A 566,515-nucleotide genomic window follows, 5' to 3' on the forward strand; every position below is an offset into this window, starting at 1 on the left:
TTATTATTATTATTATTATTATTATTATTATTAGCCAGCCAGTCACTGACATGCTCCCTAGCAAAGACTTTCCCAGATTTTGCTTAGCTTTTAAAATCTGGGTAGCCAAGTGATCTACCAGAACAGGAAACTGCATAGGAAAAGTTACTGCTAAGAGCAGGACAAAAATAATAACAACTTATCATTTAAACCCCGCCCATCTGGCTGGGTTTCCCCTGCCACTCTGGGCGGCTTCCAACAAAACACTAAAATACAACAACCTATTAAACATTAAAAGCTTCCCTAAACAGGGCTGCCTTCAGATGTCTTTTAAAAATAGATAGCTGCTTATTTCTTTCACATCTGATGGGAGGGCGTTCCACAGGGCGGATGCCACTACTGAGAAGGCCCTCTGCCTGATTCCCTGTAACCTCACTTCTCGCAATGAGGGAACCACCAGAAGCCCTCAGCGCTGGACCTCAGTGTCTGGGCTGAACGATGGGGGTGGAGACGCTCCTTCAGGTATACTGGGCCAAGGCCATTTAGGGCTTTAAAGGTCAGCACCAACACTTTGAATTGTGCTCGGAAACGTACTGGGAGCCAATGCAGGTCTTTCAAGACTGGTGTTATGTCGTCTTGGCAGCCACTCCCAGTCACCAGTCTAACTGCCACATTCTGGATTAGTTGTAGTTTCTGGGTCACCTTCAAAGATAGCCCCACATAGAGTGCATTGCAGTAGTCCAAGCGGGAGATAACTAGAGCATGCACCACTCTGGCGAGACAGTCCGCGGGCAGGTAGGGTCTCAGCCTGCATACCAGATGGAGCTGATAAACAGCTGCCCTGGACACAGAATTGACTTGCACCTCCATGGACAGCTGTGAGTCCAAAATGTCTCCCAGGCTGTGCACCTGGTCCTTCAGGGGCACAGTTACCCCATTCAGGGCCAGGGAGTCCTCCACACCTGCCCGCCTCCTGGAGAACTTCACTCTGGACCACAACTCCCATCATCTCTGACTACAGGCCGTGCTTGCTGGGGCCCATGGGAATTGGAGTCCAACAGCAGCTGGACGGCCACCAGCTCTCCAGCTCTGCCTTAAGAGATGGAGCCTTCCTACCTAGGCAGCTTATCTAGCCAGGTGAGCGTGAACACCAGTTTTTACAGGACCACCTGCATAGGATGCTACAAGGCTCAGAGATGCAAATTGCAGGAGGCTACAGGGCCAAGATGCTTCGCCAGATTGCCTTTTTGAAATGCAATCTGTGGCTTGGCCATGGGGTCTTTATGGCCAGTCTCTCCTCTGCCTCCCATTTGTCGTGCCCCTCTTACGCAGGCAGATGTAGGGCTCTGCAACAGAGCGAACGCAGTGCCCATCCTGGTGGTTTTCCGCACAAGCTTTGGCCCAGATGCGCTGGATATTTTTAGCCACATTCTCCAGGCACAGCCATTCCAGCGAGCGGACCGTTCTCCTCTTGGGCATGGAGCTGCTGGAGACAGAAGAATGAGAGAAAGGTGAGGGGGAAAGCTAGGCCTTTGCAAGGTAGGTTTTCACGTCAAAACTGTAAACACCACAACTGATCTGTTAAGATCCTGCCAAGGACTCTTTGCTTTCTTGATTACAGTGGTACCTCGGGTTATGTACGCTTCAGGTTACATACGCTTCAGGATACAGACTCCGCTAACCCAGAAATAGTACCTCGGGTTAAGAACTTTACCTCAGGAGGAGAACAGAAATCACACGGCAGCGGCGCGGTGGCAGTGGGAAGCCCCATTAGCTAAAGTTCTCAGGTTAAGAACAGTTTCAGGTTAAGAACAGACCTCCAGAATGAATTAAGTTCTTAACCTGAGGTACCACTGTATTGTGTCAGGTATGCACAAGCTATTTCCTGGCACCCCACAAATCCCAGGTAGGCTCTCCTGGTACTGATGTCCTTTCAGAGGAAGGTGAACTGGTGTATCTAATTTTAACCGAATGATTTTCAATGAAAACAAAACCAGACGTTGTTTTCGTTCAGTTTCAGAGAGTTTCCCTGTTAGGAGAAGGTACAAATTTATAAAATGATTTCTAACTCAACTTTGTATTTCATATTCTTTGGTGCTGAATCCTCATCAGCCTTGCTAAAATCTGTGTCAGCCAGCCCAAAATTAGCCAAGTATTTCAAAGGTTGGCAAAAACGTTAAGTCAGTACTTGCTGGCTGGTCAGGTCACTGTGTGTGATGAAGTAGATCAGCTAATGCAGGGGTCAGCAAACCTTTTCAGCAGGGGGTGGTCCACTGTCCCTCAGACCTTGTGGGGGGCCAGACTATATTTTGGGGAAAAAATAATGGACAAATTCCTATGCCTCACAAATAACCCAGAGATGCATTTTAAATAAAAGGACACATTCTACTCATGTAAAAACACGCTGATTCCTGGACCATCTGCGGGCTGAATTTAGAAGGCAGTTGGGCTGGATCCGGTCCCCGGGCCTTAGTTTGCCTACCCATTAGCAAATGCTTCTGACTTCCAAATGTTTAAACACTAGCAACTATATATGTCTGCTGAAACAAAACTGTGGGTGGGCAAGAAGAGATTAGGACTAATTATTTGTGTGAAAAGACACTTTCTAATTTTGTTTTCAAGTGCTTTAAGGCTGTTATGCACCAACTTGGGAGGGCAGTGCCCCCTTATTAGGTACTTCACAACGGTAAAGAGTCCTAGACTGAAGTTATCTTCACCCGTCTTTAATTTCAATCTTGCATTGTTAAGCTTTGTAACCCACTCTTTACCAAGCGGTGCCAGAAACGGGTACATCCACACAGAATCAATTTAACAAGCTATAAGCAATAGGAAAGGGATCTGGGTGGCGCTGTGGGTTAAACCACAGAGCCTAGGACTTGCTGATCAGAAGGTCAGTGCTTCGAATCCCTGCGACGGGGTGAGCTCCCATTGCTTGGTCCCTGCTCCTGCCAACCTAGCAGTTTGAAAGCACGTCAAAGTGCAAGTAGATAAATAGGTACCGCTCCGGCGGGAAGGTAAACGGCGTTTCCGTGCGCCGCTCTGGTTCGCCAGAAGCAGTTTAGTCATGCTGGCCACATGACCCGGAAGCTGTCGGCCAATAAAGCGAGATGAGCACCGCAACCCCAGAGTCGATCACGACTGGACCTAATGGTCAGGGGTCCCTTTATCTTTACCTAAGCAATAGGGCACCATTCTAAGCGTATTCCTCAGTCACTGAGCCACTATGGGGAATGCAACACCCGGGGTTGGCGCATATCGGAAATCTAACGGGGGGGGGCGGCGAAAAAAGTAATAGGATTTTGCAAGGCTCTCTTGTGCATGTTGGCTACAGACCCGTCGAGGACACACTCCGGAACAGAGACGCGGAGGGCAGGTCGGAAGAAACAGCCCGCGGCTGTTGGGACAAGCCACCTCGCGTTTGCCTTTGGGAAATCAAACAGAATTCCTGGCCCAAACTAAGACGCGCCCCGGGGTCAGAAAACCCACGAGGTGGTCGCGGGGGGCTCACGAGCTGGGGCCAAGACCGGCGGAACAGGGGAAGGCACCGAGCCCGTGCTGCCCCCCAGGAAGGCACGGCAGGCGCCTCCGCCCCAGAATAACGCCGGGGAAAGCGGAGCAAAAAAGCGCACTTGGGGGAGGCGCCCGAGAGACGCGCCCCGTCCCGGACCACCTGCGTATTCTACTGAAGCGGGGGGGGGGGAGAAACGGGCGCGGAGGGCACCCGTTCACCCCCCAAAAATGCACCCTGGCCGCCCCCCTTTGACAACCGTCTGGGGGCAGGAAAGCTTCGATGGTTCCCACATTTCCTCTCCCGTCTCCAAGCTTCGCTTGCAGGCAGCAGACGCCCTCCTGCGCAGATACCGCCCGCTTCTCCCGCGCTTACTGCAGCGCCCAGGACGCCCACCGCCCTCTCCTTCCCACTGCCTTGGGGGTGGCGGGTGGGAAGGCAAAGCAGCCCTGTCCCGCTCCTTTCTTCCCTTCCGCCGCGGAGCTCTTGCCTTGCCTCTGCGGACGCGCCGTCGAAAAAAACAGGAGCGAAGACGCACGTGGCGAGCAGGAACCAAACTAAGACTGGCGGCGGGGGGCGGGGCCTCTTCAAGGTTCGGCCCGGGTAAGCCACGCCCCTTCATCGAAGGCGACGTTTTCTTAGGCAGGGTTGGGTCCCAGCTGTGTGTTGCACCTGCGCAGTGCCGTCGGAGCCCGGCAGGTGTAAGCGCGCCCTTGATGGGCGAAGGCGGCCTTCGGAGCGTCTTGCAGCTTAGAGACCGGGCTCGTGCCTGGCAGGGCGCGCTGCGATTGGTTGGCTCCGGGAGCGAGGGTTGAGCGTGGGGAAAATCCTGCGGGCAAAGTTGCCTTGAGGGAGACCTTGAAAAGGCTGCAGCCCAAGAGTTGCTACAGGGTTGTTTTTCATGCCAGGGGCGCTTCTAGGATTTTTATTTCTAAATACATCAGTGTTTCCCAGACTTAGCTCTCCAGCTGATTTTGGTGGATGCAGGAACATCCAAAAGGAGTGCCCCAGCCAGTGCTCCGCTCCCTGCCAGGCTGAGGCATAGCTGTCAACTTTCAGATTTGAAAATAAGGGATCAGCAGCCTCACCTGTCCTGGGGACAGACTACGGGATATCTAACAATCTGGGAAGAAGGGACGTGGGTGCAGAAGGGATGCGGGTGGCGCTGTGGTGTAAACCACTGAGCCTAGCGCTTGCCGATCAGAAGGTCGGTGGTTTGAATCCCAGCAACAGGGTGAGCTCCCGTTGCTCGGTCCCTTCTCCTGCCCACCTAGCAGTTTGAAAGCACGTCAAAGTGCAAGTAGATAAATGGGTACCGCTCCAGCGGGAAGGTAAACGGTGTTTCTGTGCGCTGCTCTGGATCGCCAGAAGCAGCTTAGTCATGCTGGCCACATGACCCGGAAGCTGTACACCTCGGCCAATAAAGCGAGATGAGCGCTGCAACCCCAGAGTCGGTCACGACTGGACCTAATGGTCAGGGGTCCCTTTACCTTTACCTTAAGGGCTTCCTCAAGCCTCATTCATTTAGGTTCAAAACTCCATTCATAAAGTGCCTCTCTGCTCAGATCCCTGAGAGCCACGCAACAGCAGCCCATAGGGTGAAGAGGAAAATGACAGCAACATATCTATCTGCAAAGGCATTGCATCTGTCTAGGGAGGCCAGCTCAGTTTGCAGAAGGAGCCTGCGACTCCAGGACAACACAGGAAATCAATGAATATGGCAAACATAGTGATTCACTGAATCTACATATTGGCTCAATGTTATTCTATGAGAAAACTTTAGAAGTGCATAAGAAATCACTCGTCGTATCAATCTTCTCTGATCCAATGGCATTAAGGACCCAGGGAAATGAGGTTTCAGGAGAGGGGTTAGTAAGCCCCCTCCATAATCCCCAAGATGTACAATCAGATCCGCAGAACCTTTCCAAGGAGTCATAACCGGTGATATCCTGCCAGACGGGTAACGATCTCATTCACAATACTTACTCATCCCATAGTGGAATTAAACCCTAACAAGACAACGGGGTGTATCTGACATGACTCAGGAAGTAAGGAATTGTACTTTCTATTGTACTGTAATGGAGTAAGCAAAAAAACCAAAACACCTATACTTGATTGACAGGGGTGTGCCTGGATCTCAGATTTCTGCCAGACACCACTGTAGGAATGAAAAACACGGCAGACGAGAGGTAGGTGTCACATGAGGCGTCTGACTGGGCAAGCCCCAGGCGTCTCACTTTTATTGAGTATTAACAAGCATTGCCACAGGTGTACTTGTGGCTGATTGGTTGATACAAACACAAAGAAACTTGTTGCTGATTGGTTAACATAAGTACAAGGTGGGAATTACATGTGAACATTAATCATCGATAGATTAAAGGCTGGGAAACGAGGTTGGGACTAGACAAACATGAAACCTCCTAATTAATTATAACTAAAGATTGATATAGCATAAAACAATTACTAATGATTGATCATAACATGAAAGAATATAATAACCAAGTTCTGTAGATGTGGTCAGCTATGCATTGAGAACAGGTCATCATGAACTTAAGATGAACTGAGCAAGGAAGGAATGTCTTGGTGTTTGGAACAAGTTTGTACAGTGTGTGCAGAAACAGAGAAAAGAATATAAGCGAGACTTCCCAGAATGCCAGAGAAAAGAAGCAAGAAGCGAGACTTCCCATAATGCCACAGTTATGTGCAGAAAAAGAACTTATGTGCAGAAAGAGAACTTCCCTTCACACCACACCTTTTCTGTGACATATCTATGATGTTTTGAGGATGCATCTAGAAATGTATTACGCCAGTGTTTCTCAAACTTGGGCCTCCAGCTGTTTTTGGACTACAACTCCCATCATCCCTAGCTAGCAGGACCAGTGGTCGGGGATGGTGGGAGTTGTAGACCAAAAACAGCTGGAGGCCATGGGCATAGCCAGGATTGGGGGGGCAGGACTTGATGGGGGGGGCAAAACTGACATGATTGGTCAGTTAGTTCAGTATTTCTATTGTTTTACTTGATCTGGGGAGGGGCAGCTGCCCCCTCCTCCCCCCTTGGCATGTTGGAGGTCCAAGGCTGAGAAACACTATACAGTATTATGGGAAACTCTAAAAACGTTCAAAACACGCCAACCCCGGTTGCTCCCTGATCCCCTCAAAGTGAGTGGGTGTGGTGGGACAGCAGCAGATTGTCCTCACCCACAACCACACATGCAGCGTACGGGGTGTGCATGTTCAGCCCACTGCATTTCGCAACGCTACATAAGGGAGAAATAAAAGTGCGCTTGGGCACAGCTAAGGACGGGTCTGCTTCCCTTCTGCCCCTGGGAAGCCACTGCACCGAAAAGGGAGGGACAGGGTCCTCACTTGCTGGTGGGGAGCTTTCACAGGGAGCTGCTGAGAGAGACTCCAGCGTCCCCTTCGAAACCGTTCCCACCCGCCTATTTGGGGCTCCCCTCCCGCGCTCCTGCCATGCACAGGAGGCTAGGGGGCCAAGCTGCACGCCCAGGCGTGCAGGGAAAGGGGAGGCTGCTGGCAAAGCCGCACAGCTCCCCCACTTGCTGGGGCGCCCCTGAGATGCCGGTGCCGTGGCGCAACGCGCCACTAAGCCCTATGGAAAAGATGGCTCTGCAACTAAAAGGCTAGAAAAACATGACACCATGAACTCAGAAAGGACAGATTGGCTCACCCTTAAGAACCAAGCAACACCCACATTTAGGAGCACAATGACCCTTGATTCTCTCACCACTGCTGTTTTGTTGTTCTTGTTCTTCTGTTTAGCTAATACAGTGGTACCTCGGGTTAAGAACTTAATTCGTTCCGGAGGTCCGTTCTTAACCTGAAACTGTTCTTGACCTGAGGTACCACTTTAGCTAATGGGGCCTCCTGCTGTCGCCACTCAATTTCTGTTCTCATCCTGAGGTAAAGTTCTTAACCTGAGGTACTACTTCTGGGTTAGTGGAGTCTGTAGCCTGAAGCGTCTGTAACCTGAAGCGTCTGTAACCCGAGGCACCACTGTAAAACTAAATTTAAAGGGTTTTTTAAAAAAAAGATTTATACAGAGAAAGGGAACGCCACTTCCCTCTTTCTTGAGACAGGGGTCTGACGCTTTTGTTAAGGAAGTAAGAAAGGGATTGTGAGAGACCTTAGTTCACTCTCTCAACTCCTCAGCGGGGGCGGGGAAGGACAGAGTTGTTTATCTGTTAAAAGGAGGGAGGAGAAGGAACATAACAGAAACCAAAAGGAGCCATTGCCTCTCCCCAATTCATTATTAAAAATAGATGTGGCGAGCACAATAAAGGCAAGGCTTAATCCATTGTTATCCTCAGTGGGGCTCTTGTATGCCCCAGAGCTTGCCCTCCCTTGAAGTAGAAGCAGGAGAGTAAACACCTTGGCAGTAACAGGAATCAGAAAACGAAACCAAGGCTGTCGTTTCGCCCAGGGAGAGGCAGCCATGGCAGCAGGAACCCCTGAGAAGCAGCTTCGCGAAGAAGTGACTTGCTCCATCTGCCTGGACTACTTCGAAGATCCAGTGACTACAAACTGCGGGCACAGTTTCTGCCAAGCCTGCCTGAGAGAAGGGCGGGAGAAGAACCCCTTTTGCCCTCAGTGCAGAGCAGCCTTGAAGCCACGGCAATTCAAGCCCAACAGGAAATTGGCAAACTTGGTCGAAATAATCAGGAAAATTGAGGAGGGGAAAAACGCTGAGCAGTGTAAGGGGGACCAGGAACCCTGCAAACTCTTTTGCAAGGATGACCAGGTCCTCATATGCGTGATCTGCAACCTATCCAAGGAGCACCGAGATCATCACGTCGTCCCTGTGCAGGAGGCTGCCCAGGAGTATAAGGTAGGGAATTGCTACTGTTTGGGGGTCCTGATGGATAGAGCAGGAGGAGACGCAATAGATGCGTCTGAAATGGCACATGGTGCGGAGAGCATTGCTGTTCTTTTATTTAAGCCAGCGCTAGGCAGAAGGTGGGACACGGGTAGCGCTGTGGGTTAAACCACAGAGCCTAGGACTTGCCGATCAGAAGGTCGGCGGTTCGAATCCCCGCAACGGGGTGAGCTCCCGTTGCTTGGTCCCTGCTCCTGCCAACCTAGCAGTTTGAAAGCACATCAAAATGCAAGTAGATAAATAGGTACCACTGTGGCGGGAAGGTAAACAGCGTTTCCGTGTGCTTCTTTGGTTTTGCCTGAAGCGGCTTAGTCATGCTGGCCACATGACCCGGAAAAACTGTCTGCGGATAAATGTCGGCTCCCTCAGCCAGTAAAGCGAGATGAGTGCTGCAACCCCAGAGTCGTTTGCGACTGGACTTAACAGTCAGGGGTCCTTTACCTAGGCAGAAGGTAGTTTGGGATCTGCTGGTGGAACTGTAGGTGATTTGCAATAGGTTAGAAAGGCCTCTTGATTCCCAAATGTTTAATAATAATAGCACAATTGTAGTTAAGCGGCATATAAAGTGTTTAAGTGTTTAAAGAAATGAAAGACCTACAATCTAAGTATGCAAAATAGAGGTGGGGTCATGTAGCAAATCACAAGAGGATTGTGTTGGTGGTGATGTTGTCGTTGTCGTCACCCTGGCAGCCAGCACCAGGAAGCTTTGAAATTAAGAGCTGGGCCTCATCTACAGTCCATCGGTACAGACTTTATAAGGCCTTATAAGGAGCTCAGTTGGGGGAAACTGGACTGGCTGACTAAACAAAAGTCTTTTTTCTGTTTGTGCAGGGGAAAATCGAGGCCCAGCTCCAGACCCTGGAGAAAAAGAGAGAAAACATTTTGCACCGGGAACAGGCTGAAGATGAGAAGAAGCAGAAATATTTAGTAGGTATTTGTTCCTCCAGCTCCAGTACTGGGGATGAACGTTTTGGAAGTCGAACGGATTTCTGGAACAGATTCCGTTCAACTTCCAAGGGACGACTGTACTACAAATTTCACACAAGCTTATTCTTGTCATTGTAGACACATGGAAAGCAGGTGCTCCCCCAGACATTTCCAAATGACTGAATTATTCAAAATGCAATTTAAAACAAGCAATTTAAACTATCCTCAATGCACATTTTGAACCGACATAGCCAGCGGCGGAGAACGGGCAGTGCGATGCAGGCGGTCTGCCCCAGGTGTCATCCCTGAGGGGGGCTGACAAAATCCCCCCTGGGTGGGTCACCGCCACGCCAATAGGGATGCCCATAGGGACGGGACAGGACATGCGGTGCCAGTAGAGACAGGGTGCACCGTGGGGCCTCAGCTGACCTACAGCTGGGGGGAGCCAGTGGGCGGAGAGTGGCCGTGCCGTGCAGTCCCATCCTGTCCCCCGTGCGCACCACGTCCCTATGGGCGGTTTGCCTTGCCCCTGTGGGCAGTTTGCACCACCCCTATGGGCAATTTGCCCCGCCCCTTGGCATGGCACCCCAGGTGCCCAAGAGGCTTCCTCCGCCGCTGGACGTAGCAGGCTGCTGAGGTATAAGGTGCCCATAAAACCTTTTAAGAGAATACATGGGTCTTGTGGAGACCGTCAGTACTTGCCAGAGGAAGGGAAGCATCATGTGCCAAATTACAGTGGTACCTCGGGTTACATACGCTTCAGGTTACAGACGCTTCAGGTTACAGACTCTGCTAACCCAGAAATATTGCTTCACGTTAAGAACTTTGCTTCAGGATGAGAACAGAAATTGTGCTCCGGTGGCGCGGCAGCAGTGGGAGGCCCCATTAGCTAAAGTGTTACCTCAGGTTAAGAACAGTTTCAGGTTAGGAACGGACCTCCAGAACGAATTGAGTACTTAACCCGAGGTACCACTGTAATTCGTTGCTACAGGCACACACTGTTGCTTAATTTGGAGGGGTTTTATGTCCTCCCCCCCTCATCCCCCTAAAAATCTGCTCTGGAAGTTCCCCTATCCCCCTGGAGCAGATTTGAGGTCGCCTGGGGGTTGTAGAAAAGGAAAGGGGAATTCTGTTGTGTGAACAAAAGTGTGTTGTGTAAGTGGGACAACAGCGTTGGATACAACCCAGACTCCTATTCCCCTGTTTGCCACCTTTCCTTATGTCTCTTTCCCCCGTGCCGCTCTAGTCACAGGTGGGAGTGGAGAAACTCAATATCAGGTGTGTTTTCAAGCAAATGCAGAAGTTCCTTAAGGAAAACGAGCGCCGTTGGCTGGCCCAGCTAGGAGATCTGGAGAGAGAGGTTGAGAAGACATGGAAAGAAAATGTTGCCAGCCTCTCCGACGAGTCTTTCCGCATCAACACGCTTATCAGCGACATGGAGAGGAAGAGGCAGCAGCCAGACAGCAAATTCTTGCAGGTGAGACTTGAATGGATCCCACTCCCTTGTTATGAAAAAACTCACCTAGACATTCCGTTGTTGCGCCCATAACCTAGGTTTAAGGTGTCATTTAGCTCCTATCTTTCATATCTCAGCTTCTAACACTGTACAGTGGTACCTCAGGTTACATACCCTTCAGGTTACAGACTCCGCTAACCCAGAAATAGTACCTTGGGTTAAGAACTTTGCTCCAGGATGAGAACAGAAATTGTGCTCCGGCGGTACAGCAGGAGGCTTCATTAGCTAAAGTGGTGCTTCAGGTTAAGAACAGTTTCAGGTTCAGAACAGACCTCCGGAATGAATTAAGTACTTAACCTGAGGTACCACTGTACAGTCATACCTCGGGTTACAGCCACATCAGGTTGCATTTTTTCGGGTTACGGACCACCGAAACCCAGAAGTACCGGAACAGGTTAGTTCCGGGTTTCGGCCATCGCGCATGCGCAGAAGCGCATAATTCCAACCCGCGCATGTGCAGATGCGCAGGCGCAGGTTAGGAACGCTGTTGGTTGCGAACATGCCTTCCACACGGATCACGTTCGCAACCCGAGTGTCCACTGTATAAGAATTATTAAATAAGTCTGAAACAAGGCAACTGACACAGCCATCCTTCAGAATTTGCACTTCTCTGAATTTTGCCACACACGTTTCCAGCAAAACACTGTGTACAAAAATGCCTATAATGAGGTAAAAATGTATACGCCCATGAAAATAGCATCAAAATGCATTGTATTAAGGCAAATGGAAGTACAAAAATGTGTATATTTGAGGGGGGAATGCATAGAAAAATGCACATTATTAGGAGACTGGTGAATTTCCGTGAAGGACTTTCCATTGCAAATAGTTTTGGAAAAGTCGAGAACTGCATTTAGGGCTGCAAAAACCAGAAGCTGCAGGAAAGTGGAATTAACACATGCACCTGTCCCAACCTGAGACCCATTTCTCTCTTTCTTTCAGGACATAAAAAATACCCTGAGCAGGTATGTGACTCTTCCTCTCTCTGCTTGCTGTTCTTTCTGGTTTTGATGGTCTCTTGCAGCAAAAACAACAAAGGATATTGTGGCACCTTTAAAGACAAATGGATTTATTAGGGCATGTAAGCTTTCATGGATGACTGTTACCTTGATCAGGTACCTGATGTTGTTACCATGAGTTTCAGGAACATAGCTACATAGTTGGAGAGGGAGGGGCAGTATCGTAAACAGTGAGGTCAAAAGGAAATGAACGTTTTGAGCAGTGGACTCCTCTCTCTCTCTCTCTCTCTCTCTCTCTCTCTCTCTCTCTTTCGCTTTCACTTTGTCTCGCCCTCTAACACTCACTCACCAATTACAGTGGTACCTCGGTTTTCAAATGTAATCCATTCTGGAAGACCATTTGAGTTCTGAAACTTCCAAGAACCGAAAACAGTCGACAATTAGGCTTCAGGATCTTGCAGACAGCAGAAGCTGCATGGCATATTCAACTTCCGAGGCGTGTTCAGAAACCAAAGCATTTGCTTCCGGGTTTACGGCTTTCATAAACCGAAATGTTCGACAATGGAGACATTCGAAAACCGAGGTATTGCTGAAGGAACCTTGTCATGAGTAAATAAAATATCCAGTCTGCCACTTCATGCTGCGATGGGATAAGGGTTCTTCTGGTGCTACTGAACTACAGCTCCCATCATGCCTGACCATTGCCCATGCTGGCTGGGGCTGATGGGAGTTGTAGTCTAACAATATCTGTAGGGTCATGGATTCCTTGTAATTCAGGCCTGCAGGAGGAGACAGTGCTTTCAAACCATTCTTTTAACTGGCTCTCGACTTCTTTCCAGGTATCAGGAGGGGCAACTGAGGCAGGTGGTGGAGCTTTCTCCAGGGCCTGAGGAAGGACTCAGAAGTTACTCTCATAAAAGTCTGGTTCTCAAAAAGGTCATGGAAGAAATTGAAGGTATTCGGAGACAGTTCTAGGAGGCGGGCGGGTTTTCCAGATTGGGTGCGTGCAAAGTGAGGGGCTGGCTTTCTCTGCAATGTCCCAGGTGTCTGACAAGTGAGGCTGTGTCACACCTCTTCCCGTTTCCCAAAATGGGGCTCAGGGTGTCTTCCGTAAAAGGATCCTCCTCATCAAAGGCCACCTCTGCACCATACATTTGAAGCACTGTAATTAGATCACTTTAACAGTCATGGCTTCCGACCCCCCAGGAATCCTGGGAATGGTACCTTGTCAAAAGTGCAGAGACATCTTCTCACTTCACAAAGCTACAATTCTGGAAGTGGTTTAACAATCAAATCCTTCTGAGAGCTGTAGCTCTGCAAGAGGAATGAGGGTCTCTCAGAGTTTGGAGACCCACAGACTAGACCACATTATACTGGCTTATCAGGGATGCCAACTTGAATAAAATATTGTGGGGCCCAGGTAAGCCCCGCCCCACTGATCACATGACACAGTGCGCACGCACGCACACACACCATTTGAATGGGAATGCCCATCAACTTTGTGGGCAGTAACTTTGTTACTGTGTTCCGTGAAGTGGGACTATTGTCCTTTGTTCTTTTTCTCTTTGCTGTCTGATGCTAGAGAGAGAGGGAGCCATGTTGCAGTGGACCGTGTGTGTTTATATGTAAATAAAGTAGATTAGCCAAAATGCTGAGTTGCTGAGGTCTGTCATGCATGATGTGCAAACTCTGCGGATCCCTAAGTGTGCCGGCGTCGGTTGGCATCGGTCGCTGTGATGTTTGGGCTGAAGAAAGCTTTTGAAGCTCCCGAACAAAAAACCGGGGGGGAAAGAACATGCCAGTTGGGCATGGTCCTACTCGAGTGTAGGCTGAGCTCCTGACACCGCAACATCTGGAGAACCTCAGCTATCTCTGGACTAGAGCATTTCTCCTGGTGGACATGGAAATGGAGGGGGCAGAATCTGTTGTCTGGCAACTTAAGTATCCATTAATGCATCCACCCACTTCTTTGGAGCAATATTTGAAAAGCAAAAGCCCATTTGTACAAGAATATAACGTAAACATAAGAACATCAGGAGAACCTGCTGGATCAGGGCAAAGGCCAATCTAGTCCAGCATCCTTTTCTCCCAGGGGCCAACCAGATGTTCCCGGCAAGTCCATAAGCAGGAACAGAGTGCAACAGCACTCTCCTGTTGTGCAATTCACTGGTGACTGGTATTCACAGCCATGCTGCCTCTGACAGTAGAGGGAGAACGTAACCATGGAGCCAGTGTGGTGTAGTGGTTAAGAGCGGTGGACTCATAATCTGGTGAACCGGGTTCGCTTCCCCACTCCTCCACATGCAGCTGCTGGGTGACCTTGGGCCAGTCACACTTCTCTGAAGTCTCTCAGCCTCACTCACCTCACAGAGTGTTTGTTGTGAGGGAGGAAGGGAAAGGAGAATGTTAGCTGCTTTGAGACTCCTTCGGGTAGTGATAAAGCGGGATATCAAATCCAAACTCCTCCTCCTCCTCCTCTTCTTCTTCTTCTTCTTCTTCTTCTTCTTCTTCTTCCTTGATTCTTCCTCTCCATCAAGTTGCTTCCCTTTACTCCCAAAGCAGTTTTCAAATTTAAAAAAGAAGAGGCATAGATTTGTTCACTAGTGTCGTTTAAATGCTGGTCGTACGGAGTTATTTTGTGATTGACTCATGTTGCTGTGTGCCTCACCTGAAGTAAATTTGTCCTCCTTTCCTTCCCATAACAGAGTCTTTGGAAGAAGCACTGAGCAAAGGTAATTTTGTGGTAGTTTTATGGGAAGCAAAACTCTGGTGAGGGGAGATGATGGGAGGAGTCCCTCTTTTAAATGAGAGATGGGGAGAGGAAGGTGTTTGCATTGCTCCAGGTGAAAGGTGGGGAGGAAATGATGCAGTTTGGGTTTTTGGTGAGGCTGCCTGGAGGACTCCTAAGGAGAGGGGAGACAAGAGAGGAGAGGAGGCTGAGGGAACCCTCCACGAGGGAGGGTGTTCAAAAAAGGGTAAGAGGCTGCTAGCTCTGCAAGCAAGAGGCGAAAAACTGGGCTCTTGAGCCCCACAGGGAAGCGGCAGAAAGAATGTACAGTGGTACCTCGGGTTAAGAACTTACCGTATTTTTTGCTCTATAAGACTCACATTTCCCCTCCCAAAAAGTAAGGGGAAATGTGTGTGCGTCTTATGGAGCGAATGCAGGCTGCGCAGCTATCCCAGAAGCCAGAACAGCAAGAGGGATTGCTGCTTTCACTGCGCAGAGATCCCTCTTGCTGTTCTGGCTTCTGAGATTCAGAATATTTTTTTTCTTGTTTTCCTCCTCCAAAAACTAGGTGCGCCTTATGGTCTGGTGCGTCTTATAGAGCAAAAAATACGGTAATTCGTTCTGGAGGTCCGTTCTTAACCTGAAACTGTTCTTAACCTGAGGTACCACTTTAGCTAATGGGGCCTCCCACTGCCGCCACACGATTTCTCTTCTCATCCTGAGGTAAAGTTCTTAACCCGAGGTACTATTTCTGGGTTAGCGGAGTCTGTAACCTGAAGCGTCTGTAACCCGAGGTACCACTGTAGTTGTTCAAGGGAGCTGTGGACTCCAAAAGGTCGAAAACCTCTGGTGTAGACAATACTAAATTAGATTGCAGGGGGTTGGACTACATGCCCTTTGGGGTCACTTCCAATTCTGCGATTCTGTGATTCTAACACTCAGCCTTGTTATATGGCTTCCTAGGTTTCTAATTAAAATGCTCATCTCAGTATTCTGTGTTTCTTTCGTCGTTCTTTTTTTTTTATGAAACGACATACTTGCTATATGTATTATTATCTGACTTTATGTTTGTCCACATTTTATTCCCAAAAAACAGAGCCGGCAAAGGAAACGATGAGCAAAGGTAAATATTGGCAGGAAAATGTAGGAGATGGGGGAACTCTTGATGGGTGATGAAGGCTTAAATATCTAAAAAGAGGTTGCATCTGGCAGGTGGTTTCACACACCTTTATTTCAAAAATGTCAAAGAACCTGACTGATAGAGGCAGACCAGAGTAATTGCTCACAGAGATTGCAGATGTGGATTGTATTATTATTATTATTATTATTATTATTATTATTATTATTAAATGCCTATATTGATATTCCTTCCAATGGAACCCAGGAAGGCAAACTCCAAAGTAAAATTAAACACCAACCACCACCACCACCAAATTAAAAATAAAATAAAAACTTTTTTTAAAAAATAACTACATGGAAAAAAAACATTTTTGATGTTAAGATCAGTTAAAACATTTTTTAAAATTGCCAGCACCCAGTCATTGCTCTTCTGCTTTAAATTGCCAATATAATCGCAGTTCTTCCAGACTTAATAGATTCCAAACAACTTTCTGCAACCCTGTGAGCAGAATCTTCTCTTTCCATCTCTGGATGTTGTGAAGAGGGAAGTATTCAATGGGACCATAATGTGAGGGGCAGTATCAAATTCTCCCTCCCCCTTTACTGCACTTTCAGCTATGATTCATCCTCCTCAGTCGCAATTGATGGGGTGGGGAGAAACTGGCTCAGCTGTGATGCTATTGAAAAGGGAAGGGTTAAAGTGATAGAGTTGATTTATAGGGAGGGGAGACAGACCATAGATTCCCCATAAAAAAGTGAGTTAACTAAGGGCTTATCCACGTTTACCTTTTGCCCCATGCTTCCTAGGCACAGGTTGTGCACTTAAAAACTCTGCGTCCGAGTATTTGTTTGTTTTGCCCTAGCGCTTTCCTCGCAAAAACCTGCTCTTTAGCGCTCAATCAGAGCAAACATCAGTTCAAGTTTTCCCACAGATTGCCATTTGCTCTGATTGAGCTTTAAAGAGCAGGTATTTGTGGGGAAATCTCTGGGGACGAAGAAAGGGTGCCTGGAAAAAGTGGGTGGGGGAGGCAAGTGTGGACAAGCGCTCAGTGTGGTTGTTCTGCTTTAAATTCCCAGTGTGGAAGCTGAGCGAGGGTGTGAGCTGACCCCGTGATGTCCTCTGTTTTTGTTGGTTGTTATGGGCATGCATTTTTGTGCTTTTATATTGTGAACCACCCTGTTATCTTCAAACGAAGGGTATAAGAATCAGCGAGAATGCTGATTGCTAAAAATTGGAAGGGAGAGAAAACCCCTACTAAGGAAGAATGGCAAATTAATATTGTATGAATACTTAGAACTAGCAAAAATGACAAAGGTAATCAGGAACCAGTCAAACCAAAAATTGTTGTAGACTGTATTTAGAAAAACACTGTTCCCGAACAAAATTCTTAATATGCTTTGACTACTACGTGGGTGGCGCTGTGGTCTAAACCACAGAGCCTAGGGCTTGCCAATTGGAAGGTCGGTGGTTCAAATCCCCGCGATGGGGTGAGCTCCCATTGTTCTGTCCCTGCTCCTGCCAACCTAGCAGTTCGAAAACACATCAAAGTGCAAGTAGATAAATAGGTACGGCTCTGGGAAGGTAAGCAGCGTTTCCGTGCGCTGCTCTGGTTTGCCAGAAGCAGCTCAGTCATGCTGGCCACATGACCCTGAAGCTGTCCGCCGGCTCCCTCGGCCAATAAAGCGAGATGAGCGCCACAACCCCAGAGTCGGTCACGACTGGACCTAATGGTCAAGGGTCCCTTCACCTTTACCTTTCTCAAAGTAGATAACAATAGATAATGTATATTATGTAAGATCAATGAAATAAAAGAAGAAAAGGGACACCGTTAAAAAGTAAAGAAGTAGTAAGGAGCCGCAATGAGGTGGAGGGAAGTCACTCTTAAAGATTTTAAGACTTAATGTAGCAGTATTATTTGATGTTGAATTATTTTGGTTTTTTGTGTGTAGCTTATTACGTCTTGAATAACGGATGGAGTAACTGTACTAATAATCAAACTCAGTAAATAATATATCCAGAATATCCAGAATCTTCAGGCGAAGGGTTTTCCATGGGGAGGGAGTGGGCCAAGCGGAAAACTGCTTGGACCCACGCTTTCTAGGTACGGGAACAGCAGAAGTGTGGGCGAGTCCCAAAAGGAGGAGGGAAAGGAACAAGTTCAGCAGCAGGCAGAGGAAGAGGAGGAGATGAGAAACAGTTTCTACCCAAATGCAATTTTAGTTTTAAACGCAGTGTAAGGAGTCTCTATGGGAGTATATTGTATTTAAAAATGGGGTATCAGAGTTTTTAGGGGGCTAACCAGGTTGGGATAGCTGGGATAGCAGCCTTGGTGGGTTTTGAATGTTTTATGTACATTTTTCAATGTTGTCGTTTTGTATGGGACAATGACAATAAAGATTATTGTATCATATCGTATAATAATAATAATAATAATAATAATAATAATAATAATAATAATAATAATTTATTATTTATACCCTGCCCATCTGGCTGGGTCCCCCCTGTCATTCTGGGCGGCTTCCAACAAAACACTAAAATACAATAACCTATTAAACATTAAAAGCTTCCCTAAACAGGGCTGCCTTTAGATGTCTTCTAAAAGTTTGATAGTTATTTTTCTCTTTGACATCTGGTGGGAGGGCGTTCCACAGGGCGGGTGCCACTACCAAGAATGCCCTCTGCCTGGTTCCCTGTAACTTGGCTTCTCGCAGCAAGGGAACCACCAGAAGGCCCTCGGCACTGGACCTCAGTGTCCGGGCAGAACGATGGAGGTGGAGACGCTCCTTCAGGTATACTGGGCTGAGGCCGTTTAGGGCTTTAAAGGTCAGCACCAACACTTTGAATTTTGCTCGGAAACATACTGGGAGCCAGTGTAGGTCTTTCAAGACCGGTGTTATATGGTCTTGGCGGTCGCTCCCAGTCACTAGTCTAGCTGCCGCATTCTGGATTAATTGTAGTTTCCGAGTCACTTTCAAAGGTAGCCCCACATAGAGCGCATTGCAGTAGTCCAAGCAAGAGATAACCAGAGCATGCCCCAGTCTGGCGAGAGAGCCTGTGGGCAGACAGGGTCTCAGCCTGCGTACCAGATGGAGCTGATAAACAGCTGCCCTGGACACAGGGTATTGTATGGTATCGTAGATGGCTCTGGGGAGGCCCTGGTCACTCGGCAGCCACCAAGCTCAACCTTTCCTTTTTCTCTCTCTCTTTTTTTAACGCCGCTCACCTTCTTTCCTTTCTCTCTCTTTCCCCCTTCAGTGAACGTGATTCTGGATCCCGACACGGCACACCCTTTCCTGGTTCTCTCAGAGGACCTGACCAGCGTGAGATGGGAAGACGGATATTGGGGCCTGCCCAAGAACCCCGGGAGATTTGACAGGGAATTCTGTGTGCTGGGCTGCGAGAGATTTGTGTCAGGAAGACACTGGTGGGAAGTCGGGGTGGAAGAGGAGGAAGGGGCAATGTGGGCCTTAGGGGTGGCGCGAGTTTCCCTCAGGAGGAAGGGGTGTTTCAGCTTCAGTCCAAAGGAAGGCATCTGGGCTGTGGGGAAGAGACCACACAGCCCGCCTTGGCCTTGCCAGCTGTTTGCTTTAACTTCCCCTGAGTGGACTCCTTTGGCCTTGAGCCGTGAGCCCAGGAAGATCCGGGTGTCCCTGGACTATGAAGGGGGCCAGGTCAACTTTTTTGATGCCGATTCAGGTGGCTTGATCTTTGCTTTCACTTCAGCCTCATTCTCCGGGGAGAGGATCCTGCCCTTTTTCCAGGTGGTCTCAGGGGTCACAATGAATTGCTGAATCTTGAGGGGAATCCTCATTTACACCACACACACCACCATTTATGGAGGCCCTGTCGACTCCAAGCATTGAGGTGGGGAATCTGTCGCCCCTCCAGATGCTCCCATCATCCCTCATGCTGGCTAGGAGCTGGTGGGAACGATGACCAACATCTGTGGTCATCTGAGGTTCCCCACCTCAGATCTTTGCTGAAATATACTCGGAGTCGAGAGTGGATTTCATGCTCTTTATTCAACTCATAGTGGTGAGGAGGAATGGAAGTTCCCCCAGAATGTCTGCTTTATATACATTATTTACACAATGGGCCCCACGTGATTGGCTAATTCCGGGATTCACCTGTAGGCCAATCAGGTTGCGGATTCACTTCCACCTGCAGCTGGATTGGGTGGCTCCTGTGGACCAATCAGACTGCTGCATTCTGAATCCTATTGTTCTAGGACCAATCAGGCTGCTGCCTTTTGGATCCTATTCAACTCAGTACATAACATATGCTTTTCTCAGGGCCAAGCAAGAGGCTACAGTCTGGGCCCCTCAGGGCAACACATTTATCAAGCATTCGCCCTCATTTGCTTACATAGAGGTTTGGCTTTATCTAGTCTTTCCCGAATATTCATTCTGCTTTGCTGGTGTGGCAGTTAAATGACAGACAGACGTTTGTTCTGCGTTCATCCACACCCTGGTTGGATGGGGTACAAAACCCCTTCATTGATTATTCGGATGAACACTTTAGTCTTAACCGATTGAATATTTGCTGTATTTTTTGTCTTTAAACCTTTCACAAGTCGCTTTATGGCTCTTTCGTTTCAAAAGGCGATGGATAAATAAATAAATAAATCTCCTTACTTGCTTTCAGAGTGTATGCGTGCCTCCCTGTTATTAAGTCAGCCCACACTTTTTAATGCATTTCTTAGACACTTTCCAAACTGCAGGAAGTCAGGTTATTTTTTTCGTTAAGTGGGTTTGTTGCGTTGGGGTAGGTGACCAGCTCCACTTTAAATGCTCAAACCTTTAAATCAGGGGTAAGCAACCTAAGGTCCAGGCGCCAGATGCGGCCCAATCGCCTTCTCAATGCGGCCCAATCGCCTTCTCAATCCGGTCCAATCGCCTTCTCAATGCGGCCCAATCGCCTTCTCAATCCGGTCCACAGACAGTCCAGGAATCAGCGTGTTTTTACATGAGTAGAATGTGTGCTTTTATTTAAAATGCATCTCTGGGTTAGTGGTGGGGCATAGGATTTCGTTCATTTTCCCCAAAAAAATATAGTCTGGCCCACCACATGATCTGAGGGACGGTGGACTAGCCCACGGCTGAAAAAGGTAGCTGCCCCCTGCTTTAAATGTTCAAACCTAAATTTCTGATGCAAACTTAGCACAAAATAGTGACTGTCTGGAGGCGCTTTTAGCCACTTCTGGGTATTTATTCATTTTATTTATTTCATAAAAGTTATACACCATGTGATTCTTTAAAAAGAGATCTTAGAATGGTTTACAAAAAGAATGAAACATAAAATATTGGTAAACACAGTTAAAAGCAGCAATTTAAAGAAACAAGATAAGGAAACAAGATAAATAAAGAGTTGTGTAAACTAATCATGGTCAATGTAACAATTTCCTTCTAACTTCCTCCAGCCCATCTAGTCATAAAACAATTTGAAAACAAGTTTCCTAACATGTTCTAACTTCTATGTAACTTAGCATCCTAATATTTTGAAATAAAATGCACACTGTATAAACGTAAATAAATTAAAAATACTTTCCAGCAATCAACAGGTTAGAAGATAGGGACAAAACAAGAGGGCAAGAAAAACATACATTTAAAGAAGATTGGAAAACATTTATTGAGTATATGGGAAATAACTCTGTACAGCTGAAAACACTGGCAGCATTAAGATAAACTCAACAGAGTAAATAATTCTTGATGGATGTAAAAGTGGAAAATTGATTTGAATGGTTATAGTAAAATATGCAGGGATTTGGATATGTAAAATGAACCATGGAAAGAAAAGAAGGGAAGTCACTGGATATTTTGAAGTTTGTAAAATGTTTATTAAATTATAAAGCAGAAAATTTAATAAAAGTTATTATATAAAAGAAGAAGAAGATAGGGACAAAACTAGAATTAATGGGCTGTATGCTTTACCTTATGCTTTTCATTGCCTCTGACTCCATCATGTTACTTGGAACCTTGCGCTATTAATTTATAGTGTTTGATTTTGGTATGGAAATTTGTTCTAATGTGTTTAGCTCTGGCTATTCCATTTTACTTTTGTTTTAAGAACATAAGAAGAGACTGCTGGATCAGGCTAATGGCCCATCTAGTCCAGCATCCTGTTCTCACAGTAGTAGTAATAAATAATAATAATAATAATAATAATAATAATAATAATAATAATAATTTATTATTCATACCCCGCCCATCTCTGGGTGGCTCCCAACAGAATATTAAAAACACTATAAAACATCAAACATTAAAAACTTCCCTAAACAGGGCTGCCTTCAGATGTCTTCTAAAAGTCTGATACTTGTTTATTTCCTTGACATCTGGTGGGAGGGCGTTCCACAGGGAGGGTGCCACCACCGAGAAGGCCCTCTGCCTGGCTCCCTGTAACTTTGCTTCTCACAGTGGGGGAACCGCCAGAAGGACCTCAGAGCTGGACCTCATTGTCCGGGCAGAACGATGGGGGTGGAGACGCTCCTTCAAGTATACAGGACTGAGGCCATTTAGGGCTTTAAAGGTCAACACCAACACTTTGAATTATGCTTGGAAACTTTATACAGTGGTACCTCGGGTTACATACACTTCAGGTTACATACGCTTCAGGTTACAGACTCTTCTAACCCAAAAATAGTGCTTCAGGTTAAGAACTTTGTTTCAGGATGAGAACAGAACCCGTGCTCCGGCAGCGCAGCGGCAGCAGGAGGCCCCATGAACTAAAGTGGTGCTTCAGGTTAAGAACAGTTTCAGGTTAAGAACGGACCTCTGGAACGAATTAAGTACTTAACCCGAGGTACCACTGTAAAGTTCTCTCATGCTGCCTCTTGAGTGCCTTTCAACTAAAAAGTACCAAACATTGCAGCCTTTCTTATTTTATTTATTTATTACACCACCTTAGCCTTCCAAGGATCAAAAGGTGGTGTACATGGTTCTCTTCCTCCCCATTTCATCTTCACAACAACCCTGTGAGGTAGGCCAGGCTAAGAGACGGCGACTGACCAGTGATCCCCTTGATCATTTTGATGGTCCTTTTCTGAACTTTCCCCCCCCCTTTCCTTTGACCTCGGTTATTATACGACATTTATTATAAATATATGAAAAAACCCTACTCTATTTATATATACATATATATATATATATATACACACACACATATTATATTATATTATATTATATTATATTATATTATATTATATTATATTATTATAATTGTTAAATATTTATATATATATATATTACTTATAATATTTTACTTTAGAATATTCATGTAAACAACCTTAAAATATCAATGTAATGAATTGGGAAAAAATGTTTAAAAGCACTTTTCAAAAACAAGCAAACTTTGAGTCCTTTTTGTTGGGGATAGTTCAGATGGAAATTCCCAGGTGTCGTTAGCGCAAAAACGGAAAACGAGCGTGGCCCCAACTAAAGAAGGATGGCAACTTAAGCTGATGGAATATGTGCGTGCAGCTTGTGGACCTAACATACAGAATAAGAGAAGAAGAGCATACGTTTAAAGAAGATTGGAAAATGTTTACTGAATATATGGAGGAAAATTGTGTTTATTTGAAAACGTGGGCAGCTTTAAGATAAATTCAACAGTGTAAATAAGTTTTGATGGATGAAATAATGGAATGCTGAATGGTTCAGTTTAGTTAAGTAAAATATGCAGGGATTTAGGTTATGCAAAATGAAACATGTATAGAGGAGAAGGGAAGTCATTGATATTTTAAGGCTCTCTCTATTTATTTTTAAGCTGCTTCTGCTCTGAAAGCGGGTCCTCCAGCTTCCACCGCGCGGTTTATTCTCGCAGGATCCTCCTCTGCTTTCCCCAGGGATCAACCCGCAAGGAAACGCCCAGGCAGTCTAGGAAAGGAGAAACGAAACTTAAAAAGAGGGTGTCTCTTAGGACTCTCCAGGGAGACGCAGCGATGGCGGCCGTTCAAGGGCTCTGCGATGAAGCGACGTGCTCCGTCTGCCAGGACTACTTCAGAGACCCGGTGACTCTGGACTGCGGGCACAACTTTTGCCGCGCCTGCCTGGCGGGTCTCTGGGAAGGATCCGGCCCCGACTCTCCCTCCTGCTGCCCGGAGTGCAAAGAAGCCGTGCAGCCCAGGAACTTCAAGCCCAACCGGCAACTGGCCAACGTCGCGGAGCTGCTCAGGAAACTCCAGGAGGGAGAAGCGGGAGGAAGGCGCGCATCAGGCGCGGGGCAGGGGCGCATGTGCCAAGCGCACCAGGAGCCGCTGAAGCTCTTCTGCAAGGACGACGAAGCGCCCATCTGCGTGGTGTGCGACAGGTCCAAGGAGCACCGAGAGCACCGCGTGTGTCCCATGGAAGAGGCGTCCCAAGAGTACAAGGTAGGGAAGTCACCGCGGTTGGGTGGGTATCTGCCGGGATGGCGCCACGCGCTTTTACGCGCTGCGCAAGGAGGCTCACTACTTGCGCGCACTGTTGTCATTTAGTCGTGTCTGACTCTTCATGACCCCATGGACCAGAGCACGCCAGGCACTCCTGTCTCCCACTGCCTCCCGCAGTTTGGTCAAACTCATGCTGGTAGCTTCGAGAACACTGTCCAACCATCTCGTCCTCTGTCATCCCCTTCTCCTTGTGCCCTCCATCTTTCCCAACATCAGGGTCTTTTCCAGGGAGTCTTCTCTTCTCATGAGGTGGCCAAAGTATTGGAGCCTCAGCTTCAGGATCCAGTGAGCACTCAGGGCTGATTTCCTTCAGAATGGATAGGTTTGATCTTCTTGCCGTCCATGGGACTCTCAAGAGTCTCCTCCAGCACCATAATTCAAAAGCATCAATTCTTCGGCGATCAGCCTTCTTTATGGTCCAGCTCTCACTTCCATACATCATTACTGGGAAAACCATTGCTTTAACTATATGGGCCTTTGTCGGCAAGGTGATGTCTCTGCTTTTTAAGATGCTGTCTAGGTTTGTCATTGCTTTTCTCCCAAGAAGCAGGCGTCTTTTAATTTCGTGGCTGCTGTCACCATCTGCAGTGATCATGGGGCCCAAGAAAGTAAAATCTCTCACTGCCTCCATTTCTTCCCCTTCTATTTGCCAGGAGATGGGACCAGTGGCCATTATCTTAGTTTTTTTGCTGTTGCGCTTCAGACCATATTTTGCGCTCTCCTTTTTCACCGTCATTAAAAGGTTCTTTAATTCCTCCTCACTTTCTGCCATCAAGGTTGTGTCATCTGCATATCTGAGGTTGTTGATATTCCTTAAAAATATAAATTGCAAACTGGCCTTGTCAAACACCGATGTCATGGGACAAAGGAAACTATTGCTGTGAAAAATCAAACATGGAAAATAAAAAGAAAGCATTGCCAGAAACATACAAGATGCAACCCAAACGAATCGCTGTCAAACGGTGCGCCTCTGAGCTGTGCGCCTGATATATGGGATCAAGCGCGTGGGCTGGGGGACAGTGTGGATGAAGGGCACCTTCTCTTGTTTTCTTTTTTGTGTAGGGTTGCGCCCCAGGAAGGTCAAGTCCGTGCTGCAAATGCAGCAAAAACAAGGTGGGAGGCAGCGGATCGCTGTGAGTCACTGATCTCTGTAGCTGCAGCAGGCATTGTGACTGTGATTCTCCAGGCACGCTCCATTGTCTCTCCAGGCAGACAAAAGTATGGGTTTCCTAAGCTGTCTGTTAGCACCTGTGCCTCCTGATTTTTTTAAAATGGCAGGATGCCCTGTAGCACTGAGTTCCAGCTGCCAAGCCTTTTAATTCCCCTTCTCCGAAAAAACCTGGGCACAGGGGGCCTTCCAAGGAAGAGGGCTGGGCCGTTGGAGATTTGCTTTCTGGCTGCCTACTAAAAGACTCTTTTTCTAAGGGGGGGTGAGAAAGGGGATTCCAGTGATGCTTGGAGGGGGGGACAGGGGAAGGGCAACCAGAGAGACCAGTGGTTGTGGCGTGGTTGTGGTGTGCAGCTATGGGTGGGCCAAATGATGTGAATCATTCAAAGGTTCTGCCTTTGAAGACTGGGGTGTGACTATTTTTTGAGTTGGAAATTGGTTTCGATTTGACCTTTTTTTCCCTTTTAGCTATGCAGAATGCCACTATAGGAACCCAGCTCCAGTTTAGGATTATGTTGTTGTTGTTGTTGTTTAGTCATTTAGTCGTGTCTGACTCTTCGTGACCCCGTGGACCAGACCACGCCAGGCACTCCTGTCTTCCACTGCCTCCCGCAGTTGGGTCAAACTCATGCTGGTAGCTTCGAGAACACTGTCCAACCATCTCGTCCTCTGTCGTCCCCTTCTCCTTGTGCCCTCCATCTTTCCCAACATCAGGCTCTTTCCCAGGGAGTCTTCTCTTCTCATGAGGTGGCCAAAGTACTGGAGCCTCAGCTTCACGATCTGTCATTCCAGTGAGCACTCAGGGCTGATTTCCTTCAGAATGGAGAGGTTTGATTTTCTTGCAGTCCGTGGGACTCTCAGGGAGCAAAAAAAAAAAAATCCTCTGCACCCCATTCTATGGACCTGATTTGAGCCAAGATCCCTGGGATGCCAATTTGAGGGTCAAACTAGCACTCATGAAGATGGTGAGGGGATTCCCCAAAAACCTTAAGAGCTGCTTTGGGGAGGAATGGGGAGGGCATAAATGGGAAGGGGAGGATGGGTGAAAGTGGGGAGCTAAGGTTTGCAGAAGAAATTGTAGTTTCCAGAAAGGCAGAACCACCTGTGTGGTGTGTTGGTTTAGAGTGTTGCAGCAGGGCCAGGGTTCAAATTCCCACTCGCTTGTGAAACTCATTGGGTGACCTTGGGCCGGTCACTGCCTCTCAGCCTAGCCTGAGGTATCACAGGGCTGTTGTTGGGATTAAACGAGGAAGATGGGGAGAACCACGTATGCCAGCTAGAGCTTCTTTGGAAAAGAAGGTGGAATATAAATGCAATAAATAATAAATACATTAACCATTATTATTATTAATTAATTAAATTTATATACAGACCTTCACCCAAAGATCTCAGGGCAGTTCAAAATATAAAAAATACAGAATAAAAGCACAAAATAAATAGCTGGAAGCAAAACAAAAAAACACCTCCCCCACAAACACATTTAAATGGCTATAAATAAAAAAGCCATAAAATCATAAATCATAAAAGGCCAGGGTTAGCTAATGTGATATCCTCCAGATGTTGTCAGACTCCCAAGGCTGTGTGTACACACCATAGGCTTAAATCACGCCACTTCACCCAAAGGATCCTGGGAACCGTGCGAACTACAATTCCCAGCACCCTTCACAAACTACAGTTCCCAAAATCCTTTTGGAAGGGGAATGTGCTTTGAATCTATAGTGTGTGTGTGTGTGTGTGTGTGTGTGTGTGTGTGTGTACACAGCCCTACTCTCGCCAGCCCCAGCCAGCATGGCCAAATGAGTTTAGCCACATCCGGAGGGCAAAAAGTTAGCTACTTTGAAGATAGCTCAGTTGGCATGAGACACTTAATCTCGGAGTCATGTGTTTGAGCCCCATGTGGAGCAAAAGATTCCTGCATTGCAGGGGGTTGGACTAGATGATCCTTATGGTCCCTCCCAACTCTACAATTCTATGATGCCATGATTCTCCCCTAGCCCATCGTTCTCTGATCAGACGTGTATTTTTTTCCCTGGGCATCAGGTGGACTGAATAATTGAAATTGAAATACATTATTGTCACTTGTACAACTTGTATACAGTGAGATTACACGCGCACCCCCCACTCAGCTCTCTTAGTCTGAATTCCCCTCGTTTACTGACGCACACCCACCAAACCCGAAAGTCAGTTGCCCTGTTGTGATCTTTTCATTCAGCAGCCTAACAGCCCACGGATAGAAGCTGTTCTTTACCCTGTTGGTGCAACTAATCCTGCTTCTGTATCTTCTGCCTGAGGGCAGGAGATCAAGAAAGTGCCGGCCAGGGTGTGAATCATCCCTAAGAATTTTCCTCACTCTCCTGAGACACCGTTCTTCCGCTATTTCATCCAGTGGATTCACGGGACAGCCCGTAATATCTTGTGCTGTATTCACCACCCTCTGCAGGAGGCTGAATGTCGCAAAACTCTTTTATATATTTTTAAGGAACAAATCAAGGCCCGCCTAGAGTCTCTGAAGGATGAGAGAGAGAAACTTGTGGAGCAGAAATTAGCCGAAGAGTTGAGGAGGCAGGAGTGTGTGGTAGGTATTTGTTCTTGCAGATCCTGCGTCAGGGCTCCCCAGGCCACCCCGTCACTAAAGAGAAATAGCCTCCTGTGTGTTGGCCTTTAGAAGTGTTGCTCTGCGGAGGCTATGGACTCCTTAGACTAGGATGTACAGGGTGAAGCCATTTGATTGCTTCCCAGAATGCCCAGCTGAGCTGCTTCTTGTCGCTTTTCAAGAACATGGACAGGAAACAGATTTGTCACATACGCATCCCTGTTTACACACACATTCAAATCACCTGTGTGTTTGCTCCCCAAAGTGGCAGCTTGTTGGTCCCCCAGAACACAGTTGCCATTGGAGGACTGATGAACAGAATGAACCGGAGGATGAGTAATAAACTTCCACAGGGGATGGTACCTGTTTGTACCTGTTAGAATGTGTTTAGAAATCTGGGCGGGATGCGGGTGGTGCTGTGGTCTAAACCACTGAGCTTCTTGGGCTTGCCGATCAGAAGGTTGGCAGTTCGAATCCCTGTGGCAGGATGAGCTCCCGTTGCTCTGTCCCAGCTTCTGCCAACCTAGCAGTTCTAAAGCATACCAGTGCAAGTAGATAAATGGGTACTGCTGCGGCGGGAAGGTAAGTGGTGTTTCCATGCGCTCTGGTTTCCATCACGGTGATCTGTTGCGCCAGAAGTGATTTAGTCATGCTGGCCACATGCTGTCTCTAGACAAACACTGGCTCCCTCAGCCTGCAAGCAAGATGAGTGCCGCAACCCCATAGTCGCCTTTGACTGGACTTAACCATCCAGGGCTCCTTTACCTTTTTACCTTAGATTAGTTGGGCAAAATGCCCCATTTCCTTAATCTATAGCAGTGTTTCCCAGACTGGCATCTCCAGCTGTTTTCAGACTACAATTCCCATCACCCTGACCACTGGTCTTGCTAGTGAGGGATGATGGGAGTCGTAGTCCAAAAACAGCTGGAGACCCAAGTTTGGGAAACACTGATCTACAGCTTACGAAAGAGCTTTATTATGAACAGTCCGCATCCTTTGACTGAAGCTCCTCGTCTCCCTTTGCCCCTTTCCAAATTTCTCTGTATTTCCCCCACTCTGCCCGCTTCCCTCCGGTAGGCGGGGTTAGAAATGGAGAAGCAGAAGATCAGAATTGCCTTTGAGAAGATGCAGGAGTTCCTTGAGGAGAAACTGAACCTGTGGCTCGGCCAGCTGGAAGATGTGGAGAGAGAGATAGGGAGGTGGCAGGAAGAGAACCTCTCCAGACTCTCTGAGGAGATTTCGCAACTCAGTGAGCTGATTGTGGAGATGGAGGAGAAGAGCCTGCAGCCTACGAGTGAATTCTTGCAGGTGAGACTCAGCACAAAGGTGCCAGGTGGGCAGAAAGAAGGCACAAGCCTTTTGTTTTATGCAGTCAAGGAATGGAAAGGGTGAAGGAATTTCCTTGGCACGAAAAAGAGCCCAGTGCTTGTTTTGTCTTGTGCGACTGACACCTCTTCCTCCCTCTCTCTATTTCAGGACATCAGAAGTGCTTTGAGCAGGTATGTGGCTGTGGCGATCACACAGGGTCCCCAAACGTTTAATGGTCTGTTGATCCCTGTGCCACCACTGTGCTCGCTTCCCCGCTGCCACCAACCCGTTACTCTCGGGTAAAACACTGAGTCCAGGCAGTTGTTAAAAGTGAACCAAAAAACCAAGTTCATTTTACAAACATTAACAAGTTTATGGTTTCTCAGATAATATTCCTGTCAGTATCTTAACTTTTGTTTCTTTACCAGCCTATACCTTCCTAATACCTTCTGACTGTTCATTAAATAGATCTATATCCCGTGCTTTTTTTCTGGGGGTACCAGGGGGATGCATGCCACTAAACATTTTGTGAATCTAGGTTTGGCCACATTGACAGGCCGAATTTCAATATGAGTAGGAAAATGAGAGCACAGTGGAACCTCGGGTTGCAAACGTGATCCGTACGGGAGGCACGTTCGCAACCCGCAGCGTTCGCAATCCTCAGCGCCACGTCTGCACACATGCGGGTCACGATTCTGTGCTTCTACACATGTGCAAAGCCCAAAGCCCATTCCGGTAATTCCGGGTTCAACGCGGTGTGCAACCCGAAAATGCATAATCTGAAGCGTCTGTAAGCCAAGGTACCACTGTACCCCTAAACTTTTTTTAGGGGGGGAAAGCACTGTATATATCTATACAGTGGTACCTTGGGTTACATACGCTTCAGGTTACAGACTCCACTAACCCAGAAATATTACCTTGGGTTAAGAACTTCGCTTCAGGATGAGAACAGAAATCGTGCGGCGGCGCAGCGACAGCAGGAGGCCCCATTAGCTAAAGTGGTGCTTCGGGTTAAGAACAGTTTCAGGTTAAGAACAGACCTCCAGAACGAATTAAGTTCTTAACCTGAGGTACCACTGTATATCTCTTCCTCATTCCCTACATCTATATATCTCTTCCTTATTCCCTGACCATATTCCCTTCCAGGAATGAGAAGAATTCAGTAGGGCACATGACGGACCTTTCTCCGAAGACGGAAGAGGCGCTCAGGTTTGCGTCGCAGAAAAATTCTGCTTTAGAAAAGGCTTTGGAGAGCTCTCAAGGTAATTTGGGTACCTTAAGGAGGGAAATGGAGGTCTCAGAGTATGCACCAGTTCCAGGCTGGGTTCAAGGAAAGTAGAAGAGTTTGGATTTGATATCCCGCTTTATCACTACCCGAAGGAGCCTCAAAGTGGCTAACATTCTCCTTTCCCTTCCTCCCCCACAACAAACACTCTGTGAGGTGAGTGAGGCTGAGAGACTTCAGAGAAGTGTGACTGGCCCAAGGTCACCCAGCAGCTGCATGTGGAGGAGCGGGGAAGCGAACCCAGTTCACCAGATTACGAGTCCACCGCTCTTAACCACTACACCACACTGGCTTATCCTGTCCCTTCCCTATTGGTTGTTCTTGGTGGTTCTTTTAAGACACAGGAATGTTGCATAAAAAAGAAAAAGAAAAAAGCCTGCTGCTGTGCTTTGCTTCACCATGGCTTAAATTTTTCTATCAATATGGATTTTTTACTCCCCTTCAGTCTGAACAAGGGTAGTGTTGAAGGGCGTAGTGCTTGACTGAAGCAGCTCAGCAAGCACTGAATGAAAGTGGCCATGATTCATCCTCACAACAGCCTTGTGAGGTAGGCTAGGCTATGAGACAATGACTGGCCCAAGGTCGCCCAGTGAGCCTCATGGCTGAGTGGGGATTCAAACCCTCGTCTCCCAGATCCCAGACCTACAATCTAACCATTATACCACACTAGGTGCCTCTAGACTAGGCACCCCCAAACTTGGCCCTCCAGATGTTTTTGGCCTACAACTCCCATGCTCCCTAGCTAACAGGACCAGTGGTCAGGGATGATGGGAATTGTAGTCCCAAAACAGCTGAAGGGCTGAGTTTGGGGGTGCCTGCTCTAGACCAGGGGTCAGCAGACTTTCTCGGCAGGGGGCCGGTCCACTGTCCCTCAGACCTTGTGGGGAGCCAGACTATTTTTTTGGGGGGGGGAGAACAAATTCCTCTGCCCCACAAATAACCCAGAGATGCATTTTAAATAAAAGCACACATTCTACTCATGTAAAAACACCAGGCAGGCCCCACAAATCACCCAGAGATGCAATTTAAATAAAAGGACACATTCGACTCCTGTAAAAACACGCTGATTCCCGGACCGTCCATGGGCCAGACTGAGAAGGCGACTGGACTGGATCTGGCCCCCGGGCCTTCGTTTGCCTACCCATGCTCTAGACTGTCAATCACAAAGCAGAATTTTTGGTTTTTGCATCAAGAGTCCTCCAGATGACCTATGAGTCAAAAATTCCTCCTAATTTTCATGAACAAAGCTTCCACAGGGGTTAGATTGCATCTGATCTTTATTGAGCCTTCATTCAGATTTTTTTTTAATGAGGGTGGTTAAATGACTGCAAGCTGTCATGCTGATTTGTTGGTGTAGTACAATCCGCTGTAAATGGCCTAACCTAAAGTTCTGGTATGCAGTGGAATGGCTTTGCAATATACTGACGCCTTTGCAGAGGATTCAAGTGTTCTGTTGTTCTGGTATAAGAAACCCACCTAAAAATAACTGCCATTGCTCAGTCAGTAGAGCGTGAGACTCTTTTTTTTTTTAATATGATATTTTATTAGTTTTAACAATAAAAAAATAGAACAATAAAAACACAGAGAAACACAGAAAAAATATGAAAGACAACAATACAAACTTTCACAATACATAAAGTACAAACATTTAGAAAAGTAAAGAAAAAAAACAATCGTCACACAAAATAAAATAAGAAAAACACAAATCACTCTTTTCTAAATATTCATCTTTACTTAACTTACTTTCCTGACTTCCTCACGCCTCCCTTTTTTATATCCCTTTTTAACAATTAGTTCAGCAAATTCATATCCTACTACTTTGTCCTTATATATTTTACCTCCCAAATTTATAATTTCAAATTTTTATCTCTTATTACTAGAACCCCTTCATTTTATTTCAATGTCATCAACATTCATACATCTTACAATACTTCTGTAAATAAATTTTAAATTTCCTCCAATCTTCTTCCACCAACTCTTCTCCCTGATCTCGGATTCTGCCAGTCATCTCAGCCATTTCCATATAGTCAATTACTTGCATCTGCCATTCTTCCAAGGTGGGTATTTCTTGTGTCTTCCAATACTTTGCGATGAGTATTCTTGCTGCTGCTGTAGCATACATAAAGAAAGTTCTATCCTTCTTTGGCACCAATTGGCCGACCATGCCCAAGAGAAAGGCCTCTGGTTTCTTCAGGAAGGTATATTTAAATACCTTTTTAAATTCATTATATATCATTTCCCAGAATGCCGTAATCTTAGGGCACGTCCACCAAAGGTGAAAGAATGTACCTTCAGTTTCCTTACATTTCCAACATTTATTATCGGGCAAATGATAGATTTTTGCAAGCTTGACTGGGGTCATGTACCACCTGTATATCATTTTCATAATATTCTCTCTTAGGGCATTGCATGCCGTAAATTTAATCCCAGTGGTCCAGAGCGTGAGACTCTTAATCTCAGGGTTGTGGGTCTGAGTCCCATGTTGGGCAAAAGATTCCTGCATTGCAGGGGGTTGGACTAGATGACCCCTGAGGTCCCTTCCAACTCTACAATTCTATAACTTTGCAGTTTAGAAAGTGGTAGTTGCAGAATGAATGACTGACAAATGGGATGACACCCCAAAAGCCATGAAAGACGGATGTTCATTGCCGCTCCCAGTAAAAACTAGGGGTAGTCTAACAAGCGTTTGGATTTGATATCCCGCCTTTCACTCCCTTTAAGGAGTCTCAAAGTGGCTAACAATCTCCTTTCCCTTCCTCCCCCACAACAAACACTCTGTGAGGTGAGTGGGGCTGAGAGACTTCAGAGAAGTGTGACTAGCCCAAGGTCACCCAGCAGCTGCATGCGGAGGAGCGGAGATGCGAACCCGGTTCCCCAGATTACGAGACTACTGCTCTTAACCACTACACCACACTGGCTCTGCATAAGCTTTCTGCAAGCAAAACAGGACAATTGCTGAATAAATAGTTACTCTGAGGGGAAACCCTCCAGCAATCCCCGCAAAGTTCCACTTGGTTTGAGAGGGTTGTGGTTTTTTCCCAGTGGTGATATTTAAATTTGTTACTCTTTCTTCTTCTTAACAGATTCTCTGATGCAAGCCCTGAACAAAGGTAAATTATCTTTAACGCGTGTGCCCCACATTGATATGGGAAACTTTTGAGGGGATTGGGTTGTTACGATTATTATCAACAACAACAACAACAACATCCTTTATTGAATTTATAGACCGCCCTATACTTGGAGGTCTCAGGGCGGTACACAGAATAAAAAATCAAAATACAGTGGTACCTCGGGTTACATACGCTTCAGGTTAAATACGCTTCAGGTTACAGACTCTGCTAACCCAGAAATAGTGCTTCAGGTTAAGAACTTTACTTCAGGATGAGAACAGAAATCACATGGCGGCAGTGGGAGGCCCCATTAGCTAAAGTGGTGCTCCAGGTTAAGAACAGTTTCAGGTTAAGAACGGACCTCCAGAACGAATTAAGTACTTAACCCGAGGTACCACTGTATAAAACCACAAAATACATCATCAAAATAAGAAGGACAACCTAGGATGTGGACATAAGCCCCTTGTTCAACGATGTGATGATCAGATGACATTTTGCAACTGACTGGGCCAACCTTTTGGGAAATTCAGTCAGAAGTATCTAGGCTGGGGGCTGGTTAGGGTTGATCTGGGGGGAGTGTAGAAGGGTTGGCATGTTCATGAAGACAGGAGTGGGGTAGAGCCTAAGATTGTGAGGTGTGAACTCAACTCAGCCGCCATTTCAAATCAGCAGACGGGCTCTTAACCTTATGAAATATACCAGGAGTCGAGAGTGGATTTCATGCTCTTTATTCAGCTCATAGTGGTGAGGAGGAATGGAAGTTCCCCCAGAATGTCTGCTTTATATACATTATTTACACAGTAGGTCCCACATGATTGGCTAATTCCGGGATTCTCCTGTAGGCCAATCAGGTTGCGGATTCACTTCCACCTGGAGCTGGATTGGGTGGCTCCTGTGAACCAATCAGACTGCTGCGTTCTGGATCCTATTGTTCTAGGACCAATCAGACTGCTGCATTCTGGATCCTATTGTTCTAGGATGAATCAGACTGCTGTGTTCTGAATCCTGTTGTTCTAGGACCAATCAGACTGCTGCATTCTGGATCCTATTGTTCTAGGACCAATTAGACTGCTGCATTCTGGACCCTATTGTTCTAGGACCAATCAGACTGCTGCATTCTGAATCCTATTCAACTCAGTACATAACACCTTACCTGTATATTCACCTGTGAAACATCTTGAGGTAAAAGAAAATAACCTCAACAATCAAAACGATTCCACATGTCAAATAAATCAGATTCAATGCAGATCAGACTGGCATGGTGTCTACCATCATCCGTCCTCTCTCTCTCTCTCTCTCTCTCTCTCTCTCTCTCTCTCTTTCTGTCTTTCTGTCACGCAGTGAGCGTGACCCTGGATCCGGAAACTGCCTCCCCAAAGCTCCTTGTCTCTGAGGACCTGAAGAGTGTGAGAAGGGCAGAAAAGAAGCAGGATGTGCCCGACAACCCGGAGAGATTTGACTGGATGCCCTTTGTGCTGGGCCGCGAGGGATTCACCTCAGGAAGGCCTACCTGGGAGGTGGAGATTGAGACGATAGACCAAGCCATGTGGGCTCTGGGTGTTGCCAAAGACTCAGTCAGGAGGAAGGGTCCGTTTAAGCTTAATCCGAAGGAGGGCATATGGGCTCTGAAGAAGCAGTTTGGCGAGTCCTTGCCTTTTCAGCTCGTGGCTTTGAGCTGCCCTGAGCCGGTCTCCGTGACCGTAAGGCAACTGCCCAGGAAGATCCGGGTTTCCCTGGATTACGAAGGGGGTCTTGTGGAATTTTTTGATGCTGACTTCAATGAATGTCTCTTCACTTTCTTTGCAGGGTCATTCTTGGGGGAGAAGATCCGCCCCTTCTTCCTCTTGGGTTTGGGAGTCAATCTAAAGTGTTGAATTTTGGGGGAGGGGAGGGGTGATGAGCAGGGGAAGCCCCACCAAAACCCACCACCCTAAGTAGGCGGCATTCTGGAACCTTCTCAGTGGTTGCTGTTATAAGAATTTTAAGGCCTCAAAAATAGAATAAATACTCATAAATGCACACATATCTAAATATATGAACCATGTGTCTGAAATGGTACAGGAGAACAATCCTGAAGCCATTTTGACCTCAAATATTCCTCTGCAGTAAGGGGGGAAGATGGGGAAAGCCTTCCTGTTGTGTTTTTGCTTACAAATCCTGTCTTAGAGGGCATATTTGTGCATGAGTAGGGTTTAGCCTGTGAGCTGGACTTGGGAACTAAAGTATTAACCATCACAAAAGAATGGCCAGGCTGCCCAGGTAATGCAATCAGTGACCATTATCAGGTATCCTGGCAGGCAGGATTTCTGCTGTAGACTGCCTCCTTCTGTGATGTATGTATGGTGTTTTGGGGGTGGTCTTGGGCTACAGGGTGGGCAATTTCAAAAGGCTATATAGGGGTTTGCGCATCATTGTTCGGGGTTCTCCTCCCTCCTGCGTGTGCTGAGTGGGGACCCTTTTGCAATAGTTTAATAAAGATCAGGCTTACTAGCTGCTTTGCTTCTCAATATACTCTGGTTGGCCTCTGTTATTTTCTCCTACCGATAGGGAACATTAGAAGGACTCTATATGGGGTCCTGGATACCACATAAAGGAAAGAGGAGCAGTTTTTCTTTTAACATTGTGTAACTAAGATCATGGCCACTGGGCCCATCACCTCCTGGCAAATAGAAGGGGAAGAAATGGAAGCAGTGAGAGATTTTACTTTCTTGGGCTCCATGATCACTGCAGCAGTCATGAAATTAAAAGACGCCTGCTTCTTGGGAGAAAAGCAATGACAAACCTAGACAGCATCTTAAAAAGCAGAGACATCACCTTGCTAACAAAGGTCCGTATAGTTAAAGCTATGGTTTTCCCAGTAGCGATGTATGGAAGTGAGAGCTGGACCATAAAGAAAGCTGACTGGCGAAGAATTGATGCTTTTGAATTATGGTGCTGGAGGAGACTCTTGAGAGTCCCATGGACTGCAGGAAGATCAAACCTATGCATTCTTAAGGAAATCAGCCCTGAGTGCTCACTGGAAGGACAGATCCTGAAGCTGAGGCTCCAATACTTTGGCCACCTCATGAGAAGAGAAGACTCCCTGGAAAAGACCCTGGTGTTTTGAAAGACTGAGGTCATAAGGAGAAGGGGACGACAGAGGACGAGATGGTTGGACAGTGTTCTCGAAGCTCCCAGCATGAGTCTGACCAAACTGTGGGATGCAGTGGAAGACAGGAGTGCCTGGCGTGCTCTGGTCCATGGGGACACAAAGAGTCGGACATGACTAAACGACTAAACAACAACAACAGGGGCTAAACAGCTTTCCGGCAGGACTTCCAGTTCCGAAGGTTTTAGGACCCTTCATTGGCAAAAGCAAACAAACAAACAAATTGCAGAGTTCAAGGATTCCTTTGGTGGCCGTGCTTTGAAATAAATATAATATCTTAAATATCTTAAGGGCTGTCACAAGGAAGTTGGAGCAAGCTTGTTTTCTCCTGCTACAGAGGGTAGTACCCAAACCAGGGGATTCAAGTTACAGGAAAGGTAACTGGCAGTTCCCCAACATATTAAAAAGAAGCTGTAATACGTTGATGCAGTGCCAAAGGTGAGAGGAGAGAAAATCAAGGGTTCTAGACATTGTCACTACTTCATCTCAATCTTTTGACCCTAAACAGAGGAAAGCCACCCTTATCTTGCTTCTTTGTTTAAAAGTTTTTGAGGGAAGAAGACAGGATTATGTTGAAGCAAAAGGAAGCATCTAGCACAGTTTGAGTTTCCTTGCACTGGTTATGATATGTAGGAAGGAATCTGTTCCTCTCTTCACCCGTTAGACCCAGACCCAGCACTCAACCACTGCCTTCTCTTAATAGCTGCAAAAGTACAGCTGCAGGCTGCTCACAGGTGGAAAGGCATTCCAAGAAATAGGGACCACTGTGCAATTGGGGTTGGTCCTATTTGCACAGAGTGCCTATGGGTGAATAGATGCTCTTAAGCCGACATCCCTCTGCAGATGTCCAGGGATCTTGTGACACAATCCCAACTTGCCCTTTCTACTCATGGGAGACCTTTCATGCAGGAAGGGTGAAAATGAAGCTTAGGTCTTTTATTTGTGAGGTCTTGTATCCCTTGCAAGTGTATCTTTTGGGGCCTGTAGCTTTCTAGGTCTGGTGTTTTGTGAGTTTGATCTGGTTTGCATTCACACTTCCTAGTCAGTCTCAGATTTACGTATAAGCTAAACAAGCTATAGCTTAGGGCCCCACTCTCTTGGGGGCCCCAAAAAAATTTAAAGGAAAAAACTCCTGGATGTACATTTCCAAAATATAAGATAAAAAAACAAATAAAATGGAACCTACGGTACATACAGCAACAGTGTTTTGTGTTGTGTAGGCTCCTATGATGTACATATTTTGTTATGTGCAGATGGCTTTAGATACCTGTTAGGTCCATAAATTACCATATAGCATATATTCAACACAAAAAACAGCAACAATTTGTTGTTGACAATGGACATGTGGACATAGAAAGGGCCCCATTACCTTCAGTAGCTTAGGGCCTCATCAAACCTAAATCCGGTCCTGTTCCGAGTTCACACTTCCCAAGATTAGCACAGATACAATGATGCAATATATGTGGAGACGTTTGAAAGCTATTTCCATGTTCATCTTTAAAGAAATCTTCAATTCAGAAACACACGGAGACCTTCCCCTTTGTGAAGATGCTTGCTACTTCTGCTGATGTGTGAAATCCTGAACGTTATTTGTTTGCTTCCCATGACAGCCATGGAGAAAATAAAGTTTGTCTTCTGATTTGTTGTCTTCTACAAGACCATCACCTGCCAAGGCCACCTCTATGAATATCTTCTTTTCAGGATTGGGCTCTGATGGGGGATAAAGTTTATTTATTTACATAAGGGTGTTTTTCCCCCCTCCCCTCTCCCTGCCGCCTCATGCTTCCTCTTAAAAGAACCCAACACTGATTTCTCAAGATCACTCACAAATCAGGGAGTTGTACTAGGAAGTTCATGCAGTGGGGTGGGCGAGCAGATAGAAATTGAATTCAGTTTGCATTTAAAGGCAGGGCTACATAATTCACACTTTCTGATAAAAAACGTAAGCAACCATGCTTGGAAACAGGCATTTCTCCAGATTTTGTGACAGATTGTGTTCTCCAGCCAAGTTATGTGTACAGAACATGCCTCTACTAGGGCAAAGTGTGCAGAGGGAGATTTATTACAATAGGAATGGAAGTCAAGAACGGGGGTTTTGCAATACTGGTTTATAATAAAAGTTAGAGAACAGGCCGCTAAAGCAGCAGCTCAGGCTTTCAGAGCAAAACTACGCCTGCATGAAATATGTGCAGTAGCACCACCTAGTGGTTAAAGGTAAAGGAACATTAGGTCCAGTCGTGACCGACTCTGGGGTTGCGGCGCTCATCTCACTTTATTGGCCAAGGGAGACGGCGTACAGCTTCTGGGTCATGTGGCCAGCATGACTAAGCCGCTTCTGGCGAACCAGAGCAGCGCACAGAAACACCGTTCACCTTCCTGTCGGAGCGGTCCCTATTTATCTACTTGCACTTTTTGGCGTGCTTTCGAACTGCTAGGTTGGCAGGAGCAGGGACCGAGCAACGGGAGCTCACCCCGTCGTGCCCTTGGGGTACGCCCATGGCCTCACATGGCTTCCTCAGTCTGCGTTGTCTCTCCCTTGAGAGAACGACTTTGAGCCAAAGCAGACGGGATGCATTTTTTAAACACATGCTTGCTAATCTGCCTATAAAGGAAGTGATTTTGAGCCAGCCAGATTAACACATCCACCCATGTGTTCTGTTGTTTTAAGGCTGCTTTCCGCAGCAGGCTTCACTTCTGCCCTCAGAGCTGGGGGGAGTGGGGGGTGGGAGAGAGAGACATAAAACAGTCGTTTAGTCGAGTCCGCCTCTTCGTGACCCCATGGACCAGAGCACGCCAGGCCCTCCTGTCTTCCACTGCCTCCCGCAGTTTGGTCAAACTCATGTTCGTAACTTTAAGAACACTGTCCAACCATCTCGTCCTCTGTCGCCCCCTTCTCCTTGTGCCCTCCATCTTTCCCAGCATCAGGGTCTTTTCCAGGGAGTCTTCTCTTCTCATGAGGTGGCCAAAGTATTGGAGCCTCAGCTTCAGGATCTGTCCTTCCAGTGAGCACTCAGGGCTGATTTCCTTCAGAATGGAGAGGTTTGATCTTCTTGCAGTCCATGGGACTCTCAAGAGTCTCCTCCAGTACCATAATTCAAAAGCATCAATTCTTTGGCAATCAGCCTTCTTTATGGTCCAGCTGTCACTTCCATACATCACTACTGGGAAAACCATAGCTTTTACTATACGGACCTTTGTCGGCAAGGTGATGTCTCTGCTTTTTAAGATGCTGTCTAGGTTTGTCATTGCTTTTCTCCCAAAAAGCAGACGTCTCTTAATTTTGGGATTGCTGTCACCATCTGCAGTGATCATGGAGCCCAAGAAAGTAAAATCTCTCACTGCCTCCATTTCTTCGCCTTCTATTTGCAGTGGACATGATCTTAGTTTTTTTGATGTTGAGCTTCAGACCATGTTTTGCGCTCTCCTCTTTCACCCTCATTAAAAGGTTCTTTAATTCCTCTTCACTTTCTGCCATCAAGGTTGTGTCCCAATCTTAAAGACACCTAAAAACCCCAGGCTTTGTTGGGGGGGGGACACACCAAAGATGGCATTCAAACCACCCCCACCCCACAAGCTGCACATGAAAACCTTTTTATATAAGGCATGGGACTTCAGGTTTAACACAGGGAAATGGCTGGACCAAAATCGCCTGGATGGAGGAGAGGAAAGGAGAAGGAAGCTGCCGTGAATGATGCCGCTCTGCTGTCCGATTCATTTTTTTTTATATATAAAATTTTTATTAATTTTCCAACATATAACACATTACAAATAACAATACAAAAACAAACAAACATATAAACATGTATAATTTCATAACCTTTTTTCCTTATACCCAATTTTGACGACTTCCCCATGCCTCCCTTTTCTGCATCCCTGTTTTAAACTTTTTCAGCAACCCCTGATCTCAATTACTTATAATTCACTTTCTTTAACCTTTTTCTCTTACCCAGTCATTTATCGCTGCAAATCTGCTTTACCTCACCCATGACATTTTAACACTCAATAATTTTACAACAGTTCTTAAGATAAAGTTTAAATTTCTTCCAATCTTCTTCCACCGTCTCTTTCCCTTGGTCACGGATTCTGCCCGTCATCTCAGCCAGTCCCATATAGTCAATCACCTTCGTCTGCCACTCTTCCAGCGTGGGTAGTTCTTGTGTCTTCCAATACTTTGCTAAAAGAACTCTTGCTGCTGCTGTCCGATTCATAGGCAGACAAAGGCAGAGATGGAACTTGCCACTTGGGATCCAAGACTCATAGAACTGTAGAGCTGGAAGGGACCTGAGGGTCATCTAGCCCAACCCGCTGCAATGCACTTAGGCTACAGGAAATCTACTGGAATGTGCATGCATGGGAGAAGGTCACTTTCTAAGATGAGGCGAGTGGGGGAGGGGAAGCGGGCAACTAGACGCGCCTTTTCGTAAAATCGGATTATTAAATCGGCGGCAATGACATTATCCTTGCAGAAATGAATGATACTTGTGTATGATAAACAAATGGAATAAATATTTCAGAGAAATATATAGAAAAAGCTACATAACAAACCATGCGATAGAATTAAGACAACAGAAAAAGTACAATGAGAATGATTGGAAGTTTCTTACAGAAAATTTTATTGGATAAGATATGATGTTCTAACTGATATTCTTTACTTACTGTTAATTTTTTTTGGTTTCTTTTTGTTTTTATTTTATCTTTTTTTCTTTTTTCTTTCCATGTTTAGCTCTGTTGTAATCATTTGTAATATATTTGTAAGATGGTATTTTAAATCAATAAAGACGATTTTTTTAATAAAAAAAAACGGCGACAAGTTTCTGAGTCACTTCTTAGCTTGCAAAATACTTGGGGACTGGACTAATAACTTTCACATGCATCCCTTCCCACATGCCAGCTCTTGCAGCTGAGCTCAGCTGGACCCGCCCCTGCCCGGAGGCATTTCCAGGAAAGGAAACACCCTTTTCCCAAAGTCCTAAAATTGTTCAAAGGGTGGAAGGGAGGAGGAGGCGGCAGCAGTAGCAGCAGCAGCAGCCATGGCGTCCGGAGATCCCTTGCAAGGGCTCCGCGAGGAAGCGACTTGCTCCATCTGCCTGGATTACTTCGCGAGCCCGGCGACCATCGACTGCGGCCACAGCTTCTGCCGAGCCTGCCTCGTCCAGTACTGGGCAGAATCCGGCGCGGGCCCCTGCTGCCCTCAGTGCAGGGAAGCCACCCAGCAGAGGATCCTCCGTCCCAACTTGCAGCTGGCCAACCTGGTGCAGCTGGTCAGGCAGCTCAAGGCGGACGCGGGAGAGGACTCGGGAGAAGCCAGCCCGGCCTCCTGCAAGGACGACCCAGCCCTGCTCTTCGGGGCGGAGTGCGATCCTGCCCCCCACGACTCCTCTCCCGTAGAAGAGGCTTCCCTGCAGTATAAGGTTGGAAACTTCAAGGGAAAGAGATTTGCTTGTTTGTTTGTTGCATTCCTGCAATGCAACTCCTGCATGGCGTTCCTGCATCGCAGGGGGTGGGACTCGATGACCTTTGGGGTCCCCTCCAACGCTGCAATTCTGTGATTTCCTATTCTAGGGTCATCTAGTCCATAGGTAGGCAAACTAAGGCCCGGGGGCCGGATCCGGCCCAATCGCCTTCTCAATCCGACCCGCAGATGGTCCGGGAATCAGCGTGTTTTTACATGAGTAGAATGAGTCCTTTTATTTAAAATGCATCTCTGGGTTATTTGTGGGGCATAGGAATTCGTTCATTTCCCTCCCAAAAAATATAGTCCGGCCCACCGTAAGGTCTGAGGGACAGTGGACCGGCCCCCTGCTGAAAAAGTTTCTGACCCCTGATCTAGTCCAACCCCCTGCTCAGCTAATGCATCCAAACTCGGCTTAAAAACTTCCAAGGAAGGAGAATAAACAACCTCCTGAGGGAGACCGTACCACTGTTGAACAGCTCTTACTGTTTCATATACAGTGGTACCTTGGGTTAAGTACTTAATTCGTTCTGGAGGTCCGTACTTAACCTGAAACTGTTCTTAACCTGAAGCACCACTTTAGCTAATGGGGCCTCCTGCTGCTGCCGCGCCACTGGAGCACTGTACCTCGGGTTACATACACTTCAGGTTACAGACGCTTCAGGTTACAGACTCCGCTAAACCCAGAAATAGTACCTCGGGTTAAGAACTTTGCTTCAGGATGAGAATAGAAATTGTGCCGCGGCAGCGGGAGGCCTCATTAGCTAAAGTGGTACCTCAGGTTAAGAACAGTTTCAGGTTAAGAACAGACCTCCAGAACGAATTAAGTTATTAACCCGAGGTACCACTGTACGTACCACTTACTGATTTCTATACCAACTTTATTTTCCAGGCAGAATTATTCTTCACATCTTTTGCCACTTTATATTTCAAAGGGGGGGACGGACCTCAAAGCAGTTTACAACAGAGTTTTACAGAGCAAAACACATTCAAGCTTCAAGGGAAATATTTTTAGATCCTTCTCTAAGTGACACTTCCCTTTCTGCATATATTGTTTGCCTACTTGATCTAAACAGAAGAAGGCTGGGAAGCCAGTGTGGTGTCATGGTTAGAGTGTGTTGGACTGGAACCTAGGAGATCAGGGTTCAAGTCCCCATTCAGTCATGAAGCTCACAGGGTGAGTCACTTGCCTCTTAACCTACCTCACAGGCTTGTCGTGGGGGTAAAATGAACCATGTACTCCTTGGTCTTCTGCTGACCTGCTTAAGAAAGCTGGGGAGGCCACCCAGAGGGAGATGTCAGATGACAACCAGGCATCCCAAGATCTTCATGTGGTCAAAATTGGAGTTGCAAAACACAACTGGCACCTGGGGAATTTCTAAAGCTGCTTCAAAGGAGCTCAAGTTGGTGTTCCTGGTTCTCCTCTCTCCCCCCCCCTCCAATTTCATTCTCACAACAACCCTGTGAGGTAGGTTAGTCTAAGACAGGCATAGACAAACTCGGCCCTCCAGATGTTTTGGGATAATAATAATAATAATAATAATAATAATAATAATAATAATAATTTATTTATACCCCGCCCATCTGGCTGGGATTCCCCAGCCATTCTGGGCGGCTTCCAAAAAAATATTAAAATACTGTAATACATCAAACATTAAAAGCTTCCCTAAACAGGGCTGGCCTCAGATGTCTTCTAAAAGTCTGGTAGTTGTTGTTCTCTTTGACATCTGGCAGGAGGGCGTTCCACTACAGTGGAGGGAGGGTGCCACTACAGTGGTACCTCAGGTTAAGTACTTAATTCGTTCCGGAGGTCCGTTCTTAACCTGAAACTGTTCTTAACCTGAAGCACCACTTTAGCAAATGGGGCCCCCTGCTGCTGCGCCGCTGGAGCACCATTTCTGTTCTCATCCTGAAGCAAAGTTCTTAACCTGAAACAATATTTCTGGGTTAGCGGAGTCTGTAACCCGAAGCGTATGTAACCCAAGGTACCACTGTACCGAGAAGGCCCTCTGCCTGGTTCCCTGTAACTTAGCTTCTCCCATAATCCCTAGCTAACAGGACCAGTGGTCCAGGATGATGGGAGTTGTAGTCCCAAAACATCTGGAGGGCCTATGCCTGGTCTAAGAGATGGAGACTGGCCCAAGGTCACCAAGCAAGCTTCATGGCTCAGCATGGATTCAAACCCTGCTCTCTTAGTTTCCTGGCTTTCTCCCCACCCCTCCTTCCACAGAAGCAGTGGCTTCTGTCTGCAGTTTTATAAATACCATTTTTGGTCAAGAGCGTAACTGAGAGGTAACTTTCAATCTGCCGTTCTGTACATACTGACTTTGGAGTAAGTTCCACGGAACTCACTGGGGCCTACTTCCAAGTAGAGACACACAAGTCTTGCTTTAACACATATTTGTTGCTTCGGCATCTCTCTGTTTTTAATTATCTTCTATGTCAGTCGCCTCGGGGCAGTGGTTTAGAAGGGGATAAATACTTTGGTGATGATGATGGCATAATGGAAGGAAACTAAAAATAGATGCATTAGAAAGAAACCACCAGTGAGTCAGTGTGTGCGATCCGACATGAATTGAACTCCTGACAGAGAAAAAAATGCTTTCCTGATTCTGCAGAGGAAAATCAAGTCCCACCTGACATATCTGAAAAAGGAGAGAGAAAAGATGGTGAACCTGAAACTTGCTGAAGAGATGGGGAGGCAGGAGTGTCTGGTAAGTTTGTGTTTATTATGGGTCCTGTTATTGGGCTGTGTGTGGGACGCGGGTAGCGCTGTGGGTTATACCACAGAGCCTAGGACTTGCCGATCACAAGGTCGGCGGTTCGAATCCCCGCGACGGGGTGAGCTCTTGTTGCTCAGTCCCAGCTCCTGCCAACCTAGCAGTTCGAAAGCACGTCAGAGTGCAAGTAGATAAATAGGTACCGCTCCGGCAGGAAGGTAAACGGCGTTTCCGTGCGCTGCTCTGGTTTCCCCAGAAGCGGCTTAGTCATGCTGGCCACATGACCCGGAAGCTGTACGCCGGTTCCCTCGGCCAATAAAGCGAGATGAGTGCCGCAACCCCAGAGTCGGCCACAACTGGACCTAATGGTCAGGGGTCCCTTTACCTTTACCTATTGGGCTGTGTGTTGTCAGGTGGAATCCCCATGGCCTTCTGGAAATTTAACATTTCTGGGAATTTTGAAGCTATGGCGGGGGGGAGCGTTCCCCCCTTGCCTGGGGAATGGAGGCACAATTTAATATTGTGGTTAAAAAATAGACAATATTTATGTTTTTAAAAGGAACTTTTACAGATCACAAGCCACTTTGTTACTTTAGAAGCATAAAACATACACTAGTGGCCAAAATTGTGGAAACCTTTTGGGGAAAGTGTATTTCCGAGGTTTGATGCCTCATAATATAATTTTTGGGGGGAGTAATACCATAAAACTATGTACCAATAGAAAGATAATTTAATGAAGAATGTGATGCATCAAAGGGGCGAAAGTGGCCCCTTTTGTGTACCCGCAAGTTTTGTGAACAACTATGCCAAAGAACCTCATCATTGCACCTCTGCCCCCTCGCCCAATTTCTTTGCGTTCTCCCCCCCGCCCAGATGTTATTTGAAACGGAGAAGAAGAAAGCCCGGTCTTCCTTTGAGCGAATGCTCCAGTTCCTTGTGGAGAAACAGCACCTCTGGCTAGGCCAGCTGGAAGATCTGGAGAAAGCGATGGAGAGGAAGCAGGAGGAAAACCTTGCCAAACTCTCCGAGGAGATTTCCCGACTCAACGAGCTGATCGCGGAGATGAAATGGAAGTACCTGCAGCCCACGAGCGAATTGTTGCAGGTGAGTATACAATACCCTGTGAGGAGCTGAAGAGGCCTAAGGGGTGAAAGAAGGCACCAGCTCAAGTCTGGTCTCCTTGATTTCGGGCATGTTGCTTCCACCCACGTCCTGGATGACTTTCACCAATAAGCAAAGTCCTTTGGTAGGTGGCAGCCTTGCCTCATGGGGGGGTGCGCCATGATCCTGTGTCGCTGGCCTTGACTGTCTGAGGTCCATAACTCCAATGCTTCCCTGTGAAGGGAGGGAACTAGGTACAGTGTGGGGAGAAAGTATTTGATCCCCTGCTAAATTTGCCCGTTTGCCCTCTGACAAAGAAATGACCAGTCCATAATTTTAATGGTAGGTTTATTGTAGCTGTGAGAGACAGAAGAACAACAGGGAAACCCCCCAGAAACCAAGGACCGTGACCAGAGATTCTCCGAGGACTGGAAGAAATTTACAGAGTATATCAAAAATTTCTGTGATGAGCAAATAATGTTCGTTGGCTTTCAAGAAATTACTGTTAGAAATATTGTTTAAAAAATACGATGTGATTAAAGAGTATTTGAGTGCAATATAATATTGGGAAATGTGAGACGAGGATAAAAAATAAACGGAAAATTATCAGACAAGCTGAGGGAAGTTCTGGGAAAAAGGGTTTAAGTTAAAAATGGATGTATAATTTTGTAAAAATGTTTTTTTTTAATGGAAAATCTAATAAAAAATATTTATTAAAAAAAAAAGAAACCAAGGATGGTGGTGTTCCTTCTCTGGCCCCAGCCAGCAGGGCTGAAGAGCCCAAGGATGGCCAAATCTTCCCTTTCTTCATGGACAATCCTTACATAGAGGCCTGGCTATTCCCACCTGTTCGCTCTGTGCCCAGCGGGAGTTTCCCTTTTCTTCTTCTCTAGTTTAATGGGGTGGAAGGCTAAAAGGAAAGGCCTTATACCATGACCTATCAGCAATGGTGTATTTACACTTCGTGACATGTCTGCTGATTGGAAACAAGGCAGTGAAACCACCCCAAAAACTTTGCAGCCACAAACATTAGAGAACGCAGGGTGGTATTTGACTGTTCTGATAGCACCATGAGCCTACACAGACATGGATGTGCCATAAATCAGATGTCAGGAGGGCCCCAAAGACACCTTCAAGGGCTCTTGAAAGGAAGAAGGCCTGAACCTAGGACTAATAATAATAATAATTTTTTATTTATATCCCGCCCTCCCCAGCCGAAGCTGGGCTCAGAGCGGCTAGCAACAATAAAAGTAACAGCATTCTAAAATCAATTCATTTTAAAATAAATTCAAAATCAAATTAATGGCTACCATTGCGTTAGAGTTCAGTGAGAATTACCAAAGGAGGGGGTCAGACTGTGCCCTGGCCAAAGGCCTGGTGGAACAGCTCTGTCTTGCAGGCCCTGCGGAAAGATGTCAAGTCCCGCAGGGCCCTGGTCTCTTGTGACAAGAGCGTTCCACCAGATTGGGGCCACGACCAAAAAAGCCCTGGCTCTGGTTGAGGCCAGCTTAACCTCTCTGTGGCCCGGGATCTCCAAGATGTTTTTATTTGAAGACCGTAAGTTCCTCTGTGGGGCATACCAGGAGAGGCAGTCCCGTAGGTACAAGGGTCCTAGGCCGTATAGGGCTTTAAAGGTTAAAACCAGCACCTTAAACCTGATCCTCTACTCCACCGGGAGCCAGTGCAGCTTGGTATAGCACTGGGTGAATGTGATCCCGCAGTGAGGACCCCATAAGGAGTCTCGCCGTGGCATTCTGCACCCGCTGGAGTTTCTGGGTCAGTCTCAAGGGCAGCCCCACGTAGAGCAAGTTACAATAATCAAGTCTGGAGGCGACCATCGCGTGGATCACAGTGGCTAGGTCAGGGCGAGAGAGGTAATGGCAATTTGTTTTCCACAGACAAGGAAGGGGGCAGAGGAATCCCCATTTGAACAAGTAGTAGCCCTGTGTGTGATCTGCCTGTGCTTCTGGCACCCATTTCTGTCTCTCTTTATCTTTCAGGACACCAGAAGTTCCTTAAGCAGGTACGTGGCTCTTTCTCCCCATCCCATTTCATAGAAACATAGAATTGTAGGGTTGGAAGAGACCGCAAGGGATTTAGGGACATAAGGTGGGGTCCCCTAAGTGCTGTGGACTCCAGCTGAAAGCGGTTCTCCCAGCTGCTTATATCAAGGTCTTCCCCAGCCTCTGCTACATGAGACTATTTTGAACGTGAAGCATGTACTGTACCACTGAGTGATGAGTCCTTGCTTTGTATCTGCACCGGAGCTCCTCATCTCTCTTCCGTTTGGCCTTCCTGATCCCCCCAAAAAACAGCAGCAATGAAATTTCATTGAGACAGGTTTGTATAATTAAGTTGGATTAAAGCATTCTGGTGCATCAAACTCCCTTAAAAAAAAATCAGCCTTTTTGCAGGAAGGAAAGTGATGGAGAAATGCACTGGGAAATGTGGAATAATAACCTCCACGCAAACAAATCAGAATGAATGCTCCCTAGACAGTGGACTGTGCATCACCTCCATGCAAGGTTTGTGCAAACTGGTCAGGATGAATGCTAAGAAAATTGGTCATCTAGAAGCACTTCGATGCTTACAGAAAAAATATGTTTTCTTACTTTTTAAAAAAAGTTATTTATGATTTTCAATTTTTTACATTTCAATAATTTTACAATCATTTTAACATTTCAAAACTCAACTCCCCCCTCTTTTTGCCATTCCTTGAATTTATTTATTTTAATTTTTGCATATTCCAAATTAACTTAATCATTTATTCTCCTACTTACAAGCCTGAAGGTTATTACCATAATCCCGCTAATGTTCTTATCTTTTTACAGTTGGTTTGTAAATATTGAATAAACCATTTCCATTCTTTTATCAAAAAGTTTATCTTGATTTCTTATTTTTCCAGTAAGTTTCACCATTTCTACATATTCCCTAAGTTTTTGTATCCATTCTTCTTTCGCCTGCACTTCTTTCCATTTTGGGGCAAATAACATTCTTGCCGCTGTAGTCGCATACATGAATAAGTTTCTGTAGGGTTTGGGTAGTTCTGCCCCTATAATTCCCCAAAGGGGAGCTAGTATGTTTTACTACTGCTCCATAAACACGACTGTATTCCCTTCTAGGTATGAGAAGAATTTGGGAGGGCATGCAGTGGTCCTTTCTACCAGGCTGGAAGAGAAGCTCAGAGTTTTCTCGCAGAAAAATGCTGCCTTGGAAAAGTCTATGGCGAACTATAAAGGTACTGAAGGAGGACGGGAAAGGACAGTAGCTGGCACAGGGTTAGACAGGCAAACTACTGTTCAGCTGTCTTCCCACTGCCAAGAGCTGCAATAATAATAATAGTAATAATTTATTCATTTATTTATAATCCGCCCATCTCTCTCGGTTTCCCCAGTCGCTCTGTGGCTCCCAACAGAATCTTTTTAATAATAAAAAAATTAATAATAATAATAATAATAAAGCGATAAAACATCAAACAATAAAAACTTCCCTAAACAGGGCTGCCTTCAGATGTCTTCTAAAAGTCAGATAGTTGTTTATTTCCTTGGCATCAGATGGGAGGGCATTCCACAGGGCGGGCACCACTACCAAGAAGGCCCTCTGCCTGGTTCCCTGTAACCTCACTTCTCGCAGTGAGGGAACCACCAGAAGGCCCTCAGAGCTGGACCTCAATGTCTGGGCAGAACGATGGGGGTGGAGACGCTCCTTCAGGTATACTGGGCCGAGGCCATTTAGGGCTTTAAAGGTCAGCACCAACACTTTGGATTGTGCTTGGAAACATACTGGAAGCCAATGTAGGTCTTTCAGGACCGGTGTTATGTGGTCTCGGTGGCCACTCCCAGTCACCAGTCTAGCTGCCACATTCTGGATTAGTTGTAGTTTCTGGGTCACCTTCAAAGGTAGCCCCACGTAGAGTGCATTGCAGAAGTCCAAGTGGGAGATAACCAGCGCATACACCACTCTGGTGAGACAGTCTGTGGGCAGGTAGGGTCTCAGCCTGCATACTAGATGGAGCTGGTTCCTGAGAGGGTATGGGAGCTCAGCAAGGTGCAGTTGGGACAGCAGCAGCACCAATCTGATGCTCCTGCTGCCTCACCTTCACCGCGCTGGCCTCCACACGCCTTTCCCTTTCAGTAACCACCAGTGACGCTCGGCGCTGGGAAAGCGAGTGAGCCGTGCCGTGCAGTCTGCGGCAAACGCTTCTAGCCATGGATGCAGTTATCTGTCAGCTCCCATTCCAGGCAGGTCACAAGGAAAGGCAAATCCTTTTAGATGGGGATCTGTCTTCCCTGGAAGTGTCTGAAAGGGCATCCAAAGAATTGGATAAGAGGACAGGAAGGATTCGAAACCTGCGGGATCAGAGATTCTCAGAGGACTGGAGTAAATATTTGAAAAGCAATTGTAATAAACAGATTACGCTAGTAGGACTGCAAGACGTTTTGTAAGGAGGACTATGCAAAATATTGCAGAGAAGATTATGAAGAGAATGATTAGCTAAGGATTATTAAAAGTAATAAGGAAATTAATGAAATGTAGATTAAGTGATAAAGACTGAAAAATCTTCAGATGTGGTTGATGGAAGTCTAAAACATTGTATAAGAAAATGTGCTATATGGTCTTTGGGAATTATATGTAAAAATCAATAAAAAAATAAATAAATAAATAAATAAATAAATAAATAAATAAATAAATAAATGGCATCCAAAGAACCATTGCCACTGCTCCATCACCTAGTGGTGGCTTGTGCTGATCGAAATGCGGAGTTTCCTGCCCACAAAGGTCCTGAGACTGAATGCTTATTATGATTATTATTCACAAAACAAACCGCCGCTCAACGTATGATGGTCTGAATAACTTTGTCCACTTTTTCTTCTCCATCACAGAATCTCTGGAGCAAGTTCTGCAACCAGGTAATTTTCTAGGAATAAAAGGAAATGTTGGTGCCCAGTTGTGCACGTCATGAATGTACAACAAACAGGGCATTTCATGAGGGGGGGGTGTCTCTGTGTTGACCGAGAATCAGCTTTTAAACTTGTCACCCTTTCCTTCCCATAACAGATTATTTGAAGCAGACCTTGCAGAAAGGTAAATAACTCAATGGAATGGGAAGCGCTGGGTGGGAAGTTGGAGATTTAGCGGCTGCCCCTTGCTCAGTTGCTTAATCGGGTGGCAATAATAATACAGTGGTACCTCGGGTTAAGAACTTAATTCGTTCCGGAGGTCTGTTCTTAACCTGAAACTGTTCTTAACCTGAAGCACCACTTTAGCTAATGGGGCCTCCCGCTGCCGCCACATGATTTCCGTTCTCATCCTGAGGTAAAGTTCTTAACCCGAGGTACTATTTCTGGGTTAGCGGAGTCTGTAACCTGAAGCGTATGTAACCTGAGGTACCACTGTAATAAGAAAATAAAATTTTATTTATGTCCCGCCCTCCCCAGCCAAAACCAGGCTCAGAGTGGCTAGCAACAAGAGCAGAAGGTCCCTGCCCTCGCCCCTGCCCCTTACCCCGATCCTTTCGCGACATCATCCCTCCTCCAATTTCATTCTCCGCCCCTCTCTTTTCCCACAGCAAACGTGACTCTGGATCCGGACACGGCCCACCCCTTCCTCATTCTGTCCCAGGACCTGAAGGCTGTGCGGAGAGTGCAGAGGGAGCAGGACCTGCCTTTCAACCCCGAGAGATTTGACACCATGCCCTACGTGCTGGGCTGCGACAGATTCACTTCCGGAAAGCACTGGTGGGAGGTGGAGGTGTGGGGCAAGGCGACGTGGGCCGTGGGGGTGGCCACGGAGTCGGTCAGGAGGAAGGGGGGCGTCGACATCAGCCCCCACCAGGGGATTTGGGCCATGGGGAAGCCGCCCTGCTACTCCCCCTCCCCCTGCCAGTTCTTGGCTTTTACTTCTCCTCTGCCAACTGACCTGACCTTGAGGAGAGAGCCCAGGAAGATCCGCGTGGCCCTGGATTGTGAAGCGGGCTGCGTGGAGTTTTGTGACGCCGACACGGAGGAATTCATCTTCGCTTTCCCTCCGAGATCATTCTTCGGGGAGAAAATCCGGCCCTTTCTACAGGTGTGCTGCGACGTCAGCCTGAAATGCTGAAGGCCGCCGTGAAACGCAAACTCTGCAGGGCCACCGCCCTGAGAGGAGCAAATCCTCTCCAAAACTTCTCCGTTCTAGATGGTAAGATTCTTCCATCTGCAGACAAGAAAAGGCAGCAAATAAAAGCAGTCTGGGTTCGATGGTCCCTTTCGTTACCATTCTTTGAAATGATCGTTCTAAACAAAATAGGAAAGAGCAGTGGTACCTCTGGTTGCGAACGGGAATCCGTTCTGGAAGCCCCTTCACAACATGAAAAGAACGCAACCTGCAGCGTTGGGGTTGAGGGCATGATTATTTCAAGACATTGCAGGGAAAGGAAGCTTCTGACCTTGACTGTTTTGAGTTTTTTTCACTGATTGCTGCTTATTTCCAGCACTTTTTCCCTGTATAGGAGTGAATATCTAGGCCCCCCCTGGAATAATTCCAGCAACATCCCTCACGTGTAATGTGCCTATTCATTCCCTCTCTTCCCACCCCTCCTCTAATTTTATGACACTGCAAGATAAAAAGGATGACTACAGGAAGCTTCACAGCAACACTGCCATCTTTAAATTATTTTTATTCCATTTTCTTGTGTAAGATTTCTTACCTGTCCTTCACCACAGGGTCTCAGGTTGGGTTATGGCAATGTAATATACAGCTATAAAAGGCAAAGCCATTGCAGCTATCAAAAAATAAATAATTCAGGTAAAACCGTTCTGTGGAACGGAACAGAGTAATATAAATTCAGCCAAATATGTGGATCTTAAAAAACACAATACTTTAATTGTCAAACTGTTAAGTGGTGCATTTAGCATTTTGGGGTAACAGTCACATCTTATGCAGGGTGCTTTTGGGTTATGCAATATTCATATTCATAAATAGCTGACAAAAGGGTTCAAGACATGTAATCATAAGACACACCATATTACAGCTAAAAGCAGAAGTTTATCGAGGGACATGCAAAATGCTTGGCGAAGGTTTCACATACAGAAACTGCTTTCAGATGATATCTTAGATAATATCTGAAAGGACAGCAGAGCAAGGCCAGACAGATGTGTATTTATGGTACAGGATAACTTCACGGTTCTTTTTTGGAAAAAGAGATTGAAGGACAGGATGAAAGGCTATCTCTGAAGGACAGTTGGCAGCCTGGGGAGCGAATCAGCAGGAGGTAGACTGAGGGAGAAGTGATGAATAAGCTGGCAAGGAAGACCTGGACCTAGACTCGCAATAGTTTTTTGTGTGTGTTTGCCTTCTGTTATTTTTCCTCTTGCAGTTTATTTCCTCGTTAAATTATGTTACAATAAATCTTTTTTAAATCATCCAAACTTGTCCTATTTCTCAGTGCTTGTGTGCTTCAGAAGGCGAGATCTCAGGTTTGTGTATTCAAACCGAATGGCATGGGATCTCATTATAAATCAAAACCACCATAATGCCTATATTACGCAATCCACTTGAAAAAAACACGTAAACGTAATAGGCTGTATAACAACAATTGTAAAGTTATTTACTAGAAACTACTTCTCCAAATTAGATACAGCTTCTCATAATGTCAAGATCAACCTCGTGACATAACATATTAAAATATAGCTTATTCAGTTAACCACCAAGTCCAGTGTGTACAAAATGTGATTCCTATTTTGTCAGTCCTGTGCCAGCATCTACCAGTGCCAGTTTCTTATGTCTACCAACCTTATCATCTTCATTAAACACTTAAAGGCTATTTCATGGTACTCTTCTAAGGAATACGCCAGACAGAAAAATACAAGAGAAGATGAAGAAATTGGAAATGAATGTACTACGGGACTGACAAAATAGGAATCGCATTTTGTACATACTGGACTTGGTGGTTAACTGAATAAGCTATATTTTAATATGTTGTGTCACAATGTTGATTTTGACATTATGAGAAGCTGTATCTACTTTTGAGAAGTAAGGTAAAGGTAAAGGGACCCCTGACCATTAGGTCAAGTCGTGGCCGACTCTGGGGTTGCGGCACTCATCTCGCTTTATTGGCCGAGGGAGCCGGCACACAGCTTCCGGGTCATGTGGCCAGCATGACTAAGCCGCTTCTGGTGAACCAGAGCAGCGCACGGAAACGCCGTTTACCTTCCCGCCAGAGCGATACCTATTTATCTACTTGCACTTTGATGTGCTTTTGAACTGCTAGGTTGGCAGGAGCAGGGACCAAGCAACGGGAGCTCACCCCGTCGCAGGGATTCGAACTGCTGACCTTCTGATTGGCAAGTCCTGGGCTCTGTGGTTTAACCCACAGCGCCACCCGCGTCCCATTTTGAGAAGTAGTTTCTAGTAAATAACTTTACAATTGTTATTTTGAGAAGTAGTTTCCAGTAAATAACTTTACAATTGTTATTATACAGCCTATTACGTTTACGTGTTTTTTCAAGGGGTCTCATTATAAACACAAAACAAAAATCCTACAGAGGGAAAGACTGACAAGTATAGAGGAAGTGAACAAATTTGCTGTGCACCAACATCACAGCAAAGCAATTGTTCTTGTTCATTTATGGGGCAGCACCCAGATGTTAATACATAACAGAATGCTTCCTTTGCATGGGGTGGAGAAAGGATTTGGGGGCAGGGGCGGGATGTCACATGCATTGATAAAATGCTTCTGTAAGAGCAGCTGACGTACATTATCATTAATAATAATAAAATTTGTACACTGCCCTTCACCCAAAGATCTCAGGGCCGTAAATACAAAAAACACAAAATGGATAATAAAAACCAGAACGAGAGAAGCCAGTAACACCCCCCTCCCAACTGTTAACGGAGAAATTTGATGGCTCCCTTGGACAAAAAAAACAAGGACACCAGCCAGGAATACCAGAGCAAAACAGCAGCCAGTAGGCTTGGTCTTTATTGCAGACTGTCGCGACAGGACTCCCACCTGCCACCAGGTGGAACAAGATGGAAGCCCTGAACAAAAGGAGACCCCAAATTTTATTAGCTACTAATCTCTCATGCTACACCCCTAAAACTACATCACAACTACATCATTGACACATCACAAAAAAGGAGGGGTTGAGGGAGGAGTTGTGGTGGTAACCTGAGTGTCCTGTCACCTGGCCGGTTCCTCCTTCCCCCCTCCCTATGAGTACTTTCCAGGTGACAAAGGCGAGTTTGCAGTTTCCTGTCTCCAGAGGGAAGAGCTGATTACTGTCCTTTGTTTCAGTCCTTTGTGAGTGTAATGATCTTGTCTAGGACCATCAAGGTTGTCATGCCAGCTGGGTAGGGCTTGGCTGCCTTGTGTCAAGTCTCCCCCCTTTGACAGTCCTTCCTTCATGGTGTAAAATAAAAGCAGAACGGTGCAGATCCGATGTATGGGTCGATGTATAAATTCTATGAATTTATAACAGAAGCGTCGCGTATGTCGTGTGTGAGTGTCGTGTTTGTATCAACTGAATAATAATAATAATATTAATTTATTATTTATACCCCGCCCATCTGACTGAGTTTCCCCAGCCACTCTGGGCGGCTCCCAATCAAGTATTAAAAACAATACAGCGTTAAATATTAAAAACTTCCCTGAACAGGGCTGCCTTCAGATGTCTTTTAAAGATAGGATAGCTACTTATTTCCTTCACATCTGAAGGGAGGGCGTTCCACAGGGCGGGCGCCACTACCGAGAAGGCCCTCTATCTGGTTCCCTGTAACCTCGCTTCTCGCAATGAGGGAACCGCCAGAAGGCCCTTGGTGCTGGATGGGGGTGGAGACGCTCCTTCATGATTGGGGGAGGGTGTTTCCTGCAACACTCCCCACACAAACACATGCTCAGTTGGTTTGAGCATGGTGCTGATAACACCAAGGTTGCAGGTTCGATCCCTGTATGAGACGGCTACATATTCCTGCATTGCAGGGGGGGTTGACTAGATGATCCTTGGGATCCCTTCCGACTCTGAAAAGAACATAAAATGTTACTCAGCTAAAGGCCTGGCATGAAAGGAATGTACAGGATATAGTGTAGTCAGTAGTGTATGACACTCAATCTCAGGTTGTGGGTTCGAGTCCAACTTGAGCAAAAAAAAAAATTCCTGCAGGGGGTTGGACCAGATGACCCTAGTGCCCCTTTCCAGCTCTACAATTCAACGATGGAAGGAAGGTGGGATTTAAGGAAATAAATGATAGCCTGGGGGATTGCTGGGCGCCCCTCCCCTCCAAAAAAAACTTTTGCAAACATCACTGAATGTACCGCACGCGGCACGGGAAAAGTTAACATTTGCTCTGCCCCGCCCCCGCCGTCCCTGATTGGGCGACGGAGTTCGAACTGCCCAGGCTGAGCCCTTTCCGACCAATGGGAAGAGGCAGGTAGCGCGGCAGTTTACTCGCTATCCGAACTAACATCGAGCGCAAAGGTTTGGCTTTGGTCGTCTGTATAAAAGCGGGGCGGGAAAAGTGTAGCTTTTTAAAAGCATCATTCTTCGTGCGCTCTCTTTTGTCCTATGCAAAGAAGGCAGCGTGCGAGGTGCTGAAAAACTACTTATTATCAAAGGCACACACCCTTTATTTTTATTTTTTAAATGTTTATTAAATAAATCTTTATTTTTTATTTTCTCCCTGACTCATTATGGGATGGAGAAGCAGTAAATTAGGCAAGAAGGTTTGGGTGCAAAGCTTCTCATCATTTTAATTTCCCCACCCCCCACATGGCGTCTCGAGTTAGCAGGAAAATAGGGGGCAAAAAACACAGCCATGCGGATCCGCCTTGCAGCCAGGAGAGCGGCTCAGTTAAAAGCGTGTTTGTGCAAAAAAAAAACCCAAAACCCTGCTATTTTATTGAGCTTCCATGTGCCAGTAAGCCTCCCCGACTCTCCAAATCTGCGCTCGGTATTAGCCTTGAGCCCCAATGTGGATCCCTAGGGGAAAGCACTAGCGCCCTTGAGCATGTGCAAAGCGCCTCCGCCCTTTGGGAATCGGGTTATATGCTTAAGCGAAATACAGTGTGTGGAATCGTTGCAGCTCTTAAGGGGGGGGGCTTCCGTTTCTCGTGCGTATACAGCCCTGCCCCACACCAGGCAGCCCCCTGGGTAACCAGCGCCCGGGGCCGAAGCGGAAAGCTGGGCTGCTATTGCTGCTGCCGCCCATGTGCTTTCGCCCTGGACCACCCAGCGCGCCGCACCTCCCACTCTCTCACCTGATTGGGCGAGGGGCCGCTTGGAACGTCGGGAGAGCTCGGCTGCCCTGGCCAATCGCAGGCGGAGGGAACGTCCGAACTTTCCGAGCGGATCCCGGATCCTCTGTGCGCTCCCACGAGACTCCAGCTGCAGCGCGCAGGACAGGTGAGAACCGGCGTTGCGTGCTCGCGAAAGAGATTTTTTAAATTAATATTTATTTCATTTATGTCCTTCATTCCTGCCTGGGCGGTTTGCAACTTTAAAATACTGGAACAGAAAGGTGGTCTAAAATGCAAAGGGGGAGGTGGGTTTGTTCCTTGGCCTTGAGTTTTTTCTCCTCTCCCCCCACCCACGTCAGAAGATTTGTGGGACTGACTTTGTTTTTTTAAATATTTCTAATATTAAAAAAAACTAAAGAGCATAAAGAAATACCATTGCAGCAGGTAGAAAGCAGTTCTGGAGTTTCAGTGCGGAATAGACCACATGGGCCTTCCACCTAGAGATCTGTTCCTGATTATTCCAGCTCCTGGCAGCTCCCCCCCCCCCAGTTCATTAGTTTAATTTGGAGTGGGTCATCATTAAACAGTTTGGATCTTGAAATATTTGCCCATCTACTTCAAATCAACTAGTAGATCCTGCTCTGCCCATGTCATAATTTGAGAAACGGCTTTTTCGCTCTTTGATTCAGAGGCAGGCAAAGGCTAAGAGCATGGATAGGCAACCTAAGGCCCGGGGGCCAGATCTGGCCCAATTGCCTTCTAAATCCGGCCCGCAGACAATCCGGGAATCAGCGTGTTTTTACACGAGTAGAATGTGTCCTTTTATTTAAAATGCATCTCTGGGTTATTTGTGGGGCATAGGAATTTGTTCATTTTCCCCCCAAAAAACATAGTCCGGCCTCTCACAAGGTCTTATGGACAGTGGACCGGCCCCCTGCTGAAAAAGTTTGCTGACCCCTGGCTAAGAGGAACCTGTGGTTTAGGATCAGGGAAATCTCCAGGCGTCTCACAAAATGGGGCGGTGGGGTTGGAGGTGTCACCTGTATGTTTGGGGGCTAGATGTGTTGCCCACATTATTTTGGAGGATCCTGGTTTAACTAGCAACAGGTTTCCTTGCCACTCCCAAATAGTTTGGGACTGGAATGAGCTAACAAATTAATCCTGTGTTTTGCCAGCTGTTGTACTAAAACAGGCCCCATAGGTGAAGGGACCCCTGACCATTAGGTCCTATCGCGGATGACTCTGGGGATGCGGCGCTCATCTCGCTTTAGTGGCCGAGGGAGCCAGCCAACTTATGGGTCATAATAATAATAAATTTTATTTATACCCCGCCCTCCCCAGCTAACAACCAATAATAAAAACAAGTTGATTAAAATACAATTTAAAAAACAAGATTAAAATACAACATTAAAACATTAGGATGCAGCCTCTTCACAGGAGGAGAAAGGAAAAAGAAAGAGGGGGAGGGAATCAAACTGATTCCAAGCCAAAGGCCAGGCGGAACAACTCTGTCTTACAGGCCCTGCAGAAAGAAATCAGATCCTGCAGGGCCCTGGTCTCATGAGACAGAGCGTTCCACCAGGCCGGAGCCAGTGTTGAAAAGGCCCTGGCTCTGGTTGAAGCTAATCTAACTTCCTTAGGGCCCAGGACCACTAGGGTGTTGCTATTTATGGACCTTAAGGTTCTCCATGGGCCATACCAGGAGAGGCGGTCCCGTAGGTACGAGGGTCCTAGGCCATGAAGGGCTTTAAAGGTCAAAACCAGCACCTTGAACCTGACCCTGTACTCCACTGGGAGCCAGTGCAGCTGGAAAAGCACTGGGTGAATATGCTCCCATGGCAGAGACCCTGTGAGGAGCCTCGCTGCAGCATTCTGCACCCACTGGAGTTTCTGGGACAGCTTCAAGGGCAGCCCCACGTAGAGCGAATTACAGTAGTCAAGCAAAACTAGTGGCCAGCATGACTAAGCCGGTTCTGGCGAACCAGAGCAGCGCACGGAAACACCGTTTACCTTCCCGCCGGAGTGGTACCTATTTATCTGCTTGCACTTTGACGTGCTTTCAAACTGCTAGGTTGGCAGGAGCTGGGACCGCCGACCTTTTGATCGGCAAGCCTTAGGCTCTGTGGTTTAACCCACAGCGCCACCCGCGTCCCTAAAACAGGCCCCATAGGCAGTTACTAATCCTATTCTTAAAAACAAACAAACCACTGATTGATTAAGGGGATCCTCTAGCCTAGCTCCATCCAGCTAACACAACTCCCCTTGGTTGTTCTAGAGAAGGAAACACGCAGTCTGCATTGGAGATCTCAAATGAAACTTAATAATTTTGTCCTTATGCTTCAGGGGGAGGTAGCCATGGAAGCCGAGGGTGCTATTGAGGGGCTCTGCGAGGAGGCGACATGTTCCATCTGCCTGGAGTACTTCATAGACCCAGTTACAATCGCTTGCGGGCACAACTTCTGCCAAGCCTGCTTTGACCAACTTTGGGAGGACCCCAATGTAGACTCCTGCTGCCCTCAGTGTCGAGAGAGGATCAAGCAAAAGAACTTCAGGCCAAACCGTCAGCTGGCAAATATGGTCGAGATCGTCAGGAACTTCCAGGAAAGGAAAGGATTGAAGAGAAAGTGGGAAGAGCCCCAGAGGCAGCAGGAGCCCCCGAAATGGAGGGATGGTCAGGCACCAATGGGTGTGGTTTGGGACCGGTTGCATGCTGACCAGGGCCACGCTGCGTCTTCTATAAGCAAGATCTCCGTAAAATACAAGGTAAGAAATTGATATGGCAGGTGGTCCTAGGAAATCGCCCTGGCTCTTTTTTGGAGGGTTCTGTGCAGCCCTATGAGTTTCCCCTGGAGTAAAAGGTCATGCAAAGATTACGCAGGAGATGGATTAAGGATTAAATTTGTAGATTAAAACGCAAACCTCTTATCCCACATGTGTGGGAGAAATACAAAAAGTAAACGCGCTGTTTTGATTTTTTTTTAAGCATATTAAAACACCTTTTTGCCGGTTATTTTTATTGACTTTCCATAATTTATAACAAATTGTCTCCAAATTTAAAATAAAAATAAAAACTGACTCTCCCCGCCATGTCCCCTCTATTTTTCTCCCTTCTTTGCTGCTCCCAATACAAGAACTTTTCCAACTATAATTTCAAAATGCATTCATCCCATCGCCCTACACATCATTAATTTTGAAACACTTCCCTCTGATACCTATGGCATAACATTCCCTGCCTCTCACACCGCCAATCTCCCAGCGTCACCCACCCCTACATTTCACCAGATTTAATCCTCAGTTTTACATACAACCAGCTCATTAATAATCCGTATCTCTTCTCTGTCAGAAAATCTCAGAAGTTGCCATGCTGGTATACGCTGTGGCCCATCCTGTCCCTTTCACTGTTCTTATTTCTAACCTCAGGGAAGGAGGCTGATGTAATCTCAACAAAATCCAGACCTCCTTTTTATACCTTTTATTTGTGGTCTGCTAACCTCCCCCTCTTCACCCCCATTGCAGTGAATGAGCCACACGTTTTTAGTAAGATAAACAAAAAATGTTTACTTGCATTTCAAAGCAGGCAGCAAATACAAGTAAGAAAAATTATCAGGTACAGCATACAAAAGTTGGCTTCAAAATAAGATCTGTGTGTTTGGGTCATTTTGGAAGCATGGTAGATAGTTTCCTAAGAGGCAGGAGGAAGTATAAAATATTTTCATTTGTTACAGAATTCCCACCCAGAAGAGATCAGGGAATGAGCGCACATAATGTCCTCTCTAGGAAGTTTTAGAACCCTCTGTGTACTGGCCCTTTGCACGCCTAGCAAAACATGCATTTGTGATTTGGCTGCAAACCCCACAAAGATGGCACCGCTCTTCCAATTCCAAAGCAATGCTCTATTTCCACAGAAATATCCTGCTGTTATGTGCATCCCCCCGCAATTGAATATCTGGTTCTTTTTTAAGTTCAAGGGAGCAATACCGCTTGGCCAGAAGGGACCAGGTGATTGCTTCACAGAATAAAACCACAATAGGTCAGATTTACAGCACAGTGAGAGCTGCAAGACTTTGTAGTCACCTTAACCCAGGCATAGGCAAACTTGACCCTCCAGGTGTTTTGGGACTACAATTCCCATCATCCCTGACCACTGGTCCTGTTAGCTAGGGATGATGGGAGTTGTGGTCCCAAAACATCTGGAGGGCCGAGTTTGCCTAGGCCAGCCTTAACCAAATGATCAAGTCAATCACTACAAGATGCCTAAAACCCAACAGGGTTGGCATCAACTGGATCTCTGAGGTCATTCCAGAATTTGGGAGGTTCTGCATAGGACCCACTCACGTATTTTATCCTTTGCAAATGCTGGCACTGGTAAGACAGAGACTCCACTTGGTCTCAAACACAAGGTTGATATATACAAGGGGAGCAGACAGTCCAGCAAATAGTCAGGTCCTAAACTGTAGGATTTTATATGTCACTGCAAACATGATATGTAAGAAATTTCGGAGAACTAGAAAATGCACTAGCTTAAGTTTTAGGCAAGGAAATCTAAGAAAACATGACCTGCGCAGGTAGCATAATTTGGTGATTGAATGAAAAGTACAGTCATACCTCAGGTTACAGACGCTTCAGGTTGCGTTTTTTTCGGGTTACGGACGCGCTGAAACCCAGAAGTACCGGAATGGGTTACTTCCATGTTTTGGCGGTCGCACATGTGCAGAAGCGCTAAATCACGCTTTGCGCAGAAGCACCGAATTGCAACCCGCGCAGACGTGCTGCCGCGGGTTGCGAACGTGCCTCCCGCACGGATCACATTCGCAACCTGAGTGTCCACTGTAATGTAGAACAGGCCGTGATTGCAGGAAAAGTTAAAAATGTGAATGTGTTGCGTTGTGTTAAAACAATGTGACACAGCCGTTGCATGCAAAGATTGCAGCGTTCGGGATTAAAATTCAGCTGCAATTTAAGTTTTGCTGCCTCTTCTTTCCGAGATGCCTTCGAAAGAACTGGCAACGGATGCTCAACCCCACCTGAACTCTTTCACAAGGCCAACTAATTATATGCAGCGTGTATCAAGTTCCCCACTTGTATGGCAGTTCAGATTAAAGTTAAGGCTGGGGAAAACCAACCCCAAAATCAAATCAATCCAAGAGGTAAAGTCCAAGATGTAGGGTCCAGGTAAACAGTAAGAAAAAAGATGTTTTTAAGAAAAACTCTGAAGTCTTGAGCTCAGCAGAGGCAAAGTAATTGGAAAAATAAAATGGGAAACTCCTGACTCTCTTGCCCAAGCAAGCTAGCTCGAGAATAACTATGAGCAGCATTGATCATGAAGAAGGGGGGAAATTCAGATACGTATTTGCTAGTACACCAGTAAAATATGTATTGCTGTCAAGTCTGGGGCCAGAAACCAACCAGGACGTTTCCCCATTAAGTGTCTAACATAACCCATATCAGCCTTTTCAGAATACAGGGCCACAAATAACTTTTCCCGCCCTGACCTGGCCACAGTGATCCATGCGACAGTCACCCCCAGGCTTGACTACTGTAATTCACTCTACGCGGGGCTGCCCTTGAAGCTGTCCCAGAAACTCCAGCGGGTGCAGAATGCTGCAGCGAGGCTCCTCACGGGGTCTCTGCCATGGGAGCATATTCACCCAGTGCTTTTCCAGCTGCACTGGCTCCCGGTGGAGTACAGGGTCAGATTTAAGGTGCTGGGTTTGACCTTTAAAGCCCTTCACAGCCTAGGACCCTCGTACCTACGGGACCGCCTCTTCTGATATGCCCCACGGAGGACCTTAAGGTCCATAAATAGCAACACCCTAGAGGTCCCGGGCCCTAAGGAAGTCAGATTAGCCTCAACCAGGGCCAGGGCCTTCTCAACACTGGCTCCGGCCTGGTGGAACGCTCTTCCTCATGCGACCAGGGCCCTGCAGGATCTGATTTCTTTCTGCAGGGCCTGTAAGACAGAGCTGTTCCGCCTGGCCTTTGGCTTGGAGCCAATTTGATTCCCTCCCCCTCTTTCTTTTTTCTTTTCCTTTCTCCTCCTGTGATGAAGCTGCATTTTAATATTTTAATGTTTCAATATTTTAATGTTGTATTTTAATCTTGTTTTTATGTTGTATTCATTCACCTTGTTTTTATTATTGCTTGTTAGCCGCCCTGAGCCCGGCCTTGGCTGGGGAGGGCGGGGTATAAATAAAAATTATTATTATTATTATTATTATTATTATTAGGGGTGTGGATGACCGTCCAGTTGTTGATGAGCTTCTTAGTTAAAGTCGCTGGTCTCTAACTGACCCTCAGCTGAGTCTCATTTTCCACCTCTGCACTTTGAAATCTTTTCCCCCCAGGCGCAGTTAGAAGCAGAGAAGCAGAAAATCAGATCCGCCTTCCAGAGAATGCAGGTATTTCTCCGGACAAAACAGCGTCTCTGGTTAGGTGAGCTGGGAGATCTGGAGAAAAAAATTTGGAGGAGGGGTGAAGGAAACTTTGCCGAACTCTCTGGGGAGCTTTCCCGACTCAGAAACCTGATCGTGGCGACGGAGGCGAGAAACGTGCAGCCATCATATCACATCTCCCAGCCCCCGAAGGAATCCCTCCAGGTGAGGCTTAATGCAAAGGTGACTTCCAGGTCTCTTGAATGAAAAAGAAAATGAACCTGGGTCCATTCATTTGTTTTCCACAAGCAGGGGCGGGGGGGGGGGGGGGAATCCTCATTAGAACGAAAAACAGCCCAGTGTTTTTTCCTGCCGGTGTAATTGACACCCATTTATCTTTTTATTTTTATTTTTCAGGACATCAGAAGAGCCTTAACGAGGTATGTGGCTCTTTTTTTCCTCACACACACCCTTTCTGCTTTCATGCGGAAGAAATTTGCTCCCTTTGGTGTGTTTCTGGAAAACAAACAATACTGTTTCCCTCAGCGTTGTGTGAGGTTCATTTCTTTGCTCTTTTAATTTGGTCTTTCTCTCCCCAATCCCCTTTCTGTCTAGCCTTGCTCACACTCCTCCTTTTTCACCCCCTGTGAAACAACCTTGGTTTCGTTTGGGGGGGGGGACAGATTTCTGTAAAACAGGCCCATGTAAAGGCACTCTGAAGTACAGTCAGTCGTTAGAAACCATTTCCTTCCAACGGCAGTAGATGAAGGTTCTGGAGTTTTATTTCCTCCGCAAAGGGTGACTTCTCTACGGCCTCACAATGAGATGCCCTTCAGATACCTAGGAGGGAGTAGTGGCCTTTTAACCTTTAGACTTAAAGGTAAAGGGACCCCTGACCATTAGGTCCAGTCGTGACCAACTCTGGGGTTGCGGCGCTCATCTCGCTTTACTGGCCGAGGGAGCCGACGCACAGCTTCCGGGTCATGTGGCCAGCATGACTAAGCCGCTTCTGGCGAACCAGAGCAGTGCACAGAAACGCTGTTTACCTTCCTGCCGGAGCGGTACCTATTGATCTACTTGCACTCTGGTGTGCTTTTGAACTGCTAGGTTGGCAGGAGCAGGGACCGAGCAACAAGCGCTCACCCCATTGCGGGGATTCGAACCGCCGACCTTCTAATCGGCAAGTCCTAGGCTCTGTGGTTTAACCCACAGCACCACCCGCGTCCCTTCCCCTTTAGACTTAGTCCTCTGCTATACAGTCATACCTTGGAAATCAAACAGAATCCGTTCTGGAAGTCTGTTCGACTTCCAAAACGTTTGGAAACCAAAGCGCAGCTTCTGATTGGCTGCAGGAACAAAATCATTCAAAAACCCGGAACTCTCACTTCCAGATTTCGATTGTTCGGGGACTGATTTCTTCGGGTGCCAAGGCGTTTGAGATCCGAGGTACGACTGTACTCGAGATCCTTTTTATTGAAGCTGCCGTGGAAAGAACATGCAGACATGTGAAGTGCCTGCCCTGCCGCTGGGCAATCAGCCCCTGCTTTCTTCTGCGCTGGTGTTTCCGTTTTGGCCAGGCCAGGCCCACCCGCTCTTATACCTGTTGCCGCCTGCGGAGTAAAGACTCAGGTCGGCAAAAAAGGGGTGCCTGCAATGTCTGGCGACTCAGCACTTTGAAGCCCTGCAAATGCACCAACGATCAGCTGATTGCCTTCTGTGGCGAACATCAGATTGCCTGAGGCAAGTGTGGGAGACTGGGTCTAGGCCAGTGGGCCAGGTCTTTACCTCTCCCCGCCCTCCATGACCCCATTCTGGCAGGGGGGGTGGTCCTGGCCACCTGCCAGTCACCTGAGATTGATAGTCATGGGACTCATTTTCACCTGCACAGTGTGAAATTAAACGTGTGTGCCATCAGCTGGTTATTGGGGCTTCAAAGTGCTTTGTGTGGCCTGCTTGCACCCAAGTAGCTTAACTGCACACGACCTCTGTTGATGTTTGCTTCATCCTTTGACACACGTATTTTGTTCTCTACGCTGGGCCTTTGCTTCTCCCTTCCCTGCAAGCTTCCTAGGCAATTTTTATAACCAATCTAGATGGTTCTCCTCCAGGGTGGACAGGTGATAGAGGAGGAAATATAGGAGGCTGTCCCAGTTCAGGATGAATTTGACCGGATTAGAAGCAGTTGGCTCAAAAGATCTCAGGCCGCGAAACAGTAGTTTAGGGCACCTTCCCGCTAAGTACATCTTGAGTAAGAGCTCAGCCCTCTTGTTTAATGTTTCGAGAGCTGTAGTCTGCTGCTGTTATTTAAAATTGACCCGCGTTCCCTTCCAGGTGTGAGAAGAAAGCATCTGAGCACGAATCGGACCTTTCTCACTGGTGGGACGAGACGCTCAAAATCGCCGTGGAGAAAAGTTCTGCGCTGGAAAAGGCTACGGAGAAGTATAAAGGTACCGCCAAAAGCATAGCAGGGTTTGCTTTACTTGGTAAACACAAAACACAGTTGCTTCAAGAAGGCCTCTCTCTGAGTCATAGAATCATAGAATCATAGAGTTGGAAGAGACCACAAGGGCCATCGAGTCCAACCCCCTGAGTCCAGAGAGGGCTTTCAGCTTTCATAGTTCTTGCTTAAAATGCAAGTTCAAAGCCCTGCAAGTTTAGTCTTCTGTTTCTTCTTCACAAGTCTTTCCATTTCCGTCTTCCAAAAATCCTTCTCTACAATTCTGCACCACACAGTACCACAGAATGCTGTAATTGGAGCTTATGGTATAGGCCAGAACTATGTGCCTGGCCACACAGGAACAGAGATAAGACAGCCATGAGTATTCTGCAGATGCACCCTGGAAAGAAAAGCATTTTGTACCAACTTATGGAGAATTAACTCACTCCTTAACCTGTCCTACCCTATGAGATTCCGCAGAATGTCTGAGGAGACATCTCAAAAAAAAATCTTTTCCCCCTTTGGTTCCGCATCAGCAGAGAAGCAAGGTTCTGCTTATACTATCATGGAAGCCATTTTGAGGAGGAAAAACTGGTGTATAAGTGACTTTACTTTTAAAACTCCCCCTCACCATTCCATTCCGAAAGCTGTCCATTTCTTGCTGAAGAAGAGAAACTTTCAGAGCCAGGCCCACCTTATTCTGCAAGGAGGGACATCGGAACACAGTGTTTCTCCTAGTCAACAAGAGATCGAAGCAACATCATTTGTTTGGGAACCTTAAGTATAAGTGAAAATGCACCCGATTCGCATGGAAAGTGTCGCCTCTTGCTGCTTCAAAGTCCTCTTTGTGACTTCCCTTTCATCTCCTTGTCGTTAACCTGGCCTTCAAATTTAAGCAGCAAAACATTATTGCAAGCAGCATAATCTTAATTTTAAATCGGGTGGGGTAGCCCAGGGGCCACACTCCCTTACGGCCATCTTTCCAGAGGCAAAAGCAGGCAGAGCAATGAATGTTAATCTTGCCGTTGGTACAGAAGGCTAGTTTCCACACACCTTCGTGGATTCTTTTCCAACCATCCCCCAGACATGCTGGCAGGCATGGTCAGAGTTGAGTGGCACATTCCAGCCAGGCAAAAAACCTAGATGAATAATAATAATAATAATAAATTATTTATACCCCGCCCATCTGGCTGGGTTACCCCAGCCACTCTGGGCGGCTTCCAACAAAACACTAAAATACAATAACCTATTAAACATTAAACGCTTCCCTAAACAGGGCTGCCTTCAGATGTCTTCTAAAAGTCAAGTAGTTGTTTTTCTCTTTGACATCTGGTGGGAGGGCGTTCCACAGGGCGGGTGCCACTACCGAGAAGGCCCTCTGCCTGGTTCCCTGTAACTTGGATTCTTGCAGCAAGGGAACCACCAGAAGGCCCTCGGCACTGGACCTCAGTGTCTGAGCAGATGACTAGGAGAGGATGTGTCCTGCAGAGATAGAGGCCTGGAGGTGGCTGCTGTTTTTAACCTTTGGACACAATGAAAACTTTCCTGTTTTCCTGTGCTTCCAAGCTTAACACAGGCAATTAAGAAAAGGTGTTTCTGAAATATTTGATCTCTGGCTTTAAGTACTAACCTGGTCTTCATTGCGTGTGTGTGGTTGGAAACTGCTTCGGCCTTTACCGTATGGTACAGCAATCTACAAATATTTTTATAAGTAAACACGAAAAAGTGCTGATGTAATAGTACAGTCCTATACGTGTCTACTCAGAAGTAAACCCCACTGAATTTAATGACAATCCCGTTTAAGGGAGTGTGAACCTGAATGTGAAACTGCTGAGATTCTTTGTTTCCAAAACAACTTCCTGTATATATTATCTGATTTATTTATTTTCCTGTCTTTTCTTCTGCATCAGCATCTCTGGAGCAAGTTCAAGACACAGGTAATTCTCTCAGACATTTTTGATGGAAGATGGGTGTTTTGTGTTGTCCATAGAAAGGGGGGGTGGGGGACTTCCCCCAGCAATGAATCCCTTCAACAGAAAATCAATTAAAATGCTAAATTTAGTTGCACTATAATGTGAGATGTTTTTATTGCACCAACACACATGTTAGAATAGTCCAGCTTTATCAAAAGATGCTAGGGTGTTGTAAAAGCATTTTACGAAACCTAATACAAAGCATAATGACAGCAGAAAAGCATAATAATAATATTAACAGGTCCCTGTCCCCCCTGAGCTTTAACAGACCATAGAGTATTGAATGGTGAAAAGCCTGGGTAAAGAGGAATGTTTTTGCCTGGTGCCTGTAATGATGGCACTAGGTGAGGCTCCCTTAGTGAAGGAAATTATCTTGGAACATGGAGATCACAAGGGAAAATAAAGTAATCCATTTCATATCTCAGAAGGTGGTTGGCTTTCCTTCCTTAGAGTTATTTAAGCAGAGGTTGGATGGGCACCTGTCATGGATGCTTTAGTCGACATTCCTTGAGGGAGGGTCCCTTCCAACTCTACAATTCTTTGAGAGGGTTTGCTTTGGTTTTAGTGCTAATCTGTCTCCAAACTTGTCACTCTTTCCTCCCTGCCACAGCTCCTCTGATGCAAGACCTGAACAAAGGTAACTCGGGGAATGATTTGGGTAACGTGGGGGTGGGAGAGACTGGATGGTTCTTAGGACCAGAAGAGGGCTGAAATGGGTGGAGCCACAGCAGGCTTCACGAAGGCTTAGTCTCAGATTGCTTGGGGGGAAACGCTGGAGAGGGGAGAATGTGGAAGGCTGTGGGGAAGTGGGGCTTTTAGTATTGGCAACAGATCCATGGAGTGAGACCCTAGCAGGCATGAGCTTCTGTGTTCAGTAGGCCGGACGCCCTGCCAAGCCTGCGCAGATAGTGTGATTTACTTCCGTCTCACTCCTGACACCGCCACCCGGCATCCTCTTCCCTCTTTTCTCCTGCAGTGGATGTCACCCTCGATCCAAATACCGCACACCCTTGCCTTACCGTCTCTGAAGATTTGAAGAGTGTGTGGTGGGAGGTGGAGAAGAAGAGGAAGGGGGGGAAGAAGAAGAAGAAGAAGAAGAGCAACAACAGAGGGGCGACGGGGAACCTCCCTGACAACCCAGAGAGATTTAACGGGGAGCTCTGTGTGCTGGGCCAGGAGGGGTTCACGGCAGGGAAACATTGGTGGGTGATGGAGGTGGAAACCTGGGGGAGGGCAATGTGGGCCGTGGGGGTCGCCCGAGACACCATGAGGAGGAAAGGCGTTATCTGCACCCATACGAACGAAGGGGTGTGGGCGGTGGGGAGGTTTTCCCGCAGCCCATCTATGCCTTGCCAGTTCTTCGCTTTCACCTTCCCTGCACCGACCCCTTTGGCCTTGGTGAGAGATCCCCAGAAGATCCGCGTGTCCCTGGATTACGAAAGGGGTCAGGTGCAGTTTTCTGACGCCGACACCGACGATTTGATTTTCACCTACCACACGGGGTCGTTCTCTGAGGAGAAGCTCCGGCCCTTTTTCCAAGTGAGGAGCTGCGGGACGGCTTTGAAGTGCTGGCCTCGGAGACCCGCTGCCGTGAACGGAAATGATAACGCCAGAACAGCGACGGGGAACCGGTGGTTCTTGGATGATGTTAGACTCCAAGGCCCACCAGCCGCAGAAGCGTTCCACATTGATCAGGGATGGTGGGAGTTCTGATCCTGCAACATCAGAGAGGACCACAGGTTTCCCCGTTCCTCTTCTGTAGTTGTATAAGAAGCCGGGGGGGGGGGCACAGTCTAAATGGCAGGATTTCCAGCTCCTCATCGCAGATCTTGGAATATTCCACCTACAAATGAAGTAGGCTGGTTTTGGAGTCTTCCTTGTGTGGCTGTACCTTTGAAATGACCATTTATTGAGATAAAATAAAAAGAGGAACAGGCTCTTTGTGTTACACAGAATGATTCAGTAGATTCAGGCCCAACACAGTTGCTGTGTTGAGTCCCAACCCCACTTTTGTGTGATTTTATAGGCACAGAAACCCTGCCAGGAAAAAAATGAACCCAGCCAGGCAAAAATGCATAAAAAAAAGAATTCCTGTATGCCAAGAATCATGTTTGGGGCAAGGACTCTTGGTGAGAACCCCAGCAGAGATTTAAAGTAACAAAATATGCAGCAAGGTGAAATGTGAATATATGTTGTTACACCTTTAAAATAAACCATTCCAAAATTTCCCTCTTTCTCCAGCCTAAGAAAAGGCCAGACGTTTAGCAAGTTAAAGATTAGTTTACTTACAAACTCTTCAAAGGTCCAGTTCATGTGCTTTTCCAAACACCAGTCAGGAAAGTTGCACAGGCAGTAAAACAAGTTATAAAGTGGTGAGACTTCCTAGGTTATTGGTACAGGAGTGGCTGGTGAGAGCCATGTTGTGGAGCAGCCAGCTCAGCCCTCTTCACAGCTTCAGCGGAGGTAGGCTGGAACACAACAAAAAGCTTGATTACCTATTTCCTCCCAATATGAGGGGACATGACTGGCGATCACACAGGCTCCCCAGACGCTTGACGGTCTATTGATCCCTGTTCCCGCTGCCACCAAACTGTTACTTTTGGGTACACACTGAGTCCAGACAGTTGTTAACATTAAACCAAATAAACAAGTTTATTTTATAAGCATTAACAAGTTTGTGGTTTCAGATAATTTTTCTTGTCAGTTTCTTAACCTTAGTTTCTTTACCGGCCTATACCTTCCTAATACCTTCTGACTGATTATCTCAACTGTTTAACTGACTCCTCTTAACAGATTCTCTCACTCCCACATCAAACTTGCCCAACCCACCGACTTCCTCCCTCTCCCTTCTCTAACTTCAGACTGACTTCTTAACAACCCTAACTCCTCCCCTTGGGTTCCTATTGGTTATTCATTTTACAATTAGTTAACCCTTTCCTTATGACCCAGTATGATGTCACACACCTAGGAGTGCAAACGCCACAGGGACATAGCTAAGTTTGGCAGGTCAGCCTATGCTATGGTAGTGTTTGGTGGGTGTAAAACTGGGTGCCAGACTCCTAATTCCCAGCTTCAGGAAGTGTTCAAATCAAGCCAGGCTATCCTGGTTAGGTGTAAGGAGGGCAGAGGAAGGGGATCTGTGGCAGATGAATTGTGGGGGCTCTACTCTCTGATAGAAGAAATAAAGCCATTTTAGGGGAGATAGCTATGTGAACTAGCAGGATGGAATGGTGGAGAGAATGCCAAGCCTGAATTTGGAGTCCAAGGCTGTGGTTATGGGAGAAGACCATCCCTTTTGGTGTGTTATTACTATGAACCCCTTCATCGTAGGCTCAGGTATATACAGTGGTACCTCTGGTTAAGAACTTAATTCGTTCTGGAGGTCCGTTCTTAACCTGAAACTGCTCTTAACCTGAAGCACCACTTTAGCTAATAGGGCCGCTGTGCCGCCGCTGCACGATTTCTGTTCTCATCCTGAAGCGAAGTTGTTTTTTTCCTTCATTTTTGTTGGAAAAGTTTTTATTAGTAAAATAATTCAGCATTAATACACACATATTGCGAATATATAAGCATACAAACATACATTTCATACAATCCTTAAAAATGTTCAAACATACCTACACTCAATCCCACAGATAATTCCTTCTGGAGGTCTGTTCTTAACCTGAGGTACCACTTTAGCTAATGGGGCCTCCTGCTGTTGCCACGCCACCAGAGCACGATTTCTGTTCTCATCCTGAAGCAAATTTCTTAACCTGAGGTACTATTTCTGGGTTAGCGAAGTCTAACCTGAAGCATCTGTAACCCGAGGTACCACTGTATGTGTCAATAAACCATATATCCTGGAGGTGCCACAGTCTGCTGTGCCGCAATTCCAAAAACACAAACCCCGCAGCAATGCCTGGAACCCCTGAAATGTCACCTTTCAAAGTTTGGGGTAGCAGTGAGCAACAGTATCAAACCCTGCGTGCAAGACCTGAGGATCTTGGCCACGTGAGGCTGCCTATCCCACTAAAAAGCCCCTCTTTTATGTTGCTTCCTTTCAACTTGTGTGCACAGAGAACCTGATTATCCAAAACAGTGCAACGGACAGAAGCTGCTAATCTTGTTTTGTGGTCTTGGCAGTGATCCCTCTTTTTAACGCCAAGGACACACAGCTGTTCCACCTTTCTTCATCTTTTGACAGTTAGCAAAACCTAGTAGCAAAGGTGCATTTGCATGCTACCCTATTTGAGTCCTCGGCCAATATAGCAAGATGAGTGCCTCAACCCATATTCCCCTCTTTTTCCCTTTCTCCTCCTGTGATGAGGCTGTATTTTAATGATTTAATGTTGTATTTTAATCTTGTTTTTAAGTTGTATTCATTCAACTTGTTTTTATTATTGCTTGTTAGCTGCCCTGAGCCCAGCCTTGGCTGGGGAGGGCGGGGTATAAATAAAAATTATTATTATTGTTATTCAACTCCAGAGTCATTCACGACTGGACTTAACTGTCAGGGGTCATTTACCTTTTTATTGAGTTCTGTGAGGTTTCTTTCAAGGAAACACCAGATTGCAGCCATGTTACCTTCGCAAGGAATCTAGTTTTGGCTCAACCAGCCAGGCAGGACCTCTGGTTTCCCACTCCCCACCCCGTTTTGCATGTGGTAGGCGAGAGTTCGCACCAGAAGCTTCCATGGGCATAACCAGGATTTAGGAGGGACCAGGGTTTGTGTTGGGGGGGGGCAGAACTGAGTTATCTGTGACACAATTGGCCAGTTAAGTATTTTATTTATTTACTTACTTACTTGATGGGACGCGGGTGGCGCTGTGGGTTAAACCACAGAGCCTAGGACTTGCCGATCAGAAGGTGGCCGGTTCGAATCCCTGCGACGGGGAAAGCTCCCATTGCCCGGTCCCTGCTCCTGCCAACCTAGCAGTTCGAAAGCACGCCAAAGTGCAAGTAGATAAATAGGTACCGCTCCGGTGGGAAGGTAAACGGCATTTCCGTGCGCTGCTCTGGTTCGCCAGAAGCGGCTTAGTCATGCTGGCCACATGACCTGGAAGCTGTACGCCGGCTCCCTTGGCCAATAAAGGGAGATGAGCGCCGCAACCCCAGAGTCGGCCACGACTGGACCTAATGGTCAGGGGTCCCTTTACCTTTACTTACTTGCTGGGGAGGGCAGCTGTCCCCCCCCCCGGCTATGCCCATGGCAGTTCTCCTGCTTCACCCTCAGACCCTAGAGAGTGAAATATTTTGATTTCCTTTTGAATAACACATAAAACACTACGGTCATACCTCACGTTACGTCCGTTTCATGTTACGTTCTTTCAGGTTCCATCATGCAGGGACCCGGAAGTACTGGAAAGGGTTACTTCCGGGTTTCGCCGCATGCGCAAAATGATGTCACGCACATGCGCAGAAACAGCGAATCGCAACCCACACGTGCGCAGACGCGCCACTGCGGGTTGTGTTCTTTTCATGTTGCGAACAGGCCTCCAGAACGGATCCCTTTCGCAACCAGAGGTACCACTGTATATGCATGTATGGTGTACATTTCTAAGTGATAATCTTAATTGCGTTATCCTTTTTTGTAAACCGCTTTTGGAGGTTTTTCCCTATGAATGAGCCACATATAAAATTTTATGAAATAAAAAAATACAGGGAGATTTCCCCTCTCCCCCCCCCCAAAAAAGCTCATAAAGATCCCATACAAAAATAAAATTTAAAAATCTTATTTCATATCCTGGTGGGCTCTCCTTCCTTGGAGGTTTCTAAGCAGAGGTGGGATGGCAATCTGTGACGGATGCTTTGGCTGAGATTCTTGCATTGCAGCGGGTTGGACTAGATGACCCCTGGGGTTCCCTTCCAACTCTTAAATTCTAATAATTCCTTACACGGAGGTTTCAGAGAGGGGACTCATCCAGCCGCTTTGCACAGGGAGGGTCCCAGGTTCAAATCCCCGTGGGAGGCAGCTAACACTTCTTCCCAATTCTTCCCACCCCAGACAGCATCGCAGAAACGGCTGGAAAAAAACGAGATTTCGGGGCGGGGTGCGTTTGTGTGTTGTAATTGCGCTTGGTCCGCCCCTCTCCCCGATTGGACGGAGGAGCGCAGCCTGAACCGTCCTGACCAATCCCAGGCGAGGCGTTTTCGAATTTTCAGAGGGACTAGCGCCTTTTATCCCCCTTGCTTTGGTTTGTCTCCAATTCGCAGCCTGGGAAAGCGGCGCTCGCTCTGCAAGCGGAAAAGCTAAGGTGATGGTTTTGTGCAGCAGGGCTGTGAGAAGCGAGAGAGCCTTCTTTTTTTGGGGGGGGGGGTTGTAGGGTTTGGGTGGTCCCTTGTCCTGAGCAAACAAAACAAGCCACCGTGCAAGAAATTCAATCCTTCTCCTCTCTCGTAGAAATATTAGAAAATATGTATTGTATTTGGTTGCATTTTCTATCCCGTTTTCCATGCAAGGAGCACAAGGTGGCGCACGTGGTTCTCTTCCCGTTCAAAATTATGTGTAATTTATTAGTTTATTTCTGAATTCTTTTTTTTAACTCTGTGTTTTAAATGGCTGTGACCTGTCCTGAGGCCTGGGTAGGCAGTAAATCAAATACAGTCAGTAAAAAAAATAGTATATCTGGGTTGCTGTTCTTTTAATATTAATTTACCTTAATTTCCTTCTGGATTTCCGCTGCTTCTCATCTACCGTTTTACTAGAGCCTGCTTTGATTAAGCGGTTCATAAATGCTATTAGAATGAAAAGTGACACACGTGGGTTTAGCAAAGGGGTGCCTAAGAGAAAGAGTGAGGGATAAGCGTTTCAAAGTACCAGTTTTTTTAATGCTCCCCCCTTTGAGTTTGCAACAGGGTGTGGTTAGCCAAGAAAGCTTCAGCTTTCAGCTTGGAGGCAAAACGAGGTAAGGCAGGAAGGCAGGGCCTTGCTGTTTCAATGTGTTGGCCCCACTTTGATTCAGTATTAAATGCTGAACATTAAACATTTCAGCTATTGGCTCCCCTTTCCCATCTATGGTCCATTTGTGCCACAGCCCCACAGCCCCATGTAAAGTTTTATTCTACAGTGGTACCTCGGGTTAAGAACTTAATTCGTTCTGGAGGTCCGTTCTTAACCTGAAACCGTTCTTAACCTGAGGTACCACTTTAGCTAATGGGGCCTCTTGCTGCCGCCGCACCGCCAAAGCACAATTTCTGTTCTCATCCTGAAGCAAAGTTCTTAACATGAAGCACTATTTCTGGGTTAGCAGAGTCTGTAACCTGAAGCGTCTGTAACCCGAGGGACCACTGTACTTGAACTGTGCCCAGTCGTATGTGAAATGGTATTCAGACATCTTGTGAAGGCGTATCTTCTTCCTCAGGAGTTGCCTGCTCCTTTATTTTATTATTGTATTGTGTTTATATCACATTTTCTCAGAAGAGCTCAAGGTGTTCAGCATTTTCACCCACCCTCCTTTTTTCAAGGTTTTTTCAACAACCCTGTTAAGCTGAGAGTTGGAGACTGGCCCAAGGTCACCCAGCCAGCTTCTGGTTGTTGGGGATTTTAACACTGGTCTCCTGAATTTCTGTTTTTATAATGCTGTTTGTTTGCATTTTTTGTGTGTGAGAGAGAGAGGTAGTCTTTTAGTCTTTATTTGTTATTTTGTTATATCCCCTGGGAATTTTAAAGTAGTTTAGGCGTGGATTTTGAATGAGATAAATAAAATCTCAAAAGAATATAGCTCTTGAGCAAGTGCAGAGTAATAATGACTCTGAGGCTCCTCTTCCAAAATTGCAAGTGCTGTTCTTCCTCCTCATAGGAAGAAAAGCACATTAAAAAGAAAAGGTGGAAACAGGAGCCCTCTTTTGCCTTCAGCTTTGTCTAGCACAACAAAAGGACAAAAAGCTGAATGTGGGAGAGTAAATATTTTTTTAAGAAACAGTTTGATAGGTAGAATTAAGTAGCAATGGAAAAATTAGTTTTTTCTCAGTGTACAACAGCCAAGCTCTACAGATTCCTCTATCCAGTCCATCTACTTACTACTTACTTATTCAAACCTTTATTAGGCATTATACAAATAAAACGATAAAAGAGAAAGTAACATATAAAAGCCTTGAGATATATACAGAAAGGCAGCAGTTGGCTACATACATATATATATATATATACATATAAAATCAGTGGTTTTCCTTGCTAACCCGCTCCTTGGAGGGCTACTACCAAAAACTCGGCTACCCCCGCCGTTACCCTTTGGTCAACGTCGGATAGGCAGAATCCCACACATTCACCTTGTTGGGGCTCCAGACCACCCAAAAGAGGGGACAGCACGCGTTGACGGAGCGTACTGTACAATGGGCACTGAAAGAGAATGTGCTCTACCGTGTCCGGGACATTCATAAAACATCTGCAGAATCTCTCTATCCAGTCCATCTTAAGGAGCAAGAGTTGTATCTGTACCTACATAGGTGGTGGTTTGGGTGATGGTAAAGGAAGGGACGGATTATCCCATATAAAAGAATCAGAGCAGCAGAGGAGTCAATGTAAAAGAACTGGAAAAAGCAGTCATATGGACCCAGGGGATCTCAGTGGGTCTCCCTGCCCCCATCTCCCACAGTTCTAGGCAGGGAAAGGCAGTGCGGTGTAGTGGTTAAGGCTAGGACCTGGGAGACCAGGCTTCAAATCCCTGCTCAGCCATTTTGTTCACAGGGTGACTGTGTGCCGGTCATGCTCTCTGGTGGCCTTCCTCACAGGGTGGTTGTGAGGAAAGACCACGCACACTGCCTTCAGCTCCGTGGGGGAAAGGTGTGATAAAGACAGGGCTTTTTTTTAGCCGGAACTGATTTTCCGGCATCTCTCAGGTGGGCGCCATTGCTATCCTAAGAGAACAAGGAGGTATTCATGGTGAGTTCTGGCGCCTCTTTTTTCCCCTAGAAAAAAAGCACTGGATAAAGATGTACAGTGGTACCTAGGGTTACATACGCTTCAGGTTAAATACACTTCAGGTTACAGACTCCGCTAACCCAGAAATAGTGCTTCAGGTTAAGAACTTTGCTTCACGATGAGAGCAGAAATCGTGCACCGGCGGCGCAGCGGGAGGCCCCATTCGCTAAAGTGGTGCTTCAGGTTAAGAACGGACCTCCGGAACAAATTAAGTACTTAACCCGAGGTACCACTGTACAGTGGAACCTCGTGTTACGGACAAGATCCGTTCTGGAGGCCCGTCTGTAACACGGAACTGACGCAAGCCGAAGCACCACAGTTCCACATGCACACACGCAATTTAGCGCTTCTGCGCATGCGTGAGCAGCGAAACCCAGAAATAACCCATTCTGGTACTTCAGGTTGCTGCGGGATGCAACACAAAAACATGTAACCTGAAGCGGACGCAATATGAGTGTGACTGTACAGTGGTACCTCGGGTAAAGAACTTAATTTGTTCTATAGGTCTGTTCTTAACCTGAAACTTTTCTTAACCTGAGGTACCACTTTAGGTAATGGGGCCTCCTGCTGCCCCCCCTCCGTCTCACGATTTCTGTTCTCATCCTGAAGCAAAGTTCTTAACCCGAGGTACTATTTCTGGGTTAGCAGAGTCTGTAACCTGAAGCGTCTGTAACCTGAGGTACCACTGTAGTGATAAATAAACGAAGCACAGCCTCATCGGGTTGGACAAATTCATGGCGGACCGAACTATCAGTGATGACTATATCAGAGGAAATGCTCTGCTGAATAACAGGGGGAGAGGGATGTTGTCCTCACGTCCTGCTCACAGGCTTTTGGTTGGCCACTGTGAGAAAATATTGCAGGCCTTCGATAGGCCTTTGGCCTGATCCACAGAGCTCTCGCTAACCAAACCTTTCCTTTTGCTTCAGAGGGAGGCAGCCATGGCAACCAGGAGTCCCACCAGCACGTCATTCTACGATGAAGTAACCTGTTCCATCTGCCTGGAGTACTTCGAAGACCCAGTGACTGTAGACTGCGGGCACAACTTCTGCCAAGACTGCATCACCCAATATTTGGGGGAGTCCGACGTAGACCCTTCCTGCCCGCTGTGCAGAGAACAGGTTGAGCCAAATAACTTCAGCCCAAACTGGCAACTGGCAAGCCTTGTGCTTATCAAGAAAATTCAGGAGGAAGGACAAGTTGAGGGAAAGGATGGGGTATGCAAGACGCACGGGGAACCCCTGAAACTCTTCTGCATGGATGACAAAGTCCCCATTTGCGAGGTGTGCGACGGGTCGAACTTGCACAGAGGCCACAGTGTGTTTCCCGCTGAAGAGGCTTCTCACCAGTATAAGGTAGGAAATTGCCATAGCAGGTGGGTGAGGAGCAGCATTCAAAATTAGCCAGGCACATTTTGCACCTGGCTACCAGCCACTTGCTGGGACACGGGTGGCGCTGTGGGTTAAACCACAGAGCCTAGGGCTTGCTGATCAGAAGGTTGGCGGTTCGAATCCCCGCGACAGGGTGAGCTCCCATTGCTCGGTCCCTGCTCCTGCCAACCTAGCAGTTGGGCGGGCAGGGAAGAATCTGTTGCCTTGAATCGGGCTTTATTTTCTAAGGAAATGACTGTTTTACATCAGGTGGGTTGAGCTCCTGACAGAGCCTAAATGACTTTTCTGTTCTCTTCAGGAGAGAATTGGTATCTATGTGAAGTCTTTGAAGCAAGAGAGGAAAATGCTTGTGGACCGGAAATTAGCTAAAGATCAGAAAAAGCAGAAATGTCTGGTAGGTTTATGTCATTACGGTGGGGAATCTGTGGGGCAGTATTGACAGATGGACAGGGGCCACCCACCTATCAATCAAATGACATCATGGCCACGTGACTGATAAAGTCACCTGTGAAGGTCAGCCTGCAGGACTGAGATGGGAAGGGGGTTGCCTCTCCAGTACACTTCATGAAGACAATCTCTTGTCGGAGAGATTGTGGGTACGATATCGAGGCAAGGTACCCCCTTTTCTGTACCTGCAAGTTCTGAACAACCAGCCGTGTCAGTTTTTGTAATTCAGACCTCCCTGGCTTGGTGCCTTCAAGATTGTTAAAAAAATAACTAAATTATTAAGACTTTTCATAATGTGCTACACTAAAAAAACTTAATCTAAACAAAAATAAAAACAGAAAAAGAAGAATACAAATCCCCTCTCCATGGGCATAGCCAAGGGGGAGCGGGGGCCAGTTGCCCTCCCCATCAGTGAAAATAAATACAAATCTGAAGTTCTGTCCTCCTAGCAAAAGCCTGCCCCCTCCCAAAAAATCCTGGCTACTCCCATGCCTCTCTCAAAGGTAGATCTTAAGTTTTATCCCACTACGAAAGAGGTAAACTCTCCCAGCTGTCCCTTGGGAACTTCTCTTATCATCAGTCCCAACAAGGACAACCAATGACCAGGATGGTGGGATTTGTTGTTCAGCAATATCTGAAGGGCCCCAAGGTTCCCCAACCTGATCCACCCCCACTCTCTTGGGGGCCCCCCCCAAAAATTAAAACATTAAAAAATGGCAAAGCTCCTGGTGAGGATATGATCCCCCCTGAGGTATTTAAATCAAATACCCAATGGTGGGCCATCTTTTTGGCCAAACTTTTTACGGCAATAAACAACACATGTAAAATCCCAGCAAACTGGAAACTAAGTGTGGTAAAGGGGGGAAAACTGTACATTTCCAAAATTATATTTCAGTTCAACAATTACTTTGATAAAATGCATATTTTGTTATGTGCAAATGGCTTTAGATACCTATGAGGTCCATAAATTACCATATAGCATATATTCAACTGAAAACACAGCAACAATTTGTTGTTGACAAAGGACAGCTGGACATATAAAGGGCCCCATTACCTTCAGTAGCTTGTTGTTGTTTAGTCGTTTAATCATGTCCGACTCTTCGTGACCCCATGGACCAGAGCACGCCAGGCACTCCTGTCTTCCACTGCCTCCCGCAGTTCGGTCAAACTCATGCTGGTAGCTTCGAGAACACTGTCCAACCATCTCGTCCTCTGTCATCCCCTTCTCCTTGTGCCCTCAATCTTTCCCAACATCAGGGTCTTTTCCAGGGAGTCTTCTCTTCTCATGAGGTGGCCAAAGTATTGGAGCCTCAGCTTCAGGATCTGTCCTTCCAGTGAGCACTCAGGGCTGATTTCCTTCAGAATGGAGAGGTTTGATCTTCTTGCAGTCCATGGGACTCTCAAGATTCTTCTCCAGCACCAGAATTCAAAAGCATCCATTCTTCGGTGATCAGCCTTCTTTATGGTCCAGCTCTCACTTCCATACATCACTACTGGGAAAACCATAGCTTTAACTATATGGACCTTTGCTGGCAACGCGATGTCTCTGCTTTTTATATATATACAGTAGTGCCTCACAAGACGAACGCCTCGCAAAACGAAAAACTCGCAAGACGAAAGAGTTTTCCGTTTTTGAGTCGTTCCGCAAGACGAATTTCCCTATGGGCTTGCTTCGCAAGAAGAAAGCCCATAGGGAAATCTCCGGAGACCTCTTTTAAATGCTGGCCATCGGGAGCAAAGACTTTCGCCCACCGCCGGCCTTCACAAGAGGTCCTGGACCTCTTCTGAAGGCTGGCGGGGGGCAAAAGTCTTTGCTCCCCCCCCCGCCTGCCTTCCCGGGATAGCGGAGAAGCGCAGAGCGTTTCTCCGCTATCCCGACGGCTTTTGAAGGCAGGCGGGGGGGGGGGAGCAAAGACTATGGCCCACCACTGGCCTTCAGAAGATGTCCTGGACCTCTTCTGAAGGCCGGGGGGGGGCAAAAGTCTTTGCTTCCCCCCCCCCGCCTGCCTTCCCGGGACAGCGGAGACTTCTCTGCTGTCCCGGGGCGATCTTAAAATGCTGGCGGGCGGCAGCGAATGCTTCACTGCCGCCCGCCAGCATTTTAAAAGCCCCTGGGACAGCGGAGACTTCTCCGCTGTCCGGGGCGATCTGAAAATGCTGGCGGGCGGCAGCGAAGGCTTCGCTGCCGCCCGCCAGCATTTTAAAAGCCCCCGGGACAGCGGAGAAGTCTCCGCTGTCCTGGGGGCTTTTAAAATGCTGGCAGTCGGGAGGAAAGCCCTCCTGTCCCCGGAGCTTGTGGGGTGGGAGGTGGGGAGAAGGGCTTTTCTTCCCACCGCCAGCCTTCAGAACAGCCTTCTGAAGGCTGGCAGTGGGAAGAAAAGCCCTTGTCCCCCCCCCCAGCCTTCAGAAGAGGTCGGGGGACAGACTGTCCCCGGACCTGGTCTGAAGGCGGTTTCCATAGGAACGCATTGATTGATTTTCAATGCATTCCTATGGGAAACCGTGCTTCGCAAGACGAAAAACTCGCAAGAAGAAAAAACTTGCGGAACGAATTAATTTCGTCTTGCGAGGCACCACTGTATCATATATTCAACACAAAAAACAGTGACAATTTGTTGTTGACAAAAGACAGCTGGGCATATAAAGGGCCCCATTACCTTCAGTAGCTTAGGGCAGTGTTTCCCAACCTTTGGTCTCTAGCTGTTTTTGGACTACACTTCCCATCATCCCTGACCACTGGTCTTGCTCGCTAAGTATGATGGGAGTTGTAGTCCAAAAACAGCTGGAGACCCAAGGTTGGGAAACACTGGCCTAGGGCCTCCTCAAACCTAAATCTGGCCCTGTTCTTCTCCCTTATTTTTCCTTAATGTATTCTCTCACACTCCCAGAAACAGTTAGAAACAGAGAAGCAGAAGATCATGTCCGCCTTTGAGCAAATGCACGAGTACCTCGTTCAGAAACAGCACCTCTGGCTAGAGCAGCTGGAAGACCTGACCGAAGAGCTGGAGAGGAAGCAGGATGAGAACCTCGCCAGAGTCTCTGAGGAGATTTCCCGGCTCAATGGGCTGATTGCGGAGATGGGAGGGAAGTGCCGGCAGCCCCCGAGAGAATTCTTGCAGGTGAGACTTAGAATCACATGCACACAAACACACACAAAATGCATGTTTCAGGACCTTTGGAATGAAGGAGGCACGATCCTAGGAACGGCCATTTGCTTTCCACAGACAAAGAAATCACCACTAGGACAAGAGGAAGCCCTGTGTGTGTTTTGTCTGTGTAAAGGTAAAGGGACCCCTGACCATTAGGTCCAGTTGTGGCCAATTCTGGGTTGCGGCACTCATCTCGCTTTATTGGGAGCTGGCGTACAGCTTCCGGGTCATGTGGCCAGCATGACTAAGCCGCTTCTGGCGAACCAGAGCAGCGCACAGAAACGCCCTTTACCTTCCCGCCGGAGTGGTACCTATTTATCTACTTGTACTTCGACGTGCTTTCTGCTAGGTTGGCAGGAGCAGGGACCGAGCAACGGGAGCTCACCCCGTCGCGGGGATTCGAACCGCTGACCTTCTGATCAGCAAGTCCTAGGCTCTGTGCTTTAACCCACAGCGCCACCTGCTTCCCTTTTGTCTGTGTAGCTGAGATCTATTTCTCTTTCTTTCAGGACGTTAGCAATGTTATCAGTAGGTATGTAGCTCTCCTTTTTGTGTCCTTTGCTCTTTGTGTGGGCGAGTTTCGGTCACACTGGGGGTGTTCCTGCAAACAAATGACGCGGTTTTCCTTCACTGTGTGTGGTTCACACTGTTGTCTGTCTCATTTATTTTTGTGTTGGTGCTGCCCTGCTATTTTTCGCTGGGGGCGTGTCCCACCCCCTCACACATTTGTTTTCATTTTAAAAAACAAGCATAAATGGATCTCTGTAAAATATGGTTCTAACATCCCTTAGATACAATCAACTGCTGCAAGCAGTTTTCTTCGTAGGGATAATATGGAAGATTGTGGCTTTCTTATTTCCTCTGCAATGTGAGAGCTGTCTACCTGCTTTTGGGGTTTCATGGAGGATAGGTTTGTCAACGACAAAAGGATACTGGGCCAGATACAATCTGGGCCTGATCCAGCTTTAGGAGAGAAGCTCTTTTTTTATTACTATTTTACATTGTTTTATGTGACCCACTTGGAGGTTTTTTTTTCCTTTCATGATTAAGTGGTCTATAATTTTTATTTTTACTAAAAAATAAATGTTAAAACGTACAAGAGGTCTCAAGCTTTAAAATGCCAGGCCCAGGCACTTGTTCAAGAGTGGTTCTTGAGTTAAAAGCCCGTCTTGTCCTTTAATGATTCAAATTCACGGAGAATGGCATTATTTTACTATTTTGTATTTCCTTCCAGGTGTGAGGAGAATTTAGTAGAGCCTTTGGTGGACCTTCATTCCTGCTTGGAAGCCCATTTCAGAATCGCCGTTCAGAAAAACACTGCTTTAGAGGAGGCCATGGAGAATTACAAAGGTACAGTTTGTTGATGTGTGTGCAGCATTTACTCTTGGGTTTTCTTCTTCTAATAGACTTGCAGCGGAGTTTCCTTTTAACTGAGTATCTTTATTATTTACAAACATGTACACTGGTTGAATACAAATAAAGTAACACAATCCTTTCCTCTTCCACCCATCTGGCCAGAAACTCATGCTCATTTACACACCGACCCTTGTTGATCACGTGCCCTTAATATAGGCACCTGTTGCTGGGTAGATTTTTTTGTTGCCTAGCAACCTGTTCAGGACCAATTCTCAAGTTCTTTCTAGAATATTCCAACACAGCTGACGTTTGAAGGAAGGGAAATGGCTACAGGTGTTCTCAGAAAGCTCCAATTTCAGGCTCCTCTGCAACGAATGTCATTAAAAACGGGGTGTGTGAAATCAATTCCCCTGCAAGGTCCCTCAAAAAAGAGGCATTGCCTGCTTCTATTTCTCCTTCACACAACCTATATTCCAGCTACGGAATTTGCCACCACAACATGTAAGGCTGCTGTCTTAGATGAGTTTACAAAAGGCTCTTGGGGGCTACAAATCATGATAGCTGCAAGTCCTGTGAAGGTCCTAAAGTGTAGGTGAGTTCCCACAAGGCAAGACACAGTGATAACAGCAAGAACCTTTATTGAACCAACAAAACTCGACAACGGGGGGCAAAGCAATTGCTTATATATATTTCTGAAGGCCTGGGCCACTCCCACCCCCAACGTGATTGGCTGTCTGAACTTCCAAGCTGCGAATCATGACTCAGAGTTTAAGGGCCAATGGCAGAGACCCAAATCCTGAAATGTCCTGTGATTGGATATCATGTATCGAATCAGAACACAGGGGCTCAGAATCCTCAGGCTCAAGCTCAGACAACACAGCCCACTGAATAAATAACAGGTCCCATCTACGGTATATTGGAAGGTGGGTGCTTTTGACTGGGTGACCCATTGTGGCTTGCTCAGTAGGGCAGGTGGGCATGGTTGACCGAAAAGGCTTAATAGGTATAAATGGGCAGATACAGCGCCACCATTGCTCTGTCTCTGTCCCAATTAGCAAAAAGTCTCCAAGTGCACCGGCACAAATGGAAAAAGCCTCCTCTTCCTGCTTTGGAAATCCTCCCCTCACTTTCACCTCTGTATGTTGTTGGACTTGATTACAGTGTTATTCCAGACAGCATGATCTCAACTTAAATGCTGACTCCCTAGGGTTTTCTGAGCCTTGAGAGAGCTGGTTTTTGTTGTTGTTGTTCATGAAATCACCATCAAAATAAAATTTATATACTGCCCTATAGCTGTAGGGCGGTTCACAAGATAAAATTACAATAGAAAAACACAAAATACATAAAATATAAACAAAAGTGGCTGGATAACACACCCCAAAAACACACACACACACAGAGTGTTAAAACAATTTTTTAAAACGCAATTACAAAGCAGTTTAAAAGAATGTAAGCAGTACTCTCTGCTGGGTGGTAAGCGGTCCTTTTGTAGTCTAGATTCAGGTAGGTAACCATGTTGGTCTGATGCAGTAGAAATAATAATAATAATAATAATAATAATAATAATAATAATAATAATAATACAGTGGTACCTCAGGTTACGCTTCAGGTTACATATGCTTTAGGTTACAGACTCCGGTAACCCAAAAATAATGCTTCAGGTTAAGAACTTTGCTTCAGAATGAGAAAAGAAATCGTGCTCTGGCGGCACAGCGGGAGGCCCCATTAGCTAAAGTGGTGCTTCAGGTTAAGAACAGTTTCAGGTTAAGAACAGACCTCCAGAACGAATTAAGTACTTAACCCGAGGTACCACGAAATAATAAATTGTCCAGTAGCACCTTAGAGACCAACTAAGTTTGTTCTTGGTATGAGCTTTCGTGTGCATGCACACTTCTTCAGATACCAAAAGCAGATACGAAAGCTCATATCAAGAACAAACTTAGTTGGTCTCTAAGGTGCTACTGGAATATATATATATATATTGTAGTCTGTCAGGCCCCACTCTAGGCCTGGGGAAGGGAGGCAGGAACAGGACCCTCAAACTCTCTGCAGATGTTCCTTCCTTGCCCATGGCCATTTTCTTTATGTTTGAGGCTCTAAGCAATTTCCCTCTCCTTCACAGATTCCCTGGAGCGAGCTCTGGAAGCAAACAACTTGGAGGAAGCTGTCAAAACAGGTAACTTCCCAGCGGAGACACAGAGAGAGGACATTTTAACAGGAGGTGGTGTTTAGGCGTTGGGGTCTAAGAGAGCCCCCTCTGCATAACCCAGGGGGCTACTTTTGCAGTGAGGATGTACGGAAGATGGAATAGCATAGGATGAGGGGCACTGCCCTGAGTGTGAGATCAAATGGCACTCCGGCCACGAACTCATAAAATTGGTTGAGGAACCTGTGGCTGTTTGCTGTGCCTCCTGCCTACATTCAGCTGAAGTTTTGGGGAAGAGTCTGGGGGTGATTCTGCAGCAGCTGAAGATTATCCTTTGCATGGGAAGCTGTGTTGTACTGACTCCAACTACAGTGGTACCTTGGTTCTCGAACGGAGTCCGTTCCGTTCAACTTCCGAAAATGTTCAGAAACCAAGGTGCAGCTTCCGATTGGCTGCAGGAGCTTCTTGCACTCAGTCAGAAGCCGTGTTGGACATTCGGCTTCCAAAAAACGTTTGCAAACTGGAACAGTCACTTCCGGGTTTGCGGCGTTCGGGAGCCAAAATGTCTTGAGTCACAAGGCGTTCGAGAACCAAGGTATCATTGTATTGGCTGATCCAGTTCAGTATGGTCTATAACCAGGGTTTCCCGAACTTAGGTCTCCAGCTGTTTTTGGACTACAACTCCCATCATCCCTAGCTAGCAGGACTAGTGGTCAGGGATGATGGGAATTGTAGCTGGAGACCCATATTTGGGAAACCCCGGCCTCTCCCCGTATGCCCCACGGAGAGCCTCAAGGTGCATAAATAGCAACACCCTAGAGGTCCCGGGCCCTAAGGAAGTTAGATTAGCTTCAACCAGAGCCAGGGCCTTTTCAACACTGGCTCCTGCCTGGTGGAACACTCTGCCTCATGAGACCAGGGCCCTGCAGGATCTGATTTCTTTCTCTGTAAGACAGAGTTGTTCCGCCTGGCCTTTAGCTTTGAGCCAATTTGATTCCCTCCCTCTCTTTCTTTTTTCTTTTCCTCTCTCCTCCTGCGATGAGGCAACATTTTAATATTTTAATGTTTCAATATTTTAATGTTGTATTTTAATTTGTATTCATTCAACTTGTTTTTATTATTGCTTGCTAGCCACCCTGAGCCCAGCCTTGGCTGGGGAGGGCGGGGTATAAATAAAAATTATTATTATTATTATTATTATTATTATTATTATTATTATTACTCTGACATGCAAGGCATGCGCCTCTACTGCTAAGCCACAGGCCTTCTTCCCTGAAGCCACTCAATCTTCCCTCTTTCCTGCAGTGAATGTTGTTCTGGATCCAAACTCAGCGCACCCCTATCTCGTTCTCACTCCGGACCGGAAGAGCGTGCGATGGGAACCGTCGTGGAAGGAGAGGGAGTGGCGGAAGAAAAACATTTCCCAGCATTTGGACAGATTTGACTGGGAGGTCTGTGTGCTCGGCTGCGAGAGGTTCATTTCGGGGACGCAGTGGTGGACGGTGGAGGTCTTGGGAGAAGGCAGCTGGACCCTGGGGGTGGCGAGAGACTCGCTCGCGAGGAAAGGACCCTTCAACGTCAGCCCTGACGAGGGCATCTGGGCTCTGAGGAAGCCGTTTTGCGACACGTACCTGCCTCACGAAGTCTTGGCCTTAACTTTCCCCGAAACCACTCCGTTGATGTTGACTAAGGAGCCCAAGAAGATTCTGGTGGCCCTGGACTACCCGTTAGGCTGGGTGGGCTTCTTCAACGCCGATACCGACGAATTCATCTTTGCTTTCCACTCGGCATCATTCGCTGGGGAGAGGATCAGGCCCTTTTTCCAGCTGCGGGAGAGGGGATTCGCTCTGAAGTGCTGACTCTTGAGGGGGCCTCCTGTCACCCCCAAAAACCCCACCCAGAATGGTGGTGACACACTAGAGCTTTATCTGTGACTATATAAGGGCGGCCATTTTAACTGGTTTTCAGGCAGGATTCCGTTTCCTGACCACAGCTTTTAGATTGTTTCCCCATCTGCTTTATTTGCATGTTTCCAAGAAGGCTTAGAGGCCCTCCGTGTCATTACTGTGTTTTGAAATAATGATTCCTTCTAACTTTTTTAAATATATATAAAAAAGCTGCAGACAATCAAAAAATTTAGGGGTATTGATCCAGTACCTTTGACAGGGGAAATGAACAAATTTGAGAATTGCCCTCACTTTGCAGGTGTCGGGGGCAAACAAAAAATGTGAACTCTACCAGAAAACCTTATTATTATAAAATTATTTTGTGGTAGAAAGGAGGTTTATTTCAGGATATTGCAGTTGGAAGAAGCATATAACTGTGCTCCCTTTGGGCTTTTGCATTTACTTCCCTGTGCTTTATTTCCACCATTCTTTCCCTCCATATGAAGGAATATATATATATCTGTCCCTCAACAACTGCAAAGGGGCAAGTTGGCCCTTTGTAGCCATTCCACGCAATTGGGTCCCCTCCATGACCAGGGGTTGCGATCGCAAAGAGTGGTCTGTACTTAAACAGCTACTCATGCCTTACTCTCTCTTTCGGAAATGTCAAGAGGTGGGTTTGGGGTACAATTTTGGGATGGGGCTCACGGTGCATGCCTCTGCTTCCCTTCTACACAAAGAGGATTGTAGCTGCAATGGGGAGGTCTCACTGGTGAGGAATACGTTTATTTTGGTGGGTGAAGGGTTTATGTAGTCACGTGACATTCTAGGTCAGGTGACTGTGAATCTGAGAGACTAGGTAGGAGTTTCCTGCAGGAGGGGAACCACTATAAAGAGTGGGCAAGTGTGGTAGTGGAATGAGGTCAGAATAAGACAAACTTAATTCCCATCTTTGCAATACGTTTGAAGCTGTTTTGAATAGTCATGGCTTCCCCAAAAGAGTCCTGGGAACTGTAGTTTATTAAGGGTGCTAAGAGTTGTAAAGAGCCCTCTATTTCCCTCGCAGAGCTAGACTTTCCCTGGGAATGGGGAATGATTAGAAACCACTCTGGAAATTGAGGCGTGTAGGGGTTTCCTAACAACTCTCAGCACCCTTAACAAACTACAGTTCCCAGGATGCATTGGGAATGTTCAAAGTGGCACGCTACAGCTTTAAATATTTAGTGCAGATGGGTCCTAAGAGATTGGGACATACCCCTCAAGTGATTTGATTACTAATAGGGAGAAATTCCCACTTTTAAAATTCTTATTTTATTACTTTTGACACGATACTGATTTGGGAACATGTAGGTCACACTTTCCTCATAAAAGTGTTGTTACTTCTGTTTTTAGGGATTTTTTAGCCATCACTTGTGTGCTTTTAAAAGGATTATGTAACAGAGAATAAAGTTACTTTTTTTGAAATTTACATTGCTTCAGCTGGCTATGTGTGTTTCCTCCCACCCCCCAAAGCCTGCAGGTGTTCATAACATTTTAAAATACTTGCAATTTGAATGTTGAACTTGAATTAAATATTTCTGTCCTGTCATTATGCACTCTTACAATATTGCATGTCTGATTTTAAAAACACACACACACACACAAAAGCAAGCAGCTAAAACACACCAGTTCCACTTTAAAAACCGAAGCAAAATATTCCCGATAGGCATGTTTTAGAAAACAACCAACACAAAACAGCTGTTCTCAACTTTTGGGCCTTAAAGCACTCTCTAAAGAAGAGGTGGCGAACCCGGTGACCCTCAGGATAATAGTTTTATAAGCAGAGGTTGGGTGGCCATCTGCCACGGATGCTTTAGCTGAGATCTCTGCATTTCAGGGGGCTGGACAAGATGACCTCTGGGGTTCCCTCCCAACTGTATGATTCTATGATCCTTGCAGATCCTGCCATCTTCCATTCTGTTGACGTGGAATAGCATAGACGTCGCTGAGACAGGCATGTGAACACCTGACCATGAACCTGTTTACTAGCAAGCAGGGCATCACTTGCAAACAGAAACTCTTCTGAGAAACGAAGCTGGTGGAGGCGAGAGGACAGAGAACATCCTGGACAAAGAGAATGATTCAACCTTGGAGATATCATTAATCCTCTCCAAGGTTGCAGAAAAGGCCTTGTTTCCTTCTCAGTTCTCCTCCCAAGGTCAAATCAAGCACTCAGTTGCCTGCCAAAGCCTTGTGCTCAATTGACTTGCATGCAGAATGGTTACACTTTTAGATACCATAGTAGAGTTGGAAGGCACCCAGTGGTCATCTAGTCCAACCCCCCGCAATGCAGGAATCTCAAGCATCCATGACAGACGGCCATCCAACCTCTGCTTAATAACCTCCAAGGAAGGAGAGGCCGCAACCTCCTGAGGGAGTCCGTTCCACTGTTGAACAGCTCTTACTGCCAGAAAGTTTTTTCCCATATGTTTACAGTAGTACCTCGGGTTAAGTGCCGAATTTTTCGCTCTATAGGACGCACCTTTTCCCCTCCAAAAATTAAGGGGAAATGTGTGTGCGTCCTATGGAGCGAATGCAGGCTCCCTGGCTTCAGCGATAGCAACACGAAGCCTCCGAAGCCTGCGCTCCGGAGGCTTCGCGTTGCTTTCGCTGAAGCCAGGAGAGTCTGGTCTTTGAGGCTGGCAGTGGGGGAAAGCAGCGCTTCCCCCCACCGCCAGCCCCACAGGCTCGGGGGGCAGCGGGAAGGCGTGTGACGCCTTCATGCTGCTCCCCGACCTGGTTTTGAGGCTGGCGGTGGGGGGAAGCAGCGCTTCCCCCCCACCGCCAGCCCCACAGGCTCGGGAATTCCCCCACCTCCTAGAAAAGCCCGCAGGAGCCGCGCAGCCTTTAAAGATCGCGCTGCTCTTGGGGGCTTTTTCCCAAGGAGGAAAAAGGGACTGACTGGCCGAGTCAGTCCCTTCTCCCTCCTGTGGGGTTTTGCGGGAGATGGGGGAATTCCCCCACCTCCCATAATAGCAGGGAGAAGGTCTGGGAGAAGTGCACAGGCTGCGTGCAGCCTGTCTGCTGCTCCCAGAGCTGGGGGGAGGGGGAATCATATTTTTCCCCTTCTGAAAACTAGGTGCACCCTATGGTCAGGTGTGCCCTATAGAGCGAAAAATACGGTACTTAATTCGTTCCGGAGGTCCGTTCCTAACCTGAAACCTCTGGCTAGGTTGCCCCAGCCACTCTGGGCGGCTTCCGACACATACAAAAAAAACATAATAGAAACAGAAAGCTCCAAAGAAAAGCAGGTTGTCTCCTCAGGGAAATATTGGAAGGGGAACTCACTTGCCCCAATAGCTGTGGGTTCAGCCTGGGCAGCCAAAAGAACCCAGACCCCAATTTGTCTTAAAAGCATTGCAATGGTTGTCACTTCATCCCCACAGATACCCTGTAGGCAAAGAGGAAAGTGCCACTGCTTCAAGGTAAAAGACACAATATTGATGCCACAAGCATTCATAAACAGCAGATGTTCTGTCTCACTCCAGCAAAGTTGCATAGCAACGGCCTTTGGCCTTCACACCTTATCTTCTGTTCCCTCCAACCTCCTCCTGCTTACGTGCTACTTTGACCTTCTCCTTTGAAAACGCAAGCTTCCCAAGCTGAACCCTTCCCACACATATTTCGAATTTCATTCTATAGTTTCTATAATCACTCCAAAAGCCTGACTGGGCTTATTCAGGCACCCCAAGCAATTTTGTGGGGGTGAGAATGAGTTAATCAGCTTTTACCCACTGCTCGTATTAAAATGTCCCATCTAATGTTTCTTTGACATTGGCCGAAAACATTTCTCCCATGCGTTGACAAATGAGAATCAGAGAATTGTAGAGTTGGAAGGGACCCCAAGAGCCATCTAGCTGAACCCCCTTGGCCATGCAGGAATCTCAGCTAAATTAGCTGGCTTTATTTTCTGCATTTTTTCCATTCCTGTCGGTTTGGACCCCTTAATATTGTTTCTTTGCAATCTGTATAATGCTTTATTTCATACAATGTGTACAGCGGTACCTTGGTTCTCAAACTTAATCCGTTCCGGAAGTCCGTTCCAAAACCAAAGCATGCTTTCCCATAGAAAGTAATGCAAAATGGATTATCGTATTTTTCGCTCTCTAGGATGCACTTTTTCCCCTCCAAAAAATGAAGGGGAAATGTGTGTGCATCCTATGGAGCAAATGCAGGCTCCTTGGCTTCAGCAATAGCAACGCGAAGCCTCCGAAGCGCAGAGGGAGCGCTCCCGCCGTGCTCCAGAGGCTAGGCGTTGCTTTTGCTGAAGCCTGGAGAGCGAGAGGGGTCGGTGAGCACCGACTCCTCTCACTCTCCATGCTTCAGGGATAGCCGCCTGAAGCCTTCGGAGCTCAGCGGGAACTTGCACTGCACTCCGAAGGCTTTGGGTTCCTTTTGCTGAAGCTGGGAGAGCAAGACTCTCCTGGCTTCAGCAGAGAGGCAGAGCTGCGCAGCACCCCTTCAGCCAAGCGGGAGGAGAAATGGAAGGGGCCCCGTTTTTCCTGCCACTTCGCTGAAGGGCGCTGAGCAGAGAGGGGGAGACTTTTTTTTCTTGTTCTCCCCCTCTAAAACAAGGTGCGTCCTATGGTCGGGTGCGTCCTATAGAGCGAAAAATACGGTAATCTGTTCCAGACTTTTAAAAACAACCCCTAAACACTCAGAACAGAGCACGTTTGGCTTCTGAGAATAGTTCGCAATCCGGAACATTTACTTCCGGATTTGCAGTGTTTGGGTTCCAAGTTGTTTGAGTACAAAGCCATTTTGAGAACCAAGGTACCACTGTATACCTCTTAATGGTAAAAAAAAAAGTGGTTTTGTAAAAACGATAAAATGATGAGTAAAAACAGCTATTTAAAGCATTCAAAAAGTAATCAGAATCAACAATAAGCTAATAACAGACACAGACACATGTCAAATGTTGTACAATGGTACCTCGGGTTACATACACTTCAGGTTATAGACTCCACTAACCCAGAAATAGTACCTCGGGCTAAGAACTTTGCTTCAGGATGAGAACGGAAATCACGCAGCGGCAGCGGGAGGCCCCATTAGCTAAAGTGGTTCTTCAGGTTAAGAACAGTTTCAGGTTAAGAACGGACCTCCAGAACGAATTAGCGGTACCTCACGCTGCACTCCAAAGGCTTCGGGGTTAGCTGCGCAAAGCCTCCGCAGGGCAGCGCGGTGAAGGCACCCTGCTGCCCTGCGGAGGCTTGAAAGGCTGTCCCCAAAGCCAGAACAGAGAGACGGAGCACTGCGCAGCGTCTCGCTGTTCTAGCTTGGGGATGCCGGGGCTTCCCCCTTCAGCCACGACACTGATTTGATTCAAAATATTTTTTACTTGTTTTCCTCCTCTAAAAACTAGGTGTGTCCTTTGCTCGGGTGCGTCCCATAGAGCGAAAAATACGGTAAGTTCTTAACCCGAGGTACCACTGTATTTTGTAAGTGTTATTGTCAGGTGGATGGTTTGACTGGAGATGGGAAGCTGCTCTATGGTGGCATACGTTTTTGCAGTGCTTTTTTTCTATTAAAAAAAAAGTTTAAAGGTACTCTCATTTTCCTACTCATATTGAAATACTGCCCCTCAATGAGGCCAGATGTAGATTCACAAAATGTTTAGGGGTATGCGTACCCCTGCGTCCCCCCCAGAAAAAAGCGCTGCGTTTTTGAACGAATCTTTGGCAACAGTCCACGCCCACCTTTTAATATGAAGGGATGTGGCTTAGAAGACTTAATCTGGGATGACTCATGCTGGAGAGCCTGGCAGTTCCAGGAAACAGTCAGTGCCTTGAAACCAAAAGCAAAACATCCTCCCTTTCTCCCTTCTGCTTCAGAGCGGAGCAGACATGGCAAGCGTGCTCCTCACCCGGCAGTTCCTGGACGAAACCTCCTGCCCCATCTGCCTGGACTATTTCACAGACCCGGTGATTCTGGACTGCGGGCACAGCTTCTGCAAAGCCTGCCTCACCATGTGCTGGAAAGAAACGCAAAGACCAGCATCATGCCCCCATTGCAGGCAGGTAGCCCAGAGAACCAGCTTCAGGCCAAACCGGCAGCTGGCCAACGTGGTCGAAATAGCCAAGCAGTTCACCTCTCAGGCGGAGACAACCAATTGCAAGAGACATGGGGAGCCCTTGGAGTTTTTCTGCAATGTTTGTGTAGCCCCCACCTGCAACGTCTGCAAGAGGTCGCAAGAGCACAGCGAACACGACATGTTTAATCTGGACGGGATTTCACAGAAGATTAAGGTAGGAAATCTCCTTCAAGCATCAATTCTCAGAACTGTGTCTTAGGTTGCATGAGCACTCTACCTGGAAAGCCCATTTTCCCCTTCAAAGAATTCTGGGCTTTGTAGTTGGTTCTTGAGAGTTGTAACCCTGCGTGGGGTAAACTATAGCGGCCAGAATTCTTTGAGGAGGGAGATGTGCTTCAGAGGTCTAGCTTTAATCCTCACCGTGCTATGATGTATAGATGGTACCTAACGCCAAGCAAATTAGCCAAAATATATCGTATTTTTCGCTCTATAAGACACACCAGACCACAAGACGCACCTAGTTTTTGGAGGAGGAAAACAAGAAAAAAAATATTCTGAATCTCAGAAGCCAGAACAGCAAGATGCACACACATTTCCCCTTAATTTTTGGGAGGGAAAAAGTGAGTCTTATAGAGCAAAAAATACGGTATATAAATCAACGTCAGATCTTTGTTGGAAATGTAAAGAAGTAGAAGTATTGTATAAATAAAAGTTTGTAGGGAGGTAAAAGGAAATTATATAAGAAATATGTAACTGGGCGGTATAAAGTAATGGATAGATAAAGTACAGTGAGATTAATTGGAAGTCAGTTTTAAATTCATTCTCTGTAAGTTTTATAATTGTGTTCAATACCAGGAGTATATACGATGAGAATTATATTAAACTTCTTATATCTTATAGTGTGGTGGTTTGTTTGATCCTTCTGTTATATGTTTGATTCATTGTATGTTTGTTTACCTGTATATACAGCTGTTTTTTCATTAATGTATTTATTTTAAATTAATAAAGATACATTTTTTAAAAAAGAAGAAGTAGAAGGCTCCTTTTACCACATGTGGCGGATGTGCAAAGTAGCTAAGGACTTTTGGGAGATTGATTTATAATGAGTTGGAAAAGATATTTAAGGTAGCTTTCCCAACAAGACCGGAAATGTTGTTGTTTGTTTCCTAAGGTTAACTGGAGCAGCCTTTTCCATTTGCAGCTTCTGCTTAAAAAGGGGTAGCTGAGTCACCTCCAAAGTGCATATCTGTCCTTTAGCATGAGAAAAGTTGAGCTACAACACACTTCACCCCCGAGAATAAGGCCAGGGCAAAAGGTTATCGCAGTGATGGAGAAACTTGGCCTCCAGCTGTTTTGGGACTACAACTCCCAACATCCCTAGCTAACAGGAACAGTGGTCAGGGATGATGGGAACTGTAGTCCCCAAACAGCTGGAGGGCCGAATTTCACCATCACTGGTTAGCGGTTTCCAAAGATGGATTTGTTATCATTAGGAAGTGGTATAGTTGATTTTGTGGCTTAATTCTATGTTTTTATATTGTGGCTTAATTCTATGTTTTTATATTGTAAAGTGCCCTGTGATCTTTAAAACTTCAGGCGGAGTGTAGCTTTTAAATTTAATAGCTGTAAGAATTAATTGCCAGCGGATTATGTAGAGCGGAGCCTACTAATAGATCTTTGGTGATGGAAGGAATCGGGAGGAAGGATTCCACTTATAAATGGAATTAATAAATAAGATATTGGCAAGGATTTCTGACTCTGGGAGGAGCCAAGATGGCGCCGAGGCAAGTCACGCTCTCCAGCGCTCACTTTTATTCTTTTAAAACCTTATCTTAATTGCACTCCGGATGCCAATTTCTAACAAACGGAAAACATTTTAAAGACTCTGAGCACTTTTATAATTCCTGTTGGCTCTGCGAGCTTGTCTTCAGCTTGTCCCAGCCTGCTCCCTCCCTCCTTATCAGCTGCCCGGTCAAGGTTGCCAGAGAGGAGAGAACGCTGCTGCCTGAACTGAGAGCAGAGAGAGAAGAGGTCTAAAGACAGAACTGTGAACTGCTTACCCGACCAACGGTGCCTGGAGAAGGAGGGTAAGGAAAGACACGACTGTGAGCCCTGCTTTGAGACTGGCCCATAGACACCCAGCTCTGCTGAACACAGAGAAAGATAAAGCTTGGAGATTCGGGGGTTAACTGAACCGACTGACCCCCGCCCAGCTGGGGGGCTGTGTGAACTAGCTGGGGACAGCATTCCTGCTTCGCAGCTGAAGAGGAAGTGCAGTAGCTGGAAAGACTCTTCATTTTAACAAACTGTTCTGAGGAGACCAGCATTTACACTCTCAGAGACTCCTGGTGAAGGCATCCTGAGTTTTTTACAGGAAGTCTTTAATCTACACAATAACTCTACAACAGTGTATCGGATAGGACCCTCTGGAGGTTTGGAATACCGGCTACAGCAAGATATCGCTCTGTGCCCTGCCTTATGTGGTAGGCCTCTGAAAGACTGCGTAGAAGGAATCAGTGAACCAGCCCACAGAAAGTTTCCCTTCTGGGGCTCTTGGATATCCTTCGTTCAGTATAGGGCGGTGGGAGATGGCCTCTAAAGACTAAGCTAGGGCCCGAAATACAAGGTTATCATAGCTGTACATGCGTTATAGCCAAACCCCACTATTATCCTTTTCCAGCTGCACATAAATTGCCTAAATAAGGCAATTTTAATTTTAATGTAGTTTTTAGCCGTTTTATTACTGCTGTCCCTTTGGCAGCATTGCTTTATTATTATATTCTGACTAGGTTGCAGCATCTGTGAAACAGCGCTGGTCGCATGATTGAGGTGAAAACAATCGCCAAGATCTAAAAGCAGAGAACGCAAAATAGAGAAATATACTGAGGCTGTTGATGAGCACATCAGGAAGCTGCTGCAGAGAGCAGGTGGGAATATAGATTGATACCCCCACTTGCCCCCCAATTTAAGGCAGTCGCACCTGGGGTAAACTGCCCTCTCTCTATATCAAGACAACTTTTACCATGGTTTTTACTAGAAGAACATATAAGGAGTTGGGTATACTGCCTGACTCGGCAATCAGCCCCCCGGGCCCTGGTAAAAGACAAAGCAAAATCACAAATTACTTTCCTAAGATGGAGGAGGGTAAGAGTCCACAAAAAGAGTTAATTCTTGATGAAGTAATACCCCCTTCTCTTACTGTTCTTGATTGGACGTCTTATTTTAAAGAGACATATCAAGGTACTGGAAATATTAACTCCCCATGCAGCCTAGCGCAAGAACTAGCTTCAGCCGAGGAACTTCAGGAGGGAAATACCTCTATTACTAAGGAACAGCTGCCCACGGAAGAAATTACATCAACCCATCAAAACCAGATATCTATTCCAAAATACTCTCAAACAGAATTGAGTGACGGCCGCCCTTTGGATTATTCCCTAGCAATAAGTACTGATCTAGACAACATAAAAAATTATCTAACGATAACAAATGGGCTACTGCTGACGTTAGTAGAAAATTTCATACCTCAATTAAAAGAGATAAAATTAAATGATATGCCCCAAGAACATAAAACAGTTGAGCTAGTGGGGACAAACAAACCAGTAATAAATAAGAATTTGCAAAGACATAACTCAAGGGCAATAGTGAAGAAAAGTAAAAATATCAAAACAACAAGGAAAGCCAAGTATACCTGCAGTAATCGAAGCATACATTGGCAGAAATTGTTTAAACTTCTTCCCTCGGCCCCAAATAAACCGACCACACGGGGCAGCAAAAAGAAGGGTAAAAAGAGAGAAACAAAGATAGTTACACAGCAACCGGCTAAGGAGGACTCGCCAAGGCTGACTCCAGTAGCAAGTGAGAAGGCAGAAGTAACAATTCAGTCCCTGGATAACCAACTATTTAACAAACCTGATGCTGCGGAAGTTGAGGCCTCTACCTATGAAGGCAATAAAACACTTAGCAAATCGAACAGCGGGGAGGAGGAAGTGTTCAGTAGAGATGATACCCCCCTTCAGACCTGGCAAGCCTCCAGTCAGGAAAGAGATTGGAATTTGATCCTAAATCCCCAAAAATTGGTATTCACAAACTTCCCGAAGCCTAAGGGCTTCCTTACAGGGAAACAGTGAATAATGAACTTTGTATCTAGCCTAAATGACATACTGCCAGGAATGGTTAATTCTAATGATATCATCTCGGTGGAATATCTACATTATGATGGTCACTCAGTGAGAGCACTGACCACTTTTAGGGATCAGAACCTGGCCAAGTTTATTTTTAGGTCAAGACCTGCCTTTTTAAAAGCACGGATAACAATACTTAGGCTCTTTGAAAATAAGGCTCCTTTGAGCCCCCTTTTGAGAACTAAGCAGGTAAATCTTAGAAAGGGGAAACAACTCTCAAAATTCTGGCCTGACAAACAGAATCCGCAAAGCGTTGTGAGCAAACGTGAGGATTTCTTTACTATGGAAGAAAATATCCTAATTGACCAATTCTGGATGTTCCCACCATTAATACAAACTGACATCTTGGGAAGACTAGACAAGCTAAGAGATAAGCTGGCCGAGAGAGCTTCTGGCAACGAGGTTATTAAGGGGGACCAAAAAAAGACCACAACACGTAACCTTCAGATCAAAGCGGAGATTAACTTTCCACCAAGAGAGAATGTGCCACCCTTCAAGGAGAGCACTCCATCACCCCCTCGAAGGAGAAATATCCCTAAGGTGACCCCACCAGACGTATGGGACAAAATGAGATACCTAGATGAAACAGAATTGGGCCAAAATCAGGCCGCAACAGAATATCCACAGAAGGAATTTATGCATAATAAAGATCCGGTGTTCACAAACGTGAGCACTTTGCATCCACCTATTGAAATCATAGAGCGGCTGGATAGCCTGCCATACAAAGATGATAGGCGACCGATACATAAAGCGATAAACCCTAAAAGTACGTTAGCTAATAATTGACAAAGACTCGACCGTGATAAAGCCAATCTTAAATTTTTATCATGGAACATTGCTGGTTGGCTCAACAAGCCGACTGACCAATCATTTGTCAATTTTATTCAAGAGCATGATATAGTCTTCCTGCAAGAGACATGGCTAACAGGGGATTTAGATGTAAATGGTTTTGCCTCATTTTCGCTCGCAGGTTCACCAAGCAACAAAGGGGGACGAGTTAAGGGTGGGTTAGGCATTCTAATATCCACAAGGCTGAGAGCATCTTTCGTCGAGCTGGAGCCTCTGAGCAGTGTGGCCATGGCATTATTAATGAAATGCAGATATTGCACGCTTCTATTGATTAATATATATGCCTCTCCCCAAAGAGGCAAGCAGCTTATCAAAAATATCTGGCATAGGCTAGAATCATATGTCGATGAGCTAATGAATCAAACTCCTGCAGCGGCAGTGCTGCTGGCTGGGGATTTAAATGCCAGAATTGGCCAGTCAGATGAAGCGTTATATGCTCATTTCCATGATGTACCTCCCATTTCTGAAGAAGCCCTTTCTATTCCCCCAAGGCTCTCAAAAGACAAGGGCTGCAACTACGCAGGCCTATGCCTTCTACGTTTTTCCAACAATCTGGATCTGACTTTATTAAATGGTCGTGTCGACAGAGAACCCAGTGGGGAATTTACATTTATATCCAACATGGGAGCCTCCACTATCGATTACGTCCTGGTGTCATCTAACCTTTTGAGCAGAGCACGGGAATGTAAAGTGGTGGAGAGGGTTGACAGCGACCATCTACCGCTCTGTTTAATACTGGATGTAAGAAAAGATCTATTCTGCTCTGATAAACTTGTAGCCCCATGTTTCGAAAACATGGAGCTAAGATATTCACGTATTAAATGGTCCAGCAAATTGAGTGATGAAATATCGGAAAGACTTCACTCAGATACTTTTCTTGCTAGAAAGGAGAACCTTGTTAATTCCCCAACTCCTGAGGCTAGATTAGATATGTTCCGGGAACTGATTTCGTCTCTACAACCTTATCTGACCAACAAAAAAACGCCACGGCAATCTCTGCACTCTAATAAATCCAAACCTTGGTTTAACCAAGAATGCATGGCTATGAAACGCCTCCTGCTGGACAAGTATAGGAACTATAGATCAGCGAACTTACCTTCGCTTCCATTAGACTGGTTTGAGTTAAAACGCAGTTATAAAGCTTTGATTAACAAGAAAAAGCTCCAGGCACAAAGGGAGGAATGGCAGTGCCTAGTGGAGGCCTCCCGAAGGAAAGATTCTGCTACGTTTTGGAAAACAATCGCAAAGGGCTGGAGAGACTCCCCGATCGAAGTCGAATACTCTATACCCGCTGGAGCATGGGAGGCCTATTTCCTCTCATTATATTCATCAAATCAGCTGGTCCCAGTTCTGCTTCCTGCTTCAAGTGAATTTGGCAAGGAATGGCCCCCTGTAACCACAGAAGAAATTACTGGCCTTATTCAATCCCTTAAATCAGGGAAAGCCCCGGGTGCTGACAATATCCCACCAGAAATTCTTAAGGCAAATGTTGAATGGTGGGCCCCTGTGCTAGCCGCCTTGTTCACTAGTATAAATCAAGCAGCTATTATCCCCGAGGACTGGGGTTTAGCCATCATCATTCCAATATTCAAGAAAGGAAGCAGAACTGAGCCAGCTAACTACAGACCAATCAGTCTATTAAGTATTATTAGCAAACTGTATGCTGCTCATTTATGTGATAAACTAGTGGAGTGGATGGAAAGAGAGCATATTCTATCAGAAGCTCAAGCTGGTTTTAGAGCAAAGCGTTCAACTATAGACCAGGCCCTTATCCTTCAACACCTGGCAGACAAATACTCTAGAAAAGGGGGGTCTTTATATGCAGCTTTTGTGGATTTTAAATCGGCTTTTGATCTAATACCAAGGGACAGACTCTGGGAAAAGCTTGGCGCTACAAACATAGATAAACGCTTATTACGCCTTATCCGTGGTCTATACGAAAACACCAGGGTGAGGGTAAGATGCGATCGGTCAGGCCATCTAACTAAAGAAATTCAAACGCACTATGGGGTTAAACAAGGATGTGTCCTCGCGCCAACGCTATTTAATTTTTATATCAACTCTCTAGCAGTAAATATGGCGAAAGAAAATGCCCACCCTCCCAATCTGGCAGGTATGCCCCTCCCGGTGCTTCTGTATGCGGACGACGCAGTCCTACTCTCCTTTTCCTGCGTTGGCTTGAGGAAGCTTTTGAGATCACTTGCTGACTATTGTCAAGCGGAACAACTATCAATAAATTACAGCAAATCTAAAATTATGGTGTTTTCAAAAAAAAGAAGGAAACACAAATGGAGAATTAATGGTCAACCTATTGACCAGGTAGCAACTTTCAAATACCTGGGAATAACTTTTCAGGAAAGGGTCTCGTGGCACCAACAGATGAAAAACGCCATTGCCAACGCAGGAAGGGCCAATAAAGCCCTTATAAGATTTTTTCACAGGAAAGGGGGTAAATACATTCCAGCGGCCTCCCAGGTTTTTGCTGCAAAAATACTCCCACAACTCACTTATGGATCCCAGGTTTGCAGTTTTAAAAATTTTGCGCCTATGGAGGCATTTCAAACAAAATTCTATCGGTGTTTATTGGGGATCCCCCCCTGTGTATCTAATATAGCTGTCCGCTTAGAAGTTGGACAACCACCCATTAACGCGCGGTTGTGGATTCTAAAGATACACTACTGGTTAAAACTTATTTTTTCCCCGGCCGGTTTGGCTCCTTTAACACTCTTAGACACCTTTCATTCTACCTGGAAAGCTTCCCTGTTTGAAAAGATAAGAAGCTTGGGATTCTCCCCGCAGATCTTGATAGCGGCAGGATATGAGAGAGCCAGAAGTCAAGTGCTTCAACGCATTAGGGACATAGAGCTGCAATGTCATATGGGCAAAATGGAGAAACATGCCACAATTAGAGACTTTGGGAGAGGGTTCTCACCCGCAAATTATCTGGCTGATTTACAAATACCTAAGTACAGACACTCCTTTACCCTGGCCAGATTTAACGTTCTGCCCTCTGCCCTGCTGCTAGGCAGATATGAGGGCAAACCATATGAGTCACGTGTTTGCCCATGTGGCTCATCGGAAGTGGAAACAAGTCTGCATGTATTGCTGCACTGTAGTTACTACGAGGATCTACGCCTGACCTTTATTGCCCCAGTTCTACAAAAGCTTAAAAATGAACCAGAACTCCAACGTATGAGAGCCTTGGTAGAAGATAAGGTTCCTGAAATTACGATCAATGTTGCCAAATTCTGTGTAGCCGCTATTAGGCGCAGGAAACAAGAGCTTTCCAATGCCAATATGCAGGCAAAGGCAAATACTTAATTTTATTTATGCTGTCTAATTTTAAATTGCTGTTATGGCCTAATCTGTATTGAAATTGTCCTTTGTTTTTTCCGGTGTTATGCTTTGCTGACTAGCTGTACGAGTTAATCTGGTCTGTGACCGTTTTTAATAAATTTGATTTGATTTGATTTCTGACTCTTAATTGTTTCACAATGGCGCCACCTGCACATTTGGAGCACTATGCGTTTAATACCATTTCAACAGTCATGGCTGTTCCGGGGGCTGGAGCTTGTAAAAAGTGCTGAGCTCTGTTAGGAGACTCGCTCTTCTCCTCACAGCTACAGTTATCAAAATTCCCAGGGAAGAGGGATTGGTTGTTAAACTAGGGTTCTCATATTTCAAAAAAGTGAAAATCTGGACACAGAGGTGTTGAGGTGTGGGTTTTTTTGGCAAAATCTCCAAAAATATTTTAAAGGAATTTTCCCCTCAGGCATTTTAGACGTCTGGAATTGTACCTCTGAGAGGCGAATGACGGGGTCTCTAAACAGCTCTCAGCACCCTAAGCAAACTACAGCTCCAATAATTTGGGGGGGGGGGGCGGGAAGCCATGACTGTTTAAAGTGGTATGGCAGTACTTTAAATGGGGATAATGACAACAGCAAAAAGACCCTTTCTTTCTCTCTCTCCGCACACCCATCAAACTTCTGAAATGAGGAAGCTTGTGGGGCAAAACTGGGTTCTTGAAAAGTGTGGTAAAAAAAATAATGACTAATAGCATGTACACATACCCCACAAATGAATAAAAATGAATGCTCAATAAAGACTGGACATAAGGCACTTCCAAATGACTTGTTTATTGAGCATTAATTCTGATTTGTTTGCAGGGAGGTTAGACAGCGGAGGCTATTTGATTAGCGTTAATTCCGGTTTATTTCTGGGGAAGTTCGATGACTTTTATCCCATGCTTTCCAGTGCATTTCCTTGTCACTCTCCTTATTGCAAAAATAAAAATAAATCCAATATTTTGTGGGGGGAATTGTGTCTGGGCATCAAACTGGCTGATTTCTCACAGGTCAAAAAGCCTCATTTTGTTTTCCACAGCAAGGAATCCAGGCTCGGGTGCAGTTTCTGATGCAAGAGAGACAAGTGGTTAGGCAATGGAAACTGGCTGAAGAAGAGAGGGTCAAGGCGTTTCCGGTAGGTCTTTGCTGTTATAGTTCCCATATTGGGGATGAGTCTTGGCTGGCCAACAGTTCTGTCATCCTGGATATGTATGCCGGCAGATATATCAGGCTGTGTTCACGTTTGTTTGTTCTTAATGATTTTTATTAAGTTTCTAGGGACGCGGGTGGTGCTGTGGGTTAAACCATAGAGCCTAGGACTTGCCGATCAGATGGTCGGCGGTTCGAATCCCTGCGACGGGGTGAGCTCCCGTTGCCCGGTCCCTGCTCCTGCCAACCTAGCAGTTTGAAAGCACATCAAAGTGCAAGTAGATAAATAGGTACCACTCCAGCGGGAAGGTAAACGGCGTTTCCGTGCGCTGCTCTGGTTCGCTTAGTCATGCTGGCCACATGACCCGGAAGCTGTACGCCGGCTCCCTCGGCCAATAAAGCAAAATGAGTGCCACAACCCCAGAGTCGGTCACGACTGGACCTAATGGTCAGGGGTCCCTTTACCTTTACTATTAAGTTTCTAGCAAATATAACACCTACTACAACAGAAACTGAAGGGACAAAATTAATAATATAAACAAAAAAGATAACAAGAAAAATAAAAACACATATTAACAAACACCCAAACCACACAAATTAATTGACCGTTTAAACTTCTAGCGTCATTAACATCATTTCGACTTCCTCTGAGCCCTCCCTTCTGAATTTCCTTGTATTTAAATGTAGCAGTTTTCCAATATCATTATTAAAACATAATATTCCAATTAAATTCTAATTTTTAAACTTTTCTTAAAGTTCAGATCTCAGTTATTTTACAACTCTTGCTTTCTAATTTCTTAATTTCTAATTTTTCTTTCTTAGTTTCTAATTTTTAATATTACAATATTTGTTCAAATAGTCTCTAAATTTCTTCCACTCTTCTTGATGTTCCTCTTCTTTCTGGTCACGGATTCTTCCAGTATGGTCAGCCAGCTCCATATATTCCATCATTTTCATCTGCCATTCTTCCACAATTGGTAATTCTTGTGTTTTCCATTTCTGAGCTATAAGGATTCAAGCAGCGGTTGTGGCATACAAAAATAACTTTACATCTTTATTGGGCATTTCAGAACATATTATCCCAAGGAGAAAGGCCTCTGGTTGTGTTCACGTTTCTGCCTTAGAGCTCAGTAAAGTTGCTGTGCATCCCCCGTCAGGGAAAAAACAACACATCTGTGCTGGGTGCCCATTTGCAACTGGCTCAGTGTGCTCCTGTGTTAATACGAAGAGCCCTGAACATCTTGCGTCCAGGATACCTTAAAGCAGGGCCGGCCTAGGACATTTTGCCAGCCCTGCCACCAAGACCACCTGAGCCCTTCTAATCAAAGACGGGGATAACATGAGGGAGCAATGTTATGGCAGGCAGCCTTTGCAGGCCTGGATTAAGACCTTAGGAGTCACTTAAAATTTTTTGGTGCTCCCATATATATCTAATTCAAAATATAAACACATAAACCTTGGTGAACCGAGTGGCCATTTTTACCAGTTACCTGATTCTAATTTTGTTGCATTCCCAAGATTAACGTATATCATTAATCTCTAATATTGCTATTTATCTATTTATTTAGTGTATTGTGTGTACAGTGGTACCTCGGAAGTTGAACAGAATCCGTTCTGGAAGTCCGTTCGACTTCCAAAACGTTCAGGAACCAAGGCACGGCTTCCAATTGGCAGCGTCAGACGTTCGGGTTCCAAAGAACGTTCGCAAACCGGAACAGTCACTTCCGGTTTTGCGGCGTTCGGGAGCCAAATCATTAGACTCGCAAGGCGTTCGGGAGCCGAGGTATGACTGTATGTAATTTTTTTCATTTATTGTGAGAGCCTTTCCCCCCAGCTTGCACCATAAGCTCCATAGTAAATCTGGCAACGGAAAAATTTCTGCGGTGTCCCCTTCCAAAGTCAGTACAGTGGTACCTCGGGTTAAATACGCTTCAGGTTACATACGCTTCAGGTTACAGACTCCGCTAACCCAGAAATAGTACCTCGGGTTAAGAACTTTGCTTCAGGGTGAGAACAGAAATCGTGCTCTGGCGGCGCGGCGGCAGCGAGAAACTCCATTAGCTAAAGTGGTGCTTCAGGTTAAGAACAGTTTCAGGTTAAAAACGGACCTCCGGAACGAATTAAGTATTTAATCCAAGGTACCACTGTACAATGGTACCTCGGGTTAAATACACTTCAGGTTACATACGCTTCAGGTTACAGACTCCGCTAACCCAGAAATAATACCTCGGGTTAAGAACTTTGCTTCAGGATGAGAACAGAAATCGCGCGGCAGCAGCAGGAGGCCCCATTAGCTAAAGTGGTGCTTCAGGTTAAGAACAGTTTCAGGTTAAGAACGGACCTCCGGAACGAATTAAGTACTTAACCCAAGGTACCACTGTACCACCAACAAAAAAAAGGTTCATTCTTAAGAATCCTGTGGAAATTTACTGCACTGTGGTACGTTAAAGAAGCATTATGTGTAAAATTCTTTTGCAGTATCCGTCGCAGGCCTGTAGCTATGCTCCCTTGAACGGCACTCAGCTTCCACCTCTACTCCCTCCCCAATTTCTATTTCCCCTTCAGGCGGAGCTAGAGGAGGAGAAGAACAAGATCTCGGGCGCTTTCGAGCAAATGCACAACTTCCTGCACGAGCTGCAGCGTTTTTGGCTGACCGAGCTGGAGGATCTGGAGAAAGAGATGAAGACGAAAAAGGAAAGTAATATCGTCAAGCTCTCACAGGATATCGCCTTTCTCAGTAGCCACATCACAGACATGGAGAAGAAGCGCCAACTTCCGCCTTTTGAGTTCCTGCGGGTGAGACAGTGAAACACAAAGGCAGCTCCCTGATCCTGGGAGTACTGGTCCCTAGTGAAATATACTCAGAGTCGAGAGTGGATTTCATGCTCTTTATTCAGCTCATAGTGGTGAGGAGGAATGAAAGTTTCCCCAAAGTATCTGCTTTATATACATTATTTACACAATGGGCTGCACGTGATTGGCTAATTCCGGAATTCTCCTGTAGGCCAATCAGGTTGTGGATTCACTTCCATCTGGAGCTGGATTGGGTAGCTCCTGCAGACCAAACATACTGCTGCATTGTTCTAGGATCAATCAGACTGCTGCATTCTGAATCCTATTGTTCTAGGAGCAATCAGACTGCTGCATTCTGGATCCTATTCAACTCAGTACATAACACCTGGGGAGGACACTTGGGCTGTGTACAAACTTATTATCCATTTGTAGCACAAAGGAGTAGCTTCTTCTCAGTGTGGAACCATGCATGCTCATCCTCAACATGCTGGTTTCAGTCCAGGTTGCTTCTAGAACCTTCCATCCCCAAAAGTGGGAGTGGTTACTTGATACACATTTGAAGATGCTCTTCTGGATTAGATTTCTCCTGACTTTTCCTCCCTGCCCCATATCCCAGGCGAATGAAGAAGGAATTGGGGGTTGAAATCTTGGTGTACACCCAGCCACAGTGACATTGGGGAGGTCCCAGCCCCCATTGCTGGGGCTGCCTCCATCCATTTTCAAATGGAGGGGGGCGGGTAACGCAGAATTGATCTGCGTTAAGCTTTTATTTTGAGAACGAAACTGATTTGTGAAAAAGCGCTTTTCCCAGGGCACCAAATTTGTAATAGGTCCAGGTTGTGTATGCACTACTTGATAGAAGAAAATACAGTCTCTGTGTCCATTGAATGTATAATGTTTCCATGCGATCTGGCTTCTGTCACGGTGTCCCGTTGTGCCAGAAGCGGTTTAGTCATGCTGGCCACATGACCCAGAAAGCTGTCTGAGGAGAAACGCCGGCTCCTTCAGCCTCAAAGTGAGATGAGCACCGCAACCCCATAGTCGCCTTTGACTGGACTTAACCGTCCTGGGGTCCTTTGTGGTTGTTTAGTTGTTTAGTCGTGTATGACTCTTCGTGACCCCATGGACCAGAGCACGCCAGGCACTCCTACTCAAAGATGCCACAGACCACAGGGGAAGAACATTCCCTCCAACTGCTTCTCAGTTTCCTGTTGTTGTTGTTTAGTCATTTAGTCGTGTCCGACTCTTCGTGACCCCATGGACCAGAGCACGCCAGGCACTCCTGTCTTTCACTGCTTCCCGCAGTTTGGTCAAACTTATGTTCGTAGCTTCGAGAACACTGTCCACCCATCTCGTCCTCTGTCGTCCCCTTCTCCTTGTGCCCTCCATCTTTCCCAATATCAGGGTCTTTTCCAGGGAGTCTTCTCTTCTCATGAGGTGGCCAAAGTATTGGAGCCTCAGCTTCAGGATCTGTCCTTCCAGTGAGCACTCAGGGCTGATTTCCTTCAGAATGGATAGGTTTGATCTTCTTGCAGTCCATGGGACTCTCAAGGGTCTCCTCCATCACCATAATTCAAAAGCATCAAGGTAAAGGGTAAAGGTAAAGGGGTCCTTTACCTTTTTATAATATTGTGTGCATGGAGCCTTCCAAGAAAAGTATTATCCAATGCAGTCATACCTCGAGTTGAATGTGCTTTGGGTCGAGCGCGTTCGAGTTGCACTCCGCGGCAACCCGGAAGTAACGGAGCGCGTTATTTCCGGGTTTCACTGCTCGTGCATGCGCAGACGCTCAAAATGACATCACACGCATGTGCATGCACAGACGCGCTGTTGCATCTTACGTTCCGTTTGGGATGCGAATGGGGCTCCGGAACGGATCCCGTTCGCATCCCGAGGTACCACTGTAGAGCAAAATGCCCTGTTTGTGTTCTGCCTGTGCAGCTGAGACCCATTTCTCTCATTCTCTCTTTCAGGGCTTTGGGACTTCGGTGATCAGGTACGTGGCTCTTTCTCAGTCTCCTTCCTATCCTTTTCCAGTGGCCGGTCGCCCACATTGGGTGCTGTTGTTGCTGCTGCTGCTGTTTAAACCATCTCTTAGGCTGACCCGGAGGGACGCGGGTGGCGCTGTGGGTTAAACCACAGAGCCTAGGACTTTCAAATCAGAAGGCTGGCGGTTCGAATCCCCGCGACGGGGTGAGCTCCCGTTCCTCGGTCCCTGCTCCTGCCAACCTAGCAGTTCGAAAGCACATCAAAGTGCAAGTAGATAAATAGGTACCACTCCGGCGGGAAGGTAAACGGCGTTTCCGTGCACTGCTCTGGTTCGCCAGAAGCGGCTTAGTCATGCTGGCCACATGACCCGGAAGCTGTACGCCGGCTCCCTCGGCCAATAAAGCGAGATGAACGCCGCAACCCCAGAGTCGGCCACGACTGGACCTAATGGTCAGGGGTCCCTTTACCTTTACCTTTAGGCTGACCCACCTTCCTTACAGGTTTGTGCAGTGGAAAAAAAAGCGGGCAGTGCTGGGAATCTCTACAGGCATGGAAGAGAGACTCATAAGTTACACTCAGAAAAATTCGTTTCTGCAGGATACCCTGGAGAAATGCAAAGGTATTCTTTGGGGTCCGGGGGGTCAGTTCATGGAATGAGGAAGGATGCTGTTTGTCAGGCAGTTCCACATCTCTTTTGGTTGCTGCAAAAGTCAGAATTTTGCTAAAGAGGAGCTGACTCTTACCTGGAATGATCCAGCGGGTCTCGAATCACATTTCCCTCATTCCATCCGCTTCCTAGAATTCCTTTGATGCAACTGTCCTCCTTGGCCGTGCACACACTTAGCCATTTGTAGCACAAAAATGCAGTTGATCTCAGTCTGGAATTTTTTCCTCCTCGTCCTCAACATGCTGTTTTCAACCTAGATGGATTCTAGATCCTGCCATCTCTAATGGGGCGTGTGGTTACCCTATAGGTGTTTGAAACCCCTTCCCTTGAATAGGTTATCCATGCCTTTCCCTCCCTGAACATGCCCCAGGTGAGCGAAGAAGCAAGGAAGCGGTGTTTGTGATCTTGGTATATACATGGCAAGGTCACGCAGAATCCATTTGCGATTATACTTTTTTCTCCACATACCAGGGATACTCTGAAAAGGAGAGGGGATGAGAAGACCTGGGATTGGGGAAGGTGAAAGTGTGGGGAGGTGCTGATTTAGAGGGGACCCATCATTTGGGTAACAGAGAATTGACGGAACCTTACGGCCCACATTAAACAACAGTATGGACGAGCCCTTAGCCTAGAAAAAGAAATAGTTTTCTTTGCTAGAAATAGTTTTCTTTGCTTGTCATTGACTCTGGCGCCATCTAAAGTTTGCCTTTATGCCTGCCCCCCCCCCATTCCCAATGGCAGCCATCCACTGCTGATCTACGAGCAGAACGTGTGCCAATTTTATTCACAGTTGTTGTTTTTCTTTTTAGGCGATGCATATCCTTGTTTTTCGTCCGTGAGTAATTGGCCACCTGACCCATCTTCTGTCCCCCCAATTATATCCACGATAGGCCTCATTAACCAAGAATTTAGTATGAGGGTGGGACTTGGGGGGCAGGGACAGTTAACAAATTACCGTATTTTTCACTCTATAAGACGCATCAGACCATAAGACACACCTAGTTTTTGGAGGAGGAAGACAAGAAAAAAATATTCTGAATCTCAGAAGCCAGAACAGCAAGAGGGATCGCTGCGCAGTGAAAGCAGCAATCCCTCTTGCTGTTCTGGCTTCTGCGATAGCTGCACAGTCTGCATTCACTCCATAAGACACATACACATTTCCCCTTACTTTTAGGAGGGGAAAAGTGAGTCTTATAGAGCAAAAAATACGGTATCTACTTGATGGACTTTTGACCATGTTTTTAATTAGTACCTCTTTCTTCTGTGCAACAGGGCTGCTGATGGAGGCACCGAACAAAGGTAAACTATCTGTAAGGAATGGAAGAAGAGAAAATGTTCACCAGTGTCAATCCCTCGTTCAAGTATTTCAACTGGTTGCCTTCATTTTTCTTTTATTTAGTTTGTTAAATTTATATACCCAATCTTCATCAGAAGATCTCAGGGCCTTAGGCGGGTGGCTTGTTGCAACACTCTTCAGGAAAAGTCAATTTATTTCCTTTCATATGAACAGAAATTGGGCTCCTTAATGAGAGGACAACTAAGATGCTGGATGGCAGGGATTCCACATGTGGTAAAGTCAGTGCCTGCTTAATCCAGAATGGGGCAGCTAGACTGGTGACTGGGAGCAGCTGCCTAGACCATATAACACCAGTCATGAAAGACCTACATTGGCTCCCAGTACGTTTCTGAGCACAATTCAAAGTGTTGGCCTTTAAAGCCCTATACGGCCTCGGCCCAGTATACCTGAAGGAGCATCTCCACCCCCATCGTCCAGCCCGGACACAGAGGTCCAGCTCCGAGGGCCTTCTGGCGGTTCCTTAACTGAGAGAAGGGAGGTTACAGGGAACCAGACAGAGGGCCTTCTTGGTGGTGGCACCCACCCTGCGGAACGCCCTCCCCTCAGATGTCAAGGAAATAAACAACTACCAGACTTTTAGAAGACATCTGAAGGCAGCCCTGTTTAGGGAAGTTTTTAATGTTTGATGTTTTGTTGTGCTTTTAGCATTCTGTTGGGAGCCGCGCAGAGTGGCTGGGGAAACCCAGCTGGTTGGGCAGGGTAATAATAATAATAATAATAATAATAATAATAATAATAATAATAATAATTATTATTATTAAGGGATGTGGGACTTCCAAAATATCCATATGTGAGTGGGGGTCCACAGTGCCCCTCTGTCCTCAACCTGCCTGTAATTGAAGGAGTGGTCCTTTCCACTCTTTCCTGGGCCCCAGGAACAGGCCTGGGGGGTTTTCAAGCCTCTCTCCAGTAGGTGAGACTGAGCCTTTACCTGACCTCATCAGCCATCCAGCCTCCTTTGTCATATTCTCTTCTTCTTCTTCTTCTCCTTCTCCTTCGTCCTCTTCTTCTTCTTCTTCTTCTTCTTCTTCTTCTTCTTCTTCTTTCTTTGCAGTGAGTGTCACTCTGGATCCAGGAACCGCCCACCCCTTTCTTGTTGTAACCGAGGACCTGAAGAATTTGAGAAGAAGAAGGGAAATGCAGGACGTTCAGGACAACCCTGGGAGATTCAACAGCATGCTCTACGCGCTGGGCCATGCAAAATTCACCTCAGGAAGATATTGGTGGGAGGTGGTGGTGGAAGAGGAGAAGGAGGAAAGGGAACGGGCCAACTGGGCCGTAGGGGTTGCAAAAGAGTCTGTCAGGCGCAAAGGCTTTGTCCGCATGATTCCTTCTGAGGGGATCTGGGCCATTGGGAAGGGAAAGGATGAGTCAGCCTCATCTGATCCCTTCTGGGCTTCAACCCTCCCTGAGCGGACCCCTTTGAGCTTGAGCTATGAGCCCAGGAAGATCCGGGTGTCCCTAGACTATGATCAGGGCTGTGTGGAATTCTATAATGCCCACACCGACGACTTGATTTTCAAATTCCAACGAGCCTCATTCTCTGGGGAGAAGGTCCAGCCCTTTTTCCATGTTTGGTGGGGAGCTGGTCTGAAGTGTTGAGTCCTGAGGACGCTCCTCACTGCTCCCAGCCTTACCACCCCCACCCTGAGAGGAGGTGACAGCCTAGCATTTTCTCTTCAGTGTTATGAGTTTGTGGGTGCCAGACACCCTAAATTTCTGGATCCAGTAAATCTTAGAATTTAATCTGTGTGTGGAGTGTCAGAAGTGGATGACAAACAGTAGGTTTAGCAAGCATTAAAATATAAGCCAGGCCAGCTCCCCCATATCAGGAAGTACCTGGGAGACGAGCCATGACACCCACACCAGCTCTACCACCCCCAACCTGGGAGGAGGTGACAGCCTAGCATTTTCTCTCTTTTTTTTTAAAGATATTTATTGAGTTTTTCCACCTTTATACATTAAAAAAGAAAAAAGAAAAAACAAAACAGTTAAAAACACATAAAGTTTACAATCCTTATTTTCAATAACATATTTCCCTGACTTCCCCACACCTCCCCTTCTTATATTCCAATTCAAATTGTTAATTCAACAAGTTCTTGTCCCCAATTTTTGACCTTTTTATATTTAATTCATTTAAAAAACAACAACCAATTTTAACATAAACATCAGTATTTAAACATCAATGCTCATTCTTAAAACATTTTTCTAAAGTCGACCCAGTTTCCCTTCCACGAATTCCCCAATTTTCATACTAATAACAAAACAAAATAAAAAAACAGATTATAATTCTGCACCCTTTGGATTCCCAAACCCCACCCCACCCTTTCCTGGTTTCAATCCCCAACAAATGTCCATCAGTCTTAGTCTACTATCAGCTGGAGACCTCACATCCGAGGCTCTTAATTCTCTCTCAATTCCTCTCTGCCGGTTTCTTTGGTAGTCCTTAATATTAAACACCAGATCTCGGAGAAGCTCTGTCCCGATAGGGTCCATATTTCTTCCAGCCATACCTCCATACTTAAAAGTGGAGCCTTTTGTAATCCATAGGTCTTCAGATCTCCACATAAGGAGATCTCTCCATTCTTCAATCTTCAATTCAAAACAGATTTTCATCATCCAGTACTTATTTTCCTTTGTAGCCATCATGTCAGGCCTCTGGCTCTCCTTTGTCATCTGCAACATTACATCTCCTCCTTCCTTTTCCTCAGAAACAACATATATCTCTTTCTCCACACTCTCAAATCTTTCAAGTTTCTCTTCTTGTCCAGCTGCATGGACTTCATGAGTCAAGTCCTTATCAAATTCAATGGATTTGTTTACTGTTAAGTCCAGAGTTGCAACATTTGTAGCCAAAACATCAATTTGGCCTTGTAACTTTCCCAAGAGAAGAAACACTCTGTCCAATTTAGCTTGAATTTTTCCTCCTTCAGCCATTCTTGTAATGTCCCAAAATCCCCTCTAGAGGGATTTTGGTTACTTTATCTTCCTTCCAGTTCAAATCCAAAAATCAAGTTAGTTTGTATCAGTTCTTCCTTGTTTTCAACAAAATATAACCAAATTGTAGCAAATATATCCAGCAGAGATAGCAGAAACAAAGTTCTCTTTTTCCTTCTTGACAGCTAATTTGACAGCTGTCAAACTCTTCTATATCTCCTCAACAGGCTCTCTCGCGGATCACTCCCGGGTCCGGGGTGGTGGCACTTCAGCTCTCAAAATTAGCGCTTATCCTCCAGTGAAATTACTTATACTGCCAAATCGTGAAATTAATGTCTTTTACCCAATAAAGAAGAAGAAATTCTCTCGACCTTAGTTAGCTAGTCCTTGCTTTAGATTATTTATAAGACGGGGAGACAGACTTCCTGTTTGCGCCTTCCCCGATCGTGCCTAATTCAAAAAATTTTTTTCTTTACAAATCCAATTTCCGTATTACTCACGGGTTGTTGCTTTTAGAGTCCAATTGTTCACAAGAAGAAGTCAGCGCTCTCCGACCACGGCATGCGGCTTCACTCCGCAGGAGAAGCAGTCGACTCTCAGCACCGCGCCGCTCACCCCGTCCCCCGTTCCGAAGCCTTTAAAAAGGCTCCTTCGAGGGTCGGGGGGCGCAAATGGTGCCCGCCGTGTCACCAAGTTCACAGGCTTCAGCGCCTGTGATTTCTAAGGGTCCCCGCGTCGCCGCAGCGGCAAGACCCGGATCCTGCGGAGCCGATTCCCTCCGGAGCTCGGAGGGAATCCGCCATTAGCCGATGGCGCTAACCTGGAAGTCCAGCCTAGCATTTTCTCTGCAGTGTTAAGAGTTTGTGGGTGCCAGACACCCTAAATTTCTGGATCCAGTAAATGTTAGAATTTAATCTGTGTGTGGTGTGTTAGAACTGGATGCCAGACAGTAGGTTTAGCAAGCATTAAAATATAAACCAGGCCAGCTCCCCCATGTCAGGAAGTGCCTGGGAGACGAGCCATAGCTCCCACAACATTATTTTTCCACTTTATTTTGTACAACTTTATTTTATGCAACTGAAAAACTTTAAAATGTTAATAATAATAAAAACTACATGGTGGAAGGAAGAAAAGAAGGAAGGAATGGGCCATTAAGAAAAGTCAAGGAGAATGGGATTCTGGACCAGATAGCTGTTGGGTGGGGCTCCTCCTGCAGTTCTGAGTTGGTTCAGAAAACAAAGCAGAGTTTGAAAGGAGAGTCTTTAGAATTGGTGACCTAGGGGGAAGAGGTTGCAGTCTGGTAAAGGCGGCAAGCTGGGGAGAGTGTCAGAGCAGGATGGTTGATGTTATTTTCTATGGAAGAGTTTGTTTTTTGAAAAATAAAAAAATGAAAAAAACCTACAAACTTTTGCAATCCTATTTCATGCTCTTCACACACACATTCCGATGAGGTCAATAAAGGTAAAGGGACCCCTGACAATTAGGTCCTGTCGTGGCCAACTCTGGGGTTGCAGCGCTCATCTTACTTACAATAGGCCGAGGGAGCCAGCATACAGCTTCCAGGTCATGTGGCCAGCATGACTAAGCCGCTTCTGGCGAACCAGAGCAGCACACGGAAACGCCATTTACCTTCCCGCTGGAGCGGTACCTATTTAACTATTTGCACTTTGACATGCTTTCGAATTGCTAGGTTGGCAGGAGCAGAGACCGAGCAACGGGAGCTCACCCCGTCGCGGGGAATCGAACCGCCGACCTTCTGATCGGCAAGTCCTAGGCTCAGTGGTTTAACCCACAGCGCCACCCGCGTCCCATGAGGTCAATAGCAACCCCCTAAAGATAATGGTTTCCTTAATTTTCTTCCTCCTGAAATATTTTGTCCTGCGGCTGCTTAGTTTTTTTACTCCGGAAACTGGGGTAATTATTTAGATTAGCAGGGGTGCAGTGAGTGACACCAACACTTTGTGTTTTTTTGTCTGGGAAATGTCTGAGCAGGAAGAAGGTCAGTGAAAATGAGGGGAATCCCCCACTTCTGCGGGAAAATGCTATGCCAATGTTTACCTGTTTTGCATTTTGTAATTTATTTATTTTTACAATCAAGAGGGGTATAAATGTTATTAAATTATGATGATGATGTTGATGATATGCATCTAAATGACTGGAAGCCGGTCACCTTTCACTGATGCAGATTCTTCACTCCCCCCCCATTGCACTACAGTGGTACCTCTGGCTAAGTACCGTATTTTTTGCTATATAAGACTCACTTTTTCCCTCCTAAAAAGTAAGGGGAAATGTGTGTGCGTCTTATGGAGCGAATGCAGGCTGCGCAGCTATCCCAGAAGCCAGAACAGCAAGAGGGATTGCGGCTTTCACTGCGCAGCGATCCCTCTTGCTGTTCTGGCTTCTGAGATTCAGAATATTTTTTTTTCCTTGTTTTCCTCCTCCAAAAATTAGGTGCGTCTTGTGGTCTGGTGTGTCTTATAGAGTGAAAAATACGGTACTTAATTCGTTCTGGAGGTCCGTTCTTAACCTGAAACTGTTCTTAACCTGAAGCACCACTGCAGCTAATGGGGCCTCCCACTGCCACCTCGCAATTTCTGTTCTCATCCTGAGGTAAAGTTCTTAACCTGAGGTACTATTTCTGGGTTAGCGGAGTCTGTAACCTGAAGCGTATGTAACCTGAAGCGTATGTAACCCGAGGTACCACTGTATAGTGGAATAGTAGACTTGCAGAACTAACCTTTTGTTTATCTATTGAAACATGCTGAGAGGAGAAAGGACAATGACTGGAACAGTTGCTTCAAAATGTCGAGGGAAGGGTTTTCTTCTGATTACTTCCTCTTTCGATGCTGATTATCTAATTTCTATTCCCACCCCACCCCCACCCCCGCTGCTAATCTAAATAATTACTCCAGTTTCTGGAGTAAAAAACAGTGGGGTGGACAGGCACTTACAGTAATAGCCTAAAATGGGTTTGAGACCCTAAACGCCCCTACTCCAGAGTAACCTACCCAAACAGTGGGTGATTTATTCCTGATTGACGCCTCATGATCACGTCACCCCCCCTGTTTTTTGCAAGCAAACAAAAATTTGCACAGACTTAAAGCCAGATGGTAAGCCACAATGCAGAACAGCTTGTTCACCGTATGTGAAAGGAACTGAACATTTCCTAGAAATGATTAAGAAATCGTGAGGAGTTGAGGGAAAGGGGAGGAGATTTATGACCATTTTATGCACGGAACATAGCAGAACATGCATTAAAAATGCTACACAGTGTGCATAGAATACCAGATCTGATTCCCCAGAGAACTTAAAAATGGAAAATGGACAGTTGCAGAGTGCTAAGGACTGGAGATGCAAATACGTCCGTTTCAGTCTCACTCTGTTTCTTATTGTTCCATACTTCAATTTAGTTCTTCCACATCAGTTTGCAATAAAAAACAACAACACAACTCCACATGAAAATTCACCAGCATTTTAGTGTGAATTTCTTCTAGCACATACACCATGGGTAGGCAAACTAAGGCCCGGGGGCTGGATCCAGCCCAATCGCCTTCTAAATCCGGCCCGCAGACGGTCCGGGTATCAGCGTGTTTTTACATGAGTAGAATGTGTGCTTTTATTTAAAATGCATCTCTGGGTTATTTGTGGGGCATAGGAATTCGTTCATATTTTTTTTCCAAAATCTAGTCCAGCCCCCCACAAGGTCTGAGGGGACAATGGTCCGGCCCCCTGCAGAAAAAGTTTGCTGACCCCTGACATACCCAGACTGCTCCACCCTATGGCTCCAACCCAACACCAAAAAATCAGGCCAAGCTGCCCTGACCAACTTCCTACATCATCTTGGGTTAAGTACTAAATTAGTTCTGGGAACAGATATAAAGTTTAATTAAGGTGTGATATTGATTTGGATGAATAAATTATCTAGAAAGAACTGAAAGAGAATTAAATTGATTTGGAACAGGATCCACTGAGAAACTAATTTGGGGTGGATGAAGTAAAGGAGATCTGATTTGGGTTGCTAATTACATAAAAAGGTAAAGGACCCCTGACACTTAAGTCCAGTCGTGAACGACTCTGGGGTTGCAGCGCTCATCTCGCTTTACTGGCCGAGGGAGCCAACATCTGTCCACCGACAGTTTTTCCAGGTCATGTGGCCAGCATGACTAAGCCACTTCTGGCGAACCAGAGCAGCGCACGGAAATGCTGTTTACCTTCCCACCGGAGCGGTACCTATTTATCTACTTGCACTTTGACGTCCTTTCGAACTGCTAGGTTGGCAGGAGCAGGGACTGAGCAACGGGAGCTCACCCCTTCACAGGGATTCGAATTGCCAACCTTCAAGCCCTAGGCTCAGTGGTTTAGACCACAGTGCCAACCGCATCCCTTGCTAATTACCTAGGGTTGCCATATTCCCAAAAGTGAAAATCTGGACAAAATTGTTGAGGGTTGTTTTGTTTTTGGTCCAATATGTTTTTTGGGAAACATCTTCCCCCAAATGTGAAAGCATTTTTAAAAAGCATTTTGCTGGTTTGGCAAAAATCCTCCCAGACGCCATTTTTGCAGCCTGATTCCCATATGTGTCCGGACATATGGCAGCCCTAAATTACCTCAAGGATCGCCTCTCCACATACTGAAGAGGCTTCTCATGAGGCCGCAGGAACATCGCCCAGCCGTGAGTGTGATGGCCGCTCCCTGCAAGGCCCTTTCCACCTGGCCTAGGGAGTACGGCCCACAGTCACCAGCCCTACTATCCTAAATATGTATTCTGTAGTTGACCTCCTTTGTAATGTTTTATTTTGAAATCTTTAAGGTAACATTTTAGTTTTCTGTTATGTTGCTTTGACTGTATACTCTATATTTGACTTTCTTTATATTGTTTTACACATTTAATATGCTGTAAACCACTTTGAGATTTTTCTTAGAAATATAAAGCGGTATAGAAATTAAATAATAAAAATTAAATAATAATAATATGAACCAACCCAGACCCTACAGTTGTCATCTGAGGCCCTTCTCTGTGTGCCTCCTGCATGGGCTGTCTGGAAGCTCACAACACGAGAATGGACTTTTTCAGTGGTGGCCCCCTGCTTGTGGAATACTCTCCTCAGAGAGACTCCTTTCACATCACTCCGTATCGTTAGGCACCAGGCAAAAAACATTTCTTCCAGGTCTTTGGCTTTTTAATGATCTTTGGCCTCCTTCAATGAGTGGACGTTTTAGTCCTGCCTTTTAAGTATTAGCCGTTTTTTCTGTTTTGCTTTATGCTGGTTTTAACATGCACATTATTTATTTACTGTTACTTGGGGTAACTTTTGTTTAAAAAGAACCTCACAAGTTTAATAAATGATAATAATAACAGCTGGGAAAGCTAACACTCAGTTAGCTTTTAAGGTGCCGCAACAAAAAATTGCCATTGAAAAATTCATTTCCACACAGATAACACTCCTGGCTATCACATTTTTTGGAGTGGAGAGGCTGTTACAGTTCAGGGGTGGCCTGTCCTGTTTCACTGCCTGATGCAAAACAGGAAGGTGCAGCCTTCTGCGTGCGCCCTGGGCCCCCTCTTGTCGTCCCCACTGAAACCTCCCTTACTGGGGTTGTGTGGCTGCTACTTCCGGCGAGCTCTTGGGTGAGAAGCCAGAAGCTGCCACAGCCACTTCACCTCGCTTCTTCAGCAACAGTGGCAGGGAGCGCGCTGTTCAACTCTGCTTGGACAACATAAATTGTGTTGTTCATAACTTAGTAAAGGGACCCCTGACCATTAGGTCCAGTCATGACCGACTCTGGGGTTGCGGCGCTCATCTCGCTTTACTGGCCAAGGGAGCCGGCGTACAGCTTCCGGGTCATGTGGCCAGCATGACTAAGCCGCTTCTGGCGAACCAGAGCAGCACACGGAAACGCCGTTTACCTTCCCGCCGGAGCGGTACCTATTTATCTACTTGCACTTTGACGTGCTTTTGAACTGCTAGGTTGGCAGGAGCAGGGACTGAGCAACCGGAGCTCACCCCGTCACGGGGATTCGAACCGCTGACCTTCTGATCGGCAAGTCCTAGGCTCTGTGGTTTAACCCACAGCACCACCCACGTCCCTTGTCTATAATTTAGTTACCATTAAACTGTGCAACAACTTGGCATCATTGTGAAAACCACAGAATAATTCCATGCACTCTGCTTAGTGGAAGCTGCACACGGGATTTCAGCCTCAGCCGTTCAGTTGTGAAATAATTATTATTCAGCAGCCCTGCTTTCCTTCTCTAACCCGTTTCCCATGTTGATGGCCTGCAGCTCACCCGACCTGCATTTTCTGAGAAGGAAACCATGGCGGTTCCATGTGCCATCATGGCCTTGGGTCCACCGTCCACCGGTGTGGAGAAGGAAGTCATGTGCGCCATTTGCAGGGAGGACCTGGAAGACCCTGTGTCGGTGGACTGCAGCCACATCTTTTGCCGGGGCTGCATCACGGAGCACTGCAGAAAGTGGAAGCAAATGAACATGTCTTTGGAGTGTCCCCTCTGTAAAGCCCAGATCCGGGAAGAGAATCTGCGGCCAAACTGGCTGCTGAAGAACTTAATAGAAAAGATCAAGTTGAAGCCAACAAAGGGAAACCTGTGTTTGAAACATAAGAAGGAACTCAACCTGTTTTGCATAAAGGATGGAGAATCGTTGTGTGTTGGCTGCGAGAGATCTCCAGAGCACACATCCCATGAGGTGGTTCTCCTGGAAGATGCTGCCCAGGAATGCAAGGTAGGGAAAACACCTGGATCTTGGGCAATGGGATCCTTTCCTCCTAATACGGCCACTCCTTAATTTCCATGGGGAAATGATACTGAAGTTAACAGACATAACTGACTTAGGTTCATTCATTTCAGTGGATCTGCTTTCAGTAGAGCTTAGTTGAATACAACCCCCAAGCACCCAACTTGTTATATGCTCCCAAACATCACCAGTTGGAGTAAGCAAGAGAGAAATTTGGGATGGGGTGGGAAGGTCAAGACACAGCAGAGTCAAGGGTAGAAGCAGACCTTCGTCCTTCTGATAACCAAGGCAGAGTGGCTTCCTGGCAGATTGTCAGATTGGCTGGTGTTTACCAAGCCAAAATCTTTCTCTATATCTCTAGAAAGCTGTCAAGGAAGAGCTGCTGCCGCTTCTGGAAAAAAGGAGAAAAATGTTTGTGGCTCAGCAGTTGTTTGAGGAGCAATGGACTCAGGAAGGTCTGGTAAGTGTTCGTTGTTGTGATCCATGCACTGAGAAGAAGAGAGGACTGGACCGCCTGCCTTCCGTCAGTGAAGAAAAGTGCATGAGTAGCAGAAATATATTTTTTATTTATTTACTTATTTAATTTCTAACCTGTTTGTCCTTCCATGAGCACAAGGCAGTGTACATGGTTCTCTACACCCAATGTTATTCTCACAACAACCCTTAGCAACAACAACAAACAAGAACAACTTATTATTTATATCCTGCCCATCTGGCTGGGTTTCCCCAGTCACTCTGGGCGGCTCCCAACAGAATATTAAAAACATGATAAAACATCAGACATTAAAAACGTCCCTAAACAGGGCTGCCTTCGGATGTCTTCTGAAAATGAGACAGTTGTTTATCTCCTTGATATCTGCTGGGAGGGCATTCCAGAGGGCGGGCGCCACTACCGAGAAGGCCCTCTGCCTGCTTCCCTGTAACCTCACTTCTCACAGTGAGGGAACCACCAGAAGGCCCTCAGAGCTGGGCCTCAGTGTCCAGGCTGAACGATGGGGCTGGAGACACTCCTTCAGGTGTACAGGGCCGAGGCTGTTTAGGGCTCTAAGGTAGGTCAGGCTAAAAGATGGAGATTGTCACAATGGCGCCCACTGAGGTCTATGACTGAATAAGGATTTTAACCTGGGTCTCCTCGATCCTGAGCTGCAAGTCATCAGGCTCTCACTAATGCTTTAGACTTCTTGGAGATTGGTCAGACCAGCCGTTCCCAACTCATTTCTGTGCCAATGACAATTGAATATACAATAATTATTTGAAACCAATGATCTGGCAAACCACTGTTTTTGTGATTTCCATCTTTCTTCCAAATTCTTCCAACACAGCACCAAAACCAACACAACCGTTGCACTAGGGAAAGCTCACGGTTGTGCAACCACACGGACCCTGCAACCTTCCTCTAAGACATAGCTGTCAACCGTCCCTTATTCGGCGGGAAACTCCCATATCCCAGCGCCGTGTCCTGCTGCTGTCCCTTATTGATGATGTCCCTTAAATTTCCCGGCCAGGGAGGAGGGAGGCTCCAGCTGTGTTGCTTGGCTGCGTTGCTCACCCAATAAGGAGTCTAAGAACGACTGGGGGGTGGAGCTTGCATGCCTTGTGCCGATCAAATCGGCTGCATTGCCTGGGGACTCGCCTTTGCTCAGCGCTTCCCAGCGGAGAGGTGACAGTGGTTTTCCTTGCTGCATCCCCTTTGCCGGGTTGCTGCACTGTGGGAAACACTGCTTGAGGCTTCGTTTGGCTGCTGGCTGGGCTTTCTGCCTTTGGCTCGGAGGGGCTCAGAAGTTGAACATACCTGTGCCCAGAAAATCCCTTATTTTGGCTGCTGATCCCTTATTTTCGAGGCTGCTGGTCCCTTATTTTCAAATCTGTAAGTTGACAGCTATGCTCTAAGAGGACATTCTGCTGGTGCAAGTCATTCTGCTGGCACAACTGGTACGCCGCTAACTGACTTCCCTTAGCGCCGCAGTGAATTCCACCTTCTGTTCCCCCTTCAGACAGAGTTAGAGGAGCAGAAGCACAAGATCACAGATGCTTTTGAGCGGATGCACAACTTCCTGGAGGAGCTGCAGCGCTTTTGGCTGGCCGACCTGGCGGATCTGGAGAAAGAGATGAAGAAGAAGCAGGAACACAACATCGCCACGCTCTCACAGGATATCGCCTTTCTCAGTAGCCTCATCACAGACATGGAGGAGAAGTGCCAACTGCCCGCTATTGAGTTCCTGCAGGTGAGACAGTGAAACACAAAGGCAGATCCCTGATCTCAGGACTTGAAGAAGTCACGGTCCCCGGGGAGGACACTTGGGCTGTGTACAAACTTATTATCCATTTGTTGCACAAAGGAGTAGCTTTTTCTCAGCGTGGAACCATGCATGCTCATCCTCAACATGCTGGTTTCAGTCCAGGTTGTTTCTAGAACCTTCCATCCCCCAAAGTGGGTGTGGTTACTTGATACACATTTGAAGATGCTCTTCTTGGTTAGATTTCTCCTGACTTTTCCTCCCTGCCCCATATCCCAGGTGAACGAAGAAGGAATTGGGGGTTGAAATCTTGGTATACAGTGTCACTGGTAAGGTAAAGGTAAAGGGACCCCTGGCCATTAGGTCCAGTCGTGGCCCTCATCTCGCTTTATTGGCCGAGGGAGCCGGCGTACAGTTTCCAGGTCATGTGGCTAGCATGACTAAGCCGCTTCTGGCGAACCAGAGCAGCGCACGGAAACGCCGTTTACCTTCCGGCCGGAGCGGTACCTATTTATCTACTTGCACTTTGAGGTGCTTTCAAACTGCTAGGTTGGCAGGAGCAGGGACCGAGCAACAGGAGTTCACCCCGTAGTGGGGATTCGAACCGCCAACCTTCTGATCGGCAAGTCCTAGGCTCTGTGGTTTAACCCACAGCGCCACCCCTGTCCCACAGTGTCACTGAGTGGGGTATAATTATTATTATTATTATTATTATTATTATTATTATTATTATTATTATTATTATTATTATTTAGGCAGGTCCCAGTCCCCATTGCTGGGGCTGCCTCCATCCTTTTTCAGATGAACACATTGGGCGGCGGGGGTGGGGGAGAGGTAATACAGAATCAATCTTTTATTTAAGCTTTTATTTTGAGAATGAAACTGACTTGTGAAAAAGTGCTTTTCAAAGGCATAGAATATGCAGCAGGTCTAAGTTGTGTATGGACTATAGACGAGGGGAGAGAATAGGATCTCTCTGTGTGCATTTGTTGCAGGGCAAATCCACTGTCTCACTAAGTACCTTTAACTATTCGTGAGTCAGGTTGAAGAAAGAGTCCAAAATTCACTTCCACAAAGGCTGAACGGTGTGTGTGTGAGTTTCCCCCCAAAGACCTTTTATAGAGTTTACAGATAAAATAATTTATATAAAAACTAATCAAAATGCTGCAGACATATGCCATAGCTGGCAGAACACTCTTTAGATACAACTTTCTGGGTGTCCAGCCAGCAACTTGACATGTGTCCAGCCCTTCCAGGCTCCTAAAGTTTTGAAGCCTACATAGATACAACCCTACATATTAAAGAAAGGAGAACTGTATTCTGAGATTTCTGTTCAGCTAGATAACAAGCCTACATGAGGGGAGTTGCCCTTAGTAAGCTGCCATAGCCAGACTCCCACAATTTTACTACTTCAAAGTTCACTCCCCAATACAATTCTTATCTAGTCTCCAGCAGCCAAGCAGCAAGTTTGTCTTTTATGAACAAAAGGAAACTATTATGAACCAAGGGTTTTTAACAGAACTGCAGTATCTCATTCAGCTGGGGCTTTTTAAAGGTTTCTCACTCAAAGCATATTTTGGGGGCCCTTGAGGGCCCCTCCATTGAATGTGTCATACGTGTGGAGGAAAACCTTATACATGTAGTAGCAGCGTTTCCAAAAATAGACCAGAGGCAATATTTCATCCAGCAGAGCTCTACTTATGCTTGAAGGCAAATGAGCATAATGATCACAAATCCAAATACATTCAGGATTGGCACAGTCCATTAAAAATTCCAGTTGCTGCACTTATAACTTATAACATGACTAAAACTTAACACTAAGCCTACTATGTACAGAACACCACACTAGAAGGAAGAGAGATAGAAAGAGAAAGTAAAACCCAGGCTCCTTCTGGCCCTATATTTACAGTCAGCATGACCTTAACTGGGAGAGATAAGAGAACTAGTTCAAGCCAGCTTCCCTTAAGGGAAACCTTAATCTTTCCCTTAAGATTCCCAAACAATCACCTGCTTCTCTCACACAGAGGAGCTTCTAGTAAAGGGGTCAGCAACCTTTTTCAGCAGGGGGCCGGTCCACTGTCCCTCAGACCTTGTGGGGGGCCGGACTAGATTTTTTTGGGGGGGGAGAATGAACGAATTCCTGTGCCCCATAAATAACCCAGAGATGCATTTTAAATAAAAGCACACATTCTACTCATGTAAAAACATGCTGATTCCCGGACCATCTGCAGGCAGGATTTAGAAGGTGATTGGGCCGGATCCGGCCCCCGGGCCTTAGTTTGCCTACCCATGTTCTAGTAGCTTCTAGAATCCCCTTGTATTAATCAGAATAGGAAAGATCTCCACACATCAGATCAATACTTTCTGCACTAAGAAGTGCAAACTGACAGAATGTATATTATGTGGATGCAGTCTTGGTTTTCCAACTTGCAAAGGAATCTTCAATAGAACGAGATGCCTTGTTTGTGTTCTGCCAGTGCAACTGAGACCCATTTCTCTCATCCTCTTTTTCAGGACTTAAAAAATAAGCTGAGCAGGTATGCAACTTTTTTTTTGTCGCTCCCCTTTCTGTTTCCCCTTCTTTCCTGCGGCACAATGCCTATTATACTGTTATTGTTGCTTAATCCTATATACATAGAAATGTAATGCTATCATCACACAGCCCCTCCTGGAAGATAGCTCCACATCATAGGCCTGGATGGCCATGAGGTCATATGTAATGGGCTTCAGATACAGGAAGGCTGACTTATCAGGAGAAACCTAGGTAATTCTCCTTCCACAATGGAACTAATAAACTGGGCGTCGTGGTGGGCTCTCCGTCTTCGGAGGAATTCAGATAAAGGCTGGGCAGCCGTCTGTTGAGTACGCTCTGCTTCTGGGTTTCCAAAATGAGCAAGGAGCTGAACTTGTTGTTGTTGTTGTTGTTTAGTCGTTTAGTCGTGTCTGACTCTTCGTCACCCCATGGACCAGAGCACGCCAGGCCCTCCTGTCTTCCACTGCCTCCCGCAGTTTGGTCAAACTCATGCTGGTAGCTTTGAGAACACTGTCCAACCATCTCGTCCTCTGTCGTCCCCTTCTCCTTGTGCCCTCCATCTTTCCCGGCATCAGGGTCTTTCCCAGGGAATCTTCTCTTCTCATGAGGTGGCCAAAGAGCTGAACTACATGACCTTTAAATACAGCTCCTGATTCTGTGATCTGAGGCTACACGTTTTCGAAAGGGCAGGTCTCCATTAACCTTGCTTATGCTAAGCCATCTTCCTTCCAGATGTGAGAACAGGCAAATGGGGCAGCAGCACCTGGGAGTTTCTCCAGACTTGGAGAAGAAGCTCAGGATTTTCTGTGAGAGAGGTTCCATGCTGAAAGAATCCATGAACGAATTTGAAGGTACTGGGGGGTCATTCTGGGGAAGGGGAAAGGATGCCGTTTCTAGGAAGGTTCGGTTGATGTGAAAGTCAGAGGTTTCTTAAAGAGGAGCTGACTTTTCCTGGAATGATCCTGAAGCATAGCTGTCAACCTTCCCTTTTTTTGCGGGAAATTCCCTTATTTCAGCGCCATTTCCCGCTGCTTCCTGCTGCTGTCCCGGATTGTTAGACTGTCCCCGGGACAGGTGAGGCTGCTGATCCCTTGTTTTTGCCCGCCCTGTGGAACGCCCTCCCATCAGATGTCAAAGAGATAAACAACTACCTGACATTCAGAAGACATCTAAAGGCAGCCCTGTTCAGGGAAGCTTTTAATGTTTAATAGGTTATTGTATTTTAGTGTTTTGTTGGAAGCTGCCCAGAGTGGCTGGGGAAACCCAGCCACTCTGGGCGGGGTACAAATAACAAATTATTATTATTATTATTATTATTATTATTATTATTATTATTATTATTATAATATTCGAGGCTGCTGATCCCTTATTTTCAAATCTGAAAGTTGACAGCTATGTCCTGAAGATGTCTGTAGTGCTTGCTTTTCCTGTCACATTTCCCTCACTCCGTGTTCATGTTGGCAGCGCATGTGCCAAAATTGGAACGATGCAGAGAAGATCCGCATGGCCCCTGCACAAGGACAACAGGCAAATTCGTGAAGCGTCCCCACATTTCCCTCACCCTTTCCACTTCCTAGAAAGAGGGAACTTTTGCTTTCGATGCACAGTCGTATCTTGGTTGTCAAACGCAATCCGTTCCAGGAGTCCGTTCGACTTCCAAAACGTTTGGAAACCAAGGCGTAGCTTGTGATTGGCTGCAGGGAGCTCCTGCAGCCAATCGGAAGCCATGCCGGACGTCCAGGCTCCAAAGAATGTTCACAAACTGGAACACTCACTTCCGGGTTTGCGGCGTTTGGGAGCCGAAATGTTCAAGTCGCAAGGTGTTCCAGAACCCACAACCCTGAAATTGAGAGTCTCACGCTCTACCGACTGAGCTGTCTCTCTTTCTAAATAAATGTCCCAGCCTGGGACTTATTCACAAGTATTGCCCCTCTTGCTATGGGTATGAGCTGCTTCTAAATAATAATTTTAATAATAATAATTTATTATTTCTACCCTGCCCATCTGGCTGGGTTTCCCCGGCCACTCTGGGCGGCTTTCAGCAGAACATTAAAAACAGAAGAAAACTTCAAACGGTAAAAACTTCCCTAAACAGCAATTGACTGGGACAAGAGGAACATTCGGGAAGATTTTGGCATTCTAATCAGAAGATGCAGCATGGTGTGAGGAGTTTTTTTGGGGGGAGGGTAGGCTTTATGACTGAGCTCCCTTCTAATTCCTGAATCAATCATGGATTCAATTCTTGGAATAACCAGGCTAGCTTCCTGGTGACGCAGTGGCCTTCTGAGTATGGGCCATTAAGGTAACAAAGGAAGTGGCTCTGTGCCAGATAATAAATGGGTTGGCCCCCATCCCTCAACTTGCTGGCAGTTATAAAGACAAAGGCCAGAGCTGAGCGATGGGTGAGCTTGCAGGCTGGGCAGCTGGGAGACTGAGCTATGCCTGATTTCTCTTTGAATCCAAGGCTGTGGTTCTGGGGGAATCAAGGCCCTCTTGAAGTGTTAATGCTGTAAACCCATCCATCATAGCCTCAGGTTGTATATTTGTGTAAATAAACCGTATATCATAAAGACAGCACAGTCCAGGGAGACTATTTGTCGGCTGCAGGCTTAATTAAAATGCTTAGCTTAATCAATATTTAAATATAAGAGTAGGGTTTTTGTTTTGTTTTGTTTAATGTAATGACATATCTGCAAAATGCATGCTCTGACTTTAAATCTGTTACGCTTTCTTCCACAGAGAAGCTGACACATGAACTGTACCAAGGTAACTATCTTACAAGGAACTGAAGGAGGTCCAAAAACGTTATTGGGGGCAACCATTAGGTTGCAATAATCAGATAGCTTTATCAAAGCTCTATTGGAGCAATACGTTAATTGTGCTCATGTAAGATTCAAACGGGACGTGGGTGGCGCTGTGGGTTAAACCACAGAGCCTAGGACTTGCCGATCAGAAGGTTGGCGGCTTGAATCCCCACGACGGGGTGAGCTCCCGTTGCTCGGTCCCTGCTTCTGCCAACCTAGCAGTTCAAAAGCACGTCAAAGTGCAAGTAGATAAATAGGTACCACTCCGGCTGGAAGGTAAACGGCGTTTCCGTGCGCTGCTCTGGTTCGTCAGAAGCGGCTTAGTCATGCTGGCCACATGACCCGGAAGCTGTACGCCAGCTCCCTCGGCCAATAAAGCGAGATGAGCGCCGCAACCCTAGAGTCGGTCATGACTGGACCTAATGGCCAGGGATCCCTTTACCTTTACCTTAAGATTCAAATGGCAATTGGGCTAAGTGTTGTTGAAAACCGCAAGGGGCCACAAGACTCTTTGTTGCTTTCACTACAACAGCCTAACATTGCAAATTTTCTATGGAAACATAATTTAAAAAACAACAACAACAACCTCAAAGAAAATTTAGCCCACTGCAGGAAAACCACTTCCAGCGTATCCCTGATACGGAGCAGGGAAAGGGGAAGATGGAGCCGGGAGAGACTCCTGCCTGAAAGCCTGGAAAGCTGCTGCCAGTCAGTGCAGACAATACTGAGCTTATTTATTTATATTATATAATTTATATACTGCTTGATTGCAGGGGTGGGAAACCTCAAAGCAATTTACGAAAAAGAAAAACGCAATAAAATTATCACCACAGTGGTACCTCAGGTTACATACGCTTCAGGTTACAGACTCCGCTAACCCAGAAATAGTACCTCAGGTTAAGAACTTCGCTTCAGGATGAGCACAGAAATCGTGCTCCAGCGGTACAGCGGCAGTGGGAGGCCCCATTAGCTAAAGTGGCACTTCAGGTTAAGAACAGTTTCAGGTTAAGAACGGACCTCCAGAATGAATTAAGTACTTAACCCGAGGTACCACTGTATTTTTTTTCAAGTGTAATTTAAAACATACAGATTTTATAAATGCCTGGGTGAAGGTAAAGGGACCCCTGACCATTAGGTCCAGTCGTGGCTGACTCTGGGGTTGCGGCGCTCATCTCGCTTTACTGACCAAGGGAGTTCAGCTTCCAGGTTATGTGGCCAGCATGACTAAGCTGCTTCTGGCGAACTAGAGCAGAGCACGGAAACGCCGTTTACCTTCCCGCCGGAGGTGTACCTATTTATCTACTTGCACTTTGACGTGCTTTCGAACTGCTTTGTTGGCAGGAGCAGGGACCGAACAACGGGAGCTCACCCCATCGCGGGGATTTGAACCACTGACTTTCTGATCGGCAAGCCCAAGAGGCTCTGTGGTTTAGACCACAGCGCCACCCGCGTCCCTTTGCATGAAGTATGGACCTAATGGTCACTCAGTTTAAGGCAGCTTCCTGAGTTCCTATAACCTTGGGAGCCTGCTCCTATGATTTCGGATAAAACAACTAAGATCGTTAAAGCTAGAAATCTCAAGTGATTTGACTTTTACAGGAGCCTGTTAATAAATATTGCAGTGCATAAAATATATGTGCCACTTGATTGCAAACAAAAACCCTCAAATCCTACAAGATCTCTTCGGGGTTCTAGGAGGGATGTGGAGTTAACGTTCCGCTCACCTCTCTCTAGCTCCTGCACTTATGCCCAATGTTTGCTGGGCTGTGGGTCGAGGTCTGCAACCCGAAGGTGTCCTGGTGAAGGAGGCAGTAGATTTCAAGGTCTACACAAGAAACAGGATAAATCACGAGAAGCTCAAAGTGACCGTGAAAGGGCCAGGTAAGTCCTTCTCTCTCCTCCCTACACCATGATTAACTTTAAATTTGGGCTTGGTGCGATGTGTGCCTTTACCCACAAGTCCCAACCCTTTGATCTGGAAGCACTGCTGTCCAATTCTTGTGTGTGGGTGGGGTCAGTGCCTGATTGCACTCTGCATAGGTTCAGAGGCACTCCTGGAGCTAGTGCTTTGCACGTTCAGAGGTGGGACCGGATTTCTTACGGTGTTGTTCTTTTGGCAGCACCAAGCTAGGTTTGTGTCCAGATTTCTGAGAAAGCTGCAGTTATTTTGATAAATTGGGGGCAGGGAAGTTGTCTCCAATGGCGATTCAAATTCATTCAGTGAGCTTTATGGCTGAGTGGGTGGCTGAATCTCCTTGGCAGTAGCATAGAGCTGCCATACATTAAAAAGGTAAAGGGACCCCTGACCATTAGGTGCAGTTGTGACTGACTCTGGGGTTGCGGTGCTCATCTCACTTTATTGGCCAAGGGAGCCGGTGTACAGCTTCCGGGTCATGTGGCCAGCATGACTAAGCCGCTTCTGGCGAACCAGAGCAGCGCACGGAAACGCCGTTTACCTTCCCGCCGGAGCAGTACCTTTTTATCTACTTGCACTTTGACATTCTTTCGAAATGCTAGGTTTGCAGGAGCAGGGACCGAGCAACGGGAGCTCACCCCGTCATGAGGATTCAAACCGCTGACCTTCTGATTGGCAAGTCCTAGGCTCTGTGGTTTAACCCAAGGCAGAATGATGTCCAGGGGGAATTTCCAAAATGCACCGCTTTGAAAAAAAAGCTCAGCAACTTTGGGGTTTTCCTATAAAACAGCAGCAGCAGCCAATTTCCTGCGCAGCCTCTAGCCTCCTGCTAGCCCCAGAGCTTCAATTCTAGTTGTGGATATTTTTGGATACAGTATGTTTGTTCTGGATGGGAGAGCACAGTGCAGAGAGGGCATTTAAAGGGTGTTTAGAGAGTGCTCCCCACTTTATGTGATTTTGTTTAGCACCCGGGCCCCCAGAATGTAGGCCTCTGCATAAGTGGGGAGTTGCCTATCTATGAATTTTATAAATCAAGTACAGTCATACCTCGGAAGTCGAATGGAATCCGTTCCGGAAGTCTGTTCGACTTCCAAAATGTTCGGAAACCAAGGCACGGCTTCTGATTGGCTGCAGGCAGCCAATCGGAAGCTGTGTCGGATGTTTGGGTTCCAAAGAACATTCACAAACCAGAACACTCACTTCCGGGTTTGCGGCGTTCAGGAGCCAAAACGTTCGAGTCGCAAGGCGTTTGACCTCTGAGGTACAACTGTAATTGGTTATTATTACTACTACGATTGCATTGATGCTTCCTCTGTGTGCCTCGAGCACCACCATCTTTCCCCACAGAAGGACTGGAAGTGCCCCTCAAGCAGGTGGCCTTGGGAGATGGGATCTATGGCTTTGAGTACTGCCCTGCTGTGCCCGGGGACTACCTGGTCTCCATCACTTGGGATGGGCAACACATTCACCACAGGTAAGGCTGACATAGCAAAACGATGTGAACAGGTGGGAGAAGGAAGGGAAAGAAGTAGGGAAGGGATGCTTGTTCAGGATTTGGTTTATACCCTGCCTTTCCTGCAAAAGGAGCCCCGGCCAACCTAGGCAGAAGGCAGCATTCTTTGGAGAGGCCTGGGACCCCTTCCTGACCTCTTTTTAACTGGAACTTTCTTAGGTCCAGCTTGAGAGTCTCTGTGGCCCCACCAAGAATCCTGGGAACTATAGTTTTCCCCTGGAAAGGGGTGCAATTTGTGGGATCCTCAACAAACTACAGTTCCCAGCATTCTTTTTTGGGGGGGGAACATGTGCATTGAATATGCTTTAATTGTATAGTACGGATCCACCCTAAAAGCTTTTATTCATGCCAATCAATAAAATTGTAAATAGAACTAGTGTGGCTTTCTGACCAGAGATGTTATATTGTAGGAACTATTAATGCCTCCATGTTCTGGTTGCCACAAGATCCCTTTGCGGCCATCGCTCATCCACAAGCCTAGGGGCTGAGGTTCTTTCACACACACCACAATAAAATATTTGAGGGGGCTGCCCCCCCAGTTGATAGGCATTGCCATTCAAATGGTGTTCATGCACCCCGTCATGTGATCAATTATGTGAGGCGACACCTGGGCTCCCCATTCAACTTGGCACCCCTGTCGCCAAGGGCATAAACGTATTTCCTCACACTACTGAGGCTGGGTTAGTAATTATTATTATTATTATTATTTATACCCCGCCCATCTGGCTGGGCTTCCCCAGCCACTCTGGGCGGCTTCCAAAAAAATATTAAAATACTATAATACATCAAACATTAAAAGCTTCCCTAAACAGGGCTGCCTTCAGATGTCTTCTAAAAGTCTGGTAGTTGTTGTTCTCTTTGACATCTGGTGGGAGGGCGTTCCACAGGGTGGGTGCCACTACCGAGAAGGCCCTCTGCCTGGTTCCCTGTAACTTGGCTTCTCGCAGTGAGGGAACCGCCAGAAGGCCCTCAGCACTGGAGCTCAGTGTCCGGGCAGAACGATGGGGGTGAAGACGCTCCTTCAGATATACTGGACTGAGGCCGTTTAGGGCTTTAAAGGTCAGCACCAACACTTTGAATTGTGCTCGGAAACATACTGGGAGCCAATGTAGGTGAAAGATGTGCACCTGTTCTGTTGACCTGTATCCGAGATAGATAAGGTACCTCCAGAATGTGATTCAGTAATGTACTGTCAAATTCAGATTGCAACATTGAAGTTGATTTGGCGCTGTTGTGGATTAAACCCGCTTCCCCTCCAAAAGCACTGGGGGAAAGCTGGGGAAAGGCTGGGGAAAAGCACTGGGAGGTGTCAGATAACACTTGCTTTGACGCAACATCATTTAACTTCCCTGAAATCAAATCAGGATGTTCCATAAACAGCCGGCGTCCCTGTAAGCTTTGTCAAAACAAACCAGACATGTTCTCCGGAAGCTGATAGCTGAATAGATATCACTGGGCAGATTTCATCAAGGCTGTCCAATTCTGGAATTAATTTCTGACCAACTGGAGGCAACAGGGACAATTCCGCTCAGGGTCAGCCCAAGACATTTTGCTACCCGACAGAGAAGAGCAAATCACACACACGCACACCAGTCAAAGCGCACCCCAAGTTATTTTGGAATCCTATAAGGACCTCTTCCTTTCCCTAACTGGAAAAAACACAGCTGTAATAAATAAAACAATTTGAGGCCCTTTCATGATGCCAAAATTCATGTCACCTGAGGCAGCCCTATAGGTGGAGCTGGCTAATTGTAGGGCTCTGTCTCTGCATTTTGATGGGGGGGGGGATACAGATATTTCTCAAACAGGGGAGCTTGTACAGTGGTACCTCGGGTTACATACGCTTCAGGTTACATATGCTTCCGGTTACAGACTCTGCTAACCCAGAAATAGTACCTCAGGTTAAGAACTTTACCTCAGGATGAGAACAGAAATCATGCCCCGGAGGCACGGCGGCAGCAGGAGGCCCCATTAGCTAAAGTGGTGCTTCAGGTTAAGAACAGTTTCAGGTTAGGAACGGACCTCCGGAATGAATTAAGTACTTAACCCGAGCTACTACTGTATTGCTGGTGCTAGTCTGAGCAAGCAAGCTCTCCTAGTGATCAGTTTGTTGCATTTGATTTTTGTGACTGCCAGCTGAGTGTAAGTGTGTTTTTTTCCTACCTTTAGCCCAGTCAAGGTAAAAGTGAGAACGGAATCCCCAAACCTTTTAACAAGCTTGGTAAGTTGACTGTTTTTGTGCTGGTTTTTTCTGCTTGGCCACAGGGAGGTGTGGGGTGGGGACTCCCGGCCGTAGCAATAGTTTGGAATGGGGATTGACTGAGCTGATTTGACAGGAAATCGCCTCAAGTAGTTCAAATGGAGAGGTGAGGAGGTATGGTTTTGAGAGAGGAAACATTTAACTTTTATCTTTCCATTCTCTTTGCCAGATAGCGGGTGCGTTAATGATGTACAGTTATATCCCTAAGATGCTGAAGAAACCCTGAAGAGAATCTTTGTGGCCTTTTGGGTTGAGGCATCAGCTTTCATGGAATAGAGTCTACTTCATAAGGTGCATGAAGCGGTGTGTGTGTTGTGCTAAGTGCTTACTTTGGTGCTACTTTTGGATGTGAAATTATTGGTGAGCTTTAAATGTTGATATATGTCAAACGACTTGCTTTCTGTAGGGCTGTGGCAATATACAGTGGTACCTCTGGTTACGAACTTAATATGTTCTGGAGGTCCGTTCTTAACCAGAAATAGTTCTTAACCTGAGGTACCACTTTAGCTAATGGGACCTCCCGCTGCCGCCGTGCAATTTCTGTTCTCATCCTGAGGTAAAGTTCTTAACCCGAGGTACTACTTCTGGGTTAGCAGAGTCTGTAACCCGAAATGTTTGTAACCCATGGTGTTTGTAACCCGAGGTACCACTGTACAGTGGTACCTCGGGTTGCATATGCTTCAGGTTACATACGCTTCAGGTTACAGACTCTGCTAACCCAGAAATATTACCTTGGATTAAGAACTTTGCTTCAGGATTTGAAGAGAAATCGTGCTCTGGTGTCACGGCAGCAGCAGGAGGTCCCATTAGCTAAAGTGGTGCTTCAGGTTAAGAACAGTTAAAGGTTAAGAATGGACCTCCGGGAACAAATTAGGTACTTAACCCAAGGTACCACTGTATCTTTCATTGCTATTGTATTACTGTATTTGGGTTGCACTCGGCCAATTTTTACTCTGAGTAAGACCCATTGCAATTAATCGCCATGGCTTGGTTCCTTTCGTTTCCACGGGTGTATTCTGAGAAAAAGTTGGTGGACTACAGCCAGTTGTTTTATTGTGAACTGCTTTAGACCGCTCCTCTTCATGTGAACTGGGTATTATCTGTTGGAAATAAAATACATTAGCGACCGAACCTCGGATTGCTCTGCTCACCAACCCCTTGGCAATCCACCTGCTGCATCAAACAGCACCGCAGCCATGATGGGGCTCAACTGGACGACAGTCATGGGAAAACTCAACTGTCTGCTGCTTTGGTGCACTTTCGCTGACTCTCAGGAACAAGGTGGATGATCGTTAAAATTAAAGACAACATACCCTCAGCATAAACAGGATGTTCTTTGCCTCTTGATAAAACATGGAGAAAATAATAACATCACAAAGCATATGGAATTGTAAAACATTGTTTGAATGTTTCAGACGAATGTGCTGGAAGAGCAAGGGTCCCAGCCATACTTTCCTCCAGGTTATGGCAACCAAATGTGAAATGTAATAAAACTGATGTAAAACATGTCTCATGGTGCAGTTCTTGACCACTGTTCGGCCCGGACACGGAGGTCCAGCTCCAAAGGCCTTCTGCAAGAAGCTCTGAGGGCCTCACTGCAAGAAGTGAGCTTACAGGGAACCAGGCAGAGGGCCTTCTCAGTAGTGGAGCCCTGCCTCAAGAAGATAAAGAAATACAGTGGTACCTCGGGTTAAGTACTTAATTCATTCTGGAGGTCCGTTTTTAACCTGAAACTGTTCTTAACCTGAAGCACCAATTTAGTTAATGGGGCCTCCCACTGCCGCTGCGCTGCCGGAGCACGATTTCTGTTCTCATCCTGAGGTAAAGTTCTTAACCTGAGGTACTATTTCTGGGTTAGCGGAGTCTGTAACCTGAAGCGTCTGTAACCCGAGGTACCACTGTACACAACCTTTAGAAGACATTTGAAGGCGACCGTGTATGGGGAAGTTTTTAATGTTTGATGTTCTGTTATGTTTTTATATGTGTTTGAAGCCGCCACTGTCTCTTACCCTAACCTACATCACAGGGTGAGGATGAAATGGGGAGAAGGAAAACCCTGTACGCCAACTTGAGGTTATAGCTGTCAACATTTCCCCTTTTTAAAGGGAAATTCCCTTATTCCGAATAGGATTCCTCGCAAGAAAAGGGAAAAGTTGACAGCTATGCTTGAGCTCCTTGGAAGATGTAAAGTGGTAGAGGTAAAAGGACCCCCAACTGTTAGGTTCAGGCGGACAACTCTGGGGTTGCAGCACTCATCTGGCTTTATTGGCCGAGGGAGCCGGCGTACAGCTTCCGGGTCATGTGCCAGCATGACTAAGCCACTTCTGGCGAACCAGAGAAGCACACGGAAACACCGTTTACCTTCCCTCCGGAGCGGTCCCTATTTATCTACTTGCACTTTGACGTGCTTTCGAACTGCTAGGTTGGCAGGAGCAGGGACCGAGCAACGGGAGCTCACCCCGTCGCGGGGATTCGAACCACCGACCTTCTGATCGGCAAGTCCTAGGCTCTGTGGTTTAGACCACAGCGCCACCCGCGTCCCGTAATGTTGCATATAAATGTAATGAATAAAGAAGTAAAACAAGGCATTTAAGCCATATGCCAAAGTTAGATTGTTCCACAAAAAGGGCAACCCATGAAATTAAAAAAAGAAACTTGCGCTTCTTTTGACATGCACTGGCCAAGATCAGCTATACAGTGGTACCTTGGGTTAAGTACATAATTCGTTCCGGAGGTCCGTTCTTAACCTGAAACTGTTCTTAACCTGAAGCAACACTTTAGCTAATGGGGCCTCCTGCTGCTGCCACTGTGCAATTTCTGTTCTCATCCTGAAGCAAAGTTCTTAACCCGAGGTACTATTTCTGGGTTAGTGGAGTCTGTAACCTGAAGCGTATGTAACCTGAAGCGTATGTACCCCGAGGTACCACTGTACTACGAAGGGCTGCCTGCGGCCAATGAATGAGGCAACCACAAAATCGCGATCCCCAGTGTCATCTAGTCCAACCCCCCTGCTATGCAGGCGTCCAACCTAAAAAGGAGGCGCGTGGCTGAAGGAGCTGTGCTGCCCCCCGGCGCCCAAACCCGGATTAGCAGGCTTTCAGTAACGATACGCGCACACAGCCCAGTGCACCTCCCAGGAAGGAGCAATCCGAAAGCAAACCTCCACGGATCCACCCACTTCCGCTGACTTTCCGCAGCGGGCGGAGAAAGCCGTGGGAATCCGCGGTGTTTCCCCCCCCCCCCCGCGCCTCGCTCTGGGATTGGACGAGGGGGCTTCCTGGAACGTTCCTGAGCCGCGCCAGGTCCAATCAGAGGAGCCGCTCCGCGCCACCACCCCCTGCGACAAGAGCTGCCTTTTGTTTTGGGCTCAGCTTTGCAGGCGCGGCTGTTCCTCGTTGCTCCTTCACTGCAAGGTGAAAAATCCGTCGGTGTTTTTTTTGGGGGGGTGGCAGGGGGGGTGCAATGGTTTCCGCGTGGACTCCCACCTCGTAAGCTGTTGCTGCCAAGCGGCGAAGCAGGCGGCGGGTGCCCCCTCTGCGCTGAATCGGGTGGCATTTTAGGGTGGGGTGGGGCAGATGCAGGGCCGGATTGAGGTCAGATGAGGCCCTAACCAGCCTTTCTCAATCTGTGGGTCCCCAGATGTTGTTGGACTACAACTCCCATCACCCCTAGCTAGCAAGGCTCAAGGATGATGGGAGTTGTAGTCCAACCACATCTGGGGACCCACAGGTTGAGAACCGCTGCAAGGTAATGGGCCCTTTATATGTCCAGCTGTCCTTTGTCAGCAACAAATTGTCACTGTTTTTTGTGTGTTGTGTGTTGCTGGGGTGATGTCTAATACTTGCTTAGTTATTTTACATATTTCTCGTATGGCTGTTGTCCAGAACTAGATTAGCTTTTTTGAGGTCTCTTTAGTTTGGTTAGCTTTTAAGGCTCTGTCGGTTGTAACTTATGCATTCTCTGGCGTGCGTTTCGAAACTCTCTTTATTTTCCTCCCCGTCGTTTCGATAGATGACTGGCAACAGCAGCGGGGGCACCAGCAACGGCCGCAAGGGCCGTGGCATTTCGTGGCGGCTCCAGGAAACCTTGAATCTCCTGGACATCTGGGGAGAGCAGAAAATCCAGGACCAGCTCCGCAACAGCCACCAAAACATAGACTTTTTTGAATACATTGCCCAAAAGATGGCCACGCGGGGCCATCGCCGGAGCGCCCTGGAGTGCCGCTCAAAGACCAAAGTGATGAGGCTGGAATACAAGCGTGTGATTGATCACAACTCCAAAGCGGGGAGCAGCAAGGTGACTTGCCCTTTCTACGAACAGCTGCACCGCATCCTCCAGGGCAACGCGAGCATGAAACCCAGCCGGGTGGGGCGAACCCTGAGTTTCCACCTGGTGCCGCAGCCAGAAGCAGCGCAGGAACAGCCGCAGCCGGCAGCGGAAGAAATCATCCCACCGGACGTTCATGTGGTTAATGTTGGAGAATACCTCAAGCAAGAGGACTCTGGTAGGTTTCCACAGCCACAGCAGCCCCGAGTCCTGCTTACGCAATTCGGTCATTTTAATACAGTGGTACCTCGGGTTACATATGCTTCAGGTTACAGACTCTGCTAACCCAGAAATAGTGTTTCAGGTTAAGAACTTTGCTTCAGGATAAGAACAGAAATCGTGCTCCGGTGGCGCGGCGGCAGCAGGAGGCCCCATTAGCTAAAGTGGTGCTTCAGGTTAAGAACAGTTTCAGGTTAAGAACAGACCTCTGGAACGAATTAAGTACTTAACCCGAGGTACCACTGTATTTCTCCACACCAATATTTAGCGATACCTGCTCAACAGGATCATTTCTAGGGGGGGAGTTTGATTGGCAGTATGCATTACGGCCTCCTGTTTCCTTTCTCAAGAGAAAATTACCTCAGTTAAAGTTTTGCTCTGCAGCATACAGTGGTGCCTTGGTTCTCAGACTTAATCCGTTCCGGAAGTTGGTTCCAAAACCAAAGCGTTCCAAAACCAAGGCATGCTTTCCCATAGAAGATAATTCAAAATGGATTAAACCATTCCAGACTTTTAAAAACAAACCCTAAAACAGCAAGTTAACATGAATTTTACTATCTTAACCAGACCACTGATCTATAAAATGAAAGCAGTAAACAATGTACTGCAGTCACACAATCAATGAGTAGCTGAACTGGGTTCCACACAGTCACAAAAACACAACAAAAAGAGCTGCAAAAACAAAAGCGCAGAATTAGCAAAGACAGACAGACCTCAGCGTAACACTCAAAACGAAAGTATGGCACTCAAATCAAAATGTAACACTCAGAACGGAGCACGTTCAGCTTCCGAAAAATGTTCGCAAAGCAGAACACTTACTTCTGGGTTTGCAGTGTTTGGGTTCCAAGTTGTTTGAGTACTAAGGCATTTGAGTAACAAGATACCACTGTGCATGAATAAACACTATTGCCTGTGTTATCTTTTTCAGTCCTTGGTGGGACTGAAATGAAATTTGGGGGGTCAATGTTTTTTTACCCGTTTCACTAGGCCAGCCTTCCCCAATCTAGTTTCCCCCAGATGTTTGGGGCTACATCCAGTAGTCTAAACATGGGGGGGCACCAGTTTGGGGAAGGCTGACCTGGGCTATTGGTCATTTTTACCTGGTGATATCCTATTATTTTAGCACCTGCCATGTTTGTTGAGGGTCGAGTGTTCAGGGGTTGGCAAAGGTTGGCTTAGAATCAGTTTGATTCCCTTCCCCTTTTTCTTTTTCCTTTCTCCTCCTATGAAGAGATTGCATCCTAATGTTTTAATGTTGTAGCTTAATCTTTTAAATTGTATTTTAATCAACTTGTTTTTATTATTGGCTGTTAGCTGCCCTGAGCCCGGTCTTGGCTGGGGAGGGCGGGGTATAAATAAAAATTTATTATTATTATTATTATTATTATTATTATTATTATTATTATTATTATGAAAGAGAAAAATTTGAGCCACGTTTTTTTAAAGAGCATTTCTTTATTATTTTCTTAAGTTGCGTTACAAACAGAACCAGTCGTCTGAAATATTTGTATAAGAAGTAAAGCACCACCCGTGTCTTGGGAACGTTTCTCTGTGTCTATTTCCTTTAGCTGTTTTAACTTTGACTGTAATCAGGTGGGTATTTTTTCCCTGCTTACTTTGTTCTCCAGATGACACAGGAATGGTGACTGGGAATGGCACTGAGGAAGACACGGCAGAGGCTGGGGAGAACGACATGGCAGCGATGAAGGAGGAAGACAGCAATGAAGGCAGTGGTAAGAGTTGGCCCCTTGAACTGTGTGTTTGGTGGGTGTGTTGCTTTGCCCTGTGGGTGCTGGAGAAATTGCGGTGAAAATATTCTGCATGGTAACTGTGCTATGAATCTTTCTGCTGTTTCATTTGCAACACTCGTATCTTTTTGTGCAACAATTTTTAAAATAAAAAAACCTGTGCATTTCTGTTGTGCAAACCCAGCTCTGCTAACCTTCTTTGGTCTCAGATATTTCTGCTTTGTTTGTCTCCCTGCGTTTTGCCACAGGGAGAGATCTGGATTATCAGAGACCCCAAGTTAACCAAATAAGCCCCTCGCATCAGGATGCCCCCGTCAACACAGGTACGTGTTGTCCAAATATAACTCTTGGTTTTGTTTTGTCTGCAACATAAATTTACATTCAAGAATAGTCACGGCTGCTGTTTTTACTGTTCTTGCAATTGGTGTACAGTCATACCTTGGTTTTCGAACAGCTTAGTTCTCAAACGCCACAAACCCGGAAGTGACTGTTCCGGTTTGCGAACTATTTTTGAAAGCCAAATTTCCGACGGGGCTTCTGTGGCTTCTGATTGGCTGTAGGAGCTTCCTGCAGCCAATCAGAAGCCGTGCTTTGGTTTCCGAACATTTTGGAAGTCAAACGGACTTCCAGAACGGATTCTGTTTGACTTCCAAGGTATGACTGTAGCCTTTGCTTTCTTTTGTTACCATAGTAACAATTACTAAGTTTTTTCGAACTCTGTAGTTTTAGTCTGTTAGTCGCCTGGAGACTATTTTCACATTAGATGACTAATAAATAGATGATGATAATAATATCGGTTCAGCCATTTGAGACGGATGGAAGAATTCATTGTGATCTGTGCTCAGTTAATCAGTTGAAGAAGTTCCAGCAGATCTGGATTCTTGAGTACAGTGGTACCTCAGGTTACAGACTCTTCAGGTTACAGACTCTGCTAACCCAGAAATAGTACCTTGGGTTAAGAACTTTGCTTCAGGATGAGAACAGAAATCGCTTGGCAGCGGCACGGAAGCAGTGGGAGACCCCATTAGCTAAAGTGGTACCTCAGGTTAAGAACATTTTCAGGTTAAGAACGGACCTCCAGAATGAATTAAGTTCTTAACCAGAGGTACCACTGTAATGTGGAAAGAGCTTTGGCTCGGTTGCATCAGGTTTCCTGGGAGTGTTGAGAGTGGTGTTGACCCATGAGAAAAGCCAGCAGAGTTTGAGCCCAAAGTGTCCATAGCCTCCCCTTCTTCTTTCCATCAAGTCTTTTTCACACACACACTCACTCACTCACGGTTGCCAGGACATGGCTATAAGAGACGAGGCCTTTTCCTTGACCTCATGCTACCTCTTAGAAATGTAATGCAATGGAAGCGCCTCTGCAATCCGCCTCTGGCTCAGAGCCAAGAGGGGCATGCTGGCCTTCTCTGCCCCCTGAGAAGCAGAGGAGTTTGGATTTGATATCCCGCCTTTCACTCCCTTTAAGGAGTCTCAAAGCGGCTAACATTCTCCTTTCCCTTCCTCCCCCACAACAAACACTCTGTGAGGTGAGTGGGGCTGAGAGACTTCAGAGAAGTGTGACTGGCCCAAGGTCACCCAGCAGCTGCATGTGGAGGAGCGGGGAAGCGAACCCAGTTCACCAGATTACGAGTCCACCGCTCTTAACCACTACACCACACTGAGCTGCAGGTGGCTGGTGCAAACTGTTCCAACCGCAGGAAGGGGTGGGTTCTCTGTTGCTGATGGGTTTCTGAGCAGAGGCTGGACCTCTGCTGCAGTACTGTCATGGTGAACGTTTACTAAAGACAGGAAACCTCTCATAGACCTTTTGCACCAAAATGAAAAAGAAATAATGACATTTGGATTTGAGAATAGAAGATAATGGTTTGTAGAAAGTGGCTTTATTAGTGGCTTTATACTGGAGTGGATGAAGTGAATAATGTTTACATATAGTGGACAGGGGGAAAATCAGAAGTTATTTAGCTTTTTAACTTTTTTCTTCCTTTTTTCTCTCTTTCTCTTTCACTTTTTAATTCCTTTTTCTTTATATCTCTTTCTTTCTTTCTTTCTTTCTTTCTTTCTTTCTTTCTTTCTTCCTCTCTCTCTCTCTCTCTCTTTTGCTTTTTCCTCTTCTCTCGCCTCTAGATTAATGCTTTACTTTGGACAAAAAAAAAAAGATATTTGACAATAATCTTTTTATTTTTCTTTATAAACTAATAAAAATTATTATTATTATTATTATTATTAAGGAATGCTGTAGTACTTGATTTCCTGCCTTGGTAGGGGGTTGGGCGAGATCATCTGACTCCAAATAATACTACAGTGGTACCTCAGGTTAAGAACTTAATTCGTTCTGGAGGTCCGTTCTTAACCTGAAACTGTTCTTAACCTGAAGCACCACTTTAGCTAATGGGGCCTCCCGCTCCCGCCACACAATTTCTGTTCTCATCCTGAAGCAAAGTTCTTAACCTGAGGTACTACATCTGGGTTAGCGGAGTCTGTAACCTGAAGTGTATGTAACCTGAAGCGTCTGTAACCCGAGGTACTACTGTACCTGTGTGGGCGTGCATCTTTTGACAAACGGTTGCTTCCTTTGTTGTTGTTATTATTATAAAAAGTTAAATAAAAGTAAATAAGTAAAATAAAGTTATCATTTGTATTTCCCCCTGCCCTCAGAGCCGCCCGTGGCCCACCCGCCACCAGCCCCATCTCCCTTGGCTGATTTTGCCATACTGCGGCCCAAGAAGAGGAAAGGGGCCGAGACTCTGTTCCAGGAGTTGCTGCAGCAGTCGAGAGAGGAGCAGGAGGAGCTTCTCCTTCAGATGGGCCGCGACAGAGAGGTGGCGCTCAGTCTCCTGAAGACCCTGAGGCAGGATGTGGCCGGGTGCCGGGAGGAGCGGAGGCAGATTATGGAGACGATGCGCGCCCACAGCGAGATTCTGAAGGGACTGGCCGCCAACCTCAGCAGCCTCACCGATGCCTTTGCCAGCCACCCGCAGGCCAGGACACCTCGCCCCGGTGTGCCCAACAGCGCCACGGCCCAGAGGGGCCACGCCAGGTCGAATGACGAGAACTGCAGCCCGCGCAGCCCCCTCCGTCGGTTGCACTCCAACAACCTGTCCTCATTGCTGTTCCCCGCCAACAACACGCACCACATGGCCTAGCCCTGGAGAGACCAAAGAAATGGCTGCCGCGAACACTTGTGTTTTTTACCAAGAGACGTTTTCCAGTAAGTTTTTGAAAACAGGTTGTTGTGAAAGAATGGGTAGCTTGAAATAAACTTGTTGCTGAAAAAGGAACTCCGGATCACCTGTTTCTCTGCAGGCCCATTCGTCCAACTGCTTACAGCGCAGAGGTGCCTTTCAAAGGGTGTCAAACCGCCCTGGTCCATTGGGAAAGGCAGGAGGAAATCATCCTTTAGTTGGGAGCCCTTAGGTGCCTAGCTAGTGCTTCCCGTGGATGCTGAAACAACAACAACAACAATTTATTTATACCCCACCCATCTGGCTGGGCTTCCAACAAAATATTAAAATACAGTGATACCTCAAGTTAAGTACTTAATTCGTTCTGGAGGTCCGTTCTTAACCTGAAATTGTTCTTAACCTGAAGCACCACTTCAGCTAATGGGGCCTCCTGCTGCCGCTGCGCTGCCGGAGCACAATATCTGTTCTCATCCTGAAGCAAAGTTCTTAACCTGAAGCACTGTTTCTGGGTTAGTGGAGTCTGTAACCTGGAGCTTATGTAACCTGAAGCGTATGTAACCTGAGGTACCACTGTACCGCAATGCATCAAACATTAAAAGCTTCCCTAAACAGGGCTGCCTTCAGATGTCTTCTAAAAGTCTGGTAGTTTTTTTTCTTTGAGGGCGTTCCACAGGGCGGGTGCCACTACCGAGAAGGCCCTCTGCCTGGTTCCCTGTAACTTGACTTCTCGCAGTGAGGGAACCGCCAGAAGGCCCTCGGCTTTGGACCTCTGTGTCCGGGTAGAACGATGGGGGTGGAGACGCTCCTTCAGGTATACTGGACCGAGGCTGTTTAGGGCTTTAAAGGTCAGCACCAACACTTTGAATTGTGTTCGGAAACATACTGGGAGCCAATGTAGGTCTTTCAAGACCGGTGTTTTATGGTCTCGGCGGCTGCTCCCAGTCACCAGTCTAGCTGCCGCATTCGTCCAGCTCCTGGCTTAATTATTATTATTTTTTGAATTTATATGCCAAGGAATTCAAGGTGCTATACTGAGTTTTCCTTCTTCCCGTTTCCTCCTTCAACATTCCTGTGAGGTAGGTTAGGGTAAGAGATGGTGGCAGCTTCAAACACATATGAAAACATAATAGAACATCAGACATTAAAATCTTCCCGATACAGGGCTGCCTTCAGATGTCTTCTAAAGGTTGTGTATATCTTTATCTGAAGGGATGGCGTTCCACAGGGAGGGTGCCACTATTATTATTTTATTTATTATTATTGATGAAATTTACATACCGCCCTGTACCCGGAGGTCTCAGGGCGGTTCACAAAACAAAATCAAAATATAAAACCATCAAATACCTAATCAAAATAAAAACAACAACCCAATAACCTCACCCCACCCCCATTTTAAAAGGTCAATCAACTGAACCAAAGGCCTGGTTAAATAGGAGTGTTTTTGCCTGGCGCCTATTGGTGTATAGTGAAAGCGCCAGGCGGACTTCCCTGGGGAGAGCATTCCACAGACGGGGAACCACCGCAGAGAAGGCCCTGTTCTCGTGTTGCCACCTTCTGGACTTCTTGAGGAGGAGGCAAATGAAGAAGGGCCTCAGAAGATGATCTCAGGGTCTGGGTAGGTTCATATGAGAAGAGGCCGTTCCTGAGGTATTGTGGTCCTTAACTAGAGTGTTACGTCTTCCCTCTTGTTTTCTCAAACAGTTTCTGGGGTGGTTTAACAATCCCTCTCTCCAGGGAATGGTCGTTTGTGGAATAGGGATCTCCCGGCAACACTTTTTAACACATTTCCCAGGATTCTTGAGGGAAGCCATGCCTGTTTTAAAATGGTGGGACACTTCTCTAAATGTAGAGAGTCTTGTGTATCTGTGGTTGCTGTTTTGTATAATTTGTTCCTTTGGAAATAAACAGTTAAAGAGCAACTGCCGCAGAAGAGCTATGGAGTTTCCACCCTGCGGTGTCTGTTTCTCGTAATCACCAGCTTTCTTTTTCTCCTAAGTTTCAGCTTTCCTGGGCTGACCCTTTGAACCACTTGGTAAAAACAGTTGCAGGGGTTAATGATGGTAATTTTATTATTTGTACTCTGGGTTACCCTAGCCAAACTCTCTGGCTTCCAGCATATAAACAAACATAATTAAGCATTAAAAACCTCCCTATACAGGGCTGCCTTCAGAAAACAACCATCGTGTTATCATGGAAACCAAATAGAGCTGGTGAGACCATTTCAGTCCTGCACAAAAACATATACGCCCAATTTTCCAGGTGTCTGCTGTGAGCTCTAGCTGGCTAATCCACCGACACAGCTTTTTCTACCCTCAACTTTTATACTTGCAAGCAGCCTGGAAGCTTCAGAGATCTTTGACAGACCACTTCATAAAAAATATATTTATTTACAAATTTTCTATGTCACCTTTCTGTGATTCTATGAGAGTGGATAGGGAAGGGGTTGTACCATTGCAGTGTGGCCTGGGGCTGGTCCTGGGTTCACTAAGGTGATTTGAGGGTATGGATGAGGAGCATCTCAAGCTGAGCCTACCCGATTCACACTTTCTGAAACAGCACAAGAACTGAAAGGCAGCCATCCTTTGAAACCCGCGCTTCTCCAGATTTTGCAATGCAGCTGTCCATTTGTGCATGCACTGATGTCAAGTGTGCATACAAATGCGTATAATGGGTGGGAAAAACATACACATAATGCTTTACGTTAGGCAAAATTGCTTTGCAAAAATGTATCTATTTGGAGAAGGGAACATTAAAATGCGAATTAACTTTCACGAGTCATTTAACAATAAAAACACCAGAAACGAATGTGGAGAATGGAGCTTGAGATTGGAAAAATAAGAAACTGAAAAAGAAATTGAGACATTTGCCCATCTGTACTTGATGGACCTTTGTACCTGGGTTTTAAACATGCAGCTGGAAAGTCCCAAGTTTACAACTGAGATTGGAAATGCCAGGCTGAAGGCCATAAAACCTTTAGTTGGCCTTACGATAAATCATATAAACCTGAAAGCGGCAACAAGAGAAGTGCCCTTGAAAAATGGGCTGTTTCCCTCTAGATTGGAGCCCAATCCACATTATACATTTCAAATAGCACCATACCCCTCTAAAACCCTCTAGAATAGCACCATTTCCCCTCATAAAATCCTGGGAACCGGAGTTTGTTTAGGTTTCTGAGAATTGTTAGATGAAACGAACCCTGTTCCCCTCACAGAGCTTCACACAGCTTCCTGTGGGAATGAGAGCTCTGTGCGGAGACCTAGAGATGTCCTAGCAATTCTCAGTCACCTGTATCATAAACTACAGATCTTTTACGGGGTTCTTTTGAGGAGCTAGCCATGACTGTTCTAAAGCCTAGACTGCTTTGAGTCAATAGTGCAGATGTGGCCTTTGTTCCCGTGCAAACCAATGGGCCTGAAGTCATGGCACGTGGTGTCCCATTGATTTCAGTGGGAACAGACTACAACTGGGCAGACTGGGGAATTTTTTCTGCCTCCAAGCCCCTCTGAAAAAAGGGTGCCTCGCTGGCTGGCTGCAGAGAGCGCAGCTGAACTGATTCTTGGAGGAAGTGTCGATGTCACCTGTCGGCTTTCCTCATTGACTTTGTGGGCTCCTGTGGTTGGAATAGAGGACCCACACAGCCCCTTCCAATGCTACAGTTCCTTTTTAAAAAAGATTCTTTATTACAAAGCAATTTACATAGAACGTAAACAAAATGGAAAACAACATAAACAGACCATAAAAGGTAAAGGTAAAGGGACCCCTGACTATTAGGTCCAGTCGTGGACGACTCTGGGGTTGTGGCACTCATCTCGCTCTATAGGCCGAGGGAGCCGGCGTACAGCTTCCGGGTCATGTGGCCAGCATGACTAAGCCGCTTCTGGCGAACCAGAGCAGCGCACGAAAACACCATTTACCTTCCCGCCGGAGCGGTACCTATTTATCTACTTGCACTTCAACGTGCTTTCAAACTGGTGGGTTGGCAGAAGCAGGGACCGAGGAACGGGAGCTCACCCCGTCACGGGGATTAGAACCGCCGACCTTCTGATCGGCAAGCCCTAGGCTCTGTGGTTTAACCCACAGCGCCACCCGTGTCCCTCCTGTGCATAAAGGTACCAACCCCTTTTTTGCATCTCGAGCAAATGTCAGAGCTTTTCTTGTGCATCTTGGCCAGTTTGGCCGGGGTCAGATACTATTAGTACAGCGTTTTCATTAGGTTTTCTCTCAAATTATAACATGTGGTGAAGCTTATGTCTTCTCTCCACGCTGCATACAGTTCCATGAGGAGGCTTCTCTGCCCCCCAGGCGGCCGACCCTCTCACATCTTTCCAGGGGGCTGCCCTGAGGCAACCACCTCGCCTCGCTTTCCCCCGATAACTTAGCTCATAAATACAGGCTTGTTTGAGCACTTATGTCCGCTTACGCAAAATACGACCATTTATGAGAAATGCAAAACCGATAAGCAAAGGTTTCGTTTTGCAGCGCTTGGCCTTGCCAAAAAGTCCACTGAGTAAACAGTTAGGATTGCATCGGATGGAGTAGTATCAAGGGCAGGCTATAAAACCACCTGAGGAGGGAGGTGGCGAGAAACACTGATGTGAAGTTTCTGCCTGGAGGCTGCTGTCAACTTCAGAGACACGGAAACTTGAAGACTTGTGAGGTCCGATTAGCCAGCAGGTCTGTTTATTCCGCTGTTTCATGTCCTATTGTGGATGGAAGTGTGGTCTGAGTTTCCCCCGGCAGCCTCATTTTGCGGCTTTGCTTGATATCCTGAGTCTGCCTTGGCTTTTGTAAGTTCCCTTGCATGTGTGCACGATAACTGCAAATGTGCATTTTGCGGCGCTGCCTCCGGTTGTCTTGAGTTATCCTCTGCCTCAAAGCAAAAAGGGTTCACAGTCAGAGGACTTCTGGGTCTGGGATCAAGGTAAGGAGGAAGGAGCAAGATGCAAAGCTATTTATTTATTTGTTCGTTTGTTTATTGTGTGCTAACTTGCTTACACTCTGCACCTTCAAAAAGTTCCTGTTTTGTTTTTTTACCCCCACAAAAATGTAATTTTAAAAATAATTTATATACCTCCTTAAGTACCACAGTTTCTAAGCAACATACAAAACACAGATACAGCAATAAGAAATAGAAATATAGCAATAAGAAATAGCCATGTTCAAATATATAAAAGGATGTCATATAGAGGAGGGAGAAAGGTTGTTTTCTGCTGCTCCAGAGAAGCGGACACGGAGCAATGGATCCAAACTACAAGAAAGAAGATTCCACCTAAACATTAGGAAGAACTTCCTGACAGTAAGAGCTGTTCGACAGTGGAATTTGCTGCCAAGGAGTGTGGTGGAGTCTCCTTCTTTGGAGGTCTTTAAGCAAAGGCTTGACAACCATATGTCAGGAGTGCTCTGATGGTGTTTCCTGCTTGGCAGGGGGTTGGACTCGATGGCCCTTGTGGTCTCTTCCAACTCTATGATTCTATGAAATAGCACCATATAAACGGAAAACCTCAAGAATATTAAAACTTTGCAGAATAGAAAAGCACAGTGGAATTTAGAACATTTATAAATTCCCATTAATGGGTTATATTTGCTGAGACTGGCATTTTTTAAAAAAAATAAAAAAGCAGTTTTGGGATTTATGCTGGGAAGCAGTACTTTTTATAGTTTTTTGTCCGTCCCCCCAAAAAACCAGTGATTCTCACACTTCCTCCTCACTCCCATAGACTACTTGAAAATTGCTGGTGGTCTTAGCAGACCATTGGATTATTTTAATTATTTTGCCTGTTGTAGCTATTGTAATCATAGCTGTCAACCTTCCCTTTTATGCGGGAAATTCCCTTATTCCAGCGCCACTTCCCGCTGCTATCCCGGATTGTTAGATATCCCGTAGACTGTCCCTGGGACAGGTGAGGCTGCTGATCCCTTATTTTCAAATCTGAAAGTTGACAGCTATGATTGTAATTTGCACTGTGCTAGGTTTTTCACTGTATTTTTACAGCTTCTTTCATTTGTTACATTGCATTTTGCTTCATCACCGTTTGCATTCCGTAGAATTAAAAAAAACTGTAAAATAACAAAAATGTGAGGCAAGAAATAAAATAAGCAATTGAACGTGCAGTTAATAATCAAGATGAACACGTAATGTAGAGATGCCATGGACCACCCGAATGAAGTCCACATACCACAGTTTAGGAAGCCCTGTGCTAACCTATTAGAAATAGAGGAGCAGCTGTATATTATGGAATGTCAGTTCTTGCCGGGGGTGGGGGGAGAGGGGGGCAAAATGAAGTTCTGATTGTGTTTTTCCTCACTAATTTATATGGCCACAGAACAGTCCTCCCCACCCCTTTTAAGACCACCTAGTCCAGGGTTTCTTAAAATTACTTTGCAGCACCACAATCTTGAGGGACAATGGTTACCTAGGTAAAGGTAAAGGGACCCCTGACCATAAGGTCCAGTTGTGGACAACTCTGGGGTTGCAGCGCTCATTTCGCTTTATTGGCCAAGGGAGCCGGCGTACAGCTTCCGGGTCATGTGGCCAGCATGACTAAGCCGCTTCCGGCGAACCAGAACAGCGCACGGAAACGCCATTTATCTTCCCGCCTGTTATGTACTGAGTTGAATAGGATCCAAACTGCAGCAGTCTGATTGGTCCTAGAACAATAGGATCCAAAAGGCAGCAGTCTGATTGGTCCTAGAACAATAGGATTCAGAATGCAGCAGTCTCATTGGTCCTAGAACAATGCAGCAGTATGATTGGTTGGCAGGAACTACCCAATCATGCTCCAGATAGAAGTGAATCCACAACCTGATTGGCTTACAGTAGAATTCTGGAATTAGCCAGTCATGTGCAGCCCATTGTGTAAATAATGTATATAAAGCAGATACTTTGAGGGGACATTCATTCATTCCTCCTCACCACTATGAGCTGAATAAAGAGCATGAAATCACTTTGTGACTCTGAGTATATTTCACCGCCAGAGCAGTACCTATTTATCTACTTGCACTTTGACATGCTTTCGAACTGCTAGGTTGGCAGGAGCAGGGATCGAGTAACGGGAGCTTACCCCGTCGTGGGGATTCGAACCGCCGACCTTCTGATCGGCAAGTCCTAGGTTCTGTGGTTTAACCCATAGCACCACCTGCGTCCCTTAATGGTTACCTACTCTAGTTTAAAGCTCATCCTATTATGGAGTTTCCTTAGGGTGCCACCAGACAGCAATCTGCTGTGACATTGAGGTACCACTTTAGCTAATGGGGCCTCCCACTGCTGCCGTGCAGTTTCTGTTCTCATCCTGAAGCAAAGTTCTTAACCCAAGGTACTATTTCTGGGATAGTGGCATCTGTAACCTGAACTGTCTGTAACCTGAGGTACAGGATTGGAGAAAGTTCCCATCAGGCCCAGCCAGCATAGTCAATGTTCAGGGATGATGGGAAATGGAGCCCCAGAACATCTGAAGGGCTGAAGGTCTCCCAGCATTTCTGTATAGGGACCGTTCCTTTCCCTCGGGGTTGGGGAGGCAGAGAAAGAGGAGGTGGGGCTACCTTTGAAGGTGACTCAGAAACTACAACTAATTCAGAATGTGGCAGCTAGACTGGTGACTGGGAGCAGTCACCAAGACCACATAACACATGTCCTGAAAGACCTACACTGGCTCCCAGTATGTTTCCGAGCACAATTCAAAGTGTTGGTGCTGAACTTTAAAGCCCTAAACAGCCTCGGTCCAGTATACCTGAAGGAGTGTCTCCACCTCCATCGTTCTGCCCGGACACTAAGGTCCAGCTCCGAGGCCCTTCTGGGGGTTCCCTCACTGCAAGAAGCCAAGTTACAGGGAACCAGACAGAGGGCCTTCTCGGTAGTGGCACCCGCCCTGTGGAATGCCCTCCCACCAGATGTCAAAGAGAACAACAACTACCAGACTTTTAGAAGACATCTGAAGGCAGCCCTGTTTAGGGAAGCTTTTAATGTTTAATAGACTATTGTATTTTAATAGTCTGTTGTAAGCCCCCAGAGTGGCTGGGGAAACCCAGCCAGATGGGCGGGGTATAAATAATAAATAATTTATTATTGTTGTTGTTGTTGTTGTTGTTGTTGTTGTTGTTGTTATTATTATTATTATTATTATTATTATTATTATTATTATTATCCGTTGCCTTCAGATTAAACGTTTTGCCTTGCAGGATTCATGCCACACCACAGTCATGGGAAGGACTGACCTCTGAGCGAACATTTTATTCTGGCTAAAGTCACCCCTCTGCACCGCCGAAGCCACCAACTTTTGCACCATTGTGCTGGCAACACCAAACCGATGGCAAGGTTGTACCTGCATGAAAAGTTCACGGAGAACATGCCTCTACGAATCCTTTCACAAACACGGAAGAAAGGTAGATCTCCGTGACTGAAATATAAGGGAGCTTTTGGCTCTTTAAATGCATGAGATGGAGGTCAAGTAGGGGGCCTTTGCGTTAAATCGCACCTGCTCCCCATAAAAAACATCATTTCAGTGTAATCCTGCGTCAAAACAAGCATTTCTTAACATAAGATTGCAGCTTGCTATATGTTAGAGCACCTAGGTAAATCTAATAATCGGTTGCCAGTCCAGTTCTTGGTGAATTTAAGGTGCTCTTGCTGGTGGTGTTTAAAGCTCTAAATGGCGCCAGGCAGCCATTTAAATTTCATTGCATTGAAATCCCATACTTTTGTAAGCTCGAGGTGGCTTGCGTTGTTCACATTTAATACTGTATACTGTGTATAGTTTTACTGGGTATACTGTGTTAGTTTTATGATGTTAGCCACCCTGAGCACGGCTCCAGCCAGGGAGGGCAGGGTACAAATAAAATTATTTAATTTATTATTATTATTATTATTATTATTATTATTATTATTATTATTTCCCACAACACCTCTGTGAGGTAGGTTAGGCTGGCCTCCTGACCAGAAGCCAGTGGAAAGGGAGTTTTGTGAGTCCCTCTCGGGTTAAGTTTATGTTTCCACTGGCACCATCCAACATACCTCCACATGTGGTGGGAGTGCTCCAAAATCCAACTATTCTGGACAACAGCCACACAAGAAATATGTAAAATAAATAAGCAAGTATTAGACATCACCCCAGAATTGGCCCTTCTAAACATCTTCCAAGACAACAATGCCCATTTACACCACAAAGAACTCATAACCCACCTACTTTCAGCAGCCAGAAACACCATAACCAGACACTGGAGAGACCTGTCAGGAGTAAGCATGGACCAATGGTACCAAATAGTATGGGAAACAGCCTTACTAGAAAAATTAACCAATAAACAAACTGACACAGGGACAAACAGAAGACGACGCCTTTACTCCGGTATGGCTCCCTTTTATCACATACACAGCCCAACAAGACAACAATAAAAATCCACCAACAGCCTACAAATCAATATGGCTAACCTGATCCAAAACACCCACCCACCCCACTCACACACGAAAACAAAGATCACCACAGCCAACCACAAACAAACAACCACACCCTAGGCCAACCCCAACCTCTCTCACCACCAATGGAACACAAGTGAACAGCACAAGCAACACTGACACCAAACTCTACATACATTAAGCATAATAGAAACATCGCCACCCGACCCCATCCCCACCCATCTTCCCCCCCTCCACCCCTTTTCTTCCTAATGTCTCAACAAATGAAACTCATATGTAAAAATGTTACATGGAAAAAATACGAGAGACATTACACATACTTCTGTAAAACAAGAAAATATTTAATAATAATAAAAAATCCAGCCATCCTTCTTTCCTTATTTTTCCTCTTCTCCACAGTGAACGTGACTCTGGATCCCAGCACAGCTCATGCCAACCTCATCCTCTCCCAAGACCTGAAGAGAGTAAGATGGGGATGTAGGACCCAGGACCTGCCTGACAACCCTTCGCGATTCGACTGGGAGCCCTTTGTGCTGGGCCAAGAGAGGCTCGCTTCGGGAAGACACTGGTGGGAGGTGGAAATAGAAGAGGCGACGCCGCAGGCCCTGCGGACTTCGCGAGAACCGTCCGTCAGGAGGAAAGGAGAGTCTCGTCCAATTGAAAGGCAATGGGAGTTGAAAGAAAACATGGAGATCTGGGCAGTGGGAGCTGCCAGAGAGTCCGTCGTGAGGAAAGGAAAGGTCAGTTTCAATCCCAACGGGGGAATCTGGGCTCTGGGCAAGGCCCTGCCAGACTCACTGAGGACGCCATTGTCTCCTTATCGGCTCACGGCGTTTACATCCTCCGAGAGGACCCTCTTGAGCTTGAGATACGAGCCCAGGAAGATCCGGGTGTACCTGGACTACGAAGGAGGTCGCGTGGATTTCTTTGACGCCGATACGGATGACTTGATATTCAGTTTCCCTGCAGCCTCGTTCTCCGGGGAGAGGATCTGTCCCTTTTTCGGGGTGTATTGGGGAGTCAGGCTGAGCTGCTGAAATCTCAAATTCCCCAGCAAAACCCAATGGCCGAGTGGCAAATTCTGAACTGCGAATGCTCTGTGACCAGCCGCACGTCAGGCATAAAAGGGAAATGGATTTTTGACCGATGCAGATGTCAAGAGCAAGACAGCTTTCCTCCATCACTCCTCTTCCTTGCTTTGCTTAAAACCTAAGTTCTGGTGGACTCAAAACCTTTTATGATTTTACTGTCTGGTTTTACATTGCTGTAAAGCACAGACATATTTATGATACAGCAGTACAGTGGTACCTCCTGTTAAGTACTTAATTCGTTCTGGAGGTCCGTTCTTAACCTGAAACTGTTCTTAACCTGAAACACCACTTTAGCTAATGGGGCCTCCCGCTGCCGCCGCCGGAGCACAATTTCTGTTCTCAACCTGAAGCAAAGTTCTTAACCTGAAGCACTATTTCTGGGTTAGCGGAGTCTGTAACCTGAAGCATATGTAACCTGAAGCGTATGTAACCCGAGGTACCACTGTATATAAATATTTATATAAATAGCTAAATAAAACCTTGCTCACCAATTTCTGACATTTTGGTTGGCCATAATGTTAAACTAGTTACAGGTAGGTTGGTCTACCATAGTTGAAACAAAATTTAAAAAATTTAAACTAAGACAGCTGTAAGGAGACAGTTACCATATTATGCTGAAGGAAAGATCTGAACTCATTTCTTTCAAGTACTGCCATACCTTGGTTTTCAAACAGCTTAGTTCTCAAACGTTCTAGCTCCAAAATGCCGCAAACCCAGGAGTGAGTGTTCCAGTTTTTGAACATTCTTTTGGAAGCCGAACGTCCAGCGGGGCTTCCGATTGGCTGCAGGAGTTTCCTTCAGCCAATCAGAAGCCTTGCTTTGCTTTCTGAACGTTTTGGAAGTTGAATGGACTTCCGGAACGGATTCCATTCGACTTCCAAGGTACGACTGTACTGCATTCATTGTATTACACTGGGTGCTCGTGTAATCTCACTGTATACAAGTTGTACAAGTGACAATAAAGTATTTCAATTTCAATTCTTTTAAGGCACCAAGGGACCAGATTGCTGTCACCAAGCAGCTCAAATACATAAGGCCAGGGAGGCATTCCTACTTTTCACACACACTGTAAGATCATGGGAGCTGTGGTTTACGCCTCAGAGTGATACAAAGCTCAGCATCCTTAAAACTAGAGTTCCCAGCATTTTGGGGGAGGGTCCTTTAAGCATATGGTGTGTGTACACAGCCAGAGGGTTGTGCCACACTTTGAAAGAGCTTAGTGCTTTTGCTTCACAACTTCACTGGCAGAATTATTGCATTTCTATACATTCTATTAAATGCTTATTTACTGAAGTCACCTGAAATGATAACCTGTCAGGAGGTAAGAGAAGAGAAAACAAGAACTTTTGGCTCCTGCTCTCCTTGAACAGCTTCCATCCCAGCTGGTCATTAAAAGAAATTTTAACTAAAAACTGGTCTGAGTTTGCTTACTTCCTTCCCCCAATCCATTTTCCTTTTGTGTTGTCTTTTTAAGATTCTAAACCCAAGAACTGGGACTGTTTCATTTTTGATGATCTGGGAACAGCAGGGTAAAAACACTAAATTAAGTTCAATGAAACATGGGTTCTAGATAAATCTCATGGAACATAATGAAATCGTGCATGCATTCACACCTTAGCCAAGGAGAAAACCTAGAATTCAAATCAGAAACAATCTAACTTTAATCCAAGTTCGCATTTGTCATTGGCTGGTATCTGTTTGCCTCCCAGAATGTAGTATTTGTATGTCAATAGGAATTCAATGACAAGCAATGACAAACCTAGACAACATCTTAAAAAGCAGAGACATCACCTTGCCAAAAAGGTCCATATAGTTAAAGCTATGGTTCTCCCAGTAGTGATGCATGGAATTGAGAGCTGGACCATAAAGAAGGCCGATTGCCGAAGAATTGATGCTTTTGAATTCTGGTGCTGGAGGAGACTCTGGAGAGTCCCATGGACTGCAAGAAGATCAAACCTATCCATTCTGAAGGAAATCAGCCCTGAGTGCTCACTGGAAGGACAGATCCTGAAGCTGAGGCTCCAATACTTTGGCCACCTCATGGGAAGAGAAGACTCCCTGGAAAAGACAGGTTGGGAAAGATTCAGGGCACAAGGAGAAGGGGACGACAGAGGAGGAGATGGTTGGACAGTGTTCTCGAAGCTACAAACATGAGTCTGACCAAACTGAGGGAGGCAGTGGAAGACAGGAGTGCCTGGCATGCTCTGGTCCATGGGGTTACGAAGAGTCGGACACGACTAAACGCCTAAACAATAACAACAACTCTGGCCGCCGCTGCTGTTGCTGCGCGTTTTGGAGAGGAGCCTGTGGTGCTTTGTTACTTAAAAGATCAATCTACAATGGCAGACAACAGACCAAATGCTGATTCCTTGTCCCGCAGTGTGCTCAGCTGGGATCAGGTCAGTCGTCTTCATGAGGTCCTGTCCGAGGTGGTGCCAATTCACGGAAGAGGCAACTTTCCGACTGAAAATAACTCTGAAGGATATTGTCCAAACTGTTCGCCGCAGGCTAAGTGAAGCAAACATTAAGGTGCATGATGTCCGTCTGAATGGTTCCGTGGCAGGTCACGTCTTGGTCAAAGACAATGGACTGGGTTGCAAGGATCTAGACCTTATCTTCCAAGTATGTCTCCCAAGTGAGACCGAGTTCCAGTTGGTCAGAGATGTGGTTTTGCAGTCCCTCTTAAAATTCTTGCCTGAAGGTGTCAACACCGTAAAAATTAGCCCCATGACCCTTAAGGAAGCCTATATTGAGAAGCTGGTGAAAGTGTGCACCGATATTGACCGATGGAGTCTAATCTCTCTCTTCAACAAGCATGGCAGGAATGTAGAGCTCAAGTTTGTGGATCGTATAAGGCGGCAGTTTGAATTTAGCGTGGACTCTTTTCAAATAATACTAGACTCTCTGCTCTTCTTCTATGATTGCTCAGAGAACCCAATGTGCGAGCATTTCCACCCAACTGTGATTGGAGAAAGCATGTATGGTGACTTTGAGGCAGTCTTGGATCACCTGAAGAACAGGCTGATAGCCACCAAGAACCCTGAGGAGATCCGAGGAGGAGGGCTCTTGAAGTACAGCAATTTGCTTGTGAGGGACTTCAAGCCCATGGACAAAGAGGAGATAAAAACCCTAGAGCGTTACATGTGTTCTAGGTTCTTCATAGACTTCCCAGACATTCTAGAACAGAAGCGCAAGTTGGAGACATACCTCCTGAACCACTTTGCCGAAGAGGACAGAAGCAAATATGACTACCTGATGACCTTGCGCGAAGTAGTCAACGAGAGTACGGTGTGCCTCATGGGACATGAGCGAAGGCAGATACTGAACCTCATCTCGCTTCTGGCACTCAGAGTGCTGGTAGAGCAAAACCTCATCCCCAATGCCACCAATGTCACCTGCTATTACCAGCCAGCTCCATATACCAGTGATGCAAACTTCAGCAGCTACTACGTTGCAGATACATACGGCCAGTCTCATCCCACCTGGCTCCCTTGTAACTGATTTTGAGCTTCCTATTTTTCAAAGCCCCCCTCACCAACTAGGTCTCACACCAATCAAACGGCTCCTGGTTCTCTTTCCTCATTCCTTGAGTAGCCTTGGTCAACCCATGGAGTGGCCCTCATCTTTCCTAGTTTCCTTGCCTCTCCTCTCCTCTCCCAGGGTGAACTGTCCTAATGCTGTTCCCCAAACCTTCTTAAAACTGAAGATAGAAAGATGCTGTTGGGACAAAGCCAGAGTAGTAGTAACTGCTCGATTGCTTCCATGCCATGTTGTCTTCTGAAGTTTGAATCAAGTTATCTTTGCAAATAATGAGGATTAGGCTGATATGACTATGGAAGATCATAGCTACAGTCCTGTATGTCATTAGGCTGTTCAAAGTCAACAGGACTGAAGCAGCTTCTGAACTGTATGCAGGACTGAAGCCATTTTCTTTCCCCTCAGAAAGTCTTAAATTAGCAGTTGACTCATTGCTGCTGTAGCAGGACCAAAGGATGAATTTCAGTTTGGAGAGTATAAGGACGTCTGGCAAAACTGTCCCTTTTAGTTTAAAGAAATTAAGGCTATCCTAAATTACATGATGCAGGAATTCTAAGAACCCAAGTCAAGCTTTTTTAAAAAAAAAAGCAAAGTACTAGAAAATATATGGTAATTATGAAACTTAAGTTTAATATATTATTTTCCACTGATGCTTGGACTGACCTGCCAGGGAAATGTGGAATGCTCCTGCCCCCAGAGTTCAGCTGAAACTTCATTAATTATTATTTTTAAAAGAATCATTTATTTAAAATTGATATTTTTGGCCAAAGGTCAGTTGTGCGCCCCCCCCTGCAAGCCTCAAAGTATATAATTGGGTGCGTTCTCACATGTGGTGTTTAAAGAGCCTGCCTTTAAGAAAGGATCCTGCAAAGAAGTCCTGTTAAAAGGGAACATGGTATAGACCCAGAAAAAAATGGAAAAATTGGGGGAACACATGTCCCTCCCCCCAACCCTGGCCTTCACATTGGTAGTGCAAAAGATAAGTATTATGGTTGGCAATGTTAATTTGCACTCCAGTTAAAGGAATCCATGTTCTGATGAACTGTCACAGGTATGGGAAATGCAAATAGTGGGTCCCAGCAGAAGTCTTGAAATTTGTCTATCAAATTCGAAAGGCAGTGAAAGAAAAACAACCACCTCTTCGTCTGTCCACAGTGTTCCTATAGTCGAAAGGCCGGCCACCTACTTAATGGGCGAGCTTTCTGTACATTTTCCCCAAAAGGAAACTAAGCTAAGGTTAAGCGTGGGATCGTGATAGAAATATTTACCTGGGAAACGCACTGTGTTTGGATGGCATCGAGTTAATGTGGAATAGTACTTGGCCCCCTTCTCATTTAATTGTTCAAAACAAGAGGGCAGAGGGTTTTCTTACTCTTAGTGTTTATCTCTGTGTTGCAGAAGTAGCAGCACTATCTGTAGCAATGCAGATGTCACCGGCTGTTCGAAAGCAGCAGCACCTTGAGTGAAGTAGCAGTTGAACAAAACGGATAAGCGGGGAAGTATAGGGCTTGTGATTTGAGTGCCAAGGACTTGTCAATTTCAATTGCTTTGGGCCATTCTACACATTTTTTGCTGAGTAATTTCAGACTGCCTGAATGTTTCTTGGCTGTGCTCTTCTGCCTATACATTGATCTGCCTGTAGAGTAAGGCACATACTTACTCTTGATGTAAAGACTACAAACTGCAGGATTCCTTCCTTTCACATGACTGTGTCTTGGGGGAGGGGGAGGAAGAGAAAGAGAAAGGAGGATCATATTAAGTGGGGCTACAGCAACAAGGCAAAATTTAGATTCCCGCCCCCCCGCTGAACTCAAAGTTGAAATGGACTATAATCTTAAGAGTAGCATTTCTTTACACTGGAAGAAACCTTTTCCACGCACGTCTGGTAAATATGGATTTCTTTAAATTGTAAACCTAATGTCAATTGCCAGATGAGCAGCTTTTCGGAGCGCTACCGATGCGTATCTTATTTTGGTTTCCTTAAGGTGAAAAATAAAGTCTGTCAACAACAACAACAAGGAATCCCCAAGAAAATGGCAAGGCAGACAAGGTCAAGCAACACATTTTATTTTCTGTTTTTCCTTCTATAGACATACAAAATAAGACATGGCTGAACTTCACTCAAACTTGACACTTTTGATCGCAATGTCTCCCTCCACCGAGAATATTTTTGCAGAATTCGCCCCAAGCCGATTAGGGAACTTGACTTCCTGGTCTCCGTTGATCTTCACAGTCACTGCCTCGTAATCAAAGGACAAACAGATCTGGGAAGAAGAGGAGTCAAGATGTTAGGGTCATGGGTTGATCCTTGGAAAGAGGCAATTAGATGCTTCCAAGAGATTTATGGCCCAAACAGGAGTGGATTAATGGAGGGAGGAAAACAAACAAACAAACTAACTAACTAACTAACTAACTAACTAACTAACTAACTAACTACCACCCTTGCAATTACACCTCCTGACCAATTTTGTTTGGGGGGTTCTGTTAGGGCAGTTCAACCTAAAAACAGGACCTTCATCATTTGGCTGTATAAGTTAAGGTTGGGGAGAGAAATTCAGAGTTGTAGCCAATGCCAGTTCTACTTAGGGTAGGCTCCCTGAATCAATAGGCATGGAAAAATTGAGCTCATTCATTTCAATGGGTCTACTGTAAACAGGACACGGATGCAACCCTCTTTTTTAACATTTTAATGAAAATAAACCAGCTAATTGATGCTTTTCACACAAAACACATCTATCCTTTCTCTCCCTCTAGTGGTGCAGCAATAAAATTGCTAGAACGTTTGAAAAGCTAAGCAGGGTCTGCTATGGTTTCAAATTGGATGGGAAACCATGTGTTGAGATGCCTGCATTGCAGGGGGTGCCTGGAGGCGGTTGGAGGATGGATGGCGGCTAACAGATTGAGGTTTAATCCTAACAAGACAGAAGTACTGTTTTGGGGGGACAGGAGGCGGGCAGGTGTGGAAGATTCCCTGGTCCTGAATGGGGTAACTGTGCCCCTGAAGGACCAGGTGCGCAGCCTGGGAGTCATTTTGGACTCACAGCTGTCCATGGAGGCACAGGTCAATTCTGTGTCCAGGGCAGCTGTTTACCAGCTCCATCTGGTACGTAGGCTGAGACCCTACCTGCCCACAGACTGTCTCGCCAGAGTGGTGCATGCTCTGGTTATCTCTCGCTTGGACTACTGCAATGCTCTCTGTTGAATAGTGGGTAGACATGGCAGACGACACAGCGATTTCTCCAAAGCAGCTCTTTATTTTGTAAGCTGGAACAGAAACTGAACGGCAAACAGCTCAGCCGGCTTGCTTTTATAGGCAGCCAGCTGTCAACATTGTAGCAACAACAACCCAGGGTTTCCTGCCTAAAATAACTGACATGGACCTGAGTGAAAACTATCTACAGTATCCCCCTGCTGGCCCAGGGTGAGAACTTCAGTACATAACACTCTCTATGTGGGGCTACCTTTGAAGGTGACCCGGAAACTACAACTAATCCAGAATGCGGCAGCTAGACTGGTGACTGGGAGTGGCCGCCGAGACCACATAACACTTGAAAGACCTACACTGGCTCCCAGTATGTTTCCGAGCACAATTCAAAGTGTTGGTGCTGACCTTTAAAGCCCTAAATGGCCTCGGCCCAGTATACCTGAAGGAGCATCTCCACCCCCATCATTCTGCCCGGACACCGAGGTCCAGCTCCGAGGGTCTTCTGGCGGTTCCCAGAGTTACAGGGAACCAGGCAGAGGGTCTTCTCGGTAGTTGCACCCACCCTGTGGAACGCCCTCCCACCAGATGTCAAAGAACAACAACTATCTAACTTTTAGAAGACATGTGAAGGCAAGCCCTGTTTAGGGAAGTTTTTAATGACTGATGTTTTAATGTATTTTTAATCTTTTGTTGGAAGCCGCCCAGAGTAGCTGGGGAAGCCCAGCCAGATGGGCGGGGTATAAATAATAAATTATTGTAAGAAATTATGTGCTGAAATTGAGAGAGAGATTCACCACAAATGATCATACTTCACTTCAGAACACCCTCAGAAAGGCAGAAGTAGCAGAAGAGAATTAATTCATTACATTCCTACAGCCCCTCTGAGGATGCTATAGCCCAGGGGATAGAGCAATCATATCACATGCAGAAGACCTGGGTTCAATTTTTCAGCATCTTCAGGTAGCCTCTCCCTGAAACCCAGGTGTTATGTATTGAAGTTCTCACCCTGGCCACCAGGGGGTATTGTGTATATAGTTTTCACTCAGGTCCATGTCAGTTAATTTAGGCGGGAAACCCTGGGTTGTTGTTACAATGTTGACAGTCGGCTGCCTATAAAAGCAGGCCGGCTGAGCTGTTTGCAGTTCAGTTCAGTTCCAGTTTACTTATAAAGAACTACTTGGAGAAATCTCTGTCATCTGCTATGTCCAATCACTACTTAATACCAGGAGAGTCAATGCCAGGCAGCGAAGGCAGTGCTGAGAGAGATGGACCAAGGATCCAACTTTTTTTGAAGTCCCCAGTGCCCAAGGAGCCCCCCAATCCAGGAAAGACCACTGCCTCTCCTTGAAGTTCTGGCGGTGCTGAGGCTACTCCTGCTCACCTTGGTGTCTTCTCCCTGCTGGAAGGGGAACAGTGACTCCCGCAGCTCCGAGTCCCACTGCCCATTCGTCTTTGAGTTGCACACAATGGTGTTGACGTCTCCGTGACTATCAAAGCGAGGATTGAAGTGGAGGATCGTGTCTGAATCATCGTGGCACAAGTTGAGGGCAAAGCTGGAAAGAGGGGAGGACCACATGAGACAAACACTCACAAGGTGGATTAGCAGGAGCTGGCAGAGACAAAGTCTAACGGTTCTATTGTTATGGTGATATTGGAAGTAGGATACTGTTGCCGATTGACCCAGCCTGGGTTTGTGACTTGGCAAAAGCCTTTGTCTTTGCAAAGTCCTGTTTGGCAGTGGTGTAGCGTGGGGGCAGTTACCCGGGGCACAAATTTCAACCGCCGGTGCTGCTTCAATACAGTTGTGTGCTTCTGTCACTGGGCTCCGTTGAAAACAGCTTCTCCATGTGACCTCTCCAGACAAAGGAAGAACTCATCTCTGCAGCTGCCATCTCCCATGTGATGCGGATGCCGTTAAGCAGTTGAATGTGCATGCGTACTGCATCCATTTACCTCCCTCTCACCCCCTCCATGTGGCCCCGGGCACTGCCAACCCATGCTAAGCCAGTGCTGAAGGTATTTGACTGCATCTTTCAAGTCCTTTAACAGACTGGTGGTGGTGATCATGGAACCGTTTAACTTGCTTGTACTAAGAGGAGTCAGATAATGATTAATGAGAAGATATGTAACCTCCCCAAAAAATTTATGCTCTGCCTCCACAGTCAGAACAAACACTCAGTAAAGAGCAGGCATTGTATAAGCTCCACGTAAGCTTTGAAAAGCAGGATGAACATGTAATGGACAGTTCATCTGGAGGAGCCCATAAAAGCACACAAAAATAGCATCCAATAATTCTTAAGGAAAGTTAAGCTAAGCATCCTTTAGTAGTGATCAGCATCAGTGGCTGGTTAGATTACCAATTAAAAATATATGGTTGTACTGTATCTTTTACCTTATCATTCCAATAACGTATTGGTTGCTGCAACCGCATGGCTCTCATAAACCATGATTGAGTTCCTATACCAATAATTTAGGCACTTTCACCACTTTGTAACCAAGCTAGGTTTTACTGCCTGTGCAACTTTTCTGAAGCACAAGAATCTGGCCTTTGGAGAGTTTGTAAGTAAACCATTTATAACATACCAAACATGTGGTCTTTTCTTATGCAGGGGGAAGAGAGACACTTTGGAAATAATTTTTTTAAGGGGACATTTTGGAGGGGCATATTTCAAATGCAGCCTGCATTTCCACGCTCTGCTTTGCTGCATATTTTGTGACTTTAAATCTCTGCTAGAGTTCCTTTACCAAAGAGTACTTGCCCCAAACTTAGAGCTTGGCATTCAGGAATTCTCCTTTCTATATGTGGTGGTGGTTTGTTTGTTTTTTGCACCAACAAAAATAGACCAGCCCACCTTCAAATACACAAACCTCTTGGCCTCTGGTGGCACTTTCCCCTTCACTTTGATGCATTCACCGGGCTTGATTGACAAGTGGGAAAAAACCATTTGCTGGGGGAAAGGCAGATACAAGAGCATTAGAATGCACACAGGTAACATCTTCTCCACGGTCCTTCCTATCTGGAAAGGGGAACCATTTCCACTCCAGTTTCTCTTGGAAGAAACACCCTGAAAATATTTGCAGTTCCCAGAAATGGCCCAGCTGCACCCTAATCAATGAAGTATTGTTTCCTTTTCCCCACCCCCCACTGGCTTGGCCTCTCTATTATTGAACACACAACCCTTAAACATGCCCACAGTTCATTGGGTTCCAGAATTATCCACCTATTCCGAATGAAGGAGACATGTAACAAGCTTCTTTCTGTCAGCAAGTGGGGGCAGTGGAAATTTCCATTGATGGAGGGGTCATGTCCATATCATGTTCTGGTCCATAGCTGTCAACTTTTCCCTTTTCTTGCGAGGAATCCTTTTCGGAATAAGGGAATTTCCCTTTAAAAAAGGGAAAGGTTGACAGCTGTGTTCTGGTCCCGTCTGTTTCTGGTCTTTCAGATGTGGCGGCCATTTTGCATTACGCTATGCTGCACCACCACCGCCATCTTGTATTGTGCCACAATTCTACAGGCACTATTATGCATTATCCCAACCCCACCACAACAGCCATGTTATGGCTGGTGCCCACACTCCCTAAAAGGTTAGGAAACACACACACACACCCTTCCCAGGAAACCTGGGAACTTAATTCTACAAGCATGGAAGGGGAAGGGAGAAGGAACCAGAGATCCAACCGGAGAAGTAGGTCACATCTGTATTATACATTTAAAACACTCATACCACTTTAAAACATATGTTCCCAAAGATTCCTGGGAACTGTAGAGGGTGCCGAGAGTTGTTAAAATCTTAAACCACAGTTCCCAATATTCTTTAGGGGAAACCAAGTATATGAGTGATTTAAATCTATGGTCTGGACATGATCACAGACAAAGTGTTACACAGCTGTTATTGCTGGTTTCCTTGTGAATGCTCCCACAAACACAGGGCAAGAAATTACAAGCCTTCCCCGTTTCCCAGCAATTCTAGGAATCTAGCTGGAAGAGAGGCATTTTCAGGACAGCTCACCTGCGGCCTCCAGTTTTTGCTGGAACTCCAGCTCCCATCAGACCCCAGCAAAATGGTCAATGGCCAGAGAGGATGGGAGCGGGAGCCCCCAACAGCTGGAGGGTACTATGTTGGTTGCAGATGTAGTTCACGTCAGACAAGGGAGTCACACAAAGAGTTCATTACTTCAGAATAAAATTATGATGTGGGGCGAGCCACTGTGATAGGAATTTTGAGGTCTTAGATATATGGTAATGTTCATAAGTGTACCAACCAAGCACATACATAGCTCAGCACAGGAAGACCAACCTGGAACCATTTTGATTCCCAAACTGAGCCAATTACTTCTCTACAAGGTCAAAGTGGGAAACCTCCCCATTGTCCCTTTCCTCACGGATCCTGTCTTGGGGGCACATTTAAGATATGAATAGGGTGTGAGCCTGTGACCTGGCCCAGGAACGAAGTATTTATCATTACGAAAGAATGGCCAGGCTCCCCAGGCAATCCAATCAAGTAGCCGGCCAGACGGGAGATAAACAACGACAGGGGAAAAACAACATTCAAATTCTGTTTTAGATCGCCTTTTTTGTGATGTAGTTGTGATGTATCTGGAGGGTGGTCTTAGGTTACACCCCTTCTGTGATGTATGTATGATGTTTCTGGGGGTGGTCTTGATCTACAGGGTGGGAATTTCAAAAGTCTTTATATGGCCTTGCGCACCATTGTTCTGGGTCCCTCCTCTCCTGCTTGTGAGGGGAGCACCCTGTTGCAACAGATCAATAAAGATCAAGCTTACTAGCTGCTTTGCTTCTCAATATTCTCTGGTTGGCCTCTTTCTCCGACCAATAGGGAACCTACGTAAGAACTCTATATGGGCTCTTGGATACCCCATAAGGGGGAAAAGGGCAGATTTTTGTTTACAACATTACAGAAAACCATTAGTGCTTTAACAAATGTGTTTGTACAGGTGAGAAAATTTGGCTATTTCGATTCCGTTTCACAAGAAGCCAGCTGCAGGCTCTCTGCATCTAGTTAATGAGTAAATGAGCAAGACGAGTTGTTTGAGTTTCTCTGACCCAATCCAACAGGAATGTTCTTTTTTTGGTTAAGAAAATCAAAGACGTCTTTTTTCAGGAATGTCTGTTATCATTAGGAGCTATAGCTAAGCGTTTGCCTTTCCATTTTGCTCACAAGGCCTCTGCCCTCCTCAAGGCCAAACCAGACAATGGTTGGCCTCCTCTTACCCACAAGTCTCCCACGAAGTATCATGGCTTGCAGAGCAACAGAGAACATTTACAACCCCTAATAAGCCCAGTGGCATCATCAGGGAAAACTTTCAGGCAGAGATTCAGGGCCACACTCTGTGGAATATGCCGGAAGGTCCCAAACCCAGCAGAGTTGCTTTGCTATGTTTTGAAGTGAATTTAAGTAATAGGCATTATCTAAACAGGAAAACAATAAGAAAATGAAGCCCAGAGAGCTTTAAGCAATTTAATATCTAGCTGCACCGCCGAATAATTTCTAAAGGCATGCCTGGTCACATGCACAGCAGAATAATTAAATTAGTTTATTACCAGCCGTTATATCAGCAAATAGCTACTCTGAAGGCATGAGTAACTGCCGTAGCCTTGACTCCTTCTGTTCATAATCAACTCATGGATAAACATAATTGTAGAGTTGGAAGGGACCATGAATGTCATCTAGTCCAGCCCCTGCAATGCAAGATTTTTTCACCCACCGATGACCGAGATTAAGAGTCTCATGCTCTACCGAGCAAAAACAGGAATGACCGTGAAAGATATATTTTGTTGCCCAAAGCAAATTACGCACAGCCGGCCACCTCTAACAATTTACAGGAACCTTTCCTTATTCTAGCAGTAAGGAGATACGGGAAGTTAGATACCGCGAATTTGCTACCCTTTCACAATGCCCAGTGTCAACTGCCTGAGGCTGGAATGTCACTTGGCCTAAACGGTAGGGCCAGGGTAGTTCTTTGAGCCTTAAGTACTATGCAATACTAGCCTTCATTCAGAAGGCACTGCTGCAGCTATAAACAGTTCATCCACCTTGACCCATGCGACAACGAACTAGGAAACTACTACCACTGTCTGCAATTCTAACTCCACGTACACCCAGAAGTACACAGAAGCACAATAGGATTTGCAACCTCGCAGACCCAGACACAATTGGATTGCTAGTTCCTTTTGCATTCTGTCCAGCAGCGGAGCTTTTGGGAAAACGGTTTTAAGGAGGTTTTGCTAGAGCAACATTCAAGAATCCTTAGATATGGGCATGCCACTATGAGCTGCAGAAACCTATTATTGACTCAGAACCGGCAACCTCTGTTCCCCGACTCATTAAGGCTGCAATCTCTCAGCTCCACTTAGAAATAAGCCTCCATCAATTCTACCGGGCTGACTTCCAAATGTACTTAAGAAGATTAAACAGTAAGCTAAAATGCTTACCAACTGACCCTATCTAACCTTAAAGAACAAACTAAACTCCTCTCATACTCTCATAGCCCACTCCCTCCCGACAACTTACAGTCTCCATTGTGAAGGTTTGATGACTCAGCTTTTGACAAACACCAAAGCAAGCAAGTCTTCCTTCTTCTGCCTGAGCTTTAAATAGTGGCCAAGAGGAGGTGTGGCCTTCTTCCTGCCAATCAGGAACAAGCCTGTAAGGATCAATCAATCAGTGAGGAAGAGACTGGCCAATGGAAATTGGAGTCTCTCCAATCATTAACCAAATTGCTAATTGACGTGACTTGTGTCTCTCTCGGTCCATTCGATGCCCTTTGCATTCCTGACTCCATGTGAGGAACTCATAATTTTAGTCAGGTCCCAGCATTATGAACATAGAGCAGTGATGGCCAAACTTGGCCCTCCAGTTGTTTTGGGACTACTATGATGGGAATTGGAGTCCCAAAACAGCTGGAGGGCCAAGTTTGGCCATCACTGACATAGAGCATGGGTAGGCAAACTAGGCCTGGGGTCCGGATCCGGCCCAATCGCCTTCTAAATCTGGCCCCCGGATGGTCCAGGAATCAGCATGTTTTTACACGAGCAGAATGTGTGCTTTTATTTAAAATGCACCTCCGGGTTATTTGTGGGGCATAGGAATCCGTTCTTTTTTTCTCTCCCAAAAATATAGTCCGGCCCCCCACAACGTCTGAGGGACAGTGGACTGGCCCCCTGCTGAAAAAGTTTGCCGACCCCTGACATAGAGAAAGTGTTGAACTACAATTCCCATCATCTCTGGCTGTTGTCCACGCTGATGGAAGATCAGGGCATCACCACCCACAAAATGTCAGAGCAATGTTTTTGAGTCTGTCACTGTTTTTGAGTCTGTCACAGAACAACCCCAGACATCTACTCAGATGTTAAGTCCCATTGAATCCAGGTAAATTACACCCAGGTAAATAAGTATATAGGATTGCTCTGGGCAGCTGCTACTGGAATGATCTCTCAGAGCCTCAATTCTCTGTGTGATTTAACAGTCAGTCCCTCAGGATATCTGCGAATCGTTGCTCCAAGGGGAATGGGGTCTCCATGCATCTCTCATTATCCTTAACGAACTACAGTTCTCAGGATCCTTTGGGGGAAGCCATGGAAGTTTAAAGAGCTATGATACTGCTTTAAATGTATAGTACATTGTTGTAGTGCTTGTTGGAATTTGGCAAATACCTTGCAGATGTAACTTACACCTGTAGGGACCAAATGTAAAGCCTGAAGGAAAGTGAGCTACTTTAGCAGCAGAGCAATTATTATGTTCTTACAACTTTATGTGGAGGCTGAAATCAAACCTTCAGACAAATAAACCTTGTTTTAATCTGTAAGACTTTAAGCCATATATCTTCCCCTCTCTCTGAATTCCCCATGCATGCCTAGAAAATAAAAGTGTGATTGACCTTACAGATGCCAGTGAAAACATGGGCAAAATTACTGTGTAATATATCCAAACAAAATCTTTTTTTGGAGATTTTTCTTCTTCTTTGGGTGTAGAAATGATCCTTTTGTCCTGACAAGGAAATTGAAGAACATATTTATGTACGCGACAACGGCGGCAAGAGTCTTACTAGCACAAGGATGGAAGAAGGAAGAAATCCCAACCAACCAAATAACTGTGGCAAGAGAAACTGATGGATTATGTGGAATTGGCGAAATTGACACATAAACTGCGTGAAAAGGACAACGGTGACTTTAAAGAAGAATGGGAACCTTTTACAAAGTACTTAAATAAAAAACAAAGTGAACTGGACTCCTTGGCAGGTTTTGAATAAACACACACAAATTTATTACAGTGGTACCTCGGGTTAAGTACTTAATTCGTTCCGGAGGTCCGTACTTAACCTGAAACTGTTCTTAACCTGAAGCACCACTTTAGCTAATGGGGCCTCCTGCTGCCGCCGTGCCGCCGGAGCACAATTTCTGTTCTCATCCTGAAGCAAAGTTCTTAACCTGAAGCACTATTTCTGGGTTAGCGGAGTCTGTAACCTGAAGCGTATGTAACCTGAAGCGTATGTAACCCGAGGTACCACTGTATTGGTAACATATAGAGAGATAAATTAAGGATCTTTACAATTTTACAATATGCAGAAAATAACATATGTTGAAAAACCAGAGAGAGGACCTGAGGGAAGTCTGGGGGTGGGAGGGGGGAGGGAAAAACTAAGGGGGAAAAGGAGGATGATATGTTTTTGATAAACTGTTATGTTGAAAATTCTAATAAAAAATATTCAAAAAAGAAAGAAAGAAATGATCCCTTTGTTACAGGGACTCTCTCAACAACACCATCATCAAAGTAAAGTCCCATAATTCTTTTGGGGAAAGCCACAACAGCCAAACACCTATTACCACACAGCATTTTTTAAAGGCACTAAAAAATGATGATGATGATGATTAAGAATCTCTTGTGTAGATTCCTCCTTGGTGAATTCACACTGTCAAAGCCTGTGGGTGACTCCCAGGGATCATTAGCTCAGACACAGTTGGGAGACGTTAACAGCCAAATTACTCCCAAGTGCATCTGCGCTGATGCTAATAAGATGTTTTAAATGGAGACCTGCCAACTTAAAGGGCCCCCTCTGTGCTCCCACAGCTTCTATTTGCCTTGAACCTGATTCGAAAGAGACGGTGGGCAGGTGTTTCTCTTGTTGCTTTCCAAAACACCTTCTTCCGTCCCCCGGGGGGGATAATCTTAGCTGCTGTCATTATAAGAATTGGCCTGTTATCATCTTGCACCTTGAACTGCAGAATTGTACATGTACCAAAAGTTATTAATGAGGCCTATAGAGGCACGTTGGTGGTGCTGTGGGTTAAACAACAGAGCCTAGGACTTGCTGATCAGAAGGTCGGCAGTTCGAATCCCCACGATGGGGTGAGCTCCCGTTGCTCGGTCCCTGCTCCTGCCAACCTAGCAGTTTGAAAGCACGTCAAAGTGCAAGTAGATAAATAGGTACCACTCTGGCAGGAAGGTAAACGGCGTTTCCATGCGCTGCTCTGGTTCGCCAGAAGCGGCTTAGTCATGCTGGCCACATGACCCGGAAGCTGTACGCCGGCTCCCTCGGCCAGTAAAGCGAGATGAGCGCCGCAACCCCAGAGTCGTCCACAACTGGACCTAATGTCAGGGGTCCCTTTACCCTTTACCTTTAGAGGCACGTTGCAGGAGCCACGATGGAACGAAGTTGCCAATATGACACACTACACAGCAACAGACCACACTGGTGTCTGCCTGTTGGGTGAAAAAGAAGGGGGACATGGGCTGCCCAGAGAAGCTGCCGTCTACCAAGTCAGACCTTTGGTATTGTCAGTATTGTCTACAGTGACTGCAGCAGCTCTCCAGGGGTGTCAGGCAGGGGATATTCCCACCTTTAAGGGACGCAGGTGGCGCTGTGGTCTAAACCACTGAGTCTCTTGGGCTTGCCGATCGGAAGGTTGGCAGTTCGAATCCTCGAGACAGGGTGAGCTCCCGTTACTCTGTCCCAGCTCCTGCCAACTATCAGTTCAAAAGCACACCAGTGCGGGTAGATAAATAGGTACCACTCTGGCGGTAAGGTAAACGGCATTTTCATGCGCTCTGGTTTCCGTCACGGTGTCCTGTTGTGTCAGAGGCAGTTTAGTCCTGCTGGCCACATGAACCGGAAAGCTGTCTGTGGACAAACACTGGCTCCCTCGGCCTGAAAGCGAGATGAGCGCCGCAACCCCATAGTCACCTTTGACTGGACCTAACTGTCCAGGGGTCATTTACCTTTACCTGGAGATGCTCAATAGATGTGACCTGGCAACCCAGTGCAACTTACACCAGCAAAGAGGGCAGCGTGAGCTAAATTCTGTTTTAAAGGCTTGTTTTCCCTCTGCTGGGCTTACAGTGGCTCAGCTGGCAGGAACATTGCTCCTGAAGAGATTTGGGTCAGGCGTGCTTTACACCAGCTTCACCTGAACTGGCATAAATTGCGTTGGCTTCCCATAGTTAGGATTGCTCCCTCGTATGGCTACATCTGTTTAGGGAAGTTTTTAATGTTTGAAGTTTTATTCTGTTTTTAATGTTCTGTTGAAAGCCGCTCAGAGTGGCTGGGGAAACCCAGCCAGGTGGGCGGGGTAGAAATAATCATCATCATCATCTCTGCAAGTTGTTGACTCTTTCAGTGTGATGTAATAAGAGTGCTGAACTAGGACCTAGGAGACCGGGTTTGAATCTCCACTCAGCCGTGAAACTCAGAGCCTTGGACCAGTCACCATCTCTCAGCCTGACCTACCTCACAGGGCTGCTGTTAGGATAGAATGGGGAGGGCAGCTTGAGCTCTTATATTGTAAATACAGTTGTACCTCAGGTTACATACGCTTCAGGTTACAGGCGCCGCTAACCCAGAAATATTACCTCGGGTTAAGTACTTTGCTTCAGGATGAGAACAGAAATTGTGCTCCGGCGGCGCAGCAGCAGCAGCGGGAGGCCCCATTAGCTAAAGTGGTGCTTCAGGTTAAGAACAGTTTCAGGTTAAGAACGGACCTCCGGAACGAATTAAGTACTTAACCTGAGGTACCACTGTATAATAGACAATACACTAAAATGGACTAAAAGGCAGAGGCTGCTAAGGGTCCCTCCAGATAAACCATTTATTGAGTATATATCCTGATTTGCTTGCACGCTGATTACAGAGAGGTTAGATTATAGCTGGCCATTTGTTTTGATTCATTTACGATCATTTGTCCTGATGTTCTTGCAGGGTGTTTACACGACCTTTGTCATTCATCCACCCAAATCCCTGGAGGTATTTTGTCATCACATTCCAAAATGCAAGTTTGTGGCTTTATTTATTTCTGTTTAGGTGGATTTGTTGCACTAGGGCAGCACAGCACTTTAAACCTCTTTAAGTGTGCAAACCAAAAGAAGAAGAAGAAGAAGAAGAAGAGTTTGGATCTTATATCCCGCTTTATCACTACCCAAAAGAGTCTCAAAGCGGCTAGCATTCTCCTTTCCCTTCCTCCCCCACAACAAACACTCTGTGAGGTGAGTGGGGCTGAGAGACTTCAGAGAGAAGTGGGACTAGCCCAAGGTCACCCAGCAGATGCATGTGGAGGAGCGGGGAAGCAAACCCGGTTCCCCAGGTTACAAATCTACTGCTCTTCACCACTACACCACACTGGTATGCAGCTCAGTCCCCTCCAGCAACCACTGACAGCCCAGAGGCACCCTGAGTTAACACCTTGGTTAATTACCGTATTTTTTGCTCTATAAGACTCACTTTCCCCCCCAAAAAAGTAAGGGGAATTGTGTGTGCGTCTTATGGAGCGAATGCAGCAACTATCCCAGAAGCCAGAACAGCAAGAGGGATTGCTGCTTTCACTGGGCAGCGATCCCTCTTGCTGTTCTGGCTTCTGAGATTCAGAATTTTTTTTCTCTTGTTTTCTTCCTCCAAAAACTAGGTGCGTCTTGTGGTCTGGTGCGTCTTATAGAGCGAAAAATACGGTAATTGGTGAAGTAATTTGGAGGACATGGTTCCCGATTTCGCATTCAAACAACAGAAACTCTGGAAGACGGGACTTTATTTGCACATTCTTTCCCCCAGCTAGTTCAGAGCTGCAAAGGGAGCATAATAGTTCAGAAACTTGACGGATTTGATCTTGAAGTCTCCAGCCACCGAGAAGAACTGTGCAGAATCCATCCCGAGCCGGTTGGGGAACTTGATCTCCTTGTTTCCTGGCATCGTCACCGTCACTGCCCTGGCGTCAAAGGAGATGGAGATCTAGCAAGGAGAAACCAATGACTTAGCCAACCTGGTGTTCACCAGAAGTTGTTGGAGTGCAACAAGTGTCAGCCAGGCTGTTTGCTGGGGTTGATGGGAGTTGTAGTTCTAGATAGACCTTTGGTGCAATGCGGTCCATTTTTTCTTCTCCAGCCAGAAGGCAAGCAGGTAGGAGCTGACTGAGGGCAGAGGGAAACTGGTGGCGCAAATGGCCCCAAATTGCAGCAGAGGCACTTTGGACAGTGCTGCATGATGCCCACTCTGGGATTACCAGAAGGGCTGTGTTTAGCAGATGCGGCACCGGGGTGCAAATATCCGCCCAGTGCCCTCAAATTACCATGGATGGGGGGTGTGAAGCTGCGCACTGCCAGCGGGGGGGAGGGGGACTATATGGTACAGCTGGTGGACGTGCAGGGAAAGGGGAGGCCGCTGGCAAAGCCGCGCAGCTCCTCCACTCGCTGGGCACCCCTGAGGCCGGCGCCCTGGCGCAACGAACCACTAAGCCCTATGGGAAAGACGGCTCTGGTTACCAGGAATAGGGCATTCAGTGTGGCAGCACCACATTATCCAACTCACCTTACAAGGAACACAGGAAACGGCCTTAAAGCGAGTTAAGACCATTGATCGATCATCAAGCTCAGTACTGTGGTACCTCTGGATACGAATGAGAGCCGCTCTGGAGCCCCGTTTGCATCCTGAAGCGAACGCAACCCGCGTCTGCTTGTGCGCAGGTCGCGATTCGCCACTTCTGCGCATGCGAGTGACGTCATTTTGAGCGTCTGCGCATGCGCAAGCAGCGAAACCCGGAAGTAACACGTTCCGTTACTTCCGGGTCACCACGGAGCGCAACCCGAAAACGCTCAACCTGAAGCAACTTCAACCCGAGGTATGACTGTATTGTCTAAAGCACTGGTTCCCAATTGGGATCCACGTAACCCACCCAGAAGGTCCATGGCAAATACCTATTAACACCCCATTTTTGAGCGCTGTGCTCTCATGTTGGTCATGTGACTTGTGCAGGAGTGTGGCCCGGAAGATGCGCATCCTGGTTTTGAGCTAGGACATGTTGGTGCCTAGGGCTGGGGGATTTCTGGTTTTGCAACGTCACAATATATCACCAGCTAAACATTGCGATATATCAAGATGTCTGAAATAAGGATGGAGCTATCTGGAGGCACTGGCTGGCTTCACTGTTTACCCCACAATGTGATTTTTGCATAGCGCACATACACACATTGCACGATTCACTATGTACAGTCAGCTCAAAAACTACAAAACCATTATCACGATATGGACTTGAAACTGGTTTTCGACAGTATATCTATTGCCCAGTCCTAGCACACATCATGATTCGCGATATATTGCCAGGTAAAAAACTATGAAACCGATATCACGAGATGGACTTCAAACCGGTTTCGGACGATATTATTGATATATCACCTGGCCCTAATGGTGGCACCATTTGCATAGCAAAAAACTACCACAGAAATATCAACATTCTCAAAAGTGTGAGAGTCTTTGGCTTGGCTTTTGGAAAAACAGAGGGTTCACAGTACTTATCTATTTGGGAACCACTGGTCTGGAATGACTGGCAGTGGCTTTCCTGAGTTTCCAGCAAGAGACTTTTCCCGCCCTACCTGGAAATTCCAGGGATTGAACCTGTGACCTCTTACTTGCGAGGTCGATGCTCCACCCCTGAGCTAATGGCATATCCCTATATTCACCTTGGCTTCTTCTCCCTGCTGGAAAGGGAACAGCGACTCTCGCAGCTCCTGACCCCACACTCCACACGCCTTGGAGTTACACACAATGTCGCGTGTCTCAAAGCGAGGGTTGAAGTGGAGGAGGAGGTTGTGGCGATCCCGGCCCAGGTTGATGGCAAACCTGTCATGGAGACAAAGGAGATACTGGAGACGAAACTCACATTTGATAGGAAGCAGCAGAACCCCACACGGCTCCATCCCCTTCAACCCATTTTTATCTTTCTTCTGCTTTATCAGTACAAACCTCTTGGCATCTGGGGTCACTCTCCCCATCACCAGGATCCCATCGCCAATCTTGATTGTCTTGTCGGTGACAGCGAGCTGCTAAAATAAGACCAAAGGGCAGGGTTAGACAAGGTGTGGGGAAACATTGGCCCCCTTATTACTTTTTTGACATACGATGTCCCATTTTTAGTTGCTACTTTAATTATAAAGGGACGCGGGTGGCGCTGTGGGTTAAACCACAGAGCCTAGGACTTGCCGATCAGAAGGTGGGCGGTTCAAATCCCCGCGATGGGGTGAGCTCCCGTTGCTCGGTCCCTGCTCCTGCCCACCTAGCAGTTCGAAAGCACGTCAAAGTGCAAGTAGATAAATAGGTACCGTTCCGGCGGGAAGGTAAACGGCGTTTCCGTGCGCTGCTCTGGTTTGCCAGAAGCGGCTTAGTCATGCTGGCCACATGACCCGGAAGCTGTACGCCGGCTCCCTCAGCCAGTAAAATTGTTTTCCCTCTTGTTTTTAAGTTTCCATGCAAATTCAAAAGCTCATTGCTTTAAATCATGGGTAGCTAAACTAAGGCCCGGGGGCCAGATCCAGCCCAATCGCCTTCTCAATCCGGCCCGCGGACAGTCCGGAAATCAGTGTGTTTTTACATGAGTAGAATGTGTGCTTTTATTTAAAATGCATCTCTGGGTTATTTGGGGGGCAGTGGAATTTGTTCATTTCCCCCCAAAAAATATAGTCCAGCCCCCCACAAGGTCTGAGGGACAGTGGACCGGCCCCTTGTTGAAAATGTTTGCTGACCCCTGCTTTAAATATTTCAGCTTCTGCTCCGACATAGATAATTTTCGCAACATTTCACCTTTTAAAAAATTTGTAAGTTCCCTCTCTTTCTGAGCTATTTCCAACATTGTCTCTTGCTTTTTCAACTCCTTCTGCTTCTTAAAAAGTGAATTCCACTGGAAGGGAAATACTCTCATCACTGCTTTTCCAGCATCCCACACTATCTTAATATCTGTTTCTTGATTTAAGTTCAATTCAAAGTCATCTTTTAATTTTAGCTAGCCCTTTTCCGCTACTTATTTTTAAAGTAGGTATTCATTAAGTCTCCATCGAAATGATGTCTATCTGTCCTTTCTCCATGTAAATACTATCGTGTTGTGGTCTGAAAATATTCTGGGTTGAAAAGCTTTTCTACGGAGATCCACATTTGGAACGCTAACTTGGAACATTAAGTTGGACACTATGGGAGACTTATACAGTGGTACCTCGTGTTAAGAACTTAATTTGTTCTGGAGGTCCCTTCTTAACTTGAAACTGTTCTTAACCTGAGGTACAACTTTAGCTAATGGGGCCTCCCACTGCTGCGGAACGATTTCTGTTCTCATCCTGAGGTAAAGTTCTTAACCTGAGGTACTATTTCTGGGTTAGAGGAGTCTGTAACCTGAAGCGTCTGTAACCCGAGGTACCACTGTAATTGGAATAAAAAGGTAAAGGTAAATTAACTCATTAAAAGATTGAAAGACTGCTGCGCCATAAATCCTATCAAGACAAGGAGAGTTGGCGTGTGTTGAGAGAGTTGGAACAGAGCCCAGAGCCTGGAAGATAAAATGGTGAAATGAAAGACTGAGATGACTAAAAATCAATTAAAGCATATAAACACAAGATAAACTGCCTCCTGCATGCTAAGAGAAAGATGGATTTGTTGGACACAATAGAGTCATACACCAGGACTGTGAAGACTAAACAATGGGTTAAGAGTGGAGTTATGAAATTGGGAAAAAACAAGAGAGATAAACGCAGGAACAACTGAAAGAGACTTTCTCCAGACATCCAGAACATGGGAAGTCCCGAAATTCTTTTAATTTGGAATGTATAATTGGCTTTGTTTATATTATGATGTGGCAAGATTTGATTTGATACAAATTGGAATATTATTAAATGAAAATTGGGGGGGGGGAATTACGAAAAAAGAAAAAATGTTTTAGGACAGTTGAATGCCCATTTTTTGAATACAAGTGCCGTAACGTGGGGGGAGCTGTGTGTTAAACCACAGAGCCTAGGACTTGCCGATCAGAAGGTCGGCGGTTCTAATCCCCGCGAGGGGGTGAGCTCCCGTTGCTTGGTCCCTGCTCCTGCGCACCTAGCAGTTCGAAAGCAGGTCAAAGTGCAAGTAGATAAATAGGTACCGTTCCGGCGTGAAGGTAAACGGCGTTTCCGTGTGCTGCTCTGGTTCGCCAGAAGCGGCTTAGTCATGCTGGCCACATGACCTGGAAGCTGTACGCCGGGTCCCTCAGCCAGTAAAGCAAGATGAGCGCCGCGACCCCAGAGTCGGTCACGACTGGACCTAATGGGGGGGTCCCTTTACCTTTACCTTACCTTACCGTAATAATGCGTTTTGATGGACAACTCCCATGATCCCTGCCCACTGGCTATGCTGCCTGGGATTGATGGGAGTTGTAGTTCGGCAACATCTAGGCGGTCAAACATCATGGCATTGATAATGAGCAGGGCCAGTTCAACATATCTCCCAAACAGAGGAGAGTTCCTGCCATGGTTATCTGCCACTACTTTCCCCAGACCTATCTACTGTTTTATATACAGTGGTACCTCGGGTTAAGAACTTAATTCGTTCCAGAGATCCGTTCTTAACCTAAAACTGTTCTTAACCTGAAGCACCACTTTAGCTAATGGGGCCTCCTGCTGCTGCCGTCCGATTTCTGTTCTCATCCTGAAGCAAAGTTCTTAACCCGAGGTATTATTTCTGGGTTAGCAGAGTGAAGTGTCTGTAACCTGAAGCGTATGTAACCCAAGGTATATTACTCTCTCTCTCTCTCTCTCTCTCTCTCTCTCTCTCTCTCTCTCTCTCTCTCTCTCTGTTGTAGGGCAGGTTAAAGCAGAACTCAGCCAAAAGCAAATTTGCACTGTCAATCAGCTAATTGATGCCGCAAGTCAGCTGGCTGGTGCACTTGCAAACCCTGACAGCTTATCATTTGGTATGACACAGATGGCTTAATTTCTTCTTTTAAAAAATTGCATTTTCAAAAACAGGGACAGGTGCTACTAGCTCAGAGATGAAAAGAAGAAAGAGTCCCTACCAAAGAGGAATGGCAGACTAAGCTGATGGACTATGCCAAAATGGCAAAGCTGACTGGGAAACTCAGGAACCAAGAGGACAAAAACTTTTTTTAAAAAAAAATTGGGGGAAATTTATAATTTACTGAGGAGACCACTGTAAACAGATGAAAACATTAGCAGGACTTTAATATATTATTATTAATTGAATTTAATATCACTTGTAATGTAACAGGTATTATGGATAATATGGATAAATACAAAAAAATAGATCACGAAGTAATATATAGTTGAAAATGTTCACACTAGGACCCAAGGAAGGGTTTGGAGGGGAAGTCGTGAGATTCAGAGAAATCTCTTTAAATGGATATGGATTTGATATTGTTATAAACTTTTTTTGTTTGTAAAATCTAATATAAATGATTTTTAAAAAAAAAAAAACAGGAACAGAACATATTTAAACCCCTCCTGTCCCACTTCTCTTTAAAAAAACAGGGCCATGGTTAGTCACTTGTTACGAAAGAAGATCTCCAAGCAACTTACAACATAAGTACAGTGGTACCCCGGGTTACATACGCTTCAGGTTACATACGCTTCAGGTTACAGACTCCACTAACCCAGAAATAGTGCTTCAGGTTAAGAACTTTGCTTCAGGATGAGAACAGAAATTGTGCTCCGGCGGCGCAGCAGCAGCAGGAGGCCCCATTAGCTAAAGTGGTGCTTCAGGTTAAGAACAGTTTCAGGTTAAGAACGGACCTCCGGAACAAATTAAGTACTTAACCCGAGGTACCACTGTAAACAAAAAACCCCCACAATATAGGCATATTTACACAAACATGCATATTATTAGAAAAATATACAAGCAGGAGCCACCGCAGTGAAGTTGCACAAGGGAGACTGAGTCATCAGACTGTTCTTTCTACTACACTTTCTATAACGACTTGACAAAATTGCAATTTAATCTGCTCCCCCTAATTGGCATTACATAACCACACGCCCCCGACAAACACAACACAGTACGGTAGTCAGCTAGAACTATTCCTCTTGCTACGCAGATTGGCCACACTCGGGAGTAACTTACATACTCCATAATTTCCTCAGAGCTCCTTCAAAAAGACACAGGAGGAATCCACGAAAGGGCTTCAAAGCCTGACCCTTAAAGCTGTAATCAGGAGTCTGTCCTTCCTCCTTCCATCCAATCAGAGGTGCAGGCCTGTAAACACCATGCAGTCAAGAGTAGGCGAGGCTGGTCAATGGAGCAGATTGGAGCCATCTCACCAGGTGAGTTCCTTCCAGACCAATTGTTAAGTGTTGTTGCAGGAATTTATGTATAGGTTGGGGGGGTTGCCCCTCCAGCAGATATCCTGCACATGCAGCCCACTACCAAAATCCGCACAACAGCGGCGTAGCGTGGGTTGTCAGCACCTGGGGCAAGGCAAGTAATTTGCGCCCCCTAACCCGGGGCAAGGCAAGTAATTTGCGCCCCCTAACCCCTAACCTGCCACCGCTGCCAGCTTCTTCTTGCTGCTGCCTGGGCTGGGGTATTTACGGTAAGGTAGCCACGGCGGCGGCGGGTCTGTGTCAGGTGATCTGAGGCGAGTTGCCGCTGGCGCTGCTGCCCAAACGACGCCGCTTGCCCGGAGGAGGAGGGCAGAGAGGCGAGGAAAATGCAACATGGCCCAGCAGCTGCAGCAGTGGCGGCGGCGGCAGGGCTGTGAGGAGGGGCTGCCTGGCGCGCCCTCCGCGGCCCTGACGTGCGGGGACCGCGGCGAGCGCTGAGAGCCGCTGCCAGCTCGTCGGTTCCGCGAGACATGGGGCTCTGCTACAGCCTGTGCCCGAGGCTCTTCGGCGACTCCGGAGGCAGCGAGCACGCGCCCCCCAGATGTTGCGCCCGGTGTGGCCAGCCCCCCCTGCACCACCCACGCTACGCCACTGCCACACAATCACTTTTGAGACTTTTGTGATTTGTCCCCACAAAACACTTCATCACAGTTTCTTCCTATCTATTCAAAGGGCTTTTGCTGCACAATACCAAACGTAACAATTCACTGATAAATGTATCTATGTACTGGCTCACTGGGAAAACTTCAGAAATTCATATAGACATGTGAGCTCAGCTACTCAGCAGCCCCTCTACCTGAGTGATAATCCCTGGCATCCTGATACCTGAGTGCCAGACAGGTAGCCATTCCAGAAATAACAAACCCAGATGAAGACAAAAGGGTGTGATTAACTTGGCTGGGAAACAGGGGAATGTAAATATCTCTTTTGTTACACTTGATGGGTGTTTGGTGGAGGGCAAGGAGAACCATGGGGCAGGGTCCAGGATGTTCAGATTACTGCCCCCAGACCTCCCCTTTCATGATGTAACTATGATGTATTAGTGATGTAGTTTGGGGGGATGTAACATGGGGATTATGGGATGCGGGGAGCGCAGGTCACTTGATCAGAAGGTCGGTGGTTTGAATCCCCGCGACAGGGTGAGCTCCCATTGCTCGGTCCCTGCTCCTGCCAACCTAGCAGTTCAAAAGCACGTCAAAGTGCAAGTAGATAAATAGGTACTGCTCCGGCAGGAAGGTAAATGGCCTTTTCCCTCAGCCAATAAAACGAGATGAGCGCCACAACCCCAGAGTCGGCCACAACTGGACCTAATGGTAAGGGGTCCCTTTACCTTTACCTTTAACATGGGGATTAGCAGCTAATAAAATTTTGGGTTCTCTTTTGTTCGGGGCTTCCATCTTGTTCCACCTGGTGGCAGGTGGGAGTCCTGTCGCGACAGTCTTCAAGAAAGACCAAGCCTACTTGCTGCTGTTTTGTTCTGGTATTCCTGGCTGGTGTCCTCGATTTTTGTCCAAGGGAGCCCTCAGATTTCTCTGTTAACAGTGTGCCATATATATATATATATATATATATATATATATATATATATATATCTCATTTGCACAGCTTGCTCAAGGGAAAGAATACCTTAAAACCTGCCGTAACACCCTGATGACGAGCGAAAGCATTTTTGGGTGGGCTTTTCCCGCCCACCTCTTTCTCCAGAGGTTGCAATTCCTACCTCAATCTACTGATCTGATTCAGCATGGATACGATGAAGCTGCATCTCTCGTCTGAGGATTGGTTTGCAGGCAGGCATGGCCAAACCCGGCCCTCCAGCTGTTTTGGGACTACATTTCCAATCATCCCCGACCACTGGTCCTGTTAGCTAGGGATGATGGGAGTTGTAGTCCCAAAACAGCTGGAGGGCCAAGTTTGGCTATGCAGTACAGAGCTTTATTGGCACTCCCAGCACGAAACTGATCTGGTTTATGATGTGACTGCCAATTCCATGTACATGAAGCTTTTGGAGCAAGTAAAAAAAAACAAAAACAAAAAAAACACAGGTAAATTAAAATACAGTCTTCCAAATAATTATGTATGTGCAGGACATTCTTCTAACCCAGTTGGAGGTCTTTGCTAAAATAAACTATCAGTTTCACTGGGGAATAATCACAGATGTGATCTGTTAGCTGAAGTCTGAAATCACACGGAGAGTGCTATTGTACTCATGCCCTTCATATGTATACAGTGGTACCTCAGGTTAAGAACTTAATTCGTTCTGGAGGTCCGTTCTTAACCTGAAACTGTTCTTAACCTGAGGTACCACTTTAGCTAATGGGGCTTCCCCCTGCCACCGTGCTGCCGCCACGTGATTTCTGTTCTCATCCTGAAGCAAAGTTCTTAACCCAAGGTGCTATTTCTGGGTTAGCGGAGTCTGTAACCTGGAGTGTATGTAACCCGAGGTACCACTGTATTCTGTTTCACAATTTCAAAAATTCATTTAAACAACCTTAAAATATCAAAAGCTTCCCTTCTCTTTCCATGGTTCATTTTGCATAACATAAATCCCTGCATATTTTATACAAACTAAACCATTCAGTATTCCATTATTACATCCATCAAAACTTAGTTACACTTCGCATAGACATCTGATTGGCCTCCATGAAAACAGGGTGATGAATTAGATAGACCTTTGGCCCATGGCAGCTAAACAGTTTTTATTGTTCTTTGCCACTTCTGCCCAGTGTATTAACCAGGCTTGAGACAGGATTGATCTGAGCTGCTGGTTAAAGCCTTAATCCTGCGTCCACTTATAGACCTTCTGTAACAGGGAGAGGATAGCTGTAGCCATTCCGATGTTGCTGGACTCTTAAGTCCCATCAGCCCCAGCTGACATAGCCCGTGGCCAAGGATGATGGGAGATGGTAGCAATAAAGGGAGGAACCCACTTATATTTAATTAAGGATGAAAGAACAGAGCTTTGAAAACTCTGTGTTGCAACATGTTAGCGTGTCGGCTGTAGTGTGCAGGTGCGTCGTGCGAGTGCTCTTATAAGGGGTTAGTTTAACCTCCAGTTTGCTAATAAAACTGAATTACTGATTACTCTCCAAAAAGTGTGTCACCAACACGAAAAGTTTGGAAAGCTCTGATGGCGCTGTTTTCTAAACCACTGAGCCTCTTGGGCTTGCCGATCAGAAGGTCGGCGGTTCGAATCCCTGCGATGGAGTGAGCTCCCGTTGTTCAGTCACAGCTCCTGTCCACCTAGCAGTTTGAAAGCACCTCAAAGTGCAAGTAGATAAATAGGTACCACTCCGGCGGGAAGGCAAACGGCGTTTCCGTGCACTGCTCTGGTTTCGCCAGAAGCGGCTTAGTCATGCTGGCCACATGACCTGGAAAAACGTCGGCTCCCTCAGCCAGTAAAGCGAGATGAACGCCACAACCCCAGAGTCGTTAGCGACTGGACTTAACTGTCAGGGGTCCTTTACCTGGCTTACATGCCCAGAAAATAAAACAAGGACATTCCTTGCCCGCAGGTTTACAATCTTAAGGTCAAAACACAAAAGGAAAGGGGGCAGGGAGGGAAGAGGAAGAAAGCAAACTCATGGGCTGGTTATTTAAGTCAAATGGAAGTTTGAATGATTGCATTCTCAACAGAACAAGTCTAAACTAATGGGAAGCTTAGGTAGCAGGAAGGATTTTGAGGGGTGTATGTGTGTGTGGGGGGGTGTCACAGCACACTGAGAAGGGTTAACCCTTCCCTTCCCAGCTGTGTGGCAACAACCAGGCTTGAAAAAGGCCTTCCAATGCCAGACGGGTTTCCCAGCAGTTTGCACACCCCGCCTACAAAGGCTGCCCTCTAAAGCAGGACTCCTAGAGCAGCGTAATAAAAGCACATCTACTAATCTTAACACCTGGACCCTTGCTGCATGTGTAGGTCTAGCAGTCTCAAAAGCAAAGACCCCGCCTTATAGGGTGCTATGTAAATATAACCCAAGTGGTACAGGGAATTTGAATAATGGAAAGATTTCAAAATTTTAATATTTTCTCTCTCTCTCTGTGTATATATATATTTCTGTTTTACAATTTAGAATACTCATTTAAGCATCATTAAAATATCAGTGACTTTCCTGCTTCTCTTTCCATGGTTCATTTTGCATAACATAAAATCCCTGCATACTTTACATAAACTAAACCATTCAGCATTCCATTATTACATCCATCACAACTTATTTACACTGTTGAATTTATCTTAATGCTACCAATATTCAACATTTTAATTCTAGACAAGAATGAGAGCTGTTGGATAGAGAGATGCGACATTTTAAAAGGGATTCAAGCAGTTACAGAGAACCTGGAGCAGTGGCAAACACAATATACTGTATGACAAATGCGTTGCTTTGTTGCCCAGCTCCTGTTGCGTTAAGGGTTAAAAGCCAATCGAGTCCTTTCCTAGCTCGGCTGGATGGCGGGGAGATCGATGGCGGATGTCGCTTCCTGCTCCGCCCACCGTGGGAAATAATTCATGGAATTTCCCAGGCCTTGGGGCGGTGCTTTGTTCCTTGGGGGAGAAAGCCGGTGAGTTTAAAAATAAATAAACTGGAAAGCCGGTGGGTGAAAGGTGCAATTCCGGGTGGAAGAAAAGGAGAAAGGAAGGGGGTGCAGATTGGGTTCGTGGGGCCGGAGGGAGGCGAGGCATTGTTCGGGCTAAGAGCATCCGAAGATCAGGATCAGGCCAGGGGATCTCCCCCGTCCAGCGGCCAACCAGATGCCCCAACGGCAAGCCTCTCCAAACAGGACCTCCCCACGCACGATCCCCAAATACTCGTTTCTAAGGGAATAAATAGCCATTGGCACAGCCTTTGCTCTCTTTTAAAGCCGTTCCTGCATTTTTGGGGGTTGGGCTAGATGACCCTTTCAACCCTACAATTCTAGGATTCTACCTCTTGTACGGAGCAAATCGCACACCTTCTTTTGACTGTCCCGAATCTCCCAATTTTATGCTGTCCGTTAGTATGCTTTTCATTACGTTTTTATCACTGATGTTCCATAAAATGTGTCCCCCCCCCGCCTTTTCTTAAATCAAATTTTTATTGGTTTTTAAACAAATACAATAAGCCTTAAACACTTATCCAGCAGTACAGCTAACGGTGTTTGTTTTATCTGGATAAATGTTAAACATTCAAACATATTACTTAACATAACCTCTCTACTGACTGAAATCAATATCTTCTTATACCAACCTCTCAGAATGTGCTCTTAATATTGTACAATGTACTGGGGGTCTTTTGATAAATGATAATAATAATTTATTATTTGTACCCCGCCATTCTGGCTGGGCTTCCCCAACCACTCTGGGCGGCTTCCAACAAAGATTAAAAACACATTAAAATGTCACACATTAAAAACTTCACTGAACAGGGCTGCCTTCACATGTCTTCTAAATGTCAGATAGTTTTTTATTTCTTTGACATCTGATGGGAGGGCGTTCCACAGGGTGGGCGCCACTACCGAAAAGGCCCTCTGCCTGGTTCCCTGTAGCTTTGCTTCTCGCAGTGAGGGAACCGCCAGAAGGACTTCAGTGCTGGACCTCAGTGTCCGGGCAGAATGATGGGGGTGGAGACGCTCCTTCAGGTATACTGGACTGAGGCCGTTTAGGGCTTTAAAGGTCAGCACCAACACTTTGAATTGTGCTCACAAACGTACTGGGAGCCAGTGTAGGTCTTTCAGGACCGCTGTTATATGGTCCTGTATGTAAGCCGAATAAATAATGACAATATTATGCACACTTAATGTGGGAGTTAGTCCCGCTAAACTCAGTGGGATTTACTTCCAAGTAAGCATGGGCAGGATTGTGATTGTTCCGTTGTCCCACTCAGAGCATGGCTGGGAGACTTTTGGCTTGCTAGCTGGCGGGACTACAACTCCCATCTTACCTGACCGTTGGCCGAATGATGGCAGCTGGAGTCAGTGGGATCTGGAGCTCAGCAACATCTGGGTCCCCACCCCTGAATCAGAAGATTTCTAGCACATCTTAAGACAAGATGTGATCCCCGTCCCTGAAACCATCTCCTTTCAACTTTGTCCTCACAGGCTGTGGCACGTTTGAGCTCCGATGTCCCTTTCATCCTGAAGGAACCGAGATGTCAGTAACACACCTGGCTCAGGTATGCAGGAGGATGAAGACAGAGGGTTTGGGCCAGGGAGGTGTGAGCTCAGAGAAATGCTCTTTTTTCTCCTGTTCTTGCCGGCCTGTTACTATTGTTAATCCACTGAGCCTCTTGGGCTTGCCGATCGGAAGGTCAGCAGTTCGAATCCCCGTGTCGGGGTGAACTCCCGTTGCTCTGTCCCAGCTCCTGCCAACCTAGCAGTCGGAAAGCACGCTAGTGCAAGTAGATAGGTACTGCTGTGGCAGGAAGGTAAACACCATTTCTGTTCGCTCTGGTTTCCGTCACGGTGTCCTGTTACACCAGAAGCAGTTTAGTCACGCTGACCACATGACCCGGAAAGCTGCCTGTGGACAAACGCCGGCTCCCTCAGCCTGAAAGCGAGATGAGCACCACAACCCCATAGTCGCCTTTGACTGGATGTAACCGTCCAGGGGTCCTTTACCTTTTTTACCTGCTACCCAAAGGTCTCCAAAGAACTCAGAACACAATTGAAAACATTAATACATTATGCCCAGGGTTTGAAATTCCCCAGGCGCGTTTTGTGACTGGTGTGAGTACATCCGCTATGGGGCAGCTCTGTAAACTGGGTAGGTAAATATGGGGAAAGCAAAATGTCACTCAGAGAAGGATCTAAAATATTTTCCTTGAAGCTTGAATTTGTTTTATTCTAGATTGTTTCATTTGATGTTCTAATGTGTTGTAAACTGCTTTTAGATTTTTTTCTTTAAAATATAAAGCTGTACAGTTGTACCTTGGTTGTCGAAAGCCCTGGAACTTGGACTTTTTGGCTCCCGAATGCCACAAACCTGGAAGTGATTGTTCTGGTTTGCAAACATTCTCTTGGAGCCTGAACGTCTGACGGGGCTTCCGCGGCTTGTGATTGGCTGCAGGAGCTTCCTGCGACCAATCAGAAGCCACAATTTGGTTTCCGAACATTTTGGAACAATAAACCCCACCATGGGGGGTGGGTGGGAAATGATGCCTAGGCATTTCGTTGTGGCAACCGTAATCTAGGTTGAAGGAGCCATTTGGTGATTAGCTTATATATTTTAACACTGGTTATACTATCAGTACAACCCTGGTGACAGCCACAATAGGAACAGCACACTAGTAACAAATCACTATCACCTCAGTCTATCAAAAGGCTGGGGTGGAGGGAGGTAAGCCTTTTCCTGGTACTGAAAACATGTCAGTAAAGTCACCAGGTGGATCTTGCTGGGGAGAGCATTGCACAGAGGGGGAGCCACCGCTGAAAAGGCCCTCTGCCTTGTCTGCACCTTCCTTAGAGTGGGGATCTGGATAAGATCCGTCCAAAAAAGATATGCGTTGGTTCCTATTGGGGGAGACATTCCTGAAGATATTGGAGTCCTTGTTGTTATTTATTAGAAAAGCGATGAGCTTTGTGTGCCCTGTTCAACCTGGAAAGTAAACATGGCACACGTTGCGACCATTTCTCTTTATATTGGTGAAATCAGCCTGTCTGTTTGGCATTTCCTTCTTGTAGTCGTTTTCCCACCCCTTTAAGATGCTGGTGAGCTTTGAAGACGTTGCTGTCTATTTCACCAAGGGTCAGTGGGATCTTCTGGATTCGCATCAAAAATCTTTGTACAGCGACGTCATGGGGGAGAATTACGGCCATGTAGCTTTCCTGAGTAGGTACTATTTCTCATCATTTTGTTGGGACAGATATATGTTCTGAAGCAGCCATCTTATACCCCTTTTAAATGTGTGGGAGGGGAAGCGGGGCTATTGGTTGGTTTGTTTGCTCTTGTTTTTAAGAGGTATTTTGTGCTCTTATGTTGCGAACCGCCCTGAGCTCTGTGGATGAATGACGGCATGCACATTTAATAAATAATAATAAGGCTGTTCTGGAAAATCAGTTGAGGGCATTTGCCAGGTATAAGAACACCTGAAGAACACCAGCTAGATCAGGCCAGAGGCTCATCTAGGCCACATTCACTACATACACTGCAGGGGGTTGGACTAGATGACCCTTGGGGTCCCAACTCTGCGATTTTATGATTCTATCCATCTAAAGCCCTATGGTAACATTTAAACCCCCCTGGCTTCCCCCAAAGGGTACCGGGAGCTGCTGTTTCTCAAGGTTTGCGCCTTCATTATACACTTTTAACTGCCAGGCAAAAATATTTCTTTTTAACCAGGCCTTTGGTTGATCTGACTGACATCCTATACCCTTGTAAAATGTGGCTCTTTTTTGTGGTGTGTGTGTATTATTGGGTTATTTTATTTTATATATTGTGATCTTTTCTGTGAACTGCCCTGAGACCTACAAGTATAGGGCAGTACAGTGGACGCTCGGGTTGCGAATGTGATCCGTGCGGGAGGCACGTTCGCAATCCACAGCACCGCATCTGCGCACGTGCGGGTTGCGATTCGGCGCTTCTGTGCATGCGCGAAGTGCAATTTAGTGTTTCTGCGCATGCACAAGCGCCGAAACCCAGAAGTAATCCGTTCCGGTACTTCTGGTTTCGGTGCATCCATATCCCGAAAACACGCAACCTGAAGCATCTGTAACCCGAGGTATGACTGTATATAGATTCAAAATAATAATAATAATAATAATAATAATAATAATAATAATAATAATAATAATAAAAGGGTGTCAAGAGTTTGGAGGCCCCTATCTCCTTCCTAACGCTACACTTCCAAAAGTAGTGGAACAATCAACCTGTCTTCACCGCCTCTGATTGCTGGGCTGTTTTCATGAGATTGTTTTATTGCGTGTTTCAATTATGGATGTTCGTATGTGCAACTGGCCTTTGTACTTCGTAAAGCTCTCAGAAGCCAGTTTTTGACGTTAGGCGGTATATTGAGTCATCAATGGCAACAGGAATGGTAATAATAATGTTCACATCCTTACCCAAGTGGGGTCTCCAGTTCTCAAACCCGACCTGATCTCCCGGCTGGAACAAGAGGAAGAGCCCTGGATTCCGATCCCCTGTGAGGTGGATGGAGGGAAGACTCTGGACTCTGGACCAGGTGCGAAATTAGACGAAGCCAGCTTTCAAATAAGGTGTTTGGGATTGTGCACGATGCAAAAATCCCGATTTTTGTTGGACTACAACTCCCATCATCCCTGTTCAGGAGGGAAGATCCCACTCGGGCAGGAAGTTGCCAGCATGGTGGGGTGGTGCCACAAAGTTGCCCTTGCGTAAGCCCCCTTGAGATTATATTTCATTGCCTTGAGAACAGGTTTAGCTCACAAGGGTGATGATAATCAATGTAAACAAAACGGTGCTACCTCTGTGTGCCTGTCGCCCCCCTGCATGCATTTTCTTCTGCATGTGGTATTTGCTGAAGGAGAAGAATTCCTTTCTATAGAATTCGCTCACTTTCTGAGGCTTGGTTTGAACGGAACGTCAAAAGTTCAAGGCTGTGTAGAAATGGAATTGTTCTCTACATTTTTTGTGCCTTCAGGTGCAAGAAGTCCGTACTCTCTTTGTGCTGGTGCATCCGCTCCTCCTGGTGGAAGGGATCCAACTGAGGCAGACCCTGGGCAGGTAGGAAACTCTGACTGCAGAGCCCAGCGGCAGAAATCTGTCGTTTGCCCACATTGAGAAGCCAGCGTTGTGTGTAGTGGATTGAAAGCCTGACTGGGCCAAGGAGACCACCGTTTCAGATCTCTGTTGAGGATTGGGCCAGTTGTTGTCTCTTAGTCACCCCTGCCTCACAGTGTTGCTGTGAGGATGGCATCAGAGAGTCCCGCTGTGTGGCTGTGGGAGAGGGGAGGCATACAAACTGCCTTGTTCCGAGGCAGAGTATGTCATGTGACAAAGACACATGAGAGCAGAAGCAGCAAAGCAGGCTGGGAAGTGCTGTAAAGCTCTTATTCTTTAAAACTCTGCATTATTAATTTACGCTGCGCGTCATATTATTGGTCCATCCAACACAGTGTTGTCTACAGATCCTGTGATGATTGGCAGAAGCTCTCCAAGGTTTCGGGAAGTGGTGCTGTGGTCTAAACCACTGAGCCTCTAGGGCTTGCCAATCAGAAGGTTGGTGGTTCAAATCCCTGCTCCCGTTGCTCTGTCCCAGCTCCTGCCAACCTATCAGTTCAAAAGCATGTCAGTGCAAGTAGATAAATAGGTACCACTGTGGCGGGAAGGTAAATGGCGTTTTTGAGCTCTCTGGCACTCGTCACGGTCCTCCGTGCGCCAGTAGCAGTTTAGTCATGCTGGCCACATGACCCAGAAAGCTGTCTGTGGACAAATGCCAGCTCCCTCGGCCTGAAAAGTGTGATGAGTGCCACAACCTCAGGGGTCCTTTACCCTTTTTTTGCCTGGGGTGCCAGGGATTGAACCCAGACAGACATGGGCTGGCTGAGGACAGACTGAGTTTAGTGACTCAACTGAATCTCAGATCAGAGCAAAACCACATTTCAAAGCAGATATGTCACTATTGTGTGTGGTTTGGGGTAGAAGTCTCTTTGGGATGGTATCTGGGGAAGTGAAGATCTTTAGTTTGCCGACCTGTTGTCATTGTCATTGTTGCAGAGACCAGTGACCTTTGAGGATGTGGCTGTGTACTTTTCAGAGCAGGAGTGGGCCTTGCTGGATCCGGCTCAAAGAAGCTTGTACAGGGATGTCATGCTTGAGAACTATGAAAATACATCTTTGCTGGGTAAGTACCTTGTCAGGTTGAATCCTGACAAGACAGAAGTACTGTTTTTTGGGGACAGGAGGCGGGCAGGTGTGGAGGACTCCCTGGTCCTGAATGGGGTAACTGTGCCCCTGAAGGACCAGGTGCGCAGCCTGGGAGTCATTCTGGACTCACAGCTGTCCATGGCAGCTGTTTATCAGCTCCATCTGGTACACAGGCTGAGACTCTAAAATGCAGCCTCATTTTAAAAGTAGCCCATAGATCAAAACCATAAGGGGAGGGAAACATAAGGGTCAGACTGAGTCCAAACCAAAGGCCAGGCGGAACAGCTCTGTCTTGCAGACCCTGCGGAAAGATGTCAAGTCCCGCAGGGCCTAGTCTCTTGTGACAGAGCGTTCCACCAAGTCGGGGCCAGTACTGAAAAGGCCCTGGCCCTAGTTGAGACCAAGAAATGATTGTCTGATTCCTCCTTGATCTTCTTTGGCTTTTCTCTCCAAACAGGGTCTCATGTCCTCAAACCCTCCCTGATCTCCAGCTTAGAAGAAGAGGAAGAACCTTGGGTGCCAGATCCACAGGCCCTGGAGGAAAGGAAGGCCTTGGACTCCAGCTCTGGTGAGAGAGGAAGGATGTGAGATTTGTTTGCTTGTTTTGAGTTGAAGAGCATTTAAACATAACACTGGGAAACAAAAATTTTGTTGCATTGACACCTGCAGTTCTAACCTAATTTAGACGTGCTGATTTCATATCTGAAGTTGGTTTTGTTCTGTAAGCTCTAGTTTTTTTGCAATTCATGCATCAGGCTTGTTTACACATTTTTGTCTACTTGAAGAAGCCATGGTCCGATCTGAAAAATACAAATATTTAGGTTAGGTAATGGTACCCCTGACCATTAGGTCCAGTCGTGACTGACTCTCGCTTTACTGGCCGAGCATTTGTCTATAACATAGCAACCACATTTATTATAAACTTCCCCTTTTTCAGTTAAGGGCACAGTAGGAGGGCACTGTCCCCTTGGACTCTCTCTAAAGGTAAAGGTAAAGGGACCCCTGACCATCAGGTCCAGTCGTGGCTGACTCTGGGGTTGCGGTGCTCATCTCGCTTTATTGGCTGAGGGAGCCGGCGTACAGCTTCTGAGTCATGTGGCCACCATGACTAAACCGCTTCTGGCGAACCAGAGCAGCACACGGAAACGCCATTTACCTTCCCGGCAGAGCGGTACCTATTTATCTACTTGCACTTTGAGGTGCTTTTGAACTGCTAGGTGGGCAGGAGCAGGGACCGAGCAACGGGAGCTCACCCCGTCGTGGGGATTCAAACCGCTGATCTTCTGATCGGCGAGTCCTAGGCTCTGTGGTTTAACCCACAGCGCCACCGCGTCCCTATATTTAGGTTACAAAACTATAAAAATAAAGAAAAAATGAGTTTGCAAAACAATAATTACCATGTGGTTAGGGTAGATCAACGTGTTAGTGTCCACTTATCCCCAGTGTAAATATGACGTATCAGCAAAAGTCGGAAATTGAAAGATAACTATAGGATGTACACGAAAATTGATTTCAAATTTGAAATCAGCATTGAAAGAACATATAAGAAGAGTTGAAAAACCTCATGCAACAGAAAATGAAAAAAAATTGTTCAAATTGTTCCTCAGTGCTCCCCTCCCGTTCCTGGAGAGGACTCTGCCTCATGTTTTTTCAAACATTTTAATTTCCTCTCGGCTCCTTCTAAATGATTTTTTTAGGTTTGTGTTCTGTTATTACTCCCTCATGTTCTCAGCTCCTAAAATGTCTCTGGTTTATTCCTTTGTTTACATGAGGGCTCTCTCTGTCTCCCTCCCAGCAGGTGACAAGAAAAAAAGGCACTTTTGCCCGGATTGTGGGAACAGTTTTACGGTGCTTGCGAGCCTCGTGAGGCACCAGAGATCCCACACGGGGGAGAGACCTTACAAATGCCTCGAGTGCGGGAAAGGGTTTCGCGACAAAGGAGGCCTCGTCAAACATCGGAGGATCCACACTGGCAAAAAGCCCCACGAGTGCCACGAATGCAGAAAAAGGTTCACGGAAAGAGACGCGCTCATTCAGCATCAGAAAACCCATCTTGGTGAGGGAATTGTGGTCACCGTGCTTTGGGGTGTCGCTTATTTATTCGTGCACTGTTCTGCAACAACTAAAGCACCGTTTTTTTAAAAAAACAAGATAGAAACAAACTGCAGTGGGCAATAAAAATCTACCATAAAAGGAAAACCTAAACTAAACGGCCTGAGCAAATAAGTTTTGTTCCCCTATTCTGAAAAGAGGATAAAGGCAATACTAATTTTGGCATTTTTCTTCTTCTATTTTTCTCCTCTTCATTTTCTTTCGGCTACTCTTAACCAATTCCTGCTAGACTTTTGCTTAATGATAGTACATGCCCAAATATCAAGAAGAGTTGCTGTTCGCTTTGTCGGCCCACTTAAATTTTTAGTTATAAATCAATAATGCGTATGTCACAACCCGTCTCTCCCACTGTTTATCACTGGTTTTAGTAGTAGTAGTAGTAGTAATAATAATAATAATAATAATAATAATAATAATAATAATAATTTATTATTTATACCCCGCCCATCTGGCTGGGTTTCCCCAGCCACTCTGGGTAGCTCCCAACAGTATATTAAAAACACGATAAAACATCAAACATTAAAAACTTCCCTCAACAGGGCTGCCTTCAGATGTCTTCTAAAAGTCAGATAGTTGGTTTTTTCCTTGGCGTCTGATGGGAGGGCCTTCCACAGGGCAGGTGCCACCACCAAGAAGGCCCTCTGCCTGGTTGCCTGTAACCTCACATCTCGCAGTGAAGGAACTGCCAGAAGGCCCTCGGAGCTGGACTTCAGTGTCTGGGCTGAACGATGGGGGTGGAGACTCTCCTTCAGGTATACTGGGCCGAGGCCGTTTAGGGCTTTAAAGGTCTGCACCAACACTTTGAATTGTGCTCGGAAACGTACTGGGAGCCAATGTAGGTCTTTCACGACTGGTGTTATGTGGTCTCGGCGGCCACTCCCAGTCACCAGTCTAGCTGCCACATTCTGGATTAGTTGTAGTTTCCAGGTCACCTTCAAAGGTAGCCCCACGTAGAGCGCATTGCAGTAGTCCAAGCGGGAGATAACCAGAGCATGCACCACTCTAGACACAAACTCCTTTGCAGACACAGATATACCTGACATCTTTCGATTCTCATTGTTATAGAACTCAGTGACCTCAAATTCCCAGGCTTTAAAATAATCTCTGGACCTTTCCGTTTTAACTTTGTCCCTGCCAAGCATCAAATGGGGAGGGAGAGAAGGGCGTTAGTCCTGCCACTGTCATTTCCAGAGGGGTCACTCCTTTCCTGTTTGGTCCCTTCGCAGGTGACCTGAGGAAGCGCTACCTGTGCCTTGAGTGCGAGATGAGCTTCCTCAGCAAAGGAGGCCTTGAGAGGCACCAGAGGGTCCATGCGGGAGAGAGGCCCTTCCAGTGCCCCGAGTGCGAGAAGAGCTTCTACGACAACGGGAGCCTGGTGAGGCACCAGCGGACCCACCGGCAGGACAGGCCCTTCCCCTGCCTTGAGTGCGGGAAGCGCTTCAACATCCGCTCCAACCTCGCCAGGCACGAAATCCTCCACAAAGAAGCCATGCCCTTCCAGTGCGCCGACTGCGGGAAACAGTTCAGCAGGAAGGGGCGCTACCTGAAGCACGCAAGCGAGAAGCCCTACGATTGCCCCGTGTGTGGCAAGGCCTTCTGCGAGAGGGGAGACATGGTCCGACACCGGAATCAGCACCCAGGTGAGCGGGGCAGCGCCGGGGGGATCTTCTCCAGGTGGCAAGGCCATAAGAAGCGCCCACCAGGTCACTCCAGTACAGTGGTACCTCGGGTTAAGTACTTAATTCGTTCCGGAGGTCCCTTCTTAACCTGAAACTGTTCTTAACCTGAAGCACCACTTTAGCTAATGGGGCCTCCTGCTGCCGCTGCGCCGCCAGAGCACAATTTCTGTTCTCATCCTGAAGCAAAGTTCTTAACCTGAAGCACTATTTCTGGGTTAGCAGAGTCTATAACCTGAAGCGTATGTAACCCGAGGTACCCCTGTCTCCTGTTTTCAAAGGGCCAGCCAGATCTTAGAACTGGAAGGGACCTCAAGGGCAGCGTTTGAAACTCCCATGATTCCAGGCGCATTTTACGACAGGGAATTTCATTAGCGCGAGCGGTTTCTGAGCTCCGGGCACAGTGCTGCGCCTAAGATTTCGGATTAAAACTTCAGAGTGGAAGGAAAGGACAGCCTTTTCTTGGCTCCCCACTAACTGCTCTCTGAAGACTGGGGAGGAGACCCTCTTAAGAATATTAGGGGGGTGGGCAGGGGAAGGACTAGACCATGTAAAAATGAACATACAGTGGTACCTCGGGTTACAGACGCTTCAGGTTACAGACTCCGCTAACCCAGAAATAGTACCTTGGGTTAAGAACTTTGCTTCAGGATGAGAACGGAAATTGCGTGGCGGCGGCAGCAGGAGGCCCCATTAACTAAAGTGGTACCTCAGGTTAAGAACGGTTTCAGGTTAAGAACGGACCTCCAGAACGAATTAAGTTCTTAACCCGAGGTACCACTGTAATATTTTAGCTGCGGTTCATTCATTTTTCAGCTTTGCATTCTTGTTATTAAAAAAGTGCGCATAGACATTCTGTTGTCCAATCACAAAAATAATAGCATGTTTTAATTCTTTTTAAAAAATTTTTTATTGAATTCACACAAATTTCACATAAAAAATCCAATACGTAATAAATGTTTATTTTAGTGGCTTCCTGTCCCATTGTCCGTGGGTTTTTTTATTATTCTGTCTCATTGCTTCACCCTGTTTTTAAATATGGGTGGCCATATTTCAAAAAGTAAAAACCAGGACATCCTGAAGGTTGTTTATTTAGGAAGACCCCAAAATTTCTGAGCTTTTTCCCCCAGACGTCACTTTCATCTTGGAAATCCTGGACGTATGGCACCCCTATTTTATATCGTAACCATAATACAATAATCTCTCATTCTTATTTATTATAATAAATCCTGCTCGCAAATTCATCATATTATTATAGTCTGAAAAATGCTTCCGTTCTTCCAATAGGTTTTAATTCCTCACACCCAAAAGCCTATTTTTAAGGCTTCTCGCTGAGTTTCACATCCTAAAATGGCCTCCCTTTTCTCTTACAATTCTTGCCCGCTCTGGACTTTGAATGTGTGCCTGTTCCCTAAAGGAGAGGAGGCTGAACTACACAGGCACAAGGGAAAATGAATGGATGTGAAATATATATTAAAAATGGGATATTATAATAGAGAGATCCTGTCGGCGGTCATGCAAACTGCAGCATGATTTGCCTTACAAAAATATAGAGAGACACAAGCGTCAGTGTGTGTGTATACATATTATATATGATTGAAGATATACACATATATAGATATACCGCATTTTTTGCTCCCTAAGACGCACTTTTGTCTTCCTGAAAAGTAGGGAAATGTCTGTGCGTCTTATGGAGCAAATGCGTGGTCCCTGGAGCCGAATTGCCCAAAGGCAAAAAGCAGGTCATGCTTTTGAAAGAGGGAAGTGGGTGTTGAAACAAAGCTGTTGATTGTTTGCCGATCGGGGAGAGAGATAAGGGATGCTAGAGATAAAGGAGGCTGCCTGGGATGGGGGAGGTAAAAGCCCAAAAACGTGGTTACAAAGCACGGGTCCACATGGATCCTCAGGATTTTTGCATTGGGTCACCCCAAATTCACCATCAGATCACATGTCTGTGGCCACAGCATGAACCACAAAAATCATACATCCATTGTTTCGTTCAGAATTTTTTTTTCTTGTTTTCGTCCTCTAAAAACTGGGTGCGTCTTATGGAGCGAAAAATACGGTATGCGCATTCTGCTCTTTGTTCCAACAGATGAGCTGAGGGAAAAGTTCGCCTGCCCGGAATGCGGGAAGGTTTTTAGCAATAAATCCAGCCTGAGGAGCCACCAGAAACGCCACACGACCGAGAGGCCCTTCGAGTGCTACGACTGCGGCAAGAGGTTCAAAAAGAAAGGGGACTTAGGGGCGCACCAAAACAGCCACACTGGAGAGAGGCCCCACAAGTGCTTTGAGTGCGGGAAGATGTTTGGTAGCAAAACAGCCCTCTATCAACACCACCGGATTCACACGGGAGAGAAACCCTACTCCTGTGCGGAGTGCGGGAAGCAGTTCACTCTCAAAGGAAACCTCGATCGGCATCAGAGGACACACGCTGGATGAGGCAAGATGGCGGCAGGGAAAGGATGTCTTTGGCCAGAAGCTGTGTGGCAGAAAAGGAGAGAGCCCTTCACCCTGCCTTTTGCGTGTGTGTATCGAATGACTGTCTATTTAGAGCATGGGTAGGCAAACTAAGGCCTAATCACCTTCTCAATCCGGCCCGTGGACGGTTCAGGAATCAGCATGTTTTTCCATGAGTAGAATGTGTCCTTTTATTTAAAATGCATCTCTGGATTATTTGTGGGGCCTGCCTGGTGTTTTTACATGAGTAGAATGTGTGCTTTTATTTAAAATGCATCTCTGGGTTATTTGTGGGGCATAGGAATTCATTTTTTCTTCTTCTTCAAAATCTAGTCCAGCCCCTCACAAGGACTGAGGGACAGTGGACCGGCCCCCTGCTGAAAAAGTTTGCTGATCCCTGATTTAGAGGAAGGCTCACCAACTGTTTTGGACCACGAGGCACCCATTTTGAATTTTGAGGGTGGGCGAGGCACCCAGCTCCCCTCACACCAAAAGCCTTACGGAGCCCCATTTTAGGAAGTGAGAGCTGCTTGAACAGCGCTTTGCTGAGGCCACGCTTAACCCTGTGTAGTGGTTTAAGAGACTTGAGGTCACATCCACACCGTTCCTTCAAAGCATGTGGGGCAGGATTCAGCTAACTAGTCCCACTAGCAGAAGCCTGTGCATGGAGGCTGCCCCACACATCCTGAAATTGGCTCTGGAGGTGTCAGGGAAAGGGAGGGGTGTTCGTTTTGTCTGTCTGGCTGAAAAGATTGCACTGGTGGGACAATCTCCTCGGCGCCATACTGAATTCCTCACTCGACTTCCCCCAAAGCATCTTGGGAACTGTAGTTTCTTAAAGATGCTGCGTGTCTTAGCTATGTCAGAGGTAAACTCCAGTTTCATCCCCATGCCCAGTGCAAGGATCTTAATACAGTGGTACCTCGGGTTAAGTACTTAATTCGTTCCGGAGGTCCGTACTTAACCTGAAACTGTTCTTAACCTGAAGCACCACTTTAGCTAATGGGGCCTCCTGCTGCTGCAGTGCCGCTGGAGCACGATTTCTGTTATCATCCTGAAGCAAAGTTCTTAACCTGAAGCACTATTTCTGGGTTAACGGAGTCTGTAACCTGAAGCGTATGTAACCTGAAGCGTATGTAACCCGAGGTACCACTGTAATGAGCTAAGTTGCTTGTTGTTTGTCAGGGTTGCAGAGTTCATGTGAAACACTATCAGTGTCCCAACTCTGAAAAGAAATGTTACTCATTTTTATTATTTATTAAATTTGTATACTGCCCTGTACCCGCAGGTCTCAGGGTGGTTCACAGGATAAAATCACAACGTAAAAACACAAAACACACAATGAAAACACACACACCCCATTTTAAAAGGGCATTGGATGTGAATCAGCCCAAGGCCTGGTCAAAGAGGAACATTTTTGCCTGGCACCTAAAGGTGTATAATGAAGGTGCCAGGCGAAGTGCCCTGGGGAGAGCATCCCACAAACAGGGAGCCACTGCAGAGAAGGCCCCATTCTCTCCTCCCTCCCTAATTCCTGTTTGCAAGCATGGGTAACCTGTGGCACAACGGTTCCCATGTTTGCCGGCCCTTGACCCTAGCAGCTGAGGCAGGTGGCCGTTGGACTCCAGTAACCTCTGCGAGGCCACAGGTGAGCCACCCCTCCTGCGTGTGTCGTTGCTGTGTTCCGTATTGCATGCCATGTGTGAAATAGTGCTGAGCTGTGGCAGCCCCTTGAGCAATTTCCCCCTTTCGCAGTCGACTGCCAGGCTATGTCTCAAAACAGGAAGAGGAAAATCCAACAGGTGAGTCCAAAATGTGGCCTTTCTCCTCTTCCTCCCCCCCATTCTTGTTTAATTTTTTATTTTATTTTGACAAAGTAATAATCATAGATAAGACTAAACATGTGCACCCCACCACTGAGACCATTCCATTGTAACTATCCCACCTCCCAAAATTTCAACACCTCTTGTGATGGTTTGACCCCTTTCTGTTTTAACAGTATACAAATTCTACAAATGCCTTCCATATCTCCTCAAAATCATTTCTCCTGCATATTCCCCATCTTACCTTAATGGCACATGTTAATTTATCATTAATAGCTACATCCCAAACCTCTCTATACTATTTTTCCATTTTATATTCTGCTTGCCCCTTCCTAGCTGTAATAATTCGTGCAGCCGTCAATAAATTTGTGAGCAAGTCCTTCATAGCCTGCGAACCTTCCACTCCATCGTTAATTGATAATGATGCTGTTGTTGTTTAGTCGTTTAGTCATGTCCGACTCTTCGTGACCCCATGGACCAGAGCACGCCAGGCACCTCTGTCCTCCACTACCTCCCGCAGTTTGGTCAGACTCATGTTTGTGGCTTCGAGAACACTATCCAACCATCTCATCCTCTGTCGCCCCCTTCTCCTTGTGCCCTCCATCTTTCCCAGCATCAGTGTCTTCTCCAGGGAGTCTTCTCTTCTCATGAGGTGGCCAAAGTACTGGAGCCTCAGCTTCACGATCTGTCCTTCCAGTGAGCGATAATGATGCTACCTCTGGACTTTTGGTCAACTTTAACCCAGTGCTTTCTGTTCTCTCCTTAAACACCCTTTGCCCCCCCCCAATTGTACATATTTACCACATGTGAACATAATTCCCTGTTTCCTGACACCCCCTCCAACATAACACCAAGTATTCCTTGTTTATTTGATTTAATCTGACTGGTGTTAAATACCATCTCCAAACTACCGTATTTTTCGCTCTATAAGATGCACCAGACCACAAGACTCACCTAGTTTTTGGAGGAGGAAAACAAGAAAAATTATATTCTGAATCTCAGAAGCCAGAACAACAAAAAGCGAAAGCAGCGATCCCTCTTGCTGTTCTGGCTTCTGGGATAGCTGCACAGCCTGCATTCGCTCCATAAGACGCACACACATTTCCCCTTACTTTTTAGGAGGGGAAAAGTGAGTCTTATAGAGCAAAAAAAAAAAGGTAATTTATAATAATTTTCTTTTATTATTGTAGTCAATATTTTCAGTGTACGTTTCTCCCATATTTCCCCCCAGCTTTAACTATCTATCTGTCCTGTTATCTCCTTTTCCCACCTTCTCTTCTTCCTCACCGAGAAAGCAATGTCCATCGCAAAATCATGCGAAGCTAGCTGATGCTTCTAGAAATAAAATAGAACGGCATGCTGCACAATGCTCGCCGTTATTTTCATTGCAACAAGTGCAAGGGAAATAGAGCTGTGTGTCAGCCATCCCAGATCTTCCAGTTCAAAGGCAACGCCTAACAAATCGCTGGCAGGCTGCGCAATGTCCGTCGCTAATCCCGAGCGAGCAGCTAGAAAATGCCCAAAAGGAAAGAGCAGAGAAGTGGCAGTGGGAAGGTTCAGCATCCGTCCCGAATGGATAATGTAAGAAGAGCCTTGCTGGATCCGACCTCAGGATCTGCATCCTCTTATCACAGTGGCCAACAAGATGCCTCTGCAAAGTACGACATGAATGCAATAGCTGTGTTCCCTCCAGCTAAGCTTCCAAGCAGCAGGTATTCAGGAGCACCCTGGCCTAAAACAGTAGCTCTTCAAAGGGACTGAAGAGACAGGATTCCCAAATGAGGAATTCCTATTCATTTCCCCCAAATAATGGAGGGGCCTGTCTAGTGTGTCTCATGCAATTCCCTCCCTGCGAGAAGTGAGGTTGCAGGGAACCAGGCAGAGGGCCTTCTTGGTAGTGGCGCCCACCCTGTGGAACGCTCTCCCAGCAGATGTCAAGGAAATAAACAACTACCTGACTTTTAGAAGACATTTGGAGGCAGCCCTGTTTAGGGAACTTTTTAATGTTTGATCTTTTATAGTGTTTTTAATGTTCTGTTGGGAGCCGCCCAGAGTGGCTGGGGAAACCCAGCCAGATGGGCGGGGTATAAAAAATAAATAATAATTATTATTCATAATTTATTATCTTTGCAAGGAAATGCAAATACAGAACAAAGCTGAAGGCTCAAAGCTTTATTACCTGACAAAAGATTTACACAGCGAGGTGTCCTCTCCGTTGTGGAAGTTGACCCCAGGGAAGATATTCCCCAGTTAGCACTCACATATCCCAAAGACCTGGCCTAGAAATCCCATACAAGCAAAAATTGGAAGAAAGTGAGGCCTGTGGAAGCCTGTGTAGCTTCTCGAGGTTTCTGCTGTTTTAATACTTCTCTGGATTGTAATCTCTCCTTCAGGCTTAAATCCTTTTCCCCAATTGCTTTTTTTTTTTTTAAGATATTTATTGAGGTTTTACAAACAAAGGAAAATTACAGAATAAAAAGAAAACAAAAGAAAAAAAGAGAAAAATACAAAAAATACAAAAATACATAGAAAAAAAGATACAAAATACAGAAAAGATATATAGAAGAAATTAAAAACAAATCAATTTTTTCGTGTCTTAAATTTCATTTGCTTATTTCCCTGACCTCCTCACACCTCCCTTTTTTGTGTTCCCATTCACATGGTTAGTTCAGCAAATCCTTACCCTCTTTCATTTATCTTAACTCCATATCTCAACATATTGTAACTATATATTTTCATCCGTTATCAATCCATTTTTACATATTCTTATTAACCTTGTTACTAAGGCCGCTTAATTTCAATCCAACATCATTTTAACATTCATTAATTTTACAATGTTTCAATGCTTTCTCTCCGTTGGCCTTCTCGGAATTGTCTTCTCAGTTCCAGTTGGTTTTCTTCACAGTTAGCTTATCTGCCCAGATTGCCTTCTCCGAAGTGGAATTGAGAGGGAACTGTTTTTATTCTGTAGTCACAAGTCCTGGCAAGCAAAATTTCTTCCCCGTAGAATCCTGGAAGTAAATTGGCTTGTAAAAATGGCAGTCTTCTCTGCCAGGGCCCAGGTTCGAAATGTCTCAATATTGTTCTCTCCACATGCATGGGAACTTTTCTTAAAGTAGCAAAGAATTTAGATTTCTCATCTGCTAGGCCAAACCTCTGTCTTACCCATCTGCAAGCAAAATCCGTCCAGAATTTACAGAAATGTAAATGTTCTGGCCATTTTGTTTTGGTTTCAAGGCTGGAATTTGCAAAGGTGAAGGTCTAATTCAGGAATCCTCAACCTGTGGCCCTCCAGATGTTTTGGCCTACAACTCCCATGATCCTTAGCTAACAGGACCAGTGCTCAGGGATGATGGGAAATGTAGTCCAAAACATCTGCAGGGCCGAAGGTTGGGAATGCCTGGTCTAACTAGGTTAAAACCACAACTTTTTTTAGCTTTTAAAAGGATAGAATAAAGAGGTTTGATACATGGTTTTAACGGCAGATGTGACTGTATCATAAAGGGTAAGGTAAAGGTAAAGGGACCCCTGACCATTAGGTCCAGTCGTGACCGACTCTGGGGTTGTGGCGCTCATCTCGCTTTATTGGAGGAGGGAGCCGGCGTACAGTTTCCAGGTCATGTGGCCCAGCATGACTAAGCTGCTTCTGGCAAACTAGAGCAGTGCACAGAAACGCCGTTTACCTTCCCGCCGGAGCGGTACCTATTTATCTACTTGCACTTTGAGGTGCTTTCGAACCGCTAGGTTGGCAGGATCAGGGACCGAGCAACGGGAGCTCACCTTGTCGCGGGGATTCGAACTGCCGACCTTCTGATCGCCAAGTCCTAGGCTCTGTGGTTTAACCCACAGCTCCACCCGCGTCCTATATCATAAAGGGTAAATGTCTCTAATAAACATTAATTTAATTTGCCGAGCTGGCCCTAGTGTTTCTGTTTATTAGGGTTGGCAAGTTACTAAAAGCATGCTTGAAAAACCCAAGATGTTTTTTAATTGTCAGATTAGAACAAAAAAAAAATGTTGCCCTGTTTAAACGTCTTGTTCTCCCAAGTTACCCAAAGCACCTATTTGCTTCTGTGGCTTTTGTCAAAAAAGCAAAAGCTTGCTTGTAATTGTAGAGAATTAACTATATTGGAACCCCTCCCACAGTCTAGCCCTCTCATGTATGGATATGTGTACTTACATTATTTTTTTTACATTTGTAACCCTCCCTTCCTTGCTAAGGAGCCCCGGGTTGCAAATACCCAAGCTGTCAAAGCCATGCAACGGAAAATAATATAGATCTTGTTTAAAAACAAGTAAAAGCTGAGGGAAAACGCGGGAAAGGTGCTATCGAGAGACATCGGGCGGGTGTTCCAGCATCACAGAGCCTAGGCTGCTCCAGAGCCCTTTTGAGCGGAGTCCAGTGTCTCAGGGACGCACAATAAGTTCAGTTCCATCCCAGACACGGAACCAAGGCAGAACCTTTTCCCCACCAAAAGCGGCTGAACTGAACGTGTAGATTGTGGTCTGGGTTTCCGGATCGAAAAAATCCACCTGCCCTGCAGTGTAGTCCAAAAACACGCGGATCCACTGTGGCCTTCTGCCAAGGGAGAGCCGTGTGTGTTGTGGGGAGGTGAAAGCTATGTAGTTACCAAGTCCTTCATATTCTCCTATCCCCCAGATGCCCGCAGCCGGGCTGAAGCCTGTCGGCCCCTCTCTCTTCACAGACGCCTTGGCCACCCCCACTGCCCATTCACCCTTGCCCTTCACGCCAACCTCCCAGCAGTGTTTGCCTGAAGTGAATCCCTCCCTGCCCAGCACAAAAGCGCGCTGGTTAAATCTCTTGGCGCTGTTGGGAAAGGTCTGCTCCACCTCTCCCCATTGAACACTTTTCTCATCCTTGGATACCACTAGCCGCCGGTGGGCCGTGTCTGGATCCAGAGTCACACGGGCTGCAAGAAAAGGAAAGGAAAGGAAAAGATCAGATCGTAGGCTGGTAGAATCCTGCCCTAGGAGAAGACTCGGTGGCTCTCACTGATAGACTCTGTACCAGCTGTTAGATCCCACTTTCTGAACCTTGGGGAAATATATTTGATCAATCAAGGGAGATCATATTTGCACCTATCAAGGTGCAATAGTGAAAGGCGAAGCATCACCTCACCTCCTTCAGGGTGGGGGACTTCTTTTTTTAGCCTCAGGGGTCCCGCTCCCATGTGAGGAACCTTCCAGAAGCTTCATGCCTCAGGTTGGCAGTGTTAGGATTCCTGCTCCGTGTTTGCAGTCATGAGATTGTTGTCTATCACATGACAGTGTATGTTTTCATTCCACAGTGTGGGAAGTGATGGAGACAGGATGTTTTGTGTTATCGTGCTCCATGAAGTGGGACTATTGTCCTTTGTTCTTTCTCTTTTTGCTGTCTGATAAGAAAGAGGAAGGAGCTAAGTCAGAATGCTCCGAGTGAATTATATGTAAATAAAGTAGATTAGCCAAAATGCTGAGCTATTGAGTCTGTTAAGCAAACCGCCAATACTCTGGGGATCCCTGAGTGTGCTGATGCTTCTTGGTATCAGTCGCTGTGATGTTTGGGCTGAAGAAAGCTTTTGAAGCTCCCGAACGACCAACCAGGAGGGAGAGAACATGCCAGTCAGGCATGTGTCTCTGCCAGGGTCCTACACAAGAGTAGGACGATCCTAACAGGCAGATCAAAAGGCAGAAGCAGGCAGAGCAACTGTCTTGTAGGCTTACGTCCCAACCACACGAAATAATTCAGAGGTTTCTACGAATACCTCTCTCCCTTCTGCATCCAGGCAAGCCAGAGGCCTTACCGCAGTTGAAGAAGCCATTCCAGTAAGGTGCAAATGCAATGTAGGAATGTGACAAGATGTATTTAGTGAGGAATGTGGCCTGAGGAGACACCTAAGGGCCAGATAGGGAGGTACAGAGGGCTGCAGTTGAGTCCGAGGCATGAGGTTCCCGTCGTTTTTCATTTCCTCACATTTCATTGTGAGATAATCCTCACACATCTATTATGGAGGGAGCTTTCGTGGACTACAGGCCATTTCAAGAGAGGCAACGCTTCATGAGTGCTGTTGCTCAGTTCCTGCTTGCAACCTCCCTGTAGGCCACTGGTCTTTAACTGGTGGGTTTAAACCCACAACCGGGTCACAGTTTGACCCAAGCAGAATGACCACCGTGCTAACAATACAGAGAAATATTAAGAATTGGAAGTTCAGGACAGGCTTTGTAATCCAAGAGAGGCAAAGAGAAGGAGATGAAATTACCTGCTGGACTTCCTGGGAGCGAGTCACACGAATTGGGCAAAGTCCGTGGGCAGGAACCGTCTTCTATGTTTTTTATCTGGAAAACTTTCAACATAGCTTAGGTTAGGGTGGGGATGGAGAATCTGTGGCCCACCAGAGGACCTTAGGGAACCCCTGTTCAGCAATAGCAGGGAGGTGTGGTCTAATCTGGACAATCCATGGTTGCCCTAGTAGTCCATCCACAGAAGAAAACATGGTACCATACTGCTTTAAAAGTATAGTGCAGATCGGGCCTTTATTTTTTTTAAAAAAAAAAAAAACACCAAGAAGTGGCCAAGAAGCATTGGCAACAAGAAAGAAGAGGCTGTTTTCCAGAATTTTTAAGGGCAATGTGACCCCCCCCCCGATTGGCTCTCTTAAAAAAAATATTTTCTGAGGTATTTTTAATAGCTAGGACTACAGTGGTACCTCGGGTTACAGACGCTTCAAGTTACAGACTCCGCTAACCCAGAAATAGTACCTCAGTGTCAGGGAACTGCCATCAGAACTAGAGGAGGAGGCGAGGCTCCACAGCGATGCTGGAGAGGGGCCAAGCAGGGAGAGAGGCAGGTCTCCTGTTGGGGAAGAAAATCAGTGCAACACCAGGGATAGAGGGGGGCCAATGGGGGAAGCAGAGAGCAGGCTCCGGGACTCTTCACTGGACACCAGCGGGGAGAGCACAGGTCCTCCGCTACCCACGCCCTCCCTGCACAGAAGACTTCCGCGCAGGGAGAGTAGGAGGAGACTGGCCGTCAAACAACTTTTATGTTGGAAAAGGTTTAAGAAACGCCCACTGACGGATTCTGCCAGCGACTGAACAGCCACGGAGTGGATGGCTGTCCAGCGAGAAATGGTTTAACCAGCCAACCTAGCCCAGAGCGGCGGCAACTTACGCACAAGCAACCCCTAAAGCCATTACACTCAGGTTAAGAACTTTGCCTCAGGATGAGAAAAGAAATTGCACAGCGGCAGCGGGAGGCCCCAGTGGCGTAGTGTGGGTTGTCAGCACCCGGGGCAAGGCAAGTAATTTGCGCCCCCTAACCCGTGGATTTTAGCACTCAGAGAGCTGCGAGTGCGAGCGTGCGCCCCCCAGATGTTGCGCCCGGTGTGGCCAGCCCCCCTGCACCCCCCACGCTACGACACTGGGAGGCCCCATTAGCTAAAGTGGTGCCTCAGGTTTAGAACAGTTTCAGGTTAAGAACAGACCTCCAGAACGAATTAAGTTCTTAACCCGAGGTACCACTGTGTATTTCCAAGTGCCAGACCACTGTTAAGAAATAGGATGGGAAGCGGAAGCGGAAGCTTTTTCAGCCTGAGGGCTGCATTAGCTTTGGGGCGACCTTCCCAGATGTGGCAGAGCCAGAGGCAAAAGTCGGCAGTTAATTGACATAAATTGTTGCCTTTGAATGGAAGGCTAGTTTCTACACATACTCTCCATCCAGGTGAGTAGAGGTAGTATTTAATGAGGATATATTCCAGCCAAACAAAAACACTCACACAAGGTGCCAAGCAGGGCCAGTGAGGAGGAATCTGGCCTGGGGAGAGTCCCAGGGGCCAGGCAGAGAAACCTGAAGGGCCACATTTGGCCCCAGGCCTGAGGTTTCCCAAGCCTGGCACAGGAGCAGGGCCAAGAAAAGACATGGCAGCCCGACCTTGAGTTAAGACTACGCTAGAAGCCTACCTATCAGAAGAGTGATCAGGCCCACGTTCAGCGCGATGCTCACTGCCAGTAAGACCCTCTGCATGATGTTGCAGCATTTTGAAGGAGATTCTGTGGAGTTGATAAGTTCCATCAGGAAAACGCAACTTATTATTATTACTTTTTAGTCTTATCTGCCATTCCTTTGAAACGCTCAGGGAGGCATACATCGTTTTTAGATTCACAACACCCCTCAGTAATCCTGGCTCGGTGGCCTCAAACTCCACTTCCTTCATTGACTTCAGAGTGTGGTGACCCTGCCCTGCTGTTTTGGGGGTCCCTGCTTCTCATTCTGCTGCGTGTGGCTCTGGACTTCCGCCCCCAATTCCTGCCCCCAATTGTGGCACTGGGTAGATTAGGCTGAGACAGATGGTAAATGCCCCAAAGTGATTTTTGTTGCTGAGCAGGGATTTGATCACTTGCAGGGTGCCTCAGGGTTCTGTCCTCTCCCCCATGCTTTTTAACATCTATATGAAGCCGCTGGGAGAGATCATCAGGGGGTTTGGACTGGGTGTCCATCAATATGCAGATGACACCCAGCTCTACCTCTCTTTCAAATCAGAACCAGTGGAGGCGGTGAAGGTCCTGTGCCACCTCCCTTGAGGCGGTTGGGGGATGGATGGCGGCTAATGGATTGAGGTTGAATCCTGACAAGACAGAAGTACTGTTCTTGGGGGGCAGGGGGCGGGCTGGTGTGGAGGACTCCCTGGTCCTGAATGGGGTAACTGTGCCCCTGAAAGACCAGGTGCGCAGCCTGGGAGTCAATCTGGACCCACAGCTGTCCATGGAGGCGCAGGTCAATTCTGTGTCCAGGGCAGCTGTTTATCAGCTCCATCTGGTACGCAGGCTGAGACCCTACCTGCCCACACACTGTCTCGCCAGAGTAGTACATACTCTGGTTATCTCTCTCTTGGACTACTACAATGCGCTCTAAGTGGGGCTACCTTTGAAGGGGACCCGGAAACCACAACTAATCCAGAATGCGGCAGCTAGACTGGTGACTAGGAGTAGCTGCCGAGACCACATAACACCGGTCCTACATAAAGACCTACATTGGCTCCCAGTACATTTCTGAGCACAATTCAAAGTGTTGGTGTTGACCTTTAAAGCCCTAAACGGCCTCGGCCCAGTATACCTGAAGGAGCGTCTCCACCCCCATTGTTCTGCCCAGACACTGAGGTTCAGCTCTGAGGGCCTTCTGGTGGTTCCCTCACTGCGAGAAGCAAAGCTACAGGGAACCAGGCAGAGGGCCTTCTTGGTAGTGGCACCTGCCCTGTGCAACACCCTCCCATCAGATGTCAAAGAGATAAACAACTACCTGACATTTGGAAGACATGTGAAGGCAGCCCTGTTCAGGGAAGTTTTAAATGTGTGACATTTTAATGTATTTTTAATCTTTGTTGGAAGCCGACCAGAGTGGCTGGGGAAACCCAGCCAGATGGGCGGGGTACAAATAATATATTATTATTATTATTATTATTATTATTATTATTATTATTATTATTAAACCCCTGCCTCCTGAGCCTTAGTCTGACACTCTGACCAATACACCTCACTCACCCTCCTCCTAAACGGTAACAGCCCGCAACTTCACTAAGAAATTAAACACCCTTGACTGGAATTACTGCATGCCAGCCAGCTGAAACCTGCAATGTCCAAGTTTCAGTCCATACCTTGTGCCTTTGGGGGAACAGGTGGTGAGCAGGTGTTTCTGCTTCTTTCATCTACTGCCATGTATCCTTCTTCATCTTCCATCTTCTAATCTCTCTCTTAAGGCCCAAGGGGAGGAGGTTCAGCAAGCAAGGTAATTCCTGAAAGCTAGACTTTCTGCCTTTGGAAGGAGAATTTAGCAGTTTTTAGACCACTCAAGCTGCAAAAATGGCACGTAAAAATGGTCCTCTCTTCCTCAGTCTCATGAATATGAGACTTCCCCAATTGCCACAGGAGTTGATCACACCAAACGTGTGAAGCAATCCACCTTTCCACTCTGTCGGTTTGTGACACACTCGCTTGTGCAATGATTGCGTACGGCGGCAGCACACCGTAAACCGAAGCTGAATCCTGTGAAGAAGGAAATCCTGTGGCTTAGCGGTTTGCAGGTCTGGGGAACTGGCAGCTCACCTGTTATTGATGGGGTTGCACTTTCCCCGAAGGAACAGGTACATGGCTTGGATGCACATTGTACATAAAAAGGAAACCCCTGGGTGGTTAAGTCCAGTCAAAGGCGACTATGGGGTGCGGTGCTCGTCTCGCTTTCAGGCCGAGGGAGCTGGGCTTAGTGCACAGACAGCTTTCCGGGTCATGTGGCTTCTGGCGCAACGGGACACCGTGACGGAAGCCAGAGCGCACGGAAACGCCGTTTACCTTCCTGCCGCAGCAATACCTATATATCTACTTGCAGTGGAGTGCTTTTGAACTGCTAGGTTGGCAGGAGCAGGGACAGCAATGGGAGCTCACCCTGTCGCAGGGATTCGAACGCCAACCTTCTGATCGTGGTTTATACCACAGTGCCACCTGTGTCATCTTATATCACTTTACCAGTCATGGCTAACCCCATGGGTAGGCAAACTAAGACCCGGAGGCCGGATCAGGCCCAATCTCCTAAATCTGGCCCACGGATGGTCCAGGAATCAGCGTGTTTTTACATGAGTAGAATGTGTCCTTTTATTTAAAATGCACTTCTGGGTTATTTGTGGGGCCTGCCTGGTGTTTTTACATGAGTAGAATGAGTGCTTTTATTTAAAATGCATCTCTGGGTTATTGTGGCGCACAGGAGTTCATTCATCCCCCCCAAAAAAAATATAGTCGAGCCCCCCACAAGATCTGAGGGACAGTGGACCAGCCCCCTGCTGAAAAATTTTGCTGATCCCTGGCTAACCCCAAATAACTGTAGTTTGCAAAAAGTGCTCACCCACAGAGCCACAATTCCAGGCACCCTTAACAAGTGACAGTTCCTGGGGTTTTCCATGAGTATTCAAGTGTTATTAATAAGTGTGAATGTGGCTTTAGGTCCTTTGCTGTCCCTTGAGGCAGACCTAGCTGTCCTCAGTGACTGAGAACTTTGTCCCAGCTTCGGTTGACGCACCAGCTGTGGCCATTCCTGGACTGGGACACAGCCTGGTCTCAGAGGTGCAGACACTGGTAATTTCTAGCTTGCATGGCTTCAATGTGCTCCTCGCAGGGCTGCCCTCAAGGTTGGTGAGGAAACTGTAGCTAGCGCAGAATGTTGGGCTTCAGTTTTTAGCCAGAACAGCTCTGCACCAGCGAGGAAAGCTTTGCATTGGTTGCCAGTGTATAACTAAGCCACGTTCAAAGTACAGTGGTACCTTGGGTTACATACGCTTCAGGTTACAGACGCTTCAGGTTACAGACTCCGCTAACCCAGAAATAGTACCTCGGGTTAAGAACTTTGCTTCAGGATGAGAACAGAAATCGTGCTCCAGCGGCGCGGCAGCAGCAGGAGGCCCCATTAGCTAAAGTGGTGCTTCAGGTTAAGAACAGTTTCAGGTTAAGAACAGACCTCCAGAACAAACTACGTTCTTAACCCAAGGTATCACTGTGTTAGAATTGTAGAGTTGGAAGGGATCCCCTGCAACGTAGGAATCTCAACTAGATCCTACATGGCCTTCCAACCTGTGCTTCAAATAACCTGCTTCCAATTTCTGCTTTGGATCTTGTGGCGCCTCTTTTTCGGCCCCATACCCAAGCTAAAGTTTCTCCTTTTTCTAGCTTGTTCAGTCTCAAAGTTTGGCAGTATTTCTAGCTCCTTTGCAATCTCAGGGGCATCTATCAAAACCCCACAAGGCTTCTTGGACACTTGGGATTGGCTTGCAGCTGAATTTAAACAGCTTCCTTATTTCTTAGTAGTCTGCAAGATTGACTTCGAAAAGGATGTTGTACCATGTTAACACGAGATACCGCAAACTTGCACCAGCAGTTTAAAAGCAAGTGCATTTTAACTCTCTCTCTCTCTCTCTCTCTCTCTCTCTCTGTGTGTGTGTGTGTGTGTGTGTAATATAGAACCTCCTGCATTTATTGCAGGGCACTAGACTAGATTGCTCTTAGGGTTCCCTTCCAACTCACAGCAGGTTTAGGGAAGCCTTGGCTCTCCAGCTATTGCTGAACTACAACTCCCATACTGATATTCTATGAAGACCTCAGAGTTGCATTGGATTGTTAGGGCTACAACCCAGTTCGGGGATTAAACTGGATAGCAAACTTCAAATAACAGCCTTGCTGTATGCGTCTATGCCATGGGTAGGCAAACTAAGGCCTGGGGGCCGGATGCGTCCCAATCGCCTTCTCAATCTGGCCAGTGGATGGTCCAGGAATCAGCGTGTTTTTACATGAGTAGAATGTGTCCCTTTATTTAAAATGCATCTCTGGGTTATTTGTGGGGCATAGGAATTCATTATTATTTTTTTTCAAAATATAGACCGGGCCCCTCCACAAGGTCTGAGGGGCAGTGGACCGGCCCCCTGCTGAAAAAGTTTGCTGACCCCTGGTCTATGCTGAGACATGCAGTGTAAGGTGTTTTCTTTGCAAAAGGGAATGCAAAAGGTATCAGGATGAACAACCAGACCACAATCTGAGGCTTTCCTTCGCAAAGGAATATACAGACAAATAACCAGACCCAAAACGAAAGCTCAAGGCTTTATTACCTGACAAAATACAACAAAGTGTTTTCGCCCTTGTGGGGATTGACTCTGCGAAGTTATTCCCCTATTCATATACGCATCTACCAAAGACCTCAGCCAGAGATCCTGCACAAATGCAAATAGGGAAAAGGGGAGATATGCAGACGGGTGCAGCTCTTTGAATTCTGCTGTTTAACTCTTCTCTGAATTGTAATCCTTTCTTCAAACTGTGATCCTTTCCTTAATTGGCTTCTTCCAATTGGCCTTCTCCAAACTGATAGTCTCGTTCCATGTGGTCTTCTTGAGAAGGAACCGTTTTTATAGCGACACGTCCTGGCAAACGGAAGTCCGCCCCCCTCCATTGAATCCAGAAAGCCAATTGGCTTATGAAAATAGCATTCTTCTCTGCCAGGATCCAGGTCTGAACTATCTCAATTTTGTTCTCTCAACACGCACGGGAACTTTTTCTCAAAGTAGTCCAGACTGCCGATATTGTTCATCTGCTAGACCAAACCTGGTTTGCAGCCCTCTGGTAAGCAAAATCTTTAAACCATGCTTATATACAAGATGTATACAAGATGCTAGATTAGCACAAAGTAGGATGTTGCCCTGCTCCAGTGACTCACATGCTCCCAAGTTACTCGAAGCACCTATGGTGGACCTACATTCGAAGTTTATAACGTTAAAAATGCGTCTTTAAAATGTGACACCAGAGGGCGCCGCAGAGCAGCAAGCCACTGGCAATGGAAAACTGCATTGAACATTACAGTTGTGCCTTGGTTCTTGAACGCCTTAGTACTTGTACGCAGTGCTTCCCCCCCAAAAAAAAAATGTTTAGGGGTACTCTCATTTCCCTACTCATATTGAAATATTGCCCCTCAATGAGGCCAAACTTAGATTCACAAAATGTTTAGGGGTATGCGTACCCCTGAGTACCCCCAGAAAAAAAGCACAGCTCATGTGTTTTGGCTCCCAAACGCCGAAAACCCAGAAGTGTTCCGGTTTTCAAACATTCTTTGGAAACAGAGCTTCTGATTGAGTGCAGGAAGCTCCTGCAGCCAATCAGAAACCGCGCCTTGGTTTTTGAACGTTTTCGGAAGTCGAATGGACTTTTGGAATGGATTACATTCGAGAACCAAGGTAAAGGTAAAGGGACCCCTGACCATTAGGTCCAGTCGTGACTGACTCTGGGGTTGCGGTGCTCATCTCACTTTATTGGCCGAGGGAGCCGGCATACAGCTTCCGGGTCATGTGGCCAGCATGACTAAGCCACTTCTGGCGAACCAGAGCAGCGCACGGAAATGCCGCTTACCTTCCCGTCGGAGCGGTACCTATTTATCTATTTGCACTTTGACGTGCTTTCGAACTGCTAGGTGGGCAGGAGCAGGGACCGAGCAACAGGAGCTCACTCCGTCGTGGGGATTCGAACCGCCCACCTTCTGATCAGCAAGTCCTAGGCTCTGTGGTTTAACCCACAGCGCCACCCGCGTCCCTATTGAGAACCAAGGTACAATTGTATATAACATTATATTCAATAACGTTTAACCGATCAGTGTAGATCCGCCCTTACTCGCTGCCGTGGTTTCCTTAAAAAGAAAACCAGTTTGCTTGCAATTATAGAGATATAACTATATAGGAACCTCCCCCTCAGTCTAGGCCTCTATAATTTGAGAGGATTGACTTACTTATTGTTCATTACATTTGTAATACAGTGGTACCTCAGGTTACAGACACTTCAGGTTACAGACTCTGCTAACCCAGAAATAGTACCTCAGGTTAAGAACTTTACCTCAGGATGAGAACAGAAATTGCATGGTGGCGGCGGGAGGCCTCATTAGCTAAAGTGGTACCTCCAGTTAAGAACAGTTTCAGGTTAAGAACGGATCTCCAGAACGAATTAAGTTCTTAACCTGAGGTACCACTGTACACCTTTCCTTCCAAAGGACCCCAGGATCGCAAGCATCAAAACGTTAAAACAATGCAACTGAAATCAAACCATTTAAAGACAAAAACTATGTAAAAACACAGGAAGGTGCTATGGAGAGACATCAGTCAGGTTTTCCAGGGTCACAGAGCCTAGACTGCTCCAGAGGCGGAGTCCAGTGTCTCAGGGACGCACAATAAGTTCAGTTCCATCCCACACACGAAACCAAGGGAGAACCTTTTCCCCACCAAAAGCGGCTGAACTGAACGTGTAGATTGTGGTCTGGGTTTCTGGATCGAAAAAATCCACCTGCCCTGCAGTGTAGTCCAAAAACACGCGGATCCACTGTGGCCTCTTGGGAAAGGAGAGCCTTGTGTGAGGAGTGGTGAAAGCTATGTAGTTCCCAAGTCCCTCGTATTCTCCTATCCCCCAGATGCCTGCAGCCGGGCTGAAGTCTGTCAGCCCCTCTCTCTTCACAGACTCCTTGGCCACCCCCACTGCCCATTCTCCCTTGCCCTTCACGCCAACCTCCCAGCAGTGTTTGCCTGAAGCGAATTTCTCCCTGCCCAGCACACAAACGTGCTGGGTAAATCTCTTGGTGTTGTTGGGAAGGGTCTGTTCCACCTCTCCCCATCGCACACTTTTCTCATCCTTGGATACCACCAGCCGCCGGTGGGCCGTGTCTGGATCCAGAGTCACACGGGCTGCAAAAAAAGGAAATGAAGGATCAGACCGTATGTTAAGTTGTGGGTGAACATATTAGACGACACAGCGATTCTTCAAACAGCTCTTGCTCTTTCACAGGCCGGAACAGAACTGAACTGAAGGGTTCAGTCAGCCTGCTTATATAGAGCTCCAGTACAACGTAACTGTAACAATTTTCTAAAACTATCCAATCATTGAACGTCACTTTCAATCCCCTATTTGCATAACTATCTACAGTATCCCCCTGCTGGCCCAGGGTGAGAACTTCAGTACATAACACCATAGGGTGGTAGTTTCCTCCCTGGCTGCTAGATTCCACCTTCCAAAACTTGGAGAAATATATTTGACTGGCAGGTGCAGAGGCAAAAGCAAGCAGAGCAGCAGATGTGACTGTGTTGTCAGCTGCACACCTGTTTTTGAATCCTCCTGCTGCCCTGGCTGAAGAAAGGAGAGAAGGTTTGGTACCTCTCTCCTCTCTCCAGCCAGGCCAGCAGGAGGCCTTATCATAGCTGTCAACATTTCCCTTTTTTAAAGGGAAATACACTTATTCCAAATAGGATTCCTCTCAAGAAAAGGGAAAAGTTGACAGCTGTGGGCCTTATCTCAGTTCAAGGACCCATTTCACAGGTCAAAAAGGAATGCGCCAAGCAGGTCGGGTGAGGATTGTGGCCTGGGGATTAATCCTAAAGGTGAGACACACAGGTGCAATGTCCGCAACAGGGCTTGAGGTTCCTCAGCCCTTGCCTACTGTTTTCATTAACTTAGACACTTCAACATGAAAGAGGACCCTTCCATTCCTCCTTGTTCCCTGTTTTCAATTTCCTCCTCCAACACACAACCGGGCATACTCAGTCCTCCCTGGGCCATTTTGCAGTAGGTTATTTTTTCCTTGTCACTTCGCCCTTGTAGGATTTGTACTCATCCACTGAAAACGTCAGTGGACGCGGGTGGTGCTGTGGGTTAAACACAGAGCCTAGGACTTGCCGATCAGAAGGTCGGTGGCTCGAATCCCCGCGATGGGGTGAGCTCCCGTTGCTCGGTCCCTGCTCCTGCCAACCTAGCAGTTCGAAAGCACGTCAAAGTGCAAGTAGATAAATAGGTACCACTCCGGCGGGAAGGTAAACGGTGTTTCTGTGCGCTGCTCTGGTTCGCCAGAAGCGGCTTAGTCATGCTGGCCACATGACCCGGAAGCTGTACGCCGGCTCCCTCGGCCAATAAAGCGAGATGAGCGCCGCAAACCCAGAGTCGGTCACGACTGGACCAAATGTTCAGGGGTCGCTTCACCTTTACCTTACTGAAAGCGTCAAGCAATTTTTCAAATTTTCCTCCTCAAGACACACACTTTCTGATCCTAAACACGTCTCATGCTTCCCTGGACTTTACAGACTGTCATTATGTTCCCTGACCAATCTCCCTCTCCTTTGGCTCTTGAAAAGGATCCTTCTTTTACCCCTCGGTACAGTGTGAGTTGCTTCCCGCTTATACAGGGAACTTGCAAGCTACATGCTTTGACCACGTGCAATTCCAACTACGCATAGTTTAAGGCTGACCGGCTGACACCACACAGATTAAATGCACAGAAGGCGGATTGGCTTAGAAGCCCTTTGTGCAGGGTTTTCCCAGTGTGGAAACAGATTTTAAGCTCTCTGCCCTGCTTACCGGGCCCTGGGAAGAACTACTGTATTTTTCGCTCTATAGGACGCACCCAACCATAGGACGCACCTATGAGAACAAGAAAAAAAAATCTCCCCCTCTCTGCTCAGCGCCCCCTCAGTGAAGCGGCAGGAGAAACGGAGCCCCTTCCATTTCTTCTCCTGCTTGGCTGAAGGGGCGCTGCGCAGCTCTCCCTCTCTGCTGAAGCCAGGAGAGTCTTGCTCTCCCAGCTTCAGCAAATGGAACCCGAAGCCTTCGGAGCGCAGCGCGAGTTCCCGCTGCGCTCCAGAGGCTTCAGTGAAAGCAACGCGTAGCCTCCAGAGCGCGGAGGGAGCACTCCCTCTGCGCTTTGGAGGCTTTGTGTTGCTATTGCTGAAGCCAAGGAGCCTGCATTCGCTCCATAGGACGCACAAACATTTCCCCTTCATTTTTGGAGGGGGGAAAGTGCGTCCTATAGAGCGAAAAATACGGTACTTGCTTGAGTGGTAAGACCCGTTCAGTGTGCCAGCTCCGGAAGGTTAGATTGCTGGAGTAGGGGCAGTTCCAAGGGAGTGTTTCGAGTATACACGATTGCCACCCCTAGAACGTAACTTCCACCTAAGGTGAGAGTTACCTGTATTTGTAACTTTGCTATCTGAAGCAGCGTCCATATATTCTATCACTCGGTAGTAAACCAGTTTTTATTCCTCTTGTGTGTGAACATCTTGTGGGCAAAAGGTGAAGGCTTGTAAACACATATTCACAATGAGCGCACATTATAACTCTCGCAAAAGGTCCCAGACCTCTTGGTAGTGTGTGTAGGGACGAGAGCTGGACACTGGTCTTTAACTGGTGGGTCGAAACTCACCACCAAGTTGCAGTTTGTCTTAAGGCGTCTCACAACAGTAGTAAAAAGGTAAAGGGACCCCTGACCATTAGGTCCAGTCATGGCCGACTCTGGGGTTGTGGCGCTCATCTCGCTTTATTGGCTGAGGGAGCCGGCGTACAGCTTCCGAGTCATGTGGCCAGCATGACTAAGCCACTTCTGGCGAACCAGAGCAGCGCATGGAAATGCCATTTACCTTCCTGCCAGAGCGGTACCTATTTATCTACTTGCACTTTGAGGTGCTTTCAAACTGCTAGGTTGGCAGGAGCAGGGACTGAGCAACGGGAGCTCACCCCTTCACAGGGTGAGCTGACCTTCTGATCGACAAGTCCTAGGCTCTGTGGTTTAACCCACAGCACCACCCACGTCCCTTAACAGTAGTACTACCACCTTACAAATGTATGGTAAAATTATTAAGGAGGGTTATGGTAGGCTTTGCATTCAAAGAGAGACAAAGGTGTTTAAATTACCTGTTGGATTTCCTGGAAGCGCAGTGCATGAATTGGGGGAACTCGGCGAGCAGGAACCGCCTTCTGCGTTTCTTACCTGGAAAACTTTCAGAATAGCTCAGGTTAGGGCAGGGATAGAGAACCTTATGTAACCAGCATTGACCAACAGTAGGCCTCATGCACAGGCCGCCCCCTGACAACAAACAGTATAATAAACTAAACACACGTTTCTTTATTATGTATGTAAATTATGTACCGTATTTTTTGCTCTATAAGACGCACCAGACCACAAGACACACCTAGTTTTTGGAGGAGGAAAACAAGAAAAAAATATTCTGAATCTCAGAAGCCAGAACAGCACGAGGGATCGCTGCGCAGTGAAAGCAGCAATCCCTCTTGCTGTTCTGGCTTCTGGGATAGCTGCGTAGCCTGCATTCGCTCCATAAGACGCACACACATTTCCCCTTGCTTTTTAGGAGGGAAAAAGTAAGTTATAGAGCAAAAAATACGGTATATACTGTCGGGCCGTCCAACACCTTTCAGCGCCTGAGGCAAGGCCTGCCACCAACGTCCTCCGTCCAGAAGGTCAGGTGGGAAGAGACCAGCAGCAACATGGCTGCTCTGTGGGAGCCTCCCCTTTTCACTGCCAGTCTTGACAGAAAAGGGGCATTCCACGAGGTGTTGTTGCTGGTGTCTCCCCAACTTTGGCTTTCAAATGTGTTTTTGGCTTACTCAGTCTGGTTCGGGACCTCCTGCTCTCTGTGGAACATGCCACTTGAGGCAGATCACCTCACACTGCCTCACTGATGCACCAGTCGTGCTAGGGCAACAAGCTTGTTTCGGTGCTGAAGCCTTTCTAGCCCCTCTCTGCACCTCAGGTTTTGCCACCTCCCTCTGCCACATGGTAGAGCCGGCCCTGATATACTGTATAAATATAAAACTATGATTCACTGGATATACATCGAGCAGGATTGTAAAAACATCTTCAGAACTCCTGGGGCTGTGCTAGACAAAAAAGAGAGGAGGAGGAGGAGGAGGAGATCTAACATTTCAAGAGATTTCAAACTCCAAGGGCAAGTTCTGCCCAGGATAAAGGTCACACTTTCTTGCAGGCATACTCCACTGCATTCCACAACAATATCTGATGGTAGATAAAGAACCTGGAGAAATATGCAATTACCGCAAACAAGACTTAAAAGAAATATCCAGGCCTCCTCCAAACTCCTGTGGATCAGCCCATCTGCCTACTTCTAGAACGTTCTTACAGGACAGGCTACTGAGCATGCTCAACTACTGTGCAGAGAAGAAGAAGAGGGGTCCATTGATAGGTTTTTGGTTTTGCAAAGTATTGTCCCGATCTTAATAATGAGGATATAGCAACATGCTTTACGCTTAGACTCTCATCACTGCTGATCATCTTGAGAGTTGTTAGTAGACCCTTATTCCCTGCACAGATACACAATTATCTGAGCGGGTTAACCATCAGTCCCTCTTCCCAGGGAACGGGGATCTCCTAAGAAATCTCACTGCCCTGGTTAAGAGCAGTGGACTCATAATCTGGGGAACCGGGTTCGCGTCCCCGCTCCTCCACATGCGGCTGCTGGGTGACCTTGGGCTAATCACACTTCTCTGAAGTCTCTCAGCGCCTTTCACCTCAGTGCTTGTTGTGGGGGAGGAAGGGAAAGGAGATTGTGAGCCGCTTTGAGACTCCTTAGGGTAGTGATAAAGCGGGATATCAAATCCAAACTCTTCTTTTTCTTCTAACAAACCTTCAGTAGCCTGCTTGATCTCTGCTTCTGCCTCTGCTTCCGGACTGCTCTCTGCCACAGCCTCTTCCTGCTCACTAAACCCTGTTGCCTCTTTCTGCTCCCTACACCCCCTCCTCCAAGTCGGCTCCCTCTTCTCTCTCCAGCCACTCCTCATCATCCCACCACCAGACCCTGGCTCTGAGTCTTCTTCTCCCACCACTCCTTGGCATCCAGCCAGTCCATGATGACAGCTTGAGGTTCCCCATGTCTCTGACACAGGAGCAAGGCCAGGAAAAGATGGGGCAGCCCCACCATGAGTTAGAATACGTCAAAAGCCTACCTATAAGAACAATGATCAGGGCCACATTCAGAGCGATGCTGACTGCCAGTAAGACCCTCAGCGTGACTTTGCAGCATTTCGAAGGAGTTTCTGTGGAGTTGATAAAGTTTCATCAGGAAAACGCAACCACAGCCATTTTATGAAAAGCAGAAGCGAATGGAGTGCTCGGATTCAGGGTTCCAAGTGAACCCATCTGGGAATACTCCATTCCACCACCACCCCTCCAATTGGTCTTCATTCTGTGCCCCTGGAGTGAGCAATATTATTTTCATTGGCTTGTTTTGGGGTTTCCTTCCATTAGGGTCCCACTGCTGCCCACACCCTCCAATATTTATTGTACTTTGCAAAACCTGGAATCCACACTCTGGCTTGCTGATTCCGTAGATGGTGCCGTTTTTGCTACCTAAGGAACCCCACTTAGGGAATGAATTCGCTATTACTAGATAAGGGGTGGTAGTTAGCTAGATCAGAGCAGAATCTAGCTCTGATTCTAGCTCAGAAATGAATGAACAGGATTAACACAGGTTCGTTGATTTTGCTGTGTCTGCTATGAGTAAAACATAGCTGAATAGCACCAAAGATTGTTTTGCCCTCCTTGCAACAAATGGCCAATGTTCAGAGGGGACTGAGGCTAGTTTAAAACCACTGCAGGACTTTGAGCTGAACCGAGAGCTGAACTAATGGCTTCTTGCTCATGTGCCTGATGACTGCTATGCTACAAAGAGCCTGGCCTTGATATTCCAGAAGGGGCAGGTTTGCCATACAGTGGTACCTCGGGTTACATACGCTTCAGGTTACATACACTTCAGGTTACACACTCCACTAAGCCAGAAATAGTGCTTCAGGTTAAGAACTTTGCTTCAGGATAAGAACAGAAATCGGGCTCCGGCAGCGCGGCGGCAGCAGGAGGCCCCATTAGCTAAAGTGGTGATTCAGGTTAAGAACAGTTTCAGGTTAAGTACGGACCTCCGGAATGAATTAAGTACTTAACTCGAGGTATCACTGTACATCTAGAATTTCCTGGAGATGTCCGGGATTTAACTGGGGGAAATAGCGTCCCGGGGTTGGGGGGAGATTTCGTAAAATCGGCACAAATCGTCCGGAATTTTGAGGTCAACAACTTTTGTGTCCTGAATTTCATTTCTAGAAACATGGCAACCCTAAGAAGGGGGCTTTAATGGGGTTGCAGAAATCTCAGGCAGGTATAAAGTTCTACTCTTGGATATACTTAGGAATACAGTTGCAAAAACGACAGCTATGCAAAGCATCTGGTTGTCCCTGAGAGATGTTGGCTCCTTTTCTTTAAGTTCTTATGAGTCACAGTGAAGTGATCAGATCCTGGAAGGAACCTTGCCTAATATTAGGCATGACGTACCGCCCTAAAAGTTTCCATTCTTGCTGAATAGTTCCTCACCACAGAGGCAAAGAAAGAAGCACAATCCGCCTGAATAGGCTACTTTCCCAAGCACGGCTTTTTCACAGCTATTTGTGGAGAGCTGATAAGATTAATCATATCGAATGCCTGGTCCTGTAGGCTGCATACACACCATACAGTTAAAATACCCCCCCAATAATCCTGGGAACTGTAGTTTGTTAAGGGTGCTGGGGGTGGTTGCTCTGTGAGGAGTAAACTGCAGTTCTTAGGACTGGGAGGTGTGGGTGCTTTAGGTAAAGGTAAAGGGACCTGACCATTAGGTCCAGTCATGACCAACTCTGGGGTTGCGGCGCTCATCTCACTTTATTGGCCGAGGGAGCCGGCGTACAGCTTCTGGGTCATGTGGCCAGCATGGCTTCTGGCAAACCAGAGCAGCGCACGGAAACGTTGTTTACCTTCCCGCTGGAGCGTTACATATTTATCCACTTGCACTTTGATGTGCTTTCGAACTGCTAGGTTGGCAGGAGCAGGGACCGAGCAACGGGAGCTCACCCCGTCGCGGGGATTCGAACCGCCAACCTTCTGATTGGCAAGTCCTAGGCTCTGTGGTTTAACCCACAGCACCACCCGCGTCCCTGTGGGTGCTCTAAATGTGTTTTAATTGTACTTAGCCTGGTCTCTTGTTGAAAACAATCGAACCCTTAACATGGTCTCTAATAATAATAATAATAATAATAATAATAATTTATTATTTATACCCCACCCATCTGGCTGGGCTTCCCCAGCCACTCTGGGCAGCTTCCAAAAAAATATTAAAATACTGTAATACATCAAACATTAAAAGCTTCCCTAAACAGGGCTGCCTTCAGATGTCTTCCATCTCCTTGGCTTGTACAGGGCCTGTGCTGTTTGGGGTATATATTCTATAAGACAAGCTAAATTGTAGGAGGAAGAAGAAAGCTCTCTTGAGAAGAGACCTGAGTCAATTTATCGTTCTCCACAAAGAGCTCTGACCTGGGTTGGGTGATTTTTTGCAGTGGAGTTTTCTCCACTCTGGGACTCGAGGCGGCTTACACGAAATTGAAAACAGGCCAAAAATTAAGAATTAGACTGAGACAGAATAAATGCCCCAAGGTGATCTTTGTGGCTGAACAGCGAGGATTTGATCCCTAGGCTCCCAAACCTTACTCCAACACACTGGCCACTAAACCACACACACGCTCCTCTTAACAGTAACAAGCCAGCGACTTTGGTAAGAAATCAAACACCCTTGCCTGGAATATTTGCTTGCCAGCTACTTAAAGCTTACTGTAACCCAGTTTTGGTCCATACCTTGTGGCTTTGGGGGAACAGGTGGCGCATAGGTGTCTCTGCTTCCTCTGTCTATTGTCATGTATCCTTCTTCATCCTCCATCCTCTAGGCTCTCTCTTCAGCCCCGAGTAAAGCAGCTTCTGCAAGCGAGATGATTCCTGGAAGCTAGCCTTTCTGTCCCTGGAAGGGAGAGTTCTTCACTTTCATAGACGATTCAAGTTGTAAAAAAACCAAAGAACAACAACCACCCATATGTAAAAATTGGCGCAGGAACAACCCTCCTCCTCCGTCTTGTGCAAATGAGACTTCCTCAGTTCCCAGCGATATCATCTGAAGAGGAACACACCAAACATGTTTGACAACCTCCCTGAGGTTTGCGACTGACTTGCTTATGCAATGACGACCTACGGCAGTTGGCATCCCATGAACGGAAGCTGGATCCTGCAATGAAGGGAAATCCTGTGGGTTAATGGGTTTCCAGCTTCAGGAGATTGGCAGCTTACCTGTTCTTGATGGGGTTGCACTTTCCCTGAAGGAACGGGTACGTGGCTTGGATGTACACATTGTACATTTAAAGTACTCTTATACCACTTATTACTTAATTGGTTTTAATTGGTTACTTTCCCCCCTGTTTCCTGCCTATATTTTTAGCTGTTTCTGCTTTAGTTGTAAGCCACCTAGAGTCCTCATCAGGGAAAAAGACAGGATATAAATATTGGAGGAAGAAGAAGAAGAGGAGGAGGAGGAGGAGGAGGAGGAGGAGGAAGAGGAGGAGGAGGAGGAGGAGGAGGAGGAGGAGGAAGAGGAGCTTTTTCTGGGGGGACACACAGGTGTACACATACCCCTAAACATTTTGTGAATCTAAATTTGGCCTCATTAAAGTGCAGAATTTCAATATGAGCAGGAAAATGAGAGTGTCTTTAAACAGATTTTTTTTTTAGAAAAAAGTAATAATAATAATAATAATAATAATAATAATAATAATAATGCCTCCCCCCAAAGAATCTGGGGAACTGTAGCTTGTGAAAAGTGCCAACCTCTTACAGCCGCTATTCCAGGCACCCTTAACAAACTACAATTCCCAAGATTCCCTCTGTTGTCTTTTCTCTAGGGTGACGTTTATAAGACGTTTTCGAAATAGTGATTTGTAAATGGGGAAGTGTGAAACTATATATATCATCCAAAAATTGCCAGGAAGGGAAGCTTCTTTCTTGCAGTGAAAGCGTTCGTTTTCATAGAATCACAGAACTATAGAGTTGGAAGGGACCTTGAGGGTTCTCTAGCATAACCCCCTGCAATGCAGGAATCTGAGCTGAAGCATCCATGACAGGTGGCCGTCCAACCTCTGCTTAAAAGCCTCCCAGGAAGGGGAGTCCACAGCCTCCCAGGGGAGACCATTCCACTGTCCAACAGCTCTTGCTATCAGAAAGACTTAACAAATTTATTGTGTCACTTCATCAAGTCTACTTCGTCAGATGCATGGGGTGAGACCTTAGTTGCTAGGCATGTAGAAGAAGAAGAAGAGTTTGGATTTGATATCCCACTTTATCACTACCCGAAGGAGTCTCAAAGCGGCTGACAATCTCCTTTCCCTTCCTCCCCCACAACAAACACTCTGTGAGGTGAGTGGGGCTGAGAGACTTCAGAGAAGTGTGACTGGCCCAAGGTCACCCAGCAGCTGCATGTGGAGGAGCAGGGAAGTGAACCCGGTTCCCCAGATTACGAGTCTACTGCTCTTAACCAAACTGTCCGTGTCAGTTTCTGATGATGATGATGATTGACTTGGACCGGGTGAAATTGGCCTGGCCTGAATCTCTGCTCTGCTATATCCCATGAGCAGCTGTCCAACAAGAAGCCACTGTGGAGTCAAAAGTAACCCAAGGAACACTGTCTGGAAACAAAGAGATTGCCGGTCTACCTTTTCCTGTGCATTTATGGTCTATCTTGAACAGGCACAACATATCACTCTGACCACAGTTCCTAGGTTTAATTTGTAATAAAAAAATTAAGGTCATATATATATATATATATATATATATATATATATATATATATATATACACACACACACACACACACACACACACATATATATATGTATATATATATATAATGTTCATAAATGCACCAACCAAGCATGTACATAGATATGTGGACCACATGTCTGGAGCAGCACAGGGAGACCGTCCTGAAACCATTTTGGCTGCCAAACTGACCAAATGTTTTCTCTGCAAGGAGGGAGGGGGTGAGGGAACCTTCCCATTGTCTCAGGAATTGGGAAATCACCATCTCAAAGGAATGGCCAGACTACCAGGAAAGGCAATCAGATAAGGCATTATCAGATAACCTGGCACACAGGAAAAACAACAACGTTCAAATTTCTGTTGTGGACCGCCTTTTCTGTGAGGTAGGTATGATGTTTGTGGGGGGTGGTTTTGGGTTACACCCCTTCTGTGATGTATGGAGAGGCGGTCTTGAGCTCCAGGACAGGGATTTAAAATGTCTATATAAGGGCATGCACACCTTTGTTCTGGGTCCTCCTCCCTTCCTGCGTGTGAGGGGAGCACCCTGTTGCAACAACTTTAATAAAGATCAGGCTTACTAGCTGCTTTGCTTCTCAATATTCTCTGGTTGGCCTCTGTTATTTTCTCCTACCGATGGAGAACCTACAAAGGACTCTATAAGGGCTCTTGTTTACCCCATAAGGGAATAAGGGCAGATTTTGTTTACAACAATTCCTGGATATCAGGCAGCTTGATTGGCTAAGGTGGGCATCTGGGGCTCAGCCCGGACACTGAGGTCCAGCTCCAAGGGCCTTCTGGCAGTAACCTCCCTGCGAGAAGTGAGGTTACAGGGAACCAGACAAGAGGGCCTTCTTGGTAGTGGCGCCCTCCCTGTGGAACGCCCTTCCATCAGAAGCCAAGGAAATAAACAACTATCTGACTTTTAGAAGACATCTGAAGACAGCCCTGTTTAGGGAAGTTTTTAATGTTTGATGTTCTATCATGCTTTTAATATTGTGTTGGGAGCTGCCCAGAGCAGCTGGGGAAACCCAACCAGATGAATGGGGTATAAATGATAATTGTTATTACTCAGTGATTAGCTGCTTTGAAGGGATGCAGGGGAATCACTTGCATTGCTGCCACACTTTATGAATTGTCCCTGGGGATTGTCCCTTCCTCTGAGGCAGACCGAGGCGGGGGCCGCTTGTGGGTGATGTAATGAAAGGGCAGGAAATTGTTCCGCATTTAATCTTATGATGGTAGCGTAATAACTGCAAAGGAGGAAGCAGAGAGAGGAACTTGCGGGCTTTTCTGCCTCAGGCGCCAAAAGAGTTTGTGACCCGCTTTGGGCACCTTGGTTTGGGGTGGAGAGCAAGACTGGATGCTGCTGTTCGGGTACCAAAAAGGTTTGGACCCGACGGCAGAAGGGGTGGGAGGAAAAAGAAGAGGCAGGGAAGAGCAGGACGAAAAGAGATGTTCTGAGAAGTCTCAAACAGTGGGTGAGAAAAGAAATTGTAAACGACAGTGGGTATTTGTTCAACGATTATATTTTTTCAAAGAAAAGTTTCAGATGAAGTAAGACTCTGAGTTAGTAAGAGCATGAGCTCCACACTTTGCCTTTGGCTGGAGGGGAGCTACCTTAGATTCCTTCACTGATTTCCACGCGGGGCAGCTCCCCCTTCTGCACAGGGGAGCTACATGGGGAGGGGCGTGGGGAGGGGGGAGAGGCGGCGATCTATTTTACAGAACTCTGTCCAAAGCTCTTCCACGTCGGGGCGCTCTCCAGGCGCCCGATTGGCTGAGACGGGAGCGCAGCGCGCGGCGATTGGGCGCGCCTGGCCAAGCCCTTGCTCCGGGACCCAACGGCTGCTTGCGGGTTTCGGAGGAAGGGGTCCAAGGGGGCGGCTGGTGGGGAAGGCGCGTGCGCGCTCCGCTGCCTCTGCCTCTGCTGCAAGACAACAGGCCGGAGGGGGGCTTTGAAAGCTTCGCTTTGCAAAATGATGGTGCAAAGGGGCCAAAGTGTGGCCGTGGATGTGCGTGATAGAGTCATGTTTTAAAGCCCCAGGAAGCGCGCTGTGATGGTCTCTCTCTATCTCTCTGGTTCTCTCCTCCTCTTGATTTTACGCACGCGCGTAAAACTATTAAACGATTGGCACCAATGTCCTCCTGAATCTCTGCCTTATACAGTGGTACCTCGGGTTACATACGCTTCAGGTTACAGATGCTTCAGGTTACAGACTCCGCTAACCCAGAAATAGTACCTCGGGTTAAGAACTTTGCTTCAGGATGAAAACAGAAATCACGCGGTGGCAGTGGGAGGCCCTATTAAGCTAAAGTGGTGCTTCAGGTTAAGAACAGTTTCAGGTTAAGAACTGACCTCCGGAACGAATTAAGTACTTAACCTGAGGTACCACTGGAGAGGTTAAGAGCCCTGCACAAGGGCCTGTGAGACCTGGGTTCAAATCCCCAACCAGCCCTTACCAGTCTCTCCGAAACCTAACCTTACTTCGCAGGGCTGTTGTGAAGATCAAATGGGGAAGGGGAGAACCATACATGCACTGAGCTCCTTGGTAGAGAAGTGGCTTGAGAATGCAGTAACTAGGGATGCGGGTGGCGCTGTGGTCTAAACCACTCAGACTCTTGGGCTTGCCGATCGGAAGGTCGCCGGTTCAAATCCCCGCGACGGAGTGAGCTCTCGTTGCTCTGTCCCAGCTCCTGCCAACCTAGCAGTTTGAAAGCATGCCAGTGCAAGGAGATAAATAGGTACCTCTGTGGTGGGAAGGTAAACGGCATTTCTGTGCACTATGGTTTCTGTCACTGCTCAGTTGCGCCAGAAGCAGTTTAGTCCTGCTGGCCACATGACCCGGAAAGGTGTCTGTGGACAAACGCCAGCTCCCTCAGCCTGAAAGCAAGACACAACCCCATAGTCACCTTTGACTGGACTTAACCGTCCAGGGGTCCTTTACCTTTTTCTTTTTTTACCTAAATGCAATAATTATATATTTATACACACACACACACACATCATTATTGGAGTAACTAGACATGAGAAGGGGTTAATGTCTGAGTGCAAATCGCTCCACGCATGAGCTCATCGCAGGTGCAAGGTCAACCAGTTGCTATGGCAATGGCCCAGCGCCTTGCCTATATCGGTGATGAATATAGCTCAGCTTAGTTTGTGCGTCGTCATCCTTATGCAGAGTGCGCTAGTCTTGAATTGCTGGAGTTCATTTGGAACAACCGGGATCCGTTGCCAACCCGTCAAGCTGTAGCTATATCTACGCACTGTTTTGCTGAGCCTTCTCTTCTGCAACAGCAACCGCAACCCATTTGGACCTTTGCTGAGTGGGACGGGGAGCAACTTTCCCCTGCGTGGAAATGCATGTCTCCTATCAGATCCCCCCACCGACCACCCCCAAGGTCAGAGCAGTGCGTGCGATGATGCCATAAGACTCGCCCGCGCGCTCTCCGAGATCAGGGTCAATTTGCAAGAGCCGCGACTCTCTTTCCTCCGTCCGGCGACGCCCGGAGCACCTCGGAGAGGGGCAAGAGACGCGGGTCCCAGCCTCCGATCCGATCCCTTCGCGCTCCTCCAAGGTCCGCACTCTCCTCCAGCTTGCGCGAGTGCGCAGGGAGGGCGCGCAAGGCTACCTTTGCCTGGGATCGTCTCCGCCAGCTTGGAGGCTGCAGCAGCCAAGAAGACGCGTCTGCACTTTGGGTGAGTAAGGTTTACCTTTAGAATTATACATGTTGCATTTTAAAAAAAACACCTTTATTTTTATTTCCGCCTGATCTGAGTGTATCCGTCAAATAAGAAAAAAACCCATAAACATAAAAATCTCTCGCGCGCCCCCAAATAGCGAGCGAGCTTGCTATTCAGAGCTCTTCTTCCAGCTGTTAAACAAAGCGGGGAGTGGCGAGTTGGTCTAATGGGGAGGGGGGCAAAATGGCGTCTGCAGGATTTCCTTTAAAGATGCGATGTGGGAGGGGATTTTGGTCTTTGATAGATCAGGCTGTGCCCGGGGAAAGCGCCACCGCTCGGACAAGGAAACACGCAGCGGTTCTTCCCGCCTGCGATTGCGCGCAGGTCCGAGAAAGAGAGAGGGATGGGGTTTGCATTCTCAGAAACCTTAGTCCGAGAAATAGACACAGGGCAGAGTTTAGCAAAGATGGAAATTAATTTTAGGTTTAAAAAGAGAGAGAAAGGGGAAAAATTAAATGCACATTGGATTGTATATGTTGAAAATGTTGAAACTTAGTGAAAATATAATTGAAAGAGAGAGAGGCTCCATGTTAGGCAGTTGTTAGTATTATCTAGTAGAGAGAATGAAGTCTTTCCTAGAAAAGGGAAGAAAATAGTTCTTGAGGAGCTGAAAGCTTGCTCACTATTTTTGTGATGTTGCACCTTTTCCTAATAAAAATAAAGTAGTTCCTGGCTGAGGGTTTTCAATTCCTTTTCAATGGACCAGTTCTTTGGCTTTTGTGCATCTTGCAGAATGGCAGAATCAGCTGTCCAGAAGTGGGTTTCTATCCCCAAGGGGCTTTCTACCACCTGCGCATGGGCCTCCTCAGTAATTTGGGTGGCAAATTGCTGTTTACAGTGGCTGTAAAGTGTGACATCGCTTTTGGTGTGGGATGTAAGGAATAGATCTGGTAATCTTACATCTTTCAGCCACAGAGAGATGGCCACTCCATGAGTTATCCTGTCCCAACTGGTAAACCTGTCTTACCTGAGAGCTCAAGGGTAGAACAGATAGTTTTTTGGCAGAAGGTACCAGGTGTAATCTTAGGTTTGCTCCAACAGGAAGGCAAAGACCTCATAGCCATTGCCAGCTTGACTGAACGAACAGGAGGGGCCAAGGGTGTGATTCAGAGTAAGGAAGCTTCCTAGTGCATCAGTGTTGGAGCAACTGGACCTGAGAAGGGGTTCATTTCCTTTCTGAGCATAAATCACCCCATGGATGAGCTAATCAAATGTGCAAGGTCAGCCAGAGCTATGATAACAGCCCAGTGCACCAGGTATATCTGTGATTAATGTATTTCAGCTCAGTTAGTGTTTGTCAGCGCGAGTCGGAGTCTATTGCTTGTCCAGTGCTGTCTTGAATTGCAGGAGTTTATTTGGAGCTACAGAGGTACGTTGTACTTGTATGTATCTGTATCTATATCCGCAAAAGCTTACAAGCTGTATGTCCTGGAACTGTTACACTGAGCCTTATCTTCTGCAGCAGTAAACTATGTGGACTTTAAACTGCTTCCATGTGGTGACTGGGACTTGGAGCAACTTCCACTGTCTGAGCAATCAGTGCTGAAGCCATTGAGAATTTTGCCCCTTCCTTTCTTCCCACAATGTGAAGTTAGCAAATGGCTTGTCCGTTTTGGGGGTGCGATGTCGCATTGAACGTTTATGCTTTTGAAAATGTCCCCTCTCTCTTTGCTTCACCCTCCTTAGCCCCACAGAGTGAAAAAATGATATCCAAGTCTCAAATGAGATTGCCCCCACCTTCCAGGACAAGGCAAGATGTTGCACAACAGCCAAACCAGGTAGGAGATCCTCTGTAAGCTGATTGGTGGGTGGGAGGAGATGGGAGGGGAAAAGCAGGACCTAATGCAAGGAGAGTCAACCAGGCAGGGAACAACCCAATGCACGACTTGTTTCCTTCCTTTCCTCCATCCCTCTCTCCTTGTGAATGTAAAAAGACTTCTTCTGGATTGGATGAAAAGATCCATCTAGTATGTGGGACAATTTACGGCAGAAATAACTTTTGGAAGATCCACAGACTAGTTTACCCAGATGGAGATTACAACGGATGGAGATTTGCGTTTCTCATTCACAGAGCAAGAAGTATGGGCATGTTTACATCCCACACTTTACAATCTCCATTAATACAAATCTTTCTTATGTGTGTGGATCTCCCTTTCTGGCGTGGGGCATCTGGGGCAAGTCTACGCAGGAAGCAGATCACGTGGGGTGTGTGTGTGGAAAACTGAGCTTGCACCAGGACAGCCGCATTTTGAATGCCCTCCCCCGGTACAAAATGTCCTGCACATCATACTGCATGGACATCTCACAGACTAGAACACGTCAGATGACTATGCTAATTTTCTCTGCATAGGGAGGGTATTGTTACTGGTTTTGTTTTGTTTTGTTTTGTTTTCTGTATGGAGGAGTATTCTGATAACCCACTGCAATCTAATTGGCACATTCCAGAAACCTTTTTTTTTTAATCACGCAACCTGGGGTTTCGCATTTGGGGTTTGGGGCAGAAAAAAATATTGGCCTGTGTTGCTAGGGTTTTGGAGAGCAATGCACAAGTAGATGTGGCTTCAAGTGGTTTCTGTAAGTTGAGCTGAGTAAGATACCCTCTGGGGTGGCTACTTTCTGTTCTGTGTCTGTGGCTGAGACTTTTGAAAGGGATTCTAGAGTTGCAGAGTTCTATCCTTTTGAAACACGGGTGGCACTGTGGCCTAAACCACTAAATCCTAAAATGTTAGGATTTCCTCCTAATTTAATTATTGTACAGCACCTAGCCCTTAAGCTGCATTATATTTATATTTTGAGAGGAGTCAGTGTTTGATATAGGGATGCGGGTGGCGCTGTGGTCTAAACCACAGAGCCTAGGGCTTGCTGATCAGAAAGTCGGCGGTTCGAATCCCTGCGATGAGGTGAGCTCCCGTTGCTCGGTCCCTGCTCCTGCCAACCTAGCAGTTCAAAAGCACGTCAAAGTGCAAGTAGATAAATAGGTACCACTCCGGTGGGAAGGTAAACAGCGTTTCTGTGCGCTGCTCTGGTTTCGCCAGAAGCAGCTTAGTCATTGTCAGGGAACTGCCATCGGAGCCAGGAGTGGAGGTAAGGCTCCCCAGCGATGCTGGAGAAGGGCCCAGCAGGGAGAGAGGGAACTCATCTACTGAGGAAGGAAATCAGCATGACACCAGGAAGAAAGGGGAGCAGGGGAGGGCTTCGGAGAGATGGCTCCAGGACTCTTCCACAGAGACCAGCGGGGAGAGCACAGGTCCTCCGCTGGCCACGCCCACCCTGCGCAGAAGACTTCCGCGCAGGGAGGCTAGGCGGAGACTTGGCGTCAAAGAACTTTTATGCTGGAAGAAGTTCAGGAAACGCCCACTGACGGATTCTGCTAGTGACTGACACAGCCGCGGAGTAAGGGCTGTGCAGCCAGGGAAAGGTTTAACCAGGCAACTTTGCCTAGAGTAGCGGCAACTTACGCACGAGCAACCCCAATTCCCATTACAGCCATGCTGGCCACATGACCTAGAAAAGCTGTCTGCAGACAAATATCGGCTCCCTCGACCAGTAAGCGAGATGAGCACTGCAACCCCAGAGTCGTTTGGGTCAGGGGTCCTTTACATTTACCTTATCCTTTTGAAACCATATGTGGGAAATAAGATGAGGGTCTCTTTGTCCTCTCAGGGGCCGGTGGTGACCTTTGAAGATGTGGCTGTGTATTTCACGGAGAGCCAAGGGGCTCTGCTGGATCCTGACCAAAGGGCCTTGTACAGGGATGTCATGTTGGAGAACTATGGGAATGTGGCCTCGTTGGGTAAGGAGCTTCTGTCTTCATTACGAAACAGCTGAAGGTCTTCAGGGCAAATAACGACTTTATGTATTTATTAATGTCCTAATTTCTTAAGGTTTTTTAAGGTCAGATTGCATGATATACTTACCTTCTTGCAATGTCATGGCAGGCTATTCAGAGGGAAAACCAAGACATTACATTGTTCATGCATCTGCCCCATTCTTTAGCATCCTTTAGATCATTTAAGGCCGTGCGCATGGGGTCAGGGATTTATAGGGCTTACTGACCACTGTACATTGAAACGGGTTATAAATCAAGAGTAACACCAGTGCAAAATGGCAGAGATGGGCATGGGATTTTGGAGGAGCTCAGTTTTAAGGCGAACCACGTAGTGCAGAAGTCAGCAAACATTGTCAGCAGGGGGCCGGTCCACTGTCTCTCAGACCTTGTGGGGAGGGGCGGGCTATATTTTTTTGGGCGGGGAATGAATGAATTCCTATGCCCCACAAATAACCCAGAGATGCATTTTAAATAAAAGCACACATTCTACTCATGTAAAAACACGCTGATTCCCAGACCGTCCGCAGGCCGGATTTGGAAGGCGATTGGGCCAGATCCGGCCCCTGGGTTTGCCTACCCATGACGTAGTGGGTAAACAAATACAGTCATACCTCGGGTTACAGATGCTTCAGGTTGCGTGTTTTTGTGTTGCGTACTGCGCCAAACCTGGAAGTACCAGCACGGTTTACTTCTGAGTTTCAGTGCTCACGCATGCGCAGAAGCGCCAAATCGCAACCTGCGTGTGCGCAGACGCGGCGCTGCGGGTTGTGAACGTGCCTCCCGCACGGATCACGTTCGTGACCCAAGCATCCACTGTACAATAGCCAATGTGCTGCCTTGGAAAAAGTCTTCTGACCTTTAAGTTACTGTAACAATGCACAGTTCAACACGGAAAGGAAAGAAGAGGCATTCAGGGATATTAAAAAAATAATAATTTGCTGTTATTTTTATAGATTCAGAAAATTCAGCTATGTATTTGATGGTGAATTGTGTTATGAAAAGTAGTTTTGGGGCTTGTTTTCTGGAGTCACTTTGCGGGGGTCATAGGATGAGTTTGCGGGGGTTGACCACATCCTTAGACATTCTCTGTTTTTCTTTCCTGGTAAGGAGCTCCATTCGCCAAACCTGAACTTATTTGCCAGCTGGAAAAGGGGGGAAAGCTCTGGGTGCCAGATTCTCAGGACTTGGATGAAACAGAGAGTTCCAGCTCCGACTCAGGTGAGGGGTTTTGGGAAACCAGGAGACCACGACTCTTTCCAGATTTCTGGGGAATCTGGCCATTATCCTTTTAAAATGTTAGGATTTCCTCCTAATTTAATTATTGTACAGCATCCAGCCCTTAAGCTGCATTATATTTTGAGAGGTGTTAGTGTTTGATATAGGGACGTGGGTGGAGCTGTGGTCTAAACCACAGAGCTTAGTACTTGCCGATCAGAAGGTCGGCGGTTCGAATCCCCGTTACGGGGTGAGCTCCCGTTGCTTAGTCCCTGCTCCTGCCAACCTAGCAGTTCGAAAGCACGTCAAAGTGCAAGTAGATAAATAGGTACCGCTCCGGCGGGAAAGTAAACAGCGTTTCCGTGCGCTGCTCTGGTTCGCCAGAAGCGGCTTAGTCATGCTGGCCCCATGATCCGGAAGCTGTACGCCAGCTCCCTCGGCCAATAAAGCGAGATGAGCGCCGCAACCCCAGAGTTGTCCGCAACTGGACTGAGCTGAATTTCCACCTTCTAACTCTTAACATGTTTCAATCTTCTTTATCCTTCAAAATAAATATTTTTCTTACTATTTCCCCCATATCTCAGCAGGTCTGTGCAATCAAAAGAATTTATATTTCACGTGGGGGTTGCAGTTAACGCAGATATATGCCCTTGCCAATCGCCAGCAAATGATGGAAGGAGAGAAACTGAACAAATGCTTGGACTGTGGGAAATGCTTTGCTCGGAAATCAAAGCTCGTGGAGCACCAGAGGGTCCACACAGGAGAAAAACCGTATGAATGTTCTGAGTGTGGGAAACGTTTCGCTTGGAAATGGCCGCTTGTGATACACCAGAGAGTCCACACGGGAGAGAAACCTCACCAATGCTTGGAGTGTGGGATGCGCTTTGCTGAAAAGCCAAAACTCAACAGGCACCAGAGTGTCCACACTGGAGAGAAGCCATACAAGTGCTCCGAATGTGGCAAAACGTTTGCTCAGAAATCGTACCTCATGATGCACCAGAGAATCCACACGGGGGAGAAGCCATTTCAGTGCTTGGATTGCGGCAAAGGTTTCGCCCACAAATCGAAACTTGTGAGCCACCAGAGGGTTCACACCGGAGAGAAAGCGCACAAGTGCTTGGAATGCGGCAGATGTTTCGCTCACAAATCGTACCTTGTGATGCACCGCCGAACCCACACGGGAGAGAAACCTTTCGACTGCGTGGACTGCGAGAAGTCCTTTGCTCAGAAATCACACCTCACGATCCACCGCCGAACCCACACGGGAGAGAAACCTTTCAAATGCCTGGCGTGTGGGAAATGCTTTGCCGATTCCTCTGCCTTTACGGGACACCAGAGGGTCCACACCGGCGAGAAAACCTACAAATGCGCGCAGTGTGGGAAGTGTTTTGCTTGGAAATCAAACCTCACGCTCCACCAGAGAAGCCACGCGACCGAAGAAGCGTGCAAATGCTCCGAGTGCGGGAAATGTTTTGCACGGAAATCGCACCTCCGCAGTCACGAGAGGGTCCACAGAGGGGAGAAACTGTACAGATGTTTAGAGTGTGGGAAATGCTTCTCCTGGAAGTTGCATCTCGCGAACCACCAGAGAGTCCACGGGGGAAAGAAACCACATAAGTGTTTGGAGTGTGGGAAGTGCTTTGCTCAAAAATCGCATCTCACAATCCACAAAAGTGTTCACACGGGAGAGAAGCCCTTTAAATGTTTGGAGTGTGGGAAATGTTTTAATCTCAAGTCCCGTCTTGTGGAACATCAAAGAGTTCATACAGGAGAGAAACCCTACACGTGCAAGGTGTGCGGGAAGGCTTTTGCTAATAAATCAAATCTCCAGACACACCTGAGAGTCCATACAGGGGAAAAACCGTTCAAATGCCTGGAGTGTGGGAAGTGTTTCACTGTGAAATCTAGTCTCGTGAAGCACCACAGGGCCCACACAGGAGAGAAACCTTATAAATGCATGGAGTGTGGGAAATGTTTTGCTTGCAAATCGCAATACGTGATGCACCAGAGGATCCACACGGGAGAGAAACCCTTTAAATGCACCGAGTGCGGGAAATGTTTTGCTCGGACGTCATACCTCAAAAACCACCAGAGACTCCACACTGGCAAGAAGCCATATAAGTGCTTAAAATGCAGGGAATGTTTTTCTTTGAAATCAGCCCTTCTCAGACACCAGGTAGCTCACACAGATGACGGACCTCATGAATATTCATCCCAGTAGAGATTCTTCACACCTGAGAACACCAGGTGAGACATTGTTATATTTACTTCCACATGTCATAATTTTGGCTGGCAGGTTTAATTATGTCTATGGAGCAGAGATTATCCACTGCTGAGCAGATCAACACAACCTGCCTTAAATGATCGTTCTTCTTTAATTAATTGATTAATTAGTTTCATTTCTATACCATTCTTCATCTGAAGATCACAGGATGGTTTGCAATATAAAAACACAAAAGTACATAACATAGTAACAAAGTCAAACAATACCCTCCCTTCCCCCACAAAAAAGTAGTTTAAAAGGCCATTGTTGTTGTTGTTTAGTCGTTTAGTCATGTCTGACTCTTCGTGACCCCATGGACCAGAGCACGCCAGGCACTCCTGTCTTCCACTCATGCTGGTAGCTTCGAGAACACTGTCCAACCATCTCGTCCTCTGTGGTCCCCTTCTCCTTGTGCCCTCCATCTTTCCCAACATCAGGGTCTTTTCCAGGGAGTCTTCTCTTCTCATGAGGTGGCCAAAGTATTGGAGCCTCAGCTTCAGGATCTGTCCTTCCAGTGAGCACTCAGGGCTGATTTCCTTGAGAATGGAGAGGTTTGATCTTCTTGCAGTCCATGGGACTCTCAAGAGTCTCCTCCAGCACCAGAATTCAAAAGCATCAATTCTTCGGCAATCGGCCTTCTTTATGGTCCAGCTCTCACTTCCATACATCACTACTGGGAAAACTTTAACTATACGGACCTTTGTCAGCAAGGTGATGTCTCTGCTTTTAAAAGGTCACAGATAGTTTAATTAGACAAAGGCCAAAATTAACCCAATGAGCTAGTTTACTTCATGAAGAGAGGGTTTTTTCTTTCTTTCTTCTTTTTTTACATGGGGAAATATTTTTGGCTGACTCTCCTCCGATGTCCTCAGTCTGAAGCAGTACAGTCTAGGATTCCAATCTTCATTCTGTGGAATGGGAAGATCAGGTTTAGCTCAAAATGTTTACCTATTAATAATAATAATAATAATAATTTATTAAAATTCTACACTGTCCTTCATCTGAAGATGATAGGGTGGTTTGCAATATAAAAACACAGCCATATATAGCATACTAAAAATCAAGAACAGTCCCCCCCCTCCCGGTTTAAAAGGCCATAGATTATTTAATTAGCCAAAGGCCTGGGAGGAAAATAATGTTTTTGCCTTAACCTAAAAGATATGTAATGAAGGTGCTAGGCAAGCTTCTCTGGGGAGAGCATTCCACAAGTGGGAAGCCACTGGAAAAAGGCCCCGTTCTCTTGTTGCCACCCTCCAGACCTCTCACAGAGGAGGCACACAAAGAAGGGCCTCAGATGATGATCACAGGGTCTGGAAAGAGTCAGACCTTGAGGTACTGTGGCCCTGAGTCATTCAAGGCTTTATGAGTCAAAACCGGCACTTTGAATCGGGCCTGGAAACTAATTGGCAGCCAATGTAGTTGGGCCAGGATTGGTGGTATATATATATACATAAATTAGATTATGTTTTTTATTAGTTTTCAATTACAATAATCTAATAGTAGCCTCATTATAACAATGCCAAATTATAATACAATTACTAATACCAATCATTCAGATACCAAATTATATAATTTAGGTGCCCCCCCCCCCGGTGTGCTAGAATTAATGGTTTGATAATTTACTTTATTTCTGTGTTCCAAAATCTTATTAACACCCCAGTCAAAATAACAATCCCTTATACAACAACCGCGATGTTAACGACTTCCATTCGTATTAAATGATTAATGAAGCTACAGGGGAAGCGTTCAAGCTATATCCTTGCTCTTCCTGTGTGTGGCAATTATTCTGTCCGTGTTGTTTCTTGTAAAATATTATGTCTGTCTTTTCAGAGGCAGACCTTTGTATAACGTGTTGCAGTAATCTAATTCTCTTTCTATTTCTTCACCCCAGCATCTTACCCAAGAGAAATGCTCTTCTGCAAAGTCCATGGGAGCACTGAGTTTTGGGACAAGATCGAGAAGCCACTCGAGAAAGAATATTGTCTGAGGAAACAGGCTTTGCCAAAAAGATGGTTGATAATGAACAAATTTCTGCAAAGGGAAGGCATTTCAGACACATGCCTGAAAGTACATTTAACCTGAGAGTGTGTATGTGTGTGTTTATAGATTGATGCTTTTATTGCTATCTGTCGGCACTTCAGACATGATTTTCCGGATCTGGGTAGGATGCCGTTAATCACTAAAAGCATATCTTTATTAAAGTGACAAAAAAGGAGTTCTAAATTATTATAGCAAATTGTCCGCTGTTAGGACTTGCCGATCAGAAGGTCAGTGGTTCGAATCCCCACAATGGGGTGAGCTCCCATTGCTTGGTCCCTGCTCCTGCCAACCTAGCAGTTCGAAAGCACGTCAAAGTGCCAAGCAGATAAATAGGTACCACTCCGGCGGGAAGGTAAACGGCGTTTCCGTGCGCTGCTCTGGTTCGCCAGAATCAGCTTAGTCATGCTGGCCACATGACTTGGAAGCTGTACGCCGGCTCCCTCGGCCAATAAAGCGAGATGAGCGCCGCAACCCCAGAGTCGGCCACGACTGGACCTAATGGTCGGGGGTCCCTTTACCTTGGGTTAAGAACTTAATTCGTTCTGGAGGTCCGTTCTTAACCTGAAACTGTTCTTAACCTGAGGTACCACTTTGGCTAATGGGGCCTCCCGCTGCACCATTGCTGCACAATTTTTGCTATCCTCCTGAAGCAAAGTTCTTAACCCGAGGTATTATTTCTGGGTTAGCGGAGTCTGTAACCTGAAGCATCTGTAACCTGAGGTACCACTGTAGTTGACCTTAAGTCAGAGTTGGGTTTGTAGCCTGGATAAGAGGAGACTGAGAGGCGATAGGATAACCATCTTCAAATATCTCAAGGGCTGTCCATGGAAGATGGAGCAAGCTTCTTTTCTCCTGCTCCAGAGGGACATGAACCAGTGGCTTCAAGATACAAGAAAGAGATTCTGACCAAACATCAGGAAGAACTTTCAGGCAGTAAGAATGGGCTCCTTTGGAAGGGGGTGGACTTGCGTTCACTGGAGGTTTTTAAGCAGAGGTTGGGATGTTAGGATATTTTCGTTCCACCTTAAAAGGGAGCAGGCTTTGTGAGTCAGAGAGTCTGCGTATTTCCTGTTCACAGGATGTTTATGTTTTCTATTGCTTTCGTTTCTCTCTCTGCCTGAAACACTGAAGCAGGCAGTCATGTTTTCTCTGTTCTGACCAACGCAGAATAAACTTATAAATAATGCTCTCCTGCGTGCATCTTTCGCTGTGCATTATCTGCTGATAAGAGCGTGCATCAGCTCTGGAATGTGGCAAGCTATTTCTGGAGCTCGTGTCGCTAATTGCTGATACTGCGTGTCTACGGGAGATCGATGGACGTCCGGAGGCGACGTGGGGCCATGATGGACTTTGTCTCCCTGGCAGTATCCCAACAAGGATGGCCCTCCTGACAGGGAAGCTTTCGTGGAGAGTTCTGCATCGCAAGGGTTTGGAATTTATGACCCCCGGGGTCCCTTCCAGTTCTACAATTCTATGCTTCTATGCCATTGAATGAAAAAGGGGGGGGATACCCTATCTTTAGGAAAGATAGGGAAGTTTTTAATGGCTAATGTTTTAATGTATTTTTAATCTTTTGTTGGAAGCCACCCAGAGTGGCTGGGGAAACCCAGCCAGATGGGCGGGGTATAAATAAATAAATATAAATATAATAATAACGAATGAATGACTTTTATTATTTCGGTCACAGACCAGTTCCAGCCCACATACAATATCAAGGAAGTCATTATTAGGTAGTGGATTGGCAAAGTAGACGACACAGAGATTTCTCCAATTAGTTCTTTATAAATAAGCTGGAACTGAACTGAACAGCAAACAGCTCAGCCGGCCTGCTTTTATAGGCAGCCGGCGGTCAACATTGTAACAACAATATCCCAGGGTTTCCCGCCTAAATTAACTGATATGGGAAAACTATATACATGATACCCCTGGTGGCCAGGGTCAGAACTTCAATACATAACAGTCATAAAACACAACAGGGATACATTTGAGTTTGCAATTAGGTATAACATGGACAATACAGATATAGCAACAGTTAAAAAATATATAAATTAAAACTTAAGCACTAACATATAACCTAAAATTATCATCTGATTTGATTGTTTTTAATTATGTAAAAAGTGTCGCTGTTTTCATTACTATTCAGTCAATTAAAAATAAAGTTTGGGTGGACAGGCCTGCCACTGATTTTAAATATATTGCCAGTTAAGCTTTCATTCATCTATCTGTCTGTCTGTCTATCTATCTATCTATCTATCTTTTATCCATCCATTTATCTGTGGAGGCGATACAACCATGGGCAAGTTAACAGCTCTTGGAAATTCCTCCAAAGGCTGGGAACTTGTAAATTAGCAATGCTCTATCCATTATCCTCTATTTTGTATCTTGGATCCAGAATTGGGAAGCTATGTCTCTTCATAGAGACATTAGCTGGGGCTAATAGAAGTCTAAAACACATTGGTTCCCTACCCCATAGTAATTTAGACACTCTAAACATATTACACATTTCTTAAAATCAAACACAAATGCTACAGTATGAACATATATATATATATATATATATATATATATACACACACCTTAATTATACCTTTAAAAAATTATACCTTAATTTTTTTATTTCAAGGGAAAGGGGGGTGGTTACCTGTTTTATTGCAAGCATACACTGCATTTCATGCAATTTGTAAAACTACTCCGCACTGAACTTGTTTTCAATTTTTCCAAAATTTCCATTTTTTCCGGAAAAAACCAGGGGGGAGAACGCCCCTCCCCCCCGGCTTCAAAATTCCCGGAAATTTTACATCTCTAGCCGTGCCCAGAAGCGTTTCAAAAACCAAGGAGCTTTTTCAGGCGACCGCATATCTCGACACGTTCCTAAAACGGCTCTCCCACATGGCTTGCCAAAAGCACTCCCTTTCCGATCTCTATAAATACAAGAAGCACCCAGTTTCCTTGACGGAGGCCCAGCTGAAAGTTGTCTCCCAAGCCAAGGTGGGTTGGCAAATCATTTACTTGGTAGGAGAGGCGAGAATGACTTTTCCAGCGTATGACCCAGGGAGGGCGTCCTTCGCTTGCTGAATTTGCCAAACCAGTTCAAACTCCACCTTCAGACCAGGAAATGCTGAGCTGGCTGAGCCTCCGGTTCCTTCGCCCCCAACTGCTGTGCAGAATTTCCTCCTTACCTGTCCAGGTACTTTCTGACTCCCGACTGTCCTGACCTTTTAGTTGTGGGGTGGGGGAAGTCTGAACATGGACTCTTAGAATACAGTGGTACCTCGGGTTAAGAATTTGTTCTGGAGGTCTGTTTTTAACCTGAAACTGCTGTGGGGTGCCTCAGGGTTCTGTCCTCTCCCCCATGCTTTTTAACATCTACATGAAGCCGCTGGGAGAGATCATCAGGGGGTTTGGGCTGGGTGTTCATCAGTATGCGGATGATACCCAGCTCTACCTCTCTTTCAAATCAGAACAAGTGAAGGCGGTGAAGGTCCTGTGTGAGTGTCTGGAGGCTGTTGGAGGATGGATGGCGGCTAACAGATTGAGGTTGAATCCTGACAATACAGAAGTACTGTTTTTGGGGGACAAGGGGCGGGCGGGTGTGGGGGACTCCCTGGTCCTGAATGGGGTAACTGCCCCTGAAGGACCAGGTGCGCAGCCTGGGAGTCATTTTGGACTCACAGCTGTCCATGGAGGCACAGGTCAATTCTGTGTCCAGGGCAGCTGTCTACCAGCTCCATCTGGTACGCAGGCTGAGACCCTGTCTGCCTGCGGGCTGCCTCGCCAGAGTGGTGCATGCTCTGGTTATCTCTTGCTTGGACTACTGCAATGCGCTCTATGTGGGGCTACCTTTGAAGGTGACCCGGAAACTATAACTAATCCAGAACGCAGCAGCTAGTCTGGTGACTGGGAGCAGCCGCCGAGACCACATAAAACGCCCTCCCACCAGATGTCAAAGAGAACAACAACTACCCGACTTTTAGAAGACATCTGAAGGCAGCCCTATTTAGGGAAGCTTTTAATGTTTAATGTATTACAGTATTTTAATATTTTTTTGGAAACCGCCCAGAGTGGCTGGGGAAGCCCAGCCAGATGGGTGGGGTATAAATAAATTATTATTATTATTATTATTATTATTATTATTATTATTATTATTAAACTGTTCTTCTTATTATTAAACTGTTAAACAGTCTTGAAAGACCTACATTGGCTCCCAGTACGTTTCCGAGAACATTATGTAATCATAATAATTTTATTATTTATACCCTGCCGATCCTGCTGGGTTTCCCCAGGGGGAAGGGTTGCACTGGCAGCATTTGATTGGTGCCACATGAAAGCCCAGCAAATGCTGTTCTCCATCGAAACAGAAAGCCAAAAATGCAGTAAGCAAATGTGTGTGCAAGGGGAGGCGGTGTCCTTGCCCCCGAGCCCGGACCTTGCAAAGCTAGATTTAGGGTTCTGCTGCACAGGGCAGCAGAGTGGATTTGATTTAAATCAAATCGATTTATATCATGATTTAAATCACTAGTTAGTAAGACTTGATTTAAATCCCTTTTTTACACAAAGGTTCAACCTTGCTGGCATCCTCTTCATGTTGGTGAGCAGAGGAAGGTTTCCTTTTTGGAATAATAAAATCCTGTTTTTACAGAAAGGTTCAACCTTTATTTTATTATTCCAAAAAAGGAAACTTTCCTCTGCTTGTCAATATTAAGAGGATGTCAGCAAGGCTGAACCTTTCAGTATTATTCCAAAAAGGAAATCTTCCTCTGTTTGTCAATACAGTGTTACCTCAGGTTACATACGCTTCAGGTTACAGACTCCGCTAACCCAGAAATACTACCTCGGGTGAAGAACTTTGCTTCAAGATGAGAACAGAAATTGCGCGGTGGCGGCAGGGCAGCAGTGGGAGGCCCCATTCGCTAAAGTGGTTCTTCAGATTAAGAACAGTTTTAGGTTAAGAACGGACCTCCTGAACAAATTAAATACTTAACCCAAGGTACCACTGTATTAAGACAATGCCAGCAAGGCTGAACCTTTCTGTAAAAAAGGCATTTTATTATTCCAAATAGGAAACCTTCCTCCGCTTGTCAATATTAGGAGGATGCCAGCAAGACTGAGTCTTTCTGCAAAAAAATTTGATTTAAATCAAGTCTTACTGACAAATCTCCTGCGCTGGGTCATTGCAATTCTCCTTGTGCTTTGCAGGTTCCTCGGGAAATGTCCCGGGAGCGAAGCAGCAAGGCGGCCCCGTCGGGCCTGATCCACCGGCTGGACCACCTGGTGATGACGGTGAGGAGCATTGAGGACACAGCCGCCTTCTACTCCCGGGTCCTCAGAATGGAAGTCGTCTCCTTCAAGGTGCTGGGAACGGCGACCCCTTTATCACCCACAAGACTGTGCTATTTATTTTACAGTATGGTCCATTGAGGATCGCTTTTGTTTTAGGGATCAACGGTCTCGTTAGAGAGTAAAACTCATGCTCAAATTGCTGTTTTTAAAAAGTCTGGGATGGATTAATTCGTTTTGCTTTTTTTAAATTTTAAAAAAATATTTCAAAAATTTCATTGGTTTTCACAATATTATAAAGCAAGCAAACAAACACACAAGACAAACAGACATAAACCATAGCCTTATTGAAAATTACACTTATTAACTTTGTTAAGTGACTTCCTCGCTTCCCCTTGGTTGAATTTCATTGCATGTCCTTTTAACGGTTTTCCAAATCCCAATTCTTATGAAATTTAACTTAAACATTAGCATCCTTAAATCTTTGCCTTATGGAATTAAACATATTAATTCATCACTTAACATAAATAAAATCCTAAGCCAATTAAGTATCTGCAAGCTATTTTCAATTAATTTAACTTAACAAATTTAACTAGATAATCTTTAAATTTATTCCACTCTTCCTGATACTCCTCCTCCTTCTGGTTGCGGACGCTTTGCTTTTTTTTTAAAAAAATGGGAAAGCGTGCCTCAGTTTTGGAACAAACTTCCAGAACAGGTACCGTATTTTTGGCTCTATAAGACGTACCAGACCACAAGACGCACGTAGTTTTTGGAGGAGGAAAACAAGAAAAAATATATTCTAAATCTCAGAAGCCAGAACAGCAAGAGGGATCGCTGCGCAGTGAAAGCAGCAATCCCTCTTGCTGTTCTGGCTTCTGGGATAGCTGCACAGCCTGCATTCGCTCCATAAGACGCACACACATTTCCCCTTACTTTTTAGGAGGGAAAAAGTGAGTCTTATAGAGCAAAAAATACGGAATATCTCTACCATGATCAAAGGCTGTATTTGCCAAGCCCGGGCCCTTCCCTTGTCTCCCTCCTCATCATTCCAGGTTATGTTTTGCCTTCACAGGGAAACCGTCAAGCTCTGCATTTTGGACAGCAGAAGTTCAACCTCCACGAGGTGGGGAAGGAATTTGAACCCAAAGCCCACCGGCCGACCCCTGGCTCTTTGGACCTCTGCCTCGTCACAGAGATGCCTCTGGAACAGCTGGTAGAACACCTGAAGGTCAGGCAGGGGCTGCAACCAGGGTGGATAAAAATCAATGGGGTTTTAAAAAATATATTTATACATATCTGTCAGGGAACTGCCATCGGAGCCAGAGGCGGAGGTAAGGCTCCAGAGGGATGCTGGAGAGGGTCCCAGTAGGGAGAGAGGCAGCCCATCTGCTGGGGAAGGAAATCAGCGTAGCACCAGTGGAGAAGGGGGGCAGATGGGGGAATCGGCGAGGGGGCTCCAGGACTCCTCGCCGGAGACCAGCGGGGAGAGCACGGGTCCTCCGCTACCCACACCCACCCTGCGCAGAAGACTTCCGCGCAGGGAGAGTAGGAGGAGACTAGGCGTCAAAGAACTTCTTTGCTGGAAGAAGTTCAAGAAACGCCCACTGACGGATTCTGCTAGCGATTGAGACAGCCACGGATGGGTGGCTATCCGGACAGAAAGGGTTCACCCAGGTAACCCAGCCAGGAGTGGCGACAACTTACGCACGAGCAACCCCTAGAACCATTACAATATCCTATTTTTAAATTTTAAATCGGCTTTTCTTTATTTAAATTGGTTTTTAAATTTAAGTCGGATTTTTAAAATTTAAATCAGATTTTTTATTTAAATTGGATTTTTAAAATTTAAATCAGGTTTTTAAATTTTAAATCAGATTTTTAAAAAATTTTAATTGTTTTTTTTATAATAAAATGCTTTTGGAGGAAAAATCTTTCCAAAGATAATTTTCTATTTCAGTTACATTATAATCCAAAGGCTATTCATCAGGAAATAAGGATTTGTTTAAAGTTTTTCATGTGTGCTAAAACTCAGTCTAAGGTGTGTTTTTTTTGGGGGGGGGGAATGGTTTAACCACATCAGTTAACAAACATGGATACATATGCTATCATGTTATTGTTTTAGTTACATAAATTGTTTCATTGTTAAGGAAATGATTAGTTTTCTCCTTCCAATAAAGTACAGCAGAAAAATAATAATTGTAATGGTTATATGGGGTTGCTCGTGCGTAAGTTGCCGCCACTCCTGGCTAGGTTGCCTGGTTAAACCTTTTTCTGGCTGGACAGCCCTTCACTTCGTGGCTGTTTCAGTCGCTAGCAGAATCCGTCAGTGGGTGTTTCTTGAACGTCTTCCAGCAAAGAAGTTCTTTGACGCCAAGTCTACGCCTACTTTCCCTGCGCGGAAGTCTTCTGCGGAGGGTGGGTGTGGGTAGCGGAGGACCCGTGCTCTCCCCGCTGGTCTCCGGCAAGGAGTCCTGGAGCCCCCTCACCGATTCCCCCATCTGCCCCCCTTTATCCCTGGTGTTACGCTGATTTCCTTCCCCAGCCGATGAGCTCCCTCTCTCCTTGCTGGGCCCTTCTCCAGCATCGCTTGGGAGCCTTGCCTCCACCTCTGGCTCTGATGTCAGTTCCCTGACATCCACCTCCCCCCCAGGACCCCCTCCACCCCCGGCCCGACCTTTTGACCCAACTTCGTCCCTTTCCTCGGCCGACAATGCGGGGAATCCCCGGAAGGAGCTGTCGCCATCCTCTGAGGATTCAAAACCCGCTTCCCACCCGCTCCAATCTCTTCCCGCAGGGTGGGCCTCCCAGTCTGATTCCTCTTCCTCTGACGCCTCTCCTCCCTCCTCCTCGGAGGCAGGAAAACCCACAAAATCCTCTTCATCGTCTGTGGTTCCAAATTGCTCCTCCCAGAATCTCGCTAGTGGTTTAGGTTTATCTGGGAACAGGCTGTGGAATTCCTCCACAAGATACCCATCATTGATAGCCTCCACGGGAACCCACGTGTTTTCTGACCCTGGTTCTCCCTCCCAAGCTACCAAGTACTGCACCTGGCGCCCTCGCCACCTTGAATCGAGTATTTCCGTGGCTTGGTTGTGGTGTTCCCTCTCCTCTACCTGCGGGTGTGTGGTGACTTCTCCCTCTCGCCCCGGGAATTCCTGCCCCTCCATGTACGGTGAGAGTAGGGACCTATGGAACACCGGGTGTATCTTCATGCTGTCAGGCAACTTGAGCTTGAATGCCACGGGGTTTACCTGCTGTGTTACCTCAAAAGGTCCCAGCCGCCTTGGCCGCAACTTCTTGCACCCTCCCTTAAATGGTAACCCTTGGGTTGACAACCACACCCGGTCCCCCACCCGTATGGTCTCCCCTTCCCGACGGTGCTTGTCTGCCTGCCTCTTGTAAATTTCCTTGGCCCGTTCCAAGTTCATCTTAAGTTGCTGGTGCAAGGCCTCCATTTCTTCCACAAACTGCTCTGCTGCAGGTACACTCCACCCTTCCTCCCCCCTCCCCGGGAAGTTCCCTGACAATAATATTTTTTAAATTGTTACTTTATTTTTAACAATGAGTAGCCAGATGGGCAGGGTAGAAATAAATTATTATTATTATTATTATTATTATTATTATTATTATTATTATTATGCTTGCACAACCTAGTCTTCCTCCTAACTGGATAAGGGGAGCACGGGAAGCTTGCGAGGAAAGAGCCTAAGAGCCTTTTTGGAAAAGGGGAGCTTTATTATTATTATTATTATTAGTATTTGAATCTTACTTTTAGGTTCTGGTGTTTCTCGTGTGTTTTTTTATTGTTTTTTTAGGTGTTATTTTATTTTTAACAATGAACGGAATAGTTGTAACACTCAATTTAAAAAGAGGGGTGGGAATTGGCATTGCAGGAGCAGTGTGACGTTGCAAATTCCCCTTGATGGTTTTAATGGAATTTTAGATTTTTTCATTCATTTCATTTCATTCATTTTCATTTCCTTCGTTTCCTCCCCTGTCGCTTTTTTTAGGTATGTGGGGTCAGCATTGAAGAAGGCCCAATGGCCAGAACTGGGGCGCTTGGCCCAATAAAATCCGTTTATTTCCGAGACCCGGACCATAATCTTCTGGAAGTCTGCAACTACGGTGGGAGTGACTAGTGAAATTTCCAATTTCCAGAGAGAAATAATGGAAATGACACTAAATGACTGTTTGTTGTTGTTTAGTCGTTTAGTCGTGTCCGACTCTTCGTGTCCCCATGGACCAGAGCACGCCAGGCACTCCTGTCTTCCACTGCCTCCCACAGTTTGGTCAAACTCATGCTGGTAGCTTCAAGAACACTGTCCAACCATCTCGTCCTCTGTCGTCCCCTTCTCCTTGTGCCCTCCATCTTTCCCAGCATCAGGGTCTTTTCCAGGGAGTCTTCTCTTCTCATGAGATAGCCAAAGTACTGGAATCTCAGCTTCAGGATCTGTCCTTCCAGTGAGCACTCAGGGCTGATTTCCTTCAGAATGGAGAGGTTTGATCTTCTTGCAGTCCATGGGACTCTCAAGAGTCTCCTCCAGCACCATAATTCAAAAGCATCAATTCTTCTGCGATCAGCCTTCTTTATGGTCCAGCTCTCACTTCCATACATCACTACTGGGGAAACCATAGCTTTAACTATACGGACCTTTGTTGGCAAGGTGATGTCTCTGCTTTTTAAGATGCTGTCTAGGTTTGTCATTGCTTTCCTCCCAAGAAGCAGACGTCTTTTAATTTCGTGACTGCTGTCACCATCTGCAGTGATCATGGAGCCCAAGAAAGTAAAATCTCTCACTGCCTCCATTTCTTCCCCTTCTATTTGCCAGGAGGTGATGGGCCCAGTGGCCATGATCTTAGTTTTTTTGATGTTGAGCTTCAGACCATATTTTGCGCTCTCCTCTTTCACCCTCACTAAGAGGTTCTTTAATTCCTCCTCACTTTCTGCCATCAAGGTTGTGTCATCTGCATGCCTTGCTGTGGGGAAGGGGCTTGAATAACTCAGAGAAGCTATGAGCTATGCCATGCAAGGCCACCCAAGATGGACAGGTCATAGTGGAAAGTTTTGACCAAACGTGATCCACCTGGAGCAGGAACCAGCAAGCCACTCCAGTATCCCTGCCAAGAAAACTCCATGGACAAATGACTGTTTAGGGAAGCTTTTAGTATTTGATGAATTATTGTATTTTAATCTTTTGTTGGAAGCCGCCCAGATGCGCAGGGTATAAATAAATTATTATTATTATTATTATTATTATTATTATTATTACTGAAAATGTATAACTTGTTGTTAGAATGGGAAACAACGGGTGAAGAGGTCCAGTGTGTTATGATAAAGTGTGCAAAAGATGTGGGACATAATATTCAAATGACAGATTGGGAAAGATTATGGAAAAACGATCTAAAATTGATGGCAGGGACCTGACTTAAAGAGAACTGAAAAAAATGGAGGAAAATTGGGGGATTTTGGAAATCCCACATTTGGGAGTTGGGCTCTGATATTTTTCATTTTCTTTGATTGCAAAAATTAATTAAAAAATAGTTTAAAGGAAGAATTAAAAGCACAATAGAAATTCAAATTCATGGCCCGGACCTTACTTAAAGAGAACTATATGAAAACAATGGCTATGTGGTATTGAAAACTGGTTAAATTGGCAAAAAATATGTATAAAACAAGAGAAAATCAGTGTTGGAAATGTAAAGAGGTAGAAGGGACTTTCATCATATGTGGTGGCAATGCAAAATTATGGGGGGGGGGAATGTGGAAATGGTATATAACGGATTGGAAAAAATGTTTTTTCATAAGCTTGCATTGCCACCACATCTGATAAAAGTACCTTCTACAAATTCTTATATTCTTTCGGGAGATCTGTTCCAAAACCAAGGTGCGCTTTCCCATAGAAAGTAATGCAAAACGGATTATCTGTACTAGACTTTTAAAAACGATGCCTAAAACAGCAATTTAACATGAATTTTACTATCTAACGAGACCATTGATCCATAAAATGAAAGCAATAATCAATGTACTGTATTATAAAATAAATACGACAGTATTGTAGATGATAAAAATTAAAATTATTATTTTTTCTTACCTGTACTGATGATAGTCATTGTTTGGATGGGGGGCTTTTATCCATTTCCGCAGTCACACAATCAATCAATCAATCAATCAATCAATCAGTAGCTGAACTGGGTTCCACACAGTCACAAAAACAAATTAACTGAAAAAGCCTCAAAAAAGCAAAATAAATAGCAAAAACAAAAGTGCCAAACTTAATCCGTTCCGGAAGTTGGGTTGACTTCCAAAATGTTCAAAAAACAAAGCGCAGCTTCTGATTGGTCCCAGAAACAATAGCCGACAGCCGCATCAGATGTTTGGCTTTCGAAAAACGTTTGAAAACCAGAACACTTAAATCCGGGTTTCCGGCGTTTGGGAACCAAGGCGTTTGAGAACCAAGGTTCCACTGTAGATCGCGATCTACTGGTTGGACATGCCTGCTATATGGTAATTTATGGACAAAATATGTATTTTATCAAAGTAATTGTTGAACTGAAATACAATTAAGAAGTATATTAATAGTGAAATGCTATTAAGAAGAAGTATATTAATAGTGAAATGCAATTAAGAAGAAGTATGTTAATAGTGGAATAATTATGAAGCTCTAACTTAAAATGAGGACGCGGGTGGCGTAAACCACTGAGCCTTGGGCTTGCCGATCGGAAGGTTGGCAGTTCGAATGCCCGCGACGGGGTGAGCTCCCGTTGTTCAGTCCCAGCTCCTGCCAACCTAGCTGTTCGAAAGCACATCAAACTGCAAGTAGATAAATAAGTACCGCTCCGGCAGGAAGGTAAACGGCATTTCTGTGTGCTGCTCTGGCTTCACCAGAAGCGGCTTAGTCCTGCTGGCCACATGACCCGGAAAAACTGTCTGCGGACAAATGTCGGCTCCCTCGGCCAGTAAAGCAAGATGAGCGCCAAAACCCCAGAGTCGTTCGCGACTGGACTTAACTGTCAGGGGTCCTTTACCTTTTTTAAAAAAAACATAAAATGATTTTCTATTCATAACAAACATAATAATGCAAACACATTGGCATTGAGCAATGACAAAAGTTCCTTTAGAAACACAATTTCAAAATCTGGTCTCTAGAAACTTCCTATAACATGAAATAGTAATAATAATAATAATAATAATAATAATAATAAGTAGTTTTTATTTATAACCCGCCCTCCCCACCAAAGCCGGGCTCAGAGTGGCTAACAACAGTAAAATAATACAGCATTCTAAAATCAATTCATTATAAATCAGTTCAAATCAAATTGATGGCAACCATTGGGCTAGAGTTCTGTGAAGAATTACCAAAGGATAGGTATATTTAATAGGTGTAAATATATAATGCAATCTACTAATAATTATAAATAGCAGAATGTAGGCACCCTGTATATAGAAATGAGCAAACCAGTGATATTTTAGGGAGCAGGCTAGCATCATAGGAGCCTACACAACACAACACACTGTTGCTGTATGTAGGTTTTATTTGTTTTTTATCTTACATTTTGGAAATGTACATCCAGTTGTTTTTTTTCCTTTGAATTTTTTTGGGGGCCCTAAACCATAGCTTGTTTGCAGCAAGGCCGGCAACAAAATATTGCAGCCAGAGCGTTCTGGTCCCCATCTGCGAACACCTCCAAGTCCCTGCGATAACGTTGCCCTGGAGGAAGAAGAACAAAAAGACTACATTTCCCAGCAGCCATTGGGAATGCGGACTGCCCATTGGCTTGAGAGGGCGGCGAAGGTGCCGAGTGATTGGCTGAGATGGGGAAAGGGGGCGGGAGACGTCAGAGCGCAACATTCCACCCAGGGCAACAGAGCAAGGTGGGCGTTCTCTGAATTCGCAAGAAACTGCGGGAAAGAAGAACATCTTTATGTTCCGGATCCTAAATGGAGGTAAGGCTGGAAAATGCATCACTGGGAAGGAGTGTGCGAGGAGCTGTTTTAAATTTGCATAGCATGGGGAATTGGGGGTGACTCCTTCCTTTGTTTGGTGGGTCCCCAGTATTGATTTTATTGTTTTTATTTTGCTTTTCGATGCAGAAGAGAATAGGAAGCGGCTGCACTTTGCATCCCTTTATGTACTTGGGAAGAGGGGGAAATGATAAGAAAGACCAAATATGACCTCAAAAAATGGCGGAGGAGGGGGGGGAGGAGGTGTGGATAGAGAATAGAAAAAAAGAGATAAACGTTCAGACCGCTGTAATTCCTGAAAGAGCTCTCTTCTTCTTCTTCTTCTTCTTCTTCTTCTTCTTCTTCTTCTTCTTCGTTTGTTTTGAAAAAAAACCAGCCCTTAAAGTTGCCTTGCATGCATGTGATCTCAGCGCACTTTTGTTCGTTGTTCAAGGAACGGGACAGTTCCAAGTAGTGGGGGATTAATTTTGCAATTTGATTGTATTATTGTTGTATTATTTTATTGTTGTTAGCCACCCTGAGCCCAGCTTCGGCTGGAGAGGGCAGGATATAAATAAAAAATTATGATTATTATTATTTATTACTGTTTAGATATCACAAACGGGGCTTTTTTTATAAAAAAAAAGCAACAACAACGAGTTATTGGATTTTCTTAGGAAATGGCAAATCTGGATTAAATGGGAGCTGGGTGGGAGAGAAATATAATATAGTGCTTTTAATATGAGCAATGCCACATAGATATTGTGTGGAATTTGCATGTGGTAGAGGTAGAGCATTGACCTCACAACACACACCTGGCCGGAAAGCCCCCCTGATGTTCTGAACCTGGACAGAACCTCGTATATTCAAGTGCTGATGCCCTAAATCTACTCTCTTAACACAGCTGGTGGCTGTGTTTGCTCAGGGGCAACCTTTGACAGATGGGCGGGGCAAACCACCTGTCAATCACATGACATGTCCTGCTCACCTGTCAAAAGCCACCTACGGGCCTTGCAGAAGTGACCCAGGTGTTGTAGTCTATTCTACCACTGGCATTGTGCTGTGTGGAAAGACTGCTCCACCTGCAGCCTGAAGTGGCACATTCCAGAAGCAACTTTTTTTTAATCAAGGGCCGGGACAGGAGGGGAGTCGTGGATGTGGGAAGATGGGGAGAGTCTGGGCTGAGTCAGTGGGGCAAGGTGCCTTCTGGGCCAGCTGCTTCCTGTTCCAGGTCTGCACCCTGTTGTTGTTTACTCGTTTAGTCGTGTCCGACTCTTCTTGACCCCATGGACCAGAGCACGCCAGGCACTCCTGTCTTCCACTGCCTCCCGCAGTTTGGTCAAACTCATGCTGGTAGCTTCGAGAACACTGTCCCACCATCTCGTCCTCTGTCATCCCCTTCTCCTTGTGCCCTCCATCTTTCCCAGCACCAGGGTCTTTTCCAGGGAGTCTTCTCTTCTCATGAGGTGACCAAAGTATTGGAGCCTCAGCTTCAGGATCTGTCCTTCCAGTGAGCACTCAGGGCTGATTTCCTTCAGAATGGAGAGGTTTGATCTTCTTGCAGTCCATGGGACTCTCAAGAGTCTCCTCCAGCACCATAATTCAAAAGCATCAATTCTTTGACGATCAGCCTTCTTTATGGTCCAGCTCTCACTTCCATACATCACTACTGGGAAAACAATAGCTTTTACTATACGGAACTTTTTTGGCAAGGTGATGTCTCTACTCTTGAAAACTTTTGTGGGAAATGAGATGAGGGTCTCTCTGTCTTCGCAGGGGCCGGTGGTGACCTTTGAAGATGTGGCCGTCTATTTCACGGAGAGTCAGGGGGTTCTGCTGGATCCCAACCAAAGGGCCCTCTACAGGGATGTCATGATGGAGAATTATGGGAATGTGGCCTCATTGGGTAAGGATTCTGGTTCATCATTCTGCAAGAAGCCTCGAAATTCACCTGCCCATCTCTGCATGTTTGAAATGATGCGTATCTATGGCACACTTGGTTTCTTCACTGGGCCTTTTCTCTAAAAAAATTCAGGGTGAGTTGCTCGATAGACATCCCTGTTCACAACAGGCTGAGGCAGACCAGGCTGAGAGAAGACCTAGGCATACTCGAACCATGATTCACACACACAGTGGTACCTCGGGTTAAGAACTTAATTTGTTCTGGAGGTCTGTTCTTAACCTGAAACTGTTCTTAACCTGAAGCACCACTTTAGCTAATGGGGCCTCCCGTTGCCGCCACACAATTTCTGTTCTCATCCTGAAGCAAAGTTCTTAACCCGAGGTACTATTTCTTGCTTAGCGGAGTCTGTAACCTGAAGCATCTGTAACCTGAAGCGTCTGTAACCTGAGGTATCACTGTGTGTGTGTGTGTGTGTGTGTACACACACACACACACACACACACACACACACACACACAGAGTCATACCTTGGAAGTCCAACGGAATCCGTTTTGGAAGTCCGTTCAACTTCGAAAGCGTTTGACTTTCAAAGCGCGGCTTTTGATTGGCTGCAGGAGCATCTTGCAGCCAGTCAGAAGCTGCGTTGGCTTCCAAAAATCATTCAAAAACCGGAACAATCACTTCCGAGTTTCAATCGAGCTGAAACGTTCAAGTTCAAGATCAAAGGCGTTCGGCTTCCAAGGTTCCACTGTATTATATAACATTAAGGGAAGAAATTAACAAACAATTGGAAGCTTTCTTTAAGCTCCCAATTGTTCTTTTCCAGCTGCAGTTTTAACTGACATTGGATATCACGGGTGTGGTCTGGGGGCAATGGCCACAGGGTCCAATTTAAGACTCTTGCCAGACATAGTGGACAAGGAGGTTCTCCCCCAATTGTAAAGATATCAGGATATGTGTGGTGGTTGTGTGGTTCCCTCTTTGGGGGTTTGTATGTGTTTCACCACATCTCCTGTGACATTCTCTGCTGTCTTCTTCCCTGGGTAGAATTTCCAATCACCAAACCTGAGCTCATCTCCCACCTGGAACGAGGGGAAGAACCATGGGTGCCAAATTGTCAGGGTTTGGATGAAGTTGAGAACTCCAACGCCAGCTCAGGTGAGGGGTCAGGGGAAGCCAACCATCCCCAAACTCTTTCGTGATTTCTTGGGACTCTGATCAGTAAAAATTTCCTGTGATACCTCAAGTCATGGTTCTAAAATAGGCAAATGGGCAGTTGTTGTTGTTTAGTTGTTTAGTCGTGTCCGACTCTTTGTGACCCCCTGGACCAGAGCACGCCAGGCACTTCTGTCTTCCACTGCCTCCCGCAGTTTGGTCAAACTCATGCTGGTAGCTTCGAGAACACTATCCAACCATCTCATCCTCTGTCGTCCCCTTCTCCTTGTGCCCTCCATCTTTCCCAACATCAGGGTCTTCTCCAGGGAGTCTTCTCTTCTCATGAGGTGGCCAAAGTATTGGAGCCTCAGCTTCACGATCTGTCCTTCCTGTGAGCACTCAGGGCTGATTTCCTTCAGAATGGAGAGGTTTGATGCAGTCCATGGGACTCTCAAGAGTCTCCTCCAGCAGCATAATTCAAAAGCATCAATTTTTTGGCGATCAGCCTTCTTTATGGTCGAGCTTTCACTTCCATACATCACTACTGGGAAAACCATAGCTTTTACTATACGGACCTTTGTTGGCAAGGTGATGTCTCTACTTTTTAAGATGTTGTCTAGGTTCGTCATTGCTTTTCTCCCAAGAAGCAGGCGTTTTTTAATTTCATGGCTGCTTTCATGGGCAGTTAAGATGCATTAAACCAGTGTTTCCCCAAAAAATTATTGTCACATGAATTTGGGAGCTAAGGTCTTCAGCAGCCGTTGGTTTAATGGAGTGTTTCCCAACTTTGTTCTGCTGTTTTTGGACTACAAATCCCATCATTCCTGACCACTGGTCTTGCTAGGTGATGATGGGAGTTGTAGTCCAAAAACAGCTGGAGACCCAAGTTTGGGAAACACCGTATTAAACCAACGGCTGCTGAAGACCTAAGCTCCCAAATTCATGTGACAATACATTTTTTATTTGCTCTTCTGTTTTCCCGGCTTGCCCCTGGCAGAACTACAGTTCCCAGCACCCTTATACTAGAGCTCCCAGGATTCTTTGCTGGAAGCCATGCTGTGTAAATGTGTGTTGTGGATGTGACTGCAGTGTTTGGGGATGATGGGATGAAAGAGGGGGGTGTTTTCAAGCTGCTTCGTTACTTGATGTTTCAGGGGTTCAGTTTCCCCTTTCAACCTTCTTCCCAGGTTTCCAGCTTTTCCTTCCTCCAGAATAAATCCTATTTCTATCTGCCTTTTGCTCCAGCAGATGAGCGCGGGGGAAATCACCCACGTGCCGCTCGGGAGGGATATCTTGTTCAGAAGTCCAGCGTTGCCAGATGCCAGGATCTCCGTACAGGAAAGAAAGCCCATGAATGTTTGGAGTGTGGGAAGTGCTTTGCTGAGAAATCAAAGTTCATCATCCACCAGAGAGTCCACACGGGAGAGAAGCCCTACCAGTGCTCCGAGTGCGGGAAGCGCTGCGCCACCAAATCAAACCTCACCAGCCACCGGAAAATCCACACGGGAGAGAAGCCCTACGGCTGCACGGAGTGCGGGAAGCGTTTTTCTCACAAATCCTATTTCGTGATTCACCAGACAGCCCACACGGGCAGGTACCCGTATCAGTGCGCCGTGTGCGGGAGGTGCTTTGTCCAGAAATCAAAACTCGCCGACCACCAGCGGGTCCACACGGGAGAGAAACCCTATCAATGCTTCGATTGCGGGAAGTGTTTCGCTTGGAAATCTCAGGTCGGGGAGCACCGGAGGAGTCACACCGGAGAGAAGCCCTTCGTGTGCGCCGAATGCGGGAAGCGCTTTTCTCACAAGTCAGTGCTCGTCACCCACCAGAAAGTCCACACGAGAGAGTACCCCTATAAGTGCCTGGAGTGCGGGAAATGCTTTGCTTATTCCACAGCCTTTGTGACGCATGGGAGAATCCACACAGGGGAGAAGCCTCACAAATGCGCGGAGTGCGGGAAATGTTTTATGTGGAAGTCGCAGCTCGGGAACCACCAGCGAGTTCACACTGGAGAGAAACCTTTTCAGTGTTTAGATTGCGGGAAGCTTTTCGCTCGCAAGTCGGAACTGGCGAACCACCAGAGGGTGCACACGAAAGAAAAACCCTTCCGGTGTTCCGAGTGCGAGAAATGCTTCGCTTATTCCTCAGCACTTGCCACGCACCGCAGAACCCACACGGGAGAAAAACCCTTCGAGTGCGCAGAGTGCAGGAAGAGTTTTGCCCGGAGAGCAATCTTTGCGAGGCACCAGAGATCCCACACGAGGGAGAAGCCCTTTACGTGTTCGGACTGCGGGAAAAGTTTTGCCGATTCTTCCACGTTTGCTACTCACCGCAGAGTCCACACAGGAGAGAAACCTTACAAGTGTGCGGATTGCGGGAAGTCTTTCGCCCACAATTCCACATTCGCTACGCACAGGAGAATCCACACAAAGGAGAAGCCCTACGTATGTCTGGAGTGCGGGAAGTGCTTTGCCGACTCCTCGACGTTTGCGAAACACCGGCGAGTTCACACGGGAGAGACGACCTACAAACGCTTGGCCTATCGGTGCTCGGAGTGCGGGAAAGGCTTCGCTTCCAAACCGCAGTTCGAGAGACACCAGCGAGTCCACACGGGAGAAAAGCCCTTCAAGTGTCCGGAGTGTGGGAAGTGTTTTGCTGATCCCTCCACTCTGGCAAAACACCAGAGAGTTCACCCGGGCGAGAGGACCCACAAATGTTTGAAATGCCATAAATGCTTTGTTCAAAGTTCAGACCTTATGAGGCACCAGAGGACCTGTGCGGCCGACAAACCTTATACGTGTTTGATGTGCGGCGAATGTTTCCCTTCAACGTCAGCCCTCATCTGCCACGAGAGAGCCCACGTGGATGAGAATTATTACGACTCTTCCAAGCCTTTCCCCATACAATAGAGCTGCGGCTCTCAAGCTTTTTTCTCTGGGCCACACTTTCAGAATAAAAAACTTGCTCCGGTCCGCACCATTTTTTTATTGGAAAAAGGAAAAGAAACAACTTGATTTACAACAAAAGGTAAAGGTAAAGGGACCCCTGACCATTAGGTCCAGTCGTGGCCGACTCTGGGGTTGCGGCACTCATCTCGCTTTATTGGCCGAGGGAGCCGGCGTACAGCTTCCGGGTCATGTGGCCAGCATGACTAAGCCGCTTCTGGCGAACCAGAGCAGCGCATGGAAATGCCATTTACTTTCCCGCCGGAGCGGTACCTATTTATCTACTTGCACTTTGACGTGCTTTCAAACTGCTAGGTTGGCAGGAGCAGGGACCGAGCAAGGGGAGCTCATCCCGTCACGGGGATTCGAACCGCTGACCTTCTGATCAGCAAGTCCTAGGCTCTGTGGTTTAACCCACAGTGCCACCCGCGTCCCACAGCTATTTTATAATGTGACTGTGGAACACTGGCAAATATAATAATAATAATAATAATAATAATAATAATAATAATTATTATTATTATTATTATTATTATTATTATTATTATTATTATTTATACCCCGCCCTCCCTGGCCAGAGCCGGGCTCAGGGCGGCCAAGACCAACAAAATCACAGTAAAAACAAAATAGGGGGAAAGGGGGGGGCAATTTAAAATACAGGTTAAAATGCAATTTAAAGTGCAGCCTCATTTTAAAATAGCCGATAAATCAAGACCATAAGGGGAGGGAAACATAAGGGTCAGACTGAGTCCAAACCAAAGGCCAGGCAGAACAGCTCTGTCTTGCAGGCCCTGCAGAAAGTTGTCAAGTCCTGCAGGGCCCTAGTCTCTTGTGACAGAGCGTTCCACCAAGTCGGGGGCCAGTACTGAAAAGGCCCTGGGCCTAGTTGAGACCAATCTAAGCACTTTGTGACCTGGGACCTCCAAAATGTTGTCGTTTGTGGACCTTAAGGTCCTCCGTGGGGCATACCAGGAGCTACATAAGAACATGAATCATTCCCAAAATTTAATTATGAATGAGCCTCTTACATATGCACCTTAAGTAGGTATGCAAACTCAGTGAGAGGTGTGAGCTTGCTTTTTCCGGCTAATCTCATTTGTAGTAGGTCTGATTTGAGACAAACTCTTATCGCCTTCCTTTTTTCTGATCTTTCATATTTGTCAGAGTTGAGAACTCCTGTTCACAACAATATGTCATGGAAGAACAGCCAATGTTCTTGAAGAGAGTCGTGGTTAATGTTTCTGGTTGTATACCCATACCTACACTGAAATGTTTAAATGTTATTTTGGTTGTCCTTGAATCTTCCTGCCACACTTGCCATCCTTTCTTGCCACACAGTTTGAGAACCTCTGCCATAGAGAACGGACGTCAAAGGACGTGCAGCTGAGAGATGCAAACAACACTCAGAATTGCATATTTATTCATTGTTATGCTCTAAACCCTCTATTGGGGACATGGGTGGTGTTGTGGTCTAAACCACAGAGCCTCTTGGGCTTGCCAATCAGAAGGTCAGTGGTTTGAATCCTCGCGACAGGGTGAGCTCCTGTTGCTCTGTCCCAGCTCCTGCCAACCTAGCAGTTCGAAAGCACGTCAAAGTGCAAGTAGATTAATAGGTACCACTCCGGCGGGAAGGTAAACAGCGTTTCCGTGCGCTGCTCTGGTTTGCCAGAAGCGGCTTAGTCATGCTGGCCACATGACCTGGAAAAACTGTTTGCGAACAAACGTCGGCTCCCTCGTCCAGTAAAGCGAGATGAGCGCTGCAACTCCAGAGTCGTTCACAACTGGACTTAACTGTCAGGGGTCCTTTACCTTTACACCCTATATTATCACTGAAAAGGGGGTGATGGGAAAGCTTGTAATTCAGTGGTGACAAGATTTGGAAACAAAATCGTATGACTTTATAATGCAGGAATGCAAACACTTATATATTATAATAATTTTATTATTTATACCCCACCCATCTGACTGGGTTTCCCCAGCCACTCTGGGCACCTTACAGCATATAAAGTGGTACCTTGGGTTACATACGCTTCAGGTTACATACGCTTCAGGTTACACACTCTGCTAACCAAAAATAGTGCTTCAGGTTAAGAACTTTGCTTCAGGATAAGAACAGAAATCGGGCTCCAGCAGCGCGGCAGCAGCAGGAGGCCCCATTAGCTAAAGTGGTGCTTCAGGTTAAGAACAGTTTCAAGTTAAGAACGGACCTCCGGAACGTATTAAGTACTAAACCTGAGGTACCACTGTATAAAAGCACAACAACACATCAGACATTAAAAACTTCCCAATACAGGGCTGCCTTCAGATGTCTTCTAAAAAGTTGTGTACAGTGGTACCTCGGGTTACATACGCTTCAGGTTACATACGCTTCAGGTTACAGACTCCGCTAACCCAGAAATAGTGCTTCAGGTTAAGAACTTTGCTTCAGGATGAGAACAGAAATCGTGCTCCGGTGGCGCGGAAGCAGCAGGAGGCCCCATTAGCTAAAGTGGTACCTCAGGTTAAGAACAGTTTCAGGTTAAGTACAGACCTCTGGAATGAATTAAGTACTTAACCTGAGGTACCACTGTAGTTCCACTGACTCCCCCCGCGCCCACACAACATCCGCTAGGTTCATTCCTAAAGATCAGATGGCCTCTAGTCTTGAATATCAGCCACCTTCAGACTGCAGACTTGCCACCCACTCAGCAAACACCAGTGAACTTGTGTTTTTCATCTGCTCCACAGCACTCGGCTGACAGATGACCGCCTCTGTCCATCAGCCAATTTCCCCCCTTTGCTTGGTGGCATCCCTGTAGTTGGACTGTGAAATATACTCAGAGTCGCAAAGTGATTTCATGCTATTTATTCAGCTCATAGTGGTGAGGAGGAATGAATGAATGTCCTCTCCAAGCATCTGCTTTATATACATTATTTACACAATGGGCTGCACATGATTGGCTAATTCCGGAATTCTACTGTAAGCCAATCAGGTTGTGGATTCACTTCTATCTGGAGCATGATTGGGTGGTTCCTGCCAACCAATCATACTGCTGCATTGTTCTAGGACCAATCAGACTGCTGCAGTTTGGATCCTATTCAACTCCGTACATAACAGACTGGGAGGGAAAAGGTGGCACAGTTATTTTCGTACAGCTCGACAGAAGCTTATCTAATAATTTGGAGGCAGTGGGGCCGCTCTAGCTCTCTGCTGTGGATGGTGAAAAGCATGTCCATGGAGAAGGGGTTCCCATCCCTCACAAGGACTCAGACATTTTCAGCTTGGAAGAAGACCAAGTTGTACTGAATGTCGCAGCTGTTGTCTGCTATGTTCCCTTGAAGATTGCCTGTGTTACTGGAGGAGGTGCAGCCATGGACACAGAGGCAACTTACCTGGCTGTCATGGGGTATAGTGGGTAGGGTACCTCTCTTGTTTGCTGCTCAAGCTCCTAACCCTTGTACATTTTAAAAATGTACTTATAAGCAGAAGGTAAATAAAAAGTTGTTGGGGTGAGCTTGTTTGCTTTGTGGGGGCGGTAGGATTGCCTGCTTTTCTTGTACAGTGGTACCTCAGGTTACATACGCTTCAGGTTACATACGCTTCAGGTTACAGACTCCGCTAACCCAGAAATAGTGCTTCAGGTTAAGAACTTTGCTTCAGGATGAGAACAGAAATGGTGCTCCAGTGGCGCAGCAGCGGCGGGAGGCCCCATTAGCTAAAATGGTGCTTCAGGTTAAGAACAGTTTCAGGTTAAGAACGGACCTCCGGAACGAATTAAGTACTTAACCTGAGGTACCACTGTATGCATTTTATTTTGTATTGAGCATCAGCAGCAACATGGGCATTTCATGGATTTGTTTCCATTGTTAAATCTTTTCTGTTTTGTTGCTGTAGCTTGTTTTAAAAATAGAAATCATGATTAAAAACGTCTTTAAAAAATAAAACCATCGGGAAGCAGCCTGAGAAAAAAGGGCACCAGCATATTTTTGTATGTGGAGGGAAGACTTCATTCTATCTAAACAAAATCTAAGGGCCGAATTCCACCCCCACCCCCCTAAAAAGCCAGTGATTTTGCACCAGAACACAAATGCACAGGCTATTCCTGTTTTGGATTTTGTTTTCGTCTGCTGCAGTTTTAAAATGTTAAGGTCGTCTTCATTACCTTTGCAGCATCATCATTTTCTATTCTATTCTATTCTATTCTATTCTATATTCTATTCTATTCTATTCTATTCTATATTTTATTTTATTTTATATTATTCTATTCTATTCGTTTCCAACCCTACAGAGTGCTTTGCGGGCCGAAAAACGGGTGAAAAACTAGAAAGCAACAACCCAAGTCTCACAAGCGCAGGGTCAAGGGAGGCGCTGGGGACTATATGGAGGGGGGAGAACAAGGACTACGATTCCCAGCAGCCACTGGGCTCTTAGCCCCGCCTCCATTTCCCTCCACGGTACGGAGTCTTGAATATCCCGACAGTGGATTGGCCGCGATGGGTGCGAAGGAGCCGAGGGATTGGCTGAGCTGGAAAAGGGGCGTGGGGAAGCGCGTGAGCGCAGCATCCCCAGGACAGAAAGGGGGGGGGGTCAGTGAGTTGAGTTGCAAGAGCCGGAAACTGTCCGGAGGAGAAACCCACCTTTTGCAAATGCAGGTAAAAGGTGGGGGGGGGAGTGCATTAACTGAGAGCGGAGGGGGGGTGAGGGGCTTTTGGGGGGGTATGTTTCTTGCAACTTGGGGGAAAGGGAGGGGGGTGTCTCCTTTGTCTGCTTGAGTTCCCTCCCCACCCTTTTTCATGGACTCAGAGGGGGAAAGGAAGGGCCTGAGCTTGGCATTCCCTTGTGCATTTGGGAAGGGGGTGGGGTGCCTGGGTGTGGGGAGAAGGAGGGGCAGAAAAGCAAAGGGGGGGAGAGACCAAATATAACCTCTTAAAATGGCGGGGAAAAGATAAACCTCAGGTCCTTGTAGATCCTTGTAGAAAGTGCATCTGTCTTAGTTTGGAAAAAGCAGCAGGAAACCTAGAAAAACAGAAGCAGCTGATATATATGTGTGTGTCTAGTTATATATGTCTTTCTGCTGTCATTGCATGGTTTCATTTGTTTATCTTTTAAGCCATGGATCCAGCGCTTTGATGAGACTCGGATCCTCGGGAATTTGCATGCTGAAGTCTCAGATCCACCTCTGAAATACACGCACAAACAGAGAGAGAGAGAGAGAGAGTTGTGTCCTTGGCTGTTTGCGGCATCATAATTTTTGTGTGTGTGTGAGTGTGACTGATGTGGTCCCTGCTGGCGCTGCAGTGCTATAAAAGCCGTGCTTGGAGGCATGTACCCTCACCATGTGTGCGTGCAAGTTCCCCAACGCTACCCTCCGATCGTAACTCAGACAGACTCTCGTAGGCGCCTTAAAGACTTAAGGCGTAACCATGAGCTTTTGTGGGTTAGAGCACACTTTGTCCAGCGTCTCTTATCATTGCCTGCTGATGACAACATCGTAAAAAAAGAGGAAAAATCTCTGCAACATCGTAAATATCTCTGCCGCAGTGGTGTGAAAACAAAACAGGCATGGATCTTTTTTTTCTAAGCAGGAGACACGAATTTAACGTCTTGTCTCTAACACTTCTCCTTGCTGACAGAATTATAAAAGGAATGGATCGTGTGTCACTTTTGTTGCTCACCTGCATCTCTTGTTATCTGTGTGCCTCCCATTCCTTGTTTCTCTGTCCAGGTTTAGATTGTATGGCTCTGGGGGCAGGGACCTCTCTACTGTAGCAATGCACGTGTTGAACAGCAACTCCCAGCCTTCTCGAGCCAGCATAGCCAATTGTTGGGGATGATGGGAGTTGTAGTCCAACAATACAGGTTCTACAGGTTCTCTAGTTCTGCTGTGAAGTGCCAAGGCCCTTTGAAAGCGTGTTATATCTGCAGAGCAATCTGGAAAAGATTTACTTGGATTTAAGGCCCTCTTTAGTTGTTGGGACTGGAGCCCAAGTCAGTTTGCAACCTTAAAGAAGTCAGGTCAACCTTTGTGACACCATGCTCATGGGACCAGTTCTCGAGACTGTGTTGTATGTTGTGTGCAGCAAAATGAGGTGGCATGGTAGAGTTTAGACTGCAGCTGTGATTGTGCTTTGCAGCTTTTGAATGCTTCCCGCAAGGGAAAAAAACATCCTGCAAACAGAAAACTAGTGTAGCACTGAGACAGGTCCTGACTTAGCCCTTCTGCCTGTGTTGTGCTGGTTTTCTCTTTGCAGGGAGCAGCGTTTAAAATTCCCACCATGCTGAGAAGTGGTGCTGTGGTGGAGTAATGGCAGGATTCGAAATGATGGCTTCCCTAGACCTAGTTGGGTGTGCCTTATTTTGGAGCACTGGGCAGCAGTGGGGAAGGAAAGAAGAAACCCAGGGCACTACCAGCTGCCCAAGAATTCTGGGTGTTGATGCTGAGATTTGATAGTTGATATCTGCTAGGGACGCGGGTGGCGCTGTGGGTAAAACCTCAGCGCCTAGGACTTGCTGATCGCATGGTCGGCGGTTCGAATCCCCGCGGCGGGGTGCGCTCCCGGCGTTTGGTCCCAGCGCCTGCCAACCTAGCAGTTCAAAAGCACCCCCGGGTGCAAGTAGATAAATAGGGACCGCTTACCAGCGGGAAGGTAAACGGCGTTTCCGTGTGCTGCTCTGGTGCCGGTTCGCCAGAGCAGCTTCGTCACGCTGGCCACGTGACCTGGAAGTGTCTGCGGACAGCGCTGGCTCCCGGCCTCTAGAGTGAGATGAGCACACAACCCTAGAGTCTGTCAAGACTGGCCCGTACGGGCAGGGGTACCTTTACCTTTATCTGCTAGTTTACATCTTTTAAAAAAATAATAATTGAAAAATTCAGGGAAAATTCAACAACTAGCCATGATTGCTATGTTTAGAAGAAGTATACTTTCGATTGCCTGGTACCCAGGAACGCACACAATGGGGTTTTTATTTAACACTTCTATAGAGTATGTGGGGCGCGGGTGGCGCTGTGGGTTAAACCACAGACCCTAAGACTTGCCGATCAGAAGGTCGGCGGTTCGAAACCCCGCGACGGGGTGAGCTCCCGTTGCTCAGTCCCTGCTCCTGCCAACCTAGCAATTCGAAAGCACGTCAAAGTGCAAGTAGATAAATAGGTACCCCTCCGGCGGGAAGGTAAACGGCGTTTCCGTGCGCTGCTCTGGTTCGCCAGAAGCGGCTTAGTCATGCTGGCCACATGACCTGGAAGCTGTACACTGGTTCCCTCGGCCAGTAAAGCGAGATGAGCGCCGCAAACCCAGAGTCGGTCATGACTGGACCTAATGGTCAGGGGTCCCTTTACCTTTACTTATAGAGTATGTATGTACAGTCGTACCTTGAACGGAATCCATTCCGGAAGTCAGTTCGACTTCCAAGACGTTCAAAAACCAAACTGCGGCTTCTGATTGGCTGCAGGAAGCTCCTGCAGCCAATTGGAAGCCCCATCGGATGTTCAGCTTCACAGTTCACACGCCAGAACACTCACTTCCATGTTTGCGGCGTTCAGGAGCCAAAACGTTTGAGAACTAAGCTGTTCGAAAACCAAGGTACGACTGTACTGTACATATATGAAAAGATAAGACCATCCCAGCATTGCAGGCTCACAATCAAGTAGGCATGGCACAAAAGGATGAAGGATGTGGAGGGAAGAGGAAAGCAAAGCCTTGGAGCAGCTGTTCTGCCCACTGGTCCATCAGTCTCCCTTTTGGTATAATGCTCTTGCCAGGTGGCAGGAGGTGAAGCCTGCCAGCGACATTTGATTCCCTGGCTGATGGCCAAGACCTGAGCGTGCCTCCTCTGCATTCCCAAGCAACTTTGAGAAGAAGGGAAGGATAGATATTTAATGAATTAAAAGAGAGAGAGAGAGAGCTAGCAGTTAAGGGCAGAGCATTATTTCCTGCAGGAAGCGGGGAGACAAAGTCCCTGCAACTGCGTATTTAGGGAATGGTCCATGGGACTCAGTGTTAGACCATTAGCTTTGCAGGTGTAGAAGGTTGCAGGCTTAATCCCCAAAATCTCTCAAGTAGGGCTGGGAACCCTGGAGTTCTGCTGCCAATCATGGCACATAATTCTGAGTTTGATCCGGTGAGCCAATTCTTGTGTTACCCTAATTACTTATTGATTTCAATTTCTACTTTCAATAAAAATGATTTGCCGGAGTCCTCTAGGTTTTGACAGCTTAGCAGGAAGATATTATCTGCCAAGTGGGAGCCTAATTACGATGTGATTGCTGCAAGGAAGGGGCTTGCCAAATATCACAAGCCCTTCCTGCCTGGGTCAGCAGCTAATGCTTTAACATGTGTGATTTGCTGAATTTTGATTAAGAGCTGGAGGGCCAGTTCTGTTGACTCTCCCAGTTGGCTGACTTTAACCGCCGTCTGTCTCATTATGAATGGAAGTGGAAGTCTTGTTGGTTTTGTTGCTGTTGTTTATAAAATAAAAGAATGTAATATTAAACTATTTTTTTAAAAAAATCTGGCTTCAGTGTGCTTTGTATGGTTCCTTTCATCTAGCAGAATAGAGATTCCTTCTTCAAGAAGGCATATATATATATGCCATTGATGTTATGAAAGTTTGGGGAAAGTCTTTAAATGTTGACTTAGCCCATGGGTAGGCAAACTAAGACCCAGGGGCCAGATCCGGCCCAATCGCCTTCTAAATCCAGCCCGCGGACAGTCCAGGAATCAGTGTGTTTTTACATGAGTAGAGTGTGTCCTTTTATTTAAAATGCATCTCTGGGTTATTTGTGGGGCCTGCCTGGTGTTTTTACATGAGTAGAATGTGTGCTTTTATTTAAAATGCATCTCTGGGTTATTTGTGGGGCATAGGAATTATTTCTTCCCCCCAAAAAATATAGTCCGGCCCCCCACAAGGTCTGAGGGACAGTGGACCGGCCCCCTGCTGAAAAAGTTTGCTGACCCCTGACTTAGCCTGTGATAGACCAAGACCTTCAGCTTCTGTGTCCTATACCAAGAAATACAGCAACTGCAAACACACATTTGTGTTTTACATAAAGCCTTGTTGAAATTAGTGGGAGCTACTTGTGAGTAAACATGCGTAGGGTTGTGTTGTAAAAGTCCAATTATTTGTCCTTTGACTTCTTTGTAACACTTCCTTTTATATTCAGAAAATAGGCAGGTGCCAGTGACAGTTTTAGCACACTTTGCTGAAAAGCAAGCAAATTAATAGGCGCTAAGCTCAGAATCCCAGGGACTGACAGTAAACGACACTTTCTGGGAAGTAAGCAAACATCTGTGCACAATATATAATTTCCAATAAGGAAATGGGGAACTTTTGTTAAGAGTTGAATGAATCACAAGCCGGAAGAAAACCTTACTCTGCCAGCAGTCTCCTGGAACCTTGCACAGATTCTGCCCCAAAGCCGTCCATTAGTATTCAACAATCAGCGTGGTGGGTGGATATATTTTCATTTATATACATTCATTCGAAATAAGAAGGGGTATGTACTCTTTTTCATTACTGTTTGTATTCTAGTTTATAATTTTTGTAAAGTGATATGGCAGGCAGGTCATCGGATGTATAATTTATTTTATTTTCATTTTATGAAGCATTCTATATCCACCCACCACGCTGATGACGAATTCTACGAAACAGTAGTCAATATCCGGAATTACTCTTCAGTGTTGGACATCATTGTTGAGTACACAAAGCTTCACAGCTTGTCTTCCGCCGTACAAAGTTTAGTACCTCGCTTCATTTAAAGATTTTCAGAGACTGTGAGACTAAAGATTTAATTCTGAACTTTTTATGATTTGAAGGAATTCTATAAAGATGGTCTATTACGTATATATATGGTCATCGTGTTGCCTAGACATTATTATACAGCAGGGCTGGGGAATCCGTGGCCCTCTAGTTGTTGGTGCTGCGTAAGCCCTGACCATTGGAAATGTTGGCTGGCGGTGATGGGAGTCCCAAAAAGCATTTTTTGGGGGGGAGGGATCCCCACCTCTGTTTCAGATCCAGCGAGAAAGTATTTCTGCCAGGCGCAGGAGACTGAGCAACGATCCTTTGTGTGTGGTGTAGTGGTTAAGAGCAGTGGACTCGTAATCTGGTGAACCGGATTTGCTTCCCCGCTCCTCCACATGCAGCTGCTGGGTGACCTTGGGCCAGTCACACTTCTCTGAAGTCTCTCAGCCCCACTCACCTCACAGAGTGTCTGTTGTGGGGGAGGAAGGGAAAGGAGAATGTTAGCCGCTTTGAGACTCCTTAGGGTAGTGATAAAGCGGGATATCAAATCCAAACTACTCCTCCTCCTCCTCTTCTTCTTCCTCTTCTTCTCCTTCTCCTTCTTCTTCTTCTTCTTCTTCTTCTTCTTCTTGCAGAGCCTGGTGACGTTTGAGGATGTGGCCGTGTATTTCACGAAGGACCAGTGGAATCTGCTGGACCCCAACCAACGAGCTTTGTACAAGGAAGTCATGATAGAGAATTACGGGAATGTGGCCTCCTTGGGTAAGGAACTCTCTTCTTCCTTGGGGTAGGTGTGCGAAGGCTGTCACGACTGGGAGTTGGGATCCCAAACATGGGAGGGGCAGCAGGTTGGCAAAGGTGGCTTCAAAATATTAGATTTATGTCAGTTCCTTCCCCCGTCTCCCCAGTCCTTTCTGCGTTAGGGAAGTTGCTTCCTTCCTTCAGATTTAGTTATGTCAGGGGTGGGGAAAGTCAGGCTCAGGGGCCAAATGTGGCCCTCCAGTTGTCTCTGTGTGGCCCTCAGAACTCTTCGAAGGCATGATATCCCTGCTTTTACTTTTATTTTATTAAATTTACCGGTATATACCACCCTATACCCGTAGGTCTCAGGGCGGTTCACAACATAAAATCAAAAAGAGTGTGTTGCACTTCTGAGTGTCTTTTCCTGGCTGGAATGCAGCTATTAATTAATTAATTAATTAATTAACATTTGTAATAATAATCCTTCAACCCTGAGAGAGACCCTTGCTTCCTTTTTAAAAACATTTTTATTTATATATATTTTTTTCAAATTTATACATTTCATTAGTTTTACAATCAATTTAACGTTTTGAAATTTGACTTCCTTCCCCCTCCTTCTGCGGTTCCATAAATTAGTTTTTTTAATACCTTCTGCATATCGCAAGCTCATTTTACTTGCTCATTTATTTATCTGCTGTAAATATATACTCTTATAAAACTGCAGGTTGTTACATTAATCTGAAGGCAGCCCTATTTAGGGAAGCTTTTAATGTTTAATAGGTTGTTGTATTTTAATATTCTGTTGGAAGCCGCCCAGAGTGAGTGGGGTATAAATAATAAATTATTATTATTATTATGTTTTTATTTTTGCTTAACTGGGTGGAGGGATGTGTTTGTGTGTGTGTAGAGAGAGAGAGACCACCGTCTAAGTGTACAATTAGTTCCCAATACAAATATAAAATGTATTGATAACAATTTTTTTAATATAAAATGTAGATGTGTTGCTCCGCCCACTTTTGCCCCTGGCTCCGCCCACCACTGGAATCTCCTTCCTTGAGGGTTTTTAAGCAGAGGTTGGATGGCCACCTGTCATGGCTTCCCCCTAAGGATTCTGGGAAATGTGGGTGCGTTAAGGGTGCTGAGAGTCGTGAGGAGACCCCTGTTCCCCTCCCAGAGCTACAATCCCCAGAGTTTCCTGGGGAAGAGGGGTGAAGTATTAAACCACTCTAAGGACGGCAGTTCTCTGAGGACAATAGACTCCTTAAACAACTCTCAGCGTCCAAAACACTGGAAAACCATCCTCATCATTCCTCTTCTCTTCCTGAGAAGGATACCCGGCCCCTAAGCCTGGTCTCATCTGCCGCCTGGAACAAGGAGAAGAGCCCTGTGTGCCCGATTCTCCGGATGGAAAGAAGGTCTTTGACACCTGCTCAGGTGAGGCACTGGTTTGAGCCCGGCGAAGGGTGTTGGCAGCCCTGTGTTGGCTGTGCGTACTCTTAGAATTTGGTGATGTCTCTAAACTCGCTCTGAGAAATGGTACAGCTGCATTTTTCCTCATTACATTCAGAAGAAAAAGGAAAAGGAAGGAGGAAATGAGAGGGGGGGGGGAGAAAATGAACAAAGTAAAAAAGACTTCTGTCCTACAGCTAAATACAGTGGTACCTTGGGTTACATACACTTCAGGTTACATACGTTTCAGGTTACAGACTCCGCTAACCCAGAAATATTACCTCGGGTTAAGAACTTTGCTTCAGGATGAGAACAGAAATCGTGGCGCGGCGGCAGCAGGAGGCCCCATTAGCTAAAGTGGTGCTTCAGGTTAAGAACAGTTTCAGGTTAAGAACAGACCTCCGGAACGAATTAAGTATGTAACCAGAGGTACCACTGTATAGTAATCACTCATTAACATCCAACTTTTCTTTTTCCTTTATCCTTTTTTTTAATTTGATTTAAAAAAAATATAAACATACAACACAAAAAACCATTCAAAATCCAAATACAGTCATACCTCGGGTTACAGATGCTTTGGGTTGCGCGATTTCGGGTTGCGCACTGCGCCGAACCCAGAAGTACCGGAACGGGTTCCGGGTTTCCGCGCATGTGCGGAAGCGCCGAATCGCAACCCGCGCGTGCGCAGATGCGGTGCTGCAGGTTGCAAATGTGCTTCCCGTACGGATCACGTTCTCATCCCGAGCGTCCACTGTACTGTATCAAGATTACTCTGAATCTCCTGACTTCTCTCCATCCCTTCCACAGGTCCTAATAAGATTTACAACTGCGTATCAATACTTATCCGAATTTATATCCTTGTGAATGATCCATACTTTCTGTTACTTTGCAAGTGTGGTTAAAATCCTGCTAATGTTTTAACCTGCTTACAGTGGTCTTGTAGATAAATTATAAACTTTCCCCATTCATTTTTAAAGTTCTTGCCTTCTTGAAACATCCAACTTTTCTGTTTCCTATGAGCCAGTATTTTTCCTATCTTCAACAAATCCAGAAGTTATAAGTTCATTTTCTCTTTCACGCAAAAAACCCAAAAGTTTCTAGTCCTTAATAAATGTCAGTACAGTGGTACCTTGGTTTGCAACCGCTTTGGATTACAACTGCTTTGGATTACAACCACGTCAAACCCGGAAGTACGTGTCCCTTTTTTTGTATTACAACCCATTTTTTATGGATTACAACCAATTTTTGGGGGGGGAGGCCCTACTGGTGAAAGCATGCCTCGGGTTACAACCTGTTTTGGTTTACAACTGGACCTCCGGAACAGATTATGGTTGTAAACCAAGGTACCACTGTAGTGATTTTTCTCTAATTAATGAATTGGACTCGTTTGCAGGTTTTGAATAAACACTCACAAACTATTTATTGGGAACATATAGACAGATAAATTAAGGATCTTTACAATGTTATAACATGCAAGGAATAACATATGCTGAAAAACCAGAGAGAGGAGCTGAGGGAAGGAGGGGGGAGGGGGGTTTCTTGGGGAGGGGGGAGGAAAAAAACTAAGAGGAAAAATGAGGATGATATGTTTTTGATAAACTGTTATGTTGAAATTCCTAATAAAAAATATTTTTTTAAAAAAATAATTTCTCTAATTAAGGCCATTACCTTGGCTACCTCAGCTAAGTCCAATAATTTTATCAACCATTAATGCATAGCAGGTAGCGCTGTATCTTTCCATCTTTGTGTACACAGTGGTACCTCAGGTTACATACGCTTCAGGTTACATACGCTTCAGGTTACAGACTCCTCTAACCCAGAAATAGTGCTTCAGGTTATGAACTTTGCTTCAGGATGAGAACAGAAATCGTGCTCCGGCGGCACGGCAGCAGCGGGAGGCCCCATTAGCTAAAGTGGTGCTTCAGGTTAAGAACAGTTTCAGGTTAAGTACAGACCTCTGGAACGAATTAAGTACTTAACCCGAGGTACCACTGTACAACAATCTCACCTCTGTCCATATGCTTTCTGAGGCTCCTTCTCAGGTGATTTCTCTCTCTCTCTCTCTGCAGATAACCCTCGGAAAAAGCACTTGTGCACCGTGTGCGGCAAACGCTTCACTCAGAAACCGAACCTCACGCGGCACCTGAGAATCCACACGGGGGAGAAGCCCTACAAGTGCTTGGAATGCGGCAAATGTTTCGGCTGCCACTCACACCTGATGAGCCACCAGATTGTCCACACCGGGGAGAAACCCTACAAGTGCTTGGTCTGCGACAAATACTTCGGCCGCAAGGCGCACCTGGCCAGGCACCAGGGGATCTATGCGGGGGAGACCCCTTACAAGTGCCTGGAGTGCGGGAAGCATTTTGCCTGCCAGTCCCAGCTCGTCATCCACCGGCGCTACCACACGGGAGAGAAACCCTACAAATGCCTAGAGTGCTCCAAGTGCTTCGCCGACCCGTCGGCCCTGGTGAGCCACAAGCGGATCCACGCCGTGGAGAGATCCCACAAGTGCCTGGAGTGCGGGAAGAGCTTCGTCCAGCAGTCCCACCTCCTGAAGCACCGGCGAGTCCACACGGGAGAGAAACCTTACAAGTGCCCCGAGTGCGGGAAATGCTTCGCCGACCGCTCCGTCTTCGCGAAACACCAGAGGGTCCACACAGGGGAGCGGCCCTACAAGTGCGCCGAGTGCGGGAAAACCTTCGCCCGCCAGGAACACCTCGGGAGCCACCGGAGGGTGCACACGGGCGAGAAACCCTACAAGTGCTTGGTGTGCGGCAAGTCGTTCGCCCGCCAGTCGCACGTGGTGAGCCATCAACGCGTCCACACGGGGGAAAAGCCTTGCAAGTGCGCCGAGTGCGGGAAGTGTTTTTCGGAGCGCTCGACGTTCGTCAGGCACCAGAGGACCCACACGGGGGAGAAACCCTACCGGTGCCTAGACTGCGGGAAATGCTTCGGCTCCCCGTCCCACCTGACACGGCACCACCGGCGGCACACGGGCGAGAAGCCCCACGGGTGCCCGGACTGTGGGAAAGCCTTCGCTGACCGCTCAGCCTTTGTCAAACACCAGCGCGTCCACACGGGCGAGAAGCCCTACAAGTGCGCAGAGTGCGGGCGGTGCTTTGCCAACCGCACCCACCTCGTGACCCACCAGCGCGTCCACACGGGCGAGAAGCCCTACGCCTGCTTGGAGTGTGGGAAAAGGTTTAGCGCCAATCGGAGTCTCATTCACCATCAGAGGCAACATATAGGTGAGCTGCTCCTGTTTATCACAAAGGGCAGGTTTGGTTTGTTTTAAATAATTTTTATTTGATTTGACAGCTATAGAATTACAGGGTGCTCGCTTCCCCGCTGCCACCAACCTGTTACTCTCGGGTACACACTGAGTCCGGACAGTTGTTGAAAGTGAACCAAATAAACAAGTTTATTTTACAAACATTAACCAGTTGATAGTTTCTCAGATAATATTCCTGTCAGTATCTTAACTTTAGTTTCTTTACCAGCCTATAGCTTCCTACAGGGAACCAGACAGAGGGCCTTCTCGGTAGTGGTGCCCACCCTGTGGAACGCCCTTCCTTCAGATGTGAAGGAAATAAGCAGCTATCTTCTCTTTAAAAGACATCTGAAGGCAGCCCTGTTTAGGGAAGTTTTTAATATTTAATTCTGTATTGTTTTTAACACTTGATTGGAAGCAGCCCAGAGTGGCTGGGGAAACTCAGCCAGATGGGCAGGGTATAAATAATATATTATTATTATTATTATTATTATTATTATTATTATTATTATTATTATTATTATTATTATTACCTTCTGACTGATTATCTCAACTGTTTGACTGACTCCTCTTAACAAATTCTCTCACTCTCTCACACCAGATTAGCCCAACCCACAGACTTATCCTATCTGTCTCTTCTAACTCCAGACTGTCTTCTCAACCACCTTAACTCTAACTCAAAAAACTCTGTGCTTAAACCTTATACACAGTTAACTCTGCCCCTTGGGTTCCCATTGGTTAGTCATTTTACAATTAGTTAACCCTTTCCTTATGAACCCAGTATGATCTCACACACCTAAGAGGGCAAACACCACATAGACCTTGTTTTGAGTCCAGGATCCGTTCCGGAGCCCCGGACGCTCAACAAAAGGGATGCTGAGCGGTCTGCGCTTCTGCGCATGCATGAAGCGCGATTTAGCGCTACTGCGCATGCGTGAGCGGCAAACCTGGAAGTAACCCATTCTGGTACTTCTGGGTTTGCTGCGGACGCTCGCCGAAATCGACGCTCGACGGGGTGGACGTTCGCGGAGGTTTTACTTACCTATTACATATCCATATTTAGAGATTTTTCTGAATCTGGACTTCCCAGCATCCCCTCCCTGGGTCCTATTGTTATCCTTTTCAACTGCATATTATTTCACAGTCCATATTTTAAGTCTCTCCATTTTGTCCGTAGTGTTTGCTACCTTACGAGTGCTATTGCAACCCTGCTAATGTTTTCCTCTGCTTACAGTGGTTTCTTAAATAAATTATAAATTTCCCCAATTCTTTATTGAAGTTTTGTTCTTTTTGGTACCTGGTGAAGTTTCTGCGCTCTGTGCAGCTCTATGTAGAGAGTGCCAACATTAGCCTCGTTTTGGATGTAACCAAAGTTACAGCGTCTTGTAAAAAGCAATACTAGCTGCTGAGATCACCTCTTTTCCCATAGACAAGCACTGTATCCAGGAGGAGAACTGAGGTTTTCCCCAAGAAAATGTAGTAACCACAACCTTATTTTTGTGTGGACCTGTTTTCCATCCAAACTGACTGGCACTCAACCACCCGAGTTCACTGTTAGAGAGAGAAGTTGGGGGTAAATTATGAGAGTATGAAGGTAAGGTCAGAGTTCTGTGGTCCTTCCGTCATTCAGTTTAGTTCATTGCTCTTGTGGGTGACTGTAGTTTTATAATTCCGCATTGTTCCTCGTGTGATCTCAGCCTGCACTTATTCTCATTCCAGGCTATCCTCTGGCCCAGTGCGTGGAGAACATTTTGTTGACGAACCAAGCCTTGGGGTGTGATGCTGGGGAATCGGTGCAGGAAAACAAACTGTATGAATGGCTCGCATCTGGGAAGTGGCTCAGCCTGCAAGGGTCTCTGGGTCAGAGTGAAGGTGTTCACACAGAAGAAGATGTCTTGACCCAGGATGGCAAAGCGTATGTCGGAAGAAAGCACTGACCTATGGCAGTCAGTTCTCTTTGATGACAGACTGAGGTGACATCACAGTCCAAAAGTGGTCAGAGAAAATGACACTAAAGCTGAAACAAGCTTTTTCCAACACATTTTGAAAATTGACCACAAAATATGGGTGCTTTAGACTTTCATTAGACAGTCTCTCTGATTGTTTCATTTTTTTATAAGGTGTCAAATATAAAATGCCATCAGCTAGCAACTTTAAAATAGTCATAAACTAAATACCATTGCATGTCAGCTATAAAATACTGGTAGGTAGGTAAATACTATTGCATGACTATTATCAAACACTACATACCATTCCATTCCATCTTATCAGATTATGGTAAACACTATTGCATGTCGGTGATTAAATACAAATGTTTTGAATGCCAATTACTTAAATGTGCTTAAACACTAAATGCCATTGCATGCCATCTGTCAAATTTAGTGAAATCATAAAAAAACTTTGCATGTTAGTTAGCAAATATAGTCAAATACGAATGCTATTGCATGCCGGCTTTCAAATACTAATACTTCTGCATGTCGTCTTTGAAATGCTTTCAAGTAACAACTTTTAGATACTACCGGGCATCAAATATTGACATTACATATTTATTACTTGGCATCAAATGTCAGAGAGCTTAATTTGCAAGGCAGATGTGTCTTAGCTCTGAATGGTACACTTGCAATCTCCCCCAAAGGTTTGGGTACGGTATACAGTGCAATGTGCAATTCTGGTCACATCTCAAAAAGGATGGAGAGACTGAAGAGAAGAAATACAGTGGTACCTCGGGTTAAGTACTTAATTCGTTCCGGAGGTCCGTACTTAACCTGAAACTGTTCTTAACCTGAAGCACCACTTTAGCTAATGGGGCCTCCTGCTGCTGCTGCACTGCCAGAGCACGATTTCTGTTCTCATCCTGAAGCAAAGTTCTTAACCTGAAGCACTATTTCTGGGTTAGCGGAGTCTGTAACCTGAAGCGTATGTAACCTGAAGCGTCTGTAACCCGAGGTACCACTGTAATCGGAAGGTGATAGCAGCTGCCCTACAAGGGAAGCCCATAGCTGCTGCAGTTTTTTTGTTGTTTTTTTAGTTTGGGGAAAAATTGATTAAGGGGAGTCATGGATTGAGAGTTATAAAATTATGCATGGTACAGAAAAAGTGGGGGAAGTCTTCCACCCCATAATTCTAGAACAGATGTCGCCCAATGAAGCAGAATGGTGGAATATTCAGGCCAAACAAGGCCAGATTCGTGGAGGGAAAAGCTATCAGTGGCTGCTAGTCATGATGGCTGTATATTAACTTTGAGGACAGAGGCCTCTAAATACCAGTTGGCTAGGAACCACAAGTGAGATAATAATAATAAATTTTCATTTATACCCCGCCCTCCCCAGCCAGAGCCGGGCTTAGGGCGGCTATTACCAGTAAAATTACAATAAAAACATAATGGGGGGACGACCCAATTTAAAATTACAATTTAAAATGCAGCCTCGTTTTAATAGTAGCCCATAGATCAAAACCATAAGGAGAGGGAAACATAAGGGTCAAATGATGGACAAGACAAAGATGTGAAGGCCCTGCATGGGTATGTAGCCTTTTCAGCCTACAGCAAGAGATGTCTATTGCCTTATTGACCTGCTTGTGGGCTATCTAGAGGCAGGAGACATCTGGTTGGCCACTGTGGGATGCTGGATGCTAGAATGACCATTGATGTGGTCCAGCAGGGAGCATCTTAACGTGGGGAGGTGTTTGGATAACGGGGGATCAGCAGAACGTATTGAGATCGTTCGGAGCTACAAAGAACCCCGCCTCTTCGATGGCAATTTGAAATTTGTGGAAAGTTGCCGTATTTTTTGCTCCATAAGATGCACCTGACCATAAGACGCACCTAGTTTTTAGAGGAGGGAAGGGGGAAAGCCCCATTTTTGGGGGGATCAGCTCACAGTTGTGCAGCTTCTTTTGCAAAGGGGGGAAAATCCCGTTTTTTGGGGATCAGCTCAAAGTTGTGCAGCTTCTTTTGCAAAGGGGGAAAATCCCGTTTTTATGGGGTTCAACTCAGTTCTGCAGCTTCTTTAGGAAAGGGAGCCGTTTCTACAGTTTCCAGACAGATAATCTAATCAGCCAGTCACATGTCGCTGGAGAAACAAACAGCTTCCGTCTGCAGAACATTCAGCAATGGAGGCCTGGGCAAGGGGGCGGGGCCAGAAAGGGAGCCAGCAATCGACCACACATTTGCCCCATAAGACGCACAGACATTTCCCCTTTTTAGGAAGAAAAGGGTGCATCTTATGGAGTGAAAAATACGGTACCTATGTAAAACTGGACAAGCTCAGTTGGGTAGAGCATGAGATGGTTGATCCTGAGGTCGTGGGTTTGAGCCCCACAGTGGACAAAAGATTCCTTCCTTGCTGGGGGTTGGACTGGATGACCTTTGGCGTCCCTTCCAACTCTATACGATTCTACGAAATAAAACATGGACAGGTGAAGCTGCCTCAAACTGAGCCAGCTCGTTGGTCTGCCTAACGCCTGTGTTGTCTGCCCTGATTGGCAGTAGCAGCAGCTCTCCAGAGGCCTTTGCTCTCAGTTGTCACCTGGTGCTGCTTTTGACTGGCGGTGCTGAGTGCGAATTGAACATGGCAGCTTCATCCTGCAAAGCATGTCTAGTTCTACCAAAGGCAGAGCGCAGGGAAGGGGGAGCACTTCTCATCTGAAAAAGCCATGCAACGAAAACAAGCCCTGTGCGAATCGATTGACTCATTGTTAATAAAGAACCCACGCAAGGGCTGTGGTTGTGTTGATGGAAAACAAGTGGAAACGTATGTTATTTGCAGGGTTCCGCTAGAAGCAATATAATCAGAAGATTAATCCGTCGGCAGTGGCCCATTTTTAGTTCGCCAAGGCCTATTTTAGCTGCCTGCTTTCTCATGGGGAAATGTACGCCCGCAGGGATCATTTAGGAACATAGGAAGCTGCCTTATATCAAAGTCAGAACATTGGTCCATCTAGTTCAGTAATGCCTACACTGATTGGCAGCCAACCCCCAGGGTTTCAGACACGGAATATTCCCCTGTCCTAAGGGAAAAGGGACCCCTGACCATTAGGTCCCGTTGTGGCCGACTCTGGGGTTGCGGCGCTCATCTCGCTTTATTGGCCAAGGGAGCCAGCGTACAGCTTCCGGGTCATGTGGCCAGCATGACTAAGCTGCTTCTGGCGAACCAGAGCAGCGCATGGACATGCCATTTACCTTCCCGTCGGAGTGGTACCTATTTATCTACTTGCACTTCGATGTGCTTTTGAACTGCTAAGTTGGCAGGAGCAGGGACTGAGCAACGGGAGTTTACCCCGTCGTGGGGATTCAAACCGCCGACCTTCCGATTGGCAAGTCCTAGGCTTTGGTTTAACCCACAGTGCCACCCACGTCCCATTCCCCTGTCCTACCTGGGGGGAGGGATTGAATTGAGGGTCTTTAACATGCAACGCAGATGTTCTACCATGGATTGTTTTGGGCTCCATGGAGGGAAGGTGGAATCTCTGAATGTGACTGAAGAAATTCCCCAATGTTTCCTTCGCTCTGGCAGAAAGGGAGCTGGACTGAACTGGGGTTGGGGGCGGCAGCCTGATAAGGCGCTCTGCGGTTAGGACCTTTGGTGGGCAAACGGTCACTCAGCTGGGAAGGTCTTCCATGGTTGCCTTTATGTCAGGGTTGGGCAACCTGCTGGCCTTTCGGATGTTGCTACACTACAAAGCCCATCACCCCCCATCAATGACTATGCTGGTGGGGGCTGAGGGGTGAGAGTCTAATGAAAGGCCTTGAGTTTCCCACCTGAATGAGAGACCTAGACTTCACAGGTCAGTCACATCCTAGAAAACACTTTTGACTTTTGCTTCAACGTGTAACTGTGTACCATTTGCTTTGTATTATTACATTTATCCAACTCACCTGCTTTCCCTGTCTTTAATAAATATATTCCTTGGTTTACTACAGCTGGGCTCCAGGTGTGTTCTTTTTTTAAAGTGCCTTTTTTCCAAGATTGTGTACGATTCTTCAACATCAACTCTACATTCATCTAGGGCAGGCACGTCCAACAGGTAGAGCTTGTTGTTGTTGTTGTGGAACTGGCGAAATTGACATAGAAATTGCGAGACAAGGACAACTGTGGCTTTAAAGAAGAATGGGAACTTTTTATAAATTACTTTTTAAAACAACAAAATAAATTGGACTCCTTGGCAGGTTTTGAGTAAACATACACAAATTTATTATTGTTAACATAATAGATAGATAATTTAAGGATCTTTACAATTTTGTAATATGCAGAGAATGATATGTGTTGAAAAACTGGAGAGAGTAGTTGAGGGAAGTTTGGGGGTGAGTGGGTTTTTCTTGGGGAGGGGGGAGGGGGAAAATGGGGGGGATGAAGATGATATGTTTTTGATAATTTGTTATGTTGAAATTCTTAATAAAAACTATTTTTTAAAAAAGGAAGAAGTGGGCTCTAATTTATAGGTAAGCAGGAAAAAATTAGAAAAACCTAAAATTGAACCAAGCCTTGACGGGATGTCGGCTACAAACCTCGTTTCACTGAACTATTCAGTTTCCTCAGAAGGAAATAGAAAATTCATAAACCTTAAATGACCAAAAATCCAAAAAAGGGGGTAGAACTCCCAAAAATTCTGAAGGATTATAATCCTAGCTCGACCGAGGTGAATCAAAGTGCAGTAATAAAGGATTGAGGACTCAAGAGTACAGTTTCTACAGGTTTTTCTAATTTTTTCCTTAAACTTTTTGATTCTTATTATTTTCTTTATTTCCATAAGATAATATTTCTAGTCGATTACTTCTCGTTTCAGGGATTTTCACGGTATTTCATTTGTTTTATGCAATACTTTTAAGCACAGCCAATGCACACTCAAAGCACATAACTTTACTCAAATAATCCTAGCAACTGTAGTTTGTTAAGGGTACCGGGAATTGTAGCTCTGTGAGGAGGAAACTACAGGTGGATTTTCATAAATCTCAGACTCTGAGAGAGATATAAAAAAATACTGAGAAGTGGTACAGGGAATTCCTTCTGCTGAGGTTCGGGTGGAGGAACAGCAAGAAGAGACTTTGGGCTAATTTGATTCCTGTCCCCACTCTTGGCAACTTGATCTATAGCTGCTTTAAGGTGGATCTGGACATGCAGGGACGGGATAGTCTGTACTGGTTGAAATTCTGCCTGCCATACCAACTTTAAAGGTACAGTGGTACCTCGGGTTAAGAATTTAATTCGTTCCGGAGGTCTGTTCTTAACCTGAAACTGTTCTTAACCTGAAGCACCACTTTAGCTAATGGGGCCTCCCGCTGCCGCTGCGCTCCTGGAGCACAATTTCTGTTCTCATCCTGAAGCAAAGTTCTTAACCCGAGGTAATATTTCTTGGTTAGCGGAGTCTGTAACCTGAAGCATATGTAACCCAAGGTACCACTGTATATGAGCTCAAGCAAACGCCCCCCCCCAAACCACACCAACACCTGTTTGTAGCTTCTTTTACCATTTTTGCATGCAGACGTAAATATTTCAAAAACCTGCCACAAAAGGGAGCCACCAAGCTTTCTGTGGTATTCTTTTTAATTTGTACATGGATGCTTTAGTTGAGATTTCTGCATTGCAGGGGGGCTGGACTAGATGACACTTGGGGTCCCTTCCAATTCTACAATTTGATTTCATTTATAGCTACTCTTCCTGCTCTGAGATCAGGAGGTCCTACTCAAAAACCACCAAGGCTGAAAAAATGGCTTGGGAACCTTTCATGGAGCTATGAAGGAAAATTGCTGGAATGCTTCCTTCTTTCAGGGAACTGATAAGAAACAAGGAGAAGGATCTCCTTCCTGCGATTCAGCACCTCAGCTGGGATCTGTACCCTACCCAGAAGTAGGGCCGGATCATCTGCCCAGAGAAGGAGGCTCCCGTAAAAGCAAAGATCAGCTCAGCTCTGTCCGTGTCAAAGAATTCCACAAGTCCCTCTTCGTAGTCGAGGGTCACGCGGATATTCCTGGGGTCTTGCCCCACGGCCAAAGGGGTCTGTTGGGGGGAAGTAAACGCTATGAGTTCGCCCATTATCGCCCCCACAGCCCAGATTCCCTCACTGGGAATCAGCCTAAAGCTGCCCTTTCCTTTCCTCCTGACGGACTCTCGTGCTACCCCCACGGCCCACATCGCCCCGCTGCCTTCGTTGTCCACCTCCACTTCCCACAAATGTCTTCCGGAAGTGAATCGCTCGCGGCCCAACACACAGGGCCCAACATCAAATCTCCCCGGTTTATCAGGCAAGGCCTGCTCTTCCTCTGCCTTCCTCACAGTTCTTAGGTCCTCGGAGAGAACGAGGCGGCAATGTGCCGTGTCTGGATCCAGAGTCACCGTCACTGCAAGAGAAGAAGAAGGAGAGTTTGGATTTGATATCCCGCTTTATCACTACCCGAAGGAGTCTCAATGCGGCTAACATTCTCCTTTCCCTTCCTCCCCCACAACAAACACTCTGTGAGGTGAGTGGGGCTGAGAGACTTCAGAGAAGTGTGACTAGCCCAAGGTCACCCAGCAGCTGCATGTGGAAGAGCGGGGAAGCGAACCCAGTTCACCAGATTACGAGTCCACCGCTCTTAACCACTACACCAACACAGATAAGAAAGGAAGGAAGAAGAGAAGAAAGGAAGAGGTTGAATGAGTGATGTCACAGAAAGAATCCACTTCTGTTTCTGGAGACATTTTTAAAAAACTGAAAACTAAACAACCCTCCTTCTTCCAGACTTTTGCCTTAATCTGTTTCAGGAGGCCTTAGCAAAGAGCGGAGAAATCGCTGGCTTTGCGACACCTCCAAAATAGACCTGCCCAGGTGTTGAGATATGCCGGGAAGGAGCCCTGTCCTTGTATACATTTCGACACCAGGCCTCTGGGGATGGAAGGCGAAATCAGAACGTCTTTTCCATTAAATGTTTATGTACTGCACGGTCTAATTGGATGGAGCTGTTTTCAAACCTCCCTAGAACTGAATGGCGAAGTCACGTGGATATTGTGGGCTGTTTCGCACGCAACTCTCCTGGCTCGTCCACACCCCGCTTCTCCAGTGTCTAGAAAACACGGATCCAAGAGGTATTCCGCTTGGCCTGTGGTTTCTAGGCGTGGGTGCATTCCATTCACCCTGCCACTTTCCCCGGGAAAAAAACGCTCTTTATCACTGAGTCGGAGCAAACATCAGTCCACGGAAAACCCAATTGACGTTTGCTCTGATTCGGTGGTAAAGAGTGTGTCCCTCACCCCTAAGGGAAGACCACAAGACAAGCAGAAGTGTGGACGAGCCATAAGCCAAACCATAGCTTAGTGCAAACGGCTTTACATGAAAGTTCCCTAGAGAGGAGACTACTACTACTACTACTACTAATTTATTTATACCCTGCTTTTCCGGCTGGGTTTCCCCAGCCACTCTGGGTGGCACCCAACAGAATGCTAAAAACACAATCAAACATTAAAAACTTCCCTAAACAGGACTGCCTTCAGAGGTCTTCTAAAAGTCAGATAGTTGTTTATTTCCTTGACATCTGATGGGAGGGTGTTCCACAGGGTGGGCGCCACTACCAAGAAGGCCCTTTGCCTGGTTCCCTGTAACCTCACTTCTCTCATTGAGGGAACCGCCAGAAGACCCTGAGAGCTGGACCCCAGTGTTCAGGCTGAATGATGGGGGTGGAGACACTTCCTTCAGGTATACTGGGCCAAGGCTGTTTAGGGCTTTAAAGGTCAGCACCAACACTTTGAATTGTGCTTGGAAACATACTGGGAGCCAATGTAGGTCTTTCAGGACTGGTTTAATATGGTCTCCGTGGCCACTCCCAGTCACTAGTCTAGCTGCCGTAAACTGAGGCCACTGCTCTCCCCTTAGACTTCCTGTTATGCTGCTATGTGTTAAACCATGGTTTGGTGTGTTGTACAAACCCAGACTTGTCTCCTCCAGACAAACCATGAACTGTAAACCCAATAACACACCTTGGTTACGGCTCATACCCTAGCATCGGCATGGGGAACTTTAACTCTTATTCCCCTGATGTTGTCCCTGCGTCACACGTGCAATTTACATGATTCCCATTAAAGCGAATGGTAACATCTAATTTGGCCCTCTTGCAGAGCTAGCCCCCTTGAACCCATCTCAGGCACCACCTCCCATCTCACCTGACCAAGAAAATTACCTTTGTACAGCGCCGGCTCCAGGAATTCCAAGGACTCTGTTATGTGGAGGAAAGAATTATCCATTTATTCACATACATTTGGCACTGTCACATTACATGTCAATCAAGCACCTGATAAAAGACTCCAATGGACACTGTTGATGCCTCCCTCCCTTTCTCTCATTAACATCAGCTGTGCAGCTGAGTAGAGCACCCACAAACATCTGTCTCCCTTGACCTTCCAGAGTTGTTCCCATCCCAGTGAGGTAAAAACAGGTAAAGGACCCCTGGACGGTTAAGTCCAGTCAAAGGCGACTCTGGGGTTATGGCATTCATCTCACTTTCAGGCCAAGGGAGCCAGCGTTTGTCCACACACAGCTTTCCAAGTCACGTGGCCAGCAGGACTGAACTGTTTCTGGTGCAACGGAACGCCGTGATAGAAACCAGAGCGCATGAAAAGGCCGTTTCCCTTCCCGCTGTAGTGGTACCTATTTATCTACTTTCACTGGCGTGCTTTCGAACTGCTAGATTGGCAGGAGCTGGGATAGGGCAACGGGAGCTCAGTCTGTGGCAGGGATTCAAACCGCTGACCTTGTTCCCAGTACCTTTAAATGTCTCCACAGCAATTCCTAAAGCAGAGCTGTTCTCTGAGTAAACTCCAACCGCCTCTTCCAATCCAGGAGAAAGCTCAATTGCATCCCTTACTTGTTCCTTTTCATATCTGGAAGGGAAGATGGTTAACATTTAAGGGATGGCTAGGGACTACTGCTACCCGGCCCACTTGCAGTGCTGAAGCCTAACACGTAGTTGAGAGTAGATCTTACTCGTGAGTTGGTGCCTCAGCCTGTCATTTGAACATGGCATTACTTTACAAGAAAATGCTGCTCTAGTTAAATTCATGGTTAAATGGAGAAACGAGATAAACTTCCTCCTGGTTGGGTTTGTAGTTAGGTACGAACCCCGTGTCTGATGTATCAATTGCTCAGTTTGTGGGGTGCTGCAAAACATGGGGGTTCCACTGCAAAACAACTGCAACAGTTTGGCACCGGTTAGGTAAAGGGACCCCTGACCATTAGGTCCAGTTGTGACCGACTCTGGGGTTGCGGCGCTCATCTCACTTTATTGGCCAAGGGAGCCGGCATACAGCTTCCGGGTCATGTGGCCAGCATGACTAAGCTGCTTCTGGCGAACCAGAGCAGCACACGGAAATGCCGTTTACCTTCCCGCTGGAGCGGTACCTCTTTATCTACTTGCACTTTGGCGTGCTTTTGAACTGCTAGGTTGGCAGGAGCAGGGACCGAGCAACGGGAGCTCATGCCATCGCGGGGATTCGAACCGCTGACGTTCTGATCGGCAAGTCCTAGGCTCTGTGGTTTAACCCACAGCGCCACCCACGTCCCCACCGGTTAGGAAGGGATCCCAAATTTTGCAGGGTTTTCGCTAAAAACAACAACCACCCTGCAAAACTTTGGCACAGGTTTGGAGACAATCCCAATTTTGGGGGTTCAGAGTTAATTTTCCTCACAGGGTCTGGAAACCAAACCTTATGAGGAACAGTTGAGGGAATTGGGTACGTTTATCCTGAAGAAGAGAAGACTGCTATCGGAAGGGCTGTCAAAATGGAAGATGGAACAAACTTGTTTTCTGATGCTCCAGAGAGTAGGATCCAAACCAATGGATTCAAATTCAGGAATGAATGAGTTTAGGAATACAACTGACTGCAGTATAAGCTTTTGGGTCGTTTGGAAGGTGTTCTGCCTTTCAGTATCAAGCAACAGGCATCTTCAGAGGGTTGTCATTTGCCCCATTTGTGTTCCTCAGCAACGCTGAGGTAGAAATCTAGCACTTGGCAGCGCTCCACAGAAATGTGTTTGTTTGCTTTTAAAATGGAATCCCACCAGAGATGAAATGCAAAAGATGGTAGGAGAAAGCCACATACCTGTTCAAGTTGCTTCTGATGTCCTGAAACAGAGAAAGAGGTCTCAGTTACACAGCCAGCACACACACTGGCCTGTTGTGGAGAGTCCTTTCCCCCTTACTTCTATGGAAGAACTAGGGCCCGAGGTGAAGGACAAAATGGAAGTCTGTCCCCATTCCACATTCTTGTGAAGGGTGGCTTAAAAATCTAATACAGTGGTACCTCAGGTTTACATACACTTCAGGCTACATACGCTTCAGGTTTCAGACTCCGCTAACCCAGAAATATTACCTCGGGTTAAGAACTTTGCTTCAGGATGAGAACAGAAATCGTGCTCCGGCGGCATGGCAGCAGCAGGAGGCCCCATTAGCTAAAGTGGTGCTTCAGGTTAAGAACAGTTTCAGGTTAAGAACGGACCTCCGGAACAAATTAAGTACAGTGGTACCTCAGGTTACATACACTTCAGGTTACAGACTCTGCTAACCCAGAAATATTACCTCGGGTTAAGAACTTTGCTTCAGGATGAGAACAGAAATCGCACGGCGGCAGCAGGAGGCCCCATTAGCTAAAGTGGTGCTTCAGGTTAAGAACAGTTTCAGGTTAAGAACGGACCTCCGGAACAAATTAAGTACAGTGGTACCTCAGGTTACATACGCTTCAAGTTACATACGCTTCAGGTTACAGACTCTGCTAACCCAGAAATATTACCTCGGATTAAGAACTTTGCTTCAGGATGAGAACAGAAATCGCGTGGCGGCAGCAGGAGGCCCCATTAGCTAAAGTGGTGCTTCAGGTTATGAACAGTTTCAGGTTAAGTACAGACCTCCGGAACGAATTAAGTACTTAACCCGAGGTACCACTGTAAATACTAAGAAGTAATAACGAGCAATAACATTTGTTTCATGACGAGATGATGATGATGGAGAGAAAGCCCAGCTCTAATCCTTAATGTCCAAATGGCAGTTTATATTTTCCTAAATAGGGCTGGTAGGAACTGCTGGGAGATGTCATGGTCTCAAGTCTCACCTGCAGGAATCCACAGACCGGCTGCTGGCACTTCTCCTCCATCTCAACGATCATATCGTTGAGGTGGGAGATCTCCTCAGAGAGCCTGCTGACGTTTTCTTGCTGCCTCTTATTGATCTCTTTCTTCAGATCTTCCATCTGGGTCAGCTTGAGGTGCACCATTCTTTCGAGCAATCTGCACATCTGATGAAAGGAAGACTTGACTTTCTTTGCCTCTGCTTCTAACTTTGCCTAGGAGGCAAACATACAAAGAGTTAAAATGCAGGGAGGAAAACCAGATGGAAGAGGAGGATCATTCATGGAGAATGCATGAGTAGTAGTAGTAGTAGTAATAGTAGTAGTAGTAGTAGTAGTAATAATAATAATAATAATTTATTATTTATACCCCGCCCATCTGGCTGAGTTTCCCCAGCCACTCTGGGCAGCTCCCAATCAAGTGTTAAAAACAATACAGGATTAAATATTAAAAACTTCCCTAAACAGGGCTGCCTTCAGGTGTCTTTTAAAAAGAAGATAGCTGCTTATTTCCTTGACATCTGATGAGAGGGTGTTCCACAGGGCGGGTGCCACTACCAAGAAGGCCCTCTGCCTGGTTCCCTGTAACCTCACTTCTTGCAGGGAGGGAACCACCAGAAGGCCCTCAGTGCTGGATCTCAGTGTCTGGGCTGGACGATGGAGGTGGAGACGCTCCTTCAGGTATACAGGACCGAGGCCGTTTAGGGCCTTAAAGGTCAGCACCAATACTTTGAATTGTGCTCGGAAACGTACTGGGAGCCAATGCAGATCTCTCAGGACCGGTGTTATATGGTCCTGGTGGCCATTCCCAGTCACCAGTCTAGCTGCTGCATATTAAAAACATGATAAAACATCAGAACTTAAAAAACTTCCCTAAACAGGGCTGTCTTCAGAAGTGCTCACTTTGGATCTGCCTGTGGTTCAGCAACATTTGACCAGCTCCCCCCCCCCTGTTTTCTCCATGGGACATTGTGGATTTTTGAGGGGATTTCTGAGACCTTTCACAGCTGCCACAGAAGTTTAGGGTGGGCATGGTGCCTCCCTAAAGCTCTGCATTGCTGACCCCCAGGTGTATACCCCCAGGTGTATAGAAAGAAGATTCCACCTAAACATTAGGAAGAACTTCCTGACAGTAAGAGCTGTTCGACAGTGGAATTTGCTGCCAAGGAGTGTGGTGGAGTCTCCTTCTTTGGAGGTCTTTAAGCAGAGGCTTGACAACCATATGTCAGAGGACTTCCGGTTAGCGCCAGCGCTTAATGGCGGATTTCTCCCGGAGCTCCGGGAGAGATCTGCTTCGTGGGTTCGGGTCCTGCAGCCACGGCGGAGCGAGGACCCTCAAAAATCACAGGCGCGTAGCCTGTGAACTGGAGACTCGGCGGGCACCTTTGCGCCCCCCCGACGTTGTGAAATAGCCTTTTTAAAGGCTACGGAACAGCGGAGGGTGTGTGGAGCGGTGCTGAGAGTCGCTTTCACCCAGCCTGCGAAGCGAAGCCGCGTCGCCATTAGCGGAGAGCGCTGATTTCTTCCGGTGAATTTGGATTAAAAAGAACAACTTTCCGTGAGTAGGATTGAACTTTAAAATATAATTGGACGTTAAAATTAAAGAAATTGGGCACCGAGACGGACAAGCACTAAAAAGGAAGTCTGCTTTCCGTTCTGTAGCAAGATCAAAGCGAAAGGCATTCAAGCTGTAACTTTTTGACAGGAGAGTTGTGCGAACTAAGAAATCCACCACCAAGCAAAGAACTCCCTCCCCTGAAGGCAGGAGGGGGGGGGGGAAGACTTTAAAGTGCTTTCCTGCCTGCTTAAAAGAAATTGAACTGTTTACCGCTGCTCCTTTACCTGGGGGTCGGACTGCCGGAGAAAAGGAACCGGCTAAGGACTGTCGCTACAAGAAGGTTAAAAAGTAACTGTAATATTGACTTTGGCTACTCTCAACTTGAAATACTTTATTTTGTTGCACAGTAAAGTTATTTGCAGGACACTATTGATCTGGATCTTTTAAAAAGAAAAAAGAATAACTGAAAGGGACTAGGAGGGCTTTTGTTTGTTTTTTGGAAGGTGTGGGACCAACTTGAAGGCAAAGAATTGACTTTACGCCCTCTAGAGGACTTGTGAATAGTTTCAGCAACAAGTGGAGCTTAAAACTTGAGAATTTTTTTTTCTGACAGCTTAAGAGTGTGGGAATGACCTTGAGTGAAAGACTTTGTTATGGCAGATGGTAAAGAGAAAGAGGACTCACAAGAAACAACCTTGAGATCTGGTAGACAATACAAAGTCGATCTTTCTATGCAAAGAAGGGCCTCTGTATCAGGAGCCTCTGGAACTGCAGCTGTCTCAAAGGCAAAAGTGAAAATAATGTCTTCAGAAGAAGCATTTACTAAGGCATTGGGGAAAATAAATGACTCTTTGGAGGAACTAAAAAAGCAAGGCGCTGAAACAAATAAGAAAATTGAAGAAATCTCTGGGAAAATTGATTTAAATACAAAAAGTATAACTGACCTTGGGAACAAAGTGAACTCTAATGCAGAAGCAATTGGGAAACTACTGGAAGATTCATCTACAACACGAAAGATAGCTGAGGAAGCTAAAGAAATTGCATCTGCTGCCGAGGAAAAGTTTCCACCGGTGTACAGGAAACTAGATGAGTACGAGCTGGCACTCTCTATGCAGGATATGCAACGCAAGGAGAGGAACCTAAGGATCAGACTTGTGCCGGAAAAGGAAGGAGACAACTTGGTGGATTACTTGACAAAAGAATTCTCTGACTTTTGGAAGCAGGAGCTGGATAAGGAAGAATTTAAGATAGAGAGTGCATTTAGACTGGGAACAAGGCAGAGGAAGAACAGACCCAGAGATTGCTTAATAACTTTAAGATCAAAGGAGGAGAGAGACAAAATACTGAATCTGCACTATCAAACAACCCTTCAAATTGAAGATTTTCACATTGAGATTTTTAAAGATATTCCCAAAAGTATTTTGGATGCAAGAGGTTTTTACAAGGACTTGGTGACACTGCTGAAAAGGAACTACATACCATTCAGGTGGGAGTTTCCCCAAGGCTTGTCTTTTAAATACAAGGGGAAGAAAAGAAGAATAAAGACAGTGAGTGATAAAGACAAGTTCTTAGGAGAACACGAAGAAGACCTACAGAAAGAGACGTTTCCAGGACAAGGGCATCCTTCAAGCAAGGGACCACTAGATACGGATACGGAACCACCGACAAAAGAGGAACAACAACTGGGAGCTGTAGGAGGAAAGAGTAAATAACCCCATCATGGCTCTGCAACTTTTAACCTGGAATTGTAACGGTTTAAATATTCCCAGAAAAAGAAAAAATATATTTCATGCTTTAAAGAAAGACCAATTGGACTTGATTTGCTTACAAGAGACTCATGTGACAAGAGCACATAGAAAATTATTAATAAATAAAAGATTGGGACAAGAATTTATATCTTCAGACAGAGTAAAAAAGAGAGGAGTGGTGATTTATGCAAAGGAAAATTTGCAACCGAAACAAATTTTTAAAGATGACCAAGGAAGATATTTGGCAATTGAAATTCAATCTCAAGGAGAAAAGTTTTTGATAGTGGGAATTTATGCACCAAATGAAGGGAAAGCTGAATTCTTTAAGAAGTTGCATGAGACTTTGATGGACTACTTGGATTACAATTTAATTATGATGGGTGACATGAATGGAGTAGTTTCAACAAATATGGACAAAGCACAAAGACAGGTAGTTACAAAAGACGGAAGACTACCAAAAACTTTCTTTGAAATGACTGACAATATGGACTTGATTGACATTTGGAGAACAAAACACCCATTAGAAAGAGAGGGAACCTTCTTTTCTGAAGCCAAAATGACATGGACACGGATTGACCAAATTTGGGTGACTAGCAGTATGGCGTCGAACATAAAGAAAGTGGAAATCTGCCCAAAAACCTTCTCCGACCATAACGCAGTAAAGATGGTGATGAAGCAAACAACAACTGGCTCCTTCAGATGGAGAATGAATGACACCTTATTTAGAGACGAGGAGATTTGTAAGAAGGCCCAAAAAACTTTGAAAGATTATTTTGAAATTAACTTAAGGACTAAAGTAGAAAAAAGAATAGTATGGGACACAAGTAAAGCCGTGATGAGAGGGTTTTTGATACAACAAAATACATTAAAGAAAAGAAAGCAAAATGAGAGGAAAGAGAAAATCTTGGAAAAGATAAAAGAAGGGGAAAGGAAACTAAGATTGAAGCCAAAATCGCAAGAGATATTAAGAGAAATTAAATTATATCAAACACAATACATGGAACTGATGAATCAAGAAATAGAATGGAAAATTAAACAAATGAGACAAAAGACTTTTGAATCTGCAGATAAATGTGGCAAGTTATTGGCTTGGCAAATAAAGAAGAGACAAAAACTCAACACGGTAACAAACATAGAAGTGGAAGGAAGGAACATATGTAACCCAGCGGAAATTAGGAACTGTTTTCAGAGCTACTTTAGACAACTGTACACACAAGGGCCGCAGAAAGAAATGGATATACAACAATTCCTCGAGAAAAATGGGCTGAAAAAGATTTCGCAGGAAAGTAAGACAATTTTGAACCAGGAGATATCAGCACAAGAAATAGAAGATGCCATTCAAAGCATGACGTTGGGCAAATCTCCTGGACCGGATGGACTGACTTCCAAATATTACAAAGTTTTGAAGGAAGGGTTGATACAACCTTTGAAGGAAGTCTGCAACGAGATCATGGAGGGGAGGAGGGCACCCGATACGTGGAGGGAGGCCTACATCACACTTATACCAAAGACAGAGACTGAAAAGACTCAACTTAAGAACTACCGACCCATCTCGTTACTAAATGTGGATTACAAAATCTTTGCTGATATTTTAGCGAAGAGATTGAAAAGAGTTTTGATGGAGGAGATTCATGGGGACCAAGCGGGCTTTCTCCCGAAAAGGCATTTGTCGGATAACGTAAGGAATATAATTGACATTTTGGAGAAGTTGGAAGTGAATATAAACACTAAGGCTGTTTTGATATTTGTGGATGCCGAGAAAGCCTTTGACAATATATCTTGGAGTTTTATGTTGAAGAACCTCCGGGGGATGGGGGTAGGCCAAGGGTTTGAAAACGGTATAGGTGCAATATACTCTGAACAGAAAGCAAAATTAATTGTAAATAATGTGGTCACAGAAGAGTTCAAGATTGAAAAAGGGACACGTCAGGGGTGTCCTATCTCCCCACTACTTTTTATATCGGTCCTGGAGGTTTTGCTTAATATGATTAGGAGGGACCAGCTGGTTAAAGGGATTCAGGTCGGAGCTAAACAATATAAACTGAGAGCATTTGCAGATGACCTAGTACTTACATTACAAGAGCCAGAAGCTAGCACGAAAAGAGTTTTGGAAATAATTCAAGAGTTTGGTCAAATGGCAGGATTTAAATTGAATAAGTTAAAGACTAAGGTATTGGAGAAAAATTTAATACAGGTTGAAAAAGAAAGGTTTCAGAATGAGACGGGGTTGACTGTGGTTAAAAAAGTGAAATATTTGGGTATAAATATGACAGCTAAGAATGTGAACCTATTTAAAGATAATTATGAAAAAACTTGGACAGAAGTGAAAAAAGATTTGGAGATTTGGTCAAACTTGAAGCTTTCCTTGTTAGGTCGAATTGCAGTTATAAAAATGAATGTATTGCCAAGAATGTTGTTTTTGTTCCAAGCATTACAAATAATGGATAAAATGGACTGTTTCAAGAAGTGGCAAAAAGATATATCTAAATTTGTCTGGCAGGGCAAGAAGCCCAGAATTAAATTTAAGATATTAACGGATTCAAAGGAAAGAGGGGGGGTTTGCCCTGCCAGACTTTAAATTGTACTATGAAGCGGCAGCTTTCTGCTGGCTAAAAGATTGGCTGCTTCTTGAAAATACAGACATTTTGGATTTGGAAGGTTTTAACAATATTTTTGGGTGGCATGCATATTTGTGGTATGACAAGGTTAAAGCACATAAAAGTTTTAAAAACCATATTGTCAGAAAAGCACTATTAAATGTCTGGGTCAGATATAAAGATTTGCTGGAAAACAAAACCCCAAGGTGGCTGTCGCCAATGGAAGCTAAGGCAGTTAAAAAGTTAAATATGGAGTCGAAGTGGCCAAGATATTGGGAAATTCTGGAAAAGGAAGGGGACAAACTGAGATTGCAGAGTTTTGAGAAATTAAAAGGGAAGGTGAGAGATTGGTTGCACTATCACCAAATAAATGAAGTGTTTAAATTGGACAGTAAAATTGGCTTCCAGGTGGAAAAATCAAAATTGGAGACTGAATTGTTAGAATCCAGTACAAAGAATTTGTCAAAAATGTACAATTTGCTGCTGAAATGGAATACACAAGATGAAACGGTTAAATCAACTATGATTAAATGGGCTCAGGACATTGGTCATAATATTTTGTTTGCTGATTGGGAAAAGTTGTGGACCACCAGGATGAAATTCACGGCATGTAATGCCTTAAGAGAAAATATTATGAAAATGATCTATAGGTGGTACATAACCCCAGTCAAGCTTGCAAAGATTTACCATTTGCCTGATAATAAATGTTGGAAATGTAAAGAAAAGGAAGGCACATTTTTTCACCTTTGGTGGACGTGCCCGAAGATTAAGGCATTCTGGGAAATGATCTATAATGAACTTAAAAAGGTATTTAAATATACCTTCCCTAAGAAACCAGAGGCCTTTCTCTTGGGTATTGTCGGCCAAGGGGTGTTAAAGACGGATATAACTTTCTTTATGTATGCTACAACAGCAGCTAGAATACTCATTGCAAAGTACTGGAAGACACAGGATCTACCCACACTGGAAGAATGGCAGATGAAGGTGATTGACTACATGGGCCTGGCAGAAATGACGAGCAGAATCCGAAACCAGGGAAGAGAAGCAGCGGAAGAAGAATGGAAAAAGTTCAAGGACTATCTAAAGAAATATTACAAAATTAATGAAAGTTAGAATGATGTTGGACTGGAAAGTAAATGGTTACTATTAGCAATGGTTAAGACAAGGAGAATAAGGAAGATTAGCTTAAATTTAAAGTAAAATAAGGGAAGATTTGCTGAGTAATTGATTAGAATCTGGAATACAGAAAAGGGAGGCATGAGGAAGTCGGGGAAGAAAGGTATAAGAAATTAAGATATGAAATGGTACTTGTTTTTTGTTTTGTTTCTGTTTTTGTTTGTTTATGTATTTGTTGTTTTTATGTTATGTTTGTGTGGTTATAAAAACTGTTTAATAAAAAATATTTAAAAAAAAAAAAGACAACCATATGTCAGGAGTGCTCTGATGGTGTTTCCTGCTTGGCAGGGGGTTGGACTCGATGGCCCTTGTGGTCTCTTCCAACTCTATGATTCTATGATTCTATACCATAATAACAACAAACCCGTACCAGACATTCTTGGCTTCCCAGCTCTTCGGCCAACACACGGTCCTCAAGATTCTTTCTCATGAGCTCCACAGACTTCCGGTGGCCCTCGATTTCTTCCTAAACAAACAGAAAATGCACAACATCATGTAGCCAAGTGAGCAAACCCCAAATGTCATTGTTTCCAGGGAGGGACAAGAGATGCCCACTAAACACTTTTTTTTTAAAATTTATACTTTTCAGATATATACATTTCACTGATCTTACAATCATTTTGACATCTTAAAACTTGACTTCCTTTCCACTTTTTCTGTGGTTCCTTAAATTTGATTTTAATATCTTCTGCATATCCAAATTAACATAATTTGCTCACTTATTTATCTTCTTTATAAATATACTCTTATGCAGCTGCAGGTTATTACAGTAACCCTGCCAGTGTTTTTATCTGTAAATATTCAATAAACCATTTCCATTCTTTTATAAAAAAAAGTTTATCTTGATTTCTTATTCTTCCGGTAAGTTTTGCCATTTCTGCATATTCCAAAAGTTTTTGTATCCATTCTTCCTTTGCTGGGACTTCTGCTTCATTCCATTTTGGGGTAAGTTGCATTCTTGCTGCTGTAGTCACATACATGAATAAATTTCTATACAATTTAGGTAGTTCTATCCCTATAATTCCCAAGAGAAAGGCTTCTGCTCTTTTTTAAAAAAACAAACCACCAAATGTTATTTTAAACATCCTTTTCATTTCATTGTATATCATTTCCCAGTAAGCCTTAACCTTACTGCAAGAGCACCACATATGATAAAAGAGTCTTCTTTCTCTTTACATTTACAACACTTAAAATTCGATTTAGTTTTATACATTTTTGCCAGTTTACTCTGTGTTAGATAGCGTCAATATATCATTTTCATATAATTTTCTCTTAAACCATAGCATGCTGTAAATTTTATATCCCCATTCCACAATTGTTCCCGTTCTTCCATGTCTATATTATGAACAATATCTATTGCCCAATGTATCATTGAGGATTTTACTTGCTTATCCTTTGTCACCCATTCCAACAATATTTTATACATTTTAGGCAGCACTTTTACATTACATTCCAACGCCCACTGAACTCCTGAGCCCTTCTCTGCCAAACTGCAATTTCAGGAGTGTAGGGAAAGGGAAATAAACAGATGTAAAGGCAGAGCTATTTGGAAACTGAAGGGTTTAAGTGGCAGAGCTGATTTCTAAAGAAGAGAGACAGACCACAGAGGGGGGGAAATGTTAAAGGACAGATGGAGAAATTGTGGCTTTTCAGATGTTCAGCTACAGTTTCCATCATCCCTGACTACTGGCCATGCTGGCCTGGGATTGATGGTCTCGGCCCAGTATACCTGAAGGAGCGTCTCCACCCTCATCATTCAGCCCGGACACTGAGGTCCAGCTCCGAGGGCCTTCTGGCGGTTCCCTCCCTGCAAGAAGTGAGGTTACAGGGAACCAGGCAGAGGGCCTTCTCGGTGGTGGTGCCTGCCCTGTGGAACATCCTTCTATCAAATGTCAAGGACAACTATCTGACTTTTAGAAGACATCTGAAGGCAGCCCTGCTTAGGGAAGTTTTTAATGTTTGATCTTTTACTGTGCTTTTAATTCTGTTGGGAGCCTCCCAGAGTGGCTGCGGAAATCCAGCCAGATGGGTGTGGTATAGGTAATTTTTTAATAATAATAATAATAATAATTATTATTATTATTATTATTATTATTATTATTATTATTATTGCTGGAATCCAACAACCTCAATTCCAGTCTCCCTATCCTTGTAATAAAGATTAATTGGCCAGCCAGTCATCTGGTCTATTATTATTTGTCTATCATTACTTTTTTCATTTTACTTGTTAAATGTAATAGCTGATTTCATTTACTTGGTTGCTTACTTACAAAATTTATCTACCCCCTTGACTGTAAAAAGACAAAACAAAAACCCACCTCTAGGTACTTTACAACAATAGAAAACTTTTAAAATTGCCAATCAGTGGATAAAAACGGGTATTAAACTATTCAAAAGTTGATTAAAATCAACAGTGGTTAAAATATTTAATCTTGTCAGCCTCTGTGTGTCTGGATTTTTGTGTATCTGCATATCTTGTACAAGCACACAATTGGGTTTTCCGGTCTGGAACCGCAAACAGCAGCCAGGAAGAAATAAACGCTCACAAGCAAATGTTTGGCAGGATGTGTTATATATAACATTCTGTGAACGTGAACCAATTAAGTTCTCAACACTGCGAAGCTGCTGAGCCCCCACCCAGCAGAACGAACAAGGTGGCCCCCAAACGCAGCAGAGATTGAAAATGAGGTTGGTGATCAAACAGGACCCAAGAGGCTACAATCTGTTTGGAAAGATTAATTTTAAATACACCAGCAGAAGAGCAGTGAGTGCATTTCAGCCGGTGAAAGACAGCAGCTTTATAATGTCAAAGAGAAATTGACAGCATGTTGTACACAGATGGAACCTGGAGAAAAGAGAGTATAAAGTGGTGATTGCAATAGGCAAGATTAAAATTAGCTGCATCTTATCCATTGCTGAATCCTACACTGGACTAGCTAAACACCACCAATACTCTAGTTAAAAGTTTACTAGATTATCCCATTAACTACCTGGCCTTTGGGACGCGGGTGGCGCTGTGGGTTAAACCACAGAGCCTAGGACTTTCTGATGAGAAGGTCGGCGGTTCGAATCCCCGCGATGGGGTGAACTCTCATTGTTCGGTCCCTGCTCCTGCCAACCTAGCAGTTCGAAAGCACGTCAAAGTGCAAGTAGATAAATAGGTACCGCTCTGGTGGGAAGGTAAACGGCCTTTCCATGCGCTGCTCTGGTTCGCCAGAAGCGGCTTAGTCATGCTGGCCACATGACCCGGAAGCTGTCTGCGGACAAACGCCGGCTCCCTCGGCCAATAAAGCGAGATGAGTGCTGCAACCCCAGAGTCGGTCACAACTGGACCTAATGGTCAGGGGTCCCTTTACCTTTACCTTAACTGGCCTTTTAGTTTAAGAACATAGTGAAATTGCTATAAACTTGCTTCTATACGATATACGATATCTTTATTGTCATTGTCCCATACAGAACAATGAAATTGGAAATCTACATAAAACATTCAAGAACCCCTAAAAACTCTGAAACCCAATTTTAAAATGCAATATACTATAAAGACTCCTTATGCTGTGTTTAGAACCAGAATTGCATTTGGGTAGAAAGACTCTCCTCCCTGGAAGAGAGGGGAGTGGTTGTGGGCGGGAGCCCGAGCTCCGCCCCTGGCCGGGGGCCTTAGCCCCCGCCCCTCCTCACCTGGCTGGCGCCCACGCCCACCGGAGGCAGCCAACCAGGTGTCTCCGGGAGGCGTGTTTAGCAGCTTAATGCTGCGGCTCCAGCTCCGCCTCCTCCTCAGTCGTCGTCGTCCCGCAGCGAGTCACCCACCCTCCACTCCCATTTAGCTCAGGGTCTAGGTTTTTTGGCCTTGCTATGGACCTTAGGTTGGTCGCCCCGGTTGTCTGGGGGGCCTGGTAGGAATTTTTCCATTTGGCATTAGGCTTTTTGGTTTTTTCGCCTACCTCGTAGCAATCGTCACAACTTTTGTGGTATTGGTGGGTAGGTTAGGCATTGGATTCATGTGTGTCAAGGGCTAGGTGTGGCCATCGCCTATGCTATCTACCGTGGGTTATTCCGTTAAAGGAATCTGGCGGTCGTGTATTCCGTCCGATGCCTGCTTGGCGGGAGGCCATGGCACGAGCCTCGGTGACATCAGGGGTGAGCCTATAGTTGGATCAGCATCAACAGGCTCCACCTACTGTTGAATAAACCCACCTCCTATAGTCATCCAATGCCTAAGCCAATACCTTTTCACTGCTGTAATCAATAAAGTTGTGGCCTTTTCTTGCCCATTAACCTTATATCACGTGTCCTTGTGTGTTTATTTCACATAGCGGGGGTCGGGCCCTCGATCCACAAACTGTTTCTCAGGCGGCTAGTCCTGGTCTTTATAACCCTGTACCTTCTTCCAGAAGGCAGAAGCTGAAAGAGATCGTTTCCGGGGTGCGCACTATCCTGCGCTATCTCTGCAGCTTTCTTATGGCACCCGGAAGCGTAGATTTGATCCAAGGTGGGAAGAGTGCACCCAATTATTCTCTCCGCAGACTTTACAACCCTAGACAGCATTGTTTTTTCTGGACAGCATTGTTTTTTCTGTGTTGTTAGATATATGTTACTAGAGATCATTCTGGCATCCAGAAAAAAATCAAAGAGAAAGTTGGTCCAGGTAGAATTACAAAAAAGAAAAAAGAAAAAAAAAGTGTTTCAAGATAAAATTGTGAACCAGGAACAAAACTCTATATCATCTGTTCAAAGCTGTCCATAGCCTGAAGCTCAGGGTGGCGGTGGCGGTGGCGGTGGTAGGGACGATGACGACGACAACAAACATTTCTGTGTCACGATGAGAAGTAAAATCTTCCAAAAACTAGTTACAAAAATTAATGGAAGCTGCACAAAACATATGCAGAAAGCTCAGCGCAGACACTGAATCCTAAACCTGTGAGAATTTTTTTATAAGCAGTAGGAATGGAATCTAAAAGCAAAGTTTCTTCTGTGTGTGTTGCAGAGAAGAGATATACAGCACAAAAGGACATCGGAAAAAATTGCTGGTGTGGAAAAGAGATAAAGCTAAGAGTTCCCTGGAAGAGGGATGGTTACTCTGGGAATTGTAGCTCTGTGAGGAGAGTATTGTATTAGAACTGAAGGCGGCCCTGTTTAGGGAAGTTTTTAATGTCTGACGCTGTATTGTTTTTAATATTTGGTTGGAAGCCGCCCAGAGTGGCTGGGGAAACCCAGCCAGATGGGCGGAGTATAAATAAAATAATAATAATAATAATAATAATAATAATAATAATAATAATAATAATTATTATTATTATTATTATTATTATTATTATTATTATTATTATTATTATCCCATATCACTATCAGCACCCTTAACCACAGTTCCACGATTCTTTGAGGGAAACCATGACTGTTCAAAGTCTTCTGATACAGTGGTACCTCTGGTTATGAACTGAATTCGTTCCGGAGGTCTGTTCTTAAGCTGAAACCATTCTTATCCTGAGGCGTGCTTTTGCTAATGGGGTCTCCTGCTGTGCATGCCCCTCAGGTGCGTGATTTCCGTTTGCATCCTGGGGCAATGTTCGCCGCCAGGAGCAGCTACTTTCGGGTTAGTGGAGCTCGTAACCTGAAGCGTTCGTAACCAGAGGTACTACTATACAGTGGTACCTCGGGTTACAGACACTTCAGGTTACAGACTCTGCTAACCCACAAACAGTACCTCGGGTTAAGAACTTTGGTTCAGGATCAGAACAGAAATTGCGTGGCAGTGGCATGGCGGCAGCGGGAGGCCCCATTAGCTAAAGTGGTACCTCAGGTTAAGAACAGTTTCTGGTTAAGAACAGACCTCCAGAACGAATTAAGTTCTTAACCCGAGGTACCACTGTACTGCTTTATTCATTTTGACTGATTTGTTGCATTTAAACCACCTTTTCCTCCACGTTACTTACGGTGAAGCACATGTTTCTTTACCAAAGGCGTCATGGACTTTGAAGACGCCCGAACTCAAGACAAAAAGGAGAAACGGGCTAAGAGGAAGGAACGCTTGGCAAACCCTCGCCAGGATCAACTCCTGCCCGGAAACCTATGTCCCCACTGTGGTCGTACGGATCCAGAATTGGCCTCCACAGTCACTTACGGACTCACTTGGCTACATCCATGGGCTTAGATCTACCAAAATTATTGAAAAGCATTGAAAGTACTCAATTAACAGAGGTTCTGTTCAAATCCCACAGAAGCCTCCCCCTGTAATGTCCTCTCTTTGAGGGCATTCCAAAAAAAGCTCAACAACTACATGCGTTTCTTCTTCTGTCATGGTGAATACTGTTACCTTGTAGTCTGGGGCAGCTTCCTCTACAGGGACCACATCGTGTCCTCTGTGCTCCTTGGCTCTGTCGCAGACCAAGCAGATGAGGCATTCATCGTCTTTGCAGAAGAGCTTCAGGGGCTCATGGTGCTTCTTGCATATTTCCATCTCCTCCATCTCCTCCTCTTCCAAGCCTCTTCCCAAGCCTGTCTCCAAGTGACAACAACAACAGCAGCAGCAGCAATTCTTAACTCAAGCTCCTTTTGATGCAATAAAGGCCTGGCATTTCCCTTTGTGCAACGGACACCGGATGGCGGAGGAATCTGAGAGCAGCAGGAAGCAACTGAAAAAACAAGCGTTTTTGTTTCGCTTTCAGCTTTCTTGACCAAGAATTATAGAACTAGCAGGGTGTGTGTGTTTGTGTGTGCGCAGACGCTTAGGGAATTTCTCTTTTAGGAAAGGAGGGAAAATCCTGCTTACAGTCAGATGCAGTGAGAGATGCTGTTTGATTTTGGGTAGCAAATCTTATTTAATTTTGTTTTCATTGTATTTTGTACTCCCTGGGAAAGCATTTGTGGTGTTTTTTCTGCTTTAGGCGTCAAAACAACTTGGTTAATACAAAAGGTTGTATTAAGCTGTCTGTCAGCATAATTTTCAGTATGGTTTTATCACTGATGTTCTGTAATGTGTTTTTAATGTCGCACACTTCCCTGGGATCTTTTGATAAAAGGAGGTATATACAGTGGTACCTCGGATTAAGAACTGAATTTGTTCTGGAGGTCCGTTCTTAACCTGAAACTGTTCTTAACCTGAAGCACCACTTTAGCTCATGGGGCCTCCTGCTGCCGCCACACGATTTCCGTTCTCATCCTGAGGTAAAGTTTTTAACCCGAGGTACTATTTCTGGGTTAGTGGAGTCTGTAACCTGAAGCGTCTGTAACCTGAAGTGTCTGTAACCCGAGGTACCACTGTAAATTGAAATCATCATCATCATCATCATAAACAGCGAGATGAAGGGTTGCTGTAACTTACCTCCTGCTCCTCATAGAAAGAGAACAGGCCAATTTTTCTGAATACAGGAAGAACTGAGCCAAAGGCCTTTCCTTTTCCACTTCAGGCAGTACCTCTGTTCATGAAAGAAAAGCTGATTTCCTTCACAAAGAAACGTGAACCCACTCAAATGCAATTGGTTCTTAGGAGTTGTGTTACTACTTTGTTATATGCAGAGATATAAAGGTAAAGGTAAAGGTACCCCTGCCCGTACGGGCCAGTCATGTCCAACTCTAGGGTTGTGCGCTAATCTCACTTAAGAGGCTGGGAGCCAGCGCTGTCCGGAGACACTTCCGGGTCACGTGGCCAGCGTGACGAAGCTGCTCTGGCGAACGGGCACCAGCGCAGCACACGGAAACGCCGTTTACCTTCCCGCTATAAAGCGGTACCTATTTATCTACTTGCACTTAGGGGTGCTTTCGAACTGCTAGGTGGGCAGGAGCTGGGACCGAACGCCAGGAGCTCACCCCGCCGCGGGGATTCGAACCGCCGACCATGCGATCGGCAAGTCCTAGGCGCTGAGGTTTTACCCACAGCGCCAGTTTGTTTCAAATTCCTTTTGTGCACAACTTGGTCAAATTCGACGTTTGCACCAGCGTCCTGTAGCGTCTGGCAGCCTAAAGTACGGTAAACAAGTTATTTACTGGCTCCTCTTCTCTATTCCTTTTTAAAGCCACGGTTCGGAGGAATTTCCCTCGTGAAACTAATTAAAACCACATCTGAGGATGAAAGATGCATTTTAGCCGTGACAGGACGACACACAATGTTCTGGAGCAGAACCAGCACTAAACCAAACAATGGCTTGCCCAAATGCACAAGCATGCAGCCTCCTGGATAGGAGGAGATCTTGGGCCTTTTGCTCCCTCTTCAGTCTTGCTGCTGCTGAGAGCTAAGCCTCCTCCGCACTCTGCACATGCCCCCAAGACAGGGAGTCAGGTGGGCCATGTGCAGGAATGGCAGTGATGAGAAAACAGGGCACAGAGTTTCTACTGGCTGGTGAGGGAGAAGAGACTTGGAACTAGGGTTTTGAGAGAACTGTTTAGGTTCTTAAGGAAATGCACCTTGCAGGGGTGACTCCCCTCCCTTTGCGAGCCTGCCTTCATTTTGGGCATTTCATTATGGAACTACAGTACAGTGGTACCTCGGGTTACAGACGCTTCAGGTTACAGACTCTGCTAACCCAGAAATAGTACCTCGGGTTAAGAATTTTACCTCAGGGTGAGAACAGAAATCGCACGGCGGCAGTGGGAGGCCCCATTAACTAAAGTGGTACCTCAGGTTAAGAACAGTTTCAGGTTAAGAACGGACCTCCAGAATGAATTAAGTTCTTAACCTGAAGTGCCACTGTACAAAAGAAAACAGCAGTTCCCTGAGATTCTTATTTGCAGTTCTTTGCACTTTGAGAAATGTGGTGCTTTATACATTTAATCAGCATCCTAATTTCTTCTTCTTCTCCTTCTTCTTCTTTGGCGATCACTTGTAGCTGAGTAAGATTGTCTTCCATAAACACGGTTTTAACAATGAGTCCGTAAGTGACTGTGGAGGCCAATTCTGGATCCACACCTGGTGGATAAAAAAAGCTCAAGAGATCCAGCACTTCGCATCCTAATTCGTGGTGGCTAATTCACGGTGGCTGGCCCTGTTGTTTTGTTGTTGTTGTTTAGTCATTTAGTCGTGTCCGACTCTTCGTGACCCCATGGACCAGAGCACACCAGGCACTCCTGTCTTCCACTGCCTCCCGCAGTTTGGTCAAACTCATGCTGGTAGCTTGGAAAACACTGTCCAACCATCTCGTCCTCTGTCGTCCCCTTCTCCTTGTGCCCTCAATCTTTCCCAACATCAGGGTCTTTTCCAGGGAGTTTTCTCTTCTCATGAGGTGGCCAAAGTATTGGAGCCTCAGCTTCAGGATCTGTCCTTCCAGTGAGCACTCAGGGCTGATTTCCTTCAGAATGGATAGGTTGGATCTTCTTGCAGTCCATGGGACTCTCAAGAGTCTCCTCCAACACCCTGTACACATGCCTTATATTCTGTCAGCCTTCCTGCCAAGAGATTGTACTTACCTTCCCAGACTCCAAACAACTGAAAATTAGAAACTATTGCGGGAAGCAGCTTCCAGTCCCCCCCCCCCCCAAGCATAACCAGAGAGTGAAAAAAGCCTAAGGTTGTCAGAAGTGTTTGCCAAGCAGATTTTTATTTATGTTATGCTACAGGACTTGGCACTGTAAATAACATGCCAATGATACGGAGGAGAAAACAGCACAAATAGAAGATGTTTGCAAATTAAGGTCCATCTCAAAGACGGAGGTACAGATGGAAATGTCTCCACATTCCCTGCGCTATGGAACAAGCTATGGGAGTAAATTTATTGTATACTTAAAGGATAACCATAAAACTTTAAAGACACTAGCAGGACTGATATAACTCCTACAATGTAGATAAGAAGTAAAAAGTTAAAATACGTGATTGGATTTGATAAGGGATACCAGCTGAAGGGAAGGAGGGAAGTTGCATGCTCGGCAGAGCAAAAATGTTTATATGTTGATTAATGTATTGTATTGTAAGAATGATTGTGTAAAGAAAATAATAAAAATTTATTGGGGGGGGGGAGGAAAAAGCTACCATCACCTAAGTGGCTTGATCTCTATGCCTTATCCTCTTGTCAGTGCTCATGAAGGGCTCCTGTCTAACTTGCCATCAGAACAAAAATGGCCCCCAGAAAGCTTAGCACATTACCTGACCCCAAAGAGATATTATCAAAAAGCTTCACCCACACTTCTGGTTTCCAGTTGCAGTTCAATTCCTAGAAGGGAATGGGGGAACTCAATGTCGTTGGACTCCTACAAAGCCTGATTTGCAATACAAGGGCTGATGGGAATCAAGATTCCCCATCTTAGGTTGAGGCAGATGTACCTCCCCTCTCCAGAGGCAGGACCAAGTTTCCCCGCTTTGACTCCTGAATGGCAAGATTCAATCGATGGAGCTGCAGTAACTGAAGGGCACGAGTTGAAGCCAAGCAGCTCTGCACCTGATCTGTGGGCGACTACTACAAATCCCATACAAGCCGCCTTATGGTAGAAAAGTGGAATCATTAATAAACAGAAGTCCACCATAGCTGAACTTTTCCCCCTTTGGTGTGTCTTCTAAAGGCCCTGCCAAAAATATATAGCTGGGGGAGGAAAAGGTTTTAAATAACAGCCAGGACTGAAGCTGTAGGGCAGGATTGGGGAGGTTCTGACCCTCCAGTTGTTGGGACTACAACTCCCATAATCCCTCACCATCCGCCATGCTAATTGGGGCTGAGGGAAGCTGGAGCCCAGCACCGTCTGGAGGGCCACTGGTTCCCCATGCCCAATGTAGGGAGTCTCTAATCCCACCTGTTTCGTTTAGGTTTTCACATTGATTCTGTTTTCTCTCATCGCCGATGGAAGTTAAGATCTAGGACTGGGAGACACCATTACTGTTGGGAAGCCGCTAAGACCGTAAGCTCCTTGCCTGGGTGTAGAGAAAGCGCTAGAACGTCACCTTTCAGGACGGTGGAAGTTACTGTAGCTGAGATGGGGGAAGATTTGCCCTTAGAATTCAGCACTTCAACCTGACCCCTCTCCACACCCGGAAAAAGGGGAGGATCTTCTCCCCAGAGAACGAGGCCAGCTGGAAAGCGAAGATCGGGTCGTCCGAATCGACGTCAAAGAACTCCACACGACCCTCTTCGTAGCTCAGGGAGACTCGGATCTTCCTGAGCTTGTTACGCCTCAAGATCAAGGGGGTTGGCTTTGGGGATGTGAAAGCCAGAATTTGGCACAGGGAGGATAAGTCGTGGCTGTTGTGGAACGACTTCCCCACAGCCCAGAACCCCTCGTCCGGGCTTATGCGGACCTGCCCCTTCCTTCTCACGGACTCTCTCGCAACCCCCACGGCCCACCGGCCCAAATTTTCCTCCACCTCCACCTCCCACCAGTGTCTCCCCGAAGCAAATCTTTCGCGGCCCAACACGCTCATCATGATGTCGAATCTCTCGGGGTTGTCGGGCACGGATTGGTATCGACTCCCTCTTCTCACACTCTTCAGGTCCTCAGAAAGGATGAGGAAGGGGTTTGCGGTGTCAGGATCCAGAGTGAAATTCACTGCAGAGGGGAAGGTAGATAGATAGATGATAGATAGATAGATGATGATAGATAGATAGATAGATAGATAGATAGACAGATAGATAGATAGATGATAGATAGATAGATAGATAGATAGATAGATAGATAGATAGATAATAGAGATAGATGATAGATAGATAGATAGATAGATAGATGATAGATAGGTAGATATAGATAGATAGATGATGATAGATAGATAGATAGATAGATAGATAGATAGATAGATAGATGATAGATAGGTAGATGATAGATAGATAGATGATAGATAGATAGATAGATAGATGATAGATACATAGATAGATAGATAGATGATAGATAGGTAGATATAGATAGATAGATGATGATGATAGATAGATAGATAGATAGATAGATAGATAGATAGATGATAGATAGGTAGATAGATGATAGATAGATAGATAGATAGATATAGATAGATAGATGATAGATAGATATAGATAGATAGATAGATAGATAGATAGATGATAGATAGACAGAAAGAAGAGCAGGGTGTATTAAATCCTTGGAAAGACTAGTCTCAGAGGCTAGAGCGGATCTGGGGGGAACTTTTTCAGCTTCCGAGGGCCACATTTCATCCTGGGCAACCTTCCAGAGGCCAGTGGTGGGCGGGGTCAAATGGAAAAGTGGGCGGGGTAGCAGATGCAACTCTGACCTCCACACTAGGTGATATTCCAGCCATGCAAAAACCAAAGGCCTCCACACACACAACATACACACACATCTTCATCTAGGCATGCAAGAGGCATTGCGGCAGTTGGCGGACACCTTCTAGCCAGGCAAACACATTCAGGGAAGGCCAGTGATAGGGGTTTGCCTAGGGAGAGTCTGGAGGGGGCCAGATAAGATAGGCCTTGAGGCCTGCTTTGGCTACCAGGGCCTGTGGTCCTCCCCACCCCCACTTCTCATAATGTCTCCTTTCTCCAGACCAGATTTTGGCAGCCTGGTGCCCTCTGAGGAGATTTGTAGGATTTCCGCCAGTCATTACAGTCACGCTGTCTGGGGCATCTGAAAGCTCTGGAGGATATCATTCTCCAACCTGATGCCTTCCATGTTTTGGACTACAACTCCCATCATGCCCTAGCATTGATGATGCTGGCTGGGGCTGATGGGAGTTGGAGTCTGACAGCGCCTGGAGGGCCCCAGCCCTGACCTGACATAACTCAATTAAATACTTCAATGTGGGGCTGCTGCTGAGCCTCCATCCCCCATCAAAAGTTTCCCACTTTTTTATTTTATTTTTAGTTCTATGCATATAGTTACCTTTGTACAAGTCTTGATTCAGAGACTCTGTTGTGCAGGGGAAAGAGAGACAAATTAAATCAGACACCATCATACACAGAGTGGTCTGTCATTTAATGTTTCAAGAGGGAGTGAAACCTCTCACACTAAACTAATCATGTTCACATTTCAATTAGAACTGCATTTAGTTAATTGTTGGTTTTTTTGAATTCTCGGATGTGGTTTCCATTATCAGAGAGGGCAACCTTTTAACCCTGGTTGTTTCTACACTAGGTCTTTTTTCCTGTTTCTTAAATTACTATCCTTTGTTCACTCAGTCTTTAAGGAGAATCTATCATTGTTGCTAAATTGTTGCATTCCAGTGTTTTCTTTGCTGTACACCCAATTTTTCATTGGTTTTTTTTAATGATCATTTTTATGATAAAACAGTCTGGACAGACAGAGCACTTTTGAGGCTTTCAAAGACTAGTGTGACTTTAATTAAAAGATTCCTGTTCTCCTTGTTTTATTGTTTCTGGTTCAGGGTGTTTGTAGGATTAGTGATTAAATGGTCCAGAATTTCTCTTCTCTGGGTCTTAGACTTTTCCTTCTCTCTCCCTCTCACCCGTTCTCAATGAAATAGTGCTATTTCTCGATCAAAACAGAAACAGAAAAAATAGTGCATGGAATCTGGATCTCTAAAACAACTACTTGATGAGTGACAGAAGCCAGCTAATCTCTGATCTCCCAGCCACACTAATCAGTAGGCAACAAAAAAAAGCAGACCTTGCAAAGAGAAAACTTCTAATTCATGTTGCAAAGAACCTTTGCTGAACAGGAGTTATTTGTGTATAAGCTTTATAGAACTGGTCATGAAGAACAAATTATATTTTCACTTTTGGAAAAGAAGAACCACAGCCCACATTCTAGTGTGGAAGCAACCTCTATCTCAAGCACCATCTCCCATCAAAATTTCCCTTCCCGTACATTCCCAGAAAACTACCTTTGTTTACTGCTTCCTCCAGAGATTCTGCCATGTGGAGAAAAGGATGACAAATTTACTCAGACCACCATATACTGTAGATAGCAATGTGTAAATTCATGCGAGAAAGAGAGAAAAAAAGAACTGAAAACCACACAAGAGTCTCACTTACACAAAATTAAGTATAGTGTTGAAGGAGTCCTGTGGCACCTTGCAGACTAACCCATTTATTTGTTCTGGCCGAAGCTTTCATGGACTGAAGAACCACAAAATTGTACGCCATAATAAATATATCTTTTGATCTTTAAGTTGCCACAGGCTCTTTCTTGCCCCGCCAGGTGCCTCTCAAGAGAGCAATGGCATCAAGCTACATTCTCCTCAGAAACAGATATGGATGGTGGGAGACGAGATTCTTTCACCCTGATGCCCACAGATTATTTTGTGAGGAAAGCAACCAGCTTGCCTTTAATGCAAGCTCATCAAAAGATCCACCAAAGTGGAGTGGAATGGAATGGAAGGGGACAATATTTATTGGGACGCCAGTTCAGACATCTGGAGGAACCACAGGAGAACCACTTCCTCTTCATCAAGGGCCTCTCTTTCCTCATATCCCAGAGCTGGTAGCCTCTCAAAGGTCTATACCCAGCCCCCTCCCCTCAGATCCCGTGACTACCACCAATACCTTTATATTTCTCCATAGCTTCTTCCAGAGCAGAATTCGTCTGAGAGTAAATCCTGAACTTCTCTTCCAGTCCTGGAGAAAGGTCCACCAGCTGTCTCACTTGCCCTTTCTCATATCTGCAGGGGAAGCAGGTAAAACAGAGAAGTCTGCCATGGCCCCTGCCCAGGCAAACTCCTCTGAGGAGAGCTATCCTGAGGATACAGATCCATTCCCGGGTTTGCCCCATATGGAGCTCCTCTGAAACCTAAGGAGACATCATCTCCACCAGACACGCCCCACAAAACGGTTCACAGATTCCTGAGAGCCCCGTGGAGATAGCTCTGTTGCTGGAAATCTCAGGGTGAAGAACATTCCTTCTTGGGCAACTTTTCAATGGTGGGCAGGGTCAAAGACAAAAGTGGGTGGGGCGGTGCAGTAGGCTCATTTTTGCACACAGGTACAACGCCCACCCCTCGCCTCTTTCTCCTCCCTCCACACAAGCAAGAGGCATGATCAGAGTGCAAGGACATTCCAGCAAGGCAAAAACATTTGGGGTGCAAAACACACCCAGCAAGAAGTGTGGCTTGGAGAGAGGGCCAGACAGCCACCCCTAGTGTAGAAGATGGGAAACTGGATTCAGAGGGAGGTGTAGTAATAATAATAATAATAATAATAATAATAATAATAATAATACGATCATACCTCAGGTTACAGATGCTTCGGGTTGCGCAATTTCGGGTTGTGCACCGCGCCGAACCCAGAAGTACAGGAACGGGTTACTTCCAGGTTTCAGCGCTTGGACATGTGCAGAAGCGCTAAATCACACTTTGCGCATGCGCAGAAGTGCCAAATCGCAACCCGCGCATGTGCAGACACGGCGCTGTGGGTTGCGGACGCTGTGGGTTGCGAACGTGCTTCCCGCACAGATCACATTCGCAACCCGAGCGTCCACTGTACTTGTTATTTCTTTGTTACAAAGAGGTATCCATTAAGGCTGGGCAATATCTGGTTTTCAACATTGTGATATATCAGCAGCTAAACATTGCAATATATCATGATGTCTGAAATAAGGATGGAGGCACTGGCTGGCTTCACAGTCTGATATCACCCAGCCCTTGTCTCCATCACTGCATCACACTGCTGACTCAGTTTGTGATCAATTACGACCCCAAGATCCTTTTCAGGGATTTACAATCCCAAGATCCTTTTCACACATACTGCTGCCAAGCTAGGTTATCTCCCACCCTAAACCTCTGCACTTGATTTATTTTTATCTAAATAATGAACTTTGCATTTGGCTTTGTGCTGGGTTTGGCCAAGAATCCCCCTTCCTCCCTATCAAAATATTCTTGACCAGTTTTTTTCCCCTTAAGAAATGTTTAGGGGTAACTCTCATTTTGACTCAAGAAAATCACCATTTGAGAGTTCAAATCGGGGGAAATAAATACAATAAATGGACAAAAGTACAAAGATTCACAAAACGTTTAGGGGTATACGTACCCCTGCACCCCCCCCCAAAAAGCACTGTTCTCGACAGCATCAAACACAGGGTTGAAACTAGGTGGGCTAGGAAGCCCCTTTCCACTCTCTGATTCTACGACAGTACCTGGGATGCCTTGGTTGGTAGAGCATAAGACTCTTATTAATTTCAGGCAAAAGATTCCTTCCTTGGGGGTTGGACTAGATGACCCTCAGGGTCCCTTCCAACTCTACAATTTGATGGTTCTATGACTCAAGGAGTGAGAAAGTGCCACTTACCTGCTCAAAACCTTTTTGATGTCCTGACAGCATGGGAAGAAGGGGGAGAAAGAGTTCTGTTCAGCTGCACAAACACAACACAGGCTGGATTGCTTGTTATTCTGCTGGGAATTAATGTTTTTTCCTTCCGCCTTGAAAATGGAACTGCCACTCCCCACGTTTGTGTCAACTTTATTTCTAATCTTATGATTCAAGAAGACTTCCCCTTTCTTGTAAAGGGAGTTGGGAATGGTCTTTTTATCTTGGTTTGTAAAAAGCAGGAATTAATCCTCCCCGAGATTACTTGCCATGTGAACAGTCGTCTCTTGAGTATCGGCTGTGTGTGCAAATTCTGCCAGCTGGAAGCAAAAGGGGTTATATGCAGAGCACTGAACGGCTGAGTGTTTGCGATATCATGAGCGCCGTGCCCCAAATCTCCCCACTTCAGTTTCTTTCCCCACCTTAAACACATTTTTGAAAGTTCTCTATGATTGTTTAAAAGCAGAATCCTTGAGAACTCCCAGAAGTGCAAGCTGGATTTCGAAGGGGCAGAGGAACCAGAGACCAAATTGCAAACATGCGCTGGATTATGGAGAGAGCTAGAGAGTTCCAGAAAGACATCTACTTCTGCTTCATTGACTATGCAAAAGCCTTTGACTGTGTCGACCACAGCAAACTATGGCAAGTTCTTAAAGAAATGGGAGTGCCTGATCACCTCATCTGTCTCCTGAGAAATCTCTCTGTGGGACAAGAAGCTACAGTTAGAACTGGATATGGAACAACTGATTGGTTCAAAATTGGGAAAGGAGTACAACAAGGCTGTATATTGTCTCCCTGTTTATTTAACTTATATGCAGAATTCATCATGCAAAAGACTGGGCTGGATGAATCCCAAACCGGAATTAAGATTGCTGGAAGCAATATCAACAACCTCAGATATGCAGATGACACAACTTTGATGGCACAAACTGAGGAGGAATTAAATAACCTTTTAATGAGGGTGAAAGAGGAGAGCGCAAAATATGGTCTGAGGCTCAACATCAAAAAAACGAAGATCATGGCCACTGGTCCCATCACCTCCTGGCAAATAGAAGGGAAAGAAATGGAGGCAGTGAGGGATTTTACTTTCTTGGGCTCCATGATCAGTGCAGATGGTGACAGCAGTCACGAAATTAAAAGACGCCTGCTTCTTGGGAGAAAAGCAATGACAAACCTAGACAGCATCTTAAAAAGCAGAGACATCACCTTGCCGACAAAGGTCCGTATAGTTAAAGCTATGGTTTTCCCAGTAGTGATGTATGGAAGTGAGAGCTGGATCATAAAGAAGGCTGATTGCCAAAGAATTGATGCTTTTGAATTATGGTGCTGGAGGAGACTCTTGAGAGTCCCATGGACTGCAAGAAGATCAAACCTCTCCATTCTGAAGGAAATCAGCCCTGAGTGCTCACTGGAAGGACAGATCCTGAAGCTGAGGCTCCAATACTTTGGCCACCTCATGAGAAGAGAAGAGTCCCTGGAGAAGACACTGATGCTGGGAAAGATGGAGGGCACAAGGAGAAGGGGGCGACAGAGGACGAGATGGTTGGACAGTGTTCTCAAACCAACATGAGTTTGACCAAACTGCGGGAGGCAGTGGAAGACAGGCGTGCCTGGCGTGCTCTGGTCCATGGGGTCACGAAGAGTTGGACATGACTAAACAACAATAAATGGTGCTATAAACGACCACTATAAAGGCATAATTTAACAGAAGAACCGGGGGGGGGGGAATCATCAAGGAAATCATATATGGGTAACAGAAGTGAGTATATGTGTCATTTGAAGAGCGAAGGTGGACATGATCTGGGCTTATCCAATGGGGGCAAAATGAAAAGACGTTTCTATTGTGTACCTCTGGAGCCAAACTCAGCCTCACCTGTGGAAATTCGTTTTCCGGCTGCTGGCAGTTCCTCTCCACTTCAGTGATCAGGTTACTGAGATGGGAAATCTCTTCTGTGAGTCTGGTGAGGTTTTCCTTCTGGATCACTTCCACCTCTTTCTTTAGGCCTTCGAGCTTGGCCAGCCTGAGGAGCTCCATTTCTTCCAGGAAGTTGTACATTCGCTCAAAGGCAGACACGACCCTCTGCTTCTCCATTTCTAATTCCGTCTGGCGGGGAGGGAAACACAGAAATTGTCAACGACGGGCCGTAACCACGGAGGGCTGGTTCCTACATGCAGGTGTATAACTCCTGAAGAGAAGAAGGCGCCAACCCTCTCCCCGCCTGTGATTCCCAAGTGACGTAGGATAAACATCTCAAGGCCTTCCACATGTGCTCTGTCAGGAAGATTTTGAGCAGGGGTCAGCAACCTTTTTCAGCCATGGGCCGGTCCACCGTCCCTCAGACCATGTGGTGGGCGGGACTATATTTTGGGGGGGAAATGAATGAATTCCTATACAATGGTACTTCAGGTTAAGTACTTAATTCGTTCCAGAGGTCCGTTCTTAACCTGAAACTGTTCTTAACCTGAAGCACCACTTTAGCTAATGGGGCCTCCCACTGCTGCCGCGCCGCCAGAGCATGATTTCTGTTCTCATCCTGAAGCAAAGTTCTTAATCTGAAGCACTATTTCTGGGTTAGCGGAGTCTGTAACCTGAAGTGTATGTAACCTGAAGCATATGTAACCTGAGGTACCACTGTACCCCACAAATAACCCAGAGTTGCATTTTAAATAAAAGCACACATTCAACTCATGTAAAAACACCAGGCAGGCCTCACAAATAACCCAGAGATGCATTTTAAATAAAAGGACACATTCTACTCAGGTAAAAACATGCTGATTCTTGGACCGTCCGTGGGCCAGACTGAGAAGGCGATTGGGCCTCATCTGGCCCCCGGGCCTTAGTTTGCCTACCCCTGATTTTGAGCATGGCGGGGCAGGATGGAAATCCAGACAAAGATGTGATCTCCCAAGCCTACATCCCCGGAATGTATGTACTCCTGTCTTAGTGATGTCTACGTTGACTTGGTCATGTCTACAGAATGGAAGATGGCAGTATCCCCAAGGATGTGCTCTGTGGGGAACAGGCTTCTGGCACCAGGCCCATCGGCAGACCAACTCTGCGTTACAAAGATGCCTGCAAATGTGCCAATGGCTCGTAGTCCACACTTGACTCTTCAGCTAGAGGTCAGCCTGGAACACCAATCAGCCTAATGTTGAGATGTCTTTTGGGGGCATGAGGAGTCTTCTAGGCAAAGACTATAATCTGCTCTTGTCCTCTATACAGTGGTACCTCGGGTTAAGAACTTAATTCGTTCTGGAGGTCTGTTCTTAACCTGAAACTATTCTTAACCTGAGGTAGCACTTTAGCTAACGGGGCCTTCCGCTGCCGCCGCACGATTTCTGTTCTCATCCTGAGGTAAAGTTCTTAACCTGAGGTACTATTTCTGGGTTAGCGGAGTATGTAACCTGAAGCATCTGTAACCCGAGGTACCACTGTATGTTGTTTTTTTAAATACTACATCTGCCATAATCCCTGACCCCTGGCCACGCAGACTGGGGCTGATGGGAGTTGTAGTCCAAAACAGCTGCTCTAGCTAGGGGAACGTTGTACCTTAAGAATAAGCACTTACCAGACATTCTTTGCTTCTTAGTTCTTCAGCTAGTTTCCGATCCGCCAGAATTTCTCTCTCTTTTTCCAAACACTTCAGCTCAGCCTTTTCCTCGAGAAGCAAAAAGAAAAGAAAAGAAAGAATGTTTATATGGAGAATTATTGATGCCACTGATTAATTTCCTTTGAAAGCCATGTTTGATATGGCTGCAGGACTAGCAAACTGTCCTCCGTATTTTGCCTTGGATAAATCAGGGAGCTCTTTTGAGACATGGGCCTTTCACATCTTCTCTGCTCAAATGGGTATTTAAGAAGGTATTTTTGTCCGCATTTTATTTGCAAGTTGCATCTTTTGGGCCACGCTTAACTGGAGACCCAGGCACAATGTGCAGTTATGTATTTATTACAACAACTAGGGTAACGCTGAACCCTCTCTCATTTCAATGTTCACAAATGAGCATTAGAAATCACCCCAGAATTGGCCTTACTAAACATCTTCTAATACAATAGTGCCCATTTACACCACAAAGAACTCACAACCCACCTACTTTCAGCAGCCAGAAACACCATAACCATACACTGGAGAGACCTGTCAGGAGTAAGCATGGACCAACGGTACCAAATAGTATGGGAAACAGCCTTACTAGAAAAACTAACCAATAAACTGAAACTGACACGGGGACAAACAGAAGAAGACGCCTTTACCCCGGTATGGCTCCCCTTTATCACATACACAGCCCAACAGGACAACGACAAAAATCCACCAACAGCCTACAAATCAATATGGCTAACCTGATCCAAAACACCCACCCACCCCACTCACACATGAAAACAAAGATCACCACAGCCAATCACAAACAAACAACCACACCCTAGGCCAACCCCAACCTCTCTCACCACCAAAGGAACACAAGTGAACAGCACAGAACCTGCACAAGTGATGCTGACACAAAACCCCACATATATTAAGTATAACAGAAACTTCGCCACCCCCCCACCGCCTCCCCTTTCCCCCCTCCCCCCTCTTCTTCCTAATATCTCAACAAATGAAACTGATCTGTAAAAAATGTTACTTGGAAAAAGAGAGAGAGAGAGAGAGAGAGACATTGCACATACTTTTGTAAACCAAGAAAATCTCTAATAAAAATGCATTAAAAACAACAACAACAACAAATGAGTAAACGAGAGAGGAGAAAATATGGAGGGGGGAATAAGGAAAAAGAGAAAGGGGTGTTTCTTTTCAGGAGTGGACACCTGAAGATTTCTCTCTTTTTTCTTTTGAAGAACTATACTCTATGAGAGAGCAGCTTCAACCAAAGTTTGTGAATGGAAGGAAAACGGCATGCGCTCTTAGATTATAACCGCAAACCGAGCCCAATGAAGCAATACAAATTCTTCCAGGAAAAAGGAGAATAAAGCTGTAGTCTTGTATTCATTTATCTGGGAGTGATCCCCATAGAAACCAGTGGGACTTACCTCTGAGTAGATCTGTGTAGGACTGTGCTGCAAACAGAAGTGTGGTGTACTGAATGTGCGTTTCCGAGCACAATTCAAAGTGTTGGTGCTGACCTTTAAAGCCCTAAACGGCCTTGACCCAGTATACCTGAAGGAGAGTCTCCACCCCCATCGTTCTGCCCAGACACTGAGGTCCAGCTCCGAGGGTCTTCTGGCGGTTCCCTCGCTGCAAGAAGCCAAGTTACAGGGAACCAGGCAGAGGGCCTTCTCGGTAGTGGCACCTGCCCTGTGCAACACCCTCCCACCAGATGTCAAAGAGAAGAACAACTACCAGACTTTTAGAAGACATCTGAAGGCAGCCCTGTTTAGGGAAGCTTTTAATGTTTGATGCATTACTGTATTTTAATATTTTGTTGTAAGCCACCCAGAGTGGCTGGGGAAGTCCACCCAGATGGACGGAGTATAAATAATAATAAATTATTATTGTTATTATTACTATTATTATTATTAAAAAGCTGATGATGAATATAGCAATGTTGACAAACGCCGTAAGAGCCCTGCTGGAGCACAGCCATCGACAGCATACATGTCAAAGCACTGTGATACCTCTTTAAACAGGCATGGCTTCCCCCCAGAGAACTCTGGGAGATGTAGTTTGTTACGGGGTGCTGTGAGTTGTCAAGAGACCCCCTATTCCGCTCCCAGAGCTACAATTCCCAGCGCCCCCTATGAAGAGGTATGGACTGCTAAGCCACTCTGAAATCTGAACCACTGCGGTTTCTTCAACTTATTGGAGGAAAAATGGGGTGCCAAGGTGATAAAATAAATATAAACACAGAGAGGGATATGTTCAGCCTAGAGAAGAGCTGGTGACGAGGCAATAGGGCGGCCTCCTTCTGATATCCGAAGCCCTGCCACGTAGATGATGGATCAAACTTGCTTCCTGTCCTGCCACAGCAGCCACCCCGACACCCTTCAGATGCACTGCATCTCCCATCATCCCTGACTGGCTGGAACTGCTGGGAGATGTAGTCCCAAACCCCTGGCGTGCACCAGTTCGGGGAAAGCTGTTCCAGGGGGCAGGAACTGCATGCCCACCTATCAGGGAAGTTGTAGGCGTGGATTTCCTGCAGCAGCAGCCGCGGGCTGGGATGGATGACCTCTGAGGTCCCCTACCACTTTACGATCCCGGTGATTTCCCGCACAGATCCACCACAAGAAAAACAAAGTCACTGCCCCATAATGCCCCACAGCAGGGATTTCTTACCTGCTGGGTCACCTCTTCTATGGGAATCACGGGGTGGTCTCGGTGCTCCTTGGACTTGTCGCACACCACGCAGATAGGGACCCGATCCTCCTTGCAGAAGAGCTTCAGGGGCTCCCGGTGCTTCTGGCACAAACCCCCCTCCTTGGCTTCTGCCCCGCTCCCTTCTTCCTCCAGCTTCCGGAGTATTTCTGTCATGCTGGCCAGCTGCCAGTTGGGCCGGGGGCTTTCTCTCGGGACCGCTTCCCTACACTGGGGGCAAGAGACGCTTTTGCCCCCCTCCTCGCAACACTGGGCCAGGCAGCCCTGGCAGAAATTGTGCCCGCAGTCGAGGATCACCGGGTCCTTGAAGAACTCCAGGCAGATGGAGCAGGTCGCTTCCAAGCACAGCGCCTGGATGAGACCCCCGGGGTGGTCCATGGCTGCCTCGCCCGGGAGCAGAAGAATGACAGCTCTCGCTTCTGATGGCAAATGCAATGACTTTGCAGTCCGTTCCCCGGAATCTCCTCCGGGACTGGCTGAGCGAGGAGCGGCAATGGGCCGAGGGGTGTGCCTTAGCCGGATGTTTTTGCTGCTGTCAGATGGATGGCCTGGGCTAAGAGGGAGGGGTAGATCTCTTTCCTCCAGAAACAGCCATTATCTTTTCTTAGGTTCCTTTAAACTAGGAGTGGCTCCCGGGAATATTTCCTGCCACCCACCAGATCCTAGCAATTAATTTATTTATTGGGGAGACGACGACAGATGGGGATGTACATTATATTCCCCTCCCCGCCCACCTGATCTGCTGCGATCCCCAAGGAGCTGTGTGCACGTGTTTGTGTCTTCGTCTGTATATATGCGTACACGTGACAGCACCTGACGTGGCGCGCTCTTATGCTCAAGGTATAGGGATAGTTTGGGGGCGATCAAAATGATAATGGAGCTGGGACAACTCCCCTAGGAGGGGCGTGGCAACATCTGGGCCTTTTTAGGTTGGAAAGAAAGGCGGGAGCGATGGGGAAATGAAAGGTGTGCGCAAAATCAGGCGTGTTGAACACGCTGTGAGCCGCCTTGAGGTCTTCGGATGAAGGGGGAGATACAAATTTAATAAATGGAAACAATAATATTGGAACTCATGGGGTTCAAATGAAGCAGAACATTAGAGGCAAAAGAGAATACTTCATACAGCACAGTTAAACTATGAGCATCTACTACCAGAAGATGTGGCACAGGTAACAACCAATTTAGGCATGTCCAAATGATGTACAATCATGCATGGCACCTGTTGCGGGAATTTATGTATAGGTTGGGGGGGTTGCCCCTCCAGCAGATATCATGCACATGCAGCCTGCTACCAAAATCAGCACAATCACTTTTGTGACTTTTGTGATTTGTCCCCACAAAACACTTCATCACAGTTTCCTCCTATCTATTCAAAGGGCCTTTGCTGCACAATACCAAACGTAACAATTCGCTGATAAATGAATCTATGTACTGGCTCACTGGGAAAACTTCAGAAATTCATATAGACATGTGAGCTCAGCTACTCAGCAGCCCCTCTGCCTGAGTGATAATTCCTGGCATCCTGATACCTGAGTGCCAGACAGGTAGCCATTCCAGAAATAACAAACCCAGATGAAGACAAAAGGGTGTGATTAATTTGGCTGGGAAACAGGGAAATGTAAATATCTCTTTTGTTACACTTGACGGGTGTTTGGTGGAGGGAAAGGAGAACCATGGGGCAGGGTCCAGGATGCTCAGATTACTGCCACCAGACCTCCCCTTTCATGATGTAACCATGATGTATGAGTGATGTAGTTTGGGGCGGTGTAACATGGGGATTAGCAGCTAATAAAACTTCTCTTTTGTTCAGGGCTTCCATCTTGTTCCACCTTGTGGCAGGTGGGAGTCCTGTCGCGACAGTCTTCAATAAAGACCAAGCCTACTGGCTGCTGTTTTGCTCTGGTATTCCTGGCTGGTGTCCTTGTTTTTTTGTCCAAGGGAGCCATCAGATTTCTCCATTAACACGCCAAACTTGGAAGCAGCCCCAAAGTGTTGTAAAAATGCCACGGAATGGGGCAGAACGGGCTTAGGTGTCTTCCACTGCCCCGCACGGCGGGATTCGGAACTTAACTCCTGTCCAAAAGAAGGATTGCCTGCGATGGCTATCAACTCGGAGGGTTTGAATAGGGGTTATTGGATAAAGCTGTCTATAAAGCTACCAGCCTTGATGGCTGTGCGCTGCATTCAGTGCCAGAGGTGGTCTCCCTCTGACAGCTGCAAGTGGGAAAACTGGCTATTGTACTCAGGTCCTGGCTGCACACGCTCCATTGGCATCTGATTGGCAAATAAGAAAATGGAAAGCTGGACAGGCTGGTCCTTTGACCTGATCTGGTGGGCTCTCCTTGTCCTCTTACCCCACTTTTGGGTGCAATGTTTGCTGTCTGCACCTACATGATATATTTACCTTTCCCCATTCCGAGTCTCCATTTATATATTGTTAATAATAAATTTTTATATGCCTGTTGTCATTGTCCATGGAGTTTTCTTGGCAGGGATACTGGAGTGGCTTGCCGGTTCCTGCTCCAGGTGGATCACATTTAGTCAAAACTCTCCACTATGACCTGTCCATCTTGGGTGGCCCTGCACGGCATAGCTCATAGCTTCTCTGAGTTATTCAAGCCCCTTCGCCATGGCAAGGCAGTGATCCATGAAGGATCTAAACCTAGGACCTAAACCTATCCATTCTGACGGAAATCAGCCCTGAATGCTCACTGGAAGGACAGATCCTGAAGCTGAGGCTCCAATACTTTGGCCACCTCATGAAAAGAGAAGACTCCCTGGAAAAGACCCTGATGTTGGGAAAGATGGAGGGCACAAGGAGAAGGGGACGACAGAGGACGAGATGGTTGGACAGTGTTCTCGAAGCTACCAGCATGAGTTTGACCAAACTGAGGGAGGCAGTGGAAGACAGGAGTGCCTGGCGTGCTCTGGTCCATGGGGTCACGAAGAGTCGGACACGACTAAACGACTAAACAACAACAACAATAAATTTTATTAGTATTTTCCACACAACAAAAAATAACAAAACACAAAAACAAGCACACACACACAAAAAACCAAATCCAAATCTTACAATTTAATAATATAAACACTAAAAAGAAAAACAAACATTGACTTCCACCAATCCCACAGCACCTCCTTTACCTCTCATTGTGTCTTCCTGTTTTCCTTATCATCTCTATCCTGGCATCTAGATATAAATCCCTCTTTCTTATCCTTTCACTTCACAAGTTTATTCCAGACTCAGCCAGATTTCTGTCCTCGAACCTTGGCTTTTAAGGTATTCATTTAGGCACTCCCATTCCTTTTTCACTTCACTTTTTGGTTTTTGACCGATTATATCTGTCAGTTTGACTAATTCTAAATATTCTGAAAGCTTACATAACCATTCTCCCCTAGTGGGTAACTGATTTCCTTTCCAATACTTAGCCACCAGGTTTCTTGCTGCAGATATCGCGTATAAGAAAAATTTAGTTTTGCCCTTTGGAATATCATCATTTAAAATTCCTAAAAGGAATGCCTCTGGCCTTTTACTATATGATATTCTTAGTATTTTCTTTATTTCCTTTTGATATTTACTTGTAACCAGTGCCACATTTCCAGAAAAAGAGATGCTGGAACTGACCACGAACACCTCCTTCCTTCTCTTAGAATGGCAATGGCGCCTGAGAGGTGCCTGAACTGAGCTCCAGTAAAAGCTCCAGCTAAGAAAAGCCCTGCTTGTAACATATTTATACACACACAATCTATATGTACGTACTGCTTCTCAGAACATCTCTCACACCTGCAGGGCCATCTTAAGCATATGCGGCGCCGGGTTGCAAAGATCCGCCGGGTGTCCCCAAAGTTGTTGAAAAAAAGGTCACCCGGCGGAAAAGGAATGGGAACCATTTATATTATATAGTGGTACCTCGGGTTACATACACTTCAGGTTACATACGCTCCAGGTTACAGACTCCGCTAACCCAGAAATAGTACCTTGGGTTAAGAACATTGCTTCAGGATGAGAACAGAAATTGTGCGGCGGCAGCGGGAGGCCCCCATTAGCTAAAGTGGTACCTCAGGTTAAGAACAGTTTCAGGTTAAGAACGGACCTCCGGAACGAATTAAGTTCTTAACCTGAGGTACCACTGTACTTGCAGAAACAAAGAAAGTCGATAGACTTGATGGCAGGATTTAAATAAACATTCACATTATTTGTATTAGAAAATGTGTAGAAGATAGAGAAATATTACGGTGTATTTACTTTTACTTTTATGTTTTTAGGTTTGATGTTATGCTATTAGTAACTTTTTCTGTTAGGAGGTAGCAAAGTGGGTGAAAGGAGAAACAAACCAGAAGCGGGTGTTGGGGAAGCCTAGGAAGGGAGGAATATAGAGTAAATGTTAAGAATTTGAGATGTATGTAATGAATGAAAAAGAAAAATGAATAATTTTTTTATTAAAAAAAAAGAGGAAAGGTTGCCCAGAGTTGTTGACCTTTTTTGGGGGGTGAGGATTGCTGGCAATCACTCACCCGCCTCAACGCAGCTGCCAGTCGCACGCCTCACAGAAGTCAACAATCATCTGCCCAATTGCCGCCAGCAGCCACAAATCGCCCACCAAATTGCTGCAACAGCCACCCTTGGCACATAAACCAATCACCCGCCCAATCACCACTGTGTATTTCCTAGTCACAGGTGCCAACAATCGCCATAGCTGTCAACCTTTCCCTTTTCTTGCAAGGAATCCTATTCGGAATAAGGGAATTTCCCTTAAAAAAAAGGGAAACAGCTATGACAATCGCCCATCCCCCCTATGCACTACCCGTCTATAAGACGACCCCTAATTTTAAACAGTATTTCTTTATAAAAAATCCTACGTCTTATACACGGAAAAATATGGTACGTCTTCGTACCGTGCCTGATTAAAGTACGGCATTCCCCAGTGTTGGTCACTAACCTGGATGGCTTAAAAAGACGAATGGAAAAAATTTATGGCAGTTATTGCTATCGGAGGCTACTAGCCACAGTGACTTATCCCCTTACCTCCACAGCTCTAAAAGTGCTGCGCTGCCATACTGGAGAAATTTGTCCACCTTTTGTTTCTGAAGAAACAGCGAACTCAGAATATAGGGAAGCTTCGCTGCAAAGAGTCCTTTGTTGCCATTGACAGCCATCATTAAAGGTAAAGGGACCCCTGACCATTAGGTCCAGTCGTGGCCGACTCTGGGGTTGCGGCGCTCATCTCACTTTACTGGCTGAGGGAGCCGGCGTACAGCTTCCGGGTCATGTGGCCAGCAGGACTAAGCCGCTTCTGGCGAACCAGAGCAGTGCAGGGAAACGCTGTTTACCTTCCCGCCAGAGCAGTACCTGTTTATCTACTTGCACTTTGACATGCTTTCAAACTGCTAGGTTGGCAGGAGCAGGGACCGAGCAATGGGAGCTCACCCCGTCGCGGGGATTCGAACCGCCAACCTTCTGATTGGCAAGTCCTAGGCTCTGTGGTTTAACCCACAGCGCCACCCGCGTCCGACAGCCATCATTGCTTGCATGCAAAAACATGTTGCAGATGTGGCTCAAAGTTACAACACTCACTCCTTTTTTTGCAATTTTATGTAAATACGCCAAGGATCTACCCACCAGGGAATAATAAAACCACAGAATTGTTGAATTCAAAGAGATCTCCTAGGGTCATCTAGGATTGCAGGAATCTCAGCTAAATCATCCAGGACAGACGGGTCATCTAATCTCTGCTTAAAAACCTCCAAGGAAGGAGAACCCACAACCTCCGAAGGGAGACTGCTCCACTGTCAAACAGCTCTTAAAGTCAAAAACATTTAGCCACAGAAAAGCAGCAACAGATGCTTCAGATCCTGGACTTTCCACAACAAATAAAGCTCAGGCCACCTTGAGAGTAACGATCCTTTATTCTTTTTATTTGTGTGTTAAGAATATATATATAAAACTTCCATGGTTCTAAAGAAACCTCCAAGGCTGCTCGTTCTGTAAGGTAAAATCAAACATTAAAAAGCATTTACACCGATTTCAAAGAGAGGCAGCTTCTGTTTTGTGAAAAAACAGAACCTTAGAGTGTGGAAGAATAGCCAGCCTTTTGGTCTGGAGGTTTGTTGTTAGCTTGCATTGGGAGCAGCCGGAGGGAAGGAGCAGAAAATAGATCAACAACAGAGACCGCTCTCCTTTCTCACGGGCAGAGTTGGAGATGGGATTTTTTCCAGATCCAAAAGAAGGGGCAGAAGGTGTCGGACGAGGATTCGGCTAAGGAGAAAGTGTGCAGCAGGCTTGCCGCCTCAGCATCAAAAAAAGCCACCTGTTGAGCATCCAGATTCAGGGCCACTCGTATTCTTTGGGGCTCCCTGCTCGGATACAGGAAAGGGTAATGTGGTGGGACAACAGCCCTGTACTGACCCTCCCATCTCCCAATAGCCCAGACGCCGGCTTCCGGGGAAGGCTGTGCATCTTTCCTGACTGCCACAAGCGGTTTTGAGATGCCCAGAGCCCAGGCGCCCTCGTTCCTCACTTCGACTTCCCAGTAGCTTCTGCCAGAGCTGAAGGACTCCCGGCACTGAGCGCAGGGCCAGCGCTCAAATCGGCCAGCGCCGAGAGGAAGAGCCTGCGGCCTTTCTGCCAGCGCCAAACTTCTCAGGTCCTCGGATATGATGAGCCGAGGATGGGCCGTGGCTGGGTTCAGAGACACTTTCGCTGCAGAAGAAGAGAAGAGGAGGAGGAGTTTGGATTTGATATCCCGCTTTATCACCACAGTGATGCCCCGCAAGACGAATGCCTCGCAAAACGAAAAACGCGCAAGACGAAAGGGTTTTTCGGTTTTTGCGTTGCTTCGCTAGACGATTTTCCCTATGGGCTTGCTTCGCAAGACGAAACGTCTTGCGAGTTCTTGTGAGTTTGTTTCCTTTTTCTTAAAGCCGCTAAGCCGTTAATAGCCGCTAAGCCGCTAATAGCTGTGCTTCGCAAGACGAAAAAACCGCAAGACGAAGAGACTCGCGGAATGGATTAATTTCGTCTTGCGAGGCACCACTGTACCCGAAGGAGTCTCAAAACGGCTAACATTCTCCTTTCCCTTCCTCCCCCACAACAAACACTCTGTGGCTACTTCTCAATCCAGTTTCCCACCCTGGATTTAAAGTGAGTGAACAAAGAAATAGGTGGTCAAGCTATTGAGAGGTACCTCAACACCACCTTTTGCTGCCTGAAATTTACCTTTACGCAGTGAATATCCAGATATCAGATTGCCTGTAGAAGAAAATGGGGGAGTGAGATCAAAGGAGTGCTTCAAATGAACAGAAAACCACCCCATGTGTAAAAACCAGTAACCGATAGACACCCCCCCCCTTTTGTTAAGAGGGCTTTTAATCAAAGGTTGCAGGACCACCTATCGGGAATGTGGTACCAGTAGATTTTGGCAATCTGGGGAAAACCCAAATTCCTGTTAGCTCCGATTGAGCACTAAAGAGTCGTTTTCCCCCCAGGAGGGTGACGGAAGCAGCAGAACAAGGGGAGGCGTGGATAAGCCAGTCTGTATATGTTTTTCTTGTGAAATTGCTTTGGGAAGCTTTATGAGAAGCGATTCATAAAGGAAATTAAGTGAATAAATAAATAGTCAACTGAACAGAGCTTTTGGGTGCCTTCCAACGCCAAAAGTCTATAGGATGGATCCTGGTTTGCCCATGAAATCCAGTCACCTTCACTTCGAGTCTGGTTAAGGTGTATGTGTGTGTTATGGCTTTATAACACTGCCATTTCCAGGTTCCTAGCTGACAATGCAGGGCCTTCTTTCTTTCATCGAGGGGCTGACAGGAGAGAAGAATCCAAACTTCCTTAGGCATTCTCTGTGCTCCTCTGCTGCAAGGCAACAATACCCTAGGAAGCAGTTACTTCCAGATGCAGGAAGCTGGGCTTCTGGTAGAAATAAAAAATGGCCTCCTCACTGTTGCCTGAGCTCCCCTTCATCTGAGAGAATCTCCTACAAACCCTCATTCCCCCGCCAATTCCACCCTCCCTCCCTTGCTTGGCAGCCGATTCCCCACCCCAAACCCTTCCGATACCTTTGAATTTCTCTGTGAACTTCTGCAAAATGGCAGTGATGTCCCAAAACTCCCAAGTTTTCCATTTTAGTTTTGGAGGGAAAGCGGCTACGTTTTTAAACTTGACCTCCTTGCTCCTGGAGAAAGAGAAAAAGAGCCTATAATGATGATTTATCCCTTTATCTGGACAGATTATTAATCACAGTGGCAGGAAAAGAGAGAAATGGACAGAAAAAGGAAGGAAGGAAGGAAGGAAGGAAGGAAGGAAGGAAGGAAGGAAGGAAGGTGAACACCAATAAGCCCATCTCACAGGGACAGAAAACTGGCACAATTTGGGTCATTTTTGTACTGTAGGTCACACTCCATCCTTCCTGCCTTGCGGGCTACTTAGTGGAGAAGAAGACACCATAATAAGCAGCTGGGCTTCAAGACTATCTAAAGTTCTGTTGGGAAACTGTGTACGTGCAGCTACTCACACAGAGTCAATTAAGGTTTGGCAGACAGCCAGAAGGCAATCTGAAGGAGTAAGTCTTCCTGGTGATAACAGAGACATGCAGAAAGCTCCCTGATTGGTCAAGCTCTCTCGAGGGAGTGATAATTACTGGCCTACTAACTGGAATGTGTTAGTTCAGTGTTCAGAGGTTCAGAGTTCTGTGTCAGTGTAGGAGTTGTGAGTCGTGTCAGAGAAAGCTAGCAAAAGATCTGTGTTCTGTTCCTGTAAATAGTCCACTGTATATAATAAACACCTAACTACAAGTTCATCTATCCTGTCTGCAGCCAAGTCACCAATTGCTTCCGTGGATTCTGCGTTTACTCTGCTGGGTCTGGGTAAGGTCCTGCAACTAGTCAGAAAGTTGTGAAACACCAAATAGGTTTGCCAATAAGTTCATCCCACACCATCCCAAGAATAGTCCAACAGATCATCCCCCTCTCACAGGAAGTGCCGCCCCTTTAAGGACAAGCCAATTGACCTTCAGCAAGTGAAATTAAAAGGAAGAGGAGATTCCTTCACCACCACCTTCTTCCCTGTGCAAAGCTGGGTGGTCCTTTGGAAGAGCTGAGCCAGGTACAAATACAACTGGGGAAGGAACAGGTTAAACAGCGCTGCAGCAGCAACTTCCCCTATTGTGCAAAGCCATTCAAGGTAAATCGAATGTGAAACAGAACGAACGGGACCCACTTACCTTTGCAAGGTGCCTGCAACGTCCTATAGGGGGGAGAGGGAGAAGAGGGAACTGAGTGCCCTGCCGCAGGCTGCTAAGGAGACCCCCACAGAACCTGAATGCCCCCTGGAGTAAGGATGCATTGGGGGTTTGAAATTTCTAGCTAAGGATCGCTGGGAAAGAAAACAAAAACTGCCAATATCCTAATGCATGCCCTTATACCAGGGGCCAGCAAACTTTTTCAGCAGGGAGCTGGTCCACTGTCCCTCAGACCTTGTGGGGGACCAGATTTTATTTTGAAGGGGGGGGGGGAATGAACGAATTCCTATGCCCCACAGATAACCCAGAGATGCATTTTAAATAGGATACATTCTACTCATGTAGAAACACTCTGATTCCCAGAACATCCACGAGCCCAATTAAGAAGGCAATTGGGCAGGATCCGGCCCCCGGGTCTTAGTTTGCCTACCCATGCCTTATACAAATCTGTGGTGCGACTGCATTTGGAGTCCTGTATAAAGTTCTGGTCACCTCAACTCCAAAAGGATATTGTTGAGTTGGAAAAGGTTAAAGGGGGGGCAATCTTCTCCCCCCCCCGACTACTTCTTCCCCCAGCTTTATTCTGTATACAGTGGTACCTCAGGTTAAGTACTTAATTCGTTCCGGAGGTACGTACTTAACCTGAAACTGTTCTTAACCTGAAGCACCACTTTAGCTAATGGGGCCTCCTGCTGCTGCTGCCGCGCCGCCGGAGCCTGATTTCTGTTCTCATCCTGAAGCAAAGTTCTTAACCTGAAGCACTATTTCTGGGTTAGCAGAGTCTGTAACCTGAAGCATATGTAACCTGAGGTACCACTGTACAACACTATAATCGTGCTTCGGCTCCCGAACGCCTTGGGAGTTGAACGTTCCAGCTCCCAAACGATCGAAAACCGGAAGTGAGTGTTCCACCTTTCGAACGTTCTTTCGGAAGCCGAACCTCAAAAACAGGGCTTCCGATTGGCTGCAGGAGCTTCCTGCAGCCATTCAGAAGCCGCGCTTTGGAAGTCGAACGCTTTGGAAGTCAAATGGACTTCCGGAACGGATTCTGTTCGACTTCTGAGGTACGACTGTACTGGGGGGAAATACAGCCAGCCATTTTACCTGCAGGAAGTCACTCACAGGCAGCCGAGACATCTGCTCCATCTCTTGGATGCTGCTGCCCAGAGAGGAGAGGTCCTGGGAGAGTTTGGCCATTTGCGCGTCCCTCTTCGTCATAATCTCCTTCTTGGCCCATTCCATCTGTGCCACGATGAAGCCCAGTTGCTTTTTGATAATGTGGTACAGCTGCTTGACCCCCGCTGTCATTTTCTCCCGCTCTGATTCTATCCGTTTCTGCAGCAGGTGGAGAGAGGGGGAGCCGGTGCGGTGTGGTGGTTAGAGAGCTCGACTAAGGGACCTGAGGGACAAGGGTTCAAATCCCACCCACCCCCACTCAGCCATAATGCTAACTGGCTGCCCTTGGGCCAGCCACTGTCTCTCAGCCTAACCTACCGAACAAGGATAAAATGGGGGGGGGGGGGAGAAATGCAAATATGCATAGCTGTCAACTTATAGATTTGAAAATTAGGGACCAGCTGCCTCGAAAATAAGGGATCAGCAGCCAAAATAAGGGATTTTGCTATTGTGAAGAGTTACATACATTGGTAGGATTGACAGATGCTGTCAATCCGGCATGAGGCGGTTGCGGCGGCGCCCTTCTGCATCCCTCCCCATCCCCTCCTCTTCCTCCTCTCTCAGGCTGCCTCCTCAGCTGCCATCACCGCTGCCGCCTCTGGGGCGGCGTGGGTGAGAGTCTCTCTCCCTCCCCCCCCTCTCTCGGGCGGGGAAGGGCCGATGGAACTCCTCGCGCCAGGATGACGGCGCCACCGCGCACTCTCTCTCGCAGCGGAGGACTCCGAGCCACTGCTTCCTTCCTGAGCCGGGCGAGCATGAAACCCGGGAAATTTAAGGGGCATCATCAGTAAGGGACAGCAGCGGGACACGGTGCTGGGATAAGGGAGTTTCCCGCTAAATAAGGGACGGTTGACAGCTATGGCAGATATGCCACCCTGAGTTTCCTTGGAGGAAACCTGGGGTATGAAGGTAATAATAAAAATATAAAGCAAAGTCAGACGTCTACAGTCATACCTCATGTTATGTTTGCTTCGTGATATGTTTTTTCAGGTTGCGTCCTGCGACAACCCAGAAGTACCGGAAAGGGTTACTTCTGGGTTTCACCACTCGCGCATGTGCAGAAGCGCTAAATCGCACTTTGCGCATGCACACAAGCACCAACTCACGCTGCGCACCTGCGCAGATACAGTGCTTCAGGTTGCGAAAGGGCCTCCGGAATGGATCCTGTTCGCAACCAGAGGTACCACTGTATTTACTTTAATTACAACATTTTCCATCCTGTCTTCCAAGAGATCAGGGTGGCATGCATTGTCTGTCTTCCCTCCTGCCCCCCACCCCCCAAAAAAAAATCCATTTATGGATCACATTGTGGTGCTTAAGCCACCTTTAGGGAACCACAACATTCAGCTATGCTCCCAAGGCACAATAGCTTTCTAGGGCATTCTAGGAAGTCAGAGCATCTTCAGGGGGCTTTCTGAGAGCTCAGGATACACTAGGCAACTCTTGGTGGCACGTGGTGCTCAAAATAATAGCGCCACAAGTTCCTGGTGAAAAGAGACACATACAAGCAGGTCTTGGCTTTCCTTTTCTGTATTCAATATATGCACCAGTATCTCTTCTCTCTGCTTCCTCATCACTTCCAGCAAGCTGCCGATGTGATCCTGGAGAGGAGGGCGAGAAATCGTGTTAGAGCAGGTTTGAAAAAAGTCACTATTGTTCCATAAGGAATTGGAAAAAAAATGTTTAAAAGTGCTTTTCCAAAAACAAAGAGTCCTTTGGGTTGGGGATAATTCAGATGGAAATTCCCAGGTTATTTATGTATGCCACTACTGCAGCCCGTGTTTCGTTAGCCAAAAAATGGAAATCGAGCGAAGTCCCAACTAAAGAAGAATGGCAATTTAAGATGATGGATTATGCGCAACTTGCAGACCTAGCATATAGAATAAGAGAACAAGAAGAACATATGTTTAAAGAAGATTGGGAAATGTTTACTGAATATATGGAGGAAAATTGTGTTTATTTGAAAACGTGGGCAGCTTTAAGATAAATTCAACAATGTAAATAAGTTTTGATGGATGTAATAATGGACTACTGAATGGTTTGGTTTATATAAAATATGCAGGGATTTATGTTTTGTAAAATGAACCATGGAAAGAGAAGGGAAGTCACTGATATTTTAAGGTTGTTTAAATAAATATTCTAAAATGTAAAACAGAAATTTAATAAAAATTATAGGGGGGGGGGAGAAAAGAAAAAAGTCACTATTGTTTCAATGGAAGCTCCCTTCACTCTGCTTCTTGCTTCCCAATTCCCTCTGGGGCTTTACTTCAGGAGTGGCTAATTCTCAGCCCTATAAACGTTGCTCAGGTACAGCTTGAATCCTCCCTGACCACTAGCCATGATGGTAGGGGCTGTTGGGAGTTGTAGTTCAGTAACACCTGGAGGGAGCCCCAATTTCCTCACCCCTGAATCTATTTTACTCGATGCACCAACTTGGCTGAGTGTCAGGTCTAATGAGCCCAGCAGCTCATTCCTGGTGGGTCTTGCCCCATTGATCAGTTGCCGAGACTGAAAGTGCCCACCTCCCACAGCTGTCTAAGTCCCCTCCTCTACAGAGCTTTCCCCAAGCAATCAGAGACTGTGCCTGCCTGCAGCCTTCCACTGCTATGCTCATTTCAGCCCTCTTCTGGTTCTGGGAGATAAGGGGTGAGGGGAGCTTGTCGCAGCAGGAGGGGAGATACTCGTGACTTTTCAGCACCCTGCCTCATCTCTGCCTTCTGTCCCCCTCCGCTCCTGCCTCTGATTCTGGACTTCTCTCTGCCACAGACTCTCCCTGCCCACTAAGCCCTGTTTCCTCCCCAGCTTCCAACACCACCTCATTCCAGTCTGCTCCCTGTGACCATTCATGGTTGTCACATCGCCACTCCCAGGCTCTGATCCTTCTTCCCTTAGGGCAGGGGTGGCCAACTCACAAGAGACTGCGATCTACTCACAGAGTTAAAACCTGGCAGTGACCTACCCCCTTTTTGGGGGTTCAGGTCAAAGTTGTTGAGCTTTCTTTAGGGAGAAGGAAGGCCCGTTTTTTAGGGGTGCGGGGCTAATGTTGAGCTTTTTTTAGGGGAGCCAAAGTTGATGAGCTTCTTTGGGGGGAGGCAGCAATCTACCGGTAGATCATGATCTACCTGTTGGACGTGCCTGCTTTAGGGGTTCCCCAACCAGATTCCCCCTACAATTTATCTGCATCGAGCCAGTCTGTGACAGCCAGTCACCATTTAGTGTCCCTGTACATACTCAGGACTGTTTGGAACTGGGGCAATGGCAAACCTCTGCATTGCTACTCTCCAAAGAGCGTTCCAATTTTACTGCCTGTCCACAAACACAAAGCGTGCCCTGTTCACTGCTCCCCGAAGCAGCGTCCCACCTACCCTAAGGTTACCAGACGTCCCCGTTTCTACAAATCAGTGCCCTGACAAAATCCATTTGTTTAGTATGAAGTTAAAAAGTGTCCCCGCCCCGAATTGCACAAGATATAGGACATAATATACAATTTGAGGACTGGGGAAAATTGTGGAAGGGAGATCTGAAATTTACAGAATGTTCTCTTTTGAAAGAAAATTATATGAAAATGATGTACAGATGGTATATCAAACCAGTACAAATAGCAAAAATGTACAAAACCGGGTCAAACATATGTTGGAAATGTAAAGAAAAAGAAGGTACTTTTTATCATATGTGGTGGGAATGTAGAGAAGTAAAAAAAAAAAAAGGGAAATGATATATAATGAATAGAAAAAATGTTTAAAATGACATTTTTTAAAAAAACCCAGAAGCATTTTTGTTAGGGGTTGTAGGACAAGACCTGCCAAGAAAAATAAAGAACTTATTTATGTATGGTACAACAGCGGCAAGAGTCTTGTTAGCACAAGAATGGAAGAATGAGGAAATCCCAACGAAAGAGCAGTGGCAAGAAAAATTGATGAGCTATGCAGAATTGGCCAAATTGACATACAAATTGCGTGATAAGGACAATTGTGACTTCAAGGAAGAATGGGAGCTCTTTACAAATTACCTAAAAAGACAACAAAATGACCTGGACTCCTTGGCAGGTTTTTGAATAAACATCCACAAATTTATTAGTTGAGCACATGATAGATAAGGCAAGGATATGTACAGTTTTATAACATGCAGAGAACAATATGTGCAAAGAAACCAGAGAGGGGAACTGAAGGAAATAGTGGGTGTGGGGGAGAAGGGGAAAAAATAATGTAATTGATTATTTGGACTGATAATTTGTTACGCTGAAATTGTTTAATAAAAATATTTTTTAAAAAAGAAAAAAGGAAAGTGTCCCTGGATTCATGCTGAAATTGTTTAATAAAAATATTTTATTTATTTTTTTAATTTTTATTTATTTCATTGAAAAAAATCTGGTAACCTTAACCTACCCTGTATTCTTGGGCTGCCTCATCCTTGGGAACCACTTCATGTCCTTTGTGCTCCTTGGACCAGTCACACACCACACAGATGGGGACTTGGTCATCCTTGCAGAAGAGTTTCAGGGGCTCCCCGTGTCTCCTGCAGAACCGCCTCCCTTCAGCCTCCTCCTTCTCCTGATCTCTCAGCTGCTTGGCTATCTCGGCAAAGTTGCCCAGCTGCTTGTTTGGCTTGGACTTTGTTGCCCGGATGGCCCTTTTACACAGAGGGCAGAGGGCATTGGCAGAAGATTCCCCCCGACACTGGGCAATGCAGGCGGAGCAGAAGCTGTGCTCGCACTCTAAGGTGACAGGATTGGTGAAGAAGTCGAGGCAAATGCAGCAAGTCACCTCCTCCTGAAGCCTCTTCCTGAGGTTGTCAGCAGCCATGGTGGTTCTCTTCCTGGAACTGCAGGAAAAGAGGGAAATAGTGTCAGGAGTTCAGCCTACACTCAAGTAGGACCCTGGCAGAGACACATGCCCGACTGGCATGTTCTCTCCCTCCTAGTCGATCGTTCGAGAGCTTCAAAAGCTTTCTTCAGCCCGAACATCACAGCGACCGATGCCAACAGACACTGGCACACTTAGGGATCCGCAGACTTTGCAGCTTGTGTAACAGACCTCAGCAACTCAGCATTTAGGCTAATCTACTTTATTTACAGGACGCGGGTGGCGCTGTGGGTTAAAGCACAGAGCCTAGGACTTGCCGATCAGAAGGTCGGCGGTTTGAATCCGGGCGATGGGGTGAGCTCCCATTGCTCGGTCCCTGCTCCTGCCAACCTAGCAGTTCGAAAGCACGTCAAAGTGCAAGTAGATAAATAGGTACCACTCCGGTGGGAAGGTAAACGGCGTTTCCGTGCGCTGCTCTGGTTCGCCAGAAGCGGCTTAGTCGTGGTGGCCACATGACCCACATGAAGCTGTATGCCGGCTCCCTCGGTGAATAAAGCGAGATGAGCGCTGCAACCCCAGAGTCAGCCACGACTGGACCTAATGGACCTTTACCTTTTTGCCTTACTTTATTTACATATAAACTGCAACATGGCTCCCTCTCTCTCTAGCATCAGACAGCAAAGAGAAAAAGGACAAAGGACAAATAGTCCCACTTCACGGAACACAGTAACACAAACATCCTGTCTCCGTTACTTCCCACTCTGTGGAATGAAAACATACACCATCATGTGATCGACAACAATCCCATGACTGCAATCATGGGGCAGGAATTCTAACAAAAAGTACCTGTGCCCTTTCTTATACCTCACTAATATATAAACCCCACTCAAATATATAAGCCAAGACTTGAAAACCTCACTTTATAGCAAAGCTATACGCAACAGAGCACCTCTTTAGCAGAGTAATTAAATTTCACACGATATAATCTCACCTCTCATGTACCTCCACACTAAAGAAACTTGCACCTAGACAACTAGTCCATCAATTGATTGACAGCTTCAGCAAATCACAGTCCACACAGAGATGAACTCCTCTTCTGGCCTCTAACACTCTTCACATGTTCTCAACAACCACTCACTCAGCCTGAGGGTGAGCGGGTGAGAAAATGAGGAATTGTTGGAGGAGGAGGAGGAGGAAGGAAAGGGTATTTCAAGAAAACGAAATGTTTTTCCGGACATCCATTTACATCAAGCATAGCCAACACAGTGCCCACCTGCCCCATCAATCCCAGGTAGCATGGCCAATTGACAGGGATTGTGGGAGTTGTAACTCCATCCTCAATTTAGACAGATAAATAGATCAAAGCAGGGCTTTGTAGGGAGTGTCATTTTAAGGGGTGATACTTAATTTTTGCAACTTTCTTCAGCGAGGGGGTCTTCACACACACACACACACACACACACACACAGTGGTACCTCAGGTTAAATACTTAATTCGTCCGTTCTTAACCTGAAGTGAATGTAACCTGAAGCGTATGTAACCCGAGGTACCACTGTGTGTTTGTGTGTACACACACACACACACACACACACTGGTACCTTGGGTTACATACGCTTCAGGTTACATACGCTTCAGGTTACAGACTCCGCTAACCCAGAAATAAACCCAGAAGAACCCAAAGTTCTTTGGGTTAAGAACTTTACCTCAGGATGAGAACAGAAATCGCGTGGTGGCAGCTGGAGGCTCCATTAGCTAAAGTGGTGCTTCAGGTTAAGAACAGTTTCAGGTTAAGAACGGACCTCCAGAACGAATTAAGTACTTAACCCGAGGTACCACTGTATATTTAAAACTGGAACACACTAAAGCAGGTACTTTAAAAAAAGGGATTGAGCCAGTGTCTATCAATATCTCAGAGACTCTCCCAGACCTCAGAAGAGTGTGTGGTCAATACAAACTGTGATCCTAAACTCCCAGTAGCCTGAATACCAAGTGTCTAGGTAGGTGGAGATTCTGTAACCCTGAGGCTGGCAGACATACACACATCAGCTGTCACATGAAGGAACTTTCCTTAGGAATAAAAGGTTGGGGGGGGGAGAAAGCAGGCAGAAGGTAAAAATACAAAATAAACCCACTGTGGCTCTGCAACTGAACTAAACATAGCCTATTGACTGTTGAGGTTTATTCACAAAGGGTCGGTAAAAGCTAGGCAGCTTCATAGAAGATTCAGGATTCCAGTATACTAGACAGGAAACTGGATCCTGTGACGCTGAGGGAGGGGGCAACGAGGCGGCAAAGGCTCTTTCCTCGCAAGCCTCCCGTGCTCCCCTTATTCAGCTAGGAGGAAGACTAGGTTGTGCAAGAATAATAATAATAATAATAATAATAATAATAATAATAATAATAATAATAATAATAATAATAATAAGTGGAGCTAGTTTTAACGCACAGCAATTTCCCTAAGATGCCAGCTCAAAACAGCCCCCAGCTTTTTTACCCAGCAAGATAGGAAAGGAGGAGTTACCTGCCAAAACGCTGCGTGCTGCCAATTCCGGTACTTTTTAGGGTGGGGAAGAGAGAGCAGACAACGGCCAGCGTCCAGAGATGGCGAAACTGTGGATGCGGAGGAAGCACCCGCGCGAAAGGGAAAGCAGGGAAGTTCTAAAGCTGCTCCAGGCGACCGATAAATAGTGGCGGCCGAAGCCACGCCTATCCCTGCGCGGGGGGGGGGTTGGGGGCGTGGGCGTGGCGTGTTTGGGGCAAGAATCAATGAATGAACCGAGCGCGCATGAATGAGAAGGCGCGCCGAGTGCCCACGAATGAACGCAGGTGGAGCAGCGAAAGTTGCTTGCGCGTGGGGGTGAGGGGGAGTGAAAGGTGAAAATCTGGCTTTGCAGGCAAGTCCCGAGTCTGCTCTCGCTTGGGTGCCATTTATTTTCTTGCAACGGGCCTTTTCCCACACGAGAGGTTTTAAAGGGCATCGCTTTCCTTAAAACTGCTTGGTGTGAGGGAGGGAGAGAGGGAGGGAAGACGTGTGTTTGCGCGAGAAGCTCTGGATCCCTCCTCGTTTCATGGAGGGCGGATTCGCCCTCCGTGGATTGGCTGCTCCTGGGAAAGGTGTGGCTCAGACCAATTTTATTCGTTCTGTGGTTTCCCGCGTGCCGAAAACAGGAGTGAAAAGGCAAGCCGTCTATTTTATAGACGTAGAGACATCACCTTGCCGACCAAGGTCCGTATAGTTAAAGCTATGGTTTTCCCAGTAGTGATGTATGGAAGTGAGAGCTGGACCATAAAGAAGGCTGATCGCCAAAGAATTGAATTATGGTGCTGGAGGAGACTCTTGAGAGTCCCATGGACTGCAAGAAGATCAAACGCATCCATTCTGAAGGAAATCAGCCCTGAGTGCTCACTGGAAGGACAGATCCTGAAGCTGAGGCTCCAAGACTTTGGCCACCTCATGAGAAGAGAAGACTCCCTGGAAAAGACCCTGATGTTGGGAAAGATGGAGGGCAGAAGGAGAAGGGGACGACAGAGGACGAGATGGTTGGACAGTGTTCTTGAAGCTACCAGCATGAGTTTGACCAAACTGCGGGAGGCAGTGGAAGACAGGAGTGCCTGGCGTGCTCTGGTCCAGGGGGTCACCAAGAGTTGGACACAACTAAACAACTAAGCAACAACAAAGGGTGTATGTGTGTATCTCCCAAGAACTCTTGGTACTCTTAACAAACTACGCTTCCCAAAATTCTTCAGGGGGAAGCCACAATTGTTAAAAGTGGTATAAGAATGTATGGTGCAGATTTGTCCTTGCTAAATGTTTTTTTTTGGGGGGGGGGTATGCAGAATGTTATGGAATCATGAATATCTTCTTTGTAGCCGAGTAAGATTGTCTTCCATAAACACAATTTTAACAATGAGTCCGTAAGTGACTGTGGAGGCCAATTCTGGATCCACACGTCCTTCCACAGTGGGGACAGTGGTTTCCAGGCGGGAGTTGATCACGGTGTGGATTTGCCAAGTGTGCCTTCCTCCTAGCACGTTTCTCCCTTGCGCCCTGAGTTCGAGTGTCTTCAAAGCCCATGACACCTTTGGTAAAGGCTGTTCTCCAACTGGAGCGCTCGCAGGCCAGTGTTTCCCAGTTGTCAGTGTATATACATTTTAAAAAATTTGCCTTGAGAGAGTCTTTAAACCTCTTTTGTTGACCACCAGCATTACGCTTTCCATTTTAAAGTTCAGAATAGGGTAGTTGCTTTGGAAGACGATCATCAGGCATCCGCACAACATGACCATGCCAACGAAATATACCCTGAACGCAACATCATCTACTTATAGTACAACTTGTCACCATTATGGGGAAAGGCTGAGCGAGCAGATCTCCCAGCCAACAAGCGGGAAAGCTTTCGGTTAAATGAAACCAAACTGACCTCAATTCTGGTGCGGTGTACTTTCTTTGATCTTAACATGGAAACCCACTGTGGTAGACAGTGGTACCTCGGGTTAAGTACTTAATTCGTTCTGGAGCTCTGTTCTTAACCTGAAACTGTTCTTCACCTGAAGCACCACTTTAGCTAATGGGGCCTCCCGCTGCTGCCGCACGATTTCTGTTTTCATCCTGAGGTAAAGTTCTTAACCTGAGGTACTATTTCTGGGTTAGCGGAGTCTGTAACCTGAAGCGTATGTAACCTGAAGCGTATGTAACCCGAGGTACCACTGTACGTGCAAAGCAAAAGTCAAGCATAGCTCATCTGTTTGGGCATGCCGGTTTCAGTGACCAATTCGTGCTTCCAGTCAAGTAGATTATAAGATGGGGAAGCTTTGGCCCTCCAGATGATGTGGGATCAAAATTTCCATCTGCCCAAACCAGCATGGCCGCTGGTCAGTGATGGTGTAACCTGCGGTTCAGGGCTGAAGATTAGACACTTCTGAAGTAAAGCCTCAGAAAGTGTACAAATTCTCCCAATTTGCAATCAGATGCAGGCTTGTTTTTCCTTCAGGATCGCTGTTGTTGCTCCCAGGAGAGGCTGAGCAAAGCAGAGAGAAGCCAGGTTAGCATACGGCTGGGCTGAAAAGAAGAAAAGCAAAGACCTGCCTGTATTTATTATTTAATATTATTGAATTTATATACCGCTGTATACCCGGAGGTCTCAGGGCGATTCACGTCTTTGTTCATAATAATAATAATTTATTATTTATACCCCGCCCATCTGGCTGGGCTTCCCCAGCCACTCTGGGCGGCTTCCAAAAGAATATTAAAATACTGTGATACATCAAACATTAAAAGCTTCCCTAAAGAGGGCTGCCTTCAGATGTCTTCTAAAAGTCTGGTAGTTGTTGTTCTCTTTGACATCTGGTGGCAGGGCGTTCCACAGGGTGGGTGCCACTACCGAGAAGGCCCTCTGCCTGGTTCCCTGTAACTTGGCTTCTCGCAGTGAGGGAACCGCCAGGAGGCCCTCGGTGCTGGACCTCAGTGTCCGGGTAGAACGATGGGGGTGGAGACGCTCCTTCAGGTATACTGGACCGAGGCCGTTTAGAGCTTTAAAGGTCAGCACCAACACTTTGAATTGTGCTCGGAAACGTACTGAAAGCCAATGTAGGTCTTTCAAGACCAGTGTTATATGGTCTCGGCGGCCGCTCCCAGTCACCAGTCTGGCTGCCGCGTTCTGGATTAGTTGTAGTTTCCGGGTCACCTTCAAAGGTAGCCCCCCGTAGAGCGCATTGCAGTAGTCCAAGCGGGAGATAACCAGAGCATGCACCACTCTGGCGAGGCAGTCCGCAGGCAGATAGCGTCTCAGCCTGCGTACCAGATGAAGCTGGTACACAGCTGCCCTGGACACGGATTTAACCTGTGCCTCCATGGACAGCTGTGAGTCCAAAATGACTCCCAGGCTGCGCACCCGGTCCTTCAGGGGCACAGTTACCCCATTCAGGATCAGGGAGTCCTCCACACCTGCCCGCCTCCTGTCCCCCAGAAACAGTACTTCTGTCTTGTCAGGATTCAACCTCAATCTGTTAGCCGCCATCCATCCTCCAACCGCCTCCAGACACTCACACAGGACCGTCACCGCCTTCACTGGTTCTGATTTGAAAGAGAGGTGCACTTTGTTCACTGCAAAGTGAAGTGGAACTATGACGGTGTTTTGTTTTTCAGTTGTGTAACAATTTGCTGCCACTCAGTACAATACCAAATTTATTAAATTTATATCCCGCTCTTCCTCTCAAAGGAGTCCATGGCTGCAATTTATATGAGGAGTAAGGGTATTTAGATACATAAATTCTGTATCCTTTTGCCTTCCAGGGATAAGGTGCAGCAAGAGATTTATCTTTCCAAACATATGAGACCGACTAAGAACAGGGTCATAGTTCTTCGCATGGTGACCAAATCTGAACATATGTTGCAGGCACAGTCCAATGCATTTTTTTTAGAAAGGTGTCCCTATGGTTTTTCTTTCAATATTTGTATCTTTTGAGTTACTTTCCCCCTGGAAGCCCCAGCTGCCACGTTAGTGTGTGAATGATCCAAATTTATACTTTTGAGAACTTTCCAAAAGCAAACTGTGGTCATTCCTTCAAAAAATAAAAATAAATGAGGGGTATCTTTCTATTTTCAGTTACTAATGAATTGGATACAAAAAAAGAAAAAATATTATCAACAATAACAACAGATCAGAGCACAGAGCCATCAGCAAAAAATGTTGCTGGAAGATGGAAGCCATTTTCCATAGATGGCGCTTATTCCATGAAATGATACCAGGAAAAACAACAACTCACAAACTTTTATATAAAGTACAGTTCTACCTTGGAAGTCGAACGGAATCTGTTCCGGAAGTCTGTTCAACTTCCAAAACGTTCGGAAACCAAAGCGTGGCTTTTGATTGGCTGCAGGAAGGTCCTGCAGCCAATTGGAAGCTGCGTAATCCACGTCAGATGTTTGGGTTCCAAAGAATGTTCACATACTGGAATACTCACTTCCAGGTTTGTGATGTTCGGGAGCCAAAACGTCTGAGTATCAAGGCGTTTGGGATCCAAGGTATGACTGTATTGCAAAGGTTCCACAAAAACAAAAAACAAAAGTAGGTTTCTAAAACCCTTACAATTGGGGGATGGACTGACCTTTATTTATTATTATTTAATAAAACCTATATGCCACTTGATGGTAACAAAACATCTACGTGGTTTACTAGAAATGTTAAAATTATCAATTAAAAAGTTGAAAACAAGTAAAACAATTGAAATAAAAAGGCAAAATTAAAACAGTTAAAAATATTATAATTGCCAGTGTAAGATTAAAACACATCTGCATCTATGCCTCTGCGTTCTTCTGAAGATCCTCTGGAGCACTAGGGAGGGCTTCACAACCTAGTATACCATTAACAGTGTATGTAAACAGAACAAACCTTCAACTATTTTGTAGTGTATGTTCATGTTACAATAGATACATCCACATTCAATAAGAGCTGAAGGGATGGGACCACAGGTGATACAGATTGGCAGCCAGGATACACACACAGACAAAAGATATACGTTGGACAAAGTGGCTTCCTAATCTTGAGAAGAAGAGCAAGACTTCTTGGGGTGTTAGAGCCGACAATCTGTGGGGCGCAAGGCCTCGTGAAGAGGGTCACAAAACCTTGACTGGAGACACTGCCACTCAGCATGGTTTCAAAAAAACCTCGTCTGTTATGAGTCTCAGTTTAACACTGGGCAGGAAGTAGATCAGTGTCACCGTCTCAAGGAATATATGTGAGACACTGACGAAAATGTCCCACGAGTCAAGATCTGGTGCCCTATCCACACGGCATGGAAAAATGAGTCGGATGCTGCCACTGGGGCGAGCTGTGTTGTTCAGAGTCTCGGTTCAATTTAAGCCTCCTTCCACGTGTCTTGACATGTGCAGAGGAGAAGTGAAGTTGGCTGAAGCAAACAAATTTGCTTCCTGTTGCTCCCAACCACCTTTGAGATTTAATGAACAGAGAAGAAGAGTTTGGATTTGATATCCCACTTTATCACTACCTGAAGGAGTCTCAAAGAGGCTAATATTCTCCTTTCCCTTCCTCCCCCACAACAAACACTCTGTGAGGTGAGTGGGGCTGAGAGACTTCAGAGAAGTGTGACTGGCCCAAGGTCACCCAGCAACTGCATGTGGAGGAGCGGAGACGCGAACCCAGTTCACCAGATTACGAGACTACCGCTCTCAGTGGCTCTCAGCGTGGTGTAGTGGTTAAGAGAACTCTTTTTTCCTCATAGATACAGTTCTTTGCTCCCGGCATGCACTCATTATGTACTTTCAATGATCAAAGGAGGACAGGGGAATCCTTTACTTAACCTTCTAACAGAGGAAAACTTGTGGAGTTTTTGACAGATGTCCTGTGTGCGTTTAGCAGATACCAGGAAGAGCTTCAGTTGATACCACCAGCATCCTAGACATGTTGAGGAACAGCGGAGGTCAGGAGCACCACAAATTTGCAATCTGGAGGCTCTAGAAGCGGAACTACGTCAGCGTCTTCAAAGGAAAGCTCAGCATTGAGAGCTGAGTGTTGCCAAATCACATCTTGGCCAACGGCTTGCACCTCACAGATCTAGGTACATGGTATGAAAAAATACTGACTGTGCACTCCATGGTTTTGAGAGACAAGGTCAACTTCTGTGCCGGGTGGGCAAATGACAAGAACACCGTTGCAGTCCTCACCTGCATACTAATGAAAGTCTCCTAAAATTAAATCCGTACACAGCCACTGATATGGTTTCTCGCCACTGTGAGTTCTTTGATGGGTAGTTAGATTGGAGCTCTGGCTGAAACTCTTTCCACATTCCAAGCACTGATAGGGTTTCTCCCCACTGTGAGTTCTTTGATGGGAAGTGAGACTTTTCTTCCAGGTGAATCGCTTCCCACACTCCAAACACTGATAAGGTTTCTCGCCACTGTGAGTTCTTTGATGGTAAGTGAGGTAGGAGCTCTGGCTGAAGCTCTTTCCACATTCCAAGCAGTGGTATGGCTTCTCCCCACTGTGAATTCTCTGATGGGCCGTGAGATTGGACCTATGACTGAAGCTCTTTCCACATTCCAAGCACTGATAGGGTTTCTCCCCTGTATGAATTCTCTGATGAGAAGTGAGAGGTGCGCTCTGACTGAAGCTCTTTCCACATTCCAAGCAATGATATGGCTTCTCCCCTGTGTGAATCCTTTGATGGGAAAGAAGACTTTCCTTCTGACTGAAGCTCTTTTCACACTCTTGGCACTGAAACGGCTTCTCCCCACGGTGACTACTTTGATGTCGGCGGAAGTTTGTGCTCACATTAAAGCTTTTCCCACATTCCAAGCACTGATAGGGTTTCTCCCCTGTATGAATTCTTTGATGGGAAGTGAGACTTTCCTTCCAGGTAAAGCTCTTTCCACACTCTTGGCACTGAAATGGTTTCTCCCCACGGTGAATACTTTGATGGCTATGGAACTTTGTGCTTGTGTTAAAGCTCTTTCCACACTCTTGGCACTGAAAGGGTTTCTCCCCGCTGTGAATTCTCTGATGTCGACGGAAGTTTGTGCTTGTATTAAAGCTCTTCCCACATTCCAAGCACTGATACGGTTTCTCCCCTGTATGAATCCTTTGATGGAAAGTGAGACTTTCCTTCTGACTGAAGCTCTTCCCACATTCCAAGCACTGATATGGTTTCTCCCCTGTATGAATTCTTTGATGAGAAGTGAGACGGTCGCTCCGACTGAAGCTCTTTCCGCACTCCAAACAGAGATATGGTTTCTCCCCACTATGAGTTCTTTGGTGGGAAGTGAGGCGGTGACTTCGACTGAAGCTCTTTCCACATTCCAAGCAATGATACGGTTTCTCCCCTGTATGAATTCTCTGATGAGAAGTGAGACTTTCTTTCTGACTGAAGCTCTTTCCGCACTCTTGGCAATGGAACGGTTTCTCCCCACGGTGAATACTTTGATGTCGACGGAAGTTTCTGCTTGTATTAAAGCTCTTTCCACATTCCAGGCACTGATAGGGTTTCTTCCCAAGGGGACTTCTTTGATAGGAAGCGAAATGGGAGCTCTGACTGAAGCTCTCTCCACGTTCCAAATATTTAGATGGCTTCTCCACTGTGTGAATTTTGTTGCGAACTACCTTGTTCTTAATTTCCAATTCATCCCCACCTGCAGCAAATGGAGAAATGGATTAGAGCCTCAAGAAAATAATGTAGCCCCAAATTATTGAACACTGCTAATTAATGCTTGTGAAAGAGGAAGAACTGATTGGATTTAGATGTGAGGTCTTCCTACAGGGTTCACTGCCTTTGTTGACTGCCATTAGCTGACATATTTATGGGAACCTGAGATTTGAAAAACCTGGTTCTTTTCTGGGAGGGATTTTGTTTGGCTCCATCATGGAATCTGCTGCATCTTCAATGTCAGTCGTTTCTTTGGTCAACCAAAAACTGACAGAAGCAAAACCAAAAAACTTGAGAGAAGTTTCTTCAACACGCCTAACAACTCTGAAGGCCTGGGTGGGGTGGTTCAGAGAGGACTGTTTTAAAAGGTATAACCAGAGGAAGAATATTCACCAATGAAACAATAAATAGCCCTCCATTCAAGGTTAGCTGTGGAGGTGTTAAGTGTCCCAAATGATTTGGGTGGCACTGTTGAGCTATGTCAAAATATTGGCACTTCATGACATAGAAATACGTATTGAATTTCAAAACAGATACTATGATCCAACAGGGAGCCTTACCAAGAGAGTCCATGATCCCACAATTCTCCTCCATGACTTTGTTATGCAGAGCTCTCTGGTCAGGATCCAGCAATGCCCACTCCTCATCTGTGAAATAAACAGCCACATCTTCAAAGCGCACTGGACCCTAAAAGAAAAAGGGAAATGTCCTCCTCTGAGACAGCATAAAAATTATCTGCTACATATTTCTCTGCCATTTTCTCCCTGATAATTGCTGTGTTGCTTTGATGATATTGTTTTGCTGCACATTTTAAGTTTTGGATGTTTATTTTAACGTTTTAATGGAATTCTTTTATTGTGTATTTTAATGATGCTTGTTAATCTTTGTGTAAATGGGTGGAACACCACATTGTGTTCCTCAATCATACTGTCTGTGCAAGCTTTCCAGGTGGAAGGATCTCCTCTTTACTCTCCCCTTGTGCTGTTCTGTGGGGGGTACCCTCCCAATGTCCTAAAGCCGAAACCATATAACACCGGTCCTGAAAAACCTACATTTGCTTCCAGTACGTTTCCGAGCACAATTCAAAGTGTTGGTGCTGACCTTTAAAGCCCTAAACGACCTCAGCCCAGTATACCTGAAGGAGGGTCTCCACCCCCATCATTCAGCCCAGACACTGAGGTCCAGCTCTGAGGGCCTTCTGGTGGTTCCCTCCCTGCGAAAAGTGAGGTTACAGGGAACTAGGCAGAGGGCCTTCTCGGTAGTGGCACCTGCCCTGTGGAATGCCCTCCCATCAGACGTCAAGGAAATAAACAACTATCTGACTTTTAGAAGACATCTGAAGGCAATTCTGTTTAGGGAAGTTTTTAATGTTTGATGTTTTATTGTGTTTTTAATATTCTGTTGGGAGCCACCCAGAGTGGCTGGGGGAACCCAACCAGATGGGCGGGGTATGTATGTATGTATGTATGTATGTATGTATGAATAAATAAATAAATAAATAAAATTCAAGGAGTGCATGGGGGGAGGGGGGAAGCCCTGTTTTGCAACTGATGGAGCTGATTAGGTGAATCCTGGCCACTGTTTTTCATGGTTTGTAAAACTGCATAGAAGTGTACTTTAGCATTAAACGATAAACATATAAATAAAAACTTCAACTATTGAGAAATAATACTAGCGACAATTAGAAAGCTAGTTACAGTGAGGCGGCTGTTTTTTATTCTCAGCACATGAACCGCCATGAATGGCATTTTCAGCCATTGTTAAGGGAAGCTCTGACAGAAGCCCAGAGGAGAGAGATTTGTTTGGGCCCAGTGGTGCGCTGACTGCCCCAGTCCTCTGCCTCTTCTCCCACAATGCTTCTTCCCCCTACCTGATCTGGTTCCACAGCCGCTGCTTCCCCTCTGCCACGATGAAAAGATGGATGAGAAGGTCTTGCCAGCATCATTCTGTCACCTGTGAAAAACAAGGGCAGGTGGGCAGCCTTTAGTGCATGCTTCTCAAAGGTTAAGCGGTGCATCTCTTAACTACAGTAGTACCTCGGGTTACAGACGCTTCAGGTTACAGACTCCACTAACCCAGAAATAGTACCTCAGGTTAAGAACTTTGTTTCAGGATGAGAACAGAAATCTCGCAGCGGCGGGACAGTGGCAGTGGGAGGCCCCATTATCTAAAGTGGTACCTCAGGTTAAGAACAGTTTCAGGTTAAGAACAGATCTCCAGAACGAATTAAGTTCTTAACCCGAGGTACCACTGTACAAATGGGCCTTAGAAAAAGTCTCACCTGCTGAGGGCGTTTTGACATTTGTACCCATTTCATATTTTAGTTGTGTAAAAATACATCCCCTCTCCTTGGGGCCTGTGGCTTCAAGTGTCTTCCCCCAAAAGATTAAAGGACCCCATGGATTAGTTTCAAAATCAACAGAATGTGACCAAACTGAGAGAGAAAATCATTCACCCTTACCCAGTGGCCTCTGTCTGGTGTCCCATGTCTCTGCCTCAGAGTAATCCATGCTCAATTCTACAAACAGATTCGCTCCCTGAATCAGTAACGAAGATTGCAAACAAAGAAAGGGGAGAATGATTATTAAAGGAACAGCAGAGGCAAGGTATATCCGATTATCATTCCTTGGATGTTTTCCAAAAAAGGACAGGCGATCATTAGAGTACCTTCCCTCATGTTCTGAGCCCATCAGGATGAAAGTCTCTCTCACCTGCTGCTCGGCCTGCTTTCTCTCCACTGCCTGACTCAGGAGGAAACCTTCGGCCAGGGCCACTGCCTGGGAACTGGTCTCCACTCCACATTCCCTCACCCAGCTCTCCATCTCCGGTGGAAGGACAGCCAAGAACTGCTCCAAGATCACCAGGTCCAGCACCTGAGCTTTCGTATGCCTTTCTGGCTTCAGCCACTGACGACAAAGGTGGTAGAGTCGGCTGCAAACCTCTCGGGGTCCTTTGGCCTCCTGGTAGCAGAACTGCCTGAACTGCTGGCTCTGCACATCTGAGCTGAGGGTGTCCTCCTCTCTCAGGATCTTCTGCACTGAGTTTTCCCAGAATCCTCCGATGCTCCCGGTTTGGATGGTATTGCCTCTTCCTGCTTGAGGCCCAGGCGAGTCTTGCTCATCCATCTGTGCTCTCAGGAAGTCTCCAGGAGATCTGAAGGAATCCTTTTGTCTTCTGCCACGTCCTGCTTTTCCCAATTAAGGGTGCCAGCAAGTTCTACAAAGCAATGACATTATCATAAAATTAATACACTGTCAGGAGAAGAAAAATGTTGCCTGAGCAAGTGTGGATAAGTCCTGCTAGGAACCAGAGCTGGGTTGCACCATAGCCCGGACTCTGAGCTTTCTTTAGAAAGAAAGAAAGAAAGAAAGAAAGAAAGAAAGAAAGAAAGAAAGAAAGAATGCTACAATGCAAAATGTGCAGGCAGCTCAAGCAATTTCTATTATATGAATCACTTCATTTCATTTCAACTGTTAGATTTACTATCTGCTTGTCACCCAAAGGTCTCCAAGCGACTTACAGCATACACAAAAAACAAACAAACAGACACACACAATACATATTACCATGGGGTGGGGGGAATGGGGGAACCATATAATATATTAATATTTCATAACATAATATCAATGCAAAAAATACTCAAATAATAAAAAAGCAATACTCAGACCCCCTAATTAACAAATAGACAAAAATAAACAGAACTTCAGCCTCCCCTTAGTATAAAAATCATTCACATCAGACCAACTACTTCCCCCCTTTTAACCTCCCCACTCCACCCGGAAGTCTGGTGTTGCAAATCAGTGGTGGGCGTTGGGTTGGGGTGTGTGTCCAGTTTTCTCCAGGGTTGCTCCTGCCTTTCAGTGTTTTCAGTCAATGAATGAAGTCAGAACTGTGACTGACAAGTGACTGAATTGTACCTAGTTCAATTTGGGCACTTAGGCTATAATGTGGATCTTAACCTCAGGGTCCTAAAAAGTTTCTCTCCCCCCCCCCCGCTTCCATCTCATTTTCTAGCACTTGGACAAGTAAAGAAGTAGAATCATAGAATCATGGAGTTGGAAGAGACCACAAGGGCCATCGAGTCCAACCCCCTGCCAAGCAGGAAACACCATCAGAGCACTCCTGACATATGGTTGTCAAGCCTTTGCTTAAAGACCTCCAAAGAAGGAGACTCCACCACACTCCTTGGCAGCAAATTCCACTGTCGAACAGCTCTTACTGTCAGGAAGTTCTTCCTAATGTTTAGGTGGAATCTTCTTTCTTGTAGTTTGGATCCATTGCTCCGTGTCCGCTTCTCTGGAGCAGCAGAAAACAACCTTTCTCCCTCCTCTATGTGACATCCTTTTATATATTTGAACATGGCTATCATATCACCCCTTAACCTCCTCTTCTCCAGGCTAAACATGCCCAGCTCCCTTAGCCGTTCCTCATAAGGCATCGTTTCCAGGCCTTTGACCATTTTGGTTGCCCTCCTCTGGACACGTTCCAGTTTGTCAGTGTTCTTCTTGAACTGTGGTGCCCAGAACTGGACACAGTACTCCAGGTGAGGTCTGACCAGAGCAGAATACAGTACTGTACTGTAATTATGATTGTAGGACTGTGCTTGTAAAACAGTTTTTTTTATATAAAAAACTGTTTTTAATACTGTGTTCTAATGTCGTAATCTGCCCTGGGAATTTTGGGTGAAGAACGGGTTAGCGTTAGAGTTAGGGGGTTAATAATAACAATGTTATATAGCTTAACCCACCCAAAAAGGTAAAGGAAACTGGATGGTTAAGTCCATCAAAGGCGACTATGGGGTTGTGACGCTCATCTCGCTTTCAGGCCGAGGGAGCCGGCATTTTTCCACAGACAGCTTTCCAGGTCACGTGGCCAGTGTGACTAAACCGCTTCTGGCGCAACGGAACACCATGATGGAAGCCGGAGCACACAGAAATGCCGTTTACCTTCCTGCCACAGTGGTACCTATTTATCTACTTGCACTGGCGTGCTTTCAAACTGCTAGGCTGGCAGGAGCTGGGACAGAGCAACGGGAGCTCACCCCATTGCGGGGATTCGAACTCCCAATCTTCTGATCGGCAAGCCTCAAGGCTCAGTGGTTTAGACCACAGCGCCACCCAAGTCCCTCTACCCACACACAAGCATGTAGGCTCAGGCGGCCTCAGTGACTAGCAGTGTCCATTTCCAGCTAGTTTGCCAGCCACAGTCAGTGTGGGTCAGAATTGGATTACTGCAATGCGCTCTCTGTGCAACTGCCCTTGAAGGCGACTCAGAAACTGGTTCAAAATCCCCTCCTTCCAAAGAAGGATAGAACTTTCTTTATGAATGCTACAGCAGCAGCAAGAATACTCATTGCAAAGCATTGGAAGACACAAGAATTACCCACCTTGGAAGAATGGCAGATGCAAGTAATCGACTATATGGAAATGGCTGAGATGACTGGCAGAATCCGAGACCAGGGAGAAGAGTTGGTGGAAGAAGATTGGAGGAAATTTAAAATTTATTTACAGAAGCAGTGTAAAATGTATGAATGCTGATGACATTGAAATGAAATGAAGGGGTTTTAGTGACGAGAGTGAAAGTTTGAAATTATAAATTTGGGAGGTAGGATACTTAAGGGCAAAGTGGTAGGATATGAATTTGCTGAACCAACTGTCAAAAAGGGATACAAAAAAGGGAGACGTGAGGAAGTCAGGAAAATAAGTTAATCAATGTTGAATAATTAGAAAAGAGTGACTTGTGTTTTTTCTTATTTTACTTTTGTGTGTTGACTGGTGTTTTTTTTTCTTCTTTTCTCTTTTTTAGGTTAAATGTTTGTATTTTAGGTATTTTATGTATTGTGAAATCTTGGTTTTGTGCTTTTATTGTCCTTTGTTTGGTGATGTCTTTCCTTATTGTTAAACTTAATAAAATATTATTATTAAAAAAAACAAAAAAACAAAATCCCCTCCTTCCCCTGGCACACGAGACATGGGTTTTCAGGACCTGCCCTGTTCCTGTGGCTATAATTTCCTGACACTTTTCAATATTGAATATTTCTTAATGGTTGTAACCTGCCATGGATAATAAATGTAGTAGTAGCAATTATAGTAGTAATCATAACAAACAGAACAACAATGAATAAATCCTCAAGGTTGGGGGGGGAAATAAAGCCTCAACAAAGGGGGGGGGAGGTGGGACTTGTTGGAATTTGCAGGGTAGTTTTCTCCCTTGAGGTTTTTGCATAACTAAACACAGACATTACAACATTCTGAGAATAAAATTAACCCTCAAACACACGTGTGCACACACAAAGTCAGCGTTTTGCTCCATCTGGTCGATCTAAATTTTAATTATATTCGCTTTGACACCCCCCACCCCATATTCATCAAAAGACCAACACTTCATATTGTTTCATTGGTAACGTAAGAGGAAAAATCACTATTACACATAATTAACCTGAGTCCCCAGGCATAGCATTTGTAATGCTGAGTGTTACCTGTTAACTCTGCACTATCCTGTTCCCTCCTTTGTTTCCGCCTTTGTTTAAACCAATTCACGAACCAAGAACTTCTACACGGACCACTGAAAACGAACCACACGTTGTAGATATTGCTGCAAATGTATTGTGCTATTTTTGTGTGTGTGATATGCAAACGACATGAGAAGGCTTGGTCTCTCTCTCTTTGTATCATTTATTATTCCTGTGCTCCTTGTTAATAAATGTGACTTCTTCATTCATCGGTTTATTTGCATTCCATTTTCTTTTCTCCTGACCCCAATATCCCTCCCCAAGCTGCGAATTGATACAAATACAGAAGTATACAGTTGCAGACCTAAATGTAAAACTCGCCCCCTGCCTGGCTTTGCAGAGGGGAAGCGGAGAGGAACCTCTGCTCCCGGATTTGGGGGTTGTGTCTTGGAGGGGGCTTCCCCCATGCATTAGCTGACCGGGGGGGGCATGCACCCTCCCCCTGCAGCCCTGGGGACCCCCCCGCCACTTCTCCCAAATGCACACTATTGGAGAAGAGAGGGAAGACTCACCAGATCCCTTAAGCCGCCGCCGACGCAGCACTTAGAGGGGAGAGACACAAAAGCCGTGGCCCCCTCCTCTTGCAGGAAGGGACTTTGGAGGGAGGGGCTTTTGATCTGGAGGACCATGAAACTGTCCTCTCTAGGAATCCAGAGCACTTCATTTTTAACCCTTGGAAAGCCGAGCGCAGCAAGATCACGCCTCCCTCTCAACGCGCATTGCGCGCACACGCAAAGATGTTTCATTATAGGGGACCGTCTTGTCTGGCGTTCTGAGCTGCTCCGTCCCTTGGCCAGAAACGGGAAGAACAGCTTGCATTGAAAAAGACTGCGAGAAATAGGAAACCCCATTATAGAAGCGTGGCATTGTAGAGTTGGAAGGGACCCCGAGTTATTTAGTTCAACATGGGCATAGCTAATGGGGGAGCAGGGAGGGGCAGCTGACCCCCCCCATCAATAAAAAAATTGTTCTTTAGTCCTTTAGTCATGTCCGACTCTTCGTGATCCCATGGACCAGAGCACGCCAGGCACTCCTGTCTTCCACTGCCTCCCGCAGTTTGGTCAAACTCATGCTGGTAGCTTCGAGAACACTGTCCAACCATCTCGTCCTCTGTCGTCCCCTTCTCCTTGTGTAAGCAAAAAGACATTTGCCTCCCTTGTTGATGTTGTTGTTTAGTCGTTTAGTCGTGTCCGACTCTTCGTGACCCCCTGGACCAGAGCACGCCAGGCACTCCTGTCTTCCACTGCCTCCCGCAGTTTGGTCAAACTCATGTTGGTTTGAGAACACTGTCCAACCATCTCGTCCTCTGTCGTCTCCTTCTTCTTGTGCCCTCCATCTTTCCCAGCATCAGTGTCTTCTCCAGGGAGTCTTCTCTTCTCATGAGGTAGCCAAAGTATTGGAGCCTCAGCTTCAGGATCTGTCCTTCCAGTGAGCACTCAGGGCTGATTTCCTTAAGAATGGATAGGTTTGATCTTCTTGCAGTCCATGGGACTCTCAAGAGTCTCCTCCAGCACCATAATTCAAAAGCATCAATTCTTCGGCGATCAGCCTTCTTTATGGTCCAGCTCTCACTTCCATACATCACTACTGGGAAAACCATAGCTTTAACTATACGGACCTTTATTGGCAAGGTGACGAGAATATTTCAGGTCATTGGGAGAGTCAAAATGGCATCAGGATTGCTCTCCTGTACTATTTCAGACACATGGTCTATATATTTAGATATGTGCGCAGTTATGAATATTTATTCTATATTTGAGACCTTAGAATTCTTACAATACTCCTACCATCAGAAAGTTATTCCTGATGTTGAGTCGGAATCTCCTTTCTTGTAGCTTGAAGACATTGGTTCGTGTCCTACTCTCTGGAGCAGGAGAAAACAAGCTTGTTCCTTCATGCGAAGAGCCCTTTAGATATTGGAAGATGGCTATCATATCTCCCATTCAGCAAGCTCTCAGAATGAGTGAAGATGGGAGAGGCTACCCCCACCCCATTAAACATATTGATTTTTAATTGTATTTTAGTTCCTGCTCTTATTCCTTGCAATTCTTTGTATTGCGGCCTTAATTCTGTGGAATGTGATAAAATGCAAAACGTAAGTTATAAAAGAAGCAATAAAAATACAATTAAAGTTCATGCACAGAACAGAACACTGCAAAGGCTACAGCAAACTGGGGTGTGTGTGGAGGAAACAATTAAGTGGTCTGCTAAAGCCCTCAGCAATTTTCAAGTGGCCATGGAGTGCGAGGGGGAGGGGAGAGTTTGAGGACCCCTGTTGTAAGCTACTTTGAGGACCTTGGCTGAAAATTGGCATGTGAATCTTCTATCATTGCACCTCTGCCCAGTTGTGGGTCAGAGCAGCCCAGGATCCGTGTGAATAAAATGGGCATCTTTTCTAGCCTTTGCTAGCTTTTAAAGGGGTAGAAGCAGACACAAACAAGGCCCCAGAGTGGGAGCAGAAGCTGCTCTCCTCCTACAATACGATACGGTACAATACAATACAATACAATACAATACAATACAATACAATACAATACAATAATCTTTATTGTCATTGTCCCATACAGAACAACAAAACTCTATACCAGACATTCAAAAACCAACAAGCCTGCTATCCCATCTATTCCAGTCTGGTTAACCCCCTGCTAAGTGGTTTAATAATAATAATAATAATAATAATAATAATAATAATAATAATAATACCCCGTCCATCTGACTGGGTTTCCCCAGCCACTCTGGGCAGCTCCAGAGTATTAAAAACATCAAACATTGAAAACTTCCCTAAACAGGGCTGCCTTCAGATTTCTTCTGAAATTCAGATAGTTGTTTATTTCCTTGACATCTGATGGGAGGGCGTTCCACAGGGCAGGTGCCACTACCAAGAAGGCCCTCTGCCTGGTTCCCTGTAACCTCCCTTCTCGCAGGGAGGGAACCGCCAGAAGGACCTCAGAGCTGGACCTCAGTGTCTGGCTGGACAATGGGGGTGGAGATGCTCCTTCAGTTCTGGGTCTGATCAGTGCCTGATGGGTGACTGTCTGGAAACCATGGTCCCTTGCTGATAAGAACACAGGAAGAGCCCAACAGGAGGAAAGAAAATGCTAACTCACAGCAAAATAGCATGTCTCTCCCCTGCGAAAAGTCTTTACAGCTGTGAGCCCTTCCATCTTATGCCTAGGTTGTACATATGTGCAAATAATGCTATATATACCATAAAAGACACCAGAGTCTCCAGTGACCTTTATTCCAGGTACCATTCTCACTGCTTGGAGATACAGTGCATGCAGCATGCGCCTTATAGCTCTTACGGACAAAGGTGAACAGTGCCAAAGTCACTCATCTTCTAGTAACCTCCAGATTAGACTACTGTAATGTGCTTTACATAGAACTGCTCTTGAAAAACATTCGGTAACTTCAGCCAGTGCAGAATGATGCTGTTGGAATGCTGACAGGAGCTAGGCATTTTGAATCTATCATATCAGTACTATGGGATTTGTATCGGCGGCCAATTATATTCCAGGCTCAGTTTAAGGTTCCGTGCCTTTAGTGGCATTAACAGCATGGAAATTGGGTATTTTAGCCCCCCCCCTGGATCGTGCGAAGATCCCTTGACCTCTGGCTCCGATGTAAATCAGTGACTCATGTCTGCTGACATGAGCACACTATATCAGCAGAGCAAACTGCACAAACAGAAGAGGCGTGAGGCTTGTGGATACATACTACAAGCTATGGATTTATTAAGCATAAATCAGGACAAAGAAACATGTCGTCTCTCCTTGCCGCCTCCTTAGAGAGAGAGTCAAAAGCCAAAGCTATACACAGCGGAAGTTCCGCTTACGCCAGCAAACTGCTGGAATGTAAACAGACATGTGACACGTAACAATCCCATGTCTGCAACTTAAGGTGGAATGCAAAATCCCAACCCCATCTGCCCCTCCCCACACAGTCCTGTCATCATCTGGGGCCCTGCTGCAAATTCCTCAACACTTTTAAAGGATTGTGTCTGTTTTATTCTGCATTCATTATGGTTTGTAAATAAGTCTCCTTGGAAAAATAAGGAGGGTAGAAAATGTTAAGATAAATAATAATAAATAAAACAAATATACTCTAATTTCTGAGGGCTGCATTCAAGTAAATAGTTGTGCTAGGGGGAGCCACTGCAAGGAGTCCTGCTACCACAACTGGCCTTTCCCAGATCAGCTCTGGAGGATCAGGAGAAATCCCAGAGCAGCACTCGGGGTGAGGAGAGGTCAGCTAATTCCATCAGCCAATGAGAGGAGTGAGCCAGCAAGAAAGAACACTGAGCAAGCTGGAGTTAACTCTTTATCAGCCGCAGTTAGCTCTTTATCTGCACAGGAGTGTCAGGTGTAATGTGCGCAGCAACTCGCACTTGCTGGATCATCATGGACCACTTATAAACGCCATCTCTAACTCCTCGAAAGATTCCATCAACGGTGTCTCCGAAAATTTTTACACATCACTTGGGAAGACAGGCGAACTAATATCAGTGTACTGGAAGAAGCAAAGATCACCAGTGTCGAAGCAATAATTCATCAACATCAACTTCACTGGACTGGTCATGTTGTGCAGATGCCTGATGATCATCTTCCAAAGCAACTACTCTATTCCGAACTTAAAAATGGAAAGCGTGATGCTGGTGGTCAACAAAAAAGGTTTAAAGACTGTCTCAAGGCAAATCTAAAAAAATGTAGTATAAACACTGACAACTGGGAAACACTGGCCTGTGAGCACTCCAGATGGAGAACAGCCTTTACCAAAGGTGTCATGGGCTTTGAAGACACTCAAACTCAGGATGCAAGGGAGAAACGTGCTAGGAGGAAGGAACACTTGGCAAATTCACACCATGATCAACTCCTGCCCAGGAACCAATGTCCCTACTGTGGAAGGACATGTGGATCCAGAAATGGCCTCCACAGTCACTTACAGACTCAGAACCTTGTTTAAGGAAGACAATCTTACTCGGCTACGAGTGATCGCCAAGGAAGAAGAAGAAGAAAGCGCAGCAACTCTTCTCCAGCAGGTCTTGCCCCAGTAAGGCAGTTGTGGAGACCTCCCTACAATTGCCCCAGCCAACTCAAGCAATCTGAGACTGTGTCTGTACGAAGCTAACTTCTCCTCTGCTCTCTTCATGCCTCTCCTGGTTCTGGGAAACCAGTAGGGAGCAGGAAGGGGAGACACTACTGCATTGCGCTCTACGTGGGGCTACCTTTGAAGGTGACCCAGAAACTACAACTAATCCAGAACGCAGCAGCCAGACTGGTGACTGGGAGCGGCCCCCAAGACCATATAACACCAGGGTCTTGAAAGACCTACATTGGCTCCCAGTACGTTTCCGAGCACAATTCAAAGTGTTGGTGCTGACCTTTAAAGCCCTAAACGGCCTCAGTCCAGTATATCTCCACCCCCATCGTTCTGTCCGGACACTGAGGTCCAGCGCCGAGGGCCTTCTGGCGGTTCCCTCCCTGCGAGAAGCAAAGCTACAGGGAACCAGGCAGAGGGCCTTCTCGGTAGTGGCACCTGCCCTGTGGAACGCCCTCCCACCAGATGTCAAAGAGAACAACAACTACCAGACTTTTAGAAGACATCTGAAGGCAGCCCTGTTTAGGGAAGCTTTTAATGTTTGATGTATTAATGTTTGATGGGTCTTCACCAGCTGAACTCATCTCTGCCTCCCTCCTCTCCTCCTCCAGCTTCTGCCTCTTTCTGGATTGCTCTCTGCTACAGACTCCCCCCTGCTCACTAAGCCCTGTTTACCTCTATAGCTTCTGACACCTTCCCACAGTCTTCTCCCTCTGACCACTCATCATCGTCTCACCCCTAATCCCTAGGCACTGAGCCTCCTTCCCAAGCTGGGACCTGCAACTATTACCTCACAGCCAACCAGTTTGTGACATCCAAGGAGGAATACCAGGGTTGCTGTAGCAATCTCCTTAACGGCATGTTTATTTCCACCCTGAAATCAGACCTTGCAAAATGGGTCTGGTGAAAACATAGCTGCATTAGTTGAATAAAACCCTATAATATTAACATGATTCTACTTGGATTCAGATAGGAATAAAGTGGGAATGTCTATATTTAAAAGAAAAGGGCTCCGACCATTGTCATTAGAGACCGGTTTCCTTTCTGATTCACGTGAAGGAAAGAAATAGTCAGGGAATGAATGCTGCAGGAATGTATATTGATTTTATTAATGCCGTGCTATGAAAAATGTACTAATATTAGAAACCATCTTTACATTACACCATCAGATGCTCCTTTTTATTCAGATCTGGCCTCAGGACAATAATGTAGCACTTGGGGATAAAGATGCAACCCAGTAACCCCGAACTGGAGGCCAAGATAGAGAAGACCTGCACGGCTACCATATATTTCCCCTTGGTGCTCAGGTAGGCTGGCACAAAGGACACCCAAACACTGCAAAACACCAGCATGCTGAAGGTGATCAGCTGGGCTTCGTTGAAGGCCCCAGGCAGCTTCCTGGCTAGGAAAGCCACCGTGAAGCAGACGGCCGCCAGAAAGCCCATGTAGCCAAGGGCAGAAGAAAACATGGCAACAGAGCCTTCGTTACATTGCAGAATGATCTGCCCAGGCTGGGAGTGCATGTCGGAGTCTGGGAAGGGGGGAGACATTCCCAGCCAGACCATGCAGATGCCCCCTTGGACACTGGAAAAAGACAAGACCAGGCAGTTGGCCAAGCTCTTGCCCAGCCATTTCCTCATCTGGCTCCCTGGCTTTGTGGCCATAAACGCCACCACCACAGTGATGGTCTTTGCCAACAGGGAAGACACGGCCACGGAGAAGATGATGCTGAAGGCAGTTTGTCGGAGAAGGCAGGTCCACTTCTGGGGCCGACCGATGAATAAGAAGGAGGACAAGAAGGAGAGCAGGAGGGAGACGAGGAGCAAGTAGGTGAGGTCCCGGTTGTTGGCCTTGACTATTGGTGTGTCAAAGTATTTAATGAAGATTCCCAAAAGAAAACCAGCAGTGAGGGACAAAAGCAGGGCAAAAGAAGCCAGGATCATCCCCAGAGGTTCTTCATAGGACAAGAAATGTATAGTCTTGGGGATACACTGATCTCTGTGTACATTAGAATTCTGATCATCTGGACATTTCTTGCAATGCTTTGCATCTGAAAAACACAAGAGTGACTTCAGTGTTGCCAGTAGGAATATTATAGCCATAATAATCTGTAGTCTACTACATACCAACTATATTGTTTTGTGATTCTTATCTGTTTACTGTATTTTGGGTTGTGGGTTTGCCATGAAGCAATTTTGGGCTAAAGTCTGGGGTCAGAATAAAAATATTAAGGGCCAGCATAATCCATTGAACTCCTTTAATAGGTGAAGACCTCCCTCCATAGGTACCAATGCCTGGAATTTGAATGAGGTTTTGAACTCTGAAAAAGTGACTCACTCTTTTAAATATCCTTTCCTTTTAGGGTCATTTACCTTCCTGAATGGAGATTGTCCCTTCTATACATTGAACACAATCATAGCAGCAGACTGGCTCTCCTTCCTTAATCGCCTTGGCATATCCTGGATGACAGTTTTTGGTACACCTTGACAGAGGCATGTTCTAACCAAAATGAGATGAAAGGGGGAAGGGGGAGAAGACCAGGTAACTACTAACCAGTGAGCTTGACATAGATACACAGAAAGGTCCTAGAGCAGGTAATTAAACCATCTGTCTCTGAGCACTTAGAAAAGGATGCTGTGATAACTAAGACCCAGCATGGGTTTCGAAAAAACAAGTCATGCCAGATGAAACTCATTTCTTTTTTCGATAGAGTTACAAGCTTGGTGGATTAGGGGAATGCTGTGGACGTAGTCTATCTTGATTTCAATAAAGCCTTTGACATGTCCTCCATTATATTTTTGAAGACATGCTGGTAAAATGTGGGCTGGATAAAGTAACTGTTAGGTGAATTTGTAGCTGGTTGACTGATTGAACCCAACGAGTGCTCATTAATGGTTCCTTGCCTTCCTGGACAAAAGCGACAAGTGGGATGCTATAGGTGTTAAGTTGTGGGTGAACATATCAGACGACACAGCAATTCTTCAAACAGCTCTTGTTTATTCACAGGCCAGAACAGAACTGAACTGAAGGGTTCAGCCAGCCTCCTTATGTAGAGCTCCACTAGAACGCAACAGTAACCATTTTCTGTAACTATCCAATCACTGAACATCATTTTCAATCCCTTATTTGCATATGTGGACCTGAGTGAAAACTATCTACAGTATCCCCTTGCTGACCCAGGGTGAGAGCTTCAGTACATAACAATAGGGTTCTGTCCTGGGCTCACTGTTGTTCAACAAGTGTAGCATTCTACACTTGGGCAGGAATAAGCAGCTGCACAAATATAAGATGGAGGACACCTGGCTTACCAGTATTATGTGTGAAAAGGATCTAGGGGTCTTAGTAGACTACATGCTTAATATGAGTCTACACTGTGATGCTGCGACAACAAAAAAAGCTAATGTGATTCTAGGCTTCATCAAGAGAAGTATAGTGTTTAGAGCTAGGGAAGGAAAAGAACCAGTCCTTTTTTTCCTAGAAAAATATGTGCCTGTACTCACCATTAAGTTGTTAAAGTAAGTACCACACTTTTTAACCAGAGAGAGAGAGAGAGAGAGAGAGAGAGAGAGAGAGAGAGAGAGAGAAGTGCCGGTGCTGCGTACCCTTGAGTACCCCCTGAGAAAACAAGCGCTGAAAAGGACCACTCTATTCTGCCTTGCTCAGACCACAGCTGGAGTACTGTGTCCAGTTCCGGGTACCACAATTTAATAAGGATATTCACCAATTGGAATGTTTGCAACCAAGATGGTCAACGGTCTGGAAACCAAGCCTTGTGAGGAACGATTGAGGGAGCTGGGTATGCTTAGCCAGGAAAAGAGGAGAATGAGAGGAGATATGAGAGCCATCTTCAACTATCTCAAGAGCTGTCACATGGATAATAATAATAATAATTTATTATTTATACCCCGCCCATCTGGCTGGGTTTCCCCAGCCACTCTGGGTGGCTTCCAACAAAATATTAAAATACAGTGGTCTGTTAAACATTAAAAGCTTCCCTAAACAGGGCTGCCTTCAGATGTCTTCTAAAAGTCTGGTAGTTGTTCTTCTCTTTGATTACTTTCTCCTGCTCCAGAGGGTAGGTCTTGAACCAATGGATTCATGTTACAAGAAAGGAGATTGCGACTAAACTTCATTAAGGACTTTCTGATGATAAGAGCTGTTGGCAGTGGAACAGATTCCCATGAGAGGTTGTGGACTTTCCTTTCTTGAAGGTTTTCAAGCAGAGATTGAAAGGCCATCTGTCATGGATAGTTTAACTGTGATTCCTGCATTGCAGGGGGTTGGGCTAAATAACCATCGGGGTCCCTTCCAAGAAGAGAAGAGTTTGGATTTGATATCCTGCTTTATCACTACCCGAAGGAGTCTCAAAGCAGCTAACATTCTCCTTTCCCTTCCTCCCCCACAACAAACACTCTGTAAGGTGAGTGGGGCTGAGAGACTTCAGAGAAGTGTGACTGGCCCAAGGTCACCCAGCAGCTGCATGCGGAGGAGCGGGGAAGCGAACCCGGTTCACCAGACTACGAGTCTACCGCTCTTAACCACTACACCACACTGGCTCCAACTCTACAATTCTATGATTCTAAAGCATCAAGCAAAATACATTAAGGTTTGTGGATATGAGTCATATAGGGGAGATAGGATCGCAGCATATGCTATGGAAGTGTAAATTTGCTGCTGACTTGCCAGGACCATAGGACTGCCTGGTCTGAGCTAAAAAAGAGAGTAAGTTGAAGCTGATTATTTCCCCTACCTGTTTGAACCATCTGGGCCACACAATGGCATTCTGGTCAATGGCAAACTTGATTTTCTCTGGAGATGCTGATCTCTCTACACCCCCAACTTTCAACCCAACAACAGAATTATTGGGAAACGCCACCCAGTTGACAATGTCAAAGTCAGCTGCCAGCTCCCCATTCTCATCCCAATAAGCTCCGTCCATGGAAAAGTTGTAAAGGTGGAGGTTTCTTAGGAAAGAGTGCAGCTAAAATGGTATAGAAAAACACACACATGATTAGCAAACGAGGAACAAAGTTGCGTACGTGAGCCTTGCTCACTTGGAACTCCAATTTCCAATGGTGCAGTCCCTCAAAGACTCAGTTGTGGCAGCGGCTATTATTTGGAGGTGAAGTGTGTCTATTTCTGGTTCTTCTTTAGACTCATTAATGAAAGCAAGTTTGGTGTAATAATTATGTTGCTGGTATAGGATTAGGAAGACCAGGGTTCAAATTCCAGCTCTGCCATGAAGCTCACTGAGTGACCTCAGGTCAGTCACCACCTTGTATAGGATTAGGACGCGGGTGGCGCTGTGGGTTAAACCACAGAGCCTAGGACTTGCCGATCAGAAGGTCGGCGGTTCGAATCCCCGTGACGGGGTGAGCTCCCGTTGCTCAGTCCCTGCTCCTGCCAACCTAGCAATTCAAAAGCACATCAAAGTGCAAGTAAATAAATAGGTACCACTCCGGCGGGAAGGTAAACGGCGTTTCTGTGCGCTGCTCTGGTTCACCAGAAGTGGCTTAGTCATACTGGCCACATGACCTGGAAGCTGTCTGTGGACAAACGCCGGCTCCCTTGGCCTATAGAGCGAGATGAGCACGCAACCCCAGAGTCGTTCACGACTGGACCTAATGGTCAGGGGTCCCTTTACCTTTACTTTACTATAGGATTAGGAAGACCAGGGTTCAAATTCCAGCTCTGCCATGAAGCTCACTGGAGGTGACCTCAGGTCAGTCACCCCCTTGCAGTCAGGATACAATAGGGAGGGGGGAGAGCCATCTGCTCCGTTTTTGTCTCCTCTGGAGAAAAGTGTGACACAAATGTAGCCATAAATCAAATATAAGCTTCATTTTGCATCCTGATTAGGCAGTTGGGAGCAATGTACGCATTGCTCCGCTCTGTTTTAAAAAGTGTGCTTCAGCCAGGCAATTTTATTTTGGAGGGAAAAGCCGCTGTGGGGTCTCTATCTGCAACATGCTCTCGATCCGGATCAGGGCCACTTTAGTTTCCCATCAAATGCCACCCCCCTCAGGTGTTATTTGCTCCAATAGTACGACTGCTGGCAGCTTTTTCATGGCCGCTAGCTAGATTTGCCTCCACAGCTGGGGCCAGCAATGCCTTTTTACCCTTACAAGTTGTATATATGTAAGGGGGGGGGAGCTGCCTTCGACCACGGACCCCCCTCTCTTGTATGCAAGTACTAATTGAACAGGGGGATTACAAAATAGATAAACAAAATCACTACATCTGCTTCTCCAGAAAAAAAAGCAAACCCTGTTTCAAATTAAAAACAGCCCACCTTGTAAAATTCAGAATTAAGCAACCCCAGAATAAATCCGTCATGGTGTTCCCTTGCGCCAGAAGCAGTTTAGTTTTGCTGGCCACATGACCCGGAAAGCTGTCTGTGGACAAACACCAGCTCCGTCGGCCTACAAGCGAGATGTGCACCGCAACCCCATAGTCGCCTTTGACTGGACGTAACCATCCAGGGGTCCTTTAGCTTTTTACCTTTACAAGTTGTATACAGTGGTACCTCTGGTTACATACTTAATTCCAAGTCCGTTCTTAACCTGAAACTGTTCTTAACCTGAAGCACCACTTTAGCTATTGGGGCCTCCCGCTGCTGCCGTCCGATTTCTGTTCTCATCCTGAAGCAAAGTTCTTAACCTGAGGTACTATTTTTGGGTTAGCAGAGTCTGTAACCTGAAGCGTATGTAACCTGAAGCGTATGTAACCCAAGGTACCACTGTATATGTAAAGGGGGGCGGAGGAGCTGCCCTCGACAACAGACCTCAGAAGTGAGGTCAAAACATCACTTCCACCCTGGATTTTTCCTCCAACCAGAATTTAATTACTGACTTAACATTCAAGAATGAGTAGCTGTGAGAGAAAGGATCATACCTGCCACGGTTGTGGTCTTTGAAGGTCCATCTTGCCCCTTCCCACCGTTGCCTTCTGGCCTGGCTTGGATGAGTATACAGCACTCAGGATACTTGCCAAGGTTTGGATAGTGTTGTAAATACTGTAGCTGTCTTGAGACAGGATTCTCTTGATTAGGTCTTGTGGCAGGGTCCCCAGTTCACCTCTCTTTCTACATCTTCTCCGGACTCGCTCAGAATTCTTTGACACGGAACACCTAAATGCCATCCTCGCAAACTGTTGGATTTCAAGGTTGTGTGGGTCAAATGTTTCATATTTTGCCCTCTTTTTCGTCTGGACTAAGAAGGACAAGGTCGGAGGGACACGCTGGGGATCATAGTGAGATGCTTCGCTCATACTGAGATCCTGCAATGCTGTCGTGACCCAAACTTTCCCCATCGTTTTAAGTTTCTTTTCAATGTTTATAACAAATGTCATTAGAATTAAAGTAGACTGAAGCTCTGCGTGGTAGACAACTACATTGATTTGTTGCTGCATGAAAAATGGAACCAGGTGCTTTGCATTATAGTAAGCCTCAGTTTCTGCGATGCTTTGTGAGAAGGCCACACAAATATCATTCTTTGTGACCACAGCTGTGAAGGTCTTCACGAACCTTTCTCCATTGTCATTGTCTGAAGCAATGAGACCGATCCACGTCCATTTGAAATGCAGGAGCAATTTGACCATAGCCAGGTGAGGCGGTTCTTGTTTTGGGACCATCCGATAGGAGAAAGGGAACGGAGATTTATCAGCTGATGCACGGCTAGCAAAACCAAAGCTGACCTAGAAGAGAAAGGAAGAGTTTGGTTTTTTCGTTTGTTTTCAGCACAAATATGTATTAACCTAAACCGATTAATAACTAGGAAAATATTCATCGTTACGATTGGTTGAGAGCCCAAATTTATTTATTTATTTATTTTTAGTTAAAAGATTTATTACCTGCTTTTTGAGCAGATGTCCCACACAGCAGTTCACTATGTCAGCTAAATGCACCAAGCGAAATACAGCATGGAAACATTTCAAAGATGCACTTAGAACAACAACAGTGACCCTGAACGCCGACACAGAAAATAAAAGAAAGCATCAGTTATGAAAATTCGCCCAGCTTATGATCCCAATGTATACTACAACTGAAAGGCTTTTTTGAAACGGTATTTCTTCACGACCTGCTTAAAGACTACGTGAGGCGTGGGTCCTCCTTCACCTTAGAAAGTGCTGAATGCAGTAAATATATTCTTCCTGTGGCACAATGGGTCAGTGCACCTGGCTGTTAACACAGAGGTTTGGTGGTTCAAGTCTACCCAGGGATGGCTGTGGGCAGGATTCCTGCAATGCAGGGGGTTGGACTAGATGACCCTTGGGGTACCTTCCAACTCTACAATTCTGTGATTTCTATGAATCCTCAGAAAGGCCCCATTATGAATGCCCACTAGCCTAATTGTATTCACCTGTGTAGGCTCCTTTGGTGCCAACTCCTAGGGGCCCGGGGCCCTTTGGGGGCCTCCAATAAAATATTTGAGGGCCCCCCCAAGTTGAAGGAGGAAAAAAGTGCGTCCTATGGAGCAAAAAATACGGTAGTTCTTAAAGTGATCATGGGGTGGAAACAGTGTCAAGGAGCTTGATGGAATGACTGCTGCGAGGTGGCAGTTGCGGAAAAACGCCAAAGGCAGTTCTGAGCAGCAGCGACAGAATAACCCTGCTTCTTTGCTTTCTCTTTCTGCCCTGCAGCCTGGTGGAAAAATGGGCATTTGCTCAGTACCACGTATGTCTATTTCCAGCATGGCTTACTTTTAAAACGTTTCAATCTAAGCCCTGATGTTTCAGCCATAGTTTCATTTGAAGTCACCCTGCGTTGTGCGCCTTCAGACATAATTCTCTCGTTGCTTTTCTGCATTCTGACTGCAAATGCAGAAGAAGTGTACTAGGGATGCTGCCAACAACATTTGGGTGTGTGTGTGTATATTCTAGGCAAAACGCTCCAGACCTTGTTTTCTCAACTGGGCAGGAAGAGGGTGATCTAAAAGTACAGAGTACCAACCTTTGGGTCTGGGAAAGCCCGGACAAAAAGATGCATTTTTACATACAGTCTGATGCAACCGGTGGAGAGGAACTGTAATACAGAAATTGGCTCTGCCCCCAACCCACCTACATCCCCCCAATTCATACCTGTGGGATTTTATAAATGCTCAGAATGGTTGAAATCAGGTTGGAAATAGCAGAGTCGCCTCCTTCTACAACGGCCAGTTGTGTATTCTGTTTTTCACAGATGTAGTTTGGAACATTCTTCTCCCCACCAGACAGCAGGTCTAGCACAGCTTCATAAGTCGTTATTTCATGAAAATAGTTCTCATAGAGGTTGTAGCCGAGGGTGATGTTAGGTAGGAGCCTGGGGTTCCTACTGATCTCGTGAATGGCAAACAAGAAGGGCAGGATGTGCCAGTACCTTCGATCGTATATGCTGCAGCAAAATAGTTGACATGAGATTTCCATCCTCTAGTCAATAAATGTGTGTTAAATTGTCTGCATATTTTATTTATATATATATATACACACACACACACACACACACACACACACACACTCACATGCAGATATGCATTGATAACCAGTAGAAATATTTGGATTTTGTTGTGAGGACTTTACTGATGCTACCTCTGAATCCCAGGAATTGACAGTATTGATTTTATTAGTGCCCACATTTATTGTTCATGGTTTCATGTACCGTATTTTTTGCACCATAACACTCACTTTTTTCCTCCTAGAAAGTAAGGGGAAATGTCTGTGCGTGTTATAGAGCGAATGCCTATGGATGACGGGGGGATCTGCTGCAGTTGTGAGCAGAGGATCCATGGTTATAGCCTGCACCAAAAAAAATCACACACCCACTGTTGCCTGGGGCCACAATGGTGCAAAAACATGGTTACAAAGCATGGATCCACATGGATCCTCAGGATTTTTGCATTGGGCTACCCCAAACTCACCGTCAGATCACATGTCTGTGGCCGTAGCATGAACCACAAAAATCATACATCCACTGTTTGGTTTAGAATATTTTTTTTCTTGTTTTCCTCCTCTAAAAACTATGTGCGTGTTATGGTCGGGTGCATGTTATAGAGCGAAAAATACGGTAATTCTTTTTGGAAGCACCCTTGGGATTTTAGGCAGGATAAGAAGGGAGAAGTACAGTAGGAACTGTATGTCTAGAATCATGCACAGTATTTACTTAGAAACATTGTACTGGAGTGGGAAAACCATCATCATTATACAGAGTCCATTTTGTTGGAAAAACGCCTGGGAAGGCCACCACCTTCCCCAAGACACTGGGGCATCTCTCTGGTGGTCAAAAGCACGTCCAACTGCAAGTAGATAAATAGGTACCGCTCTGGCGGGAAGGTAAACGGCATTTCCTTGTGCTGTTCTGGTTTCGCCAGAAGCGGCTTAGTCATGCTGGCCACATGACCCAGAAGCTGTACGCCGGCTCCCTCGGCCAATAAAGCGAGATGAGCGCCACAACCCCAGAGTCGTTTGCAACTGGACTTAATTGTCAGGGGTACCTTTACCTTTACAATACAATACAATACAATACAATTAATTATTGAGTTGTGAATTCACCATACATTCCCTCCTTTAAAAAGCAGAGGACAACGTTTAATATCACATTGGAGCCAGCGGCATTTTCTAAACAGCAGCAGCAGCACCTTAGAGCACATTCAGCCACACTGAGTAGCCCGTTGGGCAGCTACACTACAAACCGTGGGGAAGCAGTGGCTGGTGTTTCCTGGCTAGGCTGCGACATGAGAGATGCCTGGCTGTGCACTACATTCCTCTGTGCACCCAGGAAATATGATTTCCCTGGTACCAAGCAAGGACAAGTTTGAGCTACGGTGTATTTGGAAAGACACCAGAAAAATGGGAGAGTATGACATCTCAGTTGAGAGAAGCAGTAGTAAATTTGTATCTACAGAATAACGTACATTTCCAAAGCGTTAGAAGGAGGCGTGAAGAAATCATGCAACTGGGGTGAAAAAGTGCCTGTAGATAAGATACCAGTTATGCGGTGGTCTCCTGGCTTATAATAATTAATTGCATCTTTTCGATCACTTATCACACCGAATTGGCATTTCCCCTTCAGCGTCCTGCAGGACGAATGGGGCAGCAACAACAATAGCAAAAGAATTAGGGAGAGGAGTGCCATCATTTCACTGTCTGCTGCTGCCGCATTCCTTTCTGCCCTGGCTGCTCTCTGCTGCAGATCTGTTGCAGCGCCTTCTTAATCCAGATGGGAGTCCAGCTGTGGCTTCAGAATCACAGAATCAGACTCTTGGAGAGTTGGACGGGACACAGGAGTCATCTAGTCCAACCCCTTGCAATGCAGGAATGGCAGCTAAAGCATTCATGACAGAGGGCCATCCAACCTCTGTTTAAAAACCTCCAAAGAAGGAAAGTCCACCATCTCTCGTGGGAATCTGTTCCACTGCTGAACAGCTCTTAAGGGGCTAATATGAAACCTCACCTCCGCGTGGTCCCTGTCTGCCCTGAATCTGAGACCAGGCTCTCGGTGGCCCAGGAGTTATTTATGCACCAACCTTTTCACAGTGGGTATGCAAGCTTATTACATGTTCCTGCTTCTGGCACTTTTATTATCAGTTTCAAAACCAGTCTTTGGAACACTGCGCCCAGAGCTTTTCAAAATAATAATTAATAATAATTAGAATGGTTTTGATAATGATTAGGGACAGAGTACACTTCAGCATCCTCGATTCTCCCTGCGGCTCCATGTGCAGGTGTATATCAGGAGAAATTACCATAGAATCATAGAGTTTGAAGGGACCCCAAGGGAATCTGGTTCAACTCCCTGCTATGCAGGAAAAGCCTTCCCAATGAGGGTTCATGCACTGTCCCGTTTCATGGCTCAAACCTCTGAGGTTGGAAGGGAGAAAATTCCTTCAAAGCTCCAGCAGAAAAACAGTTGCATAAGTTTATGAACATATCAATCTGCCTGGTATGGATCCAAAGCATTGGTTTCTTTAGCCCAAAGTTGTCTAGATCTTTCTAGAATCCCAGATCAACTTTACTAGTCCTGTTACTTCTGATGCACATAGAGACCTATAAGCCCAGCTAACTAGCCAAGCTAGAGGCCTTGTGCCTTATCTTGAGCTAGGAGTAGCTTTAGTCCAAAGGTTGTAAACAACTGTCACGGTCTGGTTCATGAGCGATCAAAGTCCCGGCTAGGGATGTCAGGACCGGAGGCAAGATGGCGGGGTGGGAGCAGGAACGGGAGGCCAGAAGCCAGGAGTCAGGAAGCCAAGGGTCTGAGAGTCAGGAAGCAAGGAGTCACGAAGTCAAGGGCCCGAGCATCAAGAAGCAAGGAGTCATGAAGTCAGGGGTCAAGGAACCAAACGCAGCAAAGCAGGGAACATGTTGCTGTGGCAAAGAACTGAAGGGAAAATGCTGACCTTATATCCCTCCCTGGCTCTTGCCACCAGGTGCTGTGAGTTACCAATCGGCCTCACCTGTGTGGCCGCACCTTGCCTCTTCAGAACAAACTTAGGAAGGCCCCAGTTCTGCAGAGTCCTATTGGTCACAGGGCCTGGCTCCTGCACGCACACCTGACGACAACATTCCTAAGTGTCTACATTTGAAAGGAGACGTGCCTTGCTGTTCTGAGATGTATCTTCGAAATGTAGGACCTTTCCCTTGTCTGCTATTGGGTCCCTGGAGTACAGAGTCACACAAAGTGGCAGGGTTCAACAGGGTTTATTTGAAATGCATATGCATAGCAAAGGTGCAGAGCAATAAGCTCACAGTCTGCACACCCAATTCTGAGCGTGCCAGCTTTTTATACATTTGCAGAATACAATACCACCTGATTTCTTGTAAACCACCTGATTTCTGGGAAATCGAAAGTTATAGTTAAGTGTTATGTACTGAAGTTCTCGCCCTGGGCCAGCAGGGGGATACTGTAGATAGTTATGCAAATGAAGGATCGAAAAGTGACGTTCAGTGATTGGATAGTTTTGTATGCAAATGAAGGATTGAAAAGTGACGTTCAGTGATTGGATAGTTTTAGAACGTTGCAACAGTTACAATTGTTCTGGAGCTCTATATAAGCAGGCTGACTGAGCTCCTCAGTTTAGTTCTGTTCCAGCTTACAAAACAAAGAGCTGCTTTGGAGAAATCGCTGTGTCGTCTGCTATGTCAACCCACAACTCAACACTAAGTTTCTGTTTCCTTACATGGGCATATCCTGATTATGCTCAGGCATGAATCGCCGCCTCATCCCTGCAATGGCAGCAACAGGCATTCCTGAGTCTTCCTTATCTTTACAATCTTGGGTGCTGAGAGGCCCCACCAGCCTTGTTGTTTCTGGCAGACCTGAAAAGGGAAGGGGGTTTTGGGATAGAATCTATGAGGCTAGAAAAGCCTAAAACAGCTTTGATGAGCTCATATATATATATAGGAGGGGGAGGAGCAGGGTTTGATAATATATAAAAAATAATATTCTTATGGCCTTTCAAAATGTGCAAACACACTCAAGATAAACCTATTTAGGGAAAGGAATGCAAAGAGACCACGTGTAGCGGGGGCTTCTTAGAGAGAGAGTCCTTTGCTTCCTTGAATAGGTAATGAAGGAAAGACCATACATGGTACAATTAGTATTGTGTTGTAACTTTATATTGGAGGAAGTTTATGCATATGTATTGTTTTAACAGATAACAGCTATGTATAGTAGCAGACCCCACCCTTTTGGGCTTGCTCAGCTTTTAGAGAGTGATCCTACTGAGCCTTTATTGCTAGCAATAAACGCCTTTTGTTTTCTCACCGCCTTCAGCCTCAAACGTTAATTTTGCTACACTTCAAATGATTTTGTAGAAAAGGAAATAATACTTGGCATTGCAATGGAAGGGCCATAAAAAGCTTACCTATACAGGGCTGCCTTCAGATGTTCCCTAAATGTTATATAAATACTCATCTCGTTAGCATCTGACAGGAGAGCGTTCCACACTTCTTGCAGTGTGGGCCAAGGCCATTTAAGGCGTTAAAGGTCAGCACTAACGCTTTGAATTGTACACGGAAACGTATTGGAAGCCAATGTAGGTTTTTGGAACTGGTGTAATGGTCATGTGACAAAGGTATTTCAGAGCAGAAACAGTAAAGGAAGCAGTAAATGAGTCTAGAAATGTTGTGAAATGCTGAAAAGCTGCAGAATCATTTAGCGTGCTGAACCACTGTGACTCATCTTAAGGATGACTCATTCTCTGTACTGTACAGTGGTGCCCCGCAAGACGAATGCCTCGCAAAACGAAAAACGCACAAGACGAAAGGGTTTTTCGGTTTTTGCGTCGCTTCGCAAGACGATTTTCCCTATGGGCTTGCTTCGCAAGACGAAACGTCTTGCAAGTTCTTGTGAGTTTGTTTCCTTTTTCTCAAAGCCGCTAAGCCGCTAATAGCCACTAAGCCGCTAAGCCGCTAATAGCCGTGCTTCGCAAGACGAAGAAACCGCAAGACGAAGAGACTCGCGGAATGGATTAATTTCGTCTTGCGAGGCACCACTGTATAAGTATTGTATCTGCTTGCAGGCAGACTCAGTGTCTGTGAGTCAGTCAGTGTGTGTGTTCTGTGAAGTCTGTGCTCAAGGGAGACTGTGTGACTCAATAACTCTGTGTCTGCTCTGAAGCTAGTTTAATTTTCTGTTCATTATGCTGTTATTTGAAAACAAGTTTATTTTAACTCAGTAAAATTTTTATTCTTTTACTGAAGAAGACTCTGCATTATTAATTTACGCTGCGTGTGAGTAATGTGCTCTTGGCAGCCACTCATTGTCATCAGTCTAGCTGTCGCATTCTGGATTAGTTGTAGTTTCCGAGTCATTTTCAAGGCCCTACAGGAGATAACCAACGCATGTACCACTCTGGGGAGACGGTGTGCAGGCAGGTTGGGTGTCAACCAGTGTACCAGATGGAGCTGGTAGACAGTCAGCCTGGACACAGAATGTTAGACTGACATATCGGTAAATGAACAATCAATTCACATTCATTGGTTTTAATAATGCAGTGCTATGCCAAAAAAGTACTGGTTTTTATGTTACACCATCAGATGCTCCTTTTTATTCAGATCTGGCCTCAGGACAATAATGTAGCACTTGGGGATGAAGATGCAACCCAGTAACCCCGAACTGGAGGCCAAGATAGAGAAGATCTGCACGGCTACCATATATTTCCCCTTGGTGCTCAGGTAGGCTGGCACAAAGGACACCCAAACACTGCAAAACACCAGCATGCTGAAGGTGATCAGCTGGGCTTCGTTGAAGGCCCCAGGCAGCTTCCTGGCTAGGAAAGCCACCGTGAAGCAGACGGCCGCCAGAAAGCCCATGTAGCCAAGGGCAGAATAAAGCATGGCAACAGAGCCTTCGTTACATTGCAGAATGATCTGCCCAGGCTGGGAGTGCATGTCGGAGTCTGGGAAGGGGGGAGACATTCCCAGCCAGACCATGCAGATGCCCCCTTGGACACTGGAAAAAGACAAGACAAGGGAGTTGGCCAAGCTCTTGCCCAGCCATTTCCTCATCTGGCTCCCTGGCTTTGTGGCCATAAACGCCACCACCACCGTGATAGTCCTTGCCAACAGGGAAGACACGGCCACGGAGAAGATGATGCTGAAGGCAGTTTGTCGGAGAAGGCAGGTCCACTTCTGGGGCCGACCGATGAATAAGAAGGAGGACAAGAAGGAGAGCAGGAGGGAGACAAGGAGCAAGTAGGTGAGGTCCCGGTTGTTGGCCTTGACTATTGGTGTGTCAAAGTATTTAATGAAGATTCCCAAAAGAAAACCAGCAGTGAGGGACAAAAGCAGGGCAAAAGAAGCCAGGATCATCCCCAGAGGTTCTTCATAGGACAAGAAATGTATAATCTTGGGGATACACTGATCTCTGTGTAGATTGGAATTCTGATCATCTGGACATTTGTTGCAATGCTTTGCATCTGAAAAACACAAGAGTGACTTCAGTGTTGCCAATATAAATATTATAGGCATGATATTCCATAGTCTACTACATACCAACAATTCTGTGCTTCTTATCTGATTACTGTATTTTGGGTTGACGGTTTGCCTTGAAGCAATTTTGGGCTATAATTTGGGGTCAGAATAAAAGTATTAAGGGCCAGCATATCCCATTGAGCTCCTTTAATGGGGCAAGACCATAGGTACCAAGGCCTAGAATTGAAGGTGATTTTCTACTATGAAAAGACAACTTTTTAAATATCCATTCAGGGACATTTACCTTCCTGAATGGAGATTGTTCCTTCCATGCATTCAACACAAGCATAGCAGCAGATTGGTTCTCCCTCCTTAATGGCCTTGGCATATCCTGGACGACAGCTTTCAGTACACCTTGAAAGAGGCACGTTCTAGCCAAAATGATAAAAAGTATCAAGCAGAAGATGTTAGGACTTTGTGGATAGGAGCCATAGAGTGCAGCTAGTATTGAATCATACAATGGGGTTAGGACTGCAGCATAAGATATGCAGGTGTAAGTTTGCTGCTGACAGGCCAAGACCATAGAATTGCTTGGTCTGAGGTATCAAAGAGAATAAGATGTGATTAATTACCATATTTCTCGCCCTTTAGGATGCACTTTTTCCCCTCCAAAAATGAAGGGGACATGTGTGTGCGTCCTATGGGGCGAATGCAGGCTTTCGCTGAAGCTTGGAGAGCGAGAGGGGTCGGTGCGCACCGACCCCTCTCGCTCTCCAGGCTTCAGGAAGCTATCCGCAAGTCTGGGGAGCCCATGGGAGTTCCCACCGGGCTCCCCAGGCTTGCGGACAGCAGCCTGCAGCCCGAAGCCCGGCGGGAACTCCCGCACTCCAGGCTGGGCTGGCTTCAATTGGCAGCTTCAATCGTGCCTCCCCCATCGCCGCGGAACCTCGCCCCAGATTGGGAAGCTAATTGGCTGGTGCGGCGCTGCAGCGGCGGCTGCTCTTCTTCAATGGGGGATACCGGCAAGCAGCCGGCCGAGGCTCCCTCTCCGCCCTGCTGCCCCAGGAAGGGTGGTGCCGCTGCGCAACGAGGCGAGGGCGCGCCGTCGGGGAGCGCCCTGCTGAAGAAGCCGCGCAGGGAGCGGGAGCCACAGAACCCGAGGCAGCGCACCCCGGGCTTCGGGCAGATGTCCGCAAGCCTTGGGAGCCTGCAGCCCGAAACCCGGGGGGGGGGATAAAATTTTTTCTTTATTTCCTCCCCCCAAAACTAGGTGTGCCCTATGGGCCGGTGCGCTCTATAGGGTGAAGAATACTGTATTTGACCCACCTGTTTGAACCATCTGGGCCACACAATGACATTTCGGTCAATGGCAAACTTGATTTTCTCTGGAGATGCTGATCTCTCTACACTCCCAACTTTCAACCCAACAAGGGAATTATTGGGAAACGCCACCCAGTTGACAATGTCAAAGTCAGCTGCCAGCTCCCCATTCTCATCCCAGTAAGCTCCGTCCATGGAAAAGTTGTAAAGGTGGAGGTTTCTTAGGAAAGAGTGCAGCTAAAATGGTACAGGAAAACACACCCACAATTAGCAAACGAGGAACAAAGTAGCGTACATGAGCCTTGCCCACTTGGAGCAATGGTGCAGTCCCTCAAGGACTCAGCTAGGTGCATTAACCCATTGAGATATTGAGTATTACTAGTGTAATACAAAACGCAATTACGTTTTATTATTTATGTATCAGAAAAAGATTGAAAACAACAACTAGCAGTATCATTATACCACAATAGAAGTTTTTTCTGCTTGCTGCTTTCCCAGAGGTATCTGTCTGCTACAGTCAGCCCACCCATAAGGTGGGCGAGGACCCTGCCTTGGGTAGCGGAAGGCCAAGAGGCAAGGCCCACATGGAAGCCTTTGGCAAAGAAGCAGCCCTGGCAGTGGCACCAGCTGCTGGTCAGATCTCATTGGAAGCTGCTGTCTCCACCACTTCCACTTTGGGAAATAGGGGCAGGCTGCTGGATCCTGGAATTTTGCCCCAAAACCTGCCCAGAGAGGAGGAGATAACCGCTCCCCCCTTTACAAGGATCCACACTCGACTCCGAGTATATTTCAGAGATGCATCAGAAACTTGACGAAATGGGTTTGCCTCAATGGGTTCGAAAAATCACCTCTGTCCAGACCTTCAATATGTCCTCAAATATGTATTTAATTAATGAGCTAATGATTGATGGTGCGTGAGAGAAAGGATTATTATTATTATTAATTAGATTTATATACTGGTCTTCATTGAAAGATCTCAGGGTGGGTCACAAGATAAAAACACAAGATCCTACCTGCCACGGTCGTTGTCTTTGAAGATCCATCTTACCACTTCCCTCCATGGCCCTCTGGCTTGGTTTGGATGAGTATACAGCACTCAGGACACTTGCCATGGCCTGGATGGTGTTGTAAATACTGTAGCTGTCTTGAGACAGCGTTCTCTCAGTAAATTCTTGTGACAAGGTCCCCAGTTTTGCATTCTCTGTGCATCTTTTCTGGACTCGCTCAGAATTCTTTGAAAGAGAACACGTAAATGTTGTCATTATAAACTGGATGATTTCAGGAGCATATGGCTCAAATGTTTCATATTTTGCCTTCTTTGTCTGGATTAAGAAGGACAAAGACGCAGGGACACCCAAGGGATCATAGTGAGCTATTAGACTCAAAGTGAGATCCTGAAGAACTGTTGAGACCCAGACTTTCCCCACTGCTTTTTTAACCATTTTCGCACTTTGTGTGATATACACGTTTACAATAAAAGTGGATCGAACACTTCCATGGTAGACAACTACATTGACTTCATGCTGTCTGAGAAATGAATTCAGGTGCTTTGGATTATAAGCCTCAGTTTCTTTGATACTTTCTGAGAAGGCCACACAAATATCATTCTTTGTGACCGCAGCTGTGAAGGTCCTCATGAACCTTTCTCCATCGCCATTATCTGGTGCAATGAGACCGATCCACGTCCATTTGAAATGCAGGAGCAATTTGACCATAGCCAGGTGAGGAGGTTCTTGTTTTGGGACCATCCGGTAGAGGAAAGGGAACTGAGGTTTATCAGTAAATTCACGGCTAACAAAACCGTAGCTGACCTAGGAAAAGAAAGAAAGAGTTTGGTTTTTTCATTTGTTTTCAGGACCAAGTGCAACAATGGGGTGACGAATGTCGCAGCCAGATCACCCTCACATCCTAAATTTTATAGAAATTTATTTATGTATGCTACTACAGCAGCAAGAATGTTACTTGCCCCAAAGTGGAAAGAAGCAGAAATCCCAGAAAAGGAAGAATGGATACAAAAACTCGTGGAATATGCAGAAGTGGCAAAACTTACTGGAAGAATGAGAAATCGAGATAACAAACTTTTTATAAAAGCATGGAAATGGTTTATTGAATATTTACAGATAAATTGTAAACAGATAAAAACATTAGCAGGATTAATGTAATAACCTGCAGTTTTCTAAGAGCATATATTTACAGTAAATAAATAAATGAGCAAGTTAAATGAACTTGGATATGCAGAAGGTATTAAAAAATAAATTTAAGGAACTGCAAAAGAGGGAGAAGGAAGTCAAATTTTGAACTGTTAAATTGATTGTAAAACTAATGAAATGTATAAATTTGAAAAATATTTTAAAAACCTAATAAAAAACCTAAACCCGTGAATAACTAAGAAAATGTTCGTCATTATGATTGGTTAGTTGTATCTGAACTTGAGAGCCAAGATTTTAATGTATTTAAAAGGTATATTGCCTGCTTTTGGAGCACACATTCCAAAATGTGGTACTCTACATAAGCTAAATGCACAAAGTGAAATGCAGTGTTATGAGCTTGGCAGTGCTGGGGGTGGGTATGCTGTATTCAGAAACTCTTCTAGTTCCTCAATCCAGGAAATCGAAGCAAAGATTCAAATTGTTGAACAGCTCTTGGTAATGGCCCCATAAGCATGGACCATTAAGGACACTAAGGGAGTGGCTCTGTGCCAGACAGCAAATGGCTGGGCCCACCTCCCTCAACTCAGTGGTAGTAAGAAATACAAAAGACAGAGTGGAATTATGTGAGCTAGAAGCTGGAAGCAAAGCTGCAGGCTGGGAAGACCAAGAGAAAGGCATGCCTGATTTCTGCTGTAACTCAAGGCCTGCAGGTTTGGGAGAAGAAAGGTCCTCTTAGGGTGTTAATGCTGTGAACCCCTCCATCATAGGCTCAAGGTTGTATGTCTGTGTAAATAATATATGGTGTTTATTGACCTGGCTTACGCCTTTGACACTGTAAATCGTAATGCCCTGTGGACTGTCCTTCTGAAAATTGGCTGCCCAGATAAATTCGTGAACATCATTCGGCTCCTCCATGATAATATGACAGCAACAATCTCAGATAACAACGGCTCTCAAAGTGAACCATTCACAGTGGGATCAGGTGTTAAGCAGGGTTGGGTCATTGCCCCAACTCTATTCATTATTTTCATTGCCATGATCCTACACTTTGTCGAAGGGAAACTCCCCACTGGAGGAGAAATCATATATTGAACAGATGGAAAGCTCTTTAATCTGAGCAGGCTGAAAGCAAAGAATAAGGTTACCATAACTTCTGCCCTGGAGCTTCAGTATGCTGATGACAACATAGTGTTTGCACGCTCAGAGGATGACCTCCAAACCATCCTAAATATCTTTGCAGAAGCTTACAAAAAGCTTGGTCTATCACTCAACATCCAAAAACTCAAAGCACAAAATAACCCCTCTGCAGCACCACAAATCCAACTCAGTGGTGTAATGTTGGAAAATGTCTATCTCTTCTAACTGGGCAATTTTCTTTCCACAAGGCCTGACACTGATGCCGAAATCTAGCATCATCTGAGCTCTTAAAGTGCGGCTTTCTCCCGATTGAAGTGCAGAGTGTTTGAGGACCGGGACATTTGCAGGGAAACCAAAATGCTTGTTTACAAAGCTATTGTACTACCAACTTTACTGTACATTTGTGAAATATGGACCACTTATAAACACTATCTCCAGCTCCTCAAAAGATTCCATCAACGATGTCTCTGAAAAATTTTACACATCACTTGGGAAGATAGGCAAACCAATGTCAGTGTACTAGAAGAAGCAAAGATCTCCAGTGTCAAAGCAAGGATTCTTCAACATCAACTTTGATGGACTGGTCATGTTGTTTGGATGCCTTATTATCGTCTTCCAAAGCAACTACTCTATTTTCAGCTTAAGAATGGAAAGTGAAATACCAGTGGACAACAAAAGAGGTTTAAAGACACTCTAAAGGCAAATCTTTAAAAATGCAGTATGAGCACAGAAAATTGGGGAACACTGGCCTGCGAACGTTCCCATTGGAGAATTGCCTCTACCAAAGGTGTCATGGACTTTGAAGAATCATGAACTCAGGACCACAGGGAGAAACGAGCTAAGAGGAAGACACATTTGGAAAATCCTCACTGTGATCAGCTCCCACCCGGAAACCTAGGTCCCCACTGTGGAAGGATGTGGGGATCCAGAATTGGCCTCCACAGTCACAATTTTACTTGGTTATGAGTGATCGCCAAAGAATAAGACCAAGAAGCTAGCCTAGCAATTCTAACAACCGAATCCTTGCTGGATCCAGAAATTAGAAAGGACTCAGACATACAGCTTAACCCCTAAGTGGTGTATGGAAATACAACATAAAAACAAGAAAACAGAATTATGCAACAGAGCTGCAAAAAAGCAAAAGCAAAAATAAAAACAAAACAAAATAAAAATCCTAGCCCCATAATTCAGCAATAACAGAAAACAAACATAGGATCTAAGAAACCCTAGACAAAAAGATACATCTTTATATACAGTCATTGTAATGTGGATATTGGCTCAGTCCCCAACCCAGCCACCCCTTCCCTCAGTTCATACCTGTGGGATTTTATAAATGCTCAGAATGGTTGAAATAAGGCTGGAAAGAGCAGAGTCGCCTCCTTCTAGAACGGCCAGCAGCTTATTCTGCTTTTCACAGATGTAATTTGGAACATTCTTCTGTCCACCAGACAGCAGGTCTAGCACAGCTTCATAAGTCATTCTTCCATTGAAATTGCTGTCATAGAGGTTGTAGCCGAGGGTGATGTTGGGCAGGAGCCTGGGATTCCTACTGATCTCCTGAAGAGTAAACAAGAAGGGCAGGATGTGCCAATATCTCTGTAAATCCTGACTGCAGAAAAACAGATGTTATGAGATTTTCATCCTCTAGTCAGTGAAAGAGTGTTCCGTTTTCTGCATATTTTCATAGAAGGGCATTGATAACCAGTAGAAATATTTGGATTCTGCTGTGAGAACCATACTAACACTAGCTCTGTGTTTGGGTGCCTCTAGATTTTTATTTGGGGGGTGGGGTGTTTATTAGCAAATGGATATTTTTTTCTATTGCAAATGGGTTGTTAGCAGCAGCGAGGGTCCCCCCCCACACCTCTTGGATTTCCCCCAGAAATGGGAACATCTGCACTGGCTGCCCATTAACTGCCAGGCCCAGTTCAGGGTTTGGGGTACGCTGTAAAACACCTTAAATGGCTTGGGAGCTGCTTATCTGAAAGAGCACCTCTCCCCATATCAGCCTTCCTGCTATGCAAGATCTGTTAGGACAACCTTCCTACATATTTCATCCTCAAAGGAAGTCCATGGGCCTATGAAGCAAAGGACTGTGTTCTCAGTAACAGCTCTGGTTGGGAAACACAGTCTCTGTAGAGATTCATCTGGTCCCAGCATTGTTCAGCTTTAGGTATGCACCGAGGGCCTGTGTTTTGTGGGATAACCAGTGTCAGATAATCTACAGGCCTAAGTCTAATTAATGCATGAAGAACTTAAATCTATACACCAAGCTGTCCTGCCAGGTTTAGTGAGGTCGCTTCCCCCTACCTTGGGAGGAGATGGGTCCCCATGCAGTCTACCCGAGAAGCTTAACGTTTGAAGAGGCTTGAGCTCATTGCTCCACCTCAGACCGCATGGCTCTCACAAACCACTCTTGAGTTTCTATGCCAACACCCTAGGAACTTTCACCCTTTAGAAACCTAAACCAAGTTATACTGACTGTGCAACTTTCATGACCTTTGAAGGGGTTGTAAGTAATCCATTTTTTAACTTACTGAATGTGCGGCCCTTTTCTATGGTAGGGGATACATGATATTGGAAGAGGAATACCATAATTATGCAGCCCCAGAGTCCCTTTGCTGTTGTTCTTAGGGCTGAATTATGACTAGGGAGACCCAGATTCAAATCTCAATCAGCCATGAGAATCCTGCTCAGTCAATGTCTCTCATTTTCATTTAGCTCGTAGAGTTGCAGTGAGGATTAAAAAAAGAGAATGGGGATAAATGGCACCATAAACCTCCTTTGAGGATATCTTTAATGAAGAAAAGTAGTTGGGGAAGGCTGTCACTAGCAAGCATTCCAGCCAGCCATTTTTTAAAAACAACCTGTCTATCATTCAGTATCAGAGGGGGTGTTATAATGCCAGTTACATTTCTGAGCCAGCTTCAGATCTGAGAAGTTACTTTTGAAAGGTTATTTCATCTGTGGACTGTGGTGGCTGAAATTCCATGCCCTCCCAGCATTTCACTGTTGAAAACATTTGCAGAACCCCCCTTTACTTAGTATGTTTCACTGCACGAGTGCATTCACAAACACACCATTCCACTATTCCAAATTGCTGGAGGTTATTTTAAAAAAGATATATTTGCAATAACATCATCATTCATAATAATATTAATTATTATTTTTTATTGAATTTATAAACTGCCCTATACCTGCAGGTCGTAGGATGCTACACAGGATAAAATCAGACCACAAAGTACATAATCAAAATAAAAACAATTAATTATGGTGTGGCAAATTCACCCTACTTTGCTTCTTTTAGAAAGCTGCCTTTTCCAAACAGCACAAGCACTTTAGAGCCCATTCAGCTACATTGAGTAGCCTGGTCCTGAGGTACACTACAGGCAGTGGGGAAGCAGTGGCTGCTGTTTCCTGGCTAGGCAGCTGCATGAGAAAGGTTTGGCTGTGCACTGCCCAGGGAATAGGATTCCCCTGTAGTCAAGCGAGGACAAATTTGAGGTCTAATTTATCAGGAAAAGACATCCGAAAAATGGGAGAGCATGGAATCACAGTGGAGAATAGCAGTAGAAAATGTTAACCTACACTATTGAAATAGCAGGAGACTTAGAGAAATCTTGCAGGTATGGCCAAGCAATGGCTGTAGACAAGATACCACTTATGCGGACGTCTCCTGGCTTATAATAATTAAGTTCATCCTTTCGATCACTTATCACACTGAATTGACATTTCCTCTTCAGCCTCACATAGCAGGAATGGGGCGGCAGCAGCAATACTGATGGAATTAGGAAGAGGAGGAGCATCATTTTCCTGTGTGCTCCTCTGGCCCCCTCTGCCCGGATTGCTCTCAGCTTCAGATCTGATCCAGTGATTTCTCAGTACACATGGGAGTCCAGCTGTGGCTTCAGAATCAAGGGCTTATATTAAACCTCATCTGCACATAGTCCCTGCCTGCCCTGAATCTGAGACCAGGCTCTCTGTGGCCCAGGTGATATTTATGCACCAACCTTTTCACAGTGGGTATGCAAGCTTATGACATGTTGTTCTTGCTTCTGGCACTTTTATTATCAGTTTCAAAACCAATCTTTGGAACAATCCCCAGAGGTGTGTTTTTTAAATAATAATAATAATTACAATGATTTTGATAATGATCAGGGACAGAATACACTGCAGCGTCCTCGATTCTCCCTATGGCTCCATGTGCAGGTGCGTATCTGGAGAAATTACGTTTGAGAGACCACTCAATGTGGGTTCGTGCACCGTCTAGACTCATGGCTCAAATCTCTAAGGTTGGAAGGGAATGAATATCTTCCAAACTCCAACAGAAAAACAATCACATTTTTTTTTGGAGGACTGATTTACACAATATGCACTTTATATTTCCAGACATTATGAGCATATCAAGCTATTTGGAAATATTCTATAAGAAATAAAAGAACGATTGGCATTGCAATGGAGGGTCTGTAGCTCTTTCAAGTACAGGCAACTCCTAATTTACACAACAATTACATTTCAAGGCACCACACATTAAGTGAAATCATGTATATTTCATAGAATAATAGAATTGTACAGTTGGAAGGGACCGCAAGGGTCATCTAGTCCAACCTACTGCAATGCACCATTGAAATATCCTGCAAACAACCCATTCCGCCCTTTTTGGTGGCGTTTTTGTTAAGTTTTAGAGTCACCTCCGGTTTCAGCGCAATGCACATATGCACAGTTAGCACATGTTGGACTGGCGTAAATGGGGGTTTGTGTGTACATGCTTCCCCATCCCTGCATCTCCAGGTAGGGCTGTGTAAGATCCCCGTCCTCAACCAGACAGAGTAGAGAAGACCCATTTCGTGGCCCATTAGTCAGGCTCAGTAGTCCTTTGCTTTAACCTGTGCTTTTGGTTGCCTGCCTTAACTTCTGGGAGTCCTAATGCTGCAGCATTGCTGGTGCTAAGTGAGTGTCAACTGTTGGGGTTTAGTTTTTGAAAACTGCTAGTTGGGAGAAGTGAAAAATCAACTTGATCTATTATCTAGCAATTGGTAAAGTACATTTTAAAAACTAGGGCACATGCATACCCTCCAACATTTCTCTGGTGAGAATAGGAACTTTCTATTCTGTTGTTGTTGTTGTTGTGGTGGTGGTGGTTTATACCCTGCCCCTCTGACTACATTGCCCCCAAAACATAATAAGACATTAAATAATAATAATAAACTTCCCTATACAGGGCTCCCTTCAGATGTATTCTAAAGGCTGAATAGTTACTTATTTTCTTGGCTCAGGGCTGCATAACTCCACACCCTCCCACATTTCTCTGATGAAATTAGGGACGTCCTAAGGAAAAGAGGGACATTCCGGGATCAAATGAGAAACCAGTATGGGTTTTGTAAATCCAGGACTGTAAGTACGGAAATAGGGACACTTGGAGGGTTTTCACATGTTCTACTTTTCTGCACAAAAATGGGGGGGGGCTGTTGATGATGCATTAAGAGGTGCGTAATGTGTGCAAGCAAATGAATAAGAACAGGGTCTTAGGCCCAGGCCAACTTGGAGGCCATAACCCTTTGGTCACAGTTCTGTTCGTTTCGGCCTTGTGTTGCTGAAGGAGGGTCTCCACCCCTATCGTCCAGCCTGGGCATGGAGATCTAGCTCTGAGGGCCTTCTGGCAGTTCCGTTGCTGTGAAAAGTGAGGTTACAGAGAACCAGGCAGAGGGCCTTCTCATCAGTGGCAGGGGGATTTTAATGCTTGACACTTCAAACAACACTTACCCCAAAAGCAACCCTGCACAGAACTCACTGTGTCTCTGGAAGCTTAAAGGTTTAGTAAACCCATCTGCCAGATTTTCCTGGCTTGGACAGAACTTCAGCTTCACCAGGCCTGTCTGGACACTCTGACACACATTTTGGAAACGGATGTCTAGATGTTTGGTTCTGGACTTGAACTGTCCAGACTCTGCCAACTTCAGACAGGGTTGATTGTCTTCCCAAACAGTGATGGGCAAACAACAATCCCCACAGATTTCTTGGACCAAGCACCGGTAAAATTCTAGTTCCCTACAAATCTCTGACAACGCATTGAACTCAGCTTCAGTATAGGAAAGTGCAATGAAACTTTGCTTTCGGGACTTCCACCCAACTAGAGATTCCCCAGACTTTATTACCATCCAAGACAAGGACTTCCTGTCTTCCAGATTTGCCCAATCGCTGTCAGTCCAGCATGTGAGCTGTGCTTCACCCTCAGCTGACAATTTGAGACAGAAATCCTTGGTATCCTGCAGGTACCGCAGGTACCGCAGCACTCTCTTGATACCATTCCAGGCATTCACACTTGGCTTTGTAACCTCCCTGCTGAGCAGATTGGTAGCTAATGCTATGTCAGGTCTGCTCCACTGGGAAAGATACAGCAAACTACCCAGAGCTGACTGAAAAATCTCAGCGTTTTTGAACTCAGCAAGTTCCCCAAGCTGACTGTCTTTCATGTAGCTTGTCTCCATGGGTGTTCTGACCCCTGCACATTCAGACATTCTGAACCTCTCAAGCAACTGCTCAATCTTGCCTTTCTGACTGAGCAAGAAGCTGCCGTCCTGGGTTCTATCAACCTGGACGCCCAGATAAATTTTCACCGGACCTAGGTTTTTGAGCTGGAAATGCTTTCCAAGCTCTTTGGCAAAACCTTGCACCTGTTTCTCGTTCCTAGCCATGTAGATTATATCATCTACAAACACTGAAACTAGCTCCTGTGACTCTCCTGACCCTTTCAGGTACAGGCACCTATCAGCAAGACTCCTCTTGAAACCCATGCTCTGTGAGGCTTCATTCAGACACAAGCTCCAGTTCCTGGCCGATTGTTTCAGACCATAAATTGACTTGTGGAGCTTCCACGCTGCATCTGGCCTATTGCCCTCAAACCCTGGAGGAGGAAGCATGTACAGATCCTCCTTCAGGTCTGAGTTCAAATAGGCTACATCCACATCAAAGTGATGCACCTGATGACTTCTCTGTGCAGCAATGGCTAATGGCATGTGCAGAGTTTCACTTCTGGAAGTAGGAGCATACACTTCAGTGTAATGCAGCCCCTTCCACTGCGTGAAACCTCTGGCTACTAGTCTAGCCTTGTACTGTGGTTCTCCAGTCGCTGTGGGTTTAAGACAGTAAACCCAACGGCTGCTCACAGCCTGCTTGCCTGCTGGCAGCGTTATAATGGAGAACACACCTAGAGACTCCATTGAGCTCCACTCTTTCTTCATTGCCTCATGCCATTTCCTGGCTTCTGCTTCAGGCAATTTCTGAGCTTCCTCAAAGCTCTCTGGTTCACATCGAGCCATACCAACCCACACGCTAGTGACCTCAAACCTTTCGGGTGGTTTTTCCCTTCGTAGTGCGAGCTGAACGCCTGGGCACTACTTCAGGTACCCCCTCTGATCCATTAGGGCCAGCTAGAGTGTCCTTGCCCTCAGAGGATTCCCCCTCTGACTTACTGCATCTTCTGGACTTCTCAACTGGACCTGTGGGTGATGAAGGTGCACTCTTTTGCTCTAGCTTAACAGCTTTAGGAGATGCCCTTTCATGTTCCTGCTCTTGGTCAGAGATCTGATCCTCAGCAGGATCAGTTTCTGCCTCTCCCTCCTCAGCAGAGTCAAGCAGACTCTCTGAGAGCATGTCAGGATTCCCATGGATGCACGTCCATCCACTTTGATCACAGAACTCAGCATTCCTGCTGACTAGAATCCTAGACTGATTGCCTTCTGGATAGGCAAATCTCCATCCTTTGGTCCCTGGCTCATACCCACAAAAGACCATTCTTTGGGACCTAGGGCCGCCCTTTCTGCATTTGGCCTTTGGTACAAGGACCCAAGCCTCGCACCCAAACACACAGAAGAAATGCACCTTGGGCTTCTTACCATGCAGCAGAAAATAGGGCATGTCCCCTACTACAGAACTGTATGAGTGGTTCAAAGTGAAAGACGTGGCCTTCCATGCTTCCACCCAAAAGCGCTGGGGCATCCCTGCATCAGAAAGCATGGCTTCCATTGTCTCCTGCAGCATTCGGTTCCGATGTTCTGCCACCCCATTCTCCTGAGGAGAATGTGAGACTGTCAACCTGTGGCGTATCCCTTTCTGGTGGAAGAAGTTCTGCAGCACAGACCCAGTGAACTCCCCATCACGATCTGACTGAAAGCTTCGGACCCACAGTGAGAACTGTAGTTCAGCTGCAGTGATCCAGTATTTCACCAAAGCAGCAGCCTCTCTCTCTTGTGCTTTAGAGTGAACACCCACCCATTTCGGGAAAAATCATCTACCAGAGATAACGCAAATTTGGCCCCACCTAGACTGGCAACTTGCACAGGGCTGCAAAGGTTGGCATGAACTAGCTCGAAAGGTTTTGTGATTACCCTGTCAGACCAAAAGTGCACATTTGAAACTTAGCTTCCTTGCAGGCCCTGCAATCCAGGTACTTAGCACATGCTTTCATCTTGCACCCCTCAGTGCAACCTGGGATCTTCTTCACATATCCCCAGTTGCCGTGTGACATTCTCCTGTGCCACAGATGATGGCACCCATCATGAACAGGAACGTTAGCACACCGTGCTTCTGCTGGCTCAGTGGGACCTTTACCTGTAATAGGCGTTTCCAGAACAAACAGCCTGTTTTTGCATTCAACACTGACCAGTTGGTGCCCACCTCTGGAAATGGAACACACATTATTTTCAAAACACACTTTGAAACCATCACGGACAAGAGAAGAAACAGACAGCAAACAGCATTGCATCTCTGGCACGACGTAGGCCTCAATCTCCGCCTGTAAAAAAGAAGCATAAACAGAACCAGACACAGTTAATTTACAATTGGAACCATCTGCAAGAGTCACAGTTTTTCCTGTCGTCACAGCCCGGCAGTTCCTCAAAAGACCCGCAGAGGGCATCAGATGGTGACTTGCTCCACTGCTGATCACCCAGCTCAGCACTTGGTCCTGATCGCAGCATTTCACCATTGCCATAGAAGCAGCCAGGTGGTGGTGTGATGATGTGTCTCTGTCGGTTCTCTTGGGGCCTCTCTGAGCCTTCCCACACTTGGCAGTGCCTCTAATCTGGTTGCCCTGGGAAACAGTCTAGGAGGCTTCCTGTGGCTCCATTGGACACTGTCTGACCAGATGGGAATCCAAGCCACAATGGAAACAATGGGGAGATGAAAAAGCTTTCACTGTTACTTCACTTCTCCCTGCACCCCCACTCCTGGATGCAGGATAGCCTGAGCCTGCTTGACCGCCATCTGTCTGCCAGCGTTGCTCCTCATCACAAAGCCTCCCCGTGATAAATTCCAGCGTCAGCTGCTATGTTGGCATGGCTTCAAGGGTCAAACACAAATTCTCATAGCTTTTGTCCAAAGAACTCAGAAGAATGTAAACTTTTAATTCTTCTGGGAAGGCCAGCATACGCATAATGTGGTCTCTAACAGGTCCGCCAGGATATAGACGCATCTCAAAAAGACTCCTTGTCACATGAATCTTGGTCCCTGCTGTAGTGTGTAGGTGCACTCTCTTTAGAGCCTGCCAGATCGCTTGGCTGGTCCCTAGCCCATCAACGTGAGGCAACTGGGAAGTGTCCAAACTGAGCACCAGAAGAGCCATTGTTCTCTGGTCTCTCCTCAATGCAGCAGCGGCTGTTACTCTTGCAGCTGCAGCTGCACCAGCCAGTGCAGGGACTGGGGCATTCTGTGCCCAAAGCCCCTTGCCTGTAAGCCAGGCCCTGATTCTTCGGGACCAATCCTCCCAGTTGTGCCCATTGAGCCTCTCAAATGGGACATTGAAGGTTTCCTGAGCCTCTGCCATCTTCCCTGGGGCTTAGCCTACTCATGCTCCTGCCAGCTGGTCCTTGAAAAGGCGATCTCCAGTGAGGTCCTCCTTCACCAGCGAGTTCCTCTGCCTATGCTCTCAGCACACAGCATGGCAGGATCTCAAAGCTGGGCTTCTCTGATGCTCTTCGCACACAGACACAGCACAGGCATGGCTGAAAAACTCCATAACCTGGAGCACCCATAACCTGTGGGAAAATGAGGGAGTCCAGTGCACTTCTGCTGCCACTCAGCTTGCTGGACTGTAGCAGAGTAAACACAGAGTGTGCTCTGTGCGCAAGCATGCAGAAAAGAGTCCGTGATAAGAGTTCTCTAATCTAAGAAGCTTTATTTTACAGCAGCAATAAATCTACATCTCCAGGAGAAACGGCGTGGTGACTCCCTTCATCGGTGAAAACCGAAACCAGACTGAACACACACAGAACAAAGAACAGATCCCTGGATGGAGACCATCCCCCCAGTGGGCAGGATGCTCACTCTGAGCTGCTTAACCCTATAAGCTCTGAGTCTCCCCACAGGGCTGCATTCCACTAAATAGTTGTGCTAAGGGAAGTAGCTGCAAGGAGTTCTTCAAGCACAACAGGGTTTTCCTTTCTTCTCTCTGTGCCCTGAAAATCAACACCAGAGGTTCAGGAAAGCCCCCAGAAGCACACAGGAGGAGGAGGAGGAGGAGGAGGAGGACAGGATAGGTCATTCCATCAGGAAATGAGAAACGCTTCAGCTGGTGCAGTGATCTCCTTAGTACTGCTTTCATTTCCACCCTAAGATCAGATCCTTCAACACCATATGGGCATTAGTTGAATAAAACCCAATATTTTTTTTAAATGTAATTTTTATTAAATTTCTCTAATATACATTTCAAGATATTCATTTAGACAACCTCAAATCAGTGACTTCATTTTCCGTGGTTCATTTTGCATATCATAAATCCCTGCATACGTAAGTTCTTCTTTTTTGCTCTCTTATTCTATATGTTAAATCTGTAAGCTGCACGTATTCCATCATTTTAAGTTGCCATCCTTCTTTGGTTGGGACTTTGCTTGTTTTCCATTTTGGGGCTCACAAAACACGGACCGCAGTAGTGGCATACAGAAACAATCTTTTTTGATACCTGGGAATTTCCCTCTGAATTATACCCAACAAAAAGGACTCTGGTTTTTTTGGAAAGGTATTTTTAAACATTTTTTTCTAATTCATTATATATCATTTCCCAGTACTCTTTTACCCATTTACAAGTCTACAACATAATAAAACATACTCTTAACCTGATTACATCTCCAACACTTATCTGATTAGGACTTATACATTTTAGCAAGTCTTCTCAGAGTTAAATACCATCTATAAATCATTTTCAGGTAGTTCTCCTTCAAGGAATAAGATGGAAAACCCAGTAATGTTAACATGATTCTACTTAGATTCAGATTGCAACAAAAATAGGGATTGCAAATCTTTAAAAGAAAAGGTCCTGTGGTCCACCTTCATTATGTTCAGAGACCAGTTTCCTTACTGATTCATGTGGAATAAAGATGTTAGATTGGCATATTGGGAAAGGAACACTCAATTCACATTCATTGGTTTTTTTATTGCAGTGCTATGCCAAAAAAGTACTAGTTTATATGTCATACCATCAGATGCTCCTTTTTATTCAGATCTGGCCTCAGGACAATAATGTAGCACTTGGGGATAAAGATGCAACCCAGTAACCCCGAACTGGAGGCCAAGATAGAGAAGATCTGCACGGCTACCATATATTTCCCCTTGGTGCTCAGGTAGGCTGGCACAAAGGACACCCAAACACTGCAAAACACCAGCATGCTGAAGGTGATCAGCTGGGCTTCGTTGAAGGCCCCAGGCAGCTTCCTGGCTAGGAAAGCCACCGTGAAGCAGACGGCTGCCAGAAAGCCCATGTAGCCAAGGGCAGAATAAAACATGGCAACAGAGCCTTCGTTACATTGCAGAATGATCTGCCCAGGCTGGGAGTGCATGTCGGAGTCTGGGAAGGGGGGAGACATTCCCAGCCAGACCATGCAGATGCCCCCTTGGACACTGGAAAAAGACAAGACCAGGCAGTTGGCCAAGCTCTTGCCCAGCCATTTCCTCATCTGGCTCCCTGGCTTTGTGGCCATAAACGCCACCACCACCGTGATAGTTTTTGCCAAGAGGGAAGACACGGCCACGGAGAAGATGATGCTGAAGGCAGTTTGTCGGAGAAGGCAGGTCCACTTCTGGGGCCGACCGATGAATAAGAAGGAGGACAAAAAGGAGAGCAGGAGGGAGACGAGGAGCAAGTAGGTGAGGTCCCGGTTGTTGGCCTTGACTATTGGTGTGTCAAAGTATTTAATGAAGATTCCCAAAAGAAAACCAGCAGTGAGGGACAATAGCAGGGCAAAAGAAGCTAGGATGATCCCCAGAGGTTCTTCATAGGACAAATAATGGATAATCTTGGGGATACACTGATCTCTGTGTAGATTGGAATTCTGATCATCTGGACATTTGTTGCAATGCTTTGCATCTAAAAACACAAGAGTGACTTCAGTGTTGTCAATATAAGTATTATAGCCATGACATTCCATAGTCTACTACTTACCAACTACAGTGGTACCTCGGGATGCGAACGGGATCCGTTCCGGAGCCCCTTTCGCATCCCGAACAGAATGTAAGACGCCACAGCGGTTCATGATTCGCCGCTTCCACACATGCACGTGATATCATTTTGACCGTCTGCACATGCACGAGCAGCGAAACCTGGTAGTAGTGTGCTCCATTACTTCAGGGTCGCCGCTGGGTGCAACCCGAAAGCGCTCAACCTGGAGTGTATTTATCCCGAGGTATGACTGTATATTATTTTCTGATTCTTATCTGATTATTTTGGGTTGTGGGTTTGCCTTGAAGAAATCATGGGCTATAGCTGGGGGTCAGAATAAAAGTATTAAGGGCCAGCATATCCCATTGGGCTCCTTTAATGGGGCAACCCCCCCCCCAGATAGGTACCAATACCTGGAATTGAAGGTGATTTTCTACTATGAAAAAGCAACTTCTTAAATATCCTTTCAGAGACATTTACCTTCCTGAATGGAGATTGTTCCTTCCATGCATTCAACACAAGCATAGCAGCAAATTGGTTCTCCCTCCTTAATGGCCTTGGCATATCCTGGACGACAGTTTTCGGTACACCTTGAAAGAGGCATGTTCTAGCCAAAATGAGAAAAAGCATCAATAATAGTAATAATAATAATAATAAATTTTATTTATATCCCGCCCTCCCCAGCCGAAGCCGGGCTCAGGGCGGCTAACAACAATAAAACAGTACAACACAACACAACACTCTAAAATCATTCATTATAAAATTAATTCAAAGCAAACCACTGGCAACCATTGGGCCAGAGCTCCGCGAAGATTGCCGAAGGAGGGAGCCAGGCTGTGCCCTGGCCAAAGGCCTGGTGGAACAGCTCCATCTTGCAGGCCCTGCGGAAAGATGTCAAGTCCTGCAGGGCCCTAGTCTCTTGTGACAGAGTGTTCCACCAGATCGGAGCCACGGCCGAAAAAGCCCTGGCTCTAGTTGAGGCCAGCCTAACCTCTCTGTGGCATGGGACCTTCAAGATGTTTTTATTTGAAGACCGTAAGTTTCTCTGTGGGACAAACCAGGAGAGGCGGTCCCATAGGTACGAGGGTCCTAGGCCGTGTAGGGCTTTAAAGGTTAAAACCAGCACCTTAAACCTGATCCTGTACTCCACTGGGAGCCAGTGCAGCTGGTATAGCACCGGGTGAATGTGATCTCGCAGCGAGGACCCCGTAAGGAGTATCGCTGCAACATTCTGCACCCACTGGAGTTTCTGGGTCAGTCTCAAGGGCAGCCCCACGTAGAGTGAGTTACAATAATCCAGTCTGGAGGTGACCGTCGCGTGGATCACAGTGGCTAGGTCAGGGCGAGAGAGGTAAGGAGCCAACTGCTTAGCTTGGCGGAGGTGAAAAAATGCCGCCTTTGTTATAGCTGCAATCTGCGCCTCCATGGAAAGGGAGGTGTCGAAGATTACACCCAAACTCTTAACGGACGGTGCTGGGGCCGAGTCAGGATGGCCATCCATCAGCAGATAGAGTTGGTTGTCATCAGCGTACTGATGGCAACCCAGCCCAAAACTCCGGACAAGCTGGGCGAGGGGGCGCATAAAGATGTTGAAAAGCATCGGGGAGAGTATCACACCCTGAGGTACTCCACATACCAAGGAGTGGCGCGATGACAATTCCCCCCCAAGCGCCACCCTCTGTCTCCGACCAGAGAGAAACGAGCGCAGCCATTGAAGGACTGTGCCCTGGATCCCCACGTCGGCAAGGCGGTGGTCCAGGAGTTCGTGATCGACCATGTCGAAAGCTGCTGACAGGTCTAGAAGAATCAGCAGCCCCAACCCGCCTTGATCCAGCTGCCTGCGGAAATCATCTGTTAGGGCAACCAGAGCCGTCTCAGTCCCATGACCAGCGCGGAAGCCGGACTGGAATGGATCCAGAGCCGATGTTTCATCCAGAAACCCACCAAGCTGTTCAGCAACCGCTCTCTCAATCACCTTACCCAGGAATGGAAGATTCGGAACTGGGCGGTAATTGGTTAGATCTAAAGGATCTAATGATGTTTTCTTTAAGAGCGGGCGCACCACTGCCTCCTTCAGTTCTGCATATCAAGCAGAATATGTTAGGATTTTGTGAATAGGAGCCATAGAGTGCAGCTAGTATTGAATCATATAATGAGGTTAGAACTGCAGAATAAGCTATGCAGGTGTCAGTTTGCTGCTGACTGGGCAAGACCATAGTATTGCTTGGTCAGAGATATCAAAGAGAATAAGATGTGATTAATTATTTGACCCACCTGATTGAACCATCTGGGCCACACAATGACATTTCGGTCAATGGCAAACTTGATTTTCTCTTCAGATGCTGATCTTTCTACACTCCCAACTTTCAACCCAACAAGGGAATTATTGGGAAACGCCACCCAGTTGACAATGTCAAAGTCAGCTGCCAGTTCCCCATTCTCATCCCAATAAGCTCCATCCATGGAAAAGTTGTAAATGTGGAGGTTTCTTAGGAAAGAGTGCAGCTAAAATGGTACAGGAAAGCACACCCACAATTAGCAAACGAGGAACAAAGTAGCGTACGTGAGCCTTGGCCACTAAGAACTCTAATCTCCCAAGGTGCAGTCCCAGAGACTCAGATGGGACTTTGATTTGGAAATAGCAGAGCTAGAGATGTTAATATATTGCATGTTAAAATTAGAATCAGGAATGACAGCCAGTGTGGCTATGACATTCTGCTAGGATCAGGGTGTGTCGTCCCATTCCAGAATGGAAGAACAATCCAAATCAGGGCACTCAGGATTTCGAGGTCTTAGGAGACACACACAGGTGTGCCAAGGGAATATGAGAATCATTTCACTTCAAAATGTAGCCAGCCACCCTGTGGTATTTGGGTGCCCCTCCACCTCCTGCTGCTCTCTGACCCCCTAGACTCTTACCCCAAATACAAGGTGTCACGGTAAGTTAATAAAGTATCTCCTGTTAGGTTAAAAGGAGATGGTGCCAGGAGCCTGGGCAGTGTTCATCTCTCAATTTTAAATTGGTTACGTCCAATTAAATGATCACTTACAAGGGTGAGACACTGGGAACATACCGAAATGGGTTTGCCTCAATTATGGGTTCCAAACATCCCCACCAACCCCAACTTGAATATGTCCTCAAATTAGAATTTAATTTCTGACTCACGGTTCAGTGGTGAGAATGTGCCAGAGAAACGACCATACCTGCCACGGCTGTAGTCTTTGAAGGTCCATCTTGCCGCTTCCCACCACGGCCCTCTGGCTTGGTTTGGATGAGTATACAGCACTCAGAACACTTGCCATGGCCTGGATAGTGTTGTAAATACTGTAGCTGTCTTGAGACAGCGTTCTCTCAGTAAATTCCCGTGACAAGGTCCCCAGTTTTGCATTCTCTCGACATCTTTTTTGGACTCTGGCAGAATTATTTGAAAAAGAACACTTAAATGCTGTCTTTATAAACTGGCGGATTTCAAGAGCATATGGATCAAATGTTTCATATCTTGTCCTCCTCTTTGTCTGGATTAAGAAGGACAAAGAAGCAGGGACACACTGGGGATCTTCGTTAGATACCGAACTCATACTGAGATCCTGCAAAGCTGTTGTGACCCAAACTTTGCCCACTGTTATTTTCGTGGTCTTTTCCACGATTGTCATAAGCGCAAATAGACCTATAGTGGATCGAACTTCTGCATGGTAGACAACAACATTGACTTGTCTCTGCATGAGAAATGAATACAGGTGCTTTGAATTATAAGCCTCAGTTTCTTTGATACTTTCTGAGAAGGCCACACAAATATCATTCTTTGTGACCGCAGCTGTGAAGGTCCTCATGAACCTTTCTCCATTGTCATTGTCTGGTGCAATGAGACCGATCCACGTCCATTTGAAATGCAGGAGCAATTTGACTGCAGCCAGGTGAGGAGGTTCTTGTTTTGGGACCATCCGGTAGAGGAAAGGGAACTGAGGTTTATCAGTAAATTCACGACTAACAAAACCGTAGCTGACCTAGGAAAAGAAAGAAAGAGTTTGGTTTTTTCATTTGTTTTCAGGACCAAGTGCAAATATGTATTAACCTAAACGAACAACTGGGAACATATTCACCATGATGATTGATTAGGTGTCTGGGGAGTTGAGAGCCAAGTTTTATTCTCCGCCCCCTCCCCCCTATTTACATATATACACCTTGTGTAAAGCACACTTACATATACACAAACACGTCATGTAGTTTACTGCAGCATTGGTATCCCACCCCCAAATTAAAAACCTGAAACCATGGAGATTCCCTATGCTCTTCTGTTCCATCTACCTACAAAAAGACTTTCAGATGACCTATTAATTGAGCATTCATCCTGGTTGCTTGTGTAATTTTAGGGAGGTTATAGCATCAATCCTGTCGGGTAAACCAATAGCCCTGGGAACCCATCCTAGTCCTTTCTGCTGCCATTACTCTCTAATGTGTCACCAAAGGCCTGTGGTGTTACATGGGTGGTCTCCTCAGGAGTTGGGAAACAACTGCTCAGTTCCAAGTCTCCAGCCTGGCAGCTTAGTCCCACCTCCCTTCCGCTCTGCCAACACTGTTAAGGAAAAATCAGTAGCCTAGACCTGGTAGTCAAAGGGTGTGTTCAGACGTGGGGAATATTCTCCTCGTTTTTCTGATTATTATGTTAGCGCTCTGTCCTGTTTTCTAATGTTCCTTTCACCTGTTGCATTACAGTACTATGACTTTCTGACCAATATTCTGGTGTATGTTGCACTCAATTTTATTCGTAAGATTGCCTCCTTATACCTCACATCTAGAGAAGACGAAGGGAAATCAGAGGATATGTTAAAAGTGTGATACTTTCAGTAAGAACCTTCATAGTGAGTTGTGGCAGCTTTCCCCCTAGAAAATAAGCACGGATCTAGGAAAGCCTTTCCCCTTCATGGATCACTGCCTTGCCGTGGCGAAGGGGCTTGAATAACTCAGAGAACCTATGAGCTATCCCGTGCAGGGCCACCCAAGATGGACAGGTCATAGTGGAGAGTTTTGACCAAACGTGATCCACCTGAAGCAGGAACCAGCAAGCCACTCCAGTATCCCTGCCAAGAAAACTCCATGGACAACGACAACAGGCATATAAAAGTTATGACGCTGGAAGATGAGCCCCTCAGGTCGGAAGGCGTCCAACATGCTACTGAGGAAGAGCGGAGGACAAGTACAAGTAGATTCAGAGCTGATGAAGCGGCTGGGCCAAAGCCGAAAGGACGCTCAGTTGCGGATATGCCTGGAAGCGAAAGGAAAGTCCAATGCTGTAAAGCAAAATATTGCATAGGAACCTGGAATGTAAGAACCATGAACCTTGGTAAGTTGGATGTGGTCAAAAATGAGATGGCAAGAATAAATATTGACATCCTGGGCATCAGTGAACTAAAATGGACGGGAATGGGTGAATTCAGTTTGGATGACCATCACATCTACTACTGTGGGCAAGAATCCCGTAAAAGAAATGGAGTGGCCTTCATAGTCAACAAAAGAGTGGCAAAAGCTGTACTGGGATGGAATCTCAAAAATGATAGAATGATCTCGATACGAATCCAAGGCAGACCTTTTAACATCACAGTAATCCAAGTTTATGCACCAACCACTGGTGCTGAAGAAACTGAAATTGACCAATTCTATGAAGACTTACAACACCTTATAGAAATGACACCAAAGAAGGATGTTCTTCTCATTATAGGGGATTGGAATGCTAAAGTAGGGAGTCAAGAGATAAAAGGAACAACTGGCAAGTTTGGCCTTGGAGTTCAAAACGAAGCAGGGCAAAGGCTAATAGAGTTCTGCCAAGAGAACAAGCTGGTCATCACAAACACTCTTTTCCAACAACACAAGAGACGACTCTACACATGGACATCACCAGATGGGCAGCATGGAAATCAGATTGATTATATTCTCTGCAGCCAAAGATGGAGAAGCTCTATACAGTCAGCAAAAACAAGACCTGGAGCTGACTGTGGCTCAGATCATCAGCTTCTTATAGCAAAATTCAAGCTTAAACTGAAGAAAGTAGGAAAAACCACTGGGCCGGTAAGATACAATCTAAGTCAAATCCCTTATGAATACACAGTGGAAGTAAGGAACAGGTTTAAGGATTTAGATTTGGTGGACAGAGTGCCTGAAGAACTATGGATGGAGGCTCGTAACATTATATAAGAGGCAGCAACTAAAACCATCCCAATGAAAAGGGAATGCAAGAAAGCAAAGCGGCTGCCCAACGAGGCCTTACAAATAGCGGGGGAGAGAAGGCAAGCAAAATGCGAGGGAGATAGTGAAATATACAGGAAATTGAATGCAGATTTCCAAAAAACAGCAAGGAGAGACAAGAAGGCCTTCTTAAACAACCAATGCAAAGAAATAGAGGAAAACAACAGAATGGGAAGAACCAGAGATCTGTTCAAGAAAATTGGAGATATGAAAGGAACATTTCATACAAAGATTATCATAATAAAAGACCAAAGTGGAAAGGACCTAACAGAAGCAGAAGACATCAAGAAGAGGTGGCAAGAATACACAGAGGAACTATACAAGAAAGAAATGGATGCCTCGTATACTCCAGGTAGTGTGGTTGCTGACCTTGAGCCAGACATCCTGGAGAGTGAAGTCAAATGGGCCTTAGAAAGCACTGCTAATAACAAGGCCAGTGGAAGTGATGATATTCCAGCTGAACTATTTAAAATTTTAAAAGATGATGCTGTTAAGGTGCTACACTCAATATGCCAGCAAATTTGGAAAACTCAGCAGTGGCCAGAGGATTGGAGAAGATCAGTCTACATCCCAATCCAAAAGAAGGGAAGTGCTAAAGAATGCTCCAACTACCGCACAATTGCACTCACTTCATACGCTAGCAAGGTTATGCTTAAAATTCTACAAGGCAGGCTTAAGCAGTATGTGGACCGAGAACTCCCAGAAGTGCAAGCTGGATTTTGAAGGGGCAGAGGAACCAGAGACCAAATTGCAAACATGCGCTGGATTATGGAGAAAGCTAGAGAGTTCCAGAAAGACATCTACTTCTGCTTCATTGACTATGCAAAAGCCTTTGACTGTGTCGACCACAGCAAACTATGGCAAGTTCTTAAAGAAATGGGAGTGCCTGATCACCTCATCTGTCTCCTGAGAAATCTCTATGTGGGACAAGAAGCTACAGTTAGAACTGGATATGGAACAACTGATTGGTTCAAAATTGGGAAAGGAGTACGGCAAGGCTGTATATTGTCTCCCTGCTTTATTTATATGCAGAATTCATCATGCGAAAGGCTGGGCTGGATGAATCCCAAGCTGGAATTAAGATCGCCGGAAGAAATATCAACAACCTCAGATATGCAGATGACACAACCTTGATGGCAGAAAGTGAGGAGGAATTAAAGAATCTTTTAATGAGGGTGAAAGAGGAGAGCACAAAATATGGTCTGAAGCTCAACATCAAAAAAACTGAGATCATGGCCACTGGGCCCATCACCTCCTGGCAAATAGAAGGGGAAGAAATGAAAGCAGTGAGAGAAATTACCTTCTTGGGCTCCATGATCACTGCAGATGGTGACAGCAGTCACGAAATTAAAAGACGCCTGCTCCTTGGGAGAAAGGCGATGGCAAACCTAGACAGCGTCTTAAAAAGCAGAGACATCACCTTGTCAACAAAGGTTCGTATAGTTAAAGCCATGGTTTTCCCAGTAGTGATGTATGGAAGTGAGAGCTGGACCATAAAGAAGGCTGATCGCCGAAGAATTGATGCTTTTGAATTATGGTGCTGGAGGAGACTCTTGAGAGTCCCATGGACTGCAAGAAGATCAAACCTATCCATTCTTAAGGAAATCAGCCCTGAGTGCTCACTGGAAGGACAGATCCTGAAGCTGAGGCTCCAGTACTTTGGCCACCTCATGAGAAGAGAAGACCCCCCTGGAAAAGACCCTGATGTTGGGAAAGATTGAGGGCACAAGAAGAAGGGGACGACAGAGGACGAGATGGTTGGACAGTGTTCTCAAAGCTACAAACATGAATCTGACCCAACTGCGGGAGGCAGTGGAAGACAGGAGTGCCTGGCGTGCTCTGGTCCATGGGGTCACGAAGAGTCGGACACGACTAAATGACTAAACAACAACAGGAAAGCCTTGGAAAAAAGATATATCTTTGCATATAGTCTGACGCAACTGATAGAGTGACACTGTAATGTGGAAGTAGGCTCAGCCCCCAATCCACCCACCTTTCCCCAGTTCATACCTGTGGGATTTTATAAATGCTCAGAATGGTTGATATGAGATTGGAAAGAGCAGAGTCACCTCCTTCTAGAACGGCCAGCTGTGTATTCTGTCTTTCACAGATGTAGTTTGGAACATTCTTCTGCCCACCAGACAGCAGGTCTAGTACAGCTTCATAAGCCATTCTTCCTTTGAAATAGCTATCATAGAGGTTGTAGCCCAGAGTGATGTTGGGTAGGAGCCTGGGATTCCGACTGATCTCTTGAATGGCAAACAAGAAGGGCAGGATGTGCCAATACCTCATAGGTTCCATACTGCAGTAAAATAGAGGTCATCAGATTTTTCATTTTGCAGTCAGTGAAAGAATGTTAAAGTTTAAACAAAAAAAATTTGCTGAATTGCAACTCATTACCAAACTTAAAACCATGGAGAGACCTGGTCTGAACAAAGACATTGGATTCTTATCTCATTATACATGACAAAGCCATTTTTCACCTTCTCACCCCTTGCTTTTTCCTGTAAGACCTATTGCAGTCGTTAAGAGTCGTCAACAGGCTCATCACAGCTATCTGCCAACCACCCATTCCCACCACCCTCCTGAGTAATACCCCTCCCCACCTTCTCACTATATAGAAGGATCTGGCAACTTCTGTTTCAGTGTATCTGAAGAAGTGTGCATGCACACGAAAGCTCATACCAAGAACTAACTTAGTTGGTCTTTAAGGTGCTACTGGAAGAAAAAAATTTTTTTTGTTTTGACTATGGCAGACCAACACGGCTACCTATCTGTAAATGTTAAAGTTTGTGCATCTTTTCATATAAGAAGAATGATAACAAGTAGAAATATATGAATTTTGCTAGCTCGGAGTTTATGTGTTTTCAGTTCATTTGGAAATGGGTGTTGGCCACAGGATTTTTCTATCCAAGAAAAGGGAACATCTGCCCTCCAAGACCTGCACTGGCTGTCAAGCCCAATTTTGTGTTTGGGGTTTGATATACAAAGCCTTAGATGGCTTTCGACCTCCTTAGCCGAAAGACCATCTCTCCCCATGTCATGCTGCCTATAATGCAAGTTCTATTGGGGAGACACTGCTAGATGTTTCATCCTAGACAGAAGTTCAGAGGCCTGTAAACCAATGCAAGTAAAACAATTGTACAATGTAAGTCACTGCACAAGCACATACAGAAACACATCATTCCACTATTCCAAATTGCTTTTTTTTTTTTTTTTTTTGCTATATCTACACTATAATTAATTCTGGAATAGTAAATCCACCACAATTCTCTTTCTTTTAAAAAGCTGGGGAACAATGTTCAGTATGCCGTTGGAGCCAGCTGCAAACAACAGCACCTTAGCCATATCTCATAGCCCAGTGGGCAGCTACACTGCAGACAGAGGGGGAAGCAGCGCCTGGAGTTTCATAGCTAGGCAGCTGCACGAGAGATGTCTGGCTGTGCACTAAATTTCCCTGTACACCCAGGAATGGTGGATTCTCTGAAGCCAAGTGAGGACACATTTGAGGTACAATTGATCAGGAAAAGACACCAGGAAAACGGGAGAGCATGGAATCACAGTTGAAAGTAGCAGTAGGAAATCATTCTCCTCGTGGTGACATACATAAAATCAGTAGCAGATGGAGACTTGGAGAAATCACGCAGGTAGTCATTAGTAAAGCCTACAGCTAAGACACCAGTGATGAGGTGGTCTCCTGGCCTATAATTATTAAGTGTGTCGTTTCGATCATTTATCACACCAAACTGGCATTTCCCCTTCAGCATCCCACAGGATGGATGCGGCATCAGTAGCAAAAGAATTAGGGAGAGTATTATCATTTCATTGCCGTCTGCTGCTGCTGCAGTCCCTTCTGCCCTGACTGCTCTCTACTGCAGATTTGCTGCAGCGCCTTCTTAATCCAGATGGGAGTCCAGCTGTGGATTCTAATCCAGGAGCTCATATTTAAACCTCACCTCCGCCTATTCCCTGCCTGCCCTGAATTTGAGCCCAGGCTCTCAGTGGCCCGAGAGATATTAATGCACCAACCTTTCCACATACAAAGTTTTTACGTGTTGTTCTTTCTTCTGACATCTTTGTTATTAGTTTCAGAAATAATATTTGGACAACATCCCAGAGCTTCTCAGAAGGAAAAAAATTAAAATTAATTACAATAGTTTTGATAATGATCATGGGCAGACTACACGGCAAAGTCTTGCTTCTCTCTGCGGCAGGTGTATAGCTGGGGAAAATATGTTGATGAGACTCTGCGGTGTGGCTTTGTGCACTGTGTACTTTCACAGCTCAGATCCCTGAGGTTGGAAGGGATGTTTGATCCTCCATTGCATTAGGAAGGATTTGGATTTACACAACATGCACTCGTTCTTTCTAAACTTCATGAACTTATCAAGCTGTCTGGTAGGAAGTCAAAACAGCCCAAAGTTGCCTAGAACTTTCTAGAATCCCATATAGTCTTTTCCAACCCTGTTATGTGAGATACATTTGTACAAAATAATAATAATAATAATAATAATAATAATAATAATAATAATAATAATAATATAGGATAATAGGTATTGCAATGGAATCAGTTCTTAGGGCACATTCTTTGTATGCAAAAAGTTTCTGAGGTCCAGCTCCGATGGCCTTCTGGCAGTTTCCTTCCTGCGAGAAATGAGGTTACAGGGAACCAGACAGAGGGCCTTCTTGGTAGTGGCGCCTGCCCTGTGGAATGCCCTCCCATTAGATGTCAAGGAAATAAACAACTATCTGACTTTTAGAAGACATCTGAAAGCAGTCCTGTTTAGGGAAGTTTTTAATGTTTGATGTTTTATTGTGTTTTTAATATTCTGTTGGGAGCCGCCCTGAGTGGCTAGGGGAACCCAGCCAGATGGGTGTGGTATGTATGTATGTATGTATGTATGTACGTAAAGGTAAAGGGACCCCTGACCATTAGGTCCAGTTGTGACCAACTCTGGGGTTTCAGCGCTCATCTCGCTTTATTGGCCAAGGGAGCCGGCGTACAGCTTCCAGGTCATGTGGCCAGCATGACTAAGCCGCTTCTGGCGAACCAGAGCAGCGCATGGAAACGCCATTTACCTTCCCGCTGGAGCGGTACCTATTTATCTACTTGCACTTTGACGTGCTTTCAAACTGCTAGGTGGGCAGGAGCTGGGACCGAGCAACGGGAGCTCACCCCATCACGGGGATTCGAACTGCCAGTCTTCTGATCAGCGAGCCCTAGGCTCTGTGGTTTAACCCACAGCGCCACCCGTGTCCACATGTGCTGCCTTTGAGACTTTCTTTCTTTTTTAAATAATTTTTATTAACAGGCCAATCACATCACATTATTCAAATCACACTAGTTCCAAATGATACAGCGAAATTTTAAATTTTGTTGAGGGTACCCATACATCAAGCTCTGCATGAGTCCAAAATTCCGGATAACTCCAGGCATCACTTATTTTACTGCATTAATTAGACAGTTCTATCCAGTTCAATCCGGATAGTCCTTTATTACTTTCTTTCTCATCTTGTTGTTATCATATATCCCTTTCTTTGCGATCTCTGATGATTCTCACAAGCAGATTGAAAACTGGCGTCGCTGTGTGGGTTTTGTACTCTTCAAAGATCATATCGCTCAGGGACAGCCTCTGTTCAACGCTTCCATAAACAAAGTTAATCTTCGGTCTGTCCTTTATTTTTCCCAGGCTAGCCAAATAAATCAAATAAATCAGGGGGCTCTGTCAGGTCAAACTTGCATTCCAACACTCCTTCTCTTTCGAACGATCCTGATTCTCCTCCCCCTGTCCTTCTTTCTCCGGCAAGCCTGTCTTGGCGAGACGCCATTTTTTAACTGTGTCATAAAAATTTTCCTCTTTCTCACCGTTCACCAGTCTTCTCTCCTGTTGTAATCCATCCCACACAGTTCTTAAAATCCTGCTTATGATTAGTAAAAACGCGACGATCTTATTTCTTTCTAGGGTGAAGGGTTACTAATATCACATCATGCAAAGAAAAAAAGAGTTTTTTCCTCCACCCCCCCCCCTTCGTTCCAAACATACAGTCTCCTAGTGGTGATTCATCAGAAGATTTACTTATCTATCCGTCACTCCCGGTCACAGAGATCCATTAATCAGCAGTCTTATCTGTCGAGCTTTACTTGATGTATGTGCTTCAGCTTCATTTCCAATCATATGTTTCCAATTATAATTCCGAGCTGAAGCAACCAGCACGCGCTAATTGGAATCGGCGTCAGGAAGATCTGACTTCACCGAGGGCTTCTGCCAAGTGTCCGGCACCCCGATCTGTCGGATCAGGGGGTGCATTGTGAACACTGCTGGCAAGACAGGGCGTCCCCATTATCCTGGGGTCGAAGGAAGGCTGCATACTTCCCATAGCAGCCCCTTAATTACCTCGTATGGGTCAGAGAGATGTTATTGTCGGCCATCTTCCAACGCGCCACCTGGTGGCCTCCGCCTTTGAGACTTTCAGCACATTCCTTGAATGGGCCATTTGCCATAGAATGGGCTCCAGCTCTGTGTGTATCATTATCTCGATGATTTCCTCTTTATGGCCCCACCTTCTTCCCCACCCTTGTCAACAGCTCATGGATGGTTTTGCCGCCATGACACAGGAATTGGGGTCCCTCTGGCCTTGGAATAAACTGAAGGCCCGGTTATTAAACTGATCTATCTCAGCATTGAATTAGATTTGGTGACACAGGCTTTCCATCTTCTGCCGGATAAAATAGCAACCCTGCGAGAGGTTATTAGGCAGCACCTACATCTTTAAAAGGTGACGTTATGGCAAGTCCAGTCACTTCTTGGTCACCTGAACTTTTCTTGCAGAGTGATAGTCCTGGGAAGAGCCTTCTTTGCACATCTCGCACGTCTAACATTGAACTTGAGGTCGCCTCATCACAGAGTCTGCCTGGGTAAGGCAGTCAAAGCAGATTTGGCGGTGTGGCTCAAATTCATTGGGGAATACAACGGCATTTCTCTTTCATAGGATATTCTTGCCACTCAGCATGACCTCCAGGTACACTCCAACTCGGCAGGTTCCCTTGGTTTTGAGGTCTATTTTAGAGGAAGGTGGTATGCAGAGCATTGGCAGGGTGCTGCTATCACCCCCCGATTTACTTTCCTTGAATTTTTTCCTATTGTGGTTGCCATTCACCTATGAGTCGAGGTTTTTAGGAATCATCGGGTAAGATTCTGGTTGGACAGTCAGGCAGTGGTCAATGTTATCAACCAGCAATCAACACGCTCGGACCTAGTATTGGGGCTTCTGTGTGTGTTTGTGCTCCTTTGCTTGCAGGCCAACTTTTCCTTCGCCGCCAGTTTTGTCCCTGGGTTGGACGACAGCATTGCTGATGCCCTGTCTTGCTTCTAGATGGAACGCTTCCATACCCTGGCTCCAGAGGCTTATCAGGAACCAGACCCTTTCCCAGACCATCTTTGGAATCTTGGCAGTGCGAAGTGATCCAGGGAGTAATGGCTTCTGTATCGCCATCCACATTTTGATCTTATAAAAAGGCCTGGGAGGAATTTCTGACCTTCACTTCCAGCCACACACCCGCAGCTTCGAACAGGGGTCTTGTGCCGCAGTTTGGCGCCATGTGTGCCCGGTCCACCCCCTCAGCACCAAGAGAGGGGCAGGTTCTGCAATATCTTGCCCATCGTAGATCCATTGGCAATGCAGCCAAGACCTTGACGGTCCAAGCGGCCAGTATTGCTTTCTTTTCCAAATGCTCATTCTCCACTGACCCATGCTTGGGTTTCTTAGTTAAGAAGGCAATGGAAGGATGGCATAGACTGAACCCCCCAGCTCCTGATTAGCACAGTCTCATATCCTTCAACATCTTAAAGCATATTTGGAGAATATTAGCATTGATTTGCTGGTCCCGCTTAGAGTATAGACCAGTGATGGTGAACCTTTCAGAGACCAAGTGCCCAAACTGCAACCCGAAACCCACTTATTTATCACAAAGTGCCAACATGGCATTTTCACCTGTATATTTTTATGACTGCTGTTGTATTAAATAATCCTTCATAAAAGTTACTGCATTACAGTGGTACCTCGGGTTACATACGCTTTAGGTTACAGACGCTTCAGGTTACGGACTCCACTAACCCAGAAATAGTACCTCAGGTTAAGAACTTTGCTTCAGGATGAGAACAGATATCATGCTCTGGCGGCGCGGCGGCAGCGGGAGGCCCAATTAGCTAAAGTGGTGCTTCAGGTTAAGAACAGTTTCAGGTTAAGAACGGACCTCCAAAACAAATTAAATGCTTAACCCGAGGTATCACTGTACATTCTTCATTAAATTATCTTTCCATTGATAAATAATTTTATGGTATTATAACTCAGTGCTTATTTTCTTAAAAAATGTTTAGGGGTACTCTCATTTCGACTCAAGAAGATCACCACTGGGGGGAAATAAATACAGTTCAAATCAGGGGAAAGAAATACAGTGGATTTCTTCTCCCATTAAATTAACAAAATGTTATGGGGTATGCGTCCCCCTGTGTCCCCACAGAAAGAAAGCACTGGTATTACTCCAAAACAAAGTGGTGTTATGAGCCATCAAAACTCGGAAAAACATTTTTTTCCAGAAGGTTCCACAATTTTGGCCATTATTCATCACTGGAGGGCTGCAGTAAGAGCCACGCTCTCCCAATTTTTAATTTGAGATAATAATATGTGTGCACGCACATACAAATAAATATAAATAAATAAACCCAGCCAGATGGGTGGGGTATAAATGATATATTATTATTATTATTATTATTATTATTATTATTATTATTTGCCATCTCTTCGGCTGCCGTTTGATCGCGGTCTCCACGGAATGAACTTTTCTGTTGGCTTCCGTAAGAAAGCCCAGTGAACATGTAAACCCTGCAACCCCTTCTTAGGTTGCCGTCTTTATATGCTTACTGACATGGGAGTTAAGCCCTACTGAACTAAAGGCGGCTTACTCCTGAGTAGGAAAAACAGACTGGTGGGAGGCCCTGGCGCATCAAAAGTCAATGCCTGCTCAGCCCCTCAGTGCTCACCAGGCCCTGTGGCCACAGGTTTTGGACGGCGCGACCCCTCTTCCCCTCCTCAGCCCCCGGCACGGAAGCTACAGCCCTGCTGGGGTGATGCCGTGGATGTCCAAAGAGAGGGCTCTGAATGCCCTTTCTGGTTCGCCACCACTGGGATAGGTCATTCATCAGGAAAGCAGAAACACTTGAGCTGATGGAGTGATCTCCTCAGTGCTGTTTTCATTTCCACCCTAAGATCAGATCTTTCAAAACCGTATGGGCATTAGTTGAATAAAACCCAATGTGTGTTTTTTTTACTGCAATTTTTATTAAATTTTTCTAATTTGCATTTCAATATATTCATTTAGACATCCTTAAATCAATGACTTCCCTTCTTCTTTTTCCGTGGTTCATTTTGCACATCATTAATCACTGCATACTTTACATGAACTAAACAATTTCCTCCTAATTATACTCAACAAAAAGGATTCTGGTTATTTTGGTAAGGTACTTCTAAACATTTTTTTCCAATACATTATATATAATTTCCCAGCACTCTTTTGTCTTTTTACAAGTCTACAACATATGATAAAACATACTCTAACCTCATTACATCTCCAGCACTTATCTGATTAGGACTTACACATTTTAGCAAGTCTTTTCGGAGTTAAATACCATCTATAAATCATTTTCAGGTAGTTCTCCTTCAAGGAATAAGATGGAAAACCCAGTAATGTTAACATGATTCTACTTAGATTCAGATTGCAAAAATTGGGATTGCAAATCTTTAAGAGATAAGGTCATGTGGCCATCCCACTTTCATTATGTCCAAAGACCACTTTCCTTTCTGATTCACGTGGAGGAAAGATGTTAGATTGGCAGTATTGGGAAATGAACACTCAATTCACATTCATTGGTTTTATTATTGCAGTGCTATGCCAAAAAAGTACTATTTTATATGTCATACCATCAGATGCTCATTTTTATTCAGATCTGGCCTCAGGACAATAATGTAGCACTTGGGAATGAAGATGCAACCCAGTAACCCCGAACTGGAGGCCAAGATAGAGAAGATCTGCACGGCTACCATATATTTCCCCTTGGTGCTCAGATAGGCTGGCACAAAGGACACCCAAACACTGCAAAACACCAGCATGCTGAAGGTGATCAGCTGGGCTTCGTTGAAGGCCCCAGGCAGCTTCCTGGCTAGGAAAGCCACCGTGAAGCACACGGCCGCCAGATAGCCCATGTAGCCAAGGGCAGAATAAAACATGGCAACAGAGCCTTCGTTACATTGCAGAATGATCTGCCCAGGCTGGGAGTGCATGTCGGAGTCTGGGAAGGGGGGAGACATTCCCAGCCAGACCATGCAGATGCCCCCTTGGACACTGGAAAAAGACAAGACCAGGCAGTTGGCCAAGCTCTTGCCCAGCCATTTCCTCATCTGGCTCCCTGGCTTTGTGGCCATAAACGCCACCACCACTGTGATAGTCTTGGCCAACAGGGAAGACACGGCCACGGAGAAGATGATGCTGAAGGCTGTTTGTCGGAGAAGGCAGGTCCACTTCTGGGGCCGACCGATGAATAAGAAGGAGGACAAGAAGGAGAGCAGGAGGGAGACGAGGAGCAAGTAGGTGAGGTCCCGGTTGTTGGCCTTGACTATTGGTGTGTCAAAGTGTTTAATGAAGATTCCCAAAAGAAAACCAGCAGTGAGGGACAAAAGCAGGGCAAAAGAAGCCAGGATCATCCCCAGAGGTTCTTCGTAGGACAAATAATGTATAATCTTGGGGACACAGTGATCTCTGTGTACATTAGAATTCTGATCCTCTGGACATTTGTTGCAATGCTTTGCATCTGAAAAACACAAGAGTGACTTCAGTGTTGCCAATATAAATATTATAGCCATGACATTTGATAGTCTACAACACACCAACTAGAGTAGTACCTCGGGATGCGAACAGGATCCGTTCCGGAGCCCCGTTCGCAATCTGAACAGAACGTAAGATGTGACAGCGCACACGCGGGTCACGTTTTGTTGCTTCCGTGCATGCACCTGATGTCATTTTTACCGTCTGCGCATGCGAGAGCAGCAAAACCCAGAAGTGACGCACTCTGTTACTTCCGGGTCGCCATGGAGCGCAACCTGAAAGCCCTCGACCTGAAGCCTATTTATCCCGAGGTATGACTGTATATTATTCTGTGATTCTTATCTGATTACTGTATTTTGGGTTGTGGGTTTGCCTTGAATAAATCATGGGCTATAGTTTGGGGTCAGCAAATCCCATTGAGCTCCTTTAATGGGGCAAGACCCCCCTCCATAGGTACCAATGCCTGGAATTTGAATGAGATTTTGTACTATGAAAAGTCAACTCTTTTAAATATCCTTTCAGAGACATTTACCTTCCTGAATGGAGATTGTTCCTTCCATGCATTCAACACAAGCATAGCAGCAGATTGGTTTTCCCTCCTTAATGGCCTTGGCATATCCTGGACGACAGCTTTCAGTACACCTTGAAAGAGGCACGTTCTAGCCAAAATGAGAAAAAGCATCAAGCATAAGATGTTAGGACTTTGTGGATAGGCGTCATAGAGTGCAGCTCTGATTGAATCATACAATGGGGTTAGGACTGCAGCATAGGATATGCAGGTGTAAGTTTGCTGCCGACAGGCCAAGACCATAGTATTCCTTGGTCTGAGGCATCAAAGAGAATAAGATGTGATTAATTCTTTCACCCACCTGTTTGAACCATCTGGGCCACACAATGACATTTCGGTCAATGGCAAACTTGAGTTTCTCTGGAGATGCTGATCTCTCTACACTCCCAACTTTCAACCCAACAAGGGACTTATTGGGAAACGCCACCCAGTTGACAATGTCAAAGTCAGCTGCCAGCTCCCCATTCTCATCCCAATAAGCTCCATCCATGGAAAAGTTGTAAAGGTGGAGGTTTCTTAGGAAAGAGTGCAGCTAAAATGGTAAAGGAAAACACACCCAGAACTAGCAAATGAGGAACAAAGTAGCGTACATGAGCCTTGGCCACTAAGAACTCTAGTCTCCCAAGGTGCAGTCCCAGAGACTCAGATGGGACTCTTATTTGGGAAATAGCAGAGCTAGAGTCGTTAATATATTGCATGTTAAAATTGGAATCATGAATGAAAGCCAGTGTGGTTATAACGTTGTAGTAGGATCAGGGTGTGTCGTCCTATTACAGAATCACTTAAAAGGGTGAGGCACTGGGAATTTGACAAAATGGGTTTGCCTCAATTGTGGGGTTAAACATCCCCACCAACCCCACCTTGAATATGTCCTCAAATTAGAATTTAATTTCTGACTCACGGTTCAGTGGTGAGAATGTGCCAGAGAAACGATCATACCTGCCAGAGTTGTAGTCTTTGAAGGTCCATCTTGCCACTTCCCACCACGGCCACCTGGCTTGGTCTGGATGAGTATGCAGCACGCAGGACACTTGCCATGGTCTGGAGAGTGTTGTAAATACTGTAGCTGTCTTGAGACAGCATTCTCTCAGTAAATTCTTGTGACAAGGTCCCCAGTTCTCCTCTCTCTCTACATCTCTTCTGGAGTCTCGCAGAATTCTTTGAAACAGAACACGTAAATGTCATATCCATAAGCTGTTGGGATTCAAGGGCATATGGATCAAATGTTTCATATTTTGTCCTCCTCTTTGTCTGGATGAAGAAGGACAAAGAAGCAGGGACACCCTGGGAATCCTCGTTAGATGCCATACTTATACTGACATCCTGCAAAGCGGTTGTGACCCAAACTTTCCCCACTGTTATTTTTAGGGTGTTTTCAGTGTATCTGATAAACCCCTCTAGAAGCAAAGTGGATTGAACTTCTGCATGGTAGACAATGACATTGGTTTGTCTCTGCATGAGAAGTGATACCAGGCGCTTTGGATTAAAAATATCAATTTCTGTGACAGTTTTTGAGAAGGCCACACAAATATCATTCTTTGTGACCGCAGCTGTGAAGGTCCTCATGAACCTTTCTCCATTGTCATTGTCTGGAGCAAGGAGACCAATCCACGTCCATTTGAAATGCAGGAGCAATTTAACCATAGCCAGGTGAGGAGGTTCTTGCTTTGGGACCATACGGTAGAGGAAAGGGAACTGAGTTTTATCAGTAAATTCACGACTAACAAAACCGTAGCTGATCTAGGAGAGAAAGAAAGAATTTGTTTTTTCGTTTTTTTTCAGGACCAAGTGCAAATATGCCTTAACCTAAACTGATTACTAAGTGGGGACATATTCACCATGATAAATATCAGCTGAGAACCCTGATTTATTTTTATTTAGTTAAAATATTTATTATGGGGCTGTTTAATTTTGGATTTTGCAAGGTGGACTGTTTTTAATTTGAACGGTGTTTGCTTTTTTTGAGAAGCAGATGTAGTGATTTTGTTTTGTAACCCCCCTGTTCGATTAGTACTTGCATGCAAGTGAGGGCAGCTCCCCCCCCCTTGTTTACATATATACAACTTGTATACAGCAAGCATACATATACACAAACACATCATGTAGTTTCATGCAGCATTGGTATCCCACCCCCAAATAAAAAACCTGAAAACATGGAGCTTCCAAGTCTCTAGCCTGGCAGCTTAGTCCCAACTCCTTTCTGCTCTGCCAACACTGCTAAAAGAAAACCAGGAGCCTTGACCTGGTAGCCAAAGGGTGCGTTCAGACATGGGGAATATAGGTTTTGCTGATATATAATGTTAGCACTCTGTCCTGTTTTCTAATGTTCCTTTCACCTCTTGCATTACAGGACTATGGCTTTCTGACCAATTTTCCAGTGTATGATGCACTCAATTTCATTTGTAAGATTGCCTCCTTATACCTCGCATTTAGAGAAGACGAGGGAACATCAGAGGATATGTTAGAAGTGCGAAACTTATATTGAGTTCTGGCACCTTTTCTCCCTAGAAAATAAGCATGGACAAAAAGATGCATAGTTGCATATAGTCGGACGCAACCGGTGGAGAGAAACTGCAATACAAAATAGGCTCAGCCCCCAATCCATCCACCTTTCCCCAGTTCATACCTGTGGGATTTTATAAATGTTCAGAATGGTTGAAATCAGGCTGGAAAGAGCAGAGTCGCCTCCTTCTAGAACGGCCAGCTGTTTATTCTGTCTTTCACAGATGTAGTTTGGAACATTCTTCTGCCCACCAGACAGCAGGTCTAGCACAGCTTCATAAGTCATTATTGCATTAAAATAGCTCTCATAGAGGTTGTAGCCCAGGGTGATGTTGGGCAGGAGCCTGGGATTCCGACTGATCTCTTGAATGGCAAGCAAGAAAGTCAGGATATGCCAGTACCTCATAGCATCAAATCTGCAGCAAAACAGGTTTCATCATATTTTTCATTCTGCATTTAGTGAAAGGGTGCTTAAGTTTGTGCATCTTTTCATATAAGAGCATTGATAACAAGTAGAAATATTTGACTTTTGCTGTGAGAACTATAGGAAGGCTATCTCAGAGTTGGTGTGCTTTCAGTTCATTTGGTAATGGTTGTTGGCAACAGGTTTTTTCTCCCCAAGAAAAGGGAACATCTGCCCTCAAAGTCTGTGTAGCCCAATTCCGTGTTTTGGGTTTGATATGCGAAGCCTTAGATGGCTTTCGATCTGCTTGTCTAAAAGAGCATCTGTCTCCATATCATGCTGCCTATAATGCAAGCTCTGTTGGGGAGACACTAGTAGATGTTTTATCCTTAAAGGAAATCCAGGGGCCTACGAACCAACACAAGTAAAACCTGTACAAAGTAAGTCACTGCACAAGCGTGTAAAGAAACACAGCATTCCACTATTCCAAATTGCTCTTTTATTTTTTGCTATATCTATAATATAATTAATTCTGGAATAGTAAATTCACCGCATTTCTTTTTCTTTTAAAAAGCTAAGAACCAGTGTTCAGTATCCCACTGGAGTCAGCTGCAAACAACAGCAGCACGATAGCCATATCTCATAGCCCAGTGGGCAGCTACACTGCAGACAGAGGGGGAAGCAGCGCCTGGTGTTTCATAGCTAGGCAAGAGATGTCTGGCTGTGCACTAAATTTCCTTGTGCACCAGGAATTATGGTTCCCTGAAGCCTAATGAGGACGTATTTGAGGTACAATTGATCAGGAAAAGACACCAGAAAAAAGGGAGTGTGTGGAATCACTGTTGAAAGTAGCAGTAGTAAATCATTCTTCACGCGGTGACATACATCATACGAGAAACTGATGGAGACTTGGAGAAATCCTGCAGGAAGGTCACCACAGTGGCTGCGGCTAAGACACCAGCGATGAGGTGGTCTCCTGGCCTATAATTATTAAGTGTGTCATTTCGATCATTTATCACACCAAACTGGCATTTCCCCTTCAGCGTCCTACAGGACAAATGGGGCATCAGTAGCAAAAGAATTAGGGAGAGTATGATCATTTCACTGTCTGCTGCTGCACTCCCTTCTTCCCTGACTGCTCTCAGCTGCTGATCTGCTGCAACGCCTTCTTAATCCAGATGGGAATCCAGCTGTGGTTTCTAATCAAGGAGCTCATATTTAAACCTCACCTCCGCCTAGTCCCTGCCTGCCCTGAATTTGAGCTCAGGCTCTCAGTGGCCCCAGGGATATTAATGCACCAACCTTTCCACATTGGGTTAACAAAGTTTTTACGTGCTGTTCTTGCTTCTGACTTCGTTGTTATTAGTTTCAGAAATAACATTTGGAAAACTCCCCAGAGCTTTTCAGGAGGAAAAAGAAAAAAATTACAATAGTTTTGATAATGATCATGGGCAGACTACACAGCAAAGTCTTGATTCTCTCTGCTGCAGGTCTATAGCTGGGGAAAATATGTTGATGAGACTCTGCGGTGTGGCTTTGTGCACTGTGTACTTTCACAGCTCAAATCCCTGAGGTTGGAAGGGATGTTTGATTCTCCATCACATTCAGACTTACAAAACATGCACATTCTAAACTTCATGAACTTATCAAGCTGTCTGGTAGGAAGTCAAAACAGCCCAAAGTTGCCGGTTCTTTTTTAATAATTTTTTTATTAGATTTTCCACAATGATAACACAAACCACAAAGCAAAATGATACACAAAAACAGAAAAAGAAAAAAGAAAACAATAAACAGATAAACAATAACAACAAACTTAATTCTTCACAAATCCAACCTTTTAAACATCTTGGTTGACTTCTTCAAATCCCTTTCTTCTGAGTTTCCTTGTAATTAAAAGTAACAGCTTTCCAATATCATTACTAAACTAAAACAATTTCCAATTATAGTCCATCTTATTCACTTTTCTTTACATTCCAAATCCCATTTATTTAATTATAACTTAGTTTAATCCTAGGCCTATTTGTTTCTTTCAAGTAATTTCTAATTTTTTATATTACAATATTTATTCAAATAGTCCTTAAATTTCCTCCAGTCCTCTTGAAACTCTGGTCAAGATTCTGGTCGCAGATTCTTCCAGTCAGGTCAGCTAGCTCTGAAACGTCCATCATCTTCATCTGCCAATCTTCCACTGTTGGTAGTTCTTGTGTATTCCGATTTTTAGTAAGTAATATTCGGGCAGCCTTTGTGGCATACAAAAATAATTTAACATCTTTCTTGGGCAATTCCAAACCTGTTATTCCAAGAAGAAAAGCCTCTGGTTTCTTATTAAATGTATATTTCAACATTTTTTTCAGTTCATTATAAATCTTCTCCCAGAAGTCTTTCACCTTGGGACAAGTCCACCACATATGGAAAAAAGTACCTTCTTTTTCTTTACATTTCCAACAAAGGTTATCACTATTGTGATAAATCTTTGCTAGTTTTACAGGGGTAAAGTACCATCTATACATCATCTTCATAATATTTTCCTTTAACATCGTACATGCAGTGAATTTAACCCCTTTCCTCCATAGCCTCTCCCAAACCTCCATCATTATATTGTGTCCCACATCTCTTGCCCAATCAATCATGACCGATTTAACTTGTTCATCCTTTGTATGCCACTCCAACAACAAATTATACATTTTAGACATTCTTATCATTAGTATCTAACAACTCCGTTTCCAATTTGTTTTTTTCTGTTGCAAAACCATTTCTCTTATCCATCTTAGATAATTCATTAATTTGATAATATTGCAACCAATTCACTTTATCTTTAATTTGTTCAAATGGTTTTCATTTAAAACCTTCCTGATCCTCTAACAACAAATCTGAGTACCTCAACCATTTGTTTTCCATATTTAACTTTTTGGGGGCCTGTGCTTCTATTGGCGAAATCCATTTTGGTGTTTTTCTTACTAAGAGATCTTTATGTCTAGTCCATACATTGTATAACGCCTTTCTAATTACATGATTCTTAAAACCACTGTGGGCCTTTATCTTGTCATACCATAGATATGCATGACATCCAAATCAATATTCCAGTCCCTCCAAATCTAACACATCATCATTCTCTAATTGAATCCAATCCTTGATCCAGCAGAAGGCAGCAGCTTCAAAGTATATCTTCAGGTCTGGTAGGGGGAAAAACCCTCTTTCTTTTATATCTGTAAGTAATTTATATTTAATTCTAGGTTTCCCCCCCTGCCAGATAAATTTAGACAATGCCTTCTGCCATTCTTTAAAACATTTAACATTATCAATGATTGGTAGAGCTTGAAATAAAAACATCTTTGGCAATACATTCATCTTAACCACCGATATTTGGGTTTGACCATATCTCAAGATCTCTCTTGATTTCATTCCTTAATTTTTCATAGTTATCTTTATAGAGATTCAAATTCTTTACCGATAAATTCACACCCAAATATTTAACTTTTTTCACAGAAACAAGGCCTGTCCTTTCAAAAAGGGTTTTTCTTTCCTCATTATCTAAATTTTTTCCTAAAACTTTGGTTTTGCTCTTGTTTAGTTTAAATCCTGCTACCTGCCCAAACTCTTGAATCAGCTCCAGTGCTTTTACTGCACTGGTTTCTGGATCTTGTAAAGTTAGAACCAAGTCATCAGCAAAGGCTTTTAATTTATATTGCTTGGATCCTACTACAATGCCTTTAACCTCCTCCTCTTTCCTCAACATGTTTAGCAAAACCTCCAGAACAGAAATAAATAGCAGAAGGGAAAGCAGGCACCCTTGCCTGGTTCCTTTCTTAATTCTAATTTCCTCTGAGACCACATTATTAACTATAATTTTTGCTTTTTACTCAAAATAGATTGCATTAATACCATTTAAGAATTCCTGTCCAACCTCAATTCTTTCTAGGTTTTTTTTCCATAAAGGACCAAGAAACGTTGTCAAAGGCCTTCTTAGCATCAATAAACATTTACATTGCTTTACAATTTCTTTTCACTTCCAACCTTTCTAATACATCAATTATATTCCTGATGTTATCTTCCTAATGTCTCCCCGGCAGGAATCCTGCCTGGTCCTTGTGAATATAATCTGATAAGACCTTTTTCAATCTGTTGGCCAAAAATGCAAAATCATAATTTTAACCCAGGCATCCAGGTTTGCCTTGCTGTGTCCTCCCCCACGCTTTCCTTCTCCTCCCTCCACCCCTCCTCCCTCCCTACACTCCCCCACCCTTTCAGGAAAGAGATACATCACATTAACCTTAAAAAAAAAAAAGGCGTCTTTGGATTTCCCTTTGCTTCTTGCCTGAGTCATCACAGTTACCAGACAGGTTTTTCAACTGCTGGGGCAGGCTTGATTGCTCTTTGAGTGACCAGCAGATTGTGAGGCATTGTCTTTAAGCACCTGGCAGTTCAGCAGCTCTAGTTGCATTGTCAGTTTAACTAACCAGCAGTTTGACCAATTGCAGTCTTTTGTCTATTTAAGCACCTTTATTTCCATCAACTGGTCTTGAGCCGACCTTGTGGGCAAAAATTTACTTTCTTTGCTTGGCAAAGTTTCCTTTGTTTGGTGTAAGTTTCCCCAGATATTCCCCTTAAGAGCAACCTCACCCCTCCTTTTCAGAGGGCCGCTGGTGCGGGCCTGGCATCTTATTGATTTCCTTTTCTCTTAATTTGGCTGCAGCTTCTGAGCATCTCCTTGTAAGCAGTTATTTTCAATTCTGTTTGATTACTTGGCAATGCTTTGCGCCTAGATTTGCCTATCATTTAAAAGGGGCAACTTTTTATTGTAGGCAATTATCTTCTAATTCTGTTTGACTGCAGTTGGGGTTGCTTTGTATATGGGATTGTTCCTTGGAGCCAGGTGCTAATATGTAGCTGAGCGCTGCTGCTTGAACTCTTGCTGGGTTGTGATTTAATAAATATAAATAAATACAAGCGGTGCAGTTAAGTGACGTATAGCTTGTTCATTTTGTCAGCAGTTACGTGGAGCAATTGATAATAGTAATTTCTACTCATAGCTATAAATCCATTGGCTATTAATTGAGATACTATCGATTAATAATTAATTCATCAACCGGGCTCTGAACTTTATTGATGCACAATAATTGTATACTGACATTTAATTACAGTCAAGTTATTAATTGATTGGTGATATTAATACTAATTAAAAATAACAACAATAATAAAATAAAAAAATAAAATAAATTTGAAAAATAAATAAATAATTATAATAAATAATTATAATTATAAAAAAATAAAAAATTATAATAATAATTAATATTAAAAATATAGATAAATAAATAAATGAAAATTAAATTTAAAATAAAATAAAATAAAATAATTAGTGACGAAATAAGTAGGCACATTTTACTAGTGCACAGAGCAGCTCATGGCGCCCAAGAGGAAGCGCACGGGTGCAGTACCAGCACACACTGCAGATGGCATCTGTTGTAATAATAAACCCAAACCCATTTCGCAGTTCCTCAATGCCTTCAGATCATTCATTGTTGACTATGAACAGCACTTTCTCCTAGCTATTCTTTAGTTCTATTTGCCTTGTGTTTCTTACTTCCTTGTTTCACAAACCAGTGGCCAGCCTTTAAACTACCCAGGTGCAGGCCCAAGCCCTCAGACAGGAACGGCGGCTGTGCAAACTAGGTCTCAGGCTTACTCGGCGACTTTCAGAAACGCATCGGGGCGCCTGCGTGGAGGCTGCCGGCCCGTATCAATAGCCTGGTTGCTTCCAGTTCTTCTAGTTCTTTGCAGAATAGGCAGCCCAGGGTCCAGCTTCCAGAATCAGGCACCTCATCAGCCGGTGATGATGAGTCAGAATGGCTTACGCCCTTTCTGGGGAGGCCGCCGCTCTTAGCATCTGGCAGTTAGCCCGTATGTCGGGAAGAAGCCATCAGAGGTGTATCACACTGGAAAGCTGGACCTTAGAAAGGATTTAAAACGTAAGGTGTGCTGGTAATTCAATAAAGGGCAATGCCAAAGGCAGTCTTGTAAGTACCCGCACGAGTGTGAGAGATGTGCAGGGGCTCACCCAGCCACGGCGTGTTACTAAGGGAAGCGGCCCTTTCAGGGAGGTCAGGGCTTCCACCACTCTAGTTCCAGATGAGCCCCCGCAGCAGGAAACCATCGTTAAAGTCCTTCTGGGTCTAGCATTTTCTCCAATTCAGCTTTCTCCTCTCCTCAACCTCTTGTCTATCCATCCGGACAGAAGTGCAGCATCCTATCTTTGGAAGGGTTTCTCAGAGGGTTTCAGAATCCCGGTAGTGGCTCCTTAACCGCGAAGGACTCTCCTAATCAGAAGTCAGTAAGGGAAAGGACGCTTGCCTCACCCCACGGGTAGCTAGCCCCACCCCTGGGTGCACACCACGGGTGCCAGAGCAGCTAGCTCCGCCTCTGGAGTCACACTATGGCATACAGCTAATTGGGATGAACCCAACAGGGCCGCCACTTAGCCCCTGCTTGGTCTCCAGGACAGAGGCACCCCTTCCCAGACCCACCCCCCTTTTGTGATAATTAGGCAACCAAATGTATCATTCCATAACACCTTATACAGGAATTATTTTTTCCTGGGGAACCTGCCTTTTCCGCCCAGATCAACTACAAGAGCAAGACCACAGCTTTAACAAAATGACAGCCCAAGCAGGCAAGTCTCCAGGACCGGATGGAATAACTGCAAAATACTACAGAACTTTGAAAGACTGTGTAATTCAACCACTGAAGGAGGTTTGCAATGAAATTATGGAGGGGGGGAAAGCACCTGAGTCGTGGAAGGAAGCTTATATTACACTCATACCGAAAAGTGAGTCTGAAAAGACACAACTTAAGAACTACCGACCCATATCCCTGTTGAATGTGGATTATAAAATTTTTGCTGACATTTTGGCTAATAGGTTAAAAAGGGTATTAGTTGAAGAAATACATAAAGACCAAGCTGGCTTTCTCCCGGGTAGACACTTGTCTGACAACACAAGGAATATTATTAATATTTTGGAGAAGTTGCAAGTGAACATTAACACTAAAGCAGTTTTAATTTTTGTTGATGCAGAGAAAGCCTTTGACAATATTTCTTGGAGTTTTATGAAGAAAAATCTTCAGGGGATGGGGGTTGGTCAAGGGTTCGAAAATGGTATGGGTGCAATCTATTCAGAACAGAAAGCTAAGCTAATAGTTAATAATGTGGTTACAGAAGAATTTAAGATAGAGAAAGGGACACGACAAGGCTGCCCAATTTCCCCACTACTTTTTATTTCGGTCCTGGAGGTCTTGCTAAACATGATTAGAAGGGACGGTTTGATTAAAGGAATACAGGTCGGAGCTAAACATTACAAATTGAAGGCATTTGCAGATGATTTGGTATTGACAGTACAGGAGCCAGAATCTAGTGTTAAAAGAGCTTTGGAACTGATCCAAGAATTTGGTCATGTGGCAGGATTTAAGTTGAACAAGTCAAAAACTAAAGTTCTTGAGAAAAATTTAACACCAATAGAGAAAGAAAGGTTTCAGAAGGAGACAGGGCTAACATTGGTAAAGAAAGTAAAATATTTGGGGGTTAATATGACTGCTAAAAACCTGAACTTATTTAAAGATAATTATGAGAAATGTTGGTCAGAAGTCAAAAAAGATCTAGAAATATGGTCAAATTTGAAGCTTTCCTTGTTAGGCCGAATTGCAGCTATAAAGATGAATGTATTGCCAAGAATGTTATTTTTGTTTCAATCTTTACAGATAATAGACAAGATGGATTGTTTCAAGAAGTGGCAGAAAGATATCTCTAGATTTGTCTGGCAGGGCAAGAAGCCCAGAATAAAATTTAAGATATTAACTGATGCAAAGGAAAGAGGTGGATTTGCCCTGCCAGACTTGAAACTTTACTATGAATCGGCAGCATTTTGCTGGCTGAAAGAATGGCTGCTTCTTGAGAACACTGACATTTTGGATTTGGAAGGTTTTAATAATGTTTTTGGGTGGCATGCATATTTGTGGTATGACAAGGTTAAAGCTCATAAAGCATTTAAGAATCATATTGTCAGAAAAGCATTGTTTAATGTCTGGATAAGATACAAAGATTTACTGGAAAATAAAACTCCAAGGTGGTTGTCACCGATGGAAGCAAAGGCTCAGAAAAAGCTCAATATGGAGGCCAAATGGCCAAAATATTGGGAAATTTTGGAACAAGATGGAGATAAATTGAAATTGCAGAGTTTTGATAAATTAAAAAATAAAGTGCGAGATTGGCTTCATTATTATCAAATAAGGGAAGTTTACAATTTGGACAAAAAAAACGGCTTCCAGGTGGAGAAATCAAAATTGGAAACAGAATTGTTAGAACCAAAAACAAAGATAATTTCGAGAATGTATAACTTGCTGTTGAAATGGAATACTCAAGATGAAACGGTTAAATCTGCTATGATTAAATGGGCACAGGACATTGGACACAACATTATGTTTGCTGACTGGGAACAGTTGTGGACCACCGGTATGAAATTTACGGCATGTAATGCCTTAAGAGAGAATATTATGAAAATGATATATAGGTGGTACATGACACCAGTCAAGCTAGCAAAAATTTACCATTTGCCCGATAATAAATGTTGGAAATGTAAAGAAAATGAAGGTACATTCTTTCACCTTTGGTGGACGTGCCCAAAGATTAAGGCTTTCTGGGAGATGATCTATAATGAAATGAAAAAGGTATTTAAATATACCTTCCTGAAGAAACCAGAGGCCTTTCTCCTGGGCATAGTCGGCCAATTGGTGTCAAAGAAGGATAGAACTTTCTTTATGTATGCTACTACAGCAGCAAGAATACTCATCGCAAAATATTGGAAGACACAAGATTTACCCACCCTGGAAGAATGGCAGATGAAAGTGATGGACTACATGGAGTTGGCGGAAATGACTGGCAGAATCCGAGACCAGGGAGAAGAGTTGGTGGAAGAAGATTGGAAGAAATTTAAAGACTATTTACAGAAACACTGTAAAATTAATGAATGTTAAAATGATGCTGGAATGGACCTAAGTGGACTTAGTAATAAGATCAGTAAGAGTATGAAAAAATGATAGGACAATTAGTTAAGGTACAAAGTTGCAAATCTGATGAAAATCAACCTAAATGTTATAATGAAAAAGGGGTAAGGATATGCTGAACTAATGTTATGATTGGGAATACAGGAGAGGGAGGCGTGAGGAGGTCAAAGAAATAAGCGAATGAGAATTTTGAAAAAATGAGAAAATTGAGTTGGTTTTTAATTCTTTTTTTCTTTTTTTCCTTTCCCCCCCTGTTGTTATGTGATTGAGTGTGTTTTTTTCTTTTTGATGTATGTTCTGTGGTTTTCCTGTTTTTGTATGCTTCTTTCTCCGGTTATGATTATTCTTTGCTTTATTTGTGAAAACTTTAATAAATATTTTTTTAAAAAAATGACAGCCCAACCAGGAAGACACATGGGAGCAATGGTACTGCTTTGAAGTGTTCCAGATCCATTTCCTGTTCTCCCAATGAGCAGGGCAGCTGTGGACAAAATTGCAAAGAAGTACAATAATGATTTAGTCCTTAGTCCTAGAATCTAGTAAGCCTTTAAGCCCAACAGTCGGAATCGCATAATTTCAATGCTTTAACCATATTAGGGAACATGTATAGTTAGTAAACAAATTGCTAGTTTTGTGAGAAATAACACTTCACTGAAGTGGATAATGCTTTGGCCAAGAGCTCACCTTTGGGAATCTTCTAAAACATGTTGCATATGTAGCAGTTCTGTCTAGCTAGAGTGAAACTGAAACCTGACATTTACAGTATCAGATAGAATTGTTCTGGAATGTCCTGGCTGTGTCTGTTGTACAACAGTTTTGGAAATCTGTAGGAGAGTATCCCACCAATCTCTTGTCATACTAACAATCTTGTTATCAACTAACAATCAAAAATGCTAAAATTTTAGCTACATTGGCAACAGGATGTTGGCTAGAAGCAACTGGTTTTCTGAAGCTAAAACGTACAATTTTGTTCTAGGAGTTACTTGATCACAATATAGAACTATTTGTTTATTCCTTATGAGTTTTACACATGATGAAAACGTATACTCAAGCAGATATTCTTATAATCACTGTACTATACTATGATACAGTGCATAATGAACATCCACATTCAGTTAGTCTGTGTGCCTCACGTACTTGGGCATAGAGCTGGACACAGTTGCCCAATCATCCCGCTTACCTAAGGAGAAGATTGACACCCTTAAGGAAATAATTCATACTACCCTTGCACTAACAAAAATCACCCTCAGACAGATACAATCCCTGTTAGGTCATTTCAATTTTGCTTGTAGAGTGGTTTCCCCCGCCTAGCCAGGCTTTCAGTGGGTCTCAAGCACCCACACCACAGGGTCCGTCTTCCAAAAACAGTTAAGGCCGACCTAGAGGTTTGGGTGACATTTTTTGGAACACTACAATGGAGTATCCCTATGGCAGGATGTTCTTAACTTGTCCTCAGATTTTCAGGTCCATTCAGATGCGGCAGGGTCCCTGGGCTTTGGCTTGTATTTCAGGGGCCGATGGTGCGCGCAACGTTGGCCAACGGGGTGGCAGGGCAAGGGCATCACGCGGGATCTCACTTTTCTCGAGTTTTTTCCGATAGTAGTGGCCGTGCATATCTGGACGGAGGAGTTTCGAAATCGCCGGGTGTGCTTCAGAACCGACAACCTGGCAGTGGTGAACATACTGACGAGACAGTCATCCCGATCTGTGAGGGTCTCCTCCCTTCTGCGGTCGTTTGTTCTCCGGTGCCTTGAGTACAATATAGTTTTTTCAGCCAAATTCAATAATGATCAATAATGGTCAATAATGATATAGCCGATGCCTTGTCTCGCTTTCAGATGTCTCGCTTCCGGTCGCTGGCACCTGGAGCACAGCTGTTGCCCAAACCCTTTCCGGAGCACCTGTGGAACGTTGGAGACGCAAAGTGTTTAAGGGAGTATTAGCGTCTGTCGCACCCTCCACTCTCAGGTCTTACAAGAGGGCCTGGTGCGATTTCTTGGGCTTCAGGTCTCGGACATCTGGGCTTTCGCCTAACGTGCCGCCCACCACTGACTACGTTCTGCAATACCTTTCACACCTCGATGACTTAGGACGTGCGCCTAAAACCTTAAAATACATGCCATTAGCTGCCATTAGCTTCTTCGCTAGGGCCACGTTCTCCTCCGATCCATGCAGTGACTTCCTGATCCGCAGAGCTATCGAGGGCTGGGGCAGGTTACAACCCCCTAGGGCCGAGGGCCGTAAGCCAATTTCTTATGGGTTGCTCTCTCAGATACGCAAAAAGCTTAGGTCAACCTGTTGGTCCAAGTTTGAGGCCCGCCTCTTTTCCGCTGCATATGCTATCGCCTTTTTTGCCGCCCTGAGAGTGGGCGAGGTTGTAGTCGAAGGTGGCGCAAATGGCTTGATGCGTGGCCTCCTTATGGAAGACGTGCAGCTGTCCGAAACTAGTATGACGGTACGGATACGTCAATACAAAACTGATCAGGCTGGTAGGGGCGTTCTTCTTAAACTCAGTGTCTGGGGAGCAGGGCCCATGCCCGGTCAAGGATACTAGGCTGTATCTTTGCCTCAGACCGCCCGGCCCAGGTCCGCTTCTGGTTCACGAAGATGGGTCACCCTTATTGAGACACCAATCCACAAGGGTACTCCGCAAAGCTATTAATGCTTGCGGTTTAGCTTCCTGGGATTATGCTGCACACTCTTTTAGGATCGGCGCTGCCTCAACAGCCGCATGCTTGGGCCTGCCCGTGGATAAGATTAAGGAAATGGGCCGATGGAAATCCAATGCTTATAAAGGTTATATCCGTTAGTATACGCTCCGCTACGTTGCATCTACTTACCCGTTTTTCCTTTCCTTTCATTCTCAGCTGTTTTCAGGAGAAGTGTGTGGATTTGCGGCCACAGTATAGTCCATTGGGCCCGCGTTTGGGCGGCCAGCTGTGGCCTTACCCCTTATCTTGGATTGCCACCTGGGGTGCGAGTTTCCTGGTTTTCGAGACGTGGCATACGGTGGGAGGAGCTTATGCCATTGTTGATGGAGAGAGTAGCCACGTTTGGCCCTCCTGACATCCTTATCATTCACTTGGGAGAGAATGACCTTGCTAATAGGAGAAGCGTGGACTTGTTGTGGAACATAAAAAGAGGCTTGGAGGCGATCGCGGCCTTGTGCCCCGGAACAATGGTGTTCTGGTCCTCCTTCTTGAAAAGAATTGTTTGGCGCGGTGCGCAGAGCTGTATGACCATTGAGAAAACCAGGAAATGCTTGAACCGGGCGGTAGCCCGTTGGGTACGCTTTATGAATGGCCGAGTCATTTATCATGACTGTATCCGGATCGGCGACCAAGCCATGTACCGGAATGACGGAGTTCATCTAACAGACATTGGGAATGACATCTGGTTGGATAGCATCATTAGTAGCATTAGGGACTGGTTGCAGCTGTGAGGGTATTGGCGGCGAGCCCCTTTGCGGCTCGGGTGGTGGTTAGGCATTGGATTCATGTGTGTCAAGGGCTAGGTGTGGCCATCGCCTATACTATCTACCGTGGGTTATTCCGTTAAAGGAATCTGGCGGTCGTGTATTCCGTCCGATGCCTGCTTGGCGGGAGGCCATGGCACGACCCTCAGTGACATCAGGGGTGAGCCTATAGTTGGATTAGCATCAACAGGCTCCACCTACTGTTGAATAAACCCACCTCCTATAGTCATCCAATGCCTAAGCCAATACCTTTTCACTGCTGTAATCAATAAAGTTGTGGCCTTTTCTTGCCCTTTAACCTTATATCACGTGTCCTTGTGTGTTTATTTCACATAGCGGGGGTCGGGCTCTCGATCCACAATCCACATTAAGTATTGAGATCGGTCTGTAGTTTTTCACATCAGATCTATCTTGATCTGATTTTGGAATCAGGGTTATAAATGCATCTTTCCAGGTTTCGGGTGCTTTGTCCCCTCTTAGAATCTTATTGCACACATCTGCCAACGGTTGAATTAACCAATCCTTCAAAGTTTTATAATATTTTGCAGAAAGACCATCTGGTCCTGGGGCTTTGCCTAACTGCATCTGGTTTATTACTATCTCAACCTCTGGAATAACGACCCGACAGAACTGCTGTAGGAAAACAGTTGAGACGGGCACAGGTAAAGGCCCTTCGCTTAGCCTCCGAAGAAATTGTGAAGCAGTATAGAGGGATCCCTTCAGGGGGAGGAATAGCTAGGGCTAGGCCTGAACACGGCCCTCTTGCATCGCAGCCTACCGGGGAGCGGGGGAGTCGTTCCAGGCACCTGCAGGAACACCAGGTCCTCAGAATGCTCAATCTGAGGTTTTATTCAGGGTACCACAACGCTCTAGCGGTTTCCCCAGCCTTCAGTGCACCGGTGCTCTTACATTTGAAAGAGCTCCTGTCTGACATAACAGGCAGCCAACCGAAAGTCTCTCCCAATTTTTGATTTGAGATAATAATGACTGTCTGCATGCGCACATACAAATAAATATAAATAAATAAATAAAAAACCCAGCCAGATGTGTGGGGTAATCATCATCATCATTTATTATTTTTATTACTATTGCTGTTATTATTATTTTTATTATTATTTACCATTTCTTCGGTTGCCTTTTGATCACAGCCTCCACGGAATGAATTTTTCTGTTGGCTTCCATGGGAAAGCTCAGTGAACATGTAAACCCAGCAACCCCTTCTTAGGTTGCCGTCTTTATATGCTTACTGACATGGGACTGCTGAACTAAAGGCGGCTTACTCCTGAGTAGGAAAAACAGACTGGCGAGAATAACATGGAAAACCCAGTAATGTTAACATGATTCTACTTAGATTCAGATTGCAAAAAAAAAATAGGGATTGCAAATCTTTAAAGGTCCTGTGGCCATCCCACTTTCATTATGTCTAAACACCAGTTTCCTTTCTGATACACGTGGAGGAAAGATGTTAGATTGGCATATTGGGAAAGGAACACTCAATTCACATTCATTGGTTTTATCATTGCAGTGGTATGCCAAAAAAAGACAAGATTCTTTTAAAAGTTATGCCATCAGATGTTCCTTTTTATTCAGATCTGGCCTCAGGACAAGAATGTAGCACTTGGGGATAAAGATGCAACCCAGTAACCCTGAACTGGAGGCCAAGATAGAGAAGACCTGCACGGCTACCATATATTTCCCCTTGGTGCTCAGGTAGGCTGGCACAAAGGACACCCAAACACTGCAAAACACCAGCATGCTGAAGGTGATCAGCTGGGCTTCGTTGAAGGCCCCAGGCAGCTTCCTGGCTAGGAAAGCCACCGTGAAGCAGATGGCCGCCAGAAAGCCCATGTAGCCAAGGGCAGAATAAAACATGGCAACAGAGCCTTCGTTACATTGCAGAATGATCTGCCCAGGCTGGGAGTGCATGTCGGAGTCTGGGAAGGGGGGAGACATTCCCAGCCAGACCATGCAGATGCCCCCTTGGACACTGGAAAAAGACAAGACAAGGGAGTTGGCCAAGCTCTTGCCCAACCATTTCCTCATCTGGCTCCCTGGCTTTGTGGCCATAAACGCCACCACCACAGTGATGGTCTTTGCCAACAGGGAAGACACGGCCACGGAGAAGATGATGCTGAAGGCAGTTTGTCGGAGAAGGCAGGTCCACTTCTGGGGCCGACCGATGAATAAGAAGGAGGACAAGAAGGAGAGCAGGAGGGAGACGAGGAGCAAGTAGGTGAGGTCCCGGTTGTTGGCCTTGACTATTGGTGTGTCAAAGTATTTAATGAAGATTCCCAAAAGAAAACCAGCAATGAGGGACAAAAGCAGGGCAAAAGAAGCCAGGATCATCCCCAGAGGTTCTTCATAGGACAAGAAATGTATAATCTTGGGGACACACTGATCTCTGTGTACATTGGAATTCTGATCATCTGGACATTTGTTGCAATGCTTTGCATCTGAAAAACACAAGAGTGACTTCAGTGTTGCCAATATAAATGTTATAGGCATGACATTCCATAGTCTACTACATACCAACAATATTATTCTGTGATTCTTATCTGATTACTGTATTTTGGGTTGTAGGTTTGCCTTGAAGCAATCATGGGCTATAGTTTGGAGTCAGAATAAAAGTATTAAGGGCCAGCATATCCCATTGAGCTCCTTTAATGGGGCAAGACCCCCCTCCATAGGTACCAATGCCTGGAATTTGAAAGTGATTTTGTACTATGAAAAGTCAACTCTTTTAAATATCCTTTCAGGGACATTTACCTTCCTGAATGGAGATTGTTCCTTCCATGCATTCAACACAAGCATAGCAGCAGATTGGTTCTCCCTCCTTAATGGCCTTGGCATATCCTGGACGACAGTTTTTGGTACACCTTGAAAGAGGCACGTTCTAGCCAAAATGAGAAAAAGCATCAAGCAGAAGATGTTAAGATTTTGTGGATAGGAGGAGCCATAGAGTGCAGCTAGGACTGAATCATACAATGAGGTTAGAACTGCAGAATAAGATATGCAGGTGTAAGTTTGCTGCTGACTGGCCAAGAGCATAGTATTGCTTGGTCTGATGTATCGAAGAGAATAAGTTGTGATTAATTATTTGACCCACCTGATTGAACCATCTGGGCCACACAATGACATTTTGGTCAATGGCAAACTTGATTTTCTCTGGAGATGCTGATCTCTCTACACTCCCAACTTTCAACCCAACAAGGGAATTATTGGGAAACACCAGCCAGTTGACAATGTCAAAGTCAGCTGCCAGCTCCCCATTCTCATCCCAATAAGCTCCGTCCATGGAAAAGTTGTAAAGGTGAAGGTTTCTTAGGAAAGAGTGCAGCTAAAATGGTAAAGGAAAACACACCCAGAACTAGCAAATGAGGAACAAAGTAGCGTACATGAGCCTTGGCCACTAAGAACTCTAGTCTCCCAAGGTGTAGTCCCAGAGACTCAGATGGGACTCTTAGTTGGGAAATAGCAGAGCTAGAGTCGTTAATATATTGCATGTTAAAATTAGAATCATGAATGAAAGCCAGTGTGGTTATAACGTTGTAGTAGGATCAGGGTGTGTGGTCCCATTCTAGAATGGAAGAGCCATCCAAATTGGGGCACCAGGTGGCAGCCTTTACAACACATTTACTCAATGCTGAGAAATGAACTTGTCTGTAACTGTAGCCCTTCAGGCTTGGGAACAGGTAACATCTAGTCAGTGACCTGTCCCGTTTCACCACCTGAGGCAAAACAGGAAGGTGTCATCCACCCCCACCTGACGCCTTGGTTGCCAGGGCTGCCTCAATTCCACCTTCATGGGCAGAGCAGACCTGCATCTGCAGTTTGAAAGAGGAGGTTGTGCACATTTGGGGAAAGTGATTTGGGTGGAAACACTTGGGGGAAGAAGATTCGAAGCTGGAGGGCTAAGAAGTGCCGAGTGCCTACAAGAAAGGATTTCTCTTTTCACACACATGTTCCAGCATTGCTCTCCAATACTGTTATCAGATGGGAGTAGCATTATCATCATCATCATCAGAGCAAGAGCAGATCGGCTTTCACTGCTAAAGGGGACGGTGAGAAGCCAGGTACCAAAATGCATGAGAAGGGAATAAAAAAGGGTCTTGCTGCATTAAGTACATGGTTGTAGACAGCCTCATGTCTGAAAAAGAGTTGGAAAGGAACGTGTGCTTCCCTCACTGTGCCTCTCAGGAAGCTGGAGGAGGATATACTGCAATTTAGCCTGTCCTGGAGTGGCTCCTCCTGTCTCTTTCCCTTTAGCTCAAAGCAGACACGTCACAGCAAAGTGGGCTTGGGGTGGGATGCCCTGGGTGCTGCCCCAGCCTTGGTTTTCCACCCCCTCCCTTGCTTGCCCCTCCTTGCAGCTTAAAAATAATCACTAATCAGATGCCCAAGGCAGTGACACCCTCAAACAATTTTGGGCTCAGTATTTCATGGTCTTCGGTGTCACACACAGGTGTGCCAAGGGAATATAAGAATCATTTCATTTCAAAGTGTAGTAAGCCACCCTGTGGTATTTGGTTGCCCTTCCACCTCCTCATCTTCCCCTGCTGCTCTCTGGTCTCCTAGACTCTTGCCCAAATACAAGGTGTCACTGTAAGTAATGAAGTATCTCCTGTTAGGAGAAATGGAGATGGTGCCAGGAGCCTGGGCAGCGTCCAGTTAAATGTTCACGTACAAGTGTGAGGCATTGGGAACTTGACAAAATGGGTTTGTCTCATTTATGGGTTCAGAACATCCCCACCAACCCCACCATGAATATATCCCTGAATCAGAATTTAATTTCTGAATCCCTGTTCAGGGTTGAGAATGTGCCAGAGAAAGGATCATACCTGCCATGGTTGTATTCTTTCAAGGTCCATCTTTCTGCTTCCCACCACGGCCACCTGGCTTGGTTTGGAGGAGTATACAGCACTCAGGACACTCGCCGTGGCCTGGAGAGTGTTGTAAATACTGTAGCTGTCTTGAGACAACATTCTCTCAGTAAATTCTTGTGACATGGTCCCCAGTTCTCCTCTCTCTCTACATCTTTTCTGGACTCTCTCAGAATTCTTTGAAACAGAACACGTAAATGTTATATCTGGAGGGTTGTCCAACGTTTCATATTTTGTCCTCCTCTTTGTCTGGATTAAGAAGGACAACGAAGCAGGGACAGAGTGGGGATCCTGGTAAGATGCCAAACTCATACTGACATCCGTCAAAGCTGTTGTGACCCAAACTTTTCCCACTGTTACTTTAAGGGTATTTTCCATGTTTATCATAAACCCCGCTAGAACTAAAGTGGATCGAACATCGGCATGGTAGACAATGACATTGACTTGTCTCTGCATGAGAAATGACTTCAGGTGCTTTGGAGTATAAATCACAATTTCTGTGAGACTTTCTGAGAAGGCCACACAAATATCATTCTTTGTGACCTCAGTAGTGAAGGTCCTCATGAACTTTTCTCCACTGTCATTGTCTGGTGCAAGGAGACCGATCCACGTCCATTTGAAATGCAATAGCAATTTGACCATAGCCAGGTGAGGAGGTTCTTGTTTTGGGACCAGCCGATAGAGGAAAGGGAACTGAGTTTTATCAGTAAATTCCCGACTAACAAAACCGTAGCTGATCTAGGAGAAAAAGAAAGAATTTGTGTTTTTTTTCCTTTTTCAGGAGCAAGTGCAAATATGTATTAACCTAAACTGATTAATTAAAGGCATGCGGGTGGCGCTGTGGGTTAAACCACAGAGCCTAGGAGTTGCCGATCAGAATGTCAGTGGTTCAAATCCCTGTGACGGGGTGAGCTCCCATTGCTTGGTCCCAGCTCCTGCCAATCTAGCAATTCGAAAGCACGTCAAAGTGCAAGTAGATAAATAGGGACCGCTCCGGCGGGAAGGTAAACGGCCTTTCCGTGCGCTGCTCTGGTTCACCAGAAGTGGCTTAGTCATGTTGGCCACATGACCCGGAAGCTGTCTGCGGACAAACGCCGGCTCCCTCGGCCTATAGAGCGAGATGAGCGCCGCAACCCCAGAGTCATCCATGACTGGACCTAATGGTCAGGGGTCTCTTTACCTTTTTAAACTGATTAATAATGGGGAACATATTCACCATGATGATTGATTAGGTGTCTGGGAAGTTGAGAGCCCAGATTTATTTTTAGTTAGTTAAAAGATTTATGATGGGGTTGTTTAAATTCTCATATTTTGTTGCATTGTGCAAAATATGAGCAAGCCAGGGCTGAACTGATACTACCCTTGCTGGTACATTTCCCGGGAAAATCAGAGGCTCACTATGTCAGGTTCCTACTGGAAGACCGGACAAATGCTAGAACATTAGCAGTGGCAAAGTTTTTATCGGTGGTTGCAAGAACAAATGATCCCTATATTCTAAACAAAATGCTTGTTTAACCTGGAGGTAGGCTGTATGAATAGTGTAGTGCTTTGTAATGATTTGTTGGGTCTCTGGACCGTAATAAAGATTGGTGATGATGATGAAATTCTCTTTTGCAAAAAATCCAGAAGAATTCTTGCTCAGTATCATGTCAACAGAAATCAGGAAAACTTGTAGACCCTTATTTACCAACACACTCTTTCTACAGAAAAATAAATTTAAAACTTCATGGAGGCATCCTAGGTCAAACCACTGGCACATCTTAGATTATGTTAATGTCCGTGCTAAAGATTGCCGTGATGTGCTCCTTACCAGAGCTATGACGAGTACCGACGACTGCTGGACAGATCACCGACTAATACGCTCCACGATGGCTATCAAGATTTTACCTCAACACAGGCTTCAAGGAAGGAAACCAAGGCGCAAAATGAACACTCAAGCCCTTCGAGATCCCATTAAGCGGAATTGCTTCCAAACGACTCTGAAGGACCATGTGCTTTTAGAATTCCCTGATAACATCGAGGAACACTGGACAAAGCTAAAAACATCCATTATTCCAGCCTGTGAACAAACTATAGGATACCAAACCAAGAAACATCAGGACTGGTTTGATGAGAATGATAGTGAGATTGAACGCATGATTGACAAGAAAAGAAAGGCCTTTCAGATCTGGCAAAGAGATAGAAACTGTGCCACTAAGAAAAAAAATCTATGCCAATGCTAAGGCTGAGGTTCAAAGAAGAACCAGAGAACTACAAAACACCTGGTTGTGTTATTGCCCCAACTCTTTTCATTATTTTCATTGCCATGATCCTACATTTTGTTGAAGAGAAACTCCCCACTGCAGTAGAAATCATATATCGAACAGATGGAAAGCTCTTCAAAATGAGCAGGCTGAAAGAAAGAGGAAGGTTACCACAACTTCCGTCCTAGAGCTTCAAAGTAGTGTTTGCACACTCAGAGGATGACCTCCAAACCATCCTAAATATCTTTGCAGAAGCTTACAAAAAGCTTGGCCTATCACTCAACATACAAAAAACCAAAGTGCTTTACCAAGAAGTACAAATTAACCCTTCTGCAGCGCCACAAATCCAACTCAATGGTGTAACATTGGAAAATGTCAAAAACTTCTGCTACCTAGGCAGTTATCTTTCCACAAGGGCCAACATTGATGCCAAAATCCAGCATCACCTGAGCTCTGCAAGTGCAGCTTTCTCATGATTGAAGTGCAGAGTGTTTGAGGACCGGGACATTCACAGGAAAACAAAAATGCTTGTTTACAAGGCTATTGTACTACCAACCTGACTATATGCTTGTGAAACATAGACCACTTATAAACGCCATCTCCAACTCCTCGAAAGATTCCATCAATGGTGTCTCCGAAAAATTCTACACATCACTTGGGAAGACAGGCGAACTAATATCAGGGTACTGGAAGAAGCAAAGATCACCAGTGTCGAAGCAATGATACTTCAACATCAACTTCATTGGACTGGTCATGTTCTGCGGATGCCTGATGACCGTCTTCCAAAGCAACTACCGTATTTTTTGCACCATAACACTCACTTTTTTCCTCCTAGAAAGTAAGGGGAAATGTCTGTGCGTGTTATGGAGCGAATGCCTATGGATGGCGGGGGGATCTGCTGCAGTCGTGAGCAGAGGATCCATGGTTCCCCTTCCTTCCCTCCTCCGTGGCTCAATTTGAAGCAGCAAAGCGGGAGAAGAGCAGCTGAGTGGGGAGGAGAGAGGGACAGAGAGCCTGCTTGCTTTAAAGGAGCAAAGCGGGAGAGGAGAGGAGCCTTCTCCTCTTATACCCCTCTTCTGCATTATTAACAGCATCCTTCTCCACCCACCCCATGCGTGTCCCATGTCCCTTGAGTGCTTTTCCTTCCCTCCCCACTTAAAACGTGGTTACAAAGCACAGAGCCACATGGATCCTCAGGATTTTTGCACTGGGTCACCCCAAATTCACCATCAGATCACATAGCATGTCCATGGCTACAGCTTGCACCAAAAAAATCACGCACCCACTGTTGCCTGGGGCCGCAGTGGTGCAAAAACGTGGTTACAAAGCATGGATCCACATGGATTCTCAGGATTTTTGCATTGGGCTACCCCAAACTCACTGTCAGATCACATGTCTGTGGCCACAGCATGAACCACAAAAATCATACACCCGCTGTTTCGTTTAGAATATTTTTTTTCTTGTTTTCCTCCTCTAAAAACTATGTGCGTGTTGTGGTCGGGTGCGTGTTATAGAGCGAAAAATACGGTACTCTATTCCGAACTTAAGAATGGAAAGCATAATGCTGGTGGTCAACAAAAGAGGTTTAAAGACTGTCTTCCATAAACCGTGTTTATGGAAGACGATCTTACTTGGCTACGAGTGATCACCAGAGAAGAAGAAGAAAGTTGAAGAATTATGTATGCAATGTATTGTGTTGCATTTGTAATGTATTTGTTAAGTTTTATGTAAATTGATGTATAATAAAGATTTAAAACAAAAACAAAAACCACCCTGAAACCATGGAGCTTCCTGATAGTCTTCTGTTCCACCTACCTACAAAAAGACTTTCAGATGCCCTATTTATTGAGCATTTATCCTGGTTGCTTGTGTAATTTTAGGGAGGTTCTAGCATCAATCCAGTCGGGTAAACCTATAGCCCTGGGAACACCCACTAGTCCTTTCTGCTGCCATTACTCTCTAATGTGTCACCAAAGGCCAGGGGTGTCTTACATGGGTGGTCTCCTCAGAAGTTGGGAAACAGACTGCTCAGTTCCAAGTCTCCAGAATGGCAGCTTAGTCCCACCTCCCTTCTGCTCTGCCAACACTGTTAAGGAAAAATCAGTAGCCTAGACCTGGTAGGCCAAGAGTGTATTCAGACATGGGAATATTGGTTTTCCTGATTATAATGTTAGTGCTCTGTCCTGTTTTCTAATGTTCCTTTCACTTGCTGCATTACAGGCTTTCTGACCAATATTCCAGTGTTATGTTGCACTCAATTTCATTTGTAAGATCGCCTCCTTCCAGCTCGCATCTAGAGAAGACGAGGGCACATCAGAGGATATGTTAGAAGTGTGATACTAACAGTAACAACCTTTATATTGCGTTCTGGCACCTTTTCTCCTAGAAAGGACGCACGGATTTAGGAAAGGCTGGACAAAAAGATATATAGTTGAATATGGTCTGACGCAACCAGTGGAGTGACACTGCAATGTAGAAGAAGGCTCAGCCCCCAATCCACCCACCTTTCCCCAGTTCATACCTGTGGGATTTTATAAATGTTCAGAATGGTTGAAATGAGGCTGGAAAGAGCAGAGTCGCCTCCTTCTAGAACGGCCAGCTGTTTATTCTGTCTTTCACAGATGTAGTTTGGAACATTCTTCTGCCCACCAGACAGCAGGTCTAGCACAGCTTCATAAGTCATTATTGCATGAAAATAACTCTCATAGAGGTTGTAGCCCAGGGTGATGTTGGGCAGGAGCCTGGGATTCCGACTGATCTCTTGAATGGCAAGCAAGAAGGGCAGGATGTGCCAGTAACTTTGACTGTAGAAGCTGCAGCAAAATAGATGTCATCAGATTTTTCATTCTGCAGTCAGTGAAAGAGCATTAAACTTTGTGCATCTTTTCATATTAGAGCATGGATAACTAGGAGAAATATTTGGATTTTACTGCAACAACTCTAGAAAGGCCAGCTTGGAGTTTATGTGTTTTCAGTTCATTCGGAAATGGTTGTTTGGCAACAGGATTTTTCTCCCCAAGAAAAGGGAACATCAGCCCTCAAAGGCGTGCGCTGGCTGACAATTAATCGTCAAGCCCAATTCCGTGTTTGGGGTTTGATATGCAAAGCCTTAGATGGCTTCAGAGCTGCTTATCTGAAAGAGCACCTCTACCCATGTCATGCTGCTTATCATGCGAGCTCTGCTGGAGAGACACCTGCCTGATGTTTTATCCTTAAAGGAAATCCAGGGGCCTATGAACTGATGCAAGTCAAACAAGCGTACAATGTAAGTCGCTGCACAAGCACGTACAGAAACACACTATTCCACTTTTCCAAATTGCTTGTTTCTTTTTTGATATGGAGGCGCAGATTACAGCTATAACAAAGGCGGCATTTTTTCATCTCCGCCAAGCTAAGCAGTTGGCTCCTTATCTCTCTCGCCCTGCCCTAGCCACTGTGATCCACGCGACGGTCACCTGCAGACTGGATTATTGTAACTCGCTCTAGGTGGGGCTGCCCTTGAGACTGACCCAGAAACTCCAGCGGGTGCAGAATGCTGCAGCGAGACTCCTTAAGGGGTCTTCGCTGCGAGATCACATTCATCCGGTACTATACCAGCTGCACTGGCTCCCGGCGGAGTACAGGATCAGGTTTAAGGTGCTGGTTTTAACCTTTAAAGCCCTATACGGCCTAGGACCCTCGTACCTACGGGACCGCCTCTCCTGGTATGCCCCACAGAGGAACCTACGGTCTGCAAATAAAAACATCCTGAAGGTCCCAGGCCACAGAGAGGTTAGGCTGGCCTCAACTAGAGCCAGGGCTTTCTCGGCTGCGGCTCCAATCTGGTGGAACGCTCTGTCACAAGAGACTAGGGCCCTGCGGGACCTGACATCTTTCCGCAGGGCCTGCAAGACAGAGTTGTTCCACCAGGCCTTAACGGTTGCCATCAATTTGATTTTAATTAAGTTTTAGAATTGAAATGTTTTTAGAATGTTGGATTATTTGATTATTTGATTATTTGATTGTTGTTAGCCGCCCTGAGCCCGGCTTCGGCTGGGTAGGGCGGGATATAAATAATTTATTATTATTATTATTATTATTATTATTATTATTATTATTATTATTATTATTTCTACAATATAATTAATTCTGGAATAGTAAATTCAACACAATTCCCTTTTTTAAAAAAAGCTGAGGTACAATGTCCGATATCCCACTGGAGCCAGCTGCAAACAACAACAGCACATTAGAGCCAAAGCCCCATAGTTGCCTTTGACTGGACTTAACCGTCCAGGGGTCCTTTACCTTTACACTACAGACATAGGGGAAAGCAGCGCCTGGTGTTTCATAGCTATATAGATGCATGAGAAATTTCTGGCTCTGCACAAATTTCCCTGTGCACCCGGGAATGATGGTACCCCTGAAGCTAATTGAGGATATATTTGAGGTAAAATTTAGCAGGAAAGGGAGAGCATGGAATCACAGTTGAGAGTAGCAGTAGCAAATCTTTCTCCACATGGTGACATACCTTTGATCAGATGGTGACTTGGAGAAATCATGCAGGGAGGTCAAAGCCGAGCCTGCAGCTAAGACACCAGCGATGAGGTGGTCTCCTGGCCTATAATAATTAAGTGTGAGTTGTCGATCATCTATCACACCAAATTGGCATTTCCCCTTCAGCGTTCTACAGGACGAATGGGGCATCATTAGCAAAAGCATTAGGGAGATTATTATCATTTCACTGTTTGCTGCTGCTGCTGCTGCTGCTGCTGCTGCACTCCCTGACTGCTCTCAGAGCCGATCTGCTGCAGTGCCTACTGGTTCCAGATGGGAGTCCAGCTGTGGTTTCAGAAATAAAGGAGGTAATATTTAAACCTCACCTCCGCCTAGTCCCTGCCTGCCCTAAATTTGTGCCCAGGCTCTCAGTGGCCCCAGAGATATTAATGCACTAGGCTTTCCACATTGGGTAAACAGAGTTTTTATATTTTGTTCTTGATCTGACTTCTTTGTTATGAGTTTCAGAAATGAAGTCCCCAGAGCTTTTCAGAAAAAAATCTTAAAATTACAACCGTTTTGATAATTACCAGGAGCAGAGTAAACAACAAAGTTTGATTCTCACTGCAGCAGGTGTATGGCTGGAGAAGATGTGTTGATGAGACTCTGCGGTGTGGCTTTGCGCACGGTCTACTTTCACAGCTCAAATCCCTGAGCTTGGAAGGGATGCTCAATAGTCCACTGCATTAGGAAGGATTCAGACTTACAAAACATGTACTTGTTGTTTCTCAACTTTATGAATGTATTAAGCTGCCTTGTAGGAAGTCAAAACAGCCCAAAGTTGCCTAGAACTTCCTAGAATCCCAGACAGTCTTTTCCAACCCTGTTATTTGAGATACTTTTGTACAAAATAATAGGATAATAGGCTGCGACTGCACAACCATTTGGGCCTACTAAAGTTATTCAGGCCTAACTGCTAACTGTTGAGTCACTCTGACATGTGACTTAGCAGCCAGTTTCTCTCCGTGCTCTCTGTAAGTTTTCAGCCAGAGTCAGCCTGCCTCAGCTGTGAGCAGAGTCAGTATGTAATCTCAATCAAACTGTTTGGAACCATGTTGTTTATTTGAACTCAGCAAAGCTTTTATTCATTAAAACTCTGCATTATTAATTTACGCTGCGCGTCAGTTCAGAATAGGTAATATGGTACCCTGCAGATGTTGTTGGACTACAACTCCCATCAGCCCCAGCCAGCATGGCCAATTGTCAACGAAGGGGGGAGGGGAGGTGCAGACCAACAGCATCCGGAGAGTGTAGCATTGGCTATCCCTGCCCTGGAAAGCTTTCATTCCCAACTTCCAGAAACAAAACACAAAGAACCCCAGAAATAGAACTACTTAATTTATAATGGGACCAATAAGACTGTGCACATCTTTCCTTCCAACAATCCACAAGACCATTTGAAGAAGCTGAGTTGATAGCTTCCTTCTTTGGTGGGGACCTCACTCGTTTTCCATTTTTGTTAACATGATTCTACTTAGATTCAGATTGCAAAAAAGGGGGACTGCAAATCTTTCAAATAAAAGGTCCTGTGGCCATCCCACCTTCATTATGTCCAAAGACCAGGTTCCTTTCTGATTCATGTGGAGGAAAGATGTTACATAGGCATATCGGGAAATGAACACTCAATTTTTGTGTTGTACTTTTGTATTGTTTTATTGTTGTTAGCCGCCCTGAGCCCAGCTTCGGCTGGGGAGGGCGGGATATAAATAAAATTTATTATTATTATTATAATTCACATTCATTGGTTTTATTATTGCAGTGCTATGCCAAAAAAAAACTAGATTTTTTAATGTTAAACCATCAGATGATCCTTTTTATTCAGATCTGGCCTCAGGACAATAATGTAGCACTTGGGGATAAAGATGCAACCCAGTAACCCCGAACTGGAGGCCAAGATAGAGAAGATCTGCACGGCTACCATATATTTCCCCTTGGTGCTCAGATAGGCTAGCACAAAGGACACCCAAACACTGCAAAACACCAGCATGCTGAAGGTGATCAGCTGGGCTTCGTTGAAGGCCCCAGGCAGCTTCCTGGCTAGGAAAGCCACCGTGAAGCAGACGGCCGCCAGAAAGCCCATGTAGCCAAGGGCAGAATAAAACATGGCAACAGAGCCTTCGTTACATTGCAGAATGATCTGCCCAGGCTGGGAGTGCATGTCGGAGTCTGGGAAGGGGGGAGACATTCCCAGCCAGACCATGCAGATGCCCCCTTGGACACTGGAAAAAGACAAGACAAGGGAGTTGGCCAAGCTCTTGCCCAGCCATTTCCTCATCTGGCTCCCTGGCTTTGTGGCCATAAACGCCACCACCACAGTGATAGTCTTTGCCAACAGGGAAGACACGGCCACGGAGAAGATGATGCTGAAGGCAGTTTGTCGGAGAAGGCAGGTCCACTTCTGGGGCCGACCGATGAATAAGAAGGAGGACAAGAAGGAGAGCAGGAGAGAGACGAGGAGCAAGTAGGTGAGGTCCCGGTTGTTGGCCTTGACTATTGGTGTGTCAAAGTATTTAATGAAGATTCCCAAAAGAAAACCAGCAGTGAGGGACAAAAGCAGGGCAAAAGAAGCCAGGATCATCCCCAGAGGTTCTTCATAGGACAAGAAATGTATAATCTTGGGGACACACTGATCTCTGTGTAGATTGGAATTCTGATCATCTGGACATTTGTTGCAATGCTTTGCATCTGAAAAACACAAGAGTGACTTCAGTGTTGCCAATATAAATATTATAGGCATGATATTCCATAGTCTATTACATACCAACTATATTATTCTGTGATTCTTATCTGATTACTGTATTTTGGGTTGTAGGTTTGCCTTGAAGCAATCATGGGCTATAGTTTGGAGTCAGAATAAAAGTATTAAGGGCCAGCATATCCCATTGAGCTCCTTTAATGGGGCAAGACCCCCCTCCATAGGTACCAATGCCTGGAATTTGAAAGTGATTTTGTACTATGAAACGTCAACTCTTTTAAATATCTTTCAGGGACATTTACCTTCCTGAATGGAGATTGTTCCTTCCATGCATTCAACACAAGCATAGCAACAAATTGATTTTCCCTCTTTAATGGCCTTGGCATATCCTGGACGACAGTTTTCAGTACACCTTGAAAGAGGCACATTCTGGCCAAAATGAGAAAAAGCATCAAGCAGAAGATGTTAGGATTTTGTGGATAGGAGGAGCCGTAGAGTGCAGCTAGGACTGAATCAAACAATGAGGTTAGAACTGCAGAATAAGATATGCAGGTGTAAGTTTGCTGCTGACTGGCCAAGAGCATAGTATTGCTTGGTCTGATGTATCGAAGAGAATAAGTTGTGATTAATTATTTGACCCACCTGATTGAACCATCTGGGCCACACAATGACATTTTGGTCAATGGCAAACTTGATTTTCTCTGGAGATGCTGATCTCTCTACACTCCCAACTTTCAACCCAACAAGGGACTTATTGGGAAACGCCACCCAGTTGACAATGTCAAAGTCAGCTGCCAGCTCCCCATTCTCATCCCAATAAGCTCCGTCCATGGAAAAGTTGTAAAGGTGGAGGTTTCTTAGGAAAGAGTGCAGCTAAAATGGTACAGGAAAACACACACACAATTAGCAAATGAGGAACAAAGTAGCGTACATGAGCCTTGGCCACTAAGAACTCTAGTCTCCCAAGGTGTAGTCCCAGAGACTCAGATGGGACTCTTAGTTGGGAAATAGCAGAGCTAGAGTCGTTAATATATTGCATGTTAAAATTAGAATCATGAATGAAAGCCAGTGTGGTTATAACGTTGTAGTAGGATCAGGGTGTGTGGTCCCATTCTAGAATGGAAGAGCCATCCAAATCGGGGCACCAGGTGGCAGCCTTTACAACACATTTACTCAATGTCCTTTAAGCATATGGGGTACAGGCTGAGAAACGAACTCGCCTGTAACTGTACCCCTTCAGCCCGGGAATGAGCCATTCCGGGGGGTCCAGCACGCTTCTTCTGCGCGGCTCTGATTTTCCCCCAGGGACCTCCGACTCAGCAGAACGTAAACACAGCGGAACAGAAGCAGGATCGTCGTGTGTGCGTAATAACTCAGGCTGAACGCAGCAGGCTGTCTCCTTATCTTACTTTTAAGTCTTTATTCCTTAGCAAAACACAACAGTTATAAATCTCCGCCTGGTGACAATGCACTCATGGCTGCTCTCTCGCAACGGAGCAGAACACACACACTGACTGAGGCACAGAAAAACACTCCCCTCAGTATTCTAAAACCACGCCTCAGAATGTGAGACGTCACTCAGAACTTCTTAACCCTGTGAGTTCTGAGCCTCTCTCCACAGGTAACATGTAGTCAGTGATTTGTCCCGTTTTACCACCTGAGGCAAAACAGGAAGGTGTCATCCACCCCCACCAGGGCTACCTCAGTCCACCTTCATGGGCAGAGTAGCCCTGCATCTAGTTTGTGAACGCCTCTCCGAACAGCAGTTTGAAAGAGGAGGTTGTGCACATTTGGGGAAAGTGATTTGGGTGGAGACACTTGGGGGAAGAAGATTGGAAACTGGAGGGCTAAGAAGTGCCGAGTGCCTACAGGAAAGGATTTCTCTTTTCACACACATGTTCCAGCATTGCTCTCCAATACTGTTATCAGATGGGAGGAGTAGCATCATCATCTTCAAAACAAGAGGAGATCGGCTTTCACTGGAAAAGGGGACGGTGAGAGGCCAGGCACCAAAATGCATGAGAAGGGAATTAAAAAGGGTCTTGCTGCAATTTGATGATATTGTAACCATGTGGTGCAGTATTGGGTCACCTCTATGGTCTTAATTTTAATTGGCCCTGTTCCTCCTTTAGGAGCTGCTGGTATGTCGCCAATCTTCCTATCGTATTTTTCTTTTTAACCGATATTACTTCTAACAATGAAACCCACCAAGGGGTTTTTCGTTTCTAACAACCTTCTATGTCTCACCTTTACAATATTTAATCAGGATAAAGCAAGAGGATTTGAAAAAGAAGAATCAAAATTACAAAAAGTATTCTTACAAAACTCGAAAAAGACTATATCCAAAATGCATAATTTATTATTAGAATGGGAGTTAAAGGATGAATAAGTAAAATAAGTTATGACTAAATGGGCATGCAATATAGGTTATGCAATTCTTCTGGACCAATGGGAGAAATTATGGAAATGTGATATTAAATTTATGGCATGTTACACAATCAGAGAAAATTTGATGAAAATAGTGAACCAATGGTACTTAACTCTGGTAAAATTGGCTAAAATTTACAAATTAAAATCAAATACCTGTTGAAGATGCAAGAAAGAAATAGGAACAATGTTTCACATGTGGTGGGAATGCCGACCTATTAAACTATTTTGGAATGATTTCTTCATATAAGAAATCAGAAACATGTTTAAAATATCTTTCAGTAAAATACCGGAGGCATTCCTTTTAGGTATAATCACAAATGATATTCCTGACAGTCAAAGGAAAGTACAGCTGCCAGGATGCTTATAGCAGAAAATTGGAAAGGGAGAAAAAGTCCATCAATGAAAGAATGGCAAATTAAATTTTGTGAATATATAAATCTGGCAAGACTCACAGCATTCATAGGGAGACAATCGGACCAGAAAATATTAATAGAATGGGGATGTGCTAAAGAATATATGAAAAAACATTGTTCTAGAGTAAGCATATCAGTATGTAATGAATGATGCTTTACAGGGTTAAAGAAAAAGAAAAGTGGCGTAAAAAAGTATATAGATCGAAGTAATCTACATTAGACACAACAATTTAGAAAGAGTAAAATTTTTGAGGTCTTAGAATAAAGGAAGGAAGTCAATATGTGTATATGTATGTAATGACTAGGTTAGAATGAAGATATGGTTTTATTTGTAGATGTGTGCTTTTCCTTGTTTCTTGCTTTCTTTTTTGTGTTCTGTTTTTCTTTCTTGTTTGTATAGTATTATTTTGGATTCAATGTTTGTAATTTTTATTGTAATTTTACATTGAAATTAATTAAAAAAAGAAAAAGAAAAAAAGGGTCCTGCTGGACATGGTTGTAGACAGCTTCATGTCTGAAAAAGAGTTGGAAAGGAACGTGTGCTTCCCTCACTGTGCCTCTCCGAAAGCTGAAGGAGGATATACTGTAATTTAGCCAGTCTTGGAGGGGCTCCTCCTGTCTCTTTCCCTTTAGCTCAAAACAGACGCATCACAGCAAAGTGGGCTTGGGATGGGATGCCCTGGGTGCTGCCCCTGCCTTGGTTTTCCACCCCCTCCCTTGCTTGCCCCTCCCCGCAGCTAAAAAATAATCACTAATCGGATACCCAAGGCAGCAATATCCTCAAACAATTTTGGGCTCAGTATTTCATGGTCTTAGGCATCACACACAGGTTTGCCAAGGAAATATGAGAATTATTTCACTTCCAAATATAGTAAGCCACCCCGTGGTATTTGGGTGCCCCTCCACCTCCTCTGCTGCTGCTCTCTGGCCCCCTGGACTCTTGCCCAAATACAAGGTGTCACGGTAAGTACACCTTGTTAGGAGAAAAGGAGATGGTGCCAGGAGCCTGGGCAGTGTCCAGTTAAATGTTCACGTACAAGTGTGAGGCATTGGGAACTTGACAAAATGGGTTTGTCTCATTTATGGGTTCAGAACATCCCCACCAACCCCACCATGAATATATCCCTCAACCAGAATTTAATTTCTGAATCCCTGTTCAGGGTTGAGAATGTGCCAGAGAAGGATCATACCTGCCATGGTTGTATTCTTTCAAGGTCCATCTTTCTGCTTCCCACCACGGCCACCTGGCTTGGTTTGGAGGAGTATACAGCACTCAGGACACTTGCAATGGCCTGGAGAGTGTTGTAAATACTGTAGCTGTCTTGAGACAACATTCTCTCAGTAAATTCTTGTGACAAGGTCCCCAGTTCTCCTCTCTCTCTACATCTTTCCTGGACTCTTGCAGAATTCTTTGAATCAGAACACGTAAATGTTGTATCTGTTGGCTTCTGGGTTAAAACAGCATCTAGATCCAATGTTTTATATTTTGTCCTTCTCTTTGTCTGGATTAAGAAGGACAAAGAAGCAGGGACAGAGTGGGGATCCCTGTCAGCTGCCAAACTCATACTGAGATCCTGCAAAGCTGTTGTGACCCAAACTTTTCCCACTCTTATTTTAAAGGTATTTTCAAAGTATGTCATATATGCAACTAGAATTGTAGTGGATGGAACATCTGCATGGTAGACAACGACATTGATTTGTCTCTGCATGAGAAATAATAGCAGGTTCTTTGGATTAGAAATAACAATATCTGTGATACTTTCTGAGAAGGCCACACAAATATCATTCTTTGTGACTGCAGCTGTGAAGGTCCTCATGAACTTTCCTCCCTTGTCATTGTCTGGTGCAATGAGACCGATCCACGTCCATTTGAAAAGGAGGAGCAATTTGACCATAGCCAGGTGAGGAGGCTCTTTTTTGGGGACCATCCGATAGGAGAAAGGGAACTGAGATTTATCAGTTGATGCACGACTACCAAAACCATAGCTGATCTAGGAGAAAAAGAATTTGTGTTTTTTTCCCGTTTTCAAGAGCAAGTGCAAATATGTATTAACCTCAACTGATTAATAATGGGGAACATATTCACCATGATGATTGATTAGGTGTCTGGGAAGCTGAGAGCCCAGATTTATTTTTATTTAGCTAAAAGATTTATGATGGGGTTGTTTAATTTTGGATTTTGCAAGGTAGGCTGTTTTTAATTTGAACGGTATTTGCTTTTTTTGAGAAGCAGATGTAGTGATTTTGTATACTTCTAGGGGTCAAAAAGTTAGTGAAAGAAAACTTTGAAATTAATAGTAACAAAGGCACAGATATCAAAACAGTCTCAGACACAAGCAAAGCAGTTATCAGGGTGTGTTTCATAGAACAAAATGCAATACAAAAAAGGAAGAAAGAGCTGGAAAAAATATAGTTAATAGAAGTTATAAATGGGCCTGGGGAAAATATTCATGAGAGGAATTGAGGCCATTTATAGGAGGCAAAAGGCCAAACATATCATCAATGGCAGGGTGTCAGGAAACATCGACATTTCAAAGGGTACAAGTCAGGGATGCCCTCTTTCCTCATTATTATTTATTATGGTATTGAAAATTTGAATGAGCAAACTTAGAAAAGATGAAAAAATAAAAGAGATTGACGCAACCGGTGGAGAGAAACTGCAGTACAGAAATAGGCTCAGCCCCCAATCCACCCACCTTTCCCCAGTTCATACCTGTGGGATTTTATAAATGTTCAGAATGGTTGAAATGAGGCTGGAAAGAGCAGAGTCGCCTCCTTCTAGAACGGCCAGCTGTGTATTCTGTCTTTCACAGATGTAGTTTGGAACATTCTTCTGCCCACCTGACAGCAGGTCTAGCACAGCTTCATAAGTCATTATTGCATGAAAATAACTCTCATAGAGGTTGTAGCCCAGGGTGATGTTGATCAGGAGCCTGGGATTCCGACTGATCTCTTGAATGGCAAACAAGAAGGGCAGGATGTGACAGTAACTTTGATCATATATCCTGCAGCAAAATAGATGTCATCAGATTTTTCATGGTGCATTCAGTGAAAGAGCATTAAAGTTTGTGCATCTTTTCACATTAGAGCATGGATAACTAGGAGAAATATTTGGCTTTTACTGTGACAACTTTTGGAAGGCCAGCTCAGAATTTATGTGTTTTCAGTTCATTTGGAAATGGGTGTTTGGCAACAGGATTTTTCTATCCAGGAAAAGGGAACATCGGCCTTCAAAGGCCTGCACTGGCTGACAATTAATTGTCAAGCCCAATTCCGTGTTTGGGGTTTGATATGCAAAACCTTAGATGGCTTCAGAGCTGCTTATCTGAAAGAGCACCTCTACCCATGTCATGCTGTTTATAATGTGAGCTCTGTTGGAGAGACACCTGCGGTTTAGTCATGCTGGCCACATGACCCAGAAAGCTGTCTGCCTGAAAGCGAGATGAGAGCCAAAGCCCCATAGTTGCCTTTGACTGGACTTAACCGTCCAGGGGTCCTTTACCTTTACAATACAGACATAGGGGGAAGCAGTGCCTGGTGCTTCATAGCTACATAGATGCATGAGAAATTTCTGGCTGTGCACAGATTTCCCTGTGCACCCAGGAATGATGGAACCCCTGAAGCCAATTGAGGACATATTTGAGGTAAAATTTAGCAGGAAAGGGAGAGCACGGAATCACAGTGGAAAGTAGCAGTAGTAAATCTTTCTCCACATGGTGACATACTTAAAATCAGTAGCAGATGGAGACTTGGAGAAATCATGCAGGGAGGTCACAACAGTGCCTGTAGCTAAGACACCAACAATGAGGTGGTCTCCTGGCCTATAATAATTAAGTGCACCTTTTCGATCATCTATCACACCAAATTGGCATTTCCCCTTCAGCGTTCTACAGGACGAATGGGGCATCATTAGCAAAAGCATTAGGGAGATTATTATCATTTCACTGTTGTCTGCTGCTGCTGCTGCTGCACTCCCTGACTGCTCTCAGCTGCCAATCGGCTGCAGTGCCTGCTTGATCCAGATGGGAGTCCAGCTGTGGTTTCAGAGATAAAAGAGCTATTATTTAAACCTCACCTCCACATAGTCCCTGCCCGCCCTAAATTTGAGCCCAGGCCCTCAGTGGCCCCAGAGATATTAATGCAGCAGCCTTTCCACATTGGGTAAACAAAGTTTTTACGTGCTGTTCTTGCTTCTGACTTCTTTGTTATGAGTTTCAGAAATAATATTTAGAAAACTCCCCTGAGCTTTTCAGAAGGAAAAAATAAAATAAAAATTACAATAGTTTTGATAATTATCAGGTGCAGAGTACACAGCAAAGTCTTGCTTCTCTCTGCGGCAGGTGTATAGCTGGGGAAAAGATGTTGATGAGACTCTGCGGTGTGGCTTTGCCACTTTGCTACTTTCACAGCTCAACTCCCTGAGGTTGGAAGGGAGGTTTGATCTTCCATTGCATTAGGAAGGATTCAGATTTACACAAAGCCACTCCCGACCTAAAGGGGGGGGGTTTGCGGGCTCACGCCCCCATCTACAATCTCGCGGGATTCCCCTGTCTCATTAATATTCATCGCCCCCAGCGCCAGCCAATCGGCTGGCGCTAGGGGCGGGTTTACCAGGAGCTCTTAAGGTCGGGGCAGCCCTGGCTCGCCCCTTTTCTTTCCTACAGCAGCTGCGGTTTTAACCCTTCCCGGTTAGACCGGATAGTCTGTTAGGGCCAATGCCTAAAGCCAATACCACTCTTTCCTGTAATCAATAAAGTTGTGGCCATTTTCGCCCATTAACCTAAATTCAACAAATAAATAAAATAATAAATTTAAAGTACATTGGCTTCCCCCAAAGAATCCTGGGAACTGTAGTTTGCTACTCACAGAGCTACAATGCTCAGCATCCTTAACGAACTACAGCTCCCAGGATCCTTTGGGGAAAGCCATATGCTTTAAATGTTCTTTTAACCGATGGTGCTTTGTGCGTGATAAGCAGTTATAAAAGCTGTTGGGAAACTGTATATGTGCAGCTACTCACACAGAGTCAATTAAGGTTTGGCAGACAGCCAGAAGGCAATCTGAAGGAGTAAGTCTGCCTGGTGATAACAGAGACATGGAGACCGCTCCTTGATTGGTCAAGCTCTCTCAAGGGAGTGATAATTAATGGCCTACTAACTGGAACGTGTTAGTTAGGAGTTCATGAGGTTCAGAGTTCTGTGTCAGTGTAGGAGTTGTGAGTCGTGTCAGAGAGAGCTAGCTAAAGATCCGTGTTCTGTTCCTGTAAATAGTCCATTGTATATAATAAACACTTAACTACAAGTTCCTGGTTCCTGCTTCGTCTATCCTGTCTGCAGCCAAGTCACCAATTGCTTCCGTGGGGTCTGTGTGTACTCTGCTAGGTCTGGCTAAGGTTGCGAAACACCAAATAGGTTTTACCAATAGAAGCAGGTCCTCCTTTCCTTCTGCTCATCTCTTAACCTAGGTTACCCCACAAGGTTGTTGTGAATATATGCTGAGAGAACCACCACACAGATCGAATACAGGCGTAGATTTCGGGGGGGGGGCTATGTGGAAATAAATGGTCAGCAGACATTTGAGCATGAAGGGTGAGGGCGAAAGAAGTAGAAGAACCAACTAAGACCATTTGATCAAGTTGAAGATAAGTTAAATTGGTTACACTATTACCAGATTAATGAACTGTTCAAACTGGATAAGAAAAATGGTTTTGCTTCTGAAAAATCTAAGTTAGAGACTGAGTTGTTGGATAATAAAGGTAAAAAATTGTCTAAAATGTGTAAGCTATTGCTGGAGTGGCATACAAAAGATGAATAAGTTAAATCTGTGATGATTGATTGGGCAAGAGATGTAGGACACAATATCATGTTAGAGGATTGGGAAAGACTGTGGAAGAAAGGGGTTAAGTTCACTGCATGTGCTGTGTTAAAGGAAAATATAATGAAAATGATGTACAGATGGTATTTAACTCCTGTTAAATTAGCTAAGATATATCATAACTGTGATAATTTATGTTGGAAATGCTAGTAAAGGAAGGAACTTTCTATCACATGTGGTGGACCTGCCCCAAAGTGAAAGACTTCTGGGAAAAGATATATAATGAATTGAAAAAAATGTTGAAATATATATTCATAAAGAAACCAGAGGCCTGGTTATTTTTGTATGTCACAACTGCTGCTCGTATTTTATTAGCTAAAAAGTGGAAAACCCAAGAATTACCAATGATAGAAGAATGGCAGATGAAGATGATGGACTTTTTGGAGCTAGCCGACCTAAGAGTCCACAACCAGGAGGAGGAGGAGTACCAGGAAGAATGGGGGGGGGGAATTAATGATTATTTAATTAAATATGTTAAGTTAAATTAGTTGGAAATAACTTGCAGATAACTAATTGGCTTAGGATTTTATATAGGTTAAGTGATGAATCAATTTGTATAATTTCAAAATGAAAAGATTGAAAGATGTTAAAGCGAAAGGTAAATTTTATAAGAACTGTGATTTGGAAAACCGTTAAATGGATATGCATGGAAATTCAACCAAGGGAAAGCGAGGAAGTCACTTAACAATGTTAATAAGTATAATTTTTAATAAGATTATGATTTGTGGTTGTTTGTTTGTTTGTCTTGTTTGTTTATAATTTTGTGAAAATTAATAAAAAAAATTGGAAGAAAAAAAAGAAACAACCACAAAAGTACAAACCTTTTATTGGATCAGTTCATTAAAAGCCATCCCAAATTCACCATTCCCATGCCCTAAACAAAACAAAAAAGTGAACACATGTGCTCTTTGTTCTTTAAAAAAAGGAACATTTGCTTCATTCACAACAAATTGTGGTGAATAAAACAGGAGTGTTCTCTTATGGAATACTAAACCCTGAATTTACCGGGTTCAACCCCCAACCCTCCTCATATCAGGATCCTCTTCTCTCACTGGGAAAAACAAAAATCTCACAGAAGGCTCCTCATCGGCTGAGAAACTCCCATAAACATACTAAGCAAATGACCAAGGCGAATACAGAAATTCGGCCTACGATGTCACACCACGAGAAGAGTCATTTCCATGGATGGTAGAGTCAGGGGTGAGGAACAGTGGTAGAGGGAAATGTGAAGTGAGGAACGAGAGGCTGGAGGTCAGTGGGCAGGAGGGCCTGTGGGGTGAAACATGGCTGCCTCAGGAGACAGAGAGGCAGGTTTTTCCTTCCAACCAGAAGATGGGGAGAAGGGGCTCCCCCAAGAATGAAGCTGTCTGGAACTTGGCAAGCACGGCGCCACTGTCAGCGTTGGCAAAAGACACCTGCTTCCCATCACAGTTCAAGGACACTCGGATCCTCTTCAGCACCTCTCCGCTCGTGGGCACAGGAGTTTTGGGAGAGGTGAACATTGCATAGCCGCCTTTCCACTTGCCTATCGCCCATATCCCTTCTGAGGGGCTAAAGAGAGCTGTGCTTCTCTTCTTCCTCTTCAAAGAAATCCTGGTCACGCCCACAGCCCAGTCGTCCTCACTGTGCACCGTGACTTCCCAGCAGTGGCGGCCTGTGGTGAATACATTACATCCCAACACAAAAGGAAGGCGGCCAAGGACATCACTGGCCAGATCTAGAGGGCCATCTTTCCTCAGACTTTTCAGATCATCAGATAGCGAGTACTGCGGGCTACCCATGTCTGGATCCAAAGTCACGCTTACTAGAAGGCAGAGAGAAGGAGAATGTAAATTATGGCGAAACCAGCAGTCGGGCTGAGAACAATACATAACCTGAACTAGGGAGAAAAGCGGTCCAGCTGTGGCTGGCTCCAAAGTCTGTCTAAAGAGCACCCTCCACTCCTCATCCATCGTACAGTGCTATTTTTCTGGAAAAAGAGGTGCCAGAACTCACTGTGAACACTTCCCTTGTTCTCTTAGAATGGCATTGGTGCCCACCTGAGAGGTGCCAGAACTGAGTTCCGGAGAGTTCCGGATGAAAAAACAACTGCCTTATGAACAAGTTGGGGGCCAAGTTCATTGTGCTGCTGTTCGGGGCTGCCTGGCTATTACCGTATTTTTCGCTCTATAGGATGCACCAGACGATAAGACGCACCTAGTTTTGGGGGGAGGAAAACAAGAAAAAAAATATTTTGAATCCCAGAAGCCAGAACAGCAAGAGGGATCTGGCTTCTGGGATACCGTGTGGCTGTTCTGGCTTCTGGGATAACTGCGTTAAGCCTCTTCAGGGCAGCAGGATGAAGGCTCCCCCTGCCCGAAGAGGCTGTGCAGAAGCCAGGACAGGCACATTGCTGAAGGGGCGCTGGGCAGTTCTTCCTCTCTGCACAGCGCCTTTCCTGCAAAGGAGAGGCACTGCGCAGAGAGGGAGAACTGCACAGCGCCCCTTCAAGTGAAGCTGGAGAAGGAACAGAAGGAGACCCTTCTGTTCCTCCTCCGGCTTTCAGGACAGGCATGTCGCTGAAGGGGTGCTGCGCGGCTCTCCCTATCTGCGCACCCACAGTGTCTTATGGAGCGAAAAAACTGTCCTTATGGAGCAAAAAATACGGTATTTATCATATTCATTAGTCACTTTTTCTTCAGAAAGGTCAACTCAAAGTGACTTGTGAGCAAGAGCGAGCACAACCTAAAATACACCAATAATCTATCTAAAAGACCAGATCAAACTCAACTAAAAGACAAGCAGAAAATTAAGATCGAGAGGCCTGGGTAAATACTAGTGTATTTTTGCCTGGCAATAGAAAACAGCGATGGCACCATAATGATGGTGTTGACTTGTGACCAGGCCTTCCGTGCGGGGGGGGGGTTGTTCCCAATTTCTGGAATGAGGTACATCCTTTGCCCTCATTTACAACTTTCGGGAGGAACTCTTTTTAAAGTGTTCCTCTTCAGCCCATCATCTGATGACTGAAAGGTATTATTCCAACTAGTCATCCTGTGAATTTGGGCCCCCACTGGTCTCTCATGTTTACCTTCCTGCATTGGATATCCAGATACCAGAGTGCCTGGGGGGGGGGGAAAGAACACACATTAAGCAAAAGCACATAACTCATTCCAACAGTTCTTTCCCCACCCACTGCTTCATACTCAGACTTTTTGCCCATCCGCAATGCGTCCTTGAACTCTTCACAAAGCGTGGAGGACAGAGGCACATGTGAATGAGTGTAGAAACATCTGCAGATGCTGCTCCACCACTTCTGCTTCTGGCCCCCTCCATCACTGGAATGTGACCCTCAGAAGGTCACCCAGAAGGAAACCTGGACTGCAAAAGCTTCCCTGACCCTGTCCTAGGTAACAAAATTCCAAAACAAGACCTAAAAGAGAGAGCCAGTGTGGTGTAGTGGTTAAGAGCGGTGGACTCGTAATCTGGTGAACCGGGTTCGCATCTCTGCTCCTCCACATGCAGCTGCTGGGTGACCTTGGGTTGGGCTAGTCACACTTCTTTGAAGTCTCTCAGCCCCACTCACCTCACAGAGTGTTGTGGGGGAGGAATGGAAAGGAGAATGTTAGCCGCTTTGAGACTCCTTGGGGTAGTGATAAAGCGGGATATCAAATCCAAACTCTTCTAAAAAGAAGCCATTTTGACCACTGCCCTCCGCACAGTTAACTATTGCCACCTTCTCAACCAATGCTGAGAATTGCCCATTCGTCCTGCCAGGCTCAAGGACTAAAGCAGCAGACACACACTTTTGGAGTACTATACTACGGGGCCATTTTAACTTTTTTTGCCCCAGCCCTTCTCTCACCTGTGAATTTTTCTACAGCAGAGTGCAGAAGGAACGTCAAATCATGCCAACCATAGAGTCCCCATCGCTTTGCTGGTGGAAAAGCCACTGGACTCGCAAACTCCTCCTCAAATCTGGAAAAGAGATATTTTTTAAGCAACCAACCTCACAATACAGAAACAGTAAACAGAAAAGAGCAAATGAGCTCAATGGGGACTATACCCAGAGACCCAAATTCAATGGGGCCCCTGCCAATTGCTGTATGCATAGCAGTGAAGCATTCTGGTTACCCTCTCTCATTACGTGGCCTAAATTACAGCCTCCTCTTCCTCTGCTCCAAGGAGAGGCTGTGGGGACGGGGAATAATGTGCAGGGTTTGTTCCAAGGTTTTTGGGAGTCATGGGTGTAGCCAGGATTTATTTGGGGGGTGAGGGCAGGACAACCACCTGTCATCAACTTCTCTGTCTAGGAGATTCGGAATGAAATGTCTTGAAAACAGTTGTTTTCAATTACCGTTTTTTTTACCTCAAGTGCTCAGAAAAATCTGTCTAAATCTTTTTACAGTTTCTACTTTGAGTTAAGTTTACAGTGGTATCTCAGGTTAAGAACTTAATTCATTCTGGATGTCCGTTCTTAACCTGAAACTGTTCTTAACCTGAGGTACCACTTTAGCTAATGGGGCCTCCTGCTGCTGCTGCTGCCGTGCGATTTCTGTTCTCATTCTGAAGCAAAGTTCTTAACCTGAGGTACCACTGTATTTATTCGCATTTACCCACTTGTCCCTCCCATGTTGGGTGTAGAACAGCAGCAGCAGCTAACAACTGTGTTTGCTAACTGTTAACCAAGGATGATACGTTCATCAGAAAACCTCAGGTTTACAGGCAGGGTATGGAGGTAACGTGGGGCTTTTAGAAACCCAAAGGCCATCCAAGCCTAGAACCAGATGGCAAAATGGACCAGAACTGGGACAATTCTCCTGGGACAAGCGTCCATGACAAACCCACAATATTAAGCCAGAACTGCCAACATGTTTTGCTCTGCAGGATGTGTGTTGCTACAGGACCCACTTACTTCTCCAAGGTGCGTCTAACACCCTATAAAGAGAGAGAGAGAGAGAGGGAGAGGGAGGGGGAGAGAGGAGAAAGAGAGAGGTGTAGCTCAGTTCCTGCTTCAGGCAATTCTGGAAGATTTCAGAGAGCAATGCTCCCCGATTTGATTGATTAGATTTCTATGTCGCTTTTCATTCAAATAAATCCCAAAGTGGCTTACAAACAATAAATAGCAATAAGCAATAAAGAAACAATAGAACATCACAAATACAGCCTAAATCATATAGAACCAATCAGCAAAACAATGATGATCTATAAGACAAGGCAGGAGCTAAAAAAAGAAAGCTAAACATCATAATTAAAGCAAAAGTCGCATTATATGATTAATCACTACATCTATAAAGCAATATTAACAACGTTCACAAAACAGCAGCTGATGGCAGCCTACTTTGTATGGCAAGGAAGGGGACCTTTGCTTCCAATATTTTGTGGCACAGCAGTGAGAGATGTTTCACAAAAATTTAGCCAACCCAAAAACAATCCAAGCCTATATAAATATTCATCATTTCTTCCCAGGAACTTGAAACAGCCTATGTGGGTGTTTCTCTTATTATCTAAACATCAACCTTATGAGGCAGGTCGGCATGGGAGATATATGTGGCCCTGCCCAACCCCCAGAAATTTTAAAACAGTGCTACCTCGTTTTGAGTCTGCCTCGCCGAGCCTCCATTTCGTCGAATGTCTGTGGCAAACCCACAAGTACTAGAATGAGTTACTTCCAGGTTTGCTGCTTGTGAAGGCACAGAAGTGCTAAATTGCGCTTTGCGCATGCGCAGAAGTGCAAACCACTCTGCACAAGTGCACAGAGCAGCGCTTTGTCATGCATCCTTTTCGTCTAGCATCCGGGGCTCCAGAACGGATCCCGGACTCAAAACGAGGTATTTTTAAATGTATTATTTTTTAATGGTTGTAACCTTCCCCAGGTCCTCATGGTGAAGGATAGGTAAAAAAATTAATAGAAATAGAAACAGAAATAAATAAAGTACGCAAGAAGACATTCAGAGGCTCATCACTAGCTAGCACCAAGAAGAGCCTGAGAATTGCAGAGTGAAACAGTTTTTAACAAGCAGTGGAATCCCAAAGTGGTTATAAGGCTGCCTGTGGTAAAGTGAATTGAGAGTTTGGTACCAGCCCACCCCAAAGAGAAAAGGCCCCGCCATTTCTTCCACAGCCTAACCTTCAGGAGCTCATTCGGCGTCTGGTGACACTTCTCCATCTCCTCGAGGATGCTATCCAGAAAGGCGACACGCCGAAACAGTCTGACCACGTGCTTGTCCCTTCCCCTCGCAATGTCCAGCATTATCTCCGCATGTTGGGCAAGAAGAATCTTCTCTTGTTGTGCCAGAAACTCGTTTATTTCCTTGAAAGCGGACGTCATCCTTTGCTTGATGATTTCTGCCTTTTCCTTCAAGAAGCAGATGGAGATGTATTGGAAGTGGGGAAAGAAGCACATCAGCAGACAGGAAGTCAGTCAGCACAGCATTAGGACGCAAGTGGTATACAAAAGGAATTCTTTAAACGTAACCAAAGCACATGTACATACACACACACACACAGAGAGAGAGAGAGAGAGACCCCTACAAAAGCCTCTGAGGAAGGAGGATATGTCTTTTAAAGTGATTCACATATATAATAATAATAATAATAATAATAATAATAATAATAATAATACAGTAGTACAGTGGTACCTCTGGTTGCGAACACCTGTTCGCAACATGAAAAGAGCGCAACCTGCAGCAGCGTGTCTGCACACGCGCGGTTTGCGATTCACGATTCGCCACTTCTGTACATGCGCGTGATGTCATTTTGCGCTTCTGCGCATGCGCGAGCGGCGAAACCCGGAAGTAACCCTTTCTGGTACTTCCAGGTCACCGCGGGACGTAACCTGAAGGGGAGGTGCAGACCAACAGCATCCGGAGAGTGTGGCATTGGCTATCCCTGCCCTGGAAAGCTTTCATTCCCAACTTCCAGAAACAAAACACAAAGAAGCCCAGAAATATAACTATTTAATTTATAATGGGACCAATGTGTAAATCTTTCCTTCTAATAATCCACAAGACTGTTTGAAGAAGCCGAGTTCTACTTGATAGTTTCCCAGTGGAAGTGGCTACCTACAAGCATTGATTGGCTTTCCACGTCTGTGCTTAACTTGTGCGCCATTATCTCTTCTTTCTCCTTCTTTATAATGTCGGCATACTGAACGTAACAATCCTGGAAAGAAAGAATGGGCCTTTTAGATGTTCTGCTGCAAGTACTAGAGGGCGAGGCCCAAAACCAAAGCAATGACCTTCCAAAAACTAAACCCTGTAAAATGGTCCTCTTGCATTTTACTCAGTCCTCCTCATTTTGATTTCCTCTTTCAAGGCCTTTGCCTCTTCCCCACTCAGTTTGCTCCTGGACTCCAATTCATTAGCTTCCCAGTCTCCTATGCCCTCTTCCCAGTCCTCAGCAAACCACACAGTGTTCCCCTTGCCCCCGTCCTGGCCAACAACTTCATTAGACACAGAACATAAAAGAGCCTTTCCAATGACAGACTCCATATACGATATGCCTTTAAAGCACATTGAAATAACTTCCTCCCACCCCACAAAGAATTTTGGGCATTGTAGTTTGTTAAAGGGTTGCCGGGAATTGTAACTCAGTGAGTGGTTAACTACAGCTCCCACAATTCTATGAGGGAGTTGGAGATCATGCTTTAAAGGTATAATGCGTACACAGCCTCAGGGAACAAGCTCCCTCCCTATCCACAGTCTTTCTCCTCTAGCTCAGCCACCTTGTTCAGGACATGCAAAGATTATTTCTCCCCACCCCTCAAATCTCACCTATAGAGAAACCCCACCTTGTATTCTTGGACAGCTTCTTCCACACCCAGAACAGCTGGAGACTCCATGGATTCAACACATTTCGAGCAGAGGAGGGCCTTGACGCGCTTACAAAAAAAAATCAAGGGCTGCTCATGCTGCAGGCAGATTTCATCCTCTCTTGACGCCTGTCTTGCACACACGGTCAGCTGCTGGAACAATTCAGTGACTGTGCCCAATTTCATGTTCTGTTTCCGACTCAGCTGAGGATTTTTGCACAGAGGGCAGAGGACTCTCCCACAAAATTCCTCGCACTTCGCCACGCAGGGATGGCAGAAATTGTGCCCGCAGTCTAGGATCACAGGATCACGGAAACACGTCTGGCAGACAGAACAAATTGTCTCTAATAAAAGCATGTGTGTGATGTTCTCTCTGTCCATGGTTCAATTTAAAAAAATAAAATGCGGTGCAGGTTAAAATACGGGATTTGGCTTTTCTTATCCAGCAGAGTTTGGAGACACCTTTGACTGAACAAGTTGCAAAATACTCTTCTGCCTTGAACTGCTCCAGTCTGCAAGTGGGGGGAGAGAGAGAGAAGGCTTTGGAGTTATCATCTTGCAATTCCCAAAGGAAAACTCCAGCTCCACCGTGTCAAGCTCCTGGAGAAGGGAGGGTGCAATGAAAAGAGCAACAGAAACAGGAGCAGGTGGTTCATGAGTCTAGCCCCAGAGAGAAACAATCCAGCAGACCTTGCCTCTGTTATTTAGTCCTCAAAACATTCCACTCCCCCAGTTCACTCACATCTACATCCCCACCCCAAGAATGTAGAATAAGGTGGAGGAGTTTTAAGTGACCAGCGAGGCAAAATCAGCCATGAAACTCACTGTGTGAGCTTGGACCAGTCACCACCTCTCAGCCAGTGGGTTGCTACAGAATAGCATGGAGGAAATGAGACCCACAACTGCAGCCTTGAGCTATTCAAAAGCAAATCTCTCATTTGCGAAATCTCACACATCACATCAAACAGGACATTGGATTTTTCTGGCCTCTGGGATTCGTTTACCCAGTGGCTCACTGCCTGGTTGCCAAATTTGAATTGGCTTCGCAATCTTTTTCAATATGCTATTATCATAGTATGTATATTAATTTTGCTATGTTGTTTCATCCAATGCATCCCTGGTCTCATACGCCTTTGGTCTCAGTGTTTTTATCCTCCTCAGCCACCTAATAAAGTCATTGCTGCCTACTTTGCGAAATGGCAGCACCAACAGTAAACATTAGGGGAGATGTGGACAGACTTATTTCGGGCATGTGCTGGCATACCACGTATCCCGAAGTATTTTTGTCCCACTCACCCTGAAAATCACTTAACAGCATCGGTGGGCAGACTTATTTCGGGTATACGCTGGCATACCACGTATCCCGAAGTATTTTTGTCCCACTCACCTTTAAATAAATAAAAAAGGAGATGTAGGAAAGCTCTGTTTCTGCACATGACTGACATGTTTGGGAAAGTCTTGCTTCTACGTTTCGTCTCTGTACATGCTGCATAAATCGTTCTGCACAAATTGTTCTAATATTAAGACGTTCCCTCATCACCTTAGAATGTTCAGTTCACATTGAGTTCAGGAAAACATCATACTTCGACCCTGTTCTTAATGCATAGTTGACCACATCTATTGGAACGTAATTGTTTAAGTCTTACATTATCAATCATTAGTTATATTTTAATTAGGAGGTTTTCATGCCTGTCTAGTTCTGTGCTCCCTTTCCCAGCCTTTAATCTATCGGTGATTAATGCCTATATACAACCTTTTGCTTTGTACTTGTGTTAACTAATCAGCAATAAGCACATGTGTGGCAATGCTGTAATATTCAATAAAAGGGACTCTCCGAGACTTGCTTGGGAGATGCCTCCCAGATGACACTCGCTACTCGTCTGTCGTTATTTCAACCCAACAGTATAATACTGAGAAATAAGGAACAAACAACATACAGTGTCTCTCTCTCCAGCCCACATGCTCTTGTGTGAGTCCTATATAATTAGATTCAGGTCATGGCAATTCTCCAGGAGTAGTAGTAACAAAGTAATATATTGTAGAATTTACTTAAAATGAGACACCTGTACTCTGTACGCACCAATTAGATTTGTCCGTTATTGTACATCACTATCATGTAGCTGTAGCACATAAACAGCATTAAAGCCAAAAGTACCAGCAGCTCTCAGATCCCTAGGGTGGCGCAAGTCAAGCAGTAAAGCACCTGCCTGCCAGATTTTTGGGGCTACAACTCCCAGCCTCATGAACTGTAGTCCAAAATCCAAAATCTAAAGAGCACCAGCGTGCTTAAAGGACATTCAGACTGCGGGCGGCATCACCCCACGTAGAGGACTAAATAAAGGATTTGCACTATTAAGAGAACTAGGAGTCAGCCTAATTTGTATTGTTAAGCCCGATCGCCCTATTCGACGCAGGTTTACCTGGTAGGACAAACGCATAAAATAAAATAAAATACTTTTAAAAGCCACAGCTCAGCTTACCCAGACAGGCAACTCACAGGCAAGCCAAACTGGAGCCCTGGAAAGGGGGCTCTCCCGTTTAAAAGCAGCAGAAACTGCAGCCTCCGCAGTGGAAAACTTCGAAGACTTTTGACGAACAAACGCAGGAGCGCAATGAAGTTGCAAGCAAACAAGCGCTGCAAACTCTCGCCCCTTTAAACACGGCGCTGTAATTACCCGCCGGGCGTGCCTAGTAAGAACACCGAACTACAATTCCCAAAAGCTTCTGCGCCACGTGTACTCGCCCGCTTCGCTGGCAGCCGCGCAGAACGGCCTCATGGGAGTTGTAGTCTTTTCTCCGTCGCTTCCCTGATGGTGAAGAGAACGCCGCCTCTCGTCTCTCCCTCCGCGCAAAGGGCGGCTCCGACATTTCTGATTGGCCGGGATTGGTAACAGCTGTGACCAATGGAATCTCCGCTTTCCCTTTCGCTTTGCAAGGCTCTGCCGAAGCGCCAGGAGAGGCGTTTCGCGTGGGAGGCGTTACAAGCGCCGCGATGCCTTCTCGCGGTTATATAGCTCCGCGTAGCTCAGCTTCATTATGATATTATAACCTAGCGCTACTGCTTTTTCTACGAAGGAGCCACCGGGCTTAGTTTGCATTCATTGACAAGTCCTTTTTATTTAAAAGTCGTAGACATGGGCCGACGCAAAAAGGGAACGGGGCTCCTTCACTTCTCCAGAGTTTGCTCAGGTTAGGAGACAAATCAACAGGTGTAACTCGGCACGCAAATTGCAAATGATGTCAGCTTCAATTTTTCCTATCCTAATTTGCACAGCTGTTCAAGCGGCAGAAGCCCTCTCCTCTTCTGCATCTGCTGGCCACCCAAGTTCAAAATTGCTGTATTTTCCCCTCATTTAATTTTCTGTTCTCGACACTGTTTTCTATCCCCATCCCAAATCCGAGCGCAAATGCTCCTGCAATAACTGTGCTTTGCATATCACATAGCTGATGAAGCGGATTCTAACCCACAAAACTTCATGCTATAATAAGCCTGTTGAGATTTAAGGTGATACCCCCAAACTCTTTGCTACTTCTCTTAATTTATGGAATAAACTGCTCCCGCCTCTGCAGGTACCAAACTCTGCCCCACCTTCACCACTCCTACTTGGGGACTTCCCTGGCTTTTTTCTGGCCCACGTAGGACCAGTCTGGATGGTTAGCCTTGGTGAAGACTTGACGTTTTCATCCCCAAAAAAGTTTTTGAGTTTCTGCTGAAATGAGGCTTCATTTTAATGTTGCATTTTAATCTTGTTTTTTAAGTTGTATTTCAATCGTTTTATATCTGGTGTTAGCTGCCCTGAGCCCGGTCTTGGCTGGGGAGGGCGGGGTATAAATAAAAATTATTATTATGATGATTATTATTGATTGCAGGGTAGTGTCCCTACCAGACTCGCTCAAATGCAACTCACACATTTTATTTATTTCACAAAATTTATCCAGCACGTGATTTCAGGAAAAACTTCAACGTGTCGTGTTTTTAAAAAAAAATATTTTAAATACCCAGAGTCAGACTTTTGGGGAGCTGCAATCTGTCACTTCTTCTATAAAGCAGAGTTGAGTTGAAAGCTGCTCAAAGTTTCCACCAAGAGGAGCAGGACCCAGGTCCATCCCTTTCAGCCCCGCCTCTCCCCCCCCCCATCTGTTTTTCTCCCTTCTTCCCTGACAAGGGTCAGTATGCGGATGATACCCAGCTCTCTCTCTCTTTCAATCTGGAAACAGTGAAGGCGGCGAAGGTCCTGTGTGAGTGTCTGGAGGCAGTTGGAGGATGGATGGCGGCTAACAGATTGAGGTTGAATCCTGACAAGACAGAAGTACTGTTTTGGGGGGACAGGATGCGGGCAGGTGTGGGGGACTCCCTGGTCCTGAATGGGGTAACTGTGCCCCTGAAGGACCAGGTGCGCAGCCTGGGAGTCATTCTGGACTCACAGCTGTCCATGAAGGCACAGGTCAAATCTGTGTCCAGGGCAGCTGTTTATCAGCTCTATCTATAGGCTGAGACCCTACCTGCCCGCAGACTGTCTCGCCAGAGTGGTGCATGCTCTAGTTATCTCTCGCTTGGACTACTGCAATGTGCTCTATGTGGGGCTACCTTTGAAGGTGTCCCGGAAGCTACAACTAATCCAGAATGCGGCAGCTAGACTGGTGACTGGGAGAGGCCCCCGAGACCACATAATACCGGTCTTGATAGACCTACACTGGCTCCCAGTACGTTTCCAAGCACAATTCAAAGTGTTGGTGCTGACCTTTAAAGCCCTAAATGGCCTCGGTCCAGTATACCTGAAGGAGCGTCTCCACCTCCATCGTTCTGCCTGGACACTGAAGTCCAGCGCCGAGGGCCTTCTGGTGGTTCCCTTGCTGTGAGAAGAGAAGCTACAGGGAACCAGGCAGAGGGCCTTCTCAGTAGTGGCACCCGCCCTGTGGAACGCCTTCCCACCAGATGTCAAAAAGAAAAATAGCTACCAAACTTTTAGAAGACATCTGAAGGCAGCCCTGTTTAGGGAAGCTTTTAATGTTTAATAGGTTATTGTATTTTAGTGTTGGAAGCCGCCCAGAGTGGCTGGGGAAACCCAGCCAGATGGGTGGGGTATAAATAATAAATTATTATTATTATGTTTCCATCTGCCCACCACATGGAATTAGGCCAAGGGTTGAATATAGCTTTTGGAATGCAGATTCCCAACCCCAGACTTAGAGCACTTATGGGGAACATTTATGCCCCTCAGCCCCAGGAAGTGTAGTCAAGAGCCTGGGATGATGGCAGCTGCAGTTCAGCAACATGAGAGAAGCCAAATGTTCCTCACCTTCCTTAGAGGAAGGACAGAAAGCAAGCAGGATTCAAGGGAGATATGCATCTGCAATCGTTTTTGAGCTTGGAAAAGAAAACAAGGCAGCCATAAGAAACACAGAAGCCTTTAATACATCTTGGCTTAGCAAAAATCATCCCAGAAACACGTCCACTCTTCCACATAAAACCTACGAACAAAAGTTCTCTTAAAAAAGTTAACGTGCAGATCAGCTTTACTGTTTAACATGCAAAATAACTGTGAAAATATGTGTTTTCACCCCCCTTGAAATATAAACAGTGTCAGGATTGGTTAAGGTTTTATTTCAACCCCAGAATCCCCTTCATCGGAGGAGGGAGAAGCCAAATGGCCACACTGAATTGTAGCGTAGAACAGCCTTTTCCCAACCGTGTAACCCTCCAGATTAGAATATAGGAAACTTTTGTCTCCCCCAGGAGTTGCTGAACTATAACTCCCAGCAGCCCCAGCAAGCATCATCAATGGCCAGGGATGACGGGAGTTGTAGTCTGGCAATACCCAGAGGTCCAAAGGTTCCCTACATCTGCTTCCAGCTACAACTCTCATCAGTCCCAGTCTGGTGGGAGTTGCAGTCGAATCATCTGGAAGGCTGGCCTAGAAGCAGGGCTTCCCAAACTTGGTTGCCCAGCTGTTGTTGGACTACAAATCCCATCATCCCTAACTAGCAGGACCAGTGGTGTCAGGGATGATGTAGTCCAAAAACAGATGGGAGACCCGAGTTTGGGGGGGGAGGGGCTAGCCTAGACCAGCCTCCCCAGGAAGACACGAAAGTGAGTCGCTCGTGTTCTGCACTCCATCAACCACTGAGATGCGCAGCAGAATCAATGTCCTAAGTGGCCAAAGCCCTAAAGTGGGAAGAAGTTTCTGGCTGCCTTAGCGGGGCAGTGTTAGAACAGCTTTATTGGAAACATGAAAGAAGGGGAGGAAGGACTCTCTGGCGATGGTAGTTATTGGGGTCTGGAAAAGCAGGGCTGCATCGTCCGCATCAAAGAAGGCCACATGCCTCCCGTCACAGTTTAAAGACACTCGGACTTTCTTGAGCTCCCGCACAGGGCTCAGAGGAGGGAAGTCAGGGGGGTTGAAAACTGCGTACTGACTTCCCCGCTTCCCTATTGCCCAGATCCCAACCTTATAGCTTATGGCAGCCACGTCCTTCCTCTTGACGGACTTCCTGGCCACCCCCACGGCCCATTCGCCCTCGCTTCCCACGGCGACGTCCCAGTAGTTCCTGCCCACGGCAAACTCCTCGCATCCCAGGAGGAATAGGTTGGCTTCAAACCGCTTCCGGCTCTTGGGCAGCTCTTGAGTTTTGTCCGCCAGTCTCACGCTTTTGCAGTCCTTAGAGAGGACAAGCCGGGGATGCGCTGTCTCTGGATCAAAGGCCACAATCGCTGAAAGAAGATGGCGGAGAGAAATGAGTAACAGTGGTGAGCTTGGAAGGGCTGGGAGGAGAAACGTACGCTTGGTGCAATAGTGTCACTATCTACGATACGTTTTTGGGAAATGGTTTGCTACTGCAACACGCTGTACATGGGGCTACCTTTGAAGGTGACCCGGAAACTACAACTAATCCAGAATGCGGCAGCTATACTGGTGACTGGGAGCGGCCGCTGAGACCACATAACACCTGTTCTGAGAGATCTGCATTGGTTCCCAGTACGTTTCTGAGCACAATTCAAAGTGTTTGTGCTGACCTTTAAAGCCCTAAACGGCCTCAGTCCTGTATACCTCAAGGAGCATCTCCACCCCCCATCGTTCAGCCCGGACACTGAGATCCAGTGCCGAGGGCCTTCTGGCGGTTCCCTCATTGCGAGAAGTGAGGTTACAGGGAACCAGACAGAGGGCCTTCTTGGTAGTGGCGCCCGCCCTGTGGAACGCCCTCCCTTCAGATGTGAAGGAAATAAGCAGCCATCCTATCTTTAAAAGACATCTGAAGGCAGCCCTGTTCAGGGAAGTTTTTAATATTTAATGCTGTACTGTTTTTAACACTTGATTGGGAGCCGCCAGATGGGCGGGGTATAAATAATAAATTATGATGATGATGATGATGATGATGATGATGATGATGATGATGCATCTAGACACCTCTTAAGATATCACAGCCAAATTTTGCAAGAGAGCTCCCAAAGTCAAGGAACAGATTTTTGCTTATGGCTGGATACCATTTTGAATTAAGATGGTTGGACTGAACCCTTCAAAACCTTACTGATTTCAAACACCAATTTCAAAACTGCATTGAGTTTTGGGTTTGTTAGAGTTACCAAGTAACGTTGGGTACGAGGCTGCAATTGCATGACAAATATAATTTTACACATACACAATAGTGTAAGTTTGATTGTTGTCTTTTTAATTGTATATATTGCTTGTTTTATGTTGCTATGGCCGTTGGCTAATGCGAATAAAGTTTATCTATCTATCTAAGTTTAATTGTCCAGGGCTTATTGGTAGGGCATGGAAACAGGCCCAGTCAGATAGGGCAGGGACAACTTGAGGTGCACATTTTTGGGCCCCAGCTAATTCTTTCCAAGTTCTGCTGTTGTACCATATCTTAACCTATTACAGTATTTGTAAGAATATATTCCAAACCTCATTGAATTTGTCCATGGCAAGTCTGCGTTTATATGCAAGTTGTTCATACGCTGCAAGTTTGTATAAGTCTTTAATCCAATCATAAAAGGGAGCCACATTTTCCCCCAATTAATCAGTATCAGTCTTTTTGCTGTGGTTAGGGCATGGAGAGTCCACTCATATTGTCCTTTTGTAAAGGTAAAGGTAAAGGGAATCCTGACCTAATGGTCCAGTCATGACCGCCTCTGGGGTTGTGGCGCTCATCTCGCTTTATTGGCCGAGGTAGCCGGGGTACAGCTTCCGGGTCATGTGGCCAGCATGACTAAGCCGCATCTGGCGAACCAGAGCAGCGCACGGAAATGCCATTTACCTTCCCACCACAGCAGTACCTATTTATCTACTTGCACTTTGATGTGCTTTCAAACTGCTAGGTTGGCAGGAGCTGGGACCGAGCAACAGGAGCTCACCCCCCTCAGGGGGATTTGAACCGCCAACCTTCTGATCGGCAAGTCCTAGGCTCTGTGGTTTAAACACCCACAGCACCACTCGCGTCCCCGACTAATTCTAATTCTGCCACTATCCTCCTTCCCTGCTGAGATCTACAAGGGAAACATTGATCCCAAGAAGGGGGAAGCTGACAGACTGTTCCATGCTCTAAAGTGGATGGAAGTAAGAAGACAGGCAAGTAGGCAGTGGCTGAGGGTAGACTGAATTTACAATAATAATTAATTAATTAATTAATTAATTAATTAATTATAATAATAATTTATTATTTATATCCTGCCCTTCTGGCTGGGTTTCCCCAGCCACTCTGGGCAGCTTCCAACAGATCACTAAAATACAATAACCTATTAAACATTAAAAACTTCCCTAAACAGGGCTGCCTTCAGATGTCTTCTAAAAGTTTGGTAATTATTTTTCTCTTTGACATCTGGTGGGAGGGCGTTCCACAGGGCGGGTGCCACTACTGAGAAGGCCCTCTGCCTGGTTCCCTGTAACTTGGCTTTTCGCAGTAAGGGAACCGCCAGAAGGCCCTCGGCGCTGAACCTCAGTGTCCAGGCAGAACGATGGGGGTGGAGACGCTCCTTCAGGTATACTGGACTGAGGCCGTCCATTTGCACAAATGGACTAGTCTCCACTGACTGGAACTGACAGAACCTGGAGCCTACCACATCTTGAGGGCTGTAGGCTTACAACATAAAAGCGATACAAAATAAAAACAAAACTTAAGAATATCTCGCATTTAAAACCAGTCCTGCATAGTGTCCAGAGCGTCAGACTAAGACCTGGGAGACTGGGATTCAAAACCCAACTTGGTCATGAAGTTCACCCCTTGACCTTGGGCCAGTCACTGTCTCCCTGCCTAACCTACTTCACAGGGTTGTGGGGATTAAATGAGGGAGGGGGAAAACCATGTCTGCCACCTTACGCTCCTTGAAGGATATGGTGGAATGCAAATGCAAGTAATACAAATCAAAATCAACTCATAAAACAGCAGGCAGATAACCCAACACAGTGCAATCAAAAAATATACGCCCTCCTTTTGAGATTCCTTTGACCCGTCGCAGGTCCCAGAGGTTTACCTTCCTGAAGCGAGAATCTAGACTCCAGAGCATCTGAAGAAGGAAAGGGAAAATACCTTGATCACCACATCACTGTCTTCATCGAACAGATCAGTTTCCCTCAGTCTGTTCCTTGTCCCCCTCCCCCTTATTTCAGGTGAAGAATTAAAGAGGAAGCTGAGGAGATTTGTGCAGGTGGGGGGAGAATCATCTTCACAGACCAGCCTTGAGTCCCCAGACGTTGTTTGACTACAACTCCCATCATCCTCAACCACTGGTCCTGCTGGCTAGGGATGATAGGAGTTGTGGTCCAGCAACATCTGGGGAATGCCATAGATCAAGACCAAATAGATCGGGGTGGGGAATCTGCGGCTGGACTCTATTTCCCATCAGGCCCTGCTAGGACAGTCAGTGATCAAGGATGGTGACAGTTGTAGTCCACCCACATCGGCAGGGCTACAGGTTCCCCATATATGGCCTAGGACCCTCATACCTACGGGACCGCCTCTCCTGGTATGTCCCATGGAGGACCTTACGGTCTTCATATAAAAACATATTGGAGATCCCAGGCCACAGAGAGGTTAGGCTGGCCTCGACCAGAGCCAGGGCTTTTTTGGTCATGGCCCTGATCTGGTGGAACGCTCTGTCACAAGAGACTAGGGCCCTGCGGGACTTGACATCTTTCCGCAGGGCCTGCAAGACAGAGCTGTTCCACCAGGCCTTTGGCCAGGGCACAGTCTGACCCCCTCCTTCTGTAATCCTGATAGAACTCTAGCCATGGTTGCCATTAATTTGATTCTGAATTGATTTTAGAATGTATTTTAATTAATTGATTGTGATTTTATGTAAACGGTGCTATTTTTATTGTTGTTAGCCACTCTGAGCCCGGCTTTGGCTGGGGAGGGTGGGATATAATTATTATTATTATTATTATTATTATTATTATTATTATTATTATTATTAATTATTATTATTATTATCCTGGGATTAGACCTAGGACTTCTTTTTTTCAGGCGGAACCCAGTTCTGGCACCTTTTAAGTAGGCACCATTGCCATTCTAAGAAATCAAGGGAGGCGTTCATGGTGAGTTCCGGCACCTCTTTTTCTAAAAAACATAGCACTGATTCGACCCATCCAAGCATCTACACTTAGATGGCAACAGCACCACCTCCCACAGACCAGAGTGGATAAAAATCAATGATTTTTTTATTTAAATCGGATTTTTAAAAAAAAAATTAATAAATTGGATTTTTAAAAATTTTAATCGGATTTTTAAAATAAAACGCTTTTGGAGGAAAAATATTTCCAAAGAATGTTTTCTATATAAGTTACATTATAGTCCAAAGGCTATTCATCAGGAAATAAGGATTTGTTTTAAGTTAAAGCTAAAACTCAGTCTATCAAACTGCGGGAGGCAGTGGAAGACAGGAGTGCCTGGCGTGCTCTGGTCCATGGGGTCACGAAGAGTTGAACACAACTAAATGACTAAACAACAAAACTCAGTCTAAGTCTCTTTGTTTATTGTTTAACCACATCAGTTAACAAATATGGATATGTATGTCATAATGTTATTGTTTTAAATAAATTGTTTAAATTGTTATTAAGGAAATAATTTTTCTCCTTCCAATAAAGTACAGCAGAAAAGTTGTCCAAATATAAACAGTTAACTTATTAAACGTCACAACAATTTCGTAATTATCGGTCTATGTATTTCTAATAGTATAACCAAATTGGTAGTTTTTGATATAACTGTAAAAACTACTCTGAACATTTATTATTCGAAAAAAACGAAACCTTCATCTGGTTGTAAATATTAAGATTATACCAGCAAGAAGGAGTCTTTCTGTAAAAAAAAAGGATTTAAATCAAGTCTTACTGACTAGTGATTTTAATTGTGATTTAAATTGATTTGATTTAACTCAAATCCACCCTGTCACAGACTCAAGGTAACTCCAAGGTACACACAAGAACAAATAGTCTTTTTTATATAAAATAGAAAAATGTAAGAGAGAAATCCCTCAAAGAGCACTCAGCGGCACTGTGGAGGTTCTCCCTAGGATCCCACCGTAAGGAACAACCCAAGCCGAGGTCTCCAGAAGAAGCCTCTGTTCCTGGGATTTGGATGAACTTCCTCCCAGGACTGGCACGCCTTTGGCCCTTCCACTTGGGGCATATCGCCATGGCCAGCGTCAAAAACGAACAAACAAGAGGTCTGCAGCAAGATCTTTCCTTTACCTTTGAATTGCTTCACGGCACTCTCCAGAGAGATGTTTGCGTCCGTCACGTCCCATATTTCCCACAGCTGCTTCGGCAAAAAAGGGCTCACGCACTGAAACGGTGTTGCCTGGTGGAACCTGGAGAAGAAGAAGAAGAGTTTGGATTTGATACCCCGCTTTATCACTACCCGAAGGAGTCTCAAAGCAGCCAACAATCTCCTTTCCCTTCCTCCCTCACAACAAACACTCTGTGGGGTGAGTGGGGCTGAGAGACTTCAGAGAAGTGTGACTGGCCCAAGGTCACCCAGCAGCTGCATGTGGAGGAGCGGGAAAGTGAACCCGGTTCCCCAGATTACGAGTCTATCGCTCTTAACCACTACACCACACTGGCTCCACACTGGAGAGAAAACAAACCACCGCTGAACCCACCATCGCTATGTCCCAGAGACAACAGAGATTCAATGGAAAACTAGGCAGCAAGCAGGGATGGCTCCGCCACTCAGAACACTGGAGGACATACCATGTTTGCAGGATCAGGCCAAAGACCAATCTACTGTGTCCCCCTGTTCCCACAGTGCTCAGGGACCTGAGAAAAACAACCACTCTTTGCCCTCTGTGATTCCCAGGACCCTGCCTCTATGCAGGATTTTGTAGAGCTCCACTTACTTCTCCATGGTGTTCCCAGCATCCTAGAAGGGAGAGAGAAAAAGAAGAAATCGGAGCCTGATGCACGCCGTTCGGAAGAAAACCCCTCTTGTGCCCATCTGCAGGCCATCTGCTTAGCAGAAGCCATCTAAAAACACTGGTGGAAAGGTGTGTTTTAACCCAACACAGGCAATTGTGTGTAAATTGAGTACATTGGACATAACAGCTAGTGCAGAGGTCGGCAACCTAAGGCCCGGGGGCCTATTCCGGCCCGAATGGGTTCTGGATCCGGCTCGCGGACATTCACTCCCATGGAGATCGTCCGTGGGCTGGACAGGCACAGTGCGACGCCCAAAATTGCTGCTCTGCAGGCACAATTTTCGGCATCTGGGCATTTGTTGTTGTTTAGTCGTTTAGTCGTGTCTGACTCTTTGTGACCCCCTGGACCAGAGCACGCCAGGCACTCCTGTCTTCCACTGCCTCCCGCAGTTTGGTCAGACTCATGTTTGTAGCTTCGAGAACACTGTCCAACCATCTCGTCCTCTGTTGTCCCCTTCTCCTTGTGCCCTCCATCTTTCCCAACATCAGGGTCTTTTCCAGGGAGTCTTCTCTTCTCATGAGGTGGCCAAAGTATTGGAGCCTGAGCTTCAGGATCTGTCCTTCCAGTGAGCACTCAGGGCTGATTTCCTTCAGAATGGATCGGTTTGATCTTCTTGCAGTCCATGGGACTCTCAAGAGTCTCCTCCAGCACCATAATTCAAAAGCATCAATTCTTTGGCGATCAGCCTTCTTTGTGGTCCAGCTCTCACTTCCATACATGCACAGAAGCAATTTCCGGCGCCGCGGACATGCGCAGATGCAATTTCTGGAGTCACGCTCCGCCCGTCCGGCTCACGGACGATTTCCGCGGGAGTGTTCCGGCCCATGCCCAGTAAGCCTTGCTGACCCCTGAGCTAGTGCTTCATGCTACCCAAGCCTTTCAAAATTGGTCACATTCCTTTCTCACCAGAACTTCAGAGCAGCATTTAATTGGGAGCACGCCTCCCCAATGCATCCTCACCACAACCCCCCGAGGTAGGCAGATTTTATTTTATTAAATTTCTTAGCCCCTCACAGAGCTACAGTTCACAGAGTGGTCAATCCATCTCTCTCCCAAGGGAACTCTATGAACTGAAGCTAGGTATCCTCATAGTTCGCAGCACCCTTAAACTACAGCTCCCACAAATCTTTGGGGGAAGCCATGGCTGTAGGGACGCGGGTGGCGCTGTGGGTTAAACCACAGAGCCTAGGACTTGCCGATCAGAAGGTCAGCGGTTCGAATCCCCACAACGGGGTGAGCTCCCGTTGCTCGGTCCCTGCTCCTGCCAACCTAGCAGTTCAAAAGCACGTCAAAAGTGCAAGTAGATAAATAGGTACCGCTCCGGCGGGAAGGTAAACGGCGTTTCTGTGCGCTGCTCTGGTTCGCCAGAAGCGGCTTAGTCATGCTGTACGCTGGCTCCCTCGGCCAATAAAGCGAAATGAGCACCGCAACCCCAGAGTCGGTCACGACTGGACCTAATGGTCAGGGGTCCCTTTACCTTTACCTTTACGGCTGTTTACGGTGGTATCAGAGGGCTTTAAATGTATGGTGTGGGTGCCGCCTAAGGAAAGGGTGAATGAAGGTTTGGGTACCAGACTGTCCTTGGGGGGAAAGCCTTGTCCATTTCTTGCCACTTCCGCCTTACCTGCAGGAGTTCACTCACTGGCTGGCAGCACTTCTTCTCCAGCTCCCGGATGAGGATTTCGCAAGAGGAGACTTCCCGAAAAAGCTTGCTCATGTGATTGTCTCTCCTTGTTACGATCTCCTTCAGTATGTCTCGGAGCTTGCCAACCATAGTGTGCTCTTCAGACAACAGGAACTGGCGCAGCTCGTCGAACTTGGACAGTGTTTCTTGCATCAACTTTTCTGTCAGTTTCTTCAATAAGTCGATGGAAAGAGAGCAGGCAAAGAGAGAGAGAGAGGTCAGAGGAGGCAGGAATAAGGTTGGTCCTGGCAACATTAGGATACTAATTATATAGAAAAGGACGTTTCCTTTTACAGTGGTACCTTGGTTCTCAAACTTAATCCTTTCTGGTAGTCTGTTCCAAAACCAAAGCGTTCCAAAACCAAGGCATGCTTTCCCATAGAAAGTAATGCAAAATGGATTAATCCGTTCCAGACTTTTTAAAACAACCCCTAAAACAGTAATTTAACATGAATTTTACTATCTAACGAGACCATTGGTCCATAAAATGAACTGCTAGGCTGCGGAAGGCGACTCTACACTCAGAACGTTCACAAAAGGGGGCTTAATGCTGTAAATCGGCTGTTCACATATCACAAACAAGGTGTTGGGTTTTTTTATTTATCAGATTTCCTTCAGAGAGGATGATCCCAGATTAAATTGGGGGGGGGGCAATAAGGGTGGCGTTTTTACAACAACAATGCAGTGCAGTAGCTGTGAAAAGTTTGCACACACTCTGGAGTTCGCATGAGAAAGGCTCATCCCACAAGAAGCACAGAAAAACCTGGTTTTACATGCAACAGGGAAAGAGTTTCCAAAAAGGGACCTCCAACTTGGATGTTATTTTATGCACTCCTTTGTCGGCAATTACACAATATTTTTTTAAGTGCTACTACTTTTTGATCTATGGGCTACTTTTAAAATGAGGCTGCATTTTAAATTGCATTTTAACCTGTATTTTAAATTGGTTCTCCCCCCCCCCTTATGCTTTTACTGTAATTTTACCGGTGTTAGCCGCCCTGAGCCCGGCTCCGGCCAGGGAGGGCAGGGTATAAATAAAATTTATTATATTATTATTATTATTATTATTATTGTTGTTATTATTATTATTATTATTACTACTTGCGGACTTGCCAGTAACAGTGACACTTACAATAAGGGTTTGAGTTTGTTTTTCTGAAGCTGATCTACACTCCAGAATTGCCTCTTCCCGGTTCTCTAGGGCATTAATGCAGTTGCCTATGTGACCCTGAAAAGAAAACACAAGCATGCTTTAGGAGAGTATGTAATAAAGTTAAAAAAACATTCTAAGCTCAAAGCATTCTCTCAACCAGTGATCCCAGGGCTGCCATGAACAGGGACCTTCGGCCACCAAATGCCTAAGTAAGCAAGCATGTTTTTAAATTCTTCCTCCTGTCTACCAGCTCCACCTGGTACGCAGGCTAAGACCCTACCTGCCCGCGGACTGTCTTGCCAGAGTGCTGCATGCTCTGGTTATCTCCCGCTTGGACTACTGCAATGCTACCTTTGAAGGTGACCCGGAAACTGCAATTAATCCAGAATGCGGCAGCTAGACTGGTGATTGGCACTAGCCGCCGGGACCTGAGAGATCTGCATTGGCACGTTTCTGAGCACAATTCAAAGTGTTGGTGCTGACCTTTAAAGCCCTAAACGGCCTCAGCCCAGTATATCTGAAGGAGCATCTCCACCCCCATCGTTCAGCCCGGACACTGAGGTCCAGCGCCGATGGCCTTCTGACGGTTTTCTTCCTGTGAGAAATGAGGTTACAGGGACCCAGGCAGAGGGCCTTCTCGGTAGTGGCGCCCGCCCTGTAGAACGCTCTCCCATCAGATGTGAAAGAAATAAGCAGCTATCCTATCTTTAAAAGACATCTGAAGGCAGCCCTGTTCAGGGAAGTTTTTAATATTTAATGCTGTATTGTTTTTAACATTCGATTGGGAACCGCCCAGAGTGGCTGGGGAAACTCAGCCAGATGGGCGGGGTATAAATAATAAATTATTATTATTATTATTATTATTATTATTACTCCTGCAAATCAACAATATGCATTCATTATTCCCAGCCCAGTCGTAGAAACAAAGGCCTCTCTCACCTTGGTCTCTTGGGCAGCTTCCTCCATGGGAACTACGTCGTGAGCCTTGTGCTCTGTGGATTCGACACATGCTGAGCAGACTAGGGCTTGGTCAGTCTTACAGAAAGATGTGGGAGGCTCTGGGTGCCTGTAGCAGGTTCCCTCCCCTCCTTTAGCCTGTTTAGCTTGATCTCTGAGGAATCTAGCCAAGTTTTCCAGCGGCTTGTTTGTAATGAGCCTGTCAGGCTCAACTACCCATCTGCACTCAGGGCAGCTCCGATCACGCACAAAGTCTTTCCAGTACTTGAAAACGCAGTGGTGGCAGAAATTGTGCCCGCAATCTAGAATCACTGGATCAGTGAAATACTGCAAGCAAATGGAGCAAGTCACTTCCACCTCAAACATCTTCAGGGTATCCTCAGCGGCCATTGCTCAATACAACAGTTTTTATTTTTAAGTTGAATTTAACTTCCCTTCTCTCCGAAAGATGCAAAAACCTGTGGCCTGAGATTTTAGAGGGAACTCCTTTTATTTTAACTGCTGCAGAAATTGTGCGCAACCGACAACACCAGTCTGGGGAAGGAAAGAGAGAAAAAGGATAAGGATGACCATCTTCTAACTAAATTGTGCATCTAAAACATAGCAAAGTTTGGTGGGCACCTCAAAGACTAGGAATTAAAAAAAATAGTGTAAGGAAAAGGAGGGGACATTTTATCATATGTGGTAGGATTGTAAGGTAATTTTTAAAAAATTGGGAAATGATATACAACGAATTGAAGAAAATGTTCCATTTAACATTTGTTAAAAAACCCGAGGCATTTTTGTTGGGGATTGTAGGGAAAGACCTGCCCAAAAAGTTGAAAAACATCTTCATGTATGCGACAACGGCCGCAAGAGTTCTGGTAACACAAGGATGGAAGACTAAAGAAGCCTCAACTAAAGAATCATGGCAAGAAAAATTGATGGACTATGCAGAACTGGCAAAACTGACATATAAGCTACGGGACAGGGATAACTGTGACTTTAAGGATGAATGGGAACCCTTTACAAAGTATCTGAAGATGCAACAAAGCGAACTGGACTCCTTGGCAGGTTTTGAATAAACATTCACAAACCTTTTATTGATAATAATCAGCTAAATAGTTTGAGGATCTATACAACTTTGTAACATGCAGAAAACAGCATTTTTAGAGAAATCAAAGACTGGAACTGAGGGAAGTCGGGGGGGGGTGGGGTGCGGGGGGGGGGTTGTGTGGGAGGGGGGAGGGAGGAAAAATGGGGGGACAAGGATGATATGTTTTTGGATAATATGTCTTGTTATAATTTTGAATTTAAAAAAAAGACAGAGGAATTTTAAAAAATACATTTATCTATCCTCGTTGTTCTTGCTGCTACATACACAGCTTCCTGACTGGACCTCCAAGACTATGGGTGCTAAAGTGCGAGAGACAAGCACTCTGCACATGCTCAAGCCTAATTCGTAGCTGTTAGTATTTCCGGGACTGAGCAGGAAACGCTTTAGGGTGAAGCCTCAGGGACACACAGAAAGAAAGAAATATTATTTGTGTATCACAGAACAGGGACCACGAGGGAAGGTCATTTAAGTCCAACCCCCTGCAACTGAGACCTCTCTTGCCAAACGACCCTAAGATTAAATATCTTTACGCACTGAGCTACTCTCATCAAGGGGGGGAGGAAACAACAGCCGCTTCAGGGAGAGAGGGAAAATGGACTGCGAATGAGGCGCGCGGGGGAAATAGCACGCTTCCCATTCAATCTTACCCCAACAACAAAAGACACGCAGCCTAGCCAGGCAATCAATTTGAAGCTCTTACAAATTCGATTGCCCCTTTCAGCAGAGGTGAGGAAAAGCAAAACACTACTGGGAGGACCAGGAAGCTATCAATCAATATATATTGCGTCGAGAGGCGGAGCTACTAAAGCAAAGCGAAAGTGAGGGTGCGGCCAGAGGGGGGGCTTTAATCCCGGGAGAAACCCTGGGATTTAAAATATATATCTATATATATATATTATATATATATATATATATATATATATTAAGATATATATTTTATATAAGATATATATTATATATCTTATAATATAAATAAGATATATAAGATATATATTTAATATAATATCATATATAATATAATATCATTATATAAGATATATATTTAAGATATATATTTTAAATCCCAGGGTTTCTCCCGGGATTAAAGCCCCCCCTCTGGCCGCACCCTCACTTTCGCTTTGCTTTAGTAGCTCCGCCTCTAAAATTTATATATATATTGAGGTTTCAGAGGGAACACGGACAACACCAGTCTGGGTAAGGAAAAAGAGAAACACTCTCTTTATATATTTAAATCCCAGGGTTTCTCCCGGAATTAAAGCTCCCCCCCCCCTCTGGCCACACCCTCACTTTCGCTTTGGTTTTAGTAGCTCCGCCTCTCGGCGCGGGCGGCTCCGGCAATTCGGATTGGGCGAGGCTGGCGACACCTGCGGCCAATGGCGCCGCTCCTTTCCTTTCTGCTGGTTGCTGCGCCAGCGCCTTAGGCACCGCGCTTTGCTGCACTGGAGGGGAGAGCGCTTAGGAAGGGGCGGGTGCAAGTCGGAGGTCTCTCTTCGGGCGTAGTGTCATGTTAAGAGCCTGAAGCAAAATGCTCTTCCTCCCTCACATCTGGATCGCTTCAATGAGCCATTTCCAAAGGGGTAGCTGTGCTAGGCTCCTGGTCACATGTCACCCGCCCTCGCAAAGGCAGGTAAATAAATAAATAAATAAATAAATAAATAATATTAGTACCCCATCCATCTGAGTTGGGTGCTGGACGGCTACCAGCACATATAATCAGCATAAAGGTGAAGGTAAAGGGACCGCTGACCATTAGGTCCAGTCATGGCCGACTCTGCGGTTGCGGCACTCATCTCGCTTTATGGGCTGAGGGAGCCGGCGTACAGCTTCTGGGTCATGTGGCCAGCATGACTAAGCCGCTTCTGGCAAACCAGAGCAGTGCACGGTAACGCTGTTTACCTTCCCGCTGGAGCAGTACCTGTTTATCTACTTCCACTTTGACGTGCTTTCGAACTGCTAGGTTGGCAGGAGCAGAGACCGAGCAATGGGAGCTCACCCCGTTGCGGGGATTCGAACCGCCGACCTTCTGATCGGCAAGCCCTAGGCTCTGTGGTTAACCCACAGTGCCACCCGTGTTAAACCTTAAAAAAGGCTTCCCTATACAGGGCTGCCTTCAGATGTTTCCTAAATGTTATATACAGTGACCTCGGGTTACATACGCTTCAGGTTACAGACTCTGCTAACCCAGAAATATTACCTTGGGTTAAGTACTTTGCTTCAGGATGAGAACAGAAATCGTGTCGTGGCGGCACGGCAGCGGCAGCAGGAGACCCCATTAGCTAAAGTGGTACCTCAGGTTAAGAACAGTTTCAGGTTAAGAACGGACCACCAGAACGAATTAAGTTCTTAACCCAAAATACCATTGTATAGAATTGGCCACTACAAGAATGATGGACTAGATTGGCCTTTGATCCAGCAGGGCTCTTATTACATTCTTTAAGTCCTTGTGTCCCATTTCTTGCAAAAGCATGCATGTTCTTCACATGCAAATAAACATGCCCCTTAACAGACACCCCCCCCAATGTTGATAAACTAATCCCACCTGCAGAGAGCCAGAGCGATTAGCCCTGTTATCTTTTAATTAATTGGTAACCAGAATGTCATCCCTGATTGGCCAGAAGAAGGAAACACTCGCACCTGAGGACCATTTAAAGGTTGGGGGTGTGAGAAACATACACCATTGAAGCCCAAAAAGGAAGTAGATGCTCGCAGGTGGTGGTGTTTTTAAATAGTTTTTAAATAGTTGTATTGTGAAGCAATGGCACTGGTGAGTTGGCAAAAAAAATTTTTTAGAAATGCTATTTGCTTATTGTGAGTGTGAAGTTTAAGGGTATGATAATTATCCGTGGCAGGCATGGGGAATGTTTGATATTTCAGGTGAATTACGACTTTAAAGTCACACTTTAAAATCAGGTCAACCAAAGGCCTGGTTAAAGAGGAACGTTTTTGCCTGGTGCCTAAAGGTGTATAATGAAGGCATCCGTCTTAACTTCCCTGGGGAGAGCATTCCACAGACAGGGAGCCACTGCAGAGAAGGCCCCGTTCTCGTGTTGCCACCCTCCAGACCTCTCAAGGAGGAGGCACATGAAGGAGGGCCTCAGAAGATGATCTCAGGGTCCGGGTAGGTTCATAGTTAGTCCTCATGGAGTTCTTCCATAAAGTGGGTGAGATGGGAAAATCCAATGGCCATCAAAGGGCAATTGATACCTTGATTAGGGTCAACCAGAATGGGATAAAAATCATGGACTGGTTTCTGTTTCAGTATAAATAGCTTACTGAAAAGACTTGGTATTGAGTTTAACTAATCTGGAAAGATCTTATATTAGCCGCAGTCATGTAAGAGGACTGCAGTTAAAATGATTGTCCGCAATTGATTCCTCTCCCTCTCTGAAGTATTCTGTTCTCCCAGTAAGAACAAAAGGGGGGGGACTGTGTAGACCATATGCTTTGCATGCACAAGTTCCTAGGTTCAATTCCTAGCTGGGCTGTTATCATATCAGTATATAATTGACACTTAAGAATAAGATGAGCCAGATTCACCAGTACTACTTCCCTACAAACAAGTAATCTATATTGGATTATGGTATACCATAACAATTTTCCCCAACTGCATCATTGTCCAGGGCAGTATTGCTCCTACCTCCAAAACCTGTGTTTAAATATATTTCTAGTGACATTTTCCCATGGATTCCGTGCCTATACAAAGAATCCAAAGTTTGGAAACTGTTCTGAAAATTTTTGTAACCAAGTTTCCTTGCACATGTATGCCCTTTGTTCCTCTGGATATCAGAAGATTGTCTTCTTGGTTTACCATTTTAAATTTACCATATTATTTAACCTGAAATCATTTTCATGTTCTAATTAGATACACTGGGGGTAGATTAATGAAAACCCTAAAATCACAAAATCAAGTCTGAATTATTTTGATTTTAGTAAAATCTGCCCAACCCCTAATTTCAACACCAAAGATTAGCATTAGTATCACATTTGTTTTTAAAAATGTTTAAAATTGGGTGTAATGACCCTGGATGTCTGAAAGTCATCAATCTGTTTAAAGATCATAAAGAGGCAGTTGACTTTAATTTGTTTATCTTTATTTGTTTATCTTTATCTTTATCCAAGAACCTGAGGCTGAAAAAGATTATACTATGAGAAATGGGAGCCCTTGAATCTTTCACATTCTTTTTTTTTAATATAGCAAATGGTTGCTCGCTTGAATTTGAAGGCCGGGGAACGCATTGAAATGAAAGCCAAGGTGCCCCGAGAAGCCAAAAGGTCTGTATTAATAGTGAAAATAGGACATTTACATTTTCCCCTTGTGGGAGATTGCAATCAAATGCAACTAGCAAGAATTGAGCTAGTTTGTGCATGGAGGGGTTAAAACAATAGAGCTGTGATTCCTAGACACAGGTCATGCCCCTTCTTCTCTGATGAAGGAGGAAGTGACACCATCTCTCCCTCTCCCTCTCCCTTTCCTTCCGCCATGTAAATCAGCCAGGTCTGGTCTTGAGCATTTCAAGTACAGAACGCTTGTTCAGAACTACAATCTGTATGTTGTACTCAAGAGTATGCTATCTGTGTTCTCTTTGCTGCTGCTTGGATAAATGCATAAACCTGGCCTTTGGAACGTTTTTGTAAGTAAAGCATTTTAAACTTACTGTACTGGTGTGGTCTGTTCAATGCTAAGAGGGATAGAAAACAGAAAGCACCGTATGCAACAAAATGGGATATGGAAAAGATTTAACAGCCCGAATTCCCACCTTCTACTGCTGAACTTCGCGAGTTTAAACTCTGCTACCGGAGGCTCTCTCCCACTGGAGAGAGTGTTAAGCCCCACGTTTTGAATCTAGGCACCCAGCCAATCGTTTTATTTATTCACCCCACACATGTGGGCCACAAGGATTATATATCTCCCCTCCCTCAATACGCTTAATATATGCATTTTGGAAACATTCTTTGCTTGGAGAACAGCATCACAAAATCCATGCAAGTGCAAATTTTGAACAATGGCTACATGTCAGTTCTCATGAGTCAGCTTGATAAGATTTAGCCTTGAATGCAAACTGAATCAGATTTCTACCCCATTCCCTAAAGGGAGGGCCTGGTAAAGCCTGTATCTATACTACAAACTATCTCTGTGTGCTAATATAAACAGGCATGATATTCCATAGGGTACTCTTGGGGCCGTAGCCTTCTAGTAAAGACAGTACAGTGGTACCTCAGGTTACATACGTTTCAGGTTACATACGCTTCAGGTTACAAACTCGGCTAACCCAGAAATAGTACCTCGGGTTAAGAACTTTGCTTCAGGATGAGAACAGAAATCGTGCTCCGGTGGTGCGGCGGCAGTGGGAGGCCCCATTAGTTAAAGTGGTGCTTCAGGTTAAGAACAGTTTCAGGTTAAGAACGGACCTCCGGAACGAATTAAGTACTTAACCCGAGGTACCACTGTACTGAGTTAGATGGACTAATGCTTTAGCTAAGATTGCAGGAGGTTATTCTATGACTCTGTATAAAGCATGTTTTCCCATGTTCCTATCAGCTTTACCTTTCATATAGGCCGGAATGCCTCGAATCCGCTCCTTCAATTTAACGCTCGATTTGAGACTTTCAACGGAGACAGGGTCGTCCTTTTTAACTCTGAGACGGGGAGAGAGCGGGATCTTCTCTTGGACCTGGGACTATTCGTCACAGTAAGTAAGAGGCGAGCCCTGTTGCAGGAATAACTTGCGGGGGGAACAGCTAGGGATGTATATCTGAGACCTAAAGGATAAACCAACGCTCAGTAGGTCAATGTAATAAGGTGGAAGGGTGAGGGGACCTTGATTTAAAACAGGAATGAGGAATCTGTGGCCCTTGAGATACTGGACACAAAGTTCCCATAATTCCTAATAATTAGCCCTGCTAGCTGGGACGGAGGAGCGTTCAACAAACAGCTGGAGAACCATAGCTTCCCAACCAATGAAATAAAATGTTCTCGTCTGGCATATCAAAAACTTTGGGCTCTTCCAAATGGCCTGTTTAACTGAGCATTCATCCTGATTTGCAAAGTTTACATGGAGGCTAGACTATATCCAGTCTCCAATTAAAGCTGCTTGTGATTTTTAGGTGGGATAGAATAATACCCCTTATATCTGGATTACGAACAGTTTCGTGATTTTTTATGCCCGCCGCTGCTTTTTCTCCACAGTTTAAGCAACCAGGGCTGCATTCAGATGGCATATAATAATAATAATAATAATAATAATAATAATAATAATAATAATAATTTATTTATTTATACCCTGCCCATCTGGCTGAGTTTCCCCAGCCACTCTGGGCGGCTCCCAATCGAATGTTAAAAACAATACAGCATTAAATATTAAAAACTTCCCTAAACAGGGCTGCCTTCAGATGTCTTTTAAAGATAGGATAGCTGCTTATTTCCTTGACATCTGATGGGAGGGTGTTTCACAGGGTGGGCGCTACTACCGAGAAGGCCCTTTGTCTGGTTCCCTGTAACCTCATTTCTCGCAATGAGGGAACTGCCAGAGGGCCCTCGGAGCTGGACCTCAGTGTCTGGGCTGAACGATGGGGGTGGAGACGCTCCTTCAGGTATACAGGACCGAGGCCGTTTAGGGCTTTAAAGGTCGGCACCATCACTTTGAATTGTGCTCGGAAACGTACTGGGAGCCAATGCAGATCTCTCAGGACCGGTGTTATGTGGTCCCAGCAGCCACTCCCAGTCACCAGTCTAGCTGCCGCATTCTGGATTAATTGCAGTTTCCGGGTCACCTTCAAAGGTAGCCCCACGTAGAGCACATTGCAGTAGTCCAAGCGGGAGATAACTAGAGCATACACCACTCTGGCACCACTCTTATATCATTGACATTTCCTTACCTGCTCTCTCCACCCCCTCTAGTTTATGCGATATTTCACACACTGTAAAAGCCGCTTCCAGAAATCTGGTGGAATCTAGCGGAAGAATAGATCTCATTTCTTTAACCATTTCCAGCAGAAATCCAATTGCAAACCCATTAACTTGGAAAAATTGAGGTGTATGTTTACAAAATTTGCGGTGGTATACCAGCATACTGCTCTTTCCTGCCATTTAAAATTTAGTGTGGCATGCTAGCACCTTAATCCAAAAGTCACAGATCAGTGACACAACAAGGCGTTGCTGTTTCAAAACAATGCTAGAAATCAGGACAGAAGCTCTAGCAATTTAACCAGTAAAACTAACACAATAAACTCCACATCTGAATGCAGCCCTTGTATTAAACTCATGCCTAACACTATGTAAAGGTAAAGGGACCCTGACCATTAGGTCCAGTCGTGGCCGACTCTGGGGTTGTGGCGCTCATCTCTTTATTGGCTGAGGGAACCAGCATACAGCTTCTGGGTCATGTGGCCAGCATGACTAAGCCGCTTCTGGCGAACCAGAGCAGCGCACAGAGACGCCATTTACCTTCATGCCGGAGTGATACCTATTTATCTACTTGCACTTTGACGTGCTTTTGAACTGCTAGGTTGGCAGGAGCAGGGACCGAGCAACGGGAGCTCACCCTGTCGCGGGGATTCGAACTGCCAACCTTCTGATCGGCAAGTCCTAGGCTCTGTGGCGCCACCCGCGTCCCAACACTATGTAGTTAGGCTTATATTCTCTTGGCAAGTCTCTAGCTTTCCCTCTTGTCTGTCTGCTAACACCATAGCAATGGTTCCTATTCATTCAAATCAATATGACAAAAGATGCGTAGTTGATCTAACTCAGGCATCCTCAACCTTCGGCCCTCCAGATGTTTTGGACTACAATTCCCATCATCCCTGACCACTGGTCCTGTTAGCTAGGGATCATGCGAGTTGTAGGCCAAAACATCTGGAGGGCCGCAGGTTGGGAATGCCTGATCTAACTCTTCATTTCTCTTTCCAGGTAGCGTTCTCCTTTACCGCCCAAGATATGGTGTTGGAAGTGTTCAACCGGCCAATTATTAGACTCCCAACCCCACCGGGAATGCAAGTGGTGGAGCACCTCGCTGTAACTGGTGATATCGATGTTAAATCCATCACGTTCAGCCATCTCTTTCTTGCCTCTGGAAATAGTAACTTTTTAAAATGACGACGTGATCTTCGATTCTTCCCATTAGTTCTTGCTGTGGGGTTAGTATGCAATGTAAGTTTCTTTTAAGAAAGCCGAAGCAGATTTAGCCATGTAAAAGAGTTGGGAAGTAGCAATGGGCCGTATACTTCCTGACTTTTGTTGCCACTGTTGCTTTTATTTTGGAATAAAGCTGCTCTTCTTACTACTCACTGCCTTGATTCTTGGATACAACAATTCTGTTGGACGACTATTGCTCAACTTCCAACAGGTTACATATGCTTCAGGTTACAGACTCCGCTAACCCAGAAATAGTGCTTCAGGTTAAGAACTTTGCTTCAGGATAAGAACAGAAATCGTGCTCCGGCAGCGCAGCGGCAGCAGGAGGCCCCATTAGCTAAGGTGGTGCTTCAGGCTAAGAACAGTTTCAGGTTAAGAACAGACCTCCGAAACGAATTAAGTACTTAACCTGAGGTACCACTGTATTCCACAAGCTTTGTTTTCCTTTCTAAATGCCATGCCACCTGGGGCAACGCCATGTTTCTGATGATAAACAGTGAAAATATTCAAGATTCAGAATACAGTGGTACCTCAGTTTACAAACTTAATCTGTTCCTGAAGTCCATTCTTAAACCAAATCCGTTCTTAAACCGAGTAGTGCTTTCTCTAATGAGGCCTTCCTCCAGCGGTGCCCTTCCACCGTTTGGCTTCCGTTCGTAGACTGAGGCAAAGTTCACAAACCGGAACACTAATTCCGGTTTTGCAGAGTTCGTAAACTGAATAGTTCGTAAACAAGACTGTTTGCAAACCGAGGTACCACTGTACTTGTAATGCAATGGGCTTGATCTCAGTGGTGGCTGGTGCCCAAGGGGAATGGAATGCCATTATTTATTATCTAGTTATCTCCCGCTTGGACTACTGCAATGCACTCTACATGGGGCTTCCTTTGAAGGTGACCTGGAAACTACAATTAATCCAGAATGCGGCAGCTAGACTGGTGACTGGGACTGGCCGCCGGGACCACATAACACTGGTCCTGAGAGATCTGCATTGGCTCCCAGTATGTTTCCGAACACAATTCAAAGTGTTGGTGCTGACCTTTTAAGCCCTAAACGGCCTCAGCCCAGTATACCTGAAGGAGCGTCTCCACCCCCACCATTCTGCCCGGATACTGAGGTTCAGCGCTGAGGGCCTTCTGGCAGTTCCTTCACTGTGAGAAGTGAGGTTACAGGGAACCAGGCAGAGGGCCTTCTCGGTAGTGGCGCCCACCCTGTGGAACACCCTCCCACCAGATACCCTACCAACTACCTGAGTTTTAGAAGACACCTGAAGGCAAGGGACGTTTTTAATGTTTGCTGTTTTATCGTGTTTTTAATACTCTGTTGGGAGCCACCCAGAGTGGCTGGGAAACCCAGCCAGATGGGCAGGGTATTATTATTATTATTATTATTATTTATTTTATTATACTGTATTTATCAGTTGCATTCCTCACGAAAGTGACCCAAAGGGGACTGATACAAAAACATTATAAACACTCAAACCAGCATAAACAAGAAGGCAAGGGAGGCCAATGAGCTGACCAAGCCTCAGAGGTGTCAGGGACCATCAAAGTTGCCCTATTAGAAGTACTTGGTGGCTGATGTGGATCTTAAGGAACTGGGAAGGCCTTAATGTACTTAGGCTCAAGTGGCTTTGGGCTTTATTATATATCACCAGATCCTTGAACCTGGCCTAGCAGTGACTGAGCAGCCAATGGCACTCTCTGAGTAACCTGCTAGAATAGCTTATGACGTGTGGGCGTTTTGTCCATGTCAGTCGCTTATGTTTGCAAATGGGTCCATGCCTCCCTCCCTGCAAAAAATAAAATAAAGTGATCGTGGCCCGTGGATAATGTAACTTGCATGCATTGACATATATAAGAGAAACGCCCTCTGACATTTCTGTGTCAAACTCAAATGTACATAAGAGAAGATACTTGCACGTTATAGCAGTGACCCTCACTTTTCCCAGTTGTCTTATCTCCTTATCGTGATTGAAACTTAAATGAACTGTGTCAACCTCGCCAGCAAATCACTATAGCGCAGGAATCCTACACAAGAAGCTGCACTGCCAGACACAATCTGGTGAATTATGCTTTAATGCTGTCATATACCGTATTTTTTGCTCTATACGACACACTTTCCCCCCTTCAAAAATTAAGGGGAAATGTGTGTGCGTCTTATGGAGCGAATGCAGGCTCCTTGCCTTCAGCGATAGCAACGCGAAGCCTCCGAAGCGCAGAAGGAGAGCTCCCCCCGTGCTCCAGAGGCGTCGCGTTGCTTTCGCTGAAGCCGCCTGAAGCCCCCGAAGTGCAGCAGGAACTCCCGCTGAGCCCCGGGGGCTTCAGGCAGCTATCCACAATTCTTCGGAAGCTCTGAAGGCTTGCGGATAGCCGCCTGAAGCCTGGAGAGTGAGAGGGGTCGGTGCACACCGATCCTTCTTGCTCTCCAGGTTTCGCATCACTGGAGAGGCGCTGCACAGTTTTCCCTCTCTGCGCAGCGCCCCTTCAGCGAAGCGGGAGGAGAAATGGAAGGGGCTCTGTTTCTCCTGCCGCTTTGCTGAAGGGGCGCTGAGCAGAGAGGGGGATTTTTTTTTTTTCCTGTTCTCCCCCACTCCTATGCATTCTATGCTCCGGTGCATTCTATAGAGCGTAAAATAGGGTAAATCTGTCTAGCTTTACTCTACTAGTACCTGGCTGGAATATTTGGTCCTAGTTCCCACCAAAAAGACCTTTGAGGCGAGAGTCCTGTATAAAAACTCCCAACGTCAATTCATTTTGTAGCTATCTTGTATTTGCTGATGTCATTTCTTTACTGCCTTAGGTTGCAAACCCTTCCACAGCTGTGTGCAACAATAAAAACAAACAAATCATACAAGTGTTTTGTTCTTTTTAGTACCCCTTGGTACCCGAAGCATTGCAACAAAACTTAAAACGACACCAATATTAACAACGTAGCCTCAAAAAATTAGTAAGGAAACGTAACAGGTGGAAGTGTCTGTGTCGAGCCAAAGGCCTTGTAGGGGTTTTTTTCTTGTTTTTTGGCTTTTTTTAAGGATTGGCTTTGAAAACCCTTTTTTTTTTACTAAACAAGGAAGCTGCCAGAGCATCCTGAGATCGTCACCAGGCCTGCTCAAAGCATCTGTTGGGCCCAGGACATTTTTCATGTGTGATCAACTCTCCTCTCACCCTGGCCTGTGATCCAGGTCCATACAGAAACCCCCTCAAGCTCGGCACACCACAATGGGTTAATGCTTGAGTTGCTAGGTAACCCTAGAGCCTTCGTTTCTGGCCTGCTGCCTTTGGCTCAAACATGGCTGTTCTCCCTTTTGAGCTTGGTTGGACTGACATAAGGGACGCGGGTGGCACTGTGGGTTAAACCACAGAGCCTTGGACTTGCCGATTGGAAGGTCAGCGGTTCAAATCCCTGCAACGGGGTGAGCTCCCGCTGCTTGGTCCCTGCTCCAGCCAACCTAGCAGTTCGAAAGCACAAAGTGCAAGTAGATAAATAGGTACCGCTCCGGCGGGAAGGTAAACAGCGTTTCTGTGCGCTGCTCTGGTTCGCCAGAAGTGGCTTAGTCATGCTGGCCACATGACCCGGAAGCTGTACGCCGGCTCCCTCGGCCAATAAAGCGAGATGAGCGCCGCAACCCCAGAGTCGGTCACAAATGGACCTAATGGTCAGGGGTCCCTTTACCTTTAGACTGAGGGGAGGGGAGAGAAAAGGAAGGGGAGAAATCAGGTGCTGATCTCTTGCACCAATGCAACTACAGGTCATATTCACACCCTGCACTGTGCTCCGAGCTGCATCCCATCAACGACGCACGTGAGGACGGGGGCCGAGTTGTCAACAACGACGGCCTGATGATGTTAAGTACCAGTGCTCGATTGCAGGCAATGGGTCAAAGTCCGGCACTGCCACCCCATTGACTGCCACCATCACAAGAGAGTTTGCCACTTCGTTGGAAAGCTTCAACCTCTCGTAAGTCCTTATCAGGTTCATAACAACGCAGCCCCGCTTACAGCTTCCTGTAGAGATTCGTAAGCATGCAGAAACTGAGGCGAGTTTGCTCAGCAAAGGAAATGCTTTCTGCTCCGCAATGGCCTTCCTGCACAGCTCTGAAAACAAAAGGTCCTGGGCCACGTTTTTAAGTTTGGCCCATTCATCCAGCAGCCTTTCCTCACTGTAGCTCGGAGGGAGAGCGTACTCAAAACATTTCGCCATGGAAAGTACCTCGGCATCTCCAGAGCTGGCAAGGCAGCTCCCAGGCCGGCACACGGTATCAAACACTTCTGTGCTTTTTAAGAGCTGGGGTGACGTCTCGCCGTCAAATCTCTGGTGCAGGTATTCCGCCCCGGTCAGGATGATTTTTGCTCGGTCCACTTGGAACCGGAACTCTCCCATCTCGACCACATCCAAGGAGACCCCTCTGAAAGAACCGTCCTTCACGGCGGCGTTAAACTCTTCCTCCTTCAGTCCCGGCTGTTGGAGGAGGTTTTGCAAGGCGAGGTAGGCAGCTTCCACAGCAGCGTTCACTTGCCCGAGCAAAACGCTTTCTCTCTGGAACACTTCCGAGAGGGGTTTGTAAACCTGAAGGAAGTCGATCAAGAAGTGGGAAAACTTGACAAAATGGAAGCTCCTCAAGAACGTCAACATGCCTTTCGCCTTCTGCCCCTCGTGGCTGCTGGATTTCGACAGGCGCTCCACGTGAGCAACCAAAGCAGGCAGGCTTTCCAGAAGGACGCTTAGAGTTTGCCTCTTGCTCACTACCCACCTGACACTGTTTGACTCCATTAGTTTGGCCACCTTTTGGCCCAGGCGGGGAGCCGCAGCCTGCAGCTCCCTCAGTCTTTCGGGAGAGGCTTGGAAAAACTTGAACGTCGCCCTGATGTGCTTTTCGCAGTCCTTCACAAAGTCAACATCCCTGTAGCAGGCGCCGATGGCCGCGTACTGTAGCTTGTGGGTGACACAATGGGCCGGGGACAGGCGAGGGATCACCTCTTGGAATTTGGCAACGAGCACACTTTTGCAGGCCGCTATGCTGGCTGCGCCGCCTGTCGCAAGGCCCACGACCCACCCGGGTTTCCTGAAGGGGACCCGCAGCTCATCCATGGCTGAAACGGCGGCAGCGAAGCAGGCGTCGGCTGTGTGGCCGGGCAAAGACGCCAAGCAAAGGTATGACTCCTTCACTTCCGCTCTCTTAAGGTACCGGATGTAAATTGCCAGGCAGGGCTGGTCGGACGAATCCGTGAAGCCGTCCAAGAGGAGGCAGGCGCAGGGCGAACGGCAGATGCTGTCAAGTATCTCCTTCCGCAGTGTGTCCGCGATGCACCTTATGAAGAGGGTACATGCGACCCTGTTCCTGTACCTGGGGGTGATGGGGGCTCCCATGACCTGCAAGAGGTCCAGCGCTTTCTCGTAATCGTTCAGCGGCTTCGAGTGGTAAGCGATGTCGTAAGCGGCACTGAAAAGGTGCTCCATGTTCCTCAGCACGTAGCTGGACATCTTAGTCAAGCGCTCGGCCGCCGGGGCACCATCTGGGTCCTCCTCCGCTGTCAGCGCTCGGACGCAGAGCTTGTGCGCGTTGCTCTTGTCGTGGTGCTTCAGAGTCTCCACTTTGAACGGCCGGGTGTATCCCGTTACTAGTTTGGACACCGGGCCGTGAGCGGGCGGCTTCTCCTTGCACACCACGCAGTAGAGGGTGGTCTGCCCTTTGTCGGCCTCCAGCCACGGGAATTGAGAGAACCATGACTTTTGGATAGATCGGGGGCCTAGCATCTTTCGGGCTGCTCCCGCTGCACCAGGTTCCCTTCCACAGCCCTCTGGATACAGGTTTGGAGGCCACACTTCCATCGGGGGACACAGCGAGAGAGCATAGTCATCCATTGGGTCTTTCTCGTCCACTATTTCAACCTTGATTATTCCTTTTGGAGAGAAATTGGAAGAATAATATAGGTTGGTTGGTTGGTGCTTTTAATTAGACCAGGTTCCCAGTTAGCTAAGCACTGCAGACCCCATTTTTCAAAATGAAATAAATATTATTATTATTATTATTATTCTATCCATTTAAACATATTTTAGTAACCTTAGTTTAAAAAGAATCCTAGTTTTACAGTCTTTCTATACACTGGTGTTATATATACATTTCTTCAAGAAAACAATCATTTAATATATTACATCAAATCTATAGTTTTGTAAATTAAGTCATTTGAATTATAGCAGATGAAATTTAAAATCATAACTAAATAACAAAATGCCATGCTGTGATGAAAATGAAATGTGATGCCATGAAAATGTGATATTGGAATATGTTTTAGGGTTATAAAGGAATATGTATGCTTATATTCAGTCAAGAAACTTCAATACTTGGCACTTTATGAAAGGATGACAATTTTGCAGACTTGCTACTCCTTTGTTTGACGTCATGATGGCGTCCCCGACTATCAGTTTTTCTTTTTCAGGGCATCAGAGTCAGAGCTTATTATTCTTATTATTTCTATGCCACCCATCTGATTGTTGCCCCAGCAACTCTGGGCAGCTCCCAACACAATGAAACATAAGCCTTTAAAAACTTCCCTGAACCACGGACGCCCTACTTTTGAAATTTTTGCTATCTTTATGGTAGTTTTTGTTATGTGAATGGTGCCACAGTTCCCCTGGGTGGGCTACACAGACCTCCTGTGATCCATGGACCACCAATTGGGAGCCACGAGTTAGATCATTAATGTGTCAACAACAAAAATCCCTGCTACCAACATACCAACATGGTAACTGACACCATTGCAACAAATTTTTGCAAGCCCTATTGTGGGTGTAGCCAGGATTTATGCGGAGGGTGGGGGGCAGGCTTCATGTTAGATGGGCAGAAGTATTTTTATTGATTTACTTGATCGGGGGGGAGCTGCCTCCCTCCCCCCCCCCGGCTACGCCCATGCACCCTGTGTATGTTAGAATTCCTGCTCCATGATTGCAGTCATGGGATTGTTGTCTATCACATGACGGTATATGCTTTGACTCCACAGAGTGGGAAGTGACGGAGACAGGATGTTTGTGTTTCTGTGTTCTGTGAAGTGGGACAATTGTCCTTTGCTCTTTTTCTCTTTGCTGTCTGATACTAGAGAGAGAGGGCATGTTGCAGTGCTCCATGTGTGTTTATATGTAAATAAAGTAAAGGGACCCCTGACCATTAGGTCCAGTCGTGGACGACTCTGGGGTTGAGGCGCTCATCTCGCTTTATTGGCCGAGGGAGCCAGCGTACAGCTTCCAGGTCATGTGTCCAGCATGACTAAACCGCTTCTGCCGAACCAGAGCAGCACACGGAAACACCGTTTACCTTCCTGCCGGAGGGGTACCTATTTATCTACTTGCACTTTGACGTGCTTTCAAACTGCTAGGTTGGCAGGAGCAGGGACCGAGCAACGGGCACTCACCCTGCCACAGGGATTCGAACCGCCGACCTTCTGATCGGCAAGCCCTAGGCTCTGTGGTTTAACCCACAGCGCCACCCGCGTCCCTGTAAATAAATTAGATTAACCAAAATGCTGAGTTGCTGAGGTCTGTCACATGCATGATGTGCAAACTCTGCAGATCCCTAAGTGTGCCAGTGTCTGTTGGCATCAGTCGCTGCGATGTTCGGGAGGAAGAAAGCTTTTGAAGTTCCTGAACGAAAGACCAGGAGGGAGAGAACATGCCAGTCAGGCATGTGTCTCTGCCAGGGTCCTACTCAAGTGTAGGACAAGCTCCGGACAGTGTAGGCTCCTCAAGTTCCAGCCAGGTGATTGTTGGACCTTCGAAGTGCCACCCGCTATGCATGATTTAATTTCAAACGATGTGGGCTAAAACTGGCCATCTGGTGGCAGGCGATAGACAGGTGGGCAGTCCCACCCACTTATCAAACTTGGCCCGCAGAGGTGAGTTTCCCAACTGCATCTTTGCTGCTGGCTTACCTGCCAGTTTACTGGAAAGTCAGCAGAGAGCTCAGAGGACAAGGAGCAGCCACCAGCACTGATGGCTGTAGTACTAAGGAAGGGGGGGGCAACCTATCGGGACACCCACCCACACCATAAAAAAGGACTTGTGGCCCTGATAACACCCTCACCCGTACACCATGCAAAGGGAGCAGAGGCCCGACGAAAACTAGAGGGGATGAGACAGGTCACTCTATGGAAACTCACCACCAAGGTAGCTCGGCTGAGGCACTGAAACCTCCGACATTAGGTAATCTGAGTGGATAGAAACAAAATACACTCTCAATCAATAGATTTTATTGCATTAGCCGTGTGGCCATAGCATGATATACATAGAAATAACAACATAAAATGGGGGTGGGGAGGTAAAGGTAGATATCGTCCTGGGCAAATACTTACAGGGAAAAAAGAAGAAGAAAAAAAAAAGAGATAACAGAAGCGACAAGGGATTTAAAACATCGAGTGACCGATAATACAAAAACAAAAAGACAAAAAACTGCTGAGGGTGGAGGAGGATCGTTAAAGGGGTCCTTCAGCTCCTCAGATTTGTCCTAGCTCCATTGACCTTGTACAATAAAGCTACTTGGAACTTCGTTTGATTGAGCAGCGTATCGACTGCAGCTGTGGTGTTAAAAAAGAAGTTAGTGCCGCTAACAGAATACAGTGGGACCTCGGGTTACAGATGCTTCTTTTTTTTTTAATAGATTTTTTATTAAATTTTTCCATAATATCTCCAATCAAACAATTTTCCAAATCACATTCGACTTATTGAACCTCCCTCAACTCCTCTGACAATCATCCGTAGTTAAATTTCTATCTTCACATTCCTTAATTATAATATCGCCTTTAAGTGAAATTTTTCTGTCCTCGTTTACATTCTTGCAATATTCCTTATTTTTTCACAAAGCTTCTTTAAAACACACTAGCGTTGTTTGTTCCTCACATACAGTCTTCAAATATTCTCTGAATTTTCCCCAGTCCTCTAGGAACTTATGGTCTCTTTGAAGTCTAATTTTTCCAGTTAATTTATCCAGTTCTGCATAGTCTGTTAGTTTTGTTCTCCATTCTTCCAAAGTCGGTAGTTCTTCTTGTTTCCATTTTTGGGCCATCAATATTCTCGGGGTTACAGATGCTTCAGGTTACAGACTCCGCTAAGAACTTTGCTTCAGGATGAGAACAGAAATCGTGCTCCGGCAGCAGCAGGAGGCCCCATTAGCTAAAGGTTAAGAACAGACCTCGAGAACGAATTAAGTTCTTAACCCAAGGTACCACTGTATTTAAAAAATACTTAACTAGAAGGGAGGGAAGAGCTTTAAAGGCTCTGAACAAGCTTTATGAATATCGCTCTGGTACATAGAAAGCAGGGAATGTTGACCCCAGAAGTGGCAGCTGTTATTATTAATTAGGTTCCTTTAATCCCCTCTGTCCTCCCAAAGGAGCTCAGGGTGTCGAACAATAAAAGCGATAAAATAAAATAAAAACTGAGCCCGGTGAAGTCATTTTCATTTATGGATTTGGATTTGCACCACTCCCTTCCACCAATTCCCAGGGCAGCTAGTTTATAAATAATAATAATTTTTAAAAATAATAATTTTATTATTTATACCCCACCCATCTGACTGGGTTTCCCCAGTATATGAAAAACACAATAAAACTTCAAACATTAAAAACTCCTAAATTTTTATTCCAGCATATATTAAAACCAAAAGTTGGAATTACAAATATTACAATATAAAAGGATTCACAACAGGCTTCAGAAGCTTGGAAAAATCAAATGATCTTTGCCTGGGGGCGGAGGCCAAAAGCAGCATCGAGACAGAAACCAGACGAGCCTCTCTGTGGGAACATTCTGTAATCTGGGAGCCACCACTAAATAGGCCTTTAGCCCTGTCCCTGCCTGCCACAGGCCAAGTAGTCAGGCCATCACAGGGGTTAGAAGAACTTACCTTGATGTTCTTGTCCCCCTGGCTGGATCTGGCTAAAAGCAGATTCTTTGCAGGAAGCGGTTTCTTGGATTAACTGGGAGTTTGGCACAAGGTGTCCTGCAAGGAAGCAATGTTTGCATATTTAGACTCGTAGGGTGGGGATCGATTGGTCTGTTTTGTTTGAACTCCCCCCTTCCACCAAACACAATCTGGGGTAAATTAACATCTCTGCATGCAAAACGCTGGGAAACCCATTGCGTCCCTACCCACCTACCCACCCACCTGGGACCCCTATACTATATGGGCTCTCTTTTCGCCTCCCTCACGACAAGGTTTTGGGCAAGTTACACCATCTCCACGTTCTGCTTACTCTGGTGAGTTTTCTGGTGCAAGGTCAGATTCTTCCGCAAGGCAAACCTCCGCCTGCAGTCGGAGCATTCGTACGGCTTCTCTCCCGTGTGGGTCCTCATGTGCCCGATGAGAGCATATTTGGAAGAGACTATTTTCCCACACAGGGGGCAGGTTGCTTTTTTCTTCGCCGTCTTCTTGTCGCTTGCTGTTTTGAAGCGAGAGGAGGAAAAACAGGAAGCTGTCTTAGACAATAACGCAATGACATCTTGCTGGACCTAGTCCAATATCTGTCAGTTTGCATTTCTTAGTGCATAAAGTATTGGATCTGATGTGTAGAGATCTTTCCCATTCTGAAAAATACAAGAGGATTCTAGAAGCTACTAGAAGCTTCTCTGTGTGAGAGAAGCAGGCAGAAAGGTCATGATTGTTTGGGTTATACCTTCTGGGAAGCTGGTTTGAACTAGTTCTCTTATCTCTTCCAATTAAGATCATGCTGACTATAAATATAGGCCAAAGGGAGCCTGAGTTTTACTTTCTCTTTCTCTCTCTCTCCCTTCTGGTGTGGTGTTCGGTACATAGTACAGTAGTACCTCGGGTTAAGTACTTAATTTGTTCTGGAGGTCCGTTCTTAACCTGAAACTGTTCTTAACCTGAAGCAACACTTTAGCTAATGGGGCCTCCTGCTGCCACTGCACGATTTCTGTTCACATCCTGAAGCAAAGTTCTTAACCTGAGGTACTATTTCTGGGTTAGCAGAGTCTGTAACCTGAAGCGTATGTAACCCGAGGTACCACTGTATGCTTAGTGTTAAGTTTTAATCCTGTTATAAGTTTTGTAAGTGCTGCAAGTGGATTTTTAGGGACTGTGCCAATCCTGAATGTACAGTGGTGCCTCAGGTTAAGTACTTAATTTGTTCTGGAGGTCCGTTCTTAACCTGAAACTGTTCTTAACCTGAAGCACCACTTTAGCTAATGGGGCCTCCTGCTGCCGCCGCACCACCAGAGCACGATTTCTGTTTTCATCCTGAAGCAAAGTTCTTAACCTGAAGCACTATTTCTGGGTTAGCGGAGTCTGTAACCTGAAGCGTATGTAACCATAGGTACCACTGTATTTGGATTTGTGACCATTACGATCATTTGCCTTCAGTAGAAAGTAAAGCTCTGCTGGATGAAATACAATTGCCTCTGGTGTATTTTGGGGGACTCTGCGACATGTTTTAAGGTTTTCCTCCATACATAGGACAACATCCTTGCCCTTACAGGGGCCACCCAGACAACTGTAGGACTCCCACAAGTAGGACCCGAGCACAAGACCACGCTCTCCTCCCATGGTTTTCAACAACTGGCTCTCAGAAACATCACCACCACCCACCATGAAGCCCAACCATAGTTGTCAGCGCTGCCCGAGGTCCCAGCTCACACAAGACCAACGCTGCTTCGTTCTTTAGTATAAAAGTCTTTATTGAAGTTCGGTTTCACTTCCACAGGCGCAGCGTGCAACGCTACGTCTGTAACCTTAGACCGCCGAAGCTCCATCTGAATCTCCTCCCCCCTGACACCAGTTTAAGATTCTAGCCTTACTCCACCTCTTCCTCTGTTCCTTCCTCCTCTGGGTCCGCCTGCTAGTCAGAGTCTCAGCCCTCCTAGACTCCTCTGACGCTGAGTCCCCTGACTCTTCCCCCTCCCTCCTTCGGGCTTTCGGACCTGGCTCCCAATCCGGGTTTTCTGCTGTCCCGCGCTCCTGCACATTTGAACTTGGCGCGCGCGCGCAGCCTCCCACTTTCCTTCTGACCGTTACACTTGTGGTTCTGCTCCTGAGCCTCTGACAATAGTCATCATGGTTGGCAGCTGTATAGGGAATTAAACAATTTATCTACTCTAAAAAGCAGAGACATCACCTTGCCAACAAAGGTCCGTATAGTAAAAGCTATGGTTTTCCCAGTAGTGATGTATGGAAGTGTGAGCTGGACCATAAAGAAGGCTGATTGCCAAAGAACTGATGCTTTTGAATTATGCTGCTGGAGGAGACTCTTGAGAGTCCCATGGACTGCAAGAAGATCAAACCTCTCCATTCTGAAGGAAATCAGGCCTGAGTGCTCACTGGAAGGACAGATCCTGAAGCTGAGGCTCCAATACTTTGGCCACCTCATGAGAAGAGAAGACTCCCTGGAAAAGACCCTGATGCTGGGAAAGATGGAGGGCACAAGGAGAAGGGGACGACAGAGGACGAGATGGTTGGACAGTGTTCTTGAAGCTACCAGCATGAGTTTGACCAAACTGCGGGAGGCAGTGGAAGACAGGAGTGCCTGGCGTGCTCTGGTCCATGGGGTCACGAAGAGTCGGACACGACTAAACGACTAAACAACAACAACAATCTACCCAGCCTAGGATTGTACCCCCTTGACTGGCAGGGACTCTCCAGCTGATGCTTGTTCCCGCTGTCTGCTACTTGAGCCTTCACTTGAAATACCAGGAATTGAACAAAACAGACGCTCTTTCACTGAACTTCCATTCCGCAAGCCCCCACAACAGAGATGGGGAACCTGTGGCTTTCTGGATATGGTTGGACTCTGATTCCCATCAGCCTGGGACACTTTTCCCTTGGTGGTTTCCTAGCTGGTTCCTCCCACCATTCCTCCACGCCTATCCAGCCCACGGCAAGAGCAGAGACAGTGGAGGCAGGCCGACAGAAGGGAGAAAATCACACAGGACTAAAAGGAACAGCAGAGGGGGAAACCCTGAGGGAGACAGTGAGAATGTTTTCAAACAAGTTCAGCATCTCACAGTTCAACCGCTAGGTTTCGCATGCCATTGAGGGAACAGATGCCTCCCCCAATTTTCAAGGAGGGGTCCGATGTCAGTATTTTCATCCCTCCCATTGCAAAGATCACCAGATCATGTTTGTTTTACTTTCTGTCTGTGAGAAAGGAGCTGGTGGAAACTATTCTTCCAGACTTCCGTCCCTAGCACTGGGCCTATTTTTCTTTGATCTGTCTAGAGACAAGATGGCAGTATGAGGGAGCTGTATCTCTCACACATGTTTGCTATGTTCTTTTATTGGTTTAATCAGTAGAAATAAATTAGGTATGCAACAAAACCTCCCCAGCTTTGCTTCCGTTACTCTGCTGCTTTTGAGGTGCTCACAATAGCAAATGTGAGTCCACTGCACCAGGACCTAGTCCTTGGGAACGCTGCTCTGTTGTTCCTGCATTCCTGTGGTCGGAGAATGTGCTCCCGACACCCAGCCCATGTAGGTGCTGAAGATGTGGGCTGTATATGGGTATACGTTCATCCAGACCCCCTTAATATTCCACAGCGGGCCTTGTTGGGCCTCCCCATGCCTGCAGCAGGCCTCACCTTTGATTGCTTTTTCTCCCATATCTTGAACCCAGGGCTCCGCTCCTTGCTCCAGCCAGAAGATCAAGGTGGGTTTGGCAACTGGAAAACCTGTTTGGGAGCAAGGCAGGAAAAAAGAAAAGGGTCATGAGGAAGACAGTGGCACAAGAGGCAAGTATAATATAGATCCCTACGCAAAAGGAGCAGAAGCAAGTGTAACAGACAGTGCAATCGTATGCATGTATACTCAGAAGTCAACCCCACTGGTCTCAATGGGGTTTTCTCCTGGGCAAATATAGGATTGCAGCCTTGCGCTGGTAAGGCCCTGTTACTTATCTTCTTTCCCCCCAAAAAACAACACACACCATGACTCCTCTAACTCTGCTGATCGCTCACTCTGCACCATGCAGGAGTGAATGTCGCTATAATGTAAAATTAAATTCAGCCATCTGTGCAAGAAAGCAACATTGGTATGGCAGGATGCAATGATTAATGGAATAATCTCTCTTTCATAACTTTATAATTCAGGGTTATCATGTGAAAGCATTCGTGCAAAATGTAATTCACTTTGGGAATGCATTCATTGCTACAGGATGTCCGTTAAGCTGAGCAAATTAAAAAAAACAACAACCAGTATCTAGTCTGGATTAATGATAATGATAAAAATAATAATTTATTATTTATACCCCGCCCATCTGCCATTCTGGGCAGCTTCCAACAAAATATTAAAATACCGTAATGCATCAAACATTAAAAGCTTCCCTAAACAGGGCTGCCTTCAGATGTCTTCTAAAAATCTGGTATTTGTTTTTTTCTTTGACATCTGGTGGGAGGGCATTCCACAGGGCAGGTGCCACCACCGAGAAGGCCCTCTGCCTGGTTCCCTGTAACCTCACTTCTCGCAGCAAGGGAACCGCCAGAAGGCCCTTGGCGCTGGACCTCAGTGTCTGGGCAGAACGATGGAGGTGGAGACGCTCCTTCAGGTATACTGGACCGAGGCTGTTTAGGGCTTTAAAGGTCAGCACCAACACTTTGAATTGTGCTCGGAAACGTACTGGGAGCCAATGTAGGTCTTTCAGGACCGGTGTTATGTGGTCTCAGCGGCCGCTCCCGATTAATTAAGTGGCCATTTATTGGCATCTGTACCATACATTCTAATGACCAGTGTTGTGCTTTCTACATATACATCTAGATCTTTTACATAAATAAAACTGCTGGGAGACATGGGCAATTCAGAGTTTCCCAGGTCCCGTGACCTTGGGAAATAGTTCTTTACCCAGGGAGGCCACGTTCTCGTAGTTCTCTTGCATGACCTCCTTGTACAAGGCTTTTTGCTCTGGCTCCAGCAGATCCCACTGCCCCTTTGTGAAACAGACAGCCACATCCTCAAAGGTCACTGGCTGCTGGAAGGAAATGAAAGAAAGCTCAGCCTCAGGCACACCACCCCAAAAAAACTTCACACCTGAACCAAAACAGAGGAACAATAGATGCAACTCTCTGCAACTTGGAAAAAATGAGACCTGGCCTGTATATGCAGGGGGGGAGGTGTTTTTTTTAAAAAATATCGCCCTATATTAAGAGTCACCTGCAACAATAAAAGCAACAATGGACTAGCAGGCAAAGGGCCAAGCGGCCTTTCCCCACTGATGTGCTCTTCTTCTATATGGAGGGTGTGGTGTTTCTGTACATCATCATCAACATCATCATCATAATTTTTTATTTATACCCCACCCATCTGGCCGGGCTTCCCCAGCCACTCTGGGCAGCTTCCAACAAAATATTAAAATACTGTAATGCATCAAACATTAAAAGCTTCCCTAAACAGGGCTGCCTTCAGATGTCTTCTAAATGTCAGGTAGTTGTTGTTCTCTTTCACATCTGGTGGGAGGGCGTTCCACAGGGAGGGCGCCACTACCGAGAAGGCCCTCTGCCTGGTTCCCTGTAACCTCACTTCTCGCAGCGAGGGAACTGCCAGAAGGCCCTCGGCGCTGGACCTCAGTGTCCGTACAGAACGATGGGGTTGGTATATCCTTCAGATATACTGGACCGAGGCCAGTATAATGGAAGCATTAATGGAAGTATTTAAAAAAATTGTATTCCCACTGGGATCAATGTTCTCCCATTTTATTCTATTGTATGCAATTTCTCCCTCTCTGTGTGTCTGTTTATGTGTGTTGGAATTTAGGGTGGGGGGTGAGGAAGATGGTGGGGCAGTGATAGCAGACTACATCTGGTTCCACAGATTAAAAACAGACTTGTAAAAGGAGCTTTGAAGCTTCCTGGTCAAATGAGCAAAAGGGGTTTGGGGTTTCTCCCATGTAGCTAAAAACCGTGCCATGGTAGACCACACACCTGGGCAGACTCCACCGCAGCAATGTCCTTTTCCCAAGAAGGAGATGTTGACCTCAATTGAAACATGGAACACTTTTCAGAGCCTGTGTGAACAAGAGACAAAACTGAGGAGATGTTTTCGGTGAAATTGATTTTTATTTATAAAAATATTTATATACCACTATTCGCAGTGGTTTACGAAAGCTATACGTAAAACCATACAATAAGAACATTTAGATAAGAAATCCACTAATTATTATGGCAGATGTGTTCTTAATTTTCTGCATAAACCTGATGGAATGGAAAAGCTTTGAACAGGTGCTTAAAGGTTAAAATGGAAGGTGCCTACTGAATCTCTTTTGGCAGAATATTCCACCATACAGGGCTTATGATACAAAAAGCCTAGTTTCTTGTTGTCAAATGAGCCTCGACAACTTGGGGAACAACCAACGATGCTCTTGCAGATGATCTCAGAGACTGAGGGTTTCTTGAGATACCCTGGAGCTAAGATGTTCAGTGCTTTGGCTGATTAACAGTCTATGTCCTTTTAAATGTGTGGGTATCGGTTTGGTTTGTTTTCTTCTTGTGTGTGTTTTTTATTATGTACTTTATTCTGAATTTTTATGTTGTGGATGAAGGGCGATATACAAATTTAATTAATAATAATAAATACACATTTTCTCAAAATATTTGAAGCTTATAGGAATGAAAAGCATATCTGCAGAAGGGGTGGGACACAGGAGCAGCAAAGTATTATTACCGTGTTTTTCCCTCTATAACACGCAGATTTTTTCTCCTAAAAAGTAAGGGGAAATGTCTATGCGTGTTATTGAGCGAATGTGTGGTCCCTGGAGCCGACTGGCCCAAGTGCATCACACATTTTCTTCCAGGGACGTCTTCGTTGCGGTCAGCAGAAGCCAGGGAAGTGCTTGCTAGGAGGTTTGGCCACTCTGACCGCTTGATTGTGTGTGCAGCGCGACTGTGTGTTTGCTAGTGTGTGTGCTTTGTGAGTGTGTGGTTGCCTGTGTGTGTGTTTGTTCGCTAGCGTGGGTGCTTGGAGGGAGTGAGAGAGTGACTGACTGCTGCATCTTCTCCTGCAATTTGCCTTTTAAAAAATTGGAAGCAGCGGGGCAGTAAAAACCACCTCCGAAAGCCCCATTTTTCCCTTCTAAGGCTGCAGCTCGGCTTTGGGAGCCCTGAACCCCTGCCTTGTTCTTGAGGGATCTTTGAGGTTTTCCCTTTAGCTTTAACCCAGCCCCCTTATTTTACCAGTTTATCTTCATTCTCTGCGTTCGAGCCTCCCGAGAGAGAAAGCTGTTGCTTTCCTGCATTCTGCCTCAGGGTCTTACTGCCCACCCGCTTCTGTTTCATTACTGTGTTTGCTCAAACGGAACAAAGAGCAGAGAAAACCCCTCCCCTCCAGGCAAGCAGAGGGGAAAGCAGCGCGTCCTTCCTTCTACCGTAATTCCTCTCCGTGCTCCAGTGCTGCTGCGTCTAGGGACTCGCAGGCAACACGCAGGTGGGGGGAGAGAAAGAGAGAGAGAGCTGGCTGGCTGGCTGGCTGGCTTGGGTGGGTGGGTGGGTGGGGGAACTTTTGCCTTCCTTTCCTCCCTCCGGTAAAACCCCTCTCCTGCATTCTTAGCCAGCTGCTTCTCCGCACACCCCTCTCAGTGCTCCTTGTCCATTCTATGTTTTTCCTTCCCTCCCCACTTAAAACGTGGTTACAAAGCACAGATCCACATGGATCCTCAGGATCTTTGCATAGGGTCACCCCAAATTCACCATCAGATCACATAGCATATCCATGGCTACAGCCTGCACCAAAAAAATCACGCACCCACTGTTGCCTGGGGCTGCAATGGTGCAAAAACATGGTTACAAAGCACAGATCCACATGGATCCTCAGGATCTTTGCATTGGGTCACCCCAAATTCACCATCAGATCACATAGCATATCCATGGCTACAGCCTGCACCAAAAGAATCACGCACCCACTGTTGCCTGGGGCTGCAATGGTGCAAAAACGTGGTTACAAAGCATGGATCCACATGGATCCTCAGGATCTTTGCATAGGGTCACCCCAAATTCAACATCAGATCACATAGCATATCCATGGCTACAGCCTGCACCAAAAAAATCATGCACCCACTGTTGCCTGGGGCTGCAATGGTGCAAAAACGTGGTTACAAAGCACAGATCCACATGGATTCTCAGGATTTTTGCATTGGGCTACCCCAAACTCACCGTCAAATCACATGTCTGTGGCCGCAGCATGAAGCACAAAAATGATACATCCACTGTTTCATTCAGAATTCTTTTCCTTGTTTTCCTCCTCTAAAAACTATGTGCGTGTTATGGTCAGGTGCGTGTTATCGAGCGAAAAATACGGTAATACTGTTTTGCCCTTGAGCAAAACAGCAAGATATGAAAAGACCTGAAGAGACAGGAACAATCAGGTTCCCCTCCCCTTTCCCCCCAAACCAGGAGACATTGTGACCTACTCACTGCCTCTCAGCCTAGTCTACCTTGCAGGGTTCTTGTGCGGATTAATTGAAGAGGCGGGGGAAACCATATACACCACACCTTAAGCTCCTTGGAGAAAAAGGTGGGATAGAAATGCAAATACTGTTAGTAAAGAAAAAAGAGAGACCCTTTAGTTTGACGCAGCCCAGCTCCTCTCACCTTTTGAAACGACAGGGGCGCAGCATTGATCTATGTTCCCTTCAGGCGCCTAACACAAATTGCTAATGAATGGAAAGAATTTCAGCGGTCCCGGAAGGCAAGCAGTCGACTCTTTCTAAAATTTCTGTCTGCAGATATGAAACCAACAAAAACGCCCCTGAGCGGCGGGGATGTGGGTGGGGGACAAGAATGAATGGACCGACATTCAGGGGGGTGATGCGCCCCTGAAACAACCGGAGCTTGGACCAGGCAAGATTTTATCCAAATGAAGTCCTTTCCTCGTTTTAGAGTCGAGGTGAGATCTTTGCTTTGGGGGTGCCACTACGACACTAGACTGTGCCTGATCCTTCCCCCCTATGGATTCAGTCCAATTCCCCCAAACAATAAGCCTCTCTCCATCCCATTCTCCGCCGCCGCCCACACCCCACATATTTCTCTCCCCATATTTCCCTTCCTTGCTTAGCACCACCGCACGTCGAGAAAGACAAAAGGCAGCCCGGGAGCCGACGACGCCACCCCTAAACTGCAAAAAGAAGCCTTACATAAATAAAAAGTGCATTGAACCCGATGCTCCCCTTCATTCCCCTGCGCTGGGTCTCTGCTTGCCTGCAAAGCTGAAGCCTTCCGTGCGGTCCCGCCGCTCCTCGGGGCCGCGCTCTGCTGCCATCGGGGGCACGTCGGGAGGCGCCCAGGCAGGGATCCCTCCAGCAAAGGGATCGCCCCTCTTTCCTGAAGCGGCGGCGACCCACTCCATGGCTCCGGCTCTGCATCCGAAGCTCGGATCCACTACAACACACACGCTGGAAATCTATTGGCTACGGCGCGCCAGGAGCCCCCTTTCCTGCGGCTGCATTGGAGGCGCCGAGAGCAGCCGGCCTGGTCCCGGGGAATTCCGGGAGTTGTAGTCTCCGAAGCTCCACCCTTTCCCCACTAGTTAATCTGATTCAATTCAGCGCCGAGATGCTGGTGGTGCTGATGCTGTAGGCAAACAGCCCTGCCGTTTATAAGAGCTGCCAAAATGAAAGGTAAGGGAGCAAGCGGTCATTGATCCTGTCATGTGCATGACAAAGAATGGAGAATTCCCACTGGAAGGGGAGGTAGGAGACCATGCAATGTTTTTTGTTTTGAAAAAGCAGGTGCATAATAGGTCCCGTTTTTTTCTCTGCGTGAAATGGTTAGACACGCTTTCAAGGTGGGACATTAGATGCTACCCATCTGCTTGCGCAACCAGCAAGGCAATGTGGCACGTTTTCATCAGCCTAACACAGTTTTAAGGTCCATTCATAAGTACAGATTCGTAAATATGCTTCAGTTGCAGTTTTGAAAATGCCTCCAGTTAGAATATTGAAGTGTTTTTTTATATTATTCACTTAGCAAGAACTTATATACCACTTGAGTGTAATAAAAACTAAGCAACCTACAGGAATTGTTATTAAAATCATCCATAAAAATAGTTGGACACAAATAATTAAAACATTTTAAAGATAATTAAAATAACAACAAGAGATTAAAGCATGTCAGTGTCTACATGTCTGGGTAGGCTTGCCTTAATAAAAGTGTTTTCAGCGGGTGCCAAAGAGTATAGCAAAGGTGCTGTCAAGTGGCAGGGAGTTCCAAAGTGCAGGTGCTATCACACAAGATCAGTTTCTTACAAGTGCAGAATGCATGTTATGGGGCACCAGTTCCACAGAATGAAGCAGTTGAGTGGATACGTATCGGGTAAACTGTTGATATGTAGAGGCCACAAGCAATGCATTTTGCTCCTATTGGCCACTGGTTTTACTTTGACATTGTTGCTGTTTTTAATTTGACAACATACGTCTCAAAGGTTGGGACATTGTTACTTTTGTTTGCTTTTATATTTGTAAGCCTTTTTGAGAAACTACTGTGTGGAAAGCAGAGTATAAATTGTAAAAACAAAGTAAGCTTAATGTACAATGTTAATAAAGCGAGTGATGTCTCCAGGCAGTGTTGAAAATAGCATTCAGTAAAAGTGAAGTGGATCCACTACGCACTTTGCTATAGTATCACATAGTGTGGATGTGACCTCTGTGTTTGCAGGCATATACACTCACTCACACACATGTAAAATTCCAGAGTTTAGATTAGGGACAAGTAAATTCAAGAGCTGGTGGGGGGAGCGGAGAATGATGTGCCTCCCTGCCTAGGCTGCTCACTAACCAAATCCTCCAACAGTGGTAGGGAACCATTTTTGCCCCACATTGTGCACGACAATAATCAGTTAAAGGGCACATTCTGGCTTGGAGCGGGCGCAGGGTGTGAGGGGAATGCAGAGTAGGGTCATTGTGGAGTGTAGCCTGGAGATATGGGATGTGGCCTGGGAAGAGTTCCAAAGGCCAGATTGAGAGGCCGCTGGGAACACATTCAGCCCCTGGGCCTCAGTTTCCCCACCCTTGTCCTACAGGCAGTTGACATCTCCTCCAACCAAGCTGCTGAAGGGAACAGTGAATCCAATCAACAGGGATTCTAGAAAGTTAAGCAGCACATTTGAGAGACAGCTACACTGATTTTAACACGGCACGTGTTTCTTCCGCTGAGAAATGAAAGTTGTTTAGAGACTTTGGTGAAATCCACTTCTTTTCTGAAGAGAGTGAACCTGCTGGAGTCTGTTTTTAGCCAAGTGAAGACTGGTCTCCAGGTTTCCATGCTGACTTGACTGTAAAAAGTGCTAAGTGCCACCCATCAGAAAATGAAACGTTGCCCTAAAGAACTGTGTTGGCCTGTGACACCACTTCCCATACTGGATTGTCATTGTGAGGTGCAGCACTGCAGGAAATGAAGAGAATTGCCTGCCTTCTTCATGTATGGCAAATTCAGTGCACCTCACATACAGCCTGGTATGGGGAGGGGTGGTTAGGGCTGGGAGAAAGCTAGTGATCACTAACAGCGTGAGCTGTGCAAGTGTGTAAAGGGAGAGAAGTTGGGAGAAGGAAGAAACTGCTTGGGATTTCTGGCCAGATGTGAACACAGAATGCTACCAAGTTTGTGCACATGTAGCAGCAGTTTTTAAAAATACATAAAAGCATTACAGGGTAGGACCATTAAAAAAAGATGCTGGGAAGAATAGCAAACTGCACAGAGTGTGGAGGCGACTGGAAAACCTTCAACAGACCACACTCATCCTGTGTACAATTACTGAGGGGACACTGTAGTTACAATTATGTATGACTACAGTTAGTGGTTTCTGGATTATGAATTCAGTTCCTACTCAGCAAGTGAAGAGCACACATATAAAATGGGCTACAAATAAAATCAACCCTAGAAGTCCCCTGAAGTGCTTTTGAGGCACATTTCCCTCTTTCTAATCCACACTCTCCTCTTAAAGGATGTAGTCTCAGTTACCCAAATTACTTCTGATATTCCCCCTTTTCAGTTAAACACAATGAATATTCCAAGCTTGGTGTAAATTATAGCAAACCTCTCTAACCGCAATATTTCCTTAGCATGTGACTTTAAAAACATACGCAGTGATAATTAAGGGGTTGGCTCAAATGTCCTCCCCACCTTAGCACTGAGTTATCACAGTATATGTGTGTTGTCCACCACAGAAGTCAACATTACACGTATAATGTAGGAGGTGGGAGTCTATCATATTAATTCAGCATCTCCAACTTGTGATGCATTTTAAGTGTAATCAGATCCATGTTCCCCACCACTTTCTTCCCACTATCTATTATCTATTTTGTGAAATTCATATATCACTTAATTGTAGAAAATCTTAAAAGTAGTTTATATAATCCTCCTGCCCAGAACAAAGACAAATCAAATTCTCATCTTTTACATTTTTAATGTATTTTATTTTTTAAAAAGAAAAAAAGCCCCACAAAATCATGACACTCAAGTTGGTTATTGAATTTTTCTGTCACAGTCTGTTTCTGGGAATTAACAGAAATTGTTTATTATTAATTTAAACCACACACCAGAAATGAGACTAAAAATCAGGCTGGAGAGTGACAAAGAATAATCTGCAGGGGACTTCATCAAAACAAAGTATGAGCAGCCCTGACTGGGGTAAAGGGAGTTATCAGGGAAGGACCCTGAGCACCTGGATGTAGAAGATCAACGAATAGTTTTGACTGGGCTCTTAAAATTGCTGGCGGCCTGAAGCTGCAGCTGGTAAGCCATAGGGTGGATCTTGAATCCGTAAAGTCTGAAATGGAAATGTGAAGGGTTAAAATAGAAGATTCAGGGAAGAAAAGCTCAAACAGCTACCAGATATTTCAGTAAAAGGTATGGATAAACTTTCATTAATTTTCAAACTGAACACCCATTAGGAACACATCACTAAGAGGAGGACAGTGCCAGCCTTGGTGCCCCCCCGCCCCGTAACTGTAGTGCCCACTTGCTGCCTTCCCTCTCCAGTTGCTTCCCTGTGGCTCATCTCAGCCCACCACCCTGCCCACGCCATCACCCACAGCACTGCCTGCGAGGCTGTGTGTAGGGAGGTGAAGGCTTCTCCCTATGGAAGGGGGGGGGTCCTCTTCAGCATCTCACTCCATCCCATCCAAAAAGTGAGGTTCCAGCTTCTTCTTTCTCCCTCTGTCTGTCTAAGGAGGAGTGGAAGGAGTTCGCCTTCCAAATGCAAGGGCTCCCCTGCCTCTCTTCAGAAAGGAACACAGACACGTACCTGATTCTCATAATCCCCTTTAAAATATAATAAAAAGTAATAAAATTAAGCAAATGGTTTCTTTGTGGACTTCAGACCACGTCACAATTTGTGGGGGGAATTGGCGTGTGAGGGAGTGTTGTTAAGGGAATGTGAGAAGCTGGGATGACTTTCCCTGGACTGTCACTTCTCTGGATGAATTAGTTATTTATGGGGTTAACTAGTCTTTCTTCTTTCTGCGTAGGCTCCGACCTTGGGAGTACTTTTATTACTCTTCTCCATGGGGAAGTAATGTATCTCCCCCCCCATCTCGGTAATATCGAGGCTTCTCCTTATGACTATCTAGATATGGGGGTGGGGGGTTCCCTCTCTAGCATCTCACTCTTCCGCTTTCAGTCTACACTCCACCTCATCCAGGAATCAACACAAGGTTTGGCTGCTTCTTCCTTCCCACCTCTCTCTGTCTAGGTAGCAGTTGCCAGGACATTACCCCATTTGCTTCTACCTGGTTCCATCCTTATTTCAGACATTGTGATATATCGGCATATCGCAATGTTTAGCTGGTGTTATATCATGATGCTGAAAACCAGATACTGCCCAACCCTACTTCATATGCAAACTATTGGGAGGCAAGCAGCCCAGCCCAACCTGAACAGATACCACTTTTGAGCCAGCCTGCATCTCAGCCTTCTCAGTATCTCCATTCAAGTGATGGAATGGGTAGCAATAAGCTGGGCAGGTCAGCTAAGCAGTGCTGGCCCAGTCAAAAGGCAGTTCTGCTCTCAGGCTTTCTTTCACCACCAAGGATACCTGAAGTTTCTACTTTGTGGTAGAAACCTTCAGCAAATCCTGTCTCCTTACTGGCAGGAAGATATTTTTGCCAGGAAGCTGGAATTTTCTTGGTGAAAGTATGTGTGGCTGTGGCTGCATGTGCGAGAGATGACCACATGGCTGGGTATGGCTGGCCCTCAAGCAGGTTAGCTGGAAAGGATATGAGTAACAAGCACCCAGTGGAAGTAACAAGAGAAAATGTGGATTTGGTTGGCTGAATTTAAGCAGCAAGGAAGGATAAACCTGTGATGCCAATACTTTCCTGGAATATTTTCACCCGACATCTTTTGAAGCAGTCTTACCTGGGCACAAATTGGTTAGCAGGTCGTTTCGGCCGATACTCAGGGTGCACCATAAACAACATGTGGGGGAAGCCTGTCCCAAAATAGGCCCCATCTGTGTGATGGTGGCGGGAAGATTTGGGGGTGTAGACATCCATGCACTTAGGGCAGTAAAGTTTAACCATGGCCTCCCCTGGGATATCAGATAAGCCTAGGAGTGAAGAAGAAAGCAAAGTTCAAAAAAGAGGTGGCTTTGGGGCTCAGACCCACCATCATACCTTGGTGTTAGCAGTTCTAAAATGAGCACTTTTCAAGCCTTTTAAACAGATAATTCAACAATAAAAATTCTGAAATAGCCTTTTTGCGCAAGTACCCACCCTCAAGTTTTGATCCTACCTGCAACCCTCCTGGATTTCCTCCAATTCAGTACATCTTTATTGCACTACTCAAGAACTCTGACATGCAATTCAACTTTAGACCCCTCCCATTAGCTCCTAAAAAACCTCTTCCCCAGTACACAAACTCACCAATGGGCAGCATGGGCTGGTTCTCACAATAAACTCGGGGGCAGTAACCAAAGTCTCCTTGCTGGTATTTCTCAAGCTAGAAAAAAGAAAGTGTTTGCAAAAGAAATTAGGACTTCCTCTCCACATTGTGGGAAGACAACTCCAAAGTAAGATTCGTTAGGTCAGGAGGTCATCAAGAATAGCCTTTAAGAAGTTCCAAATTGGGTCTATCACTGGCCACTTAGGACAGCCAAGAGGATATTATAGTATAAGTTAAAGTGCCTTTCCCTTCTTGACTTCATTGCCTCTGATCTCAATGTGGCTATATCAGAGCATTAGCAAATAAGTTACAGGATGACCTGCTTATACAACAGCATAGACATTCACCATTTGGGCAATTCCGCGGTTTGTGAGGATGTAGCGGGCATGGATGAGGCCGTAGAGCATTTCAGCTGCCTGTTCAATCAAGTCACTCTGGTTAGGGTTGTCCTCAAGCTCCTCATCTACAAGAGGACAGGAAAAAGTCAAGAGCTAATGTAAGAAAAGTACAGGAGAGCCATAGAGACTCTGACAGAGAAGAATGAAGGTTCCCCGTCATGTGCTCTAGTCCACTGCTGAAACAATTGATCATCATCATCCCACCCCTCACCCTAAGGACCCAGGGCAGGTTACAACATTAAAACACAGTACTAACAACATTTTAAAACACCTTACAATCACAGAAATAAGGTGGGTCAGAAAGTTATACACCTCAAGAGTCAAAAGCAAGGGTAGAAAGATGCATCATCTGATATGAACAGTTTCTAAGACCACATTATACCTCAATGCTAGCACTGCAAATGTACAATTCTTTCTCGGTCTCTGTCTTTTACTCCCTTTCCTAGCACACCAAATTCTAGGTGTACAACTTAGTGACAAAACATATTCACTAATTTTGCCAGATGTACAGAATAATTAAGGAGGGAAAGTATCAGAAGTCTTTATAGGTTTCTGATCTTGGCTTCTCTAATAAGACTATGGCTTGTATCTAACAAAGCAACTGCTTGCACAACTGAACTCTCCACTCCCTGCTCTAGCGGTTCCACCAAACCGCACAGATTTGCGGTGGGGGGGGGGAGTGGTTCTGTTGTGTGAATGGAAGCAGTTCAGCTCATGCAATGATTTTTCTGGGTTCAACCCAATGCCATTCAACATCTATGCCATTTATCAGATACATGAAATAGGCAACTTCATATGGAAAGATAAATTAAATTTTAAAATATTTAATTAATATTTAATTAAGAACACATAATCAGGGTTTCCAAAATGTTTCCAAGGCAAGCTGCTACACAGAACTGGCCTAATAATTTCCATCCTTGCAAATACTTAACCTCTGCTTTTAATGAAGTCTCACTCAGAAACTTCAATTCCAATTCCCCATGTGCACTACTGTTAGAGTAGAGTAGAAAATCAGAGGAGGATTTTGGCATTCTGAGCAGTATGCACCATTTTGTTTTAGCAGAGTACAAAAAAATATTTTTAGGGTAGTATTTAACTAGCCCTCTCTTGGTTTGCTTGCCATTTTTTAACAGGAAGTTGTCTCAAATTAATAATCTCACAGACAGACAGGCTTCCAGAGATCTGTGCTTTATGTAGATAAATAATAATAATTAATAATAATTTTTTATTTATACCCCGCCCTTCCCAGTTTAAAAACTGGGCTCAGGGCGGCTAACAGAAAATATAAAACATTGATTAAAATATGACTTAAAAACAGCATAAAACAACATAAAATACAACATAAAATACAGCATCAATATCAATAAAATTCAAAAATCAAGGGGTCATGGAGGGGGGGACCCAGTCAGTAGACATCAAATGATCGCCAGGGCTAACTGGCCAAGTTGGTCCTATGAGGGCCAGCAAGGAGACCAGGGAAGAATTAAATGTGGGGTCCCAGAAAGGGTTTCTTCATAGAAGAGGAAAGGGAAAAGGGAATAGAGGATCAGGCTAATTCAAATTGAAGGCCAGGCAGAATAAAATAGCTCTGTCTTACAGGCCATGCAGAAGGAGATCAAGTCCTGCAGGATAAACAGAAGTACCTTGCCACTAATAATAATAATAATAATTAAATAAATGAATAAATAAATAAAATAATAAACTTGTACCCATGCTATGTAAAGTCTTATTACATGACAAAATGAAACTTGAAGTCTAGTCATTCCAAAATATGCAAAATGTTTTAGGGTAGCAGTGTGCCCTCATTAGGATAACCCTGTGACCACTGACCACATTTACTCTTAGTCCCAAATGTCAGGTGGTCTGAGATGTAATCAGTAAAACAAAAAGAACCATCTCTCACCTGGTTCCAAATCGAGGATCATATCCAAGGCCTGGCGATAGTGGGGAACTTGCTCATTGAGGCCAGTCAGGTTGAACTTGTCTTGGATGTAATCTTCATCTACCTAGAAAAGAAATAAAAAATACTCAAACTCAAGATCAGCCAAATAAACTACTGTCTCTACTAAGTGACCTATTCTGACTTCTCAGATCCCCTCAGCCTATTTGACATCTCATCCTATACTCACTCACTTAGTAAGCTCCATTGAACTCAATGGCATTGGGGGGTTTTTCTGAGTAGACAAGTACAGCTTTACAATGCAAATAACTAGCTTCCTAAAGTTTCCATGAACTTCCAACTAATATACAAAACTCTTCATCCTCTCAAGAAACCCAGGAGTCCCTGTTCACTGCCAACACCCTTCCTACAACATAGTTAGGATATTTTTTTGTAGGGAGGGAATCATGCTATTTTGCTCCCAGCCCCTCTTACTAAAACTACACACAAACATTGTTGTCGTTTAGTCGTGTCCGACTCTTTGTGACCCCATGGACCAGAGCACGCCAGGCGCTCGTGTCTTCCACTGCCTCCTGCAGTTTGGTAAAACTCATGCTGGTAGCTTCGAGAACACTGTCCAACCATCTCGTCCTCTGTCATCCCCTTCTCCTTGTGCCCTCCATCTTTCCCAATATCAGGGTCTTTTCCAGGGAGTCTTCTCTTCTCATGAGGTGGCCAAAGTATTGGAGCCTCAGCTTCAGGATCTGTCCTTCTAGTGAGCACTCAGGGCTGATTTCCTTAAGAATGGATAGGTTTGATCTGCAGTCCACGGGACTCTCAAGAGTCTCCTCCAGCACCATAATTCAAAAGCATCAATTCTTCGCCAATCAGCCTTCTTTATGGTCCAGCTCTCATTTCCATACATCACTACTGGGGAAACCATAGCTTTAACACGCAAACATACTGAGGTCTTAATCCCAACTCACCTCACAGAAGAATTCATTGCCACGCATGGAGAACAGTGGTGGCAGCATCCCAACTCCTAGCTCCCAGCCCCTCTCTCACAAAATACACACACACGTTTGTTGAGGCCTTCATCCCAACTCACCTCACAGAAGAACTCATTGCCACGCAAGCCACAGAACCAGGAAATCCAGGACACTTCCTCAGAGCTACTCATCTTCCCGTCCTCTACAGAAAAAAAAGGTGCATCAACAGCCACATTTTCACAACCTTCTAACACACCTTCTCTTCCAGTTTAACCAGGGAATAGCTCCTTTATAAAAACACTTCTTATGCAAAGTACTTCATTGGGCATAGAGAGTTTCAGCGCACCCTGTTCAAGAAAACACACCCTTTCATTTCCGTGACTGCAGACCGGTATTAGAGGAGAATCCAACGTGTTCCCTTCTACTTGAACGCCATCTCTCTCTCTCTGTTAGAACTAGTAAAAAATCCCTTTGCAGACTAGTTTAACCTCTACCCATGCCCTGCCCTTCTGCACAGAATTGTGAGAACGACACAACTCTTCTTCCCCTTGCTTTCTGGTTTTCTTTCCTTTTTTGCCTATGGCAGGCTCCCAAACGCCCTCCCTTAATCTTGCAGAGCCGTCTCCGTTGCCTAAAATTCCTCCTCTCTACTTTCTGCAGAGTAACCCCCTAAATCTATGCCTCAATAACTCACCTCAGGGGGCTCAATTGCCTCAAGGAGAGGAACACGGGGTGCAAACAAGCTTTGGACCGCTAAGGCCTCTGCCAGTTTCCACCGCGCACGCGCCACTCTCACTGATGAAAGAGCATCACGGGACAGTAGTACTTCAGAATAAGGCTGGAGTTAGCAAACAAGATAGACAAAACTACAAGTCCTAGAGTGCAGCCGCGAAGGAAATGGCAAGCACGTTCTGGGCCGCGGAGCACACTGGGATTTGTAGTCCAAAAGCCCTTTAAGCCGCTGCGCTTTTAAGAAGAACATGTGTAGGGGGAGTGGTCCCCGACGATCAATGAGAGGCGTCTAGGTAGAAAGGATGTAAAGTTTGCCTGTGCCGCGCTAACCTATAACGAACGCATTATGGTAAATATGGTCAAATAATATTTCAATTTAAAAGGAGACAGGAGTAGGAGAGTTCCTAAAGAATCGTCATGAGTGCTTGAGACGGAAGCCTCCTTGGTCAGATAAAATTGAAATAGCAGCCCGGAACTCCGAGAAACTTGATTTGTACAGGAAAGACGGCTCGTGGAAACCCTACCACGAGCTAGGTACCGATTCAGAATTGAGGCGGTAGTTGCAGCTTTCTCTTACAAAGCTAGGGAAAAAAGGGCGGCTATCAGGCGCGCATCACCGTGACTTCCTGCGCCGTTAGCCCGATGCAAATCCTCACCGCCGCTCATATTGGCCCCGATTGAAAAGCAGGCGAGCATAGCCTGGGGAATGGTTTCTCGGACGGTGGGGTGGAGATAGCGAGCAGATGAGAACATATATTATAACCCCATGGGAGGAGGAGAATTGAAAGCAAAGCAAAGTGGGTCCGATCCTATCTGAAAGCAGCGCATATTTTAAATACATATTAAATATGCGGAAGAGAGCAAGTGCGTCTACAGAGCGAGACGGGAAAGTGGGAGGCGCAGAAAAAGCAGGATTGTGGGGCCAAGCATTAGCTGTTATTTTTATGAAGCGCTCAGATTACTGGAATGCAGTCCTCGAAGAAAGGACTGAGTAAAAGCTTAATTATAGAAAAGGAGGGGAAAGAAAATAAGCCAGCTGCTTTCTTAATACATAATAGGCGCTGTTAGGTATGTCCCTCCCTAAAAAGAACCAAGAAAGTCCTCTATGTGCCTCCATTAGACAGCAAAGACGTTTTAATCCCCCACCCCCTCTGTTAAAAGTCTTTGAAGAATATCTTTTCCATTCCAAATCCTACAATTTAGGATCTGAGTCGCCCAATTTGTTCTTCTCTCTTGAGCATTATTATTATTTTCATTCATTCATTCATTCATTTATACATACATACATACATACATACATACCCCTGGGTTTCCCTAGCCACTCTGGGTGGCTCCCAACAAGAATATTAAAAACACAATAAAACATCAAACATTCAGATTTTAACCATCCTCATGAGGTTTTGGTCATCAGCATACATATGGGATCTACTCTTCCAGGTCTCCCACCTGTGGTCCCTCCTCATTTGCTTGCAATGATATCATCATTCATTAATGCATATTTAGCAGGAGACAAGAGTTTGAAGAAGAGAGATCAGAAAGTGATGCATACATTGACCGTAGCGACAGAGCACCCATACACTGCACCTGCTGTCCAAGGCTAGTGAACTGCCTTGTGGAGAGATGGGGAGTGGGTGCACTTATGAGGCCAATCCACAACCTTCCTAGGATCCAGTGGTGGCTTGTGGAACCTAGACCGGGTCCAGCACCTAGGAGGTGATGTGGGTGGTGCCCAGGTCCCCACCCTCCTCCTTTGTGAGTAATTTTGTCTACTACTACGTCAACCACTCTGTGGCTTGTTTCCCTGTTTAGTTAAGGGAAGAATTTGGTGCAACTTACTCTCCAGTAAGTGGGCAGAGAATTTCAGGCAGCATACATCATTCACCAAAAGAAAATTATACCAATTACCCCAGTATGTACAGTGAGCATCGTGGCTGCGTGAGGTTTTGAATCCAGGCTCTAGCCCAACAGTCTTAGTACTGACCCTGTAGATTTCAGTACCTCTATAAGTTACAATACAATATAAATTGCCATTGTATACTAACTATGCTTCAATTTATTGGAGCTCTTCCAATTATTTATGGCATAGATTAGAAGTGGCACATGAAGGGGCAACGGCAGAAGTGCTGGGATGAGGTGGAAGGAAGGTTGGGGGAACTTTGGTGATTGCAGCAGTTTGCAGGTGTGGGCCCTCCTGCTGGCAAGATGGGGCAACTGCAGTAAAGTGCTTGCTTCTTTCTGTACTTTATTTACGGTACTTTACAGTGCAATCTCTAAAACACGTTTCCTTATTTTTGGTCCCATGGAGTACAATGGGACTTACTCCCAGGTAAACGTGTATAGGTTTGCAGCCCTAATGCGGGATTTATCAGCAGGTCCAGACCAACTGAAAAATCCTGATGGGTTTGCTGATGTCTTTTAATGTACATTTTAAAATACTCACTAAATAAGTGCAGGACAGACTTTAGGCTTGTGAGTTTGGGATCAACCTTGTGATTTGCTAGGAACCCAAGAGTCACCAACTGTAGCCATTCTTTTAAGCAGCTTGGCTTCTTGTTGTTGTTGCAGCACCATCCTCAAATGTTTTCATATATAAATATTTAATATACTTAGAGCTGCAGTTATATGGCTACGTCTAGGAGCAAGTTCTATTGAACCCTATAGGGATGACATCAGAGTAGACATGTGTAGGATTGTGCTGGCACTTCCCACTCAAAATTTAAATTAAGTTAAAGAAAACTGTTTAGCTTAGCTTGCAATTTCAACATAAGCCTCCAAAATTCTCTTCAACTGGAAGCGATGGGGCCAAGTCACTTCTATGAGGGCAGTGCTTGAATCGGGGGGTGGGAGAGTGGGGGGGGGGTACCAATGAAATCCACAAATTACATCTCCAGACATCCTCCCTCACAACTTTAGTCATATCACTCCCATAATTTTCTAAAAATTATAGCTAAAGGGGCAGTCACAAAAGGAAAGTGGGTGATCCCCCTATAATTCAGACTACATGAAGAACAACTAGATTCATTTCCCACTATCCACTACAGGCCTCCCATCCACATTAAGTTACCATCCCTGATGCTGGTGCTGCTTCGCCGACTCATTCTGTCTGCAGTGCCCGTTCTCAACATGGCTGTCATTTTAGGTTTTCTCTTAATTAGCCATGCCTGTTCAATGGATATAAATATATAAAGATCAGCATTTATTTTATATAGAAATATATTTTTCTACCTCACTCTACAGCAAAAATGGTTGCCAGATCAGCTTATAGAGCATAACAGCCACTTCTCCCAGGTTTACAATCTAAAAGGCAGGTACAAAAGGGGAAAAAGGGGAAAGGGAGGAGGACAAGTAACTTTAGCCAATTGTTCAAGTTATATGATAGTGCTTATAATAACCAACTGAAGTGGAAATTTGGATTTTCCAAGGACAAACTTTCCTTTCCCCTTCTGAACCACTTGGCAAGATAACTGGCATAGTAACAATTGAGCCTAAATAAAATGACTAATACTTAGGTCACTTGGGAAGTTCTGTTCCGACCAGTCACCACAGCCTTTTTACAAAAAACTTACGTAACTGAAATTTTTCTCTTATGGTTAGCTAGCTGCCTTGAGTTCCGGTTATTGTGCAGAAAGTGGGGGTGTCAGTCAATTCATAATTGTTGCATTCTACCACCTTACCCTTCATTAATAGTTAATATCACTGTAACATGTTTGATAATTTTGGTTCATGTTCAGTTCAACGTTTGTCTGAATTAGTTCAGTTTTAAGTTTTACTTTTACCACATATCTGCCTAAATCTTGATTACTGAAATGGTCTGTTAGATGCTTTTTAAGAGTCTTTTTTTTTAAAGTACAATCCTGCACCCACACACCCCAATATGGATTTCATGGGGAACTGGGTGGCATGTAGCCACCTCTCTGTCAGCCTGTGTTAGTGAGGAGGATGAACACTGGTTGGAGGGTGGCTTGCCATAGCTGAGACTCTTGTTTTGTCCATTTTGGTGTGAAGCTGTTGCTGGTAGTTTTAGGCTGAGGCAATTATGACTCTGGATCCAAAGCCACAGAGATCACCCCCAGCTACACCAGTCTGGCATCCACACGCACAGCAAATAATAATAAATGCCACCCCGCCTTCCACAGGCCAGCAGGGGTTGGGATGTGCCGAAGAATTTGCTGTCTTGCTCCGACACTCCCCGTCTGGATTGCTGTTCATTTGTTGCAAGGAACTCTGACGTTCTTTACCTGCTACAAACTCCACTTTAAGGGTGATAACACCGGAAAAGGGTGTACAGTGGTACCTCTGGATGCAAACGGGATCCGTTCTGGAGCCCCGTTCGCATCCAGAGCAGAACGCAACCCGCATCTGCGCGTGTGGCGATTCGCCACTTCTGCACACGCGCATGATGTCATTTTGAGCATCTGCGCATGCGTGAGCAGCGAAACCCAGAAGTAACTCGTTCCGTTACTTCCAGGTCGCCACGGAGCGTAACCTGAAAACGCTCAACCTGAAGTGACTTTAACCCGAGGCATGACTCTATATAAGTAAAGGTAAAGGTACCCCTGCCCGTTCGGGCCAGTCTTGCCAGACTCTAGGGTTGTGCGCTCGTCTCACTCTATAGGCCGGGAGCCAGCGCTGTCCGCAGACACTTCCGGGTCACGTGGCCAGCGTGACAAGCTGCATCTGGCGAGCCAGCGCAGCACACGGAGACGCCGTTTACCTTCCCGCTGGTAAACGGTCCCTATTTATCTACTTGCACCCTAGGGTGCTTTCGAACTGCTAGGTTGGCAGGCGCTAGGACTGAACGATGGGAGCGCACCCCGCCACAGGGATTCGCACCGACCATGCGATCGGCAAGTCCTAGGCGCTGAGGTTTTACCCACAGCGCCACTCTATATAGATCAGCCTTAATTGGGTTTATTTGCGTATCATCCCCTTTCTGGCAAAGTGGGTTTGCGACAGATACAGAACCTGACTAAGGCTGCAATCCTAACTCCTGTTTCCTGGATTCAAAATCCTTTGAATTCAGCAGGAATTACTTCTGAACAGACGTAGGCCTCACCGTAAAATTACGCAATGAGCAACTAATTCCCACCCACCCCTCTCCACTCACTCAACACAGGGTGAGGGCAAAAGGGCAAATTCTTGTTGAAAAATAAAATGTAAAACCAACACATTCGCTTGGGAAAGCTGTTTTCTCACAAGTCTAGTGGGGCATGGTGCCTGTTTTTTAATTTTCATTAATATGGTCCCTTTTCTTAAAAAAAAAAGAGCTTACTCTCCAGAAAAAGCAGGAGCTATGAGGGATGAGTGCGCCTGCAGTATGCAAATTGCGTTAACCGTTAACGGCCGCTGCGCGAAAACGCTTGGCACGTGACTGCGCCTCGCGCCGGAAAAGGCGGGAAAGCGCGCCAGGCAGCAGTCCGCGAGAACAACAACAGCCGCCGCCGCAAACCTCCTAGGAGCAGACAGCGCATGCGTCTCCATTGCGACAGCGGGGCGCTTCCTCGGACACCCCACTGCGCAGGCGTCAGGTACGGGGAAGACTGCTTTAACCCTGCGTAAACAGGAAACTTTGTATCCGATCGCCAGCTGCTGCTAAACAGACCCAGCTTTCTCCAAGGTATATGCTTCTACGCCTGCGCGCCTTACCCCCCCCTTCCCCGGCGTCCCAGCTTGGCACATGCGCGTTACAAGCCTTTGCCAAGAACTCTGTGAGCGGCGCCATAGAGATTGTTTTGGAAAGGGTAGAGTGACCCGCCGCCTGAATTTCCGGTAAAGGAGAATTGGGTGAGTGTTTTCCTGGGTGGTAAGGAAAGGCCCGAGTCAGTAGGGCTTGTGTTGGGCTTCCCAGAGGCTGGGGGGGGGAGAGAGAAGCACCCCGTTCCTGCTTCGGGGGTGGAGGGAGACCTTGGCTTGATTTCCTTCGCCCAGGGATCTGGGTGAAGCTATGGAGAAGGCCCGACGTTCACTCCCCCCCCGCATCTCTACGTTACAAATGTACATATTTTTATGTGTACATTTAAATGCACACACCACATACATTCAAAGCAAACAGACACACACACAAATCCTGGGAACTCTATCTTAAGGGTGCTGGGAATTGTAGTTCAGTGGGGTGTGAACTATAGTTTCCAGGGTTCAGGAGGCTGCAGGTGGGAAGGTGCTCAGTGTATATCAGGGGCCGGGCTATATTTTGGAGGGGAAATGAACAAATTCCTGTGCCCCACAAATAACCCAGAGATGCATTTTAAATAAAAGGACACATTCTACTAACGTAAAAACGCTGATTCCCAGACCATCCGCGGGCTGGATTTAGAAGGTGATTGGGCCAGATCCGGCCCCCGGGCCTTAGTTTGCCTACCCATGGTGTATATACACAGCCAAGGGTTAGGTTGGAGGTGAGGGAGCAGCCTGTGATCCTCAAGAGTTTCTGTCACCCAGCAAGAGTTCTGATCGCAGCAAAATGGAAAAGTAATGAAATCCCCTCTATACAAGATTGGATCAAAAAGGTGACAGAATATGCCAAATTAGATGGTCTATCAGAAAAAATAAAGAATAAATCAAAACAGGAATTTGTTTCAAAATGGGAGGTTTTCAAAGAATATTTGAAAAATAAATATAGTAGTATAAATTCTGTTGCAGCATTCGAGGAACTTCAGTAATAGTTGCAAGGTAGATATAAGAAATTAGATATATTAAGAAAAACTTTAATTATGATAAAAGTGTGTATTGGCAATAAGTAATATGAAATCGAAATATGAAATCGAAGGGAGGTTGGGTCTTTAGTGTTAAGACCAATATATGTTTTATTGTTTGTTAAGAAAATTATGTGTCTATGTTACAGATAGGTAGCCGTGTTGGTCTGCCATAGTCAAAACAAAAAATTTTTTTTCCTTCCAGTAGCACCTTAAAGACCAACTAAGTTAGTTCTTGGTATGAGCTTTCGTGTGCATGTATCTGAAGAAGTGTGCATGCACACGAAAGCTCATACCAAGAACTAACTTAGTTGGTCTTTAAGGTGCTACTGGAAGGAAAAAAAATTTTTTGTTTTGACTATGTGTCTATGGTTATTCCTGTGTGTAATTTGGTATTTGTGTTTTTTCTTGTTTTTTCTTGCTATATCAATAGAAATTTTAAAAATAAAAATAAAAAAGCGTTTCTGCCACCCAGGTCCCTGTTTTCCCATTCCTGCCGCCCTTCCCACTTCTCTGGGCCTGACTGTCTTGGTTCCATTGCTTCGGCGCTTCCTCCCAAACGCTGAATGCGGGAGGTGGCAGGCTCTCCTTCCTCGGAGGCTTTGAAGCAGAGGTTGGGGGCCCATCTGTCACGGACGCTTCCACTGAGATTCCTGCACCGCAGGGGGGTTGGACTAGATGACCCTAGGGGCTCCCCTTCCAACTCTGCGATTCTGTGATTCTCTCCAACCTGCTTCTGCAAGTTTTTTCAGGTGGCCTCTCAAGCAGGGCTTCCATTGATGATCTGTAACACTAAGGATACCTGGTTTAACAACAGAGAACACAGTATCTTATGTAGTGTTCAGCATCCTGAGAATCTTTGTGGGGGTTTTAAAAAGTCAGTTTCTAACCATTATGCTTATGAAAACAGGCTTAAAATTATGTTGGTGGGTGACAGCTTAGAAGTTAGAGTGGTCTTAAGCAGGATTTCGGGTAGCTGGAGAGCAGATCCATTGTTCGTTCTTCATGACTCTTTGCATTTCCTAGCCATGCCTAACAAAATAAGCAATTTTGTGCAAATTTGATTTGAGATATTGGCCTGGTTTGGGTAACTGTTTGAAGCTCCATAAACCATGGTTTGTGAAACCATAAAAGAGTATATGGGCCAAAGCACCTTCTGCTCATTCCTCTTCTCTTCATCTTCTATTGCATATTGTCTTTAACATGAACTGAGAGCTCTGGTTTAATATAAGGCACAACAGGTGAAGCGAGGAACCCTCAGCCCAAGCACTCATTCACAGCTTCATAAACCATGGTTTATGAAACAATGGAACAGTTGTCCAAACCATGCCATTGAACTGAGCTTTTATTAAAGTTTGGCTTTCTAGCACAGAATACAAGATGTACCTATCCAACAACAACAAAAACCTGATTTATTTATTTTTTAAAAGAGAGTGGAATCCTATGTTTTTCTACAGATAAACAACTGGAGCAAATATTTACATTTTATTTTATTTTTCATAACTTATTCTGGTTTTGCCAGTCATATAGAGGGGCAAGAAACTGTGCAGAGCACTGAAGACCCCACCCACCCAACCACTGGAAATCTTGCTTGGCCATATTTCTCTGGCTTCAGTCATTTCAGCAGCCATTTGTGTGCATGCTTTAAAGCATGTCTTCACAAGCCAAATGCACTAGAAATTTCACTTTTCGGAAACATGGATTCTTAGGTAGTTGCTGTGAAATCACTGCACACATTCAGCCTTTATTACTTAGCAAAAAATGGGTCTTGGTGTAACACGTAATTCTCTGACTCTACTTTCAACAGGCTGCGAAGTTCCAGGTTGCAGTTTTGGCTTTATAGCCAGAGCCACCCTCTTCCAACATGAACCACGGTCCTCAGCTGATTGCTTTTACTCGTGCCCAGGAGGAATCAGATCTCTGGAGAGATGGGCATGTCCAGAAAAAAAGCTGCAGAGGCTCCCGTCTTGCTGGCCAGGAGGAAGGGAACACAGCGGGAGAGGCAGCTCGCAGCTTCTATGAGAGCCTTTTGGAAGCTCCAGCTAATCCTGCAAGACCCTCACATAGGAAGCGAAAGGCGCCTTGTGTACGCCACCAACCTGCGCAACAGCTTCAGCCCGTCCAGAACCACCTGGGACCGACAAGTAGCCGCACAGGGAACAAGTTCCTGAAAGCCGCCCAGGATGGCGACCTGAAAACTCTGCGGATGCTGGCGGAGAAGGAAGGGTGTGATGTGAACTATAGAGACGATTATTACTGGACAGCGATTATGTGTGCAGCTTACGCTGGTCGGGTGGAGGCTGTGAGGTATCTCCTGAGCCGCGGTGCTGCCTGGGTAGGGGTCTGTGAGCCCCAAGGCCGGGATGCTATGGATTTGGCTGAGGAGGCAGGACACCAGGATGTGGTGGACGCCCTACGGGAGAGTGAAAGGCCGCAGGTGAAGGAGGAACCCTCCAGGTGAGCTTCCTTGTTCCTGAGAATTCAGCTAGGGCTCCTTTGGGAGGAAGAGCAGGATATAAATGTAATAAACTAAATACAGTGGTACCTCGGGTTACATACGCTTCAGGTTACAGACTCCGCTAACCCAGAAATAGTAACTCGGGTTAAGAACTTTGCTTCAGGATGAGAACAGAAATCGAGCGGCGGTGGCGTGGCGGCAGCAGGAGGCCCCATTAGCTAAAGTGGTGCTTCAGGTTGAGAACAGTTTCAGGTTAAGAACAGACCTCCAGAACAAATTAAGTTCTTAACCCGAGGTGCCACTGTATCCAGTTACTGTCCGGAGAAGAAAGCCTCTGAATGGGTTTGCTTTTAAATGCTGCTTCGGACTGTTCCAGAAACCCAGGGATACCTGCCAATAAAACTGCCACAGTTTTAAGAGATTCCCATCCACTTAAGACACTTCAACTGACCATCAGTTGTGAACATGGAAAGATCTCCCAGAGCATCAGTAGTCAATATGTAGCTGGAATGCCAACTCCCAGTATCCTTATCCAGTGGTTCTTGATGGCTGGGGCTGATGGGAGTTAGAGTCCAAAAGCATCTGGAGGGGCACCATATTGGCTACCCCTGCTATAGAGACCATCCCCTGCCACAAACCGCTCACCCCCCTTCCTAGGATATCCAGGCCCTACATCCTTCTTCCCATATCTAGGCCCCAAATCACTAGAAGAGCTTGGTTGGAGTTAACCCTCTTGACTTGGGTTTGCATTTGTGTTGTTGTTGTTCTTTGTGTGTGGTTTTTTTTGTTTATATTTTTTTATTCAAAGTTATAACAAGACATATTATCCAAAAACATATCCTTATTCCCCCCCCCCCATTTTTCCTTCCTCCCCCACAGAACCCACCCCCCACCGCACCCCCCAACTTCCCTCAGTTCCAGTCTTTGGTTTCCCTAATATTGCTATTTTCTGCATGTTACAAAGTTGTATAGATCCTCAAACTGTTTAGCTGATTAATATCAGTAAAAAAAAAAAAATTGTGGATGTTTATTCAAAACCTGCCAAGGAGTCCAATTCGCTTTGTTGCGTCTTCAAATACTTTGTGAAAGGTTCCCATTCATCCTTAAAGTCACAGTTATCCCTGTCCCGTAGCTTATATGTCAATTTTGCCAGTTCTGCATAGTCCATCAATTTTTCTTGCCATGATTCTTTAGTTGGGGTTTCTTCAGTCTTCCATCTTTGCGCTACCAGAACTCTCGCGGCCATTGTCACATACATGAAGATGTTTTTCAACTTTTTTGGCAGGTCTTTTTGTGTTGTTTTAAAACTTCTCTCAATTGGTGTTTGTTTTGTTTTTATTGTTTTTTCTGTATGCTTGTAAATGTGGGAAAGAGGATTCATAAATGATGATGATGATGATATTTTCATCCAGGCAGCACAGACATAGTGGGTAGGCACTCCCTTTTTTCCCTTTCTCAAGAGAAGTCTGTATTTGTCTTTTCTTCCTCACTTTCCCCTGTAAGATGCTCTTTGAGGGTTACTACAGTCGCAGTTTGTGTGAATGCGGCTTGCCTTTCTCCGGTGTAATTTTCCTTTGTTCTCCAGTCCGCAGCCACCGGCCGAGAGGAACTACTGTGCCGTGTGCCGGACGCACTACAGCGAGGACACGGTGGCGTTGCACGAGCGCTCCACTGCTCACCTCTTCAACCGGTGCGACCCACTGCCCCCCACACGCTACCACATCCCAGAGAACAACGTGGGCTTCCGGCTGATGGTCAAGGGAGGTTGGGATCAGGAAGCTGGCTTGGGGCCTGAGGGCACTGGCCGCAAATTCCCGATCCAGACTGTCCTCAAGCGAGATCAGAAAGGCCTGGGCTTCAGCAGTGACCTCAGACCCAAAGTCACCCACTTTGACGCTAATGACTCCAGTGCAGTGGAGAGGCCCGTAGAGCGGAGGCCCAGGAAGGAAAGAGCAGCGACAGTGGGGAAACGAGAAGCTCGCCGCAGAGAGGCCAAGGCCCAAGCTTGGGAACGCAACCTCCGTACTTACATGAACCTTGATATTTGAGCTCTTATTGGTTAGAGGAGCTGTCTACATAACCACTCGTTCTCCTTCTGGCCCAATCGGAGAGACAGCACAATGTTGTAAAGGGGAAAGGTCTTCTGAAGGAAGATACAAGGAGCTGCTGGCAGCTGGTAGGCAGTAGCCAAAGTAGGTAATCCAGAAAAATAAACTTGGAGTTTCCCATGTGTTGCACGAGGCCATAACACTCTCAGGCATCCTTGGACCACCCAGGTAAACAGGCCAAAGGTCAGAAAAGGCTCTTGGCTTCCTTTCAGGATCCCCAAGGGAAGCAAAAGATTAAAATATCTCTGTTTTTCCTCCTTTCCCCGGAGATCTGTTAGCAAACAAAATGTTAGCTTTCGCTCTGCGCAGTCGTCGGTGTTCATTGTGCAGGGCTATGTGTACTCTATGCTGGGAAGAAAAATAGAATTATTTGCCAACAGTGCTCCAGAACTTGCCTCACAAAAGAGCTGAATGATGTAGCTTATAGAAACTATTCAAATTAAATTACCTTATGCAGAAATGTTTGTCATTTTGCATGCATTATTCTCAGCGACGGACATTGAGCTATGAAGGGCATGGAAGCCCCAGTCCCTGGGTGTCTAACCCATTCTTGCCCCCAAGCCCTCTTAGGTCCCAGACTGCGTTTGTAGTATATATCATAGAATCATGAAGGAATCCAAGGGTCATCTAGTCCAACCCTCTGCAATGCAGGAATCCCAGATGAAACATCCATGACAGATATTACAGCCACAAGGGGACTTGACTTTTAAAAGATTTTCTCCAGGAAGCTGGATCCTGCACAGTAACTTTTTCATTGACTCCATAGAGTCTCTAGGTATTGTCTTGTCCAGGGGAAGTCCTCCCGGGCTACTCAAGACATGGCAATACTTGTGGTGGCTGAGCTCTTGGGTGAAGAGATTTGTGCTTCTCCAGTTCCCTTGCACATAATTTGAAGGTGTGCTGCAATTTGACCCTGTACCAACCAATGGGGTATGCCCCATGTCAGTCAAAAGCACAAGCAACTTGTCTTTTGAAACTCTTGCTGTGTGCTCTCTCTCTCTCTCTCTCTCTCTCTCTCTCTGTGTGTGTGTGTGCGCGTGTGTGTCCCCATCTGTCCCCTGGCTGCCCTTCCCCTGAGAGCTACACCCTGGATACCTGTTAGCCGTCCACTAGCTACAAAAATATGGAAAACAAATAAGTATGTACTGGAGACAAAACAGCAAAATAACAGGTTGAACAGCTGCTCGGGTTATGACTCATTCAGCACTTGCTCAGTGCACCAGGAGGAGAAAGATCTGAGCTCCAGCCTCTGAGTGGTGAGTTATGGAGCCTCCCAACATACCTCCACACAGCAACATGTGTAGAAGACAAAGTAGGACTATAGCAAGGAGGCAGGACTGGCAGCCCAGATTGGTGCGGTATGTGTGTATGAATGAATAAATGAATGATAAACCTAAGGAGGCAGGAGGGAGAGGAAGGAAGAAGATGGGCATTTTCTTTTGTCCATGATAGGTGAGATGGTATTAGATGTAGGAGATATGTAATCAAAAACTTGGGATCCAATAAAGGATGATCTTGCTTTGCCTAAAATGTGACATCTCTGACAGATGTGTGGCCAGCCTTTTCTAGAAACATTACAGGAGGTTCCTCAGCCCCTGGAGGCATTTTGTTTCAGTGCTGAACTGCTTGTGTTTGGGAGTATTGCCTTATTAAGGGTATAGGAAGAGGCCCTGCTAGATCAGGCCAAAGGCCCATCTAGTTTAGCATCGTGTTCTCGCAGTGGCTGACCAGATACCAGGCCAGGACCTGAATGCAACAGTACACTCCTCCTGTATTCCCAGTAGCCACATTGGAGGTAAGATAGCAGTTATCACTAACAGCCACTGATATCATCATTCTCTGTGAATTTGTCTAAACTTACCAAGCTGCACCACTTTGACACTTTGTTTACAATTTGTTGCCCCAGCCCTCTTTCCTCACAGTTCAGTGTTGCGCTTTACTACTCACTGATTCCGTTCAAAGAGGCCTAAGGTAAAGGTAAAGGGACCCCTGACCATTAGGTCCAGTCGTGGCCAACTCTGGGGTTGCAGCGCTCATCTCGCTTTACTGGCCGAGGGAGCCGGCGTACAGCTTCCGGGTCATGTGGCCAGCATGACTAAGCCGCTTCTGGCGAACCAGAGCAGCGCACAGAAACGCCGTTTACCTTCCCGCCGGAGGGGTACCTATTTATCTACTTGCACTTGGACGTGCTTTCGGACTGCTAGATTGGCAGGAGCAGGGACCGAGCAATGGGAGCTCACCCCATCGCAGGGATTTGAACCGCCGACTTTCTGATCAGCAAGTCCTAGGCTCTGTGGTTTAACCCACAGCGCCACCCGCGTCCTCGAAGGGGCCTACTCCCATGTAAATGTGTGTAAGATTGCAGCCTCCAGCATCTTTTAATTAAACTATTAATGTTTTAATTTATTACCTGTCCTTCACCCTAAGGTCTCAGGGTGGGTTACAAAGATCAAAACACAATGCATAGTGTTGGTGCTGTCCTTTAAAGCCCTAAACAGCCTCGGCCCAGTATACCTGAAGGAAGGTCTCCACCCCCATCATTCAGCCCGGACACTGAGGTCCAGTGTCAAGGGCCTTCTGGCGGTTCCCTCCCTGCGAGAAGTGAGGTTACAGGGAAGCAGACAGAGGGCCTTCTCGGTAGTGGTGCCTGCCCTGTGGAACACCCTCCCATCAGATGTCAAGGAAATAAACAAGTACCTGACTTTTAGAAAACATCTGAAGGCTGCCCTGTTTAGGGAAGTTTTTAATGTTTGATGTTTTATCATGTTTTTAGTATTATGTTGGGAGCTGTGCAGAGTGGCTGGGGAAACCCAGCCAGATGGGCAGGGTATAAATAATTAAAAATTATTATTATTAAAATACAACATTAAAAGTGGTTTAAAACAACTTGGTCACACCTCAGGTGGCAAAGGCCAGAGTAAAGAGGTGTGTGTTCATCATTAGCTGAAAGTTAGAGTGAAGGAAAGGCATGCCACAACTTAGGGGCTGCCACAGAGAAGGCCTTCCCCAGGGCCACGGCCACCCTGAGCTGAGCGTAGCAGAACTACCAAGAGGGTCCTCTCTGACAATATGAACACTGGCAGGGTTTGTAGGGAAGGAGGCAGTCCAGTCTCAGAAAAACTCGCCATTGTCTTTTCCGAAAACCAAGCAATGCTTTAGACTCCCTTAGTGGACTTGCCTCTGAGATGCGGCACCTTTCAAATATGTAATGCATTTGTTAAGCTGTGGACCAGAGTCTACTTCCTCAGATGTGTAGACGTTATCCTGAGTTGCCAGATATATTATAATTATATGAATAGGCAGTGAAGTCAGAGGGATATGAAATGCAGACTCTGAAAATTGCGTAGAAGTAAATAATGGAAACTATATGCCTAGCAGTGTTGACAACACTGGGCCACAGGTTCCCCATCCCTGACAGAAATGTCAGAACCGTTTTTCAGCCCTCTGTCATCTCTCCCCTTAGATCCCATTGTGCAAATCTGGAACCAACACCGCAGGTTTGTTTTGCACTGGGAAAAGATGGCCTTCAGTTTCTCGACTTTGCTATCTCTTCGAACCCAAACAGTGAGCTGTTCTCCTGCCTGAATCTTGCCTTGAATCAACTGAGCCTAGAGCCCCAGTGCATAAGAAACAAGGCCCGGCTTACCATTGCTGCTGACCGCAAGCTGTTAGAGTGGATTTTTGGGAAGGGTGACTGTGAGATCACCGTCTTCTACATCCAAGGCAAAGCCCAATATCATGTCTTTGTAGCCACATGGGAGCAGTACCTGGCCTGCCTCTGCTCCCAGCCCCAGCCAGTAAGCCTGAGCAGTCTTCTTACCACCCGTAGCAAGCTGTGTTGCTGGAGTTCATCTAAGAAGGCCCCATCCTTGGCTTGCTTTGACAAAGCAGTGGAGTGTTTTGCCGTGGAGCCTAGCTCCATCAAGGAAGATGCCCAGATGCTGGTGGAATGTGATGGCTGGGCAGTGGAATTTATCTCTGGCCAAGGTCTCAGTGAGATCTGTGTCTTCTCAAACAATGGCGTGGCTGACTATAACATCAATGAGAAGAGTGAGACGTTCCTAGAGCGCCTCCGAGCAGGGATTGTCCAGCTGAACTTGGAGAACTTAAGGAAGGCAAGGGATGTGATGGAGTCAGCAGGGGGCAAGAAGTGTTTTGGCGTAGCTTTGTCCAAGTTACAGCAGGAGCCCTGGTGTGTCCAGAACAATGCCAAGATGGTGGTTATTATGGGCAGCGAAGAAAGGATCGGGTTGAGCTCTGGGAAAGGAGAGAACCAGATTGCGGTGACCATCTCTGGAAAGGGATCTGCTATGAAGTGTCTACAAGGGGGTGGTGGGAGCTGGTAGCCAAGATGCTGAAAAAGATTCACTGAAGCCTGCCCTGTGGAACACCCTCCCACCAGATGTCAAGGAAATACAACAACTACAGTGGTACCCCGGGTTACATACGCTTCAGGTTACATACGCTTCAGGTTACAGACACTGCTAACCCAGAAATAGTGCTTCAGGTTAAGAACTTTGCTTCAGGATGAGAACAGAAATCGTGCTCCAGCGGCATGGCGGCAGCAGGAGGCCCCATTAGCTAAAATGGTGCTTCAGGTTAAGAACAGTTTCAGGTTAAGAACGGATCTCCGGAACAAATTAAGTACTAAACCCAAGGTACCACTGTACAGTGTACGCTCGGGTTGTGAACGTGATCCATGCAGGATGCACGTTCGTAACCCACAGCAGCGCGTCTGTGCACTGGCGGGTCGCGATTTAGCGCTTCTGTGCGTGTGCGACCCCCAAAACCCGGAATTAACCCGTTCGTACTTCCAGGTTTCTAAAAAATGCAACCTGAAGCTTCTGTAACCCGAGGTATGACTGTATCTAACTTTTAGAAGACACCTGAAGGCAGCCCTGTTTAGGGAAGTTTTTAATGTCTGATGTTTTAGTGTGTTTTTAGTGTTCTGTTGGGAGCCGCCCAATGGCTGGAGAAACCCAACCAGATGGGTGGGGTATAAATAATAAAATTATTAATATTAATTTTGTCTCCCAAAACAGATGCCAACAACAGAAATATTACTACTCCTAATACTAATGATAAATAATAGAGGTAAATATGAGGATTTATGTAACACTTTTCAGGCTTCAAAGCGCTACAATTATCACACTAGTCCTCCCAGCAGCATTGCCTGTCTGGCGCCCGCCAGATGTTTTGAACTACAACTCCCATCAGCCCCGGGCTGCCTCAAATGAACTGGAAAGTAGAGGAGACGACTCCATAGTACAGTGAGAAACCTAGCGACAAGCTATGGGACTGTTCCGGAGGGCTATTTACTTTCTGGTCCTACCTCGCGGTTTCCTAGCCGGACTCCAATAGGCTGAGCACCAAGTACTGGCACGCGCGCGCGCGCGTGGACCACTTCGCTTTGGGCGGCTTCCTGAAGCCACATCCGCCCTCATCGGTGCATTCCCTTTCCGCCTCCCCTTCCGCCATGGATCAACGCAGACTGGGAGGAATCCCTTCGTGCGCGAAACCTTGCAGTTGTCGGAGGGGTGTTTAGGTAATTATGATGGAGGGGGGGTGTGAGAGCGGGTCTCGCGTGAAGACAGGTTGCTGGGGGGAAATCACGGAATGGTAGAGTTGGAAGGGGATCCCCAAGGGTCATCTAGTCCAACCCGCGCAAGGCAGGACTCTCAGCTAGATCATGGCCATCCAACCTCTGCTTAAAAACCCTCAAGGAAAGGACAGTGAGGTGGGGAGAGGGGCTGCTGCCCTCAGGTCCTGATTGTGGGCTTCTCCCCATGGGGACATTTTGCTGGACGCCACGCTGGAATAGATGGACCTGATCCCGCAGGGCTCTTAAAGGTAAAGGGACCCCTGACCCTTAGGTCCAGTCATGGCCGACTCTGGGGTTGCGGCACTCATCTCCCTTTACTGGCCGAGGGAGCCGGCGTACAGCTTCCGGGTCATGTGGCCAGCAGGACTAAGCCACTTCTGGTGAACCAGAGCAGCGCACGGAAACGCCGTTTACCTTCCCGCCGGAGCGGTACCTATTTATCTACTTGCACTTTGACATGCTTTAGAACTGCTAGGTTGGCAGGAGCAGAGATGGGGATTCAAACCGCCGACCTTCTGATCGGCAAGTCTTAGGCTTTAAAAAGATCCCCCACCAGCAATAGGTAATGTTTGCCTCTCTATAAGCCACCTGGCTTTCCCAGCTTTCCCAAAGGAGTGGAAGATTTCTGGATGCCAACAGGTAAGGTGTTGCGGAGATGTGAAGTGGCTACAAAAAAACTGTTTCGTTTCCCTAACACTCTGTGTGTGTTTGTGAGTGAGTGCGCTCACACATTAATAATAATAATAATAATAATAATAATAATAATAATAATAATAATAATTTTTATTTATACCCCGCCCTCCCCAGCCAAGGCCGGGCTCAGGGCGGCTAACAAGCAATAATAAAAACAAGTTGAATGAATACAACTTAAAAACAAGATTAAAATACAACATTAAAATATCAAAACATTAAAATATTAAAATGCAGCCTCATCACAGGAGGAGAAAGGAAAAAGAAAAAAGAAAGAGGGAGAGGGAATCAAATTGGCTCCAAGCCAAAGGCCAGGTGGAACAACTCTGCCTTACAGGCCCTGCAGAAAGAAATCAGATCCCGCAGGGCCCTGGTCTCATGAGACAGAGCGTTCCACCAGGCCGGAGCCAGTGTTGAAAAGGCTCTCGCTCTCTCGTTAAAGCTATTTACATTAGGTAAATAGATAGTATCAGGTGTCAAACACAAGGATAATGAGCTAGGTCTTTGGTATAAAACCGGGGTTCCCAACGTGGGGCACACGCCCCACAGGAGGGCAATTTGATTTTTAAGGTGGGCAATTTGAGAATGAGTTATTAACAATTTGTTTGCATTTTGCATTTCTTATGGTTCTAGGGGCCTCATATACAGTATATAAATATATATTGTGACATACATTCATTTTTCATTTCTTTTTTTTTTATTCGTATACTGTCTTTCTATCTTACAATACTCAGGCGGTTTACAAGCTGAAAAAACAAAAAATGTACAACTTATAACAATCTAATGCAATACAAAAATGTGATAATAAAACAAGACTTTAAAATAAGCAACCTACATCAAAAAGTAACATTCGACAATTATTAGAATAGTACAAAATAATAATATCAACATATAAAAGTTAAACAGAAATCCACTCAACAGTTACAATAAATAATTTCTAAACTTCTAATTTCTAATACACAAGCAATGTGGATGCCATGTTCTTTGGAAGCTTGTTTAGACCAAGTTAATGGCCTTTTCGGCTTCCTCCACATGTGCAGGAGTTCTTTTTTTTTTAATAATAAGAATTATATGTTACGGGGATGGTATCAAGATTTTAGAGACGCTTAGGTGGGGAATCACTGATATAAGACAAAGGTCATACAGCTAAGCTGAGCAAAGCAGAGATGGAGGTGTGTGGTCAGAACCTAGGCGGAGGGCGCTGGGTACTGATCCTGCATCTCCCCCCACAGCGTCACGCCCTTTCCACCACATGCCCGCTCCCATGGCATCAAGGTACCAGCGTCGCCTGTGGCGCTACGTCGATTCCAGCCGCCGCCGCAAACTGCGCAGGCTCCTGCAACACCACGGGGAAGCCTTGGACCTGGGTGAGGCGACCGGGCGCAAGCTCCGAACGCCCCTTCACCGGTGTTGTGCCCGGCAAGACCACAAAACTGCCATCCTCTTGCTGAAGCATGGAGCGGACCCCTCCGTTCCGGACCAGCGTGGGGACACAGCTCTGCATGTGGCTGCCCGACAGGTGGCCCGCAAGGGAGGCACAGGTGAGGCACGGCCTTCAAATAGATCCTTGGTCAGGTTACGGACATGCTAAGTCCTTTGCACATGGGGCTCTGTCGTTGTCTGCTGTGGGTGGAGGAGATGGAATATGGAAGGATGGGGGTGGAAGGGCTCTGTATGGTTTTCCAGGCCAACTCCCTCACAGGGCAGGAAATTTACTGCCACAGCATCCCTGATTGGTTGGATAATAGCGTCCCTGATAGATAGAACTACGGCATCTTTGGCAGGCAGTAAAATATTAATCAGCCTTATAAAACTTATAACACTTAAAAGGTAGAGGTAAAGGGACCCCTGACCATTAGGTCCAGTCGTGGCCGACTCTGGGGTTGTGGCGCTCATCTCGCTTTACTGGCCGAGGGAGCCAGCGTACGGCTTCCAGGTGATGTGGCCAGCATAACTAAGCCACTTCTGGAGAACCAGAGCAGCGCACGGAAATGCCATTTACCTTCCCGCTGGAGCGGTACCTATTTATCTACTTGCACTTTGACGTGCTTTCGAACTGCTAGGTTGGCAGGAGCAGGGACCGAGCAATGGGAGCTCACCCCGTTGCGGGGATTCAAACCGCCGACCTTCTGATCAGCAAGTCTTAGGCTCTGTGGTTTAACCCACAGCGCCACCCACCCACCCACAATAAACAACACCCACACAAGTTAAAACCTTGCTGTGAGGATAAAATGGGGAGGAGAACCGTGTACTCCACCTTGAGCTATTTGTGGAAAGGTGGACTATAAAATTTATGTCTTTATTTCTTTATCTATATATACATGGGTGTAGCCAAAGGGGGGGCAGGGAGAGGCATCTGCCCCCCAATCAATAAAAATACATAGCTAACTAAGGTTCCCCACCACCACAAAAGGCCTGTTCCCCCACAAAAATCCTGGCTACACCTATGTACAGTGGTACCTTTGGATGCGAACGGGATCCGTTCTGGAGCCCCGTTCGCATCCTGAAGCGAATGCAACCCGCGTCTGTGCATGTGTAGGTCTCTGCTTCCGTGCATGCGCGTGACATCATTTTGAGCATCTGCACATGCGCAGAGCGCAACCCAAAAACACTCAACCTGAAGCATATTTAACCCGAGGTATGAATATATTAAAAAAGGCCTGGATTTCCTGTTAGCAGCACATATTGTAGCCATTAGAGGGCACTGGAGAGAGAGTTTGCCTGATGCTGTTAGGTCGGTTGCCATTCATTAATCTCGGGTTTTTTTGTTCTTACCTTTCCCCCAGTCTACGAAGACCTGTTTTCGCCCTTGCGAAACCGTTGCCCCTCTGCGATGAGCATCAGGAACAGAGATGGGAAGACGCCAGGAGAACTCCTGAGGGAGGAGGAAGATAAATGGGTACCGGCGTGGGTCCGTGGGGGAAGGATAAGGTTGGGTTTCAGGTGCTTGCTGACCAGACTGCATGCTGATACCTTCCTTAACTTTTTTTGCAGTGCTCTCAGGAGGCGTCTGAGGAAGACAAGGCAGAGGGTGACGCAGAGAGGGAATGGCGCCGCAAACTCCTCGGCGAATGGGAGGACGAGTTTCAGGAGATGGGCTGGCAATACGAAGGTGAAGCTCAGCCTCGCAGAGTCAAAAGTTCTGTGAGAGCCAGTGTAGTGGTTAGAGTGTTGAGCTAGGCCCCGGGAGACCTGGGTTCAAATCCACCACCCCTCAGTTTAACCTACCCTGCGGAGCTGCTGTAAGGATTAAACGCGGAGGGGGAGAGCCATATGCCTCCTTCAGCTGCTTGCAGGACAGGTGGGATATAGATTTTATTTATTATTATTATTTGCACTAGGTTTGTCCTGCTTATTTTTTAGTCCCAGAGCAAAGTAATAAAAATAAACATAGGCCTGAACAAAAATTCATCATCATCATAAACTTTATTGCACTAGCCAAACATAGAAACCATTAATAATAATAATAATAATAATAATAATAATAATAATAATAATAGTAGTAATAGTAGTAGTAATTTATTTTATTTATTCCCCCACCCTCCCCGGCCAGAGCTGGGCTCAGGGCAGCTAACACCAGTAAAATTACAGTAAAAACATAGTAGGGAAAAAACCAATTTAAAATACAGCTTAAAATGCAATTTAAAATGCAGCCTCGTTTTAAAAGTAGCCCATAGATCAAAACCATAAGGGGCGGGAAACATAAGGGTCAGACTGAGTCCAAACCAAAGGCCAGGCGGAACAGTTCTGTCTTGCAGGCCCTATCCACAAGCACAATTTAAAGGCCGTAGAATATTAATCAGCTTCAGCCAAAGTTGTGTTATGGTATCTTCCGATCACTTCCATAATTGCCATTTTGTCTGAGAATTGTCATCCTAGAAATTTAAATAAGTCCTCTTCCTCCTCCTTGGTTCACACAGCTGTTATGAGGAATCCGATGATGTGTCTGGCCAACTGCCGTCCGAGTGCCATGTTCAGCTGGGTGTATAACGGGTGAGACGATCCTTTAAGTTGTATTCTCAAATTCCTCTTCCCTTTTCGCCCTTCCCAGAGGATTTCTACACCGCTGGCCCAGACACGGAAACCTACGAGGACTGGGCTGACCGCATCGCTCGCGAATACAGGCAGAGGCGTAGCCGGGACAACGAATGCCTTCGCCAGAGGCCTAAAGCGGAACCGCAGAAACCTCCGCCTAAGTTGGGAAACCTCCGTGAGGAGGAACACCTGCTCTACCAAAAGCGGGCCCGAGCCAAGGAAAAGGAACTGAGGGAAGCCAAGAAGCTGCGCTACGAGGAAGGCTGCAGCCGGGTCTTCTCCGCCGACGGTTCGCGCCTTTTGAGATACGTGGACATTCCCTGGCCGTGCCCGGCTGGGACGCCAGAGGAGATGGCCAGCGTGGCGCTCCACGGCATGGAGCCCTCCGACCAAGCTGCTTACCGGCGCTTCCTGCGGCGCCAGCAGGCCCTCTGGCACCCAGACAAGTTTGCCCAACGCTGCGGTGCGCGCTTGGCAGAACAGGATCGCCGCCGGATATTGGACACTGTCACGGCGCTGTCCCAAGCGTTCAACCAGCTAGCAGAAGCTTGCAAATAACTCTCTTTCTCTCTCTGTCCTTGGCTGTCTGTGAATAAAGGGTGTTTTTTTTTTGCCTTTCTCAAGAGGACGGAATCGTGCTGGATTATGTTACGGGGAAAAGGGCTTCTTGCCCTTTACAAGATGTAAAATGAAGTGGTTTCTCTGCGAGCCTCTTGGGGGTCTTTCCAGAGAAGTACAGAGATGAGTGGTTCTGTTGGGCCTTTTCTGTCTTGAAAGCAACCCCCTTTGGAGACCAAAGCTAGTTAAGAATTTAAGAATTTGCTTAAACCAGCCTTTGCCCGCTTGGCACCCTCTGGATGTTTTGGAGTTGTAGTCCAGAACATCTGGAGGGTGTCAGGTTGGCAAAGGCTGGTTTTCGATACATTTTCATGCCCTCTTTGTTCCTTTTGAGGGTTAATAATGTCAGTTTATGGATTTGTCATAGCAAATAGAACCCTACAAACTAAAAAAAAAAAAATGTTGAAAGCAGCCAAAACAACAGTACAGACACACACAAGTGTGTGTTCTGCTTGTGTGCGGCGCTGGGATATAATTCTAATTCAGACCCAGAAATGGCAGGAGCGCTAGGGAGTCCTTGTTACTTGTGAGGAAACCCTTCCCAAAGCCTGAATAGAATGTCATTGAGGGCGGCGGAAGCCCCTAAGAGACCGGAGGCACAGCGGGGCCTTGTTTATGCTGCTCATCCTCTCCAGAGCTTCAATTCTAGTTATTGATATTTTAGGATACAGTATTTTGGGACGGGGGTGGCGCTGTGGGTTAAACCACAGAGCCCAGGACTTGCTGATCAGGAGGTTGGCGGTTCAAATCCCCACGACAGGGTGAGCTCCCGTTGCTCAGTCCCTGCTCCTGCCAACCTAGCAGTTTGAAAGCACGTCAAAGTGCAAGTAGATAAATAGGTACTGCTCCGGCAGGAAGGTAAACGGCGTTTCCGTGTGCTGCTCTGGTTCGCCAGAAGCGGCTTAGTCATGCTGGCCACATGACCCGGAAGCTGTACACCGGCTCCCTCGGCCAGTAAAGCGAGATGAGCGCTGCAACCCCAGAGTCGGCTACGACTGGACCTAATGGTCAGGGGTCCCTTTACCTTTACCTATTTTGGGTATGGATTGCAGAGAGAGAGAACAGCAGAGAAGGTGTTTAAAGGGGGTTTAGAGAGCGCTCCCCACTTCACGAGATTTCACTTAAGCACACGTGGGCCCAGAACATAACCCCCTGCATAACTGGGGAGTCGCCTTTATCACACTCACAGCTGTACCAGTCACCATTGCATTTCCATCCTAAAACGCTCACATTAGTGTTTAAAGCCCTAAGTGACTCAGGGCCCCAAATATATGAAAGGGTGCCTCCATCCATACAGACCATCTCAAGATACGCAGAGGAAGGCCTCTTGGTAGTTTCGCCGCCTGCAGAAGTTCAGGGTGGGTGGGTGGCCCAGGACAGGGCCTTCTCTGTAGCAGCCCCCAAGTGGTGGAATTCCCTTCCCACCGAGGTGTGTCCAGCACCTTCATTACGCAGTGTTCATTGCATGCTGGAAGACACATTTCCCTCCTGCCTTTGATAGCTAAGAGGCTAGGGTTGCCATACACCTGGATTTTCCCGAAAATAAAGGTAAAAAGGTAAAGGACCCCCGGACAATTAAGTCCAGTTAAAGGTGACTATAGGGTTGCGACACTCATCTCGCTTTTCAGGTCGAGGGAGCTGGCGTTTGTCCACAGACAGCTTTCTGGGTCATGTGGCCAGCATGACTAAGCCTCCACTGGTGCACGGAGCACCGTGACGAGTACCAGAGCGCTTGGAAATGCTGTTTACCTTCCCGCCGCAGCAGTACCTATTTATCTACTTGCACTGGTGTGCTTTCGAACTGCTAGGTTGGCAGGAGCTGGGACAGAGCAAAGGAAGCTCACCCCGTCACGGGGATTCGAACCGTAGACCTTCCGATCAGCAACCCCAAGAGGCTCTCTGGTTTAGACCACAGCGCCACCCGCATCCCTTTTCCTGGAAATAGCCTGGATTTGGTCATCTAAAACAGCGTCCAGGCGGAAAATCGTTGAAATGTCCAAGAAAATCTGGGCTTATGGTAACCCATGTCGGCAGCGTTGAATTTGGTGAAATTCATTAAAAATAGATTTTACAAAAACAGTTCAACAACTATGCCAAAAAAAGGTGTCTGGATCTTCACTTTTTTGATACGGCAACCCTATAAGAGGCATATTTTTATTTTATTTTTTATTAGTTTTCCAAATTTTAACAAATCCATCCAAATTATTTAAATTTAATACATTTCCCAATCCCGTTGCAAACATATGTTCGTTACATTCCTGATGTTACCGCTTCATTCTTCTTTAATTATATTTTTAGAACCCACTCTAATCTTTTGACCGTAATTAACTTATGGTCTGTGTGTGTGGTTTGGGAGCTGCACGGTCAGGGAAAAACAATGCTGTCCAGGGTTGTAAAGACTGCAGAGAGAATAATTGGGTGCACTCTTCCCACCTTGGATCAAATTTATGCTTCCAGGTGTTATAAGAAAGCTGCAGAGTGCACCCCGGAAAAGATCTCTTTCAGCTTCTGCCTTCTGGAAGAAGGTACAGTGGTACCTCGGGTTACATACGCTTCAGGTTGCAGACTCTGCTAACCCAGAAATATTACCTCAGGTTAAGAACTTAACCTCAGGATGAGAACAGAAATCGTGCTCCGGCAGCGGGAGGCCCCATTAGCTAAAGTGGTGCTTCAGGTTAAGAACAGTTTCAGGTTAAGAACGGACCTCCGGAACGAATTAAGTTCTTAACCCGAGGTACCACTGTATAGGGTTATAAAGACTAGGACTAGCCGCCTGAGAAACAGTTTTTATCCAAATGCGATTTTGCTTTTAAATGCAGTGTAAGGTAGTCTCTATGGGAGTATATCGTATTTAATTATGGGGTATCAGAGTTTTTAGAGGGTTAACCAGGCTGGGATAGCTGGGATAGCAGGCTTGTTGGTTTTTGAATGTCTAATGTAGATTTTTTCAATTTCGTTGTTCTGTATGGGAATGTGCAGCTTGACATCTTTCAGATAAAGAAAACAGGACTTCCCCCAGCCCTCAGATTTCAGAGCTGGGAGAGTATCTCATCAGCAAAGTTTCCATAGCCGAAAAGCGCTCTCCCCAGTTTCTGATGGGGGTGCCTGGAAAAGATGCTAATCTGAATAACTGGGCAGACTCATGGGGGAGAATCGGTCCTTTGGAGACATGAGTCATTTAGTCTAGCATCCTGTTCTCACAGGGGCCAACGAGACGTCTGTGGAAAATGCTCAAGCAGGACCCGAGTTCAAGAGCACCCTCCCTTCCTGTGGCTTCCAGAACATACCAAGGTCTTAAGCAGCAGAGAGCAGGGATAACAACAACAACAACAACAACAACAACAACAACAACAATAATAATAATAATTTTTATTTATACCCCGCCTTCCCCAGCCAGAGCTCAGGGTGGCTAACATCAATAAAATTTCAGTAAAAACATAATAAGAAAAGAAAAAAAAGAAATTTAAAATACAGTTTAAAATGCAATTTAAAATGCAGCCTCATTTTAAAAGTCAAAACCATAAGGGGAGGGAAGCATAAGGGTCAGACTGAGTCCAAACCAAAGGCTAGGCGGAACAGCTCTGTCTTGCAGGCCCTGCAGAAAGACGTCAAGTCCCGCAGGCCCCTGGTCTCTTGTGACAGAGCGTTCCACCAAGTCGGGCCAGTACTGAAAAGGCCCTGGCCCTAGTTGAGACCAACCTAACCACCTTGTGACTTGAGACCTCCAGAATGTTGTCATTTGTGGACCTTAAGGTCCTCCGCGGGGCATACCAGGAGAGGCGGGGTGGGGAATTTGTACGCTGCCAGACGTTGTCGGACTACAGTTCCCATCACTTTCAACCATCGGTTGTGCTGGCGGGAGGCCAGAGTTCAGCCTCATCTGACTTGTGACTGGTTTCCTCATCGCTGCAGAAGTGTAGCACCAGTAAGTCACGCTACTGCTCAGGCTGCTTTGGAAGAAATGACTGCAGGAAAAACCCCGGTTCTCAAAATTCTCCACAATGTGCAGATCATCGCTTTTAAAAAGTGGAAGGCTCTGCCTCCGGCCACCTGCAGCCTAAGACGGCTTCAACAGTACCGCAGCAAAATGTTGCAACATGGAGCGCTGTTCGTAAAGTAGCCCAGATTTTCCCATTCCATCCGCTACCCATTCCATTTATTAGTTGGTTCTCCCCCCCCCCCAAAGAAAAACACACGTCCCATGCCTACTGAGCAGACTCTGTTCTCTTTGGTCTGTTTTGGATTTTCTCTCTCCCCATAGGGTTTTCCCCTAAATATTTGTTGTACTTTTGGAAACCTCGGGGTTTCCCCCGCTACCTAGTCTACATGAACGGTGCCATTTTTACTACATTAGCTGAAGTACAAAAATAATTTTGCCTCGTTTCTGAACCTTTTCAGACTCTATGGTATCTTTTTGTAAAAAATAAAAATCATTTTTATATGATTTTACAATAGAAATAGAAAGAATTTTTTATATATATACATATCCATATACAGAGATTCCTCCACATCTCAGAACTTCCCCCACCTCCTCCCTGGAGTCCCATTTTAAACATTTAAAACTGCATCTTCTTCCAGCTTTTAACTATTGTATCAATCCATATTTTCCGTGATAATTGGGAAAGGAGTACGACAAGGCTGTATATTGTCTCCCTACTTATTTAACTTATATGCAGAATTCATCACGCAAAAGGCTGGACTGGATGAATCCCAAGCCGGAATTAAGATTGTCGGAAGAAATATCAACAACCTCAGATATGCAGATGACACAACCTTGATGGCAGAAAGTGAGGAGGAATTAAAGAACCTTTTAATGAGGGTGAAAGAGGAGAGCGCAAAATATGGTCTGAAGCTCAACATAAAAAAAAACAAAGATCATGGCCACTGGTCCCATCACCTCCTGGCAAATAGAAGGGGAAGAAATGGAGGCAGTGAGAGATTTTACTTTCTTGGGCTCCATGATGACTGCAGATGGTGACAGCAGCCACGAAATTAAAAGACGCCTGCTCCTTGGGAGAAAGGCGATGGCAAACCTAGACAGCATCTTAAAAAGCACAGACATCACCTTGCCAACAAAGGTCCGTATACTAAAAGCTATGGTTTTCCCAGTAATGTATGGAAGTGAAAGCTGGACCATAAAGAAGGCTGATCGCCGAAGAATTGATGCTTTTTTAATTCTGGTGCTGGAGGAGACTCTTGAGAGTCCCATGGACTGCAAGAAGATCAAACCTATCCTTTCTGAAGGAAATCAGCCCTGAGTGCTCACTGGAAGGACAGATCCTGAAGCTGAGGCTCCAATACTTTGGCCACCTCATGAGAAGAGAAGACTCCCTGGAAAAGACCCTGATGCTGGGAAAGATGGAGGGCACAAGGAGAAGGGGACGACAGAGGACGAGATGGTTGGACAGTGTTCTCAAAGCTACCAGCATGACTTTGACCAAACCGTGGGAGGCAGTGGAAGACAGGAGTGCCTGGCATGCTCTGATCCATGGCAATATATGCTATATGGTAATTTATGGACCTAATAGGTATCTAAAGCCATTTGCACATGTTGCCATGCAATCAGTCTATGCAGAATATATATACAGAAATGATATATACAGTGATATTTTTGCGAACAGGCTAGCAGGCGGGGCCCATTACTTACATCATAGGAGCCTACACAACACAAAACACTGTTGCTGAATGTAGGTTTTATTTGTTTTATATTTTGGAAATGTACATCCAGGGTTTTTTCCCTTTAATTTTTTTGGGGTCCCCCAAAAGAGTGGGGCCCTAAGCTATAGCTTGTTTAGCTTATACGTAAATCCAGCACTGCTTCCAACTTTTGGAGACCCAAACCCGGGGCGTTATCTGGGACATGCTCCTAGGCAAGTCAGGTTGCTTGCACCTCACTCTCACCTTGAGGAAAGCCCCGAAAAAAACGCTTTTTTATTTTTTTAGGGGCTAGAGCGTAGCTAGAGATCGTGGAACCCAAAATGGCCGCCATGATCTCGGATAAAAAAATGGAATGCACTTGGCAGGTATGGAGCAGGAGTTCAGTAAATGGGTGCTCCTCAGGGAACATCTGTGCAGTGCAGGATGGAGACCAAAGAGCTCTTGTTTGTTCTCTGAGATCTGGTTTCCAAAGTAAGGAAGCACCTGTCTCCAGCTCAGTGCCCCAGGAAGACAGGATGTTTCTGTGCCTATGCCTCAATTTGAAATTCAAATCTTCTTTCCTTTCCTTTCGCATAATCTTGTGGACAAGGCTGTTGCCTCAGGTGGAATCCTGACCAAAACTAGGAGGTCCCCTTCATCATTCAGACACAGCTAGGCTTTAAGTCTCCCAAGCAAGGACATAATTTCCCAGAAGTTGACTTTCGCAACCTAGCACCTCGGCGCTTTTTGGGCGCTTGGAACCTGCCTGGGTTTGAAGAAACCCCTTTTGCATCGCTATGAAGCTTTTCTTGGCAGCTATCCTTCTAAGGGGTAAGTGAAGTTTATCTCACTAAAAGTATTTGCAACGAATAGGCCCAGAATTGATTCTGAACTAAATCTATTCGTCTGCCTCTTTATTTTATAAAACAATTTAAAAACAAAACAAAACAGACATAGGGGAATTAATGCATTAATAGTGTCATCCTGTGCATGTCTACTCAGAAGTAAGTTCCACTGAAAGGCTTCTGCACCTTTCGTAGTTGTGTAGAAGAGAGGATTTTAGGAGGCGTTGTTCACATGTCAATTCTTTTAAATGGGACTTACTCCCAAGTAGGTGGTAGGGATGCCCCAACTGCCACCTGGAACCAGCCGATAAAGCAGGCAGCCTCTAGAGGAGAAGAAGCAGTGGTGCTTGAACCAGGCCTGAAAAACATGAGCATTGAATCCCTCCTTTCTAGGTTGTCTGGAGTCAAGTCGCCATCTCTCACCCTACCTCAGAGGGGTTGCTGAAAGGTTAAAATGGAACAATCCTGGCGTTTAGAGAGCCAGTGTGGTGTACTGGTTGGAGTGGGGTTCAAAGCCCCACTCAGCCACGAAGCTCACGGGGTTCTGACCTTGGAGTCAGTCACTGACTCTCAGCCTAATCTACATCACAGGGTTGTTGTGAGGAATTTTTTAAAAAAATCCCAGCGCTTACTGTCCAAAGCGCCTCAGAGCAACGGCAGCTTTTTTTTAAAAAAATCATTTTTATTAAGTTTTCCATTTTAACAATCTAAATCACATTAAGTATTCCAAATTATACATATACATATCAATTAATCCAAATATTCTGCCAAATTATTAATTTTTTATTGGGACTTCCCATGCTTCAAGTTCGGGGGGGCTCTGGTCATCTCATATCTCTAGTGCTTTGATAGTCATTTCTAATAGTTCCTTTAAATCTTCCTGTTGTTTTCAGAACAACGGCAGCTTAATGTGATAAATCATTACGATTTCCAGTCATGAAATCTGGACAGAGTACGTCAGGGTTCGGAACCATAGAACTGTGGGGTTGGCAAGGACCCCATGTCTAGTCCAACCCCCTTTCGATAACGGATATATTTTGTTAAGTTTTGGGTGAACATATCAGACGACACAGCGAATCTTCAAACAGCTCTTATTTATTCACAGGCCAGAACTAAACTGAAGGGTTCAGCCGGCCTGCTTATATAGAGCTCCACTACAACGCAACTGTAACACTTTCTGTAACTATCCAATCACTGAACGCCACTTTCAATCCCTTATTTGCATATGTGGACCTGAGTGAAAACTATCTACAGTATCCCCCTGCAGGCCCAGAATGAGAACTTCAGTACATAACATATTTGGGTGCCTTTTCTCTTTGTTCTTTCTCTACACAGTCGCCATGGCATCGCTCCTGTCCTCAGACCGCGAATACTTCCTCATCCAGGACCCGCAAACCATGCTCGGAGCCCATTGCTACTGCCTTCGACAGGGCACCCGGCTGGCAGGTTTCCGGGATGACAGGGATATGGAGCAGGCTGCCTCCCTCTGCCCCAATTGCTCGTTCTGGATTGGGCTGTACCGCCAGGGCCTCTCCTGGGTCTGGCTTAATGGCGACCCCTATAAGTTTACGCAGTGGAGCCCAGCGTCCAGGACTTCGGAGAGCTGTGTGGTTATGAACGAGAGCCTGTGGTATCAAGAGAAATGCCTCCAGAAGCATCCTTTTGTGTGCTGCAAAGGTGAGTGGCGAGTGACGACGCAAAAATAAGAGGCGAAAAACACAAAAACGCATAATAAGAACAAGAACTAAACAAGACCAATACACCTCCACACGTGAGCATGCTCTTGTCAGGAGTTCAGTCTACACTCGAGTAGGATCCTGGCAGAGACACATGCCCAACTGGCATGTTCTCTCCCTCCTGGTTGATTGTTCAGGAGCTTCAAAAGCTTTCTTCTGCCCGAACATCACAGCGACCGATGCCAACCGACACCGGCACACTTGGGGATCCGCAGAGTTTGCGCATCTCGCTTAACAGACTTCAGCAACTCAGCATTTTGGCTAATCTACTTTATTTACATATAAACACACACGGAGCACTGCAACATGGCTCCCTCTCTCGCTCTAGAATCAGACAGCAAAGAGAAAAAGGACAAAGGACAATAGTCCCACTTCACGGAACACAGTAACACAAACATCCTGTCTCCGTCACTTCCCACTCTGTGGAGTCAAAACATACACCGTCTTGTGATAGACAATAATCTCATGACTGCAATCACGGAGCAGGAATTCTAACAGCTGTTACCTCCCTGTTGTGTCTCAGTACCCGTTTTGGCTACGTCACTGGAAAAGCTCAGCACCTAAATCCACACCACACGTTCAAAGAACGTTTGACACGCATTTGAAGCACACGACCCATCCCCCCATTCAGTATAATGGTAGCTGTAATTTGTTTAAGGGTGCTGGAAGTCCTGAGAGGGGGGAAACTACAGTTCCCAGTAATAAGAGAAGCAAAGCGTGGATAAATAATCACTTCAAAAAAGGGTCTCCTATATTCTGCCTTTCAGGGCCTACAGGTGCTCTTCCTTTTCTTCTCCAACTCCTGCTAAACTGCCGCTCCATACCTGACCAGAAGGACGTGTTGACTCCTGCCCCGCAGTCGACCATCGCTGGTAGGTATCCTAAATCTGTAGCAGACTTTTCCCAAGCCTGATTTCAGCAAGTGGTGGAGGGGATGGGGAACAGGACCCTGAAGCTGCCAGGGAAAGATTATGTGGGTGCAGGGGCACTCAGGTGGGTGAAAACCTGGTAATTCCTCTGTTTGCCTCTAGGGGGAGCAATTGAGCATTAGGGTTTTTTATTATTATTCTAACAGAATCTCATAGAATCATAGAGTTGGAAGGACCCTGAGGATCATCTAGTCCAACCCCCCTGCAATGTCCCTTAGGGGGATCAAACCTGAAACCTTGGCGTTATCAGCACCATGAACTAACCATATGTGCTGGAAGCTGCCCAGAGTGGCTGGGGAAACCCAGCCAGAGGAGCAGGGTGTTGTTGTTGTTAACCAACTGAGCTATTCACTTCCTATTGTTGTTCTACAACGCTTAATTGATGTCTGCTTTTAACTATTTCCTGGTTTTATTGCTGCAGACTACTTTGATGTATTTATGTTTGATGATATAAAGTAAAGCTAAAGGGACTCCTGACCATTAGTTCCAGTCGTGGCCAGCTCTGGGGTTGCGGCACTCATCTCGCTTTATTGGCTGAGGGAGCCAGCATACAGCTTCCGGGTCATGTGGCCAGCATGACAAAGCCGCTTCTGGCGAACCAGAGCAGCGCATGGAAATGCCGTTTACCTTCCCGCTGGAGCGGTACCTATTTATCTACTTGCACTTTGGTGTGCTTTCGAACTGCTAGGTTGGCAGGAGCTGGGACCGAGCACCGGGAGCTCACTCCGTCGAGGAGATTCGAACCGCCGACCTTCTGATCAGCAAGTCCTAGGCTCTGTGGTTTAACCCACAGCGCCACTCGCATCCCTATTTGATGATATAGCAGTGTACAAATATTTGTATAAAGCAAACAAACAAACAAATGTTATTTCAAGAAAAGCAGATTTCTATCCAGCCCCTCATTGCTATTAGTTTGCCTCTTGATTGTGTTGTTCCATATTGCCCAGTCCTCTACTATATTAGGAATGCAGGAAGCTGACTTGGTTTGTTAGACCACTGGAAGACCGCATCCAAGGATCTCATCTCCTGAATTATCCTCTGAGGTGGCTTAGGCCGAGAGTACATGAGCGTCCCAAGGCCACATAATGCATTTTGTGGTTGGAATTGGAACCCGTGTCTCCCTGATTCTGATCTGGATCCATTTACCACAACCGCATAAGCCATGGGTAGGCAAACTAAGGCCTGGGGGCTGAATCCGGCCCAACTGCCTTCTCAATCCAGCCCACAGATGATCCGGGAACCAGTGTGTTTTTACATGAGTAGAATGTGTCCTTTTATTTAAAATGCATCTCTGGGTTATTTGTGGGGCATAGGAATGCGTTCATTTTTTTCTTCAAAATATAGTCCGGCCCCCCACAAGGTCTGTGGGACAGTGGACCGGCCCCCTGCTGAAAATGTTTGCTGACCCCTGGCATAAGCTCTCATTGCCAGCTCCTGCATCAGACTGAAATGTTCACCCTGTGATTTAAGAGGGGACATACCTGTCAGCAACGGTCAAAATCAGAGCTGCGTACCAGATTGCCACACACTGAGGTATCAGTGGAATCTTAGAAAATCTCAGATTGCAGGCCGGTGAAACACCCTCAGTTTCAACACTGAGGGAAACGGTGTCTGTGCCTTATAGGGCTTCCTGGAGTGCGGTGGGCACAAGTAGGAAGCCATATCCCTTACTCCAGGGATGGCGAACCTGCAGCCTGGCAGATATTGTTGGATCCCAACTCCCATCATCCCTGTCACAAGTTAGGGATGATGGGAGTTGTAGTTCAACAATGTGAGAAGGTTCACAGGTTTCCCACCCCTGATGTATACACAGAGCAAGAACCATGGTTGACAGTATTAATATTGTGGCTCAGGGTGCTTCCGCATTATGGGCGGTATTCAACTGCTCTGTCCCTTCGGCGCTACGATTTCTGCTTGCCCAACAGGAATTTCCCCCCCTTCTTCACCCCTTGCACCCTTCCTGAATCTGCTCCATGGGGTTGTGGGAAACAGCCAGAACAAATTTAGGGGGGTCACACAGGGGGAGAATAGGGAGAGAACATTTTGTTGTGCGAGAATAATCATGAGAGACTTAGCATCAAGCCTAGATTACAGCCATGGTTTCTTGCGGTCAGGGGATTATCCCCTGAATGGCAGAAGCCAAACAAATTCTGCAAAACCGGTCGATGCAAATCCAGCTCCTTTGCATAATTTACACAGGTCCCAGGATGTGGCTTTCTAAAGTCAAGAATTCAGATCGACTTCCCCTACCACGCAAACACTCACAAAGCTGTTTGTGTCCAAGTTACGGCCCTATAATATTTTGGGGGTGGGTGGGGAGGAAGGTGGGACTAATTCTTAAAATCTTTCCTCTTAGTGACTTCCCTTCCCACGGCAAGTGGTTCAGCTTCAGATTCCTGGATACCTGTGACAAGTAAGCAGTTCTCAGCCGGATCCAATGATGGTGAGTTTTTTCCAGACAGCCTGGAGGAGTAAAGAAGGGAAATGGAAAAGAGTGATTGTTAAATAGTGGGTAGAAATAGCAGACGACGCAGTGATCTCTCCAACGCAGCTCTTTATTTGTAAGCTGGAACAGAACTGAACAGCAAACAGCTCAGCCGGCCTGCTTTTATAGGTAGCCGGCTGTCAACATTGTAGCAACAACAACCCAGGGTCTCCCACCTAAAGTACGTAACTGACGTGGACCTGAGTGAAAACTATATACAGTGGTACCTCAGGTTAAGTACTTAATTCGTTCCGGAGGTCCGTTCTTAACCTGAAACTGTCCTTAACCTGAAGCACCACTTTAGCTAATGGGGCCTCCTGCTGCCGCTGCGCTGCCAGAGCACAGTTTCTGTTCTCATCTTGAAGCAAAGTTCTTAACCTGAAGCACTATTTCTGGGTTAGCAGAGTGTGTAACCTGAAGCGTATGTAACCTGAAGTGTGTGTAACCCAAGGTACCACTGTACACGATACTCCTGGTGGCCAGGGTGAGAACTTCAATACATAACAGTGATGATGTAAGAGAAAAAGGTAAAGGACTGGTCATGTTGTGCGGATGCCTGATGGTCGTCTTCCAAAGCTATTCCGAACTCTAGTCCGAACTTAAAAATGGAAAGTGTAATGCTGGTGGTCAACAAAAGAGGTTTAAAGACTGTCTCAAGGCCAATCTAAAAAAATGTAGTATAAACACTGACAACTGGGAAACGCTGGCCTGCGAGTGCTCCAGTTGGAGAACAGCCTTTACCAAAGATGTCATGGTCTTTGAAGACACTCAAACTCAGGACGCAAGGGAGAAACGTGCTAAGAGGAAGGCACACTTGGCAAATTCACACCATGATCAACTCCCGCCCGGAAACTTATGTCCCCACTGTGGAAGGACGTGTGGATCCAGAATTGGCCTCCACAGTCACTTATGGACTCATTGTTAAAACCGTGTTTATGGAAGACAATCTTACTCGGCTACAAGTGATCGCCAAAGAAGAAGAAGATAAGAAAAAACTGCTCCTTTTCCCTTATGGGTTACCAAAGAGCCTGTACTGAGTCCTTATGTAGGTTCTCTATCGGTAGGAGAAAATAACAGAGACCAGTCAGAGAATATTGAGAAAAGCAAAGCAGCTAGTAAGCTTGATGTTTATTAAAGCTGTTGCAACAGGGCCCCCCCCCCACACACGCAGGAGGGAGGAGGAGACCCAGAACATTGGTGTGCAAACTCTTATATAGACATTTGAAATTGCCTCCCCTGTAGCTCAAGACCACTCCCAATACATCATACATACATCACAGAAGGGGCGGTCTACAGCAGAAATATGAGCGTGTTGTTTTTCTCCTGTCTGCCAGGATACCTGATAATGGATCACTGATTTCATTACCTGGGCCATTTGCCCACTCTTTTGTGATGATAACTACTTAATTCCTGAGTCCAGGTCACAGGCTCACCTACCCTGTTCATACACAGACACACCCTTAAGACAGGATTTGTGAACAAAGAGACAATGGGGAGGCTTTTCCATTTCTTTCCTCCTTGCAGAGAAATATTTGAGGTCACTAGAAGCGTCAAAATGGCTTTAGGACTGTTTTCCTGTACTGTTCCCAGACATGTAGTTTTTATATATATATATATATATATATATATATATATATATATATATATATATATATGTGTGTGTGTGTGTGTGTGTGTGTGTGTGTGTGTGTGTGTTTGCCTTGCACAGTTATGAACATTTATTACGTATATAAGATCTTAAAATTCCTATAACAGTGACAAAACACAAGAGAGCAGAATGGGGAGGACCAGAGGCCTGGTTCTTGATATTTAGTTAAGGTCACATATTGCGTGGTGAGTTCCCGCCTCCCCCCAGTGGAAATAAATTACTTAACACAATGACACAATTACTTAAGGTTAATGGGCTAAATATGCCCACAACTTTATTGGTTACAGGTGATGAGCAGTATTGGCTTAGGCATTGGTCCTAACAGACTATCCGGCTTCAGCCCGATTGCTTGAAGCTCGGGAAGGGTTAACCACCAGTAGAGGGAGTCCTGCTGATGCACATCAACTAGGAACTCCCCCGGGGTCACCACTCAGGGGTGTGCCTTAGGCCCTCACCTCCATAGGCTTCGGATAGGGCCACGCCCCCTAGAATCCTTTATCGGACTACCCTTCAATATGTGGGGCAGGTGATGGCGCTTCCTCCCCTCCTCCATCTACAAAACAATACCAATACCAATGCCTAACCGCCAATACTAAGAAAGTTGTGACGATTTGCTACGAGGTAGGCGAAAACCAAGTGGCTGGTGCCAATTTGCCAAGTGGAAAAATTCCTACCAGGCCCCTCAACGGCGACCGAGCGAGGTCCATAGCAAGGTCAAGGAACGAAAAGCTTAAAGGCAGTGGGGGGGGGGGACAGGAACAGCTGGTATGTGGGAAAAGAGGGAGATCCCCAGCCAAGCCTGTGTTTAAATCGGGCGGGCCACATGGCCGGGGGTTCCCCCAATTGCACGGGGGGCTGGGCTGTGACACCCGCATTCCCACCTCCTCTGCAGGGCGGAAGTAGCTTTGCCTGCCTATCAGTAATCCAGATACAGTCCTGGAACTGAAGAGGGCTCAAGAGTCCTACTCGCCAGTAATACCATATGTTTCCCTTTGGGCATCTGGTTGGCCACTGTGAAAACAGACCAGATGGGCTCTTCTTAATCCCTAAAAACTGTGCAACCTAAGCTCTGGGCTCAGTCTCCCAGTTCCAGCTATCACGAGGAAATTGTGGAACTCCAGATGTAGCCAGACTACAAGTCCCATCGCCTCTGACCATCGTGCCTGATGGCTGGGGCTGATCTGAGTCCAAATGCAAAATAATTGGGTATCTTGTCTCCTTAGGGTACGACCCTGCAACTACTGATGGAAATGGGCTCCCTTATCCCACTGCCGTTCAGGATCTCTCCTCAACCCAACACAGGCCTGAGCAAGAGACCAGAAACACAGAGCTGGCAACTTTCTCTGCTTCCGATTTAACAAAAGGTACACCCAGTACTTGGGTGGCGCTGTGGGTTAAACCACAGAGCCTAGGACTTGCCAATCAGAATGTCAGCGGTTCGAATCCCCGCGACAGGGTGAGCTCCTGTTGCTCAGTCCCAGCTCCTGCCAACCTAGCAGTTCGAAAACACGCCAGTGCAAGTAGATAAATAGGTACCGCTCCGGCGGGAAGGTAAACAGCGTTTCTGTGCGCTGCTCTGGTTCGCCAGAAGTGGCTAAGTCATGCTGGCCACATGACCCAGAAGCTGTATGCTGGCTCCCTCGGCCAATAAAGCGAGATGAGCGCCGCAACCCCAGAGTTGTCCGCAACTGGGCCTAATGGTTAGGGGTCTCTTTACCTTTACCTTTTACATCCTGGAGACAGATCACAGTTCAGTTGCTGTTGGAAAGCTGTGTGGCAGAATTGGGGGGGGGAAGGGTTCCCCCCCCATTCCGACGGCCACATTTCCTTCTGGGGAAAAAGTGTGTGAAGCGACATTTTTCCTTTGTGCAATAAGCTAGTTTCTACAAACACATATCCCCTCAAAAAGGTCCCGGGGAAAAATGGGACATCCTTTTTTCCCCACGCGAGAGCATGGCGGCCGTTTTAGGCACCAAAGTGATTTTTTGGAGGTGCCACGATCTCGCACGATGAGGCACAATGTGCATTTTTGGCCACAGTGAGAGCATAACCCTGAAAAAAGTGTGTCTTTTGGGCTCCGTGACTTTGTGCAGGTCACGTGACTTCTGGTGCATGGACAAGAGGATGCATGTCCCAGTTTTGGGATTCAGCATGTTTGGAGGCTATGCAAACACACACTAAACATCTCCCCTTAGCCTATCCATCTGTCCCTCCCTCCTTGGTCAAAGCCATTCATGCAGCCAAGGGTAAGGCCCACCTGGCGGCTACCATGCAGATTCTGGAGAAATGTCAACACCTCATCATCCTGCGCATTGTACAGTATTGAGGAAGACCTGCCTGAGACTATAGCAATGTGAGGCCTCACAAGTTATGACCTACCTAGTCCTGGAGGCATTGGCTGGGTATGGGAAGCAAGTCTGCCATCTTAATTTCCCAGAATCTCCGGTTCCAGCGCTGCATTGGGCGCTCTGGGATATTGTGGGAGATTTTTAAAGGAAGCAACTTTTGAGCTCTGGGAGCTGCTGCCAAGTCAGCTGTTGGCCAGAGGGGAATTGGGGTGGGAGGGCCAAAGAAGGCGAACCAAGGTGGACTTCCATGGCCGTGAGCCCTGGTCACTGCCCAAGGGTGGTGGGTGTTCACAAGCGATCCTCTCTGATTTTGAAGAGTAGCCTCATGGCTCAGCATCCGTAGGGCTTTTGGAAACAATCACACCCACAGCTGAGGAAGGGAAATACAGTGGTACCTAAGTACTTAATTCATTCCGGAGGTCCGTTCTTAACCTGAAACTGTTCTTAATCTGAGGTACCACTTTAGCTAATGGGGCCTCCCGCTGACACCACACGATTTCTGTTCTCATCCTGAGGTAAAATAGAACCTGAGGTACTATTTCTGGGTTAGTGGAGTCTGTAACCTGAAGCGTCTGTAACCTGAAGTGTAGGTAACCCAAGGTACCAATGTAAAGCGGTGGGGAAAGGGTGCCTCTAATACAGTGGTACCTCGGGTTACATACGCTTCAGGTTACATATGCTTCAGGTTACAGACTCCACTAACCCAGAAATAATGCTTCAGGTTAAGAACTTTGCTTCAGGATGAGAACAGAAATCGTGCTCTGGCAGCGTGGCAGCAGCAGGAGGCCCCATTAGCTAAAGTGGTGCTTCAGGTTAAGAACAGTTTCAGGTCAAGTACGGACCTCCGGAACAAATTAAGTACTTAACCTGAGGTACCACTGTACATGGGTAGGCAAACTAAGGCCCAAGGGCCAGATCTGGCCCAATCGCCTTCTCAATCTGGCCCGCGGACGGTCCGGGGATCAGCATGTTTTTACATGAGTAGAATGTGTGCTTTGATTTAAAATGCATCTCTGGGTTATTTGTGGGGCATAGGAATTTGTTCATTTTTATTTTTATTTTCAAAATATAGTCTGGCCCCTCACAAGGTCTGAGGGACAGTGGACTGGCCCGCTGGTGAAAAAGTTTGCTGCTCTAATACCTCTTCTCTCTTTCTGTTTCCTGTTAGCGGGACCCCTGCAGGATCAAAGCCCTGTCGTCATTCAGGAAAACCGCACCTGGTTTGAAGCTCTGGCTGCCTGCCATGCCAGAGGCCAGATCCTGGCCGGAAGAGTCGCGCTCCAGCAGGGTCTGAAGACTTGGCTGGGGCTGCACCGCCACGGGCTGTGGGGCTACTGGGTTTGGGCCAATGGGAGCACCGTGGAGGAGCCTCAGAGCTGGCGGGAAGGGGAACCGAGCGATCCCCTATGGGGAAACTGTGGGGCAGGGACAGGAACGGAGGAAGGAGTCCTGTGGGAAGACGAATGTTGCGAGCAGAAGTTGTACTATGTGTGTGAATAGCACTCCGAAGGCCAAATGATGCATGATGTGACAGCAGGGATAGCTCAGCCGGTGGAGCACGAGACACTCAATCTCAAGGTCGTGGGTTTGAGCCCCATGTTGGGCAAAAGATTCCTGCATTGCAGGGGGCTGGGCTAGATCGCCCTTGGCGTCTCTTTCGACTATGATTAATTGTGTTGATTGATGGATTGAGCCCATCGCTTCCCATTAAAAGGGTTTCACTGTAAAGACACCGACAGTAAACAAAATAAACATGTAAAAAAACACCCCACCCCCGATTCCTTGTATAAAGACAAGTGCGTGTAAAAATCTCCCCAAAATAATACATGTATAAAAATATTAAAAGCATGATCACATGCAAAAACAAGTGACAAGACAAGTCCATATATAAATGCAATTCCACAGTGGAAAAACTACTTCCCTTGCAAAAGCAACTTCAAATCCAATAGGTATACACACAGCCTGGGATACTGACTTTGGGGCCAGTCACAGTCTCTCAGCCTAGTCCTACCTCAAAGGGATGTTGTGAGGATAAAACGGACAGAGGGAGCAGGCCATGTACATCACCCTGAGCTCCTTGGACAAAAGGCATAGCTGTCAAGTTACAGATTTGAAAATAAGGGACCGGCAGCCTTGAAAATAAGGGATCAGCAGCCAAAATAAGGGATTTTGCTTAACTTATACAGAAATCCGGCACTCACGGAGCCATGCTGCTTTTGCTGCCACTGACTGTGTTTTGCAGGGGGTTGGACTACATGATCCTAAGGGTCTACAATTCCGACCAAAGAAGAGTGGCAGACAAAACTGATGAACGATGTCCAGATGGCAAAGCTTACAGGCAGAATTAGAAACCAGGAAGAGGACCTCTTTCATAAAGAATGGGGAAAGTTTATAATTTATTTGAAAAGCTATCGTAAAGAGTTACATACATTGGTAGGATTGACAGAAAACTTGTAAAAATTTGAACTATAGGTGGACAAATGATTTATAAAAATAGAGTTATGAAAGGGATGCAGAGGGGGAAATCACTACATTAAGATGCTGCACTGGTTGGAGGGGATGCTAAGCAGCACGTCAGGGCTGCCGTCGTCCTGGCGCGAGGAGTTCCATCGGCCCTTCCCCGCCCGAGAGAGAGGGAGGGAGAGAGACTCTCGCCCATGCTGCCCGCAAGTCCAGAATGAGGCGATTGCGGCGCCACGGCGGCCGCTGAAGCGCCGCCCTTCTGCGTCCCTCCCCACCCCTCCTCTTCCTCCTCCCTCAGGCCGCCTCCTCAGCTGCCGCCTCTGGCTTCCCCTGACAGCGCGGTGGAAGCCTCGCAAGAGAAGGGCTGCCTGCCCGCCCGTCGCCACCCGTCTCCTCACGACGTGCTCCTGAGGGGGAAAAGGGAGTGACGGAGACGCGGCAGCTCAGGCGCATGCTCTCTTTTGCTCTCTCGAGGCGGAGGACCCCGAGCCACTGCTTCCCTCCCGAGCTGGGTGAGCATGAAACCCTGGAAATTTAAGGGACATCCTCAATCCGGGACAGCAGCGAGACACGGCGCTGGGATAAGGGAGTTTCCCGCCAAATAAGGGACGGTTGACAGCTATGACGAAAGGTGGGATATACAGTAAATGTAATAAATCCAAACTCTACAGTTCTGTGATTCTATACCCTCCTGGACCCTCTTCCAGAGTCATCAGTTGGCAACTTCTTGAGCTCCTTCTGTCAACTCTCGTCCTGCCCCTCCAGAACTTATTGGGACTTATGATATTGATTATCTTCATAACCACGAGAACTAAAAACTCGCTTTCATAGAAACAGATATTCTCAAGAAGGTAAATTCTGCACCCAATTAAACCACACAGAGACCTTTCTTAAAAGCTGGCCCAGAAGGGTCACAGAATAGGCACAAAACCGGCTGACTCATATCACAGGGCTGTGTGTGGTTTACGCAGCTGGCTACAAGCGCCGTGAGTTTACTTCAAAATCTCTGTGTGGAGAAAGGATGGTGTGAAATGAAAGCAGTTGTGCAGCTTAGCACAGGAGTTCCCCAACTGTAGTCTGCAAACCGTAAGTGGTAATTTGCAAACCTCATTCGGGTGATCTTTAGCGTGTCTGCAAACATACAATTTAAAACCACACATTGTCTAGCACGGTACATTTTAGTTGCTACACCAGGAAGAAAAATCATTAAGTGGTCTGCCAAGACCCTCAGATATTTTTAGTGGTCCATGACAAAAAAGGTTTGTGAACCACGGCCCTAGTATATACAGTTTGAATGATAAAAAGAGGTTAGCAATGTACTCCTTTTATTTTATTTTTAATGAGAAGTGCCTGAGAACTTACTCTTCCACAGAAAAGTGATGTAGTAAACCACAATTACATAACTATGACATCCTCAGAATTAGGATGTTGCATAATAGTAACACCCCCCACCTTCCCAATTATTAGTGTTTCCTAATTTTTGTCCCCTCCTTGCTGGTAATATGCAGCCGCTGTACAATTGTGGACAGGGTTTTCCAGGCTGCTGCTGCTTTAGAGCTCCAGCGCTAAGGTTGTGTAGTAAAACACATGCCCCACATGCAGGAACTCCTCACAGCGGTATTTTCTTCGGAAAAGGATTGGTTAATTAAAATCAGATAGTGGGGGAAACGTCCTCCCAAGACCCTGGAAGCAATGCCAGCCTGAGTAGGCAATATGTACAAATGCCATAAATGGAGGTTCATGAGCCTTTGTTGTTGTTTAGTCGTTTAGTCATGTCCAACTCTTCGTGACCCCATGGACTAGAGCACGCCAGGCACTCCTGTCTTCCACTGCCTCCCGCAGTTTGGTCCTTTGTCAGCAAGGTCCTTTGTCAGCTTTGGACCTTTGTCAGCAAGGTGATGTCTCTGCTTTTTAAGATGCTGTCTAGGTTTGTCACTGCTTTTCTCCCAAGAAGCAGGCATCTTTTAATTTCATGACTGCTGTCACCATCTGCAGTGATCATGGAACGCAAGAAAGTAAAATCTCTCACTGCTTCCATTTCTTCCCCTTCTATTTGCCAGGAGGTGATGGGACCAGTGGCCATGATCTTCGTTTTTCTGATGTTGAGCTTCAGACCATATTTTGCACTCTCCTCTTTCACCCTCATTGAAAGGTTCTTTAATTCCTCCTCACTTTCTGCCATCAAGGTTGTGTCATCTGCATATCTAAAGTTGTTGATATTTCTTCCGGCAATCTTAATTCCGGCTTGGGATTCATCCAGTCCAGTCTTTCGCATGATGAATTCTGCATATAAGTTAAATAAACAGGGAGACATTATACAGCCTTGCCGTACTCCTTTCCCAATTTTGAACCAATCAGTTGTTCCATTTCCAGTTCTAACTGTAGCTTCTTGTCCCACATAGAGATTTTTCAGGAGACAGATGAGGTGATCAGGCACTCCCATTTCTTTAAGAACTTGCCATAGTTTGCTGTGGTCGACACAGTCAAATGCTTTTGTGTAGTCAATGAAACAGAAGTAGATGTTTTTCTGCAACTCTCTAACTTTCTCCATAATCCAGCGCATGTTTGCAATTTAGCCAGCCATCAAAAGATAAAGGGGAAAAAATGGGTACGAAATTCAGTATCCTCCTGGCTGGCATCCATCTGTCTGAGGTCAGTCTTTTGGATGATGCAGGAGAGACGTGTTTGGTTGCAGCTGAGGCAGATGAAGGCATCCAGTTTTGCTGCTACAGGTGCGCCATGGGGCTTATCTTCCTATATACATAAAAAGGTAAGGCTGTCATCATGCAGCCCCCACTGGTGGGCTTACAGTGCCACACCACAATCTTGGGTGCATGAAGAAATGGGTTGGGAAGGTGAAAAGCAAGCTTCATACTTGCACAGGCTGGGAAGGGGAATCTCTATGTAGGGGGAATGGCGGTGAGCAGAGCGAACAGGGGCACAGCCCCTAGAAAACTATATGCATGAATCCTACCCTAATCTTGAAAAATATGAAGTAATGCAATTCGCCCTTCTTAATGCATGAATATCAATTACCTCAAACAGCTATTCCTTGTGAACATGGAATGCTGCTGCTGATTCTGGCCGGGTTTCGCAACAAATCTTTTTTGGTTTCTGTAGGCCAGCTCCCGAGTAAATCATCTTCCGCGTTGCTGGGAAGGCCTTTCTGATGTGGGCCCAGCGTAACCTACGGGGAAATCTGTCATTGCTCATTTGTTTAGACTTGAGTCTGGCTGATTTCCGTGGTAGAACTTGGACTTCCTCTGCGTGATGTCAAGTCCAGCTAACAGCTGGGCAGGCTGGCTGTGTGCGTGTGTGTGAGCTCGGGTGGGAGATCGTGCAAGGCTTGCATCCCACTACCACTCTTCACTCCAAGGCCACCCTGAGGTTCCTCAGCCGCTTGCTCAATGTGCTTTCACAGTCTGCAGCAGGGAAGTTTCTGCGGGAACCGCTCCTTCAGTCGCCGTTGGCCTGAATAATGCAACGACCATTGGCTAATACTAGAGCTGGGTTTGCCAAGTTGGTGCCCGCCGTTGCCCACAGAAGGCCTCCACAAAGCACCTCTCAAAAACCTACAGTGCTCCTGCCTGCCTTCTTCCTATTTGCACTGGCTCAGCCTCTCCTACATTAAACACCCCTCCTAAACATGCACACATTTCAATGGATGCCAGGATTAGATGCCCACCCTCTCAGGCCTGTCCTGAGACATTTGGCCACCGTGCGCAAAACGCCCTGATGACCCCACCCCCAAATATCTGGTTCCCCGTCCCACCACATCCTTGCCCCCGCCATTGCACCCCAGCTGCTGCCAGCCCTGTCACTGCAACCCTCACCTGTGGTTGTGGCCACACTGCCGCCACGATGCCATAGTAGTGGTAAGGGTACATTGCCTCGCCTCACACATGGGCCAACCCTGCCATCCTTTCTGTTAAGTTGTGGGCGAACATATCAGATGACACAGCAATTCTTCAAACAGCTCTTGTTTATTCACAGGCCAGAACAGAACTGAACTGAAGGGTTCAGCCAGCCTGCTTATATAGAGCTCCAGTACAATGCAACAGTAGCCACTTTCTGTAACTATCCAATCACTGAACGTCACTTTCAATCCCCTATTTGCATATGTGGACCTGAGTGAAAACTATCTACAGTATCCCCCTGCTGGCCCAGGGTGAAAACTTCAGTACATAACACTGTTAAGTAACATAACAAACACTTTCCACTTGTTAGGAGAACATGAGAGGGTGCAAAGAGCTTCTTTCTATCAGCGGTGGCTGATGTAATTGCCTTTCCCTGCACCATTTGTGGTTCCAGTCTCTTCAGCTCTTTTGGAAGTAGGTGGCGACCATTTTCTGTTACGCCCTGCCCCCCGAGGCAGCCATTTTTTAAAATTTTATGAAAAATAATCTTTATTAATTTACACATTATTAAATTACACACTTTATTAAATTACACACATATACAAAGAATTTACAAAGAATTTACAATCTCATACTACAAAAAGAAAATTAAAGAAAAAACAATTAAGAAAAAGGAAAAGAAGAAAATACAGAAAAAAGAAAGAAGAAAAAGCAGGTCTACATGCATAAAAAAACCTTAATCTTCCTAATTAACACTTAAATAAACACTTCAACAAAAAAGACTTCTGACAAAATGAGTCTTCCAATAATTCTCATTGTACTGTTTATACTGTGGTCATTTCCCCGCACACTTTTATATTCTTTAATATTGTTCCCGTCTACTCCACAAACGGTATCTGTTGTGTTTACAAGTATCACTCAGGTTCTGCTAATATGGTGTGGTTGGTACAATATGATCTTATATAAGCCTTAAATATTCTCCATTCTCCAAATATTTTCTGGTTCAATACTCCTCTAACTCTTCCTGTCAGTTTTGCTAGTTTTGCTGGAAAGAAGCAGCTTGGCCACCATGATTCACGAGTTGGTAACTAACTTCACGGTGGAGCTACTAAGCCTATGGCTTTTTGGAGTTTCCTTCATGGGCCAACAGCTCCTTATCTTATCTGGCGCATAAATCACTTGGAACTTTCTTCTGAGCAGCCATGTACCGGTTTGCACTGAGCAGGGTTTCAGTGCACCAGAGGTCAACGTGAGTCAAGCAGTTGCAACCTCAGGGTTCTCCCATAGGCAGCAGGGATTTTCATAGAATCATAGAATCATAGAGTTGGAAGAGACCACAAGGGCCACCGAGTTCAACCCCCTGCCAAGCAGGAAACACCATCAGAGCACTCCTGACATATGGTTGTCAAGCCTCTGCATAAAGACCTCCAAAGAAGGAGACTCCACCACACTCCTTGGCAGCAAATTCCACTGTCAAACAGCTCTTACTGTCAGGAAGTTCTTCCTAATGTTTAGGTGGAATCTTCTTTCTTGTAGTTTGGATCCATTGCTCTGTGTCCGCTTCTCTGGAGCAGCAGAAAACAACCTTTCTCCCTCCTCTATGTGACATCCTTTTATATATTTGAACATGGCTATCATATCACCCCTTAACCTCCTCTTCTCCAGGCTAAACATGCCCAGCTCCCTTAGCCGCCATGCTTCTCCTCACAAAAAACTGCTGTTTACTGCTGAATTGGAACAAACATCAATTGTTTGTTCCGATTCAGCGGGAAACAGTGGGCTTTCCTGGGCAAAGCAGTGGGACAAATGAAAAAACCCACCAGGCCCATGCCTAAAAGAAATACCGTATTTTTCGTTCTATAGGACGCACCTTTTCCCCTCCAAAAATTAAGGGGAAATGCGTCCTATGGAGCGAATGCAGGCTCCTTGGCTTCAGTGATAGCAACGCGAAGCCTCCGAAGCGCAGAGGGAGCACTCCCTTCGCGCTCCGGAGGCTACGCGTTGCTTTCGCTGAAGGCTGGAGAGCGAGAGGGGTCAGTGCGCACCGACCCCTCTCGCTCTCCAGGCTTCAGGGATAGCCACCTAAAGCCTTCAGAGCTCAGCGCGAGTTCCCACTGCGTTCTGGAGGCTTCAGGTTCCTTTTGCTGAAGCTAGGAGAGTAAGACTCTCCTGGCTTCAGCAGAGAGGCAGAGCTGTGCAGCGCCCCTTCAGGCAAGCGGGAGGAGAAATGGAAGGGGCTCCGTTTCTCCTGCCACTTCACTGAAGGGGCGCTGAGCAGAGAGGGGGAGATTTTTTTTCTTGTTCTCCCCCTCTAAAACAAGGTGCGTCCTATGGTTGGGTGCGTCCTATAGAGCGAAAAATACGGTACCTCTTGGTCCTGTGCTTTCTACAAACGGGACAGTTGGGAGTGTGCTCAAACCCAGAGGCCTGGCCGTGCAAAACCCACAGTCCCCATCCGTGCTACTCATTTTACTCATAAATGACCCATGACAGTCATTCAGCAAGAATGTGTGGACTGAAACTCCCTGGAATTCCTTGCCTTGCGCTGAAAGCAGTGACTGGTTCAGAGTTACAGTCCTGAGGTAACAGCCCCAAGTACCCTTTACTGTGCATGTGTGTGTTTTAAATGAACCCATTTCCTGGACTGTAAATCTTGGTGCTGCGATGGCAGGACTCCCACCACAGCCACCTCCCTCTTTAACACTGTGTGACACTCCTGTTGTGTCATAGTTGATATTCTTGCGTGACTCCACGGTGCGTTGTTGGCAAACACAAACTGTTCCCTAGGAAGTATTGCAAAAGTTTGTGCCGTTGTTCTCCCCGCCCACTTCCCCCTTGGCGTAATGAAGACACACACAGAGTGCATTGTCTCTGGGACAACCGAGGAGGCTAATCTTTTGGACCTGAACAGTTGCATTCTTCTGAGGGCCACATGACAGTGGTGGGCATGGCTAAAGTAAGAAATGGGCGTGAGCAACGTCTGCAGGGTCACAGTTTTATTATTTGTACCCCGCCCATCTGACTGGGTTGCCCTAGCAACTCTGGGCAGCTTCCAACATACATAAAAACAGAATAAAACATGAAACATTTAAAAACTTCCCTATGCAGGGATGTCTTCTAAAGGTTTTATAGCTACTGTACTTATCTCCTTGGCTCGAGGTTGTATAGTTACTTATTCCCTGGCATGATCTTTTTAGAGCAGTGTATAACAGTCAGGCATTTTGTTGTTGTTTAGTCGTTTAGTCATGTCCGACTCTTTGTGACCCCATGAACCAGAGCATGCCAGGCACTCCTGTCTTCCACTGTAGCTTCCACAAACTACAGTTAAAAAGCACCATGTTGTTGTTGTTTAGTCATTTTGTCGTGTCCGACTCTTCGTGACCCCCTGGACCAGAGCACGCCAGGCACTCCTGTCTTCCACTGCCTCCCAGTTTGGTCAAACCCATGCTGGTAGCTCCGAGAACACTGTCAACCATCTCGTCCTCTGTCGTCCCCTTCTCCTTGTGCCCTCCATCTTTCCCAACATCAGGGTCTTTTCCAGGGAGTCTTCTCTTCTCATGAGGTAGCCAAAGTACTGGAGCCTCAGCTTCAGGATCTGTCCTTCCAGTGAGCACTCAGGGCTGATTTCCTTAAGAATGGATGCGTTTGATCTTCTTGCAGTCCATGGGACTCTCAAGAGTCTCCTCCAGCACCAGAATTCAAAAGCATCAATTCTTTGGCGATCGGCCTTCTTTATGGTCCAGCTCTCACTTCCATTCATCACTACCGGGAAAACCCTAGCTTTAACTATACGGACCTTTGTTGGCAAGGTGAATATCCCTGCCAAGAAAACTCCATGGAGTCAGGCATAAAACCATACAATAAAAAAACTATTAAAAAATTGAAACTAGGAGACTCCCCCCTCACCCAATTCCCCCCAGAGTTCTACAATTCCCAGGGCTCACTAGAAAGAGGGACTCATGGTTAGATTGTTCTGGAAACTGTCGCTCTGTAAGGGGTTTCCTTTTTTTTTTAACTTCTTTTTATTCATTTTCTATAATCAGACAACAACAAAACGAAAAAGAGAAAAAACAACAGAAAATAACTCACACATACCAAAGAAAAAAGCAAACATCACCCAAAGCAAAACACCTACACCTGCCATAAGACAGACATTAGATATCAACAAATAACGATTGACTTCCCTCCATCTCGGTTTTGGGTTCTGCGGAAGTTAAAGCAGTTCTGCAGTTTTTCATTTTATAGCGTCTACACATCGCAAGGGTTATATTAAACCTACTGGAATTTTTATATCTCTAGTATTTGATTCTATATATGTTATGAATTTAGACCAATCGTCAATAAACCTTATGCCTTTTTTATGTCTGATGTTCTGCGTCATTTTTGCCAAATCCATATATTCAAACAATTTAATTTGCCAATCTTTAACGGTCGGGATATTTGGGGTTTTCCAATTTTGTGCTAGCAAAGTTCTGGCAGCTACAATTGCATATTGAAACATTATATAATCTTCTTTCTTTATCTCCTCACCAATCATTCCCAGAAGGAAAGCTTCGGGCTTTTTGACAAAAGTGTATTTAAGTATTTTCTTTAATTCGTTGTAGATGGAGTCCCAAAATTTTTTGACTTCTTCACAATTCCACCACATGTGATAGAAATTCCCCTCTTTGGATTTGCACTTCCAACACCTTTTGTCGCCGATCTTATACATTTTTTGCAATTTCACAGGGGTGAGGTACCAACGATACATCATCTTTTCCATATTTTCTCTAAGAGCAGTACAGGCTGTAAATTTCATTCCTTTAGTCCACAACTTCGTCCATTTTTCAAAGTCCAGATTATATCCAATGTCTATGGCCCACTTTATCATGACCTCTTGAACCAATCCAAAAGTTGATTATACATTTTTGATAGCAATTTGGTTTTACTTTCTATTATCTCTGAAATTTAGATTTTTTCTCATTCATTCCAATCTTTTTATCTTCCTTCCATAAAGCATTAATTTGATGGTACTGCAACCAGCCTGTTAATTTGCTTTTTAACTCTTCATAAAGTCTGATTTTCCATCCTCTTTCTGATCTTTCCAGGAGGTCTTCATAAGTCAGTCTCTCACCTTCCATGTTTGTTTTTTTGATAGTTAATAGATCAATAGGCGATAACCACCAGGGGGTATTTTTTCCCAGTAATTTCTTATTCTTTCCCCACACTTCTAATAGTGTTCCTCTGATGATGTGGTTTGAGAAGCCTTTATGCACCTTTTCCTTATTCTGCCAGAGATAAGCATGCCAGCCAAATCTTAGGTTGAAGCCTTCTAGATCTAGCAGATCTGTATTCTTTAAAGTAACCCATTCTTTAAGCCAGCAAAGGCACGCGGCTTCATAATACAGTCTTAAATTTGGGACCGAGAATCCTCCTCTATCTCTTCTGTCCGTTAACAATTTAAATCTGATTCTCGGTCTTTTGCCTTGCCATATAAATTTAGAGAGAACTTTTTGCCAATTTTTGAATATTGCACTTCCTCTAATCACTGGGACATTTTGGAATAGAAATAGGAGTTTCGGTAATATGCACATCTTGATTGCAGCCATTCTGCCTGACCAGGAGAGTTTTATCCTATTCCAGGTATCTAATTCCTTTTGGATTTCCTTCCAAGTGTTTGTATAATTATCAGCCATTAGGTTTATATTTTTCATCGTTAGCCACACTCCTAGGTATTTTATCTTTTTTGCTTCTTTAATTCCCGATTGGAGTTCTAACTGTCTCCTTAAATCTTCTCCCATATTCTTAACCATCATTTTAGTTTTAATTTTGTTTAGCTTAAAGCCCGCTACTTTCCCAAATTCTTCTAAAAGTACCAGAACTTTGTCAATACTCTGTGCCGGGTCCTCAACTGTAATTACCAGGTCATTGGCGTATGCTTTCAGTTTGAATTCTTTCACTCCTATTCTAATTCCTCGTATCTCAGATGTTTTCCTTATCTTATTCGCAATTACTTCCAGCACCATTATAAAAAGAAGCGGAGACGGGGGCAGCCTTGTCTTGTGCCCTTTGAAATATTGAATGTATCTGATAAATTGTTGTTAATAATCAATTTAGCTCTTTGATTTGAATAAATTGCTTTGATTCCCTCCATAAAGGCACCCTCTATCCCTGCTATCTCCATACACTCTAATAGGAATCTCCATGATATATTATCGAATGCTTTTTCTGCATCGATAAAAATTAATGCTGCGGGGATTTCATTCTTCTTTTCCAGGTATTCAATGATATTTATTATATGTCTGACATTGTCTTTTAAATGTCTATTAGGAAGGAATCCAGCTTGATCTGTATGTATTGCCTTTTTTAAGTAGCTCTTGAATCTATTTGCCATTATCTCAGCAAATATTTTATAATCATTGTTGAGAAGTGATATCGGTCTGTAGTTTTTTAAATATAGTTTATCTGAGTCCACTTTAGGTATCAGCGTTATGTGAGCTTCTTTCCAGGAGTCCGGTATCTTCCCTCCTTGTAGAATATTATTCATAACCTCTCATAACACTGGGGCTAAGTATTCTTCAAGAATTTTATAATATTTGGCCGATAGGCCATCTGGGCCCGGTGCTTTCCCTAGTTTCATTCTCTTTATTGCTTCCTGGACTTCATCTACTGTTATACACTTATTCAATTGAGTTTTCTCATCCTCCGTTATAGATGTTATTCTGTTATTTTCTAAATATTTTCTTATTTCTGGTATATCTTCTTCTTCTTTCTGGTAGAGTTTTTCAAAGAATTTTAGGAAATTTTTCTTTATTTCATTTGGTTCTTCCACAAGTCTTTCTTCTATTTTTATTTTATTAATCACATTTTGCTTTTTGCTTTTTCGTAGTTGCCAGGCCAGGAATTTCCCTGTTTTGTTTGCTGATTCAAAGAATTTTTGCCTCATTAATTTAATTCTCCATTCGACTTCTTGGTTAATTAGCATTGAATATTGTGTTTGTAACAATTTGGATGTTTGTTTAGTCTGTTCATTACTAGGGTTTATTATTAATTTTTTCTCGCAATCTCTTAATTGGGTCAGGATTTAATCTTTCTTTTTTTCTCTTATCTTTTTTCTATAACTATTTTGTTGGATTAAAAAGCCTCTTAATACCGCCTTGCTGGCGTCCCAGACTGTATCAATATTTGTCTCTTTATTAAGATTTAAGTCAAAGAAGTCTTTTAAGGTTTTCTTTGCCTTCTCAGTTACCTCTTCGTTTTCAAATAGATATTCATTCATTCTCCATCTGTACACACCCTGAACTCCACATTTAATTTCCAAAGATATTGAGTTATGATCAGAAAGGGTTCTGGGTTGTATTTCACATTTTTCGACTCTTGTTGCTAATTCTCTTGATACCCAGATCTGGTCTATTCTACCCCAGCTCTGATGCGGCTCTGAAAAGTATGTAAATTGTTTTGTTAATGGGTTTTTGTGTCTCCAGATGTCCATTAAGTCTAAATTTTCTTCAAGGTTTTTAAATGATCTTGGTAATTTTCCTTGACTCAATTTTTTCTTTTTTGCACTTCTATCTAACTCTGGTATTGGAACTCCATTTAAGTCACCTAGTAGGATCAATTTATGAGGCTCTAAATCCAGTAATATTTGTTCCAGTTTTTTAAAAAATTCTGCTTTGTTTGTATTTGGGGCATAAACATTTACCACGTTTAGTTTTTCTCCCTGGTGACTAATCTGTACCCCCACGATTCTCCCTTCCTCATCTTTGCAAATTAATTTGGGGTCTCCTTTTTCTTTTGCATATATCACCACTCCTCTTTTTTTGTTTATATCTGAGTTAATAAATTCAGTCCCCAAAAGGTTGTTTATCAAAATATGTTTGTGTTTTTTGGCCACATGTGTTTCCTGACAGCATATCACATCAACATTCCTTTTCGTCGAAACCTTCAGAACTTTATTCCTTTTAGATTTATCATTTAGACCGTTCACATTCCAGGATAGGATTTTAAGAGTCATTGTCGTCTATGTTTATTTTTTAGTTCTTATTACACTCGTGCGCAAGCTTATAATCTAATTTTCCTGTTCCTTGTAATTTCTTCCTTGGTTTCTTCCTCTTCTTCTCCTTCTTCAGTCCCTTCTTCCTCTTTTTCCTCTTCTTCCTCTTCCTCCTCTCTCTCTCTCTCCCCCTCCCCCTCTCTTTCCTTCTCTTCTTCTCTCTCACCTCTGTGAATCTGTGAATCTCTCTCCCTCTTCCAACCTTTCTTCCACTTTCCCAAGTTCCTTCTCATATCTTCTCAAGAACTTATCAGCTTCTTGGGTGCTCATCAATCTAAATCTCTTATCCTTATAATAGAAGGTAATCCCCTCTGGGTATTCCCATCTGTATGGTATGGCATTCCTTCTCAAAACACTAGCTATTGGTCTATATCCGTCCCTTTTGCGTAAGAGCCTAATAGGAATTTCTTTATATATGATAATCGGTCTTCCTTCAATTATTAGGTTTTTTTTATAGCTTAATCTTAGAATCATATTTTTCATCTCAATTGAATTGAAGACCACTAAGCAGTCGCCAGCAAGTTTTTTGGATTTTGCTTGCTGTGTTTTCCCTCTAACTCTGAATGCCTTATCTATCGTGTGGGCCACCTCTTCCTCTTTTACTTCTAGCCATTTGGCAAGCTCTCTAGTCATTTTACCTTTCACATTCTCATTTGCTTCTTCACCCACTCCTCTAAATTTTAGGTTAAACTGTTTCTGCCGCATTTCTACCATGGCTAAACTGTCTGACAGTTGGTCTTGTCTATTATTCCATTCTCTTAGCTCCTCCTTTATTTTCTCTGTCTCTTTCTTTTGCTCCCTCATCTCTCTTTGCATTTTCCTGTTTGTTTCTTCGATTGATTTTGACCTAACTGTCAAATCTTGGATTTTACTAGAAAGCTCTCCAACGGCCCCTTCTATTTTCTTGTCTATCATCTCCTGCACCTCTCCTAATTTATTTTCCATATGTGCTTCACTTTGTTTAAATTCCTCTTTGATCTTTAACCACAATATATCTAAATCTTTGATTTCCTCCTGTCTGGATGCTTTCCTTTCCCCAGGGGTCCCAGATACCCTTTTCCCATTTCCCCCTGACATTTTACGTTGTTTTCCGAAATTGTCAATTTTATTTTCTAGTCTCTCCCCTCGAGGGCTCACAATCTCTCTCTCCTCTTCCTTCTAGGTCCTGTACGTTCCAGTATGTTCCTCCCAATATTCAAATCTGAGAAAAATCTTTATCCCCAAGACTAAAAGCAAACCCCATCAGATCTGAATAGTAAACCTCGTGTAACCAAAAAAGGAAGAGAAGGAATATATATATATATATATATATATATATACACACCGTAATTTCTTCTCTAAGTCCACAGTATATTACTAACGCTGAGATATTATCTATTAATCCAGCAATAAAACATTAATGACTTTAAACTTTGAGTTAGAGATCTTTCCCAGAAGGGAAGCGGAGCATAAGAGAAGAGAGAGCAAAAAAAAAAAGAAAAAAGAAAAAAAGAAAAAGAAGAAGAGAAAAAGAAAAACAAAGAAAACAGAAAAAAGCCCAAAACTTAGACCTCTGATAGGACTTAACTTTTCCCCTAGGGTGAGCCCAAGGGTTTTACTTCTTGAACAAAGAAGAACCCTATTTGTATGATTTTTCCGAATATATATAATACAAAGGAAAAAAGAGAGAAACAAAAAACAAAGAAATAAGAAAGAGTAATATTCTTATAGAGGAAGGTTAATTATCAAATGTTCTAGTAGAGAGAGAGTAGTTATTGAATGTTCTTATAGAAAAAACATAATTATTAAATATCCCTGGTCAATTCAACACAGTTCTGGATGGTTCTGATGTCTTCCGCCACTTGTCGGCTCAATCCACAGTATTTATTTCTTCAGTGCCCTTCCGAAGTAGGCTCTCAAAATATATAATCGTAATTTGTTTTGTGCGGGTCTCAGACTGTCCAGATATCCAAATATCTTCAATATTAAAGTTCTTTAATTGAGTTCAGAAGAGTTACCAGTTCAAAAAGGTTGTAATAAGAGAGGTGAGTTCAGTATAATTGATTATAATTGCTCCAATTCAATATGTCAAAGCTTCAGGTGGGGAATAGGGTGTAATTTCCAATTTTCCCCACTGGGGTCAAAGTCTGGAATCTTCTAACTCTTTCCAATTCCGACTATAACCGAGTATCCCCTGCACTGTCGCTTCAGCAATTATAAAACTAAAAAGTTTTAAACGGTCCCTTCAAAGAAGAGGGTAATACGACGTAACAATGTAAAAGAAGAGAGGGGCCGGTATAATTCAATAGTCCCCAAGTCTTTTACGCTACTTAGTGAAGGAGAATCAAATGAGGTTTCAAAAATAAAACAGCTAATGTAAGGGGGGGATACAAGGATGGTCACTTATTCGCTTGATGTGCCGAGGAGAGGCAGGGGAGTAGAGCTGATTTTAGTTTAAATTCCTCTTTCCTTTGCCCCTTACAGCCCTTCCACGGTTCTTGTGCTTTCCCCTTCTAGTTATAGTCTCAGTCCGACAGAAATTGCAATCTTTCTTTTCAATCTCCTTAAAGCCTTGTTAAATCCTTTTAACAGCCCGCTTGGCTGCAACTCAATTGAGGGGGAAAAAATGAACGCGGTTACTCTTTAGTTCTTAAATTTTCCGGCATAAAGATGTACAAAGTCTCTAGTCTCTAGTCAATTCCTTATTAGTTACTTTGTATTTGGTAAGTTAATGTGCCACGGCAAAGGAAAAAGCTGTGGGCTTTTTTGTTTTGTACTCACTCAGATAGGCAGCAAATCACTTCCTTTCTCCTTCTTGCGACTTTGTTTCCTGCGCCATTTTTTCCCTCAGCCGGGATGAATTCCTTGTTTTCAATCTTAAAACATCCAAAAACCACTTGGTCTGATCTTCCTGATTTTGAAGTGTAGATACTCCACTTTCGCCAAGGATTTTATTCTTATGTTTCTGGAGATTCGTTGCGCTTCTCAGGGGAAGCTGCAGGCATCGCAACACAGGGTCGGTGCTCACCCATTTGCGTTCGCTGCCTCGCCGCCCTCAAGCTCTTCCAGGGGAAAACCTCGAAAAGACGACAAGACCGCTCCTCCGCTGCCAGGAAGCCTGTCCCTCAAGGGTCTCCCCCCTTGAGATTTTTGGGGTGCGCAGTGCCTAGCGACTCCCCCAAGCCCCCGTGTTGCAGGAAAACCCCCTGACGAGGTTTTCCGTGCTTCCTCGCTGTCCGCGGGTCAAACCGGAAGTCCTCTGTAAGGGGTTTCCAAAGAACTCTCTGCACTGTTAACAAGCCACAGCTTCCAGGTTTCTGGAGTAAGCCATGATTGTTTGCAGTGGTATGGTACTGCATCAAATGTATAGTGTGGGTAAGGCCTTGGTCTATTCTGAGTAGGACTTGGTTGGCTACAACCCATTTGCAATAAAATAAAATTATGTGTTGAAATTACATGCCCGAGTAGGCTTGGGTAAGATACGGTGAAGGCGCTTGTTTCATATTAATGATACCCATGTCTTTCTTGAAGGCTTCCCTCAGGTTGGCTACTGTGAAAACATGAATGGTGAACCAAATGGGTGTTTAAACTGATCCAGCATATGTTCTCTTCATATGTTCTTGTTATGTACTGAAGTTCTCACCCTGGGCCAGCAGGGGGTTACTGTAGATAGTTATGCAAATGAAGGATCGAAAGTGACGTTCAGTGATTGGATAGTTTAGAAAGTTGCTACAGTTACGTTGTAGTGGAGCTCTATATAAGCAGGCTGACTGAGCCCTTCAGTTCAGTTCTGTTCTGGCCTCTGAATAAACAAGAGCTGTTTGAAGAATCGCTGTGTCGTCTGATATGTTCGCCCACAACTTAACAGTTCTCTCTTTCTCCCCTAAGCTGGAACAAATTTGATTGGGGAAGTGGCACAGGAACTGGGGGTATTTTAATGAAAACACACACACTCACACACACACACACACACACACACACACACACAGACAGACACACACACTCGAAGGCTGGCTCTCCCAACTCAGGGCCAATCCATGACATTTTTCTGCCAGGTGTAAAAGCAACAATTCTAGAAACAACTGAACTGGCAGCTCATCCTTATTTCCATTTGGGTGACAGCTAGGGCTGGCACTGCAGAGAATTCAGCTCCGAACAGACATGGAAGTGGAAATTGCTTCAGTTTGCGTGTTCATTTGTGGTCAGGAACGGAAATGAGACAAGCAAATACAACCCGTATTGGCTGTTGATGTTTCCCAGCCTGCAGATTATATGTAATGGAGGACTTCCTTCTTCCTCATCCCACCCCCACCCCCAATGTTTCCTTTGCACCAAAAGGAATGGTGTGGAAGAAATTCGAGTACAGTGGTACCTCAGGTTAAGTACTTAATTCGTTCTGGAGGTCCGTTCTTAACCTGAAACTGTTCTTAACCTGAAGCACCACTTTAGCTAATGGAGCCTCCTGCTGCTGCCGCGCTGCTGGAGCACGATTTCTGTTCTCATCCTGAAGCAAAGTTCTTAACTCGAGGTACTATTTCTGGGTTAGCGGAGTCTGTAACCTGAAGCGTCTGTAACCTGAAGCGTATGTAACCCAAGGTACTCAGAAACCCAGCCAGACAGGCGGGGTATGAATAATATATTATTATTATTATTATTATTATTATTATTATTATTATTATTAAGAGAGGAGCTGCGCAGCTTTGAGATAGTAGCTAAGCAACCAGAAGGGAAGGAGCAGTTGGGCGATACATCAATTGAGCATGGGGCGAACACCTCCCTCCCCCAAACTCAGAGGTCCGAGCATGTCAGAGTTTGCTGCAGAAATCGCAAGGAGGAGTCAGAGCAGGCAACTAATGTCTTTGTAGAGAGTTGCCCGTTTGTGCTTGCAACAGAATGCTGTAATAAAAAGACTATAAATCTACCAAATGCTCGTTAATTCTTATCGGTGAGCCACTGGAAGGGAGAGGGAAAACTCCCGTACTTGACATTGTGCAACAAACCCACTCTACCCCCCGACTTTTTTGTGATAAGAGAAGTGATAGGGGGAAGTTCACTGGAAAGTGTGGGACAATATTTTCTTTCTGCAATGTCACCCAATCTCCCTGCGAATAAATGAGAGTGGATGTTCAATAAGCAGCTGACGTCATCTAATCTCCTGGCAAACTTTGCACAGGCTCGCCATAAACAAATCCGGGCCGATGTTTTATAAACAGGCCGTTTTGAACTGAACATGGTGTTCGCTTCAGAAGTAAATTATTTCACAACTGGCTGTTTGCTCAGGTTCTTATTTGGGTGGTGTTTACTTTGCCTGGGCCAGAGAAGAATCTCATGACCTCTGGAAGTCATGGGGAATTAGCCTGCATTCGCTAATTACGACATGTTCTGTTGTTTTGCATCATGTGCTCTGCTGCTGCTCACTCTGGAGGTGTGGCAAAGAGGTACAAAGGACAGTGAGGTCCTGAAAGCACCCAATCTAGGCTGTGTCACATGATTTGAGGTTTGTTTTGTAAACTACCTTGTGAGGGCAATGCACCCTGAAAGGTGGATAAGATTTTTTTTTTAAGTTCCCACCTCCGGCAGTTTCTGAAGCTTCGCAAGGCACCAGCCTTGAGAGCCAGTGTGGTGTAGTGGTTAAGAGCGGTAGTCACGTAATCTGGGTAACCGGGTTCGCGTCTCCGCTCCTCCACATACAGCTGCTGGGTGACCTTGGGCCAGTCACACTTCTCTGAAGTCTCTCAGCCCCACTCACCTCACAGAGTGTTTGTTGTGGGGGAGGAAGGGAAAGGAGATTGTTAGCCGCTTTGAGACTCCTGAAGGGGAGTGAAAGGCGGGATATCAAATCCAAACTCTTCTTCTTCTTCTTCAGCCACAAATGCTCAAGTCAGTGTTTGTAACCTTGAGGTCTAGCAACCTCAAGGTTAGATTGCTGCAATGCGTTATACGTAGGGCTGCCTCTGAAGATGGTTCGGTAACTTCAGACAGTACAGAATTCGGGCCAGGTTGCTCACCGGAGCAAGACCATAGCTGTCAACCGTCCCTTATTTGGCAGCAAAGTCCCTTATCCCAGTGCCGTGTCCCGCTGCTGTCCCTTATTGATGATGTCCCTTAAATTTCCCTGGTTTCAAAGGAAGCAGCTCCTCTCCCTCCCTGCCTGCCAGCCAGGGAGGAGGGAGGCTCCAACTGTGTTGCTTGGCTGTGTTGCTCACCCAATAAGGAGTCTAAGAACGACTGGGGGGTGGAGCTTGCATGCCTTGTGCCGATCAAATCGGCCACGTTGCCTGGGGACTCGCCTTTGCTCAGCGCTTCCCAGCGGAGAGGTGACAGTGGTTTTCCTTGCTGCATCCCCTTTGCCGGGTTGCTGCGCTGTGGGAACCACTGCTTGAGGCTTCGTTTGGCTGCTGGCTGGGCTTTCTGCCTTTGGCTTGGAGAGGCTCAGAAGTTGAACATACCTGTGCTTGGAAAATCCCTTATTTTGGCTGCTGATCCCTTATTTTCGAGGCTGCTGGCTCCTTATTTTCGAGGCTGCTGGTCCCTTATTTTCAAATCTGTAAGTTGACAGCTATGAGCAAGACAGTTTGAGCATATCACACCAATCCTGGTCCAACTGTGCAGGCTACTGATTAGTTTCCGGGCCCTATTCAAAGTGCTGGTTTTGACCTATAAAGTCTTAAACGGCTCAGGACAGCAATACCTCAAGAACTGCATCTTTCCATATGAATCTTCCTGGACCCTGAGATCATCTTCTCACCCCGTCAGGAGCTCACCCCATTGCGGGGATTCGAACCGCCAACCTTCTGATCGGCAAGCCCTAGCTCAGTGGTTTAACGCACAGCACCACCCGCGTCCCACCTAGACTGTACAGAAGCTTATACATGTACGCAACAACAGAGGCAAAAATGCTACTTGCCCCAAAATGGAAAGAAGTAGAAGTCCCAGAAAAGGAAGAATGGATACAAAAACTTGTGGAATATGCAGAAATGGCCAAACTTACCAGAAAAATAAGAAATCAACAAACTTTTTAAAAAAGAATGGAAATGGTTTGTTGAATATTTACAGACAAATTGTAAACAGATAAGAACATTGGCAGAATTATTGTAATAATCTGCAGGTTCATAGGAGTATATATTTAAAGTAGATGAATAAATGAACAAATTAAGTTAATTTGGATATGCAGAAGGTATTCAAAATAAATTTAAGGAACCGCAGGAAGAGAGGAAAGGAAGTCAAGTTTTGAAATGTTAAAATGACTGTAAAATTATTGAAATGTATAAACCTGAAATTCATAAATTAAATAAAAAATTCTAAGGTCTCAAATATAGAATAAATGTTCATGAATGTACAAGGCAAATGCATACATAAGTATATAAACCATGTGTCTGAAATAGTACAGGAGAGGAATCCTGAAGCCATTTTGACTTTCCCAAATTGACCTCAAATATTTCTCTGGAAGGAGGAAGGAAATGGGAAAAGCTTTCCAACTGTCTTTGGAATGTAGGGTCTTACATCTTCCTTTTCAAATACAGTCTGGCAAGTATCTGTTAAGCTGTTAAACTATATCTGTTAAGCTGAGCAAACTATCAATATGAGAAAGAGATTCAGGAACTAAGTATTTACCATCTCAAAGAAATGGCCAGGCTACCCAGAAAATGAAATCAAGTAAGGCATTATCAGGTATCTTGGCAGACAGGAGAGAAGCAACATACTCAAATTTCTGCTGGAGACTGTCTCCTTCTGTGATGTATACATGATATTTTGGGGGGTGGTCTTGGGCTACAGGGTGGGCAGTTTTCAAAGTCTTTATAGGGCAGGGGTAGGCAACCTAAGGCCCAGGGGCCGGATGTGGCCCAATCGCCTTCTCAATCTGGCCCACGGACGGTCCAGGAATCAGTGTGTTTTTACATGAGTAGAATGTGCCCTTTTATTTAAAATGCATCTCTGGGTTATTTGTGGGGCCTGCCTGGTGTTTTTACATGAGTAGAATGTGTGCTTTGATTGAAAATGCATCTCTGGGTTATTTGTGGGGCATAGGAATTTGTTCGTGTGTTTTTCCCCTAAAATATAGTCCGGCCCACCACATGGTCTGAGGGACGGTGGACCGACCCACGACTGGAAAAGGTTGCTGACCCCTGTTATAGGGGCTTGCTCACCATTGTTCTGGGTCTGCCCTACCTCCTTGCAAGGAGGGGAGAGAACCCTGTTGCATCAGAAAAACCAAGATCTGCCTTGCTTCCTATGGATCTTGCCTCCATCCATTCATCTCTGACCAGTCATGGACTAAGGGGACTCAGTCCCTTGGGGAGTTGGGCAGCAAAAGCCAGCTCCCCTATTTTTTCTATAACACCTTGAATCATCGTGAATACCCTCTGCCCTGCTCATTAGACTGGGGTCTCTGCTTTGCCTCTGGGTGGGTTGATCGACTGCCTGTGGTCAGCATGGTTGTTTTTCTGGTAAAAAGGTTCAAATACATAGAAACAGGCTTTTTAGAAACGAGGAAATTCTGGGCTTTCCCACCATCTAATTTCCCTTTGGCCGTAAGCAATATTGCCTCTGAGTTGTTTTCTGTGTGGGCTTTCCTGGTTCCCTTGAAGTCTCCTTCCTCACTCTAGCCATGCTGGACTCAAAAATACCCCCCCCCAAATGTGGCAGCATTAGCATCCATATCAAGAACCTGTGGCTCTCCATATGTGCCTGGACTCCATCTCCCACCAGCCCCTTCCAGTACGGCCACTAGTCAAGGGTGATGGGAGCTGTGGTCCAACAACATAGTAATCTGTACCCAACTGCTTCACAAAAGCATACATGTTTTAAGGAATGTATGAGTATCTCCCTTCCAGTAAGACCGATGGCCATATCTAGCTACATGACACTGATGCCGAAATCCAGCAGAGCCTGAGTTCTGCAAGTGCGGCTTTCTCCCGATTGAAGTGCAGAGTGTTTGAGGACCGGGACATTCGCAGGGAAACCAAAATGCTTGTTTACAAAGCTATTGTACTAACAACCTCACTGTATGCTTGTGAAACATGGACCACTTATAAAAGCCATCTCCAACTCCTCGAAAGATTCCATCACCGGTGTCTCCGGAAATTTTTACACATCACTTGGGAAGACAGGCGAACTACCGGTAATGCCAGTGTACTGGAAGAAGCAAAGATCACCAGTGTTGAAGCAAGGATTCTTCAACATCAACTTCGATGGACTGGTCATGTTGTGCGGATGCCTGATGATCGTCTTCCAAAGCAACTGCTCTATTCCGAACTTAAAAATGGAAAGCGTAATGCTGGTGGTCAACAAAAGAGGTTTAAAGACTATCTCAAGGCAAATTTTTAAAAATGTAGTATAAACTCCAACAATTGGGAAACACTTGCCTGCGAGTGCTCCAGTTGGAGAACAGCCTTTACCAAAGGTGTCATGGGCTTTGAAGACACTCAAACTCAGGACGCAAGGGAGAAACGTGCTAAGAGGAAGGCACTCTTGGCAAATCCACACCGTGATCAACTCCTGCCTGGAAACCTATGTCCCCACTGAGGAAGGGTGTGTGGATACAGAATTGGCCCCCACAGTCACTTACGGACTCACTGTTAAAACCGTGTTTATGGAAGACAATCTTACTCGGCTACAAGTGATCGCCAAAGAAGAAGAAGAAGAATGGAAGCTGAAATGCAGTAGAATGGAAACTGCATTGCATAGGGCAAGTACAAATTGGAAGGGAAACTGAACTGATGGAAGCTGCAGTTGAGGAACACCTGGAGGACTACAGGTTCCCTATTCCTGCCTGAGCTGCTCTCTCCACCTTGCCGGCTCAGATACCAGCAAAGGGCAGTGATGAGCAGAGAATAATAATTATAAGTATAATTATAATTATAATATTATAATTATAATTATAATTATAATTATAATAATTTATTATTTATACCCCGCCCATCTGGCTGGGCTTCCCCAGCCACTCTGGGCGGCTTCCAAAAAAATATTAAAATATTGTAATACATTGGTACCTCGGGTTACATACGCTTCAGGTTACATACGCTTCAGGTTACAGACTCCGCTAACCCAGAAATAGTGCTTCAGGTTAAGAACTTTGCTTCAGGATGAGAACAGAAATCGTGCTCTGGCAGCGCAGCGGCAGCAGGAGGCCCCATTAGCTAAAGTGGTGCTTCAGGTTAAGAACAGTTTCAGGTTAAGAACGGACCTCCGGAACGAATTAAGTACTTAACCCAAGGTACCCCTGTACATCAAACATTAAAAGCTTCCCTAAACAGGGCTGCCTTCACATGTCTTCTAAAAGTCTGGTAGTTGTTGTTCTCTTTGACATCTGGTGGGAGGGCGTTCCACAGGGCGGGTGCCACTACCAATAAGGCCCTCTGCCTGGTTCCCTGTAACTTAGCTTCTCGCAGTAAGGGAGCCGCCAGAAGGCCCTCGTCGCTGGACCTCAGTGTCCGGGCAGAACGATGGGGGTGGAGACGCTCCTTCAGATATACTGGTCCGAGGCCGTTTAGGGCTTTAAAGGTCAGCACCAATACTTTGAATTGTGCTCGGAAACGTACTGGTCATCTAGGGGGTGGAGTGGGGGGGGCTCACACACGCTTGCCTCTGTTGCTACAAGCCTGGACACACTTGACGTAATATGCCCCATTGAAATTGGCTTTAGGTTGCACAGCTCTTTGACTTGGGACGCAGAGCTTAGGGGGCTGGGGTGTGGGAGGCACAGAGCAGAGTGGAAGCAGCCTCGCTGGTCCGGAGAGGCGGTGTTTTCCCCCTGCACTGTTGACCAACAAAGCCCAGAGCTGAGTTCTCACACAATGGGGAAGTGAAAGCAGGGCAAGCAATGTTCCCTGGCTTGCCTTTTCCGGCAGAACCAAATGTTCTGCTGCTGGCGGCGGAGCGGTGGCGATGATGACGCTGAAAAAGTGAAATTCCACGTTAGAGAGCCCCGGAGTTGGGCTGACAGGCACCAAGGCGGCTGGTAAAGCTGACCCAGCAATTGGGGAACTCTCCGGCGAGTGTCTGAGAAGCCAAAATTCCCCTTTGCTGCACTGGGAGGAATGAGAAGCCGAAAACCCAGAAGGCGGCTCAGGCCTGGTGAAGGGGTTCCAGGGCCCTACAAGCCTCCAGCTTCCATCAGCCCCAGCCATCGTAGCTGATTTTCAGGGATTCGTAGTCCTGCAACCTCTGGGGTGTCCCCATTCCCCTGGTCACAACCTACACCCCAAAAGAATCCCGGGGAAGGTATTTAATCCCCCCCCCACACACAGAGCACCCTTAACAAGCTACAGTTAAAAAGCACCATCCCACCCACTATTACACAACAGACATAATGGTTTAAAATGGTTATAATAAAAAATATTTAAACATTTCTCCAAAAGCTAATGACATGCCTGAGGAAAGTCTTCTGCAATCAGGGAGCCACCCCTTTAAAGGCCCCGGGCACCATTTGGAGGAACTCCAGGATATAGAATCATGGAATTATAATCATAGAGTTGGAAGGGACCCAAAGGCCATCTAGTCCAACCCCTGCAATGCAGGAATAATAATAATAATAATAATAATAATAATAATAATAATAATAATAATAATAATTTATACCCCGGTCATCTGGGCAGCTTCCAACTAAACACTAAAATACAATAACCTATTAAACATTAAAAGCTTCCCTAAACAGGGCTGCCTTTAGATGTCTTCTAAAAGTTTGGTAGTTATTTTTCTCTTTGACATCTGGCAGGAGGGCGTTCCACAGGGCAGGCGCCACTACCGAGAAGGCCCTTTGCCTGGTTCCCTGTAACTTGGCTTCTTGCAGCGAGGGAAGTGCCAGAAGGCCCTCGGTGCTGGACCTCAGTGTCCGGGCAGAACGATGGGGGTGGAGACGCTCCTTCAGGTATACTGGACCGAGGCCGTTTAGGGCTTTAAAGGTCAGCACCAACACTTTGAATTGTGCTTGGAAACGTACTGGGAGCCAGTGTAGGTCTTTCAAGACCGGTGTTATATGGTCTCGGCGGCTGCTCCCAGTCACCAGTCTAGCTGCCGCATTCTGGATTAGTTGTAGTTTCCGGGTCACCTTCAAAGGTAGCCCCACGTAGAGCGCATTGCAGTACTCCAAGCGGGAGATAACCAGAGCATGAACCACTCTGGCGAGACAGTCTGCGGGCAGGTAGGGTCTCAGCCTGCGTACCAGGTGGAGCTGGTAAACAGCTGCCCGGGACACAGAATTGACCTGCGCCTCCATGGACAGCTGTGAGTCCAGAATGAGTCCCAGGCTGCACACCTGGTCCTTCAGGGGCACAGTTACCCCATTCAGGACCAGGGAGTCCTCCACACCCGCCTGCCCCCTGTCCCCCAGGCCACTTTCCTCCCTTTACAAAACCCCAAAATGTTAAAGGGCATTGAGGTTAGTAGATCAGTCACTTTCTTAATCGTATTACGTCATCCAGAGGGGGCAAAGCCCAAGAAATGAAATTGAAAACAGGTTCTGGGGCAGAGCTTGGCCTCTTGTAATCCTCGATTACGGCGCCTGGTGCGTAATCAGTTCCCACAGATCTGCCAGAATCGCTTCCATGCTGCATCTTTTGGGAATTTCTCAAATGTAAACGCACACCCCTAGAGATGATTCATCGCCTGCCTGTCCCATAATTTCCCAACAGCCTCAGAGAGCTGCTCAGCTGGTCTGAACAGATACAAGAGCCTGGAAGTGGTGCTTAGTCGAAGCCCTAGGGAGGAAAGGGTGGTTGTATGTATTTCGGGGGGTGGGGGGCATGTGCTGCTGCTGCTTTCCATTTCTTCCCTGACTGGCAGGGAGAGACCAACATTTCATTGCCCAATCCTGCATTTCTGTTTCCAATCCGGTTTTCTTCCGACACACATCCATGACACAGCCAAACTCATCAGTCATTGTACTGTAAGGTGACTCACTATCTTCTAATATTTGCTTGTGGCGACGGCCACATTTGGGGGTGGTAGTGAACTTTGGTGTGTGTCCTTTTCCTGCATTGCGTGGTTTGGCTCGCTTTCTTTTCATTGTTGCTATTATTAAGATTTTATGGAAGCTTTTTCATGATACAATAAGATAAGAAGAAGAAGAAGAAGAGTTTGGATTTGATATCCCACCTTTCACTCCCCTTCAGGAGTCTCAAAGCGGCTAATATTCTCCTTTCCCTTCCTCCCCCACAAATAAACACTCTGTGAGGTGAGTGGGGCTGAGAGCCTTCAGAGAAGTGTGACTGGCCCAAGGTCACCCAGCAGCTGCATGTGGAGGAGCGGGGAAGCGAACCCGGTTCACCAGATTACGAGACTACCGCTCTTAACCACTACACCACACTGGCTCTCAATCTAAATCAATCTAAATAAAAACAAAAGCAGAGAGAGGGAGAAGGAAATGCAGAGCCCTCTCTCTTAAGCCTTGTCTCACACAGAAGGTGGGGGACCCTTCCAGCTCTCACCTGAGGCCTGTCCATTCTTCTCCCAGTCTCACCCGAAAGGTTGTCTCTGCCCTGAGTCCAACCCACCCACCACCTTCATGTGTGTGCAATCCTTGGAACTCAAAACTGGCCCAGAGCAGAGGACACCAAAAGAAAACAGTGGGGGGAGAGAATCATAGAATCATAAAGTTGGAATGGCTAGAAGAAAGAAGAGAAGAGAAAATAAAATAAGAAAAGAAAAGAATACTTCTGATTTTTCCTTGCTTTCATGAGCCACCTGAAGGTATTTTGGCATAGGAATCATCTTGCTGGATGAGCACAAGATCCATTCAGCCCAGAATCAATTCAGTGGACACTCAGTTAGTTACGACTAGGAAACTGAGATAGTGATGTACAGAAGTGAGAGCTGGACCATAAAGAAGGCTGATTGCCAAAGAACTGATGCTTTTGAATTATGGTGCTGGAGGAGACTCTTGAGAGTCCCATGGACTGCAAGAAGATCAGACCGATCCATTCTGAAGGAAATCAGCCCTGAGTGCTCACTGGAAGGACAGATCCTGAAGCTGAGGCTCCAGTACTTTGGCCACCTCATGAGAAGAGAAGACTCCCTGGAAAAGACCCTGATGTTGGGAAAGATGGAGGGCACAAGGAGAAGGGGACGACAGAGGACGAGATGGTTGGACAGTGTTCTCGAAGCTACGAACATGAGTTTGACCAAACTGCGGGAGGCAGTGGAAGACAGGAGTGCCTGGCGTGCTCTGGTCCATGGGGTCACGAAGAGTCGGACACGACTAAATGACTAAACAACAACAACAGGAAACTGAGAAGCAGTTGGAGGGAATGTTCTTCCCCTGTGGTCTGTGG

The 566,515-nt window shown here is 45.7% G+C and overlaps 28 protein-coding genes, 1 long non-coding RNA gene and 1 other non-coding gene across 46 annotated transcripts; 16 read left to right on the forward strand and 14 right to left on the reverse strand.

The window, feature by feature from the left end:
* Nucleotides 1-7,626: 7,626 nt before the first annotated feature.
* LOC128409065 (E3 ubiquitin-protein ligase TRIM7-like) lies at nt 7,627-20,273 on the forward strand. Its single transcript, XM_053379268.1, has 8 exons — nt 7,627-8,333; nt 9,213-9,308; nt 10,555-10,785; nt 11,764-11,786; nt 12,620-12,735; nt 14,486-14,512; nt 15,605-15,631; nt 18,884-20,273. The coding sequence occupies exons 1-8, from the start codon at nt 7,941-7,943 to the stop codon at nt 19,417-19,419; spliced, it is 1,449 nt and encodes a 482-aa protein (XP_053235243.1). The 5' UTR covers nt 7,627-7,940; the 3' UTR covers nt 19,420-20,273.
* A 3,247-nt stretch (nt 20,274-23,520) lies between these two features.
* On the forward strand, nt 23,521-52,180 carry LOC128408760 (uncharacterized). The gene is made up of 15 exons (XM_053378780.1): nt 23,521-23,993; nt 27,701-27,796; nt 28,892-29,122; nt 29,291-29,313; nt 30,269-30,384; nt 33,491-33,517; nt 34,859-35,388; nt 41,651-42,076; nt 44,736-44,831; nt 45,711-45,941; nt 47,939-47,961; nt 49,061-49,176; nt 50,822-50,848; nt 50,997-51,023; nt 51,508-52,180. Exons 1-15 carry the CDS (start codon nt 23,565-23,567, stop codon nt 52,035-52,037), a joined length of 2,928 nt encoding a protein of 975 aa, XP_053234755.1. The 5' UTR covers nt 23,521-23,564; the 3' UTR covers nt 52,038-52,180.
* A 4,949-nt stretch (nt 52,181-57,129) lies between these two features.
* Nucleotides 57,130-69,695, forward strand: LOC128409034 (E3 ubiquitin-protein ligase TRIM39-like). Its single transcript, XM_053379207.1, has 8 exons — nt 57,130-57,319; nt 59,497-59,916; nt 63,498-63,749; nt 63,942-63,964; nt 65,856-65,971; nt 67,872-67,898; nt 68,545-68,571; nt 68,911-69,695. Exons 2-8 carry the CDS (start codon nt 59,509-59,511, stop codon nt 69,645-69,647), a joined length of 1,590 nt encoding a protein of 529 aa, XP_053235182.1. The 5' UTR covers nt 57,130-57,319; nt 59,497-59,508; the 3' UTR covers nt 69,648-69,695.
* A 4,362-nt stretch (nt 69,696-74,057) lies between these two features.
* Nucleotides 74,058-88,176, forward strand: LOC128408761 (tripartite motif-containing protein 10-like). Its single transcript, XM_053378781.1, has 8 exons — nt 74,058-74,170; nt 77,766-78,191; nt 78,526-78,621; nt 81,563-81,793; nt 82,333-82,355; nt 83,058-83,173; nt 85,302-85,355; nt 86,631-88,176. The coding sequence occupies exons 2-8, from the start codon at nt 77,778-77,780 to the stop codon at nt 87,182-87,184; spliced, it is 1,488 nt and encodes a 495-aa protein (XP_053234756.1). The 5' UTR covers nt 74,058-74,170; nt 77,766-77,777; the 3' UTR covers nt 87,185-88,176.
* Nucleotides 88,177-92,998: 4,822 nt separating this feature from the next.
* On the forward strand, nt 92,999-111,511 carry LOC128409173 (zinc finger protein RFP-like). Its single transcript, XM_053379426.1, has 7 exons — nt 92,999-93,495; nt 102,695-102,790; nt 105,370-105,600; nt 107,571-107,593; nt 108,087-108,205; nt 109,526-109,552; nt 110,665-111,511. Exons 1-7 carry the CDS (start codon nt 93,094-93,096, stop codon nt 111,210-111,212), a joined length of 1,446 nt encoding a protein of 481 aa, XP_053235401.1. The 5' UTR covers nt 92,999-93,093; the 3' UTR covers nt 111,213-111,511.
* Nucleotides 109,437-312,615, reverse strand: LOC128409053 (zinc finger protein RFP-like). Of its 4 annotated transcripts, XR_008329179.1 has the most exons (9): nt 311,875-312,613; nt 309,175-309,264; nt 307,479-307,709; nt 305,588-305,610; nt 303,851-303,966; nt 303,190-303,216; nt 302,229-302,255; nt 299,179-300,929; nt 109,437-109,467 (listed from the first exon to the last, which is right to left on the reverse strand). XR_008329179.1 is itself a non-coding variant. In XM_053379249.1 (8 exons), the coding sequence occupies exons 1-8, from the start codon at nt 312,289-312,291 to the stop codon at nt 300,385-300,387; spliced, it is 1,470 nt and encodes a 489-aa protein (XP_053235224.1). In that variant the 5' UTR covers nt 312,292-312,615; the 3' UTR covers nt 299,117-300,384. The 4 variants fall into 4 exon arrangements, 3 of the variants coding, with proteins under 3 accessions (XP_053235224.1, XP_053235223.1, XP_053235225.1); XM_053379249.1 differs by lacking the exon at nt 109,437-109,467 and having other exon boundaries at nt 299,117-300,929; nt 309,175-309,258; nt 311,875-312,615; XM_053379248.1 differs by lacking the exon at nt 109,437-109,467 and having other exon boundaries at nt 299,117-300,929.
* LOC128409680 (U6 spliceosomal RNA) lies at nt 125,521-125,627 on the forward strand. The gene has a single exon (XR_008329292.1). It is a non-coding gene; the product is annotated as a U6 spliceosomal RNA (small nuclear RNA).
* LOC128409099 (uncharacterized) lies at nt 135,690-142,138 on the forward strand. The gene is made up of 5 exons (XM_053379314.1): nt 135,690-135,977; nt 136,576-137,068; nt 138,738-138,842; nt 139,106-139,180; nt 141,516-142,138. Exons 2-5 carry the CDS (start codon nt 136,576-136,578, stop codon nt 142,001-142,003), a joined length of 1,161 nt encoding a protein of 386 aa, XP_053235289.1. The 5' UTR covers nt 135,690-135,977; the 3' UTR covers nt 142,004-142,138.
* LOC128409137 (E3 ubiquitin-protein ligase TRIM11-like) lies at nt 145,828-152,701 on the forward strand. The gene is made up of 3 exons (XM_053379384.1): nt 145,828-146,716; nt 150,218-150,421; nt 151,848-152,701. The coding sequence occupies exons 2-3, from the start codon at nt 150,346-150,348 to the stop codon at nt 152,483-152,485; spliced, it is 714 nt and encodes a 237-aa protein (XP_053235359.1). The 5' UTR covers nt 145,828-146,716; nt 150,218-150,345; the 3' UTR covers nt 152,486-152,701.
* Nucleotides 154,814-156,785, forward strand: LOC128409098 (terminal nucleotidyltransferase 5C-like). Its single transcript, XM_053379312.1, is given in 2 exon segments — nt 154,814-155,003; nt 155,005-156,785. Coding segments are annotated over 2 exon segments (1,161 nt in total). The 5' UTR covers nt 154,814-154,878; the 3' UTR covers nt 156,041-156,785.
* Nucleotides 158,128-167,206, reverse strand: LOC128408762 (16 kDa beta-galactoside-binding lectin-like). Its single transcript, XM_053378782.1, has 5 exons — nt 167,189-167,206; nt 165,818-165,931; nt 162,150-162,229; nt 160,663-160,834; nt 158,128-158,340 (listed from the first exon to the last, which is right to left on the reverse strand). Exons 1-5 carry the CDS (start codon nt 167,204-167,206, stop codon nt 158,194-158,196), a joined length of 531 nt encoding a protein of 176 aa, XP_053234757.1. The 3' UTR covers nt 158,128-158,193.
* LOC128408763 (16 kDa beta-galactoside-binding lectin-like) lies at nt 171,302-177,662 on the reverse strand. The gene is made up of 4 exons (XM_053378783.1): nt 177,654-177,662; nt 173,526-173,605; nt 173,243-173,402; nt 171,302-171,518 (listed from the first exon to the last, which is right to left on the reverse strand). The coding sequence occupies exons 1-4, from the start codon at nt 177,660-177,662 to the stop codon at nt 171,342-171,344; spliced, it is 426 nt and encodes a 141-aa protein (XP_053234758.1). The 3' UTR covers nt 171,302-171,341.
* LOC128409026 (zinc finger protein 436-like) lies at nt 182,333-195,190 on the forward strand. Of its 4 annotated transcripts, none has more exons than XM_053379193.1 (10): nt 182,333-182,470; nt 183,986-184,059; nt 185,588-185,714; nt 186,949-187,062; nt 187,501-187,583; nt 188,622-188,703; nt 189,184-189,294; nt 190,522-190,782; nt 192,065-192,478; nt 194,610-195,190. In XM_053379193.1, the coding sequence occupies exons 1-10, from the start codon at nt 182,380-182,382 to the stop codon at nt 194,954-194,956; spliced, it is 1,704 nt and encodes a 567-aa protein (XP_053235168.1). In that variant the 5' UTR covers nt 182,333-182,379; the 3' UTR covers nt 194,957-195,190. The 4 variants fall into 4 exon arrangements, with proteins under 4 accessions (XP_053235168.1, XP_053235169.1, XP_053235165.1 ...); XM_053379190.1 differs by having other exon boundaries at nt 182,334-182,470; nt 188,577-188,703; XM_053379191.1 differs by having other exon boundaries at nt 182,334-182,470; nt 188,577-188,703; nt 190,525-190,782.
* LOC128409133 (butyrophilin subfamily 1 member A1-like) lies at nt 210,920-219,888 on the reverse strand. The gene is made up of 4 exons (XM_053379375.1): nt 219,803-219,888; nt 217,096-217,185; nt 215,029-215,112; nt 210,920-212,039 (listed from the first exon to the last, which is right to left on the reverse strand). The coding sequence occupies exons 1-4, from the start codon at nt 219,882-219,884 to the stop codon at nt 211,519-211,521; spliced, it is 777 nt and encodes a 258-aa protein (XP_053235350.1). The 5' UTR covers nt 219,885-219,888; the 3' UTR covers nt 210,920-211,518.
* LOC128408764 (zinc finger protein 84-like) lies at nt 224,855-272,705 on the forward strand. Its single transcript, XM_053378784.1, has 11 exons — nt 224,855-225,503; nt 227,235-227,326; nt 229,212-229,341; nt 251,068-251,178; nt 252,421-254,081; nt 257,442-257,506; nt 258,425-258,752; nt 264,477-264,603; nt 265,912-266,016; nt 268,101-269,282; nt 271,025-272,705. Exons 2-11 carry the CDS (start codon nt 227,252-227,254, stop codon nt 271,240-271,242), a joined length of 4,002 nt encoding a protein of 1,333 aa, XP_053234759.1. The 5' UTR covers nt 224,855-225,503; nt 227,235-227,251; the 3' UTR covers nt 271,243-272,705.
* On the forward strand, nt 237,714-244,602 carry GLOD5 (glyoxalase domain containing 5). The gene is made up of 4 exons (XM_053379394.1): nt 237,714-238,082; nt 240,092-240,244; nt 241,248-241,403; nt 244,186-244,602. Exons 1-4 carry the CDS (start codon nt 237,939-237,941, stop codon nt 244,312-244,314), a joined length of 582 nt encoding a protein of 193 aa, XP_053235369.1. The 5' UTR covers nt 237,714-237,938; the 3' UTR covers nt 244,315-244,602.
* On the reverse strand, nt 275,465-296,990 carry LOC128409096 (zinc finger protein RFP-like). The gene is made up of 7 exons (XM_053379310.1): nt 295,780-296,990; nt 289,840-289,935; nt 282,376-282,606; nt 281,371-281,393; nt 280,037-280,152; nt 279,453-279,488; nt 275,465-277,640 (listed from the first exon to the last, which is right to left on the reverse strand). The coding sequence occupies exons 1-7, from the start codon at nt 295,930-295,932 to the stop codon at nt 277,114-277,116; spliced, it is 1,182 nt and encodes a 393-aa protein (XP_053235285.1). The 5' UTR covers nt 295,933-296,990; the 3' UTR covers nt 275,465-277,113.
* Nucleotides 312,616-317,801: 5,186 nt separating the features above from the next.
* LOC128409075 (zinc finger protein RFP-like) lies at nt 317,802-329,831 on the reverse strand. Of its 3 annotated transcripts, none has more exons than XM_053379278.1 (8): nt 329,655-329,831; nt 326,717-327,146; nt 323,837-323,932; nt 322,260-322,490; nt 321,138-321,160; nt 319,975-320,090; nt 319,130-319,162; nt 317,802-318,613 (listed from the first exon to the last, which is right to left on the reverse strand). In XM_053379278.1, the coding sequence occupies exons 2-8, from the start codon at nt 327,131-327,133 to the stop codon at nt 318,096-318,098; spliced, it is 1,434 nt and encodes a 477-aa protein (XP_053235253.1). In that variant the 5' UTR covers nt 327,134-327,146; nt 329,655-329,831; the 3' UTR covers nt 317,802-318,095. The 3 variants fall into 3 exon arrangements, with proteins under 3 accessions (XP_053235253.1, XP_053235252.1, XP_053235251.1); XM_053379277.1 differs by having other exon boundaries at nt 326,717-327,152; XM_053379276.1 differs by lacking the exon at nt 329,655-329,831 and having other exon boundaries at nt 326,717-327,341.
* Nucleotides 329,832-335,328: 5,497 nt separating this feature from the next.
* LOC128408997 (zinc finger protein 883-like) lies at nt 335,329-344,414 on the reverse strand. Its single transcript, XM_053379128.1, has 6 exons — nt 344,312-344,414; nt 340,000-340,504; nt 339,750-339,825; nt 339,159-339,241; nt 337,849-337,975; nt 335,329-337,274 (listed from the first exon to the last, which is right to left on the reverse strand). The coding sequence occupies exons 2-6, from the start codon at nt 340,411-340,413 to the stop codon at nt 335,821-335,823; spliced, it is 2,154 nt and encodes a 717-aa protein (XP_053235103.1). The 5' UTR covers nt 340,414-340,504; nt 344,312-344,414; the 3' UTR covers nt 335,329-335,820.
* Nucleotides 344,415-416,497: 72,083 nt separating this feature from the next.
* On the reverse strand, nt 416,498-417,382 carry LOC128408765 (vomeronasal type-2 receptor 26-like). The gene has a single exon (XM_053378785.1). It carries the CDS (start codon nt 417,281-417,283, stop codon nt 416,498-416,500), a length of 786 nt encoding a protein of 261 aa, XP_053234760.1. The 5' UTR covers nt 417,284-417,382.
* An 8,380-nt stretch (nt 417,383-425,762) lies between these two features.
* LOC128409193 (uncharacterized) lies at nt 425,763-425,957 on the reverse strand. Its single transcript, XR_008329200.1, has 2 exons — nt 425,925-425,957; nt 425,763-425,892 (listed from the first exon to the last, which is right to left on the reverse strand). It is a non-coding gene; the product is annotated as an uncharacterized LOC128409193 (long non-coding RNA).
* Nucleotides 425,958-426,772: 815 nt separating this feature from the next.
* On the reverse strand, nt 426,773-430,119 carry LOC128408766 (vomeronasal type-2 receptor 26-like). The gene is made up of 4 exons (XM_053378786.1): nt 429,931-430,119; nt 429,591-429,717; nt 428,557-429,278; nt 426,773-426,853 (listed from the first exon to the last, which is right to left on the reverse strand). Exons 1-4 carry the CDS (start codon nt 430,117-430,119, stop codon nt 426,773-426,775), a joined length of 1,119 nt encoding a protein of 372 aa, XP_053234761.1.
* Nucleotides 430,120-439,297: 9,178 nt separating this feature from the next.
* LOC128408767 (zinc finger protein RFP-like) lies at nt 439,298-448,458 on the reverse strand. Its single transcript, XM_053378787.1, has 8 exons — nt 448,278-448,458; nt 445,777-446,309; nt 445,053-445,148; nt 444,115-444,342; nt 442,900-442,922; nt 441,850-441,962; nt 441,076-441,108; nt 439,298-439,809 (listed from the first exon to the last, which is right to left on the reverse strand). The coding sequence occupies exons 2-8, from the start codon at nt 446,176-446,178 to the stop codon at nt 439,298-439,300; spliced, it is 1,407 nt and encodes a 468-aa protein (XP_053234762.1). The 5' UTR covers nt 446,179-446,309; nt 448,278-448,458.
* A 3,183-nt stretch (nt 448,459-451,641) lies between these two features.
* LOC128409078 (E3 ubiquitin-protein ligase TRIM11-like) lies at nt 451,642-462,516 on the reverse strand. 2 transcript variants are annotated; one of them, XM_053379279.1, is made up of 7 exons: nt 461,987-462,516; nt 461,027-461,122; nt 459,835-460,065; nt 458,132-458,154; nt 457,485-457,603; nt 455,270-455,302; nt 451,642-452,509 (listed from the first exon to the last, which is right to left on the reverse strand). In XM_053379279.1, the coding sequence occupies exons 1-7, from the start codon at nt 462,392-462,394 to the stop codon at nt 451,992-451,994; spliced, it is 1,428 nt and encodes a 475-aa protein (XP_053235254.1). In that variant the 5' UTR covers nt 462,395-462,516; the 3' UTR covers nt 451,642-451,991. The 2 variants fall into 2 exon arrangements, with proteins under 2 accessions (XP_053235254.1, XP_053235256.1); XM_053379281.1 differs by lacking the exon at nt 461,027-461,122.
* Nucleotides 462,517-467,298: 4,782 nt separating this feature from the next.
* LOC128408768 (galectin-1-like) lies at nt 467,299-471,379 on the forward strand. The gene is made up of 3 exons (XM_053378789.1): nt 467,299-467,372; nt 468,640-468,790; nt 471,007-471,379. Exons 1-3 carry the CDS (start codon nt 467,299-467,301, stop codon nt 471,190-471,192), a joined length of 411 nt encoding a protein of 136 aa, XP_053234764.1. The 3' UTR covers nt 471,193-471,379.
* A 3,534-nt stretch (nt 471,380-474,913) lies between these two features.
* On the reverse strand, nt 474,914-490,686 carry LOC128408987 (zinc finger protein 862-like). 3 transcript variants are annotated; one of them, XM_053379108.1, is made up of 9 exons: nt 490,343-490,685; nt 489,801-489,928; nt 487,140-487,222; nt 486,064-486,190; nt 484,809-484,898; nt 481,472-481,657; nt 481,123-481,218; nt 479,384-479,431; nt 474,914-477,133 (listed from the first exon to the last, which is right to left on the reverse strand). In XM_053379108.1, the coding sequence occupies exons 3-9, from the start codon at nt 487,203-487,205 to the stop codon at nt 475,056-475,058; spliced, it is 2,691 nt and encodes an 896-aa protein (XP_053235083.1). In that variant the 5' UTR covers nt 487,206-487,222; nt 489,801-489,928; nt 490,343-490,685; the 3' UTR covers nt 474,914-475,055. The 3 variants fall into 3 exon arrangements, with proteins under 3 accessions (XP_053235083.1, XP_053235084.1, XP_053235085.1); XM_053379109.1 differs by lacking the exon at nt 489,801-489,928 and having other exon boundaries at nt 490,343-490,686; XM_053379110.1 differs by lacking the exon at nt 490,343-490,685 and having other exon boundaries at nt 486,064-486,187; nt 489,801-489,901.
* A 2,910-nt stretch (nt 490,687-493,596) lies between these two features.
* Nucleotides 493,597-505,443, reverse strand: CSNK2B (casein kinase 2 beta). Of its 3 annotated transcripts, XM_053379379.1 has the most exons (8): nt 505,356-505,443; nt 503,148-503,244; nt 499,471-499,553; nt 498,387-498,489; nt 496,433-496,548; nt 496,067-496,142; nt 495,561-495,750; nt 493,597-493,971 (listed from the first exon to the last, which is right to left on the reverse strand). In XM_053379379.1, exons 2-8 carry the CDS (start codon nt 503,215-503,217, stop codon nt 493,881-493,883), a joined length of 729 nt encoding a protein of 242 aa, XP_053235354.1. In that variant the 5' UTR covers nt 503,218-503,244; nt 505,356-505,443; the 3' UTR covers nt 493,597-493,880. The 3 variants fall into 3 exon arrangements, with proteins under 3 accessions (XP_053235354.1, XP_053235357.1, XP_053235355.1); XM_053379382.1 differs by lacking the exons at nt 503,148-503,244; nt 505,356-505,443 and adding an exon at nt 503,309-503,380; XM_053379380.1 differs by lacking the exons at nt 503,148-503,244; nt 505,356-505,443 and adding an exon at nt 500,046-500,158.
* On the forward strand, nt 500,291-511,801 carry GPANK1 (G-patch domain and ankyrin repeats 1). 4 transcript variants are annotated; one of them, XM_053379323.1, is made up of 3 exons: nt 500,291-500,432; nt 508,583-509,232; nt 510,819-511,801. In XM_053379323.1, the coding sequence occupies exons 2-3, from the start codon at nt 508,640-508,642 to the stop codon at nt 511,279-511,281; spliced, it is 1,056 nt and encodes a 351-aa protein (XP_053235298.1). In that variant the 5' UTR covers nt 500,291-500,432; nt 508,583-508,639; the 3' UTR covers nt 511,282-511,801. The 4 variants fall into 4 exon arrangements, with proteins under 4 accessions (XP_053235298.1, XP_053235295.1, XP_053235299.1 ...); XM_053379320.1 differs by lacking the exon at nt 500,291-500,432 and adding an exon at nt 505,517-505,700; XM_053379324.1 differs by lacking the exon at nt 500,291-500,432 and adding an exon at nt 505,517-505,611.
* A 4,982-nt stretch (nt 511,802-516,783) lies between these two features.
* On the forward strand, nt 516,784-522,261 carry NFKBIL1 (NFKB inhibitor like 1). The gene is made up of 5 exons (XM_053379388.1): nt 516,784-516,886; nt 518,866-519,174; nt 520,420-520,532; nt 520,628-520,745; nt 521,685-522,261. The coding sequence occupies exons 2-5, from the start codon at nt 518,886-518,888 to the stop codon at nt 522,224-522,226; spliced, it is 1,062 nt and encodes a 353-aa protein (XP_053235363.1). The 5' UTR covers nt 516,784-516,886; nt 518,866-518,885; the 3' UTR covers nt 522,227-522,261.
* A 5,928-nt stretch (nt 522,262-528,189) lies between these two features.
* Nucleotides 528,190-539,868, forward strand: LOC128409106 (uncharacterized). Its single transcript, XM_053379330.1, has 6 exons — nt 528,190-528,754; nt 530,104-530,445; nt 531,272-531,376; nt 533,790-533,876; nt 536,790-536,930; nt 539,083-539,868. The coding sequence occupies exons 1-6, from the start codon at nt 528,721-528,723 to the stop codon at nt 539,412-539,414; spliced, it is 1,041 nt and encodes a 346-aa protein (XP_053235305.1). The 5' UTR covers nt 528,190-528,720; the 3' UTR covers nt 539,415-539,868.
* The last annotated feature ends 26,647 nt before the right edge of the window (nt 539,869-566,515 follow it).

This window comes from Podarcis raffonei, chromosome 2, assembly GCF_027172205.1.
Source record: "Podarcis raffonei isolate rPodRaf1 chromosome 2, rPodRaf1.pri, whole genome shotgun sequence".
NCBI lineage: Eukaryota > Metazoa > Chordata > Lepidosauria > Squamata > Lacertidae > Podarcis > Podarcis raffonei.

Excerpts from the sequence above, each read along its gene's own strand:
- LOC128409065 (XM_053379268.1), top strand. The coding sequence starts at position 7,941 with ATGGCAGCAGGAACCCCTGAGAAGCAGCTTCGCGAAGAAGTGACTTGC. Across the intron at positions 9,309-10,554 it reads AGAAGAAGCAGAAATATTTA|TCACAGGTGGGAGTGGAGAA; the intron begins GTAGGTATTTGT and ends GTGCCGCTCTAG. Across the intron at positions 10,786-11,763 it reads CAGACAGCAAATTCTTGCAG|GACATAAAAAATACCCTGAG; the intron begins GTGAGACTTGAA and ends TCTTTCTTTCAG.
- LOC128408760 (XM_053378780.1), top strand. The coding sequence starts at position 23,565 with ATGGCGGCCGTTCAAGGGCTCTGCGATGAAGCGACGTGCTCCGTCTGC. Across the intron at positions 35,389-41,650 it reads TGGGAGTCAATCTAAAGTGT|GGTGGAAGGGAGGAGGAGGC; the intron begins TGAATTTTGGGG and ends AATTGTTCAAAG. Across the intron at positions 42,077-44,735 it reads AGGCTTCCCTGCAGTATAAG|AGGAAAATCAAGTCCCACCT; the intron begins GTTGGAAACTTC and ends CTGATTCTGCAG.
- LOC128409034 (XM_053379207.1), top strand. The coding sequence starts at position 59,509 with ATGGAAGCCGAGGGTGCTATTGAGGGGCTCTGCGAGGAGGCGACATGT. Across the intron at positions 65,972-67,871 it reads GGCTACGGAGAAGTATAAAG|CATCTCTGGAGCAAGTTCAA; the intron begins GTACCGCCAAAA and ends CTTCTGCATCAG. Across the intron at positions 67,899-68,544 it reads GGAGCAAGTTCAAGACACAG|CTCCTCTGATGCAAGACCTG; the intron begins GTAATTCTCTCA and ends TCCCTGCCACAG.
- LOC128408761 (XM_053378781.1), top strand. The coding sequence starts at position 77,778 with ATGGCAACCAGGAGTCCCACCAGCACGTCATTCTACGATGAAGTAACC. Across the intron at positions 81,794-82,332 it reads CCCCGAGAGAATTCTTGCAG|GACGTTAGCAATGTTATCAG; the intron begins GTGAGACTTAGA and ends TCTTTCTTTCAG. Across the intron at positions 85,356-86,630 it reads GGAGGAAGCTGTCAAAACAG|TGAATGTTGTTCTGGATCCA; the intron begins GTAACTTCCCAG and ends TCTTTCCTGCAG.
- LOC128409173 (XM_053379426.1), top strand. The coding sequence starts at position 93,094 with ATGGCAAGCGTGCTCCTCACCCGGCAGTTCCTGGACGAAACCTCCTGC. Across the intron at positions 102,791-105,369 it reads AGAGGGTCAAGGCGTTTCCG|GCGGAGCTAGAGGAGGAGAA; the intron begins GTAGGTCTTTGC and ends TTTCCCCTTCAG. Across the intron at positions 105,601-107,570 it reads CGCCTTTTGAGTTCCTGCGG|GGCTTTGGGACTTCGGTGAT; the intron begins GTGAGACAGTGA and ends TCTCTCTTTCAG.
- LOC128409099 (XM_053379314.1), top strand. The coding sequence starts at position 136,576 with ATGACTGGCAACAGCAGCGGGGGCACCAGCAACGGCCGCAAGGGCCGT. Across the intron at positions 138,843-139,105 it reads AGACAGCAATGAAGGCAGTG|GGAGAGATCTGGATTATCAG; the intron begins GTAAGAGTTGGC and ends GTTTTGCCACAG. Across the intron at positions 139,181-141,515 it reads GGATGCCCCCGTCAACACAG|AGCCGCCCGTGGCCCACCCG; the intron begins GTACGTGTTGTC and ends CCCTGCCCTCAG.
- LOC128409137 (XM_053379384.1), top strand. The coding sequence starts at position 150,346 with ATGGCAAGGTTGTACCTGCATGAAAAGTTCACGGAGAACATGCCTCTA. Across the intron at positions 150,422-151,847 it reads TTCACAAACACGGAAGAAAG|TGAACGTGACTCTGGATCCC; the intron begins GTAGATCTCCGT and ends TCTTCTCCACAG.
- LOC128408762 (XM_053378782.1), bottom strand. Across the intron at positions 162,230-165,817 it reads AAACCTTCACAATGGAGACT|CAAATGGTTTTTTCCCACTT; the intron begins GTAAGTTGTCGG and ends CCTTTCCCCCAG. Across the intron at positions 160,835-162,149 it reads GTGCCACCAGAGGCCAAGAG|CTTTGCCCTCAACTTGTGCC; the intron begins GTTTGTGTATTT and ends CCCTCTTTCCAG.
- LOC128408763 (XM_053378783.1), bottom strand. Across the intron at positions 173,403-173,525 it reads GTGACCCCAGATGCCAAGAG|GTTTGCCATCAACCTGGGCC; the intron begins GTTTGTACTGAT and ends TCTCCATGACAG. Across the intron at positions 171,519-173,242 it reads AGCAGGGAGAAGAAGCCAAG|ATCTCCATCTCCTTTGACGC; the intron begins GTGAATATAGGG and ends TCTCCTTGCTAG.
- LOC128409026 (XM_053379190.1), top strand. The coding sequence starts at position 182,380 with ATGTCGCTTCCTGCTCCGCCCACCGTGGGAAATAATTCATGGAATTTC. Across the intron at positions 187,063-187,500 it reads GACTCTGGACTCTGGACCAG|GTGCAAGAAGTCCGTACTCT; the intron begins GTGCGAAATTAG and ends TTGTGCCTTCAG. Across the intron at positions 190,783-192,064 it reads GCATCAGAAAACCCATCTTG|GTGACCTGAGGAAGCGCTAC; the intron begins GTGAGGGAATTG and ends GTCCCTTCGCAG.
- LOC128409133 (XM_053379375.1), bottom strand. The coding sequence starts at position 219,884 with ATGGAGGATGAAGAAGGATACATGACAATAGACAGAGGAAGCAGAGAC. Across the intron at positions 217,186-219,802 it reads TGTTCCCCCAAAGCCACAAG|AAACTCCTTCGAAATGCTGC; the intron begins GTATGGACCAAA and ends TCAACTCCACAG. Across the intron at positions 215,113-217,095 it reads CCTGATCATTGTTCTTATAG|TTTTCCAGGTAAGAAACGCA; the intron begins GTAGGCTTTTGA and ends CTATTCTGAAAG.
- LOC128408764 (XM_053378784.1), top strand. The coding sequence starts at position 227,252 with ATGATATCCAAGTCTCAAATGAGATTGCCCCCACCTTCCAGGACAAGG. Across the intron at positions 257,507-258,424 it reads ACTTACCTGGCTGTCATGGG|AAAGCAACAACCCAAGTCTC; the intron begins GTATAGTGGGTA and ends GTGAAAAACTAG. Across the intron at positions 264,604-265,911 it reads CGGGAATGTGGCCTCCTTGG|GATACCCGGCCCCTAAGCCT; the intron begins GTAAGGAACTCT and ends CTTCCTGAGAAG.
- GLOD5 (XM_053379394.1), top strand. The coding sequence starts at position 237,939 with ATGACCCAGGGAGGGCGTCCTTCGCTTGCTGAATTTGCCAAACCAGTT. Across the intron at positions 238,083-240,091 it reads TTTCCTCCTTACCTGTCCAG|GTTCCTCGGGAAATGTCCCG; the intron begins GTACTTTCTGAC and ends TGTGCTTTGCAG. Across the intron at positions 240,245-241,247 it reads TGGAAGTCGTCTCCTTCAAG|GGAAACCGTCAAGCTCTGCA; the intron begins GTGCTGGGAACG and ends TTGCCTTCACAG.
- LOC128409096 (XM_053379310.1), bottom strand. The coding sequence starts at position 295,932 with ATGGAGGAGATGGAAATATGCAAGAAGCACCATGAGCCCCTGAAGCTC. Across the intron at positions 289,936-295,779 it reads AAGCTGCCCCAGACTACAAG|GAAGAAATCGAGGGCCACCG; the intron begins GTAACAGTATTC and ends CTGTTTGTTTAG. Across the intron at positions 280,153-281,370 it reads ATCAGAAGCAACTTGAACAG|ATATGAAAAGGAACAAGTAA; the intron begins GTATGTGGCTTT and ends CTTCCCTTCCAG.
- LOC128409053 (XM_053379248.1), bottom strand. The coding sequence starts at position 312,291 with ATGGACCACCCCGGGGGTCTCATCCAGGCGCTGTGCTTGGAAGCGACC. Across the intron at positions 307,710-309,174 it reads TAAGAAGCAAAGAATGTCTG|ACGGAATTAGAAATGGAGAA; the intron begins GTAAGTGCTTAT and ends CCTCCCCGCCAG. Across the intron at positions 300,930-302,228 it reads GAATCAAGACTTGTACAAAG|TGAATTTCACTCTGGATCCT; the intron begins GTAACTATATGC and ends TCCCCTCTGCAG.
- LOC128409075 (XM_053379278.1), bottom strand. The coding sequence starts at position 327,133 with ATGGCTGCTGACAACCTCAGGAAGAGGCTTCAGGAGGAGGTGACTTGC. Across the intron at positions 322,491-323,836 it reads AGGAAAGCCAAGACCTGCTT|AAACGGATAGAATCAGAGCG; the intron begins GTATGTGTCTCT and ends CACCTGCTGCAG. Across the intron at positions 320,091-321,137 it reads GTTGCAGGCACCTTGCAAAG|GAGCAAGGAGGTCAAGTTTA; the intron begins GTAAGTGGGTCC and ends CTCTTTCTCCAG.
- LOC128408997 (XM_053379128.1), bottom strand. The coding sequence starts at position 340,413 with ATGGATGAGCAAGACTCGCCTGGGCCTCAAGCAGGAAGAGGCAATACC. Across the intron at positions 339,826-339,999 it reads GAAAGCAGGCCGAGCAGCAG|GGAGCGAATCTGTTTGTAGA; the intron begins GTGAGAGAGACT and ends TTACTGATTCAG. Across the intron at positions 337,976-339,158 it reads CGGCTGTGGAACCAGATCAG|GGTCCAGTGCGCTTTGAAGA; the intron begins GTAGGGGGAAGA and ends TTTTTCTTTTAG.
- LOC128408765 (XM_053378785.1), bottom strand. The coding sequence starts at position 417,283 with ATGATCCTGGCTTCTTTTGCCCTGCTTTTGTCCCTCATTGCTGGTTTT.
- LOC128408766 (XM_053378786.1), bottom strand. The coding sequence starts at position 430,119 with ATGGACGGAGCTTATTGGGATGAGAATGGGGAGCTGGCAGCTGACTTT. Across the intron at positions 429,279-429,590 it reads AACAATCTCCATTCAGGAAG|ATGCAAAGCATTGCAACAAA; the intron begins GTAAATGTCCCT and ends TGTGTTTTTCAG. Across the intron at positions 426,854-428,556 it reads TGGTGTTTTGCAGTGTTTGG|GCACTGCAGCAGATCGGCTC; the intron begins GTGTCCTTTGTG and ends TGGAACCAGTAG.
- LOC128408767 (XM_053378787.1), bottom strand. The coding sequence starts at position 446,178 with ATGGACAGAGAGAACATCACACACATGCTTTTATTAGAGACAATTTGT. Across the intron at positions 444,343-445,052 it reads TGGAAAGCCAATCAATGCTT|GAAAAGGCAGAAATCATCAA; the intron begins GTAGGTAGCCAC and ends TGCTTCTTGAAG. Across the intron at positions 441,963-442,899 it reads GTTAGACGCACCTTGGAGAA|ATTTGAGGAGGAGTTTGCGA; the intron begins GTAAGTGGGTCC and ends TCTCTTTTCCAG.
- LOC128409078 (XM_053379279.1), bottom strand. The coding sequence starts at position 462,394 with ATGGCCGCTGAGGATACCCTGAAGATGTTTGAGGTGGAAGTGACTTGC. Across the intron at positions 461,123-461,986 it reads AAGCTGCCCAAGAGACCAAG|GGTCACATAGGCAACTGCAT; the intron begins GTGAGAGAGGCC and ends TTTTCTTTTCAG. Across the intron at positions 458,155-459,834 it reads CAGTGAGTGAACTCCTGCAG|GATGCTGGGAACACCATGGA; the intron begins GTAAGGCGGAAG and ends TCTCCCTTCTAG.
- LOC128408768 (XM_053378789.1), top strand. The coding sequence starts at position 467,299 with ATGGTTGCTCGCTTGAATTTGAAGGCCGGGGAACGCATTGAAATGAAA. Across the intron at positions 467,373-468,639 it reads GTGCCCCGAGAAGCCAAAAG|CTTTACCTTTCATATAGGCC; the intron begins GTCTGTATTAAT and ends TGTTCCTATCAG. Across the intron at positions 468,791-471,006 it reads ACCTGGGACTATTCGTCACA|GTAGCGTTCTCCTTTACCGC; the intron begins GTAAGTAAGAGG and ends TTCTCTTTCCAG.
- LOC128408987 (XM_053379109.1), bottom strand. The coding sequence starts at position 487,205 with ATGTTTCAATTGAGGTCAACATCTCCTTCTTGGGAAAAGGACATTGCT. Across the intron at positions 481,658-484,808 it reads GGGAGAAAAAGCAATCAAAG|CAAGCGACAAGAAGACGGCG; the intron begins GTGAGGCCTGCT and ends GCTTCAAAACAG. Across the intron at positions 479,432-481,122 it reads AGGGGGACAAGAACATCAAG|ATTACCTAATGTCGGAGGTT; the intron begins GTAAGTTCTTCT and ends CTATCCACTCAG.
- CSNK2B (XM_053379379.1), bottom strand. The coding sequence starts at position 503,217 with ATGACAGCCATGTTGAGAACGGGCACTGCAGACAGAATGAGTCGGCGA. Across the intron at positions 498,490-499,470 it reads GCAATGAGTTCTTCTGTGAG|GTAGATGAAGATTACATCCA; the intron begins GTGAGTTGGGAT and ends TTTCTTTTCTAG. Across the intron at positions 495,751-496,066 it reads CCAGCCCATGCTGCCCATTG|GCTTATCTGATATCCCAGGG; the intron begins GTGAGTTTGTGT and ends CTTCACTCCTAG.
- GPANK1 (XM_053379323.1), top strand. The coding sequence starts at position 508,640 with ATGAACCACGGTCCTCAGCTGATTGCTTTTACTCGTGCCCAGGAGGAA. Across the intron at positions 509,233-510,818 it reads GTGAAGGAGGAACCCTCCAG|TCCGCAGCCACCGGCCGAGA; the intron begins GTGAGCTTCCTT and ends TTTGTTCTCCAG.
- NFKBIL1 (XM_053379388.1), top strand. The coding sequence starts at position 518,886 with ATGCCCGCTCCCATGGCATCAAGGTACCAGCGTCGCCTGTGGCGCTAC. Across the intron at positions 520,533-520,627 it reads GGGAGGAGGAAGATAAATGG|TGCTCTCAGGAGGCGTCTGA; the intron begins GTACCGGCGTGG and ends CTTTTTTTGCAG. Across the intron at positions 520,746-521,684 it reads GATGGGCTGGCAATACGAAG|AGGATTTCTACACCGCTGGC; the intron begins GTGAAGCTCAGC and ends CGCCCTTCCCAG.
- LOC128409106 (XM_053379330.1), top strand. The coding sequence starts at position 528,721 with ATGAAGCTTTTCTTGGCAGCTATCCTTCTAAGGG. Across the intron at positions 528,755-530,103 it reads GGCAGCTATCCTTCTAAGGG|TCGCCATGGCATCGCTCCTG; the intron begins GTAAGTGAAGTT and ends TTCTCTACACAG. Across the intron at positions 533,877-536,789 it reads CTCAGCCGGATCCAATGATG|GGTACGACCCTGCAACTACT; the intron begins GTGAGTTTTTTC and ends TTGTCTCCTTAG.